The sequence below is a fragment of the Plectropomus leopardus genome, chromosome 24 (genome assembly GCF_026936395.1).
Source record: "Plectropomus leopardus strain MGB_pleo_1.0 chromosome 24, ASM2693639v1, whole genome shotgun sequence".
NCBI lineage: Eukaryota > Metazoa > Chordata > Actinopteri > Perciformes > Serranidae > Plectropomus > Plectropomus leopardus.
The window spans coordinates 1,001,985-1,577,063 of NC_142199.1; the positions used below are offsets into that span (position 1 = coordinate 1,001,985).

Below are 575,079 nucleotides of genomic sequence, written 5' to 3' on the forward strand. Positions count from 1 at the left end.
AAAAATGAAAAATAAATAAATATAGAATTGTTTAAATATATATATATATATATATATATATATATAAACTATAAAGTAATTGAATTAATTAGGTAAAATTAAGGCTTTTTTCTAAATAAATATTTTAGTAATTGCAAAATTTAAAGCAAAACAAAATTATGGTAAAAAAATACGAAATAAAAAAGAAAAAAGGAAAACACATGAATAAGGGACTGAGACAAAAAAGTTAAGTCTATTTAAAATTAATTAAATTATGAAATAATGAAAAAATATAAATATCTGGTTGCAGTAATGACGGTGAATGATACTGTAGCAGCAGCCGTACGTGACCGCAGAGCTGCCTGCTGCATATATACATTAATAATGGGACTGTGTGAGATGTGTGTGACCTACTTCTGCCGACACACAGAAACCTGACGGAGCACGCAACCTCATCATCTCTCTCTCTCACACACACACACACACACACACACACACACACACACACACACATATAGTCTATTTTATGACAAAAATGTAAAATAAACTTATAATAAAAATAGTGAAAATAAAATAAGATAGTAAATAGAATGCAATTAAATAAAGTAAAATTTTAAATTATATACAAAACATAAAATAAACATTTATTTTAAAATCAAAATTGTAGTAATAATAATATATTACAAAAAATAAGTAAATTATATACATTAAATAAAAGTATAATAATAAAAGAAAAAAATGAATTAAATAATTTTTTTTTTTAAAAATCTGACTCAAAAGTTTTTTTTGGGTTTTTTTTTTTTTACATTTGACCAGTTTCTGTAATGATCCATACTGGGAAAAATAAATAAATCAAACAGCTACTTATATTATAATAAAGCTAATGAATTATGTTCAGGTCGTTACTTGTCAGATTAAAAGTTAAATCTTCAGTGTCTCAGCGGTTAAATACTTCAGTAAAGTACCACAACTGTGTGAAAGTATTTTGTTTGTACTCTGAACATCAACAGCTCATCTTTCAGGATCACTCTGCGGCCACACACACAACCACCAACCCACACACACACACACACACACACACACACACACACACACACACACACACACACAAACACACAACCACCAACCCACACACACACACAGACAAACACACAACCACCAATCCACACACACACACACAGAAAATTCCCAGCATTCCTCTGGTTCCTGAGAGGACGCACAGCTCGCTGCTGCCGCCTGCTGCCGAGCGTTCAGCAGCACACGAACAAACACGCCGCTTCACAGGATGTGACACAACGCTCACACGCACATTTTTACACACATAAAATCACATAACATCTGCTGCGCTGCATCATTGTTTTCAATGTAAGGAAGCTTGTTTCCATGGTAACAACCATCACTTCCCTAAACCAAGGCTGACAGGAGACGAGAAAGAAGAAGTTTGACTCGCCCACATTAATGCGCCTGAATCGATTTCTCTGAAATAAAGTTCACGGTCAGACTGTGCTTGAAAATCTGCAAAAGCCTCTGAAACTTAAAGAAAAATATTATTTCAGCGTGTCAGTAAAGCTTAAATAATTCCCTGTTCTTTCACTTTAATTATGAAAAACAAGCATTTTTCATAAAAAATAAACATAAAATATGTAGGATAATTTAAAAAGTACATAAATTAAATGTTTAAAGTCTATTATAAATGACATAAAAACATAAAAATAAGTGTATTTAAAACATAAATAATACAACAAATTGAAAGACAATATCAAATTAAAAAAGATCAAAGTCTAATTAAATTTCAAAACTATAGTAAAAGTAAGTAATAAGTTTATTCAGTTTATAGTACAACTTCATCTTGTAATTTTATAAGAAAAAAATCGTAACATTCAAAATTTTAAAAAAAACTCAAACTGATAATTGACATTATTCAAATGAGAAAAAGTATATAATATATATAATATTCTTTGAATAAACATCTACAGCCATGAATTAAATTTACAGAAAAAGTATGTATATTTAAATGTAGTTGTAGGGCTAGAGATTTTTTTGTCTTTGTTATTAAATTTTTGCTACATTTTCAAGCTGCTTTAGGAAAGATAGGTTTTTTTTGTAAATTTCAGTTACTTTTCAGTGACTTTTAATAGTTGAGGCAGAGCACAAACACGCTTTTAATTCGATTAATCAACACCGCTTTCATGATCAAAAATCTGGACTGAAAACAACTAGAAAATACAGAAAAAACACCTACAGTAATTCACAAGTTTCCCCAAACTTTCTGTTTTTCTGCAGGATATTCAAGGAGTTCAATGACCTCGGGGGAGCTGCTGTTGTTTGTGTTTCCTGTGGCCTGCAGAGGGCGCCGCCGCTCACACAATGACTTTGCTGTGATTTAGTGGGTCAGATTTCTCTGCTGGTTAATTATTAAAAACCTCTGTGTGTGTGTGTGTGTGTGTGTGTGTGTGTGTGTGTGTGTGTGTGTCAAAAGAAAAAGGTCACAGGTTCAAAACCTGGATATCTGTCACTTCCTACATCTCCCAGAATGCCTCTCAACAACCCAAAGAAGACTGTTCTCTGGTGATGACATCATTCTGTAGGCCAAATCAGGTTATATTTCGATTCATGTGTTAAATCAGTAGATTTCCAAAGGGGGTTTTGAGCTGAAATTTGCAAATATTGAGAAAAAAAGTGCTGTTCAAGTGCAAACCTCACAATATTCACAGATTTTTATCACTTCCTACAACTCCCAGAATGCCTGTCAACAAACCATGGAGGAGTGTGTCCTAGAGACGACATCATTCTGTCGCCAAACCGGACGCTATACGTCTATCTTAAATTAGCAGATTTCCAAAGGGGATTTTGAATTGGATTTTGCATAAATTGAGAATAAAGATTTTGCTGCAGAGCAAAGCTCACAGTGTCTTCAGAGTTTGTCAAAAAAAGATAACATCAACAAACCAGTGCACTCATACGAACTGCTGAACCAAATTTTTAAGGTGGAAGTTTTCTTTAACACATCATCTGTCATTCAAAACAATAAACTGAGTGTTAAACATGAAGAACAGCTGTAGGAGGCAGGACGAGGCTTGTTTCTGCAGACTGAATCATATGTGACTGACCGAGGAGAGCAGGTATGAATATACAACACACACACGGGCACACACACACACACACACACACACACACACACACACACGGGCACACACGGGCGCGCACGCACACACACACACACACACACACACACACTCAGCATCCTCACAAATACTGATGCAGACACGCAGACACACAGAAAAATCCTCTGCTAAAAAAAGGTTTCAGTCTGATGATTGTTTGATTAGTTGACTGATTGATTAATTATTTGATTGATTAATTAGTTGTTGAAAAGCAGCATGTTGCAAGGTAAAGAGAAGGAAATACTTTTGCAAATTATGAATCATATCCTACAGGGCTGCAGCTGAACTACAACAGAAAAAAGCTGACATAATGTTAAAAAATAAAGGCCTAAAATTATCCAACTGAACTTTTGATTTACCAATAAACTCAGAATTTTATGACAAAAGTCACCAGAGAATAAAGTCATATTATGTAAATAAACTCATACATTTATGAGAAAAAAAACTGACATACTGCAAAACTGCAAAAAAGTTGTATCTTTACAAGAATAACCTCAAAAGTCATAATATTTTATGAATAAATTAATACATTTTCATGACTAAAAAAATCATAATATTACAAAGACTAACCCCAACTTAAGGAGAAAAAAATAAAATATAATTATTATGTGAATAAATTTGTAAATCTAAGAAAGAAAAAAAGGTTGTAGTGTAAAAACCAACTCAATTTTACAAGGAAAGTTAAAATGATGGAAATAAACAGGATTTATGTTTTTAAAAAGTGGAAATATACAGAAAACACGTGACTTTATGTGAATAAACTCATATATTTGAGAGATTAACAGAGTGAAGGATCAGACGGCAGAATAAAACCACCTTCGGAGGCAGAGCCATCACACACGATCGCAACTCTGAGCCGAGCCGTCGCTTCGCCAGCTCACCGATAAACGGAGACACTGCACCGACAACTGCACCGACAACTGCACCAATAACTGCACCGACAACTGCACCAACAACTGCACCGACAACTGCACCAATAACTGCACCAATAACTGCACCGACAACTGCACCAATAACTGCACCAATAACTGCACCAATAACTGCACCGACAACTGCACCAACAACTGCACCGACAACTGCACCAATAACTGCACCAATAACTGCACCGACAACTGCACCAATAACTGCACCAATAACTGCACCAATAACTGCACCGACAACTCCACCAATAACTGCACCGACAACTGCACCGACAACTGCACCGACAACTGCACCAATAACTGCACCAATAACTGCACCAATAACTGCACCGACAACTGCACCAATAACTGCACCGACAACTGCACCGACAACTGCACCAATAACTGCACCGACAACTGCACCGACAACTGCACCAATAACTGCACCGACAACTGCACCAATAACTGCACCAATAACTGCACCGACAACTGCACCAATAACTGCACCAATAACTGCACCGACAACTGCACCAATAACTGCACCGACAACTGCACCGACAACTGCACCAATAACTGCACCAATAACTGCACCGACAACTGCACCGACAACTGCACCAATAACTGCACCGACAACTGCACCGACAACTGCACCGACAACTGCACCAATAACCGCACCAATAACCGCACCGACAACTGCACCGACAACTGCACCGACAACTGCACCGACAACTGCACCAATAACTGCACCGACAACTGCACCGACAACTGCACCAATAACTGCACCAACAATTGCACCAACAACTGCACTGAGAAAAACAAAAGAGATAAAAAATAAAAGCTAAATGGGTGTAACGGTCGAGGACGTAAACATGAGAAAAGCTTGTTTTTACTTTTTTCGGAACAGTTTGTCCTCTTGTCACTAAATCTGTCCCGCTGGGAAACTGTCGGGTGATTTTTGTTCCAGCTCTGAATATTTTTTTCTGTTGTGCAATAAAAGACAGAAGAAGAAAGGGATGTTTCCTTCGCTGCTCAGCGTCCTTGAAATAGCTCGGCAGCGATGCAGAGAAGAATCGAGTCTCTGTTTTTTGGGCACTGATGTCATTGGCTGATGTCTGACAGGATCAAAGGTCACCAGAGTCCACAGACGAGGACAGAAACCGATGAATGTCTTCATAATAAATAAAAATGCTTTTATAGAAATAAGGACGTGCGGTTTGATTTTTAATGATATAATTTAATGATCTTGTCTGTTGTTGTACCAGAGCTAAATGAGGCTAATGCTATCGCTAACATAATGTTTACTGCTGCAGCTTTTATTGTGAAGGACTCACAGGAAATGATGTGTTTGTCACCATGGGTACATAACAATCGATTCAAAGACATGAATAAATATTCTCCTCTTTCTCTGCTTGTCTCATGTCTCCTCTTTTCTCTTCTCTCCTCTCCCCTTGTGGTTTCTCCTCCTCTCCTCCTCCCTCACTGTTGTCCTCCTCTCCTCCTCCCTCACTGTTGTCCTCCTCTCCTCCTCCCTCACTGTTGTCCTCCTCCTCTCCTCCTCAGTGACACTATGATGACTCACTCTGAGAGTATCACGTCAGTCTTTTATAGATTTCAGCAGAAACTGCGTCACAATAATTCCCTCCGAAGACAAAAACACTTTAACTTCATTTTATGACTTTATGACTTTTTTTATGACTAAAACATTTTCACTTCCTTTTTGTGTGAAACCCCAAATTCCCCCAGAAATTGAGGGAAAACAGAACCACTGGACCCATCAAACAGCAATTTTTGATCCCACAGCCATCAAAAAAATATTTTTAAAAAATTAAAAAGTTATAATGAAAATCTACTAAACATGCAGAGTATTAAAAATACTACATTTTTGTGTATGTGTTTTTTTAAAATCTAAAATCAAAGTCGCATTATGACAAAAACCTGGCATTTAAATGATTAAAGTTCTGAAAATTAATGAATATTTAATATTTAGGATTAGGACTGTTGGTAAAAAAGTTTTTTAAAAAACTGATAAAAGTAAAAAATCATTTTAATGTGTTATATCTTTTAAAGCTAGATTTTGAAAAGCAAATTTTGTGTGCAGAGCGTTTGAGTGTGTGTGATATTAAAGTGAGTTAAATAAGAGGGGAGGAAACGACTACATAAGCTTATCTTAACCTATATTTTTTTTTTTTTTTACAATATATTTTATTTTATTATATTATAATCCAATCAATTAATCTGAAGAATAAATATATTTTTATATTATATTTTATTACATGACATTATATTATATTTAAATGGATCAGTTCATCTGAAGATTATTTATTTTATATCATTTTATATTCATTTTATTATTTTTAATAATTATTAATAAATAATCGTTTATTTAATGATTTTGTTTATATCTAAATCAGACGGAGCTCTCTCTCTCTCTCTGTGTGTGTGTGTGTGTGTGTGTGTTGCTCTAAACAGCTTACAGTATTACCACAGTTTTTTGGTGCCAGGGGCCCGAACTGTCCGGCTGACAAAACGCGGGCCCTCAGGCTCAGCGCTCCTCTCCAACTACAGCTGAGGCAGATTAATAATCCCTTACTTAAAATGAAGAGATTTACGTGTCGGGCCGGCGGACACGCTGTCCCCGAGTGTGATACTGCGCTCGCCGTGCAGCTTTAAACCTAAACCTCACCGCCGTTATTCAGCACTGGCCTCAGAGGGACACGGAGCCAGCAGAGCAGCACAGAAAGTGAATTTACAGGGTGGACAGGCCACTCTGGACCCCATCTGTCCTCCACACAGAAAATCAATCCTCGTCAGAGTCTTGAGTCTTTGTTTTGGGTCACCATCTGTCAGCAGGAGCCCGTCCTCCTTTTGTTTTCTGTCTGAGTGACACGGAGCCGCCCGCTCTCCACATCTACACCCAAAAAATCCTCTCTGTTTGGTCTGACTTTGTGTGGGACCACAAGAACCACTGCAAGAACCACTGCGAGAACCACAACAAGAAGCACCGCGAGAACCACCACAAGAACCACTGCGAGAACCACAACAAGAACCACAACAAGAACCACCGCGAGAACCACAACAAGAACCACAACAAGAACCACTGCGAGAACCACCGCGAGAACCACCACAAGAACCACTGTGAGAACCACAACAAGAACCACTGCAAGAACCACTGCGAGAACCACAACAAGAACCACCGCGAGAACCACAACAAGAACCACAACAAGAACCACTGCGAGAACCACCACAAGAACCACTGCGAGAACCACCACAAGAACCACCGCGAGAACCACAACAAGAACCACTGCGAGAACCACCACAAGAACCACCGCGAGAACCACCACAAGAACCACCGCGAGAACCACAAGAACCACTGCGAGAACCACAACAAGAACCACCGCGAGAACCACCACAAGAACCACCGCGAGAACCACTGCGAGAACCACAACAAGAACCACCGCGAGAACCACCGCGAGAACCACAACAAGAACCACCGCGAGAACCACTGCGAGAACCACAACAAGAAACACTGCGAGAACCACAACGAGAACCACCGCGAGAACCAGCAGAATCCACGGATTCCTGTCCCTCTTATTTAACCCCCGGAGACCTGGACTGACATCAGAGGCCTTTGACTGACTTTGAAACCTGGACGCATTTTTGTGGTTTCTTTTATAAACATGGTGAAACACGAAATTATATTTATATGATTCTAAATATATACATATATATATATATATACTTGTTTTGATGCATATTTTTCAATCTAATTTCCTTGCATATTTTTGTCTTTTACTTTACTTTATTTTATTTTATTTTATTTGTTGGTGGTGGTGGGGTAATCAGGTAATTTTCATTGTCCTTCTGACTTATTTCTTGCTTAATTTTGGGCAGCACAGTGTTTCGAGGACCTCTGTGGGGGATCATCCTCTGGCTCTTTTTTGATGCAGTTTTATGCACTTTGACACCTTATGGATACTAAAAGTACCAAAAAAATTCACTTTATCTTGATGGAGAATTAGAAAACGGTTGGGGGGGCTCCAGGGGCCCTTGCAGGGGCCAGATTTGTGAGTCGAGTATCACCGTCTTAAATGAAACTACCTCTTTAACCTCCAGAAAAAGGAACGTTTTTTTCAGACTATAAATGGAGCGTGAAGGTCGGGTAAGTGGAGCCGTCCTCGTGCTCTTAACGCAGCCTGAACAGAGGCAGATTCAGTCGTCTTTACGTCTCTGATCAGGAAGCGGCGCGCTGGCTCGGTGTCGGTGTCTGTGCAGCTGTGGCGTCCAGCTGCAGCCGGGAAGCTCCAGACACTGACCCCGCCAAAACAATAGGGATCTGATGCAGGTATAAAAATAGGCCGTGGGCTCGCTGGCTTCCTGCCCGTGGCTCCGCACAATGCGCTCACATTTTGTGAGGGACGCCGAGACAAGACGAGTCTCATTACAGAGACGGTCTGAGCGCAGAGGACAATAAACGCAGAGCAGATCGTGTTACTGAGAGACATCACAGAGACTCAGAGGACAATTCCCCGAGGAGGTGATGTCACTTCCTGCTCCGTCCATCTCCTCTTCTAAAAGGGGTCATGAAAGCCCTGGAAAACTCATGGAATTTGCAAAAAGCCATTTCCAGGCCTGGAAAGGTTTTGGCAGTCTGTTTCCCAAACCTGTATGATAATATATGGTGAGGTCAAGGCTGCTGGAAATGAGAAAATCCATGTTGATTTCAGATTTTAGTTTGTGGCCGTGATAAATGACGTGATGAAGACAAAAAAAGCTCAAATGTTTTTTGTTTTAAAAATCGGTGTGATTTTTAAAGATTAAAAGAGTAGTCAAAATGTTTTTGAAATGCCAAAATATTTTCTTTAAAAACACCAAAAGCCAAAACAACCAACTTTTTTTTAAATTGCCAAAAGATTTACAAAACAAAACAAATATATGCTTTTTTATAAACCAAAATGCTGTCTTCAAAAATCGCTTAAAATATTTGTTAACAGCCAGTGTTTCATTCAAAAATCGCTGCATTTGACAAAAAGAAAAAAAACTTGACAAAATGTTCATTCAAAAACAACCAAAACCTTTCTTTTAAATTGCCCAAAGGCTTTCTCAACAAATCACCAAATCTTTTTAAGGAAAAAAAATGCCAAAGTGTTTCCTCAGATACCACCCAAAAACATTTTTTAAAGAAAACATTTCTTTAAAAATCAGCAGTAAAAAAAATCTGAAATCTATGAATAACTCATAAATAACAAACGGTCCCTAAGCTCTTTTTAAATATTCAGGTCAAATCCTGTTCTGAATTCATTATTTTTTAAATAATACATATTTAAAAAGCTATTCAATAGTGATGATAAAGAACTGATAGGGTGTTAATGGTCGTTTCAGGGAATGGTTGGTGTTTAAAATTTGCCTGGAAGCGTCCTGGAAAAGTCCTGTAAACACGCTGGTAGAAATGCGTCCGAACCGTCTCTGTGCTGGTCTGCGATGTCTCTGTGACGGTTTGAGATGTCTTATGCTGCGGGCGTCCTGCTTGTTTTTGCGAGGCGCGCAGCAGATGCTCGGGAGCCCCTCCAGGCCTCGCCTCGCTCACAGATTAATGATTTATCGCCTAATTAATTTGACTCCGCAAACCACCGGCGGTAGCCTCATTACACCACAACGCCTCCTCAAGACTGCAACATGTCGGCACAACGAGTCGCCGAGTGTTTTCACGAGTCTCAGCTCCGACATCAACATCTGTTGACCTCTGAGTCCTTCAGTGACACATGTAAACTCAGGAGCTGTGAAATAAAACAGCCGAGACTTTAAGATCCAACATGAGAGGCCGTTAGTTTTAAATCAGCTCACATTTTCCATTAACCCTTAGGAGCCTCTTTAATATTACACACACTTATCGCTCTGCACACAAACTGTGCTTTTCTAAATCAGGCAAAAAAAAAAAAATTATATATATACATTGATATGATTTTCTACTTTCAGTGAGTTTATTTTTTAACCAACATCAACATCATACATTTTAAATAATCATTAATTTTCAGAATTTTAACCGTTAAAATACCAGGTTTTTGTCATGATGCCACTATGATTTTCGGGTAAGGGGGTTTTAGGGTTAAAAAATAAATGATGTTGAGTCTCCTCCATGCTCAGTGTGTAAGTGTAGCTGCTGACAGTCTGGGATATGTCAGTGTGTGAGTGTAGCTGCTGACAGTCTGGGATCTGTCAGTGTGTGAGTGTAGCTGCTGACAGTCTGGGATATGTCAGTGTGTGAGTGTAGCTGCTGACAGTCTGGGATATGTCAGTGTGTGAGTGTAGCTGCTGACAGTCTGGGATATGTCAGTGTGTGAGTGTAGCTGCTGACAGTCTGGGATATGTCAGTGTGTGAGTGTAGCTGCTGACAGTCTGGGATATGTCAGTGATCAGCAGCTACACTGACTGTGACAGGTCACCTAGTGGAAATAGCATGTATTTCCTCCATATGCCAAATATGGTCAAAATGACCTCATCAGGTGGAAAATAGTCAAAATGACAAATTCAGAGTCAAAAGCCCAGAATGACACCCAGAAATAATACAAGTCCTGTTTTTCTGCTCTGATGGCTGTGGGATCAAAAATGTCAGTTTGAATGGGTTTCAATGGAGCATTTTTGGACCTGAACAGTCTGAATGTAACTATTTAGTTTCCACAGTGTATTTTAGACTTATTGTAGGAGCTGAGCTGCAAATTCACTGATTACACTCAGATACATTCAAATATGCAACATGCACGAACACAGACAAAATGATCAAAACATGAAGAATAAAAAGCACATAAAATGCAGCAAACAGTCCCTTTAAGGGTTAAAAGTTGCTCCTCTTCCTCCCTGCAGCGTCTTTCTCTCCGAGTCGCTCACTTTGATTTCTGCACAGTCACACAAAGAACTTCCTGTTTGTGCTCTGCAGGAAGCCACCAGCTCCGTCAGCTCCACACAGACGCTGCCGGCCGCCACGTTTCACCTTCAGCACTTTGACCGCTGCACCGGCTTTCATTTACACACCGTTAAAACACCGTTTACGCTCTGACCGTTAATCCGTCACAAAGCAAAAGCAGCCTCTCAGGCCTCAAACAAATCATTATTTTTACCACGAGAAAATAACAAATGCCAGTAATAAGTCCTCGGAGTCCAAAATGACGTCTTCACATGTCTTATGTTGGGCGACTAACTGTCCAAAACCCCAAAATATTCAATTTACGATGATTAAAAAAGAGAAAAGCATCAAGTATTCAGGTTCAAGAGGCTGGAATCATGCAGAGTTGGTGGTATTTGCTCTATAAATGCAGAAATGATCATTTTCATCTATAAAGTCGGCGAGTCATTTTTACATCGTAGTTTTTGGGGAACTGTGGCTCTTTTCTCGCCCCCAAACATGGGCATTTTTTTGTGAACTGTCTTTGTTTTTCCTTTGACCTACAAACATGGGTGTTTTTTAGGTACGTATTCGTATTTTTCCAGCAGCTTTTTAGTCCCCAAACACAGGTCTGTTTTAGGGGCCTCTCTGTTTTTCCTGAAACTTTCTCCAGAAGTGGGTGTTTCTTAGTGATCGGTTGTTTTTCCTTCAGATTTTCAGCCCCAAACACAGGTCTGTTTTAGGGGCCTGTCTGTTTTTCAGCAGCTTTTCAGCGTCAGCGTGAGTGTTTTTAGAGACAGGTACCGAGAAAAGCAGCAAATATTTATGTTTAAGAAGCTGGAGCGATGCAGAGAAATGTTGGAAATGTATTTTAAATGGGTTAAAGAATAATAGTAATTAAATCATGACACCCTTGAAATGTATTTTTTGGGGTTGTGTTGCTCTTTTTCCAGCAGCTTCAGCCCCTCAGTGTGGGTGTTTTTAAAGTCCTCGGTGGGCCAGTGCAGCAGTGACATCGGGCAGGTGGAGGTCTGAGCGGAGCAGCTTGACCTCAGCTGTCAGATCTGCTCCCCGTCAGGAGGAAACAAGGTCGCCCAGAAAACTGGACCGACAGGTAAAACCTCAGAGGAGGAGGCGTCACCTTTCTGTCAAATCAGCAGGAAAAAGCCACTGGGAAAACACCAGTGAGAGCCGGGAGAGGTTTCTGGATTTATTTGATTCTGCTGTGGTTTAAAATCGCACCGGTGCTCGGGTCCAGACTCTGGCTAAACGCTGGTCTTTTTGTTACGTAATGGACTCATTAGCAGCTAACTCCAATGAAGCACACTGACCCAAAACTCATATGAATTGTGGGAAATAATCAAAGCTATAAACTGGATTATTTACAAGGATACGTGTTCATATCATGAACACATTTTGATCGTAGAGTTCAATAAATCAGCAGCATGTACTTTGAAATAAAAGCTGATATGAGATTCTTTTGTTTTGTAGTTTGCCTATAAAAAAATTAAATCATTGCTCCGAACACACCAAATTTAGGGCCCCAAAATCCACATGAAAGACAGTGACAGATATCTACACAACACCCACATTTGGAGCACAAGAGCGCTCAAAACACAGTGACAGGTCACTAAAAAAAATCACGCTTGGAGCCTAAAAATCAGCTGGAAACACACTGACAGACTGCTACAAAACAACCAGCTTTGGAGCCTAGAAAGCCGTTCGAAACACAGTGATGGGTCGCTACATAACACACAAGATTGGTGCCTCAAAAACCCACTGGAGCAGACTGACTGGTCACTAAAAAAAACACCCAGCCGTGGAGCCTGAGAGCCGCGAGGAACACTCAGACAGGTAAGGACATAACCGCATTCAAAAAAGCGCTTTCAGTTTTGTTTGCCCGGCAGCCGTCTCTCCGTCTCAGGTGACAAACCGTCCACCGTCTCCTCCACCTCTCGATGAAATCAGCTCAGATACTGCGTCACTTTAGAAACCTGGACGTGATATGTATAAAACATGCAAATGCATATTTGTGGTTAACAGAAATGCAAAGATGCTCTTCGGGCGACTGGGCTGAGAGGAGCAGCGGGCTACAGAGGTCAGAGGTCATTTATCAGACTTCACACAGCTCCCCTCTCAGCGGTTCAGACTAAAAACTAAAATCTGAAGGGGAAGTGATTCAGGACACTTGTTCAATTCCACACATGCAAATCTGTGTTCAGAGACGTGTGTGGGTTTGCATCAAACTGTCAGAATCATCTACGTATCTTCAATAAGTGGACGCCGAATGACTCAACCGTGACTCACCGTCAACAAACCCGCGAGAGCAGGAAACGCTCGGAAAAAAAGAAGGGGTTTGACACCGAAACAGTGAGACGCGGCGGAGGACAGACTCCGACGGGATGAAGGGACGATGGAGAAAAGATACAGACGAGATGCAGCCAATCAGCACGGAGACGCCAAACCAAATTTAGCAGCAAAAGCCCGCAGCTCTGCATTATTCAGACACAATGACCCATTAAAAAGTGTTTGAGAGAAGCAGAGGAGCAGAGGAGAAGCAGCACAGTCTGACTGATGGATCATACTGATTATCACTGATATTTAGTTATTGACAGACGCTATGTGCAAGTGTATTTTGGATTAATTATTCTGTCAATAAAATGACAGAAACCAAGACGAGAAGATGGAGCCAGGGTGCAGCTTACAGTCAGGTAAAATTAAAAACATTAAATTTAAAAACCTTGTACCGAAGGAACAACTGTGCCAGCCTCAAACTCTGTATCTTCAGATTTAATTTCAGGGCTGCAATTAAAGTTAATAATACAGAAAAAAAGGATGAAATGTCTTGTTTTGTTCCAGCAACGGGACAAAATGTGGGTCATTTCACAATCACATCCCTCTTCACATACTGTAATTGGTGCTGTAATTAGGGGTGTTTTGTTTATTTCAAGTATTCAAAGATTAGGCTAAATTATAGGCTACATTTATTGTGCGTGGGTAATCCAAATCCATTAACCCTTTAGGGCCCGCTTTAATATCACATGCGCTTTTCAAAATCAAGCTTTAAAAAATATTATACATTAGTATGATTTTCTATTTTCATTAAGTTTATTTTTTTTATCCAACATCAGTCTTAATCATAAATATCAAATATTCATTATTTTTCTGAATTTTAAATGGCAGGTTTTTGTCATGATGCTACTATGTTTTTAGATAAAAAAAGAGAATTATTTTCACTATATTACAAGCAAAGTAGATGTTTTTGGATAATCACAGCCTGGGATATGTCAGTAGTTAGCAGCAACATTGATTTTTATATATCATTGTTTTTTGTGCAGTGCCGGATACTCACACTCGTACCACTCTGCACACAAAATGCACTTTTCAAAATCAGGCTTTCAAAAATATTAGACATTCATGTGATTTTCTACTTTCATTGAGTTAATTTTTTATCCAACAATAATCATAAATTTGAAAATATAAAGTCATAAATATCAAATATTCATTAATTTTCAGAATTTAAATTCTTTAAATGCCATTTTATGTTTTTCGAATGTATGCGTCGTAGAAACATGTTGTGGATTAAACTGAAGCTGCTCTGATTGAACAAAACAGACGGATTAAGAAACAAACGCGGCGTCTCAGCAGGACGTCTGAGAGGACAGATTAGACATCAGCTACCACCCGAAGATGTCAATCTGTCTGCGATCAACAACCAGCAGCAAATCTGCGACCTGTCCTCTGCCTCTGTCCTCTGTCCTCTGGTCCTAACTGAGACCTGCAGGCATTCGAAACAGCTTCAGCGTTCTGCAGAGACCGAAGCTGCAGCCGCTCTCTTCTGTCCACACACTGCAGCTAACTGTGTTTTCCAATAAATGCGGGTTTAGAAGGAATTTGAGACAAAAATACCTGCAGCTCTAAACTCATTTTCAGCCATGTGAGCCGTGGCGTCGCTGCTTGCTGACACGGCAATCAATGCTCAGTGTTTCTGTGTCTGTCACTGAAGGAAAGTCTGTCTGAGCGTCTTTAAAAAGCACCTCTGAACCTGGATTTAAGACACGGGCGGCCTTATTTATGAGCACTAAAATAACTGCTGTTTTAAATCAAACCATGAGCACGTTGGCATTATATCAATTATAAATACAGCTGCAATCAACAACATATATGTCCTCATCAGGGCTGCAACTAATCATTATTTCATTATTCTTTATTCTGCTGATTATTTTTTTTGTTAATCATGCTTTCTTAATAGCTTCAAAATGCTTGTTCTGAACAATCAGCAGTCCAAAGCCCCCAAATTATTGTCTTTATTCATTTTGCCACTTTATATTTTTTCAAGAAGAAATGGCGAAAATCAAATAATCTGTTTCGTATTATTGTAAACTGTATATTTTATATACATTATATCTGAAGATGTAAACTTGGAAAAAAGTTTCTTTTTTAGATATTAACAGGAAATAAATGATCATTACCGGCAGCCCGGAAATAATATTTATATCACTACAAAGAGGTATTTTGTGGGATAAATCCTGATGTTGACGTCTGTCCCTTACTATGAAGAAAGACAGCACACGTGTCCATGTGTCAGACTTGTATAAAAGCGGTCCTCGGACCCCGCGGCGGTCTCGAACTGTGGTTATGGGACTCAGAGTGCTGTTGACGGCGTTCAGCTCCATCGTGTGTCTGTTGCATCATCAGCTCGCCATCATTCATAAACACTCTGCTTCCTCCGTGACCCTCCAACACAAACAGAGAGCTTTACGGGCCGACGGAGGTCACAAACAGATAAGAAACATCGCCGCTGATGTGAAACGCCGCCGCATTCGAGTGCGCTCATGTGTTCAGGACCACTGATAACCACAATTCCCTAATGGGACCCTGGAGGCAGGCGGGAGGGGTCCCAGGTTTCACCGCTAAACGGGGGCGATGGAGTCAGCGAGGAGGCGCTCACAGGTGACCCGTCCTCAGCTGAGTCCACTTACAACCAGAGGAGAGACAAATTTAACCGTTTCACTGCCTGAAAAGTTATTTTTAGCATCTGTACATAGACTTCACTGTGTGGCCAAAAGTATGTGGACACTGCACATACTGTTCTTTAGGTCCCAGAGGTTCAATGTGAACCTTTACAAAGATCTAACACCCAAAAACATCACGAAACTAATGATGTAATACAAATAATAATACCCAAAAACGCAGTACATTTACCACAAATCTTACAGCAGTGTCCTACTACAAACGTAACACAGAATTTACTGCAAATGTCCACAAAATACAGCTATGCTATGTCCACAAAAGACAGCTGTACTATGTCCACAAAAGACAGCTGTACTATGTCCACAAAAGACAGCTATACTATGTCCAGAAAAGACATGCATCCATATATTTGCTGCTATGAGACACAGAGTATTTTGTATGATAACAGATAAAATAATTATCATCTCGACATGTTTATGAACTAATGAGTGAAAATGTTTGTGATCTTGTGATCTTGAAGGTTTGACTAAACTCAGACACGCTGAGCAGCTGGTTGTGGTGGTGTCTTTCAGTATTTATTGTGTATAAATACTGCTCTGACAGCAGCAGGAGGACAGTGACACACACTCACAACACTCATCACATCTCTGACATTTCTCCTGCATCAATAACCCCGCCCCCCCGCCGCTCGCCATCGCCGCCCCGCTTCCTCCTGCTCAGACCGATCGATGGGCTCGTCGTGCCGACCGCATCCTCCGGGTTTAATGAGCATCAGGACCCACTCGGGGGACACTCGTTATCTCGTTAATCTCATTCTGTGGACAAATGCAGCGCGTGCTCGAGGACGGACAGGATGTGCAGGACAAATGTGAACTCTGGCTCTCGAGCTTGTATTTGTTAAATTTGTGAAAATCAAATCGAGAGTTATGTTGAAGTTACAAATTTCAGCAACTGAAACAGGCCTCTAAAAATCCAAAAGCTGCTCTAATCTTAAGCAGAAATGCTGAAATGTGTGTGAGTCCATGAAATGAAGCTCCAGACACGATGAGGACTGAAACAAGAGGACATCACAGGAAGTAGAGACTGGCCTTAATATTTGTCACTGTGGTAAATCACCATCCTGATGAGACAGATTTGAGTCATTTATGGATCTGATTTATTCATTGTACACAGTGTCACAGCTGTGAGAGTCTTTTGGAAAATGACGCTTTCGGTTGGTGGTTTTGTTTTATAAATATTACAAATACTACAATACCCATGAGCCTCAGTGGCTGTAGCTATAAAGAAGCTCACCACAACTGATTAAAATGAGGATTATATCAGTGTGAAATGCCTAATCTTAATCTTCATCCTGTGACAGAATTTGGAGCTCTGTGACTGGATGTTTGTTCACTGAAAAGCACCCTGGGAGTTGTAGTCAAGTTACTTTTTCCACTTTTTACATTCACAGGCTTTTCTGAACACAGCTGCTCATCTTTTGTATTGATGATTTTAAACCTATTTTCTGTTTGTTTAATTTTGTGCACTCTGCAGACGGAGGGCGACCACAGGTCGTCCAGCACAGACAGCGTGAGGACAACAGAGTGTTTTCTCAACATTCAATACGTAAAAACGTTGTAGTAGAGGGCTTAAATTTAAGTATGAACCTGGGAATAAGCAGAACAAGGTCCCCTTTAACAGTGAGGACCGGCCGAAACGTGCAGACACCAAGGAAACAGATAATAAACACGATACGTCTGAGACAAGAATGGACTGTACAAGATTATATTATTTTCCTATTAAACTTTTCCAAAAAAGAGTCGCCCCTCATGTGTGACACCAGCAGTGAGTCGTCTGCAGGTCTCTGCAGGTCTCTGCAGGTCTCTGCCTGTAATCTGAATGTAACTGGGATCCATATAACCCACTGAAGGCAGATTAAAGGGAGCAGGAAAAGTTGCAGATAATCCCAGTTAACCTCATCTCACTGGATCAGCTGGTGAATGACACTGAGCGACCTCTGACCTCTGTGTGACCTGTGGATACAGCTCCATATGCTGCCACTGACCTCTGACCTACATCAAAGAGGACATGATTCACTACATACGAGGAGCAATACTCGCAAACTTAGTTATTTTAGTTTAGTTTTCAAGACCACCGAATATGTAGGATGAAAACTCTAAATAAATAAATAATAATATTAATATTAAAATAAATAACTATATACAGAAATAGGTTATGGAATAATAAAAATTGCTGGAAAATACTAAACAAATAAAGAAGGCTGAAATTAATGATTGAATAAAAAAATGAAAACATAAAATAAATAAATAAATGCTGAAATAAATAAATTAAATTAAATTAAAAAATTACAGGCAAAATGATTTTTTTAATGTTGAAAAAATACATAAATAAAATTTGAAATAATAAATAAATACAAAATTAAATAAATAAACGCTGAAATAAGTAAATGAATAAAATAATTTGAAATTAAATGAAATAAATACTTACACAAAGAAGTAAAATTTAAAAAATAATTAAAATTACTTTAAAAATATACAAATAAACAAAACAAATTTAAAATGCTGAAATTAATAAATAAATGATTATAAAAAATTTAAACATGCATACGTGGTCACAGCTACTGCATATTTACGCTTGTTTACTGTTCAGAGTCAGGAGTGAAGCCACTTTCTGAATGATGTCCTCTAAATCAGTATATAAATAACATTTTTGAATTGATCTGCCAGAAACACTCTGCCAGTCTCGGACACTCGTCTGCTGTGAATTTATAAGTGCAGCTGTTTGCCGCCAGAGTCTGAATCAGCAGCTGGCTGCTGGACAAACTGCTGAGTCATGATATCCATCTGACAGTGCAGATACTTCAGCGCGGGTTCAACAGCCACAGCTCCAAAAACCAAAAGACAGACTGACCAAACATCGGTTTTATGTGAACTTTCGTCTCATAAAGACATTCAGCTCCATTCAACACTCTGCAGATTCAACATGCAGTGGTGGACCGAGTACTCACATCCTTTACTTGAGCAAAAGTACTAATGTCACACTGTGAAAATACTCTGATACAAGTAAAAGTCCTGCACTGAAAACATTACTGAAGTAACAGTAAGTAAAATCAGTAATATATATTCTATAAGCAATGCTAGTTTAAGTACCAACTGCAGAAAAAGCTTCAAAAACAAACGAAATACGCCAAAATGTTAAGGTTGTGAGGAAAAACACACAAACACAAATTTAAAAAAAATAAAACACTAAAAAGCCAAAATTATGAGAAAAACATATTTAAAAAAACTTGAATTTTTAAAAAATAAAAACAGGAAAAAACACCCCCAAAAAACCCCAACACTCAACTAAAAAAATAGAAAAAAAATTCAATTATTTTTAAAAATGGAAAAAGAAACCACCTTCTATTTTTTATTTAAAATAATATATTATATATTACATATACAAAACCTCTAAATTATTTTAAAAAAGAGGAAATAACAACAACAAAAATAACAACAATTATCTGAAGAAAGCTCAAAATCATTAGAAAATCATTAGCTGACTGATTAATCAACTAACCGTTGCAGCTGTACTTGGGGTTTTTTTTAAGATTTTGGGGGGATTTTCCCCTTTTCTGACAGGAAGTGCGGGAGAGAGAGGGGCTGACACGCAGCAAAGGGCCACAGGCTGGAATCGAACCCGGGCCGCCGCCCCGCAGCTGTACTTGTTTAAACTGTTTCACAATTGAATTTATTACAAAACATCATATCTTATAAAATCTTGTCATGTTTTGATGCAAAAATCTTAATTTGTAAAGTATGTAAAGCTGTCAGATACGTGCAGAGAAATAAAAAGTACAATACTTCCTCTGAAATGTAGTGGAATAAAAGTACAGCGTGGCATGAAAAGAATAGACTCAAGTACCTCAGATTTGTACTTGAGTAAATGTACTTAGTGAAGTTCCAGCAGTGTGTGTGACTAAACGACATGTTTGCTCTTTCACACGGACTCAGATCAATTCAGCAGGACAGAGAGGCGCTGTGTGACGCTCGCTGCCTCCACTGAGCGCGCTCACTGTGCTGCGGCCTTCTGATGACTCATGCTTCACCTCATACATCAAGGCCCCATGAAAGAAAACAAAGGATGCTGGGTAAAGAAGTACACAGCCACTTTACAGCGAGCACATGATGTCAGTCCTGATGTGGTGCAGTCAGTGTGGGGGACGGGGGACGGAGGGGACAGGGGACGGGGGAGTACTTTATGGACAAAAGGTGCAGAGATCTCAGCATAATTTCTCAAGACAGAGTGGCGTGCTGGCAGCGCTGCAGCGGGCAGCGACCGCTGTTATGTAACGGCTAAAGCCCTGGTTTAAAAAGCATCCCTGCGACTTCTTATTACTGTTATTACTGCTATTAGCGAGCGTCAATGGGCCGTTACATAATGACGCTCCGTGACTCCAGCTGCCACAACAACAAGCCTCACAGCGCCGAGAGAAAGTGCTGCTGCAGTCAACAAACAAACACCTCTGATACCACACCGCCAACACGCAGGAGCCCAAACCCCTGCTGCAGGCCCGCATGCCGTCACTCAGCGCGCGCTGACGTCACCGTTCACACACAGTTCAACATGACATATAGAGACTTTTCCAGGACTTTAAAGACCTGGAAAAGTCTAAAATTAAAGACCGGACATTTATTTATGAGAGAGGAGGGGGGGTGCAGAAGTGGGCACTAAAGGGGGACTTATGCTATTGATTTGTCTTTTAGGAAGGGCCACACAACTTTAAATGGCTGTATTTACCTTATTGCCGCTTTGGGCATTTTTTTTTAACAAAAATAACCCCAACAAAACATTAGAAATTCTGATGGGGTTTTTTCCTTTACAATTGTTGGGCTTTTTTTCATCAAAATTTTTTTGGGCAGTTTTTTAAGAAAAAAACATGGCTTTTTTTTCTTTAAAATTATGGGCATTTTTTGGTTTTGTTTTTTTCTTTTAAAATGTTTGTTGATTTTTTTTTCTTTAAAATCTTTTTTGGCAAATCTTCCTAAAGATATGATTTTGGTGATTGTTTGCGGTTATTTCTAAAAAAAATAAATAAAATAAATAATGTTGGTGGGTTTTTTTAATTGTTTTTTTTTTTTATTTGGCCTTTTTTTTGCTAATGGCAATTTGTATTCTTTAAAATGTTGATTGTGATTTCTAAAAAAAAAAAATAAAAAAAATAAAAAGTATTTTTAGTTTTGCAACACTTTTCCAGGGGCCTAGAAACTCTTGTTTGCAAATTCCATGACTTTTCCAGGACATTTCTGACTGTGGGAACCCTGAAGAAAGTAAAAAATAACTGAGCTGATGAGGCCGCAGAGTGGCAGGTGACAAACATGTTCCTGACATGTAAAGCCTGACAGACTTCAGGGAGCTCAGCAGGATTTATGTCCTCTACAGGTGGTCCCGGCTGAACACGGCCCGTCCCAGCGTCTCGCTCCGTCTCCACGTCCTCTCTGAATGAGACGCTGCATCAGAGCCGGTTTGAAACACGAGAACGGGCATTATGTGGGTACGATCCCGACTAAATGAGAGAGGAGGCTCACAGAGGCCGGAGGAGGCTGAACAAACACACAGCAGTGAGGCTAAATGGGTCACATGGCGCGTTCACCGACTGCAGGACGGCAACACGAGACAAAAGCAGCTGGAGACAAAGACAGCAGCGAGGGAGAGACGTCGGTGTTTCTGGACAAACAGGCCGCAGAGATTAACAGCCATCCACCTGCTCTACTCTCATCTACTGTGATCTACTTTCTCCCACAGGCCACGACCTCCACAAAAAACTCCAAAATATTCATCCATCACACCCACTCATTCTTTAACCCTTCAGGGACTGTTCATAAATCAAAAAATAACTATCTAACTAGTATGTAGCATATTGAAAAAAATCTTTTTTGTGTGACATCATGACAAAACCCTGTCATTTAAAGGGTTAAAATTCTAAAAATTAATGAATATTTGATGTTTATGATTAGGACTGATGTTGGATTTTAAAAAAATAATTCAATGAAAGTAGAAAATAGTATTAATGTATCATTTTTTAAATGAGTGTGTGATATTAAATAGATAAAATGTTTGCTAAAAACACAAATATAAACTTTCACTGTGGCTTTTTTTTATGTCTTTTGAAGCTAAAAATTGGGAGAAATCTTGTAATGCCTGATATTTCTTATATTAGTTCAGAAAACAGACAAAGATCAGAGAGATAATTCAGCAGCATTAAAAAGGAAATTATCAAACAAAAGTCTGGATTTTTCTACAACAGCTTCCTGTTGACACAAACAGCCTCCGGTTGTTGTAGTTCCTGATGTGATTTCCTTCCCGCTCGTGGTAATTATCGTGTGTTATACGTGTTACGTGTGTGCAGCGCTGCGAGGTGAAAGCGTGTTTGTTCAAATCTGTGGATGGAGAAGTGTGTGATGTTCAGCAGAGAAGCTGGTTTCTGTTAATAACAGCTCCGAGGCCACCAGCACAAACTGGGTCAGTGTCACCTGGATGGCAGGACATCCATCCTCACACACACACACACACACACACACACACACACACACACACACACACACACACACACACACACACACACACGCCTCACATGTAAATGAGGCCCGCCGGAGAATCCAGCAGTAACTAGGCCGAGTCACCTGCTTCATACGAGTCAGAAACCATCCGATTGTTTCACACAGACCCAAAATATTTGTTCTTCCTTTCCCCGCTTCACCTTTTCTAACATTTTACAGTCAAGCTCCGCGTCCCACATGACGTGTCCAAGTAGTGTCAGAAATGTCCAAAATCAAACAATAATTCCTGTTTCTGCAATTAAGCACACTATACAAATATTTTTTAAGTCTTGAAAAAAAATTTTTTTACAAAACAAAACAAAATATATATACATTTTTGTTTTGAATAAATCACCAAAAATTGCAAAAAAAGAAAGAAAAAATAACACAATAAAACTGAAAATTTTCGAGTTTTCTTTGAAAAATGCAAAACAAATTTAAAGACGACACGCATGTTTTCTCTAAAAATCAAAATAAAAACAAAAATAAGCCATTTAAAGATGTACAGCCCTCCCTAAAGCCGAAATAAGACGTGATGAATGAAAGGAGAGACGGAGCGAAAATGAAGAAAATGAAGAAACGTACGTGATGAACAAATAAACAAAAACAACTAAAACACTGTCACACGTCGACGCATATTAAAGCTACATTACGTCCTCGTTATGTCACATTAATGTCATTTTATTTCCTAAACACAACACATTTCCAGGGGTTTTACAAAGCTTCCAATGATTTTTACTGGTTCCAGGACTATTCCAGGTTTCTCCATGACCGTGGGAACCCTGTTGAGAGGAATGGACGACTTCCTTACGTAACGACAACAGAAACAGGCAGAGGGGACGGTGGCGTCTCCAGCTGAGAGCTTGCGTAACATGACATGAATGTGAGCGACACGTCCAGATGTGCGCTGAGAGGCAGGATGACAGCAGCAACGTCGCCGCCGCTGCCGCTGCTGCTGCTGCTGCCGCTGCTGTTTTGGGTTATTTCCAGCCTGAGAGCAGGCGGAGTGAGTCACCGAGTGAATTCAGGGAAAATGGAAATGAGCAAAGCAGCAGCGAGTCAGCGCTCTGACTCTTTGTGCTGTGCAGCTCAGACAGCTGTGAACACACTCGCTGCTCTCGCCCTGACGTTTCATTTACATTTTGTGTCCAAATCCTCCAAAATAAAAACTGCAATACTTTTCCTTTTTCGAGACTCAAATCTTGACTGTACTGAGGATCTATTATTAGCTTGACATTTTGTGGGACATAAGGTCAAAAATCCTGTTAGAAAACGCACCAGTGCTGACCTTTAAAGGTGTGTTTTAAGCAGCAGTGGAACAAGTACTTAGATACTTCACTCAAGTTAAATTACTGTAAAAATACTCGTTTACAAGTCAGAGTCCTACATGTTACTGAGGTAACAGTAAGTGAGTAAAATCAGGTACCCAATCAAGTACCCAATGAAAAAAATCAATGTCAAAACCTTAAGATTATTATTAAAGACACATACAAAGACTCTAAATATTTTTAAATGAAAAATACCCCAATAAAAAAAATTATTTACAAAACACGGGAAAAAACTTAAATGACTTAAATGTTTTAAACAATTGGCTATTAATTTTCTGTCAATCAACTGATTGATTAATTAACTAAACAGTTTGATCATTTAATATATTACTAAACAGCATCTTTTATGAAGTCTTGTTATGTTTGGAATCAAAAATCACATTTTCTAAATCACCTAAAGCCTTCAGATAAATGTAGTGGTGTCAAAAGTACTATATTTTACTCTGAAATGTAGTGGGGTAAAAGTGTAAAGTGGAATCAGAGGAAAATAATCAAGTAAAGTATAAGTACCTCAACTTTGAACTTAAGTAGAGAACTTGGGTAAATGTGGTTTAAAGTCACATTTTTCTCTCCTTCTGGTCAAAATAAAAGCTGGCCGAACATCACAGGACTGACTGAACTGGTGTGTGTGTGTGTGTGTGTGTGTGTGTGTGTGTGTGTGTGTGTGTGTGTCTGTGTGTGTGTCTGTGTGTGTGTCTGTGTGTGTTTGTGTTTGTGTGTGTTAAGACAGCGCAGGAGAATGTGTACGACACACACAGATGTTCCTAAACACAGCAGAGCCCAGTTTGGCTCTGTAGAAAACACACTTTTCCAAACAGAGTCAGGTATGTGACAAACACGGGCTTCACAGGAGCTTTTCAACAGCTGTTCATCATCATCATCATCATCACCATCATCACCATCATCATCATCATCATCATCATCACCATCATCATCATAACCATCATCACCATCATCACCATCATCACCATCATCATCATCACCATCATCACCATCATCACCATCATCACCATAACCATCATCACCATCATCACCATCATCATAACCATCATCATCATCATAACCATCATCACCATCATCATCATCACCATCATCACCATCATCACCATCATCACCATCATCATCATCACCATCATCACCATAACCATCATCACCATCATCACCATCATCATAACCATCATCACCATCATCATCATAACCATCATCACCATCATCATCATCATCACCATCATCACCATCATCATCATCACCATCATCATCATAACCATCATCACCATCATCATAACCATCATCATCATAACCATCATCACCATCACCATCATAACCATCATCATCATCATCACCACCATCATCATCATCATCATCATCACCATCATCATAACAATCATCATCATCTTCACAGGAGAGGAGAGGAAAGAGAGGAGAACTCTTTCGCCAAACTCCAACTCTTACATAATCCAATAAAAAGTCTGGAGAAACTAACAACAAGCGAAAACAACAAGCAAAAACGAGCGAAAACAACAAGCGAAAATGAGCTCTTGGGGTCCTTTTACATTCACACTGTTTTTATCTGAGCAGATAAAAAACCAAAGCCATAAAAAAGCGTTCTCAGGATGATTTTCAGTGTGGTTTTTTTTTAGCTTTTTAGCCGTCAATCGTGGGTATTTTGTAGTGAGCCGTCAGTGTGTTTCCAACTGACTTTTGGGCTCCAAATTTAGATATTTTAGAGCAACCTTTCTGTGAATTTCAGGTTAAAATGTGGGAGTTTTGTAGCTACATGACGATGTTTTTCCAGCAGCTTTTAGGGCACCAAACATTGGTGTTCTGGAGAAAAGTGACAGATTTCATGGCTTCAAACGTGGGTTTCTTTAGCAACCCATCTATGTTTTTGTTTGCAGCATTTTAGACCCCAGATTTGGGTATTTTGGAGCAACTTGTCTGTAATGTTTTGGCAGATTTTAAGGCTTCAAATGTGGATGATTTGTAGCGACCTGTCAGTGTGTTTCTATCGGCTTTTTAGGCTCTGAGGAAGAGTTTTTTGTAGCAACATGTCTGTGATTTCCTCGCAGCTGCCTAGACTCCAAAAGTGGTTTGTTACTGATATATCACTCTTTTTAAACCAGATATTTTTAACAATAATTTGATATTTCCCTAACTATAACTTAGAGGTAGAACTAATTTCTTCAAATTCTCAGTTAATCCAATAAAAATGATAAAGACGCAAACATCAACAACAACAACAACAAGAACATATCAAATATTCGTGTGCACTACTCGAGGAGTCAAACCGACAGCCCTGGCAGTGTTAGTGCCTTGCTCTATCCAAAGAAAGAAATAACACAACAAAGTGGAAATAACGTTTGTGACGGTGATATGGTAGAAAATATGAAACCTTACACGGAAAACCTTTAAGGGCAAAACTGCCATCAGTGCTGAGGATATCAGCTAACAGACACCCGTTTTTCCCACCGGCACTGATCAATGAATCAATACTGAGAGGGACGTGCAGGCTCAAATTAAGCACATCTGTGTGAGGATTATTACTTTTAAGCTGCCAGAGAGGTTAATTAGTCTAAATCTCACAGTGCTATTAAGTGATGTAGTCCCAGTAAATGTAAAAATGTGAAAATACACCTGTGGGAAATCACTCCCAAAACACAGTTTCTGAAATCATCTGCAATAATAAATGCAAAAATCATGACAGAGAACTAAAGTTCAGCGCTGACGATGTGTAATACTGCTGCCATTCTCAAAAGCGACTCGCTCGCTTGTTTTGTTGCTGTTTTACTCAAGAAATCAAACCAACAATCTAAAACAAAATACCTCAAACAGCTTTTAGTTGTGTTTTTGTTGAGGTTATGAAAAAGGTTTCTGTTAGACAAAAGGCTGTTGTCGTGTTATTTTGATGCTTTAACATCACACACACACTCGAATCTCTGCACACAAAATGCGCTTTTCAAAGTCAGCTGCAAAATATTATGCATTCATATGATTTTCTACTTTCACCGAGTTTATTTTTTTAACCAACATTAGTCATAATAAAACAAACTATAGTAAAACATATATTAACATGCAAATGTACATTATTTGTTTTGCTGCTGACAGTCTGGGATATGTCAGTGATCAGCAGCTACATTGACTGTGACAGGTCACCTAGTGGAAATAGCATGTATTTCCTCCATATGCCAAATATGTGACATAATGACCTCATCAGGTGGAAAATAGTCAAAATGACAAATTCAGAGTCAAAAGCCCAGAATGACACCCAGAAATAATACAAGTCCTGTTTTTCTGCTCTGATAGCTGTGGGATCAAAAATGTCAGTTTGAATGGGTTTCAATGGAGCATTTTTTGACCTGAGGATCGTCTAACATGAAGTATGGCAGAGAAAAACTGCAGAGTGTGTGAGTCATCTACAGAAAAACACCTCAATATGTCAAAACCTGTGAACAATCGCAGTGTCATCGCTGATTTTAACTCACGGCTTCTTTGAAAAAAGCTGCTCATTGAGCTTCTGAAGGGCTTCCCCTTGATGTCATACTTTGTTAAAAGTGCAGATAATCATTTTTATCCCTGAAAACCAGCAGAAAAACAAAGCAACTGTTGCCTCCGGAGAAACCACAAACCCTCTCAAAGAATTTACCACATTTAGCTCAAAATTAACCCTTTTCAACCTGGAGGGACATCACTTTTCTTGTGCTGCAGACATTCAGACACCTTTCAAAGGTATTTTATTTAGGTATTTATAATAATAAATAATAGTATTTTATTATATTATATTTTTTAAGCACTTTTACAAACAATTTCCTTGTTTGTTTGTCTGTTTATTTTTCTAAAAAAAAAAATTATTTTCAGGGTTTTTTAAATCTACTTTTTACTAATACCTTGCCATTTTTTAGGGTCATTTGGGACACTTCACAATAAATGTTCCACAAATTTCAAGAAATTAGTAGATTAACAGAGTTATTTTCAAATAGATAGGTACAATATCTAGGAGATAAAGCTGTGATTTTAAGAGTCCTACCTTTTTTTTCATTTGGTATCATTTTTAGGCAACTTTTTCCAGGCAGTTTCCTTGTTTGTTTGTTTTCTCAACTTGATGTTAGATAGATTTGGTGAGGTGAGGACTATTGGATATTACAGCGATAAACTGCAGGATATACACTTATTTTAAAAATACATTTAATTTAATTTCCAGTTATGTTGTTGATATCACCCATGAAATGCGGGTGATTAAAAATAATAATAATAAAATAAAAATAAAAAACAATACTGGACCTGAACATGACCGCTCACTGTCTAAAATCCAAGCAAATCACAGTGTCACAACTGATTTAAACCCACAAATGCTTCAAAAAGGGAGAGTTTCTGCTTAACTTCACAAGTGCAAATAATCAATTTTAACCCTGAAACCAGCAGAAAATCAAAGCAACTGCAGCCACCAGAGAAACCACAAAACCTCACAGAGAATTTGCCACATTTAACAGACAACGTAGAGCTTTGCATTTGTGTGCATATGATGCATTTTAGACATGTTTCAGATATTTTTGACCATTTTTATCCAGCAGCTGTCCTACCTTCAATGGCGATGACATGCTCCCGGATCTGGTTCTGCAGCAGCGGCTCCTCCACCCGCTCCAGCAGTTCGTAGATGGAGTAGATGTTGGGGTGCACGGACTCAAATCTCTGGATCTCGGCTCGGATGGCGGCCGAGTTGGCCAGATGCTGCTGGTAGTTCATGGCGGCAGCACGGGGCACTCTTCGGCCGGTGGGACGGCGGTGTTTTCGGTGAAGATTGTCAGATATGAAGCGGTGACCTCCAGGAGAGCGGATCTCAGAGGCGTCTTAAATCATGCTTTCATATAATGGACCCTGGTGGGGTTAACGCAGCAGTTTCTCGGGGTTATAATTGAAGTAAATCACACTGTGGGTTTAGTTTTCGCCGCCAGACAAAGTCAGTTTATCCCCCTCTACATGCCTGGATGTGTTAAATAAGATTTAAATATTCCCAGCGGTTGTTTTTGGCAGAGGCGGCCAGGCTGCTGCTACTGCCCGGCGAAAGCAGCTGTTCCCCGGGGTGTCCCGCTTTCCAATTCCGGTGCGGTGACAAATGTGCGGCCGGCGGAGCAACTCTTCCCCATATCCTTAGAAACGGCGAGGAATTTAAAAAACAGTCGCTCCGGGTCGATAAAAAGCTCTTAGTGTCACTTCACTCACCGGACGAGGAGGCTAAAAAACGGCCTTGTTGCGAGGCGGCTAGGCTAGCCGGCTAAAGCTAACTAGCTTCCCAGCCGGAGCGAGGGGGAGACGAGGGAAAACTCGCCGCTTTCCAGGCGTCGAACTCGGCTTCACATACCGGCTGAGCGGTCTGTTATAGCTCCGGAGCGGCGGCAGCAGCCATTTTAAAACATTTAAAATAAAAGCGCAGTTTGACACCGAGGCAGCCTCATGAAGTGGACGCGTACTCGGGATGCCCGTTCCCGTCAGGTTCCCGTCCGTTGTTTTGTCTCCGGGTCCAGCTGCGCGAGGACACCCTCCTGATCGAAGCGCGTGGAAGTCCGGCGGAGCTCGCGCGCCTCCTCTTCTTCAAACTCGGGTTTCGTTAAACGACGCGTTAATCACAGGTAGGTCCCGCACGCGGCGCCCAAACACTCAGCCGATCCCCCTTCCCGTGATGTGAGGTCCATCCCGGGTACAGCCACAGGATCCCGGCCGGGGACGTCATTACCCGTCAAGGTACCCGGACCCGACGAGGCGGGTTCCGGGTAAGATTTTCAAAATAAAACCCACTGGCCTTAAATCCAGCAACGGCAAAGAAAAATATAAATGAAAACCACCAAAGAAGAAACGACCCAAACATTAGCAAAATAAAAAGAAGAAAAAAATACAATAACCTGACTTTTCCGAGTCCATTAGTTTAAATAAAAAGTTATTTTTAAATAAGAAAAAGAAAGCTGAACAACAAAAAAAAGAACATTGAAAAGGTGCTTAAAAAAGTGTAATTTCAAAACTGCCATTAAGATAATTATTATGTATAGTAATTTTCCCTATCTTTTTTTTTTTTAAAAAATTCAAAATCTCCTAATTTCTCTCAATATGTGGAACAAAAAAAGTACGAAAAACCTCTAAAAAGTATTAAAAAGAAAGAAAGAAAGAAAGAAAGAAAGAAAGAAAGAAAGAAAGAAAGAAAGAAAGAAAGAAAGGAAAACCGAACAAAAAATTGTTTGGAAAAAGTGCTTCAAAATTATAATCAAATGAAAAATTAAAAAATTGAATTACTGAATTAGAGATGAAATTTATTATCTGTCTGAGTCTGTTGGTTTTTTTTTAAAAAAAAAAAAAAAAAGAATGAAAGAGAAGAAAACAAGACCTGGAAAGGGTCCCTAAAATTGTAATAACAATTCCATAACATCATTTTTAAAAATTTAATTGTCATAAGTATAAAGTTTTTCCCTAGTAATTTTCCATAGCTTTTTTTATATATTTTTTTTTTCCAAATCTACTTATTTTCTTGCATTGTTTGCATTCTTAAATAAGTTGCATTTTGACAGTAATAAAGTATTTGTACACTGTGATACATTTACTTAAGTAACAGATCACTGTTGTCATTATCACCTTTTATACATAAAGCAAAGAGAAACTGAATCCAAACCTTAACTTTTTTAAGATATAGTGACATTATATAAATGTACATAGTAAATATTTTCCAGTCTAGTCTAGGAATGTGGTTGAAGCTCAGTGTTTGGACTTCAAATGCGGCATTATTGATGCTTTTATTTTGAATACCGAATCTCCCGTTTTCCGATCTTTCGCGAGCAAACCGTCGCGCGCTTGACGCAGCGGCGTTCACGAGGATCCTTATTGCGTGGATTGTGAGCAAAAAATGACTTCAGAAAAAAAACTCATTATGTGTCTGGGTTTTTTTTTAATTCACAATTTTGACGTTGATTTAGGGCGCCTTCAAAATAAAAGCATAAAGAGAAAACACCCAGTGCAGCATTAAATGTCAGTGTTTGTTATATTTACATAATTATATTGTCAAAATATGTGAAATAAATGATGAAAATCCTGGATGTGGCTGCTCAGCGTGCTGGTGTTTGTTGGTAGAGTCTCTGCGACAGCGGCCCTCTGTCTTATCTGGCGCTCTCATTGTGTCGAAGCTGGGATTTTCTCTCCATCCAGCAGTAAATAGTGCACAATGCCGCTCTTCTTCTTCCCACCACTTGTCGCCTTGATGCAGCACTCGTGTTCCCCCAACGTGAAGTGCGTCTCTGTGCCGTCATCCACGAACTCTCCCTGTGGACAGTCCACCACAAAAAAAGTCAAGCAATTAGAGAAAAGTTACAAGAAAAATACCTAAAAATGTATGTTTAAAAGAAGAAAATTTCAACAAACAAAAAAAGAAAGAAATGACCTCAAGACAGTGCTATATATATATATATATTCTGCAGCATAATTTTGAATAAATAATAAAGAGAATAATAAATATTCTTGTCTGGACATTCTCTACCCTAACTTTTTTGATGATATCTAAAAATCCCCCCAGCTAATTTTTCAGTTCATTTTTGTCTCCTTTTCTTTTTTTTCCCCCCAGTTTGATGTCAATGCAGGTGTTAAAAAGTTAGCTGAGTTCGTTACAAAACACCCATGTTTAGAGCCTAAAAAGCTGCTTTTTAAAACATGGACTGGTCACTACAAAACATACATGTTTTGAGCCTAAACAGACACTGGAAACAAACAACATGTTGCTACAAAACAGCAAAATTTGATGCTTAAAAGTTGATGGAAAAACACGGACAGGTCGCTACAAAACACCCACAATGGGAACTGAAAAAGCAGCTTGAAAAACAGTGACGGGCCGCTACAAAACATCCACCTCTAGAACCTTAAAAGACGATGGAAACACAGCGACACATCACTTTGACACACCTACAATTAAAGCCCCCAAAGTTGCTGGAAAAACATTCACAGGTCACTACAAAACTCCCATGTTTGGAACCTCAAAATACGCTGTAAAAACACTGGCAGATCACTACAAAAAAATCCATGTTTGGAGCTTAAAAAGCTGCTGGAAATACAATCACCAGTCGTTACAACACCCATGATGAAAGCTAATAAAAGCATCTGGAAAAACAGAGATGGGTTGCTACAAAACTCCCACATTTGGAGCCTGGTTGGTGGAAAATCAGACAGGTCGCTACAAAACACCAGCGATTGAAGCCTAAAAAGCTGCAGCACAAGCAAACTGCTGCAGACTTTTAATGAAGTTTATATTGATAGATAACATTTTCATTTATGTTTACAAAATTACTTTAATTATTTGGAGCTCAGAGTGTTTCTCACCATTGTGTCCATTTTCTGTCCGTTGCACCAAACGTCCATCGTGTCTTTTTCTGTTGGAAACAACAACAATAGTACATATACATATATATATCTGTGTGTGTGTGTGTGTGTGTGTGTGTATCTACATACTGTATATATATATAACATGGAGAGCAGGCATTAAACAAAAAAAAGACCAAAAAATAGGCAAGTATTGAAAAGTTAAAAGAGAATGATCCGAAATTACCCAAACAAACAAACAAACAAAAAAACAGTAAATTAAGCAAAAAAGGAAAAATGACCCAAAAAAGTACTAAAATAAAATCAAAAATAATATTTATAATATTAACTTCTAATTATACTAATCTTAAATATCTGTATTTTGGTATTTTTCCTTAGTTATTTGAATATTTTATAATGTTTCTCTCCTTTTAGTGAATTTTGAAGGTCATTTTCTTGTCACCTTCTACAATTTTTTTGCATCTGCGGGACATTTCACGCAAAGTTGCTCATTACCTTTTTTCAAATATTTTTGAAAGAAATCAAACAAATTTACTCCATGTTTTAGAGGTTTAAAATGTTTGGGAAAGGCACACGAAAACTGATGACAATCCAGGATTCAAAGGGTTAATGTTTATAATTAAACACATGCACTGACTTCTCTGTGTGTGTCTTATTGTGTCGTCCAATCAGGTCATCATGTTACCGTAAATACCTGCAGTGACCTCCACCTGAGCAGATTACCTCGCTGAAGTTACATCACACACACACACACACACACACACACACACACACACACACACACACACACACACACACACACACACACACACACACACACACACACACACACACACGCTCACACACTCACCCAGGACGACCCGGCAGTCCTCCCCGTCCACCTTGAGCAGCCAGGTTTTGGAGGTCTTGGCTCTGTTGTCGATGAACTTCTGCAGACTCTTGCCGTCGACCTCCAGCGAGTACTCGTAGGCGAAGCCGCTGACGGCCTCGATGGTGATGGTCGCTCTGGTGTTGGAGCTCCCCACCGTGAACGTTTCCTTCCCCACCAGCTTGAACAGCCAGTCCTTTCTGACGACTTCCTGTCGAGGAGACGCGCTTTAAACTCCCGCCGCCGCCGCACACTCATTCATTCACTCATTCAGACGGTTTTTATGGAAATAGATTTTCACATATCATCCGTGTGAAAAGATTTGTGCGTAAATGTGTAATCTGTAAATATGAAACAACTTCCACAAATCTGAACAAATATTTGTGAATTCACAAAAAATATTTATTTCCATCATTTCAGTGTATTTTCTTCCCAATAATTGTGTTTTTTTACTTAAAGGTCCCAAATTTAGCTCATTCTCAGGTTCAAACTGGTAACCCAGTTTTTACTAAAACATCTTCACATGCTGTAAATTTAATCATGAATCATAATTAAAGATATGAAGACAGAACCTTAAAGAACCTTAAAGACATGAAGACAGAACCTTAAAGAACCATAAAGACATGAAGACAGAACCTTAAAGAACCTTAAAGACATGAAGACAGAACCTTAAAGAACCTTAAAGACATGAAGACAGAACCTTAAAGAACCTTAAAGACATGAAGACAGAACCTTAAAGAACCATAAAGACATGAAGACAGAACCTTAAAGATATGAAGACAGAACCTTAAAGAACCTTAAAGATATGAAGACAGAACCCTAAAGAACTTTAAAGATATGAAGACAGAACCTTAAAGAACCTTAAAGACATGAAGACAGAACCTTAAAGAACCTTAAAGACATGAAGACAGAACCTTAAAGAACCATAAAGACATGAAGACAGAACCTTAAAGAACCTTAAAGACATGAAGACAGAACCTTAAAGAACCTTAAAGACATGAAGACAGAACCTTAAAGAACCATAAAGACATGAAGACAGAACCTTAAAGAACCTTAAAGACATGAAGACAGAACCTTAAAGATATGAAGACAGAACCTTAAAGAACCTTAAAGATATGAAGACAGAACCCTAAAGAACTTTAAAGATATGAAGACAGAACCTAAAGAACCTTAAAGATATGAAGACAGAACCTTAAAGAACCTTAAAGATATGAAGACAGAACCTTAAAGATATGAAGACAGAACCTTAAAGAACCTTAAAGATATGAAGACAGAACCTTAAAGATATGAAGACAGAACCTTAAAGATTTTAAGACAGAACCTTCATGATATAAGAGACAGAACCTTAAAGATATGAAGACAGAACCTTAAAGATATGAAGACAGAACCTTAAAGACAGGCAGAACCTGATAGACAAGCAGAACCCTAAAGATATGAAGACAGAACCTTAAAGATTTTAAGACAGAACCTTCATGATATAAGAGACAGAACCTTAAAGATATGAAGACAGAACCTTAAAGAACCTTAAAGATATGAAGACAGAACCTTAAAGATTTTAAGACAGAACCTTAAAGATTTTAAGACAGAACCTTCATGATATAAGAGACAGAACCTTAAAGATTTTAAGACAGAACCTTAAAGATTTTAAGACAGAACCTTCATGATATAAGAGACAGAACCTTAAAGATTTGAAAACAGAACCGTAATGAACCTTAAAGATATAAAGACAGAACCCTAAAGACAGGAAGAACCTATCAGACAGGTGTGTCTGTGTCTGTGTTGTTGGCTCTCAGCAGAACCTCGTTTGAAGGTGTTACAGCTGTAGACAGGAAGTGGCTCGGAGAACGTCTCACCTGTCCGTTGACATAGACGATGCGTTTCCCGGTGGTGGTTCCGTGAGCGAACTCGATCCTAAAGACGCCGTCGCTGAGCGCCACGTCCCACACCGCCACCAGATCTCCTCCCAGCATGTTCTCCTGCCGCCGACGGTCGCTCCTGCAGGAGAACCCGCAGAGGAACGCGTGGCGGTCTGCGGTGTCGGCTCAGCAGCAGGTGCATTACTGTAAGAGGATTAAGGAGCTGAGCTCATTCTACGCTGACACCCGGGATCACAGCTGAGGTTCCTCTGAGGCAGCAGAAAGAACCACAGAGACACGGAGACACGGGGACACGGAGACACGGAGACACAGGGACACAGGGACACAGGGACACAGGGACACAGGGACACGGAGACACAGGGACACAGGGACACAGGGACACGGAGACACAGGGACACGGAGACATGGAGACACAGGGACACGTCCTCCTGCTGCTGGAGGGTCTGCAGGTCCGCGTTCTGACCTCTGCAGGGACACCAGTAAGATCAGGGAGAAAATAAGCATTTCTCAGGTGTTTTTGGTTCTGTTGGCAGCTCTGGAACACTGATTTTAAAATTTGAGGTTAAACGGAGGAGAACCGTGACGTTTTCTTCACCCTGTTCTCTAAAGTTTGTCCTTTTCCCTGAACTCACTAAACTGTGACAGAGATTTTCACACAGAGACGACATCAAGAGAGAGAGACGGAAAGAAAAAAAGACAGAACCTTAAAGAACCAGAAAAAAAGGAAAGAAAGAAAAATGAATTAAAGAACCCAAAAGAATGAACTTTACAGAAGGATAAAATAAAAAAAGGAAACCATAAAGAAAGGACAAAATGGACAGAAAGAAAGAACATTAAGAACGAGAAAGAAACAGAAATTATAATACACAAATTCCCGGTCATCTTGATCAATCATCAATAATCGGTCTGATGATCGATGATGATAATTGTGGTTTCACCTTGAAGACGGTTTACAGCAGGAGTATTCAGCTGATTATTATTATTACTCATTCAACTTTCCAGCATTATATAAAAATGAAAAGCTCGGTCTTAAACAGACTTCAGGTAAATTGAAGCACATTGTGCTGATAATAGGCCAACCTCTCCTGACTGCAGGACTCTGACTTCAGCTTCTGTCAAACTTCTGTGCTGTTAATCATTTTACTCAGGAATTAAAAACGTCTGAGTCGGCCTACTTCTCCTATAGCTGCCGACAGCCTGCCGACATTCACAGTTAGAGAAAGGCTGAAAATAAGCTCATGTGCTTGTGGCCCCGGGCCCCCAAAACATTACATCTGCCCCTGGTGATAATCCGGGGACTGGAGCGGACTGAACAGGAGCAACGGAGAGAGAAAAAAGAACCTTAAAGAATTAAATAAAGTAAGAAAGAAATAAAGAACCTAAAGATTAGGAGTGCTGGATCTTCATCGAAACTGAAACTGAAACTGAAACTGAGTCACACTGAGCTGTTCCTTTAGATCAGTTCCTCCAGCAGGTGTCTCTCCTCTCCTGTACTGTTCTCCTGTTCCCTTCTCTCCTGTTCTCTTCTCTCCTGTTCCCTTCTCTCCTGTTCCCTTCTCTCCTGTTCCCTTCTCTCCTGGGTTGTCCGATGAGAAGCAGCTCTCCAGCTCACAGTCACACAAAGCTGCCATTGTTTGGGTGTTTCACATCAAAGCAGTGAAACCAGCAGCCTGCATGAGGAAGAAGAGGAGGAGGAGGAGGAGGATGAGGAGGAGGAGGAGGAGGATGAGGAGGAGGAGGAGGAGGATGAGGAGGAGGAGAGGAGGAGGATGAGGAGAGGATGAGGATGAGGAGAGGAGGAGGAGGAGGAGGAGGAGGAGGATGACGCTGATGTTACTTAAACGCAAAAAAAATCAATTTATTAAATTAATTATCTAATTAAATTGTTGTTTTCTGAAAACAACTTTTAATAAATGCAGTTTTTACGCAGATTAAAATTTCTGACTAAAAAAGGGAAAAAGTTTAGAGATTTAAAGACTTAAAATTTGGAAATAAAACAAAAAATAGTTTTGAAAAAATATTTCTTTAAATGTCATCCATTGCATCACAGGAGAAATCCACTTACTCCAAAAATCCTCCAAAAATCTGCTGACACAATAAAAGCTGATCTGTTAAATCAAACTTTCGGACTCAATTTAAGTCAAAAATCACATCGTGAAGATTTTCAAAGCTCATTTTAAAGTGTTTTTGAAGAATAAATCAGCACGTGAACTACAGGAAGCAGCAAACCAGCTGAAAACTACAAATGTTTTTCTTCTTCTGTACTTTTAATTGCAGTTTATGTGTTTGGTGTGTTTGATGAGTCTGGAGCGCCACCCAGTGGACAAACATGACATCACAACTCATTCACCTACTGTCTCATAACGCGGAGACACTTTACATTTAAAAAGACATCATTAAGACATTTGTCTGACTCTTCTGATTATTTTCAGCTTCATCTTCTTCATAAAAACATTTTATTTGATTTTATACTCATTCATTTCTAATAACCTGGAGACAATTTATATTCAAGGAGAAATTTAATAAAATTAAGATATTTATTTGACAACTATTGTAAGTTTACCTTCATAATAAAGTGAATATTTGCATATTTATAATAATTACATTCACCTTCCCAAACTGTTTATTCTGTCTTTTTTTATTCTATATCATAGATGACCCGTCAACAGGATTTATTTTCAATAAAAACTCTGCTTTGTCAGAATTTGTAAAATTAACATAAAAATATGCTTCTGATAGAATTTAATTTATACATATTTTTAATTCTACAGTTACTAATAAGAAGCTTAACAAAGCTCTGACTTTGTTTATTTTGTGTTATTATGTAAGATTTGTTTTAGTGTTCGGGTTTTTAAGTATTTTATTCGATTGATATTGTCATCTTTACTTTTTATTACAATTTATTAAATATTTAGATTTTACTTTTATGGCTGTATATTCATTAACATTTTATAATATTTTTTAATTCATTTTTTAAATCTTAAAAATGAGGGTGTTGAGGGTTTTTTGAAGATATGCTTTATTTTAAGATTATTTTGATTTTGTATTTTCTTTTTATTTACATGTAATTTGCTACAATTTTTAAGGAAAAATTGAATATTTTTCTGACAGAAAAAAAAGTTTGAACCCAAATAAAGATTCATTTTTGTGGAAAGAAATCTTTTTCTATAATCAGTTGGATTTATTAATGCTTGATATTTCAGCCTTAAACTGCCAGTTTTTTCTCATAAATTTAAGAGTTTAATCACAAAATAGTGCAATGTTTTTTTCTCTGTAAAAAGAGGAAAAAGTTCTTTTACAGCTTTAATTTAAAAGAAAAAGCTGTAAAATTTCAGCTTTTTCCTGTAAAATTACTTACATCTATTTTCATTACGTATTATGATTTTCTTTCTAAATATTTTTTTATTTTTGCACTGATCCTCCTTCATAATTATATGAAGATGAAAATATTCGGATGCATAAAACGTTTTTAGGAAAGAAACAGTCACGTGATGGTCAAGCCTCGGCGATCAATCTTCTCTTTTATTATCAAATATTTATGAGTTTGTCTTCAGCTCAACACAAACACGTCTCGGGTCAAAACCACGGACGTCATAAATACAAGAGATTCCCTTTTCTTTTTAAACTCGATTATAAATTATACATTTGCTCGGGGAGCGGAAGCTTTCGTAGAAATCGGAGTGCGTGGAAGTGTGAAACTTTCAGGAACGAGAGAAAAAAACGACTCGAAACGGAACGAATAAATTCAGAAAGGACGACTGGAGGACACTTTAAGGCACAACGTCTCCGGAGATCTGCGAATAAAGATTGTCGAGAAACATCCGCGACGACGCGCGAGAACAAAGGCAACGTGGTCAGTATGTGGCCAGAAGTATGCGGACACCCGGGGCGCCAGCCGAGTGGCAGACTGACGAAAAACTAAGAATGGCTGTTTTTTTCATCGACTCGTCACTGCGTTCCCAGCTGCGTTTTAGGCACAAACGTGGCTGCTTTTTAGTGACTTGCTGCTCTTTGTTTCTGCTGAGATAGTGTCACGAGTTTTAGGCATCAAAGATTTTTAGCAAAGAGATTTTAAGCAAAAACAAAAATCTTTTCCTACCATAAACACAAACTTAAAGACTCAAATTATTCACGACAAAATAATCAATCAGCGGTTTGCATAAACGTACAATTATTTTTAAAAAGGATTCATTTATCTTTCTTTTTTTAATTTGTTTTTGTTGATTTGGACCGTGTTGCGTGTGACACGGTGCGGGTCGGCTCTGTTCTGTTTCCATCAAGTTCTGACGGAGAAAATCGGTCTTTAGCTGCTGGACGCCTTTAAATGTTCCCTTTCCTCCGAAAAACGACACTACGAAAGAAAAAAAACGAGCTGAAATTAATTTCACAGAAAGAAATCACACGGCTTTTACTCGACAGAGTCCAAAAAGGCTGACGAACTGACAGGTTCTCAGGGTCATCTGCCGGTTCTCAGGGTCATCTGCCGGTTCTCAGGGTCATCTGCCGGTTCTCAGGGTCATCTGCCGGTTCTCAGGGTAACGTGACCTGTTTCTCGTCACGATCACCACGACTAAATTCACTAAAGTTTTGTGTGTCTGTCACTAAACTGGACGTTCTGGATCAGACTTCTGTGTTAAGTGTCCACATACTTTTGGCCGCTGGACTGCGCTGAACACAAAAAGGAAACAGAGGCGTGAAAGTGCCGACAGCTTTAAACACGAGCGAACGACGAACAACGAATAACAATAAACGAACAACGATAAACGAATAACGATAAACGAGCAACGATGAACGGAGGGTGGACTCCTCCGGAGAGACTGTGGAGCTTTGAAACTGAACCAGGAGCGTCTGAGCGGCGCTTCGTCCGCCTCTTTCAGTCCATCTGTTGTTTTTGGCACTTTGTCCCCTGAAGACACCCGTTAGAGGACGCAGCAGTGCTTCTTCTTCTTCTTTCCACTCGGCCCGTTTTTGTCTTTGCTCTCCGCCATCTTCTTCTTACGGACCTCCCGCATGAGGTCAAAGAACACCTGCAGGACAGAGGACGGCGGACATTAGAGAGGACAGAGGACGGCGGACATTAGAGAGGACAGAGGACGGCGGACATTAGAGAGGACAGAGGACATTCAAGAGGACGTTAGAGGACATGAAGGTGTCAGCAGTTAAACAGGAATCAAAAAGCTTCAAGATGAGACAAAATTCAGATCCTCACACGGACGCGTCTGTCAGGTTTTTTTTGCCGCTGTAATTTTGTTTACAAACATTTTTCTGCTTTTTTATAAAAAAATAAAAATATTATTATTGGCAGTTTTCTTTCTTTTTTTTAAAATCTGATTTGATCCGCTTTTTCTAAGTTCATATTTACTGCTGTTTTTATTCTTTTCACAGATTTCTTTGGCTTTTTAAAAAACTAATTATTGTTGTTTTTTATGACTATTTTTCATCTTTTAAAAAAAAAGGAAAAATACGGGCTATATTTTTGGATATCTTCCACCTTTTTTTTTAAAATGGATTTTCAAAAATAATGAAACAGTGTTGTCCATGTTGGCTGATTTATCTGAAGTGCTGAATCTGAAACTGAGCGATTCATTTTTAACGTTTTTAAAACAGGAGACACAAAAAAACGAAACACGGAGCAAATAAAAAGTCACTTTTTAGCCTCATTTCTGTCACTTTAGCCTCTTCTCTTTAAGGTCGTCGTTGTCGTTGTCGTTGTTTGTACCTTGTCGACGTTGGCTCTCGTCTTGGCCGAGGTCTCCACGTACTGCACCCCCCACTCGCCGGCCTTCGCCGTGGCCTCGTCAGCAGAGACCTGCCGCCGCTCCTCCAGGTCCGACTTGTTCCCGACCAGCAGCAGAGGGATGGCCTCCTCCTCCTTCACCCGCAGGATCTGCTCCCTGAAACACACACACGTCACACACTTCACACACCGTCACACACTTCACACACCGTCACACACTTCACACACCGTCACACACTTCACACACCGTCACACACTTCACACACCGTCACACACCACCGAATTCTAACCGGCTCATCGTTGTGTCAAAGTGGACGTTTGTGCTAAATCTGAAGGAATTCCCTCACAGCGGCGGCTCAGAGGCACGATAAAACCGAGACAGACCTGAACTCGGACGTGGCGGTGAAGGACTCGTGCTCGGTGATGGAGAACACCAACAGGAAGCCCTCTCCGCTGCGGAAGTAGTTGTCTCTGATGGCGGCGTAGTCCTCCTGCCCCGCCGTGTCCAGGATGTCGATCTGAACGTCCTCGCCGTCCAGCACCACCTTCTTCCTGTAGCTGTCGGCCTTGGTGGGCTCGTAGTCCTCCACGAACTGGGGAGCGGAGGATCAGAAATGTGACAGGAAGCAGAGGCAGCGAGGGATTATGGGCAACGTAGTGTCGGAGTCTCACCTCGTCGTACATGAACTGCAGCGTGAGCGCGGACTTCCCCACGCCGCCGCTGCCCACCATGATCACCTTATGGAGAGCCAGAGACGTCTGGTTCTTGTTCTTGCCGGAGGCCATGACTCCGGTCTGTCTCAGTCCAGCGTCTCACAGCTCCGTCCCAGTCCTGAGGGACAGCACAGACCGGCAGGGACCAGCATGGACCAGCAGAGACCAGCAGAGACCAGCAGGCACAGGATAAAAAACATACACAAACAGTGTAAATCAGCTGACGTGGATAAAAACCTGAAACTGATTCTTAAATTGGCTTAATGTACGTTTTCCATCAAACTTCATCTGAAACGTTTTTTTATTGAGGGAAAAAAACAAAAATACTTACCTGACTCTTAAAGCTCTGTAAAACAGGCCTGCAATGACAAAAAATATTTATAGATCACTGGTTACTTATAATAATAGTAGTAATAATAATAACAATAAAAATAATAACAACAATACATTTAAAAGTAATAGTAATAGTAATAATAATAATATTATGTAATGAAAATGGTTGGTATTCTAATCAAATAACTGACCACAGTGATGACCATCAGTCATGTTGTGGATGCAGGGCTTTGACTTGTAGTTTTTATGCTGTTTTTGGTGTTTTTCTGTCTCCCTGCAACGGCAGCGCAGGCTGCAGCTCTGTGATGTTGCTGTGAGCGTTGGTATAATGTTGCTGTAATGTTGGTGTGAGCGTTGCTGAAATGTTGCTGAGCGTTGGTATAATGTTGCTGTAATGTTGGTGTGAGCGTTGCTGTAATGTTGCTGTGAGCGTTGGTATAATGTTGCTGTAATGTTGGTGTGAGCGTTGCTGTAATGTTGCTGTAATGTTGGTGTGAGCGTTGCTGTAATGTTGCTGTAATGTTGGTGTGAGCGTTGCTGTAATGTTGCTGTAATGTTGCTGTGAGCGTTGCTGTAATGTTGCTGTGAGCGTTGCTGTAATGTTGCTGTAATGTTGCTGTGAGCGTTGCTGTAATGTTGCTGTAATGTTGGTGTGAGCGTTGGTATAATGTTGCTGTAATGTTGGTGTGAGCGTTGGTATAATGTTGCTGTAATGTTGGTGTGAGCGTTGCTGAAATGTTGCTGTGAGCGTTGGTATAATGTTGCTGTGAGGATGCAGAAATGTCGGTGAGGGCGTTGGGATGAAGGGCCCTGTGATAAAGAGCCTCTGTAAATAATCAGGTGGAAAAACACTCTTGTTATTGACCTTTACAGCTGCCTTCAATGCGGGCTGCTGCTGCAAGGACACCGACGGGAGGGCAACACGAGCACAAGACGTCACATTTTAACCGTCAGCTGATAGATAAAAAATTAAATTATTTAAAAAGTGAAAAATAAGTGTGTGTGTGCACTAAAAGAGGAACTATAGCAGCTTCCTCTGTGTAATAACCAGCTGACATCTGTTTCTACATTAAACAGACACTCTCGCAAATCCCGCCTCCTACCCGCTCTGATTGGCTACGGCTTCCCTACAGCGCTTCCTATTGGCTGCTCTCTCTGTCACTCACTGATAGCTAGCTACAGCTACAGATAACGCTTTCTCTCCTTTTTTAGGGCAAATTCGCGTCGAAAACGACTTTAAAACGTCGCGCGGAAAACGTAAAGGCAGCTAAAACAACCCGATAAGAGTCGCGTGACTCACCCGTTGACGTGTTTTTGCGTTGTTCGTGAAGAAATCCGCCATAAACCGACACACGCTCAACTTTTCACAAGTTGACCAGGAGACTCTCTGCCCCACCTCGACTTCACCCACAGATCGTGTATTCGCGAGGCGACGCGTCACTCCCGACCTCGAACATGAGACACAGACACAGTTCGCGTAGCCGTTAGCGAGGAGACGGGATTAGCTATCGCGTTAAATGTCGACAAAAATAACACGTACAAAAACTTCTAACATGACACGATTTGTGTTTACACGTACTTCAAATGTAGTAATATACCGTAAAATCGCGCTTTTTCACTACAGCTTGCGTACTTATGAACCGGGAAACAGACACCGAGTGATACCTCTTACTTTTTCCCTCTTCTCAGATAACATTAACAGGATGTGATGTCACGACATTCCTTGTATTCCTAAATATTTATTTATTTATGTCTTCTTTTTTAAACTATAAAAGCAAAATAAATAAAATAATACAAAGTAAAATAATATATGAACAATATAATAAAAACGAATAAAAAATAAAATGGAATAATAAAAATACTTAAAAGGTACTTCATTTTATGATTGCTTTTACAAAATTATTTTTGTTTTTATTACATGATGATATTTTTATTATATAATTATTCATAATAAATAAATAAATATATATATATATAAGATCATAATAATTTACTTAATTTTATTTACGACTGTAAAAAAAATATGTTTTTTCAGAAACACATAACAAAAAAATAAAGAAAAAAATCATATATAATGAATACTATCTATTATATAGAATAAAAAGATAACTTATTTTATATAGGAATTTTACAGAATCATTTTAATTTTTGGTTTTATTATATTTCATGTTTTCAAATTAGTCACCCACCTTTTGTTTTAGAAAAAATAAAATAGGAAATAATAGTTAAATAGAAAATACAATATGTGTACATGAAAAAAACAATCTAAAAATAAAATAAAATGTACCTTATTTAAAGAAGGGCTGTTACAAAATTATTTATTTATTTGTGTTTTTTGTATAAAATAAAAATAATATAAATATGATAATATAAAAATAAAAATAAATAAAAATAAATAAAATAAAATGCTAAAATTAAAAAAAAATACAAAAATGGTATGTTATTTCATTTTGGACTGTTACAAAATTCTATATATTTGTTTTGTTTTTATTATATCTTGTACTGTTAAATTCTGTACATATATCTATGAAATGTGCTTAAATGAAGTAAATATTTAGCAAAAAATAATCAATTAGAAAATCTACAATATTTTAATTTTGACCCTAGCTCAAATTTTAACGTTGTTCAACAAAATAGAGAATTACGTCTTCTGATTTAATAACCACTTTGTTTTTATATTCAGAAATAAATTACTCTTGATCCCAGTTTTCTAATTTTGTGTCTCCCACTGTCATATTTCGTGTATTTCATAAGATTTTCTAAACATCTTACAAAAACACCAAAAAAGGAGCTCAATCCTTCTTTGTGTGGAAATAATAATGAAATAATGTGACTTTTCCAGGTTTGAAATGTAGTTCAGTATTTGGAACAAAGATGGCGCTGTTTGATTACTTTGTCATTGCTGATCAAACAGACTGATCACCTTTAAGTGATGGAACCAAACTAAACCAGCATTTAACTTTCACTTTAAATCCCCTCTGAGTCCACTTTAACTTCATCACATATGTTTTGTTTTTGAAAACATATTCAGTAGTTTCGGAAATGTTCAGAGTTCTGCATGAATCACGGCAGAATAATCACACTGATTTCGGTAAAAACAGGGTCAAACGAGGGTTAAAAACAGACCTGACCTGTTTTCACACTCCGTGTTTTTGCCGTATGATAATCAGCAGCTGAGAGGTCAAAGGTCACCTCGGCTGGGCCTGTCTGGCTGCTGTTGTGACGAGCTGATTTGGTTTCACAGTTTTTACTAACAAATGTCGTTTGGGACGCACTCTTCAGTCGGAGCTGTTGCGGATCGTGCTGGATTTGACTGAAAGGCTCGGGTCCTGTCCGTGCGCGGACGTCTTTTTCAGGGTCATAAGGAGCAAATAAACTTCAGCTATGACGTTTGGTCGTTTCATCTACAAAACTTACTTTAGAGATTAACTGTTTCAAAGTATCCACACAATTTTGGCCACATTTCAACATGCAAATATCAGACTAAATTGAACTTTAACTGAACAGAACGTCACATGAGACACATGCGAGTGCAACGTTTAGCTGTCCACATACTTTTGGCCAAATTTACATTTCACAAATGTGTGTAATTTGGTTGTTTCATCACTTGAATCATCCAGATTTTACAAAAGTCCCTTTAAAAAAAATAACTGTTTTTGGACCTGTCCAAATAAATTTGAACTGAAGAAATTTCCACGTCATTAAATATCAAACACGCACAAAAACAAAACGTGTTTTATTCAATTTAAAATAAATAAATAAATAAATAAATAAATAAATAGGGCTTGAGGTGAAAAAAAAGAAAAGATAAATACATGAATAAATAAACTGTCATATTTGCAACTTCCTTTTGGTTTGAAGTAAGTGCAAAAAAAACCAAAAAAAATTACGTTAGCAACAATAAAATAAAATAAAATAAAACTCTGCAAACTATGAAAGGTGTTAAACAAACAAAAAAAAGCTGCAGACGTGTATTCCGTCTGTGGCGACAGCAGCTCTGCATCAGTCCGGTTTCTCGCGGCTCCTCCGGGACTCCTTCGGTGCTTCCTCCTCGGGAGGTGCGTTAACACCGCCCCTCTCCCGCCCCTCCGTGGCCCCGCCCCGCTGATCCGGACCCCTCTGTATAAAAACTTTTCGGTGTGTGGCGGCTCTGGAGTCTCAGACGCGCCAGGATGGAAACGCTCCTCGGTGCGCTCCCCGGCACACCTCCCTCTCCTCCCTCTCCTCCTCCTCCTCCTCGTGATTGCGCAGCGGCACTCCGGCAGCAGCGCAGCGGAGAATAAACCGACAACAAGTGGGGATATTTTCGTGTGTGTGATGGATTGAATTTAAAGATGGATTATGTGGAATATGTCAAACGGAGATCTGGGCTGATTCATGAAAGCAGGACGCGTTTTCTTCTGCTGCTGCTGATGCTGTTTTAATCTCCAAAAAAGAGTCAAAAAAACCCAAACAACAACAGGAGGACTCGCCTTCTCTCCTCTTCTTCTTCTTGCTTTTGTTTCTGACCAAAGAGCTCCAGATAACGATGTGAGAGGAGGGCTTCCTGCACGGTGGATGGAAACAAACTGAGCTGCAGCCGTTACGCATGGAGACAGCTCGGCACTGAGCTCCGCTGCTGCACGGTTCTTCCTAAAACTCCCCAAAAAGAGAGAAAAAAGTGATTCTTGTCCTCCTCAGACAGAAAATGAGTATCTGTCTCCTCCGACTGGCTCTCCTCGTGGCTTGCGTCCTCTCCATCCGCTGCACCGCCGCGCCCGGGACCGAGGCGGAGGCGCACACGGCGTCCCGGGATACCTGCGCGTCCTGCGGCGTGGCTCAGCCGGAGGACCCGGAGTCCGGCCGGCTGAACGTGGACTTCCTGGAGGCGGTCAAGAGGCACATCCTGAGCCGGCTGCAGATGCGGGAGAGGCCCAACATCACGCACCCGGTGTCCAAGGCGGCCATGGTGACGGCGCTGCGGAAGCTGCACGCCGGGAAGCTGCGCGAGGACGGGAGGGTGGAGATCCCGAACCTGGACGGACACCCGATGAGCAACGAGGTCCTGGAGGAGAGCTCCGAGATCATCAGCTTCGCAGAGAAAGGTGCGTGACGGCCTCAAAGTCAAGATTTACCCCCAAAAATCCACTCTGCCGACGGGAAACCGACACCTGATCACGATTTAAATTACAGTTTCCTTAAAACAGAATATAAAAAGGAAGCTCCCTCTGTGGAGGGTCACCTTATTTAAGGGGAAATACGTCTTTGAGTTTGTTTTTTTAATTGAAAAAGTTTACATTTTTGAAGATTTTTGCAGAAATTAAAGTTTTTCTGAAGACGAATGACACCTCTAACGATAAGCGTCCACCTGATATATTTTTTTTTATATTTTTCGCTAATTTTCTCAAAACAAGACAGAAGAGTGAGATCTTCCTGTGGAGGGTAAAAAAATCTTCTTTCTTGCAGAAATTTAAGTTTCTCTGAAGAGAAATGACATTTCCACCAGTTTTTCTAATTCCAGATGCAATTAAATTCAACATCTTTCGCTCATTTTCTCAAAACTAGCCATGGAAAGTAAGACCCCTCCCCCAAATTGTAGATTTTTGCATAAATTTAAGTTTTTCTGAGGAGAAATGACACTTATAGCGATAAACATTTTTACAAATTTTCTCAAAGTAAGATTTCCCATGGTAGAGTCAAAACAACAAAACATGATTTTTTGATATATTTGAAAATTCACATAGATTGAGTGACAAAAATCTGAAATTTCTAACTTGAAACTTGAGAAATTTGAAAAAAACTTGATATTGAAACTAGATTTTTGCTCAAATTTTAGATTTTCTGAAGAGGAGTGACAAAAATGAGACACTTGTAACATCAAACTTCCACATTATTTTTATTAAATTTAACTTTTTTTCCTCACAAATTTTCTTACAATAAACCACAAAAAGAAAAATCTGCCACTGCAGCTTCGACTAATTTCAGGAAAAATAAGAAACATTTTGATTTTTTTGAGAAATTGGAAAAATTTTGCGAAAGTTAAAGTTTTTCTGACAAAAATGTATCAACTCTACCATGAGACTTTGACTTAATATCAGTTACATTTCATAGTTTTCCACTACTTTTCTTCAAACCCCCCCCCCCCACCCCCCCCCCATGTAGGGGTAATTTTTCCTGCGAAATTTGAACATTATCACAGATTTTTGCACAAATTTAGGTTTCTCTGAGGGTCAAAAGTCTAAACATCTTAAATTTTTTTCACAGATTTTCTCAAAAGAAATCATGCAAACGTGACACCGCAGTGTCAACTCATTTCAGCAAAACTAGGATTTTTTAAAATTCTCATAGATTTCTGCCACTTTCTTTAAACAGAATATAAGGTGGTATTTGCAGAAGCATGTCTTTGCAGGGAGAGAAAAGTGGCCATCGTCTTGTGTGAAATGACGTTTTGAGCGATGAGAAAAGCAGCTGAGACTTAAATCTAACTGCAGGTTAGTGTCGGCGCGTCTTTACGACGCTCTGCAGGCTCATAAAAAGCAGCCGGACACTTGTTGGACTTGTGAAATCCAATCTGTGAAAAGATTTTTGATGCATGTAGCTGATGGATCAGGTGCTGCTCGGCTGTGTGAGTGTGAGTGTGTGTGTGTGTGTGTGTGTGTGTGTGTGTGTGTGTGTGTGTGTGTGTAAAGTGTGTCTTTATATATCGACTGAATGAGAAACAACCCAGAGACGCTCCTGATGCTCAACAGATGTTGATACAGGGGCCTGAAAACCCGCCAAAATAAAAGCAGGGACTGGGCGCGCGGCTGCTGTCGACGAGGTTTGGTGAAGATATCAATTCCCAAATCTCTATTAATACTTTTTAAGAAACTCTTTTCATGCTGACTGTAAAAAGCAACGCGGGTCTGTCATCGTGTGCTGGTTAGTCAGGCTCTAATGCGTCTGCTGGCCCCTGGAGTCGGGCAGACGCCCGCAGGAGCGGATTCAGTCCAGCTCATCACCTTGTTTGGTGTCGTCTGAAGCTGCTGATCGGGAGCTTTTCATTTCATTTACATCCGTCCACAGAGGAAGAAAGGCGTTATCGTCTAGAATGATCGAGCAGAGAAGCGCAGAGGTGAATGCAGTTTGGTGCACGGAGAGCTGAAGAGCTGTTTTTTGATTTTACAGCTGAAATCCTGCTGCCTTTGACGGATCCTCGGATGTTTCTGTTCAAAGCAAGTGGAAAAAAACATTAAAGGCTGTGATTCTGCATTTGTTAGCAAACTTAGGATTGGGTTTTTTAATCATTTGAAAACTTGGACAAACGTATCAGGAAATACATTAATAAAAGGAAATATAAATCAAAAGTAAAATGAAATATAAATAAATGAATAATAGACAGAATGAGGATATTATTCTGCAGAATGATCAAGCAAAAAAAAAACAAGAATTTTCAATGTGGTTTTGTGTACGCAGAGTTTAGAGAGCCCTTTTTTGTGATGACTTGGCTTTTGCAGCGTAGATTCTGCTGAATTTTGTGAGCCGGCTGCTCAGAGCGTCTAAGAAACATGAAATCGTTTTTGCAAACTTGAAAAGGAAAGATCATCATCTACAGCGATTAATCAAAGAATCGCAGGAATTTTGCAGAGAGCTGGAAGCTGGTTTCTTTTGCTATAATTTGGATTTTAAACCTGGATTTTGCTGCATTTCGTGAATCTGCTGATGCTGCTGTTACAGAGTTCGGAAGGACGGGAAATCTTGTGATTTTTCAGGTGTTAGCAAACGTGGAAAGAGGACGTTAACATCTAGAGTGACCGAGCAAAAAAACCTAAGAATTTTGAACGTAGTTTGGTTACGGAGACTTTAGAGAGGCGATTTTTTTCGCGATTATTTGGCTTTTTAAGCGTGGATTCAGCTGCATTATGTCAATCGGCTGCTCAGAGCGTCTGGAGAAACATTAAAGCTTGTGATTTTGAAAACTTTCTTTTGTCCTATAATTTTTACAAAATGACAGAAATCCAGGGGTCAGTCGCTGCAACTTCAGCAGGATTCTTGGATTTCGTGACATTTGCATGATTTTACGACGTTTTTATGATTCGAGACACTTCCTGGACTTTAGGACATTTGTAGGACTTCAGGATGTTTCTAGGATGTTAGGACATCGCTAGGATGTTAGGACATCTCTAGGACTTTAGCATATGTCTAGGATTGTAGGACATTTGTGGGATTTTAGAACATTTCTTAGACTTTATCAACAAAAATCTTTCAGACTTGAATGAGGACATTCCTAGGATTTTGGGATGTTTCTAAGATTTAAAGACTTTTCTAGGATTTTAAGAGGTTTCTAAGTATTAGGATTTTAGAACATTTCTGTGATTTTAGGACATCAGTGTCTCAGCTGTGTCCTCTGTCGGGGGTGTGGGGGATCCTCCTCTGGCTCTGTTTTGATGCTGTTTTATGTCTCTGACACTTTATGGAGACGAAAAGGACAAAAACTATTCACAGTGTCAATCACTTTATTTTTTGTGAATTATAAAATGTTTGGGGGGCCACCTGGCCCCCTGACGGGGCCATTAAAACTTGTGATTCTTATATTTGTTGTCAAACTTGGAAAGTTATTGATCAGAGAAGTGTCAGAGGTAGTTTGGTTTATCTGCAGCTGATAGTTTGAAGTTTCTTTTGATATATTTGAAGCTCGCGGCATTCAAGTGCTGCAGTGAAAGCTGGACGTGTGGGCGTCCTGGCGTCCTGGCGTCCTCCCCAGTGCTGTGCTCACTTTCCCAGAAGAGCACACACACAAACATAAACTCGTGCGGCTCTTTGCTCGGTGTCGGCGGAGGTTTCGCTCCCCGCTGAGAGCCTTTCAGTCCCACATGTTTGTCTCTCTGTGGTCTCCGTGTCGTGGACCTTCCACCTCGCCGCCGCGCCTGCCAGTTGGCCGCGTTACCGGCACTGAGCGGCTGTCAGCGGGGACGTGGCACGGCGACAAAGCTCCCAGGAACTATTTAACTCTGAAAGGAGCTGAAAATGATCAACGACGCCACCTGCTTCGCCCACGTGCGCGCGTCCGCTCCGAAGCAAAACATCTGCTTTGCACATCAACACGTCGCCGTGACCGCCAACGTGTGTCCATTCCGACATGTGTCCTTTGTGTCTCTGTCATGTCTTTATGGGAGTTTGGTGTCTGCGTTGGCGTATACATGCATCTGTGTGTGTGTGTGTGTGTGTGTGTGTGTGTGTGTGTGTGTGTGTGTGTGTGTGTGAGTGAATCAGTCCCCTCAGTATAAGGTCAGAGCTTTTGTGTCGGCCGTCGTGCAGCCTGAATGCAGATTGACGGGCTAAACCCTGCAGCCTGGCACCCCATTACAATTCACTCTGTGTGTGTGTGTGTGTGTGTGTGTGTGTGTGTCCACAGTGTTTGCTGGTTTGTTTGTTAGTTTAGTGCAAATCAACAGCTTGTTTTTGACGCATTTAGGTCCAAAATAATCTCATTAAAAGGTCAGTTTAGCAGCTTCTGGAGCTTTTTGAGCCAATTTTTAAACCAACTTTTCTTCTGTTTTAGGGCTTTAAATGTTAGTGAAGAAACTCACGTCCCCTCAGGTGGGATTTAGGCAGCCCTGCAGGTTTGGAAAGATAGTTTTTCATATAAAAAACATTACAACTTCTCAAAGAAAAAAAGTTGCCAAAAATTTTAAAGAAATTTTTTAAATCAAAAATATGTAAAGGAAAATTTCCTCTCTTAAAAAAATCACTAAATTTTTCAATGAAAAAACAAAAACAAAAAAACATTTTTAAAAATTCTGCAAACATCTTAAAGAAAAAAAGAAATGACCCAAATTTTAAAAAAAGGTATTTTTTTCCACTTCAAATATTTGGTAATTCATTTTTTCTTTTAAAATTTTTGGTAATTATTTTTTTCTTTTAAAATTTTTGGTAATTATTTTTTTTCTTTAAAATGTTTAGTGATATATATATTTAATTTTGTTATTCTCTTCAGCTTTTAAAGTGTTTGGTGATTTTCTTTGCCTTAAAACTTTACAGAGTTTTGGTTATTATTACTATTATTATTTTTATTATTATTTTCTTTACAAATCCTTGGTGATTTTTCTTTACATTTTTTCTTGTGATTGTTTTTTGGTTTAAAAGCCAGTGAAAGGTGTCTGAATACAACACAAGGAAACTGATGTTGATCCGGTTGTAAAAGAGTTAAATTTTGAAGTTGACTGAATTTGAGAAGAAAAGCTGAATCATTACAAATTTATCTCAACTTGTCCTCTCAAATTCAGTTTACTTAAGATTTGAAGGCAGCCCAGACACAAGCTTTTTTAAGTTAAAGCAAAGTGTTTTTTTACAGCGTAGGATGCAAACTCCTCAAAATCATTCGCCATTTTTGGAAGAGAAAGAGTTTGAAAAGCTTCACCTGAAATCACATTTTTAAGAAAGGGAAAAAAATGTCATTTTGTAAAAATCAATAAAAGCTTTAGAGGAAAAATAATCACCAAAAATGTTGAAAGAAAAACAATTCCCCCAATTTTTTAAAAAATCACCAAAAAAAAAAGGAAAAAAGGAAATAAGACAAAAATGTTAACAAGAAAAACAGACCAAAAAATGAAAGAAAAAATCACCAAAACTTTAATTTAAAAAAACAACCTAAAAGTGTTGAAAGTAAGAAAAAATGTATTATTTAAAAGAAAAAAAACTTCCATGTTTTCTTTAAATATCATCTGAACGCTGACCACATCATGCACGTGACTTTTGTGGCCCAAAAACAAGAAGTGAGTCAGCGTTTTTGCAGCCGCAGATTTCCAGAGAAGATTCGTGCCGAAAACGTGAAAATGTTCCTGCAGCACCACGTGAGAGCCGGAGCGTGACGCTGCTGTTGGTGTACGTGTAGCTTTGTTACAAAGTGGAGTTTGGGAAGTTTCCCGCTCTCTGCCGCAGCACGCTGCGCTTTATTTACCCGCCTGTTATTTCTCACTAAAACATTCGTCACCAGAAAGAAATCAAAACCTAAATATTTGCGAGGTGGAGCCGCTCAGAGCAGCTGCTGCTTTCTTTGATGCTCGGCTGATTTCAGATCAGTTCCAGCTTTGTTTTGATGCCTGGAAATGTCGTTTTGTCGTCCTCGACTCCTCCTCGCTCCGGCTCCGAGTTTATCTTTTCCTGGAGTTCATGTGAGGAGCCTCCTCATTACCATCTCAGACAAAGCAGCTGCTCGCCTGTGACAAATTCATCCCCCTCAGAGCGTCAATTAACCATCCTCCTCCACGGCGGCGGCGTACGAGGCCCAAATGTTTCAGAAATATCCCCAAATTTAAACATTTATATACAGTTTCAAACTGAAGACCAGGTCTGTTCTGTATTTATCAGAGGAGGGGGGGCTGTTCGTTTTCTGTCTCCCTGAGTGACTCACACATGAAGTGTTCATCCGAAACCTGAAAATCTCATGATTATTTCCCGAATTACAGTTTCTTACGTTAAATGGTGTAATTTTGGCAATTTTAAATGTGACGTTTCTAACAAAAAAAAAAAAATCACAAAAAACACACACAAAATGTTTAAAAACAATAGTCAAAATTGTTTGAAAATCACCCAAAATTTAAAAAGTAAAAAAAAAAAATCATCAATTTTTTAAAGGAAAAAAATACCAAAAATATTTCAAGAAAAGTCATTTATTTAAAACCAATCAAATTTAACAAGAAACAGAAAAAAAGGACCAAAAAAAGCCAAAAATGTTTGAAGAAAAAAAAGGATATCAAAATTGCTTTAAAAATTGACAAAATTTTAAAGAAAAGAAAAAAATCACCAAAAAACAAAACTTGCCTTCCAAACCTCCAGGTATATTTTCTTTAAAAATCAACAGTAAAATAATTTCAAGATGCAGCCATTTAAAGCTGGAAGGTCCTCCCTGAAGCCAAAATAAAAGTGCTTAAATAGTTATTTGACATGTCTCCTCCTTTTTAAAAACGCTCTGGATCTAATAATCTGTCCAAACTTAAACTTGACTAAATGTACTTAATTTCAATCCTCCACTTTAACAAAAATACTGACGTTTTCTTCAACTTTAATTCACAATTAACCTTTAAAAAAGAGACGTTTTTCAGGGTAAGTAGGGACGCAGAGTACAAACTGTATTTTTTGGGGCGCTCTGGCTGTTTATGTCCACAGTAAAGGGTCTTTGATGCGTGCGGTTTGGGCTTTTCGTGGCGTGATGGAGGACGTGCTGACGGAGCTGTGAAACCTGCACCTGCAGCTCAAACTTGACCTTTGTTTTCAGCTTGGAGGCACTTGACTTGTTGATTTTTGTCATGGCGCCCGGGTGCTCGCGGCGCTCTAATCTGCAGCCGTGTGTGATCTCACATCCCGAGCTGCTGAGTAATGACTCGGAGATTACCTCGTCCCGTGACGGATGAGGTAATGCGCGTGGGGGCTTCGCTTTGATGAGCGCATTTCTGTTTTGATGCAGTCGAGTCGTGAGAGCTTTACGGCGCCCGGCTGCTCGTTTCCAGGTTCTGTTTAGTTGCTGGACCTCGTGTCCTCTCAGCAGGGGCGGATCTAAACCTGAGGGGGCTCTGCAGAGGGGGTCCTCCTTTTTCATGATTAAGATAAGTTTTGATGCTTTTTTTTAGGCACCTCATTTACCCCGAAAACCCTTTTTTAAAACTTTAATTATGAATAGTGATGTTAAAAATATTAGAAGTTGTTAATAATTAGTGCTGAGTGGAGACAGAATATCTATAACTCAAATAATTCTCAAAGCACTGCGGAGGGAGTTATATTAGTTATATTGGCTCAAGAGAGGAGTTTACATCTTGAAATGGTTTTGTATTTATTTTAATCCTGATTTTTAAAGAAAACTTGTATGCATGTTGGCAATTTTTTCTTTGAACAGTTCAGATTTTTCTCTCAATTTCTGGTGATTAAAAAAACCCTATTTTTTCCCATTAAAATGTATTGCTGATTTTAAAAAAAACTGACAATGTTTTTTTATTGAGATTTTTTTAAACCCCCAAACCTGTGGGTCATTTAAAACAAAAATCACCAAAATTACACAATTCATCAAAGCCAGAAACTGTGAAAACAGAAATTATTATTAAATTATATATTATTATCATTTTCAAACCTCCAATGCTCCGAGTCACTCAATGAGGCTCAAGGAAGATATTTGTAGATTTAGGGAGGGTAAAAAAACCCAGCCACCCCTTTCTATAATAAGTAAAGAACAGTCCCTTCAGCCTTTTGTTACTTTTGATTAAATAAAAAAGTCGATTTCTGGGCTCCTGTCCGAGTTCAGGAGGTTCACACCTGATGAACGACTCTGAACTGCTTCACCTGACAGCTGTCCGTCGGCTCGAGTCGTCAAATCAAAAGCCGGAGTTCGCTGAGCGCTCGGTGAAAAAGTAAAACACAGCAGCCCGAGACGCCTCCGCCTCATCACCATCAATTACCCAGCAGCACTCTCTCAGGGTATTTACATGTCTCTGCTCCAGATCAAAACTTTATCCAGGGCTTAATGGGAGCACTGGCTCGCTCAGAGGCTCACCATCAAAGCTCCATAAATGAAGAGATGAACTGCAGAAACACTCGCAGCTCCTCACATCCAAACTCTTTCCAGCTCTCCTGCTTTCTTATGTTGTGGGAAAGTTGCAGGAGAATAATCTAATTCTAAATTCGGACTTTATAACCAGATGTTGAATGAATTTCACATTTTTAGGCTTCCGTGTCGGAGATACTCGTGTTATGTTTTCCATTAAAACATCCGTCTGATTCTCCTGAATGCAAACGTATTCAAAAACGCAGTGAGTGAATTCCTTTGAATTTGGCACACTGGGACTAAACGATCAAAGGTCAAGGTTACCTTAGCCTTGAATCTGTCGTATTCTCATGAACATGATATCTCTACATGGACCTCATGGGAATTTCCTCAACTTTGGCACAAAGGTCTACTTGGACTTAAGAATAAACTGATTAGAATCTGGGGGTCAAAGGTCAAGGTGCTGAGACCATGCGCCTGTGAACACAATATCTCAAAAGACATTAGATTCTGGATCTAAAAGGTCACTGTGACCTGGTTTGTCTCATTCTTGTCCCAAGAAGGCCATAAAAGAATCTCTTCAAATTTGGCACAAACGTCCACTTGGACTAAATTATAAACGCAGTAGATTTCTGTGGCCATAGGTCAGTGTCACATTTGCCTAGCATTTGTCTCATTATCCTGAACGTGATAAGAAAAAAAACACCCAAAGGGAATTTCCTCAAATTTGGCACAAACGTCAACTTGGACTCATCTATGAACTGATTAGCAGTTGATGGTCAAATTTCACTGTGACCTGGTCTGTCTTATCCTCATCAATGCCACATCTTAAAAATACCTTGAGGAAGGTCTGTCAACTATGGCACAAACATCCACTTGGACTCAAGGTTGATCTGTTTAGATTCTGGTGCTCAAAAGGCACTGTGATTTTGTGTCCGTCTGATTGAAGACAATATTTCAAGAATACAACGGGGGAAGTTCCTCAAATTTTGCACAAACATCCACTTGGACTCAACAATAAAGTGATGAAATTTTGGTGGTCAAAGGTCACAAAACATGTTTTTGGCCATAACTCAAGAATTCATACTCTAATTAGGACAGAACTTCACACAAATGTCTACTAGGATAAAATGACGAAGTGAAGAAATTTTATATCCAAAAGGTCAAAGGTCAACAGTGACATCATCATGTTCTCTGTCTGTCCACCTTCAAACTCAACCGGTTCACGGAGGCAGGCGACCATGTTGGTGATTCTGGTTGATTTTGGAGCGTTTGAATCCATCAGTTTGCTCCTCTTCCAAACTTTTTAATGGTTCCTCAAATAAAAACAGCCTCTGACCATTTGAGTCGGGCCGTTCGCAGCCTGTGAGAAGCAGCTCATGTCACGTAAATGATCTTTTTTTGCGTCTTCATTCTTCCAGTTTGTTACTGCCTCTGCCCCGCGCTGCAGCCGGCGCTGCGACGCGCTCTCAGGCCTCATTGTGAGGACAGTTAGGCTCCATAAGATCTCATTTTCAGGCAGCATTCAATGCAAAGCCTTTGAACCTTTGTGTGCCGCTCTCTTAAGCCCCCCTCCTCCTCCTCCTTCTCATATTTGGGCCAACTCAGAGGCCAAGTGGCGCTGCGCCCAACGCCTTCCTGTCACAGTCCGCAGGATCTGTGCTGCCACCCTGAACTGAGGGGAGACCGGGGCCTGTTGTCTCACTTTCAGCTGTTCCTAAGTTCACCCGATCGTCCTTAAAATGTCCCACATGACCAAGAGCTGGTACACCTTTATCTGTACGCTCCCAGTTGTTACAGATGTTCGGTTTTCAGTGGTTGTTTAGAGTCTTTCGAGTGTTATTTTGTCATTAATGAATCCCTCTCGTGTCTTTGTCCCTCAGACGACATGGTGACGTCCAAGTCCAGCCTGTTCTTCCTGATCTCCAGCGAGGGGAACCAGAACCTGTACGTGACGCAGGCCACCCTCTGGCTCTACTTCAAGGTGCAGCCGTCGCCTCTGGAGGTGCGTCCTCGGCGGAAGGTGACGGTGAAGGTGTACTACCAGGAGCCTGGCCTCAGCAGCAAGTGGAACCTGGTGGAGAAGCGCGTGGAGCTGAAGCGCAGCAGCTGGCACACCTTCGTGCTCACTGACGCCGTCCGGATGGTGTTTGAGAAGGGCGACCGGCGGCAGAACCTGGACGTGCGCTGCGAGGGTTGCGAGACGGAGGGCGTGGTGCCCGTGCTGCTCAACCACAATGACGAGTCCCACCGGCCCTTCCTGGTGGTGCAGGCGCGGCAGTCCGACAGCAAACACCGCATCAGGAAGAGGGGGCTGGAGTGCGACGGCAGCAGCAGCCTGTGCTGCCGCCAGCAGTTCTACATAGACTTCCGGCTCATCGGCTGGAACGACTGGATCATAGCGCCGTCGGGATACTTTGGGAACTACTGCGAGGGGAACTGCCCGGCCTACATGGCGGGCGTCCCCGGCTCTGCCTCGTCCTTCCACACGGCGGTGGTGAACCAGTACCGCATGAGGGGGATGAGCCCGGGCTCCATGAACTCCTGCTGCATCCCCACCAAGCTCAGCACCATGTCCATGCTCTACTTCGACGACGAGTACAACATCGTCAAACGGGACGTTCCCAACATGATCGTGGAGGAGTGCGGCTGCGCCTGATTGTTTAAGGTGGAACTCAAGAGTCAGGATACTACAACAAAAAAATGAATATAGAATATTTATGGACGATGAAAAAAAAAAAACATGCGCACACGAACTCATCCACACATATCGACACACTCTCATGTATGCCTGCACAAAACTTGTATATATATTTATGTTTGTTGATCTATATTCTCTGCTGGTGGACTCTTTCAGTCTCCTTCAAAAGGACGTGAGGAGGTCGCTTCCAAAATCTTTGGAAAACAGTCATCATTAAGTGTCTCTGGGATAGTAAAGATCTTGACGTGACTCATCTTTACAGCTCTGATACTCAACTTACAGCCCCTGACAGGGTGCCAGGGGCCCCCAACCCAGTTTTTAATTCCCAATTCAAGTAACGTGATTGACACTGTGATTGTTTTTATCCTTTTAGTATCCATAAGGTGTCAGAGTGCATAAAACAGCATCAAAATAGAGCTAGTTGATCAAAAGAAACACATAGCTAAGACACTAATGTCCCAAAACACTAGTAATTTCTTTAAAACCCTGAGACACCCTTAAATACCAGGAATGTCCTAAAATCCAAGAAAAGTCCCAAAACTCAAGAAATGTGCTTAAATCCTAGAAACATCCCAAAATCCTTAGAATGTCCTCGAACCCTCAGAATGTCCAACAATCTCAGAAATGTCCTGAAATTCTTGAAACTTCACAAATATCCCAAAGTCCTTGAAATATCCCAAAATCAAAAAAATGAGCCTAGATCCTACAAAAGTCCCCAAATCCTAGAAATTTCCTGAAATTCATGAAGCTTCCCCAAATCCTCAAAACATCCCTAAATTCTAGAAATGACCTAAGATCAAAAAAATGTCCTCAAATCCCAGAAACGTCCCAACATCCAAGAATCACCTGATTCAAGAATCAAGCATCATCCTAAAATCCTTAAACAATGTTTGGGGCCCCTGAGACTGGCCCCTGGCTTCCTGTTGTTTTTGGTTTGAGGTTGAGTATTTCTGCTGTAGAGAGCGGCATCATGCGATCATGTGACGGGCTGTTGGACTTTTGTTTGGCAGTTTTGGGGTTAAACTCTTCATGGTCTTGACCTCGAGCGTCTCTAGAGGAGCCTTAGAGGAGTCCCAGACCGGGTCGGGGGGATCCAGATCTGCCTCTTCAGAGAGCCGTGTGAGGGGACGAGCACTGAAAACGTTCACACGTCCATTAACGAGCAGCACTTCTGTCCAGCAGTCTCACGGCTCCACGTCTTTCATAAACTCTGCGGCTTCCACACGAGGACGCAGTCCACTCATGAACCGGGAAAAATTTATCTGGAGACTTTTCAGCGTGGTTTCCACTGACGCTGTCACCAAACCGTGAAATTATCCTCCAAGACTAAAAGACGCGTCAATGTGAGGTCTTCTCTCTCCGTTATCTTCACTGTGAGGAAAGCACTGCTGCATGTTTCCCAAAACCATCGTCCATCTGACCGATCCACAGACTGCAGATAAACATGGACGATACGTCCAAAATCAACCCAAAATATTCCACATACAGCCGCCAACATCGTGTGCTGGTGATGTTTCAGCATCTCGAGTTCCTGAACGACCAATTTTGAGCTTCGCCATTGATCACGAGCTCATCGATTGGCACACACAGCTGTCAATCATGACTCGAACCCTCTGAATCCTGGGCAAATTAATTACTATTATTATTATTATTATTATTATTATTATTATTATTAATTACTCTAATTAATATATATATAATTATGATTATTATTGGACACAACAAGGCTTTTGATATTTTCCCCTAGCTTTTTAATTAATTAATTATTTTTTTAACCATTCCCTCCATGTTTTCAAAGAAATTAAACCCATTTGCTCAGGTCTCGAAGATTTAAATGATTCCCCTCAAGCTCATTTTCAGATCACTTTGTCAACTTTAACTCATTTTTGTTCAAATGAGGAACAAAAAAAAGACAAAGTAAAAAAACAAAAAAGGAAATGACCCGAAAAAAACCCAAATGGCTTAAAATTCACAATAATTCTATAAAAAATATTCTAAATATATAATTATGAATAATTATAAATAGAAGTCTTACACTTAAAGACGCTTAAAAAATAAATAAATAAAAACTGACTAATTTCTTGCAAATTGTAGGACATTCCTTGCTTTCATTTCCGTTCTCATGTTTAAAAAAAAAAATCAAAATCAATCATCTTATTGGAAAATGAAAAATTCAAATAGCATCAGCATGATAAGAATGACATAAAATGACTGAAAGGATTTTTTAAAAAATACGGCTCATGTCCCATATGCTCGAATGGAGGGGGCGCTCTTTGATTTTGGCTTCACTTTCTGGGGAACTGTTTACTCTTTATCTACAGTCTGTGGGCCGCTCTCAGTGAATGAGAGAATATCGGAAATAACCTCACATTTATCCGTTTTTTGTCTGAAAAACGTCTGATTTGATTCCTTCCAGCTGATCCAATTGTTTTTAAAAAAAATCCCATTTTCAGTGAAAAGTTGCCATATTGCTCAGTTTGGTGGAGCTTCTTCTTCGCACTTCCCGACGCACACTTTGAAAGCACTTGCAGATTAAAAAATGCCTTTAACGAGCCCTACGTGGTGCTCTGCTGCCCACGGTCCTTCGGAAAAAAAAGAAATAAGTGCCGCATGAGCTATGCAATGTATAGTATTTACCCGAGAACCACACAAGCTGAACTTTAGCTCCTCTGACAAACTATCAGCAATACTTGAAATGTGAGAGTGGCGAGCAGCGGGCGGCTGCGGTCGAGAGGCGGGAGGATTAAAGTGAGTTTCTGGTCGGTGGAGTCGCAGACTGCAACGAAAAGACCCAAATCCACCTCAACATTTAAAAAAACTTTTAAAAACTGTTGACAATACCTCCAAAATCAAATTTATCTTACAGTTTTTGCCAAAAATATTCTGTTGTAAATGTAATTTGTGTTTAAATTATGTTTCTTCCAGTCCATGAAATGCTACTTTTGAGGTATGAAAAAATCCTCGTCTCTGTGGCATTATATTTCTCTGCGGACATTTCTGCTGTTGCATCAGTCTATAAACGTATATTTTTAGGAGTCAGGGTTGCAAAAAGATCACAACTGCTGCATAAAAAATAGATTTTCATGCATTTCAAACAAAGACGGCAGCTGGAATTTCACATTTCACACATTTCTCTGTCCATTTTAATGCATCAATGCATTATTACAAAGCAATGTCTCTCAACTCAGCAAATATGTTTTTAATCTCACTAAATTCTTTCAATATTCCAAAAATCTTTTTCTTAAATTTCACTGGATAATCGTTTGTCTTCAGGCCGAAAAACATCCAAGGAATAATCACAAATTGGTTGAACTGATGAAAACTTGTGTAAAATGTGTGGCAAGTGGGAGAAAGTTGACTGTTTTAGAAATTCACGAGCCAAAAAAAAAAAAGGTTGGGAACCATCGAAATAAGAAAATAAACCTGATACAGAAGTGTTTTTGTTGCTTTCAGCTGCCAGTTTTGTCTGGAATAGAGCGGCATGTGTTAAAAATCAAAAGCAAAAAACCTAATCCACAAAACAATGGTGGCACTGCAGTTCCTGCAAACGTCTTAGAAAAAACTCCTCTGTTTTTGTGACATTATCCAGGCAGGAAGCGTAGCTATGTTTCGGTGTGAAGCCACTTTTTTGTGGCACTATCAGGAGAGGAAATGCATCTATGCCTCTGTAAAAACGACCGCTTTCATGGCACAATCCTGGTTAAAAAAAAGAAGAAGCAATATCTCGGTAAAAAACAACTTTTTTGTGGCACTATTCTAACAAGAAAACGCAACATCTTGGTAAAAAAAACAAGCTTTTTTCTGGTGGCACTATCCTGAGAGGACCTGTCTCTGTAAAAAACAACTTTTAGTGGAAATATTCCAGCCAGAAATGCAACAACGTCTCTGTAAAAAGCGACCGTTTTAAAGTTGATATGATGCATGTAAACAAACACATGAAATGCATTTATTGTTTGCAGAAATGAAGAATGCCAACGTTTTTCTCTGAGCTGTAAAACCCTTTTTTTCACTGTGCAGAGGAGAAAATATTCACTGAATAACGCCACAAAAGAAGAGTTTTCCCTCCTCTCTGTGGTGATGAAGTGAAGCCTGTGAAGGATAAAAGGAGGCTAACTGGGGCTAACTTTGACCCAGATGTGTTGCGCGAACAGTGATTTTGGAGTCTAAATGAAAGCGTCCCAGTGGAGTTCCCAGTGGAGCTCCCAGTTCGGCACCGAAACACACTTTGAGACACACTTTCAGTCACTTTGACATCACTTTGATGTTTTCAGGTTAAACGTGTTATTTTGCTCTCATTCACAGGCGCCACCAGCAGCTACACGTTTTTAGAAATACCTGCTCATTACCTCCTCCTGCCCGACGCCCGACCCCCGACTGCGCCCGCCGCCGTAAGAATATTTGTGAGAATATTTGCACTGGGGAGCTGCGTGACAAGTCGTAAGAAAAATAAAAAATAAACAGAAACTGCCATTGACAAAAGTTATTTTTATAGAAGCAAAATCGAGCTCTGTTTAGATGTATTATACCGAATCATGGAACCAAAGAGGCCACGAGGTTTAGCTATTGAGCGATGGCGACGCCGTCACGTTTTTGTTGTTGTAAATGACTTTGTGAGCGTTAAAAGAGGCCTAAACACTGTATCAGGGTATAATATCAGTCCATAATCAGCTTAATCTCTTTTCTATTTTGTACCTAGACATGGAATATTTCATATTTTTTCATCAAATTACCTAAATATTCCTAGTTTTCTTCTTTTTCTTTTTGTTAGCTCTCGTTACAGAGTCATTTAGAGTGAAGGACACGGCATCTGATCCCTGTACAGTCGATGTAACATATGAATATGCTTTTGAAATATTTTGTTCTTTGTTATCGTTGAAAAATAAATTTCTTATTACCAGTCGTATGGATACGTTGTTGGGTTGTGACTTAAGGGGAGTTTTTGGGGCCAAAAACAAATAGTGGAAAACAACAATAAGCAAGGCAAAACTTAAAAAAAACACATTACGAATAAATGGTTAATTGGAAGTAAACTTTGGTTCATATAAGTTATTTTATTGCTAACAAATAGTAAATAATGCATTAGTAATGCCATAATCTACAATGTTTTAAGTAAACAGTTTTATTGTTACACACATATACAATTTTAATTATTTGTTTATAATGATCAAATTATTAGTAAATCTTCATTTGCAACTTTATGACAGTTATCCAAATAATGTTGTAATAATTTCCAATTAATAACCAAACCTTTAATAACCTATGGTAAATTGATAGATAATTAATTTTACTCTTGACGAACGATAATAAATGATGTATTAGTAATACCATGATAAATATTATTTCAACAGTTCATGATTATTTTTGTTAAAACTTCCATTAATAACCATTATCGATAAAACGTAAACTGATAGTTAAACTTTTAATACGAATTTTTTAACTGTTAAAAAATAATTGTTAATGATGTTTTAACAGTTTGTTATAATATTATAACATTATAATACTTTTTATACTATATTAAGTATTTGCTAACAATTACCAAATTATTGGTTAACCTTTAGTTTCAACTTAAAAATAGCCATCAGAATAAAATTCAAAATTTCTTAAAACTGGGAAACTGATAGTTGACTAAACTTGATTTTGGTAGTTTTTTGATCAAACTTTATAAAATTATTTATTGTAAAATATTAGTTGATCATGGTTTAACCAATGCAGCTATTTCTGCAGCATATTAGTCTCGTGATAGTTATTTTCTGTATGAGGTAGATAAAATTCAGCTCTGTAGAAACAAAAGTACGCCGTTGTGGCATCGTTGGACGTGATTCCTCCGTGTTGTTTTTCGGGGGGCTGGGAGGAGGAGCAGACCTCTCCACAGAGCTCTATATGTGCCCACTCAGGCACACAAAGGCTCTTAACAGGCCTAATTAAACCTCAGCAAATCTCAGCAGGACTTCGGGGTCAAGTGTTTGACCTCCGGGGTCACACCCTCCATGACTGAGAAGCGACCGGTGAAGCTTTACCAATTAGCATTTAAAGAAAGTCCCGACTGCGTGTCGATTTTGTTTTTGTCTGGTAAACATGTTCACGAATCAGAGCGCTGACATCCATCAGGTATGACTGCTCCTGGACTCTGGAGCTCATGTTAATGTCAGGAGAAGTCAAGTTAAGTTCTGTGAAACGATGAGAAAAGCAGTCGGCTTTTAATCTGACAGCTGATGAGTCCTGTCTGTCCGCTGACACTCAGGAACGAGGGACTTAAAAACCACTAAAAACTCAAAAAAGGACGGTAGAGAAAAGTGAAAGAATGAGGAAAAAGAGAAAGGCCGGTGATACTCCTGAGTCTTCATCTAGAGATTTCAGTTTCTGAGATATGGCGTCAAATAAAATGTTTTGGTTTTTTTTTTGCAGAACATTATGATGTCACGGGGAAGTTGACCTTTGACTTTTTGTACATAAAATGTCATCACTTCATCATTTTATCCTGTTAGACATTCGTTCAAAATTTCGTCATAATTACTTTATAGATTCTTGAGTTTTGGCCAAAAGCATGTTTAGTGAGGTCACAGTGACCTTTGACCAACAAAATCTAATCAGTTCATCCTTTAGTCCAGGAGGACGTTTGTGCCAAGTTGAGGAAATTCTCTCAAGGTGTCCTTTAGATATCTGTTTACGAGAATGAGACGCACAAATGACAGTGACCTTGACCTTTGGTCTATGACCACCAAAAATCTAATCAGTGCATCCTTGACTCAAAGTGACTCAGAGATTTTTTATAGGATGTATTTTTTCAGTATATATTAATTTCTTTATTTTATCGTTGTGAAATGACATTGCTCTTTTTTGGCACAATATTATAATCTGCAGTGAGTGTAGACTGTGTTTTGTCTTGTTTTTTTGAGTCTCACCACTGATCGTCTCTAAAGTATTGCTGTGATCTTGACTCATCCAGCTGTGGTGTTTTTTTGTAACAACATGTTTTAAAAATGCCTCTTCATAAAAACAAAAAAGCAGCCACAAAATCCAGCCATTGTTCAGCGTAAATCCAGCAGGTGAGGGCGGCGGGATGAGCGTGTTCTGTCCAAGCGTGCAGAGCGACCACGTTGAGATTTCGTCAACTATAGAGCGGGCTTTGTGGCGACGTCAGGTGACACACGAGAGCTGTTTTATCACGTTGTTCGGCATTAGCAGGTCCACCACAAAACACAGGAATGTTAATGAACGGGCCCCGGGGCCGAGCTGCGTGACACACACACTTACCTGCGGTGAACGCGCTGCCGTGGAGTTCGGCAGGCCAAAACAGTTACGTGTTTTGACAGCGTGGTGAGCCCTGACAGACACATGAATGTGTTTTTGGGCTGATTTATGGGGAATGAGGAGCAGATGTAATTTGTTTTTGACTGGGAGAGGTTATGAGTCATCAATCACACAGTATGTGACGGCGCACAGTACCCGTCACCCGGAGGGAAACTGCAGCTCCCGACTCTCCGCGCTGTCATTTCACAGCCTCAAATCACGCCTGATCGCATGCTATCTGCAGACAGATCGAAAATGAAAAAGAGTAGAAATAATTAGCATTCTTTACACTTGTATACATCAGATGAGCTGACAAGTTGGAACTTATTTCCTCAACAAAAATGCACTCTGATGAGACAAATATCACTTTAAGAATTCTAAAGAAAACAGAAAAAGTATTAATGTAAAAAAAGCAGCCTTAACTTTGCACCTGCAATCAGCAAAACATGCCTACATTTGTCACCACTTAAAAAGTAATGACTTACTATTATTATTTATTTACATTTCTCGCACAAGTTGAAAAGTGAACAAAAAGTGAATAAACAAACTAAACGTTATTCGGTTTTTGGTTTAAAGTTACGCCGTTTGCTTTGTAAAAAGTGAATCTATTGTTTCCAAAAAGTTATGTCTTTTGATCGTTTGGATACACAAAGATACGTTTTTGGATAAAAATGATGCCTTCGCTGTGCGTAAGGTTACATATTTTGGTTTAAACAAACTCATAAAGTTACATCCTTGATTTTTCAGTTTGCACAAAGTTAAGCGTTTTGGTTACACAGTCTACATCTTCAGTTTGAGCACATTCACATCTTTGGTTTGCACAAAGTCTTGTCTGCTTTGCATAAAGTTACCTTTCATGGTGTGTTTGTGCAAAGTTACGGATTGTGGTTGCACAACTTTATGCTCTTGGTTTGAACTAAATTACGGCTTCACTTTGCACAAAGTTATGTTTTGTGGTTTGCACAAATTTACATCTTTGGTATGCACAAAGTTACGTCTTCAGTTTGAGCAAAATAACGTCTCGGCTGTGCATTATGTTGCGTATTTTGGTATATACAAACTTGTGTTTTTGTTCACATGAAGCCCTTGCTTTTTGGCAAAGTTACATTTTTGGTTTGCACAAAGTTAAGCTTTTTATTTGCACATAGTTATGTCTTGTGTTTTGCACAAATCTACATCTGTGGTATGCACACAGTTATGCCCTTGTTTTGAACATAATTATGGTTTCAGTATGTACAAAATTATGCATCGTGGTTTGCACAAACATCTCTAGTGTGCACAAAGTCACATATTTTAGTTGAAACACACTTGTGCTTTTGTTTACCCAAAGTTATGCCCTTGGTTTTTTGCAAAATTACGTTTTGGTTGTGCAATTTACATCTCCAGTTTGCACACAGTCACATCTTAGGTTTGCACAAAGGTCATGCATTAAGTAACGGCTTCGGTTTGTGCAAAATTACGTCTTGTGGTTTCATTTTTGATGTGCACAAAGTTACACGTTTGGTTTGCACAGTTTCGTCTTCAGTTTGCACAAAGTTACACCTTTGGTGTCCATAAAGTAAAGTCTTTAAGCCTTGTGATTTACACAAAACCCAAGTTTGTTTTTGTGCAGATAGTTTGCACAGACTTTTAATGTGAAATTCAGTGACCTGGTGATTATCTAAGCTGTTTTTTAGGTCGGCAGAACAGTTTCAGGTGCCTCAGCATGTTGTGGAAAACCTCCGGCTGGGAAACACTGACGCAGCCACGTTACTGTCGGCTCAACATAGAATACTGGGAATATCGATGGGACTTTCCATCAGAGGATAATCAGGGGAAGGTCGATGCGCTCTCAGAGGAATCTGCGGAATTTCAAGGCCTCGCACAGGTAGATGATATCGAAAAGTCATTTTCATGTGTCGGAGTAGGATTCAAGATGTGTGGAGATTTCATTTCACAAACGCTGCGTGACCTTTTTCCGGAAACATTCCTCGAGGTTCAGCCTTCAGTTTTCTTTAAATTCACAGGTTTCCGTCCTCTAAAGGTGCCGTTAGTCCTTCAATTTGGGGCTTAAAGTCAGTTATTATCCCCCATGAGGCTCCATAACTCACACTAATTTCCCCTCAGGTGTTGAAAAATGTCCATGTTTTGGAGGAATCCAGCTCTGGTGTGCGGTTTCCAGGACAAAGTGTTTACATTCATAGTTACAGTAGCGGTTGGAGGAATGTGCCAAAGGGAAGCAGAGATAATGGAGATAACGCATCACGGTATGAAGCGTGAAACAGGGAGCGAGGGCGTGTTCAGCAGCGCGCAGGAACATGGGTGTGTTCCTGCAATCACACATCCTGGCAGCAGCAAATCCTTCTGACCTTTTCCTCGTGGATGTGATGCCTAATTATTTGGTGACACGTCAGTATTTATTGGATCTATTGACAGGGATTTTGACCTTTGACCTGAACTTCATCGTTTTGTTTTTTGGAGAGGTAAAAAGTTTGGATCCAGTTTTCACAACCTTGGGTTTGTTAGATTTGACTGTAGTTTTAGGATTTTTGTTTCTTCTGTCTTTTAGTCTAATAACATGTACGTTAACCCTTCGAAGTCATGATCGACATCACTTTTCTTGTTCTACATTCAGGCGCCTTTTACGTGTTTTTTAACCTTTGAACCCTTTGAAGCAAATTGTATTGAATTCTTTTCTTCTTCAAAAACATGGAAAAAAGGCACTGACCAACTGAGCAAGAAATGCCCCACAAAATACAAGAAATTAGTAGATTTTGAAAACAATTTTGAAAAAGAGAATTGTACTTCTAATTATCATCAATTATGTTACAGAATTATTTTCTTTTTTCTTTTTACTATTTACCTGTTGAAATGTCCCTCAAATTACAAGATATTAGTAGATTTTGAAAAATATATTTAAAAGGTTGGGAACATTTCCAGAGAATTTTATTTCAAATTATCAACGTTGTATATTTAAAATGATGTTACAGAATTATTATAATTTTTATGTTTTTTTTATTATCTCCTTGTTGGGTTTTTATTTAATTATTTATTTATAATTTTCCTGTCCTTGTCCTTGTTTTTTGCAAATTATAAGAAATTAGTAGTTTTTTAATATTATTTTAAAAATGGCTGGGAGGAATTTCATTTTCATTTCAAAAATTTTCATTCACTTGGACTCAAGCATGAAGTCAAGGTCACCGTTGCATTTATCTAACTGTTGTGAACACAATATCTTTTATCTAGAGGGCCTTTGGGGAGTTTCTTTTAATTTGGCACAAATGTCCACATGGAATTAACAATGAACTGGTTAGATTTGGGTGGTTTTAGGTCAAGGGCAAAACGACCTTGCATGTGTCTTATTCCTGAAACACACATAAATTCCTTGAGGGAATTTTATCAAATTTAGCACAAATGTCCACTTAGACACAACGACAAAATGGTTTGATATTGGTGGTCAAAAGTCAAAAGTCACAGTCACCGTGACCTTGTCTGTCTCATTCTTGTGCACATGATAACTTAAAAACACCATAAGGTTTTTGTTTGTTTTTTTTTTTAATTTGGCCCAAACGTTCACTTGGACTCAAGAATGAACTGATTAGAATTTTGTGCTAAAAGGTAAAAATCAATGTAACACTGCACTCTTTTTATTCTCATAAACACAATATTTTACAAACACACTGTGGAAACTTCAAATTTGGCGCAAACGTCCACTCGGACTCAATGATGAACAGATGGATTTTGTTGGTCAAAGGTCATTGTGCCCTTGCACCCACCTCATTCTTGTAAGCGTGATATCTCAAGAACACCTTTATGGACTTTTTTTTTTTTTTAAATTTGACCCAAACATCCACTGGGACTTGACTTTTAATTTGGCGGCTTAAAGTTCAAAGGTCAATGTCATTGTGAGCTCACAAAACAAGTTTGTTTGTTTTTGCCTTAACTTTTTTTGCCTTCAAGATTTAATCATGACACAAAGGAAAAAAAGAAGTGATGGCGTTTTATGGTGGCTCTAATCTGTAAACTGTGCTGATTTTAGAGCTCTTGTGTGTGAAGCGTCCATGTTTTCACTGACATGGGTGGAAACTGAAACTTAATAACAACATCACTGATTGCTCATGATGCTTTGTGATGATGTATCTCTTTTCTGTGGTGTTGCTAAATTTAGTATTTGTGATTTTTCCACTGCTGTTCGCCCGTAACGTCGGTGCATTTTTCACTACAACAGAAACATAAACACATCTGAGAGCCTTTTTTCAACATTTCAGACGAATGGAAAGTCTCTCCAACGAGGTCCTTCATGTGGACGAGGAGAAGAGGAGATGTCGGTCTGAGGGGCGTCGGCGCGGCGAGTTTATGGTGGAGAATGACTGGAATGTTCCACTGCACTTATCAAAATATGCGTGTTACATCTCCAGGTTTTCTGAGAGCCGAAGCATCAGCAGCCCGAAGCCTCGGCCGCAGCTTATCAGCCGTGGTTTCCTCGACACGCTGCAAAATTAAAGGGAGGGTTCGAGCTGACACGTTCAGCGGCTCACCTCAGATACCGGCCGGCCTCTCGAGGAATCACAACCGAATCCAAAAACACACGTTTAGAGCTTTTACAGAGTGACGTCCTGCAGCTTAAATTAACTCATCGCCACTCAGAATGATCAATTATCTGCGACCGAACCGTTTAGAGATGTTGAGCTTTAAAGTTTGCATTATAAATAAATGCAAACTCATGTTTTCTATAAAAACGCATATAACTTTAAAAATATACTTTAATAATTTTTTTATTTATGTGAGGGGTTATCGGGTCTTAAGTCATTTTTATTAATAATTAATTATTTTACAAATAGTTTTTTCTTATTTTTTTTTTTGAGGGGGGGTGCTTTTTAAAATTAAATTATTGGATTTTTTTTTTTTTTTTACATTTTTTTGCATTTGGTATTTATATTTGATAAAGTTAATCATAATTTTGACATTTCATAATTCTGATGAGGAATTACTTAAAGTAGATCTGATTTTCGACCTCATATCTCCAATATTTTTAATTATTCTGACTAAATTTATTGTACATTTTTAAAAACGTAAATCATATATTTTTAATTTTTTCACACATTTGACTGATTTCAAAATTCTGACTAAAAGAAATCAGAATTTTGATGGACTAGAACTGTCTCTTACCGTACGATTTGTATTTGCCATTTGTGTACTTGTTTTGGCAGAATTGAGCTTCCATACATATCACACTGTATTAAAACTGCAAAACTTTATTCATGCAGCACGTTTCAGTCTCAGGGAGCTTCAACATGCTTCACAGAGATGCAGATTTTTCGGCAAGTTTCATTCGTCCTTAAAAGGATTCAGGTGTTACTTCAGACCTCTAAAGTCGCCTGGCCTCCCTCCAGGAGCGGCGGCGGTGGCGGATCACAGCCCGGCTGCTGCTCTGTTGTTGTTGTTCAGACGCCTCCTGACTCACGCTTCAGGTATGCCTCCTCGCCCGCAGAGTCTCACCGTGTTTGGGCCGCTGCCGCTGCACCACTGCACCGCTGCACCGCTGCAAGCGTCTCGCCACCAAAACACTGTTAGACACTTGAGGGCGATCAGGGTGGAGGTGAGTCACAGTCTGAACATCTCTCCACATCTGAAAGAAGCCGCCGCCTCCGAATCAACAACAGCTCCGCCCTAATTAGTCAAGACGCCACGTGGAGCGCCGCACATCGACCCAAACAAACTGCTGACACCACTTAGCACCAACACGAGTCAGCAACTTTTTACCTTTTTAAGATCTTACCTGGAAAACCACCACAGATACGATGCATGAAGTTTGATTTTAACCCTTTAAAACCTCAGCAAATACATTGTTTTTTGGAACTTCTACTTCAAAATTTTTCAGTTAAGAAAAATGTAATATTTCAAATCAATTTTGAATTAATTTTAAAAATAGTAACTTTTTAAGGGGGTATTTTTAAAGGGTGGTATTAATACTTTTACTTAAAAAAAGGATCTGAATACTTTGTCCATCACCGTTAGACACCATGCAGACTGAGGGGCCACACGGGGCCCCAAACCAAACCTGTTGAAGTAAAAAGCGAGAGGACCACAGCTGATGGGGTCCTTTCAGGAATGCAAAGATGATGTAATTCACCTTGAACTCTCTGTGTTTTTGGGGAGCTAACGGGGGGGCGTGGCACATTGTGCTCCCTAAACGCTCCAGATGGTTGGTTTAAGCCGGAGCTGCTGCTGGATCACTGCGTCCAACTGACCCGCACGGTACGCCGCCGCGTCCTCCCGCCATGAATATTCATGAGCAGCAGCAGCAGCAGCAGCAGAAGAAGCCGGCGCGGCCTCATTAGAATATTCATACCGTCGAGGCTTCGTGAGAATGACGCGATGACTATTCATGAGAGCCTCTAATGGTCGGGGAAGGAGCCGTTTTGAGTGTCGCCCCCTCCGATGATCAGCACCTCCAATAATGAGCGCCTCATTCAGGAGCGTACAGTGAGCAGGCTGCCGTTTTTGAGGGCTGATTAGGCGCGGCGCTGATCCCCGTTTCTAGGTCAGGGAGAGGCATACCAAAAGCATTAGAGCATCGAGACTCGGCCCGCTGACCGCCGAGAAAACACACTTATTTAAGCGTGACCGCCACCTCCGACAAACCTGCACACAAACTCTCAGCTGACTGAAGAGATGCTTCTTTTTTTTCATTGTTGCGCCCGAGAAAAGTAGGACAGACAAGTTGCAAAAAGGCACAATGGGGGACAGTTTGCTTTTCTTGGTAACTCCCAATTAGGCATTGTTCTCACTCGAATGTTTCCTTTGAATAATTGACGGCGATTTACAGCAGAGGCACATCCATTATCTAAATCAGGCCACGTGTCTCTGCGGGCTCACAAAACTGTTATTTAAGAACTCCGCTTTCAGGCAGGCACCCTCAGTGCGCAGCTCGAACCGCGTGCCCTCCGCAGACATTTCCTCCTTCAGGGTTGGAAAAGTTGCGTCCGGACAGTTTTAGGAGGTTTCTAGGAGTTTAGGACATTTCTCAGATTTCTAGCATTTTAGGATGTTTTTAGGATTTTAGGATGGAGGACAATTTTGGGAATTTTAGAATTTTTTTTTTGATTTTTGGAAGTTTTTAGGATATTAGGACATTTCTTTGATGTTACAGTGTTTCTAGGATTTTACATCATTTACTCACATTTTACAACAGTTTCTCAGATTTTTGTAAATTTCTAGGATTTTGAGACATTTCTCCAATTTTTGGAGTTTTTAAGGATTTTAGCATATTTTTAGGATATTAGGACGTTTCTTGGATGTTGGGCAGTGAATCGAGAATACTCAGATTATTGATCAAAATGCTGCTGTCTCACGGCGGTGGTGGCTGCAGGTCCGACCGCTTAATGTCCATTAAAGCTGCAGACTTGAAAGCACAACAAAACAACAAAACAAAATAAAAATTGCGACCGTCGTCTCTTGGAGTTACCTGGTTAAAAGAAGGTGTAGGTCACCCAGCAGAGCCTTTTTGGCCTCTGCACTTCTTTAGGAGGTCTAGTTTGACACAGGCACCCTCAGTTTGCAGTTCGAACCGCGTCCCCTCGGCGGATATTTCCTCCTGCAGGACTGGGATGCTGTGTCCGGCAGGTTTGGTCTTGTCTCTGAATAAAGGGTTAAATCTTGGCTGATTTCCTTTTTTTCCCTTCCTGCGTGTCTCTAAGGGTGCTGGGTCCCTGCGCGGCGGCCAAGGCTCTCTGGGGTCCGCACTTGTGGGGCACATATATTCTCTCTCATTAGTTCTGCAGATTTGGGGCCCTCGGGGCTCTCCTGTGCACATGTGTTGGGAGTGTGGTTCCCACTGTGCTGCGCCGCTCTGATTGAGTCTCTGATTGCCTCGACGTTCGGGGGGCCGGGCTCTCGTGTCACGCCCGGCCTGATGAATTGGCGGTGCAGGAAGGGGAGGTGGGGGCCGACGCACACTGAGCTGTTGTTGAGGTCAGCGGCTCGCAGGACGGAGCGAGTCTGGCTCCAGCACCTGACAGTGAGGGCGACGGGATCCTGATCAGGGGTCGGACCGCAGATTTGTGGGCGCCGGGGTCGATAAAACACCTGGATTCATTAATAACCAGGTCCAATAAATCTCTTTAAATACCTCAGAGTGAACATCCAGGTGGTAATTTAACTAAAGAGCACAAAAAATGTAAATGTTTTTGATGTGACATTCTCGAATAAAAGATTTACAGCAAGAAAACTCAATTCACTTTGCCTGGGGGACACTTTTAGACATTTCTCAGATTTTAGGTCATTGTAGGACTTTAGGGCATTTTTAGGACTTTAAGAAGTTTCTAGGATTTTAGGACAAACGCTGCTGGAAATGCAGTGACGGGACGCTTTAAAACCGTCCGAAACCTGAAACAAAATATATCCTCTACATCACCACTGTCAGACTTTCACTTTTATTTCACGTAAAGCGTAAAGTAAAGTAAATCATTCATCAATCATCATTTGGTTTAGTGTGTTTTGGTCATTTCTAGGATTTTAGGACGTTTCTCAGATGTTTCTATGATTTTAGGACCTTTCAGGGTGTGAGTCGTCATGACTTGGTTCAGCATCTTTGTGTAATCTATTTTCGATGAATTACTAACGGGAGTAACTTCTGAGACGTCAGGTCAGACTGACTCCTGACCTGGACACCCGTCCTGTCCTCTGCACTGCAGGACGCCTGAGTTTGTGCACTTAAACGCTGAGCTGCAGAAGCGTGTGTTTTTCCGGGGACACTGAGGCAGAAGCAGGATCCCTGCAGGGACTCTAACGTCGGTGTAAACGCACTCAGTGACCCCAGATGTTGAACCCAGAGCACGGAGAGCTGAAGGTGAACTTTCCACCGTGTCAGACTGCAGCTCGCCGCCCGTCAGTCCTCCACGTCAACCTGAACTCGACTGTCTCCTGCACGCGCTCGGGTTCGTGCATTTTTAATCCTCAGTTTGCTGAAATAAACTCAATAACTCTGGAGGAGAGCCTCTGTTTGTTTTCCTGCAGCATGTTGAAGGCACCGGCTCACCTTCCTCACATCGCGGGTCAGCAGCTCGCCGCCCGCCGCGGCCTCCCAGCCGGCTAATCTCCCGGTATGAGTGACTTCATCAGTTAAGAAGGCGCTCGCCAAAAGATTGTACAACTCGTTTAATTAAGAGGCTTAGATGAGTTTGTGCAGGGGAACAAAACGCCATTATCGTCTTAGCGTGGATTTGGTGTTGAATTATTTTCCTTATAACCGCACACTCAGAAGATTATCCGCCGGCCTCGGAGCTGCCGACTGGAAGGACCACAGCTGAAAGATTTATGAGCGCTGTTGTTTTTCCAGGAATCACAGGAGTCCTGATGTTCAGAGCGCTGCTGGCTGCTCGCCTCGCGGACGCTAAAGTCAACAGCGTTCATATGTTAGAGTACTCTGATCATAAAACAATAGGCGTTAACAGGTGACTTCCTGTTCCGCAGGTACTGTAAATTTACTGTGATCCTGCTGATGCAGCAGCTCCGTGTGTTTGTTGGCCTGAGAGTCGGTCCAGGAGGAAAAAAATAGTCCATGACGAAAATCTATTCATATTTATTCGACTTCATTTTCAGCACTTTGTTGGATGTTATATTTTTCTTTCTTATTTTCAGGTAATTTTCCTGTAACTCAGTTTTTGCAAATTTTGGTGGCATTTCTTGTTATCTGTTGTTAACGTAAGATATATTTACACAGGCAGATGTTTCAAGTTGAGTCACTGAAAAAACGCCAAATGAAGGCATGAATGCCCCCCCCCCCCAAAAAAACAAACAAACATAAAAACATGGACATTTAGCAGCAAAAATCCCACTGGAAATGCAGAAATGACTACATACAAAAAGAAACACGTTTGGTGGCACAAACGTGGCACGGACTTGCTAAAGAAAACACACAGGTTTAGAGGCAAAAATGCAGCTGTAAATTCAGTGACAGCTCACTTAAAAAACAAAACAAAACCGCTCTGAAACACAGCGTCGGGTCACTGAGAACACCTGCGTTCGGTGGCGCAGTGGCTCATTAAAAAAGACCCATGGTTGGGACACAAAATCTGCTGTAAATACAGTGATGCCTTGAAAAAAATAAATTCACCCAGGTTTTGGGGCAAATATGTAGCTGGAAATGCAGCGAAAACTTGCTACGAACCAGCTATGTTTGGTGGCACAAACATGTAGTGAAGGGTCGCCCAACAAATCAACATTTAGGGTCACAAACAATGCTGTTAATGCAGTGATCACTTGTTGAAATACTAGCGTCTGCACAGATGAAGACGCAACAGCTTCCTGTCTTTACGATGAGCGCAATAAATTAGAGACACCAGTCTGTTTCACAGCTAAATATGCACCATGATGTGTGTTTGTGTGTGTTTGTCTTGCTCCCACACAGCAACAAAGCACAACAACGAGCGTCTCTCCGTCGATGTATTTGCATAACGAATCATCGCCAAAATCTCTGCGAGCCAACAGGCAGCCGACTCATTTAACCTCGCTTGTTTTGGGGCTGTTTCTGATCGCTGACGGACCTGGTAATAGCACGTGCTGACATGTATGGAAATAAAGAGAGCCACACACACATGCACACGCACACACACTCACGCATATATGCACACGCACACACACACATACATACGCACACACATATGCACACACACACACACACACACACACACACACACACACACACACACACACACACACACACACACACACACACACACACACACATCCTCCAGGAGAGATGGCAACGATTCAAGAAGGCAGCTATTAAGGGAGCTTACTGCTCTCTGTTCCAATTCACGGCTGCTCAATGAATGACATCACTCGCAGCTTGTGTTCATACAGATCTCATTGGAGGCAACTTGAACAAACATTGGCACGGATGATGCACACACACACGCACACACACACACGCACACGCACACACACACACGCACACACACACACGCACACACATGAAGCTGCAATCAGCAGATAATTTATGGTAATGCATGTTCGGGGTGTATATTTACTCTAAAGGCGGCCTGATAAGGATCATGTGGCGTGTTTCTGCCTTGTACAATTGGGAGATTTGTTGCGGGGCTCTGGGGCCCCCCGATGGCCCCCCGTGGGGCCTGAACACACTGAGGCAGTGTCTGGGCCCCGGGCTCCGTCCATCACTCGCAGGCCGTCCATCACGGCGTCCCCTGGGTGCAGGAGCGCCGGAGCGGGACAAGGAGGAGGATTCATTCCCAAACATGACTCAGCACATTTAGCGGCGTCTCGTCATCATCGCTGCAGCGAGTCTGAGCGTCGGGGGGGTGGGTGGGGGGGTGGGTGAGAACCGCAGACGTGGGAACTTCAGGGAACTCTGTTCTATTTAAATGATGATAACAAAAATAATGAGTTATCTCATCCAGGAAAGTTAAAACTCGTCAGTTAACGATCACGTATCTTTTGTTTTTCAGCGTTTTGGGAATTAACATGATTGCTCAAACAATCACGGACCCCCGGCTGTTTTTGTCGGCCGGATAGTGCCGTGAAAAAGACATTGTTGCTTTTCTTACCCAGGTAGTGCTACAAAACCTAGACGTCGCTGTTTCCTGTCGAGACAGTGACGTGAAAATCTTTTTCTTTCTTTTTTACTGAGACGTCACTGCGTTTACTGTTGGGATAGTGTCGCGGAAAATGCTTTTTCTTTCTTTTTTACTGAGACGTGGCTGCATTTCCTTGCAGGAAGGAGGCAAAAACTCTCTTTTTTTGTATTTAGCAGAACATCACTATGTTTTCTGTCGAGATAGTGCCGTGAAAACCTTTTTCATTTATTTATTTTATTCTCTTTTTTTAACACAGATTGCTAAGCTTCATATCAGGATAGTGCCATAAAAATGCTTTCAAAAGAAAAAAATTCTATTACATTTTTTTTGTTTTTTACTGAAACATTGCTGTGTTTTTTGCTGTGAAAGAATTTATTTATTTTACTGAGACACTGCTGCATTTCCTGCCAGGACAGTGCCACAAAACTGTTTTTCTGTTATTTTTCAGCTGTTTTATCAGAGACGTTGCCGTGTTTCCTGGTTTGCTGTCAGGGTAGCGCCACAGAATGATTTGTTTTTGTTTTTTTTGTTTTGGTTTATTTTTTCATACCGGGACACTGCTGCATTTACTGTCGGGACAGTGTGAGAAAAAACATTACTTTTTTTTTTCTTTCATACCGAAACATTGCTGCATTTACTGTCGGGATAGTGTGACAAAAAAATTGGTTCTTTTTTAAAATTATTTTTCTATTTTACTTTATCTATTTATTTATTTTACAGAGGCGCATCACTGCATTTCCTGTCAGAATAGTGCCACAAAAAATGTTTTAAAATTCAAATTTAAATTTTTTTTTTTTAACAAGACATCGCTGTATTCCCTGCCTCAAAGATCGTTTTTTTAAAAACTAAAACATGATCTTTTCCTGACCGCAACCAGGTGTTTTTTGTGCCTAACCACGCGTTAAACACGGCGCTGTCGAGACGTGAAGACATTGTACCGACCTCATGGCTCCATGTTTGCAGAAACGTTTCTCCTGCTGGTCGAGTTCTCGCAGGTCGGATCGTGTGACAGAAAACTAAAAAAACATTCAGATGTATCCCATCATGTGTGGCTCCATTTTCTTGTGATTTACAATTGTGTCCGTCCCGAAACCACTTACTGCCTCCGGCCGAACAAACAGACCGTAAATATGACAATGCAGTCATATTTATGGACTCCAGCCAATATTCGGCTCCATTTCGGCCTTTTTGATACTATATAAGGGAAACATCCTGCTGAGTAACGCGCAGTGGAAACACATGGAGCCACTCGGTACCAAAAGCTCTGAAGGTCATTTAAAGGTCACAGGATGATCTGCTCTGCAGTGGGAAAACAACTTCATGTCGCTGAGCTTTTTTCATTTTCTTTAATTTTCTTTGTTTTTGTTGAGAGTTATTTATCCGCAAAATGATGGAAGAAAATAATGTGGTCCAGCTCATCGCTCATCAGATATTAAAGGAACAATTCAGCCAAAAACAATGTAAAATGTCCACAGGCGGTCTGTAAAAAAATAAAATAAAATAAAATCATGTTGAATCTGGATCGACATCACTTGTCTTTGCTGCATTCAAACACCTTTCATAAACTGTCTGACACTTAAAGAACGGAGCAAATTGGTTTCATTTTAGAAAAAAACTTGCAAGAAAAACTTGCAAGAAAGCAAGAAATGTTCCACAAAGTGCCAGAAATATTCCCCTAAAAATTAGGTTTAAAAAAGAGGAGAGGATAATTTGAATTACTTTTATTATTATTATTTATCATTATTAATTATTATTTTACTTTAATTTTTTTCTGAAATATTGCTGCATTTGCTTTGGGGATAGTGTGACGAAAAAAACTTATTTTATTTTTATTAGGAGTGCCACAAAAAACAGCTGTTTTTTTTATTGAGACATCACTGTTTTTACTGCGTTTATGGTAATCGGAGAATCCAAAAAAAGCGAACATTTTTCATGAATTTCATGAAGCGAAACGTGTTTCGAAACTCTCACGGAGCTCGTGCAGTTTAATCCAGTTTCATGCATCCAGGCAGATGCTCAGTGCTTTACAAACACGTGACTTTTGCTAAAATGTTTTTTGGCTTTTCTGCCTGCGTATACTGGGCCGTGCATGAGGCTGGACTGATGTGTGTTTAATTTCAGGAATCAGCACCTTCCAAAGTTTATCATCATGATTGTTATATTCATGAAATCTGACCTCTGAGTGACTGTTACAGGCCGTCCGGCTCCGACTTTGTGTTTGACAGGATGTTAAATCTAATTTTAAAGAAGGCGAATGAAAATCAGAGTGAGAAAGCGGACCCTTTAGACATGTTTGTCTCTGATCAGAAGACAGAGCTGCACACGCAGCGTCCTCCATTGTCACAGCGGAGACACAAACACAGAGACCGAGACAGCAACACTGGGACGAGACGTCACTGTGAGGAATAAATCAGCGTCAGAGGCGACTCTCTGAGCCTCCCTGCTGCAGCAGCAGCCTCTAATCAGCCTGAGAGCGAGACACAAACCAGCTGCAGTGCTCGTTTCAAAGGACGCGCTCAGAGGAAACAGGTGAGACGCCTCTCTGCACGCTTTGATGAGGAGTGAACCAAAAAATACAAACGGCTTTTCTTCCTCCGTGTGACACGAAGGAGAGCAGCAGCCGCTCTGGGTCACATGTTCAGTGGTTGGGACCACCAGCGTCATGAGTCCTCGATGTCCCAAGGGACTGTTCTTGACTTATAATGGTAGGTGGCTGTTTGTTTGTTTTTTACCCTACCCAAAATATTGACAAATATTTTTTATGAGCCTCTCTGAGTGAATCAGACCGTTTGAAATTTAAAAATTCCAAAACACCAAAACTTTAAAAAAAAAAAAAGCAATCATGAAATAACTGAAAAGAAAAAAAATTAAATAAAAAAATATCACAAAAGAAAAACATTACATTTTTTTTTAAAGAAATCACCCAAAATGTTAAAGAAAAAAATCCAATTTTTTTTCAAATTGCCTAAAGGTTTTTTAAGAAAAAACAATTTCTTTGAATAATAAAAAATGTTTAAAGAAACATAAAAAAAATCACCAAATAGTAGGCACATTGTTTCCTTTAAAATATCACAAAAAAATCAGGCCCATGGGATTGGAAGGGATGTTTTCTTTAAAAAAACAGATGGATGCTAAAATACATACAAACCCATTTTAATTTGTATCCCCTCACCAAAGCAAAAATAAAAGAGTCCCTAGTGCTTAAAAAATGATTCGACATGCCTCCCCCTTTTTACACCAACCTCTCCCCTCTCATAAATAACGAACAGTCCCTAATAATGATAAAACGCCCTGCATCTAATAATCTGTCCATACTTTTAAACGTACAAAAATACAAACTATTTTTCTCACTCTCGTCCACAGATGTTTAATGATAGTTGTGAAGTATTCTGTTTCTTCTGAGCACGAATTACTATCAAACACTAACATTCTGAACATCACAATTTACCATTAAAGTTTAAAAAATAAATACTAATGGGATCCCTCCCGAAAGAGCGCCCTCAGGTCTTAGATACGGCCCTGGTTCGGAGGCTTCAGGAAGTTGTTCTCATATCTGGGAATAACTGGAACAAGATGTCCTCTGGGGTGATCGCCAGTAGAAAAAGGCGTTTTGGGGAGGAGGGGCGGGCGGCGAGGGCACGGAGGCGAGATTGAGTTGGAAAGGCGAGGGGGAGAATTGGGATGGCAGTGGGCCGGGTTCCGAATGCACACAGCGGAGGCCAAAGTTTAGAGGCGCTCTGTGCCGGGAATACCAAGCGGCTGGCTCCCCGCTCGCCGCACAATGGGCCGCTGGGCGTGCTACGGCAGCTTAATTCTCAAAGAGCGAGAGGCGAGCGCGGCCCGTCTCTTTCAGCGCCGAGCAACAGGCCCGAGCGGCATAAAGACACATTGTGAACGTGGCAGAAACTGAGCCGTCCGTGTTTTCACAGATCTGGAGTCGGCCGGAGGAGCCGCTTCTTTCCGAGCCTGGTTACAATTTACACAGAACCGAAGGAGGCTGGGAAATCATCACCAGCCATCAGCTCACTGCCGCCCAACACAAGTCGGGTCCTTCGGCGACCGCAGAGGCCGATTCTCTGCCCCGAACACGTCTGCGCTTCACAGAAAGTCATCCTGAAACACTTCGCTTGGAAACAGGCTCCTCAGCCACGAATGTTACTTTTGCACATTTCACACGTTTCACATCAAAGTGAGGACGCCTGCGAAGCTGCAGCCCACCGGTCAACAACAAACAACAAACAGCTGCTTTTCAGCGAGTCATAGCTGCATCTGCTGCTGCTTTTCAGGCCCCAAATATGGGTGTTTTACTGCAACTGTGTTGCTTTTTTTCCTGCAGAAATGGTGCAACGAAAAATGTTATTTTTACAGAGACAGCACTGAGTTTCCTGTTGAGACTGTGCCGTAAAAAAAACCCATAAATTTTATTTTACAGCATTTAATTGCTGCATTTCCAGCGGATTTTTAGGCCCAAAATGTGGGTGTTTTTTTTGTGAACGGTGGCTGTTTTTCCAGTGGCCATAGCACCACAAAGAGAGTTTTTTTACCAAGACGTCACTGCATGTCCCACCAAAATACTGCCGTGACAAAAGGTTGTGTTTGAACGAATCCTTTCGGGATTTCAAGGCCCAAAACATGTGGGCTTTTTCGGCGAGCAGTCACTGTTTTTCCAGCAGAGGAGATGCCATGAAATTTTTTTTGGCAGAGATTTTTTTTGGTTTTCTGCCAGTGTAGTGACACAAAAAAGCTGTTTCTCTTTTTTAATTAAGAAATCTCTGCGTTTCCTGCTAAAACAGTGCCATGAAAAACAGTTTTTAACGTGTTTTAGCAGTGTTTTAGGCCCAAAATTGTTCCTGTTGGTCACTTAATCATGATGTTTTTGAGGCATTGTGCAAAAAACTTTTTTTTTCTACGAACAGCAGTCTTGGTGTCTACAAATTAGGGGTTAAAAAAGGCTTGAAATGAAGTCTGATCTCTAAAGTTCAGAGTGAATTTGATCGCTTTGTTTCAGCTGCAGGACGTTCAGACATCCAAAGAAAATAAGTTTGGGGACAGAAAGGATCATGTGGAGATCTCCGCAGTGAGATGAAGCTGTCTGACCAGATGGATGTGAGAACGTTAAACATCCATTACCTGCCGCTGTGATCGTCCCGTCATTTACATCACACACAAACGTACCCAAAATATCTGCTCATTTTTCCAGTTTTAACTCGGAGAATCTCTATTCATCAAAAGTCTCCGAGCTGGAAATCAGACTGAAGAGGCCAAAAACCCTCAGAGTGATGAAAGGTTGGTCGAGGTCGATTTATCAGCTGTGTTAACGGAGGAAACTCATGTTAGAACAAGAACAATCTGTGCAGGAGAGAAGATTTGGGGACTTTTTTGGAATATGAGCTAAAACAAACACACAAACTGCAACAACCAACAAATCAAACTTCTGTGCACGATCTCATTGCCTTATGAGACAAAACTTTTGACACGTTTTCATCTCAACTCGCCACGTGTTTCAGATCTTTCAGTGGACACGTCTACGTGTTACGCTGTAGGTCTCCTTCTGTGTCTGCTGTTTACGCTCCAGGATGACGAAACTGTGATGTCAGCACAAGCACATGGCGGGAAGACGCTGTACATGGTTATGTTTAGGCAACAAAAGCACATGGCAACCAACGCCGGGACATCAACAAAAGCACATGGCAACCAACTCCAAAACGTCAACAAAAGCACATGGCAACCAACTCCAAAACGTCAACAAAACCACATGGCAACCAACTCCTTGACTTTTGGCATTATGTACTTCAGCCAAAAGCGCTGACAGAGCGTCGATATTTCATGAGTTCAAAATGAAAACGGACTGAATCAAAAAAACTACAAAAATGGTTTTGTTTTAAGAAAGGACAAATATCCTGTTAAATGTTCATGTTTTCTGGTTCCTTTTTGGATTAAATATTCAAATTGTTTCTATTGGCTGGCGGGGGCTGGCGGGGGCTGACCGGCACGAATGCACAACATGATTTTGATCACATATCACGGAATTTTAGAAAACATTTGTATACATGAAAACAGATTTATTTAAAGCTGAGACCTTAAACTTTAACCCCGGCCTCCCCTAATTCATCGGAGGTTTCCCAGGTTTCATCGCAAACGCCCCGCTGCTGTAAATCTCGCGCTCTGCTGATTATTTTTCCTCTGTTTGAGTTTCCCTCCTGAACAAACACGCCGCTCCCAGGCTGTGGCGTTTCTGCTCGGTGAGGCCTTCGCTTCCCGTCCGCCCTGACAGCGGCGGAGCTGGCGGCGGCTCGGCTCCACGTGTCCCATGATTAATCTGCCGGTCATTAGGCTCGGCGCAGCGCCGCTGAAACCCGACCCTTTTCACTGCTCACTTTTTCTTTTTTTTTTGTTTCTGGGCCCCGGCTCTGAATTAGCAGAGAGAATACATTAGCATACTAACGAGCCGCGGCGGGGCCCGGTGAGAGACGAGCCGCCAGCTTTTCTCAGGAAGTCAAGTCCACACACGACACACACCGCAGAAAACATGTCAGACCGACGGTTTACAGGCCACGAGTGGGAGTTTTCTTCAAGAAGTTGGGTTTTTGGGATCATTTTAGCAGTTTTTAGCTCATTTTTGATCATTGTGAGGAGTTAACCCTTTAAAACCTGCAGCAACATCACTTTTCCAGGATTCACAAGTGTTTAAAACTTGATTTCTTTCAAAAACATGGGAAAAAAGCAATGTGCAGCTTGTTACGAAATGTTCTGTAATTTGCAAGAAATTACTAGATTTAGAAAATTATTTTTTAAAAAGCTCGGAAAAAATCCCTGGGGGAAAGACTATATTCATTATAATCATAATAATAATCATACATATTTCAATTCTGTTGAAAACATATTTAAAGGTACTTTTCCTCAATTTTTCTTAAATCTATTTATTTAACAATTTTATTTTACATTTTTTAAGGTGATTCAAGTAATTTAACTTCTTGTTTTTTTTAAGGAATTTTCTTTAAATTATTTTTCTCAGTTGACTTTCTTTTATCAGGTGATTTTCTTGTTCTTTTTTAAAAATCAAATTTTTCCCCAAAAATAGCAAGAAATAAGTTAAAAAGCTCTTGTAAGTTTTTACTTATTTCTTGCTATTTTTTGGGTCATTTCCTTTTTCTGTTGCATGTTTTTTGAAAGACATCAGGCCAGTATGAAAGAGTTAAAGAAGTTGTGTTTGTGAGGAATAATTCTGAGTTTTTGAGCTCATTCTTGCTCACTGTCAGAAGTTAAAGGCGGTGTACGCTCTTCTGAATGATTTATTTTCACGTGAATCAAACATTTTCCAGCGTTTTATTGCTGTAAAGTCAAAGACGCCGGCGTACAGATACGAGTGTGAAATGTGTGAAAAGATGACAATCCGGAGCTGCTCTCAGGTCGGCCGTGAAGAAAAGTAAAGGACAACAATGCAAAATAAAAAAAGGATCCGTGATTTGTATGGCGCTGCCCGTGAAGCCGGGCGGGGGGGTTCATTAGCATAACAAGCGCAGCGCGACCAAAAGCCATTTTGCTCCCTTTGTTTCAGCTAAGCAGCTGTCATTTGCAGAACATTATGCATTTTGGATTCTTCTATGCTAATTTTTCGGGGGGACAATTTTTCCAACAATAAGTACTCGGGCATCGAACAGAAAGCCTTTCATGGCACGGACCCCGGGGTGCCTGCACCGTGCCAACTCAAACAATGGCTTATTGCTCTGAGCAAGCACATCGCAGCCTTCAATAAAGCATCCAGTTCCCAGCACACAGCGGCCCAAATCCCCCAAAACACCCTCACACACACGCACTCAACCCGGGCCCCGAGCCCCGGGCCCCCGGGCCCGTTAATCAAGATATTAATCAATATTGAGCAGGACGTGCATGTAAATCGAGCGTTTCATATCTGGACTCATCAGATTATATGTGGAGAGTTCAGTCTTCATCTGAGAGGCACCTGGCTGCAAGTACAGAGGTCTGCAAGAGCACGCGGGATAGACATCTGCGCAGACGCAGGCGCAGGCGCAGACGTGGCATCTGACAGGAAATCACACGTTCTACGCAGCGATGGTTGGTGTGGCGAGAATTTATTTTATTTTTAAGCGAAGAGAGTTTTTTTAAAATTTTCATTTAATCTCATTAAATTTTTAAGTGGAGAGTTTTAAAAAAAGTATCATTTTTTAATATTTTTTTTAAGTCAAGTCAATTTTATTTATAAAGCCCATTTATATATTTACTTTAAAAATCATTAAAAACATTTAAAGAAAAGAAAATAACCAAGATTTTAGGAGAAAAGAATTCCAGAAAATGTTTTTTTAAAAAAAATAAATCACCAATATTCAAAAAGAAAATGGAAAAATTCAAAAAGACAAAATTTGAAAGAATATTTTCCAAAAATTCTTAAAAACAAAATTACCAAAATGTTTTCTGTAAAATCCATAAAATGTTTAAAGAAAAAAGTGAAAAATAGTGAAATAAAACAAAGAAATTAAAAATAATAGTTTCTTTCTAAATTATCTTTGATTCATAAGATAATGTTTTACATGCATAAAATGTATATACGACCTTATTTCTGCTCATTTTACGTGTAAATGATCAACTTTTTCCTATTTTTTTGGGTCTTAAATATTTCTTTGAACCCCTCTAGGCTGCTGTCTCGCAGGTATCTTTTGTTTGGAAACCCTCGCAGGAAACTAAAACTCTGAAAGTCCGACAGCTAAATGAATAAACTGTCATATTTGTGAGGATTTGGACGAAACCTCCATCAGCACGTTTAAATCTCTAAACTCTGGTATTGATCTGGCAGAGACTCTGGGATGAGCTGAGTTTGGGGGGGTGATTGTGTGTGTGTGTGTGTGTGTGTGTGTGTGTGTGAGTGTGTGTGTGCGTGACAGTGTGGGGAGGTTCTGTTTGACTTCATTGTATTTCTTGAATTATAACAGTGTGTAGCCCGGGGCCACGGCTCTCCCTGAACGGGCAAAGTCAACTCAAATTGGGTTATCGGAGACCTCGGGCTGAGCAGCCGGGCCACCAGGAATCCAAAATAAAGCAGCGGCCCCTTCTCCCCCCAAAAATAGACCACCATCGGCAGCCAGAAACCAGGTTAACGCCAAGGAAAAAAAACTTCCCAAGGATTTTCAGTGAACTCGAATCCTCCGTGTGTCCTCCTGACCTCCAGGATCTGATCGGTCCGGCAGATTAAAGGGGGCGAGCTTCTTTTTTTTTAAAGAGGGCGGTTTAGAGGTCATCGCTTGACCCCTGAGGGCAAAATCAATGGCATTATCATGAGCGCGGACAACAAGATTACACTCAATCGGCCGAGATTTTAGAGGAGGTGAAAGTGCCCCGTGATGATTCGGCCTTTTTACTCCGTCACATCTCCAGCCGACACTCGGACAATAAAGTTGCCACTCGTCAATAGAAAAGTCAGAGTCGTGAGGCGATGACGCCTTAGGGAAGGTCAACGCACGATTGTTCCTCTGCACTCAAACACAGCAACTGCAAAACCCATTTTACAAAAAAAACTCATCTTTTTTGTTGCAATTTCCAGTTTTCCTCCTCTACATCTTACAGCAAAATGTTGCTTTTTTAAACACAAGATGAACTTAAATGTGACAAACTACAACCGAAAAACAAAAAAGACAACTGAAAAATTACAAACAACATCTGAGAGACTTCAACTGAAAAATGACAAACAACAGCTGGAAAATTAGAACTACTGAATGATTACAGACTGCTGAAAAACTAAAACTCAAAAAATTCAATTTTGACTGTAAAACTACAAAGTATGACTGAAAAAATACAAACAGCAACTAAAAAACTACAAACAATAATTGAGAAACTACAAACTACAACTGAAAAACTGTAAGTGACAACTTTTTAGCTATCACGTGAATGAGACAGATGTGATCACAGTGATCTTGACGTCTCTGAGTCCATGTGGACATTTGTGCCAAATTTAGAGAAATTCCCTCAAGGTGTTCGTGAGATATTGTGTTCATGAAAATGAGAGGGATGCAAGTTCACAGTGACCTTTGACCATCAAAATCTAATCAGGTCATCTGTGACTGAAATTAGACGTTCGTGCCAAATTTGAGAAAATTAATTCCAGGCATTCTTAAGATTTTGCGCCCATGAAAATGAGACAGATGTGATCACAGTGACCTTGACATTTGTCCTATGACCACCAAATCTAATGAGTCCAACACTGAGTCCAAGTAGACGTTTGTGCTAAATTTGAGGAAATTCCTTCAATGCATTTCTTTGAAATATCACAATCATGGGCACAAGACAAACGAGGTAACAGTTACCTTGACATTTCACCTTTGACCACCAAAATGTAATCTGGCCGTCAGGGACTCAAAGTGGATGTTCGTGTCAAATTTTAAGAAACTTTTGTAAGGCGGTCTTGAGAGTTTGCAGTAACAAGAATGAAACAGATTAATTCACATGTCCTTGACCAACAAAATCAAATTAGTTCATTGTTGAGACCAATTGGACGTTTGTGCCTAATTGTGTTCATGAGAAAGAGACAGACGGACTGATGGACAAACCCAAAACACAACGCACTTTCTTCTTGAAGGATTTTATGCATAAAAAACACCAGGTGGAAACTCATCTTTAAACACTTTTTCTACTAAATCTTTGCTGCCTAACTTTTTGCCATCAAGGAGTTAAAAAAAAACAGACCCCTGATCAGATAATTAACATTTAGAGAATATTAATCTCTAATAAAAAAAAAAAAATCTGCACAAGTCCTCGAAAAAAAAAAATACTGGTAAAACTTTTTGCCTGTTTTTAAAACACAGCGGTGGATGTGAATAACGCTCGCTGGCTGACGTGACGTGGATTCATTCACAGGATAATCAGGCATGACTCGTCCGTGCAGCATGGATCATATGACATGTTTGCATGTTTGGGAGTGGGGGAGGGGTGTGTGTGTGTGTGTGTGTGTGTGTGGGGGGGGTCGTCTTCACGTGAAACAGGGGCTTCTAAGCGCAGGCTTGTCCAAACATCTTGTCCAGCTCTATTCTGACAGCGGGATTAGAAGCACCTGCCACGGAGACAAAAGCCGGCCTCCAGCCACATGAATGAAGTGCCACTAACTACGAACCCCCCGCCCCCCTCGGCCCCGCTGATCCTCTGCAGCGAGGGCCCCGTCTGAGGGCCCGCGTCACCGGTCAATCCAAATGAAGGCTGGAGTCGGTCAGAAGGAGAGGTGGACTCAAGAGTTTGAGTTTAGAGGAAACGAGCAGCAGCAGAGAGGACGTTTGCAGGGCGAAAACCTCGAGCTGTAGCTCCAGTTTTTTAGGATTCCTGCTCTCAGATCAGTTGGAGAGGATTAGAAACAAATGGTCTCTAACAGTGAAAGATTAAAACACTGCATTTGCTGGCTAGTGCCATGTGAAGTGTTTCTTTCTCTTTTTCAAGACATCGTTGTTTTTCCTGTCAGGATAGTGCCACAAAAAGATTTTTTTTCAAAAAAGTAATCATTTAGTTTTTTTTATGAGAATTTTTTGCAGGTGATTTACCCTTTTTTATTTTCAACTTTTTAAAATTAAATTTCTTAATTTTTTTTCTTTTCTTGTATTTTTTTTAACAAATATTTTTCCTGTGATTTTTTTCTTGACCCTTTTTCTTATTTTATCTCATTTGAACTAACTATTGGGTAATTTTCTTGTCAGTTTTGCTTTTTTTTTAGGTAATTTTTCTTGTACTTTCTTTTTTTCATTTTTTGCCCAGCTAACTTTCTTGCACCTTGTTAAACAAATTATTCAGGTAATTTTCAGGTAATTTTCTCGTAATTTTAATTATTTATTAATTATTATTATTATTTTCATTATTATTTTCATTATTATTATTTTCATTATTATTTTCTTCTTGTCGTGTTTTTTACATAAATGAACCCGATATGCTCAGGACTAATAAATTCACAACTTTGGAGATACCAGTGTTTTCTTATGGTAAATGTAATATCTTCATCGACAAAGTAACAAACCATTAGCTAAATGTGAAGAAGTACAAAGAAAGTCTTTAACGTCCTCTAGCATTATATGGATTAATTCCAGCACATCTCACACAAACATGACAAAAATTGTCCATTTTATCACTCAGACCACAGATCTGCCTTCTGCCATGCAGAGCAGATTTAGTGCCGTGCCTCATGTTCGTGTGGCCTCAGTGAGCCACACAGCGGGCTGAGAAACAATTTGTCCAATAAAGGAGATTTTCATACATTATGGCAAAGATGCTGCGCGATCTCTGGGCGGAGGAGCCTCCTCTGAACACGGGTTTTTAGGATGGAGGGGGGTGTTGTTGTTGGTGGAGGGGGGAGGCGGGGGAAAGGAGGATTACTGGGGGGAGCTGTACGGGGTGACAGCGCCCTCAGGGATCTTTCTCCTTGGCGCAGCGTGGGGCTCGTCCCCCGCTCTGTCCGCTGATTAAGGCAGCGACCCGGAGGCCAGCGGAGCTCGCCACGGGCGCCGACCACATCAAGTCAATCTGCATCGGACTCTGAGGAGCAGGAAGGAGGCTTGACGGAGGCTGCAAAAACAGTGATAGCTCGCCAGAAAACGCCCAATTTTGGTTGAACAGTCCCGGCTGGAAATGCAGCTAAAGCTTGCTACAAAATGACCAGATTTGGGGTTATAATCTCCACTGGAAACACAGCTATGGCTCTTTAGAAAATGACTTGCTAAAAACAACTGCATTTAGTGGTGCAATTCCCACTGGAAATGCAGCAGTGGCTCTTTAGAAAATGGCCACTTTTGGTGGCACAACCTGCACTACAAATGCGGAAGTGGCTTGCTAGAAATACCTGGATCACGGCTGAAAAAGCAGTGATGGTTCATTAGAAAACTCTAACATTTGGTGGCACAATTGTCACCAGAAATTCAGTGTTGGCTCACTTAAGAAATGCCCTCTTTTAGTGGAATAATATAGCTAGAAACGCAACCAGGACTCGCTAGAAAACATTTGCTGTTGGTCGCACGACCCCTGCTGGAAATGCACGATCACTTGTTCGAAAATGTTCACTTCTCAATTGCACAATCCTCGCTCGAAACGCAGTAGGTTGTTGCCTTCACTGTGTTTTTAAAAGAAATCAGAAATATTTTCTTAGCTTTCAAAGGGTTAATTAATAATTGATTAATTAAACTAACGCTTTTTCCTCTTTCTTTGTCCCCAACACACCAGAATGGCGGGTTTAGAATAAAAAAACTGACCTGTGTCCACTGCTCTGTTTTCATGTTGTTGTCATGTTGTTTTTATAGTTTTTTTGTGTTTTGTCTCAGAATAAAAAAAGAAAAAAACAAAGAAATAAAAGGCGAGCAGATGAGACAGACCACTTGTCTAACGTGCCTTCATTGAAAGGTTCCTCAGAAGGTGTCGGTCTTGACGGACGCTGCGAGTCGTGCCAGGACTCGTAACTCGGTCCGGTCAGACAGCGTGAAGTCGTCCCTGTCGGAGGCAGAGGAAGGTCTCCCCTCGGTATCATCAGCTGTCAAACATGAGCGCTCCCCACCGTGATGGATCTGGAGCAGTCCCGGGCGGCACTCCCTCCTCCCCGTGTTTTCTGGTCCAGTTCCCATCTCTAAGCCCCGGGGTGTTGACAGCAGCATACATGATCATCGGGGCTCACATGCGTGCTCAGGGCCTCCAGATTCTCTCCGTTTAGAGGCAGAGCCGCTGTTTGGCGCTCAGGTGAGCATCCGTTAAAGGAGCGCTTACCGCAACCAAACAAGGAGCTCCTTTCATCCTGAGCACCGGGGCTGACGGGGTTAATCTCTATTGGAAAGGATCTGCTTCACCACTGATAGAAAACGGGACGTCAGATTCACACTTCACGCCCCACACGAGTTCATTTCTAAAATAACTAAACTGTTGGGATTTGAAGAGTCACGACTGTGTTTCAAGCAGATTTTCAGCCATGAAAAGTTTTTGTTTTTTTCACTATGAATGCTGCTGTTCATCGTGCCAATGGCACGAAAAGTGACACATGAAGTGGCATGTAAAGCAGCATATGAAGTGGCATGTAAAACTGTACATAAAGTGGCACGTGAAGTGGCACATTCGGTGGCCCATAAAGTGACGCATGAAGTGGCACATAAAGGGGCATGTAAACTGGCATATAAAGTGACACATAATGTGACACATGAAGTGGCACATAAAATGACATCCGAAGTGGCATATAGAGTGACAAATAAAGAGGCACATAAAGTAGTGCGTAAAGTGGCACGCAAAATGGCAGGTTAGGTGGCACATAAAGTGGCACATACACCAGCCCATAAAGTGACAAGTTGCAAGTTGCTTATCAAGTTTTAAAGGTTCAATAATTGAATTAAATATATGTGAAACAAGTTTGAAAGCAGCACAAGAAAACTCAAAGTTTCAAATGCTTCAATTTGGTTATTATAAAACTGTCATTCCAGCCAAAAAAACAAAACAAAAAAAAAACGGATAAACATTTGCCATTGTACATATACAGCAGAATATATATGACACAGTAAGGCAAAAACATTTTCCAGCCTTGAAACTGTGTGAGGTGAAAAAAAGAGGACAAAGGTTTTTAACATGAATTCCACTTATAAATGTTTAAAATCAGGACCTCAATAAAAAATAAATAAAGATACAAAATTAATATAATAATGAATATATGATAAAAATAAAATAAAAAAATAAAAAAGCACGGTTCAGAGCATCGTTGCGGTGCAGGAGCGTCCGCTGCTGGAGCAGAAAAACACCAGATAAAATCTTGGAGGATTATGTTTGGCTGCCCCCAAATTCGAGTTCAAGCTCGCCACGGTTCAGGGTGTCCGGTCTTTTAGAAAAGCTGCTTGTTTTTCGAGGTTTTCAGCTTATTTCAGGAATACTCAACATGCTTGGTTAGTTTAAGTGTCCTGACAGCAGAGCTCCACATCTGACGGTGCCCTCTGCCAGGCGTGTTTTCCCTCAGATATCATTAGACCGGTCTGAGCGCTGCTATGAAACGCGACTCTGCGTGACCAATGCTCTGTTGGGGTTATTTGCGGTGGTCTCGGTGCAAACGAGGCTCCTGGCGATCAGCGACGTTGCAGAGAAAACACAAGTTTGAAACGAAAGCCGTTCTCTAAACGAAACCTGGGCGGTGATGAAGTCAGATAGATAATCCTCGGCTTAACTCCTCGCAGTTTGGACACTCGAAGATTTCAGGTTCAGACCGGAGCCGGACGGCTTTCATTTCACCCACCTGCAGCCGTGACGGCCGATCCCACAATTCAACAGCTGCTTTACAGTTTAATCATAAATATGATCATTTCAGCGGGAAAAAAGAGCATGCCATTTGTGTAATCCCTTTTGACGTCAAAGCTGCAGCGTGAAGCACACCCTTTTTTTTTTTACTGTTAACTATGTCCTAAAAGCTTATTTTAACCCTTTAAAAGCTGATCAAATTGGCTTAATTTCTTTTAAAACATTGAGAGAAAGCAAGAAAGAAAGGACCCCAAAATTAGTGAGATAAATCAAAAGTTACTGAGAGACGCGTTAGACAACTGAGCAAAAAAAAATAAATAAATAAAGTAAAAAAACTAAAAAAAAAAACTAAGCAAACAAGTAAATGTCCTGAACAAAAGTGCTAAAGTACTACTACTAATAGTAATTTCACTTAAGTGTTTGTGCTAAATTTGAAGAATTCCCTCTCAGGTCTTCAGATGTCGCGAGTGAGAGTGAGACCAATGCAAGATCACCATGAACTTTGACCACCAAAATCATATGATCTTGAGATAATCCTTGAGTCTATTTAAACCTTTGTGCTAAATTAAAAAAGTTTTTTATTCAGGATATCACTTTCCGAAGATGCAAGGTCAACGTGACCTTCACCTTTGAACACTTTAATGTAACAAAATTGAATTAGTTAACTGTAAAGTTGGTGACAAATTTGAAGAAATACCCTCAAAGCCTTCTTGAGATATTGCATCCAAAGAATGAGGCAGATGCAAGGTCCCAGTGACCTTAACCTTTGACCTATGACCAACAAATTATAATAAGTTCACCCTTGACCGTTTGTGCCAAATTTGAAGAAATTCCCCACCTGCGTTCTTAAAATATCGCAATTATGTGAATGGCGAACGTCCATACGAACAACCCAAAAACGAATGAGGTTGGCAAATCCAACAAACACGATTATTCTTTGATGAGTTCTTAAAATTAAGTAGGAAAAAAAACTCTCAAATTAACCAAACTGTTGTTTTTGTTTTGTTTTTTTTACATTTTAGCACTTTTCTTTCAAATTTGGGAAAGTTTAAGACTTTAGTTCTGGGAGGGACCTTCATTTAGTTTTTCTCTCAGTGGCTTCTACTCTTTTTCCCCCAACAGGAAGTCATCCCACGTCTTGTAAAGTGGGCGTTTGTTTTGTTGTGCGATTGTGAGCGAAGAAACCAGAGGTCAGCCCTCCGCCGCACACGGAAACACCTCCTCCTCTGCGTGTTGTTTGTGTTGTTTGGTACTCACTGGTTTGACGGCTCGCTCTGTTGACGGACCGCGGTCGGCCGCTTGATGTGCTGCAGTGAGTTCGTCAGCGTGGAGAGTTTGAACTCGACGTACACGGCTGCAAACATGAAAGACAAATACCGAAGATTTAAGCCCAGTCTTACTGAAACATCATGGCACTTAAATTCAGAGAGAATGCAGAGCTGGAAATGTATACAAAATAATGAATTTTTCCGTCACTTCTCACATAGTAATTGTTTTTACATTTCTGACTTGCATTAATTGTTGCATTGAGGACAAAAAAGTCTTGCTAGAAACATTCTTTCATCACTGTTTTTCTGTCCTGCGTTACAACAATGGAAAGTATGTTGTTTCTGCAAAAAGAGATGGCAACTAGAAAAGCAAAAAACAAAAACAGCCACAAGTCCTCCAAAATGAATTCTTAATATTTTGCAGGATTTGGGCAAACAAACAACTTGGTTGAAGTTCAGGAAAGGTTATGATATGTGTTAAAAAATGTGCTTGGTTAAGGATTGTGGTTCGAGGTTTAGAGAAGATTAAAAGTGGTCAAAGTCATCACGAGTCAGTGAAGAAAAGAGGACAAAGATCATGATCTGACATCAGCTCATATTTAACCCTCAGCGCTTTAACATCACACACACTCACATCGCTCTGAGCAAAAACTGCACTTTCCAAAATCAAGCTATCAAAAATAATATACATGAATATGATTTTCTACTTTCAGCGAGTTTACATTTTTAACCAACATCAAACCTAATCAAAAATATCAAATAGTCATTACTTTTCATAATGTTAACCCTTTAATGCCAATTTACTACCTGCCAATAGTTTTTTGTGCTGCTGACAGTCTGGGATATGTCAGTGTGTGAGTGTAGCTGCTGACAGTCTGGGATATGTCAGTGTGTGAGTGTAGCTGCTGACAGTCTGGGATATGTCAGTGTGTGAGTGTAGCTGCTGACAGTCTGGGATATGTCAGTGATCAGCAGCTACATTGACTGTGACAGGTCACCTAGTAGAAATAGCATGTATTTCCTCCATATGCCAAATATGGTCAAAATGACCTCAACAGGCGGAAAATAGTCAAAATGACAAATTCAGAGTCAAAAGCCCAGAATGACACCCAGAAATAATACAAGTCCTGTTTTTCTGCTCTGATGGCTGTGGGATCAAAAATGTCAGTTTGAATGGGTTTCAATGGAGCATTTTTGGACCTGAACAGTCTGAATGTAACTATTTAGTTTCCACAGTGTATTTTAGACTTATTGTAGGAGCTGAGCTGCAAATTCACTGATTACACTCAAATACACAATCTGGACTACATTTAGGACACATGCATCAACACACACACAATTATCACAACAGGAAGGATGAAAAGCGTGTTAAAATGCAGCAACGGTCAAAAGGGTTAAATGTACAGTAAACTTACTTTATGTTTATTCTACTTTTTGAAACTTTCAGCTTCTTTCAACTTTTTTGCACCTTTTTAATTTTCCTCATTTCGCTGATGTCGTTTCGGCAGCAGAAGCGACTTTAAATTCCCAGATCGGAGCGTTTGGCGGCCGCGGTGGCGCTCTCAGCGTCCTGACAATAGATGCAGACTATGATTGATGATTACTGTATGTGCAGCAGAGCCATTCCCAAGCCCGATGTGCTGGGATTCATTTGGCCCATTGTCTGGAGCCGGAGCCGAGGCCTGTGAGAATGGGGACCTGATTAATAATGTTTGTGAGGGACGCTCTAAAGAGGGGCTGCTCAGGTCCCTTTGCATGCTTGGAGGGACATTTAACAGCTTGAATTATACATAAATTATGTACACCCACTGCCCCGAGCTTTGGTCCCCCTCACTCTCCCTGTAGACACAGAGTCTTTCAGCCGCGCTGTTTAGATCTGAGGAACACGTCAGAGTTTTAAACACGTGGCATACTGTCATTTTTTAAAATAATCTGCTGCAAACAAAAATATTTGTTCCCTCTGTACACTGACGCAGAAGGTTTTCATTCCTGCACCGATCCAAAGAAACTGTCCTCCCTAAAAGAACCCAGTCCGGTCTCCAGAAAAAAGCAGACCGAACCACATTTCACCAACCGCCACAGTTTTACCAGCTTTTTAGGCACCAAACATGGGTGTTTTGTCATAACTTGTTGCATTTTTCAGCTGCTTTTCTTAGGTACCAAACGTGCGTTTTGTAGCAACCCGCCAGTTTTCCCAGCAGGTTTTTAGACACCAATGAAAGTTTTTTGTAAAAACCTGTCAGTGTTTTTCCAGCAGCTTTTAAGGCACCTAATGTTGGTGTTTTGTTGTAACTTTTTGTGTTTTTCAGCTGGTTTTCAGGTATGAAATGTCGGTGTTTTCACAGTTTTTCCAGAGATTTTTTTAGGCTCCTGACCCGGATGATCTGTGGCGTCCCACTGCTGGCTTTTTTCAGTGTCCTTTTAGGCACCAAACAAAGGTGTGTTGTAGCGGCCTGCTGCCGTTTTTCCACAAGCTTTTATGGCACCAAGGAGGTGTTTTGATGTAACTTGTCACTTTTTCAGCTGCTTTTTAGGCACCAAACATGCGTTTTGTAGCAACCCACCAGTTTTTCCAGCAGGTTTTTAGACACCAATTGAATGTTTTTTGTAGCAACCCGTCACTGTTTTTCTAGCTGCCTTTTAGGCACCAAGCGAAGGTGTTTTGCACGAATGTCTCACATTGATGTTTTTCTTATGAAATTTGTGCCAACAGCACCAGATATTTTCAGACAAAACATGATCTTTGGTTTTTTATGCCAAAACATATCTAGACATTAACCAAGAGTTTTAGGACTGATGTTGGTTAAACAATTTAAAAAGTAAATAAATGAAAGTAGAAAATCATATGAATGTGTAATATTCTCTAAAGCTTGATTTTGAGAAGTGCATTTTGTCCCTTGTTCATTTCAGAGCTGACGTCCTCCACGCAGGCAGCAGTGGAGGACAGATTTAGACACATCCTCAGAGGTCAGTGGACAGGAGGGGGGACGGACGGGTGGAGCGACAGGTAACTCAGTCAAGCTGGTAATGAAATGAAGCTCGCCTCTGGGCTGGAGGGACGGAGAGCGCTGCCAACACGGTCAGCGGCCACCGCGCTCACTGGCCCTGACATCAGACGCTTTTCGGGACATGTTGGAGTCGACACGTCACCTGACCTCAAAACTTTGTCTTTAGTGAGTCCTCTATACTTTTCTGTTTTTACTTCTGTTCTTTAATCTGTCGTTTAGACCTCTTTATTCTTTTGACTATTTTTTATTTATCTGCAGTTTTTCTGTCTTTTGAATTTAACCTTTGGGATTTTATTTGAATCTTTATTCATTCATGCCATTTTACTCACTTACAAGAAAAATATCCTAAATATGGTTTGACTTGAGGACATTTGTCAAATTTTATGATATTTCCAGCATCTTAAGATGTTTTTCACAGTTTCTGGATATTTCTCAGACTAATAAACATTTCTAGATTTTTAGAAAATTTCTGTGATTTTCTAGGATTTAAGGACATTTCTACGACTTTAGGCTTTAGGACGTTTCTACAACTTTAGGACATTTCAAAGGTTTAACCCTTTGAAACCTAGATTGACATGACTTTATTTGTTGGTTAATTTCTTTGATTTCTTTGAGAAACATGGTGAAGAGGCAACTGTTGCCACTTGTCAAGAAATGTTTGGCAAATTTCAAGAAATTAGTAGATTTAGAAAATGACTTTTTTAAGGTAAAAATTCCTTGAGAAGTACATCTAAATTTATCCAAATGCTATATTTTTAAAGTATTTGTAGAGAATATCTATTTTTTTCTATTTTTGTTTTTTTTTTTTTTTACTTTTTCTTTTCCCTTTCTCTTTTTCTTTTTTTTCTTGGTGTTAATTTTCAGTTTTGTTTCGTTTTTTTTCTTGGTGTTAGTTTTCAGGTTTTTTTTTTTTTTAACTTTGTTTTGGTTTTTTTTTTAGACAACTTTCATGCTAATTTCGGGGTCATTTCTACTTGAGTTGCTTGTTGTCTTCTTCCCTTGAAGGAATCACTTTTCTTCAGTGCATTTCTTACAGTGGAGAACCCAGCGAGACAAACGTGGGCGATGTGGAGGTCGTCTCATGCTCCGTAAAGTCTGTTTTAGTGCGGCAGCCGTAACCTCACATGCTCCCGGATCTGCACCGAACGCCCTTTGATGCAAAGATTTTTTTTTGCTTGACACGACGGCACCTGGGAAAAACTTTAAAGACAGAGGGACGAGTCGCCGGAGTCTGTGCAGATCAAACTCGGGTATTATCTCGAGTCAGAATGTGGAGCGCTTTTACGCTTTTACCAGCGTGTTCTTCTTTTTCCTGTTGTTGTTGTTGAGAGTCGGCGATTATTGATGCGCAGGCTTTGAAATATCAAAGCGTTTGATCCAAAAATAAAGTGATGCCTCCGCGTCTTTTGTGCCGTCACTCATTAGGGACCGGGCGCTCAAAAGGCGGCTTTTGTGCGTGGAGTCGTTTTAAGTTTTGGCTTTACAATAGATCACCACGAGTGCAGCCAGATCGCAGGCTGAATGAAAGCAAATGCAAATTGCAGCATGTACATCTCGGGATGAAAGAGGAGCGTTTCTGAACTCGAATAACCCTCCTGCTTCTGCTCCGTCTTCCTCCCAAAGTTTGCAGCGGCGGCGGCGAGAGCTCGGCTTTGTGACAGGTGAAATATTTATCCAGGGAGAGACGGGGGGACGGAGTCAAAGGCGGCCCTATCTTGTTTGAGTCCCCGCCAAGACAAAAGCTATTGAAGCGCTGACAAGCTCGTGCATGGAAGGGCCCAGCATGGCTCGGAAAAGTGGTTGTAAGCGATTGAAAGTGAGACAAACGGGGAAGAAAAGAAGGGAGGATCTGCGGCGACTAAAGGCTATACGAGGCTGTAATCTGGGCTCTTTTTAAAAGCCATCTCTGCCCGTCAGGACGGCGGGGTTTCTCTCACGCCGAGTCGGAGACGGAGCCTTTCAGCCGCGCTCGACTTCTGCCACGGTGGCTGGCCCCAAATATCTGATAGCCTTTCTCCTTTTACACGCCGGCCTTTATCGGCGGCTGAATGGAGACGCGCCGACCTGACCCGACCCCGAGCCGCCGCCGCGCGTTCTTTACACGGCCGAGACCGAGTCAGCAAAACACTGACCTGAAATACTGAACGCCGATGACGGCTTGTGGACCCGTTTTATTGGACACATGTTGGAGTCGACGCGTCAGCTGACCTCGAAACTTTGTCTTTAAAAACTCCTCTAAAGTTGCTATTTTTCTTTTTTTAAAACTTTTGTAAACTCGTTCAAACCTCTTAATTTGTTTTTCTGTCTTTGTGATGCGTCAACACGAGGGACATTTCAAGCATTAAGGACATTTTATGACTTTAGGACATTTCTAGGACTGAAGAATATTTACAGGATTTAGGACATTTGCAGCTTTTTTCTAGGATTTTAGAACATTTCTAGTGTTCAGGACATTTTTATGACTTTAGGACATTTGGAACTTTTTTGGGGACTTCTCCAGGACTTCAGGACTTTTCCAGGACTTCAGGACTTCAGGACTTTTCCAGGACTTCAGGACTTTTGTAGCATTTAGGACATTTCGATGACTTTAGGACATTTTTTTTAACTTTAGGACACTTCAAGGATTCTAGGACGTTTCTATGATTTTAGGACATTTACAGGATTTTTAGGACATTTCTAAGACTTATGGACATTTCGAGACGACTACTTTTGATTTATTTTTTAGGTATAAATAATGTCTAAAGTCTAAATGTATTTTGCAGAAAAATAAGTCATTTCTTTTTTCCTTCTCCTGACTTAGATTTGTGTTTTTTGTCTCCACTGCTGTTAAACTGCTATTTTCTACATAAAGATGTAAAATTCTGGCTGGTTTTGTGTCTGTTTTGTGAGCGTATTTTCATTGAATTTCCTCTGTCTCTCTGCTCTGTGTGCACAGTGTTGCTTTAATTGCTGTAATTGGCCGCTTGTGATGTGTGCCGACTGCGTCGTCCTCCGCAGGTCGCTCTGGATCACCGAGTGAATCCGACACACGAGCTCGCACCTTTTTTTCCACCATCAGACCAGTTTATCTCCACTCCTGCAGATCACTTCAAGCCCTCCGACTCCACAAAGAACAATAAAACCCTTTGAGCTCCTCGTTAAACGCCGCCGGCCACCGACGCCGCGCCACTCAAGGTAGATGATTATCAGGTCACGTCGGTTTGACCTTGAATTAGCCTTGACGTTTACGCCCGACGGCTCCAGAGAGGTGAGCGGGTTCATTCAGATAACGTGAAACTGAGGAAACAACGCTGAGCACGATGAGATTCACTCAGCGAGGCCGCGGTGTGTGTGCAGTGAGAGCGGAGAGATTTAACATTTACATCTCTGTGTGATCGCTCTGAGGACGTCACGTTCCTCCAGTGTGTACGTTAAATCTGAAATATGACGCTGAGAAAAGGACAGAAAACATGATGATGTCCCTGTGACGCTGACAGTTTGGATATAAAATGTCATCACTTCATTTTATCCTGTTAGACCTGTGTGAAATTTGTCGTATTAATGTTTGATTTTATTTTGTAAAATAATTTATATTATATATATTTTATTATTTTATGAAAATGGATTTTATTTATTTTATTTTATTTTTAATTACATTTTTGAATTTTTGAGTTACGGCCAAAAACATGTTTAATGAGGTCACAGTGACCTTTGACCACCAAATTCTAATCATTTCATCATCGAGCTCAAGCAGGCATTTCTGCCTCAAGGCCTTCCTGAGATACTGCATTCACAAAAATAAATAGGATGCAAGGTGACAATGACCTAGACCTTTAATCACCAAAATCTATTCAGTTCAGTGTTGAGTCCTGGTGGACGTTTCTGCCAAAGTTGAAAAAAAAAAACAAACAAAAAAAACCTCAAGAATGTCCCAGACGAGTTCACAGTCACCTTGACCTTGACCTTTGACCACAAAAGTAGAATCAGTTCATCCTTGAGTCCAAGTGGAAGTCTGTGCCAAAATTGAAAAAAAAAAAATCCCTTAAAAAGTTCTTCAGACATCAAGTTTACAAGAATGAGAGGCAAAAGCATACTGTGAAATTGACATTTGGCCACCAAAATCTAATTAGCTTATTGTTGGGTCCAAGTGGATGTTTGCGCCAAATTTGAGGAAAAGAAAAAAAAACAACCTCAAGGTGTTTGTGAGATATCTCGTTCACACGAATGCGACAGACCAGTTCACAATGACCTTGACCTTTGACCACAAAAATACAACCAGTCCATTATTGAGTACAAGTGGACATTTGTGCCAAATTTGAAGATATTCCTTTAAATTTTTCTTCAGATATCACATTTACAAGAATAAGATGCACAAGCTTACCGTGACCTTGACATTTGGCCACCCAAATCTAATCAAGTGTATTGTTGAGCTGAGTTGGATGTTTATGCCAAATTTGAAAAAATATGCGACTGACGAAGTTAAAGTGACCTTGACCTTTGGCAACCAAATTGTAATCAGTTTTTAAAAATGAAAAAGGGGGAAAGAAGAAAGCAGAGATGTTGTTGTTTAAACTCTCCTCTTTGAGTTAATTACAATAGATGACTCAAAACCACAAAAATGTCAGAAACTGTCCCTTAGTTTCCAGAACATGAGAAGCTTTTATTTTGGCGGAGTATTTTGTCTGCAGGGACCAGAGGTGTCCTCACATCTGTCCTTCAGATAATGTCCCTGTATCTGTGCACCAGGCCTGCCGCTCGCCTGATTTCCCACACCACAAATGTTTTGACTCCCCGAAAGCTCAACAACAAGACCATTTCTCACAAACCGCCAAAAACACATCCCAAAACAAAAGAGCTGCTCCGGGACGCTCCGGGACGCTCCGAGACGCTTCGAGACACTCCGAGACGCTTCGAGAGGCTCCTCTGATGTCTCTGGTTAACCTTGGTGAGGTTTGAGGACAATCAGCGTTTCCCGTGAGAAGAAAACTCGATCCAGACACTTTTTTTAAAATCACATCCTTCCGTCTCTGCTCTCTCTCTTTCACTTCTCGGTCTTTCTTCTTTCCTTCTCTCCACCCGCGGCATCTTCTGTCCGTCCTCTTTTTCTTCTTGTCCTTCCTACCTGTCCTTCCTCCTTCTTTCTTTCCTTATTTTTTTTTTGAGACATTTTGGTGAAGATGATTATTTTATTTCTTGATTTTTTTTCCTGGAAATTATTTTGGCATTTTGTTTCTTTAAAACATTTTTGGCAATTTCTTTTTTAAAAAGTTTTTTTCTTTTTAGTATTTTGGTGATTTATAAAATTGTCAAATTTTTTTCTGATTTTTTTGCGCTTTAAAGAATGGCATTTTTCAAAATGTTTGTTTTCTTCTTTTTTATGGCTATCTTTTCTTCTTTAAAAATCTTTTTTTCCTTTAAACTTTTTTTTAAATTAAAATTTTTCTGGTTTTTATTTATTTGGTGATTATAAAATGTAGATTTTTTTCATAAACTTAAACTTTTTATTGATTTTTGTTTTTTTTTAAACTTTTAGTCGTTTTTTGGTAATTTAAGTAATCTTAAATCTTAATTTATTTCTTAAATTTGTTATTTGTAATTCTAACAATAAATAATTCAAATTAATAATTCATTAAAAAAATGGCCATTTTTTGCTTTTGTTTAAAGTCAGAAACTGTAAAAACAGAAATTATTGTTGGACTCTGGGTCCAACAATAATAAGGATAAGAAAACAAAAGCGACTCCTCTCATTTCAGAAGTAAAGAACAGTCCCTTAAGCCTCTCCTCATTTTATGGGAAAATAAATAAGTACATTTCAGCTCTAATGCCGTCTCTGATCAGATTTTAACCCCTGCTGCACATAAACCAGTGACTTATTTGGAGGATTTACAGCATTTCTACAATATTGCACACAGGTTAGCTCACGCAGCCGCTACAAAGAGCCGTGTTTGTGGGTGACGCCGCAGATCTGCGGTCAGCGTGTACACGTCAACTGAAGAGCAGATGTTGAGTGGCGTGTACGGAGCGAGTAATTTGTCGTGGTTTTTTATGAGAACACGCCGCAGCAGCGACACAAGTTCAAATGGATCCAGGGTGCAACGGTCTGTGCAGAGAACAACAAGCTCTCAAGTGTCCTGAAACCATAATGAAGCATCACATGGTGCTAAACGCCGGGCTTTAATGTGGGCAAACAAGACATGAAAGAGAGCCATAAAGACTCAATGAATAGATCATCTATCTCTCTTATGGGACGCCTGACAAACGAGGGCTTTACTGCACCCAAAACGCCCTCGCTTTTATCGGGTGTCATTGTCAGGCCGGCCTCACCTAATGACGGAGGTTTCTGCCCCGACATACGCCCGTTAGAGCCTCCTCTGTGGCGGCGCGGCCAGCAGAGGGTTAATCAGCCTAATTGGCAGAGACTGTGCTTTTCCCATGACCCCTCTCCACCCGTTATTAGCTGCATTGTTGTGGAAAGCTGAATTATCATATAGGCTGCACAAACATCACAATTAGCACAATTTGACCAAAATAAATGGCCCAGCGGGCGAGCCAACCCTCGGCTGAACTCTGACTCTGCTCTCAGAGACAAACACAAACACTGATCTGAGAGCAGCCGCAGGAAACACGAGGAGGAGGCTGCGAACTTTCACTCCAGCTTCACATCACTGTGGCTGCTTTACACTTTATCTGAAGAACGTGTGCTCAAGATGATGCTGTCCCATCAAAAACAAGGATTTCTGCCACCAAATCACCAGAGAAAATGTTGCCGTTACACTTTTCTGCAAACCACAGGCATGTTTCATTTGCATCATGCAGGAATTAAGTTAAAACTTTACATTTCTGCAACACTGTGATTAATGTGTGATTGTATTCAGGCACAAAAACCATTTGGCCAGAATAAGATCATGTTTTGGTTTAAAATGTCCCGTAAAGGTGGCACAAAAGCCACTTAAAACGCAGTGACGTCACTACAAAACATTTGAAGGCGTTAATGCAGCTAGAAACACAGCCAGTGGGCGCTAAAAGAAACTGTTATTGGTGGCACAAACATGAATCGTGCACACTGTGAGCTGATTTTTGTTACTAAACATGGGTGTTGCTGAATGTCCAGCTGGGCTTCTGCCACCAGCCTGGGTGTTTTTCGTGACCCATGACTGCATTTCCAGCAGTGTTTGTCCCACCCGGTGTGGATTTTTGAAGTGGCCCGTCAGTGTGTTTCTAACTGCTTCCAAACATGGGTGTTTTTTTAGCGACCTGTTCCTGCGTTGGAAATGCGATGAATAAAAAACGCCACAGAAAAAAGCTCATTCCAGTATGAAAGTGAATCTGAGGTTGGCTTTCATTTACAACGAATGTAACGTTTCTCACAAAACAACCGCAGTTTGTACGTAACATAGAACACCGTTCCTGCACGATATGCCTTCAAGATGCAGCATAGACTTTCTATAGTCGAAGAACAAATGCATCAGAAAGTCTCAAAGATTCAAACTAAACTAAATGTTTTCGGATAAACCTTTCCAAAGTCCGGAGATGTTGTAAATAAAACTACAATATTCTGCTTGAGAGTGTGCAGGATTTTTATGTTTTTCCACAGAAAAAAATCTGGCTGTAGCCAAAATTTTAGTGCTATGTAGCTGAAAATATCGTGCTGCCAGGACTGGTCCGCTGACCACCTGTCTGCGCAGGTTTTGCCAAACGCTGATCGGCGTTACGAGCGGACAGCGGCTGAGTTTTATTCCGTCTACCGTACGATAAAACTCCAGAGAGCTGAAATCATCCAAAACTGTGGGAGCGTCTGTCCAAAAAATGATTTACTGTCCAAGGAAAACATGACACGCAGAGCCAGACAGAGTCCAGTCCACAGAGACCTGCTCGGTCCAACTGTGCCCCCCCCCCCAGCTCCTCGGACCGAGCCGTCCTAACCACGGCAACTGGGAAGCATGCATAGCTAACGGCTGCGGGATTGTGTGCGGGCTTTTGTGCGTTCTGGACTTCTTTGGCATCGATCTATCCATTTGTCTTTCTGTTTTTTTGTTTTTTCTGTTTCGGCTGGACAAAGCTGACACGCATAATATGAAATGTATTCCCAGGCCGGGCCAGTTAAAATTCATTTTAAAGTGTTTACGCGGGCAAAACAAAAGGGCGGCGGTCACGGCTGTTATCTGCTGATTTATGGCGGCGGAGCTGGCAGCCATGCAGCGGGTCGGTTGGGGCGGAGGGGGTGGAGGAGATGCACTTAAAAATCACTTCTTTCACCGTTACTCCTTTGGCCCTCGCCGCCGGCACAAAAGGATGAAAAAGTCCTGGCAGCGAGCGCTCCTTTCACTCATCATTGTGTTCGCAAAATGAGCCAATTTCCATAAGCGATTGGGAGGACAATGTCTTAAACAGGCGTGCATGCAGAGTGACAATGACAGAAGACAAAAGACTGTCCAGGACTGTCTCGGTGTGGGCAGTCCCTCTGATACAGTACGCACGCTTCTCATCTCCAAAGCGGGCAGAAAAACTCAACATAACGCTCGCTGTAATGTCACAAAAACTGACTCGTAGTGCAAAACTACACGTCACACAGTTCAAGGTGACTGAAGTCAAAGGAGACGCCTGAAATATTAATGTGTTGACTGTAAGCAAAATACACTTTGGGCTTCTTTCTGTGACAGATTTGACTATTTCTGGTGTTCTTAACCAAGCAAAATTAATTTCTATAAACATGGGAAATTGTAATGAGCAACCTGACAAGAAATGGAAGAAAGAAGTGTATTTAAAAAAATATTTAAAAAATAAATAGAATTTTTAAAAAGTCGAGGAAAATGTTTTTCCTTTAGAATTATATTTCAATAATCCCCATAATCTATGTATAATGTAATAATCAGTGTATTCATTTTATGTGAAACACACTTTATTTAGAAAATTATTAAAAAAAAATAATTTTCTGTGACAGATTTAACTATTCCTGGTGTTCTTAACCAAGCAAATAAATTTAAAAAAACATGGGAAAATGTAAAACTTCACATGCTTTTTTCAGGTAAGTTTTGTTATACTTTCTGAAAAAGAAATTCTTATGTAATTTTCTTGTACTTTATTAATTTACTATTTATTTATTTACTTACTTAATTATTTTCTTCAGGCAATTTTCTTGCACTTTAAAAAAAAAATTTCTTGTACTCTTATAAAAATTATATTCCTCAGTTGATTTTCTTGTAACTTTTTACTTATTTCTTGCTCATTTCTGGGTCATTTCCTCCTGGTTCCTCATGATCGGACAGCAGCCATCACAGAGGTCACAGTGACTTCAACATAAATATTCGTAGATTTGGAGAAATTTTTGGAAAGAATAATGTCAAATTTCCCGGAAGGACGCCGTCTTACTAGTCGCTAAGTCTATTTTGATGTGCAGCGAAGCAGCGGCTGCAAACACGAGCGAGCCACAACACACGCCGACGCTTCCCAGACTCCTCACCGCCGCAGCCGCCACCGCCGCATCCACCTCAAGGCCGTGATGTCAGAGAGGAGGAGGCTATCTGAGGACACTAACGAGCTCCACTCCGCTCGTGCTTTGAGTCGACGACAATGAGGATCAACATGGGAACCAGAGCGGCATTCAGCGGATCCATGCAGGCTCCGCGCTCCCTCATGGCACATTCATGGGGCATTAATGCACACACACACACATGCACACCATACACTGTGGTGCCCCCTCCCTCTCTGGGGCATACAAAACACACACACACACACACACACACACACACACACACACACACACACACACACACAGAGAGGAGGGAGTAAGAGCTTTGAGGGGAGCGGAGGATGTCACCGACCCCCCGCTGTGCTTCACACTGCAATTCAGTGATGCTGCGAGATGGGACATCGCATGACTGGGAGCACAATAATGTGTGTGTGCATGCATGTATCTGTGTTAGAGTGTGTGTGTGTGTGTGTGTGTGTGTGTGTATGTGAGCTCTTTCTTTTAATGTACTCCTAAACACACACACACACACACACACACACACACACACACACACACACACACGTCATTGGAGTGGCACCCTGCTGCGTTCCTATCAGCGTCAGCAGTGAATCGGCGCGCTCAAGCAGCAGTAAAGCCCCCAAAATCTCACTCCACTGACCCTGTGCGGACAATAAACTGCATCTAATTACTGGCGCATGCACTCGCAGCACTCCCGGCGCGGCGCTCCCTGGCACTGGCCACGGATATTCACAAAAAGCAGAGGCCGAGCGCAGGCCAACTCCTCTTAGAGATATAACGTTTTTTGACAGCTTAAGCCTTTTCGGGTGATGTGCGGCACGCCGCACAAAAGGCCGCACGACTCGAGTAATTTCGGTCTGTGCGGACACGAGGCCAAGTGCAACATGTTGGAACGTCCTCGGCAGCCTTCAGGGACCGAGACTCGTCCCAGCTGGTCTGCTGCCACCACCTAAAGGACTATTCTGGGTTCAAGCAGCTCGGGTTTTTATCTTCGAAAGTTTAGCCTTTCAGTTATAATATCACAATTCAGGCTTGACAGTCTTATTTTGGAGCAAATCCATCTCAAAACCTGCAAACCATCAATATGTTTGGTTGTACATTAAACTGTCGCAGATAAGTTGAAACTTAAATTCTCAACAATGCTGTGGTGAAGGTGCACTTATATTTAGGCATAAAAAACACTGGTTACGGTTAAGAAAAGGTCTAGGCTTGGCTAAAATGCCCATTATTGATTGCACAAAAGTTGCTGGAAAGGTAGCAATGTTTCACCGGTTTAGTGCCACAAACATCAGCAAAAACGTCACACTGGGTCGCCAGAATCGCCAGTGTTTAATGACATAAGAGGTGCTGGAGAAGCAGAATTGTGCCATTTAAAACAGCCAGGTTCTTTGCCACAAACATTGATAAACATCGACAAACATTGTTTTTGCCAAAAACACCTGCGTTTGGTGAGTAAAGAGCCGCTGGAAAACAGTGATGTGTTGGTAAAAACACAGGCTCGTAGAAACTTCACATTTCACAAAGGGTGACCACGTTTGGAGGCTTAAAAGCTGCTGGAAAAGCAACAATGTTTTGGTAAAAAAGCCGTGACGTATCGATGAAAAACAAAGTTTCGATGTTCGGATTGCCACAAACATTGGCAGAAAATATTAAGTTTTATGACCACCTTACAACAAACAATCGAGATCGCAGGAGCCTCATTTCTTTCCACCAAATGCATAAATAAAAACATCCGAAGCGTTTCAGTGATGAAGACGTTCGTGCAGCATCAAAGTGCAGCGCACGTCTGTGTTTCTCAGGTTCTCACTCGGAAAAAACATGAATAACTTCTGCCTGACAGGAGCTCTTCAAAGCGTCAGAAAGCGTCTGCAGCAGCTCACGGTCGCACTCGCAGCTCCTTTATGCAGGAAGCGTTGGCGGGGACGGAGGGCCTCGCCGGCTGACAGCCAGCTTTTATTAATGACAGGTCCCCCAGCCCGCTGTGAATAGGTGGGCCGGACAGACAATGGCTGCGGCGGGGACGTTGGAGGCGCGGGCCCGGCGCGCTGACAGGTGCTGCAGAGAGTCGCTGCCTCGCTGCCCTCGCAGGTGTGCAGACTTCAGGGCTGACAGGACACCTGCGACGGCCGTCCCTTCACGCTCATGATTTCGCTGTATCGCTTTTCATACGCCGCCATGATAACAGATACAGACGGCGCTCGGCTGACAGCACCGCCACGCTCCACCTGTCCACCTCACAACACCAGAGTCAGCACCACAGTCCAGGATGAAGCCTGATATGTTCCCGCTTATTCCGACAGTATATTTCCCCGAAAGGACCCGACACACTGCTGCTCTTTAACACTATCAACTAACAGTGCTTCAAACTTAGTAAGTATTTCAGCAAAGAAGACGTACGTCCATCACATTCTTGCAAGTGTAAAATCACCAGAACAATTTGAGGGAGTTTCTTCAAATTTGACACAAACGTACACTTGGACCAAAAAGATGAATGGATTAGATGATGAAGGTCAAAGCCAAAAAGGTCAAGGTCACTTTCTCATTTTTGTGAACACAATATTGCAAGTATTCATTGAAGGAATTTCTTCAGCTTTGGCACAAACATCCACTTAGTGTTTTTGTGTCTTTTTATGGTAGTGATGTGTCTATTTGTAGTTTTGTTTTGTGTCCCTTTGTTGTCGTTTTCTGTGTCTTTGTTGTTTTTTGTCTATTTATGGTTGTTTTGTGTTACTCTGTGTTTGTTTTGTGACTTTTTAAGGTAATTTTGTGTCTCTTTGTGGTTGTTTTTTCTCTCTGTGGTTGTTTTAAGTGTCTTTGTGGTTGTTTTTTTCTCTCTGTGGTTGTTTTAAGTGTCTTTGTGGTTGTTTTTTTCTCTCTGTGGTTGTTTTAAGTGTCTTTGTGGTTGTTTTTTTCTCTCTGTGGTTATTTTGTTTTTCTATTTTTTTTGTCTATTTATGGTTGTTTTGTGTTTATTTATGGATGACTTGTGTATCTTTGTAGTTTTTTTTTCATTTTTTCGTACTTATTTTAAGTCTCTGCAGTTCTTTAATTTGAATGACATTTTACAGGTGAAGGCCCCTGACACTTTGGGCCCCTGGGCCTTTGCATGCTTTCTACATTTGCACCTGACAGTTCCTGGGTCCTGATGCCTGTGCGAGTTGCACTGTTAGATTGGGATAAATCACTTTAAATCTGAATATTTGTCATTTCTTGAACCCAGGAATGTTCCCTAGAAGAGGCGATTGTACAAAACACTAAAATGTGCTTTAAAATTGCACCGTTTTTTAAACGTGCAGATGTTTTATTGTGGACTGAAGCTCTATTTGGTGGCAAGTTTTTAGGGGAAACCCTGTAAAATGAGGTATCAGAAGCAGCGTGGCTGGCGTTCCTCGAACTGATAATGAAATAATTGGCTGTAAAACGTTGGGAGGGAGGGGGACGCAGGGGGGTCGGGGAGGTCTTATCGCTGCAGAGCTAACACCCGAGCACAATTAGTCTATTAAAGCAGCGATGAGGAGAAAATAATCATGTGCTTTTGTTTCGCTAAACCTTTTTAGTAAATATGTATGAAGTGACCTGGAAAAACGCACAATGGCAACTTTTGCCTCTTAAGTCGGCAGCAGGAACAATGCTGCTATTCAGGGACGGAGATGTCGTCATCGTGTTATTATCAACAACCTGCCTCATCACCGCTCATTAGGCACACACACACACAACACACACACGCACACACAACACAAACAACACACACAACACACGCCATTCACATGGTTCCCAGCAGCACGCAGACGCCACAGAGCTCACACTCAACCAGCACAGACTTTAAAAAACAAATCTTCAAATGTTTTCATCTGAATCACCGACATCAGCGAACCACAGGAGCGGATGTTTGCACGTTAATGAAGTGACTCAGTCTTTGTTGTGTCTTAATTTGGGCACTTTCATCAGCACACTTTCATTTTCAGCAGAGTCACACTGTCTGTAATCAAAAAACGCTGTTGTGCACTTACCGGAAATGATGGTTACAACATTCGACCGCTTCTTCTTTTTTTTTTTCAATTAGAGCTCTGTAGGGAAAAAAGAGAGCAAAAAGGTGTTGGTGAGTTTCATGTATTTATTCATTCATTTTGTGATTTTTAAAAACTTGTCGGCATCATTTTTTTTCCCTTTTTGGGAGACTTCATTTCTCTTTCATTTTTTGGTGATTTTTTCCCGAATTTTTGTTGTGATTTATAAAAAACTTTTGGCGTGTTTTTTTCTTTTAAATTTTTGATGATTTTTTTTCTTTAAAATCTTTTGGTGATTTTTTCCCTTTAAAATTGTTAGTGATTTAAAAAACATGAAGGTTTTGTGAAATTATTTTCTCCTTTTAGTGTCCGTAAGGTGCCAGAGTGCATCAAACAGCATCAAGACAGAGCCCCCACACCCCCGACAGAGGACAGCTGAGACACTAATGTCATTTTTTGTGTTTTATTGTTGTTTTCTGTCTCTTTTTGTCATTTTTTGTGTCTTTCTGTGGTTGTTTTTGTCTTTTTCTGGTTGTTTTTATGTCTTTTTGCCATTTTTGTGTTTTGTGGTTGTTTTGTGTCTTTTTGTGGTTGTTTTTGTGTCTTTTTTGTGATTTTTTGTGTTTTGTTGTTGTTTTGTGTCTTTTTTGTGATTTTTTGTGTTTTGTTGTTGTTCTGTGTCTTTTTGTGGTTGTTTTGTGTCTTTTTGTGGTTGTTTTGTGTGTTTCCAGGTAACTTTGTGTCTCTTTCATTAAATCTGATGTCATGTTGGAGCTTTAAATTGTTGCGTCAGTTTCCACTGAGGCAGTCGTGCAGTAAAGTGCTGCCAGAGGCCCATTAGCAGAGAGAATACAGGACATGAGCTTATGTTACAGAACAATGGAAACAAACAAACACGACACTGAGTTTGCGTGTTGGCCCGGGTGCACAAATGAATTGTGGGAAACTGGGCAGACAAAGTCAAATTCCAGCGAGCCGGGGAGTTTGAATTATCATAATTGGAGGCCACGGCGGTGGGTGGGTGGGTGGGAGAAAGTTTGGCAGCCGGTTCAAAATGTGATATTATGAAGCACAAACAATAGACGTATGATTATGCATGACCGTCCTCGCGGCCCGCTGACGAGCCAGGAGGACACCAGGAAGAGCCCGGATCTGGCATCGCTTTCCTCTTCTTTGTTGTCACTTTTCTTTTTGAAGGAACGAGGAGAGACAGACGGGTCTCCACTCCCCCTCTGTTTCCTAACGACGGAGCGCCTCTGCAACCGCGAAACCACCGCGTTTGATCCGGCCTCAAAGGTTACGGAGGAAATATCGGAGAGCGATTGCAAATTTGTCATCAGATTCTTTGTTGTCAGAGAGAAACCCCCAAAAATGTTTGGATCATCTGACTGTAATTATCATCTCTGCACAGCGGGGGCGTCTCTCGGATCTGAGGACGCTGGGGGATCCTCCTTCCTCTGGCATCTTATTTACCCCGAAAAACTTTATTTTCAACAATAACTCTGAATACTGATGTTAGAAATATCAGCCACGGTTAGTGTTTAGAGCTGAGTGAAGACAGAAAACTTCAACACCGCGATCATTAAACATGAACTGGCTACAGCTGAATTAAAGTGGTCTATTTGGCTTAGTGAGGGGCAAACAACTTTAAAAGCTTTCTATTTATTTTACTGCTGATTCTTAATGTTTTCTTAAAAAACATGTTTGTCTTTTACTTTTTTTTGTGATTTTTAGTATTTCTCATCTTTTTTCTTTATTTTATATGATCTGATATGATGAATTTTTGGCGATTTTAAAATATGATTGATAATAAATACCCCTGAAACATCCTTAGTGATTTTTGGGGTGGGCCGGTGGGGACCTTAAACAAAAACATAATCACATAAAACACTGGGTGCTGAAGCCTCGGACGCTCAGACCTAAAGACCACAAACTGTGACGGTCAGGAGCACACGACGGTGGGATGTGAGTGACCAAAACACATCTCCCACTCTGGTGTGTTTTTATTTTTTTTAGGGCAGGATCACACGAACACATGTTCAAGCTGGGAGGAAACCAGGGGATTTGAGGAACCATCTGTTAACCAAAGCCTTTGGGAAGCACACTAAGATGATCTGAGGATATTGTTCTCCCCAGGTGGGACTGGCAGGGGCTCTGCGGGCCCCTCGGCGTCCGTCCGAGCAGAAAAGGGAGGGAAACGGGGAGCTTAAGGAGCGCCGTAATCTCATTTTCATTCATAACGCTCGGGCATTTCAGGTTAGAGAAAAAAACAGCATCACATGTGTGGCGTCCAGAGCAGGTCAGAGGGTTTCGGCGCTTTGATATTAAGCACAATAAAAAGGATTATCGAAATGTTTAAGCACTGCACACGACCCACCGGGACATCGCTCACAGGTCAGCGGAGAGAAAAGAGGAGGAAGGAGGCAACGGCGCATAAAAAACATCCAGCGTCTTCATCAGCTGCAGGTCGGCCTCCCTGCAGCTTACAGCTAATGCTTTGCACAACGTCAAGGTGTGAGATCACGAAGTGAGAGCAGAGACTTTGGCCCACGGAGGAGATTTCCTCCCAGCTTAATGCTGTTTGTTTGCTCTGTTTACTACGGCGCTGAATTAGAGCCGCTGTAAAGTTAAAAAAAAAAAAAATCAGGGATGTGGATGGGAGTAATGATCCAAGAAAAACCGAGAACATCCCGGATTAAAGTGAGGATATAGAGACATAAACGTGCAACAAAATGTTGGAAAATTCATCTTTTAAGTACCAAATGTGGGTGTTTTGTAGCGACCTGTCACTGTACTATGACTTTAATTATTTATTTTAAGTATTTTAAGCGAACACATTATCTTTTTTTCTGATCAGAATTAAGTGGTTTTTGTGCCTAAACCTGAAAGGCCAGTTTCCAAAATATCTGCCACATAATGAAGTGCGATTTTTCTGAGTTTTTCTTCTCTTAAATTTGTGACTTTATAATCTTAAAGAGTATTTGAGTCTGACTCGTAAATTTGCGTTGTTTTTACTGTAAGTTCACCGGTTATGTCTCGGAGAATACCCGTTTTTGTTTCTTTTAAAGGTATGACTCCAATCTCGGAGATTCTCGGAGTTTGGACTGAGCCCCGGCAGATAAAGTGTCGGAGGGTCCAGTTCTCTACAGAGAGTCCGCTTCAGGCTCCTCGTAGATGCAATAACGTCCCCGGGAATAAAAGTCTGCAGGAAGTCCAGATATTTGGATTCAGCAGGCGACGACAGGGAGACTTTTCAGATCGGAGGACGTTTCTTAGATTAAATGACATTTCTAGGATTTTAGGATATTTTTAGGATTTTAGGACATCTCTACAATTTTACAACATCTCTCTGAAGCGTGATTCGGCCCTCGGGCCCTCAGCTGAATATGACTTGATTGGGAATCAAACCTGCGAGCTGCAGATTGGCGTCGGTGTGAACAGGGCGGCGCGCTGGTTAAAGACCTCCTCAACAGCAGCTTATGGATTAGTTAGAGTCTGCAATAATTACCACAACAAACAGCTCCTGTCAGCCTGCTCCTCCTCTGCTCCTCCTCGCCCGACTCCCCTAACCTGTAATTAAGAGTTTGCTCTGTTCCTACTCCTCTTCCTGCTCCTCCTCCTCTCTTTAAATCTCCTGAAACATTTGGACCAGCCCATCACTGTGACGGCTGTACACCTCCCTCAAACGGACTCCTCCGTTAACCACTCCTCCTCCTTTTCTTCATCAACCCCTCTCCTCCTTTTCTCTTTAAGTTTCTCCTAATCATATTCTTCAACCTTACTTCTCCTTTATTTAACACCTCCTCTCCTCCTTCTTTAACGGTTGTCCTCCTTCTTTTCATCTTATTCTTTAACTTTTCTCCTCTCCTTCTTTAACCTCTTTCCTGCTCCTTCTTCTTCAATGCATCTCCTCCTTATCCACATCTTTAACTTTTCTCCTCTCATTTTCTTCATCAGCCCTTCTCCTCCTCTTCTCTTTCTTCTTTAACTTTTCTCCTGCTCCTCTTAAACTTCTCTCCTCCTCCTCTCCTTCTTCTTTGACGTCGCTCCTCCTTCTCCTCATCGTCCCTTAACTTTTCTTCTGCTCCTCTTCTCCCTCTCCTTTAACATCTCTCCTCCTTCCCTTCATCTTTTTTAACTTTTCTCCTCCTCTCCTTCCTCTTTAACCCTTTTCCTGCTCCCCTTTAATTACTCTTTTCCTTCTCCTTCATAGAAGAAGGAGAAGAGGAGCAAATCTCTGCTTGTCTCCTTCATACTCACCCTCTCCTCCTTCTTTCCTCTCCTCCTCTCCTCATCTTAATTCACTTCCTGATTCTCCTCCACCTCATTGTATTTAACTCCTCACTCCCTCTTCTACCCTCAACCTCGTCCCTTCTCCATCCTCTTCCTCCTTCCTCCTCCTCCTCCCTTTTTAACCTCTCCTCTTGTCTCCTTCATACTCTCTCCTCCTTTAACCTTTCCTCCTCCTTATTTTAATTAACCCCTTCCTCCCTCCTTTTCTCCTTCAAACCTCTCCTCTCCATCCTCCTCCTCCTCCTCCTCCTCCTCCTCCTCCTCCTCCTCCCTGGGAGGTGATGGGTGGTTTAAGTCTCGGAGAGACAAATGTTGGCGGGGCGAACAGATTGTTGGATGCTTGTTGACCTGTCAAAGCGAGCAGAATTGTGGCGCAGGATTGAAAATCTAAATCTGCATTAGAGGCTTTTGTTGGGCCTGAGGCGACTCACTCTGCACGAAGGGGTCTTTATCACACACACACACACACACACACACACACACACACACACACACACACACACACAGGGAGCACTACACACCCTGCCTATGTTTAAAGCCGACACAAAGTCAATGCAATGTCAATGTCGGCGAGCAGCTCTTTATATAAGTTGTGTTTCAGACAGATTTACGCGCGGCTCATCTCAGTTCAGTTTGGAGCTGAATTCAGTTTTTTTGATTTAATAAAGTTAATATCGTACAGTTTGCAAGCAGTTAAGAGTGTTTCCAACTTATTTACAGTAAAGTTTTTCGCAGAAAAGTAAAATTTCAGGCATCAAATCTGAGTTGAGGACTTATCTGAAAAGTCGTGTTTGAAATTATGAGATAACTTAATTCTGACTTTAAGTTAAGAATTCATTCTTATCATCTAAAAATTTGGAATTTGTCCTCAAATTATGACCTTAATCTAAATTTTGCCTAAAAAATTGGATTTTGACCCCAAATTACACCTTCAATTTAAATTCTGACTAAAAATGTGAACTATGGACACTAATTCTTATTCTTATTATCATTATTATTAATAATTAGAAATTTTATGCTTTGAAACTAAAATTGGTTTCAGTCTATCACTTTTAATTTTATGATTTCAAACCAAAATTGTGATTGAAATCCCAAATTGAAAGAATAATCCATAATTTTGACTACAGTGTTACAGTTTGAACCCAAGATTGGGATTTTAAATCATGAACTGTCCATAAATCCAGAGTGTGAGTTAAATGCAGTTATTTAAACCCCAAATTGTGCAACTTCAACTTCAAAACACCAGTTCAACCCCACATAATGATGCCAATCTTACACTTTCAAACCAAACTTTACTATCTTAAATCCAAAATACAACTTTAAATGTGTGATCTGGTGCAAAAAATATGATTTTAAACAAAAACGATCTCTTAAAGCTTTTGATCTGAATCAATAATTCTGACTTTATTGCAAAACTATGACTTGAATGTTATGATTTATTTTATATAAGCCCAAAATTCTGAATGAAGTCCAAAATAATTCATAGAAATTCACATTTTTTTTAACCTGAAAATGTACTGAAAATTAACTGTAAAATTATGCCATATTATACTGACATTATAACTTTATTGATTTTACTTATACATATATATATATATATGTATATATATATATATATATATATATATATATATACATATATACATATATATACATATATATATATATATACTTTTGGCTTCGTCCCTAAAGCGTGACTTTAATCCAAAATTCCAACTTTAGTCTCTTTATTTGCACCATGATTTTGATATCTGAGATTAATCTTGGCACTCAAGTTTTTAATCTTCCTCTCGTGACTGAAACATTAAAGTGGATCATTTTAACCTCAGAAATGTGACTAATCACAGGCCTAAATAAATCCACGTGTGAGGGTCCTGCAGCAGAGGTACAGACGCTGCGCGTTAAATACAGACGGGGATTTAATCGTGTCTGCATGCATTGTTTGTTTGTTTGTTTGCTTGCGCCGGTTGTTGTCATATGTGAAAGCATAAGGGCGGCTGAATGCGGATAATCCTTCCTGCTGTTAATGCTCTGGCCCAGATTGCTGCACACTCCACCATCTCATAGATCAGATCAGTTTCCCAAACTCTGGCTCCAGACTCAAAACCGGGCTGATAAATCGTTTTGATGCATCGTGATGTAAAGTACAGGAAAAACTACAGGAAAAACTACAGGAAAAACTACAGGAAAAACTGCTGAACGTTTGAGTCTTTGCTAAACTGACTTTCTCACTAATGTAAGCTAACAGATGAGTATTATTAATAAAAGAAGGACAACGATCGATATTATTACCAATATTAAATAGTTATTCAAAATCAAATTTACTGCACTCAGAATACTTTATTATCACCAAATATATACACACTGCAAACCTTTACTAGATTTATTACTACCACAAAAACTACTTTTACTACTTGTAACACAAAAACTACTTTTACTAGCATTACTAACACTAAAACTACTTTTACCACTCATAACACTAAAACTACTTTTACTACTACCACTGCTACTGCGACAGATGCTGCTACTACTACTACTGCAACAACTACTACTACTTCTACTGCTTCTGCTATTACACAATATTACAAAGTACTTACTTCAACTTCTACCATCAAAACTATCACTTTTATCGCTACTACCACTACTACTATTAATACTGCTACTACGAGCACTTCTACTACTACCTAAAAACTACCATGACTGGTACTCTACCATTGTGCCCACTCTGATTTCTACTGCTGATACTAATGTGATTACTACATCCACAGTCCTTAATATAACTGCTACCACCATTACCACCATTAGTACTCCCACGACCTCTAATATGACTAATATTATACTGTTACTACCGCCACCGATACTACCATTGTGACAATTATTACTTCTACTAATAGTCTACCTCATTTTTTTACTCCTTGATACTCATAAACCCATCCTCATCCATCTTTTTGTGTATTTTTGTGACATTTTTAACAATAAAAAGAATGAACAGATACGCACATTGTAGTACTTTGTGAAAAGTACCCGACACTGTGTGTACTGGCCAACAGTACCATCAGGGGCGGGCCGGTGTTACCGCAGTCGTATGGCTGTGGGACACCACCCGGGGGATTAATTAAAGTGAGGCGGTCCCGCTGATCAAATCAGACGCTTCTTACCAGATTAATAGGCACAACATTAAGCCATTAAAATCTTATCACGCAGTAATCATCTATCGAGGAGTCTATCGAGGAATTCAGTCATCCATCAGGACCACATAAGTCCTGATTAGCATTAACGGCCCCCGCGTCCAGTCTGCCCCCACCAAACCCCATGGAGAAAACAATGAATTTAACTGACTTTACTGCTCATTTATATACGTATTTTGTATTCTGTTCATCAGGTTTGTCATTGTGATTAAAAATACTGCAGTATTTAACCCTGAGAGCCCGCTATGATATCACACACACTCGCATCGCTCTGCGCTTTTCAAAAATCAAGCTTTAAAAATATTATACGTTAAGATTATTTTCTACTTTCAAATATTCAATAATTTTGGCAGTAAAAAATGATAAATACTGGAACAAAAAATAAATAAATAGAAAATGAAAGAAAAAAGATTAAAAAAAATAAATAAAATGAATAGTAATATAAATTAAAAAATAAATAAAAAAAGAATCAATAAAATAAAAAAATGTAATAAAAAAAAAAGAGAGAATCTATATTTCTGCATTGTATGTAGACCTGAAGACTGGAGTCCCGTTCCACGTCACTGGTCACAGAGGGGCGGTGGAGGCGGTGGGCGGCTGCCAGAGCCACAAAACACACCTTCCAGTCACTTTTGTGTGATCCGAGATTACTTTCATAGTCGTGAAGAATGCACAAGGAAAATATCTCACTGTACATCTCTGCAGTTCCCTTCCGCTCTCCTCTTAACCTACAGTTCAACTGTGGCCGGCTTTGTCCCGTCTGAAAACCGACGTGAAACACAATTGAAAAGTTGGCAGCGGCGCGGCAGATACATAGTAACTCAATCTGGACTGGCTGCTTTAAACTCTATCTTAGGCAAGGTGGCTTTTGTAAACCGTCAGACAATGGCCCGCTCTGTTGAAGGCACAGAGGTTGATTTTCACCTTTTAAGTGAGGACACCAGATACCCGCCTTTTCACCGTGTTTAGTTTGAGGACAAACTTTCTTTCTCAAGGCCTTTTTGAACATGAGCGCAGGACGAAACACGACACAGGGTCAGCGGCCGCGCTCCAGTCATAGCTCCCAAAATATGTGAATTACTCAAGAATTTCTCAGGCAATATTCCCCTGTGTGTGTGTGTGTGTGTGTGTGTGTGTGTGTGTGTGTGTGTGTGTGTGTGGTTTTTCGAAAGCGGATTAGGACCTTGTGGATGTCAAAGCCTGTAATTTGATCAGTGTAAAAACATGCCGAGCTGTCCGCGAGACGGTTCAGATGTGGGTTCGGGATGCGACTCGTGTGACCGCGAGGCCACGGGATTAAAACGCCGCTTTAAACCACTCGGGCACTTCAAAAGTGTCTGTCTTGAATAATTTCAGCTTTTACTTGGTCTTGTTTCTGACTGTGTGCAGCTGTTTTCCCCGACGAAAAAAGGGAACCCTTAAATTTTGCCCCTTTGAGCTGAACAAGACCTCAAACCACAGGAAGATGTTGAACTTGTCACCAGAATTCAGCACAAATGTTTCACAGCTTTCTCATCGAGTCCCACATTAGTGAGCTTTCTTCAAAATTAAAAAACAACTACAATTATCACGCCAGTCAAGTTTCTCTTGAAAACATGGACGCATCACACACAGGCGTTTTTGAGATAACGTGTTCACGAAATTGCGACAGGCGGGGTCACAGTGACCTTTGACCACCAAATTCTAAAGAGGTTGTCTTGAGGCCGTGTGGGTGTTTTCGCCAAATTTTAGGGAATTTCCTCAAAACCCTCTTGAGATATTCATGAAATGAGATGAACACAGGATCACAAAATCCAAAATCCAATCTGTTCATCTTTGACTCAGATGGGATGTTTGTGCCAAATTTAAAGAAATTCCCATAAGGTATTCTTGAAATATTTCATTCGTGAGAATAAAATGGCCTTAAGGTCACAATGACCTTTGAGAATTTAATTTTCATCAGTTCATCCTTAAGTCCAAGTGGGCTTTTGTGCCAAATTTAAAGAGACATCCTCAATCTATTCATTCATGAGTCCAAGTGGACGTTTGTGCCAAATTTGAAAATATCCCTTCGAGGTATTCCTGAGATATCATGTTCACAATAATTGGACGGACAGACAGCATAAAAACTTTTGAAACACTATTTTAAGGTTTACAGTGGGACACTTTTAGCAGTGAGACCTCTGTGTCTCCTGCTCCGTCCTCTCCTGGGACTCCGACCAAAAAACATAAGTGATGAGACCATAAAAGTCAGGAGATTTCAGACTGCGGCGTCTTCAAAGACCTCCTTAACTTTTCATCAAGCCTTCCCTCTTTCTCTAAATCCTTTACAATAACACACACGGTGAACCGCACATCAGTCACTCGGGGGTTTTTCTCTACGACCGGAGACCACAGAGGAGCGCCGCGCCAAAGCAGCTTACCACAGAAGAAGAGCCGGATGTTTATTTTCACATCTCCGGCATCTGAGAGAGGCGGGCATCAAATGTTGAGCAGGTGGAGGAGGTGAGGGCGTACCTGGTGACCTCCGGAGCGGACCGTCAAAATGTGCCTCTGCAAAAAAGTCGAGACAAAAAAACCTTCGTTTAGACGTCAGCGGACACTTTGTCCGGACAGAGAGGACAGTTACCAACGACATCGATGTCTGGAGGAAACTTAATCAAGACTCTTCTGTCTCTAGGATTTTGGAAAATATCGAGATTTTTAGTACACTTCTCAGATTTTAGGACATTTCTAGGATTTCAGGACATTAAAAGAATTTTAGGACGTTTATAGAATTTTAGGATGTTTTTAGGGTTTTTGGACATTTCTAGAATTTATAATATTTAATATTTATACATTTTTAATGATTTTAGGAAATTTTTAGGATTTTTTGATACATTTCTAGGATTTTAGGACATTTCTTGGATTTCTTGGATCTAGAATTTTACGACACTAGAACATTATTAGGATTTTAGGACATTTTTTGGGTTTTAGGACGTTTCCCGGATTTTAAGACACTTCCAGGATTTTTGGAAATCTTTAGGGTTGAAGAACAATTTTGGGATTTTAGTACATTTTGAGGATTCCAGGACTTTTTAAGTATTTTAGGACATTTCTGTGGTTTTAGGATGATTCTAGGATTTCAGAATCTACAATTTTAGGACATCTCTAGGAATTTGGGGGTCTAGGATTTTAAGACGTTTCTCTGTTTTTAAGACATTCAAAAATCAAGAAGGCAAGAATAAATTTTTAAAATTCTAAACTTCAAGCCAACATGCCCTTAAAGAGCTCAAAAACAAACTGGTGAAAGACGAGCGCTCCAGAGCAGCCACTAAACAATACTGTGAGGACGAGACGCTGCAGGAGACACGATGAAGAGCGTTTCATAATTAAAATGCAGTGAATTGAGTGCGTGAATGTACGGCAGAAGCTCGTCTCGACTCTGCAGTGAACTCTCACGTCCCAAATCTCCCAGATGCCCCTGCTGCCTCGCAGGCTGCAGCAGCGCGGCCGGCTCGCTAAAAGCCCTTCATGAATAAAAGTGCCGTAAATGTCAGCGGAGAGTCAGCAGAGTGCAGAGAAACCAGGGCGCGACCCCGGCTGGCCTCCCCGTCCTGCGCCGCCACGAGATGTTCTGAGCTCTCCCACCTGCCACGGGAACAAAACATCAACCTGCGTTCGCACCCGGCTAACCGCCGCCGTGTCTGTCCTCCTCCCACGCCGTTTTAACGCAGCTCATCCTCTAATGCAGAGACGAGCGAGGCGCTGAGCTCATTACAGCGCTGGCTGTTTGCCACCCGGGGCAGACTGCAGGAGGTGATACCGCACACAGGATTCTGGGACTTAGGGACATTTCTAGGATTTTAGGGCGTTTTTAGGAATACAGGATATTTTTAGAGTTTTAAATACTCTCCAGGATTTTAGGACATTTGTAGGATTTTAGGACATTTTTAGGTTATCAGGACATTTCTAGGATTTTAGTATATTTCTGTGATTTTAGGACATCAGTGTCTCAGCTGTGTCCTCTGTCGGGGGTGTGGGGGATCCTCCTCTGGCTCTTTTTTTGATCAACAAGCTCTATGTTGATGCTGTTTTATGTCTCTGACACCTTATGGAGACTAAAAGGACAAAAACTATTCACAGAGTCAATCACTTTATTTTACCGTGAATTATAATGTTGGGGGCCCAGATCTGTGGTGCGGGCCCAGATCTGTGGTGCGGGCCCAGATCTGTGGTGCGGGCCCAGATCCGTGGTGCGGGCCCTCGGTTGGGGCCGACAGCACTGTTGCATGCAGAAGACGCTGCTGGCGCTCAGAGGGCCGCGGTGTCTGTGACAGGTTAGCGGGAGCAGCGCGGCGCTGATAATCAGCTTTATTCGTGCCACTAAAACCAATCTGTGGGGATCAGACGTGCCAGCTGTCTGCACTACAGGACGATTACTGTTTCATAACACAGAGCTCGGCGCCCGAGCTATGATGCGTCGCTGAGTCATTTCGGGGTCTCCGGTGCGGTGTTGTGACTTTTTTTGGTCGTTTTTGGGCGTTTCCAGGCTGCTGATGGAGACCGCAGGTGAGCGACAGTAAGGAGGCCTGTGTCGGAGCTGCTGCCTCCTCCGGCTCCTCCTGTAATCTGTTGGTGGATTAGACGATTCATTAGCTGATTAGCATAAATCGATTAACGGCGCCAATGAAAACAAAAGGGAGGTTTTCGGGGGAGGAAACTGAATGGAGAAAAAAACCCACAAACAACTTGTGCGCAGGTTTAACCTACATTCTGCTTCGTCAAGCTTCGGAGCAAAGGTGCTGAAAACACGCCGCCGCTCGCTCGACCTCTGAACCCGAACCGTGACTTCTGCCCGTTCACGCCGAGCGTCAGGCTGCTCTGAGTCCAACTGGTGCAACTAAACCGACGTGTTTCACTTCAATAAGAATATTATATTAATATATTAATATATATTAATATTAATATAATAGAATATTCTTTAAAAAATGTACGAAACCAGCAATGTTAAATAGATACTGACACCAACAGAACTCTTTACACCTGCGTTTAAGGGCCGTTCACTTCAGGAATTTAGGACATTTCCAGGACTTTAGGACTCTTTTAGGAATTTAGGACATATCTAGGAATTCGGCATGTTTGTACAGTTTTAGAACGTTTCTTGGATTTTTGGACTTTTCTAGGATCTGAGGACATTTTTAAGATTTGAGGACATATTTTGACCTTCAGAACATTTTCTAGGATTTAAGGACATTTCTAGGATTTAAGGACATTTCCAGGATTTTAGGACATTTCCAGGATTTTAGGACAGCGGTAGAGGTAAAAATAAGAAGCAGGATTGGGCCTAAGAAGATGAATGTGGGAGTGAATATCGTCCTCCATCACATCCCGGATGAAGAAAAGAGCGACAGCGAAGCCTGACAGACGCAGAATACGACTTTATTGCCCTGAAATATGAGACCCGCGTCCTAAAAGAGAGTAATTATGAAATAAACGCCTCCTCAAAGTGGAGCAGTCGCCGGTTGTTTGCAGCTGTTGCTACCGCGGCCTCCAAACGACGGGAAAACAGCCCAAATACCTCCGCCGCCTTTGAAGTCGCCCAAAGCCGCATGTTGTGTTCGTGTTCAGACACGGCCTCGTTCAACACGGCGGCGGCGAGCTGCACGCCAGCGACGTAAACACCCTCTCTGACGCTGCCTAATGACTCCCATGCAGAGCGGCGGCGGCGGCGAGGGGGGTTCAGGCAGAGTTCAGGCCACACGTCGACCACATGTTTGAGGCATCAAAACCATCATCAAACGTCCTCTGTGAGACGCTGCGGTGGTGAGACCACATGTGTCCTCGGACTGGATCCTGTCCGTGAAGACAAAATACAGCGAGACTGAACTCTGTCTCCCTTCCAACCCTCCTGTTCGGCTTCAGACTCAAAACCCCGAACAGGCAGACACACGCAGAACGTGGCAGACGTCACATTAGCTCAGGGTTTTATATCCAAACGCTTCAAACAGCTGTTAGAGCGCTTGAAACCCGGATCCCATCGGGATCTCTCAGGACCCGCACGAGTCCATAAAAACGACTCCTCGCTGCTCGACGGAACAGGAAACGTCTCAGCGTGACCTCGTGATATACGATTACAATTAAATCCAAGAATCAGTCAAACCGAAGCTAAATCACCACAAACATTATCATTTACTCTTTTTTTGTCCACAGTGGACGGACAGGACCCTCCGTGTTAATACGAACCAGACTGAGACTGCAGACAAGCACTTTTAGACGGACCAGAAAGAGTCCAAAAACAAAACACGCGACTAAAAGCGCACGTCAGAAATCACAGTAAAGGCCAGCTCATCAATCCATCGTTTTACGAACTCAGAGCTCCCTTCTCTGACCGTCTGAGCATCAATATTTCAGGGTTTTACACTGCAGGAGACGACGCGCCAGCAGCTATCAAATCAATATGATCACGGACACATCATGAGACGGCGGGCCCCTGGACCCTGGTGTAGGGGCCCCACCACGGGAGCAGCTCGCAGACTGTTCGATCGTGTTGCTGCGTGTTACTTTGCAGTTGTTTTGTGTCTCTTCACAGTAATTTTGTGCCAGTTTATTGTCATTTTGTGTCTCTTTGTGGTTGTTTTGTGTCTTGTAGTCATTTTGTGTGTCTTTGGAGTCATTTTTGTCACGTTGTTAGTTGTGTTGTCTCTCTTTGCAGTTGTTCACTTGTAGCTGTGGTGTCGTTTTTGTCACTTTGTGGTCATTTTGTTTGTCACCTTGTAGTTGTTTTCTATCTGTTTGGGGCAATTTTGTTTCTTTGTGAGTTTATTTTGTGTCTCTTGGTGGTTTGCTTGTACCTCTGCAATAATTTGTGTCTCTGAGGTTATTTTGTTTGATTTTTGTGAATTTTTTTTGGTTTTTTTCTGCTTCAGGTCAGTTTTTTTGGTAATTTGTGTCCTTTTTGGTTGTGGTTTGTGTTGGTCAGTTCGTGTTGATTCGAGTGGCATTTTGCAGTTGAGGGCCAGGGAGGCCCCTGACACTTTGGCCCCTGGCTCTGTAATCCATGCATGTTTATGATCAAAAGGAGAATTTCTTTTTTTTGGCTTTTATTGCCTTTAATCGACAGGACAGTGTGAGCGTGAAAGGGGGAGAGAGAGGGGGAGACATGCAGCAAAGGGCCGAGGTCGGATTCGAACCCGCAGTTCTTTCTTTCATATGTGAAATCTGCACAAAATAAGTGTCTGTGTGAGAGTTTCTGTTGGATCTAAAGTCATCATGAAATGTCTGAGAAAGTGAGAAAAAAGCCCAAAATCAAAGCTCCTCTAAGCTTCATCCAGCGCGCACTGAGAGAAGAAACACCCGAGTCCGAGGGTCCTTTTTTCCATCATTAAATTAAGATATAGACCTCATAATTCAGCATGATGAACTGCACATTTTTGGGATCTTGACTAAGCTTTTAAATCAAACGCAGAGTCTTTGATGAACTCACCAAATCGGACGTACGGTTGAAGCGTTCAGAGAAAAATGAACCATAAAAAAACGATTTAAAGACTCTGCCATAATTCAACCTGCTGAGGTGATCAGACTGTCACTCAGAGCTGAGATCAATTTCCTGCGAGCGAGGACCGCCGTGCCGCAGGACGCGGCGCTCAGGCGGGCTGACGGACCAGATCAAGGAGATCCAATTTGTCTGCAGCGCTGCGAGTGGAGCCCACAGCTGGACTCTGTTAGCGTCCGCGGTGGTTTCTGCAGGATCCTCCGCGCTCGCACCGACACCATCGACGGGTTTTAAAATGTGTCGTCTTCTCTTTTCTGCAGGGAAATCAGTGTGCTGCCCAATGTGCTAATCTAAACTTTTTTTGTGCAAATTAAAAATCTGTCTTTACAAATATACAAAAATCTTAACGGTTTTTAATCCAAATTTAAACTTTTTGTGTGTAAATTTAAACTTTTTCATCCAAATGTAAACTTTTTTATGCAAATTAAAACTTTTTTGTGCACATGCATATTTTGGGATTTTTTTGGTGCTTTTTTTGTGCAAATTTAAACTTATTGTTAAAATGTTTTGGCTCAAATTTACATTAAAAAAAAGAAACGTTTGCGCACAAATTTAAACTTTTGGTCTAAATGTGAACATTTTAACTCTTTTTGTTAAAATTAAAACATTTTTGTGCAAATTAAAACTTTTCTGTGCAAATTCTGTGCAAAACTTCTTGTGCACCATCTTTTAGTTAGAAAGTTAAATTTTTGTGTGCAAATTTAAACTTTTCTGTATTAATTTAAACTTTTTGTGCTCCATATTTTAGTACAAATTAATATTTTTGTGCAAATGTAATCATCCAGCAAAACTCAAAAGTTTAGACTCCTCACTGAGGCGGTTAAAAAAGAGAAGTCAGTCTTTTGATGACGTAATTTTATTGATGGAAACAATCCCGATTAGGTTTTTTGTTGTTGATTAAACTGGAAATTCACATCAAAGTTGTGCAACATTTCCGAAAGTGTGTCACTGATCCTGTCAGTCATCTGGACGCCTGAATAAACATCTGCAGCTCATCTGAGTTAAGGAGACGAGATGCAGGAGTGAGTTGCGACACGACTGTTTGAGATTGAGCAACACGGCTGATGACGCGACGCGTTTACCATCAGCGGAGCGTCTGAACACGCTCGGCCGTCACTTCACCGCAGTGACACATCGACGACACCTCGTTACGGGGAAACAAATCTCAGCCTGTTACTTCACTTATTAAAGTCTCGTACGATGACTCATGAAAACAAACGATGCTTGGAAAATCCTCGATGTGCTGCTTAAAAACACCACAATTTTGAAAAAATAACACTCACAGGTTTGGTGCCACAAACGTCGCAGCTTCAGCACAAGCTCTGATAAACGCCACAGTTCAGTGCTGCAAACACTGCTGGGAAACGCTGCCGTGTGCTGCTAAAAATACTCACTTTTGGTAATAAAAGATGAATGAATGAATCTTCAGTTCAAACATGTAAAAAACCCCAAACAAAGCAAACAACAAATAAAAGCAAAGAGCTTTAAGAGAAATGCAATGAAACACAAAACCTGTACGTCGTCTCCATAAACGATACTTAAATGCTACATTTCAAATTTAAAACTATAGCTTATTATTCTTTCTTAAATAAAAATTAAAACTAAAATAAATTTAAAGTACAGAAAAGTGCACATTTTTGCGTGAGCTGAACTTAACTAAAGTAATAAACATTTCTGCAGCGTTCGTCTCCCTGCGTTAGTTTGATCCACAGCGTCAGCGTTAGCGACAGGCTGCAGAACACCTGCGTGGTGTCGCTTCAAACGGTTACGTAGCTTCGTCGTATTGTTGCAAAGTTTTAACACTGACTCTCGAGGCTCACACACCACGTCACGACTATCGACTTTGTATATCCAAACGTCGGCTTTTAATGTTGTCGGCGCTGATTTGAACACACGGATAACTCGCACCGCTGTCGCCATTTTAATGTATAACAACAGACGTTTGGGGGTCGAGCGGGCGGAGCCTCTGAACGTCAATCACACTCCGGCGACTCTCACACTGCCCCCGTGGGAGCAGGGCGTCATTACAACGGAAATAATCGATTTCAGGATTTTATGAATCGATATTTAATGGGCAAAAAACATACTGCAATGCACTGATGAAGGGATCTTTTGACCCTGCACTCCTATTTCTAACGAACAGTGTTCATGATAATGTGCTAATTTCCCAATACGAATGGAAATACACAAACAAAATGTTAAAAAAAAACCTGTATGTGTCATCCAGGATAGCGGGTGAAATATAGGGTAACCGAATTTTATTATTTTTTAAATTTAGCTCATAAACTGCGTCACTTTAGAAATGTTGATATGACACGTAAGAGTTCGTGAATCCATTTCCTGCTCTGTGGATCTGTGGACTTTTGTTCAATTAAAGTTAAAAAAGTGTTATGAAGTATGACTGTGGCTCTGTGTGTTACTGACGTTCGTGTTTGTTCAGTTTATTGTGTGTGTGTGTGTGTGTGTGTGTGTGTGTGTGTGTGTGTGTCGTATATTCTGTATATATTAAAATAATAACATTTATTCATTACGGAAAGTTTTCACTGAAAAGACAATTTTCTTTTCTTCCTCCCTCCTCTTTCTCACCCTTCTCTCTAGTTTTCTCCTTTCTCCCTCCTCCTCCTCCTCCTCCTCCTCCTCCTCTCTGTACCAGATGGACACACAGTGCTCCTCCTCCTCCTCCTCCTCCTCCTCCTCCTCCTCCTCTCTATCTGCATTGTCTCAGTGGACTCTTTAGAGAGATAAGCCTCGCGGATTTCTACGCACGCCAACCTCGTGAACTTGACCTCTGGACAAATTCATCAAAGGAAAAGCCTGGCCGACCCCCCACAGCCCCTCCCACCTCCCCCAATCCCCGGCCTCCCCCCGCTTGTTTTGTTTTCCTTTTAATTACTTTGCTGATTATATCGCACTCACTTTACTGATCATTCATTGATTTTTGTTTTTAATAGTCAAGAGAAAGTTAAAAGTTTATTAAGGAACAACTAAAGCACATTAAAATGTTGGAAATGAATAAATAGAAGCTGCTTTGAGGGCACTAAACACAGGTGGTTGATTTCTTCTTTTGTGATTCATCACTGTTTTTCGAGCCGATTTTAAGGCACCTAATGTGGGTGTTTTTAGAGACCCAGGAGTGTTTTTCCAGCAGATTTTAGGCACCAAACAAGGGTGTTTTTTAGCGACTCCTTTTACAGCGGCTTTTTTGCACCAAATGGGTGAGGTTTAGGAAACTGTCACTGTTTTTCCAGCTGATTTTAGGTTTCAAACCTGTTTTTTTTTCTATGTTCTGTCACTGTTTTTGTCAACGTGTGTGTGTCTTTTTACGGACTCATTAGTCTGGGAGTTTTGAGGATACTGTTGCTGCTTTTCCAGCAGCTTTTTTGGCAACTAACCCTTTTTTTTTTTAGAGACAACTGTCTTTACAACTGTTTTATCCGATTCTGATGCTGTGACGGTCCAGGATTCAAGAAAGTGGATTTAATAAACAGATGAACGTCTGCAGCATCAGTTTTTAATTCAAGTTTTAACTCACTGTCTTGTGTAAAACTGTAAAAAGTGTTGTTTGTTTTACATTTCTTTTATCTGTTAAGTGAATGTCAGATATGCATTTGATTTGTTATTATGTCCTGTGGTTATTTTATTTTTATTTTATTTATTGTATTTGTTAGTGAATGTCAGATATGCATTTGTATTTATTATTATGTCCTGTTGTTGTTGTTTATCTTAATTTAATCCCTCTGTTATTGCTGTATTGAAGTTTTGTCAAACATTAATAAAAACTATTGGTCAAAAAAGAAAAGTGTTGTTTTTTCATAATGAACGTCTACCAGTGTCTTAATGAAGTCCTGCTCTGATTGTTATGACGCCGTGCTTATAATAAACCTTAGGAGGGCTTCAGGGCATCTTTTCAGGTGGAAAACTGAAAAAAACAGAAACAAAATAGAAACCTTATCTGTCTGGACGACGCGCTCTGTTTAACGCTGTATTTTAGAAACCGAGGTAATGTTCAAAAATAAACCGCAGAAGTTAAAAACAAAAGAAGAAAGTTTGTTGTCATCACAGGAAGTTTACAATATTACTTGAAGTCTAACGTTATGTCTTTAAAAAACAACAAACAACAAACAACAACATTATTTTTAACATTTTATGGTCTATTTTTCTGCTGATATCATTTATTTACCTTTTATCTATTATTAAGAGTATTTATTTGTTTATGCATGCAGTTATTTATTTCTTTATCTACTTATTTATGCATTTTAGTCTGTTTTATTGTTTTACTAGATGATGTATTGTTTTAATTTTTCTTTAATTATTATTATTATTATATTACTTTTATCCTTTCATCTACCTTTTATCTACTATTAGGGGTATTTTATTTATTTAGTGATTTATTTATGTATGTACTTCCTTATTATTAAAATCCTGTTTGCTTGTTTCTAGCGTTGTTTTTTTTTCCTGCCTCTGGTGTTTCTTCACTCATGGAAACGTTTCCTCGCTTCCAGGTTTTGATCAACACTCTTATTTTCCTGTGTGAACACTTTGTGTTGCATTTCTTCTCGTCTGAAAAGTGTTTTGCAGAAAAAGTCTGGCTGATTGACTGATCGATGCCTCTCATGACGAGGTGACATAACTCTCCGGGCTGCCACATCCTGACTGTAAACGCTGCGGCGCTGAGGTCCGTTCCCTGGAATCGTCCTCACAGCGTTAAGAGGAAGTGAGCTGAAAGTCCGGCGAGGAAAAAAAGGAAGGACAGAGGTTTTTATTCTGTCAGCAGCGACTCAGAAACACGTCTAAATGTCCAAACTGTGGACAGAACAGACACCTCCTGCTCTCGCCGTAATCCTCGCCGTCACATCTGTCTCGTGCCCTCGCCGCTCACGTCTCTGAAGCCCTGTCAGTGTTCGCGGTGATCCATGGGGTGCGTCCTGGTACAAGCCGGGCCTTCTCCAAACGGAGGCCCCGGCGTGCCGCTCGCGGTCCGGTTTTAGGAGGTGGCGGCTGACGGGCGGGAACAGGAGGAATGTCTGCTGCAGCTGCCCGCCACTCCAGAGGAGAGCGGGCGCTCTCGAGTCCGCCTCAGACCCCCGACACGACTCCAAGTCCTTCATTTAATCCCCCGCTCTCAGAGCAGACGCCCTTTGTCCCGAGCGTCCCCGGCCTCTCTCACCTGCAGAGGAGACTTGATGGAGAGGACGCCACGAGACGAGTGGACTCAAAATGAAGAAACGACCTTTCACCTCAACCTGAGAGTTCGCTGCTCAAGAAGAAACAGTTTTTCCTTTTTGTTTCCATAAACTGAAAGAATATTTCAACGTTTTTTGCAGGCACGAATAAAAACACGCATTCTTGTCCATACGCAGATTTGCATCTGCTTTCTTTATTCTGCAGAACTGGAAATGTAGGACAGATTCTGCTCAGGAGCATTTTTGGACACTTTTCACTCAACTTTACCACAAAAATGTCCTCATCAGGATCCAAAATCCAAAATCTTAGTTTATGCAACACATTTAAACAGTTTTTTGAAAGGAAGGAAGTCATTGTCTTGAATCCAGTGAAATGATGTGTGTTATTCTGAAGATTTCTGGATGTTTCACTGATTTTTTATTTTATTACAATGTTTCTAGGATTTTAAGACATTTCTAAGATTTTAGGATGGTTTTTGTATTGTAGGACATTTGTAAAATTTGAAGACATTTAAAGTATTTTAGAAAGTTTTTTGGCTTTTCGGATGTTTCTTGGACTTTAGGACATTTCTAGGATTTCAGGAGTTTTCCAAGATCTTAGGACGTTTGCATGATTGAGGACATCGAGAATTTTAAAGTTTAGAGAGTTTTAAAGATATTTCTTGGATTTAAGAACGTTTTAAGGATTTTAAAAGATCTGTAGGATATTAGGATATTTCTATGATTTTAAGACATTTGTAGGATTTTAGGACATTTGTAGGATATTAGGACGTTTCGATGATTTGAGGATGTTTCTATTTGTTTAGGACATTTCTATGATTTTAGGCCGTTTCTAAGATTTTCGGACCTTAGTGCCCTCCACTGGCTCTTTTTCCGCAGTAACCTGTGTTTTGGTGCAGTTTTGTGCTCTCCTGGTTTAAATCACAGGCCACAGATGATTAAACAGCAGATAAATGGGAGAAGTGAAACTGATGAAACGCGGTTTTTGTTGTGACTTCCAGGATTTTTCTCGGCCTCTGAAGCGACCACAGGACCCTCCAGCCACATTTGGGAAAACACGTTGCTCACTCATCATCATCGTCATCCTCGCAGCTGAAATCTGTCTGCAGGCTGACCTGGATTATTAACAGCAGCAGCTCAAAAAGCTCCCGGTCACGCTCCGCTCTGTTTACTCTGTTTACAACTTCCCCGGCCTCCAAATACTCCGCATTCCTGCGCGCTCGTGTCCTGATGTGAGGGGAGCCGAGTGCATCTGCATGTCTGCGCCACCTCATCACTTCTGCCGGGGCCCAAACACACGTTTCCCTTTTAGAGCCCGACATTTGTACGTTTAGCGTCAACATTTTGACAGGCGGCTCTGTGAATCTCTGCCAGCCCTCCCAGAGACGCGCCCGAGAGCCGACCGCCGCTCCACGGCGGGGAGGTCACGGAGGGTCGTGGGTAAAATAAGCACGGGGAGAGGGCTCCGTTTCCGAAAAAATGGTCATAAAGAGCAAATGAGAAGACGTAAAAAGCCCAGAGTAAACAGACGGACGTTAGAGGCAGATCGAGGTTCTTCTCGTGACGCCTCGACTTTAAAAAGACGTCACACTCTCTTATTTTCTCCTGTAAAAACCCTAAAACTTTAAACATTAGAATTAGATTTAAATGTACATTTAATCTTGAATATTACAGGCACACATACCGCTCTGCACACACAATTTTCAAAATCAAGCCTTAAAAATATGAGATTATTTTCTACTTTCAGGAGTTTTTTGAACCAAAATCTGTCTGAATCAAAAATATCAAATTTGTATTAATTATCACCTTTTAAATGTCAGTTTTTAGTCATGATGTCACTATGTTTTTAGATGAAAAAAACTACAAAAGTTAATTATGTACAAAATACTACATGCTAAGTAGATTAATATTATTTACTTTAATTTAAAAGAAGAATTTTAAAAACTTTTACAACATTTCCAGTATTTTAGGACGTCTGATTGTGGTCTGATTGCAGGACATTTCTAGGATGTGTGAGACATTTTTAGGATTTTAAAACATTTTTGGAATTTTGGAAGATAAATATTCTGTTAATAATAATCCTGTTTCTACGCCGATGCCATTTATCACCTGAAAATACGGAGAAGCTCAGAGCTTGAATAGAAAACGAGATGTCGTCGTTTAAGTTCAGACGCCGGTGGTCTTTCCTCCTCTAACAGGTGTCCTAAAAGTTCAGAGTGAAAGAGTTCATGAGGTCAGAGGTCACAGAAGAAGAAGAAGAAGTGATGGGAACTCTTTTCGGTTAAAACCATCCAATAAACCGAAGAAAAACACGTTTGTAACCACAGGAACCGTCACGTTAACCCTTCACGATGACTTCAGACGATAAAGTGTGGACACAGAGCGGTCACATGTCAGCGGCGTCCACCTTCACGTCTCAACAACCAAGTCCACGTCCAAGTCTGCAGCGGGGGAGGGGGGAGTAACCTGAGAGGGCTGACCCGGGCGGCGGGTCGTATCGGAGGGCCAGATCAGGCCGGATCAGAGGGGGGCGGGGTTATCGCCGCTGATCTCTGGACCTTTTCCAGCCGTCAGCGCCTCGCTCTGACCCCGCGACCTCGCCGCGGCCTCGCCACGGCTCCTCCTGCGCCGACGCTTTGTGTCTGAGTGTGTTTGCAGAGTGTGTGTGAGCGTCAGATAACAGCGCCCCAGGTGTGTGTGTGTGTGTGTGTGTGTGTGTGTGTGTGTGTGTGTGTGTTGGATAAGACCATCAAGGCTGCCTGTGTGTTTGTGTAGATGTGCGGTGATAGCAGTGTGTGTTTCTGTGTACACTTGTCCTCTGTGTGTGTGTGTGTGTGTGTGTGTGTGTGTGTGTGATACTGCATGCTGGAGTGACAGGGACACTCAAGATTTAAGGACATTTCTTAGATTTCGGCGAGGACCCCGCCTCTGTACACGGGGCACCCTCTCTGTCCTCTGAGCCCGTCTGTCGGGGGTGTGGGGGCTCTATTTTGACGTTTTTTGTGCAGTCTGGCAGCTTATGGACAGTAAAAGGACAAAAACACCCGCGACCCTGTCAGGGGCCAGACTGCTTTCAAACCTCCGTCCTCCCGACTCTCAGCATGGGAACGCCGTTTCTTTGGCTCTCGGCGTCTGGTGATAAACGTGCAGGTGTGCTGCAGCCCTGACGCTCAGACGCCACACGGGCTGATAGGACCCGTTGTTTCTGCAGTTCGAGGTTTTATTTACACTCGCAGGGTTTCATTCCCGCCGACAATCACAGCGAGCAGAGGTCTGCTGTTTGTCACACGGTCACGGCGCCCAAACTCTGACTGCCGCGGCTCAGACTACAGCAAAGGTTCACGCGCCCGCGGAGGCGGATCATTTTAAGCCTGTTTACGACCAACCGCTGTCAACAAGCAGCGCGCTGTTCAGCTCTCAAACCTAAAACAGACAAACTTGTCAGAGGTCAGAGGGGTAAAATGATCCGGTGATCTCCGAGACAACGGCTAAGATTACAGTGAATACGGAAAAATAAATATGATGGCGTGCAACATAAATGCTGCGGTCCTGCTGATTGTCTCACAGCGAAGCTTTGTTTTAGAAAACACAACCGAAGCAGAAAATTGTGACTTTGGTTCCCAGAAAAGTCACATTTTAGGATCTTAAAGCCTCTTTCCCGCTCAACAGAAAACACCCACTAACATCTGGACTCTTTTTTGAGAAAGAATACGACCAGCATTCACTCCCAGGACTAAAGTACGGTGGCTGACAGGGGCCAAACATGCTGCAACTTCCGAAAACACAAAGAGACCCAAAAAACATCATAAATGTGGGAACACATGGCGGCATTTAGAGAACACGCTGTAAATACCACAACACAACGGACCAAAATAACGCACCAAAAAAACCCATAAAAAGGCCATAAATACGGAAAAATAAGTCGCTCTGATTTCAGGATGACCTTTCGTGTCCCTCCAGCTGGAGATTTGGTCCTTTTGGTGTAAAATGATCACTTGTTTGAGTAAAACCACATTTTCATACGTATTAACTGAAGAAAACAGCGTTTGGATGAGGTTGTGATGATGTCATGTGTGCGTCGTGGCGTCCGCAGAGCGTTTGAGGTGTCGAGGCGACTCTTTGATGCTGCACCTTTCATATCGTATGTCACAGAGCTCAGTCTGAGCCGCCGCGCTGATAAGGTCAAACAGCAGCTTATCGCTCAGAAAAAACGCCCCGTGACCTTTAACACCCCGCGCACGCAGCCTCCAATCAGGAAGCTGCGTGTCCTCCCCTCTGCCTCCGGTTCGATGACGCGGCGGGGGCGGGCAGACGTCGATGACATGTCGGAGCAGCGTGTCGCAGACGCTCCGGAGCACCGGCTGTCATCGGGTGCATCTATCTGAGCGAGGGGACGAGAGCGCCGGCCGCCTGGCGCTCAGGTTCAAAGTGACCTCTTGTGATTGTGACTCATCGCGGCGGCGGCGTGGGAACAGAGGAGAGAGATGAGGGGAGAGGAAACACACACACACACACACACACACACACGCAGAGGAAACCTTCTGACCTTTTCCTACACACACACACACACACACACACACACACACACACACACACACACACAGAGACCCGCTCATTCAGAAACACCTCCACCTCAGTCACCGCGGCAGCAGCTCCGAGAGGCAAAAATTTCATCCCGAAATATAAACACACCGATAATTCGGCCACAACCATCCGCCCACTAAAAACCAAAAGAATTACGTTTGTACAAAAAAACCACAGAAAGCTTGCGAGCCCCCGGCCACGCTGACGACCACCGCTCATAACCAACGCACTACAAAACCAGCTGTTCATTATCGGACACGTTTGTGCCGCAGAGACAGGACTTCATCCGTTTGTTTGTTTGATTTTTTTTAGCTTTAACTTTTTTGTGTTTCTCGTTGAGTTTTTTACGTAATAACTTGGATATTTTTTTGGTGAATTTAAGTGAATTTTGAAATAGTTTTGTGTCCTTTTTGGTCATTTTGTGTTTGTTTGACTGATTTGTGTCTCCTTGAGATTATCTGAAGACTGTCTGGTGTCTTTTTTTGTCATTTTTTGTCTCTTTCAGGTCGATCTGTTTCTCTTTGCAGTTGTTTAGTTTCTCTTTTCAGTCATTTTGTCTCTTTTTGAGATTTTATATTTCTTCAGGGATCAAAAACTAAAATGACATCACGCTGTCAAAGCTGAGAAGCGTTAAAAAAGAGACGTCGTATTTGATGTTTTTGTCCGTCTATCTGTGGTCGTCTCCACTGAGTCCTCTCTGAAGACAGGAATGTGTTTCACCTTGATACTTATTACGGTCTCTTGGCGTCCTCATTTCCTCGCTCCCAGGTGGAGAGGAATTCCTGCCTTAAACTCACGCACATGTGCGGCCACAGACGCGGCCGTGCAGCGGCGCGATGCCTCGCCGCCGGCGCTGGCGGCCGCCCGAGCTCTGGGCTGCGGCGGGCTGTAATGAAAGTTGGGATGGATGTCAGAGGGGGTTCAGAGGAAATGCCTTGATCTGCGAGGCCTGCGCTGAATTACAGGCCGGCCTCGGACGCATCTGGAGCCGGAGACGGGCAAGTTTCCTCGGACGGAGGACGCAGACGTCCAGATGGACGGATGATGGCGACGGTCCTAACACAAACACGTGCGCTCCGCTTTATTGGACGACATTTTTCAGACGGAGATTCCTCTAACAGGCAGGAATGCAGAGGACGGAGACAGACGGCGAGCTGCTGACGGGACAGCTGCAGGGTCAAGTGTCTGTTTTGTGTCTCTACGCAGTCGATTTTTGTCTCTTTCAGGCCATTTTATGTCTTTTATGGGTTGTTTTGTGTCTCTTTGAGGGTTTTTTTGTTTTGTGTCTCTTTGTGGTCGTTTTGTGTCTTTATCAGTTTTTTTGTGTCTTTTTTGTTCATTTTGTCTGTTTGGAGTAATTTTTGTGGGGTTTTTTTGTCCTTTTTGCTTCTTCGGTGTCTTTTTTTCATCGTTTTGTGTCTTTTTTTCATTGTTTTGTGCCATAACATGGCCGTTTTGTGTCTCCCTGTTGTCATTTTCTTCGGTTGATTTGTGTTGTTTTGTGTCTCTTTGTAGTAATTTTTAATCTTTTATGGATTATTTTGCCTTTTTTAAGGTCCCTTTGTGCTTTTTTGTCGTCATTTTGTGTCTTTTTAAGGTTGTTTCGTGACTTTTTGTAATCATTTTGTCTTTTTTGTGTCAGAGGTCATTTTGTGTCTTTTTTGAGGTTCTTTTTCAGGTCGTTTTGTGTCTTTTTGAGGTCATTTTGTGTCTTTTTAAGGTCATTTTGTGTCTTTTTGAGGTCATGTTGTGTCTTTTCTGCCCCTTTTTGCTTTTTTTCATCTTTTCTGTTCGTTCGGTGTCTCTTCGCTGTTATTTTATCTAATTTTCGGTTGTTTTGTCACTCTTTTTTGACATTTTGTGTCTCCTTTATTGAATTTAGTGTCTGTTTGGGATCATTTTGAGTGTAAATTTCGGTGACATTTTGCAGATGACGGCCTCTTTACTGGGTGAATAAACAGGTGATGCAGGCAGCGATCTGTGTGTAGATAAAGCGTCTGATGATTCAGCAGAGAAACACTCTAAACGAGTTTCAGCTCTTTGAAAGTCTGCGGCATTTCATGAGAAATCAAGCGCTCTGCCTGTTTCCTCATTTCTTATTTCTATTTGTCATGAATCATGTGTAGCTGAGCAGAAGTCGAGCTGCTGTTTGGAGTCGATGCCGCAGACTGAAAATACTTGGAAAGCTCAGCTGGTCCGCTGCCAGTCCTTCCTAATTATTCCCATATTAATGTTCCTTATCTGAGCTGCAATAAATCTCTCCTGCACTCATCACATTTCTCTGCTTCCTGTTCAGGAGTCGTTTGTCATCTGCTGTCGGGGTGCTGCGACCTCTGACCTTCACAAGCTTCGCTACAAATCACTTCCAACCACGGCGATTTAAGAATTTAGGAAGTGGTTACAGTCTGTGTCACGTGATAAAACTGTCGAAGCCTCAGTGGCCAAAAACTCAAACTTTCAGTTTTTTTGTCTTCTCCTTTCTTTTACATTTTACTTTTCTTTACGTTTTTTGTTTTGTTCTCATTGTTAGGTGTGAGTTGATAAAAACTGCTTTTTTATTACCAAATATTTTGTATTTTTGCATGTATTTTTTATTCAATTATTAATTAAATGTTTGGGTTTACGTCTTAGGTGATAAAGTTTTTTATAAACAAAAATGTCATTATTATTTATTATAACTTTTTTTACATTTAAAATTTCACAAATTTTTTTCTATTTTTTCAAAAGTTTTTAATTGTTTTTATTAATATCTTTATTTTAACTGCTATTTTTAACATTCAAAAAAATTATTTACATTTTTTTCTTTATTCAATTTTGTTTTAGTTTTATTGTTATGTGCTTGGAGATACAAGTGTCAACAACTATCCACAATTTTTTTTTCAAAAGTTCTTTTTATTTTTTATTCTTAATTTATTTTAATTGTTCTTTGTTTTTTACATTTAAAAAAATATATATTTTTGTTCATTAAATTTTTGGTTTTGTTTTTATTGTTACGTGTGACAGTGTACGGAGCTCAGGGAGAACGGGGATGGTTTAGAGATGGCGAGAAAATGCTGAAAACTAATTTTCCCGTTCATATTTTCAGGTGTTTCTGTTTAACTGTCCAAACAGCAGAGTGATCCCTCGTTGACACACCTGCAGCGGATCATCCTCCCACTTTAATATGATTACACACACACACACACACACACACACACACACACACACACACACCTCTGCGTCTCACGTTCCTCCTCCACTCGCCCAACACAAAGACTGCAAATATCACTGATCTCACAGCGGCCAATCAGCTGCCAGCTCAACAAAAGACCCTGAAACACGGCTGGCCCTGGAGCAGCGCCACTCAGAGCGCTGCGGGCAGGTAACGGGCTCAGTGTACCACCTGAGGGTCTCTGACAGCAGCTGTCTGTCACCTGAGAGCGCCGTGACATCACCTGTGAGCGCAGTGACGTCACCTGTGATCGCTGTGATGTCACCAATGAACACGTGACGTCACCAATGAACACGTGACGTCACCAGTGAACACGTGACGTCACCTGTGATCGCTGTGACGTCACCTGTGAATGCCCGCTGTCAGACCGAAACACCTGAGGCTCCTCAACACCTCTACAGGTGAATTTAACGGAGTGAAGTGAATTTACGAGGATTTTCTAGAGCCAGACAGTAAAATAAAGTCTGCAAAACCCCAAAATATGTTCAATAACAAGTTTTATTGATTATGTTAAATATGCGCACATCAACTCATAACTTGTCTTTAGTCTTTTCTTAAGTAGGACCTTTATTTGTGGGGGCTGTTTTGTTGATTTCTTTTGGTCATTTTGTATCTTTTTGTGGTTATTTTGTGTCTTTTTTTGCCATTTTGTTTTTTTTTTAAGTACCAATGTGTTTGTTTGTTTTGGTCATTTTGTGTCTCTGAGGCGATTTTGTGTCTCCGTGGGGTTCATGTAGTCATTTTTGACATTTTATGTAATTTTTTTGTCTTTAAGGTCATTTTGTATCTCTTTGTTGTCATTTTGTGTCTTTTTTGTCACTTTGCGTTTATTAAAATCCTTTTGTGTCTTTTTGTTTTTGTTTGGGTTCGGGTTAGGTTTTTTGTGCTTTATGTATCATTTGTCTTTTTGGTTGTTTTGTATTTCTTTGTGGTCATTTGTTGTCTTTTTTTGCTTTTTTTGGAGCAGTTTTAATGTCTCTTGTGCGTAATATGTTTGATTTCTTTTGGTTTCGGATGTTGTGTCTTACCGTGTTTTTGAGCACACTGGTGTCTTAAATTGGGCCAAAAAAAGTGTTTTGATGCAGATTTTGATCCAGACGCATTTTGTAATTTTGTAAAGTGTATCGCTCCACAGCAGGTTTTAATTTTGTGCAATATGCAGAGTGACGGAGGATCCTCAACGCTCCTCTCAGGGCTAATTGTTAGCGATATGTCGCATTAATATTTAAACTTTTCCAAATTTTGACACGGCCTCATTAAGTATTCATCCGGCTGCTCTCGAGCAAAATGTGGGGCACCAAATGTAACTGTGCCGAGTTTAATAAGCCAGATAAAATATTAATTTAAGGCCACAAAAGAGACGTTAAGGCTTGTGAAGGTTTTGCTTTTTTCGCATTAACCCTGCGAAATGCAAGACATTAATAAAAGGTGAAAAAAGAAAGAGGGACAGAGGATTATCAGAACATTTTTATACAACTTTTTTTTTTAGAACATCTCAAATATTGTAGTTGTAATGACTGTAATTTTGTATTTAAAATTACCTTAAAAGATAATATATATTCATTATTATTACTGTTATTATTATACTTTTTTTCCAGGTCATTTTCTTATCTGTCGTTTTTCTAAAAAAATTTCTTTTAATTTTTTCCTTTATTATGGGTAATCTTAATTGTACTAACTTTTTAAAACATTTCTTAATAATTTTTGAAGAATTTCTTGTTCAGTTGCTTCTCGCCTTTTTCATGTTTTCAAATGAAATCAAGCTTGTTTGCTCAGGTTTCAAAGGGTTAATTACATATTTCTCCTCTTTTTTTTTGAGGTAAAAAGTAAGCATCTCCATCTCCGCCCGCCTCTGCATCTTCTCTCATTTCCTCATGTCTGTGTATCAGACTGACTGCTGCAGGCTCACAGGGATATTTCCTTACATCTGCCGACCTTTGACCTCTCTCCTATTAGTCGCCTGTAACGCTGCTCGTCCACGATGTTTGTTTGTGTTTCAGGTCGTTCTGGATTAAACTGTGAGCATGAAATTAAAAGATGATTTTGACCACTGGAAGCCAGAATTAAAGTTTCACCTGAACGTTTAATGAGCGCGTACACACACACACACACACACACACACACACACACACACACACATGCACACACACACACACACACACACACACACACACACACACACACACTCACACACACACACACACACACACACACACACACACACACACACACACACACACACACACACACACACACACACACACACACACACACACACACACACACACACACACACACACACACACACACGCACACACACACACACACACACACACACACACACACACACACACACACACGCACACACACACACACATGCACACACACACACACACACACACACACACGCACACACACACACGCACACACACACACACACACACACACACACACACACACACACACACACACACACACACACTCACACACACAGAGCGTGGTGCTCAGTGATGGATGAGGCAGACGGTCATGTGATACACTCCCCCGACATGAGACAGTGGCCCGAGGTGAAGGCCGCCACCTTCCCAACAACGTCAGGATCAGTTTTTACAAACCCTCATCACAACCTGATCCACTGAGGAGATGCTGATTCTAAAGAAAGAGTGACTGGATATTTAGTCGTACATTTGCTTCCATATTTGTTAAAAGCTCAACATGAGGTGAACACAAAAGTCAAAAACTTCCCTTCCCCAAACTTCTAGCAACTTTCCCAAAACCTAGAAATTTCCTAAAATGCTGAACTGTCCAGAAATCTTAGAAATGCCCCAAAATCCTAGAAATGTCATACAAACCTAGAAATGTCCTAAAATCCTAGAAATGCTCAAAAACCTAGAGATGTCCTAGGACATTTTAGTCCTTAAAATGTCCTAAAATCCCAGAAACGTCTTAAAATGCTAGAAATCCCCCCAAAACCTAGAGATGTCCTTCAATCCTAGAAATCTGGGAAATGCCCTCAAATAACTGAAACCTCAGAAAGTCCTAGAAACGCCCCAAACAGCCTACAAATGGTCTAAAATCCAGGACACATTTTGAAATCCGAGATCTCTTAAAATCCTAGAAATGTCCTAAAATCCAACAAATGACTTAAAATCCGAGGAACATCCCATAAACCTAGAACTGTGTATTTCCAGCGTGACGGTGCCATGTTGCATTTTAGGGAGACATCGCTGTGTTTCAAACTGAGATAGAGACACTAACAGCAGACTATTCTCTAAAGTGACAAGAAATTCAGTCATTTACTAAGTTCCATATGTTCTAAAATTCAAGATATTCAAAAAAGACCTTAGTTTCCATCTCACTGCCAACATCAGTCTCCAAAAACACATCAAAAACAGCTTTTTAGCACTAAAAATGGCTGCAAAAATGAGTTCAAACTGTGGATCAGAGCTCATCACAGCCGTCTTCGTGACACTGCAGTCATTTCTGAACACTTTCTCTTCAATAATCCCTAAAACTGATGTATTTTCTTTAAGCAACCTCAAGCAGATCATTTTTGTATTCTTCAGCGTGGGCCGTCAGAGACGATGCACTGGGAAAGTGTGGTCCCAGTATAAAGTGAAGGTAGGACTGTTTTCAGCCCACAGCTGCTTACTGACCTCTAGTGTCTGAACGCTGCTGATGGTCCAGCATGAGCTCATGTCTCTGTGAGTCAGTGATACTCAACTGACAGCCAGCGGGACGGATCTGACCCCTGACAGGGCCCCTGGTGGCCCCCAAACATTTTCTAATTCTCAATAATAACAAAGTGAATAGTTTTTGTCCTTTTAGTCTCCATAAGGTGTCAGAGTGAATAAAACAGCATCAAAATAGAGCTTTTTGATCAAAAAAGAGCCAGAGTTGGATCCCAAACACCCCCGACAGAGGACACAGCTGAGACACTGCTGTCCTAAAATCACAGAAATGGCCTAAATTCCTGGAAATGTCCTAAAATCCAAGAAATGGCCTCAAAAAATGAGAAACATCCCTAAATCCTAGAAATGTCCAAAAATCCTGAAAATGGCCCAAAATCTGAGATAAATTCCTATAAATGTAATAAAATTGTAGAAATGTCTTAAAATCTTATTAACATCTGAAAAGCCTAGATTGTCCTAAAATCCGAGAAACGTCCCAGAAACCTAGAAATGTCCTAAAAATCTAGAAACGTTCTAAAATCCTAAAAACATGTTTTGGGCAGCAGTGTCTGGCTGCTGGCCTCCTGTCATTTTTTCTAAGTTTGAAAATCAGGTTGAGTCTTTCTTTTCTTTTCTGGTGTAAGTCCATCGTCCGTCCTCTCCGCTGCAGACCGTCACGCTGAATTACTCGAGCCCGGCTTTGCAGCGTAACAAAAGCTTGGATCAACTCTAACTCGGCGTTCGACGGGAGCGGCTCTGAGGCGCAGAACATTGGAAACAGAAGAAGCAGCTGAGTGTGAGTTTGTTCAGGTGAAAATGTTCGATGGATTCGCAGCGGTTTGCTTTCTCTGCTCGCTGAATCCTTCAGGACAAATAATCCCGAGCGACCTGGTCCACATGGACTGAAATCAGCGAGCTGATGGCGTTCCCATGCCAAGGAAAAGAGATGCTCTGTATGTGGTTACACAAACATCGCTCTGATTACACCAATGAACTTTGTTTGTTGTCAGGAAAAATCTCCCAGACGCCAAAGAACACAAGCAGCTTCAGTGTCACTGAAACAAAAGCTTTTCTGATTAATAAACTGTTAATATCAGCAACATTTTATCATAAAACACAAGGTTTGGAAATCTGATTAATGACTGACACTGTGAATTGTTTTTGTGCTTTGAGTCTAAAATCAAACCAATTTGGTCAATGTCCTGAAGGTTTAAACACTTTTGAAATTCCTTTGAATGCAGCACAAAAACTGTGATGTCGATCCAAACAAACACTGTAAACGGTGGCTACGTAACATTTCACAAATAATTGTGACTCGCAAAACTGCAGAAATATAACATGTTTTTTTTGGGTGCAAATTCATGTAAAATGAGCGAAAATAAAAAAAGAAGAAATGACCTCATGCTGCAAATTTGGTAAAATGACCTCTTTTGCATCATATGGAGGAAAGTTTTTTAATGCTTGATGCTTTGCTGTCGATATTTTACATTGTACCGGGAGCATAAAACAAATTTGTGCCACAGAAAGGAGGAGGAGGGATGTCAGGCGCGGCCCAAACAGTCACCACTCCAAACCAGCAGCCTCTCCAGTGAGAACCAGTGAGATCCAGTGAGAACGAGGCGATGGGACTGGTCAGATGTGACGGGACCTCCGCGAGGGGACCCCACTCTGCACTTGACATTCATCTCCTCTCAGATCACTTGAGTGTGACTTTCCCGAGGCTTTGCCCAGCGTGGAGCCCGCCGGAGCCTCCGCGACGACGCTGACATGCATTGTTGGCGTGTCACCGGGTTTTGGAGAGGGCCACGTGCGTCCAGTCGGCTGAGACAAGTGTTCCCACACATGATGTCAGACATGAGAGCGGACGGTCTCCAGAGCAAAACACGGCTTCACGGGCACAAAGAGACTTATCAGCTCAGGGACGGCCGCTTTGCGCGCTTTTTGTGCGGAGAATGACGTCTTCGTGTTCTCCCAAAGCCGGCAGAAATTTACATTTTCAGCGCCCTGCGTGGCCCTCGTATGGAACAATCTGTGCAGGTTGAGTGCTCTGCAGTTCTGTCAAGGACACTTGAGCAACAAAAATGTTTGCGACTGAAGCTTCAGTGACCTCTGAATGCAGGATAATCTAAGGAAGCCGGCGGCCGCGCTGCCAAGAAGTTAGAAAGTGGATCATGAAGGAAATTGATTAAGAGTAAACGCAGTAAAATCAGAGATAAGGTTTACAAAAACTTCGTTATTGCACTCAGACTGGGCTCCCACACAGTTTCCTCTGCAACTTCTTCGAGGAAACTCGTATTTTTGTCCCTGAACGTTGTCGAATTATCTTGTTGTAACGAGTAAGTAAAAAGTTTACAAAAGCACGCACATCCAGACTATGAAGACCAGGTGCTGGACAAAAGCTCATGCAAGACACAAAAATCCTCCATGTTAAGCTTGCATGCTTCCATCTGCTGATGAAGACCATGTATATACATGAAAAAGCTCCAGGATGAGACAGTAAGTGGACCTTGAGTGGAGATTATTTTGTGTCCAAGGTCAAGAATAAACTTTCAAGCTCAACCTTTTAACAAGAAGTTCTAAAAATCCACAGAAAAATGGATAACTCTATAATTTACAGTTCAAGCCTGCCTAAACTATCTGCTGATGAAGACAATGCTGATACAGCCAAAAGCTCTGGAACAAACTAGGAAGTGGACTATAAGTGGAGATTGTTTTGTTTCCAAGGTCAAGAACAAACTTACAAGCTCAACTTTTGAGCTAATACAGACAAAAAGATCTAAGTCCTCTTGAAAATGGACAGCTCAAGACAATGGGGCAAACTTTGTCTGCTGATGAAGACCATGTAGATTCACTAAAAAGCTCCAGGATGAGCAAGAGGACTTTTATTCGAGATTTTATCGTTAAGGTCAAGAGTGAACTTTCAAGCTCAACTTTCAAACAAGAAATCGTAAAAGATCTCAGAAAAATCGAAAGCTTGAAGATCTACAGTTCAAGAAACACGGGCAAACTTCACCTGCTGATGAAAACCATGCGGATGGAGTAAAAAGTTCTGGAAGAAACAAGTAAGTGGTCTTTGAGTGGAGATTTCCAGCCTTGAGAGTGAGCTCTCAGGCTGCTGTTGGGATGCCATCGTCAACCTAAATGAAGGACGAGTGATAAACAGCTCGGACCTGCTGGGTGCGAATGAATCTGTGTCATCAGTTAGTCAGACAGCGAGACGGGCGGAGACGGGCGGGGACGGCAGGGGACTCTGTGTGGACCTCATTGTCCCTCCGCACTGAGGCTGATGGGTCCCTAAAAGACTGACAGATTTGTGTTGGCCTGCAGCCAGCAGACAAACACACACACATTTCCATCAGAGCGGCACTCGGCTCAGCATGGGAACTTTTCGGGGCTGCTGGTTGGGATGAATGGTCCACGGAGGCGGAGGGCAGATCGTCCCACTATTAGTGTCAAACACGGGGTTCAAAATGGTGTCCCCCGCCAGCTAATGGAGAAAGAAACGCCGCAATCATTTATTTTAATTGATAAAGAGTGAAGTCTTCTCTGCAGAAAAACACCCTCTTTACCCTCGCACCATGAAAAATGACACAAAGATGGTCACCAAATCAGGCAAAAGACTGAACAAACTGGAGATAAATTCAACTTTTCAGAGGAACTAATGAGGACAAACTTTACTTTGTGAAAGGTTCTGTCTCGTTTTATTTACATTTATGTCCTAAAACCAGAGACAGCGGCACAGAGACAAGTTAAATGATCTCTTTTTGTCCTTCAGAAGGTCTGAAGGTTTGTTTCTTGCTCTTTATACTATGTCGCCTCACATCCTCCTTTTATATTTTATCATATTTTCAATTAAATTAATTTAATTATTCATTGATTTATTAGTTACTGGCTCATAATAATGGGGGTTATATATGAATTCTGGTTCATTACTTTCATAGGTTTTAAGTAATAGTGTACGCCTGTAATGAGATTGCAAGAAAATTACCTGGAAAGAAAAACAAATAAAAGAAAAAGAAAAAAGAGTAAAAACATTAAACAAAAATTACCTGAAAAATAGTGATAAATAATTATAATATATAATGATAATGTATAAACATATTTACCCTTTTTTGATAATTTTCTAATCATCCTCCCCACTTTTTAAAAACTTATTTTCAGGTCATTTTATTTTACAAATTTCTTACAAGATGTGGGACATTTCTTGCTAAGTTGGTCATTGCCTTTTTCTCTTTTTTTTCTTTTTTTTAAGACATCAAACCAATTTGCTCAGGTTTCAAAGGGTTAAAAAAAAAAACTGTCATAATTTGGGAGAATTGTGCCCCCGGGAGGAAGGAGGAGGTCCAACAAGTTTGCGGCTGATGAAAGCAGGTACAATCAGACGCTCTTATCATTTATCTATTTAATTTTATTTTTCATTTTTTCTTTTTTTTTTTATCCCGTACAAGGGTTGCCTCCTTTACTAGCTCAGCTACCGAGCAACCCCATGAAATTTAATTTTAAATGCCATCAGGAGACCAATTACAAACCTCTGTGTGTTTTAAAAACATAAATTAAGACTCTGCTGTTGTCCGGAGCTGTAATATGTTTGGAAATGAACCTCATTATCTGGGCAAAATAAATGGCGTGTACCTGGAGGAAAGCTGTACCTGTGTGAGCGCTCTGATGTCTGATTCTGTCCACATGTGTCTCGGCTGCTCTCGTCTGCTTTAGTCTTCAGTGTCTCAGAAAACACATGTTGGACGACCCCTTGACCTTTAATATCCGCTGAGTTTATTTGGTGCGCCCCCCCTCCTCCCTCGCCTCCGATGCGTATTAAATCAGATATGCTGAATGGAGGGAGCGCGCCGCCCCCCTCGCCACCTCGTGCTTAACCCTCTGTGACCTCAGGTTTTCCTAAGTAAATGGATTTAGACCGCAGTCTCCGCTGTGTTTGCTATGACTGAGCGAGCAGCTCTATTGACCTTAATATGAGGGGTGCAGATTAATATGCAGCCCCCGACTCCGTGTTGTTCCACATGACGACATCGGTGTTAAAAGACACGCGTGAGAGGAGCAGATCGTGTTTTGATGCACAGTAACTGTTTCGGAAAAGCAGACGTTTTGGTTTGAACCGTGGCTTTTAATGGCACTGTAACCAGTGAAGTCGCTACAAAACACCCACGTTTGGTGCCTTAAAAGCTGCTGGAAACACAGCGATGAGACGTGAGAAAACATTTACATTTTGTCGTTCTAAATTTGCTGGAAAAACAGCCACAGGTCCCTAAAATCCACCCATTTGGTGGCTATAAAGTCAGTGGAAGCAAAGCGACCGGTTGCTGCAAAACAATCACTTTGGTGGCTAAAAAAGATGAAAACAAAGAAAGGATAACACAAAACAGCTCCGTTGACTGAATGACTAAAAAGCCGCTGAAAAATGAGTGACCAGTGGCTTCAAAACCTTCATGTTTGTTGTCTATAAAGGTGCTGGGAAGACAGTGATAGATTGCTACAAAAAAATCTACATTTGGTGACAAGGAAAGTTGCTGGAATATCAGCGACAAGTTGCTACAAAACACCCACATTTGGTGGCTAAAAATCCTCTAGAAAATCAGTCAAAGGTTGCTACAAAACATTCAGTTCGGTGGCTATAGAGCTGCTGGACAAACCTGAACAAGTCACTACAAAACACCCATGTTTAGAAACTCAAAAAGTTGCTGGATAAACATTGACAGGTTGCTACAAAACACTCACATTCAATGGCTATAAAGCTGCTGGAAATACTTGGACTGGAAGCTACAAATTACCCACATTTGGCCCAATGAGAAGCCAAATGAAAACAATGATGGACTAAAAATCTGCTAGAAAAACAGTGACAGGTTGCTACAAAACATCCAAATTTTGCTGCTATTAAGCAACAAAATCAAAGAGCAAGAAACAGCTGAAGTTGCCATTTTTGCTGCGATGTTCAACAACAACACAGACAGAAAATCCTGAGAGAACAGGAAGCACTGGACGTCATTTTTACACCAAGAACATCCAGCTGTAAGAGGAATTCTGGGAAATGTAGTAAACAACACTTTGTCACCATTAAGATCATAGACTGAAGATACATTTTAGTAAAATAAAATGTAATTGTTTCAGCTCCTTGCTCAGTGTTTAGTGTCAGCTGACGGACTTTATCTGCAGCAGCTCTGACGCACTTAAACATAAACCCCAGATGTCCCAGTTTGTCCCACACTGGGGACAGAAACCAGCACAGAGACGCCTCTCGAGCGGCTCTGTGGAAGTCATCAGTATCAGATGGCAAGATGGGGAAAAAGATTTCTCACGCAACAGTTTGAGCAGATATTTAATCTCATTGTTGCTTGAAGGTGAGATTATTTCCATATGGCAGCTGTACAGACGATACCATCATTTTTTAACAGTTATGATTTAACTTCCGTCTTTTATTTTCATTTCATTTCAGGCGTTTTACTGTCGTGCACTCGTGCCGGATGGACGCACTGATACCGTCTGTGGTCCGGCTGCAGATGGTCTTTGTGCTCTGACAGGAGTGTCAAATTATTTTATTGTTTCACTAAAGAGTCACAGGCCAATGCTTCAACATGAAACATTATTTTATGATTAATGTGTGACTGAGAAAGCCCAGTTTATGTTGATTTTTTTTAAAATAAATGCAGCTTTTTGTTTCTCTTTTTTACTTAAGTCAAATCCAGTCACTTGTATTTTTATAGCACATTTAAGCAGACTAGTTTGGATCTTTACGTGATTAAAAAGTAGACGGTGAATATGACTTCATGTAATAAAATAACAGCAAAAGGGTAAACAAATAATAACTTAAATAATTTAATTAAAATAGATATTTAAAAAATAATTTTTAATGAAATAAAAAAATACAAGCGAATTTTAAAGCTTGATCTACATTTTTAAGAGGCTCCTTTTTTTCTTTAAATAACTGAGATCTCTTGTTTTTTCAAGACTGGAAAATTGTCAGATGGGATTCTTGTTGCACGCCAGCAGGTGGCTCTACAATACCTTTTCTTCACCGCCTCTAAACTGCAGCACATACATGAATAAAATATTTCAATTATAAATAAATAAAATGAGCTCTATCTCGACATAAAATAGTCTGAAAGGGACCACACGTAAAAAAATTAGGTACTTGTACTGTACTGTACTTGGTTTTTTTTTTCCCTTGATACTTTTGCTGCACTGCATTTCAGAGGGAAATATTGTACTTTTTATTTTACTACATCTATCTGAAAGCTTTAGATACTTTACAAATTTAAACTATATTTATTCATTTATTTTTTAAATATATTAAACTACCCAACCGTTTATAATAGCACAGCTGAAACAATTAACAATTAATCAACTGGGCACCTGACAGATAGGTGCCCAGTTGATTGCCCCGTCTTGTACCAGCACATAACAGCTGATTGCATTGTGGAAACACTGGTCATGATATAGTTTGTTCACTAGGTGGCGCTGTTTCAACAATCACATATCAGAAACAGATTTCCCAACTTCTTCAAACTATTAACTGAAGGTATCCTGACCAAAAAAGTATGTGATTAAATGTAAAAGGTGTAAAATCAGACTGTTTTTAAAGTAAGTAAATAAATATAAATATAATTAAAGTATAAAATAAACATACCCGATACAGAAAAACGCCAACGGGGGGAAAGGTCATATAAAAAACAAAAAAACGAGAAAAACACCCCTAAAAAACTCAAATAAAGAATTAAAAATATAATAATGAAAAAAAAGATTAAACATTTTTATCAAATCAGTTGGCGATTAATTTTCTGTCAATCAGCTGATTAACTGATCAGCTATCAATCAAACATGTATACTTGTGATCAGAAGAGCTGCAGCACTCTGGCACTGCCAGCAGAGGTCAGTGTTTCATTTGACATAAACATCCACGCTGCAACACAACGTCACAAAAAAAAGGATTTTAACTGATTAATAAGGCTCAAACTACAGTTTATTACATTTGAATAAAGTGCAGCATTTAAAAGACAAACACCTCTAAAGGAAACATTCATGATATTCTGTTAAATCATTTTTATTTTGCTACAAAGAGAATTAAAAAGAGGATTAAATTGTTGTGCTTTATGGCACGCCTTCATCTGCTGCAGAAATCCTGTTAATTCCTAAAACATACACATTTGTTTATTTTTATTAAAATCTTATTGTACTTCAGTGTCCAGGTTTTTACAGAGTTTTTTAATATTTCTGCAGAAAATAATACGCTGCATCAAATTATCTTTACTATAAAACACCTCAAACTATCTGTTAATTAACGAGTTATTATTTGTCATTTGTTGATTGATAAAATGAATAATTTTATTAAAGAAATTCATTAAAGAAAAGATTATGTTCTGCGCTCCAAAATATAATTGGAAATAACTTGATTTTTAGAAATAAGGGGAACATAATGACAGAATATATACTGGATAAACTGTCAATGAATAATAATCAATATGTTTGATTTATTCAACCATTATTGATACAAAATGCTGCAATCTGAACATTTTCCAAAGACGCAAAATAGTATAAAATGTGACAAAATGCTAAAAACACCAAAGGCCTCAAACAAAACCTTAAACAAGAAATAATCCTGTCAATTATCAGAAGATAACAATAAGTATTTCTGATAATTGATCATTTATTTATCATGAGTGATGAAGTTTGATCTGTTTTGAGGCTAAATAGCTATATGACATTTTTGGTTATTTAAAAGATTTTTAGTCAATTCATTATATTTGATTATTGATTATTAGATGATAAGTGACTTAATAAGAAAGCTTGAAAAACTGTTGAAATTGTCGGCCATCCTGGACTCATCAGCGGTGATGAGGACAGCGGTTTGTGGGCTAGTCTGTCCGCTCTGTCCTCTCTGAGACCGGACAGAGAGGGAGGGAGGGAGGGAGGGGGAGGTGAGGGGGGAGTCAGAGAGAGAAGGGGGAGCGCCGCGGTGAAAAACGACCAAAAAAAGATACAAAATGAGCCCAAAGAGACACAAAACAGCTACAAAGACACAAAACAAACTAAAAAAAAAGACACACGCACGCACGCACGCACAAACACACACACACATACACACACATACACACACACTCAAAGAGACACAAAATGTCTAAAGAGACAAATTTATCTAAAGCAAAATAACCTAGATATAGATACCTAACAGAGATATAAAACGACTACAAAGAGACACAAAACAACGTCAAAGACACACAAAATGACTACAAGACATATACAGAAAAACAGCACGCGTACACACACACACACACACACACACACACACACACACACACACACACACACAAACTTCAATGAGAATCTTAAAACAACCTCAAAGACACAAATCGACAACAGAGACATTTGAAACTCGCACAAAATAACCTATAAGAGAATCATGAAATGAAGTCAAAGAGACAAAAAAACAACCACAAAAAGACACAAAATGACCAATGAGTGAAGACATTTCAGGTGTTTTTGAGGCTTTTTTTCAGTTTAAAGACACAAAAAGTTCAATATTTAAGATGATTTAGATTTTTTTTAAATCAATGAGCGGTGTTGATTTATGAATTACAGATAACAGACTGAATGACTGAATTATTGGACATCCTGAGTTCATCAGGTCTGAGGGAGCGGGGGAGAGAGGAGGAGGAGGAGGAGGAGGTGAGGGGGGAGTCAGAGGGAGAAGGAGGGAGGAAGTTGGGCTCAGAGGAGGAGGAGAGGGGGGAGGGCTCATCCCGGAGCTCTGCAGCATCCCGGAGTAAAAGTTGCTCCTCGTCATTGTGAAGTGTGCTCGGTGAGTGTGTGAGTGTGTGAGTGTGTGTGTGACCTCCGGCGGCTCCGCGATGCGCACACACTCGGAGGACTCAACTTTTTAATCCGTGCCGAGGCGCGCGCACTCAGACCCGGGACTCCCGACACATGCGCTCGCTCCGCGCCGTCCTGCAGATGTGGATTTCACTGTTTTTTGGGTTTTTTTGGGCAGTTTGGATTTGTGTGTGAGAGAGAAAAGTTTCAACAGAGAGGAGGAGAAGTGAGGAGGAGGAGGAGGAGGAGGAGGAGGAGAGGAGTCCGAGGAGGAGAGGCGCAGAGCGGACACTTTGGGTGAGTTTGAGTCGGTGTTTGGCCATGTGCTCTGTGAGCCGAGACTTTTACTGCCGATTAAAGCAACAATTAAACACTTATTTCTTTTTATTATTTTGCAGCTCTAATTCGAACTAATGCATGAAGAGATTTCTGTCACTTTCTAAAATTATTTCATATAATATTTCTGCAATTCATTGACTCAATATTCCCTTTATTATAACGGACTTTATTATGATTGTATCTAATAATGTGAAGATCAGAATAAATAAACAGCACATCTAAGAGGTTCCTTAAAGGCAGAGCAGCTTTTTTTGCACACACTCACTGATTTAAAGAGGGATTTTGGAGGTTTTCACACACACTCTGGAATTCCTGGAATTTGCAACCTGATATTTAAGATGCTCTCCAGTGAAGCCGCCTGCACAGGAGGGAGCCTCAAAGTTATCTGATGGTTCAGGACACTTTCTTTTCCTTTTCTGTGTGTATTTTTTTGACAGAGATTTACCTTCGTCTGGTAAATTAAGTTTTTGCAGCATTAAATAATTTATGTTTAACACTTGGAAAAAGGTTGAAAGTAGAGATTTAAATGTTTTTCTGCAGCATTTAAGTCAGATTTTTGTCTTTTTCTGGATACAGAAGCTTAATTATTGCGGCTGGAAATTTTTTTATTATCTTTGTAGCATTATTTGTTAAATTTTTCCCCTTTATAACGGTTAACACAGTGATTAAGTTGTTTTTCTGCAGCTTGTGAGTCAGATTTTTGTCTATTTTTCTGGATATGTAAGCTTAATTACTAAAGTAAATTATTATGAGTAGTATTATTATCATATTTTCAAAAGAGATTTAAATAACGCCTGGTAGTTGAAGTCTTAGTTGCATTAAATAGTTTATGTTTATGACATGAAAAAGGATTAAAGCATTAAAAATAGAGATGTAATTGTTTTTCTGTAGCTTTAAAGACGGATTTTTGTCTTTTCCTGAATACAGAAGCTTAGTTATTGCAGTACATATATATATATATATATATATATATATATATATATATATATATATATATTAAATAGATTTAAATGTATTCTTGTTGTTTAAGTCTTTGTAGCAGTAAAGAATTTATGTTTATCACATGAAAAAGGTTAAAATGTGAGATTTTTTTTAGCTTTATAGTCTGATTTTTTTCTCTATTTTTCTGGATATAAAAGCTTAATTATTGCAGCAGAATATTTTTAATAATCTTTGCAGCATTTAAAAAAAATAGTTTTATTGCCAATTAAGAAATGTATTTCTCTCTACTGCTTCAAAATCAGATATTTTTTCTGAATATAGAAGCCTGATTATTGCCGTAATATATATTTTTTAATCGTTTTATTTTTGAAGAATATTTAAATTTCATCTGGTAGTTTAAGTCTTTGTAGCATCAATAATTTTTGTTTATCACACCAATATGGTTAGATTTAGATTTCTTTTTCTACAGCTTCAAAGTCACATTTTTTGATTATTTTCCTGAACACAGAAGCTAAACTATCGCAGCAAAAATATATTCTTTTATATAATTAAACGAGACAAATGTCAGAGCAACAACACGTAAAAGCCTGCAGGCTGCGTCCCTTCGTCCCCTCGGAGTGGATTTTTTTAAGTCTGAATGGCCGGTTGCGTTCATTTGCATCAGAAAAAAACTTTTAGTGCATTTGCTATTGTGCAGGATGAAGAGCTCCAGCAGTCGGGGAGCGGGCGGAGGGGGGGACTGAAAAGATGAGAAGAAATAATGGGGCCCTTCACATTATTCAGGATGACATGGGGGGCTTCCCAAACCTGTGATGGGGATGTCACTTTCATCCTTCCCTCCCTCGCTGTCATTTTCACACATCTCCTCCCCCGCTCGCTCCTCGCTGCTGATTGCAGCCCCCGATTCTCCGGAAAAAATCTCAGTTTAATGACTGAAAAAAAGAGGAAAGAAAAGGAGCCCGGCACGCAGGGAAGTGAGTAAAACGCCCCGCTGTGACGACTCAAAAGTCTCTTATCCCACAAAACAACAAGTCCACACCAATTACGCCGCGTGGCCCCGGGGCAGCCGCTCCTTGTGGGTTTAGTGGAGAAAAGAAGCATCAGCGGCTTTACACAAGCAAATCCACTAAACCCACAGGGCAAAAAAAAGCTCCCGAGACTCTTCAAATTCAACACGGAAACCTCCGAAACCTGCTCTGTCTGCAGGTTTCAGACCAATCTGCAGATTCAAAATCCTGCTGCCAACATCCAACCACAAACTTTGCCATATCAAAATAGTGTAACGTACAAAATAAGACAGTAAATATCTATATTTAAGCTTAAAACAGCAGTTTTTCACTAAAAACTGACCAGAATTGTTCCTGATTCAACAGCTAATAGAATTTTTCACTTCTCACTTGAACAATACAGAATAAGTCAAATAACACCGAGAAAATATGCATATTTATGGAGCAGAAAACTGTTTGGGAGGGCATTTTTAACCCAAAAACTCATCAAAATTGTTCCTGATTAGTTCACCAACAACAGATGATCAGTCAACTTGTTGTTTTTAGTGATTCTGACAACTTTGTTCCAACTTTTACAGAAACAGATGCAAGAAAAAGGCAAATGAAAACAGAAATATTTATATTAAAGAAGATAAAAACAGTCAAAAGTTCAAATTTAGGAGTCGATTCTTCTGCAGATTCAAAATCCGGCTGCCAGCATCCAACCACAAACTTTTCCATATCAAAATAGTGTAACGTGCAAAATAAGACAAACAATCACAGTAAATATATAATATATATAAACTCAATAAAATTGTTCCTGATAAGTTTTTTCAACAACTGACGGATTAATCGACGAATGATTCCTGTGATATTGACAACTTTGCTCTCAGATGTTCCCACTCGTTTACAGAGTTTACAGAACAGAATGAGTCAAATAAACCACAAAACTCCTGATCGGTTTTCCAACAACTGATGAATTCATCCACGAATTCTTTCAGCAATACTGACAATTACTAGAATTTTATCATATTTCTCCAACTTTAGGACATTTGTAGGACTACAGGCCATTTCTAGGACTTCAGGACATTTTCAGGATTAAAGGACATCTTTAGGATTTTAGGACACCTCTCGTATTGTAGGATGCGTCTAGGATTTAAGGACGTTTCGTCCTTACTTTAATACATTTTTTGATTTAAACAGATTCTCAGATTGTAGGACGTTTCTAATATTTTAGGACATTACTAGGTTTTTCATACATTTCAAAGATTTTCGGACATTTCTAGGAATTTTGGACAATTCTTCAATGTAAGGACGTCGACAGGACATAAAGACATTTCTTGGATTTGAGGATGTCTCTAGGATTTTGGGACATTTCTTGGATTTTAGGACGTCTCTAGTGTTGTAGGTAATCTTTTGGATTTAAGGATGTTTCTTGTATTTTTGGACATGTCCTCTGCTGTGTTTTTGGGTCACAGAGGTTCTGGTTTCATGTTTAGGTGGTTAGGTGATTAGTTGTCCTGTCTGTCCTCTGATAATCGCAGCCGGGACACACGAGGACGTCTCGTATAGACGCAGTCGAGTCATTAATTCTTAAAATCTGCAAACATTTGCTCTGAAGCTCGGGTCAATTTTTTGTGGCAGATCCACCAACTTCCTCCGACAGCGATCAGGCAGCAGCGATCACACATGATGGAAACAGAGCAACACCACGGAAACACACACACACACACACACACACACACACACACACACCGAGAGACATCAGGAATCAAAGGTCCAGGGGCCGCTGGGGGCCACGCGGGGCCTCCTCTCATCGGAAACCAGCTTTGATGCATCTGTTAATTAACTCCTGAAGGGGCGGCGGGAACACCACGATCAGGCCTGACAGCCGCCGAGGCGAGCCGGGGACTGTGTGTGTGTGTGTGTGTGTGTGTGTGTGTGTGTGTGTGTGTGTGTGTGTGTGTGCGTGTGTGTGTGAATTTCAAGGGCGGATGTGAAGGAAGCCCCATGCTGCGAGGAGAGACGCCCGCCGTGGCGTTTTGACACGTGCAGAGAAGGAGTGATCTCAGAGCGCTGTCTGTGGAGGGACACTTGATGTCTCTCAGAGACACTCAGCCGCTCTGATCGGGGGCCACTTTGGTAAAATGACAGGAGGCCAGGGGCCAGGGACGCAGCGGCCCCATACATGTTTCTAGGATGTTGGGACGTTTGTTGGTTGTTGGACATATCTAGGATTTTAGGACATTTTGGGGGTTTTTTTGACTCTAGGATGTTCTTTGGATTTTAGGACGTTTCTTGGATTTTGGAACATTTCTTGGATTTTAGGAAGTTTGTTGGTTGTTAGGACATTTCAAGGATTTTAGGACATTTTCTATGATTTCAGGACATTTTGGGATTTCTGGACATTTATAGAATTTAAGAACACTTCTAGCATTTTAAGACATTTCTTGCAATTTAGGATGTTTCTTAGATCTTTGGACGATTGGACGTTTTGGACATAACTTGTATTTTAAGACATTTCTCAGATTTTAGATTTGTAGGATTTAAGGATGTTTCTAGATTTTTAGGACATTTCTGGGGATTTAGGATGAATCTTTTATTTTAGGACATTTGTCAGATTTTAGGACATTTGTCTGATTTTAGGACATCAGTGTCTCAGCTGTGTCCTCTGTCGGGGGTGTGGGGGATCCTCCTCTGGCTCTTTTTTTGATCAACAAGCTCTGTTTTGATGCTGTTTTATGTCTCTGACACCTGATGGAGACTAAAAGGACAAAAACTATTGACAGTGTCAATCACTTTATTTTTATTGTCAATCAGAAAATGTTTGGGGGCCACCAGGCATCCAATCAGGGGCCAGATTCGGCCTGCGGGCCGTAGGTTGAGTATCACTGACGCAGAGAAAACAAGCTCCACTGTCAGGACGTTTCATCGTTCTTTTGCTTCCCTAAAATAATTTCACATGTGGCGTCCCCCTGGGGCCATGTGGGACTCTTTAGCAATCAGTCCCCCCTCTGCTGCGTCTTTCCGTGAGCTCAATCAGACCTCGAGGTCGGGAGGAATCCGGCCCCCAGGAAGGGAGGGTGTACCCGTCATCCTGGGGGCCCCTGGAGGTCTGCGACATGCTGTTAGAGACGGGGCCCCGCAGGTTTTCCAGTGTGTCGGTGAATGTTAGCGGAGCTGCCGCTGTGTGACGGCTCAGAGCTCAAACATCCAGACTGAACCTCCGTCAGCTCAGGACCCGGCGGAGCGGCTTCAGTCCGGCTTCGGTCCGGCTCCCAAAATTTAACCAACGCACCAACGTCCAGCCAGTGGAATACAAAGGACAGCAGCAGGAGCGCAAAGGACAGGCTTTTAGGACGTCTCTAGGCTTTTAGGACGTCTCTAGGCTTTTAGGATGTCTCTAGGCTTTTAGGATGTCTCTAGGCTTTTAGGACGTCTTTAGGCTTTTAGGACGTCTTTAGGGTTTTCGTACGTTTCTCGCATGTTCGTGCATTTCTAGGATTATAGGATATTTCTAAGATGTCATGATGTTTGTTAGATTTTAGGAAATCTCTAGGATTTTAGGACATTTCTCGGTTTTTAGGACGTCTGTCAGACTTAAGGATGTTTCTCGGATTTTATGAGGGTTTTTGGTTTTTACGATGTTTCTAGGACTTAAGTATGTTTTCGGATTTTCAGACATTTGTTGGATTTTAGGAAATTTAGTGGTAACCTCTTCGCTTCAATTTTGTCGAAAAAAATCCAGAGATATTCTCTGAGAATTCAGTCGGAAAATTTTCTGAGATTGAAGTTGGAAATTTATAAGAAAGAACTCAAAACTTTAACAGAAAAAAAATCAAATCATATTGTTTCTTTTTGTATCGTATCAAAATGAATTGTATCATATGGTATCGTGTCGTGTCATATTGTGTAAAAACGTATCGTATCGTGTCGCATTGCATCGTGTTGTATCCTGCCTCCAGAAATATACATTCATAGTATCAGAAACATAAAGTTATATTTACATGATGTTATGTGAAAATAAACTTTGCACTGAAACACTTTACATTCAAAGTCATAAATCCAAAATGGATTTTATTCTGTGATTTTGTATCTATTTTCTGATTAAAAATGAGTTGAAAAATGATTTAGTTAAACGCTGCAATGGACACCTTCACCAGCTGTCCAATCACAGCGTAGAAGGGGCGGGGCCAATATCACAAAGGCCGTGTGAACACACACACACTCTCGCATCGTGTGTTTGACACTTTTGTGTTGAGTAAATTAGCTTTCAGAGGCCGCGGTAAAAACAACAAAAGGCAACCAAAGCAACTTAAATTGACCGTGTTCTTGTTGTGAGTGAGACAACTGTAGTTTGTTTTGTTAGTTTGTGGCTTTTCCACAAGTTTTACCGTCTCAGCTGTTGAATTTGAGGAATATTTTGGAAATCGACACGTCCGAGAAGCCTAATTTTGTTTTTGTTTATGAAACTTTTAGCGAACATTTGATAAAAGAAACACATTTTAAAGTTTTAATATCTGCATTACTGTTTCCTGCAGCGTGTAAACTGTTGACGGAGCGAGCGTCTCTGAATTTCTCAGGTGTGACAGATGTGACAGACAAAGAGTGAACTGTCTGTTGGTAAAAAGTTAAAAGTCAGACTCACTGTAGGCGTCGGTGAACAGGAAGTGAGCGGTCCAAACTGCGGCAGGAAAGCAGCGAGCGGCCGTGCTGCGGCGGGCACCATTTGGCCGAGGGGTCAGAGATCAAAGTGGCCGCTCAAACTCGGACGACTTCACGCCGTCACAGAGCTGCAGACACACAGATGGCAGGACACATGCAGCACGTTTTAGGCTTTTCACTGAAGAAAGAGGGCGTTTTAATTTTAATTTAATGTTTAATATATTGCTCAAGGAGGATGTGACGCTGCAAGAGTCAAACCTGCAACCTTAAACGTTGCACAGGGCTCCTCTGCCAACCTGCAGCCTTTTAAGGCCTTTTTAAGGTATTTTTGCAGGTCGACCTCAAAACTGCTCCTGAACGTCAGTACTTTGTTTATTCATGGTGAAGATCCACACTTTCTCCACAGATACCTTCTCAAATACTGACAGGTACCGTGCCAATTTACAAACACACAAACATGAATAAAGCCAGGAGAGGGATGTGATATTTAGAGGAAAAAAGTAAAAATCCCCAAGACTGAAGTGATACATTTACCAGAAAAAAATGGATATTCTCTGAGATTAAAACTATAAATTTCTGTGGAGAAAAAAGAAAACCTCACAAATGTACACAATTAAAATGGAAAATTTCTGAGAAAAAAACCTAAATATACTTTGAAATTCAAGCTGTAAATTTACAAGAAAATTGGATATTTGCTTACATTTCAAAAATAAAATAAAATAGTAAAATAAAATAAAATCCAAAATGAATGATGTGAATGACAATGAATGACAAAAAATGGATATTCTTTGAGATGGAAGTTAAAAGTTTATCCCTCAAAAAATCAGATATTCTCCAAAATTAAAATCCAAAAATTCTGACAAAAAAGTGGTTACTCTGGATGATAAAGTCAAAAATTTATTTTAAAAAACCTGGGCATTTTCTGAGATTAATACTGGAAAATTAAGAAAAGGATCTTCCAAATTTGTGAGAAAAAATAAAGATATTATTTGAGATTAAAACTGAAAATTTACAAAACAAATCTCCAGAAATTTACGTTAGAAATTTACCAGAAAAACTCACAAATTTACGAGATTTTTCTTTTTTGTTTGATGACAGGTTAAAATTTATAAGACAAAACTAACAAATTTCAAAGAAAAAAATGGTATATTTTCTGAGATGAAAATCTGAAATGTTTGAGGAAAACCCCCACAAATTTCAAAGAAAAAAATGAATTTTTTTGAGGTTAAATATGAAAATTTATGAGACGAAACTCACAAATTTAACAGAAAAAATGTTGATATTTTCTGAGATTAAAATCTGAAATGTTTGAGAAAAAAACACACTAATATATAAAATTTTAGGGGTAAATTTAGAGGAACAAATTTGGATATTCACATACAAACTTGTCGATCAGTCTCTCCGCTGTGTCCCTTTGTGAGCTTAAAATCAAATCAATAAATAAAATAAAATAAGTAAAATTAGGAGTGCAGAGGAGGCTTTTTGACAGCTGGCCTCGTGGAACGCTCCTGTTTTAAGTCGACACGTTTTGGCTCTCTCGGAGCAAAGAAGCACAAATGGGTATAAATTCAAATGTCACCGTTCACCTCTGTTTGCACGCCGGCTGCTCGCTCCATAAACAAGCCGCCTCCGCCCGGCGCTGGATTCTATTTAAGACTCGCCACCGACCTGGGCTGCTTTTACGGGACAGCTATTATTCAAAGGAGAATAGGTGCAGGGCCCGACCATAAATTCCAGCAAGTGGCCCTCGGAAAAAGGGGCGCGGCGCCGAGGAATTGACTGCGTGCTCTGTGATTTCACTCGACTGCGCGGTGACCTTTGAAGCCGACGCCGAGTCGTTTGTTTGGCTGACAGGAGCGGCTCTAATAATTCAGCGGGACGGCGGCTCCGGTGATACCCGGTGATGAGCCCCGCCGTACTCTCCTGTACGCCGCCCGAGGCATTTGTTTTCCTGACGCAGGGGATGCCCTCTTACTGCGACGCCGTTTGACTTCTGCGAGGAATTAATCTGCGTCACGAGTGTCACCAGTTACACTGTCGGAGGGGTTATTTTAGGATGACTCACCTCCATATTTCAGCTTCAAGTGCTGCTCCAACAGCCTCCCTGCAGCTCCTGCAGAGAAAACATGTTCAAATTCATTTAAAGCATAAATAAGATTTTATCATCACGTTAGTGCAGGTTAAACTGCAAAAAAATCTGAAATTTATGAGATAACATCGTATTAATACACTGTGGAAAATTGCTGCACTGTACGGCTTCATGCTTTTACATGATTTCTATCATTCGTACTGCATCACTTATCAGATTTTTGACCTTTTTCTTGCACTAACTTTGATATGACATATTCTGAATTTTGACCTTTTTCCATGTGCTTTTACATGAATTTGAACATTAATACGATATTATCTCAGAAATTTCAGATTTTAGTCCATAATGGACTAAAGTTAGTGCGATTAAACTGCAGAGTTTAGTTTTCTAGAGTTTTTTTTTTTTACTGAGTCTTGCACTACTTTAGTGACCAGTGCAAGTAAAACTCCAAAAATGTGATAAAAGATGCCGTATAACTGATCAAAATTATGGAAAGATTGTCATAATGAATCAGTGCAACTGCAAAAAAAAAAAAAAATTAATAATAAGAATAATTTTTTTAAAAAAAGGTCAAAATGTAAAATGGACGCTGTTTTATCATTACATTCGTGCAAATTAAAGTGTAAAAATATCACAAATCAGTGGGTGAAACTGAAAGACGTGTTGGTTTAAGAGAAGGCAAAGGATGAAGTGACAGAACAATCGATTTCAGCACAAAGACTTTGGAGAAAAGGTGACGGGGGAGGAGTTCCTCTGAAGTTTGTCCCTTAAATAACGTGACTGTAAAGATTTCTTTATTCTCAAATGAATCATTGTTTTCCTCTGAAAGGATCCTGCAGACAGCAGCAGGAGCTCACCGTTAATGACTCCTCTAACTGAGCTGTTGACTTGCTAACGCGGCTGTTACACACTTTTTCTCTGCCGCAGGTCCACCACTCTTATTTTGACATCATTTAGGAATATTTGAAGTAGCCTGTTAACCCTTTGATACCTGAGCGAACAGGTTTATTTTGTATCAATAACACGGGGAGAAGGCAACAAGCAACTTCACAACACATGGCCCAAAGTATAGCAAGAAATTAGTAAAAAAAAAAAAAAAAAAATTTAAAAAAGTTCCTGAAAATTACGGGAAAAAAGTAATTAAAATAAAATTTCAGACCATTTTCTTCTTCACCTTTTACTGATTTCTTCTTTTTTTAACGAGTTAGGTCATTCATTTGTTTTTGAAAGAATGTAAATTTGCTCAGGTTTTAAAGGGTTAATGCTAATGTGACTTACACTAATACTTAACTATCAAGTTGCCTGTTTATACACAAAATAAATTATTATAATAACATTGCACCTTATATCACATCTTATATATTCTCTAGTATATTATATTAATGTTATACTGTCTTACTACATTTGTATATTATATTTATACAAACCGAGCCAAAACTACACATATCGTCACATCAAGGAGGGAACTGGGTAAAAAAATTAATAAAATAAAATCATTATTATTATGTTCGATTCTGTCTCCCAGTTCTAGCATTAATAAAGTGCTTTTGCGGAGATTTAGAAATATCCAGATATACATCTTGCATCAAGATATAGCCTAAAAATATCACAATATAAAGTCTATATCGCCTAGCCCTACCCACAAACACATCAACTTTATTTTTGTTTTATATTGTTTGTTTTATTTTAATTGTTTTAAAATTTTAATTTTATATAATTTTTTATTTTACTTTTAATGTTATTGTATTTTTTTTAATTTATTTGTTAAATGTATTTATATATATTTTTTTAAAATCTATTTATTTGAGTATACGTTGAAAACTTGAAATTTCACTTAAGTGTGTGCGTTCCTCCTCCACCACTTAGGAGCAAGTAGGCTAATGTTTCTATACACAATAATCAGTTCAAAGTGGAAAATTAAACTCATATTTACCATCATCAGCCTTTGGAGGGGCAGCTTCTGTCTTCCTCCCGGACTGAGAAACTCAAGTAACAATCCTGAGGAGAGACAAAAAAACGTGATATAGATATGAAACTTATAATAGGAACATATTAATAAAGTAAATGTTCACATTGTAGAGTTAGAATCACCGAATGTTCCCATTGGGCGTAGCTTTCACTTTTCCCAGTTTGTTATTTACATTTCATTTGAGGACGATGTAAGGGCAAATATCAAAAATCAAACATACAGCTTTTGATATATTTTCCTTGTTTCATTGATAATAATTAGTCTTTCCTCTGTTATAAACATGTCTTGTCATTTTATTCAACAGTAGTATGAACGGTAAACATATTTTTGATTTTTTCTCTTTTGTTAGTCATTCAATTGTTATTTTTTTAAACAAAAAATAAAAGAGTGGCATCAAAGGACACATAATTGGACATGCAGCGATAAATAAAAAATAAAAAATAAAATACATATATTAATAAAAAACATTGTCAAAGTTTCTGCGGCCCCCACTTTGAAAAACAGTGATACAGATTACTTAGAAAGCATCTTCAAATGGATAAAACTCACTTAATAACTAGTAAAATTAAGACAAAATAAGTATAAAAACTAAAGGCACAGAATGCATTACATACCATAGACAATAAAATAAATCAAATAAAACCCACTGAAGTTAGTAATAAAAATAAGTTACTAATAAACACAAAGCCCACTGCACATAGCACAATAAAATACACCAACACACTTTAGTCATTCAGAGCTAAACATCTCAATTTCACAGCATTCGCAGCCTGACAGTTAGCTCAGCTAACATTTCAGAAAAAAGCGGTTGTCTAAATCACTCCCTTACTGATAAAAATATAAAACTTTACCCTAAAAACGGAGGAGACCATGTTTATTTCGGTAACATTGCTCAGGAAGACCAAGTTGACTTAAGCTTATATAGGCTGCTCCAGCTAAGCTAACGCGCTAACGTTAAATGTCGGAGATTAAACGCTGTGATGAGCTGCTGCTACCGTCACTTACGTTTTTACTGTCACATTTAACCGTCATTATCTGCTCCACCTACTGTTTTCTCCAAATAAATCAACTTCATTTTCCTTCAGAGACAAACGTTTTTTTTTTCGTTAAGAGTGCAAAGCTCCACAGCAACAGTGACGTCAGAGGGGCCCCTGAGGGGGGGCCCCGTCACTGAGGAAATGTTAGTGTGGTACCAGAGTACGGAGGACTGAAGATGACAAAATTAAAAAGAAATTTAAAAAAGTGTCAATAAAATGCCAGAAATGGCAGAAAATATTTACTTATTTTCAGATTAATTTCTTTTCATTTTATTCATCAATGTATTCATTTTTCAGTTTTATTGATTTATTTTCATATTTATTTATGTATTTACACTTTATTTAATTTCCATTTTACATATAATTTATTAATTTTTTTAAGTAATTATTTAATTATTTATTTATGTATTATTTTCCCCACTTGCCTCCCCCTCCGTTTATTTCAACACATTTTCTTGCCTTTTGCCTTTTACGCCTACATTTCCACCTCTTTAGGCAAATGTCTGTTTCACTTATTGGTTGATCCACATCAGATCATCAGATCAATACCAGAGGCTCAAAATTATCGTATTTTGAGAAGAACTATTGTACGCCAGTCACAATCACAAGAACGGAAAATTGTAATTTATAACTTAGTAAACAAGTATTTAAACGACTTTTTGACAAATCTACAAATCTACTCACTGCCTCAGAGAGGAGCCGTTTCTGCGTCTACACGGTTCAAAAGACTCAAAATGAAAAAAATAAAACAAAACCAAAGAAAACAATAAATCCGATAGGATGCTAGGATGCTTCTATGATTTCAGGATGTTTTTAGGATTTAGGGACATATCCAGGGTTTTAGGTTATTTCACGGATTAAGGACATTTCTAAAATTTCCGGACATTGCCAGGACTTTTTGGACATTTCATGGATTTTAAGATGTTTCTAGGATTTGAGGATATTTCTAGTATTTATGGATGTTTCCATGATTTTAGGAAATTTCACAGATTTTAGGACGTTTCTGGGACTTTAAGATGTTCCCAGGATTTCAGGACTTTTTGGGAATTTCAGGATATTTCTCGAAAACAGTTGACTTATAATTCAGCGGACAATAAATATTTTCTATATTTATGACTGCACCCCTCGTGCATTCATAATAACTGGATGTGATGTCTGAATCTCCATGGTAACGACTGAAGCGTCTCCACGCGTCTCCTGTCTCTGCACTCACACTTGCTGGTCTTTGCTCGATGAGATTATCTTTGAGCGCTGGTCAAACATGTCGCGGGCCTCTGTTTTCCGGTGAACCCCCCGGTGCTTCACAGCTCAGTCTGGGGGTCAGAGAGTGGGGGTTCAGGGGTTAAAGGGGACGGGGGAGGACTGTGCTCGCATGTCTTCAAAGTTTATTTGACTACTGACCTTTCTGCCAGAGCTATTCAGACGGGCTCTGCGGTGAGGACAGTTGGGACAATAAAACTTTATCTTCAAAGACTGTGAGAGGCTTCATTCAGGCTCCTTAATGTCACTTTAAAAGCAAACGTGTACTTTATTACTGCAGAGGACCAGCGGAGGCAAATCTGCTGTAACCGCTGGAGACCAGTTTGGCTCCAACGCCACAAATGTAGTCACATTTTTATTTTCTAATTTTCATTAAAAATAAAGTAATTCACACTGGACATTTCATAGATTTTAGGACATTTCACAGATTTTAGGACATTTAATGGATTTCAGGATGTTTCTCGGATTTTATGACACCGATTGGATTTTTGGGCATTTCAAGGATTTTTGGATGTTTGCTGATTTTAGGATATTTTTAGGCTCTTAGGACCTTTCTTGGATTTTAGGACATTCCTAGGATTGTTGGCTGTTTACAGGATTTTAGGCCATTTCTGGAAATTTCAGGACATTTCTAGGATCTGACGACGTTTCCAGGAGTCAAGGTTGCTTCTTGGATTTTAGGACATTTCTGTGATTTTTGGACATTTCGAGGATTTGATGATGTTTCCAGGATTTTAGGATGCTTCTAGGATTTGAGGAGGCTTCTAGGATTGTAGGACGTTTTGCAGATTTTAGGCTGTTTCTAGGACTTAAGACCATTTTTTTGTGATTTCAGGACATTTCTAGGATTTGATGATGTTTCAGGGAATTGGGGACACGTCTGGGATTTTAAGACATTTCTTGGATTCGGCATTGTGTTAATGCGCCAAACCACAAATCAAATTCCTCGTTTGTTCAAACCTACTTGGCAAAGTGAGAGTTTCGCTTTCTTCAGCTCTTTTGTTATTCATCTCACTCTGGACGAGCCTTTTTTTACGAACTCTCTAGAAGCAGGACCATCCAAGTGCTCCTGAGCGTCCTCATCTCGTCCTAAATTAACTCGTCCGAGTGCCCTCCACTCATGCTCCTTTTGTGTCTCTTTCTCTCTCAGAGTTTGTCGGCGATGGAGACTTCCACATCGAGGGCCTCCGAGAAAAAAGACAAAATGGACGGGAGCGGATTCTCCGAGCTCCAGAAGAAACCCTCAGAGACGAGAGGTAACACGTTTTTTTCTTTTTTTTGAGTGTCCGGCTGTCTGTCAGGCCTGCGCCGAGGTCTCAGCCGAGGGGCAAAGGGGAGCGAACACGAGCGATGAAATATACATTTCAAAGATAAAGTGGCGTCTTGGGAGCCGGCTCTGATAAGGTACAGCAGCAGTCAGAGGTGACTTACAGTAGACGTCTGATAGGAATCCTAAACAGATCTTGAAAGAGCATCGGTAATGTGGATCGCCGCCGTATCGGGGCCCGCGTGCAGCGGCGAGCAGTGTGGCACCGTTTGAGCCCATAAACACTGATGAATAGATAACACGACAGCAGCGGCGGGGGGGTCGGAGCAGGTGAGAACCCGTGTTTGTGTTGTTGAACTAAATGCAGAGTAGCAGCGCTCCTCTCCGGCGCCGGCACAAAGAGGGAGTACATGTTTTAAAGATGTCAGCCAGCGCGTGATGAAAGCTCGGCATAATGAGGCCGAAAGACCTTGTTCTTACCTCCAGAGTATAAAGGCAAAAAAAAAAAAAAAATGGCCGGGGCTGGTGGAGGCGAGGACGACACGCTGCCGCGGCGGCACGCGCTGACAGAGATGCAGAGTGACGGGCCGGCTTTGAAATGGAAATTAAACGCGTGATTTAGTGACATTATTACTCATTAATGAAGGACTTGGTGGCCTGCCATTATAAAGAAACACTCGTCAATTGATAAAGAAGGAACAGAGACGGAGCCCAAAAGTCGAAAATAACTAAAGAATCACTCTGTGATATGACAGCGAGGGTCGCCCATAATTTACGTCCAATATCATAAAGGAGTTAAGTTCATGTGGGACGAATCTGCAGCACAAACGCACAGTCATGTGTCCTAACCCTTTGAAACTTAACCAAACTGGCTTGATTCAATACAAAAATGGGAAAAAAGGCAATGAGTATCTTTAGAAATGGCCCAAAAAATAGCATGTCTGTAAAAAAAAATAAAAATAAATACAAGAAACAACTATTGTTACTACGAAATTACCCTAAATTAAGCAAAGAAAAAAAGAAAAGTAAGAAAATAACCTTAAAATAAGCAAAAACCCAGAAAAAAAGTTATGTAAATTAGATAAAAAAATTGTGAACTCATTTTCTGTGGCATTATTTTTAAATATATAATTAGAACTTGACATTTCCCTAGTTTTCTTTTTTTTAATTTTCCTCTTCTTTTTCTGCAGTACATTTCCTGCCAAGTTGCTCACTGTCTTTTACTCTTTTTTTCTATAGAAACCAATCAAATTTGGTTTATCGGTTTCAGTGCTTGTGAAAGGCATCTGAATGCAAGAAAGCTTATTCTCCTGGTATCAAAGGGTTAAGGAGAGATGTGGAGCAGTAACTTTTTATGCCCCCGCTCCGGTGATAGCTGTGGCCAGAAGCATTATGTTTTTGGGGGTTGTTCACAAGAACATCTCAAGGTAATATCTAAATTTTGCACAAACGTCCATTTGGACTCAACAATGGAGTTATTAGCTTTTTGTGGTCAATGGTCACTTTAACCCTATGTCTGTCTCACTTCATGAATGAGACATCTCAAGAAGACCTTGAGGGATTTTCTTTGCAAATTTGGCACAAATGTTCACTTGGCCGCGAGGACGAATTCATTTTGGTCATCAAAGGGCAAGGTAATGTGACTTTGCATCCTTGGCATTTTCTTTGATGTAATTATCTCATAAACACCTGGAGGACTTTCAGGGAGTTTCTTCAAGGTTGGCACAAACGTCCACTCAGCCACAAGAGTAAACCGAAAAGTCTGTTGCATTTTGTGAATGCAGTATCTGAAGAAGGTCTTAAGGGAATTTCATCAAATTAGGCAAAATGAGTCAAAGGTGAACTGATTAGAATTTGGTTACCATAGGTCAAAGGTTTGTCCCAATCTCATGAACATGGTATCTCAAAAATGCTTTGAAGGATTTTTGTTTTATTTGGCGCAAACATCCATTTCATGGATGAACTAATTAGATTTTTGGTGGTTATAAATCAAAGGTCATGGACACCATGATGTCATCACTCATTCTCATGAAAGTGACATCTAAAGAACACCTTCACGAAATTTGTTCAAATTAGGCACAAACATCCACATGGATAAAATATATTTTTAAAGCTTGATCTTGAAAAGCGCATTTTGTAAAAAAAGGGGCTCAAAACCACTTTTGAAGCTCAGTTTGGAGGTCAAGGTGACAGTGAAATCACCGGAAATGAAAACAATCCGTTGTTGCAGAGGAAAACTTTTGAGGAGCTCGAAAGAATAATAAAATAAAAAGTAAACATTTCAAAACAGTGTAAATAAATTCAATTAAGTAAAATAAGATAAGTTCAAAAATACATAAGTAAATGGATCATCATACTGACTTTTAATTTTTATTTTGTTATTCTTTTTGTTTATTTTTTCTTTCCGTTTCTTCCCATTAAGTCCTGTTACCTTTGACCTTTGACCATCACCGTTATACTGATGCTGAGGACGCGAATCACATGTTGCTATGTTTGTTTGTACATTTTGGAAATTTTCAATAAAAAAAAAAAAAAGAAAGAGCTTTTGAGGAAGTGGCAGCGTTTTTGGCAGCAGTATAAAGTGTGGTATTTTGGTGTACTAGTGTCCCGGCACACAGTAAAGAAGTTTGTGAGTAAAAAGTACTCAGAGCGTTGGTGAGTCGGGGGGCTGTTTTTCTCAGCGGCCTCTCGGGCAGAGCCTCGTTTAGACAGCACAGAGCCACCGCCGCCAATCCTGCTCCTCCTGCTCCCCTTCCTCCTCCTCCTTCTCCTGCTATTGCTCCTCCTCCTCCTCCTCCTCCTCCTTCTCCTGCTATTGCTCCTCCTCCTCCTCCTCCTCCTTCTCCTGCTATTGCTCCTCCTCCTCGGGAAGATTAGCGGTCGTCCTTCTGGAGGAGGTGGCTGCTCGGCCTCTTCGGGTAACATTTTTCTCTGCCAGTGGGCCTGACCCCCTGAGTGCTCTCCGTGCAGCTCCCAGCTCGCGGTGGGGGCCCCGCGCATCCCACGGCCATCAATTACTCACCGTCCGCCGGCCCGCAGATAAAGAAACCGTCCTTTTCACCAACACGCCTCTCTTAAAGCTCGATTTACACCAGCGTCTCTGGTGGACCTGCAGAGCCGCTTCCTCCGTCTGATCCCACCGTTTGTTTGAAACCAAAGCACCTGACGGACGAAAACATAACTCCACGTGTTCCCGTGTCAGCTTCAAATGTCTTGTTTTCTCTGACGATGGAAAAATATCAAATTCAATTTACAGCTCGTGACCCAGGCAGGAAACACAGCCTTTTTCTTTTCGTTCCCTTGACATTTTTCCCTGGCTTTTTTTTTTCCATACCTAGACATTTTTCTTTGATTTTCCATTTTTCCCTTGTAATTTTCCCTAGCTTTTCTGCTCCCTCGACATTTTTCAGGAGCTTTTTTTCCGCGAGCTTGGTCCTCTGCAGTAACAAGTAATTTTCCTTCTTTCCCTTCTTTTTTCAAGCTTTTTTGGTTATTTTTTTTCCCTAGATATTTTTCCCCCTTTGTTTTTTGTCTGTTTTTGTTTGTTTTCCGAGACTTTTTTCCCCTATATTTTTGGTTTTTCCTTAAATATTATTCCAAGTTTATTTGTTTCCTAGACATTTTTTTCCCCGTGACATTTTTCCTTAGCATTTTTTTTTCTTTAGACTTTTTCTAGGTTTTTTAGATTTTTTCCTCAACATTTTTGTTTTTCAAATTAATTTTTGGGTATTTTCTTGTCACCTTTACTAATTTCTTGCAGTTTTTGGGATACTGTTGGCCTTTTTTTCCCCCACCAATCTGTTCAAGTTTCAGAGGATCCAACAGCTTGTGAAAGGCGTCTAAACGCAGCTCAGGAAAACTGGGATCAATCAGGGTTTCAAGACCTGAATCTGTGACAATTTGTGGTTCACTGAAATGATGAAAATTGCTGCTGATTAAACATCTCGTGTAGTGTTTTCTTCCTCTCCTGTCCTGAGCGACACACTCCGCCCTGTGTCTGTTTAGCCTGTTTAGGTCCGCCCCCCCACCCACAGTGTCTCGGGGCGGCCCGGGAGGCGCAGAGTACTTAGGGGGCGTCCCCGCGGAGCCGCCAGACTCAGCAGAAAGAGCCGGGAGGCTTCAGGAGGGGACGGAGGGGGGAGTCGGGGGCCACATCAATCTCCCTCCCCGGTGACAAACTCACTCTCAGTAAGATGTATGTCAGGAGCCTCCAACGCCGCTTAATCAAATCATTAGCTGCGCCCGCTCGTTTCCTGTGGCCTAGTTTGGCGACACAGACGGAGCGCGGAGGAAACAAAGCTTCCTCGACCACGTTCACTAAAGAAATCTGCATCAGAGAAGAATTTAAAGGTCACATGTTTTCATAATTTTGTTTCTAAATTACGTCTGTGTCTGGATAAGAATAAACTTCATATTAATTTAAGAAAGTAATCTCACCACAAGCTTTATTTATAAAGCTGGTCTGGGGATTTTCATCCAACCCGACGAACAGAAGAATACTGCATTTTCTGCAAACCACTGATATGGTTATTTTGTAGGTTATTGTGTAGCACATATTTTTAGCTTTGCATTGCAACACTGCTGTGGTGACAACAGTGCACATCAGCAAACACATGGCAACCGACACTGGGACGTCAACAACAGAGCACAGCAACCAACGCCAGGACGTCAACAAAAGCACATGGCAACCAACACCAGGACGTCAACAAAGCACATGGCAACCAACGCCAGGACGTCAACAAAAACACATGGCAACCAACGCCAGGACGTCAACAAAAACACATGGCAACCAACACCAGGACGTCAACAAAAGCACATGGCAACCAACGCCAGGACGTCAACAAAAACACATGGCAACCAACGCCAGGACGTCAACAAAAACACATGGCAACCAACGCCAGGACGTCAACAAAAACACATGGCAACCAACGCCAGGACGTCAACAAAAACACATGGCAACCAACGCCAGGACGTCAACAAAAACACATGGCAACCAATGCCAGGACGTCAACAAAAACACATGGCAACCAACGCCAGGACGTCAACAAAAACACATGGCAACCAACGCCAGGACGTCAACAAAAACACATGGCAACCAACACCAGGACGTCAACAAAAACACATGGCAACCAACGCCAGGACGTCAACAAAAGCACATGGCAACCAACACCAGGACATCAACAAAAACACATGGCAACCAACGCCAGGACGTCAACAAAAGCACATGGCAACCAACGCCAGGACGTCAACAAAAACACATGGCAACCAACACCAGGACGTCAACAAAAACACATGGCAACCAACGCCAGGACGTCAACCAACGCCAGGACGTCAACCAACGCCAAGACGTCAACAAAAACACATGGCAACCAACGCCAGGACGTCAACAAAAGCACATGGCAACCAACGCCAGGACATCAACAAAAACACATGGCAACCAATACCAGGACGTCAACAAAAGCGTGGATTGTAAGGTGTAGAAAAAAACCTAACATTCAGAAGGGAAGCGAGCACTGACCTCCCGGGTGAAAAGTCCGAGTGTTTCCACGGACATGGAGGAGAAAGTCCTTAAAGCGCTCAAAGAAAAAAAAGGAAAAGGCAATGAGAATCTTGTTAGGAAATGTTCCAAAAACTGCAAGAAATTCATAGATTCAAAAGATTACTTTTTAAGAAAGGGAAAATATTTAGGAAATAAAGAAAAAAGGTGGGAAAAGTGTATTTGTAATTATCATGATTACATTATCTTTTTAAAAGTTATTCTAATTTTTAAGCACTTCTTCCAGGTCATTTTGTAAAAGAAATTTCAGATAACTTGTAAATCAAAATAAACTAATAAATCTGCCTTGTACTTTTGCTAATTTTTTGCAAATTCAGGGCTAATTTCTTCTTTTTTTAAATTTCAGATTTTCATTTTTTACATTAAAAAAATGTATTCATTTAATCAAAGAAACTATTTATTACTATTATTTATTTTATTTATTTAAATTTTTTATTACAATTACCAGATAACATACTTGCATTTTTTGGTAATTTCGTGCAATTTTGAGGGGTAGTTTCTTCTTTTGTACCTGTACCTATTTACCCTTTACTTTCTTGTGAAAGGCATCTGGAAGCGGCACAAAATAGAGAAATGTCGAGGTTTCAAAGGGTTAACTGTGATGTGTTTCTTGAAGTAAAAGGATTTTTTGAAAAGGCAATAAGTCTAAATTTGACGTTAAATGCGGCCTTAAAGAAAAGCCTTTTGGTGTGAATAAACAGGGAAATTCTCCATCACAGAGAGCCGCTTTAATTCTCACATTGGCACGTTCATCAATAACGGGCCGGCCGATTCTTTCTCGCCAATATTTCCCTCTCTAAATACTTTCACCGGTGAAATCATAAAGGTCCCCGCGATGGCGTAAATCAGCTCGGGCCGGTGCGAGCAGACAGATGCGCGCTGTCAGAGGAAATACAGGCGCTCGTTTGAATCTATTAACAGAGTCTCGAGCTCGGCCAAAGAGGGGAGGAGAGTCCAGGACTCTAAACCCTGGCAGCGAGTCCCCGAGTTGCCGTGCCAGAGCCTCATTTCCCAAAAACCACATTTCATGCAGGAGGACGGATGGTGAAGATGGGGCCGACGGGAGCACCTGGGTCCATCCTAATTGACTCGTCTGGGCGCGGCGGATCCTCTCTTTAAACAACTCGGGCTTCATTACATGCGCACCCCATTTCCATAGGCCTCTGGGAGCCCGCTCCCGTAAAACAAATGACCGCTCCGTGATAAATGGTTCTATTAGCAATCCAGATTGTTAAAGTGTGATATAACAGATCGGAGAGCGGCGCCGGGGCCCATTCATTTTCCCGCCTTCCTCCTTCACACACGCGCCGCTGTAAATAGCTTGTTTTTATGTGTAAATAACGTATTAAAACTCGGCATTAGCCGCGTCCTCTGATAGAGAGGAAATTGTTGTAAATAAATAACGCCGGACGGGAATATAAAACAGGGCAGGCTGTTTGGCGCCGCGCTCAGAGGTGGGCATGACTTAGGTGACAGGAATCCAACAGTAAACCATAAACGCCGCCACTGCCGGATATTCTCCCAGAGTTCAAGGTCTCATCTGCCTCCCTCTCATGCTGCATATTCACTTATCAGCAGCCGGCAACAGGAATAATAATGCATATTACGCCGATAAGTAATTGCTCTGTCGGGACGCGGTGGCAGACGCTCGTGGTTTTTAAAGCGCAGATATCTGATTGGTGGAGGCGGGGGCGGGCGTGTTGTTTATTTCAGATTAAAAGGCGGCGCTGATAGGGAGGAAGAGTTATGGAGGGACTTTTTATTTTAGGTGAGAGGAGATTAAAAAGTCAGCAGCTTATATTGAGAATGCGTAAATATACAAGAGGAGGTTTAGGGAGGGCCCAGGTCGTCTGAGCGGTCCTTTGCACTGCACTCGCATCAAATCTTAAACTTTTGGCGCGATTTTGGCTTTTTGTTCAAAAGACAACAGTGTTTTGGGGGACCGAGAACACAAACTTTTGAAACCGGGTTCCCGAGTGAATTTTTTTATGAAAACGCAACCCTTTCTTTCCCCGAGATATTTTTTTAAAAATTCATTTTAAAAATGAAAAAGTCTACCCTTTGCATTTTTTAAAAGAAAGTATCAAAAAAGAAGAAAAATAATAAATTACCCCCAAATCTGCAAAATTATAAGTTAGTATAAGTTCAGATCATTTTCAGGTCGTCTGAGGGCTCCGATACACAGCTTTTGCATTAATCGTTAAATTTGTGGTTTGGTCTCAGTTTTCCTTAGATGTTTTCCCTACTTTTTAAAAAATGAATTAAAAAAAGAAGACACAAAAAGAAAATCATCAGGAAATGACACATCTGGCTTCTATGACACGTGGGACCCAAACATCGGTCCTTTTGTGACGTGCTGGCCTTTATTGCCATGAACTTTTGTTGACGTCCTGGCGTTGGTCGCCATGTGGTTTTGTTGATGCGGCGTTGGTTGCCATGTGCGTTTGTTGATGTCCTGGTGTTGGTTGCTATGTGCTTTAGTTGCATCCTGGCGTTGGTTGCTATGTGTTTTTGATGACACTGTAGCGTTGTTTGCATCATCCCGGAGCGTCTGGAAACGCAGCAGAGAGCGTAATCGAAGGCACAGAAGTCCACTGCAAAGCGGCGACATGTGACGACTTTGAAAACACGTTATGCAGCCCGTTTCACTGCTGCGGTCTGCGGCTCTCTTTAACTCTGGACCAATTTCAGAAAATATTGGTCACTTAGACACAAAAAGACGGGAAACAGAGTCCAGGCTGGAAAACAGCCAAGTTCTCCTTGAAATGAGGTGAAGTTCTGGATGTGAGCTGCTTTGTGGTGCAGAAACTGGCCCTGCAGAGACTCTGGGACTGTCCTGATGATCCACAGGAGGAAAAAAAAGGAGCTCGCTCCGGCTTTGTTCAAATATTGAAGAAGAGCGTGTGAAGAAACACGCCAGCTCCACATGTAAAATCCGTCCTACATTGATATTCTCTTATCAACAATTAATGTTGGATTTCTTCATCGTGGCAGGCCACCAAGTTCTCCGTTAAAGAGCAGAAATGTCACTAAATCACCGGCTGGATTTCCATTTCAAAAGTGGCCCGTCAGTCTGCATCCGCGTCAGTCTCTGTACCGCCACTGACTCGTCCCCTTTATACTCTGGAGGTAAGAACAAGGTCTTTTAACCTCATTACAGCGAGCTTTCATCACACGCTCACTGACATCTTTAAAACACGCGTCCTCGCTGACTCTCATGTCGTCCTCACCTCCGCTCGCCGGGACGCTCGCCGTGAGAACACCTCGGCAGGTTGTTCACGTGCGTTAAATGTGGGTCAGTGCTTCCACACACTGATTTTTAACATTTTTTTTATGCTTTGGGGGAGATATTCATCAGAGATTTGTTGCTTCAGAGAGAAACTCGAGTACAAAACGCCTGAAACATCGAGTCAAATCCCTCCTCATTCTGCAGAGATTTTACTTTGTTTTTCACAAACGTGTGAGAGGAAAAGCTAAGCCTGATTTTTATCACAACTTGTTTTCATTTCTTTCTTCAACACATTATTTTACTTGTGCTGCAAGAAATGCGTTTTGATTTCTTTTGAGACACTGCAAATTGAAAAAAAAATTGTTGGCAAGAAAATAACCTGAAAATCAGCTGATGGGATTACTAAATATAAAAAAATAAATAAATAAATAAATTTAAAAAATTAAAAAGAAGGGAAAAAGTCCAGAAATTATATTTATAATTTTTATAATTATACCTTTAAAGTTATGTTGCAGAAAAAAATGTATTTATTTATTTATTTCTGATTTAATTTAGTTTTGTTTTAATGTATTTTATTGCTTATTTTTTGGTAATTTTCTCATTACTTTTTGCTGATTTCTTCCCTTAAAACCCTCTTAGGATATTGCATTAATGAGATTGATGCATATCAAATCATCATCATCACATTCGTGCCAAATTTGAGGAAATGTCCTCAAGACCTTCTTGAGATATTGTGTTTATATGAATGAGACAGATGAAACGATGTGAACTTGACCGTTGACCACCAAAATGTAATCAGTTCATTCGTGAATCCAAGTGGATGTTTGTGCCAAAATTTAGTAAACCTTCCTAAGGACTTCATGACATACAGTATTCGTAAGAATAAGATGAATGCAAGGTCACGGTGACCCTGACCTTTGACCAAACAAAATATAATCAGTTCATCATTAGGGCCCAGTGGACATTTGTGCCAAATTTGGGGAAATTCCCATCAAGGCTTTCTTAAGATTTTACGCTTACAAGAATGAGATGAACACAAGACCACAGTCACTTTTGACCACTAAAATGTTCAACCTTTAGTCCAGTGGACGTTTGTGCCAAATTTTGTGAAATTCCCTCAAGGCATTCTTAAGATATTACATTTAAGAGAATGAGATGGATGCAAGGTCAAAATGTTCTTGACCTTTGGGCTATAACAACAAACATGTAGCCAGTTCTTTGTTGAGTCCAAGTGGATGTTTGTGCTAAATTTGGTGAAATTTCCTGAAAGAGACAGACAACTTGCAAACATAATGATTCCAGTCTTGGTTATCGTCGTCACATAACAGTTTCAAAAGATGTACGAGGGAAACATTGATCAAGAGAGATCAAGAGAGAAAGGGGGCAAGGGGCCCCACAGGGACTGCTAATGCACAGGACCCAGGATCTGGTGCTACGGCCCTGCCAAGGCCCCCTCACTGGATCTGTGAAAAGTGAAAATTTCAGCTGTGTTTCTGCAGCATGTGGCCCCTCTGTACAGTTTCCAGTAATCACAGTGACGGCTGTTTCTACACGAGAACCCAGATGTGACTGTGCACACACACGAGCGCGCACACACACACACACACACACACACACACACACACACACACACACACACACACACACACTTTTCTGCGGCTCTTTGTAAACATTTAGCTTGATGACTTTCCAAGATGCCCTCGTCCCGTTTTATCTGCAGCTCCACTCGAGGAGAGACAGATTAGATGCACTAAGTGAACACAGAAACGTTTCTTTTTCTCATATTCGGTCTATTTATGGAGCAGCTGTAGATTACTGGATAAAAATAAATAAATAAATTTTAAAAAAACAACACTTTCTGGCCTCACTTGCCCCGGACTTGTTAGCTGTTTTCAGGCTGGAGTCATTAAGGAAACTCGTAAAAACACGACCCAGATATTCCACACAAACCGCAGCCAGCAGAGTAAAGATGGAGAAACACTCACATTGTACTGCGGAAATTTTGTCTCTTTTTAATCCAAATCACCTCAGATGTGCCGATTAAAACGTGCTGTTTTAGTCAGGGAGCTCAAATTCGAAGTAAAGCAGGTTCAATGTCTTTTCAAATTTATCTCTCCCACAAATAATCCTAAAGATGTTGTTTTTAATCACAGGGATCTAAAATGTTGTGCTAATTCATTTTTCTTGTGTTGCATTCAGATGCCTTTTACTTAAATTTAGAATACTGAAAAATTATAATGGATATAACTGATTTAGCACATTTTTAAGTACTTAAAGAGGCTTAAAAAATGGTTTTGATTTCTTTAAAAAGCACAAAAAAGAGCAACTTGGCAAGAACTGTCCCGCAATCTTAAAAAAATAAAAATAAAACAATTATTAAAATAAACTATAAATTGAAAGGTGACAAGGTAATGATCTGAATATTAGCTGCGATGGATTATTAAATTACAGTGTATTTCTTTTGAACACATGGGAAAAGACCAACTTGGCAAGATATGTACTAAAAATTGTTGTAAATGAATACTAATACTACTAATAATAATAACAATTTTAGTATTAAATAAATAAATAAATAAACAAATACATAAATAAAAGGTGACAAGACAATTAGCTGCAAGAGGATTATGAGGTGTTTTTTTTTAAAGTCCGGAGAGCTATGTTCATGATTCTTCTAAATATGTATTTAAAATAAATATGTAAAAAATTCATTTTTTTTCTACCACTTTATTAGGGTAATTTCCCCTTTTTAATTATTTTTTTTTCCTTTGTAAAAAATTATTTTCAGGTATTTTTTGTAACATTTATTAAGCACTTGCTAATTTATTTTAAGTAACTTCTTTTCTGTATTTTTGGGAAAAATAAAGCTGATTTCTTGGGGTTTAGAGGGTAAAAACACTGACGGCAGAATGATTATAAATGAGGGAATCAGAATCAGGATGAAGGGAGCTCTTCTCTGACACCTTCTGTGTTCAGTAAACATGGCGGATCTTTTCTGACACAGACTGGCGTTTCGGTTCTCGCTCTCTCCGCGTTTCGGTGAGCGCGGCGGGCCGACTGAAGCCGCCTCGGTGCTGAAATACGTGACGGCTGCAGACATCAGTCTCTCAGAGCCGTTAAAGGTTTGCAGGCAGCGATTCCAAAAACAACGGGCCGCATTCCTGCAGGTTTACGGCCGCTGGCGGGCAGCGAGTGGGCCGAAACCGCGGACGCATGTTTCACAGGATCAGGCCCCAAAAACTCCCCCAAAACTCCCCCAAAACTCCCCAAACACTCCCCCAAAACTCCCCAAACACTCCCCCACCTCTTCATTTTTCTATTTCCCTCCTCGGCTGCTCCACCAGACAGCAAATGATTCCCCCGGCCCCTCTGAGAGGTGGCCTCCGAGGTCTGGGGGTCTGAGGTCTATCTGGGCTCAGCAGCTCACTCACACACACACACACACACACACACACACACACACACACACACACACGCTTTATATTAACGTCTCTAAAGCGACGAACACAAGTCTTTTCATGGAGCGTCGCTGGTCTTCCAGCTGATTTCAGGTGATTTTCACCCCCATCAGTCACTGTTTTAGGACGTTTTTAGGATTTTAGGACGTTTTCAGAACTTCTAGGATGTTTCTGGGATTTAGAAAATTTCTAGGATTTAAAGACATTTCTGTGATTTTAGGACATCAGTGTCTCAGCTGTGTTAAGCTCTGAGCTCTGTTTTGATGCTGTTTTATGTCTCTGACACTTACGGAGACTAAAAGGACAAAAACAGACAATCACATTATTTTCACTACATATTTTATTTTGTTTGGGGGCCACCAGGGGCCCTGTCGGGGCCCATATTTAAACTTAACAAGTCTGTTTTTTGGCAAGCATGTTTTTTTTTATTTTAGGACGTGTCGCTGTTTTTCTCACTTTTTTGTGGCACGCACGTTGTTGTCTTTAAGCGACCCGTCACTGATTTTCCAGCTGATTTTTAGGCACAAACGTTTTTGTTTGTTACCAACTCGTCACTGTTTTGTTTTTCCAACGTTTTTTTAGTCACCAAACACAAACAACACCATTGGCCACCATTTTAGGACATTTCAGGACTGTAAGAAATTTTCTGTGATTTTTGGACATTTTAAGGGTTTTAGGATGCTTCACGGATTCTAAAAATTTTTTTTTATGATTTTAGGTCATTTCTGGGATTTTGGGATATTTCAAGGATTTTAGAAAATTTCCAGGATCTTAAAATCCAAGAAATGTCCTGAAGTGCTAGAAATCATTTTGGGACTTTAGGACATTTCTCAGATTTTAAGAAATTTCTAGGATTTAAGACATTTCCGTGATTTTAAGACTTTTCAAGGATTTTAAGACTTTTCAAGGATTTCAAGACATCTCCAGGATGGTGAGCTGCCACTTGTTATATCTGGACTTATTTTAAGCCAACAGCTCGTCGTGACTCCTCCTGAAACAGCATTTTGAGAAGAGAGGACCCGTCCTGATGAAGTCCGGGCAGATTACACTGTTTTGGGGTTTTAGCAGCTCGTTGTGGTTCTGACAGGACGCCGCCGTCTGCAGGCCCACCATGACTGTTACGACTCGGGGAGAGAGTCACTGCGGGACAGCGAAGTCTTCAGATTCAGGCGTGTCCTCCCTCCTCCCTCCGTCTCTCTGCCGGCTGATGGAAACCCCCCAACACAAACACCGAACCACAGAAAGTAAACCTCAGAGTTTCCTCGCAGCCGCTCGGGTCACGTTATGTCTGCCGGCGCTCCGCCTCGTGCTGCCATGGAAACATTAACGCCTCAAGTGTAACAGTGAGTCCAGACCGAGCGTAGAGAGACAACCGGCTTTAAATCTGAGGATGACGACGTTTAAGGAAACACGAAGGAGCCAAAGTCAACATCTAACTGTTGACTGCTGGACTATTTTAAGCTGCGGATGAATCCACATTCTGTGTTTGGGAGCCTTTTCACCCCATAAATAACGGTGTTTTTCAGGGACCCGCAGCAGCATTTCACCCCCAAATATTGGTGTTTTTGTTTAATGGTGTTTTTTTCAGTTGTAGTTTGATGTTTTTCAGATATTGTCTGTAGTTTTTCAGTTGTAGTTTGAAGTTTTTCAGATGTTGTCTATAGTTTTTCAGTTGTAGTTTGAAGTTTTCATAGATGTTGTCTGTAGTTTGAAGTTGGTAGTTTGTAATTTGTCAGCTGTCTATTTGAATTCTTCAGTAGTAGGTTAGTTGTAATTTTCAGTTATGAAATAAAATCACAGAAACGTCACGACGTTTGACGCGTCCAAATATTTGTCTTTTCTGTCCCTGTGGAAACGTTGGTGGACCAGTGAGCTCAGAGTCTTTAAATCTCTCGGTGCGACCAGGTGAGGTGAGCTCAGAGTCTTTAAATCTCTCGGTGCGACCAGGTGAGGTGAGCTCAGAGTCTTTAAATCTCTCGGTGCGACCAGGTGAGGTGAGCTCAGAGTCTTTAAATCTCTCGGTGCGACCAGGTGAGGTGAGCTCAGAGTCTTTAAATCTCTCGGTGCGACCAGGTGAGGTGAGCTCAGAGTCTTTAAATCTCTCGGTGCGACCAGGTGAGGTGAGCTCAGAGTCTTTAAATCTCTCGGTGCGACCAGGTGAGGTGAGCGGGGCCGGTGTAAGCGCTCGCTCTGAGCACGACACACAGCTGCAGCTCTTTCCTCCCTCAGTGGGAGGAGAAGAGGCGCACTAATTGCCTTGTAAGTATTGCAGAAAGCAGCTGGAGATTAGCAATAACAGCTAATTAGCGGCGCTGCGGTGGAAATCAAAGCTGGCACACGAGGATAAACACACAGTCCGCTGTTTGTCTGCACGTTATAAATCTTTATGAAGCGCCGGGGTGTCACGTCGCTGATTTTAAAAGAGAGAGAGGGCCGAGTGTTGTGTTTCAGACTTTCCCCCTTAACACCAAACCCACGTCTGCAGCGGCGGCGGCCCACAGCGGCTGTTAAAACACCGTCAATATGACCTGGCTCCGAGCTTAACGCGGCTCCGAGGAATATTTTCCCTCGTAAACACTCGGCTCTAAGTGGCTCCCATTAGCCGGCCTCGCGCCGCACGCTCACACCGACGCTCAGTCATTACAGCTCAATAAAAGAGCTCTGTGTCTGTGGAAGTCAGGGGGAATAACCCTTTAATGCAGTGTTTCACGTTTAATGTTTAATGTTTAATGTTTGAAACCAGATGCTTTTTAGCTTTAAAACATTGAGAAAATTGGTTTGATTTCTTTCAGAAACATGGGGAAAAATGCCCTACAAACTGAAATACATAAATTTAAAAAAAGTGAAATGACAAAAAAGCTAAAAAAAAGAGAGAGAGAGAGGGAGAATAATTGGGGAAAACATGAAAACTATGTTTTTAAGTATTATTATTATCTATTCTATTTTATTTTATCAATTTTTAGGCCATTAGGTCATTCCCTGAGTTTGTTAGTTTTGGGGTTTGTTTGTTTTTTGTTAACTTCTTTGGTTGTCTAATTTTAGGTAATTTTCTTGTAACTTTTACTAATTTCTTGCTGATTTGGGTAATTTTTTTATTTTTAATTTGTATTATTATTATATTATATTTAAGCACTTTTCAGATCAATTCCTGTTTTTGTTCTTTCCCTTTTTTTTTTGTTGCCAATATCAGGTAATTTTCTTGCAACTTTTACAAATTTCTTGGTCATTTTTGGGTCATTTTTTAAAGCTGCTTATTGCCTGCTCTCCACGTTGAGCCGATTTGCTCCGTTTCAAAAGGTTAGGGGGATTTAGAGAGAGAGGACGGTCCCGATGCTCGATTTATGAAACATAGCTTGGCTGTTTTATAGCGACAAATCAGCGCGTTGACAAGACTATTTAGGACTTTTTCTTTTCTCTCTTTTTCTTTTTTTTAAGCAGCGCATCACTGTTTTTAGCAGCAACACAAAGAACGACAAAAAGAGAAAATTACCGAAAGAAACTCATGATTGTCTCATTGTCTCATGATCCGTCCACGTCTCAGTGTAAATAAGTTTCGATGAAAAACCTTCCGTTTCCTGTGGAAACAGAAATGTATTTTACGACATTGTCACGTTTTCGTACAATGCACGTATTTTTTTGTGTTTAGGACCGAAACACGTTTATACGCCGACGGAGAATCCAGCCTCGAGGTTCCAAAGCAGCATCTGACCGGCCGAACGGCTTCATGGTATTTCAGTCTGATTTCGCTGCAGTGAGAAAAACTCAAGTTTGCAGCTCCTCGGCTGACAGTTCGAGGAGCGCGCAGAGAGCTAACGGACGGGGATCGATCCGTTTTCTCGAGTCACTCGGCGGCCGTTCAGACGACTCCATCAACAACAAGTTGACAGAACAGCAGAGAGCTTTTTGATTTTGGACCGCTCTCATTCAGAAATCAATCCGTTCCTCCTCCGCCTGCAGAGCGCCACAGAGCAGCAGGCGGCGGCGGGCTGCGGGATGATGCGTGTAAAGCGTCGGGGACGTGGGAGTAATGACACGTCTCTGACTGACGGGGGAACTCGATCACAGCTGACAGCCCGTCGGCGAAGCCTCGCGCCGCAACACGGCGGCGGAAACATGAGCCCGAGCGACCACGAGGGCCGACATGAACCCGCGGCAGGCGGCCTCGCCCCGCCCCCGCTCGCAGCAGGCCTCGCCGCTCTCAGACCGACTCTCGTTTCCTCATCAAGACCCCCCCTCCCCTCTCTGGTCCCTGAGCTTTGGGATCTGTGGCGGGACGGATGAGTGATGACGCATCAGAGCCATTCAGGGAACCAATCTTTTATGTTTTTGGCATTTTAATCAGATTATCCTGCGAGGGAACGCAGCAACTTCAGATTTCCTCCAACACATTTTAGTCGGAAATATTTACCTTTTAAAACCTTTACTGATTCAAATTTTACACTTTTATTTATTCCTCAAACATAAAGACCCTGAGAAAATTACTTTGATTTCTTTCAAAATATGCAGAAATAAAGGTTATGTGCATCTCGGTAATAAATGTTCCACAGATTGCAAGAAATCAGTAGATTTAAAAATAAAAAATAAAAACATAAAAAATATTTATGTTTATTGTGCATCATACTTCCCTAATTAAAAATATGTAATATACGTTTTATAATTTTTTCCTTTAAAAAAATCTATTTATAAAACTGCAAATTTTTGGGTCGATTTCTTGCTTAATTAAATACTTCACAAGTACTATGTAAAGGGAGTCTAAACACATAAATAAATATATAAATAAATATAAGTACACCTTTGAACACTGAGCGACTTGGGGATAAATGTCCTCCAAATTGCAAGAAATTTGTAGATTTAGAAAAATCCAGAAAAACTCTAATTTCATATTTAAAATTATATTACAAAAAATATGAAAAAGAATAAACACATGTATTTTGGGACTTTTAGCACCTTCATTTTCTTTTGTATTTTCTACTTGCTTTACTTTTTTTTATTTTCAGTAAACTTTCTTGCTAAATTGTTTCTTTCTTATTTTCTCGTCATCATTATAAACTGTTTTAATAAAGATGATAATTACATATTCTAATGATGTTACACAATTCTCAGAATTTTTTAGCACTTTATTTTCAGGTCAAATCCTTGTTTACTTTTTCTTAAATTTTTTTAAACTTTTATCTTTTTTGCTAATTTCTGTCATTCATTCATGAGTTGCTCGCTGGCTTCGTCCCATGCTTTTGAAGGAAGCGTATCAGCTCCATAATAAGGTACAAATACAGCATATCAGTGGTTCACGGAAAATCAAAAATAAAAACATTGTGGTGATCGGGTTGCTCCAGCTCACAGAAACATGACTCAGAAAAAAAAAAAAAAAAAAAACATAGTAAAATATTGATCTTGTTGAGATCTGTGAAGTAAAGATCTGATCCAGTTTTCAGATCCTCACAGATAAAAGGTCCATGTCTTCATCCTGGACGGTTTGACACAATAAAACCGAGTCAGTAAAGTTTTAGAGGACTGAAAGTTGATGCTGGCTGAAGATTAAAGGCTCACATGCTCCTTTCTTAGTCCCGACTTTAATTTGAAGCTTTGTTGCTGAGCAGGCTTCTTTATTACGGCCTGATGTGAAGCAGGCAGCAGAAATATCTAAAGTCGTCCTGAGTGGCGGACACGTTGTTCAGGAGCGGCGTTTCGGTGTAAATCCAGCTGAGCGAAGACAGCTGCTGCACCATGGAGGAGTTTACGAGGACAAAGTGCTTTTAACGACAGACGACCTCATGAAACGTTTGTTTGGGACAAATTTGAGCTTTTTCAGACTGTTTCTCTGCACACATTTGCATTTTTTTTTAAGGAAATCATTTTGCTCAGGATTTAAAGAGTTAATGACAGATCCGGCTTCTGAAACTGTTTTCTGATTTGCGTCCCCAAAAGTTACAGTTTGAACAAACGACCGACACTGATAGTCACGATATCTCTTTGGAGGCTACAACGTCTCAGAGAAACTCTACATTTCACAGATTTGTTGTGTGGAAAGCTGCGTTGCTGAAACGCTGTTTGCGTTGTGTTTTGTGAAATCTGATGCTTTGTTAAAGTTGTTGTGTTTTGACCTTCGGGCCATCGTGCTTTTCTTTCTCAAAATATAATTTTAGGGAGCTGGAGAGAGAATCTGAACGCATAACTGTACAAAAACAAATGAAAAACACGCAAAAAGGCGACATGATGGCGTCCCTCTTTCACGCCTAAAGAGGGAAAACATCTTAACTAAGGTGGTTTAAAGAGTGCGAGGATGTTTGCCTTCAATATGGCGAGTGATACACATCCTCCGCCTCCTCCTCCTCCTCCTCCTCCTCCTCCTCTTCCTCCTCTCGTCTCGAGGGGGCCACCTCTGACCTGCACCGTTCAGCGGCTGAATGGGGGCCTGCGAGGGCCACAAAGCCCGGCAAACAGCACGGTGTGTAATGATAAAGTGCCGAGCTGAAGCAGAGGAGGCCGCCGCGCACAATGAGAGAACCGTTAATCGCTGACTCGCTCTTCGTCTCGGCGAATCACAGAGAAACTTTTTACAAAATCAAACGAAAAATTGGCCGCCCTGGAAATGGAACAAAACATTAAACATGAAGCGTTTCGGCGCTGCATCATACTCAGCAAAAAAAACAAAAAAAAATCTGTGTCTGTGGAGCTTCATTACGGTGATTCATCTTTAAAGTCCCGTCTAATGAGTTTCAGTGACTCGTATTAAGAAAGAGTCGCTGTAAACGAGAGCATCTGCATATCTCTGACCTTGTTTCTGGCCTGGTTTGGTGCTTTCATTAACGCCTGAAAACGCCACCGAAGGCTGCAAGACGAAGCACGCGAGGACAACAATTAGTCTGAGAGCCGTTAGCTTCCTGACCAACCGGGCCCCCAAACGCACGCCATCGCCACGGCGACACCCGGCACCTCGCGCATTAAGAGTACATGGGATATTACGAAGTGATTTTCTGTTATTCAAACAGACAGAAATCAGTATTTATTTTCCTGGTTTTATGATTGCATTTTAAACTCTATTTATTCTATTTTTTTTATTCTATGTTATTTTTTAAATTTTTTTTTTTTTAAATTTGTTTACATGTTCAGAAGAAAGTAAAAAATACCAAATTCAATTACATACAGTAAAAGCCAGTAAGTTAATATAACTCAAAATAATTGTTATACAATCATAATATAATATTTTACATGACGAAAGCAGTATTTATTAAGCAGCTTTTACTCGTAATTTTTAAGTGGCACTAACTCAATATCGTAAGTCAAGATATTATTTTATATTAAACAGCTTTTTCTAGAACTTTTTACGTAACATTTTGTCACATAATTTTAAATATAATAATTCTGAATATAGTTTTCTGGATTTTTTTTCTTTTTTTGTGGTAATTTTCTAACAAACTTTTTTAAAAGTCCATTTGCAGACTGTCCTGCTCAAAAGAAATTCACAGCAACGGGAATACAGGGGGGAAAAAAAAGTTTAAAAAGTTTTAAAAAATACTAGAAAGTTACCTGAAAATTAGCAGAAAAACGCAAAATTAAAAAAAAAAATCAAAAAACAAAAATTACCTAAAAAGGAAAGTAAAAAAAAAAAAAAAGAGAGAGAGAAAGTTACCTGAAAATTTGACATTTTCCCCTTGCTTTAAAAAAAAAGTTTCTAATTCTACCAAATTCTTGCAAACTGAAGGGACATTTCTTGCTAAGTTGCTCTTTTCTCCATGTTTTGGCTGCGTAAAGCACAAGATCTAAAAACTGATGCTGCACGGAAACGTCACACCGTTCCTCTAAACACCACCGTGACCTTTGCCCTCAGACTCCTTTCTGCACACAAAACCCTCTTCACACACTTCAGCCTGAGCTCGACAATGCTGGGACTCCTCTCTGTGCAGGAGGAGCATGTGGGAGACGACTCGACAGAAAACAATAGCGGAAAGGAGACAAAGTGAAAGGGAGTTGACTTTATAATCCTGATTAGCTCTTTTCCCACCGCCGAGGGCCTTTTGTGACGAGCTGCAGGTCGCAGGGAAGCTACAAATTTGCAGGTTTTTCTGTTGCATTCAGTTTCTTTCTCATCACGAGATGAGGAGCAGGGCACGGTGACATGTTCGGCTCCTTCTCTCTGTGTTTGTGTGAGGGGGGAATTACACCGCAGAGCTGCCATCACTTTGAGCTGGAAATTACAAGACCCGGACTCTGATTTGTTTTGACATCCCTCGCCATCAGAATCTCTGCCCCCGGCGCGATGACACGTTGCAAAATCTCTCCCATAAACACGCCGCGCAGGAATTCATTTGAGTTTGGTTTACGAGGCCGGCTCGGCTTGTAATCGAGCGGAGGGAAGCAGAGCGTTTCGTAAACACAAAGGCCGACTGTAGGTGTGATTACAGCCTGGGAGACAGCAGCAGCAGCTCTGCTTCAGGTGGATCCGTCTGGACAAACGTCTCCGAAGAAACACGAGTAAATCTGTCTCATCTTAAATCTCAACAAAACTTAAAGAGTTCATGTTCCCAAACCACCTCCGTGCCCAGAGAAGGTGTGTTTACAGCAGCTTTTTAGGCTCCAAACATGGGTGTTTTGTCGCAATTTAAAGTAAAAACTTGAAGGTGAAAATGTGGGAATTTTATAGCATCCTGTCTGTGGTTTTCCATTGCATTTTTTGGCCTAAAACATGTTTGTTTAGTAGCAACCAGTCAGTGTGCTTCCATCAACTTTTTAGGCTCCTAATGTGGGCGTTTGGCGTGTTTCCATCAGATTTTAAGTCTCCAAATGTTGGTGTTTTGTCACTGTTTTGTAGCAGCCAGTCAGTGTTTTTCCTGCAGGTTTCTAGGCCTCAAATTTGGGTGTTTTATAGGAATCTAACGGTGTGTTTCCACTGGGTTGTTTTAGGCTCCATTCTCGGGTGCTTTGTAGCAACCTGTCAGTGTTTTCTTCGGCTTTTTAGATACAAAACATTGGTTTTAGTAGCCTGACAATATGTTTTTTTAATGGCTTTTTAGGCTCTAAATGTAGAAGTTTTGTAGCAACCTGCCAGCGTGCTTTTTAGTCACTGTTAATGAGTGTTTTTATCTGCTTAGGCACCAAAAGTGGGTGTTTTGTTTCAATCTGTCAGTGTTGTCATTGGCTTTTTAGGCTGCAAGCGTTGATGTTTAGTAGTGACCCATCAGTGTTAGTACCAAGAAAAGCAGGTATTTCAAGCCAAAAAATGATGTGATTTTTCTTCCTAAACTTAACCAACATTAACAACAACCTGTTGAAATGGAAAGTTCCAGCGTGTCTGCTAATTATAACATACAAATGTAACACATCAGAGGTTTGCAGAAACAAACGATGCAACGTCGGTCCACCCTTTCTATCCTCTGAGTATCAGTACAAAGTTTGTCCAAACACTGATATTCTGGAAATGCGTCAGTTTCTTAGCAAGACAATGAGGAGAAAGGCCCACAGACGTATTTTGAGACTAAGTTATGCAGTTATTTGTGAGGAATGTAGCTTTTTAGTTGGCTTATATTAACGACGAAATAGTTCTCTGATTTCCCACCTTTGAAACAAAGCGTTTTCAGTTTCCCTGATGCGCTCGCTCTCTGTGTGTCTGTTTGCAAACATTTCGGTGAGCTGAAGAGGTGCGAGCCGTCTGTGGAGGACTGAGGAAGTCAGGGGGGGCCTGCTCTCCATCACGCACAGCAGCCGAGTGTCAAACAAACACAGAAACAGTAAAATAAAGCCTGTTAGGACGGCGGAGCCGGGGGACGGCCGGGTCAAAAAATAGAGACAGTCCTGCTTCAGCAGATTGTGTCGGGCGTGCAGCGGAGCGTTTATCGACACGGGAGGCTGCCGGGTGCTGACGCGACAGCACGCGCCTCCGTCTATTTTTGTAGATCGAAGAGGAGGTCCGGGCCCCCTCGGTGAGGACCGGTGAGGTGGAAAAGACACCTGGGGACCAGGAGGATGAGGAGGTGCATCACTCAAAACAGTGACACTAACTTACAACCCACAGGCTGAATCTGGCCCCTGATAGGGCCCCTGGTGCCCCCCAAAAATTTAAATTCACATTAAAAATAAAGTGATTGACTCTGTGAATTGTTTTTGTCCTTTTAGTCTCCATAAGGTGTCAGAGACATAAAACAGCATCAACATAGAGCTTGTTGACCAAAAAAAGAGCCAGAGGACGATCTCCTACACCCCCGACAGAGGACACAGCTGAGACACTGATGTCCTCAAATCAGAGAAATGTCCTTTCATCCTAAAAATGTCCTAAAATCTGAGAAACATCCAAAAACCCAAGAAAAATCCCAGAGAAATCAAAAAATCTGAGAGACATGATCAAATCTGAGAAATGTCCTAAAACACTAGAAATGTCCTGAAATACAATAAACATCCTAAAATCTTCAAAAAGTCCTTAATTTCTAGAAATGCTGGAAAATCCAAGAAAAGTTCTCATATTCTCGAAATGTCCTAAGATCCTATAAATGTCCGAAAATCCTAGAAATGTCGTGAAATTCTACATGTCTTAAAATCTGATAGTTGTCCTACAATCAGAGTAGGGAACTTTAAATCCTAATAATGTCCTAAAATCCTATAAAAGTCCCAAAATCTTTGAAATGTCCTTGACTCATATCCAAAAATCCAAGAGACATCCTGAAATCCTAGAAATGTCCTAAAAATCAGAGAAAAGTCTTAAAATCTCATAACCGTCCTAAATTCTACAAAAGTCCTTAAATCTTAGAAATGTCCAAATATCCGAAAAATGTCCCAAAATCCTAGAAATGTCCTCATCTTCTAGAATTGTTTTTCAGTCGTAGAAATGTCCAAACATCCTACAAATGTACTAAAATCCTAGAAACGTTCTAAAATTTGAGGTACTGTACATCCTCAACTTTTATAAATGTCCTTAAGTCCTATAAAAGTCCCCAAATCCTAAAATCTGAGAAATGTCCTACCACACATAGAATGTCCTAAAATCCTATAAAAGTCCTTAAATCCCAGAAACATCCAAAAATCCTGAACATGTTGGGGGCTGCTGTGACTGGCCTCCTGTCAGGGTGTCAAAGTGTCCCCCAGCTGAAGCAGGTTTAGTGTCCCTGTCTGAAAAACGTCCCCCCCCCCGTGTTGGTCCAACATGCTTACCTGCAGACCTCATTAAGACACCGCCCTGTCCTCGCCCTCCTCTTCCTCATTTCGGAGAAGAACTAGGTCTCTGTTTAATTTACCGGCGGCCCTTTGGAGTAATCTCCCGCTCAGCTGCTGCCGCGGTTTCGGGGCCGAGGCGTAATCCCAGGCGCCCCCCTGGCGAGGGCGGCGGCGGGGTAATATGGATGTTAGCTGGGGAGCACGGTGACAGCCCCAGAAGCGACGATTTAATTCATTGTATTTTAATTATCGCTCTCCTCCAGCGGCTGCGGGCGCTCTCTGTGGCTCCTCTCGACAGCGGGCCTTTATCACGCCGCCGACCAACAAGATAATAAACTTTAGCTTTAAGGTAATTACTTAATCTGGACAAACCTGTGTGTTAAGCAGTGCTATTAAGCCGAGGGGTGATAAATCAGGCCAGCACTGGAGGTGGGTGATTACTCGACGCCGCAATCAGTCTTGGGACCCTCGCAGTCTTTTAAGTACCTAAATTGCACAAACAGCATGCTAACAACACGCGGCTCGTGGCACGGCGAGCAGAGGAGGCCCATCAGCGGCGCCACCTCGCCTCGCCGGCCTCGTTTTGTTAATGCCAGCCGCCGCCGCGCGCTCACCTTCAGCCCCGTGATGCATGGAGGTTATTAGCACGTGGCCTGAGCACAGCTGTCGGAGGCTGATAAGTGACTCTCCCTCGAGGTGGTTTGCCACAGGGGCCACCAGGGCCACCGGGGCCACGAGGGCCACAGGGGCCACCAGGGCCACCAGGGCCAAAGCCACATAGTGGTTTGGCCCAAACAGTAAGCAGGGTGACTAAAGCAGGTAAAAATACGTCCTGAACCCGTTTTTCTTCAGAGAGCACTCTGAAGTGGCATCAAAAAACTCTTAATCACAAAAAACACATGGCCAAAAGTATGTGGACACTGATGTTATTTGATATTAGACGACTAAAATATTCTGATTTGGCAGTTTAGGAAACATTCTGGACTAAAGGTGCTTGTTCCTGCATGATGGACTGAACGTCAGATATTTTTTATCAATTCAAGTCTCACCTGTTGATATCTTTGTTAATCAATTACAGTCTTACCTGATGACATATTTTAATTAAAGTCTAACCTGCTGAGGTCTTTGTTAATTGATTAATTAAGTCTCATCTGTTTACATCTGTTAGTTAATTTAAGTATAAACTTTAACGTCTTCGGAAATCAATTACAGTCTTACCTGATGACATCTTTTAATTAATTTAAGTATCACCTGTTATCACTCTGTTAATTGATTTGAGTCTCACCTGTCGACGTATTTCTTGAAGTCTCCCCTTTTGATATCTGTTAGTTGATTTAAGAATCACTATTTGATGTCTTTGTTACTTAATTTAAGTCTCATCTGTTGACGTCTTTGTTAAAGGATTAGGCAAATTTGGCACAAACGTCCACTTTGTCTAAACAATGAGTTCTCGTGAGAGTGTTATCTCAAGAACTCGTTGAGGGAATCTCCTAAAATCTGGCACAAACATCCACCTAATCTCAATGATGAGACGTAAGTGGTCAAAGGTCAGGGTCACTGTGACTTTACCTTCCTTATTCTTTTGAAAATGATATAATTTAAGAATGACTTGAGGGGATTTCTTCAAATTTGTCACAAACATCCACTTGGACTCAAGAGTAAAATTGATTAGATTTTAGTGGTCAAAGGTCACTGTGACCTGGCATCCATCTCATTCTTCTAGGATGTTAGATTTTCAGAAGGCCTTGAGAGAATTTTCACAAATTTGGCACAAATGTCCACTTGGACTGAATGAACTGAATAAATGAGCCAATTAGAAGTTGTCCTTGCATCTGTCTCATTCTCATGAAAGCAATATCTCAAGAAGACCTTGAAGGAATTTCTTCAAATTTGGCACAGACATCCACTTGGAATCAGTGATGAACTAATTAAAATCTGGTAGTCAAAGGTCATTTTATTCAATGCCATATCTCAAAACAGAAGGAGAGGCATTTGAACAGATACTGAATTGCTGAACTGTAACTGCATCTTTACTTCTTTGTGGGAGCGTGACACAATGAGGCATTAACAGTCTGCAATTTGGTTAAAGTATCCATTGCAATACAGTAAACATCGTTTATGGCTCAGCTTTGCACATTTGCTACGTATGGACATTTTTTTCAGACATTACTTGAAAAGTAGCAGGTCAAATGTTTTTAAGCATCACACTAATCTCCAACCTTCTCATGCAAGAGACACTAAGATACAAACAAGTTTGATAGTTGTGTTGATAATCTGTGTTTGTTTTCTACTCTCTGACTGAAGAAACGCGTGCCTCCAGTTTCATATTCTCTCCTCCTGCTGCTGTGATGTAATCCGCACTGACTCGTCACTATTTCCTGGGATAAGTCCACAGGAAGTGACGCATTTTTTTGCGTGTCTGGTTTGGTAAAAGAGACCAAGAAAAATTGTTATCATGTGGAGAAATCTGGATCAAACTGCTCGCAGCAGTTTGTGTATTTAGGACTTGAGCCAACTTTTTCTGCTGTCATTTCCTGCCAGGATCTTTAAACTCTATCCTCACAGAGTGAGTAAGACAGAAAAAAAGTGGCTTGAGTTTGGCTGTTAGAGTCGGTGTAAATCTGATGGGAACAGAGTGATGATTTGCTGCAGTTTCTCCAAGAGAGGAAGGACAGGCTGAGAACTCATGGACAAATGTGGAGTGTAGAAACAGTAAAAGTCATGAAAATGTCTGAACCTAGAAACTCAAAACATGTATACAAACACAAACTACAATTCTGCCTCATGATTTTACGCCTCCAAAACCAGTCAAGTTGCAGCTAAAGTTTACATCCATGTCTAATTAAGCTCATATGTAGCCACAACAGGTTACAATTCTTAAAATGTTGCCCCTCGTCAGTTCCTGAGATATGGTGTTGACATGCAGCAAAAGGCCACAGGCCAGACGTGAGCCCGGGCTGCTGCAGAAGCCTGAGGCATATGGGGCGCACGCTCTACCTGAGGTCGCCCCGAAACATTATGTTCTTAAGATACTGAGTTCACAACAGTAAGAGGGACGCACTGTCACGGTGACTTTTGACCACAAAAATTGAATCACGTCTCCTTTAGTTCAGGTAGACGTTTGTGCCAAATATGAAGAAATTGAGAATTGATCATTTGAGAAAATTACCTTAAGGCCTTCCTAAGATATTGTGTTCCCAAAAAAATGTGACAGACACAAGGTCACAGTGACCTTTGACCACCAAATTTAATCAGGTCTTGAACCAAAGTGGAAGTTAGTGCCAAATTTGAAGAAATTCTCTTAAAATATTGTGTTCTCAAGAATGGGATAAACATGACTTTTGACCCTTGAGCATCTAAACTGAATCCGTTTCTCTTGAGTCCAAGTACACATTTGTGCCAAAATTTAAGAAATTCCCCCAAGATGGTCTAGATATCCCGTACACAAGAATGGGATGGACTCAAGGTCACAGCTGCTATTGACTTTTAACCACAAAAATCTATTCAGCCCAAGAGTCCAAGTCTACATTTGTGCCAAATCTGAAAATATTGACTCAAGAGTTTCTTGACATTATGTATGCAAAAATGTGACCGATGCAAGGTTGAAGTGACCTTTGACCAGCAAATTCTACTCAGTTGATTGTTGTGTCCAAGTTTACGCTTGTGCCAAATTTTAAGAGATTTCCGTTATTGAGATGCAGCGTAGACAAGAACAGGACGGACATGAAGTCATAGTGACTTTTGACATATGAAAATATAATCAGTTCATCTTCTAGTCCAAGTCAGCGTTTGTGCCAAATTCGCTGGACAATCCCAATGAAGCATAAAAGGGTAGCTCACCCACTAACAGCCACCAAAGGGACCTTGAGGTGAGATTATTTTCTTGTCAGAAGCTTTGAATGAACTGAATTCATGCAGAACTTTTGAAGAAGAAGCTCGAGGTCGTTCACACGATCTTGTTAGATCACAAACTTTAAGACGATGCAGGAAAACAGTGTTTCTGCTGCGCGCAGAGGAGGAGGGGTGACTATGAGAAAGTGCAGCCGGCCCGCTGCAGACGCTAAAACAAATGTTATCAAGCAAAGACTAATAGATGGCTGGAGCCTAAGCGAGGGCACGGCGGCGCTGGCTGACGCTGCGTACGCCCAGGGGGGATCGGGGCCCCGTGAATCAGGTAAATGTGCCTCTTGAACTCTCCCGAGCGCTCGCCTTTTGTTCTTCCTGTGGCGGCAGAACAATGGAGCTGTCTCGGTGATGGAATAAGCCTGCCTGGTCAATCCCCCGGCCAGGACAGCGGGGCCGCAGAGGAGACTCGGAGGACCGGCTGGATGCCTGACAGGCCTCCTCCAGGTCCAACGTGTCCCAGCTGGAAGAGAAATCTGAGCTCTGAAAGCTCAAAACTCTCCTGTTGTTGTGAGGATTTTAAAAATCCGCAGCTCTGCTGTGAGTCAGCTTGTGACATCTGAAACTTCTGTGGCACATTTACCGAATCTGAGCCAAACTTTATTCGGACACAAACTAAACAAACTGAAAATTCTGCTAAAACAACAACATACTTAAATCAAAAACAAGTCATACAAGTCATTTCATTTCATGTACTTCGCTTCTATCACTCTGAGTTTTGTACTCTTCATTTCTTTCAATTTCACTGAAATCTTCTTATGAGTGTCATACAAACTACTGAATTTAATGCCATTTAATGCCTCAAATATCACCCAAACCTAACTTTTATTGTTTAAATGATTCTAGCACATAGACCGGCTTTGTTTTGACCCTTTGAAACCTGAATAAATCGGTTTGATTTCTCTCAAAAACATGGGAAGAGGGCAATGAGCATGAAAGAAGAAAAGTCACAAATTAGCAAGAAATTAATTATCTTTTTTTTTTTGCTTTTTTAAAAAATGCAAACAAGTTTAAAAAAAAACATCAACAAGAAAAGACATGGAAAAAATGCAAAAAAATAATATTTTTAAATGTGTAATAATGTGGCAATAAAGTTTTCTCTTGCTGTCTTATTAATTTCCAGACATTTTTCTCAAGTCGTTTATTTTGCCCTGGCTTTTTGAAAATAATCTTCTAAATCTATGAATTTCTTGCAATGTCTTAGCAAGTTTCATTGTTTTTATCCCCCATGTTTTTGAACGAAATCACACTGATGTGCTCAAGGTTCAAAGGTTTAAATAAAAGCAGTACAGGCAAAAGTGATTTCTCTCCAGATTTCAAAAATTTTAAGATAAAAATTTCTATTTCAAACAGGACAGAAATTCTCCGCACTGCTCAGGTAAAGTTAACTTCTAGATTACAGACAGAAATTACTTGTTGCACTTTGCGTAAATGGTGTACTTGTACTTTAGATATGTCAACTACCAACAGGGGACTATGACTGCACACCAACCAAACGGGGACCTCTGTTGCTGGTTATTTTATGACATCAAAAATGTAATAGAAAATGTACTCATGAGGTTGTTTCCCATAATATTACTGAAAATCACAACAAACAGGTTCCTGTATGTTGGAGTCGTGACTCGCTCATGTTCGGTGTTTGTGATGGAAAAGGCCTCGGGCTCGTGCGTTTAATTGATGTGAAACACTGTAATAAAGGCGCCACACCTGACACTGGAGAGTCAGACAGCAGCAGCAGGAACTGCAACACTGTTTATTTCTATTTTATCTCCGTCTAAATGTCAACTTTTATCTCTTCTTATGACTGTGTGCATCACCATCTCCTTCCTCCTCTGGACCAAACTGGCCGTCGTCTGTCACCCAGATATTCTGCAGTATAATTTGGGTCAGCCTGCTATAATAAGCCTCTGTCTGACTCCATACGCTGTGCAGGCTGAGTACACACAGTATAAATACGCATATATGTACTATACGTGTGAGTGTGAGAGCCCCATTCAAAGTTAAAACACCACCCAGAACAGTTGGGGGTGAAATTTCAGAGGGGATCGGGACAAAGAGCAGCGAGATCTGGGTCACCAGAACGTGACGAAGAGACGGAGATCTCTTTAAATCCTTGGCTTAATTACATCAGAATTTGGGATAGTCCTATTGCTATTAATATCTGGGTAAGATGAGTAGGGTTATTTATTTATTTATTTATGATTTCATATTTATTTTTATGAAATCATTCATCTTTTTTATGTAATCATCTTTTTGTTTTCTGCTGGGATATTGCCATGAAAAACTTTGTTTATTTTTTCTTCTTCTGTTTTTTTTAAACTGAGATTTTGCTGTGTTTTCAGTGGTGGTCGTGAAATGAAAAGTGTTTTTGGTTTTATTTTTTACATTTTTATCGTTATTTTTTTACAAAGACATCACTGTGTTTCCAACGGGGAAAGTTTCACTAAAAGTGTCTTTATTTTACTGAGACATCACTGTGCCAGAAAAAAAACTTTTGTTTTGTACAAATCTCACTGCATTTCCAACCAAGATAGTACCACAACATCTATGTGTTTCTAACGGGCAGCGTTTTCTTTTTTTTAAAAACCAAGATATCACTCACAATTTTAAACGGGGATATTTAAATGAAAAGCGGTTGTTTTTTTACAGAGACATCAGTGTGTTTCCAGCGGGATACAAACGTCACTGCATTTCCAACAGTGACAGTTTCACAAAAAGCTGCTGTGTTTTCTGAATAATCCAACTGAATAATCTGAATATTTCCAACGCGGATAGTTTAATGAAATGTTTGTGTTTTAGCAGAGACATCACTGTGTCTCTTGCTGGGATAGTGCCACAAAAAGGATTTGTTGTTGTTGTTTTTACCGTGACAGCTCTGTATTTCCAGCGGTGACCTTTCTCCCAAAACCAGCTACTTTAAGCCAAACCATTATCGTTCCTTAACCATAATAGAGCGGGTTTTTTTGTAATAGAGCGAGTCCTTTTCTTGTACTTTTTTATGGTACTTATTTTACTTTATTCTGTATCATTTTATTTTGCACGTTTGAAGTAAAGATCTAAGTAAAGTTCTCCCAGAATCCACATCAAGACATTTCTATGCTAAAGAAAAAAAAAATCAGTTAAAGGGTCACTGTAGGTTTTTGGTGACAAAAGTTTTCTATCAAATTAACGGCGGTTTGTGCGGAGACGACGCTGACGGAGTCCAGCCTCGTCCTGTCAGGCTCGATGGCACCGCGCGGACTGAAAATGAAGTAAAGAGGTCTATTTCTGCGGGCGTTCGGGGACGGGCCCGTCCGTCAGGCTGTCAGGGTGCAGAGTGAGAGGAATGGACCTGGAATGCTGACTCACTCAGGTCCCGGGCCCCCGGGAGCCCCGGGAGGCCCCGTTATCCCCTCCCAGCGCCGGGGCCGAGAGCAGATAATGATCCGTGGCCCCGACCCCTCCGCTCCCGAGTCCCAGGTCACCCGGCGAGATTCCCGCCGGAGTGTGTGTGCGAGTGTGTGTGTGACACGGGGAGAATGTTAATGCGATCCAGAGATCAGCCGGCTCACCTCTCGCTCCGCTCCGCGACTCGATGTCTCTCTGCGATCCGGCAGCTCGGAGACGAGACGCACCAGGTTGCAATTAACAGGATGTGAGACTGTACAGACATGACGAGAGAGAGAAAGAGAGAGAGTTTGGCCTCGTGGAGCTTTTCCAAAATAAAAAGCTTGAGAAAAATGTTAACAAGAAACACAACTCCATAAAGTCTGTTTAAGAGGCTTCGTTTATACGGCGGTAAAATAAAGACACGACATCTTCTGCGGCTTCGTGTTATCGCAGCAGCTAATTAGTTCTGATGTTTTGGGTAAACAAGGCTGTAATGAGAAATCAAAAGGGCCATTAAAAGAACGAAACACGCGGAGCTCGTAAAAACAGACGACTATTAAAAAACGTGAACGCAGGAAAATGCAGAAATGAAGCTTTACTGCAAAAAACTGCAGCTCATGTTTTTGCCCTCCAAAAATGATTTCATGCTGCGGCCAAATCAAACATCATGTCATTACGCTGATGGTTAAACGTGGGAGACACAAGATATGTTGGTGCAAAGTTTGCCGAAACGTCCAAAACTGGGTTTGATTTCCTTCAAAAACATGGAAAAAAGGGTAATAAGAAATGACCCAAAAATTAGCAAGAATTCACAAAAAATCAGCAAGAAACTGGTGATAAAAAACAATCAAATAAACAAAAAAAAACATGAGGGGGCAAAAAGGCGATGAGTAACTTGGCAGGTAATGTTCCAAAAATCTAAATGCTAATTATTTATTTTACTTTATTTATATTTTTATGTATTTTACATTCATTTTTAAGCAGGTTTTTATTTTTCATTTCATTGCATCGTTTTGTTTGTTTTTGTTTTGAATTTTATTTTATTTTAATTTTCTTTTCTTTTTCCTAATCTCTTGCAAGTTGTATTTAAGTTGTTCTTCAAGTTGTTTATTTGCTTCTTTGTGACCAAAAAGAAATTTTGTAAAAAACAAATGTGAAAAAAAGAGCAAGAAAATTACCTGAAAATCAGAAAAAGAGAAAAAGTAGAAAATTAACAAACAAACACGAGAATGGCCTGAGAAAAGGTGCTTATATAAAAAAATATATATATTCTATATATTTTAAAATATATAGAAATGATAATTGTTATTCAAATACTGTGCTACATGTAGCTACATGCTACCATCAGGGGAACACCGAATCTTTGTTGCTGTTGTTTTTGTTTTCCCTGATCTTGATTTATAATCATGCTGGAACATGTAAGATTGTGTTTAGAAACTTTTATTGTTGATTTTTCACTGTAGAAAGTGCAGCTATATGCAGTCCCCAGCTGCAGCAACAATGCTACATGTAGCAACATGCTAATGTCATGGAAAAATGTAATTTTAGTGGCCGATGTTGTCCGTTTCTCCTGATTTCAGATCATATTCCTGCTGGAACATGTCCAGTTGTGCTTAAAAGCTTTTATTTGTGATGTCTAACAACAGAAAGTGCCACTAAACACAATCACTCCTCAGTTGAGAGTACACTGCTACATGAAGCTACACGCTAACACCAGGAAACATGTAATCTTAGTTGCTTATGTGGTTTTGTGGATTTTGGTTCAGAATCAAATATTTGTGATTTTTCAGTGCAGAAAGTGCCGCTGTTCTCCATTAAAATAATCCCTCGACTGAAAATACATTGCTACATGTAGCTACATGCTAATATCAGGGAAACAGGTAATCTCAGTTGTCAATGCGGATCATTTCTCCCAGATTTCAGATAATATCACCATAGGAACATGTACAGTTGTGTTTATTGGTGATTTTTCACAAAGGAAGTGTCTCTATTCTCTGTGACAGACATTCCCCGTCTTCGAAAACAGTGCTACATGTAGCTACATGCTAACTTCAGGGAATCTTGGCTGCTGATGTTGTTAATTTGTCCTGACGCTTTTGGTTGTGTTTGAAAGCTTTAACTGATGAATTTGAACGAGGGGAAGTGCTTTTAAATCCATCACAGTTATTCCTCAGCTAGAGATGTCTTTTCTGGAAGTAGTACAGGCGTCTTTTTTGACGTCATAAAGATGTCTCTCTTGGACATCATAAAGATGTCACTTCTGGACCTTTGCAGGAAATTTTAGTATTAAGTTTGTCGTAGACAGCTGCTATTACGTTTGTGTAGTCGTTAACAAAAAGTTCTTTGTACTTTTTTTTTTTTATTCACCTGAAGGTCGCAGAAGGTCACGATGGCTGCGTCTGTCCTCGCCAACCCTGAAAACACAAAACAAAACCAGACGGTAACTTCAGGCAACAATTAAATCCTGAAAAACAGACACGAAATCAGATAGTTTCACATCGGCGTGATGTTTACAGTTGACCCGGAGTGTGTGTGCGTGTGTGTACTCAGTGAGTTTGGGGGTTTTAGCTTTGCCGTTTGGAGGCTCATGCTGTTTGTAAGGGCAGAGCGTGAGCAGAAGAAAGCTTTTCCCAGCGCTGTCAGTCCCGGTTTGAGTCGGGGCAGCAGCTTCCCTCCACACAGTCCATCATCCCGTCTAGTTCAAAGAGCCTCTAGCTGCAGGTCTTTGTCAAAAGCCCGGTTGGATATCTTTTATGTTCAAGATGTAGGATTTCTTAGGACGACTTTGATTATTTATTTATTCCACTTCTCTTGTGTGATAGTGCCAATATTTTACACGAAAGTGCTCAGCTTGCTCTGAAATTCATGTTGCTTTATTGTAGCCCTTTTGCCTTTGAATTTTTTTTTTTTTTGAAAGGCGAGCTCGTTTTTTTTTTTTTTTTTGAAGTCTCCTCTCCCTCCCTCATCTCTTCTTCTTTGCTTTTCTGTTCTTGCAGCTCCCCACCACATCTTCCCCACCTTCCACACGCCCATCCCCATTGACATGCGGCATCACGAGGGACGCTACCACTACGAGCCGCACGCGCTGCACGCCATGCACAGGTAAGTGGCCTTTTTTCCCTTCTGCGTAATTATTTCCTTCATCACGTGTCTAAAAATACAGGTTGAAGTGAAAGTCATCAGATCTTTTTGATGCAAAACTTCCTTTTCGGTTACCACTCTACAGCACAGAGCTTGTTTTGCCTTTTTTATTTTTTTTAACTCTGTGAGAACATGTTAGCAGGCGCTGATGAGAGCTGAGCGCTCGCCAAGTTCAATATCAAAAGCAGATGACAACATGCCGGCTTCCAAAGTGAATAATCAATGCCGGCTCTAAATTTCCCCTCTGCAGCCCTTGTTTCCGATACAGTTTGATTATGTGGGCGAGCTTTGCTGTTCTGGCTCCGACCGTCTGGGGATAAAAACACTCTGATGCTCTCAGAAGTCTGAAGTTTGGTTACTGGGATCCAAACTGGGAACGTCTCAGTGAGAAATGTGAAAATTCTCTTCACTGTATCTGAGAAAGGCTTTTTACAACCCAAAATACAGAGAAAAATGTTTGCACTGTACATTTCTGCAACCAAATGTTACATTTGTACATTATTATGGAGTGAATATTTTCAAACTTTACATTTGGACAAGCTGGCATTAACATGTGGTTACACTTAGGCACAAAAATCATGAATATACTACAAGGAAAAGATCATGATTTGGCTTAAAATACACAGTTTGATTGGACATAATCCATGCTGGAAATGCACCAATATCATAGTAATTAAAAAAATAAAGTTTTCAATGCCAGTTTCCAGGAAAAGAGTGGTGAGTTGCACCACTTTTTTACAACCATTTTTGATGCCTAAAATGCTGTTGCAAAAACCCAGGTCACTAAAAAAAATAAAAATATGTACGGTTGGTGCCTAAAATGCTGCTGAAAATAAAGTGATATGTGGCTACCAAACTCACAAGTTTGGTCTCTAATAGCCAATAGAGAATAAGTCACAAGTCGCTACTAAACAGCAACGTTTGGTGCCTAAAAAGTTCCTTGAAAAACAGTGATGGGTCACTACAAAAATCCCAGGATTGGAGCCTGAAAACTGCTGGATAAACACAGACATGTTGCTACAAAACAGGCAAATTTGGAGCCTAAAAAGCTGGAAGAACACAGTGACAGGCTGGTACAAAACACTGAAATTTGGCACCTAAAAGCTGTTGGAAAAACTAACATGTTGCTACAAAATACCTATGTTTCATGCTTAGGACGCTGCTGAAAAAACAGTGATGTTTGCTACAAACAATCACATTTGATGCCTAAAAGCTGCTGCAAAAACAAGGACAGGTCACTACACAACACCCACAAAACAGACACATCTCATGGCTTAAAAGCCAGGGAATCATAGCGATAAGTTGGTACAAAACACTATGTTTAGTGCTTAAGAAGCTGCTGGAAAAACAGTGACAGGTTGCTACAAAACAACCGACAAACAGACATTTTGCCCTAGCTTTTTAAAAATAATTTTCTAAATCTACTAATTTCTTGCAATTTCTTACAAAGTTGCTCACTGTGTGTGTTTTTGAATGATGTGGGGTTACGATCGATCATATTTTGCTTGTAAAATCTTACTCTGCAAAGAAGTTGTAGTTGTTTGAATAACTCCAGATGTCAAATAGCTGAAGCAAAGTAAAAAGGACGTTGTTTTCTCCTGTAAAATGTAAGTACTTGAGTAGCTGAAAAGTAAATGTACTAAAAAAGGTAAAAGGTAAAAAGAAGAAATAAATCTCTGTCGGCCGGCTCGTATCAATCTGCAGCTCGCTCCATTAGCGGCGATCGGCAGGGCCGGATCCATCACGGATGACATCACACGGCCAACCTGCATGCAGCACCTCTTTATATTCATTAATGGCTTGTTGTGGAGCTAATCTGTGTGGTGCAGGCCGTGTTGCCCCCGAGCCAGCGCCATAATTAAACTCCCAGAGTATAGAGGTCACAGCACGGGCTGCGTGTGCCGCCGCCGCAGCAGCAGCAGCAGCGCCGGCGGTGAGTCCGGCTGCAGTAAGAGACCCCATTTATTTTCCTGAGGGATGCTGAGGTTACACACAGCGCTGAGCCCCATTCAACTCTGATATTTGTGCCAAAAACGCATTCATGTGCTGAAGAATCACGTTTGCTTTTTGTTGTTTTTCTGCTGCAGCAGTGTGGGAGATTTTTGGTTTTATTTTTTTAATTCAGTTTAAGATGAAAGACAACAAAAATACAAAGACATTTCTTGTTTAAAAGTGTACCGGTGAGGTTCAAACTGGGCCAACAACACATGCAGAGACATTTTGTATATTTCTAGAATTTTAGATCATTTCTAGGATTTAAGGATGTTTCTTAGACTTTAGGACATTTCAAGGATTTTAAGGCATTTCTAGGATTGTAGGACGTTTTTAGCATTTAAGGATGTTTCTTAAGGTTTTTGCACATTTTAGGTTTTTAGGACATTTCAAGGATTTAGGACATTTATCGGATTTAAGGATGTTTCTCAGGTTGCAGTACATTTTACGGATTTTTGGACATTTCTAAGATTTTAGGATGTTTTTAGGTATAAGACATTTCTAGGATTTAAGAATTTTTTAAGGATTTTAGCTCGTTTCTTGGATTTTAGGACATTTCTAAGATTTTGGATTTTAGCACATTCAGGCGTTTAGCTGGATTTTAGGATGTTTCTCAGATTTTAGGACGTTGTTTTAATTTTTTGGTTATTTCTAGGATTTTAGGTTGGATTTTCGGATTCAAGACATTTTAGAGATTTTGGGATATTTTTAAGATTCTGGGATGTTTCTCAGATTGTAATACATTTCATGGATTTAGGCACTTAGCTGGACCTCTGTTGGGGCCGTGCATTGTTGAAGTTCATTTTTACTGCTGCGCTCATAAAATGAAACCATTATATCTGCAGAGAGACACTTTAATTTTGGTAGAAGTGGCCTTTTTTGTTGCCGTACGCAGCTCAAATGAAGACTCGTGTTGAGAGTGCAGTGCGATGCGTTCACGTGCCAAGAGGAAGCTTTGAAATCGGAGCTGTCAGCATGATTTAAAGAGATAATTGTTTGTTTTAATTGCTGATTACGGAGCAGTGATTTTACGAGCCGGAGCGCGGACGCCAAACAGAGCGCGTGGAGCCGTCGGCACACTTTGCAGCGAAGCGGCGAGCCTCCTGCCGCAGCTCAAAGTTACTTTATCACGGGAGAAAAACTGGCGCCGGGACAAAAAAAGTCAATAGAATTCTCCAAATAGTGCTCTTACATTTAGATGCACAGATTTGATGGTGATGCATACTTCGCGCCTGGCGGAAGCAGGGCTATTCATCACGCCGGCCGGGAGAGTGGAGGGCGGGGGAGGGGAGCGGGGGGGCTGTCCGCGGACTCGGCCACCTTGATTAATGTGATTTGATCTTGACAGTGGACCCCTAATTCATCAAGACCTTGATCTGGCTGTCGCTCCCCCCTGCCTGTGCCAAATTCACCTAATTACAGGAACATTGCGCAGCAAATTAAGTGCGGTGTCATTTGTCGCCTGGCGCGGCACTTTATTATCCGCCCGTGGCAGCGTGTCAGAGGTCCCCTCCTTGATTGTCTAACATGACATCTCCGCGCCGTCCCCTTTATCATTGTTTGCATATACCGTAATGAGAGGGCTGGTTATTTTGTCAAGCCTGTCATAAAAAGCTGCCTCTTTTTTTCCCTTCCTGCGGATACCGAGGAGGGTTTTCTCCTCGCCGCCGCAGATGACAGTGAGGAGAGGAAGTAGCAGGAGCACGGGGGGGAAGCACTTCCTCCTCTGTGACGGCGTCTCTGAGGACGGAGACATGTGAGACATCTGTGACAAACTTCAGCCTGCAGCTCCTACAGCTCAAAAGACGTCAGTTTAGCTCAGAAATCATCGTTAAGCTGACCTTCCCCGAGCGACGCCACGACACAACAGCTCCGCTTTAACCCTTTGAAACCTGGATCGACATCAGTTTCGTTCAGACGCCTTTCACAAGTTTTTTGACCCTTTAAAAACCAAAGAAAGATGGATCGCTTAATTTTTAAAAAACAAGAGGGGTAAAAAGGCTGAGAAAATTTACAAGTAATGTCAAAAAAGTTTCAAGAAATTAGCGGAAAGAAAACAACCTGAAATGTGTTGAGAAAGAGAGATTATGACAGTAATAATAATAATATTAATAATAGTAATAATATATAAGTGTCCAGAAAAACTATATTCACAGTTCTTATTACTATTATTATTATCAACAATTTTATCTATATATATATATACAATTTTATTAATATCATTAACATATTCAATACTAATTTTGTTTTTCTTTTTTTTATTGTCTTTTTTTGTTTAAGTTCTTGTAACGTTTTTCAGTACCTTTGTAAGAAATCCAGCCAATTTATTTATCATTTTTTATTGGTATAATTCTTTTATTCATTTTTTTCTTGTCTTGTCAGTTTTTCTTCTCTCTTGCTGACGTGTCTGTGCAGTATCACCAGCTCATTCTCATCCCAAATTCGCCAAATATCGGCACTTGGCCGGTGATTTTGGGGTCAGACAGTGATGCCAAAAGACACTTATGGCGCCTTTTCCAAAACAGGCCTGCTCTCATCCCGAACTCATAAAATAGCACGGTTTGTCAGCGACTGCAGGGCGTTTCTCAGATTTGGGGAGATTTTTTAGGATTTTAGGACATTTCTAAGGTTTTGGCACATTATAAGGATTTTATTTCATTTATTTTTATTTTATCTTTAAATTAGCAAAAAATAAATAAAAAGTCAAAACTACAAAATAAAGAAACCTAAGAAAAAAGTTTTAAAAAAGTTAAAAAAAAAAACAAAAAGGTTTCTAGTTTTTGGGAATTTTTTCCCTATCTTTTTGAAAAAGTAGTTTAAACAAATCATTCCAATTTGCAGTTACTTATCGCACCTTTTCCACATTTTTTAAAAGAAATCAAATATGAGTTTGAAGGTTTAAATATGTGAAAAAAAGTCTGAATGCAGCAAAAGAAAACTGCTGTCAATCCAGGTTTTAAAGAGTTTAAGAATCAGCTGATCGACATTAAACCTGGAGCTTTTGGGGCTCCTGAACTTCTTCTCTTGACTCTTGTGAAACTTTCTCGGCTCAGCAGAATTTATTTTCTCTTCAGCAGAGACACAATCGTTTGTTTCTCCTGCTGACATTTTGCGGCAAATTTAACAAGTTTGCAAAGTTTCTTTGCAAAGTTTTCCTTTTTTGTTGCAAAAACGCATTTGAAAAAAAGTAGAGTTGTTGGATGAAAAATGTGCGTCCGGCTCTGAGGACGAGATGATGGACTGACTTTTTAAGGAGGCCATGATTTGCAGCAGCGTGATCTGTTTGTTTGTTTGTATGTAGGTCATTTCTTCCTCTGCATGCGGAGGAAGGCGTTCGGGGGGTGGAGGGGGTGTTGCCTGTTAAGTTTGAGGCGTCCGCTCCACGCCGCCGCTGCAGCAGCAGACTCATAAACCTACAGTGGGAGTTTATTCAGCGGCACGCTGGACGGCGTGATTTATCTAAATCAGAGCGCTCCCTGAGCCCGACACCGGAGACGAGACTCACTGTCACACTGTAATTCATCTCAGGTGTCGCCCACAAAAACACACACACACACACACACACACACACACACACACACACACACACACACACACACACACACACACACACACACAACAGCAGGTACAAACAGAAAAAAAACACTTTAGGTGCATGCAGAAGAATTCATGCACACATCTCAGATTTTACTTTTACTCAGCGATTAATCATTTTCAACAATTTAGCATTTAAAATGCAAAATTTGGAAACTCCTTTAATGTGAGTCTTTGCTGTTTTTTGCTGCTTTAAAATATTAGAATATGTTTCACCTCTGTCTCCTCGGGGACTACCCATTTTTACAACGGCCACGTTAGTCCCAAAAAAATGGACCAAAAGCCAATTTGTCCAACAGCCTGTTATCCCAAAAACAAACCCCGCTGCTCCGAGGTCCCTCTTTTTCTCCAAAAATACACAACCTCCCTGCAGTTCAGTCACAAAAAAAATGCTCACGTTGTGTGTTCCTGTTAACCAAAGAGAAAAGAGAAAGAGCTAGGGAAAAGCATATATAATCATCATCATATATTTTTAAATTATGTAACATAAATAGTTTTAAATTATTTTTTCAAATCCTGTTTTCCTTAAAAACAACTTTTTTCCTGTTCTTCTTGTTTTGTTTTATTAATTTGCTAATTTTGGGGGGAAAAAAGATAAAGCTATGGGAAAGGGAAAATATCTTCGGAAAAAAATATTTTTTTAAACCTGTGACAATTTCTTGGGACAAAAGCTCAAGCGAAAATGTCTAGGGAAAAAACAAAAAGCTGGGAAAAATGGGAAAAAAGAAAAACTCATGGAAAAGGGAGAATGTTCGGAAAAATGTCTAAGGAAAAAGCTAGGGAAAAATTTTTAATTTTTGTATTTTTCCCTTTTATAACTTTGCTAATTTTGAGGGGAAATGGGGTAAAACTAGGACAACAATGCAAAAGAAATTGTCAAAGGGAAAAAAAAATATCTTTAAAAATCTGTGAAAATTTTGGGAAAAAGGAGAAAGCTAGGCAAAATGTCTAGGGAATAAAAATCAAAAAGCTAGGGGAAAAAACTATCCTTATATATTTAAAATTATGTCACAAATTATTCATTTTTAAGCACTTTTCAAAACTTGTCTGCTTTTTTACATTTTTTTTGTTTGTTTGTGTGTTTGAATGTTTTGCTGATTTGGACACTTTACTAATTTCTGCCTAATTTTGGAGTTATTTCTTCTTGCGTTGCTTGTTGCTTTTTCCCCACGGTTTGGATGGAAACCAGGCGTATTTGAGTGTCCTGGAGAAACAGAAATTAACCCCTGCCCGGGCCGCTCTCTGGTCTCGGCCTGCTGCCCGGCGCCGGACCACGCCACGCTCCAGAGGCCGGGCATTGTGTTGCGTTGAACGCTCCCCGCAGCCATACGCTCGATGAATATCTGAATATCAGATGCGTTAGTGAGCGCGGCTCAGAAGCGTGCCCTCTGCTTTACGGAGCGGCGAGCTCTTAAACAAAGCCGTTTTTAAGCTGTGAAGAGAGAAATATTTATGACTGATTGTTGGAGCGGCTTGTTATGGCGGTAAACAAAGCGTGTTGATTCGCAGTCAGACAGCTCACCTGCAGGCCGTTACACGATGAGAGCATCAATATTTCACACGCACACTGAGGGCCTGATTATGTTTTTGGTGGAAAATCAGCTCTTTATCTTCTGCAAGAAGAAAAACATGATGCAATCCAGCACTTTGGCTGCGAGGTGATGAGGCGTCTCTGGGACGCTGGATGATGGAGAGTGTGTGTTTGTAATGAAGCGGGCAGGTGAGAGACGCAGAGGACGCAAAGATCTGCAGGTTTATCAGCTCACACAGCAGCTGAATTCACTTTGATCGCCTCAACACGGAGAAAATACTCCGACCATTAAAAGATGAGGACTTCATATCACGTTTCATTGTTTTGATCACATGTTGGGAAGTTTTAGGACACCTTTACCCTTAATTTCTGTTGGTACTCTCATATTAAACTACCTGAGATTTCATGAAAAACAAAATCTTCAGAACTCTTAACAAAGTTTTTTTTACCATGTGACAGTAGTAATTATATACTTATGTATTTTACTTACTTATTTACCTACATACTTACTGACTTACATACTTACTATCTTATTAAACTATGTACTTACTTACATACATACATTATGTTACAAAAAAAGTCAGAATATTATGAGAATAATATAATATAATGAGAATAAAATAATTATATTTCAAGAAAAAGGTTGCAATATTACAAGAATAATGTTGGAAGTAAATGAGAAAAAATGTCATAATATTTCACGAAAAAGTTAAAATATTGCAAGAATAAAGTCGGAATTTAATGAGAATAAAGTTATAATATTTCACAAAAAAATTTAATATTACAAGGATTAAATTGTAAAAAGTCATAATATTATGAGAATAAAGTTGTAGTTCAATGAGAATAAAGTAGTATGTTTTCAAGGAAAGAGTCATAATATTACAATCTTTCCCTCTTTAGGTAATTTCTTTCTTATAAATGTCTTGCAATCATGGCATTTTTTTTTAAAGATACCACAGGTTTTAAAGGGTTAAACTCATCCAAAAAATGAGAAGTTTGAAAAAACTCATGAATCAAATTTTTTAAAAATCCCAAAGACAGACTAAAAGCGAGAGTCTTGCTGTCAGCTTTGCGCTCTTTAATCAGACTTCCAAAAATCCCACCCGTCCCTGAACCAGCCTGCAGATGAGCTCACAGGATAAACGACACCGACAGGCGCCCCGCGGGCACAAGCGTAACCCGGAGAGGTGTCTGCTCGCCGTACAACACGTGTGCTCGTCCCCCTGACCTCGCCCTCACCCCGTCCTCTGACTCACTCAGATCAAACGCTCAACAGACGTGATCTCACTCCCCACACCGAGGATCAGGTGTGCACTGAAGCAACAAACACGGACTGATCCGCCGCTGAAAGTAGTCTCCAACACATGCTCTGTTGAAACTTTATATCTGTTTTTTATGGGTTTTTCATGTTTTCTCTCCCGTCGTTCAGCCCTGCAGGTTTGGCCGGCAGCCCCGTCATCTCCGATATCTCCCTGATCCGCCTCTCGCCGGCCGCCGTGGCTACCGGCGACTCGCCCTTCAGCCCACCTCACCCATACGTCAACCCCCACATGGAGCACTACCTACGCTCCGTGCACAGCAGCCCGACCCTGTCCATGATCTCCGCGGCCAGAGGACTCAGCCCCGCCGACCGTGAGTTCAACTTTCATCGTTTTTATTTCTACAACAGTCAAAGAACGAGAGCCTGGACTCAGAAAACTGTGTCTGGGTGGGTGCAGCTGGGGGGATATTTCCAAATTTGGCACAAACGTTCACTTCAAGCCAACGACCAACCGATTCAATTTTGGTGGTGACAGGTTAAAGATCAAGGTCACTGTGACCTCATCTGTCTTGTTCTTGTGAACGGGATATCTTCAGGACACCTCAAAGGAATTGCTTTTGGCACAAACTTCCACTTGGACTCAACAGTGATCTGATTTTATTTTGGTGGTCGTGACCTTGCATCCATCGTATCCTCAAGAATTCCTTGAGGGAGTTTTTCCAAATTAAGCACATACATCCACTTTAACTCAATGGTAAACTGATCTGATTTTGGTGGTCAAAGGTTAAAGATCAAGGTCATTGTGACCTTTCCTCTTCCATTCATATGATACCTCAAGAATATCTTAAGTGAATTTCTTCAAATTTGGCAAAAACTTCCATGTTGACTTAACTAAGAACTGATTTGATTTTGTTGGCCAAAGGTCACTGTAACCTTGCATCCATCTTATAATCAAGAATACCTTGAAGGAGTTTCTTCAAATTTGGCACAAACATCCACAATTACTCAACCATGAACTGAGTACATTTTGGTGGTCATAGCTTAAAGGTCCAGGTCACTGTGACCTTGTCTGTCTTATTCTTGTGAAAGTGATATTTAAGAAAAATTTAGAGGGAATTTCCTCAAATTGGGAACAAACACCCCCTTTGACTTAATGATGAACATATTTGATCTTAGTGGCCGAAGGTTAAGGATCAAGGTCACTGTGACCTCATTTGTCCCATTCTCGTAATGCAATACTTAGTAATACTACTAAGAACATCTTGAGGTAATTTCTTCAAATTTGGCACAAACATCCACTTGGACTCAACAATGAACTGATTTTGTCTTGGTGGTTATGGGTCAAAGGTCAAGGTCACTGCAACCTTGTGAGTCTTGTTAACATGATATCTATGGAACAGTTTGAGGGAATTTCTTTAAATTTGGCACAAACATTCACTTGGACATAAAAGTAAAGATATTCGGTTTTGGTGGTCATAGGTCAAAAGTTAAGGTCACTGTGACCTCATCCGTCCTGTTCTCGTTAACAGTATATCTGAAGAACGAATTCTTTGGTTGATTTTGAAAACACAATTAAGCTGGAAAAATGTTTAATTCTCACATGAAGCGTTTAGTTAAACTGAAACAGGACCTCCTGTGTCTTCCAGCGCATGCATGAAAAAGTAAAAATATTAAATATTATATTATAAAATATATTTCCAATTACTGCATAGAATGTAGTTTTTTAGAATAAACCGAAAGCTGTGTGAATGCATTGTTGGAAAAGTTGCTTTTCTTCTCTAAATTTCTGGGAGAAAAAAAAAGACCTGAGCTTGAGTTTGACAGTCAGTTACTACAAACTCTTTTACAAACTATGTTTTTTAACCGGAGCCGAGGGGGAAACCTTGACCTGCTGCTGCTAGAGAGGGGATCCTTCAAAATAAAATCTGTGCAGCTCCATAAAAAGAGAAACACTCATCCAGCCCCTCCTCCGCCCAAATTCACCCGGACGCGATGACAACTCTTTCCTCAGCGCTGAATTACAATAACAGGTTGGAGCGCGGCGGCGGGACGGCGTATAAATCTCCTTTTACAGTCTGTCAGAGGTAATGTGCCGACGCTTTTAAACTTAAATAAGCGGCCGCGCCTGAAGCCGTGCGGCGGGGAGAAAGAGACTGTTCGCAGAGGAGGGAATGCAAATCGCTGAAAGACGAGGCGGAGGGTTTTTTTATGTTTTCCAGGTGACCTTTCTGGAAGTTTGGATAACATCCTGTCGTCACCCGGAGCTGTGGGTTTGGACTTAACATTAAACACTGGCTTAATTTTTAAAAAAGAAAAACATGATGAGAAGGCAATGAGCAACTTAACAAGACACAACCCAAAAATTAGCAAGAAATTAGTTATACAAAAAAAATAAATAAAAATCCAGAAATAGGCAAAAAAAATAGGTTAAAAAAAGTAAAAATAAATAAACAAATCAGTAAATAAATTACCTGAAAAAATGCTTATAATAAAAAATATCTATGTATAGTCTTTTTTTTTTTTAAATGAATACAATATTTTAATTATTAAAAATAAAGCTCTTATGAAAAATTATCTCCCTCTTTTTTTTCTGACCCCCCCTTTTTAAACTAATTATCTGGTCATTTTCTTGTCACCTTTGCCTAATTTCTAACAATTTATTGGACGCCCCCCCCCCCCAAAAGTCAAACTAATTTTCCAAAAATCTATATTTTTAAGTATACTTTTTTTTTTTAAGTTTTCAGCATATTTTCAGGTCTTTTATTTATGTATTTATTTATTTTAGCAACTTTCCTTTTTTGTGCCTGTTTTCAGGCACTTTTCCTGAAACTTTTTTTTAACTAATTTCCCACAAATTTTCGGCTCCTGTCTTGTGAGGTTGCTCATTGCTTTCTCCCCATGTTTTTGAAAGAAATCGAACCAAGTTGCTCAGATTTTAAAGGGTCACATAGTCTTTTTTCTACGTCTCTTCGACCTCGCTGCTCTTTCTGTTGTTTCGTTTGATGGAGAAAAACGCTCTGGAGTTTCTCTCCGTCTTTCCTCGGCATCCAGGAGTTGAAACGTGACCGTGTGAGAGCGGCCGAGGTCAGCGCCAGCTCCTCGTCTGCTCCGCTTTAGCTGCGGAGCCGTAATGGCGTCTGAAAGATCACTTAGAGGGAACGAGGGGGAGACGTTCGGTTCTCAGGCTGCAGAGGAACGCGGGAGAAATTCCCATCAAACTCTGATCGGCTCTGACGTTTTTAAAAGCGCTTTACTGGGTGCAGATGTTCACGCGCAGGAGAACACATGAGGAGAGTTACACGAAATTAAACAGTTTTAACCATTTGAAAACGAGGTCACTTTTCCTGTGTGGCGTTCAGAAGCTTTCACCAGTATTTAAACCTTTAAACATGAGAAAATGTGTTAACTTTAATTTGAAAACAAAAGAAGCAACGAGCAACTTGAGATGTTCTGCAAATTGTAAGAAATAAGTAGATTAAGAAAATAAAAATAAAAAATAAAAGAAATAAAAAACTAGAACAAAATGTCCATTCAAGTATTTTAGAATTATTGTATTTAAAATTATTTTACATTATTATGATTTCTTAAACACTTTTTTCTGGTCATCTCCTTTTTGTCTTAATTTTATTGATATTGATATTGATATTCTGAAAGGAAATTTAACCTTTCCCTCCCCAGCCCAGCTGGCTTACATTGACGTGTGATGTTAATAATTTTGAATATATTTTTTAATTAATTTAAGGTAAAAAAAATAACTTATCCAGATAATATTAATAAAAACAATAAATACTAATGTGATAGCTCTTTTGTTTTGTTTTTTCCAAAAAACATATTTTTAATTATCAAATTATCAGAATTGTTGAAAAATATTTAAAAGAATGATTACTGATAGTTTTTTTCACTTAAAAAAATATTATTTATTATTTTACTTTTTTTTTTAAATAAATGTTTGTTTGTTTGGGGTTTTTTTTTTACAAGGGATTTTCTTTTCTTTTTTTAACATGTTGACGCCCTGTGTTTATCTCACCTACTGCTGACATTCTTTTTCTCATTAATAATATTATTATTATTATTATTGTTTTCTTTCTTTTTTTGTTTTTCACCTGTTAACACCCTGTTTTTATCTCAGTTAGTAATAACATTATTATTATGTTGTTATTAATTTTATTTATCTGATTTAATCTTAACTCATTTCTTAAATTTTATCTTATATTATTTATTTTCTTTCTTTCTTTTTTTTTTTTTTACAAGGTATTCTCTCGAAAAATTTAGGAAGACTTTCTGATTCTGAGAAGCTGTAACTGCAAATCTTGTATTCAAATCTGTCATTTTACAATAACATTCATTCTCCAGTCTCTATTAAAATAAAGACAATAATAAATAATAAAAGTCAAGTCAATAAAGACAATAAAGATAAAAATAAAGACAGAAACTGATACCAGTTTTCCTCGTAAGTTTGAGAAAACACAGAGGCCTGGAGGTGGGGGAGGGGTGGGAGCACGTCCACGGGCCGCTGCACATCAGCGACCCCGCCCTGCTGGCCCCTCGGCCCGCCGGCCCATTCATGATCTCCTCAGCATGAGACGGGACAGAGCAGGAATTCACTCCTTCCTCCCTTCAGTCACCTCCTCCTCCTCCTCCTCCTCCTCCCTCTGACTCACTGACCTCCCCCCTCCTCCCCCCTCTGTCTCCTCCACAGTTGCTCACGAGCATTTAAAAGACCGCGGGCTGTTCGGGCTCCCTCCTCCTCCTCCGGGGGCCAGCCCGGCCGAGTATTACCACCTGATGGCCAGTCACCGGAGCCCGTACGGCGAGCTGCTCATGCAGGGGGCCGGGGCCACCGCGGGGGCCCACCTGTCAGACTACATCACCCCCATCGACGGTGAGTAAACCGAGAGAGTTACGAGACGAAAGTTCACAGCTGCTGGAGCCTTTTGGCCTCTCTGAGCTCTCAGTTATCTGTTTGCATTTTTCTTCAAAACACTGAAACCTTTTAAAAACATCATCTCACACTGCAACTAACAATAATTTTCATTATTTGCACTCGTTTAGCCCATAAAATATTCAATCAAACTATCTCCATCATGACAACCCAAATTACAATCTGACAAGTTGTAATGGTGTTTTCTCTCCAAAACAATATTCAGTTTTCTGTTGCAGAAACCAGAGAAAACTGCAGATTTGAAGCTAGAAGTAAAAGTTTGACATTTGACAATTAAAGTTGTTGCAGATTCATTTCTGACAATTGATTAATTTATGACTCAGCTCATTGTGACAGCTTTATATTGAATGCAAGCAAACTGTGCAGTGACGTAGAGAAAAAAACATTAAATTAACTGAAAGTGTGCATCAGCTTTGTTATTTATTTTTTAAATCCTAATTTGCTTTGCTGTCCTTTGGTGACACTTTGCAGGTGTTCCCGGCCAGAAAAAAAACTGCAAAGTTTGCTTTTTAACTACTATAATTTATCAAAAAGAGGATGTTTAAATTTTGTGTAAATCTTTGTGCCACAACCATGAACTCTTTTCTCAACACTACAGGAAACACTTTCTGCATGAGAGCTGGGATATTTTGATAACGGCACTGCAGAAATACATCAAAAAAACACAAAAAAGTAGAATTTACATGACATGCTCATTATATACAATTTTTGGGGAGCTGAGAGTTGAAGGAAAAGGATGGGGAATGTCAGGTCAAGTTTGTTATGTACATGCATCAATATGCACCAAAGGCGGTCTGTCTCACGCTCCAGAATGCAATATTTTCAGAAAGACTTGAGAGAAATTCCTCGAATTTGTCACAAACTTCCACTTTGACTCAAATATGAACTTATTCCATTTCGGCTGTCAAAGGTCACTGCAACTTTGCATCTGTCTCATTTTTGTGAAGGCAATATCTCAAGAACACCTTTAGGGAAATCCCTCAAATTTCGCAAAAACATCCAGTTGTAATCAATAGTTAACTGATATGTAGTTGGCTGTCAAAGGTCATTGTGACCTTGTGTCCGTCTAATTCTTGAGAGTGTGTTTTCTCAAGAACACCTTAAGGGTATTAAGGGAACCGATTTAAATTTGGTGGTCAAAGGTCACCGTAACTCCAATTTACTCATTCTTGTTAATGCTAGATCTCAAGAATGTATTGAAGGAATCTCTTTAAATTTGGCACAAACGTACACTTAAGAACTGATTAAACTTTGGTGGTAAAAGGTTACTGTGGCCTTGCATCCAAGTCATACTTCTTAACGTGCTACCTTAAGAACACCTTTTAGGGAATTTGTTTAAATTTGGCACAAACATCGACTTTGAAATGAATTGAATTTGTTGGCCAATGGTCACTGCGACTCAGTTTGCCTCATTCTCATGAACGCGATATCTCAAGAAACCCTTGAAGGAGTTTCCTCAAATTCGGCACGAACGTCCAGTTAGAAGGATGAACTGATCATAATTTGGTAGTCAAAGGTCACTGTGACAAAATTTTACACAAATGTCTAAAAGGATAAAATGATGACATTTTAAACCCAAAAGTTCAATTTCACTGTGACATCATAATGTTCTCCAAAAACCCTTTCTGTCCATTACTCAACGTATTATATCGTTAAGTCTAATTTTGAGACTAACATAGTTCGTCCTTAGGTCCTGCCGTCAGAGCAAAGCCCACCCTGCTCCGTCCAATGAGCTGCTTTGACACTGATTAAGCAGAATGAAATTCCTATCAGGCCGTCGAGTCCAGGTGGATGATGAAACAAAGATCACAGGAGAGGCGTATGAATAAAAAAAGGGCTTGTATACATTTTTCATGTCAAACAACTTCAAACGGCAGAGGCCTTCAGGTATCAGCTGCACAGCGCTCCGACACTGAGCCAGCACTTTTCCATAAACACAGAGGACTTATTGTGCCGCCGTGACATTTCCAGTGTTCGCCATCGCCGGGCACGTTGGATCGCAGCAGGTATATTTAATGTAATAAATGCCGGCTTTGATCCGGCGCTCCGCTCTGCACCTTAAAAGGGGAGCCGTGTCCGAGGGGGAACTCCTGATGATGAACACCAGAGAGCGTAACGTCATCTGTCTGAGCGATGCCAACTGCACTTCTAGTCTGCCGACGCTTCCTGTTCAGGGTTACTTCTGCCCATGAATCTGTGCCCTTTACTTTAAGATAAAAAACATGTCTGGACGAGGGAAAACTAGCAAAAATGCCCACTCTAAAAACAAGAAAGAAAGCAATACAATCGGGAAAACATTACGTAAAATTCTTTGAGGGAGTTTCCCCAAAATTGGCACAAACATCCACTTGGACTGAAGGATGAACTGATTGGATGTTGGTGGTCATAGGTCAAAGGTCAAGGTCACTGTGACCTTGCATCAGTCTCATTCCTCTGAATGTGATAGCTGAAGAAGGCTTTAAAGGAAGTTTCCTCAAATTTGGCACAGACGTCCACTTGGACTCAAAGATGAACTGATTAGATTTTGGAGGACGAAGGTCACTGTAACCACAAAACATTAAGAAAAACCTGACTGCTGCGCAGACAGTACTTCCGTTTGTTTAAAACACGACATCTGTATAACTGTGAAATCTGTCAGCGCCTTCAGAGAGGTAAAAAAAACAACTTTTAGGCAAAGAGCCAACCACTGGAGTCAGAGCAGAAGCAGCCGTCAGAGCAGAAGCAGCCGGCAGAGCTCAGCGGTTGAACAGGCGGTCAGCTCGGGTTAAACCCTTCCCCGCAGGTTCAGCAGACAGAGCGCGGGTTTGTGAATGAGCCCGCTGTGTTGTGGCGTCGGGGGCCAAACGTGTGCCGCAGGCAGCCAGCAGCGTGAAGCCGTCCAGCTCAGCGCTCACTAAAGCTGTCATAACTTCGTCTCCAGCCGTCCCGAACACTGTGCAGGCGCTCGGGCCAAAACAAACGGAAAGCACGCTCGCCTCGGCCTCGCCAGAGTGTCACTGTTAGGTTATTCACTTAAACTGTTGGATGTGGCTGAGAGAGGAAACATCACTTCATCTGCCAACAGCACGAACCGAGAACATTTTACACATCTACTGAGGAGGGAGCAAGGTTCTTGCATCTTTCAGTACAAACTAACGTCTTTAACATGCCTCACAAAGCTGCCAAAGAGTGTAAACTCTGACCTGAGCAAGTTTCATGCAAGGCAGGAAATTATGCAAAAATACCAAAATAACTATGCAACACTGCAAAAACACCATACCAAGTTATTTTGCCATAAATTTAAGACCTTAAATTTTCTTTTTTTCTGCACAGAGATGCACAAAAAAACACCTACCACTATTTCAAATTGTTAGGGGTTCAATCCAGTTTTGTACCAATTTATGATTATTTTCCCTCATAAAAGTTTTTGCAAATTCCTATGAGATGACACATCATGGAAATTAAATTTTCAAACAAATGCAACAAATATGACGCTAATCTAACAGATGTTGGCGCTGTAATTAAAGCCCAAAAAGTGCAACTCGACCCTAACATTATAAGTCCAATCAACTCATAATTGGACACACAAGTCCAGCTCAATGCGCGCTACAGAAAAGCTTTAGTCTACATTTTCCACCACTCCGATTTTTTTTTTTTCTAAACCGTGATCCTGGTTTCTACCGAAGTCTCTTTGGATCATTTGAACAAGCTCAGCAAAACTCAGCAAAAGTTGATATCTCACTGCATTATTAAAACACTGACCTTTGAACTTCAAGGGTTTGAACAATGCAATTGCCACTTTTCATTGCAATAAAATTTTTCATAATTTAATTTTTCTTTCAACTGTGTTAAAGTTGCGCTGTCGTTGAGTCGCCAGCTCAAAATAAGATGAACCTTTATCAATCCCCACTGGAGAAATTCAGTCGCCGCAGCAGCTTACAATGCAAGCAGTAAAAACACATTAAAGCATTTAAAATATCCATATATGCTAAAAACTATACAAAAAAAAGCACAGTAACAACAACAAGCACTGCAATCAATTAATAAATAGATAAATTAAGTCAAAGTCAAAGCTTTGCTGCATATTTGACATTTTTTCGTAAGTATAAAGTTTTGTAGTTCATCTCTGGATCTCTGGCTGTTTGTGTAGAGTTTAAGTGAGTGCGTGCAGCACACACACAAGCACATGCTCGGCCCTCTGAGTGGCCTCGCTCAAAAGCTCCTGGATGAACCGGGACAGAGCGTTTTTTCCCCCCAAATGTTCCCCAGCAGCTGTGGCATCGTTTGAACCTGCAACCTTCTGGCTTCAAACAGTTTGGTTACATACAGACCACAGTGGCACCGAGAGCCTCGGGGGCCGCGGCGCGCACACACTCATTCACTCTCCAAATCACTCCACACACACTCGCCCTCCCGGCGGCGGCCGCTGATATAAATCACTGTGGAGGACGGGGGAGGGGTGGCGAGCGAGTCGGGCCGGGCTTTTCCATTGGTCCATTTATCAGGGGAAGTGGCACATTAATAAACACATCTCCCCAGAGGTGAGAGGAAGTAACAGAGATGAATACGGCTGCTGGTCCTGAACGGCTTCATCTGAGCCGCCGCGATCACCGATAACGAAAAAAAACAAAAAAACACCTGATCCTGCACACCTGCCCCCCCCGCCCACCATCACCGTCAGCCGCAGCTCAACTTTAGCGCCTTAAGTGTCCAAATTAGCGTCCCACGACACCAGCCCCGCCAACGGTAATGTCTTTGGTAATAAACCTCCCGAGCTGAGACATCCCTCGAGGAAGCGGCGTTGATGTTTTTCTCCTCCGTGGATTCGTTTTATTATCATTCAGACCCCCCAAAGTCTCACAGCACCAATTTCTAAACAGATAACATATGTTGGAGATTTGTACTGGAGGATATACTTAGAAACAACCTTTTAGAGCCGTCATTAAGGACGGCAGCGAAAGCAAACATAGCAGAATTAATCGGTCGGGAAGATTAGACGCCGAGGAATAACCAGGCGGTTTTTCTGAGTCTGTGACAGGAAGTCAGAGGGTTTGATCCGCGCCAGATGTGGTTTGGCCCCCAAACTGTTTCTTTGCAAAATGACGTGGAGTAATTGTCATAATGTCGAGAGTGGCAGAAATTACAGACTGTATGGAAAGCATTTTTTTTCTTGTTTACTTTGACACAAGCAAATACGCTTGATTTCTTAAAAACACAAAACAAAACAAAAAAACACATCTGAGGGCCGAGAGCAACTTACAACAAAAAATTCGCCCAAAAAAAGCAAAAAAATAATAAGATGAGAGCACAAGCTGACATTCAAGCGTAGACACCGATGGAGGATGAGGGCGGAGCGGACATTCGGAAAAACCAACAGAGAATGAAAGCTGAGTGGAGATTCGGAGACATCGGCGGACACGCCAGCAGAGAATGAGAACGAATGGAAATTTGGAGACATCGGTGGAGAATGAGAGCGGAGCGACATGGCTGAAATGTGTTCTATCGACATTCTATCGACTACATCTCAAGCACTAAAAGAAAAACGTGGTCGCCACTAAAAGCCTTTGTTCAATGCCTAAAATATAGCTAGAAAAACAGTGAAAGGTTGCAACAAAACACCCATGTTTGGAGCCTAAAGTCCACTTTAAAAACAGTGACGGGTTGCTACAAAACATCCGCATTTGATGCCTATAATGCAGCTGGAAAACAGTGATGCATTGCTACAAAAAAAACATGTTTGGTGCCTTAAATCCACTTTAAAAACAGTGACAGGTTTCTAAAAATTACCCTTGTTTGGGGCCAACAAAGCCACTGTATAAACAGTGACTCATCACTACAAAACACCTACATTTGATGCCTAAAATGCAGCGAGAAAAACAGCAAAACATTGCTCCCAAAAACCCATGTTTGGTACATAAAAAATTCACTGAAGACAGTGACCAGTCACCACAAAATACTGACATTTCTTGCCTTAAAAGCTGCTGGAATCAGCGACTGATTTATTAAAAGAAAAACATGTTTGGTGCTCAGAAAGTTGCTGGAAAATCAGTGACAGGTTTTAAAAAACACGTTTAGATAATCAATTATTCACTTCATTACATTATTGAATAAAAATATCAAATTCAGCTTCACAAGTGTGATGGTTCTCTATATTATAATACTGATTATTAACTATCCGTTTTTGGACATTTTATAGACTTAATGATTAAAAACATCTGACACAACAACATAAACAAACAGGAAGTTGAGAGTCTTTAAACGGTTTTTGTTGTTTAGATTTCAGTTCCTCGTCTGAATTTACATTTCCGAGCAGAGATCGATCACATCGCTCTGCATACATTTCCTCCCAGTTGAGATCAATTCTCTGTAAATTGCCCTCATTTAACATCGTGAAGTACAAACCCAGACTGTGCGATGTTTGTCTCGAGTAATTACGGGGAATTATTGTACAGGAGATTGATTAGTTATGTCTGAATCTTAATGGGGTCGCCACATGTGGGCAGATGTCAGAGCTGCGCCGGCTTTCACGCAGACGAGTTTTGGAGATTAAAGTTACGACAAGGAGTGTTTTCATGAAGTGTGTTGCTCAACAGCACGTCAGCAGAGAGGATGCCCACTGGAGGACAGTTTTTAACGTGGAAGTCTTATTTTTCTGAATCTTTAAAGGTTTAATTTTCTTTAAAAAAGTGAAAGACACAAGTAAAAACTTACTGGAGCCTCCTCTATATGTATTAGCAAAATTTAAGAATATTTTCTGTCAAAAACATTGAAAAGGGCCATGAGAAACTTAAGAAGAAATAACGCAAAAATAGCACACAATTTGTAAAATTTAAAAAATTAGATAATTAAAATAAAACAAGGAAATCACCCAAAAAATGTCAATTGTCAATTGTCAAACAAAAAAAAGGCAAAGGAAATGACTGGGGCAAAAGTGCTTAAGAAATAATATTAATAATACTTCTGTAACAAACTTCTACTTCTGTAAATACAATAATTAGAAATATTGTTGCTTTAGTTTATGAAATGTGTTTTTTTATTTTTCTTAATATACTTTTTAAATTGCTGTGCTGCTCTTTGCCTTTTTATTTCATTTTATTTTTTTTTACTTCATTATATTGTTTTTGAAAGAAATCGAACCATATTGCTCATGGTTCGAAGATTTAGACATGTGAAACGCACCTGAACCCAGCACAAGAAAATTCCAATTAAGCCATATTAATCTATATTTTTGCATTAATTATTTTAGAGTTATCCAGCTTTTTTAAAAAAAAAAAAAAATCAAAAAATATTTTGTTATTGTTTCACTTTTTCTTGATTTAAAAAAGAATTTAAATTTAATTTTTTTAAGTTAGGTTTTTGGCCTCAAACAAAGACAGAAAATAAGTAATAAGATTTTTTTTTTCTGTTTCTGACGTTTTCCTTTTTGTGGATTTGCTTCAGCTGTTTGTGCCACATGGCGCCTCCCTGAGACTCGATAATGTCCTCTGCCAGCCTCAGTTTCCATCAGCGTGAACAAATTGTTGACTGTATTTAAAGTGAATCAGTCTCGAGCGCTTATTGACGGGGCCGCTCTGCGTCCGTGGGGTTTGAGTGTCGCGAGGAGGCTGCGGCGGCATCCATCACGCCCGTCAGCTCTCCGCCTCCTGAAATAACGCCCGCGAGTGACACGGGCCGATCCAGAGAGCGACTCTTTCGTTCAGACAGAGTATTTAGACTCTCAGCGGGGCGGGGGCTCACGATGGAGGATGTGCGGCATTTATCACCTCCGTCACATTAACTCCAAAAAATAACTGAAATAATGATGAATAAAGGAAATCAATAACTGGGTTTTAGTGGGGTGGCCTTTTTTTTTAAACACTGATCTATGCGTAGTTTCATGCAGGGCTGGAAAATACAGACAGTGTTTTTATTTTTCTTTGGCTTTCCCTTTCAGACACAATATATATTTTGATACTTCTGCTCTAAACTAGTGAAGACTATTAAATCCCAAAAATGTAAATAAAGCAATGTTAAAATAAAGTTGAACGGAGTCCCTTTATAATAAAGATCAATAAGGTACTATTGTAATAAAGCTTTAAAGTTCTATTATGACAGAGTAAAATAAAGTGCTGATGTAAAGATGAATAGTACAAAATTAGTACAAAATTAGTACAAAGATAACTAAAGTACTTCTATAATAAAGATAAAGAACTGCTATAATAAAGATAAATATAGTACTGTTAAAGTAAAGATAACTAAAGTACTGTTATAATAAAGATAACTAAAGTACTGTTATAATAAACATAACTAAAGTACTGTAATAATAAAGATAACTAAAGTACTGTAATAATAAAGATAACTAAAGTACTGTAATAATAAAGATAACTAAAGTACTGTTATAATAAAGATAACTAAAGTACTGTTATAATAAAGATAACTAAAGTACTGTAATAATAAAGATAACTAAAGTACTGTTTAAATAAAGATAACTAAAGTACTGTTATATAAAGATAACTAAAGTACTGTTATAATAAAGATAACTAAAGTACTGTAATAATAAAGATAACTAAAGTACTGTTTAAATAAAGATAACTAAAGTACTGTTATATAAAGATAACTAAAGTACTGTTATAATAAAGATAACTAAAGTACTGTTATAATAAAGATAACTAAAGTACTGTTATATAAAGATAAATAAAGTACTGTTATATAAAGATAACTAAAGTACTGTTTAAATAAAGATAACTAAAGTAGTGTTATAATAAAGATAACTAAAGTACTGTTATAATAAAGATAACTAAAGTACTGTTATATAAAGATAAATAAAGTACTGTTATAATAAAGATAACTAAAGTACTGTTATAATAAAGATAACTAAAGTACTGTTATAATAAAGATAACTAAAGTACTGTTTAAATAAAGATAACTAAAGTAGTGTTATATAAAGATAAATAAAGTACTGTTATATAAAGATAAATAAAGTACTGTTATAATAAAGATAACTAAAGTACTGTTTAAATAAAGATAACTAAAGTAGTGTTATATAAAGATAAATAAAGTACTGTTATATAAAGATAACTAAAGTACTGTTATAATAAACATAACTAAAGTACTGTTATAATAAAGATAACTAAAGTACTGTTATATAAAGATAAAGTAATGTAACTGGTATAAATAGTTAGTGGAAGATTAATCCACGGTTGATGCTGGAGTATTTTTGGCAGCAGGAGAAAACCATGTTGTCGACAAACAGTCTGTCAGTCCACAATGACTGTTGGACAGGTGATCTCTGGGTAATGAAGTTCTCAGTGAGCTCACATTTAAGCACCCGTCCACTCACCTGTGTGTCCGCAGTGTCCCGGTTCTCCAGTCCCAGACTGACGCCCAGGCTGAGCAGGAAGAGGGCTCTGTCCATCTCGCCGCTGTCGGACGCCAGCATCGACCTCCAGACGATGATCCGCACCTCGCCCAACTCGCTGGTCGCCTACATCAACAACTCACGGTCCAGCTCGGCCGCCAGCAGCTCGTACGGACACCTGTCTGTGGGAGGACTCAGGTAAGTCAGCTCGTAGCTCTTGCTTTGCTTCCTCAGTAGATCTAACACATGCAGGACGGAAGTGTATGTGATGGCGGCGTTTTCGCTCCCTGCAGTCCGTCCTTCCCCTTCCCTCACCCCATCAACCCCGTGGCGTACCAGCAGCTCCTCTCCCAGCAGCGGGGGCTCAGCGCCTTCGGACACACTCCGCCTCTCATCCAGCCGCCGCCCACCTTCTCCAGCCGCCAGCCGGGCCTCGGCCTCTCCTCGCTGCCCGCCTCCGCCCACAACAGCGACCTGCCGTCCAAGGTAAAAGACAAACATTTTGTTTTATTGCATTTATCGTATCATGTTTTTGTAGAGAAACAAACAAATTGTCTTTTATCATGTAGTGCAGCCGCCTGCTTTATTCTTTTCCATTTTAAGATATAGAAAATATATTTTAATGTTGTTTTTTTTAGAGACGTTTAAGTTAATGTCTTTTAGGAACAAGTTAAAAAATTGGAAGTTTTTTTATGCCTGTGTGAGAGACAATAGCCATGGCCAGAGGGATTATGCTTTCAGGTCTGTCTGTCCTTTCCATTCTTGTGAATCCAAGAACATCTTGAGGGAATGTCTTCAAATTTGGCACAAACGTCCACTTGGATTTAACAATGAACTGATAAGAAATTTACTTGTCAAAAGTCAAGGTCATTGGGATCTTGCATTCGTCCCATTCTCTTTAACGCAATATCTCAAGAACATCTTGAGGGAATGTCTTCAATTCTGGCACAAACGTTTGGTGGTCAAAGGTCACCTTGTGTCCATTTCATTCTCATGAACACGATATCTGAAGATGTCTTTGAGGGAGTCATCTCAAATTTGGCACCAATTCGTCTTAACAATGGACTGATTAGGATTACGTGGTTAAAGGTCAAAGGTCAGTTTGACGTCATAGTACTCTCACTGTCTTGAACACGATATCTTAAGAACACCTTCAGGGAAAATTTTCAAATTTGGCACAAACGTTCACTTGGACACAAGGATCGACTTATTAGATTTTAGTCATCAAAGGTCGAAGTCGATGTGACCTTGTATCTGTGGCATTCTCTTAAATGTGATGCTCTCAAAAACACCTGGCAGGGAATTTCCCTTAAGTTTGGCACAAACATCCACTTGGACTTAAGGATGAACTACATGATTAGAATTTGGTAGCAGAAGCTCACAAACGTGTTTTTGGCCATAACTTGTGAATTCATGGACTGATTGTGACTAAATTTCACACACGGCTTATAGGACAAAATGATGACATTCTGACATTTTATATCCAAAAAGTCAAATGTCATCACGTAAACTGTAACTGCAACAGGCAGAAATGTCTCTCTGAATTAAAGACATTTACATAGCTGGAAAATCATCCTCTGCTGGATTTTCTGGAGCATTTCCAGGTTTCTGTTCACAAGATTTAAAGTTTAAATAACTGAGGTTTTTGAGGATGAATGAGCGCTCCCACTGCAATTAACATTATTTCTCTGTGGAATTTGGCTAAAGGAAATTCCCGTTCTTTGCCCTGCAGATATTTCTCACTGGCAACAACCGTTAAGCCAAAGCTGGAGTTTAGCCACTCCAGTTTCCAACTGTTTGTTCTGCTGGTGGATTTTTTGTTTGTCGTCGTCCCCTCTGATGTCAGCGTTATCGTCACAGTGAACGGGTGTTTGGATTTGCGGTGTCAGCACACGTAATCAGTGTGCAGCGTCCCCTCGGAGGTAAACTCCAGGTGGGGGGGGGGGGGCGTTTAAGAAGGGGACCCATCATTTCCCTCCACCCGCACAGTCCAAACTCTCTCTCAAACAGTCAGCTCGAGCAGTAATCTGTGACTAAAAGTACAGATGTGTGTGAGAGGTCAACGAGTGCGTGGGAACACCGAGATCCGTTTCTACCAGCTGATCTTCATAAAACAATCAAATCAGTTAACCCTTTGAAAGCTCATAGCGCACACCAATTGGTGTGAGCTTTCAAAGGGTTCAAAAAAGGCAATGAGTAACTTTAGAAGAAATTACCCAAAAATTACAAGAAAATTACATATAAATTAGAAAAACTTTATTAAAAAAACAAACAAGTAAATGACTTTAAAAAGTGCTTTAAAAGAATCATTTATGAAAAAAATGTACTTTAATTTTAAATATATAATTATCATAATAATAAACATAGCTTTTTGGGCATTTTTTCCTAGCATTTTTAAAAATAAAGTTCCTAATCTGCCAATTTCTTGCAATTTCCGCAACATTTTTTTTCCTTTTATCCCATGTTTTCAAAAGAAATCGAGCCAATTTGCTTATTTTTCATAGGGTTTAGTACCAAAGTTGCTTAAATATGGGCATATCAGTGATTTTAATCTCATTCTTCCTCTCCTCAGAACCACAGTGGTGACTCGGCAGTCAGCAGCACGGTCGACCCCATGATCACCAAAAGGTCAAAGGTCAAGACTGAAGCAGAGGGACTGAGGCCGATGTCTCCCTGTTCACCGGTATGAAAAATTTACCTCACAGATTAAAATAAATCTGGTTCTAATTTAATTTCTTGAACAGTAGAAAGCAGTTTTCAGGATTAAAATGCCTTTTTATTTATAAGACGTCCTCACTGTCACATTATTATTACAAATATCCTTTTTTTAAACCTGCATCCTTCAAATTTGTCATAAAAACAAAAGCAACATCTACCTTTGGTAAATGGCCGATGATGGTGCAAAATCCGGTCACTTTGTCAAGGACATATTTTCTGTCACTTCAGATCCTTGTTAAGAATTTCTATAAAGTGAGGACATTTTTTTGAAAATGAGGAAAATTTTAAAAGACGGCACTGTTTTTGGAAAGTTGACACATTTTTGAGTGAAGACAGATTCGGGTAAATCAGGATGTTATTTGAAAAGAGGAAATTTTAGAGAGTGAGGACACTTTTTGGACATGTTTTCCTGGTCAGGGGGATTTGAGGACGGTTTACGGAAGTTGGAGCATTTTCAGAAAATAAGGGGTTGGGATATTGTTTGGAAACTGAAGACTTTTAGAAAGACAGAAAAATATTTAGAAAGTTGGGACAATTTTCAGAAAATGTGCACAATTCTTAAAAAATCAAGAAATTTTAGAAGATGAAGACAATTTTAGAAAGTCGGGGAATTTTTAGAACATAAAGACATTTTTGGAAAGTCAAAACATTTTTGGAAAGTTGGGGTTTTATTTGGAAAGAGAGGACTTTTAAGAATGTTAGTACACATTAAGAAAATTGGGACATTTTTTGTAAACTGGGGTCATTTCAGTTTTGGGCAATTGGGATATTATTTGTAACGAGATGACTTTTTGATATGGTCAAAAGATGTTTGGAAAATATAGATTTTTTTAATGGATTTTTCTTAACATTTTGGGAAGTCGGGACATTTGAAAGCAGTTGGAAAATTTTTATATTTTACTAATTCAAAACATTTTGTAAAGTCAGGACATTTTGGGATTGCGCTGACATCTCTCTTTGCCTTTTCCCCCCGCACCCTCCCCATGTCCTGATCCATGGCGTGACTCGTGGCCCCTGGGAGCCGCAGCCTCCCGTGACCCCCTTGTAAAGCGTGAAAAACTCCACATGATAAGAGCTTTGCATCCGCTCGTTTGGTGTTTTGTGCGCCCCTCTGCTCCGCCGCTCCCCGGCCGCTGTAAACTGTGCCACGGCACTTCATTTTCATGAAATATTGGCCGGGCTTTATTGTCATCTGAGGAGCCTTTTTCTCTTTCTTTTGACAAATTTGCGGCTCCTCTCCGATAGCGAGGCAGGTTTGGGCTTGATGCATGGGGACGGTGGTGCGCGCAGTCGTCTTGGGGCCACCAGAATTGATGAAGATAGCGTGCGTGGGGCAGAGACAAACATGCTGCAGTCAGCACGTTGCGTGTGTGTGTGTTTAGGGGTGTGTGCGTGTGTGTGTGTGTTTTAGTGTGTGTCGGTGTGTGTGTTGGTGGAGGTGCGCCGGAGGCCGGGTGAGACGAGCTGTGTGTCAGGTTCTGTCTTACACATGCACGCATGCTCTCATACAACTGTCTTTGCGAGGACAATTTGACTTTTTGACAATGATCGTGAGGACATTTTAAAAGCGAGGACATTTCTGTCTTAGAAAATGGACTCATTTGACACTGAAGACATTTTACCAAGTTTCACTTTTTGACATTAGTGGAAAAATTAGGGACATTTAAGTCGTGTTCGGGAAGCTCAAATGTCTTTGGAAACTCGGGAAAGTATTTGGAAAATATGGAAAATATGGAAAGTATGTGGACAGTTTTGGGAAGTTTGGAAACTAGAGGGATGTTAGATTTTTTTTTTCTTAAAAGGATATTTTTGGAAACTAAAGACTTTTTCAGAAAGTGAGGTCTTAGAAAGTTTAAACCTTTTTGGAAAAGCAAAGACATGGGACCATGGGGACAAAGTTAAGATAAAGTCAAGATAATACGACAGAATGTAGTCAACTTTTGCAAACTGACATTTTTCAAAATGAGCACAGCTTTTTTTCTTTTTTACATTTTTTTTAAAGAAAAATATTTTTTTCAGTTTTGGAAAGTTTTTTGTTTTGAAAGTGAGATATTTTTTCAGAGAGGACATTTAAGCAAAGTACGAAGAGTGTAGCGTGTTTTTTAAGAAAGTTTGGACTTTTTGAAAGTAAGAAAACATTTTGAAATATTTGACCTTTTCTGTCTTGAATTCGATTTAATGTTTGAATTCGGTTTAAGGTCCAGCACCAGGTTTGTGGACACTATGAGACATGTTTTATATATGTTGGTCTTGCAGAATAGCGGTGTTGAAAAAGTCTGCGGACCTTCAGCCTTTGAGTGTTTTCGTTTGTTGATCTTCACGCTGCCGGTAATGACAGAGGAGGCCGGAGCTGTAAACAGCGGTCACCTGTGAGTTTGTGATTCAGGTTGTCAAAACAAATCCGACTCCAGCCTCTTTAACTTGAGCGAATCCGTCTGTAATTTAGTGTCTCTGGTGTTCACATCAGGTAAAACATTTGAACAAACAGCTGGACGTGACTCCTAACAGCTGTAAACTCTTCCACATGTGCTCGCTGCAAACACACTCTGAAGAGGAACTCAGAGGAAAATGAGTGAGGAAAAAAATGATTTCAATCAGATTTAGAGATATTTAGATACGTGTTTTCCACAGAATCATCACGGCAGCTTGCTGGACCTGAAGGACGACGTGGACCGGGACGAGTGTAAGCAGGAGCCCGAGGCCGTTTACGAGACCAACTGTCACTGGGAGGGCTGCAGCAAAGAGTACGACACGCAAGACCAGCTGGTCCATGTAAGTGTGTGTTTATGAGTGAGAAAACACACACTCACACTTGATGGGTTCAAGTAATACTCTGGACACAACCTCTTAGAGAGTGTCTCTTCTCACCAAGACTCTCAAGACCAGAAATCAAGGCCTTGAAACTAATAAGAGTTACTTTGGATGACATTCAGTCACCCCTAAATACGATGTTACAATATTTTCATTTTTGCCATAACGAGCGTTAACGTTAACGAGCATACACCTATGAGTCTTCCAAAATCCGAGAGATGTCCTAAAATCATAGAAAAGTTCAAAAATCTTAGAAACATCCGAAAATGTGGGAAACATCCCAAAATTGTAGAAATGTCCTAAAATTCTAGAAATCACGTAGAATAATAGAAACGTCCTAAAATCATAGAAAAGTCTTAAAATCCATGAAACATCTTAAAATTATAAGTGTCAGTATATTCTATAGATGATCCTACAAATGTCCTAAAATCTGAAAAACGCCCTAAAATCCAAGAAACATCCTAAATTGCAGACATGTCCTGAAATGTCCTAAAACCGTAGAAACCTCCTAATATGTGACAAATGTCCTTAAAATCGTAGAAATGTGACAAAATAGACTTGATTTTTAGAAAATACTAAAGGCAATTTGAGACAGATTTTCTCTTGTTATGAGAAATAAAAAATCAAACTTTTACACCGTTGTGATAAATTTTCATCGTGGTGAAGCCTCGGCGCTCTCGGCGCTCTCGGCGTGACGTAAAGACTCTGAGCACTCCTAATTAGTGCGACTGCAAGTCTTGGTTCCTCCGCGCTGCAGCTTCCTCTGAGACTTACTCTGATAAGATGGATCTGTGCTCAAAGAACAACATGAGAGCCTCTTAGTGGACAACTCAATGCTCTGTGTGTGTGTGTGTGTGTGTGTGTGTGTGTGTGTGTGTGTGTGTGTGTCCCGCAGCACATCAATAACGACCACATCCACGGAGAGAAGAAGGAGTTTGTGTGCCGCTGGGACGAGTGTTCGCGGGAGCAGAAGCCCTTCAAAGCTCAGTACATGCTGGTGGTTCACATGCGCCGACACACAGGGGAGAAACCACACAAGTGCACGGTGGGTAACGGATGACCTCGCCGCCCCCGAGGGCCCCAAACTGGCCCCCACCGGCCCCCAGAGGGCAGCTCACACGCTCTAAACACTGTGCATGTTTCTGCACAAAAACCTAATTTATATATATATATATATATTATATATACTGTATATATGGGTTAAAAATACACACACACACACACACACACACACACACACACACACACACACACACACACACACACACACACACACACACACACACACACACACACACACACACACACACACACACACACATTCATTGGGGCAGCAGGATTGAAGACTTCTTTCTTCTTCTGCTCATCGCACATTAAATAAATACATTAATCTCACTGCTGCTGTTTCATCTGAGGCTTAATGAGCAACGTGGCAAGAAAAGTCCCAAAAAACCCCAAAACATGTTAACAGAAAATTAAAACGAAAATTACTTCAGGTGATCGATTTTTCTTTTCTTTTTTTTGCTCTTTGAGGTCATTTTCTTGCTGCTTCTTTGTTTTTGTTTTTTAAACTTTTTTAAGCTTATTTTGAAGTAATTTTCTTGTAACTTTTTACTATATTTTTGCTATTTTTTTTAGGCCATGTCTTGTTAAGTTGCTCATTGTCCTCACACGTTCTTATAATAAATCAAAGCCATTTGCTCTGTTATCAAAGGGTTACAAATACTTTTAAGATTACTGCTGCATGTTTTAACTGGACTCTTTCTGGCATTTTCAGTTTTCCTCCTAAATCACTCACATGTTCAGCATGTTTTTAAGTGTCACAATGCATAAATGAAACTAGAGGAAATGTTCCAATCAGAGAAATGATGTTAAATCTGTAATCTTAGACCAACGTGTCCCGTGTCCCTCTCTGTCCCTCTGCAGTTCGAGGGCTGCTCTAAGGCCTACTCCCGCCTTGAGAACCTGAAGACCCACCTGCGCTCGCATACTGGAGAGAAACCGTACGTCTGCGAGCACGAAGGATGCAACAAAGCCTTTTCCAACGCCTCGGACCGAGCCAAACACCAGAACCGCACGCACTCCAACGAGGTAAACAGCCGGCGCTCTGCAGCACCTCCTCAAACTCCACTCAGTCAGGCCTGAGGCCCAAACTGTCCACAGCAGATCTACATTTTGAAGCTGTAACGGCTCTTTTCAGCCAATAAACTACATTTTCTTTTTGTGCAAAACTTCAGAAAAATTAAATTAATCCTAAAAATAAATGATTTTTTTTTTCATCATATGATGTTTGCATTGTGTGTGGCAGTCCTCTGGACAAAACAACAGCTAAAATATATATATTTATGTGTGAATTAATCACATGAAGAAAAACAAAGTGTGCAAAGATCTTTAAAATGTCACAACTCTACACACCTTTTGGTCCCAGCAGCTAAAGTTTTTTCCACTAAGAGGCCTCGTATCCCCAAAAGCTTCAAATTCAACTTTGAATCAACAGTATTTAAGAAATGTAACTTCTCTACCACATTTCTGGGATTTGAGGACGTTTCTAGGATGTACCTAGGACTTTAGGACATTTCTGAGATTTTGGGACATTTGTGGAATTTTAGAACATTTGAAAGATTTTAGCATATTTCAAGGATTTAAGGATTTTTTTAGGATTTGGGGATATATTGTATATTTTTGGGGTATATTTAGGGTTTGACGTAATTTCTAGGATATAAAACATTTCAAGGATTCTAGGACATTTCTAGAACATTTCTAAGATTTTGGGACATTTCTAGGACTAAGACATTTCTAGGATTTTAAAGCATCTAAGATTTTCGGACAAAATATGGATTTCACAACATTTCTAGAATTGAGGACATTTCTAGGATTTTAGGACATTTCTAGGACAGCTTTAATCAGTGTTTTCGTATCCGTAGAAACCGTACGTCTGTAAGATCCCCGGGTGCACTAAGCGCTACACAGACCCCAGCTCGCTCAGGAAGCACGTGAAGACGGTCCACGGCCCCGAGGCCCACGTTACCAAGAAGCAGCGCAGCGACCTGCCGCCGAGGCCGCCGGCGCCCAGAGAGAACAGCGAGAACGAGGCGGCAAACAGAGACCGGATCCAGAGGGAGGACAAGATCTCAGACGGCGGCTCCCCCAGAGGCGTGGAGGACTACCTGCACGTCAAATCCATCAAGACGGAGAACTCTGTGGTAAGATCACTGTGAAAGTTATTCAATTAGTTTTCCGTACTAACGTAATCTGACAGTATCAAGTTTTGATAACCGCACGCCGCTTTAACCTCTCTCCTGCCTGCTGCTTTACTGTCTGCGTTTTCTCTCTTTTCTGACTTCCCTTGTGGACAGACTTTGCTCAGGTGAGCTCACCCACAGCTTTTTGTCTTTCACCATCATTTGCCATTTTACTCCATCGAAATTAACAGTTTATTCCAAAATTAGAAATGTATTTGGACATGGCAGATAATGGAGGGTTTTTAGTTGACTTTTGGGAGAACACAATTCCTTTCTTGGGTTCAATGTGAGAAAATGACCATCTGGCCAAAGCTCAGAGCAGAGATACTCAACCTGCACTGTTTGGGGGCCTTTTTTCAAAAATGGCAGGAGGCCAAGGGCCCATCCCAGGAGCCCCATACATGTTTACAGGATTTTAGGGCGTTTTTAAGATTTTAAGAACATTCTAAGATTTCAGAAAATGTCTCTGACTATAGGATGTTTGCAGGAGTTCAGGATGTTTCTATGATTTTAGGACATTTGTATGATTTGGGGAAATGTCTTTGATTTCAAGATGTTTCTTAAGATTTTAGGACATTTCTGGATTAAAAGATGTTTGGAAGATTAAAGGACACTTTTAGGATTTTTGGACATTCTAAGATTTTAAGACGTTTCAAGTATTTTAGGACATTTGCATGAATTTTCCAAGATTTTAAGACATGTGAAGGATTCAAGGTCATTTCTAGGATTTCAAGACTTTTCTCAATTTTAGGCTGTTCTCAGATTGTTTGATGTTTCTAGGATTTTATCACGTTTCTCGGATGTTATGATGTATCGAGGATCTCAGGGACTCAGGACTTGTCAGTCTAGTCTCATCCACTTTAGTTACAACATGCATGCAGTTTCTTTTGGGATTTTTGCCCAGTGATGCCAAAATAACACTGCCTACCCCGGCTCTAAGGCATAAATGGAGTGAACTCAAAATGCAGATAGTGTGCAACATTTTGGAATCAAACTGTTGTCATAAGTAATCACATTTCATCATCAGCTGAAGTACTTTTTTTTTTTTTTTAAATTTGATTGTTTCTTTAATAATTTCAACACATAAGAGCAATCTTTTCTAGAGTCAATCTCTACTCATGCTACACAAACTGGGGTTTATTTGTACATTTGTGCCACACGTTAATGTTAACCTATAATTCATTCTCACTGCATGCCATCAATGATACTGTGTGTGCACTTTTCCTTCACGCTGGCAGTTTAAACCTACAGTGGAGACCTATCAAACACCTGTCAGAGAGCCTGAGCGTGATAAAAGCAGCTCCACGATTAATATTCAGACTTTGGGAATTGGTTTTGGGCGCTGTGTGCAAACAGGGCCGACCATCACACTCTGATCGAGACGGCTTTTTAACAGCAAATTTATTCAAGTCCGAGAGGAAACTGATTCAGAGAGATGCACGTAAACTGTTGTTGTCCTAAAGACAAATATAAGAAAGGGTTAAACCTGCATCAGTTTTCTTTTGCTGCGTAAATTTTCTTATTGCAAGAAATTTTCCAAATATTTACCTTTCAAAAACAGGGGGGAATGATAAGAAAATTTCTAAGAAAAAAAACTTTCCTCAAGGCGTTCTTGTGATATCATGTTCATGAGAATGCATCAGACGAGGCCATGGTGACCTTGACTTTCACCTTTGGCCACTAAATTTGTATAAGTTCATTCTTGACCCAAAGTTCACGTTTGTGCCAAATTTGTTAAACTTTAGTTCAGATTTTGGCGATCACATCTCATCATAATTGACTTGCTGAAATACATGTAACTTTATTGTCAGCTGAGTGGTACTGTTTAGCTTTTTTTGTTTTTTCCGACTTGGTATAAAAAATTGATTAAAATCAAGACAGAAAATCAAAGTTTTGCCAGTGAAAGAGAGTCTGTAATAACTGAAAACAAATCCGTATGAAAGCTTCTCGCTCACCTAAATGCTCAGAAAGCCTCCACGGTTCAGTTTTTGGTGATCACATCTTGTCATGATTGGCCTGGCGCTCAGGCTCAGGCTGCAGCTGCCTTTCATCCTGCACATTTCTAATTCACAGACAGACTGAGACGGCCTGTAATCTGCGGTGCACCCCCACCTCTTCACCAATCCCCCCAAAAAACACTCATTATTTACAATTAAGCTGCGGGAGGATAAAAGATTCACTGATTCACTGTTCTTCATGCCATGTTAACCGCTGCTCCACTTCTCTTCTGTGTGGAAAAACTGTTTTTGGGGCAAACACTCTGCTCTTCTCACGCTCCTTTTCTGTCCCCCCTCCTTCAGATGTATCAGTCCAGCCCTGGCGGTCAGTCATCATGTAGCAGCGAACCATCACCACTTGGCAGCGCCACCAACAATGACAGTGGAGTAGAAATGGCGGCGCACAGCGGGGGGAGCCTGGGGGACCTCAGCGCCCTGGAGGACCTGCCCTTCGTGGAGTCCTCGGGCTGTGACAACTCCACCGGCGGGGTCGCGGCGGTCAGTCTCCACCTCCGAAAGCAGTTCGGCACCAGCCGGCGCCTGGAGCAACTGAAGAAGGAGAGGCTGAAGACAGTGAGGGACTCGTGCCGCTGGGCCGGCAACCCAACGCCCCCGGTCCTCGGCACCAAGCTCCCACCCATACCAGCAAGCGGTGAGCTGGAAAGAAGGACTTTAACAACAAGAAATCCTAATATTTACTCTCCTTTTAGCTCTGATTTGGTCTCCACCAACTCCGATGTTCCACTTTGCTCACCCACTTAGTTGCCAAATCTTCCTGTTGGCTGAAAAATATAGGTTTGTTTTAACTTGAACCCCATTTTCTCATGTTTTTGTCTCTCAGTGACTAATGGGAACAACATTTGTTAACTCCCGGGCCTGCTATAATGTCACACACAGTCCTACCATTCTGCGCACAAGGTTTTCTATTATTTTCTACTTCAAATATTTTGAAGTAAAGTTCTGAAAATTAAGAATTCTTGAAAGGGTGCCAAATTTGATGAAGTTTCCTCAAGGCATTTTTGAGAAATGGGGTTCAAAAGAATTGGATGGACATCACAAAAACAAAATGCCACCAGCCGCAGCTATCACCGGTGTTGAGGCAAACAAAGGTCTCTCTCTGTAGGGATCCTTTCCAAAATGTTTTCAGATACCTAGAATTACAATCTGAGTTTCAAGAATTTTAAGTGGACGCACAATGACAGTGTGAACATGCCAATTTTAAAATTTGTTGACATTTAAACAAAATATATGGAAAAAAATACATAAGTTAGGCTAAAAAAAACAAACAAATATTGAGTTGGTGTCTTCTTGCTTTTGTTTTCAGGGTCCCTCCTGGAGAGTCCAAGTCTGGGTGGTGGTCCGGTGTCCTTCCTTGGTTCCGGCTTTGGTGATCTGAGCTCTGGTAAAACAACTCTGCTGGAAAACCTCTCTGAACGTCGTGACAGCACCTCCAGCACCCTGAGCTCAGTTTACTCCCTCAGTCGCCGCTCCTCCGGCATCTCCCCTTGCTACTCCAGCCGGCGCTCCAGCCAGGCCTCGCAATTCGGTGCCAACCGCCCCTGCAACCTCAGCTCTGCCGACTCCTATGACCCCATCTCTGCTGACATGTCCCGGCGCTCCAGTCAGGCCAGCCAGTGTGGGGGAGGCAGCGGAGGAACAGGGGTGTGCGGAGGAGGGGGTTTACCAAGCCCTCTTAGCCTGACCCCGGCCCAGCATTACCGTCTCAAGGCCAAATACGCTGCTGCCACTGGAGGTGCACCGCCCACGCCTCTTCCATACATGGACCGAATGTGTCCAAAGACCCACACAGCTCTGTGCGGGCAGAAATCCTCCACCACCAACCAGACTTCCAGGCAGTACAGTAGTTATACCAATCGGACTTTGATGCCTCATGAGGTCCCATCAAACCTCCCCCGCAGAGCCAGTGACCCCGTGAGACGAGTGGCTGTAGATTATCCCAGCCAGACACCAATGCAGCGCTACAACAGCATGGGCACACTGCAACCCCGTCCGCCTCCTGCATCCCAGCAAGGCTGCCTGCGACCAAATGGAAGTCCCCAGCGCTACCCTTACAACCAGCGACCGCCCAGCATCTCCGAAAATGTCCCTATGAGGACGATAACGGGTGACATCTTTAAGGAAGACCTAATGCTGCCTGACCTTAGAGACACCATGTCCAAAAATCAACAGGATTTCAAAGGAAACCACAAACATCAGCAGCAGGCGTACTATCAGAGGGCTGTCCTGAACATGAACCGGCCCAATCAGGTTTTGCCAAACTCCAACATGAGTTCCGAGCAGCAACCAAGGGACAGTAACTCAATACTTCAGTGGAACAGAGTCTCTCAAGGACCCACGGATGCCAGCCAGCACTACTCCAACCCACATGTACGAGGGAACCTGGCCGTCCTCCAGCAAAACCAGAACTTTGAATCTTCTCAGAGCAATCTCAGCTCGAATCAGATGATTCAAAACCTCCTCAACTCAACTCAGCAGAAACCGGAATCAAACTGCTCAGAGAGATTCCAGCCAAATCTCAACAAAGCACTCGCATCTCAGTACCGATTCAACAGTCCTTACGATAAAAACGGTAACACCACTTATCCGCCAAGCCCCACATGCAAACAGGAACCAGTGGACATGGACGCCGTTGACGTGCACTTTGCTGATGCTGTATTTCAGCCCGTGCAAGTTAAAATTGAGTATGCATCAATCATGATTTCAGATCAGCACAACATGAATTCCTTGCAAACTGGAGTGCTGCTGCCAGAACCTCGAAACAGGCACCTTTCAGGGCCGAAGGGGGTGCACCAAACGAGGAATGCAAGTATCCTGGATTCCAGATTACCTGGCAGTGGAGTTTTAGGATTTCACTGCGGCAACAACTCCGATGACAACGCCTTGTATTACACAGGGCAGATTCAAGTCTTCGAGTCCAGTGGGAACTTAGATCATCCTGTGGTGTCCAACAGTTCTTGCAACAACCAGGCATCCAGGACGGACTGTGCCACAGCACTGGAGCAGGCGCAGATAGACTTTGACTGCATGCTGGACGATGAGGATCATTCCAGCCTTATGTCGGGGACCCTGAGTCCAGGTCTGCTGCAGAGCCTGTCCCAGAGCTCCTCTCGCCTCACGACGCCTAGGAACTCGGTGACATTGCCTTCGGTGCCGGCAGGGACAGGCAACATGGCCATCGGGGACATGAGCTCGTTGTTGACCACGCTGGCAGAAGAGAGCAAGTTCCTCAACTCGATGTCATAGCAAAACTGAATTTTTTTGAGCTCTGCACAACACCTCCTCCTACGACCCTGAGGACATTACATTTTGGGTTTCATGCACCTTATGCTTCATTGTGCTTTATTTAGACCTCTTGTCCTCATCTGTGGACATTTTTTTTGTCATCTAGTGGTAGTAGGGTTGCAGCCATGTACTGGTTTCAAGGTACAAAATGATATAAGGTCATCCAAAAATCCTCATCCCAAGTCGTCACATATCCCCGCTTTGTCAGTGGACTTTTTGTCTACATTACACTTTATGTATCATTCTGTGTCTGCTGTTGATGTTCCGGGATGCCGCTACTGGCACTGGCATGTAAACAAAAGCACATCCTGGTACGGATGAAAACATCACATTCAAATCATAGACTGTGTATACTAAAACAAAAGTCAGGGTGATGAGAGCTATATTCAGTTACAGAAACCATCTTTAGGAAAAATTTATAATCAGTATTTAACATCGTTACCAGCAGCGTTTCAGCCTGATGCCTTCCAGCAGCGTATCATGCAAACGCAAAAGGTGGCTTTTGGCATTGGGATGTCACACCAAGATCGCTGCAAACGCGACGATATTTGACGACTATGGCATGAGAACAGGCAGATATTGCATCCAATTTTGACCAATTTTGGAAAACGTAGCAAACTACGATGCTGTATATTGGGAAGTACTCATCTGAGGACATTGGGACTTCATTATTGTGTTATCTTAGCATTTTACACTGAGGGCAAAAAGGTAATTTCTAGCTTGAAGTATGGACTAGGGAAAATTCATGCAAAATTAACAAATCACAAGGCTTTTAGAATTGTTGCATCATTTCTGATTTTGTTTTGCACAATGATGGCTTTGAAATAAACAGTTTTTATGTTATTGCACATTTTTGACCATTTAAAATAAACCCAATGTCCCCATATGAGGACATCCTCTTTTCTAAAAAGCTACTTACTGTTTAAAGACAATGTTCACTTTCTCGTTCTTATTTTTACTAATCCTTAACAGCTGTCAGAAATTAAAATGCATACCAAATTGGGGTCACAGGAGGTTAAAACTGATTGTCTCATTATTTAAATGGCAGTTTTTTAAAAATCTTTTTTGAAAAGCCATATTTCTGATTTTTAGTCATAAATATGATGCAAACAACAGAATTCTTTCACTTGTTGTACAGGTGTGCAGTAAGATCGGTCAATGAAGTGCCTGGCTCAGCCACAACATATGCATCCTGTGCATACTGGTACATTTAAAATGTGCCGTCACCACATTTTACACTGTAAATGACTTGAACTTTGTTCCACATCAAGTTGCTCATTTCAGCTGGATGAGACTCGTCGCTGTCCGCAGTGAGCCGTTATCTGATTACCGCTGAGATTAACTGTGACATCTCGTCGTCGGGCGTCAGAGACTTGATTTGTGACTGAATAATGAGCCCCTGCATTAATCTGTCGAGCTCTCGCAGCGAGGATAAAGACTTTTTTCTTTTGTACATTGTTGAACCAGTTTGTCCTGCTGGTTGAATGTAAATATCATTTGTACATTTTTAAGAAATACAATATTGACCTTGATTTTTTTAAACAAATGCTGTTTGTGTTGTCCTTCATGCATATGTTTGAGGATCAAAATAACAAAATATGTTTCTGCATTTAAAAGACCAACAGTCTCCTGACCAACCAAAAACGGCAACAATATTGACCCACACGACTGATTTACCACCCTTCTGGTTAAAGTTTGGTTTGCTTTAGACGACTGTTGGCATTATCAAGAACTAAGGAACCCTCCAGGTGAAATTAAGCAGTAGTGACGGCTGGTGGGAAATGGAAAGCAAGCTACAGTCCTGTATCAACAAACCTAAAATTCGGAATACATCCAAAAAAATTCAAGAACGTAAATGTTTGAAATGTCTTAAAATTTTAGAAATTTCCTAAAATCCCAGAAATGTCCCAAAATCTTAGAAACAATAAAGTCTGAGAAATATCCTAAAATCCAAGAAACATCCTTAAAATACAAAGACAAAATACAAAATACAATGTACTTCAGCCCAAGAATATCTCAAAATTTTAGAAACAGCCTTTAAATCTTGGAAGCATCTCGAAACCTGAGAAACATCCTAAAACCCGAGAAACGTCCTAAAATCCTTAAATTGTCCTAAAATCCTATGATATGAGAAAAATCCATAAGAAAAAAAAAGAAGCTGAATTTGATTCCATATATTAGTACGTTTATGGAAAAAGTGATGCAGTGGAGGCGAGCGCTGCCTGAACATGAGCGGCGCTCTGTTTTCTGACACGCCACCGTCTCCAGCTTCGTGTTGTAACATAGTAAATATTATTATTCAGCAGTCCGTCCTCCGATTGCTTTCCGCAGCAGGACGAGTGTTGATCGATCAATAATTCAACAGCTAAACTTTCCTCTTTGTTCCTGCACCCTTTGCCGACAACGCACTTTCCTCAAACCTTTCTTGTCGAGGCGCCGCACATCCTAAAAGACGCCGCACGACCTCTTTGAAATAACTCCCCCTGACCTCGTCTTACCTCGCTGCCGAGAGCGGGCTTGACACAATGTAAACTTCACTCAGAGGCTGATGAAAAAGGACGCTAACAGGAGGGGAAAAGGCGAGACGCGTGCCGCTGCTGCAGCTCGCCCGTGTGTACTTGAATATTAGCCCTGACAGAGCGGCCCAGAGGACGCCGCCGCCGAAAGCACTTAAAACAAAGCAGTGGAGAGGAGCGGGAGGGTCCACGGACGCAGCGCTGAGAGGAACAAATGATTTTAGCCTGTCAGGGAATTCAGCCGAGGATACGTTTGATGTGGAGTTTGTGATTGCTTCTGCCGCTGGAGCTCCTCGTTCTCCCAGAGATGTGAAGTGAGGAGAGAAAATAGCCGCGGGCGTCAAATCCAACCAGGCCCCAAATAAGAGCCGCAGAAAAGACTCGCCAAGATCAGGCATCACCGGCAGAGCCTCGGCACTCTGCTCACGGATCTCACCCATCAGAAATGTAATCGCGCCAACATAAAAACACATTTCTATCGTCTCAATAAAGGTCCAGTGTCCAGTGATTCACACTGGGAATCATTTTTGTCCTTTTAGTCTCCATAAGGTGTCAGAGTGCATAAAACAGCATCAAAATATTGATCAAAAATGTCCTAAAACACTAAATATGTCCAAAAACCTGAGAAACTTCCTAAAATAATAGAAACGTGCTGAAGTCCGACAAATCCCCTAAAGTCTGAGAAACGTCTCAAAATCTTAGAAATGTCCTAAAATCCTGGAAATGTCCAAAAATACTAGCAATGTCCTAAAGTCATGTAAATTCCCTAAAGCCCAATGAATGTCCTAAAACCCCACATGCCCTAAAATATTAGAGATGTCCCCATTCCTAAAAAAGTTCTGATATTCTCGAAATGTCCTTAAACCCGAGAAATGTCTGAAATTCCTAGACATATCCTAATATTTCAGAAATATGCTCAAATGTTAGAAATGCCCTAAAGTCGTAGAGATTCCTAGAATCATCCTAATATTTCAGAAAAATCCAAAAATATTAGAAATTGTCCTCATATCCTAAAACATCCTAAATTCTTGCAAACATCCTAAAATAAAGCAGGTTTCTCTCAGTTTGCACACTTGGAAATGTTTGGGATGAAAGTACAAAACACAGCTAAAAATTTTTCACAACATTTTGTGGATTTGAGACATTGTTACATAGTAAAGTTACATTTTTTATAATTTTAAGCGGTGTGCATCTCAAATTCATCTTCCGTTTTGAAGTCAGTCCAGCTCAAATGCTCTGATTTTAGGTTGTTTCACATCACGAAACGAGACCTCAGACATCTGTTTGCCTGCTGACATAAAGTTCATTTATGACATTTATGAAAACATGCGTGTTACTGGAGGGAAATGTAATATTTCTTTAACATACCTCATCATGCAGAAGTCTGGGAGACCGTCTCCTGGTGAGCTGCGAGTAAACACAGAACAAGAGATCCTTTACAAATGACGGCACACAGCGAAAAGTGCCATCACAAAAAAGCATGACAGCTGTTTTTAAAAACTATTTACATAACTCAGTATCTCAAAAACATCGTCTGAGAATTTTATCAATTTGATGCACAAACGTCCACATGGACTCAACGATGAACTGTCAAAGGTCACTGTGAGCTTTTCTAAACACTTTATTTTTTAGAGATTTTAGAGAGATTTTTCAGTTTAGTTCAGTTCCCCGTTTTTCTGTAACATAAATATATATATATATATAATTACACACACGCACAAGCACACCTAAATAAAGTTACAGTCAGATTGAATCAGACGACTTGTTAAGATGGAATTTTTTTGTAGCTTTGGGCTGAAGAGGCTCTCCTCAAATATCTGAATCCACCTTAAGATGCCTGCAGCTGATTGGCCGAGCAGCAGGTGAAGCCATGAAAAACTAAAAGGTCCTCCACCAACACTGACCGTCACGACCTTTTAACCCTTTAAAGCCTGAGCATATTGTTGGTTTAAAAATGAGCAACATGGCAAGAAATTATTCAAAATAAGCAAGAGATTTGTAAAAAATAAAAAACAAATGAAAATAAAATAACATGAAAATGAGCAAAAAATCTTTTAAAAAACACAAGAATGAAGAGAATACAAACACGTGTACATATTTCTATGACATGATGTTGAACGTGTTTCCTGAAAACACTAATAATTTTATTTCTCCTTTTAAAAGCAAACAAACATTTTTGAGCCACATCTTGTTAAGCTGCTCGCTGCCTTTTCCCCATGTTTTTGAAAGAAAATCAAACCAATCTGCCCAGGTTTCAAACGGTTAAATCAATCAAAGAGTTAATTCATATATAAAAAAAATGATCAGCAATGAACTCGTCCTCTGTGGTTTGACCCCAGCCGCCCTCACAAGAGTCACCGCGGCGTTCTGTGCGGTCAGACGCCAAACTCCTGACACGATCACCGTGACGATATGAAAAGTGACGACTGGACCAAAACCGTCGGCTGAACTCCAGCTGTGGACGCGGCGTGACGTGAAGGAGACCGTCGGCTGTGACCTCCACCGCCCTCTGATGACACCACATCACATTAGCGGCGCTCTGCTCGCCGTGCGTTATGATCACGCAGCTCTGGGTGTCAGCGCAGATGATGGATAGCGCTCGGCAGTCATTGGTTTCTAATCTGCCCGTCCCCTCAGAGCGCCGCCGCCACCGCCTGGAGCCGCAGATTCATTTAGGAATCAATTTCAGAAGCTCGTGGTCCAACTGGCGGTTAGAGAGTCTGTCTGTCTCAGTTTGTGTCATCAGTCGGCCGCATGTACACACACACACACACACAGATACACACACACACACACAGATACACACACACACAGGCAACTAAACTTCTGCAGTCACAAACGTCTCATGGAGGCCGCGATATTCCAGATACAGTGCAATGTTTGTCCTGAAGGCGGCGCTACAGGAAGAACAAAATATCAACAAAAGTACATGGCAGCCACACGGAGACGTCAACAAAAACATAGGGCAATCAAAGTCGGGACGTCCGCAAAAGCACATGGCAACCAACGCTAAAACGTCAACTAAAGCACATGGCAACCAACGCTAAAACGTCAACTAAAGCACATGGCAACCAACGCTAAAACGTCAACTAAAGCACATGGCAACCAACGCTAAAACGTCAACTAAAGCACATGGCAACCAACGCTAATGATAAACATTTACATCACCTTTTTGCATTTTTTTGTAATACTTTTGAGGTTTTTTTTGGGGGGGGGGTCATTTTTTCTGGGTATATATTGGGTACTTTGGCAATTTCTGTTGTTTTATTTTTTAATAGTTTTGAGATTTTTCTGGTGTTTTTTTAAACATTTTTAATGAGTCAGATACTTTGAAACTGTCGATAAACGTGAAAGTTTACTTTTTAAAATAGTTTTTTAGACTTTTCTAAATTGGGAACTATGTTAACTTGAGTTAAGTTAACATAGTTGACACTTGAGTTTTTCTTTTTTTCTTATTGTCTTAGATTTGAGTTTTGGGGCACGCTTTCTTCTTTTTCTAGGATTTTTCTGAATTCTGTACTTTAATTCTCATACTTTAAGTATTTTCCTGGTTATACTTACTAACTTTTACAACAGTAACATTTTAAATGCAGGACTTTTACTGTAACAATGTATTTTCCCAGTGTGGTAATAGTACTCTTGCTCAAGTAAAGGATCTGAATATTCCTCCTGCCGTTAAGTGTTTTTCCACTTAAAAAGTCCTCAGATTGAGACCTGTCCTCTGTCCAAACTGTCCTTGAGCAGGACTGTGGACCTGCATCCGTCCAGGATGTGCATGTCACCGTCACCTCCGTGTGAGCGCCTCAGTGAGGAGACGCTCACACGGAGGTGACGGTCGCGGCGCTCACACGTAATGACCGGCACTTTGTTGTTTTTTTCCGTGATGAGCCGTTAATATCACAAAGTCCCTCAAACAGATGGCATGTTGTTGGAAAACAGATGTTATTTTGCATAGAAACACAGCATGAATATGCATGCTGTATTAGTTCATGACACTGAGGGCCGCCGCTCCTGATTGGCCGGCTCGCTCCTCCTCGCCAACGCTGAGCTGAAACTGTCCAACAACTGCCAGTTTGACATCTTTATTATATTTAAGGACTCTGAATATTTGGTTTGATTGCTAAACAAAGAAAGGACAGCAGAAGTAACAAAACGAGAGCAACTCAGCAGGATTCATCTTCTAAAACAGGGTCGTCCAAAAATAGATGAGCGATTTATCTGCAGACTTTGATCTGATTATTTTGACTATGAAATGTTAGAAACTAATGAGAAATGATGTTTTGTAGTTTCTCTGACACATGCAGATAATTCGACTGGAAGCCAAGTTATTCTTATTATTCTTATTCTATTCATATCAACACCTCAGTCGGACTTTAACTGGACTCGGCGTTCTGCAAGTGCTCCTAGTCGCTGCGCCGGACCCCCTCACTTTTAATACTTGTGAAAGGTGCCTGAAAGCAGCATAAAAGTGATGCTGATCCAGGTTTCAAAGGGTTAAATACTCTACAGGACGGTGCAGCAGACTATCAAACTAAAGTTTAGAGTTTGAATCAGGAGCGGAGGAGGAGGAGGAGGAGGAGGAAAAGCGAGGTGAAGAGGTGTGAGGGTCTCAGCTGAGGGAGGTCAGCGCCTCCACCTTGCTGGCTCCTCCAGGTCTCGGCTCTCCTGAGGTTTGAGGATGGAGGTCCTCATTAAAACGCTCCTCCTCACCGTGCCCTCTCCTCTTCCTCCTCCTCACCGTGCCCTCTCCTCTTCCTCCTCCTCACCGTGGCCTCTCCTCCTCCTCTCAGGACTCGCTCCACTAAACGTATGCCGGGACGCAGCAGGAGTCACGCCGCAGGTGTTCGTCGACGGCTGCCGGATTCTGATTAGACAGCGAAAAAGAAAATGTTGGAATTGTACAATTCTGCAAATTACAATTGCTCTGGAGTAAGTGTGCAACACCAGAAACATGCCATGTGCTTTTGTTGACGTCCTGGCGTTGGTTGCCATGTGCTTTTGTTGACGTCCTGGCGTTGGTTGCCATGTGCTTTTGTTGACGTCCTGGCGTTGGTTGCCATGTGCTTTTGTTGACGTCCTGGCGTTGGTTGCCATGTGCTTTTGTTGACGTCCTGGCGTTGGTTGCCATGTGCTTTTGTTGCTTAAATTTAACCCAGCCCGTTCTCATTCCAAACTGGTGAAACAGCGCGGCGCTGTCAGTGCTTGAGGCGTACGAGCGTGATGCCAAAAGCCATCTTCCGCGTGCACCTGAAAGACATCTATAGGCATCAGAGGAGAACGCGCTCGATGTTTTTACTGTACGCTGGCAGCAGCTGGACGGCACCTACTGCATCAACATGAAACGCACACATTTAAGTTTACTTATCCATGTTTTTGAATTGTTTTCTTTATTGGATCCCTTAGTAACAATGTTGATAAAAATTCACATTTTCTTTTTCTGAATTTTGTTTTTTTTTTTTAGATTTTTCTGGATTGGGTACTTTGGCAAATATGTTAAAAAATATTTAATTTTTTTCATAGTTTTTCATTTTGGGTTGTTTTTTGTCTGAATTGGCTACTCTGTCTAACAGAGTATGTTGACAACATTTAAGTTTTCCTTTTTAAATAGTTTTACATTTTTGAGGGTGTTGTTTTTGAGGGTGTTGTTTTTTTAGGATGTGTTGTCACAATGTTATCAAATGAATGCAGATTTTAGTTTTTTTTAATGCAAAGTAAAAACCTTCTGTTTTTAGTAGAGCTGCTCTCGTCTAAATTCGGCCTCAAAGTCATGATTTTATTCCAACTTTGTAAACTTGTCAACAGTGAAGTTGATTGATTTGTTATAAGTCTGACAGTAATCGAAGCTTTCAGAGAGAAAAACACCATCAGTTACAGATTTAAAAAACAGCTCTATAAAGAAAATTGTTGCTCCGGTTTGCTGCGGAGCACCTTGACTGGTCTGCAGCAGCCTGACATTAACATCCAGTCCGTCTTTAAGAATCACGTGATGAACGTCCGTCAGTGACATGTGAGGATTTATATGATCCACAGCAGCTCGCAGCTCCAGAGAAGCTGAGGTTTTTTTGCATGGGTGGCCCCTGAGGGACACATGTATTATTAACGCTCGGCTCCTCTCATTTCAATAGGGCCACCTCCCTGCCGAGAGCGAGCGCCGCGGCCCCCCGTGTCAGCGGCTGCTTAATATTAACCACGGCCCTCTGAATAATCTCCATCCTTAGAAACGGAGGTCAGCGCTGCAGCAGAGTGAGGAGGGACAAAAACAGTGAAATGGTCCTTTAACAAGACGCTCCGAGTCGTAAATGTTTCATAAAGAAAGAGAGAAACTCTGCAGCCCAGAGAGCTGATGGTCTCCGGCAGGTTTCTCTCCCCGAAGGACGCCTCCAAATAAACCAGCAACAAAAGCACGTGGTTACGTTTTTAAAAAGCACGTGATTAAGGCAACGTTAAGACGAAAACAACTCTACTAAAAATGGATAATGGCGCAGAACGGGCCGCATTTTCAAAAGATCACACTCTGGAATCTGGTTTAGGCGACAAAAGTTTGGGCGACAAAAGCACGTGATTAAGTTTTTTTAAAAGTACGTCAAAAGTTTTCAGGCTCCCGAAAAATGCCATTGTCATGTGAGCGAAAGAGCGAGCGAGTTTTGGCATCAAAGCACGTGGTTGAGTTTTGGCATCCGTGACAGCGTGTGTGTTTGTTGTTGTCTAAACATAACCACGTGCAGCGTCTTCCCACCAGTGTGTGCTTGTGTAGACATCACGGTCGCAGCCTCCGGAAACAGAGGGATACTAATATCATTTCTAATAAGTTTTTTTTTCATTTTTCAAGCAAAAATGGCAAAACAGTTGTTTCTAAAACTGTAAAGCAACTACAGAACCTGAATAAATGTACTTTCACTTGTCTGAAATATTTTGAACGTGCAGACTGAAACTTGAAGCTTTGATTGGAAATTTATTTTTCTGTTGGATGAGTTCAAACTGATATTAAATAATGTGAAGAAGACGTCAACTTGAGGTGCTGAGCACCTGAACCGAAGGAGCACCTGAACCGAAGAAGCACCTGAACCGAAGGAGCACCTGAACCAGAGAAACGAAGGAGCACCTGAACCGGAGAACTGAAGGAGCACCTGAACCAAGGGGGCACCTGAACCAAAGGACCATCTGAACCGAAGGAGCACCTGAACCAAAGGACCATCTGAACCGAAGGAGCACCTGAACCAGAGGAGCACCTGAACCAGAGGAGCACCTGAACCAGAGGAGCACCTGAACCAGAGGAGCATCTGAACCGGAGGAGCACCTGAACCGAAGGAGCACCTGAACCGAAGGAGCACCTGAACCGGAGAACCGACAGAGCCCCTGAACCAGAGGAGCACCTGAACCGAAGGAGCACCTGAACCCGAGGAGCACCTGAACCCGAGGAGCACCTGAACCCGAGGAGCACCTGAACCGAGGGACCATCTCAACCGGAGGAGCACCTGAACCAAAGGAGCACCTGAACTGAAGAAGCACCTGAACCGGAGAACCAAAGGAGACCCTGAACCGAAGAAACAGCCATCTTTGATCTGCCGCAAAAGGTCGACGGTGTAACGTTAGCATTTGTGTGTTTTGTCAAAGAAAAGAGAAAAAAGAAACTGACAAGAAAGGCGGCAGTGGTTTAGAGGAACCCCTTGTGGTCTGGCAGAGAAAACACGCTACTCCTGGAGGGGAGTTCATCTCTGCTCGTTGTTTCAAAGGCGAAAAGCAAAAAAAGCAGAGAACAAAGCGGCTCTGTGTGGACGAGCCGGCCGCTCGCTCTGTTTGTGTCTCAATTTTTAACTCTCCCCCTCCTCCTCCTCCTCCTCCTCCTCCTCCTCCTCCTCCTCCTCCTCCTGCATCACCGGTAGAGACGAGGCATTCGCTATTATTTCATAGCCTGTGAAAACAGAGATGTGAACATTTTAAGCACGGATCATAAATACCTGATTTTCTCCTCTCAGACTTGTCAGAGGAGCAATCAGAGAGAAGAAAGTTGACACACCTTCTTCAAACACGCTTTTCTCTTTGTGCCAGAGGCCTCCGAGCACGCCAGCACGGCACAGACGGCATGAAACATTCACGGCCTCCTGCAACAGCTTCCTGCCGGGATAGTGCCAAAAAACTGCTTGTTTTTTTACCGAGACAACATGTTATTCATGCTGACATAATGCCACAAAAATCAGATGTTTTCTACCGAGACAGCGCATGTTTCCTTCAGTCATAATGCCACAAAAAAATGCTGTTCTCCAGCAAGACTTTGAACTTTGTTTTGTGCCAACATCACGCCACAAAAGCGGTTGTTGTTTAACCAAGACTGTGTTTCCTGCCGGCATAGTGCCACAAAAAGTGGTTGTTTTTCTCCAAGATTTTGCTACATTTCCTGTCAGGATAGTGCCAAAAAAGCGCTGTATTTTACAGAGACATCAAGTATTTGGTGCATACACGGTGCCTTGTAGAGTGGTGGTTTTTACTGAGACACTGCGTGTTTCGTGCCAGCATAACACTACTTAAACTGGTTGTTTTTGACAGAAACATGGCGATGTTTCTTGTCAGCATGATGCCACAAAAAGTCGTCCTTTTTTACCAACACATATCTGTGTTTCCTGCCTGTAAACCGCCATGAAATGTGTTGTTTTACTGCAGTGCCGCTGTGTTTCCTGCCGGGATACGATCACAAAAAGCGTCTTTTTCTATCAGGGAAAACCGAGAGAACAAAGCAGCTGTTTTTGTGTGTGTGTGTGTGTGTGTGTGTGTGTGTGTGTGTGTGTGTGTGTGTGTGTGTGTGTGTGTGTGTGTGTGTGTGTGTCGTGAATTAAACATTCGCCTCCTGCACTGCTGATTTCAGTTTGTTCGTGTTTTGGGCCAAAAATCGTCTTCAACTTCATGAATCGACCTTTTCTCTGCAGGAGGGGCGGCTCCTCACGAGCAGCATCATTTTCCACCGCGGTGAGGCGGGAGGCCCTGACGCTGCGGCGGCGGCCGCTGCCAGCTCCGTGTAAGGCTCTGGCACCTTCCCGCCTTTTTTCTGGCCGGACTTAACAGGCGGCGGCTGCATGTCTTGGCTCCGAGTTTTGAGCTTGAGTCGGTCTCCCCTGACGTAATCCTCACAGAACATAGAGGGAGCCTCGCTGCGATTATCAGAGCGGGTTAATGACCCCGACGTGGAGCCAAAGTGTACAGAAAACACAGCCCCCGCTCTCCTCTCCAGCTCGCCACATTTATGCAGAGCGCCGCGCGGCCTGTCAGCGGCTAATCATCACAAGCATGATCGATGGTGTTTATTTTCTGATGATGGAACGCAACCCCCCGCCTGATGATAATTGTAATAAAAAGGACAGATCAAGCCGGCGCAGTTATTAAATTATCAGAGCATAATTTGCATTAATGCCCTGAGTTTGGGCTGCAGGGTGTCGGGGGGGCTTGACAGAGGCCCAGCGTCGGCTTGTTAGCGCCGCAGTCCACCTTGAAAAGCTCCCGACGCCCTTGGCCCCCCGCAGATCCTCCTGACGCCATCATGACATGATGACACGCGTCACATGACAGGAGCTCAGCAAAGAAAAGAAATAGATGCTTAAAAAAGATGACTTAAATTACTCTGAAAAATGGACCCTCTGATTTTTAGTTTTAGGTTTCAGTCGTTTAGTGTTTTCAAGGCTTGTTTATTTCCCCGTCTGGTTTTATCTGGGGGGGTTCTGGTGTTTTTAACTTGTTTTATTGTCCATGGTGTCCATGTCCATTCGCTGTTGTATTAATGTGCTGTATTTTATTAATTTTTTATATTTATAAAGACTCACCTGGGATTTGTTATTCCTCTGGATTCGGCCATAGCACAAATGTCCTGAAAATTATATTTATAATAACTTTATATTGATATATATATGAAAATACATAAAAATTCATTTTTTAAAAGGTGGAAGATTATTGAAAAAACATAAAACAAATCAGAAAAAAATATGTCCTAAAAGTTATATTCATAACAATTTTAAATTTGAAAATATAATTTTCTAAAAAGTGGAGGATAATAAGAAGCATAGAAAAATAGAGAAAAATGTCAGAAATTACATTTAGAAATAACATTACATTTAAAAATGCTAAAAGGGCTCAGCAGCTTTTAAGTGCAGCGCAGCAGAGGGAAACTCCCCGTTAACCCCGATTTACTGCAGACATCGTTTCTACGACAACTTTAAACCCGAAAATACACACCGACTGGTGACAGATCTCCTTTTTCCAAAAATGAATTCTAAAACAGGTGGAGGATTATTGGAAAAATATCTATTTTAATGACCAAAAAACCAGCAAGAAATAAGTAAAAAAGTACAAGAACATTATCTGAAAACTGATGGGATGAAAAATTTTTTAAAAAATCGAATTTTCTTTTGTACTGACGACTGCTGCGTCGCCTCGCGTCGCCTCGCGTCGCCGTATCTCAGGACGGAGAGACGAGTCTGACGACTTGGACACGACTTTAAATCCAGTTTTTACCGGCAAAGACTTTTTTTAACTGAAAAAACATCAAGCAAAACTACAGAATAACACATAGAAACGTTTATCTTTTATTTTTCCTCTGTAGTTGTTTTGTGTTTCTTTGAGATCATTTTGTGTCTCTTTTAATTGTATTTCTGTCTCTTAAATGTTATTTTGTCTTTTTGTGGTTGTTTTGTATCTTTTTAAGGTAATTTTGTGTCTCTGTGTGGGTTTTTCATGTCCCTCTGTAGACATTTAATGTCCCTCTGCAGTTGTTTTTGTCTCTTGAATGTTACTTTTTGTCTCACTGCAGTTTTAACTCACAGGTGGATTCTGGGAAGTGTAGTAACACCACTTAGACCAGTTGGACCACAATAACAGACCGGTGCCCGGCTGACAGACGACCTGTCCCTGCGGGACGCTCTACCTGCCGTCTGTGGTCCTCGTTAACTTCCTGTTTGAGCGAGGAAGAAGGCTGCAGCACGTCAGTGTGACGGTCAGCGGCTCTGAGGCTCAGCGGCTCCCTCCGCTGGCCCCGAGAGGAACGACTTCACAGGAAACACACAACGATACACACCAACACACACCTGCCGTCTCTTTTGACAACACATTCAGGTTTCTATGGAGCTCATTTCAAATATAATCTGGACATATTTTTTATTCATGTTTTTTTTAGATGTGACTGATATTTTGCTTGTTTTTCTTTTTCCTGACAGTATCTTTCATGAAATTATTTCCTTTATTGATATTTAATGTAAAATGTAAATATCCTGTGTGCCAGAAACGATGTGATTTGGAAAGTTGAAAGTAAAAACTAAAGGAGTGTTCTGTGATTTCAGCTGCGTGATTGCGGCCAAAATGATAATTATTTATTCACTGATTTTAGCGACAGGATTGTTTTTTAGTGCATTTAAATCAACAGAAAAGTGCTTTTACCTTCCTGCTGATGTGCAAACGTCTGCATCAGACTAAATAATATAAATTATAATAATAACGTTATTCTTTGTGGCTGATTTGTTGTCTCTGTAGTTGTGTTGTTTTTATTTGAGGTTGCTTATTTTTCCTTTTTGTCTCCTGGGACACATTTTCTGTCTCTTTAATTCATTTGTCTGTTTGTAGTTGTCTTGTTTTTATTTGTGGTTTATTTGTGTCTTTTTGAAGACATTTGTTGTTTTGTTTTTAGTCATTTTGTGTCTCTGTAGTTTTTTTTTGTTTGTTTATTTCATATTATTTTGAGTGTCTTTGTGGGTGTTTTGTGCATCTTTAAAGTCAGTTTGAGTGTCTTTGCTGTCATTTTATGTTGCTTTGTGTTTCCTCTAGTGTTTATTTGTAATTATTTTACGTTTCTTTGCAGTTGTTTTTGTCTCTTTGAGGTCTCTGACACTTTAACAACAGTGTCTCGTCCTAATTGACTTCCTGTGTGACGCTTATTCGTCCTCACATCAGATTCGGTGCCTCCCCTCCAACAACTCCAGACATTTTAAGACATTTTTTAATATTAATTACTAAATTTAAGACCAACGATCGTCATAGTAACTCCTCCTGATGTAGAGACTCGAGTCAGGTCTGAGAGGCTCCACGTTGCAGCGGTGGCGGCGGCGGCGGGCTGCAGTGCAGGTGAATCCTGCTCTGTTAAATAATCATGATGAATAATGAAGGTGTGAGCGCCCCCCCACCACCGCCTCCTCCTGGGCGGACGGTCGGTGTCAGCCTGACAGGTCTCGGCGCAGCGCGGGGACGGCGAGGGGATGAAGTCGTCTCCATATTAAGCAGGTGTTAAACGGAGGGCAGCGTGGCGAGGAGCAGCACGTGGACCTCCGGGGTCTGAATCTCATCAGGTGAGGATCTGGCCCGCCTCCACCGTGCCTCACGTCTTGCGCAAACTGGAAGTGACCCCGCGCTTCTGCCAGCCTCCGCCGCAGCTCAGCCCGGCCCTTCCCATCATGCACGGGGGCGGCAGCGAGCTCCCATGAGCCTCGGCTCACTCCCCGCCATCTGCCGTGATTTATAGAAAACGCCCGATGATTTATGGGCCAGTCATCTCACAATGAAGTTGTTCTCTTTCATTTGCGCGACCTCCCGACCTCGCCGCCACTCCCAGCCAGGTTGGGGAAACGCGCGCTAATCATACACTATGAGGGCCTTTAAACAGGAGGCGGCGCCGGCTGGAGGTGGTGGCAGCGGTGGAGCGAGGGGGGAGGGGGGGGTGTTAATGAAATTAATTTTCCACAGCGTGTGCATACTGATGACACAGGCGGGCCTCGGCACACACGCGCGGCCACCGCTGAGAGACGCTATCGGGGCTGTTTGAAAGGTGTGACGGCGACGTGCCCGTCCCCACGCCACGCTCTGATCCACGAATCAAACGCACCATTAGGAGCCAGTGATCCAGGGGACAGCTTAAACATTCATACGGAGCCACAGAGGAGCCTGTAAACCAGAGCCATGGGGCCCAGAGGAGCCTGGGGCCCAGAGGAGCCTGGGGCCCAGAGGAGCCTGGGGCCCAGAGGAGCCTGGGGCCCAGAGGAGCCTGGGGCCCAGAGGAGCCTGGGGCCCAGAGGAGCCTGGGGCCCAGAGGAGCCTGTAAACCAGAGCCATGGGGCCCAGAGGAGCCTGGGGCCCAGAGGAGCCTGGGGCCCAGAGGAGCCTGGGGCCCAGAGGAGCCTGTAAACCAGAGCCATGGGGCCCAGAGGAGCCTGGGGCCCAGAGGAGCCTGGGGCCCCCCAAATAATTTTGTACAATAAAACGAGACGTTTTAGTGACTTAAATGCAAGGCACATTCAGGAAATATTAATTAAAGTTACCAACCATTAAAAGATTTTTAATGCCACTTCAAATGGAAAAAAAAGAGAAAAATAATAAATCCTGTTTCTTTGTATTTTTTAAGACTTTTATCAGAAGGATTGAAGACGTGTTAATAGCAATTAAAGCCGTATTTTTCTTTGTTTGACAACAATTAGAAAACCTTATTTTTTTTCTTTAAAGCTCAAAATAAGCAAACAGAGAAACTGAGGTCAAAGTTCAGCTTTCTTATGAACCTGATTTTAGAAAGTGTTAACAAAATGCTTATTTTTATATTTCTGCGCACATTTTTAAATCATATTTTATTCATTTTCATACCAACTCCAAAGAGACTGAAAATGTGTTTTCATCCTTTTCATCTTATTTTATTATTTTATTTTTTCCCTCTGAAGTCATTAATAAGGGAGACGCTGATGTGACGTTCTGGTGAGATAAAGTTTGTGTGTGTCTGTACCTGCAGGCAGCTGATCCGTCACAGGTTCGATCCCCGCAGCAACAAAGTGTCATCCAACAGCTTTCAACAAAAAAACCCTGAAAAAAAAACAGATTCAGAAAATTAAACTGAAAGCCTTAAATAAGCTCCTCAACTGAACCGATCAGTATAATCAGTCATCAATAATTCTGTGCGGCAGCAAAGAAAGTCAACAGCACCATCTGCTGTTGATTTATGAGAATACAGTCAGAATATTTCAAGAAAAATATGTCGAGTTGTACTACAAAGGTGACTTGACTGGATCACCATGGTAACTGATGTGGTAAAATCACCATGGTAACTGATCTGGCTATCACTATAGATTTATAATCAGGATGATTTTAATTTCACATTAAATGCGATAAAATCCTTCAAATCACGCGGTACCATTACCACCACAGACACATAAATAACCAAGTAAACAAATAAGTAGGAATAAAAACTTTGCGCCTCCTGAATAAAAAGTGCTAAAATTTACATTCAACTGATTGATGAATCATTTTTATGTTCAAAGATTTGTATTGATTTAAGTGCTGATAATGACACTCATGACAAAAATAATTTAAACAAAGTCTGCGGTTCATAATAAGACTATAACTGGCAGCCAGTCTGCCTTCTTTACTTTGAGCAGAAGAAAAAAAGATAAAGTTTGAGGAGAAACACAAACACACAAACACACAAACACACATCGTGTTATGTCGCACCAGACTCCATGTTTAAGCGGTTTTGTTTTTTGGTGAAAATGGCGGGACTTTTTCGCCGGCCTGAACGCGGACTCTGATTGGTTAGAGTCCTCTGCTCAGTTCAGGATGTCAGAAACTCACCTGGATCACCTGTTGGATAAATGTCAAATAAAACCTGCCGGTAGATCGTATTAAAGCTTTGGTGAGCTCGCGGCTGTTGTTACGTCAGCCGCTAACGTTACGTCAGCGGCTAACGTTCGCTGATGTTAGCGGCTGTCATTACATTAGCGGCTAACGTTCGCTGATGTTAGCGGCTGTCATTACATTAGCGGCTAACGTTCGCTGATGTTAGCGGCTGTCATTACATTAGCGGCTAACGTTAGCTGATGTTAGCGGCTGTCATTACATTAGCGGCTAACGTTAGCTGATGTTAGCGGCTGTCATTACATTAGCGGCTAACGTTAGCTGATGTTAGCGGCTGTCATTACATTAGCGGCTAACGTTCGCTGATGTTAGCGGCTAACTACATTGGCGGCTAACGTTCAGTTAGCGGCTAACGTTAGCAGCTAAAGTTAGCCGCTGACGTTACGTTAGCAGCTAACGTTAGCGGCGGCTAAAGTTAGTTAGCGGCTAACGTTATGTTAGCAGCTGACGTTAGCTTATGTTAGCGGCTGCTAGCTGCCGGTACGCTGAAGACCAACTCACCGGTAAGAAGCTTCTCCCCGCGGGCTCCGGGGGTCCGCGGAGAGGAGCCGGTGGTCTGCTGCCGTTCTCTGTGGAGGGTTTTTCTTCTTCTCTGTTTACTTGAACTTCTGCCCAGTCACGTGATCACTTATCAGGTGCGCTGCTCCTTCTTCTTCTACGATCCAACAACCGCGCTCACTGCCGCCTCCTGGAGGCTGCACCTATAATTTTTATTTTTTATTTTTTTAATTGATAACGTTTAAAGTCTCTAAAGAATCATAAAGTAGGTAAATTCTAATCATTAATTTTATAATATTATTTTACTTAATTATCAATAAATTTAATTTAATTTACTTATTTTAATGTTTTACTTTAATTTTCTAATTAATTGACTGTTTAAGCTGCACTTGTATATTTTCTTATTTTTGGTTTGTGTGAAAACATCTTAATTTGTAATAGACTACTTCATACACTTACGTCTTATTTACAGTTTGAGTATTTTACTCGTTTCTTTTATTATGACTTATCATTTTATTTAATTGTTTATTTATTTATTTTCTTTCTATTCACAGATTTTATTCTGCCTCTGGTGTTTCCTCACTTATGGTAGCATTTCCTCAGTTTCTGGTATTAATGAGTACTTTTATTTATTAGCGCTTTATTTAATCATAAAGTCTTGTTTTTATTTATGTGTTTGTGTGCGTGTGTGTGTGTGTTTGAAAAGTGCGATACAAATGAAGTCTGATTGATTGACTGATTGATTGATAAATAAAGGGTTAAAGTACACAAGTATAAAAGTGTAACTGTGGTCAAAGATGGAGAACAGACAACATGAATAAAACGTGATCATAAAGAACGACGAAGTACAAGTCTGATAGTTTATTTCAAGTTCTGTAAAGTTCTATGACAGGTGAAAGAGAACCCAACATGTAAATATGTACACAGCCAGGAGAACATAAATACTGCAGAGCAGGAAGTAAAACTCATCAACTGAAAACAAACGGAGCCATGCACTGAGAGCTCGCTCACACCGCCGCCGCGTCCGAGACGTCAGCGGCGAGTCGCAGTGTTAGTACGGTTAGTGTCCTTCACCCAAAGGCACGCAAATCAAAAGACGCCTTCAAATGTGGTCAAATTAACGACGGATTCCCGGAGAGGCGCGCATGCAGACGCAGTTTGAAGTCGTAGTTTTAGATCACGCTGTACAGAGTGAAGGGAGGGGACGCGTCAGAGGACGACGGGTCAGAGGACGACGGGACAGAGGACGACGGGTCAGAGGACGAAGGGTCAAAGGACGACGGGACAGAGGACGACGGGACAGAGGACGACGGGTCAGAGGACGACGGGTCAGAGGACGACGGGACAGAGGACGACGGGTCAGAGGACGACGGGTCAGAGGACGACGGGTCAGAGGACGACGGGACAAAGGACGACGGGACAGAGGACGACGCGTCAGAGGACGACGGGTCAGAGGACGACGCGTCAGAGGACGATGCGTCAGAGGACGACGCGTCAGAGGACGACTTCAACATTCAGTCCAGAGGTCAAACTCGCCGCGTGGCCGACAGCGGGCCGCCGCGCAGAACGTCTAACAGTCTGAGTGTTTGAGGAGAGGAAATAAGGCCTGGAAATGTTCAGCGACAGCATCCGTCACTTTCCGGCGTCGGCACGAAGACACTTTTCATCTTTTTAAGAATCACTTTTCATACTGACGCTCAGATCGACGCCACTCGCATGTTTCAGCCCGCTCGCCACGAGAAAGTGTTTGTTTGTTTGTACGTTTCTGCAAAACACAGATGTGAGACGTTTTTGCCACGAAAAGTTTTCTAATCAAGATTTTGTGCATTAGTGCCAAAAAGTGGCTGTTTTTTTAGTGATAATTCACTGCGTTAGTGTCACAGAAAGTGGCTGTTTTTTACCTAAATTTTGCACATTGGTGCCACAAAAAGTGGTTGATTTTTACCAAGATTTTTCTACGTCAGTGCCACAAAAGATGTTGTTTGTTTTTTTATCCAAGATTTTGCAGCATTAGTGCCACTAAAAGTGGAGGTTTTAACCCAAACTTTGCACTTTAGTGCAATAAAAAGTGTTTGTTTTTTAGAGAGATTTCGCTGCATTAGTGTCAAAGAAAAAGGATGTTTTTTTAGTGAGATTTCTCTGCGTTAGTGCCACAAAATGTGTTTTTTTCTTAATCATGACCAAATGGTTTTTATGCTTAAACCTAACCACACTTTAACCTCAGCGTTATTTAAACGTAAAGTTTCATCAACATGCAAACCTAACGTATCTGCGGTTTGCAGAAACGTACGACGGCAACATTTCTCAGGCGATTTGGTTGCATGTCTGCACGATAAATACGGAGCTGCTCAGCATAAACAGCCAATAAAAAAAGCTATTTTTGAAAGGTAATAAATCAAAATATGTTGCAATATTAAATAAAATATTATACTGATGCACAGCGTCAAATATCAGTACTTTTATTATATGAATGGTTACGATTTCAAATAAAAGTTAAACCTTTGGTAGCCTGTTAAATGATAAAAAATTAAAATTAAATCAGTCCATTAGATACATTTTGGCGCAGCAGAATCGACTTAATTGAGTTGAACAAACCGAAAATGGTTTTTCTTTTGGGGGACATATTTTGATGTTGAAAAAAGGTGATAAATCACAAAAAATATTTCAATATGTTTAAAATCATAACAGCGTTTGTGATGATATTGCATCACAGGGCCTCTGCAGATACAGCAAACAAGAGAGTGGCATCAATATTTTTTTCAAAATTTTTCCCAAAAACTTCTTCTTTCAGTACGACTTAAACCTCCTCTGCAGCGTTTGTTTGAACTCGACCAGTCGGAGGAAATTTAAATATTTCAGTCAGTGAGTTTTGTTCAAACACACACACACACACACACACACACACACACACACACACACACACACACACACACACACACACACACACACACACACACAGGAGTGGTTAGGCGCGTTAGTTAGTGTTATAATAAGCAGCAGTAACATTTCGTTATAGGTGCACTTTTAAAAAAACGCGACACTTCTGTACATTGACCAGCGAGAGCGTCTCACAGGAGGAACACCATGGAAATTTTTACAGTGCTTCGACGTGAAAATCCACGCTGGATTTCTCAGAGTTTATTGCTAATGTCCGAAGATCAAACGCTCTCTTTCTTTCGTCGGCTTTTCCTTTTTTTTTTTGAAGTCACTCTGGCACTTTTACAATTCATCTGTTCGCTTTTAGGAGCATCAAATCATTCAGATTGTCAGTCTTTCTGTCTGATTTAGGTTTTACGGAGGACCAAGAATGACAGTAATATTATTAAATAAATAAATGTATAAATAAATTCATGATAAGAAGAAATAGTTAAAGAAATACCTAAATAAATGCATTAATACATTTAATTGTAGAAAAATAAGGAAATAAATAAAAGTTATTTATTTATGTCCTGTTTCATTTTTTTATTGATTAAATAATTAACTTATGCACTTAATTATTTCCATATTTATTTTAAAAAAAACATTTACTTGAAAATGTATTGTTTTTTATTTATTTATGCATTTATTTTGTATTTTTCTATTTATTTTTAAATTCATTATTTTGTATTTTTATATCTATGTATGCATTTATTTATTTAGTGTTTTTAAAAAGTTACTTATTCTTGTTATTTAATTTTTTCCAGATTTATTATTTGTTGTATTTTATTAAAATACATTCATTCATTGAGTAAATAAGTAAATGCAAAAAAAAGAAAAAAAAACCCAGAAATTAATAAAAATACTTAAATAAGTATGTAAGTAAATTAATAAATAAATGCATACATACATAACTGCAAGAAACAGAAATATATAAATAAATAAATGTAGTAGAAAAAAAATAATTTATTTATGTCCTGTTAAATAATAATAAATTAATTATCTTTTAGTTTTTCATTTATTTATGATTTTTTTGTCTTTTTGTTTTTATTAATTATACATTATTTATGTTTTTAATTTTTGTATAGTTATGCCTTATTTATTCTGTATTTTTGCATTGATTTACAAATTTGATTATTCTTTTATGGGTTTTATTTATCCCTGTATGTCTTTATTTATTTCCGTATTTATTCATTCCTTTTTCTTAATGCAGTTATGTATTTATGATACTTGTGTCATTCTTCGTCCTCCATACAAATCGCACATTTGCTAAAACATTTCACATTTTAAAGGTCGAAGTGATTTACATTCAATTTAGGAACAACAGAGGAGTTTCTTCCCGTCTCTTTAAAACAAGAACACATCGTCCACAGCGACACCGACACCATTTTTGAGACCTCGATTTTGACCGTTAGATGATTTTTCAAGCGTAATATGTAACATTTAGGATATATTACAGTATTTTGGAATGAAACTCGACAGATCACAGCAGTGTCGACTCGACAGCCTGTAAGACGTCCAAACCAATAAACTCCCAGTTTGAGCACGACCTCAGCTTCACGTCGCTCTGAGACGGCGGACAGGAACATCACGGCCGTCTCTCAGTGGTTTTATTTTCCTAAAAATCATTAATAAACAGATTTCTACGCTGGGCAACTAAAAATCCACTGCATGATTTTAAATATATAAAAATGAAGTCCATGTGACACTCATCAGTTGATTTTTTAAAATTTCAATCAATTTTAAATCAAATAAACATAAATTGAGGGTTTTTTTCTGCATTTACAAATATAACGCATTTTAAAACTACTTTTTTTCTTTTTCCAGTAAAATATTTTTATATTTTAATAATTTAACAGCTGTCTTTTAATCTCACATTTATATAGAGTTAGTGACTATATTTAGGATGATTTGATTAGATTTTAAATTACTTTTGGACTTTTACTTTCAACATCTACAAAAAATAATAAGAATTTAAAAAACGATAGTAAAAAGAAATAAAATGAAATGAAGTAAAACAAAAATCAAGTAAAAAGAAGACCACATTTTAAAATCTGATCATCCTGTATTCTTTTTTTTTAATTTATTTTAAATTATTAAATTTAAATTATTAATAATTGTTATTATTGTTTGTTAGCTGAGTTGTTTGTTTGTGTTGACTTTTGTTGTTAATATGTATCATTAACATTATATATCTTAAGGCGGATTATTAGATTTGTTAATGGAAATTCAACTGATGATTGTCACAGAAAAAATTCAGCTCTTATTACACGTGAAAAATGATTTGTTCTTCTTTAACCCTTCAAAAGCATTTCAACCCTTCAAATGTCAGCAAAGTTTTTTCTTTGATTTCTTTCAAAAACATGGGATAAAAAGTAAAATTACATTTGGAAAAAAAGTCCTGCGAATTGCAAGAAATAATAATAAAAATTGACAAGAAAATCGCATTTTAATGCCGATTAGAATTCAAATTCAGACCAATTTTACAATCACCAAAATGTAGGAGCTGGAAAAACAACAACATCAATAACTAAGACCTGAAATATTGATTTAAGACTTTTAATACGAACTAAGGCCTTATTTTTCGATTCATTATTTCAATGCATTTGAAGTTTTTTTCGTTGATTTGCAGGAACCCTGTTTTTGCTCAGTTTTTGCTCATTTTCTTGCAACTTTTCTGAATTTCTTGCTAATTTTTTGGGCCTTCGTCACGTGTTTTTGAAAGAAATCACAAACAGCCGAGACTTTCCGCTGCTGGCTGGGCCCAAAAATAAAACCACTGTAAAATCATTGGCCAGCCAAATGATTATTATAAAGTAACATTGATTGAATAATTTCTTTTTAAATCTTTTTTTAAAGCTAACATATTTTATATTAAAGTGATTTGTTCTTCAGTTGTAGTGAAATCTGAATAATGAAAGCTCGTTATTTTGGACATATTAATCTTCAGATGGACCCTTTTTAAAAACCAAAGTGCCGCCTTCTCTAACTGCTCCGTACGGCTCAAACTTGATCCCGACCTCCCTTCGGAGGGCTCCCCCCGGGGTCCCGGCGAGGCGGCAGCAGTTCAGGGAGGAGAAACGTCCGCTCGAAGCTCTTTACATTCAGAACACGATAAGGTTTGATGTGTCAAAGCAACAGAGACAGTCTGAAGACGAGGATTACTAAAAACTAATAAAAATACTGATGGTTTCCCGAAAAGACTCGCCTCCAGGTGTGAAACAACGTTCAGAAATATTTCGGGAGGAGGAGGAGGAGGAGGAGGAGGAGGAGGAGGAGGAGGAGGAGGAGGAGGAGGAGGAGGAGGTTTGTGCTCCGATGGAAGATTTTAAGGCTCATGACTCTACCTTTAGTGTGTGAGGAGGAAAAACTAGAAGACAAAATCCTCGGCAGCTGCAGGAATGAAGGAGGAGATTTTGGATGTGGAGAGTTTCGGCGCCTAAATGACCGCGGAGAGAGACGGCGGGCGGAGCGGAGCGGGGCGCCGTCAGTAGGAGGAGATGTCGGAGGAGCTGCTGCTGTTGCTGGTGGAGGTCTGCGCCCGCTTGATGTACAGGTTGAGCAGCTTCATCTGTCGGAGGGAAAACAGCACCAGTTTTCATCAGAGTCCATCCAAACCGCAATTTAGAGATCAGAGCATGACGGATTGGTTTTAATTTTGAGAAAAAAAATAACAAAAAAAAATCAAATAACGATATAAATATACATAAATAGACACAGAAATATTAAAAGAAATATGGGAATAAATACATAAATGAATAAGGCCCGCCCATCTGCAGACCGAAAACAGAACTGAACAGAAAAAAATAACAAAACAAGAATAAAGAAATAAAAAATAAAAGAATAAATAAATGCAGAAATAAATAAATAGGTGTCAGAATAAATGTGAATAAATCAATCAACAATAGGTGCACAAATAAATAAATAATAAAAATATAGAAATATAAAGAAATACATACAAATGTATATATAAAGATTGGACTTAATAAATAAATACAGGAATAAATAAATTAATGTATGAAACAAATACTGCAATAAATGTAAAAAAAAATAAAAAATAAATAAAATGGATAAATACCTTAAATTTATTTTTATGTTTTCCTACAACTGCATTTACATTTCTTTCTGTATTTATGTGTCTTGCAAAATTGAATGACTTCCTTTTTATAAACTGATTTATTAATTGATATGTGTGCCACTGTTTTTGTCCTCCACACTTACTTACACAGTTCAATTTTGCAGTTTCTCTATAAAAATCTCTAAAATCTGAAATAAACGTGCAGCTTGATGCTCTCTGAGCGCTGCGAGACAGGAAGTGAGCTCACCTTGCTGCCGGTCAGCTGAGCCAGGTACGGCTTGAGCTCCTCTCCGATGACGGCGTAGATGGCCACGAGGCAGAAGACGCTGGCCTTCCTCACGCTGCTCTCCGTGTTGTCGTAGCCCTGAAACAGCACAGCGAGTCAAACGCCGAGTCTGTGAGGAAAAGCCTGAGAAAGTGAGCGGCGAGCACGGCGGTCTGACCTGCAGGAGCCCGGGGATGATGTCAGACAGCAGCTGGTGCAGCGGCTCCTTGGCGATGCGCTCGATGGCCCTCGTCTGCATCTTGATGGCGGCCAGGTTGATGGGGTAGTCCGCCGTCTGCACGATGGGACAGAGGACCTTGATGCACTGCTCCGGGTGGATGGAGGCTGCCAGCGTGGACGCCGCCTCCTCCGCCGCACGCACCACCTGCAGCGACCACAGAGAGCGTCACGTTACACACTTCTCGTACGTATTAATCATCTACTTTTCCATGAAAAAAATTACAGTCTCTATAATAATAGTCTCTATTATGTATTCATTTATTTACTTTTGTATTGTTGTTCTTATTACTTTCTGGGATTTGAGGTGTGTGTGTGGGGGTGTTTGGATCAGGGGTGGTTTTTTGGGAGGGGGGTACTGGTTCCAAAAAGCAAAATAAACAAACAAAATGTATAATTGTATAAACGTTTCCTAAAAATATCACAAAAACTCATCTCTGATGTTGTATTGACAGGAAACAATCTGCTCAAAATTCGTCTAAATCATCATTTTACACAAAATTGGAGTTTTTGTGTTCACTATTCAGGGAATATAGGCGTCTTTTCTGGACGTCACATAGATGTCTTTTTTGGACATTTGCAAGAAATTTCGTGTTATGCTTGTGGGATTATTCCATTGCGAGCTGAAGATCTGTATTACCTTTGCAGGTCTTACAAAGTCCCTTTAGGAAAAGATTGAGTGCATCCATTGAACTCTAAATCCCAGCATTCCTGACAGACTCTGACTCCTTTAATGAGACTAAAAACGCTCGCGTGCTCCTCACCTCCTTGTGCGAGTCTTTGTGAGCCTCCAGCGTCTTCATGATCGTGAGCTCGGCGTAGTTCTTGAAGCGGGCCGGCTGGTTCCTCAGGATCTCCTTCAGGACTCGCAGGGCCAGCGCCCGGATCGTGTGCTGAGACAGAAGAGTCCGTTTTAAGTTTTCAGCGAGGCTGAAGCTACTTAAGTGTTTCACAGGGGTCAGAGGGGATTTCGGGGCCTTACGTCTTTGTCTCCGAGCGTCTCCAGCAGCAGCAGCAGCATGGTCTTGAAGTGCTCCTCCCACACCACCAGGCTGTCCTCCCGGGCCACTTTGAGCAGCTCCAGCAGGGTCCCCCGCCGCTCCTCGGGGCCCCGGTCCCCGGCCTGGCCCTGGGAGAGCTCCTTCAGCAGCTCCCCGACCAGCTGCAGCTGCTCGACGGGGCCCGCTGCAGGACAAACAGCAGATATCAAATAAAGCGTGTGTTGTTTGGGTTAAAATTGAACAAAAACAACATTTGTTAAGAGCTGCTGAGACTGTGGGAAAAATCTACAATTAAAAATATAACTCATGAGAATCAGATAGAAGCAAAGTCACCATCACCTTTGACTTGAGACCACCATATGAAAAATAGTTCAAGTGGACGTTTGTGCCAAAATCTGAAAACTTTCCTTCTAGCTGTTCTTGAGATATCTTTCACAAGGATAAGACAGATAAGGTCATAGTGAGCACGACCTTTGACCACCAAATCTAAATAGTTCTATCTTTGACGCTAAGTGGATGTTTGAGCCAAACTTGAAGAAATTACCGTAAGGTGTTTTAGATATATCGCGTTTATGATAAAATGAGACAAGCAGGGTCACAGTGACCTTTGACCACCAAAATTTAAGCTTATTGTTGAGTTCAAGTGGATGTTTGTGCTATGAATTTTGACGGATTGAGATACTGCATTCACCTTGACTTTTGACCACCAAAAACTAAACAGTTCAAGTCCAAGTGGATGTTTGTGCCAAATCTGACGAAATTCCCTCGAGGCCTTTTTGGGATCAAGTTCATGCGAATGAGCCTTCAATCAGCTGAGTGGACTTTTTGGTATTTTGTCTCCTGGAGAGAAGCTTCATAAATCTTTTGTTTGATGCAGCTCCTGCATATGTAATAGATTACTTTCTCTGCCTGTTGAAAGTTTCGTTTTTGTCTCTCAAGACGTTTTCTGACTGTTATCTGTTAGCGATTAGCTGAAGTTGCTGTAAATCAGACGTCGTGCTGTAGGAAAGGACTCGGTCTTTACCAGGGAAGCTTTTGGGGTTCATGATCTTGTTCTCGACACTTTCTTGTCTGCTGCCTGCAGAGAAAACGTTCAATTTTAAAGATGACAAACACCAACGTGAGAACGACCTCTGAGCTCAGGAGTGACCCGATGTCTCACCGTCTCGCAGCTGCTCCACGGCGTCCTCGTACAACGCCTCCTTCAGCGCGGCTTTGTCCAGCGTGCTGATGCTGTCCGTGTAGTTGTAGGGGTTGTAGTCTCTGAAACGCGGGCCGGCGAAGGAGCGCGGCGAAGGCGTGTTCAGCAGCGACGTCTTGTTGTCCAGGGCGGTGCGTCCTCCTCCCACCACGTCGCCGCCGGGCCGAGGGTCGGAGTCTGAGGACGCCCCGACTCCAGACTGGAAAAGACATCATAACACACGTGATAAGAGACAGGACAGTGACACATTAACTAATTAACTCTTTGATTAACCCTTTGAACCCTGGAGCGGCATCACTGTTCTTGTGCTGCTTTCAGACGCCTTTCACAAGAATTTAAACCTTTCAACGATTTCTTTTGAAAACATGAAGCACTTATCAACACAATAAGACATGTGACACGAATTGCAAGAAATTACTAGATTTAGAATTTTATTTTTTTAAGTTCATGGAAAAAAGAAAACGCTAGAAAAACAAAACTGTATTTAACATTGGCATATGTTAATTAAATAATATCAAATTATGTTACAAAATTTTCGAGCCCTTTTTCCAGGTTGTGTTTTCCTTGTTTGTGTGTATTTTACTTTCTTTTTCATTTCTTCTATTAATTAATAAGCTCAAACGTTATAGATTTTCATTAGAACCAGCTTTCCATCCCCATCCCGACAGGTCGGACAAAACAAAAAAACTTCTACTGAACAGGTAATTAATGAGTCAAACTGATCGTGAAAATAATCCCCGGTTGTCCTCACCATGGCGTCCCTCTTGCCGTCTCGCCTCAGCGGCTCCATCAGGTCCTCCTGGCTGCGGAAGCTGAAGTTCTGGATGGCCTCGGTGACGCCACGCAGAGAGCTGTAGATCTCCTCCGAGTTCAGGTTCTCGCTGTCGAACTCCAGCATGCTGAGACAGCGGGAACAAACTCATGAGGGTCGGATGGTCAGCGCACTTTTTGGTCTTTGAATTTTACTTTTACAAACGGAAATGAAAAAATAAATACGTCAATCAATAAATAGATAAACAGATAATTACAATAATTAATACATAAACAGATAAATGAATGAATAAATAAATTCAATAATTAATTAATTTTTGATTTTCATTTCAAAATCTAAAAATGAAAAACAAGCCATTTTTAGTTTTGGGGGTCAGAAATGGAATATACAGATAGATAGAGATAGAAATGCTATTTTTTTAAAATCCTTTTTCTCCTTTAAAAGGAGGAGTGCAAATTGTGTTTTTGTCTCATCCACAAAACAAAATTCAATTTTTGGCGCTGTCCTCTAACACACCTTGCAGAAAAACCTCGTACTCGACAGACACTCAGAGGTTTCTGTAGATGACCTGGTTTTTACATGATAGTGTTACTTCTAAACAACTATTTAAACCTTCACTCTTTGCCTCTCTTCCTACAATACTTGGATTTTTATTTTTTTTTTTTATCCAGGACAACTTGGTAGTTTCAGAAAATGAAAAAAACAAGTTAAAAATAAAAAGAAAAAAAATAATTAATTATTTTTTGTAAGGTGACATTTCATTTCTACTCTGTACAGCAGTATTCAATTTCTGACCCCACAACTTGCTTTTTTTTATTTTTGGATTTTTAAATGAAATTTAAAAAGATGATTTGATTTTTTCTTTCATTTCTGTTTCTGAAAGGAAAATTAAAAAGTACACCGAACCTCATTCATTATAAGAGACACACCAATGGAAACAGGATGTGATGATGTGGGACTTTAGTTTTTGCAAAAAACCCTGAAGACTCCAGATAAAACTTTGCACCCAGGTTGACTTTCTTAGACATTCACCAAAATGATATTTTGGAATTGTTTAATTTTCGTTTCAATTATTGGTCCCAAATGTTAAAAAAAAATAAATAAATTAAATAAATAAATAAAAACATTTTTTTGTTTAATTTCTTGGACCCACGTGTAAAAAAAAATAAATAAATAAATAAAATAAAATATAATTTTTTGCTTCATTTCTTGGTCCCAAATGTTCCAAAAAGGAAATAAAAAAATCAATAACTATGACGAGGCAGCAGTTAGAGTTTGAGCACTGAAGTCCTCTCTCTCTGTGCAGCACTGTGCACGTGCAAAGCCGTGCATGTGGACGAAAGTGGAGACAGACAGGCAAGTCGAGCACGGAGACGCCGATGACACATTTTCTCACCCGAGAGTGTTAAAAACTAAGCGAATGGATGGTGAGGTTTGAGCAGATGGAGGCACAAATTGCTGCAGCAGAGATCTCAGCAGATGTTGGTGAGTTTTAGAGGTTTCACAGCACGACAAACGTGTTTTGTGAGCTCACGTTGACCTTAGACCACTAAATTCCTGAGTCTGCGTGGACGTTTGTGCCATATTTGAGAAAACTCCCTCTAAGTCTTCTTGACATTTCATGTTCATGAGAATGAGACAGACTGGAAGTTACTGTGACCTTTGACCACCTGATTCTGATCAGTTCATAATAAAGGTGGGTGATATATCGAATATACTCCATGTATCGCAGCTTGTTCTGCATGTGGTATAATAAAGGATTTTATCACGAACGTTGAACATAAACTGTTACCTCGTTTTTGTAAGCCACAGGCGTTTGGTTCTCTCGCTCTCTCCTGCAGCTCTCCGCCTCGCACAGACACACACAGAGCTGAGCTTTTGCAGAGCCCCAGACTGTGACTATTTAGTCACATTTTGCGAATCAAAGTACTTTATTGAACTTCCTTATAACCGTATTGTATTATGGGATGTCATTATACCGGTTGTGTATTCAACTTCATTATATGAAAGTGGCTACTTTATTTAACTTTATGTATCTGCAGTTCTTTCAATATTCTTGTAGCTATATTTCTTGTTAACTTTAGTTTGAACTAAATTTAAAAACATCAGGATATATATTGTGTGACGTGATATAGCCTTAAAATATTGCGATATTATTGTAAAGCCATATCACCCAGCCCTAGATCACAAATGAGTCCAACTGGACGTTTGTGAAAAATTTTCAAAAATTACTTGGAGCTGTTCTTGAGATGTTATATTCAATAAATGATACAGATGAGGTCACAGTGGCTTTGACTTTAGACCACCAAAAATTCATCAGTTCGCTCGAGTCCAAGTTAACGTTTGTGCCAAATCTGAAGACAATCCCTCTAGATTTTCCTAAAATATCTTGTTCTGAAGAATTCATCAGGCAAAGAGATAGTGACCTTGAACTTCAACCACTAAAATCTAATCGATTCATCTTCATCTCAAAGTGGATGTTTGTGCCAAATTTTAAGAAATTCCCTCAAGACATACGGTTAAGAAAAAGGGACGGACGACGCGAAAACAAAATGACTCCGCCCATGGCTATCAACATTGCGGAGGCATGAAGACAGGGATAAACTGTGGCATTTAACTTTATTTTCAGGTCATATACTGCAGCTGTGCTGTGAATCCCCACAAGAGGGGGGAGGAGGAGGAGGAGGAGGAAGAGGAGGAAGAGGAGAAGAGGAGGAAGAGGAGAAGAGGGGTGGGGGTTACCTGGGTGAGTACGCTCGCCGCACTGCCTTGAAGGAGGAGTGGGCAGGGGGTGGAGGAAGAGGGGAGGGGAAGGGTGGAGGAGGGAGCTTGGGGAGGCCGTCTGCGCTCCAACTCCAAAGCCGACTGCAGGCAGCCGGGGAGGAAGAGGAGGAGACGGAGGGAGAGGAGTTGGAGGAGGAGGAGGAGGAGGAGGAGAGCAGCCCAGAGAGAAGATAAAAATGTGAGAAAATAAGTATCATGCTGGTAAACCTCTGATGTCGCTGTCAAATGTAAGTAGCAGAAAATAATTTAAGGTGTGAATCTGTGGAGGATGGAGGCTGCCAAAATCAAAAATAAATTACTTGGATTAAAAAAAAAAAAAAAATTGAATGCACCAAAAATTATATTGAAAATAAACATATGCATAAATTAACTGATGCATTTTTAAAATTAAATTTTCCCTACAATTAATGTTTTTAAATAAAATCTTTTATTTATTTATCTATTTTACTTCATGTTATTTTCACTGTATTTTGACATTTATTTATGACTTTTTAAATGTATTTATTTATTCATGATTTAATTTTCTAATGCATTTACCCTATTCATTTCTGGTATGAATAGTATTCATGACCAAATGTTTAATAAATAAATAAATATATTAATAAAGAAGACAATTAAAACAGAAATAAAGCTTTGAAAAGAAACAAAGTTTAGGGAAAGAAATAGGGAGAAAATGCAAAAGGGAAATAACATTATATATATATTTATATAGCTATAGCTATAAAGTTATATTTTATTTGTTCTTTACTTTGCGTCAGAAGTACTCCAATTGCAAGAACCAGAATTATTGATTAATTAATTATTAATTATTCATTAATTATTACAGATTGTTGAATGTATTAATAATTTATATTTAAATGTATATATTATTTTATTAAATAATTTTTTTTATTTATTTGTATTTTTTATTTGAATATATTTTTATCTATTTAAATGTATTTTTAAATGAATCCCATTTTTAATGCATTTATTAATTTAATTATTATTTGCATCAAATTTTAGGTTTAGTTATGTGTGCTTAAATTCATTTCTCAACTTTTAAAATGTATTACTTTAATTATTTATTACCATATTATTACATTACATTATTTTATCTTTGCATGTTCCCTCATTTTACTTTTAAAAAAATAATAAAGAATAAAAAACAAAGAGGTAGATGAGAGGTAATGATTCATGTTAATTCTTTGAATTAATCACTTGTAATTATATTTTTGGAACATGCAATGGCATATTAATAAATTTCTGTGTTTTTTCATTTTGGCTGCTTTGGCCCTTCACAGTTGTCACGGGAAAGATTTTTAGAGAACAGGCATAATCTCAGTTTCTGATGCAGAAGAAATGATTGTGATGGTGAGCACTTAGATAAATCTGGATGGGACTGTGGGTTTGAGGAGCTGCGTGGAGGGAGACTGTGGCGTACCTGGGAGAGAGCCCCCCATGGGAGCAGTTGGTGGGGGAGGTCAGCGGGCTGCTGCGGCTGCCGGGCTGCCGCGGAGGCGTCCGACCTGCTGAGTTACTGGGAGACGCCTGAAAACCGACAAAAAAACCCACAAAAATCTCCCCTCAAACATCTGGAGTTATATGAGTGGAATATATGTGTATGTGTGTGTGTGTGTGTGTGTGTATGTGTGTGTGTGTATATTACCATGCTGATGCCGCTGTTGGCGCTGGCGTTCCTCAGGTGGTTGTGCAGCAGCTTGGTGGTCCCATCCTGGAAGGTTTTGGGCAGAGCACCCAGCAGCATGGTGAACTCCGGTGTGTTCAGCTCAAACAGGGCGATGAGCACCACCTGGGCTGCCTGCACACACACACACACACACACACACACACACACACACACACACACACACAGAAAATAATAATTAACTTTATCTCCACCTGTGTCTTTGCTGTTTGAAGGGTCAGTTGAAAGTTTCTAATTAGTTTCCCATTTTGAACCCTGAAATAATGAATGCAATTTCTTTCAAAACATGGTAAAATATGAAAAGGAAAAAAGCAAGGGAAAATGAAAAGGAATAAAAAAGAAAGTCGCGAGGCAAAAATGTTGAGGACAACAAAAGCTAGGGAAAAATGTTTAGGAGAAAAAAGGAAAAAGCTGGAGAAAAATGTTTTTGAAAAATTATTAAAAAAAAAGAGGAAAAAAATATCTAAGAAAACATAAAAAAAAAAGCTAGAGATGATGTAAAAGGAAAATGAAAAAAAGCTAAGAGAAAATGTGTAGGGAAACTAGAGCTAGAGAAAGCTAGAGAAAGTGTATGGGGAACATAAAAAAAGCTCTGGAAATTTTCTAAGCCATAAAAGAAAAAAGCTAGGGAAAATGTGGATAAAAATATTATAAAAAAATGTCTATGGAAAGGGCAGAATCGATATTAAAAATGTAAAGGAAAAAATAGGTAAAAATGTTGAGGAAATAAGGAAAAAGGCAAGGGAAAAAAGTTTTAGGGAAAGAGAAAAAAGCCAGAGCAAAAAGGAAAAAAACTTGGGAAAAAGCCTCTGGAAATAGAAAAAAGCCAGGGTAAATGTATAAGGAGGAGAAAAAAGAGGTAGGCAATTTTTTTTTCAATTTAAATTTTTTTTTTTGGGGGGGGTGTTAAATGAAAAAAAAAGGCTTTCTTAATTTTAGGTGATTTTTTGGCAATTTTTAAAGAAAAGGCTGAGCATGAGCGGATCTATACGCAAAGCTCAGCTCCACAATAAAATGAGATTTTCTTCTTTTTTTAATAGTCAAATTTGCAGCTGTGATGATTGAATGAAATTTAAAGGTTATGCAGCACTTATAGGGATTGACTGAATTTGCAAATAACGGGGCTTAATTCTTAAATCACAGATTCTCTTTTGTAGAAAATGAATGAAACAAGAAAAAGAGAAAATTGAAAGTTAAGAACATGTTAAAAAGCATATTTGTTGCAGTGAACGTGCAGCGTGTCTTCAATGAAAAATTAAAGGTCAAACAAAAGCCTGACGGGCAGTTTCCCTCCGAGTCTTCTTCAAGATAACTGACATGTTTCGCAGTTTACGGCGAACACTCATGCAGAAGTTTCCGGAGGACAATGTTTGTTGTGTTTAGTTCAGCAGCTCATGCACAAACTGAGTCCACTCAAGCATCTGCCGTCCGTTCCCCAAAGTCTACTGGCTGTGTTTGTTACAAATACCAGATAGACCCCTGACATCAGTCTCAAAGCTTTATTTAAAGGGACAGGACAGATTTTTTTAAAGTGGGGTTGTATGAGGAACTTGTCCAGAGTCACTGTGTCACATACAGGACAACAGTGATACTCAACTTAAGGCCTGCGGGCCAAATCTGGCCCCTGAAGGATTCTGTTCTATGAAAATAGGGCCAGTGGTCCTAAAATCCAAAAAATGTCTTTCAATCCTAGAAACGTGTATGGGGCCGCTGTGACTGGCCCCTGGCCTCCTGTCATTTTTCAAAGTGGCCCCTGTCAGAGCAGGCTGAGTGTCCCCTCAGTGGACATCTGCTGTGTGACACACTGACTGTGTGTAAATACGTCATAAAACTCAACGTTAAAAAGTCCAAACTGTCCCTTTAAGGAGCAGTTAGTGTGGACAAGTGTCCTCTCAGTGACTGTCCCCCTGCTCAGGCTGTTCCTGGCTGTTAGCAGTCACTGACTGGCGGTCACTGACTGGCGGTCACTGACTGGCGGTTATTGATTGGCGGTCATTGATTGGCGGTTATTGACTGGCGGTTATTGACTGGCAGTTACTGACTGACGGTTATTGATTGGCGGTTACTGACTGGCGGTTATTGATTGGCGGTCATTGATTGGCGGTCATTGACTGGCGGTTATTGATTGGCGGTTACTGACTGGCGGTTATTGATTGGCGGTTACTGACTGGCGGTTATTGATTGGCGGTTACTGACTGGCGGTTATTGATTGGCGGTTATTGATTGGCGGTTATTGACGCTGCCCATGCTGTCGGGTGGAGTCTCTACCTGCTTGCACCTGTCCTCCAGGTTGCCCTCTCCGGGCAGAGAGGCCACGGTGGCGGCTCGGCCTGAGAAATCCTCCCCTGCCCAGTTATGAAGGGTCTGGGGGTGTGGTGGACCAGAAATGGCGATTGGAAAAAAAAATGAAATCAAAAAAATGAAACCAAATAATAAAGATAATAAATAATAATAACGATAATAAAGAAACAATAAAATCTAAAAGATAAAATAAAGCTGTGAGAGAAGGTGGAGGCGGAGATGCAGACTTGATGCCGCCCCGCTCTCGTACCTTGCGGACGTCGGAGCTCTTGGGCTCGGTGGTCCAGGTGATGATGCGTGAGACGGCGAGGCGCGTCTCGCTGGAGTTGACGAAGTCGGCCGGGTCCATCTGACGGGCGAGCGCCTCGATGTAGCGCAGGATGGCCACCTTCACCTTCAGGTTGGGCGTCTGCGTCTGATCCACGATGAAGCGCATCAGGATGTTGAACTGCTGCTCGTACGGGAACGACTCTCTGCAGAGAAACGGGAAAACAACCGCATGCAGAGCCGGTGAGGCAGGGAGCAATTTTGAAGAAAATTAAATATATTCTCTATTGAGGTTGATAGCTGCCGATATTGAAAAGTTAATACATGACTCAATAAATAAATTAATAATAAAAAATAATTGTACCAAAATAATATTTAAAAAATGTAGGCATTGATTATATGATAAAATATGTTTTATTTTGCTTTTTTAATTTTTTTTTGCAATATTTACCTTCAATTAATGCCACTTCTTGATTAGGTTTATAATTAATTTTCCATTTTATTTATTTGGTTATTGTTATTAATACTCAAATGTATTTATTTAATTTTAAGTGATTTATATAGATTTCAATACACTTATTTTTTAAATGTTTTTGTATTTTAAATATTGTTTTTAAGGTTTATTTAATAACAATAACAATAATGTATTATTATTATTATTTTTTTATTTTTTATTTTTTGTTTTTAAAAGATGCAAAGACTTAAGCCTGGCAGCCCACCTGGTGGCGCCCAGGGCCCTCTGGACTTTGGCCTGGACGGAGCCCAGCAGGTCAGCGCCCATCTTCTTCAGCAGCTGAGTGAGCAGCACAAAGAGCCAGTCCTGCAGGTCGCCCCTGTGCAGCGTGATGAAGTCCACCAGAGTCTCCAGGAACATGCTGAACACCTGAGGGATGAGGAGGAGGAGGAGGAGGAGGGGGGGGAGGAGGAGGAGGAGGAGGAGGAGGAGGAGGAGGAGGAGAGGTTTGTGTTCCAGAGTTTGCTTATCAGGAGTAAACACACAGGACAGCAGACTGAGCTGAGTCAGGTGAGTCAACACTTACTCTCTGGTGTTTGTTAGAGTCCACAGCAGCGAGGAGGAGGAGGAGGAGGAGGAGGAAGAGGAGGAGGCATGCAACAAAGAAACACTCTGTTAGTTTGTCCTGCAGTTAGTTCAGACACGTGAGCAGTGAGTATGACTCTGTTTAACGTCCCAGACTGGACGCTGCTGCAGCCTGTGTGTGTGTGTGTGTGTGTGTGTGTGTGTGTGTGTGTGTGTGTGTGTGTGTGTGTGTGTGTGTGTGTGTGTGTGTGTGTGTGTGTGTGTGTCTCACCTTGCTGTGAGGGTCTGCAAACATCCTGGTGAAGATCTCACACAGCCTCTTCAGCTCCACGCGACTGAAAGAAAACACACAGGACATTTTATTATTTCCTGTCGGTTTGGAGACAAACTGCAGATCAGCTACATTCAGTGGATTTTAGGACGTTTTCTATGATTTTAGGACATCAGGGTCTTAGCTCGAACGTCTGTCTGAGGTGTGGGGGATCCTTCACTGGCTCTGTTTTTGACAAACCAGCTCTATTCTGATGCCTTTTTATGCACTCTGACACCTTATGGAGACTAAAAACAATCAAAAACTATAAAAACAATTCCCGGCATCATCACTTTATTTTTAGTGGGAAATAGAAGACGGTATTTCTAGGCCGTAAATGTCCTCAAACCCGAAAAAAGATGCTGATTTAGCTTTGGATAAAAACATGAAACAATTACCCGCCAACATCTCTTACAGCGCGCCGTTCAAAGCAGGCTAGAACCGGTTCCCACCCACCTGAGCATCCTCTGGCTCTTGAGCAGGTTCTGGAGTCCCAGCAGCCCCTCCTTCCTCTCCGACCAGTTGGCGCTGGCGCAGTGGTTCAGCACCTCGGCCACGTCCTCCATCTGACGCAGGTAGTGCGGCGCCATGCCGCCGTTGCGTGAGCTGTATGAGCGCTCCGAGCAGGCGCTGGAGGCGTCGCTGTTGGCGTCGTCGTCAGAGTACATCCCCGGAGACTCGAAGCGCCGCCTCACCGGCCGCCGCTGAAAGGGAGAAGAATGACGGCGAGGTTGACAGACAGCACGCTCTCTGTTAACAGTCACGCCTTCACAAGTTAAATCTACCATGCAGCTACGGACGGAGCCATGCAGGTGTCTGAGGAGGACAGATGGACCAAGTTATTTCATGCCGTTTGTTTCTTCGCCTCACGGCGCAGACATGATGTGACGGGAACTTAGAGAGGAACTTTTCTGCTCGTTTTCATGCTTCAGTGTTCAGAAAGTAAACGTCAGAGTTTAATGTTGTGCATGCAGTGACAGGAAGCTTCAGCTCTGTGCAGGCGACGTGTCTGTACCTTACTCCTCGAGTCTCCTAACAGCTGAAATGATCAAAATCCAGGAGGAAAGAGGAGAGAGAAAATTACTGCGGGGTCATATCTGTATTCTGCAGTTTATTGTCGACAAATCTCAAGTTTAGAACCAAAACAACAACGCGTCGTCCGTCTCTTAAAACCGACCGACTTTGACATCATTTCCTCATTGAGTCCAAGTGGACGTTTGTGCCGAATTTGAAAAAAATCCCTTACGGCCTTCTTGAAACAACGCGTTCAAGAATAAGATAGACGCGAGGTCACAGTGACCTTTGACCACCAAAATCTAATCATTTCAACTTTAACTCGCAGTGGACATTTGTGCCAAAATTTGAAGAAACTCCATCAAGGTGCTCAACTTTTAGTAGGGGATTAATTCTCATTTGGGGCTCTACCGAGTGTTTTGTCAGTTGGACGCTGTACGAGGGATTAAATCTAAATAAATTACAGTGTGTGTTCACGGTGATAAAAGACTCGTGTGGCTCATCGTGTGATTTTAATGGAGCTTTTTACCACAAATGAAGAAGCTGTTGAACTGAATTGAAATAGTTTGAATTCATTAGCGCACAAGATGACAAAAACGGCAGATAAAAACAAACAGAGAGAAATGACTCTAAACCCGAAGGGCTTTTGAAAAAAAAACTCCCCTCAAGAATTCACAGTCTATTCAGATACTTAACATGACAATATAACAACCCACATTATTTAAAATAATCATAAACATCAGCAAAGCTAACACATGAACTACAGCACAGGCTGTAATACTCACTGCCGGTTTGAGTCTAAACATGAGATTTGCTGATCGGAAAAACACAATATCAACGCTCGTATGCTGTAACAACTTTAGGCCACTTTAAAGACCACTTTTACGCATTTTAAGTCCCTGGAGAGCTGTTTTATTTCATCCTTCTTTTTATCGAATACACGCTCTTCCACAGTGAAATGTTAGTATATAGCTTTATCACTTGTTCTCACCAGCGCGTCAGCGACGGCGGCCTCCACGTCGGTGCCCGTGTTGAGGATCCTCATGGCGTTGACGGAGGCCGAGATGCGAGCTTGATGGGACAGCCGGTCTGGAAGAGGAGACACGTCAGAGCGTGTTACCGCCATGAATATGAGATACAGTCGGTTTGGTGACTTAAGATGGAATTAAAAATAATAAATAAATAGAGACGACCACAACTGACTCCTCACGTTTGAACAGAAAATGTCAGATGAATGAAATAAAATCATACTGAGGAGTGTGTTGGTCCAGAACCAGTTTAACCATGTTAGATGGATTTTCTTCGTAGTTTAGGTTGAGTTTTCTATCACTGAGCTTTTACAGCATTATTCAGAAAATGCAGAAAATTATTTTGGGACAGTTTCTTGTGTTGTCAGTCACAGCTGAAATGCTGTATTAGTAAAAGATAAAACTACCTTAACATCTGACCCAACCCAAAGCAAATCCCAAAAAAAGCTGCAACAAATATTTTGGTAGAGCCGGCTGCACAATCATTACCAGAGATGCACCGACTGCACCGACCGGCTGGTCACTGTCAATAAAACCAAACCATCAAATTCAGCCAATTTCAGCCATGGCAGACCGATCGGTGCATCTCTTCTCTTTAACCGAGACAAAAAAAAAGAAAAAAAAAGAAAAGCAAAACATATCATGACAGTACAAGAGAGAGGTCTGCTTAATCAAAAAGCCCCCAATAACACAAATATATCACATTAAATAGAAATGATGATGAAGAAGCTGCAAAATAAAAGTTTTAAAGTCCTGCGTTATTTCTCCGCTCTAAGGCTTCGTCCATGCAGGGAGAGGCTTCACTCAGTCAGCCACATAACTGAGTTTGGACTTTTTCAAATGTTTTAAATATTTTATCTGGCTGACTGCGTCGAGCCGCTCCGCTGGTCACCTGAGTAGCACTCTGCAGAGGACAGGGCGCTGGTTGAACGGGAGTGACGTCGAGTCGCTGCGGGAGGACGTAAAGTTAGAGGAGACCAGGAGAGAGCACGACTACAGACACACACACCGACACACACCTGCTGTTAAATCTGCACACCGGTTTAAAATTATTTTCCACAGCAAAACAAATGCACATTAGAGCTGAACTTCATGTTTAATCTTAACTTGAAAATTTAGCTGCTACAATAAAAAATGACTCCACAAAAAATCAAATGTACACATGAATAAGTGTATTAATGCGTAAATAAATTGGTGAAAAGTGTGTATTAACAGTATTTACCTTTGTATTATTTCCTGTTATTCAACTTCCTTTATAAATTGATCTTTTTATGTATTTATACACCATTTCTAATGTTATGTATTTATTTTTCCACTTTATAGTGAAAAGTAATTAAATATATTTTTTAAATGTTTTTCTTTTGAAGAAAAATTAAAAACATTATGTCCATATGTATATGCCACAATTTAACCATTCATTTGTGCCTACATTTTATTTTTATAGTTTTTTTGGTACATTTAAAGGCATGTTATTTTATTTTCGCATCTTTGGTCTTCCATACTAAAGATATTTTTATGGCCTTAAATCCTAAAAAAAAAAAAAAACTTTATTAAGACTTTTTAGATATTTTTTTGCATTTAATGCTAAAAATCTAACTTTTAAAGACATTTTATGGTCCTTAATCATGGAAATCTAACTTTATCAAGACTTTGAGACAGTTTATGACCTTAAATCTTGAAACTCTAACTTAACTAAGACTTTTCAAGACATTTTATTTGCCTTTAATGCCGGACATCTAACTTAACTAACACTTGAGAGATTTCACGACCTTAAATCATGAAAATCTAACTATCAAGACTTTTCAAGACATTTAATGGCCTTAAATTCTGAAATCTAATTTAACTTAAACATTTTAAGACATTTTATGGCCTTAAATGTTGAAAATCTAACTTAACTGAGACCTTTTAAGACATTTTATGGCCTTAAATCTTGAATATCTAACTTAACTGAGACCTTTTAAGACATTTTATGGCCTTAAATCTTGAATATCTAACTTAACTGAGACCTTTTAAGACATTTTATGGCCTTAGATTCTGAACATCAATCTTTATTAAGGCTTTTTAAGAAATTTTATGACCATACATTTTGACAATCTAACTGAACTAAGACTTTTTAAGACGTTTTATGACCTTGAATCTTGAAAGTCTGACGTAACTAAAACTTTACAGGTCCACATGACCCCTGGAGAGGAGTAGTTGAGTAGAAGACAGAGGAAGCTGGATTTTTTATAACCGGATCATGCAAAGAACCAGGCGGACAGTGATGGAGGCAGACGGATGTGCAGAGTAAGAGGAGAGATTTCATGAAGCTGTCCGACACAAAGCTAACAGACTCTAAAGGAGCTCTTCCTGTGAGGCGTTTCCTGCTCTCCTGTCTGAGGTTTTTGCTGTGGAGGTTTTCGGGGGTTTCAGTACTCACCCAGGGGGGAGAAACCCCTGGCGGGGCTGGTGTCGCGGCTGCTCTCGCGACTGGTTTCGCGGCTGCAGCCCTGACTCATGCTGGGCCGAGGGATCCGGCTCCGGGCTGAAGGAGCGCGGCAGGGAGACAGAGCGACAGAGACGGAGAGACAGAGGGACAGACAGAGAGACAGACAGCAGCGCAGAGGGGAGAGTTTAGCTTGTAGCACATCCAGCCAGACAGAGACACACCTGAAGCTGTGCAGAGAGAGTTAGTCAGCAGGAGGGGAGAGTGACCTGAGGGAGGCGGCAGGTTCAGTTAGGATGAGGAGACGCGTCAGGAGTGTTGGTGTCTCGCGGGGCCAGACTGCAAAACAACCGACCTTTAAACTCACTTTTTAGGTGTTTGATCCAGAGATCTCTTTAACCTGCAACTCTCAGCTTTACAGGGTCCTTCAATGATGTTCAGCACTGTTTTAACCTTTTTTTCTTTTCGTTTTTTTCAGGAAAATGGAAATTTCAGACCTTTGGGATGGGTGATTTTCACAATAAAAGTTGTGTCGGGGGGTAACAGGTGGATCTCGATGGAAAACCTCAGAAATATAAATCAAGTTAAGATGCAGCAACACTTCGGTTAATACGTAATTTCTAATTGTGAAATCAGTTATTTTTAATGCATTTCATGACCTCTGCTCAGTTTTAAAAACAAAAAGGTAAAAAAAGAAAATAAATCAAGAAGGAATCTTCAAAAAAGAAGTTAACAAAAACAGGACATCAACAAAAAGAGGAAAAGAAAAGAACAAGAAGAAAATGTCAAAAAGATTAGGAAATAACCAAATAGAAAAATGGGGAAAAAACAAAAAGGTGCCCACAAAAAAGTTTACAAAAAGACAACAACAAAAAAGAGAAAAAAGAGGAGAAAACTAAAAAGAAAAACAACAAAAAAAGCAGAAAAAAAACAAAATTTCAAAAATAAACAACAAAAGAGAGAGAAACTTTAAGAAAGAAGGAAAATAACAAAAAATAACAAAAAAGAAAGAAAAAACTAAGTTAGAAAAAAGAAAGGACAAAAAAAAACAAAACAGAAGAAAATAACAAAAAAGAAGGAAAAAAAAGAAAAAGAGGAAAACAAGCCTGCAGCTGAAGATTATTCAGACGACTGATGGTTGCTCGATGGTCAATTTTAACAGACCGCACGGACCACCGAGCGCTGCAGAGTTATGATTTTATTACAAATATTTTTTCCGGCGCTGTGGCTGAGCTCCGTTCTTACCCGAGCCCGATCTGGTGGGGCTGGTCTCTCGGCTGCAGCCCTGGCTGCGATGACCTCGGGGTCGGCTTTTGTCGCTCAGGTTGGAGGAGGCGCTGTTGGCGGCGGCGGCGGCTGCGGCGGTGCCCATGGTCGGCCTCGGGATCCGGCCGTAGTTCGAGCTCAGCAGTCGGCCGGGGGAACCTGACCTGCTGCCGGCTGAAACGCAGACCGAAGTAACTTCATGATCATCCAGTCACAAACATCTCAGTTTTTACATCTTTTGTTTTTTTTGTTTTTTGAGATTTTTTATGCAGATCCCGTCACTTTAAAAAGATGTATGGAACACATTTACTTTAAAAAATAATAATTTATTGTATTTCTTATTTTTATATCAATGCTTCCTGCACAAAAAAACACACAAAGAAGAAAACAATAAGAAAGAGAAAAAACAACAAAAAAGAAAACAAAAACAGGCAAGAAAAAAACGAAAGGAAGGGTTAAAAAAAGAAGTTAACAAAACAGACAAAATAAAAAAGGAGACAAAAAGAAAAATGCAACAAAATAAGAAAATATCCAAAATAGAGCAACAAAAAAAGGAAATGAACAAGAAGAAAACAAAAAAGAGAGAAAAACCAAGAAGTAATTTAAGTGAAGATAAACCAAACGAAAAAGAAAAAAAGACAATAAGAAAACCACGAAGACAGAAGTTAACAAACAAGAAGACAATAAAAGAGATAAAAAAAAGAAGGAAAAAGAGGAGAAAACAAAAACAAAACAGAAAAATAAAAAAACAGGATGGAAACCACAAAGAAATAAGTAAGGAAACAAGAAGTCAAAAAGAAAAGTGGAAAAAAACGTAGAAAAAAGAGAACAAACAGAAAGAAAGAAAAACAAAACCAAAGAAAACAACAAAGGAGAAAAACAGCAAAAAAAAAAAAGTCAAAACATCAAAAAAGGAGAATAAAGAAGAAAAAGCTGCTCACGCTGAGACTGAGAGACGACTTTCCCTCGACTTCTCCCCCGGCTGTCCGTCACGGACGGAGCGTTTCCTGCGCTCGTCCTCCGGGTTCGGACTCGACCTAAAAGACGCAGAAAACAAACAGAAAACTTAAAAGTCTCATCGAAGCTGAAACACATTTTAAAGGTGACGACTGACGCTGGAGGTCGCAAACTTTCTGTCATGCAGAAACAGAGAGAATCGAAAACAGAGGGAAACGAGACTGCAGAGACAAACAGGTCAAAGAGACAGATGGAGGACACATTTAATATAAAAAACTCAGAAAAACTAAACTACAAAAAACTTTTTTTAACTCTTTGAAACCTGGATAAACATCACTTTTCTTGTGCTGCGTTTAGACACACTTTAGTTTTCAAACCTTTGAACCCTGAGCAAACAGTTTGATTTCTTTTGCACAAAAATGGAGAAAAAAGGCAAAAAATGTCCCACAAATTGCAAGATTCAGTAGATTTAATCAGATTAGATTAATTAGATTTTTATTTTTAAAAATGCTAGGAAAAAATGTCTAGAAAAAAAGAAAAATTCAGGGGAAATGGGGAAAAATGTCTTGACAGAACAAATGTTCGGAAAATAATGTGTCAGGAGAAAAAGAACAAAATTAAGAAAAAAATGTGTAGGGAAAAAAGAAAAATATTCGGAAAATGTCTTGGGAAAATTAAGAAAAAGTAAGTGAAAATGTCTACTGAGAAAAAAAGGAAAGGAAAAGCCGGGAAAATTGCCTCGGAAGAAAAAAAAAATCAAGAGAAAAAGGTATCAGAAAAGAAAATAAATAAATATTTTTTTCCATGTCAGTATTTTATTTTTTTTTTTACTTTTTTTTGTTCCTTTTTGTATTATTTCTTTTTTCCTTTATTTTAGGGTAATTTGTGTAATTTTTTAGTTTCTTGTTAAGTTTTGGGCTGTATTTTTCTTTTTAAGTTGTTTTTTGCCTATTCCCTTTGTTTTTTTCATTTATTTTCAAACCAATCCTATTTTCTTAAACGCAGAAGTGTGGACTAATTCTTTTCTTAATTTCTAAAGTTTTAACTCATAAAACTAGAAAGTCAATAAATGACACAAGAAATTTTGTGTTTCTATGCTGAGGAACGTTAAACCTGCAAACGTAATAAACTACAGACGTCATACAAATCTGCAGCTTTTAATGCAGTAACATGATAGCAGTCACCACCTGCAAATGTACAGAAAAGACATCTATGGACATCATTTAAATGTCTTTTGTGGACATCCTTTAGACGTCTTTTGTGGACATCCTTTAGACGTCTTTTGTGGACATCCTTTAGACGTCTTTTGTGCACATGTTTGTACTGGTGCCTGCTGTGATGTTTCTGGGAAATGTATGAAGTTTTTGGGATTATTACATTAAAAGCTGCCGGTGTGTGTTACACGTGTGCTTCGTTACGTTAGCGGGTGTTACAGGAACATCCTCTAAAGGCGGCTTTGAAACTTCCAGAAGAGAAAGATTGTTTGCAGCTGTAACTCGTTGATTTTGGATGAGACGGATATTGGCCTCCCCACACTCTCGTCTCTGTGTTTCAGCGATATTGTGACAGACTGATGGCAGTGTGGCGACACCGTGCAGTCCATGCAGCCACGGCTCAGCAGACGATTACAGGACTGATGGAGGTCAAACACACACAGGAGGAGAGGGGGAGCAGCGAGGAGGAGCAGCGAGGAGGAGCAGCGAGGAGGAGCGACGTCCTCCTGCCCAGCTTACCGTCTGCGCTAACAGACCACGAGCCGTCTGACGGGAGCAGCCCAGGAGAGACACAACAGGGGTCAAAGGTTAAGCTTTAGATGCGCTGGGATGCAGCAAACTACAGAATGAGAGCGTCGTCTGACTGGAAACAAAGATGTCATGAATTTTAAAGAACTTGCTTGTGAATTTCATGAGATCTGCAGGAATTCTTTCAGCTCGTCTCGAGCTTGTCTGAGTGTTTTTTTAACATGACTGAATTATGTCCGGAGAATTCTGCAGAGAAAACGGTGTGATTTTAACTCTGGGCAGATGTATGAACGAGTACAACAGCGTCGGGACTTTGTTTCTGTCCGTGTTTTTCTCATTTTAAGCCTCATTTTCCCGCATTTACTCTGCAAACGCCAGACGTCGATGTCTAAAATGCTCGCGGTCAGTCTTACCCAGTGAGGCGTAGGATCCAGGGGGGAGCGCCGACGCCGAGCTGAAGGGCGACGCCGTCGACATGGCAGAGGGCACGGCGGGCATCCTCGTGCGGGCGGTGGCAGTGGCGGCCGCGTTGACGTCCACGTCGCTGCGAGAGCGCTGCAGGGAGCCCGGAGAGGAGGCTGCAGAGGGCGTCCTGCTGTGGGCCGCTTTGGCTGCAGGAAGCCCAAATACGAGCCGGCGTTAGAGTCGGAGGTTTTAACGATGTGTTTAGATGTTGAGAATAAATTAAAGAACAAAGTGACTCACGTCTCGCTGACCCGCCTCCAAAAGTGTTTTTTACAGACAGCGGTCGACTGTGGACACAGAAAAAAACAGAAAAATACAAGTTCACTACATCTGTTTGAGAAACAGGGAGAAAAAACGAGGACAGATGAACTAAAAAAGATATGGGAGGCAGAATAAGAATAAAAAGCTTATTGCTCATCTTTGTCACTCGCAGAATAATCTGACAAAAACATCGAAGCAGCTCTCAGAGAATTAATGAACACAGAGTGAAAACTCCTGAAACATTATTTTACGATGACGTGTCGTGTGTGGAAAGTAACATAAGTACATTTACTTAAGTGCTCTGCTTAACTACAAATTTGCAGTACTTGTATTTAACTTGAGTATTACCATTTTATGTAACTTTATGCTTCATGCTCCAATATCTAAGAGGTAAATCTTGTACTTTTACTGCACTATATGTAATTGATAGTTACTTTTCATATTAAGGCTGCATAATAATTCAAGTTACTGGATTTTCATGAAATTTAAGACATAATCATCAAAATTAATTATCGTGACAATCAATTAATTACTTAATTCATTAATTAATATTTTGATTTACATGTAATGAAAATGTACCTTGTGTGAATTAAATTACAAAGAAGTTTTTTAAGAAGAAAATGTTTTCACAGTGTTCATTTTGTTTTTAGCTGCAACTGTATTAGCAAATGCATCTGAATGAAACTCCGCTCCGTTAATGATTAACTGGATGGATGAGAGAGGCAGTGGCGGCGGCGTCTCACTTGAGGCTCTCCTGGGAGGACGAGGAGGAGCGGTCGGAGGCCGGCAGCGACATCAGGCTGTCTCCGCTCCTCAGGTGAGCCTGCAGAGCTTTCTGATAGGACGACTCCAGGCCCTGGAACAGATGCTCCGCCTCCCGCCTGAAGTGACCGTGGAAGCTCCAGTAACACCTGCGACGGTGAGCCGGAGGGCCCGAAAAACAACCACATCTTAAATATCTGCTTCTCTTGTCCATAGTTTCCAGTCTTTCATGTTTCCTCCGGCTGCAGCAACTAAATAAACGTACAGTGACGGATTCGTCATTTCATCAGGAGTAAAAGAGCGTGACTCACTTTCTGGCCACAGAGCGAGCCTCGGCGTCCGCATCGTGGATCCCTTTCTTTATAGTCTCCGTTAAAACTGTCCCGTGTCTACGGAGGGAGACAAAAAGAAAAAAAGGAAGAAAACTCAGTTTACAACACCTGCAGAAAAATAAGCAACAAAAAATGTTCAGGAATAAAAAATAGGACATGACTTGAAAAAGTGCAAAATAAAAGAATAAATATAAATAAATAATGAATATATTTTACTGTAACCTAATATGAATTTCACCTATTAGTATTTATATTTACTTAGAGTTACATCTCTTTTTACATTAATACATCTTTGATTACTACTTTTATTATCTTAAAAAACCTTTACTTTTAAATTTGATTTTTATTATCACTATTACTAACCACCTCTTTATCTCTCTATATAAGGTATTTACCTTTGATTATTGTCTGGAAATTATTATTTCTATTAATTAAATGTATGTATTTATTTGAATGCATTTATGTCTGTAGTTATTTATTTATTTATTTATTATTTAATGATTTTTTTTAGCTTTTTTACTAATATTTCTATTTTTATTCCATTTTTAAATTATTCATTTATTTATTAAATGTATATCTCCATTAATAGAGATATTTACCTGTGTATATTTACTGAACTTGAAAGAAAAGAAAATGTATACATAAGTACTGTGACAGTAAAAATACTTTTTTCAGGACATTAATTTGACAAATTTATGCAATCAGCTGTAAACATACAAAAACAGACACACGCACGCACGCATGCACACACACACACACACACACGCACGCACGCACGCACGCACACACACACACACACACACACACACACACCCCGTCTCTCATTATTTCTTTGCAGTTTCTTTTTTTTAATATTTTTTTTTAAATAAAGGAGTCTGATTTGTATTTGGGCCAAAGTAACTGACACACACACACACACACACACACACACACACACACACACACAGAGTGACTGAGTGATCGATGAGCAGCAGAGAGCTCCCCTGGTTTTGGGGGAGGGTCAGCTCGGGTTTCTCCCGGGTGGCGGCGGCGGCAGGAAGCAGCCAGCCAGAAACACAATGAGGCTTTTGGAGGCAGACAGAGATCCCCCTGGCATCGCCATGGAAACCACCGAGACAGACCTCGACCTGACCAGTGTCACGTTTCCCGAAGAGACAAGAGCGTAGCGCTTTCACGAGTCAGTATTTCAAATCTTTAAATTACTGTTGAAAAACCTGCTCCCTCACAGCCGATAGAGATTTATTATTACAGACTGAGAATAAATCTTCATCTTCATCACCGTGACCGTTCGACACCGTGACCTTTGCTCACCTCTCCAGAGAGCTCGTCTGCCACTCCTGCAGCAGCAGGTCCAAGAACTCGAAGCAGCGCCTGAACACAAAGAAAAAAGCACAAAAAATTAAATAATAAAACATAATCATAATACATTTTATTTATAGAGCGTTTTTTCACAATACTCAAAAACGCTCAACAGAGACAAAACAAAGCTAATTTAAGTCAGTAAAACATATAAAATAATAATTTAAAATTATTATTGTTATTATTTTAAATAGATTAATTTTGGTGGGTCAAAAATATTAATACATAAATAAAATGCAAAAAATACTTCATTCAATTAAATAATGTAGTGTAAATTAAATGAAAGAAATTAAAACAGACAAATGAATAAACTAAAAATAAATAATACAATAAAAAGAACAAATAATAACATTGTTTTAAAACATTTATAAAATGTTTAAAAAACTAATTGAAAATGCAACAAACAAATACAAACACAGACACACATATAAAATAAAATAAAATAAAATAAAATAAAATAAAATAAAATAAAACAAAACAAAACAAACTATCTCTCACCTCCTGACAGCCACAGATTTGGAGGTACAGTTGCTGGTGATGATGGGGATGAGGCGCGGGTAGTGCGTGTGCTGCAAAACAAAAGACACAGCAGTGAATAAATCTTCCTCACAGCTCCGGCAGTATCCGACGCGGTCTCAGTTACGCTGCCACGTACTCTGAGGATGAGGCGGATGGCGGCCATGCCGGAGGTGGCCATGACTTTGGCACTGTTGGGGACCAGGTTGAGGAGGATCGGCATGATGGCCTCCGCGGCGTGGTCGAAGCGGCTGCCGAGCACCGACGACAGGTGGCTGGAGACAGCGGAGCAGACAGGTAAAAAAACAGTTTACGATGAAAGTGTTTTTATTTAAGGCGAGGGTCGCAGTCTCACCCCAGAGTGATGCAGGCCTCTCTCACCACCTGAGAGCGCAGGTCCTTCGCCGACAGCTTGAACGCCGCCTCCATGAGCCGCAGCTGCTGCGGAAAACCGTCGAACTCCGCGGCGCCGGCCAGCAGCAGCGAGCGCACCTTCTTCAGCTGCACGAGACGAGGAGAGGAAACAGATCAACGACAAGACGTTTTCACCTCACCGATGGTCAGAGTGAGACGACGGACAGAGACGCCTTACGGCCGCCACTCGCAGCTCCCAGTCCCGCTTATCGTCCGACAGCACGTCCCGGATCTTCGTCATGGCCTCCTCCACCTCCCTGTTGGAGTAGATCTGGTGGAGAGCGGGACAGACACGAGGACGGAGGACAGGAAGGCAAAATTCACACCAATGGCAAAAACACTATGAGCAGTACTTCAGACTCTTGAGGAGGACTTGAGGCGGTTTGTTTCTCCGTTTAAAGGGGAGGAAAACGACGACGGAGTTTGAGGGCCACATTAAGGAAAAAATAAAAACTGAAACTTTGAGTTTAAAGTCATAGTTTTACAAGAAAAAAGTCGTAATTTTACCAGAAAAAAGTCATAATTTTATGAGAATAAAGTCGTAATTTTACCTGAACATTACATTACGGAAATAAACATACTAACTACGAAATATGCAGTTTATTAATTTAGAAATAAGCAGACAATAAAAATCTGAATACAAAACAACTCATAATCTAATTCTCTTTGATGTGCTTAAAAATGGAAATGGGAAATTAAAATAGATATGGAAAGCTTGAATTTGATATTTATTTGTCTTTAAAACGGTTAAAGCAAAAACAAGTCTCCGTACCTGCACTGTGGGGACGTCCTCAAAGGCCTGGATGAAGTCCTCCTCGTCCACAGCTCCGGCACCAGAGCCGTCCCTCCCTGCAGACGGTGAATATTTATAAAATAAATACAAGTTCATTTGTAGACAAACTTAGTCTGGACTCTTTATTATTATTCCAGTCATACAAATATAACATTATACAAACATTTTTTAAAAAAAAATAAAGTGAAAAAAGACTGAAAAAATAAAATTAAAAAAATAAAAAATATGACAAGAAAAAAATGACAAGAAAATCTGGATAGAATATAACAAATTATAAAACAGTAAATACAAAAATTATTATTTTATACAAAAAAACATAAATAAAAGAAATTGATGAAAAAACAAATAAAATATAAATTATTTAAAAAACACAAAAATTATATTATACAATAAATACATAATGATTAAAAAAAATGAATCACTAATAAATTACTTTAAAATGATTTTGTACAAAGAAATAAATGAAGTAAAAAACAAAGAAAAAATGTGACAAATATATAATTAAATAAATAATAAATGCAAATATTATATAATGAAAAATAATAAATAAAAAATGGATAGAAAAAAGAAAAATAAATGCATTGGTTCATAAAAAAAATAAAGTGTTGTACAAAAAAATAGAGTTAGAAAAATGATACAAAAAAATGAATAATGAATAAAAAAAATAAAAATATTTTATAACAAAAAAAAGCTTTTAAAAAATGCCTTAATGTGCAGATTAGTTAGCGACACATCAGACAGCGTCGACTCTGACCTGCAGACTTGGAGCTGGAGGCGGAGGCGGAGGCGGGGCGTCGGAATGAACCCATGCTCACCGCCTTCTTTCCGGACAGCGAGGCTCCTTTGGACGAGGACGAGGAGCGGCCGCCGTCCCCTGAGTCATCATCCTCAAAGTTTTTGTCTGGAGGAGGAGGAAGAGCAGAGAGGAGAGAGACTTAACAACGAGACTCCAGTCAACGCCACCGCAGAGCATCTCAACCACGCCGAGCACGCAGGCGGACTCTGACATTTTTAACTCGTAGCCGACGTTCAGATGATGCAGAGGACATAACTGGCATTCCTGCATCAGCAACATAACGAGCTCACAATGGCGAGGAGGTCACAGACACAACGCCCCGACAACAACACAACAATGAGCCCGGTGTTCCCAGTGAGGAGCCCAGAGTCACCACAGGACAACAAAACCTGAGCTGTGACTCTGACCGTAGATTTTAGGGGTTTTTCTTGTAAAATCATTACTTTATTCTCATAAAATTACAACTATTTTTTTGGAAGAAAGTTCAGTGAAATTTGAATAACAAGTGAATAAATAAAAACAGCTTTCTGAGGTTCTACAAAATAAAAGTCCCCGTCATGCTGACACTTTCTTTGCACTTTTTAATTAATTTATTTTGTCGGTGATCATTAAAATAAAACACCGACACAGATGATGTACAAAATGCCAGATATGGACGTTATCTGCCAGGCCGATTATCTGTCGACCCGTCATATTCATATTATATTAAGAGTGTGAACATGTTTAATGTTGTTCTGTTGCTCTGTAAATAAAAACAACAACAACAACAACAACAGCAGCAAAGAGGAGCAGCGCTGTGGAAACGTCTCCTGTGGCAGACCATCGAGCGCCACATGAGCACGAGGCAGCAATCAATCCTCGTTCATTATTCAAAGTTTGCACACACACACACACACACACACACACACACACACACACACACACACACAGCACGGCTCTCAGCCAACACATCAGTCACGTGCCATCAGGTTGCAGTGTTTTTTACTCCTTGCAGGATCAAAGAACGGTGAAACACCTCTCAATACAAGGTGACTCTGTGTGTGTGTGTGTGTGTGTGTGTGAGAGAGAGAGAGAGAGAGAGAGACCCGAGGTTCAACACACTAACATCAACACAACACAACAGCAGGAAAAAAAACAGCACTTAAGCTCCAGAGGAAATCCCTTTTGAAGCTCCATGATGTGTATTTAACCCTTTGATTTCCGGGGCAACGTCACTTCTCTTGCGCTGCTTTTCAGACGCCTTTTACACCGCAAATGTTTTAAGAAAAATGTTTTAGTGTTTTACTGGAACACAAGATCGGGCCCCCCGTTGTGTCAGATGGATAATTTTGTGTTATATCACCCACAAATGTGCTAAATTCTCTGAATCTGGATGTCTTTGTGGGTCCGTGAACGCAGTGCAAACTCGTTTTAGGATATTTCAGGAGTTTGAGTTGTGAATGAGTGATCAGTTGATCCGTCCAAAGCTGATCAGATCAGATCGATGGACAGGGAGCTGTTTGTAAGTGAAAGCAAACTTTTAGACCCTGCAGAAGGGATGGTTAAGTTTCACCGTTCTGCTGCTCCGTTTGTGACAACAGTATGCTCTGCTGTGCGAATAACAGCACACTAAAAATATTTTAGTATTGCTAGAAAATCTAATTGTGACAGCAACCCTGCATTTATTAGGCAAAATACTCTATAAAAACTAAAGTATGTTTGTTGTTTTAAAATGTTTGTTTTGTTGAAGATGAAGTGTTAGAGCTGTTCTTTTTTGTGTGTGTTAACTGCGTGTCTACTGTTTTAATTTACTGTTTTAATTTCTTGCACTTTTTTTTAAGTCATTTCCTTTTTAAATTGTTATTTTTACTTTTCTTTTCTTTCTATTTTTCTTGCAACTTTTAAATCCTTTTTTGTGTGCATTTTTTAGGGTTATTTCTTGTTAATTTGCTAATTTCCTTCTTCCCTTGTGGAAACAAGCAAAACATACGAGACAATGTCTGTTTTTTGCGAAGCGCTGAGACAGAAGTAAACACAAATCAGCTGATTCAGAAAAGACCACAAAATCTAACGACTCGGTTGAACCTCCACAGCTCCGGTTTGCATACATTAATTTCTCATGTGTCTCCCGCAAACACATCTGTGCGCAAATCAGCACGTAAACAAGTCGACGGCACGACATCAAACTCTAACAGCAGTCTGACAGCGTGCTGCTCCTCCGGCGTCATGACCTTAACTCCGCTCACAGACACACAACATCCCCTCCTGCAACAAATCTCCCCGCTGTGTTTACATTCGAGACGCCGCATTCCTCCTGGATTTACAGCCATCGCCACACACCGGGCGTCCCCGTCCCCGTCCTCCTCCTCCTCCTCCTCCTCCTCCTCCTCCTCCTCCTGCATTCATCACTGTTTCTCTCTCTGTACCGACAACAGCAGCTTACAGGAGCAGATCCGCCTGCAGACCAGTTTCCTCAGCATGCCGGCACACAGACGGACGCACAGACGGATGGACAAATGGACAGTGGGGCGATCCTCTGTGCTCCTCACATCTCTGTCCTCACAGGGAGCAGAGGGGAGGAAGCTGGCCTCCTCCTCCTCTTCTGTCTGACAGCATGTGCTTCTCTTCCTCTGCGTCTCCGTCCTCTGTGTGAGGACCAGGATGGAGGAAGTGATGGAGGAGGGAGGGGTCGTTCAGGGGACGAACCCCGGCGCTCGCTCTGGAGGCAGAGCCAGGGGGAGGAGTCAGAGATGAGAGACAGCGGTGGTGTCATGATGACACAGGAGGGAGGGAGGAGGAGGCTGCTCCTCCGTCAGCCGGCGAGTTTTTATCACAGCAAGGTGACCAGGAAGGATTTTATCTGCACACGTTTGGTTTTATTTTGAAAGGGTTAAATGTGTTACAATAATTACAATAATTTCAGGTTGAATCATTTTAACCCTTTGGAACCTGGATTGACTTTGGTTTTCTTGTGCTGCTTTTAGATGCCTTTCACAAGCTTTTTCACCGTTTGAAGACTGAGAAAATTGCTGCGATTTCTTTCAAAAATAAAATAAAAATGGCAACTTGGCAAGGAATGTCCCACGCACTGCAAGAAATCAGTCAAAAGTCATTAAAAAAAAGGCCTGATTTTTAAATTTTTTTTAAGAACACAGAAATGGGAAAGTTGTACAGAAAACTATATTCATTATGATTTTACTTATATGTTTCAGAAAAAAAAAAATTTCATTTTTTTCTTTAACATATACAATTATAATAACTATGAATATCGTTTTATGTACTTTTTCTCATTTCTTATCTTACAAGAAAATTACTTAATAATAAGCACAAAAAAAGAGACTAAAACATAAACGAGTACAAAAAAAAGAAAATAAACCCGCAGCGACATCACTTTCTTGTGTTGCTTTCAGACGCATTTTACGAGTATTAAAGTCTTTGAACCCTGAGATAATTGGTTCAATTTCTTTCCAAAACATCGCTAAAAAGGCAATTAGCAATTTGGCAAGAAACATCCCAGAAACTGTAAGACATTAGTTAATGTAGTTTTTTTTTTAATTACAGAGAATGATATTTACATTCATTATTATTATATATTTAAAATTCTTCTTGTAGAATTATTATATTGCCTAAGCAATTGATGTAATTTCCCCCCTTTTAATTTTTTAACTTTCTTTGATTTTCTTTTTGCTTTGCTTTTTTTTCTTTAATTTTTTCTTGTACTTTTTGCTCCTGAATGTGGTGCATGAGTGAAAATCACCACCTGAGAGATTGTGTGGGAACTATGTGAGAAAGAGGATAATCTGAGCCCCTCCTCTGGACTCCAGGTCACCAGTTTTCCTCCTGGCAGCGCCTCAAAGTCTCAGCGAGCTCAGAGCCTGATGGAGTCCGACAGCTGATCTCCACGATGTAAATTCAGAAAATGATCGGGGGGGGGTGAGGCGGTCAGAGGAGCGATGTGAGGAGAGGAAGAGGCTCCGGAGCATGGGAGAGCAGCTCAGAGTCTCAGCAGGTAGAGACTTTAAATCTCCTTTGATTTCTCTTTGACTCTCATGCTACAGGTGGTTTTTCATCATTTTTTACAGTCTCACTGAATCCTGATGCAGCGGCGGCTCAAAGGTGAGCGTTCACCTGTGCACACGAGCCTTTTCACGGCTGAATGAACGAAGAGGGAAACACCCCGCACGTTTTGTCCCGATCATCACAGCCAGCAGAACAACAGAGCGAGCGACGTTCCCACAGAAGCAGCCGGCTCCATTCACAACTTTCCCACCACATTCAGACTCATCCAAACCCAGAACGAGTCTGCAGAGAGCGAGAGATCGTCGGTATACTCAGTGTACTGTCTTCAGACAGAAGTATAACTGCATCCAAATGAGTACTTTTATGAACAAACAATACGTTGATCTGTTGTTTTTCAGAGTCAAATTGGACATCAGAGTGTTTAGTGCTTTAAATCCAGAAAAATAGACTTGATTTCTTTCAAAAACATGAAAAGAAGGCAACTTAACAAGGAGCGACCCAAAAAGTAGTAAGAAATTAGTGAGAAGTTAGAAGAATATTACAATAATAATAAGCAAAAATGAAAAAAAAAGAAGAAAAAGACCCAGATAAGAAGTGCTAAAAAATAAAAAATAAATAATATTAATAATTTAAAAAGGTATTCTACTCTTTCTGTAACCTAAATATTAATAAAGCAAATATAATTATATAGTTTTGTGGATGTTTTCCCTTGTTTCCTGAGAATTTTCTAATAATTCAAAATGCAGTTCTAACAGAGATCTCCAAAAAAGTTGTTGACACTAAATCCCAGCATGCATTTCTCAGTGGGGGTTGTTACAGGTCTGTGTCTCAAATAAAACACCAAACGGGATCAACCTAAAAAATTGCTGCAACAACTTATGAGCAATAAATGATTGTAACTGCTATCTTTTAATCATAAAGGTGTGAGCCCTTAAACAGTCGAACTTTACAAGTTTTAATAGGTGTGAAATGGCTATTCAAAGTCCGTTCTTTAGCCATCTGAGGTCCGGTGAGGAGTGACCGACACACAGCTTTGTAAAGCACGCACGGAGACATCGGCTGCATTACCTCAGGCTGAATTCATCACCGAGCTCCGGTTGACATTTCCAGTGAAATAAAACGAATTCAAACATAACAATTAAACGGAGACCTATCAGCGCTTTCATGACCAGAGAAACCAGGTGAAGCGCACACGTCACACAGACATCAGGTTACTCAGGTAATTCAAGATTTAAAATGAAGGCATAAAAAATACACTTAATTAAGTGTCTGAAGTAACCAAGTTAGTGATGCTAAATAAAGTTATTCAACTCAAATATTCATTTCAACATTTACTTTTCTTAATTAAAAAGACTTTAAATCTGGCTCCAACAAAGTGACGGACCCAAACACGATGTTTACAGCAAGAAAAACGTAACGCAACTGGTGCTGTCAGCTGACACACCTCTGTCGACAGCTTTCCTGAGAATTTACTTTCTAAAATAGGGAATCTGTTCCAGTCGTGGTCAAATGCACACGTCACTTTTACTCTTTTTGTTTACTTGTTAGGTTTTTGGGGTCATTCGGGTCTCTGTTCCTGTTTGGAGTAAACCTCTTCCTGTTTGGTCTCCTGCAGTTTCAGTGAAGAGTTTTCCTGTCGGGATGTTTATCTGAGCGGAGCGGCAGCCGTAAACTCTTCCAGGAGGAACGTTTTTAAGCAAATGACGTCCAGCAGAGATACTCAACGTGCTGTGTTTGGGGTCACTGCTGTAAAATGACAGCACTGTAGGACATCTCTGGGATTTTAGGACATTTCATGGATTTCTGGACGCCTCTGGGAAGTTCGGTTAGTAAGATTTAAGTTTGCAGGACATTTCTAGGATTTTTGGAAATTTCTAGAATTTTATGACGTCTTCAGGATTTTAAGACCTTTCTAGGATTTTAGAACATTTCTACGATTTTAGAACGTTTGTAAGGTTTTAGCACGGTAGTACAATTGAAGGGCATTTCTTGCATTTTAAGACGTTTGTAAGATTTTAGGACGTTTCTAGGGTTTTAGGACTTTTTTAGGATTTTAGGACGTTGGGGTCTTAGCGAGGACCTCTGTTGGGGGTGTAGAGGATCCTCCACTGGCCCAGTTGTTGACGTGTTTTATGCACTCTGGCACCTTTTATATAATAAAGTACAGTGTGAATCACTTTATTTTATTGTGAATTAAAAACCGGTTGGGGGCCACCAGGGACCCTATCAGGGGCCAGATTTGGCCTGCGGGCCCTAAGTTGAGTATCACTGATATGCATCTTTAAAAAAAGGTCTATTAAACAGAAACACGATCTGAATAAATCATCAGAAACTGTTTAAGGTCTCCGTCTCCTTTGTGTCTGAGAGACTCGGTGCTGCATGCTGTCCTGTCTCTCTGTCTCTGTGTCTCGCTGTCCCCGCACTGTCTTCATTATTCAGGAGCTTTCCAACTGCGCAACCTAAGTCCTGCTGGCAGAGTGGACCTGTCCTCGTCTCTCAACGCCTCGCTGCAGGACCTCCTGAGGCTGCGTGACGCACACAGCCCGGTCCTGACCAATCACAACCCACAGAGCCGAGCTCAAAGACACCAATCAAACACAACATCAAAAGATGACGTTGTTTGGAGGTCAAAGTTCGTTCTTGAGCTTGTGAAGAACTCGGTGTCCACTAACTTGTATTTTAACCGTGTACGGGACCAGAAACTGTATTGTCACTGAAATTAATGCACAAATCATCAAGGGAAATACACAATTAGCAATTTCTGCACTAACGCACCAATTTATCAGTTACGCAGGCCGATATTCTTGTCGTTAGCTGTCTCCTATGAGAGAATAACGATGACTTTCACTGATGGCACTGATGATGGTGGCACCCTCCAGGTATTTTTGAGATATTGCATTCACAAGAATGACCTGTGACCACTAAATTCTGTTGAGTTAGTAGTTGAGTCCAAGTGGAGGTTTGTAAAAAATATTTTTTTAAAAGCTAGGGAAAGATGTCTAGGGAAAAACAAAAAAAAAGTTAGGTAAAATGTGTAAGGTAAAACAATAAAAATGACAGGGAAAAATGTCAAGGGAATTAAGAAACACAAAAAATTAGGGAAAATGTCTAGGGAAGAAAAGAAAAAATTAAAGAAAAAAATATCTAAGGAAAATCGTCATGAAAAATGTCTAGGAATAACAGATTTTTTTTTTTTAAAAATGTGAAAAATTAAAAATAGGGAAAATGTCTAGGTAAAAATAAAAAAGCCAGAGTAAAAAGTATAGTTAAGAAAATATTTTACATAAGTAGGGAACATGTCTGTGGGAAAAAATAAAAAGTTTGGGGAAATGTCTAGAGAAAAAAGACAAAAAGTTGAGGAAAAATCTATAAATTAAAGATAAAAAGCTACGAAAAAATGTCTAGAGAAAAGGAAAAAAAGCTAGTGAAATAATTATCAGAATTACATATTTAGAATTATGTTATACAATTATTGTATTTTTAAGCCCTTTTTTGGGTCATGTCCTTGTGTGTTTTTTCTAACTTTCTGTTATATATTTTTAAAACAAGTTTTCAGGTAATTTACTTTTCACTGATTTCTTGCAAATTTTTGAGTCATTTCAGTCAGGTGGAAATCGTGCTCGTGTTCTTCAAATAACAACAACTATGTAACGTCGACCAAAATAACCCGGATGTTCGTAATATCGGCGCTCGTTGGCGGAAGCGGCTGACGCGAGCGCAGCGACATTAAACGCATCACTGGGCTCCAGTCACTTGTGGCATTCACATCCCAATTATGATCCCAGTGCAGTTATCAGGAGCGCAGAGAGAGTCAGACAGCAGCCAGTTTCCACAGCAACAACAACAACAACAACAACAACAGCAGCAGCAGCAGCAACAACAACAACAACAACAACAACAACAACAACAGCAGCAGCAGCAGCAACAACAACAACAACAACAACAACAACAGCAGCAGCAACAACAACAACAACAACAGACAGACAGACTGCAGGCTGAATATCCTCGCTGATCTGTACATCACGTCTGTAACTCGCCACACGTCTCTAACGTCTAAATGTACCTGCAGGGACGCGGCCGGACTCTGAGAGACGACAGCTTCCCGCCGTGCAGCGACTGCAGCAGAAACCCCGACCCCGAGCCGAGGCTCCGCCGCCTCCCTCCCCTCCAAACTGGTCTTGTGACTGGAGGGACGACAGCTGACACCACTCCTACAAAATAAGAGCCCTGGGCTGCCAAAGTCCACAGTCTATTTCCTCAGTGTTTCCTCTGTCTCCATCCTCAAATTTCACTCTTCCCTCTGTCTGTCTGTCTCTCTAATGCTTGTTTTCCAGGTCAGTCTTGATGCTTTTCACTTGCCTGCTCAGGTATCTTTTAAAAAATAGATTCATATAGATTCATAATAATAAAATAAAAAATAAGGAATACAGGATTCAAATGAAATAAAATTAAGAAAAGGGTTCAGGATGATAATAAAAATGATGTTAAAGGACTAAGACTAATAAGAAATGAAAATAAATACAACCGAAATTTACATAGAAATGTTACTGGTGATGAGAAAATACTAATAATAATAATAATGTAAAAACAACTTAACTGGAAAAAAAGATTATATTATATATATAATATAAAGATGGTACTAGTAATGAGTAAAAACTGTAACAGACTTGAAAGTAGTACAAAAGATTTTTTAAAAAAAGGAATAAAAACAAATCAATAAAGATAAAAATTAAAATGAATATAGAGATAGCAATTGTCATAAAAAATCTACATAAAACCTCACAAACTTAAATAAAGCTCAAAATGCAAAGAAATTAGAAATGGTTAGTGGAATGGAAAGTAAAAATTACTAATTAAAAAATGCAATATACACTAATAAATTAAACTAAATATATTATAACATGAAATGAAAAAAGAAAATAAATAGAAATAAAAGTAAATTAATTCGTAAGGAAAAAAGAAAATTTAATAATAGAATATCTTTAAAAATAAAAGAAAAAATAAAACTGGTAGCAAAAAAAAAATCAATATTATAGGATAAGAGGGAAAATCTCTCTCCCCCAATTTTTCTTTTTTTTAACCCCGATTTAGATACACAATACCCAAACACGATAAACACACTGAGGAAAATGCAGTCGGCCTTCTTAAACAACACAGTTTTCCTCCCACAGAGGACAAATCCATTCAGTACACCGTAAAGATGTGAAATCAGCCCTTCAGACCTTTCTGTCCCACTTTTCCTGCAGGGAGGCGGCTGAAAGCTCCTCGCCTCCCGCAGCACAAAGAAACCGGCTCAGATTTCATTCTGACTGAAAGACGGCGAACACACCCCGCTGAGAGCGCACCACAACAGTACGGAAAAAAGAAAAAAGCGAAGGGGAAAACTGTATTCATCATTGTCATAACTACATATTCAGAATTTCTGTCTTCACCCACTTAAGAGAATATTTTATTTAGCGCTAAGAAAATTTTACCATTTTAAAGGAACAGTGTGTGAGATTTAGGGGAGATTAAGTGACGTCTAGCAGTAAGGATTACAGACGGCAAACTGCTGAAACTCAAAATCAGAAATTCAGATTCAAAAACTCAAATTTCAGATTAAAAAAAAAAAGATTTAAGTTGCTCGAAATCAAGCGGTTAAAATATCATTCAAAAATTCAAATTAGGATTTTTAAAAAAAAAAAAAAACATTGATTGGAGTTGCTCAGATTTGACTGGTGAAATTCAAAGGCAAAAACCTAAGTTTCAGGTTTAATAAATTAATTCAAATTGCTCAAACTGAATTGGGAAAATTGGCATTCAAAAATTTAAAAATTCTAATAAAAAGTAAACAAATAAATAATAATGATAATAAAGCTGCTCGAAATCCAGTGGTGAAATGGTGAAGTGTCAGATCTGAAAAAAATAACTCAAGTTGCTCAAGTTCAGGTGGAGAAATTCAGATTCAAAAAGTCAAATTTCAGATTTAAAAAAACCCAAAACGATTTGAGTTGCTTGAGTTTAATCGGCGAAATTCAGATTCCAAAGTTCAAGTTTAGGATTAAAAGGAAAAAGATCTGAGTTGCTCAAAATTGGACAGCGGCTCAAACAGGCTCACTGCACTTCTGATGGAAGATATTCTCCCACTCACATCCACATTCTCGACCTTTGACCTCCAAAATCTGCACGACAACCAGCTCCGTGACGGGCATCGAACACAGCCGAGCTCGCGATGCCGCGCGCCTGCGGGCAGCGCAGCAGACGGGATCTTACCTGACACAGGTGACAGGACCATGTTCCCCGACCGCTGCACTTCATCAAATTTACTGAAGATGACGTTGAGCCTGCGCAGAGGGAGGAGGCACACATCAGCAGAACATCAGCACACAAACCTGGCTCACTTCAGACCGCAGGCGGATGGTAAATGGGCCAAAGTTACAGCTCTGCAGCCAAAAATACACAGGAAGTGGCCGCGGCTGTGATGCGTGCGGGGTAATATTATTAGAACAAACACTGTAACGTCTGTGTGACAGCAGCCACGAGGGACTTCTGTTCTGTCTGTGAGCTTGTGACAAACAGTTTTTAATAATATTAATATTAATGTCATATGCTGCGTTTCAGCGCCACTGTAGATGCCATGTTCACCAGAAATTAATACATTTTTATTTATTTACTTGTTTATTTATGTTTATTGTGTTTCTGTGTCAGGAAATGTTCTAGTAAGCTGAAAATGGAAAGAAAAAAAAAAAGGAGGAGGAGAATAGGACAATCACAGATTTTACAGATTTTTTACAGTCAGCACATGAACGCACCGTGACTGAGGCAGGCCCTTCTTTCCCAGGTCCATTCTCACTCGCTCGCCGACGTGGCGGTAGATCTCTATGAGGCAGTTCATGGCTCCGTCACGCACCTACAGGTCAAAAACATTTTAAAAAATGACACATGAACACAAAATGTTTCAAATTTCTTTAATTTCCCTTAAACACTGCATTTTATTACGTGGTTTTCTTGCTTTACTGCTAAATAAATAAATGAGATCAGATTACTAAAAAGATTTAAGTTGCTCAAAATCAAGTGATGAAAAATTCAAGTTCAGAATTAAAGAAAAGAAAAATATTTGAGTTGCTGAAATTCGGCCGGTGGCGGACAGACAGACATGAAGGAAGACAGAAGGTGGTGGTCGTGATGAACAAATAAGCGAAAGTTTCTTTTCCAGGCCTGGAAAATTTAATTGTGAAATTCCATGACTTTTCCTGGGTATTTTTGTCTGGCTCCAATTTCCTTATTTCAGTTGTATTTATGTGCATTTTTTATATATTCATATTATATTTTTACTTTATTGCATGTATTTATATATTTTTTTTAAATCTATATTTTTTTATGTTTTTTTATGACCCTGCTTTTAGCTTCTCCTGTCACATTTTTACATGTTTGGTGCGGATTGTTAAAAATAAATCCAGCCTAAATCATATTCAAAGCCGAGTGCAGTAATTTAACGATAAACTGGAAACTGGCTGCAGGCTGCGAGGCTCGTCCGTCTCCAGCGACTTCCCTCGAACAAGCAAACAGGCGGATAAAGAATCAAAGTGCTTCCTGCTCTCGTTATTCAGGTTTTTAATGCGTGAGAAGACGAGTGCTTCACAGCGCGTTTGGCTTCAGGAAGGGAAGCTCACGGGCTCGGCTTCCTGTCCTCAACAGGAAGTTGTGATTCCGGCGATGACAGACGTCTGCAGCCGATCAGGAGACGTCAGACTCAGAGGCAGAGCGCGGCGCGGAGAGACGACGCCGCTGCAGAGGATTTTTACACCAGAATAAACAGTCAAACACACCAGAGAGGAAGATTTAAAAAAGCTGCTGTTTCTGAGCAGCAGGGGGCAGTCACACACACCGCCATCAACAACATCTCAAAACCTTTCCATGACTTTTCAAGGACCCAATTTCTGTTTTCTTTACCCACATGCCTTTTTCCAACAATACAAGATTATAACTTTGTTAAAAATAATTTCAGCATCTAACATGATGTGTTCAAGGACTGTTAAAAATCAATAATTTGTGTTTTTACAGTTTCTGGCTGTGATTAATGGTGTCATTTTTGGAGGTTTTTTTTAAAAACAAACATGCTTTTCAAGAAATTTAAGACAAAAAAGATAAAGATAAAGATAAAGATTAAGATAAATTTTTCTATAAATATCACCAAAAAACTTTAAAGAGAAAAAAGTTGTCAAAACTGTTTTTAAAAAAGAAGACAAAAAAGACATGACTTCCAAATATTTTTTCTTTACAAAATGAGAAAGAAAAAAACAACTGAAAAATCCCCAAATTTTAAGTTTTCTAAATGTATCTAAAAAAAAAAAGTCATCAACATTTTTCAGGTTTTCTATATAAATTGTCAAAAAAATAAAAGGGGAAAAACACCAATTTAAATAATAAATATGCCTAACAAACCTGTTTTCTACAAAAATTAAGAAAGTGAAAAAAAAACACATGAAAAGAATTTAAAATTTTCCAAAAAATTGAAAAATGCCCAAAAAGAAAATAAAAGAAAAAAAGAAAATAAACTATATACTACTTTTCTATAAAAGAAATTGTCAAAAATTTGAGAAGAAGACACGCCTTTCAAATGTGTGTGTCTGCAGGTAAAATAAAAACTAAATACAGCCGTTTAAAGTTGTATGCTCCTCTCAAACAACCAAACTAAAAAAGCTTTGGCCGTGCCTCCTGGGCAGACGTGAAGGAAGAGAAAAAAAACAAAACGCTGTCACACACTGAGGCATTACGGCTACACTACGTCCTCCGATACAGAAAATGATATGGCACATTCATGTCTTATATCATATACATTTCCATAATTTTTCCAAACTTTCAATGATTTTTACTGGTTCCATGGCTTTTCCAGGGCTGGAAAATGTGATTGTGACATTCCATGACTTTAACAGGTTTTCCATGAGCGTGGGAACCGCGTCACACTGAAAGACGGGAGGCGGCGGGTCGTACCTGACTCGTGGGGTCTCCGAGGAGGTTACAGATGTGAGGAACGATTTTACTGAGCGTCAGACTCTGAGATCCAAACCTGGAGCCAAAAACCACAACAACACAACACAACATAAGGCTTTCTGCCAACTATCACTGGAAAAAATCTCTTTCTTACACTTTAATGAGATAAAATTAATAACGCAGCTTAATAATGGCTAAGTCGATTTAGAAAATACTTTTACAAAATCTGGAGAGAAATGACCAGAAAATGTATTTTTTATATTATGTTAGAGAAGTAGTTTTACATTTTAAACACCTATTTATCCCTGTTTTTCCAGGTAATTTTTCTTTCTGATTCTTCTTTTTACTAATTTCTTGCAATTTCTTCAATATACATTAATACAAATAATAAGAACAAAAACAACGAAAGGATTAAAACCACAAATTAATATGAAATAAATATATATATATATATATATATATATAAAAGAATAGATAGCTTATTAAAAAAATATTTTACAATGGCTAAAGAGAATTGACCAGAAAATTATAAGTCTGAATGTTTTTACAGAATTAGTTTTACATTTTAAACACCCATTTATCCATTTTTTTGTTTTACTTTTTACTTTTCTTCCTTTTTTTAAAGCCAGAATTTCAGGTAATTTTTCTTTTTAATTCTTTAATTGTTCTTTTTCTTTAATTCTGAATTTAAAAAATGATTCATAAAAACCTAATTTCTCTACTGGTTACCGTTGAAATCGGCCGGCACGTTCGCTGTTGCACGTGTGGCTTGTTTGCTTTTGCTCATAATGTGAACTTTTCATGTAAATGACGTAATATTACATCAGTCAGGCGGGATTTCGGGACTCACACATTGAGTGTTGAGATGAGGCAGAGGCAGAGTCCCTCTCTGGTCCTGTTGTTTTTGTGTTTGAAGCCTCCCATCATTCGCTCCCACACGTACTGCAAACAAACAAACAGCTCCTAGATTTATATTTTTGTCTATTCGGGACATTTTAACTGATTTTTAACAGCTTTTTTAAAGAATGAAGGGTGTTCTGTTGCTGACCTGTGGGTTCGCGGCCTGGTCCATAATTTTGAGCAGCAGAGCTTGGTCCTGGTCCCGGACTTGGTCCTTGGCGTCTCCTAACCGATCGATGAGGCTCGGCAGAACTGAACCGACACAGAGAACAGAAACAAAAAGTTAGTGACGGACTGGAGACGTCCTCTGTGAGAAAGATTCATACTTTTCACATTTATAAAATCACAGAATATTGCTACATCAGCAGAATTGTTGACTTAAAGCTTGTTGGGTTATTACTTACATTTTATTATTATTTGGTTTTAATTTTTGTAACCAATAAGTAAATATTTATATTATTATATTCTATATTTATATTTAATTTCATAATTCTACTTTTATTTATTTCAGGACAAATTTATTTGCTAAATTCCGCACCTATTTTTTTTTTTTTTTTATCTAAGGGAACTTTTGTTTTATAAATTCCACATTTATTTATCCCATGTGTATTTATTTCAAGAAACCTTTATTTAATAATTCCACATTTATTTATTAATTTCAGGGGATTTTTATCTTCCAATTCCACATTTATTTATTTATTTATTTAATTCTTTAGTTAGTTATTTATGTGAACTTGTTTTCTTTCCCAGCTCTTATTTCCATTTCTTCTAATTTCATACCAAAGGAACAGCACCAGAACCAAAGTGAATCATTTTTTTTATTAATTTATTTTATTTTGACTCAAATGGCTTTCCATACATATAAACAGCTGGAGTCACTGCTCTCATTTTAAGTCCCTTTGTTGTATTTTTGCTTTCATTCAGACATAATTTGGAAATAATATGAAGCAGCTCACCTGTTCCCACCTGCGTCCTGAACTTCTCCTGCAGTCTGCTGACCAGAGCCGACAGGATGTCCATCCCCAGCAAAACCACCTGACACACACACACGCACACACACACACACACCCACACACACACACACACACACACACACACACACACACACACACACACACGCACACACACACAGACACACAAACACAACAACAACAACATCATCAAAAACAAAGAAAATGCACCTGAAGGCTCCAAAAATACAACAAAGAAAATACTCACAGAACGCTTTGCTTTATTAATAAATATATAAACCTGCCCCCAAAAATAACAAGAAATTAGTAATATATTATAACAAAATTACTGAAAAGTAAAAATGAAATAAATTAAAATAAATAAGAAAATAACCTCAAGAAAGTGCTTAAAAAATTATCTTTTTTTTCTTTTTCCCGTAACATAATTTTAAATATCTAATTTACTGTAATCAGAAATATAGTTTTCTGGACATTTTACCCTCATTTTGATCGATAATAGTATTTAATCAATAATAACTAATAACTGTTTTTGAAAGAAATCAAACCAGTTTTCTTAAGCTTCAGAGATTCAAATGCAAGTGAATGTCTGAAAGCAGCACGAGAAAAGCGATGTTGATCCAGATGCTAAAGGGTTAATATTTATTTTTATTTATTTATTTTTGTATTTGTGCTTTTATTTCTATTATGTATTCATTTTATTTGAAAACTGTCCTTTTTTCTTTTTAATTTGCTAATTTCTGACACTGTTACATTTTATATCTGAGTGTACATAAATATATATATATATTCTTTTATATAAATGTAGCACTGACACGACAGTGAACTGTATATATCATCCTCTTTGAGACAATAAAAATATGTGAAATCCCTAAAACTACACTAGATCAGCACAACAGCAATTGATTTGGATATGGGCTGCAAAGCATCATGGGTAATTTGACCAGACCAAGAGTTTTCATAAAAATGAACAGAAGATAATGTAAATAAATGCTTTTTGTGCAGTAAAACTGAAAAACAATACAGTAATCTTTGATTCTATGAAGTAAAACACAGCCCTCCGATACAACCGTGACTGAAGGCGGTGTCAGTAATTTACTCACACGGCTCTGCACATACATAAATACCCTTCCTTGTCTTGGGGTGGCTGAGAAACTCAATGAACGTGTAGTGAGAGTTTCTCTGCTGACACCATAGCAACACAAAAGCATCACCTGATATTTACTTTCAGGATCAGATGCAATTTTTGGAAACTCTCTCTGAAGAGAGAGCAGCAGTGTGCACACGGAAACAGCAGCCTGTTCAGGTCCCATCTGCTGGACACTGACTGTGATTACATCAGACCGTCTGCTGACTCCAGCTGCTCCATCATCATAACAATTAAACTACTGTATGATTTATTGTGTTTTTTTGGTTTTTAAACAGAGCCACGCTCATAATTTGGTTCTGCTCTGCATCTCTGATGTATTTGCTGAGTGACAATCAAAGTAATCTTGAATATTGACAAGTGTATAATATTTATCTCATATGAAAATCAGCAGTTGTAACTTTAAGCATGTTTCACTGGCAGTTAAAGCAGATCGAGAGGAGCTGTATTTATTTTCTATTATTTATTTATGTAGCTATTGAATATACTACACTATTTTTAATTACTTTTGTAGTTACTGAACTTGCATTTCCAAATTATAATTTTATTACAGTTTGATTATCATGATTTAATTATTATTATGATTATTAATTCATGTAGGTATGAAACATACTTATATATACTTATTTTCCTTATTAATGTTATTATTATTAATTATCACCACCACTTGTTTAGTTTTTTCTCTTTATTATTCATTTATGTGGTTATTGAACTTACTTATCAACATAATTATTTTATAACCATTTATTTCATATTTTTTCTTTCTTAATTTTCATGTAGGTGTTGAACATATATTACATTTATTACTGTTTATTTACATTTTTGTAACTGAGCCTTGTCAGTTTTCCTTTTTTTTTTTTTAAAAGAGCTCGGTTAGAAAATATGCTCATGCTTCACAAATTAGGGAAATTTAAAGATTAGTATTAAACTGCAAATAAAAGCAATTTCCTCAAACAAAACATTTTAGGACAGAAGCTGACAGGACGTTTTCAGACATGAATCAATAACGAACATAAATGATTGTTAGCTGCAGCTCTCCTCAGAGCGATGTGATGAACAGGAATGAACGTCGGCTCTAAGTCGTCCTAGATGTGAATAAAAACGCTTCAGACAGTTGAACAAACTGCCTGTCGTGTAAAAGCAGACTTTTACGATCGTCCTCGGCCATTAAACCGTCTGATTCATCAATAAGCAGCTCGTCTGCTCACTGATCGATTAGCAGGAGCCGTCAGACTGACGCCACATGAGGCTCCATCTTTCACCTGAAGGATTTTTTTACAGGCAGCGAGCTCAAACTGGGAGAAACTCGGTCACAGCGCCGAGGAAACTGGGCTAATGGTGCTGGGAAATTAAGCTCAGGGCCACCCCCGCCCAAAGGTCCGCCTGGGAGCCTCGTCCCCGTTACAGACCGCCACCAATCAACCGCACCAGAGCGGGCTGCGTTTCCAGGGCAATATGCCCGTAACACACTAACGTGATCTGCACGTATTGATCAGCAGTGAGAAAAGGATGCAGACGCTTTATTTAAGAAAAATACTAAAATCAACAAGTAAAAGTCTACTTAAAGTTTTAAAAGTGAAAGTATTTAACCTAGAAAAGGCTTTTTTTAAAAGAAGCAAAACCTTAAAATTATTTTTAAAATAGGAAAAAAATTACTCAAAAAACTCAAAAGAATTATCCAAAAAAGATTTTTAAAAAAATTACCACAAAAAATCCTCAAAATAATATTTTTAAAAAGACAAAAAAAGTAAAAACACCCTCAAAATTATTTCAAATGTAGAAAAAAAATACCAACAAAACTAAAAAGTATTTAAAAAAAAAAAAAATCATGAAAATAGATTTTTTTTAAAAACACACACACAACAGAAAACTCAAAAGTGTTTTAAAATGGAAACAAAATGTGTTTATCAAACCAGTTGGCAAGTAACTTTCTGTCAATAAACTGACTGAATAATCAACTCATTGTTGCAGCTGAATTTATAAAAAGAGTTTGGCAATTCAAGTTATTACAAAACATCATATTTTTAAAGTCTTATGTTTTGATGAAAAAATCTTAATTTTTAAGGTAACTAAAGGGCTCAGATTAATGTAGCGAAGTATAAAACAGAATAATTTACATAAACGTTAATGTACTTGGTTATTTTCCACCGTGGATGGTGCAGCACAGTAACAGGAGGAGAGACGGGATGCTGCAGCAGCTACGGGCCGATACAGGATCGTCTGTGAGCCTGCAGCCGGCAGGAAGGGTAAAAAAAAACGACCTCAGTGTCCCGGAGGACAGTTTGTCCCTGAAACCTGCACGAGTCCACTGGTTTAACACTTAATGCTCCTGCAGCGAGTGCTGTCATCCTGACAGGTGGCCTTCAGCACATGACGGGATGTACGGGAAGAGCATCTTAGTAACAGAATGGCCCACGGCTCTCAGTCAGAGTTAATTCATCTGTATTACTTTGACTTTTTCACAAAAAAACTTTTAAAAGGAGTAACTAGCCTTGGAAGATTTATATCATTTCATGCTAAATGCTTTCATGCAGACTCTGTCTTTTTTTCACACAATTCTAATCATTTTTATGAGGTTGTATCAGGTAAAAAATAGGAAAAAATGTCCTTCTCATTCCTCTAATATGCACATCTTTGAAATTGCATATGATTTTTTAATCTTTTTTTTTTGCTTATCATGCAGCCCTTTTGTTAAATGACGACATCTCATTAAAAGAACGAAATAATCAAGATAATTTTTCCCACATGAAAAGGGAAGCTTTTTTTTTTTTTAAATCAACTTATATTATTAAATCACCTTTATAATAAAAAAAAATCACCAACATTTTTTAAAGAAAATAATTCACCCAAAAGACTGAAAGAATTGCCTGCAGTGTCTGAAAATGGCCATTTTTTAAAAACAAATTCAAAATCACCAATACTTTGAAAAGAAAGAAGAAATTGCCTAAATATTTTTAAACATGCTTTCCAAAACAACAGGGCAGGTTTTCTTTAAAAATCACCAAAAACTTTAAAATAAATAAAGAAATCCTAAAAAAAATAAGTTAAATAATTAATTTCTTAATTTCACCTAAACATTTTAAAAGAATAAGAATAATTTTTAATTTTACCAAAAAGTAAAATAAAATAAATAAATTTAAAACATTTCTAAACATCACCAAAAATGTTCAAGTAAAAAAATAAATAAAATCGCCAATGATTTTAAAAGAAGCAAGAAATTGCAACATTCGTTACAGAAAAAAAAAAGATTTTTATAGAAAAAATATTCGCCAAAACGACAGACTGTTTTTCCAACTTTAGTCAATAAAGTTTTCTATTTCTACTACTTCATTTATGTTAAAAAACAACGTTTTTCGTTGTAAACACGGTGCGAGAGTGCACAGAAAGCAGATGTTTCCTCGAGTCTCTGAAGGAAGGAAACACGTTTGTGGCTCCTCTGATAAATACAGAACAGTCCCTAAATGAGTGGACTCACCTTGAAGTTGCTGGAGTTGACCCAGGAGCTGGCCACAGCGTCCACCATCCTGTCCAGCATGCCCTGGTCCTGCTCCAGGTCTGGACACTTGTCCTGGTCCAGGATGAGCTCCAGGACCTCCTGGCCCACCTGGAGCCTCCTCCCCAGGTCCTTGTGCATCACCTGCTCCAGCAGGTACTCCATGCTCACCTCCTCTTGCTGCTCCTCCATGACCCCAGCGCTCCTCCGGCCGGTCTGTGTCCCCTCGGTCAAGCCCGTACAGTCCCCCGGTGCTGCTGCAGGACTCCTGGCCCCGTTTAGACCCCGGTGATGGCCGTTAAGAGGCGGCTAACGGTGGAGAGAGAGCCGTAACGAGCACCGGAACATCCCGCGGCGGAGCGCTTCATTCTCCTGTAACGGAATTTAACAACCAATCAGGCCAAGTTTGCAAACTAAAACACTTAAATTAACATTTAACGAGTTTATTCCCGTTATATATTTGAGCTCGGAATGAAAAAACGGTACTTTATGTGCAGCTAACCGGGCCGTTAGGTCCTCCGGGCGACCGTTAGATGCCACAACAGTTTATTAGCCGTTAGCTTCTTGTTAGCACACCAGCTAACGAGCTTTTGACCCAAACACAGCCGAGCTAACGTTAAGCTAACGAGCTAGCTGAAGCTAACGGACACCGGGGGCTCCGTTACACCCACTCACCGGTGTCAAACGGGTTAAGTAATCGGTTATCGATCCGGAGAGCCGTTATGGATCCACTCACCGGATGGACCGAATCTGCAAAAAGTCCGACGCTGCCTCCGGCCACAAGCTGCCGTTACTTCACATCACAGCCCGGGGCTGTCTGTACGGCTCCGCTCCGCTCTGGACGGTCAATAACGTGTTTGAATCTGACCTTTAGGACATTTTAGAGCCCGAAAACCGTCATGTGTCTCCCCGCGGCTCATTCACCGTGATTAAAAATCATTATATGTCGGAGTTAATCACAGTGTGTCCCATGGCGGACACCGTAGCGCTGCAGTGAAAGAAGCGGCAGAACGGGGACACCTGCCGGCGGAGCGGAGACACTACAGTCCGCTGCTGCAGGAGACGGGGCCCAAATCTGGGGCCCAAATCTGGAGCCCCAACAGGGTCCCTGGTGCCCCTCCCCGACCCCCCCAAAAAATAAAATTTCTAATAGACAATAAAAATAAAGTGAATCGTTTTTGTACTTTTAGTCTCCATAAGGTGCCACAGTGCATAAAACAGCATCAACATAGAGCTTGTTGATCAAAACAGAGCCAGTGAAGGATCCCCCACACCCCCGACAGAGGACACAGCTGAGACACTGATGTCCTAAAATCACAGAAATTTCCTAAAATCCCAGAAAAGCACAAAATACGAGAAATGTCTTGAAATTCTAGAAACATCCTAAAATCCTAGAAATGTTTTAAAATCCTTGAAAAGGCTTAAAATCTAAGAAATGTCCGAAAATTCTTGAAATGTCCAAAATTCCAGAAAAGTCCTAAAATGCGAGAAACATCCTAAAATCTTAGAAATATCCCAAAATCCTGTTATGTCCTAACATGTGAAATGTCTTAAAATCCTACAAATGTCTTAATATCCTAGAAATCTCCTGAAATGCAAGAAATGTCTTAAAGTCCTAGAAATGTCCTAAAATCATAGAAACGCACAAAAATCCTATTAATGTCCCAAAATCCATAAACATCCTAAAATCACAGAAATGTCCTGAAGTCCTAGAAACTTTGTTAAATCCTAGAAATGTCTTCAAATCTTAGAAACATCTTGATATCCTTAAAAGGGGTTAACAATCCTAAAAATGTACTAAAATCCTAATTATTTCCTAAAATCTTGGAAATGTAAAAAAAAAATAAAAAATAAATAAATAAATATAAATAAAGCAATGTATAAGTTTAAATTAAGTAAGTACAAATATGTCAAAGAGTAAATGTACTTAATTACATTTCACCATCGAGAAGGAAATTGTAGGGAATAAGTGCAAAAATGAAGAACAGAAACAATTAAAAATATAAACAAGGAGCAAAAAAACATGCACAATGTTCAGTGTCATAAATCTAACCGGTTAACAGTAAGTGGCAATTTAAGACAAAACATGTCAAAAACAGAACAGAGTGATGGAAAAAATGACACCTCAGGACTAAGTGTCCCCTTGAGGACAAGTGGGCGGTCTCTCTGTCAGCTGCAGGTGGCCCCTCACGGGCTCAAGTTGTTCCTGTCACAGTCAAGAGGTCTCATTTTCCCGACTGGAGCAGGTTGCATCCCGCCTGGCGCTGGGATGACGACAAAAATCATCCATTTCATGGTGAACGGGAGGCTGGAGCAGGCCGAGTTTGGAGCCGACTGCTCCGCTGCAGACGTCAAAGGTAAGAAAAACACAGATTTTTATAGATTTTAGAATCGAAGGGAAAATGCAGCTCCAAATTTTATTTAGACATGCAATTTAAGGCAGGGAGCTGCCAAAAAAATATTTTAAAAAATTAAAATAAGATCAAATAAATGATAACATAAATAAATTAATCTAAAAAAACAGTTAATTAATATATTTAAAATAAAAATGAATACACACAAAAATGAACAAATAAATGATCAAAAAATTAATACATTTGAATAATTAAAAAAAAAATTAAATAAATAAATAAATAAATAAGTGAGTAAATAAATAAAACTCTGTGCGACAGATCTGTTTCGGGCGGCGGCAGAGGCGGGGCCTCATCACATCCTGAAGATGTACAACACAGACGGCAGTGTGGTGAACATCTCCCCCCAGCTGGAGGCCAACAGCAAGGACTCGTACTACCAACTGGAGGTGGTGGCATCAGATCTAAAGAGTAAGCCGACCTGTTAACTCTTATGATACACAATATATAATAAATGATACGCAATATATTATATACGATACACAAATAAGGATATATAATGTACGATATATGATATACGATACACCATAAAGTACATAGAATACATGATATACAGTTATATGATATACGATACACAATATATGATACACAATATTATATATGATATATGATACACGTATGATATACACTATACGATATATAATATACAATACACAATATGTTATACATTATATGATATATGATATACAATATATGATATATGATATACATTATATGATATATGATATACAATACACAATATGATATACAATACACAATATGATATACGATATACAATATATAATATACGGTATATGATATATGATATACGATATACAATATATGATATACAATTTCATGCATGCAACTTTTACCCTTGTACTTACCCTTGTTCTGCTGAAACACTTGAATTTCCCCTCCGGGGATCAATAAAGGATTATCTTATCTTGTCTTGTCTTGTCTTGTCTTGTCTTGTCTTGTCTTGTCTTGTCTTGTCTTGTCTTGTCTTATATACGATACATGATATACGATTGTTTTGTGGGTTATTTGTTTTCTTTTTTACCCTCCATGTGCAGGTCTGGCGATGCCCCAAGAGCTGGACACCATGGAGTGCAGGTGAGTGCATCTTGCACAGGTGATTTATTGAAGCGTGTGTGTGAGACGGACTCACTGCTGTCTCCCGTCTCCTGTCTCCATCCTCAGGCTGCGTCACCTGGAGAGCAGAGTGATCTCGGACGTGGGGAAGACTCCGGACATCATGTGTGAGCTGAAGAGTCAGGTGGAGTCGTTTCAGAGGAAGCTTGAGGTTCAGCTCTCAGTCTGCAGTCAGAGGATTCAATCACTCGTTTTTCTCACTGGTTATAAAATGTACTTCTCTGCTGCGTCTGTCAGAGCGTGGAGCACCTGAGCTGGATGGGTCTCTTTAAAGAGGACAGCGACCACAAGCTCTCCAAGTTGTCCCCGAAACCCAAAACTTCTCAGCTGGGCGTGCAGGAGGAACGCCAGCAAGTCCGCAAGAAGTTCCTTAACATGAGGTGACTCACCACTGTTTCTGCGATTTTAGAGAATATTTGATTAATTGATAAATTAATAAATTAAATAAATTGATATGCCATTTAGTAAATAAAATAGATAAAAAGTACATATTTAAACAAAAAGTGAATAAATGAACTAACTAAAAGAAACCCTAGAAATAAATAATTAAATAAAACTATGTAAATAAAAAAGACAGTTAAAATTAATGTAAGTACAAAAAAAACTTAAAAATGAAAGATTATAATAAATAAGAAATACATTGAGAAAATTATAATACATTAATGGTGAAACGTAAAAGCTGTCAATTAAGTATATCAAGTACATCAAATAATGTCCCATTTAATTAACACCTTTATTCATTTAATATAATTTTGACTTGATAAATAAACTAATTAGCCATTAAATAAACCAAAATAATGTTAAAAATAAATGTAGGCATTAATTAATTAATCAAATGTGACATTATTAAAGAGTGGAGCATGGGAGAGATTGTGTGAGGTTTTTTTGTCCCCTCTGTGTTGCCGTAGCTCGCTGCAGGTGACGGAAGAAGTGAGAGAGAATCTGAAAACTCCCATTTTTGACAACTGGTGAGTGCAAACACACCAAGTACACATTGTTTCATTTTAAGGGTCATTTTAAGGGGTTACAAATCAACTTTGCTTCATTTTAAGGGAGCACAAGTGGACTTTGCTTCATTTAAGGGGTCATTTTAAGGGGTTACAAGTCAGCTTTACTTCATTTTATAGAGACACACACACACACACACACACACACACACACACACACACACACACACACACACTCTCTCTCTCTCTCTCTCTCAGACCCTTACACCTGTGTGTGGTGTTTCCCATCAGGCAGTGGGAGGAGGCAGAGATGCTGGTGCTCCTCCAGGTGATGTTCACCGACCTGGACTTCCTGACGGTGTTCCACATCGAGCTGGAGGTCCTGCAGAACTTCCTGTTCCAGGTCTACTGCCACTACAACAACATCCCCTTCCACAACTTCAGACACTGCTTCTGCGTCACTCAGATGGTACGAACCTCAGCATCATCTGAAACACAAGACATTATGGTTCTTTTTCAGCTGGAGGACAGCGAGAGGCACAATAATGAGACAGAAATGTCCAAAATAAATGTTGTAAGAACCAAACAGCTGCTGAGGTCCGTCGTCACAACAAAAAGCATCATTAAAAAAATTATTCTTTATTATTTTTTTTGCTATTTGTCATTTTTCTCCCCAAGATGCCATTATGTCTTCCAAAAAAATATTAAAAATATTTCATCAAAATAAATACAAATAAATTACCAAATAAATTCGTTAGTATGCCACTAAATGTTCTAAAAATAATATTTGAAATAAATGTAGACATTAACTAGTTGATACAATTTGACATAAAATTGATATTTCTTTTTTAATTTGTTATTTTAGTTATTAACATTTGGTAATACATTCCAGAAAGAAAAAGGGGGAGAATTGCTTGGAGAAATTAATACATAAAGTAATAAGAAATAATGCTAGATAAATAAATGTAAAATTTTATTTTAAAAAAAAAGTTAATAAAATTGAAAGAATTAACAAAACTAAGCAGGAAAATTATTTAAATAAATACGAAAGAAATACAAAAATAAATTAATCAATCATTATTAATGTATTTATTTCTAATGTGTCTCGATTTTATAATATAAATATATACATTTCTGTATGTCTATTTGCTTTTCTCTGTCTTCTTTTAATGATTTCAATTTCCAGTGTTACTGTTATCAGATTTCTTAAAATGCAAAACAAAAGAAGAAAAAAAAGCACCTTTTATATAAAACTTGAGTTAGGTTTTTATTGCTGTCTTGTTGCACAGATGTACGGGCTGATCTGGCTGACTGACCTCAGGAGTAAAATCTCAAGAATCGACCTGCTGATCATGTTGACCTCGGCTCTGTGCCACGACCTCGACCATCCCGGCTACAACAACGTCTACCAGGTCGCCTCAGCTCCACTCCGTGTTTCACCCATCATCACAGTGTTTGTTTAAGAATAATCTATTTTTCTTTTTTAAAAAAATGTATTACACAGATCAATGCTCAGACCGACTTGGCTCTACGCTACAACGACATCTCACCCCTGGAAAACCACCACTGTGCTGTCGCCTTTGGCATCATGTCCAAGGTGTGAAAGACACAATGAGTGTCTCTCTGTCTGCAGCTAATCTGTCCAACTACTCAACCAATCAGTCGAATGTTTTGTCTGAAAATTTGTTTTGGGCAGTAACTTGCAGAACTAAATTTACTAATTTCTAAATAATATATTTTTTATTATTTGAAATATATGATTTATAGTTTATAAATTCTTTTTTGTGTCATTTATGTATTTTTATCTATTACTTCATATTTTTCCAAGTATGGAAAAAACATCAGCAAAACGTAAGAGAAACATAAATGAGAACCATTTACATAATCGGGGAACAGAAGGGGATCAAGAAGGGATCCCTGTGGGACACCACGAGTAACATCTAACAACTGTTTCCAATGAGTAACAGAATCTGAGATCAAATGTGACATCAACTGATATTCTTGTTTTGATTTACTTCTTTATTTATTGACTGTTGGTCATAAATAAGTTTGAGGAAATAAGTAGGGGAAAATTCTCGGGGAAAATATCATGTAAAATATAAAGATTTACTGACTTTTTGTCAGTAAATATAACAGAATTAAATTGATTAATTAACTATTAAATAATTAATTATTTAATTAAATTATTAATTATTTAATAATATATTTGATATAATATGTATGCTTCCTTTATTTTTTTAATTTATGTATTTTTGTATGTATTATTTCTGACTTCTTTTTTGGGGGGGTGATATTGATGGTAAAAAAAAAAAAAAAAAGATGTTATCACCAGCAAAAATGATTAGAAACACAAATAAGATCCATGAAGGTAAATGAGCAGCAAAGGGTAATCAAGAACGGATCCCAGTTTCTGATTAATAATATAACTAGAGGACAATAAGTCTATAAAGGTGATCAGCTATTGATTTTTGTTCTTTTGATGACATCCAAGTTGTTGTTTTTTAATCAAAAGTTATTTTAACTACTTTTTATCTGTAACAAAATATAAAATGGTCAACAAATATTTTTACCCTGCAAACATTTAAACAGTTTAATAAAAAATAAACCAAACACAAAGTAAACTTTCCTATTTGTTACTGTAGCTGTTTTAAAAATGATCAAATCTTGTAAAATTATTTTCTCTTTGCAGCCGGAGTGCAACATCTTAAGAAACCTGACGTGTGAGCAGTACAAGCACATCCGAGGAGGAATGATTAAGTAAGACGTCAGCCGGCTTCACCTCATCCACGCTGATGAATAACGGTCGCAACTTTAAAAAGACACGATTTTTTTCAGGTGCATTCTGGCCACCGACATGGGGAGACACAACGAAATCCTCAACAAGTTCAGAGCCATACAGCCGCAGTTCGACTTCAGCAACAAGGACCACAAGGAAGTGGTAAAAAAAGCAACACACACAATCTAAGATTTTAGGACATTTATAGGATTTCAGGACATTTATAGGATTTTATGACGAATCTAAGATTTTAAGACTTTTCTAAGATTTGAAGACACTTCTTGGATTTGAGGACATTTATAGGATTTTATGACGAATCTATGATTTTAGGGCATTTCTAGAATTTAGGACATTTCTTGAGGAAATTTCTTGGATTTTAGGATGTTTGTAGGATTTTAGGACAGGTCTCAGGTTTTAGGACATTTCTTGGATTTTTGGACATCACAGTCTTAGCTGGGACCTCACTAGGACACACTTTTTTGATCAACAAGCTATTTTGATGCTGTTTTATGCACTCTGGCACCTTATTGATACTAAAAGGACAAAACGATTCACAGAGTCAATCACTTTATTTTATTGTCAATTAGAAAATGTTTTGGGGGGCCACCAGGGACCCTATCAGGGGCCAGATTTGGCCCGCGGGCCATAAGTTGAATATCACTGCCGTAACCTCTTGTTAACTCTTTTCTTTAAATTTTAGTTCATCACGTTAAAATTGCGGGAAAAAACTATTTAAAGTCCCAAATGATGCAAATTAAAAATCACGACAATAAAAAAACTACGAGATTTTTAAAAGTAAAATTGACTCAGACAGAGAGAGAAATTCATCAACATAGCTACAACATAGATAAAACTGCCTTACCAGTTTTTTTTGTTTGTGTTTCCAGCTGATGAAGATCATGGTGAAGGTGAGCGACATCTCCAACGAGACGAGGCCGATGGCGGTGGCCGAGCCGTGGCTGGACTGTCTGCTGCAGGAGTTCTTTAACCAGGTTTTTACTCTCAGTTTCCTGATGAACGCACATGAAGTAACCGGAGAAGCTGCTGCCGTCGCTGCAGTCAGTGGCAGAGTGGCAGTCTGTGGAGGACAGAAGCTGCCAAAATGAAAAATAAAAAAATAATGATTTGATTTATTAATTAGTATGCTTTTAATGCAGATATTCAGAAATATTTAAGATAAATGTTGCCATTAATGGATAAAAAGGAACATAAATTGAAGTTTTCGTTTTAATTTATGTATTACCTTTGTCCATAAAGACGTTTGAGGATATAAACAGGAAGAAAAGCTCATGAAAATAACAGGAAAAAAAAACATGACAAACAAAGAAAAAGATGAATTTCTGGCAGCTCAAAATCTCAGAATAATTGAAGAAATTGTTGGTTGTAATGATTATAGGACTTGGTGAAATAAAAATAAAACATTTTGTTGTTGTTGCTGCTGTGCAGAGCGACACAGAGAAACTTAAAGGGCTCCCGGTGACTCCCTTCATGGACAGAGACAAAGTGTCCAAACCATCCTCTCAGACCAAGTTCATCCGGTTTGTCCTCCTGCCACTCTTCACTGAGCTCACCAAGCTGTTCCCCTGTCTGGAGGTAAAACATCTCCATCGATTGCTTTGGCACAAACATCCACTTTTAGGCTATGATGAACTGAGTAGAATTCGGTGATCATAGGTCAAAGGTCATGGTCACTGTGATCTCATCTGTATTTTTTGTATGATTGCAATGCCTCAAGAATGACTTGAGAGAACTTCAAATTTCGCACAAATGTTTACTTGGATTCAAGGATGGCCTGATTAGAAATTGGTGGTCATAGGTCAAAGGTCACTGTGGTCTTCTGTCTTTGTCATTCTTGTGATCGCAATATCTAAGTACACCTAAAAAAAAAATACTTCAAATTTGTCACAAAAATCCACTTAAACTCAAGAATTTGGTGGTCAGAGGTCAAAGGTCAAGGTCACCGTGACCTCGCCTCTGTCACACTGTTGTAAGTGCGATATCTCAAGAAAGCCTAGAGATGTTTTTTTCACTTTGAGTCAGTGATGAACTAATTAAATTTTTGGTGGTCATCGGTCACTCTCACCTTGCATCCGTCTCATTCTTGTGAACACGATATCTCAAGAACCCCTTGAGGAGGTATCCTCAAATTTAGCACAAATGTCCACTTGAACTCAAGAATTGACTGATTCGGACAGGAGACTGTTTTTTCAATCACACATGAAAAAACTGAATGTGATTTCAGCATTATTACTGGAATAATAATTTCTGCAGCGAAAATGTCTCATCGGAGGCTTACCTTTCTTATCGTCGTTTGTGCATCGTGTTGTTGTACAGAAACATATTGTGGAGCCGGTGCAAAGGGCCCTGGAGTATTACTCGGACCTGGAGAGAGCCAGCAAGGAGGAGGAGGGGACGGCCAAGGCATGAGGAGGAAGAGGAGGAGGAGGAGGAGGAGGAGGAGGAGGAGGGAGCGGAGGTGTGATAGTCCAAATGTTTTCAGTCCGATTCACGCGTTAGCCGACACAACATTACATTCACCAGCAGTGTGCTAGAACAAGTTATTGCATCTGAAAAACTAACATTTCAAATGCCGTAAAGACTTTCACATTTAGTCCTGAATATTTTCTGAACCTGATTTTTGGTTGTGGATGGGATTTGCGACAGTGATATGTTGGCGCATTTTAACAGGAGACGTAATTACACACTTACTTATATTATTACTTGTCTTGTGATGCTTTCAGATGCTCTCAATAAGTATTTTGACCTTTGAGCAAATTCATGTGATTTCTTTGAAAATAACAGGAAAAATGCAGTGTTCCATACATTGCAAGAAATAAGTCGTTTTAGAAAATTATTTCTAAAAAACTTAGGGAAAAAAACCTAAGGGAAAAAAGAAGTATTAATTTATAATACATACATACACAATATATAATAATAATTCTAATAATTACACAATTTTAAAGTGTTAGAAACTGATTTTGAGTTTTGTTTTTGTTCTTTTCTTTTAAAGTAATTTTTTAACCTTTTTTTTCTTTGTGCTAATCTCTAAGCATTTTCCCCAAGTCTTGTTTGCCTTTTTGAACTTTTTATTATTTATATCTTGTACTTGTAACAGATTTTCTGACTAATTTTGGGGTAATTTTTTCTTTAGTCAATTTCAAAGTTTATTTATTTATATAAACCAGTTAAAAATCAGTGTTTCTCCAATGCTGTCTGGTACAAAAGAGGCTGTTAGCTCAGCTCCTACTGATGTGTGCTCACCTTTTGTCCCTGACAAGTTAAGATCCAGACGCTCTGGAGGTTTTTACCAGGAGCCGAATTATCCGCAGAGATCACTTCCTCCAAAACAAACAGATCCGGTGGTTTAAACCTGTAAAAGCGCTGAATAAAGCAGTTTCATGTTAAAAATCAGTGTTTCTCTAATGCTGTTTGGCGCGGCAGGGCCTGGAGCCGCGCTGCCACTAACATTTGCTCACCTTTTTTTTTTTTTTTTTTCAAATAACTTCACATCCAGACGTCCAAAGACTAAAATCCATCTGTTTAAAAGATAGATCCAAAAGGTCAGCAGTTAAAATCTTTTTTTAAAACATTGTTGGAAACATTTGTGATAATGGAAAAACACAACTTAACAACATAAAGAACACAGATGTGGTTGTTTTTAGACATTTCAGTGCAGAAAGGCTCCATATTACATCTTAAACTCTGCTTGGTATTAACTCACCTGGATTGACATCACTTTTCTGGTGCTGCGTTCAGGTGCCTTTTTAAAGTTTTAAAATCCTCAAAATCAGAGCAAATTGGTGTGACTTCAGTTGAAAACATGGGGAAAAGGCAACGAGCAACTTCGCAAGAACAGTTCTGATAATTGCAAGAAATTAGTAGATTTGAAAAATTATGAAAAAACATTTTCAAAAAGCTAGATTAAAATGTTATTTCTAAACACTTTTAAAGTAATTTCCTCATTTTTGTTCCACTTTTAAGCTAATTTTTGTGTACTACTTACCTTTTTTTGCAATTTTTGGGGTTATTTCTTTTGAAGTTGCTTATTGCCATTCCCGTTTTTGAAAGAATGAACGCCAAGGGTTAAATTACAGTATGTTTGAGATGATGTAAGAGTGAAAAATGTCACATTGCATAAAAAAATAAAGAAACCAAACCGTGTTTATTTAGCATCTGAAGTTTTATTTTTCCCCCAATCACTTCATTTACAAATTCAAGAAACAAACAAAAAGAAAGTGCAAATATGTCTTTTCTGTACGAGTAATGCTTCTGATAAATAGAGTTCAAAATAAAAACGTTAGTGTGTTTCGGACAAAATTAAATTAAAAAAAATATCACAATAAATCAAAATATATACACAACAGTTATCTTTTCAATACATTCTCTTGGCATTTAAAAACAAAATCATTTGCTTCGACAACATGGAAAATATCCCCTCAGAGTTTCCAGTTTCCAGAGTTTCCAGTTTTTAACAGAGTAAGCAGCTTATTTTACAACAAATATCACGACACAGGAAATGACGAGGGGATAAAAACACTGACGTCGAGCAGCAGGACGCAACAAAACCTTTTTTTGTCCCAGAATTTTTTTTGAAATGCGTTGAAATATTAGCAACATTTACGACACTTTTTTATTTCTCCATCATTTTGGATTCTTCTGCAGCCGCCTGCCTCACCATCTCCTTAACCCTTTCAAACCTGGAGCAGCATCACTTTTCTTGTGCTGCTTTCAGACGCCTTTCACAAATACTTAAAACCTCGAAACCCGAAATGCAAAGAGGCAACGAGAAATGTGGCAAGACATGCCCTGAAAACTGCAAGAAAATAGTGCTTTTAGATTTTTTTTAAAACTAGGGGAAATGGCAGGGAGTTAAATAAAAGAATACTTGTAATCATAATAATTATATTTTCAAAATTATGTTGCAGAAAAAAATCCGTCAAAAATATATTTCGCAGTTTTTCAGGTCATGTCCTTGTTTTTTTTCTTTTTGTTACAATTTTAAAGAATATTTTCTGTAACTTTAACTAATTTCTTGCACGTTTTGGGGTCACTTCTTGTAAAGTTGACCATTGCCTTTTTCTAGTGTTGTTGAAATCAGGCCAATCTACTCAGGTTTTAAAGGGTTAATGACGGAGTGTCACCAGCAGCAGAGGTACAGTGTCATTTCTGTCAGTTCATGTCATGAGAGCTTATAGTTTTTAGCTAAAAAATAACGGTAACAGATATGTGTTGAAACGTGTTCTCGACTTGTTTGCTCAAACCTCTTAGTGTGATTTCGTGCTGCCTCATGAGAAACGTGGTGAAAAAAGTGACCGTGAGAAATGTCCACCGACAATTTTTATCTGTGAAAAAAGCTAAACTGACAAACTCAGGACTAAATTTAAACTTTTTTCCCCCAGAAATGATGTGAGTAAAACAAGGAGACACTTTGATTAAAAGAAAACGAACCATTTATGGACAAGAGAAACCAAACTTTTTCTCTTTCCATTTTCAAATCTCAGTTTAGGATAACTGCCAACACAGAGTACTGATCTTTTTCAAACATTTAACATTTTTAAACCTTCATTTGCTGCGTTTGCAGACACTAAATATTCCTGGTTTTGCCCTTTTTCTGAAAATGACAATACTGAGCTCTTTAAATGACCTGTTTAAAGTCTACGGAGGACAGAAGCTGCCAATATCAAATAAATGAATAAATGACTAGATAAATAAATTAATATTTCACTAAGTGTGCCAAAAATGCTATTAAAAATAAATGACATTATTTAATTGTAACATAACAAAAAGTGATGATTACTTTTTTAAAATTAATTTACATTTTGTCAGAAATAAGTTAAATAGTGGGAAAATAATGAATATTACTAATTCAAAATTTAAAAAAGAATTAGAATCTTATATTAAAAATGTGATTTGTTTCTTGTATGTACCTTTGTATTGACCCCCCTTCTCATTTATTTTATTATTCAGTTTTTCCTTTTCTTTTTAATTTAATTTTTTATTCATTTATTTAAAAAATATTTTTTTAAATGTAGTTTTTGCTTATTTTTTAATGTATCTTTTTATTTCCTCCAAACGTGTTAATGATCAAAAGTAAATAAATAAAAAAGCAATTATTTTTATAATTTTTTTAAATGTATATATTTTTTTCCCAAACTTATTTATGATTAACAGAATATACATTACAGCAGAACGTTTTGTTGCTAAATTAATGCCCTCATTTATTTTCAATTTTATTTTGGTTATGAAGTCATTTATTATGACTGCTTCTGTCCTTCATAAAATTTGGAATATTATCATATTCGGAATAATAGTGGTGTAACCGTACTCATGTAAAAATGCAACAAACTATTTACGGAGGACCGGTCACGTGGTGGTACCGCCTGATGCAGCCTGTAGTGGCAGCGTTAATGATTTTAAATAACAGACTGATGTGTTAATAGATTAAATAGATGAACCTCGTACAGTTTGATGTGCAATAAATCGAAAGTTTAGCTGTTTTCAACTTTTTGACACATTAAATTAACATAAATGACAGTTTGAAACTGCTACAGTTAAAGAGTCAGTTTGTACCTTTGGGTTAAAGTAACAGAGAGTTTTATGGTGCCAAAAAAACAAAACAAATATGATTATAAATATGGCAACAAAACAATTCAAATCACTGCTAGAGTTTCATTTCCGGGTTCAGTCAGGATGAACTTTGTGGTCCCGTTTTTTCTTCTTTTTTTTTAAGTGACATTTTATCACAAAAAGAAAAACAAAAAACACAGAGTTGAAGATTCCTTCAACATTCATCACTTTTCACAGAATTTCAGCTTCAGGGCAGAATTTAACCCTCTGACGCCTGGATGGTTCTTGTGCTGCATTCAGACGCCGATAACAGCATTTAAGACCTTCGACCTTTGACACCGGAGCAAACTGGTTTGATTTCGTTTGAAAATGTGGAGAAAAGCCAATGAGCAACTCGGCAAGATAAGCACTGCAAATTACCCAAAAAAAGTAAAAGGTGACAAGAAAAATAACCATAACAAGAAGAGAAAGAGTAAATTAACTAAACTCATTAATTGTTTTTATTTCTATTTTATTTATTTTATTTTATTTTTTACTTTTTTATGTGCTAATTTTTAGGAAATTTTCTTGCAAATTTTACTAATGTCATGCGATTTTTTGGGTCATTTCTTGTAAAGCTGCTCAGTGACTTTTTCTGATGTTTTTGAAAGAAATCAGGCCAATTTGCTGAGGTTTCAAAGGGTTAATAAGCCGAGGCTGAGCTCAGTGTCGGTCATCTTCCAGTGTTTGTTAAACTGTTACAGGATCATTCAGAAAAGGTGTGCTTGAAACAGAGTTTTGCTTTTTAGTCGTAGTTTTGATGCCAGCGTTGCCAAAAGCTGAAGCTAATAAATTAATGTCTTCATTTATTCTAATAATAATTTGGTGCACTTGATGGCTTATTAATTAATTCATCAAGTCATTTTTTAATTTTGACAGCTTCATAAAATTTTAAAAGCTGGTGAGTACATTATGAATCAAAAATATTGTCAATAAAAAAATATTAATGAAGGCAGACATTATACAAACGGTTAAGACGACAGTTTTCCAAGAAATCACTCAGAATGCAACTGACTATATTAAAAATTAAAGAAATTATTAATTCATTAATTGGTTGATTGAAAGAAAATTAATTAGCATACATTTTAATAATCTTCTGAAACGTTAGGTTTTGTAAGTTGAACACTATTTTCAAACACACCTTTTTGTTGAGGAGATGATGGTTTTTCAGACTTTATGTGATGAGAGATGATCAGTTTCAGATTCATTTTCAGACTTTTCAGGTCTGTGCAGAAATCAGTGACACACCACCTCGACTTCATCTTCAGGCTGCAAATCCTGCGTTGAGTCTTTCGGAGTGTTTTAATGAAACTCGTGGCACCAAACGAGTTTAAACTGAGGAGCCAGAGTTTGGCACTCTGAACATTAAACTCTCAGCGTTGTTGTGGAGGACAAAAAGTATCAGTAAATAAATAAATACAGAAATGAATAAATATAAAAAAATAACGAATGAAAAATACAAAATTAAATAATCAAACACAGATATCTGAATTAATAAATGATTAAATAAATACTTAATTTAATAAATGCATAATTAAATAAAAAGCGGAAATACAGCAATTAATGTAACCACCAGAATTTTTTTTTAAACTTTTATATATTTATGTATTTGTCCTTGTTTTCATATGTTTTAGCATTTGTTTATTCATGCCTCTATATTATCTCTTCTATGTAATTTTTTCTGTATTTTTTATCTTAAATTTAATTATTTCTGTATTTATTTAAAAATAAACACAAAAATCACTAAATAAAAGAATTAATAAATGACTAAATAAATCCAGCAATAAATAGATACATGCACAAATAAATGCAAGACAAACAAATACATAAATAAATAAATGTATTTGTAAAAAAGTGTATCAATAAATTCACTAGGTTTATTTATCTTTGCTAAATGATCAACTTTTGTGTATTTATGCATTTATCAATTGACTTCAACATTTATTTATGAATTTATACATTTCAGTAATTATTTCAGCAACTTCCTATTCTTTAAATGTTTTTCTCATGTATTTAGTTATTTCTGTCTTAATTTATATATTTATTTATTTATTGATACTCAAGTCATTTTTCGTCCTCCAAGAAGAAAGTGAAGTATTAATCACGAGTCTTTTCAGATAATGATAGTAAATATGGAGGACAAAAAGCATCAATAAATAAAATAAATACAGAAATACATGAATTAATATGGAAATTTATAAATAAAAGATTAAACACTGAAATAAATACATAAACAAAAAATGAAACAGAAATATCTAAATAAAAGACTGAATAAAATTGCAAAAATGAAATTAATGCATAAATAAATAAAAGACAAAAAGTGTCCTTTTAATTGTACCGTCAAATCACCAGCTTTTATTTATTTATGCATTCATCTATTTATTTCAACATTTATATATCTAACTATGCATTTATAAACATCTGTAATTAATTCAGCATGTATTTATTCCTTAATGTATTTATTTTTGTTTTTATTTAATTTTTGCTGTCTTCATTTATAAATATATTTGTTTATTGATGCTCAAATCATTTCCCTTTCTTCATAAAGAAAAAGCAGAAATAATTATCCCAGCTCGCCACAAAATCAAAATATTAATAACTATATAATTGAATATGGATATTAATAAGTAAAATAATACATGCTGAAATAAATTAAAATAAATATCGATACAAAAGAATAAAAACAGCATAAAATAAACAAATGCATAAATAAACACACAAAATAAATACACAAAAAAGTATTTATGTAATTTTAAATGTCCTGTTTCATTCATTTATGCATTTATCTATTTATTTCAACATCTATTTATTCATTAATTTATATATTTCTAGAATTATCTTTTCTTCGTTTATTTCTTTCTGTATTTAAACATTTCTGTCGTTATTTATAAATGTATTCATTGATGCTTTTTTGTCCTCCATAAAGCGTTTATCGCTTCAACAGCTCTCCACTTTTTTCTTTTTTCTCCCTTCAGCCTGCATTGGATTTTTTCAGTGTTTGACGTGTGAAAGCGACGACTTAAGCTGAAATCTAAAGTTTTCTGCCTCTGGTTACATTTTCTCTGCGTTGGGTTGGGACTTGCCTGTCAGGAGGAGGGAGGGACTTCACGTCACAGGTTGCAGTACAGTAGTGTTGCACCGGTTTCACATATTTACAGCGCCGCCGGGGTCAAGCTGGTCCCTCTAATTGAACATGATGGACTCTGGATCCTGGTTCATCATCTGGGCCATGTGCCGCAGGACGTCCTTCTTGGTGATGATGCCCAGCAGACGCCTGAACAGAAGTTTAAAAAAAAAAAATCACTTTGTAAACATGCATGACTAAACTACAAAATTTAGCCTTAGTCTTAAATAGGTTTGAGGAAATAAAAAGAGAAAACACAAATGGAAAATAATAAATTCAAATATATCAGGAAATTTTAAAAAACAAACACAAAAATAAAGAAACTTAAAAATAATTTAAAAATAAATCATTAAACCGTATTGAATGTATTAAATTGATAATCAAGTAATTTGATAAATAAAATTGAAAGAATTAATAAAAAAAAAGGTTAAATGAATGAAATAATTAAGAATAATGAAGAAACAATAATTCAGAAGAAACAAATGCATATATATTTCCATCATTGACTCTACAAATGTATACTTTAGAAATTTGACATCTAAATTTCACAGACAAATTATGTATGCGGCCCACAGCTACAGTTTAGGATTTTTCTTTTTGCAGTTTGGTGAGTCTTTGTTTTTTATATTTTCTCAACTTCTGCTCACTAAAATGTTATTTATTATGAGATTATTGGAAATTCAGTGATAAATAGGCCGAAACACAAGAGTATTTGACGCCAGCTTTTGACGCGCACCATCGGAGTCCTGCTCTTACCCGCTCCTGGTGACGAGACACTGGCGGAGGCCCAGCTTGCGGAAGATGTCCACCACCGTCTCCATGGGCGTGTGGTCGGTGACAGTGAAGGGGCTGAGGTTCAGGATGCGGCGCAGCTTCAGCGGCTGCGGGTTGCTGGCCGGCAGCTGCGGCGCATCCTCGGTAAAGTAGACCACCGAGCTGCTCACCACGCCATCCTGCTTCTGGCGGGCGTTTTCTGTGGACAGAAAGGGAGGGGACACGTTTGTTACAAAAAAATAAAATCAAGAGAATCCAGGTCCTGTTTCCTGATGACGGTCAATCTTCGCTGTTACAGACGGTGTTCTTGTGATGTTGAATTCATTAAAATGAGAAATACAAGGTCACCTGAACCTTTGACCCCCAAATTCTAATCAGTTCTTTACTGAGTCCAAGTGGACGTTTGTGCCAAATTTGACGAAATCCCCTCAAGTCCTCCTTAAGATGTCACCTTAATGAGAATGACGTAGAAAGAAAGTGAACGTTTATGCCAAATTCAATAGAATTCTCTCAAAGGCCTTCTCGACATATCATGTTCATAAGAATGAGACAGACGTAAGGTCACAGTGACCTTGACCTTTGACCACCCAATTCTAATCAGTTCATTTTTGAGTTGAAGTGAACATTCGTGCCAAATTTGAAACAATTCAAACAAGATGTTGGTGGTGTTTTGAGATATTGTGTTTACAAGAATGAGACTGATGCAAGATCACAGCGACGTCGATCTTTGACCCCAAAAATTTAACCACTTTATCACTGAGTCCAAGTGGATGTTTGTGCCAAATTTGAGGAAAGTCCATCGAGGCCATCTTGTGATCGTCCACAGAGATCGCCATCGGGAGTCATTTAAACGAAGTGAAGTGGTTGAAGAACTCACTGATGGCGAGGGTGAGATCTCGCCGCTGAACGAAGCCGATGAGCCTCTCCGACTCTCTGGACACGACCACCGGGAAGCCGTTATAGTCGGTGTCTTTGATCAGCGTCTCCACGTCCTCCACCGTGGTGGTGTCCTGGGTGAGGACGGCCAGAGGCGGGTCGTTCCTGCGGGGCCGCATCACGTCCGTAGCCAGTGTGCGGTGGGTGAACTCGTCCCGGACGTCCAGGTAGGGGTAGCCGTTGAGATGGATGTGCGACTCGTAGATGCCCTCCTTCCCGAAGGCGTCCGCCACCCACTTGCTGGTGACGGCGGCGGCCATCAGGGGGACGATGTACTCCAACCCGCCAGTGAGCTCGAACATGATGACCACCAGGGAGACGGTCATCCTGGTCACGCCGCCTGCAGGGACGGTTTGGTCAGAGATAAAACCACCAGTCCATCAGCTGTTCGCTAATTAACAACTTTTTAAAAACTCACTGAGAACTCAGAAACACTCGCTGATAAAATGTGTTTTTCTCTGTTTTAAACACCTGAGAACAGAAATCTGGACTCTAGTGTCAGTGAATTATTATTATTATTATTATATTTATTTTTTTATTTTGCTTTTTCAATTTTATTTTACTATTACATAATATTTTAAAGAACTAACAATAAATTGATGAATGTGAAAAAATGATTTTCAGCATAAAAAATCTTTTTTTATTTTGTTATTATTATTATTAATAAATACTTTATTTACACGTTTATTTGTTACAAGTGTATTTGTTGTTTTTCCTTTTCATAATTATTTTTACAAATATAATTCATTAAATCATAAGTATAATTGTCACATTTTTTCTATTTTATTTATTTATTTTCTCTATTACTTCATCATGTATCTAGTACTTAGTTATTGTAAGAATAATTAGTGTTTTCTTCCTTGTTTATTTATGCCGTTATTAATATTATTTTAGAAGAAAAAGAAGGTTTTCGATTTGTTTTCTTTTTTCTATGTGCACTAACTCTGTGTTTGCCCTGCTGACCTGCTGTCAGCATCATCACAAACTCTCAGACTCAGATTCACCGATCAGAGCTGTGTCAACTCACCCAGACAGGCGGCGGCGCCCACCATGGCGTACAGTCCCGGTGTGACGCAGTCTGCGCCGGGCCGGCACCAGTTCTTGAAGATGATCCAGTCGTGGTGATGGTACGCCATCTGCTCCACGGCGATCCCGACGATGCGCCCGGCGATGGCTCCGACCGCCATGCTGGGGATGAAGAGACCTGACGGGATCTGGAGAGGAAACAGTCGTCCAGAGGGCGTCGCATTTCAAGCACAGGTTTCGAAAACCTTTTTATTTGTTTATTTCATCCTATCTCCCAACCCCGACGTGTTACATCATTACCATGTTGACGCAGTGACATTGTGATGTCACAGTGAGCTTTGACCTTTTGGATATAAAACGTCATCATTTTTTCCTCTTAGACATTTGTGTGAATGTTGTTATAATTAGTGAATACATTTTTGAGTTATGGCCAAAAACACGTTTTCTTTGAGCGCCAAAATCTTTAGTTTTGTTCAAGTGGACGTTTGTGCCAAATTTAAGGAAATTACCTTCAGGCCTTCTGGAGATACTGCGTTCAAGAGAATGGGACTGATGAACGGTCACAGTGACCTTTGACCACCAATATCAAATTCATTCCAATGGACGTTTGTGCCGAACTTTTGGCAACCTTCTCAACGGCTTTTTTGAGATATAAAATGAGAATAAGATGGACAAAAGGTCACAGTGACCTTGACCTTTGACCACCAAAATGCAAGGGTTGGGGTTAGGGTTAGGGTTAGGGTTGGGGCTCATCCCTGCACTCACCTTCATGCCGAAGGTGAAGATGGTGATGACGATCTTGAAGATGAGCGCGAGGGCGAGCTGCCACAGGGCGTTGTAGACCCCGGGCCCCGCCGGGCGGTCAGGGATGTCGTCCACGGGCCGACTCATGTTGGGGTTATTGATGTAATCGCAGAGCTGCGACGACTCCAGCGCGCCGCAGTCGTTGAAGAGCTCTGAGATGAGCTCGCTGGTGCTGCGGCGGGTGTACGGGTTGGGAAACGCCAGCACGGCAGTGATACCCGTCACGGCGATGACCTCCAGGACAGGGTACTTGCCCAGCTGGGTGGTCTTCCTCCGCCGGCACCAGGCGATGTTGGCCCGGATGAAGAGGGTCCCCCAGAGGCCGCCGAACACGCCCAGGAGGATGAACGGCACCAGCTCGGCCATGTACCACGGCGTGTGATACTCCACATAGAACAGCACCAGGCGGCTGTTGCCAAACGGGTTGATGGAGCGCAGCGTGAAGGCGGCGACCAGGGCGGCGAAAAACGAACGCCACAGAGTCTTCAGGGGGAAATAGTAACTGACCTGCAGGAGAGACCAAGAACGGATGTGTTGTAAGAATCGTTCTTCCAGTTTACCTCCAAACATGGGAAATCCTGGATAATAATAGTAACAGGGCTCATACACATTTTTACCAATACATTTCCAGGATTTTTCCAGGATTTTTCCAGGACTTTCTGGCAAATTTTCAAGGCCACAGACTCCCTGAAACGAACTGAATATTTGAATATAACTTAGGGGACTGTCCTTAATTTATGAGAGGGGAGGGGGTGGTGCAAAAAGAGGGAGGCATGTCAAATCATTTTTGAAGCTGACGAGGGACTTTCATTTGGGCTTTTGGGGATTTCTCTGTATTTCTGTGATCGCAGGTCAGCAGGTTTGGTGTGAACACACATAAATGCAGCAGGTGAACCGCTGATTTTTAACGCACCTCCTCCAGGCTGAACAGAACTCCTCCGATGGGCGCTCCGAAGGCCACCGACACTCCAGCTGCTGCCGCAGCCGATAACACCTGAAGGTCAGAGGTCGGTGTCAGAAAATACAGAAACTCTAAATCTCACAGGCATTTTCTAAACTAAAGCTTGTGAAACCAATCAACAAGGATCTCAGGATATTTAACATTTTATTATTGTAATAGTAAAAGAAGAGCGGCACAAAACCACTCTGAGATTTAAATCACAAAACTAAAAAAAACCCAGCATAACTAAAAGAGATGAATGCATGTAAAATTAAAATAGATTATTAAACTAAAAAGAAAATATTTAACTAGAATAGAAAATGTAAATACATAAATGAAAAAAAACTGTACAAATTATAAATACATACATTTGATTAAAAAAAAAAAGAATTATTAATAATACAATAAAACATTCAATAATACTGTAAAATATTTTAAAAATAAATAATAATAAATAAATACTGAAATAATAATATAAATAATACTGAAAAACACATAAATAAAAACATTTGATAAAAAACTGAAATATAAATAAATCTTCCTGGCCTTGTTGCTTTTCTGAAAAGCACTTTTTAACGGTGCTGAAAACAGTGTTACATAAATAAACAACAATAACAATCATAATAATTATTATCATTATTAAAAAAGAGAAAATTAACAAGTTCATACAATTAAATAAAACATGATTAAATTAAACTAATTTAAAGAAATGAATCAAATGCAAAATAAAACCCCTCAATAAGATAAAATAGTAACGAAATAAGTCGGTGAATAAGTGAGTGAAGGAGACGGTTTTAGCAGCCTACCTCTCGGCGCTTGCCCTCGTTCTTGCTGTATTTGGAGAAGAGGCTGCAGAAGAGGTTTCCGCAGCAGCACGCCACGTGGACCAGAGGGCCCTCCTTCCCCAAGCTGAGACCCGACGACACCGCCAGAACCAGCGTGACCGTCTTGATGAGCAGCGTCCATTTCCCCAGGTAGCCGCGGATGATGAAGCCACTCAGGATCGTCTTGATCTGAGACAGTGAAACGTGTGTGAGGGACGCTGATTTTACTCAGATTTGTTTTTATTACCCGTGGCGGTGTCGTCCGCCGTCTCACCTCCGGGATTCCTGAGCCGCAGGCGTACGGAGCGAACACTCGCACCAGCGACACCGCCAGGAAGGAGAACAGCAGAGCCCACAGGATGTACAGGAAGTAGTTCAGCACGTACGCTCCGGCGCCCTGAGAGGAGACAGACAGCCGTCACAGAAACATGAGGGAGGGACACGGGAGGGACGCGGGTGGGACGGACGAATTTTGGGGAGAGCGGGGTCTGACCTCGGCGTGACCCGTCATCAGCTCCGCCCACTTCTGCCACTGGGGACACTTGTCTCGGTCGTCGAAGGTCGTCTCGTTGGACGTCCAGCAGCACTGCTCGTGGCTGTACCAGAACGCCGACAGACACACGCCTTCCTTCAGGTCCGTCATCCAGTCCACCGCCAGGTCGATCACACCCGCCAGCGTACCTGCAAAAAAAAAAAGTCATAACTCTGAGGAAAGAGTCAAAAGTAAAATAAAATTTGAAAATGAAGAGATTAAAAGTGTAAATTGAGAGGAAACGTGTAAATTTGATGAGAAAAGGTCAAGAAGCTGACTCAGCGTTGGATGAACTGAGAAGAAAAAAGTGGAAATTAAAAAACAAAAGTGACTCCCAGGTGACGTTCTGACAGAGTCGTGATGTTTGGATATTTGGTGTTAAGACGTGATCTGCCGGCCGACCTGAGAGGAGTCCGATGAGCAGCATCACCACCCACCCCGACCAGGCGTCCAGCAGGCTCTTGATCAGCTCCCAGATGGACTCTTTGCTCTTGCTGGTGATCTGGACCAGGTACAAGAAAACAGCCGCTGCTGAATGAATATCATAAATCCTAATAACTGGATACACGCTGAGCATAAACGTGAGGGGAAACGCCGGTCACACCTTGCGGTGGCGGTCCGTGTCTCTGGATTTCTCCCTCAGCCAGTCGATGGTGTGGAAGTCTTCATACGTGCCCACGTCGGGAAAAGGCTCATCCAGGAAATCCATCAGGTTTCCGGCTCCGTTCATCTCCTCCGTGGGCGTGGCACTGCTGACGCCTGGCAGCGGGAAGCAGACTTCCAACATAAATACAACACTTTGTACGAAACTTTTACAAATATCTGAAACTGGTTTGTTTTATCTGTGCGCAGCCTCTCTGGGATAATCTCGTCCAGGTTTCACTCATCTGAGTATCACACTTTTTGCATTTTCCCAAATACAATAACGATTTCTCAAATCTGAATCAGCATTTTTACCAAACTTTAGCCCAGTGATACTAGATTTACAGTCCGCAGGCCAAATCTGGCCCCCGACAGGCTCCCTGGTGGCCCCCCAACCGTTTTCCTATTCTCAATAAAAATGAAGTGATTGACTCTGTGAATAGTTTTGTCCTTTTAGTCTCCATAAGGCGTCAGAGACATAAAACAGCATCAACATAGAGCTTGTTGATCAAAAAAACAGCCAGTGGAGGATCCCCCACACCCCCGACAGAGGTCCTACCGACATCGCTAATGTCCTGAAATCCTTTTGACACCTCAAATATTAAAATTGTTTTAAAATCTGGAAATTTTCCTAAAATATAAAAAATGTCCTAAAATACTAGAAATGTCCTAAAATTCAAGAAATGTCATAAAATCCTAGAAACACCCAAAAAAAACTAAAATTGTCTTAAAATCTGAAAATGTTGCAGAAATATTTTTTTAAAAAATCCTAAAATCCTTAAAATGTCTCAAAGTTCAATAATATTCCTAAAAATAAAAAAGTCCTAAAATACTAGAAATGTCCTAAAATTTTAGAAATTATGTAAAATCCGAGAAACTACGTACAATCTTAGAAACCTGAGTGGTGATGATGCAGGTTCCTCACGCACACCTGTCAGGTGGATGATGCCGGTTCATCACGCACACCTGTCAGGTGGATGATGCCGGTTCATCACGCACACCTGTCAGGTGGATGATGCCGGTTCATCACGCACACCTGTCAGGTGGATGATGCCGGTTCCTCGCGCACACCTGTCAGGTGGATGATGCCGGTTCCTCACGCACACCTGTCAGGTGGATGATGCCGGTTCATCACGCACACCTGTCAGGTGCTTGCTGACACGGATTTAAACACCTTCACGAACCAAATTTGAGACAAATACATGAAGTGCAGAAACGTGTCTAACTTTAATGTGTGAGAATAAAGAGTTAAATTGAAGTGTTTTGTTTGTGTTGTGTGTAAATTAACGGTCACATTAAACATCACAGATACACGCTCACGTCCGTTAGCAGCAGCTAAAGCTAAAGCTAACTGTAGCTCCGTTAGCTGGATACAGTGGTCTTTTTACCTTCACCGGCCTCCATGCTGAAGTCCGTCCTGACGACCGCGGACGGAAAATGTTTCTGTTGAATTATTTACTTATTTATTGTTTTGCATTTTAGTGTTTTTATCCGGAGGAATGAGTCGTTTTATGTCGACAGATAAACAGCAGCCAGCGTCACACAGTGCGTCCCACAATGCACCTGTTCACGCTGACGTCGTTGTGTTGCGTCGCAAAGATCGTCTATTGTAAACAGAGTTGAGTCAAAGATCGTTTATTACAAGAACGAAGATCACATGAAGTTTAAATAAAACGCTGTATAGATACTGATTTAAAAAACTGTTACAATTAGCGTTACATAAAAAACTGTAATAATAAAGTTACATAAAGTACTGTTAAAATAAGGTTAAATAAATTACTGTTATAATAAAGTTATATAAAAACTGTTATAGCTGTGTTATATAAAATACTATTAAAATGAAGTTAAATAAAAACCTGTTATAATAGAGTTATATAAAGTACTGTTATAATAAAGTTAAATAAATTACTGTTATAATAAAGTTATATAAAAACTTATAGCTGTGTTATATAAAATACTATTATATATATATATATACTATACTGAAATTAATTAATTAATTAATTTTTTTCATGTCACAGTAAATTGACTTTGTTTCTAAGGGGGGCCTCTTCCCCTGTTTTGCCCTACATGCGGTGATGATTTCTGGGTAATATGGATGGTGATGTTTAATGAAAAGTCTCTATTCGATTGCATGACAAGACAATAAGATTACATGGTATCCAGTTTAGGGGCATAATTAGTAACATGCACTGGGGCCTGTTATGACTTTATACCAAAAAAGCTTTAAAAAGCAGAGCAAACTGGTTTCGATTCAAGGCTGAGGTTCAAGAAAAGATGAATGACTTAAAACAGACAAAGAAATGAATGACTGAGACTTGGGGTTTTTTTTCCCCTCTCCTTTTATTGTGTTTTTTTTATGTCTTTGTTTTCCAAATATTTTTTTGGTCTTTGTTTTGCTGATAGTAAAGATAACATCAAAAATGGTATAACAGCATGTCTCAGTGTAATGTAACTGACAATCTTCATTTTGTAGTTCCTAAACCATTTCAACCTTCACATTCACATCAGGATTTTCCTTCCATTAGATCTTTAAACCTTCTTGCTGCAAAGCTTCTTTTTCCTTCATGTCACTGAAGCAGAAATTCTGTTTCTGCTTTTCAGCTGTGTACATTTAAAGTATGCGGGTAAAATTCAAGAAGAAATTAAAAAATAAAGCTGCTGAAGTTTGTAATCTGCTGCCACAGAAGCTCGTCTGACTCCAGTCAGACGTCTGACAGGACAACTCGATGTGTTTTAGTGCTCTTTGATGCTTTTCGCTGTTTCATATGTCAATAATACATTTAGTGTCTGAATGAAACTGTTTTTATCTGTGTTCAAACAGAAAAAACATCAATAAAACAGCTGATTCCAAACTTTTCAGCAAAAGTGCATGTTTGAAAAGAACCTGCAGTACCAGGAAATCCTGCAAAGAATAAATCAAACCCTCTAAACCCTTCACTGATTATTTTTGTTCTTCATTATTTCACCACAGATTATATATGAATCTGCGGGTTGAATCACCAGCCCACAGATTCTGCAGAGATAAGAAACGCCGTCTCAGGAGGATCACATGAAGATTATCTCCCGCCGTCGTTTCACAGCAGCTTCAAACTCTGAGATTTCAGGTGTCCTATTGGACAAAGCTTCAGTCGGGAATCACCTGAGAAGACAAACCTGTGGTGAGACACCATTATATTCAAATATAAAATCCCAGAAACATCCTAAAATCCTGGAACTGTTCTCAAATCCTAGAAATGTCCTAAAATCCTAGAAATGTCCAAAATTCTAGAAATGTCCTAAAGTTCAAGAAATATCCTGAAATCCTAGAAATGTCTTAAAATTCTAGAAAACGTACATCTTTAGCTTCAAGAAAAGCCAAATCACCATCTTACACCACAAATTCATACATTAAAAACAAATTCCTACATTAAAAACTAATTACTACATTAAAAACAAATTCCTACATAAAAAAATCAGCATTAAAAACAAATTCATATATTAAAAACAAATTCCTACATTAAAAACTAATTGCTACATTAAAAAACCAATTCCTACATTAAAAAATAATTCATACATTAAAAACAAATTCATGCATTAAAAGCAAAGTCATACATTAAAAACTAATTCCTACATTTAAAAAAATCAGCATTAAACACAAATTCATACATTAAACACAAATTCATACATTAAAAACAAATTCATACATTAAAAACAAATTCACGCATTAAAAACAAATTCACGCATTAAAAACAAATTCATACATTAAAAACTAATTGCTACATTAAAAACAAATTCCTGCATAAAAAAATCAGCATTAAAAACAAATTCATGCATTAAAAACAAATTCATACATTAAAAACTAATTCATAGATTAAAAACTAATTCCTACATTAAAAACAAATTCCTGCATTAAAAAGTAATTCATACATACCGTGTAATCCATCAGAAAGGGGGCGGTCTTTAGCGGTTCCAGGCCATAGTGATGACAGCTGGGTTTCGATCATATTTAGACCTGGAAGATCTTCGCCTGCGCCTCTTTTTGGACGAGCTTCCACAGCTCTGTAAGACAGAGGGGACGGTCAGTCGTGTTGGCATCACCAAGTTCAACATTTGTTACACTATTATTTCTGAATCATATTCTTGAGCATTTAAATTGAAAGTTTATGAAAATATATTTTTTGGCACTGTACATTTCTACACGCTATAATGTAGCGCTTTATAATGTAAAGCTTTGAGATTTTTTAAATTTTTAGTTTTAATGCACAGTTATAACGTGTGGTCTGGTATTGGCACAAAAGTGTCTCAAATCTGCTCAGGAACCCATAGTACCATCTGAAGCACTCTGACAACATGTCCACATGGACCTGCAGAAACACCTCTAAAATCTACTTGAGGTGGTTTTGAATCTGCCCCAGGATGTCTCAAACTTGCTCAAGGACCCATGGTACTATCTCAAGCACCCAAAAACACCCTGGACCCCTTAGCCCCCTAAAATGTCCACAAGGACCCACAGAAGGACCTCTAAAATCTACTTAAGGGGCCCACCTGCTCAAGGACCCATAGTAAAGTACTCTTATTACACCCTGGACCCCTTATGCCCCTAAAATATCCACAATGACCAGCCGAAGGACCTGCAACATCTGCTCAAGGACTTCTCAAACCTGTTTAGGATGATCTAAAACTTGCTCAAGGACCTATAATACCATCTAGCCCCTAAAATGTCAACAAGGAACTGTAGAAGGACCTCTAAAATCTACTTAAGGCCGTCTCGAACTTGCTCAAGGACCTTCAGTACTATCTTACTCAATCCTGTAATGTTGTAGAATCCCAAAGCCCCTAAAATTTCCACAAGGACCTGCCAAAAGACCTTTAACAAATACTCAAGGAGCTCTCAAACTTGCTTAAGAACTCTGAGTACTATCTCTTATAACATCCTAAAACTCTAAAGCCCCTAAAATGTCCACAAAACCTGGCAAAAAGACCTCTAAATTCTTATAAAGGACGTCTCAAACGTGCTTAAGGACCTGTAGCACTGTCACAAGCACTCCTATAACCTGCTAAACTCCCTAGCATTTGTCCTCAAGGGCCTCTTAAACCTGCTCCAGGATGTTTAAAACCTGCTAAAAATAGGGTTACTACTTCTTCTGAGGTACAGGGGTACGTTATTTCCTCCGCCCGTCTGACCTTAGCGCAGGGTGTGTCTCCGCCTATGAGGCACAGCTCCAGCTCACAGTGCAGGTAGATTTGGCCACTTCCACTGGTGAACTGGAACATGCTGAAAGAGAAGGAGTTGGACGTTCCCACTCCATTTCCCTCCACCTGCACCGTCGAGTCGCCGTCATCAGGACATCTGCTCGAAAACATCAAAGCACACATGATGACGTCACCAGCAGCTGATCTTTACAGCTGCAGACAGTCTCCGAGTTCGTTTCTCACCCGTTAGAAATGAGGACGTGTTTCAAGAGGGCTTGATTGTTGTCCTCGCTGGTCGCCCAGCAGCTCTGGGTCACCACGGTGACCATGGTGTCGTCCAGCCCGCTCGTCATCAGCTTCACCCACACCCTCTGGTTCAGCTGGATCTCTGTGTCGTCGGTGATAAGTTGCTTGAAGTCGGGGTCGATGTAGGCGCTCATCGTTAGAGTGTAACTCCAATCTTGAGATTCAACTGTCCTCGTCACAGAGCTGGAGTGCACACACACACACGCACACGCACACACACACGCACACACACACACACACACACACACACACACACACACACACACACACACACACACACACACACACACACACACACACACACACCAGTCATGTAAAACTTAAACAACTCCTAAGGCACACTAGTATCATCCTAGACCCATAAAGTCCCTAAAATGTCCACAAGGACCTGCAGAAGGATTTCTAAAATCTCTTAAGGATGTCTTTAATATGCTCAAGGAGGTTTAAAACCTTTTCAATGACCCATACTACAATCTAGAGCACTCTAATGACACCCTGGAGCCCTAAATCCCCTACAATGTCCACAAGGACCTGTGGAGGGACCTCTAAAATCTACTTAAGGATGCCTTGATTCTGCTCAAGGACGCCAAAAACCAACTCAAGGACCCATAGTACTGTCTGAAGTACTCTTATTGCACCCCAGACCCCTAAAGTCCCTAAAGTGTCCTCAAGGACCTGCACAGGAAAAAAGGTGACACTCCACACACCCGCTTGCGATCCTGAAGGGAAAACTCTGGATCTCGGGCTTTCTGTACGTGCAGGAGAAGTCGATCCTCACTTGGTCGTGGCGGATGATGATGGCATCGTCGTCGGGGTCCTGATCCATGACGGCGTTCGAGTAGGTGATGATGTCGTCCACTTTCTGTATCGTGATACAAACACAGACGTTTTTTCAGATGAAGAAAATCTGATCAGTTCGTTTGACCACCATTGATTGATGTTTATATTAACCCATGTTTTGGTTAAAAGTATGCTCAAGGCTTAAAAGGGGCAGAAAATTTCCAGAAAATTTCTTTTTTTTTTTTCTTTTTTTTTTTTGCTTGTTTTTTTCAAGGGAAGTTAATGTCAGGAATTTTGTGAAAAATATGAAAATTCTGAATTTCAGCATCAAGATTGTACCTTTTAATAATGAACTTATTTGGGACAAAAATACAGATCAAAATACACAATCTTATGACATATTCTAATGAAAGTATGCTCATGGTTGAAAAGGGTCAGACAATTTCCAGTAAATTTCTTGAATTTTTTAAAGGGGAGGGTTGGAAAGGATCAGAAAAAACGAACGCTTAACTACCCTTGACATTTTTAAGGGTAGTTAATTGCAATAATTTTGTAGATTTTATGGGTTTTTTTCTCCACAATTTCAATACAGGAATTGTACCTTGCAAGAAATAAACGTTATTGGGGGCAAAATCACACATAAAAATACCTGCCAAGGGTCGAAAGGTTTTCTGGAAATTTTTCATCAGCAGTTATTTAAATTTTATGCACAATATTCCCCAGAAAGTTTCCTCTTTGATGATTCCAGAAGGACAGTGCCCACCTCAACGTCCGTTCCACACTGTTTGCTTCCGTCATCGAAGCTGAAGGTCACCAGGTGGGTCTTTGGGTCCAGGACACCTTTGCAGTTCGGGTCCTTGAGGTGTAAGTTGTTGTAGTCGACATTGACGTCCTCCAGCAGACATTTGGCCAGCGTCAGAGTAGCAGAGTTTGCCGTGCAGGTCGTCGAGTCGCCTGAAAACCCCAACAGGACAAAAAGTCAAAATGTCACCACTTTGGTATGAATCCACTGGAACCATTTGATAAGTAGCAGCTGGTTGGTGCTGATGTGGGGAAAAGCCAATGCACAACTTAAGAAGAAATGACCTCTAAATTTGCAAAAAGTTAGTAAAGAAATTACAAGAAAATTACCTGAAAATTTAAAAATAATGGGGAAGAGTGAAAGCAAAACAAACAAAAAAGTGCCTAAAAATAACAATAAATCTAAAACATATTTTAAATATGTAATCATGAAAATTATAGATATAGTTTTCTGCCCATTTTTCCCTAGATTAAAAAAAATCTAAATCTCCTAGTAATTTCTTGCCATGGGCAGAATGATCTTGACGCCACAGTTGTTGCACTTTACCTAAAGCCTTGGTGGGTTCGTATTTGGCGCTAAACAGGGCGCGACAGAAGCAGCGGGTTCCCCCGGGTATCTCGCCGCAGAACTCGTCCTCGCTGCAGTACTGGTCCCAGCAGGGCAGAGGGTCGGCGGCTGCAGACAGACACACAGACGGACGACTTTGAAAGTAAGGATAAACCAACAAAACATATTTTTAAAAGCAGATCCAGTTTGTTTATTGTTCCTGTTTTCGCTGCTCGATGCTCGACTTTTCCCACTTTTATTATCACATCTGGTCTTAAAAAATGTGACGCATCCAAACGGATTTGTTAAAAAAGGCATGTCAAACAACGGCAGTCAAAATATTACTTGTTAAGAAAACATTAAAGAATTGTATAAAAATTATTATTATTATTATATATATATATATATATATATATATATATATATATAAAACAAAATAATAAAATATTCATTCAACACAACATGAACAAGAATTAAATTCAAACTTCAAGTGAAATGATAAAGTGGAATGCAAATCTGCCTGTTTTATAGTTTGCTGGCAGTATGTTTATTTCTGTAATATATTATCACCTTGCTCGTAAAAATATAACTGTTCTCATAAAATAACTTTTTCATAAAATTCTGATTTTTTTCATAATATTATTTATTCTTTATTCTTGAACTTACACTTTATTCTCATAAAATAACTAATTTTTTTTGTAAAAATCCAACTTTGCTCTGATAATATTATGACTTTATTCTTAAAATAACAGCTTTATTCTCAAAATAGATAGATAGGTACTTTATTGATCCCGAGGGAAATTTAAATGTAAATATTATAACTCTATTCTTTATTCTTTAAATCAATCAATGTGATCTCGTCTCATCGTGTCAAACACATGAAGTCAAAGTGAATGGTGATCTTACAGCAGCCGTCCACTAAAGCCCAGTCCACTGTGATGTCTTTTTTCAGCTTGCAGGCGCCGGCGTACGCCACAAAAAACTGGCATTTGAGGCCGTCCACCTGCGGGTATTGGCACAAAACGTTTTTGCAGGCGTCGATGTAGGGCTGCGCTTCGATGTGGCTGTTGCAAGAATCGAAGGGAGCCTGTTTCAAGAGTTCACAGCTGCTCCCGCCGCACAGAGAGAAACAAAAGAGACAATCAGCAACACAAAGATTCATCCAGAACTGATGCAAAGTAACCCTTTGAAAACTACACAAATTACACAACACTACACAAAGGAAAAAAAAGCATCTTATCAAGAGAGAGAAAAATTTGCAAAAAATTAATAAAAAGTTACGTGAACATTATCTGAAAATAAGCCAAAAAACATCTGCAATTAAAAGTTATAAGAAAACTTTGTATAAAAGCAAATTGCTGGGCATTTTTCCCATTTTTGGATAGTATCAAACAATCGCTCTCTTCAGTCTTTGTTTTTTTGGTCGCCTTTATACCAACTTCTTTACACCAATTTCTTGCCATGTTTTTTTTTTTCATGTTGTCAAAAGAAATCCAATCAATTTTCAATCAAAGTTTTAACGACATCAGTAAACTAAGTTCGCTCTGCTAGAAATTTTAATTCTGCTGGTTGCAGACGAGTGTCGCAGATCTCTGAACTTCATCATCAGCAAACACTTCAAAAGAACAAGATCATTCTGTTTAAAACTCATCCGTTTAAGATGCAACACCTTCACAAAATTAAGTAAAAGCAGCTAAACTTAATATTTAGATATAAAGCAATCACACATTTTCATACTTTTGTATTCAAGGCTTTCCCTTTCTCAGACTATTTTAGGTAAGATCAGCGTTTAAGATCAAACAGATTTTAGCAGAATAACATTAAAAGTATTTCACTGTTTGTAGAATTAGATTCCAGTTTGTCTCAGCCGTTAAAAATATTTTCGCTGTGGTGTAAAAAAAGGTGAGAGCGATCCAGCAGCAGTCTAACAGCACCGTAAATCACATTTAATCATGACATTTGCTCAAGATAAACTCATTTAACCCTTTGAAACTCGAGCAAATCGGCTTGATTTCTCAATAGACATTTTCCCTGTTGTTTTTGTTTTGTTTTGATTTTTTTTTCTAAATTCAGTAACCTTGCTATTACTGAATCTTGCTATTTGTGGAACATTTTTTTCCCGTGTTTTTGCTCAGGGTTCAAAGGGTTAAAAGGTGCTTGGAAGCAGCGCAAGAGAAGTGATGTTACTCCAGGTTTCAAAGTGTTAACAAATCACCGTATTTAATTATTTGTTTTTAGGATTTTTTAAAATGTATTTATTTTGGTACGACGACAGACACTGAAGGATTGAAAAAGGATTCACATCTCTGATGGGTCGGTTCTTACTGAGTCGTGATGGTGCTGCAGATTGGATCCTCACTGTCGTCGCTGTGTGGAATGTCACAGCTAGAGGGAGACAAAGGGCACGTTAAACTGGACACCTGAACAACATTAACCCTTTAATGTCACACGTACACTCTCAGCGCTCTGCACAAAACTATGCTTTTCCAAATCAAGCTTAAAAAAATACTATACCTTAATATGATTTTCTACTTTCATTGAGGGCATTTTTTTAACCAGCATCAGTCCTAATCATAAAAATCAAATGTTCATTTATTTTCAGAATTTTAACCCTTTGTTTTTGTCATTATGCCACTATGTTTTGTATGTATTTTCATTAAACTATTGATTTTTATAGATTAATGTTATTATTTTTCGTGCAGTGTCAAATACTCACAGTCATAACGCCCTACATACAAAATGTTTTTTTAAATCAAGCTATAAAAAAATTATACATTTATAATATTTTGCGGGAAAAAAATTTATAAATATATTTCATACTAGGTAGATTTTTTATTTTTATTTATTTGTCATTTCAATTTGTGCCTTTTTTTGAATGTTTCTCTTTAAGGTAAATTTGAGTCGTTTTTATCATTTTTTTGTGTCCTTAAGGTAAATTTATGTTTTTTTAATTTGGTCATATTCTGTCTCTTTAAGTATATCTGTGTCCTTTATGGGTCGTTTTGTGTCTCTTTAAGGTAAATTTGTGTCCTTTTTGGGTCGTTTTGTGTCTCTTTAAGGTAAATTTGTGTCTTTTTGTCTTTTTTTGTCTCTTTAAGGTAAATTTGTGTCTCTTTAAGGTAAATTTGTGTCTTTTTGTCGTTTTGTGTCTCTTTAAGGTAAATTTGTGTCCTTTTTGGGTCGTTTTGTGTCTCTTTAAGGTAAATTTGTGTCCTTTTTGGGTCGTTTTTTGTCTCTTTAAGGTAAATTTGTGTCCTTTTTGGGTCGTTTTGTGTCTTTAAGGTAAATTTGTGTCCTTTTTGGGTCGTTTTTTGTCTCTTTAAGGTAAATTTGTGTCCTTTTTGGGTCGTTTTGTGTCTTTAAGGTAAATTTGTGTCCTTTTTGGGTCGTTTTTTGTCTCTTTAAGGTAAATTTGTGTCCTTTTTGGGTCATTTTTTGTCTCTTTAAGGTAAATTTGTGTCCTTTTTGGGTCGTTCTGTGTCTCTTTAAGGTAAATTAATGTTTTTTTATTTGGTCATAGTCTGCCTCTTTAACATATATCTGAATCTTGATGTCATTCTGTGTTTCTTCATGTCAGTCAGCGTGTCGAGTGAAGAAGTACCCGGTCTCGCTGTCAGAGGATTTCTCATTGCTCGGGCTGGTCGTCGCAGATGGCAGAGTGGGGTTGCCACACAAGCCCTGAACGGCCTCATTATCGAGTCCTGGTCGAAGTTAGGGGACAAATCAATAAAGTTTGAACACACCAATCAACGCTGTCAACACCAGCTTTACTCGAAATACACACACAGACGTGTAGTTTGGAGAGTTTTCTGTACCTGACAGGTGCGCTGTGTTGCCATCAAAGACCACTTTCATGCCGGTGGACGGGATCTTGGCGGTGACTCCACTGCTGTCCTTGCGGAGCTCCACATTATGATGCGTCTCAAACTGATCGCTGAGCTGGAGATCTGTGTCATCGACCTTGAAAACAGAAGGACACGCCGGATATGTCTCAGATATATCGTGCATGTGTCGCGCTGTTTTTGTGTATCTTTAAGGTACATATGTGTCTTTCATTCGCAGCTTTGTGTCTCTTAAAAGGTAAATATGTGTCTTTTATTTCACGGTTTTGTGTCTCCTTAAGATAGGACACAGCAGCTCAAACACACTGTCATGTTTTTTGACAAATATATGATTATTTATATTTCATATTATCTCTCCATGTGAATTGTAATCAAACTGAAATATGACAAATTTTAAAGAAAGATTCCAGATATAAAGTGGGATCTAATAAAATCGATGATGTATTATATCACCCTTTTGACAGATATATCTGTCAAAAGGGAATATTTATTTATGAAATTAGTAGTTTAAGGGAAAAAAAGCAAGGGAAAAGGGGTAGGGAAAAATGTATTGAGGAAAAATAACAGAAGCAAGGGGAATTTTCTCATAATTTCATATGTATAGTAAAATTGTGTTGCATAATTTCATAATATTTCTTTTTTAAAATTTAGGTAATTTTCTTGTACTTTTGGATTCATTTCGTCTTAAATTGCTCATGAATATGCACATCCCTAATTGGTTAAACAAAGAGGATCTACGGTGGATTTTTTTGAAACAACGCCACAAACACACGATGCTCTGCTGTCAGATGGATTTTTGCAGCTTACCTGAGCTCTTACACCTTGTCCCAAATATATTTTTTTGCCACTGTAGCTTATTATCAAGTGGTCCAAAAGTGTCACGTCTTTGCGGCGGCGCTCCTTGAAAACGGCCACCAACTCAAAATCGGAGCCACTCAGAGGCTTCAGCAGCGTGTACGCACAGCGGTCCGGGATATCCTGTTTGGTGTTGAAGAAATTGATGACGCTGGAGCCAGTCACTGTGCACACCACGGTGTTTGCAATATCATCAGCGTCTCCTCCTCCAGGTGCAGCGAATCCAGGATTTTCAGGTACACAGCTGATGGAGATGGAAACAGACAGATATTTGGTAACTTTTTATTCCTGAAAGTAAAATCAATAGACGCAAACACAGCGAGATGTTTTCTCTTATAAAAGACGGTATTTTCAGATCTTTCAGATTTGCGTAACATGAACCTGTACTTGAAACTTAAAGGGACATTCCACCAATTCTATTCATAAATATTGAGACTTGTGATGGGAGTAGTAGTCATAATGGTAGTATTAGCAGTAGTAGTATTAGTAGTAGTAGTAGTAGTAGTAGAAGCAGGAGGAGTAGTTGTAGGAGTCATAGTAGTAGTAGTAGTAGTAGTAGTAGCAGAAGTAGTAAAAGTAAAAGTAGTAGTTCTAGTAGTAATAATAATAATATCAGATGTTTTCAGTCCTCCACGTTTCGCCTTCAGTCCGACCTTTATTCAAACTCTACTCCTAATATAAAGCAAACACACTTACGTGCCGAGCATACATATCATGCCGCTGTCACATCCTGTTTCTGCGGCGACTAGATGCTCACTGCAGGATATTGTGGTGCAGGTTGATGAAACCTTTTTTTCAGAACCAGCTGCGACAGTGTAACCTGGGAAGTGATCAGAGGTTCATGAAATTAGTTTAACCTCAAACTCCAGCAACTAGAAACTGTAACAGAAGGAAATGTAAGGGGGTCTGACGGTCAGGTGTACATACCACTGCTTCTGCATCCACTTATATCCAAGTAGTGCTCTTTCCCATCAAGGTCCCCCTGAGACAGGGCTATGGATTTTCCATTTATTGTTTTTACATAAAGCTACAAAAAGATGAGACAAAAAAATCCAGGTTAATGCTGTAATACACATATTGTTTTTCCATAAAACTACTAAAGGTTAGACAAAAAAAACTGGTTAATGCTGTAACGCTTATATTGCATTGACATAAAACTATGGAAAGATGTTAATGCTGTAATACTGAGTGAACAGTCGTAGCAGTAAGTCTTGCTTGAAGTGGTACATCTCAAATGGTTACTCCTAATTTTTTTTTTTTTTTTTCGAGTTAACTTCTGGCTGAAATCTGGAGCCTCAGATCACGTTCGCTCGCCATAAAGCATATTGGTTTGAGGTCTTACGCATACTCACAGATGGAGGAGCCCCTTCATGGTCTGCATCACTGTTGTATGAGATTGACAATGCTGCTTTGGACTCCGCACGGTAGAGTTTCACCCAAGCCTGAAAGGATAAACAGACAAAAGACGGAACAAAAGTTTCCTTTTCAACATGAGGAATGTGAAATGTTCTTTTTTACTTCTTTTTTTCACAAAAGGCCAGTCAATCAATAGGTTTGATAACATGAAGCTGATGGTGACTCACGATCGAGGTTGGCCCGTCCTTAAATGCGATGGTAACGCTGCAAGTTGATGTGTCTGTGATGGATGCCAGATGGGGCGTAAGATCTTTGTGACCTTGGTTTAAAGTCACCGAATAATCGTCGACATTGGACACGTAGCCCACATCAATGCAGTCATGTGTGGCAGCCTGGTTTTCTCGAAAGCAAATGGAACCTGATTCGACCGTTAAAATCACCTGCAGAAACACAGAGACCATCGGTGAAGTCAGATGAAGCCTTTTTGCATCATTTCATCTCATAAAATGTTTACATTCATTGCACCGTGTGTAACTTCATGACTCAGAAATACACATAAATGCACATTTTTTCCTCATTTTCATTCAACAATATTGAGCAGTTTTGCGTGAGAGTGTGAACTGAGGGGACATCTGAAAAAAATCGAAAAGGTCGGGAGATGACGATGAGCATAAGATTCAATCAAAAGCAAAAACACAAAATTGTCTTTTAATTTTTTTATAGCTGTTATAATACACCTACAGTACTTCTAGTACTATTAGTGCAACTCCCTCTAGTTCTGCTACTCCTGCTTCTGCTACAATTACTACTCCATATAATAATACAAGTGCTGCTACCTCTTCTACTTCCACGACTGGAACTACTACTACTACTACTACTACTACTACTACTACTACTACTACTACTACTACTATTGCTACGAATGACTATGACTAGTACTACTTGTCCTGTACGTTTTTTGATTGTATGCATACTCTCAGCTACAGAAACCATTCAAATGTGAACATGTTCTGCTCTTCAAGGACATTTATGCCTCTCAAGTATTTTTCTACATTTTACGCCTCAAAGTTAACATTTCTTTTTTAACCTTGTTCAGTTAACAGCAGCTTTCTCCTTTAACGCTCTTCCAGTCCAACTCTTCAGCAGCCAGACCGCGTCTGTTACAGTCACAGCGGAGGGAGAGTTTCTCACTCATGCTTTAACTTTACTCACCTCCAGTGACGTGTACTCTTTTCCATAATAGCTGATGGGACAGTCTGTGAAGTCTGAGGCAGCTGCAGACATCTGAAGGTTGGCAGCAGCTGCGGCGTGAATATACCACGAAGAAACATCATCCACCAATCACCACTTATATTACACCTCTGACTTAAAAGGACATTCATCACCAAAATAAATTCTGGGTGTAACAGATTAAATACTCATCAAAATAAGCATCGTCCCTCGGTGTGAATTACTCCAGAAAGTGGCTTCAGTCTAACGGTATTATTTTATTCACAAACCCTTTGAAACCGGGAAAACTGGCTCGTTTTTTTTTTTCAAAGACATTAGCAAAAAAGGACATGAGCAAGTTTTGAAGAAAATTAGCAAGAATTTAGTAAAAAGTACATGTAGATTAGCTGAAAATGACCCCCCACCCCCCGAACAGAAAAGTAAAAAAAGGAAAGAAAAAGAAAAACACACACATGGAAATGACCTCAAAAACGGTTTAAAAATTACAATAACTGAAAAAAAATTATTAAAAAAATATAATGAGAATTTGTCTCTCTGGACATTTTTACTAGCTTTAAAAAATTGCAATATCTGGGACATTTCTTGGGAAATTTCTGAAAGAAATCAAACTAATTTGCTCAGGGTTAAAGGTATTAAAGTGGCATCCAGATGAAGCACAAGAAAAGTGATGTCGATCCAGGTTTCAAAGGGTTAATGTGAGAGTGGAAATAACTGCCCCAACTGCACTTACGTTAATAATGCACCTTTAACATCTGCTTTGAAAATATAAAATGTTAAATAAAAACTGACACTTTAATAAATGCATGAAGGATTTTACTTTTTAATAGATTTTTGTTAGAAAAACATCGCATTGAAAAAATATATAGGCTCATAATCAAATGTTTTTAATGTTAAATGTTTTAAATTCTGAAGCACCGAAAACTTTTCACTGGCTGCTTACCTGCCAGCAGGAGGAGCAAAGCAGCGGTCCTCACCATGATGGAGCCCGGCAGCAAACTGTCGGAGAGCTGCGAGGGATACAGTTCACATAGTAAGCAGCAAAACACGGCATTTCTGAGAACACAGTATAAAAGTATAAAAACACAGTACTCACGATTTGATTCATATGTGTTTGAATGCCTTTTGTTTCATGGTGCTCAGACTTTTTATATAGTTACTTATTTTATCTGACATGAATGTAACTAACCCCGAATGATTACCTTAACTTGCTCAAAATGAGAAAAAATGAGATGAAATGTAGGACGAGTCAGTCTAATTCTCAATTTTCTCATCCAGTGAACCCATCTTGCGTGCTCTGTCTTTTAACTGTCTTTTACGATTCTGCAGTCAAGCGTCGTCTCTGTGGAGCCGTGTGGAGAGAAGAGGTGTGTGCAGCTCGTCTTACCGTCTGGAGGTTGGGCGGAGCAGCGTGGAGATGAAGCTCTGCAGGTGGAGGCTGATAATGAAGTGATGTCTGAGGTTTCAACTCTGAGGCTGATGTGCCTGCGAAGTGTCTCTCTGCCTCTTTTTAATGCAGCTTTCTCGTCCGTCCCGCCCCCAAAAGACTGATGCAAATTTGAGATTCGTGGAAAACTTTGACTCGCCAAACTGGCTTTCTGCGACATTTTACAGTGACGATAGATGTTTCATGGTTTCATAATTCCACAAAAAACAAACACGCACGAATATCCTAAATTCAGCAAAGATGTAAATGCCGAGAGTAAGCTGCAGCAAAAGTTTTATCGGAAACAAAAGTCTCCCTGTTATTTGATATGTGTTTCTGCTCCTTTGAGATCATAATGACTTATTTAATTATGAATTATAATATAAAATAATAAAAAATTAAAATGAATTGTGACAACACCCACAAAGAGGTGTAAAAATGTGTATTATATCATGGTGATAATTTTAAAGGAAAATTCTGACCTACCTTATTAGTTTAATATAAATTTAAAATTATCGACTAATAATTTATATGTTTTAGTCTGTTTTACAGGTTTGCTATATTATTATAATATTGTTTTTAACCTTTTTATCTTTTATTTTATATGTTACTCTTTAATCTTTATTTATTTATTAATTTCACTTATAATTAATATTATATTTATTCATTTTTATCTTTTATATATTGCTTTTATTGTGACTCTGGTGTTTCTCCACTTTTTCCCAATTGTAATGTGCACTCTTATTTTAGCTCTTTAATTAATGACAAAGTCCTGCTTATTACTCGTGTGTGTGTGTGTGTGTGTGTGTGTGTGTGTGTGTGTGTGTGTGTGGAGGTTGAAACATACATTCATTTCGTTAAACCTGCAGCTACAGGTGGAAAACATAAGAGCGTAATCAGATGTTACTGGATGAGTTTAAAGAAATGAAGCACATAGTTTCAAAGTCCTGAGTTCAGCAGGTTCACCTGTCACCTGTCGCCCCCCGACCTGTCTGTTTCTCCCTCGTCTTGTTTCCCACATTCACACCTGTCACAGACCTTCAAAAGATAAAAGAAATTAAAATTATTTTTAACTTTCATTGTGTGGTTGTCATTTTTTAACCCGAGGGTTTAAGGTGCCTCACCAGCCTGTACAATCATCGTTCCAGGACTGTCTCCCTCACACGCAAAGGTCATAGCATACACACACACACACACACACACACACACACACATCTGCTCTTCAGCGGAAATACTATCACTGCACATTTTGCACTTTTCTATCTGCAAGAATGTATTTATATTTTTCTCAGCTCCTGGTTCTGTTAAAGGCTCTGTATGTTACTTTATATTTGTATTTATCTTTTCTATTACCAACTGGGTGAACACTAAATGCCATTGCATTTGCAGAACCCCCCAAACACACACACACACACACAGACGCACGCACGCACGCACGCACGCACGCACGCACGCACGCACGCACGCACGCACGCACACACACACACACACACACACACACACACACACACACACACACACACACACCGAGAGCCTTGCGGAGCAGCATCCATGTCTTCTGACTGCCAGCCAGGTAAAAATAGCGTTAAATACATTTTAAAAAGTTGTGTATCTGTAGATGATTATAACAGGTGTGGTCTGTTTGTTTGTCTGTTTGTTTGTCTGTTTGTTTGTTTGTTTGTCTGTTTGTTTGTTTGTTTGTTTGTTTGTTTGTTTGTCTGTTTGTTTGTTTGTCTGTTTGTTTGTCTGTTTGTTTGTCTGTTTGTTTGTTTGTTTGTTTGTCTGTTTGTTTGTCTATTTGTTTGTTTGTCTGTTTGTTTGTTTGTTTGTTTTGCTCGTACTTTAGCACCCACCTCTAAGAAGGTCTGGGGGACTGCTGAGGGAAGTCCGGACAGGTGAGCAGGCGGCTGCAGAGGGACCAGTGGCTGCAGGACTGACCTGGGGACAGGTGAGCAGGTCAGTCAGCCTGGTGATGGAGGAAGGAGGGAACTCTGGCGCCATCTGGTGGAGGGACGAAGAACTGCAAAGGTTTGGTTTGGGGCTGAAAGGATTTTAGGGGGCATACTCATGAAAACTTTAAATAATTACCTTCAGTCTGAAAGTACACTATGTCTATTATGTGGCACAGCTCATTGTTTTGCACCAAAACAGTTTTTTTAAACTTTTTTTTTAATTGAAAACAAAAAAAAAGTATATTAATTATGATATTATTGATTATTTAATTGAAAATGTGTTGCAAGGATGAATTTATTTTCTGACAAAACTTTCTAAAAATGTCTGAAAATATCACTTAAGTTTTGCACAAATCTGTAACGGAAACCCGCCTCGTGACAACATTACCACAAAATAAGAGCGCAGTCCCTCATTCTGCATCAAAATGTTGCCTCAACATGAAGCCAGAGTGATTTAGGTGAGCATGAACCGGCCTCCATCTGAGCTCTCCCTAACATTTTCTATTATTACACGATTTAATTAGCTAATGATTCCTTACAGAGTTCTGTCTGTCACTTTTTAAAGGTATATTCATGAACGAAAACGCCTCATCAAGGTCACCTACAGCTCATACGTCTTCATACAAAATCAGCCGGGCCTTTTTTTTTTTTTACATCTGCTTTAAAGACACACGTTTTTAAATCTCTAAAAGCCCAAGTCACTGTAGATTCTTTTATTATCACTTTTTCCTAAAAGCATATCAATGCATCATTTGGCCTCCCATTTATGGAGAACAAAAAATGACATAAGTATAAATAAATAAATAAATACACGAATAAATAATAATAATAATAATGTGCAAATAAATAAATAAATAAATGTAGAAATAAAAGAATAAATAAATATATTTATAAATAAATAAATGTAAAAATACAAAAATAGCCTTTTTTATTACCAAAATGCCCTTGGTTTTTCATTTATTCGTGTATTTAATTATTTATTTAATTATTTATTTATACTTATGTCATTTTTTGTTCTCCATACCCATTACGCTCATGACGCCAAACCTGCAGCTACAGGTGACAAAAACAAGGGAGTAAAGAATCAGACGTTTCTGGACGAATCTGCAGAAATGCATCTCGTGTGTCAAAGTCTGGAGTTCAGCAGGTGCGGCAGGTGTACCACGCGTTCGCACGAATGTCACAGAACATAATTAAAAATCCTCCAAAGCAACATTATCTTAATGTGCACCTGTCTTCTTTGACAAAGAGGACTTTGTGTTACTTGATTATGTCTGCAATTATCATTCCAAAAATATCTTCCTCACAAGCAAAGTATGCGGCATGTATGACTGTACATACTGTACCTACCACTGTACCTACATGTGTCTGTCACTGTCCCCGAGCGTCTCATCACACCGTCACACAGACGCCAAGACAGCTACGTCCAGAAAAGACATCAGTACGACTGAACCTCATTTAAATGTCTCTTCTGGATGTCCTGTAAGTGTCTTTTCTGGACTTCATGGAGATGTCTTTTCTGGACATAGTATAGATGTCTTTTTTGGACGTAGTATAGATGTCTTTTTTGGACATAGTACTGATGTCTTTTCTGGACGTCATATCATCAAGAAACTTTTCGTGTGATCAGAAATGTTTCTTGTCATAACAAAAAACATTTTCATATTATTACACGATGTTTTCATGTTTCCATGTAACATGACAGAAAACGTGTTCTTATGTATATAAAAAACTTGATATATATTTCCAAGAAAGTAGTAAAATAAATCATGCATGTATATTAATACTACTTCCACTACTACTACTCATACTAATAATGGTGGTATTTTATTATTATTGTTGTTGTTGTCGTTGCTGTTTCTGTTTTTCAGCAGTTTTTGAGTGCTTTAATATTTCATAATGGTAAAATAATAATAATTATGTAATATAATATAATATAATACTAATATCCTACTACTACTACTACTTCTACTGCTACTGCTACTACTACTAATAGTTACAGTATTAAATTATAATATATCATAATCTGACGCTTCAGTCTCAGAAAAACAGGCATCATGTTCAGAAAGTGTGTCTTTACGCCCTCTGGCGGCCGCAGTTAGAAACTACAACTAACATCAATGTCAAGTTACAGGAAATACAGACAGGTAAGACTTCCTGTTACATCCTACAAAATAAAATGCTCGTAAAAGACGGGAGTTTAATTAAATGTATTTAAATGTTTTACTGACAGTATTAATTTAGCGTGTTGCCTAACTTTATGGTGGTGGTGTCAAAGTTTGACAAAAGCCAACTTACCTCCACAGAGGACGTTTTGTTCTCCCAGTTTCCCTCATCAGAAGAAGGTTTAACTTCGGCTAATGTTTTAAGCTAATCAGGAGACTCGAGGGACATGAGCGCCGAGTTTAGCCGGCAGACTTTAAAGTCAGCTCTGATCCGTTTCTTTCGTTAATTTTAATAATATTTAAGTGAAATCAGTCGGTAATCTAGCACGTTGCAGCCTCAGCAAAGTTGTACTTTATCAACATGATGCAGCAGCTTCCGGTTGATTAAAGCGTGTTTCCGCCCTCAGAAACTACAACCAGCATGAACGTCAGCACTTCCGGTTTCATCCTTCACATTATTTCTGCTTTAGTTTTTTGTTTGTTTGTCTTTCTCTCTCTTTCTCTCTCCTTTTTCCTTTTTTTCTTTCCTCAAATTAATTGTATTACAAGCCGGTCAACATTTGTAACTTGATATGTTCCTGTGCATTGTTTCATTTTGAAAACCAAATAAAAATTAAAGTGATAAAGTGAAAAAAAAAACATGGGGAGAAAAAAATGAGCAAATTTATAAGAAATGCTCCACAAAAATCCACAATTTTTTAATTTATTTATTTTTTTAAAAAAATGTTCACTAATGTCTTGCAAAGTTTTGGGTAATTTCTTCTTTTGGTGCTAATTGCCTTCCTCCCATGTTTTTGAAATAAGGCGTTAATGTCTCCTTGAGACATGTCATTCATGAAGTGTGACCTTGATCTTTGACCCCCAAAATGTGATCAGTTCAAGTGGATGTTTTGCCAAATTTGAAGAAATTCCCAAAAGGAGTTCTTGAGATATCTCATTAATAAAAATGAGACAACCAAAAAACATAAAAACTAGAGATTTTTGCTCAGTTTTATCCTTTTATTGCTCTGAAAGTTGGTGAAAGAGTGCACTGCATTGGTGTAGTGTGTGTGGGCCGTACACAGCGCCCAGGGGCACGCCCTCGTCAGTCCATGAAGCTCACAGTGGCGGGAGGCGGCAGGAGGCACGTCTTCAAATAAATATAAATATATATGTAGAGAGTAAAGTGCTGACTTTTAGATTAACCTCCACAGAGCTGTGCCTCGGTCCGTTCACTCAGAGGAAAGTAGAAAAGATGCAGTGTGTCAGGAGTCCGCAGATATGAGACCGTTTCAGCTAAAAGCACCGAGTGTGATGAAAACCTGCGACGTTACAGGTAACGAATCATCCAGAGAATATCAGCAGTGTATAGAAAAAAAGCAGGAGCATCGTCGTCTGGATGAGAATAATGTCCAGCTCTTAATCTCGCATAAATTTAAGAGTTTCACTCCAAAATGAAGTATGTAAAAGCGACCCCTTATAGAAGAATCAACCATACAAAGAGGGATATAGAAAGCTAACTTCATATCATGGCTGACAAAAAGAAAACAGCATTTTGGAATCAAACTCTTCATTTCATTTCATTATAAAACAAAAGTGTAAAATAAATTACTGGGAAAACATTCTCCTTTCAAAAAGGCTACAATAAATTACTAGAAAATAACTCTATAATAAAACACACCTGAAGGTAGATAATCACAAATCCAGCCACATGCAGCTCGCCATGCTTCTCAAAAATAACACAAAAAATAAAAGGGAGACTGAAAACACTGGAAGATGAAAAAAATTAGATACTGAGCAAAAATTTAAGCCCGGCACTTTTGTTTTTGCTGGCACAGTTAACCCTCTGAAACCTGGAGCGACATCTCTTTCCTTGTGCTGCATTCAGACGCCTTTCACAAATATTCTAATCTTTGCAAATTGGTGCAATTTCTTCCAAAAACATGGACAAAAAAGGCCGAGAGCAACTCTGTTAGAAATGTTCTACAAATTGCAAGAAATGAGTAGATTTAGAAAATTATTTTTAAAATGCTGGGGAGAATCATATGGGAAAAAAAGAGAAAAACTCGCTATAATTTTCAGCATTTTTTCCAGGTAACAGGAATATAATAATACAATTCTGAGCAAAGGCGATGTAGACAGATTTTAACCTGAAATATTTTGATATAAAGATTAATTGTGATAAAAGCAATCTAGACATAATAAAAAGGGGTACAAAAAATCCAGAGAATATTTCGAATTATGTTACAGAAAACGTGAGTATATATGTATATTAAATATTGAAGTCATTGTTTTTGTTTTTTGTACTTTCTGTTTTTTTACATTTTGCTTATTTTCAGATGTTTTCATGGCTCTCTTCCCATGTTTTTGAGCCAGTTTGCTCAGGTTTCAAAGGGTTAACTCAATCTTACGAAAAACGGAGCGTCGAAGCAAAAGTGGGAAATATCGACTTTTGCTCAGGATATTTATGCGAGTGAATTTTCCATCGGCAGCACTTTTTTTCCCGTTGTCGTCTCTCAGGATCAGTTGATGTGCAATTTAAAAAAAATAAGATTAAAATTGAATTCCATCTAAAATCAGCGACTACATTTACATGCACACCAATATTCTCGTATTATTCCGACTTTGACAGTATTTTGAATTTGATCCGGCTCTATTAAACAGCTTATTATGTTTGGATTTTTCTGAATTAGGCTTTCAAACAGTTTTTTTAACTTTTATTTTCATGTGACAAACGCCATTAGGGCTAAAAAGAGTATGCACGGCTGCATGTAATCGGGAATATCAGTAGAATATTAATTTTTTCTTTTAGCCACGCAAACAGCAGAGTAGGAATATTGTCTTTTCACAATAAGGGCAAAAATAGGAATATTTTGTGCATGTAAACGTACTCAATGTTTACGTCTACAAGTTTGATTTGATGTGATAAAAACACCTCCAATAGCGACCGTTTTTTTTTTACAAAAATTATATACTTATATACAATAATTATATATATTCCTGACAGTTTCTTGTATTTTATTCTCCATATTTGGATGAACGTTATGTGTTAAACACCTGTAACTCAGGAACTTTACCTGGAGCTTCACGCTTGTTAAAGCAGAAGAATAAATCCGAAACAGCAGAGACGCGTCTTCTGGCTCTTTCAGTCTCCCTTTCGCTCTGAATCGTCTGCACAAATCCATCTAAACGTCACAGACATGAATGAGAAATGACAGCACGACGTCTCCGTGTTCTTGTCTCGTCATTGTGCAAAAATTGGGCTCAAAGCAGCCGGCATTTTTGAATCGATTATTGATCTAACTGACCAAATTTAGCTTTGATGCTGCCTTCATGTACTCCTCAGAAATATCACATTTACAAGTTATGAGCACATGAATAACCCTCTTAATTCATAATTATGAGTGGGAAATTGGGAAATTTTGATGGTAATCAAGTTGACAAATTGTGACGCTTGCGTGACATATTCAGGGCAGCAGAAGGGGCGGTGTTAACAACTGACAGTAAAAAATGATAGATTTTGTTATTTTGATCCTGGTAGCTATCGTTTATTTTTAGGTTTTGCACATTTTAGGATTTATAAGCTGCACTGAACTATAAAGCTGCCAGGCAAGTATACTAAAGCGGACAAAATAGAAAATAACTTGGACATACCTGTTACGCCATGCAAAAGCATTTTAAAAAGCAGCAAATTTTTGTTGTGTTGACCTCTGAAACACTTTAAGCCCTTATTTACTCAGAAAACAGGAACATAAAGTCAGCTAGCTAAGCATGTATTTACTAGTTATAATGTTATTTAAGGTTAGAAACTAATTAAAACGTCAACAACATTCGTGATTCACATTTTATGTTCTTTGTTCTGCAGCTGAAGAACCGAAGCAGCTCAGTGCTGTTTGGTTTTGGTGAAATATAAAAAACCTCTTTACTTCTAGCGTCCGTGTTTGTTAAACACATAAATGCGCGTGGTGGAATTAACAACTGGCAAGTACGATGTTTCCGAGGAGCGCTCGAAGGCAGCGTGAGGGATGGGAAATGTCGTTTTAATTTTGAGAAAGACGGCTTAAACCTTCTCAACCACGAACTCAGACACGATTCAACGATAATATCAAAATGCTACGTGCGGCACCCTCAAATGCAGAAACTGTCCTCGACCTGCTGCCTCGGTCTCGATGCGGTTTTCTCCCGAAACACCGGGTGTGTTCTCGGCGTCAGAGCAGCGGCCTCTGCTCCAGCGGCAGACTGTCCACCAGGCACTTGAGCTGCTCCTCGCCCAGCTTGATCTTGTCCTCCAGTTTGCGCTGCTCGATGATGAGGGCCGACTTCATCTTCACAAAGTGGCGGTAGTCGTCCAGGCTCTCTGCGTCCAGGTGGGCCTCCATGATGCTGGAAACCAGCCGCTCCCGTCGGTCCAGGTTCTCCTTCAGCTCCTTGGCGTCCTCGTGCTGCTGCATCAGGAGCTTACGCTTCTCCGTCAGAGTCCGCTGAAGGAGGATGGATATTAGGAATTAACCCTTAGCTTTAATGTTACACACACTTATATCGCTCTGCACACAAAATGACACTTTTTTTAAACAACATCAGTCTTATTCATGAATATTAAATATTTATTAATTTTCAGAATTTTAACAATTTAAATATCAGGTTTTTGCCAATATGTTTTTGATGACACACACACACAAATAAAAAAATATTTTCAAAAAACTACATCGTAAGCATATTTGTTAATGATTACAGCCTGGGATATGTCAATGATTGCAGCAACATTGAGTTTTATACACTATTATTTTTTTGTCAGATACTCACACTCCTGCACACGAAATGCCCTTTTCAAAATCATGGTATAAAAAATACTATATGTTAACATTATTTTTACTTTTGTTAAGATTATTTTTTTAACAAACAGCAGTCCTTATCATAACATAAAATATTCATTAACGTTGAGAATTTCAACCTTTGAAATGTTTTTGTCATGATGCCACTATGTTTTTAGATTAAAAAACAAACAAACAAACACAAAAAATAAATTATTTTCAATATACAACATGCAAAATAGACTTTTTTGGATTCTCACAGTCTGGGATCTGTCAGTGTGTGAGTGTAGCTGCTGACAGTCTGGGATCTGTCAGTGTGTGAGTGTAGCTGCTGACAGTCTGGGATATGTCAGTGTGTGAGTGTAGCTGCTGACAGTCTGGGATATGTCAGTGTGTGAGTGTAGCTGCTGACAGTCTGGGATATGTCAGTGATCAGCAGCTACATTGACTGTGACAGGTCACCTAGTGGAAATAGCATGTATTTCCTCCATATGCCAAATATGGTCAAAATGACCTCATCAGGTGGAAAATAGTCAAAATGACAAATTCAGAGTCAAAAGCCCAGAATGACACCCAGAAATAATACAAGTCCTGTTTTTCTGCTCTGATGGCTGTGGGATCAAAAATGTCAGTTTGAATGGGTTTCAATGGAGCATTTTTGGACCTGAACAGTCTGAATGTAACTATTTAGTTTCCACAGTGTATTTTAGACTTATTGTAGGAGCTGAGCTGCAAATTCACTGATTACACTCAAATACACAATCTGGACTACATTTATCAGAAAATGAAGAACGAAAGGTGCATAAAGTGTCCCACACAGTCCCTAAGGGTTAAATCAGGTGACAGTATGCCGGCGTTTGATTATCTGAGCACATTTAGGCTGTTACCTTCTCCTCTGGCGGGGCTTCGTCCTCCAGACTGTTGAGAGCGTTCTCCACGCGGGCGAGCCGCCCCGACAGCGACAGCAGCAGGCTCACCACCTTGTCCAGGTCGCCCACGAACATGCAGAACTTGTCGAGCTGGTTGGCCTGACAGAGCCGCTGCACGGTGGCCTCCACCTCTCGGCCCAGAGCCTCGTTGTCCTCCACGTCCTCCTGCAGGCTCTGCCGCGCCTCCCGCAGCACCTCCAGCTTCCTCGCCAGGCTGGAGATAAGCTCTTGCTGGAGAGCATAAAAAAAACCCAAAACAACCCCATACAGAGCATTAAAGCGACCCAGCTGGCACCGGCTGCAATATGACGTCAGAAATATGTTTGCTCTTCCATGGTTAGAGTTTAATATATTTTACGTGTAACCACATTTGAATTTCATGCTGTGTGGAGGTTAACATCATGACTCTTTTCAGATGTTGGGTTTTGTTCTTCACACCATACGACGAAACATCGTTATTCTACGTCAAGATTACGTTTGCAGCAGACGTTTCATTCTTGACTCAAAAGAGATGTTTGTGCCAAAGTTGAAGAATGTCCTCGAAGGTGTTTCGAGATTTCAAAGAATGAGACAGATGAGGTCACACTGACCTTTGACCTCCAAAATCGAATCAGTTCATTGTTGAATCCAAGTGGACATTGATGCAGTTTGAAGAAATTCCTTCAAGGCGTGCTTAAGATATCGCGTTTCTTAGCATGAGATGGATGCAAGATCACCTTGACCTTAACCTCTGACCATTAAAATCAGTTTAATCAGTTCATCCTTAAGTCCAAGTGAACGTTTGTGCCAAATCTGGAAAGAACTCCTTCAAAATGTTATTGACATATCACGTTCACAAGAGTGAAACAGAAAATCACAGTGACTGACCACCACATTTTAATCACTTTATCATCGTGTCTTTGTGGATCTTCGTGCCACACTCTTGAAATATTACGTTCTTTAAACCAATAAAATATGTTTCAATTTGTACAATTTGAAGGTGAATGGAAACCCTAATTCTAATGACCGGAGGTCTAAATTTGAACAAATATCAACATCTAACGATGTCTGTGGTCAGCTGGGAAGACGGGAGAATTTTTTATGCTCCACCTCAAAGAAAATTCAAAGTTTCCAATTAAAGGCGATTAAAAATCATTTCCACTTTTTGAAAAACTGGCTCTTTGAGGCTGCTGAGTTTGTTGTCTGTTTCACCTTTTTACTGGCGAGGTCGACGTCCAGCTCGTCCTCAGAGTCCTGCTCGTCCAGCTGCTCCTGCATGTCCTTCATCTTGATGAGGAGCTCGGCTTTGGGGGCCGACGTGTTGTAGTAGGAGGAGCTGGGGACCAGAGAGGCTGCAGCCGACACGGACGAGTCCTCCTCCTCCCTCCTGACACCGAAACACAAACGTGTTATTTTTTTTAATCAATCTGCAACCAGCAGTTTAACCCATTGAAACCTGGACTGACATCGTTTTTCTCGTGCTGCGTTCAGATGCAGAAAATAGTAGCTTTCCAAAAACTGCAGATACTTCTAATTGTCATAGTTATAAGTTTAAAATTATTTTTACAGAATTGTTGTTTTTAAGCACTTTTCAGGTAATGTCTTTTTTTTAAAAAAAAACTTTTTTGTTCAGGTCTGTTCCTCTCATTGTTAGTTTTTTTTCCCAATTGCCAATTTTTTTTTCTCACTGTCCTTTTCTCGTGATTTTGAAAGAAATAGAGGCATTAGCTCAGGTTTCATAGAGTTAAAACAAAGTAAATAAATTATTGTATAAATAAATTGTGCTGTGTTTAGGTGACTTTCACAAGTATTAAAACCTTTGAAACTTGAACAATTGATGCTATTTTATCAAGTACATGAGAAAATGGCAATCAGCGACTTGGCATCAAAACATCCTGCAAACTGCAGAAAAATTAGTAAAAGGTGACAAAAAAGACCCAAAAATAGCTTAAAAAAGAGACAAAATGAACAGAAAATCACTAACTAATTCAGGAAAAATATTTTTAAAATCTAGATTTATGTTTAAAATTATGCTGCAGAAATGAACAAATTTCAGGGATTTTTTAAAAAATGATTATTTGTGTAGTTATTTTGCTATTTTTGGGTACTTTCTTGTTATAATGCCCATTGTCTTTTTAAAATGTCCCACCTGTCCATGCTCCTCGGGGATGAGGTGGGCAGTCTGGAGCCAGAGGAGGCCCTCCTGCGCTGGTGGGCCCCCTCCAGGATCTGCTCCTCCGTGGGGAAGAGTCCCTCCATCAGGTCCATGGTGGTCATCCTGCCGCTCTGGTCCAAGATGTCCACCAGCGACTTGTCTTTCCCCATGATGTCCCGAGCCAGCTCTTCTCTCTTGGCGTCCTCCTCGAAGCGCTGAGCCCCGGCCGACTCCGTTGTCGACTCCTGCTGATCCTGAGCGGTTTGGCGGGTGTAGGCGCTGAACAGGGAGGAGGCCGGGCGCTCCGTGGTGCTCAGCGAGGGGACGCTGGCCGGCGGCCCGAGGACGCTGCTGCTCTGAGGCAGGTAGGCCCTGCCCTCTCGCTCCGAGCTGATGTCAGCGTGGACGATCCTCACGGGGACTTTCCTCACCAGACTGTTGACATCCATCTCAGCGGGGAGCTTCACATCATGTTCAGACCTGCACAGGAAGCAGGTTTCATAATTCAAGACTCAGATTATGTTATATCTATCACTGATAATTAAGGGACAATTTTTCACATCAGAATTTCACAGTTCACAATTTTTCCTTTCTAAAAACAGTAGCATCATGACAAAACCTGACATTTAAAGGGTTACAATTCTGAAAATTAAGAAATATTTGAGATTTGTGATTAGGGCTGAAAAGAATAACCCAGTGAAAGCAGAAAATTATATTTATGTATAATATCTTTTTACAGCTACAGATTTTAAAAAGGGCATTTTGCACGCAGAGCGACACGACTGAGTGAAATATTACTGCGGAGCACCGAGGGTTAAAATAATTTTGTTGTATTTAACAGGATTATGGAAAGACACTTGTAATATACATCAGAGCTACAGTTTTGTAATGAAAGGACGGCTCGTGCAGGAGAACTGCGATGGAAAACAAAGGTCACAGCAGCTGTGTGGCTTCAGCAAAATTACAGCCTGCAGTCCGATTTGCTTCAGGCCGCAGAGCAAATCCACGACAAGCACAATCAAACTGAGATCCTCCTCCCCAAATTTGACTTTTCAGAGCTGACAGAAGACAGAACTCTCACAGCTTCTCTTTTGGTTCATTTCTGCCTTTTTTGTGCTTTTTTTAGGTTAATTTAACCAAAAATTCCTCTCTTTTTTTGTTATCTCTGCCTGAAATTCCAGAAGATGTAAAACAACTTTACAGAACAAAAAATATATTAAACTGTTGTAATTCAACTGCAAAACTGCTGTAATCACAACATTTTTAAATTGTAAAATTTACTTTATCCATCTGAAAGACAAAAATAAAATGTCTACACTTCCATCACCTTCTGCGTAAAAACACATTAAATTAAAATTATTAAACTCATAATTGAAAATCTACACATTAGAAAATCATGATTATTTTAATTTCTAGTAGCTGTTATTGGTGGGTAAAAAAACTTTTTTTGTCAATTGACACAAAAACAACGTTTTTAATTAATTTTTTTAGAGTGAATATCAATAGGAACGTTCAAGTTTGAAAGTTTTTGTAAAATCCATTCTCAGGCTACACATTCATATTCATCCGAAAATCATATTCATTTTTAATTGTTTCTTTTCTGTAAAAACCTCACTAAAAACTTTATTTTTCTATTTCTATTCCCCTTATTTTAACAGTGTCGTACTATTTTTTTGGACTACAGTTTTCTTGTGTTTAAACTACATTTATCAAGTTTTCTTTATGGAAATGTCATTATTTCAACATATTCTAAATTTAAAATGATTATTTTTCGGTTCAGTGCTTTACAAAATATTACAGTAAGTTAAACACTGTTTCACTGTTTTCTGATATACGTGTTTTTGTTTTACAGTGTAGCACAAGAGGATTAATGTACCGAGGGACAATGAGAGGACTAAGCTGCTTACCTGAGCGACGAGTCGTCCTGCACGATCACCACCGGCGGTTTGTCAGTCAGTCTCTGTGGTGCAAACTGCGGCGAGGGCGACCGCGCTCGATCTATCGTGGGGAGGCAGGAGGAGAGCAGGGATGACGAGGGAGGCTGCTGCTCCTTCTCCACCTCGCTCTCTGCTCTGGACGTCCCGCCGAGGTGAGGGGAGGCGGCGGGGGCGGGGTTCTGGGTGTCAGAGCTGGACAGAGGCTGCAGCGCTGCCTGGGCGCCAGCGAGGAATTCCTGGGAGGAGGATGTGGTTTCTGGGCCTAAATGGGGCCAGGGCGGCGGCAGGAGGCCCTTGGTTTGTGGAGGCTGGGAGCCCGGGTTGGGGCTGAGGCTGCAAGGGCCGGAGGAGCGTGTGGTGTAGGCGGGGTTGGCAGCGTCTGGTCTGGGCCTGTGGTCAGCGAGGCCTGGGACCGGGCCCTCGTTCCTGGGGACCGACGGGGCCGGCTGTGGGCTGCGGTCGGGCTGGTATCGCAGCCTGCTCTCTGTTTTCGCTCTAAAGGTCAAAGAAAAGACAAAGTGCATCAGCACCTGTGAGGGAAAACAGGATTTTTTTACCGAGAGGCTTTCCTGTAATCTCTCTATTTTCCTGCTGGACTTTACTCCTGAAATGAAATGTCTTTCACTGCTGTGGTTTGATTTTAAATTCAGTCATTGTTTTTAAATGTTTCTTCTGTGTTGTATTTTTCACTTTTTCATTTATTTTTTTTTAATGTTTTTTTCTGATTTTAAGTGTAAAGCAATTTGTAATGCTGGTTTTAATAAGTACTATATAAATAAACTAAATAATGTACCTACTTTGCAAAGAAGGTTCTAACAACTATATTTCTGTTTAGAAAATATTCCTGTTGCATGTGTTGCTGCAGAAACTCTGTACTTTTTCCTTTTTCTGGATATGTATACTTTTCTTAAATGAATATATATGATTAGCATTTTAAGAGTCATTACTAGTAATTCCAACAACGAACCCACACCATCCCACCCCTCTCATCCGAGGTTAAAGAATGAAAAATAAATATAACAACCACATAACAGCATATTTATGTAAATAATCAGAATAATGACTGAAGTAAGTTTAAGAAAAAAAGGGGGATAAAAAACATTTTAAATTGAATAATAATAAAAAAATTTTAAAAAATGAATAAATACATAAATAAATGAATAAATAAATTTAAAAATGAGACAGAAAGTCCTTATATATGGGTCGCTGCAGTGTATAGTAAGCTGATTTTCAAAGCTCTACCAGCTCCAGACCTTTTAAAGATTTTTGGTGAAGTGACATCTCTAAAAAATATCTCCACAGGTTCCAAAGAGGACGGCTGAGAACACACATGGATACGTTCCATGTGCGCTCTGTGTTTTTGGGAAAAAAGTCAGGCATCAACTCAAACTCCATCGAGACAGCATGAGTCAGAACCACAGCTCTGTGCGGAAAAACAAGTGTGTGGTTTCAGCGAATCTAAAAAAAATCATTCTGCAATTCTGTGACATGTTTTTGATAGAAGCTTACTAAAATGAAGTTCACACTTTAAAACCTGGAGGGTTTTTTTTTGGTGCACTGAGATGCCTTTCACTAGCATTTATACCTCTGAAAATGGAGACAATTGCTTTGATTTTCTTAGAAACATGGGTAAAAATGCAACGAGCAATTTGGCAAAAAATGTCCTGCAAACTGCAAAAAAATGGAAGGAAATTACCCCAACATTGGCTGGGAGAAATGTGCAAAAAATAAAAAATTAAATTAAATATATGAAAAAATGTTTGCCTTTTTTTAAGGACATTTTTATGTTTGTTTTTAAATTTTAGTTTTTTCTTATTTTCAGGTATTACAAATTTCTTATTATGTTTTTATAAAATAAGTAATAAAAAAGTAATAAAAAGTAATATAAGTAAAAATGCATTTACATTGCATTGCCTCTGCAAGAAGGGTTTCTATTGAAGGCATGTTAGTATGGATGGAGATTAGTGAGTGAGGTGTTTTTAAAAGAAAACATCAGTGTGGACGTAGCCTTAAAGGATTTATAGGTGTGTTGTGCTTTTAGTGTGAAAACCAAACACAGAGATTAAATTACAGCTGAGCAGAGACAAAGAGAGAGGGGACAGGTCTGACCTAAAGAAACATTTCATATACGTTATTATTATTATTTTTTTAAACACAAACATTTACCTTTCGATAAAAAGGCTTTCTGTAACTATAATGCATCAGTGTTTCAGGGATCAAATTCTCTACCATACATGAGAGGATACAATAACACAACGGCCATTTGTTCACAGAAAACGAGGACAAGCCGGACTTTTAAAGCAACACACCCACTAAAAAGATGCATAAAGTAAAACGAGACAGAAGGAATTTGAGCATCCATTCAGCTGAGATATTTTACGATTTGCTGACACTTGTGGTTGACCATTGCATTTCCTGAAAGGTATTAATGTGACACAAAGAAACACGTCAACAAAAAGAGGAAATGTGGATTAATTTCAGCGTTGAGCTGAGAACAGATAAGTGATACACTCTCCACCCGCCGTAAATCTCCTGTACCTGCACACACACTTTTGTAAATCTGGGTGTAGTTTACTTCAGAGTCTCCTCAACATGAGCTCCAAAGACTGGAGATAAGGTTGGGAAGAGAACTACTGTGACAGAAAATGATATTTTCCTTTCAGCTCAGGAAACAGGAGAAACAGAGACGCGTTTTCTGTTTGAGTGGTGTGAAGAAATCTCACCACTCAAATACTAAAAAATTGCAATTTTAAAGACAAAAGCCTGGAATAACACCCAGACATAATACAATGCATGTTTGCATGGGTTTCAATAGCGCATTGTTTGCACTTGAATGTAAAAACTTTTTTTAAAGTGTATGTTAGACAAAAATGGTGCATTCTGGTAGATGAAGGTTTTCTAACTCTTGAGCAAAAACCATTTTTTCTGGTCATGGAGCACCAATTTAAAATGTATTAAAATGTCTTTTTACTGCATAGTCTAATTTTATGAAAGGAACATATTTCCTAATTTGTTTATTCCCTTGTCCATTTGACCTGTTTTTGATTTTTATTTTTTTTTAACAGTCCAGATTTCATTATTTTTAATCTCTGTTGTCTTCTGTATTTTCTTAACTGCATAATCTTTTATATGTGCAAAGAAACTAAATCTCACCTGTAGGCGTTCTGCTGGCTGTGAGAGTCTCTCCATGGTGAAGGAATATTCTGCAAAAAAAAGTAAAAGGCTTTTTCACTTAATTCTGTAAATTCATTTATGAGCTCTTGGCTTAACCCTTTGGCACCTGAAGCAACATCAGTTTTCTCATGCTGCTTTAAGTCTTGGGAAAATTGGTGCAATTTCTTTCAAAAACATGGGGAAAAAGGCCATGGGCAACTTGATCATAAATGTTTCAAAAACTGCAAGGAATTAGTAGATTTATAAAGTTATTTAGAATTCATTTTATCATATTAATAATTTTAAAAGCAAGAATAAAGAAAAAGCTAGGGAAAAACAATTTCAATTTTATTATTATTCTATTACATATTTTTTTCTTTTTCTCTCTCTTTTTTTTGAACTAATTTCCAGGTCATTTTTATGTACTTTTTACTAATTTCTTGCTAATTTGGGGGTAATTTCTTCTTTCATTTCATGTTAGAAGAACAGACTCATGATCCGCCACTATGGCTCACCTGTGTGTAGAAGTCTGCAGAGGGAGACGATCGGGATCTCTCGTGGACGCACACCGCCTTCTCCTCTGCATCTGCGTCCAGGATGTTCTCCGCTGAGTGGTACCTCCCTTGCGTCTTGGCCTCGGATGACTTCTTCTGCTTGTTCCACGTGGCCTGGTACTCAGCGAAGGTCCCGAGCCTCTGCTGCTCCAGTAAGTCCTGCTTACGTCCTGGGCTAAGGTGTCTGGGGTCTGTGGATGGGCGAGCCTCCTCTGGCTCTCCAGAGGGTGTTCTTTCTTTCCCACCAAGGTCTGCGTTTAAGTTTGAACCCTGACTGGATTTTGGCACAGGCCTGGAAAAAGCTGGTTTGGCCTCAAAGAACCTCCTCCGTTCTCCAAAAGACCCCGTTTGAGGTTCTCCCTCGACTCCGACTTTGTCCATCTTGTCCGGCTCTGAGAAGGAGTGCATCCTCTTGGCTAAGGGGAAGCGCTTACGTCCTCTGACACGTCCGTTAGAGGTTTTAACAACCGGTACCTCTGGTCCAAGAGGCTCCAGGTCCCGTCTTTGGAAGGAGGTGGCCTGGAGGACCCTGGCCTGCGCCTCCTTCAGGTGATCCTTGTAGGTGTTGGAGAAGGAGACACCAGAAGAAGTCTTTGTGGATCTCCACTCCTCTGCCTCCTCATCCTCGGCTTCACATGTCAAGGTCGCGGCGCTGCGGCTCTTTTGCAGCTGGGCTCGCTTCTGCTGGATCTCATTGCGGAGCGTGGTCGCGTAGCGGTCGCTGCGGCGGTTAGATTTCGCACCACTGGCCGCCATGGCATCACCGGCATCCTGGGTAGCTGCCGGCTGCCTCATTGCCAGACTTTGACTCTCCTGGGCGAGGGAGTGCAGGAGCGGGGTTATCAGACGGGAAATTCGTTGATCCTCTTGGGGCACCCATGGATCTTGATGCCTGGAAAGACCGACCTTATGATCAGTAGTCTGATGTGTTGGGAAGTGGCTTTTTATGTCATTAGCATTCCCTTCACCTCTCTTTGCAGCATCTTCTGGGCTGCGGCTTCGAGCAGAGAGTTCAGATGTTTGGTGGTCATAATGTAGACCATTCCCTAGATGGGATTGCCCACTGTGTTCCTTATTTTCACTGTAAGGCAGCTGGGACTGAGGTAGAGAGTATTTTGTCTTTATGTTAGTCTTAAGGGAACTTGGGAAGCCTGGTTCATTGCTGTTTGCCCAGTGGGGTTTCTCCGTCTCCTCCCTCCGACCCTCCACTCTGCCCTTTCTGCCCTGGTGTTCGGCAGGCTGAAGCGAATGCTGGCCTGCCGGGCCATAGTACCTGCTGTGACCCCCATTCTCCAGATTTGCAGAGATGGATGCTGTGGAGTGTCGGACCTGTTTGCGGCTGAAGGCATTTGTGGGCAGATCCTGGAGGCTGCGGTAGTAGCTTCCTACGCTCTGGATCTTGGTGGGAGGAGCTGTCCTGGTCTGCAGGTAGAAGGTGCTTTCATCACTATACTGCCGCTGGTGGGCGGGGAGTTTGGTGTACTGAGATTGTCGGACGTCGTTGCTGGACAGGGAGAAGAGTTTGTTGGGGTGCAGCTGGTTGTGATTGTAGTCAGCGGCCATGTTGGGGTGGAGGAAGTCTTTGGTGGGCAGGGGGTTGAAGCTACGTCTGGCCTCTGGGGTTTTCTCCTGAAGAGATCTGAGGCCGTTCTGGTTGTTGCCTTGGCTTTTTGCCGGCCCTTCAGAGTAAGGGAACACCTTTGTGGCGGCAAAGCTGTCGCTGCGCAGGGGTGGAGGTGGCGGAGGAGGAGACTGGGACTTCTTCTTCTCTGGTACCTGCCACACTGGGCCGATGCTGGGTCTCCCTGCGATGGAAACCCGAGATGCAGGATGCTCTTCCCAGCTTCCGTTCCCCACCTGCAGGTACCTGTGCCGCTCCGCCTGCTGAGGCCCTTCACTCTGAGGGCCCTTGAAGAAAATATTTTCGGTGCTGGTGCCCTTCTTATCAGGTGTGCCGGCATCGTGAACGGGAGGGCTGGTGCTCGAAAAACAGCTGAACCCAGAGTCTCTTTTGCCTCCTGGTCCGCTGAGCGACTCGGCGCTGCTGATGTATTTATTCGGGGAAAGACGACCTGGAGGGAATGGATGAGAGGGACGCTCCAGTCTCTCCATGTTGCTCACTGAGCTGAACTGGCTGGTTATCTGACGCTGGGCGCTGTGGTCCGCTTGATTGGACGACTCTTTGGGCCTGAGGATATATAATAAGAATATCCTTCAAACACTACCATCAGATGAGAAAAAAACTGCAGTATCATCAGAGAATTTCACCAGGAAGCGACCCTCTTTAGAAGTCCTTCAGATGTCAGTGTAAATTTCAGCCCTGAAAGAAGCAAAAAGAGAACGCACCTCGCTTCATGTTTTGGCTGCCAGACTGGTGCTGGGGCGACCTCGCGCCCGGCCGGCTCGGACTCCTCTTCCGTCAGCTTGGAGGAGTGCCAGGAATGAGGCCGCGAGCCCGGATCATTCTTCCTGCACGGCAGAGAGGCAACACTTTACACAAGGGAGCACGAGGCATTTCAGCTGCAGAGTGCAATGACTGAACTTTTTTTAAAATGTTTTTTGGCAGGGTGAGGTGTTAATTTAAATCACAGACTGTATACAAAAATAGAAAACATGTGCCGCGAGAGGAAAAAATCAGAATTGGGTCAATTGAACCATGTAGCATAAATCCAGCCAAAGTCCATGTACAAATATCGATGTAGCCCCTATAGGCTGGGCAGGTGGGGTGTTGGACTGGACAAACAAATGCAGGACTTTCACTCAGGAGACTGGTATTCGTGTCCTGAAGTCAAAATTTAAATATTTAATGCCAAACCATGATGTTTTATCTTCTACCAGATCATTTTGTAGCGGAAATGTGACCATGTCACATATATATGTGTGTGTGTGTGTGTGTGTGTGTGTGTGTGTGTGTGTGTGTGTGTGTAATATCATCCATACTTTGGTAGGAACCCAAGAAATCACTGTACTTTCCACTTTGCTTACACTAAATCTGCACGTACCCTTTGAAGCGGTTTTTCCTGGAGAGCATGTTGAAAAAAGAAAATAATCATTAAACATCCTGATTCAACACAACATGTTGAACCACAGGAAAAATATTTTCATGACACCTAAACATGAAAACTAAAAACTCATGCGGTAAACGTCAATGAGCTCAACTTCAGGACACAAAGAACAGCTACAGGATGTTTGGTTTGGAGAAGTAGCACCACAAGGACAAAAAATAAAACGAAATACAGAGGAAGGAAGGAACTCATCACATTGTACAAACACGATGACCAGACGCGATCACTACCATCGAACACAACCGGCACGTGGCCGGCTGACGGTACCTCATAGAACTCCGCAAAATCTTAGTGAGGAAGCTCCTCGCCACATGAACCTCGGTTTCTGACGGCATTGTGCGCGGTGATACAACATCGACCATTTCAGCTTTGATAGGCAGCCAGAAAAGGAAGGAGGGAAATGAAAAAAGGGAGGACGACACGCCAGAATCGAATGTTAACAAAAGAGAAGACGTCACATACAACCTTCTTTTTGAGGCAGAAACAGGAAACCAGAGAGAGTGAAGACATCGGTTTCAGTCCAACACTGGAGGAGGGGGTACATATGAAATTTGTAACACTCACAGACGTAAGAAACCATAAACACAAATCTTCAGCTTTTCAAGTAATAATCCCCAAAACGTGATCAATTTCCCACAAACAAAATAGCAGCTGCCTACTGCAAACATAATACGAGATTTCCTGCAAATGTCCCGAAAAAACATCTGTCTTACAGAAAAGACATCTATACTACATCCAGAAAGACATCTGTATAACGTCCAGAAAAGACATCTGTATAACGTCCAGAAAAGACATCTGTATGACGTCCAGAAAAGACATCTGTATGACGTCCAGAAAAGACATCTATGCTACGTCCTGAAAAGACATCTATGCGATGTACGTCATATAGATGTAATGATATCTCAAATATGTGCAGGAAATTTCGTATTATGTTTGTAGTCGGCAACTGTTATTACGTTTTTGGGGTTTTTACATAAAAAGCTGCAGATTTTTACTACGTTTGTGCTTTATTAGGTTTGGGGGTGTTACAGACCTCTACCAGAAAAATGTCAACGTTAAAGGAAAAGTACACCCAAACAGTTACCAGGATTCAAACCTAAAATAAAAAAATCACATAGTGTAATAAAATTTCTTCATATTGTTCGTCCAAAGTAATCCAAGTGTCCTGAAGCCCCAACATGCAAAGTTGTTTTAAAAAATTGTCACTAACGCCACGTTTTTAGTCATATTTTGCACTGTAGCTTGTAGCTCCTCATGTGGGACTCTTTGTGCATCATCCATAAAATCTGTTTTTGTGTCACTAAACAAAAATGTGCGCAGCCTCACAAATAAAGGGCATTAGAAAAGAGAAATGAAACTCATTTCATATGTCAGCGAAACGAAAGACCCATCAAATCTGCATTTACTATTCTACATTTATATTCTAGCAAGTTTTAACCATCAATACCAGATCAGCTTAGCACACAGGGATCTTTGCTTTTTTGTTAATTTATATAAAACATAATATATATAAACCATTTTATAACTGATGACCCTCAATGTTTGCAGTTTATATAAAAGCGACTGGCTGTTGGATGCAGCCTGTGAGCCGTCTCTTATTGTGAAGGGCTGTCACAACAGGAGAGGGGGACAGATCTGTCACAGCCATATGGCCCGGGCAGAGCTTAGCTGCTTAGCTTTGAGAAAAATTAGACGGACGAGAGTCGGATCCACAGGTTGTCCCCCCAGTTTCCAAAGGTGCAAAATAAAAAATAAAAGCTCTGAGGAGGACAAACTATGTTGCAATAATTCGAATTCCCAAATTCAGATGTCAGAGCGCCGTGAAATATCTCATCCAGAAGAGACTTCAGAGGCGTGGATTGAAAATTTAACCCCGGCAGGTCAAGATGGAGACGCCGCATTCTTTCAGCGCAGGAATGCAGGGAGGGATATCTTCGCCTCAACTGGGGCATCTCTGCTCGCCATCTCCCAGGAGTCTGAGAGCCGCCTGCAGCGCAATAAAAACCGCGTGGCCCCGTCTCTCTAACAACACTTCATCTCTGATTTCTTTACTGACGCTAGTTTGTCGCAAATAATCCCTTAAGGGACAGAAATACATTTGGTGCTAATCCTGTAGAGGTGTTGTGGTTTGATGATTTAAAAAAAGTGAAGGTGTATAAAATTAGGGAAATAAAGAAAGAAACCAAAAGTAAAAGTAAAACTAAAAAGATCAGTGGCTGCAGATAAAATGTATCTGTATATCTCCATAATCTCCATATATGTTTCGCTACTTACTCCACATTATTTACTTATTATTCTGTTTAAAATGAACATCCAGTACCACTTTGTACCAGTATTATTCTGGGACATGCATTCAAAATATCTGGAAATTTATATATATATATATATATATATATATATATATATATATATATTTTTTTTTTTTTTTCTTTTCCTCGTACTTTTTTTTTTACAAATTATTTTCTAATTTTTCAGCTATGTCTCATCAAATGACTTGTTGTTTTGAAAGAAAGCAAACCAATTTGCACATTTTCAAAGGCTTAAAAAAGGAAAAAGACCAAAGTGTGATTGAAGGGCAAAAAAATACTGCAAAATAAAATAAAATAGTTAGGAGTAATTCTCTCTGATAAAAAAACAAACCAAAGTATCTACAAAAGCTCTTCTTCGTTTATTCCGAACAAATGAAAACTGTAAAAATGTGGGAAAAGCCTTGTGAGGGAACTGTGATGTACATCGTTGTTAAAATGCAAACCTCTGCTCAGAGTCGCCTCAGAGCGAACTCCTGCACAAAGGAAATGCAAATGTCACTGTTTCTAAAGCGCTGAGGGTCTATTGTCAGGGGATACAGCTGCTCTGACACAGATACTCCACCGGGGAGGAGACGCCGCCGCTCACTCCCGGGACATACGAGCCGCACCGAGGTCACTCAAGAAAAGAGCTGACGTGAAACTAAAACACAGCTGACCCACTTGGCTGCAAATACATCTGCCATCGAGAGGAAAGACATGATGAAGAAATAGATTTTCTAACTTAAAAGCTCAAGAAAATGTGATTTATATTAATCAGGATCCTTCATCAAAAATACTGAAGACTCATGAAGAAAACTCTTCTTATTGAGCATTGTTCAAATAGTGATCCATGGTTGTTTATCTAGCAGCTATTCAGGCCCCAAACAAGATTATTTTTTAGCAATTTGTCTTTTTTTCAGTCGATTTGCAAACCCTGCATTTAGGTTTTTTAAGGACTTGTGGCTGTTTTTCCAGCAACTTTTTAAACTCCAAACGAGGGTGTTTTTTTAGCAATTTATGGCTGTTTTTTCAGCGGAGTTGTAGGCCCAAATCATGCAACACCAACATCTTCAGCAACCTGTGGCAACATTTCCAGCATCTTTTCAGGCCTCAAATGCAGGTGTTTTTTAGCAAACTGTGGCTGTTTTTTTCTGCAGCTTTTTTTAGCACCAAACATGGGTGATGTTTTATCAGTTCATGGCTGTTTGTCAAGAAGCTTTTAGGCCCAAAACGTGGGTGTTTTTTAGCGACTCTTGGCTATTTACAATGGCTTTATAGATACCAAATATGGTTGTTTTTTTAACGACTCATGGCTCTTCTTCCAGCGGCTTTTGAGACCCCAAAATTGGGCCTTTTCTTTTGCAAACTGTTACTTTTGCCAGAAGATTACTAGGCACCAAACATGGTTTCATGTCTTCGTACCCCATGGCTTTAAAGCAGCTTTTTAGACACGTGTTTACTTTAGAAATCTATGGCTCCATATCAAGCGGCTTTTCAGGCCCCAAACATGGGTGTTTTTTTTAGCAAACTATGCCTAATTTTTTAGCAACTCTTTGAGCCCCAAAATGAGGGAAATTTTTAGTGCTCATGGCTTTTTAGGCTTCAAATGTGGGTTTTTCTTTGGGACCTGTCACTGCTTTTCCAGCAGGAATAAAGCAACATTTTTACAGAGGCATCACTGTTTTTCCAGCAGGGATTCTTAGCCTGAAAACTGCGTAATTCAAGTCAAAACATGATCTTTTGTGAGCCCAAAATGTGTGTTTTGCATCCAAACATAACCGCATGTTACCACAATGCTGCTAAAACTGAAAGTCTCACGTACATGAATGGTTTGAATAAACATGAACTATGTTTGTGCCTCGTGGGTGGCTGATCGACAGAAAATTATTTGACAAAAACTCGGATTAAAATATGATTGATTAAGTGATTTAGAGAGCAAAAATGTACAATTTCTGGTTCTGGTTTCTAAACGTGAGTATTTTCATTGTTGTATTTTGTTGTAAAATGAATATCTGTGAGTTTTGGACGGTTTGTTAAACAAAGCAAGACATTCAAAGTCATCAGTTTGGGTTTTGGAAACTTGTTATGGGCCTAAATGATATATCGTTAAATCAAATGAAATATTAATAGAAGATCTGACAGTTAAAACAGGAGGTGGCTCAGAAAAACACAACTAAAAAGTCAGATTATGAGCACATTTCTGCCAAAACCTCAATGGTATTCAGTGATTTCTCACTATGATTGAGAATTTAAAACGTATTTTATAAGAAACTGCCAGCCTGTGAGCACAAATACCTAAAACAAGCAGATTTTTATTATCAACAACAGGCTGACAAAAACAACCCTACACAGAGACTCTAGCTCACTTGTGCTTCTCTTAATGAAATGAAACGGAGCAACAACGTGACAAGAAAACTCGGTAACTCACCAGCTAGCTTGAATAGTTCTGACTCGTGTTTGAGTTCATGAGGAAACTTCGGCCTCACTGCTTCACAGCCGGCTCCGTCACAAACACAGAAAAAACAGACGCGCTCTGACACGACAACTCCCACCGGTCTGACAGAGAGGAGCGCTCTGAGGAATCTGGGAACTCCAGGTCCTCCTCCTCCTCCTCCTCCTCCTCCTCCTCCTCCTCCTCCTCCTCCTCCCAGTATGGACACAAACACACTCCACCTTGTGCTGCAGAGGAGATTTCCTCAGGGATTATAAAGGGGGATTTGAGGCGAGGGGGGGGAGGAGTTATTGTCCTGCACGGCGTCCTTGCTGTAATCTAGTGTTTGGGCTGCAGGTTGTCGGCCTGCAGAGCCGCCGGGGCTGATGGGAAAGTAAAATCAACTGGACGTGAACGCCACAACAGCAGAAAGTTTGTCACAAAGCAGAGAGATCAACGATTCAGATCTAAATTTCAACACTGTCCCCAGATACCAACTGTCCATGAGCCTAAAATGAGGCAGATACAGAAATAATAACTTTGTGCTGCAGAAATATCTGATGCAAATTTTACATAGTGCCCAAAAGTGATATTACATCGTCCGGGTCAGCGTTTCGACCTGACGTCGTCCAGCAGCGTATCATGCAAATGCAATATTGCATACCGTCCAGCCTTCTGGCCGTCCGCCGTCGTAAAATAACACTGAACGTTTCTGCATTCTTAGCCGACACCGTCAGGCGGAGTATCATGTGGATGCGAAGTGGCTTTTGGCGTCGGGATCATACACCGAACGCACTGTAAAAAAACCCCAAAAACCTTTGACAACTTTGGAATGAGAGCGGGCTGAATTATAAGGCACCAAAGGTTTGCAGACGCGGATACTGAAGACAAGTTTCTCATTGTTTTCTTTTTTTGTTTTTGGCGAGGGACTGTATCCAGACTCACTGGCAGGAGTCGACGGATTATCGGCCTGGCTGATTATCGGCCCATATTTGGCATTTTGCCGATGATCTGTATCAGTGTTTTATTTTAATGATCACCACTAAAATTAATTAATAAAAAAGTGTGCGTATTACACTCAACCAACACGAGCGGCAGTTTACAATACATGCAGAGAAAGTGTCAGCAACGGCATTTAAACAACGTTTTGTGTTGGAGTTTGTTTCTAAATAGTTTCATTTTTACTGTAAATGCATATCGGTTCCAAATAGTGATTATTGGTCTCGTTAAGTACTAATAATTGGATTAAGCCCTGAAAAAACAATATTGGTGGACTACTACTTATTGGCAAACATCTTCATTTCTGTCTCAGAGATCTATTATCTCTGCAGTGGCCCCGACGTTACATTTTTGACATTTTAAACTTGGCTCTGACTCTCAGATTTTGATAGTGGAGCACCTCTGAGACTGTTTTTGCCCCGTTATCGGGCTGGCATCTGATACCTGCGTTCGCCACACATTTTATCACGACTCGACATTTCACAACGCTGTTTTTCTGCTGAAGATCTGCCTCAGTGTCCTTGTCAGGAAACACATTGCAGACAGGAATGTTTGGCCCGAGTCCACGTCTGTTTTGAGAGATACCAGCCAACGTGAGGCCGAAGGGGAGGCAAACGCCGAGAGACGACTGAAAAACTCCTCCGCTGAAGAGGAGATGCTGCAAACTCTCAACACACAAATCATGCGTGTTTGAAGGGGAGTCAGCGCTCAGATCCTCCTCTGAGTCAGCTGACATACAATCACCCAAAATTTTAGTTAGTAGGACAAAGGTGACGTTTGTAATTAACTGACGTGCAGCGAGATATTTAGTCCAAACAGCAGCAGCAGCCCGTGGGGGCCGATCTGACCCCGCTGAGCTCTAAACACGAGCACACAATAGAAAGTGCCGGCGTCATCACAGCTGGGCTTATCGATGTGTCACCGCCTGCACCGACCACAAAAAACAAAACACAAAGAGACGCAGAATAAAATGTACCGGAGGGGAGCTTTAACACTACGCAAACCTGAAGATGAGCTGCAACATCTGGATCTGTTCTCACCACATCTGCACTGATGGCAAGAAAGTAACGGGCTTTTTAAAATATAAGCCTCACCACAACTGGCTGCATAAACTGAGGCTAAACTGAGGTGTGTATATATATATATATATATATATATATATATATATATATGAATTGATATCAAGACAACAATGGTATGCAAAAAAAGAATGTTAAATATATAATCTTAAATGATGGAGAAAAAAAATAGATAAAAAATATATATATAGAGCGAAGAATTTTCTTAAGAAAATAATGGTCTTTTTAAAAAAGATATTATCCGAACTATTAAAGAAAATAATGGTCTTTAAAAGAATATGAACTGATATAAAGTATGGAATAAAAAAACATCCAAATGATAAAATAAAAAAATATTTCAGCAGGGTATTTTTTCTAAATTCAGTTTACTAACAAATTTTTTTAGGTATTTCTTTGTCACCTTTTCCTGATTTGTTGTTGGTATTTGCCTTTCTTCCACATGATTTTCAAAGAAATTAAATGACTTCACTTCAAAGTGTCCGAATGCTTGTGAAAGTCATCTGAACGCAGCACGAGAAAACAAAAGTCTATCCCGGTTTTGAAGTGTGGAAAGAGTTCATAAATGGCACTTGTTGCACATGAACAAATGTCTAATGTCTGTGTGTGTATGAGAGGGACGACAGGGTTAAACAGATATTCTGCCTTTTAAATTCACACTGAGCATCTGCAGGTGGACACAGAGATTTACTGGCAGCATCAGTGTACCTGCACTAACATCTGTCCATTTCCAACCTTCAGGGAAATCTTGAGCACGTTAAAAACATTTTTCTTTGTAAACTTACAGCTGATATTAAAGTCTGCCCTGCCGTTATCTCAAACTCAGTCCCCGCTTCAAGGAAATCAAATGATTGAATCAGAAAAAGAGAAACACAGGTGGAGGGAAAGAGGAAGTACCTGAGAGCGAAAATCTTCTATCTTCTAAAACATGTCCAGAGAAGAGGGGACGACCAGCGGACAGGAGCGTCCACTCCAAAGCCCCTGAAAACAATGAGCTCTGCTGATATGGCCTATCCCACTAAGCAACTCACCTAGGCAACACGGGCCGTACCACTCCTCCTGCACACAGGGGAGGACGGCGGGACAAAAGCAGCTCTGAGGGCGACTCGGCGACCTCTCAGAGTGAGTTTTTTGCTCTCCCCTCTCAGCACGAGCGCGGCGTTTGCTCTGCAAAGACGCTCAGAAGAGGAGCTCCTTCAGCAGAAGCAGGTTTGTAAAAACGCTCAGAGGGTCCACCTTTTCCCCGCCGATGACTCGGCCCACTCTGCAAAGCCGAGCCCACGCCTGTGGCTTTGCAACGAGTAATTGGATTCAGGCTTTAAGACTCTGTTGCCATTTGCCAGAGAGCATATAATTCTGACAGGACGGGGCATCAGTCACACATGCAGCAAAAAGGCTTTGGGTTATTCTGGTAGAGAGGCCCGAAATAAATTAATTATACACTTTTTTTTCAGTGTTCAGGTGCAGTTTTTTGTCTGACTCCTCAGTTTACATGCACAGTTTAGTTGAGCTATGGTTATAGCTCGATGAGGACATTTAACTCTCCTTAACCCAGTATAAAAACATATATATATATTATATTTTTTCTTCAACAAAATTTTAAATATAAAATTATTCAACTAGAAATACAATTCTCTCGACATTCTCCCCTAATTTTCTGAATCATTTTCCGTATCATCATCTCCTCTTTTCTACATCTAATTTTTACACATATCCATGTCACCTTTTACTAACTTGTTGAAATTTGTGGGACGTTTCTTGCCACTTGTCAGTTTACATGCACAGTTTAGAAGAGCAACAATTATAGCTGAATTAGGACATTTAACTGTCCTTGGCCTCCTTTCAGCTAAATGCAAAAATATATATATTTTATTCATACTTAAAATATGTTACAAAAAACAGAATCAAATATATAAAAGGATTTAAAAAATATTTTCTGAACTTTTAAAGGTAATTTTTGGTTAGTTTTGTTATTTGTTTTTTACTTTTTTTATTTTCAGGTAATTTGCTTGTAATGTTTTTGCTAATTTTTGGGCCATGTCTTGTTAAGTTGCTCATTGGCTTCTTCCCATGTTTTTAAAAGAAATTCAATAATTTTACTCAGGTTTCAATTCATTTTTCTTGCTGCATTCAGATGCCTCTCAAAAGCTATTTGACTCTAAGAAACCTGAACAAATTGGTTTCTTTTTTTCTTTTTTTTAAGTTGGGGAAAAAGGCAAAAAATTAGACAAGATAAAATATTTATTATTAAATATCTGCTAATTTAACAGTAGTAGAAAAGAAATGGATTTTGTTCTGAAAGTAGATATTTTTTATTTTACACAAATTCAGGATAAATATGTAGCTGAAAAAATCTTATAAAATACAGAAAAAATAATATTATTTTCTTGTAGCTTTTTAAAAATGTATCACTATCTTTTGAGCCATGTCATATCTTGTCCCTTGTTGCCTTCTCCCAATTTTTAAAAAAAAAAAATTAAATACTTTTTCTCATATTTCAAAGAGTTAAGCCACCTGAAAAAAATCAGTAACAGTTTAAGAAAGGCCTATGCTATATTTAGAATATTTTCACTGAATACTTTATCACTAAACCTCAGAAGCATGGAAATAATTCAGAATTAAGTTGCTTGAATGGAGTCACTATATATATGGAGATGATGTATCCTTCCAAAAAATCTTCTTCTTTTTTTTAACATTTGGTTATTATAACTGACTGTATTTGGTCCCACAAAAAACCCACATTGGACTCAAACCTCCACAAGGTGGAGCTGAATCCTTCACAGGATCTTTGTCTGGAGACTGAGAACTGACACACTGCTGCAAAATGTTTCAGTCTGAAACTGTCAAACACTGACACACTGCTGCAAAATGTTTCAGTCTGAAACTGTCAAACACTGACACACTGCTGCAAAATGTTTCAGTCTGAAACTGTGAAACACTGACGCACTGCTGCAAAATGTTTCAGTCTGAAACTGTCAAACACTGACGCACTGCTGCAAAATGTTTCAGTCTGAAACTGTCAAACACTGACGCACTGCTGCAAAACTTCTAAAAAGGTCTCAAAATTGTGTGGCTTTTTCCATGGTGACCACAAACCAACTTTTAATGGAAACTGAAAAATTAACCCTTCGAAAACAGAGAAAATTGGCTTAAATGCTTTCAAAAACATGAAAAACAAGCAATGAGCAACGTAAAAAAAGACCTTAAAATTAGCAGGAAATTGGCAAAAATACCTGAAATAAGTCCCCCAAAAATAAATACATAGAAAAAATATATAAACCAGGAAATTACCTCAAAAAAGTGAAAGTATAAAAATAATATGAATAATAATAATATTCATTTCTGGTTAATATAATAATTATAAATATAGTTGTCTTGAGTTTTCCCGTTAGCTTTTACATAATTTTATAATGACTCTCTCTTTTTTAAAAAGTTAATTTTTAGGTTATTTTCTTCTCACTTTTCACTTATGTTTTAGCAGTTTATTGAACATTTCATGCCAATTTGGAAAATGGGAAACAGTGAAGAATGACACCCATAAATAACACAGTGCATGTGTTCATGCTTTGATGGCTGCTGCTTTTGCTTTTTTTTGCACTTAACAGTCTGAATGTAACAATTCAGTTTCCACAGTGCATTTTAAATTTAATGTAGGAGCTGAGCTTGAAAAAGACAAAAATACACAATCTGGCCAAAAATGTAAGCCACATGCATGAACACAGCCAAAATTACTAAAAAAAAATGCAAAATGCTGCCACAGACGCATTAAAAATATCCCACCTAAGCCTCCCACTCTTCTGTTAAATAAAAAAGTCTTTATGACTGATGTATCAAAAGCAACCACTAAAACTGTAGAAAAATATACTGCACGGCCTGCAGGTTAAACTGGGCTGAAGGTCGGCCCCTCCTGCCGCCCAGTGCCACCACAGTCAGTGTTGCTGGTCTGAGTCTGCTGAGGTTTGGTGGGTCAGCAGCTGACGGAGGAGACTCCTCTGTGTCTCATGTCAGAGTCATTATCTGCTCTCTGAAATAACAGTGCTGGCTGCAGCTCCACTGCCTCCACAATAAAAGCTTTTGTTTCAGCCTTTAGAGGCAAACAAGCAGCGAGGGGCCGCGGCCCCCCGAAATCTCAGCCCGAGTCTGCGTCCGCTGACCCCTTCAGAAGAGACACTGGGCCTCAATTAAGAAACCATAAACACGTTCTCTTATTATTATTATTATAAAAACTTGCTCTTATTTTGTCATAACCCATTTATTTTTTAGATTAACCGATGTTTGATTATTTTGGATTTTGTCTCAGGTCAAAGAAAATTTCAGGTCACCGAGAACACGCTGACCAAGATAAGATAAAAACATCTCACGCAATCTTTTGCCCAGTACAAGGAAAAATAAGTCTAATATCTGAGGAAACTTTTTTTAAAAAATACCGTTTTTTAAAATAATCATAAAAATAAAATGTAATCAAATTTATATCATGTTTTGGAGTAATTATAAAGACTGGATTATTAAATTTCAGGGCTAGAGAGATACCAGTATACCTGGTACACTGACCCCAAAATACTGCAGTTTTTGGGTATTTCTAGGATTTTAGCACATTTCTAGGTTTTTCTTTCTATATTTCCTTTCCAGCTTTTGTGTCTGCTGATCGTCTGTCAGAGCACCGAAATGCGTTGTCATCTTTTGTTGGGGCTTCGACCTCTGACCTCCTAATGATTGTTAATCCAAAACTTTTACTAAATCAAAGCCAGGACCTGGTGTCAAAAAAGAAAACGCCCAAAAAACGTGAGAGCATAACAACGAAGCTCAGATTTCGTGCTCGTACCTTCGGACCACCAGGGTCAGGGTCTTATGAGAGCTCTTCACCAGACAGATGGCCTCCTGACGGGAGCCGCTGAGGCGAACGGCGTTCACGCTCACCATTTCATCACCGGCCTGGAGACAGACGGCGGCCGCCACGCTGCCCTCCTCCACCTGAACACACACAGACATCACAAATCACACACACCGTCAAAGGCCACTGAGGCTGATCTAAAGGTTCGTTTTTTCCTCGTAGTTTATTGGCCTTAATCTAAGAATTTACATTTTATTTCTAAAAAATGCATGACGTTAACCTCAGTAATTCTATAGACTATACAAGATGTTTTTAACTTCTTTGATCTCTGAAATTTTGGGCTATTTTTCTTGAAAATGTATGATTTTAAACCAAGAAATTCCAAGTTTTTTTCTGGTAAATTAATGACTTTAATTTCAGGATTTTCCTTTTTTTTCTCAAAAATGTATGACTTTGACCTCAGAAATTCTCGAGTATATTTAAGATGTTTTTAACCACTTTTTTCCTCTGATATTCCAGAGTTTTTTTTTCTTGAAAATTTCTGATTTTAACCCAAGAAAGTTTTTTTTCTCATAAATGAACAACTTTAATTAAAATAATTTTCTTATTTTCCCCCCGCAAAATTTATGACTTCAACCTCAGAAATTCCAATTTTTTATTTACTTATTTTTTTAATATAATTTCCCCTCTCTGGCTCAGTATTATTATTTTATTATTATTATTATTATTTTTCCTACAATCACTTTTAATACTCCATAGTATTAAAGACACTTGAAGTACTGACATTACATGAAGTTTGAAATTTGTTCATTTCTCTGTCCGTCAAACCAGCAGATATTTTAATAACTCATTTGGAATTAATAAATCAAATCACATATGATTTAACAGGTGTCAAAAATGACTCAAAGATGTGCAATTAAACCATTAAAACTTGGCAATAAATCAAGTAAACAAACAAAATGTGATAAAATGTGTCCAGAAACTGTTTCTATCAGTCACGTTTTAAGGTGGATGTTTCCCTCAGGATGCTATTTCATCCTCAGGTGTTGGCCGGCAACCTGAGCGCTCCGATTAAAAATGAAAGCGCCTGTAACCCGAGGTCGCTGGCGACGCAGCGCTCCGTGTAAACTATAATTCACACGAACAGCAGCAGGATAAGGCTGCTGTATGACGCATTACAGACTGAATTTTTATTATTTTTATTTATGACATTTATAATAATAATTTATTGATTGAAAACATGTTTTTTTCTTTTTTCCCCCCAAGACCATAAACATACAAACCAACAAAAGAATAGTGCACAAAAAAAGTCTCCATTATTCATAAACTAATAAATCTACATATGCCTCCTCACTCAAAAACATAACTCGTGAATACAAAACAATATATATGTGTATATATATAAACAAACAAATATACAGTATGTCATTGTAACAAAAGTCAAAATAGAATTTAATTTATACAAAATATACACTATAACATAATTATTCATTTGTGTTCTATAAATAAAATAATAATAATAATAAAAATTAAAAATTAAGTTTTTAAAAGTGTCATTATTATTGTTATTATTATGTTTTTATTGTGTTTTAATTATTTGAATGAATGTAAGCCTATCTATCTATCTATCTATCTATCTATCTGCCTATCTATCTATCTGTCTATCTGTCTAATCTCTGTAGGTAGATAAAAACGTTAACAAAAAAGGGATTTTGGGTCACATTTACGAAGATAAACTGCATTTTGATCAGGTTTTATCTTCCATACATTTACATATATTTGCACCATTAAATGAATAGGTTTTTAAAATTTGGACTCCTGAGCTTTCACCCTGCTTCTCCACATGACTGACGAAACTGCGCTGCTGTTATAAGAGTTCAAATTTTTACTCTGAGGTGTAAAATCTTACACGTCCGTGGCGTTCAGTTTAACCCTTCAGAACCTGTATCTACGTCTGTTTTGTTGTGCCGACGCCTTTCGTAAGCATTTAAACTTCTGGAGATGAAATTAGTCTATTTTTGGGGGATTTTTCACGAGGAAAATGAAATGAGCAACTTGGCAAGAGAGTCTGAAAAAATAGAAGAGTTTTTTTACTGTCAATGTAATGATTGCATGCAATCACGGTACACATGCAGGGCGGAGTATTGTTGGAAATAAAACCATTTCTTACCTTCGTGATGACCAGAGGCTCTCGGTGCTCGCTGCCCCCCCTCAGGGTGAAGCCCCAGGGTGCTTTGCCTCGGAGCAGCACCTCCACCAGCTCCTCCTCCTCCGACTTCCTCTGCTGCTCGGAGCCTCTTCTCATGTCCGCCTCCCTCCGCCACCCCATCCTCCCTGCTGAGACTCTCAGGTCGTGTCTGCAGTCCACGGCGTCCATGACTCCTCCGGATCAGTGGGCTCCATCAACATCAGCTCGCCCTGAAAGATTCAGCTATTATGTGACACCAAAAATTATGATTCAGTTTATTTTGAACGGCTCTTTTACTAATTAATGAGTCGACATAGAAGGTTTAAAAATATCCTGTTAAGCTGCACATTGACAAATTATTACTTAAAAAAACATACTTCAGCTTCTTTAATATAAATATTCTCTTCTTTGCGTTGTTTACTATGATATTAAACTTTATATTTTTAGGTTTTGGACTGCTGGCTGAAAAAAAAATTGAAAAAATTAAATGTATTATTTTCTAACTTCTTATTAACTAAATTGTTAATAATAAATAACAAAAATTCCCAAAAATAATGTTAAAGAGCAAAAAAAAAGCGTGAAAAAGCACTGAAATGTAGTGTTAAAATGTACAGAATTGAATGTAAAAAAGCACAGAAAACTAATGTGAAATGGTAAGAATATGTCAATTTAATGTAAAACAGAAACATAGAAATTAATGTGGAAAAATATTATGGCGAAAAAAATTACAAAATGCACTGAATGTACTGTGAAGAAGCACAGAAAGTTCATGTAAAAATAAAAAAGCAAGAAATGTAGTGTAAAAAAATCACAAGAATGTATGTGATAACAGTACAGCATTGTATTGGAAAAAGCACAAAAATTAATATGGAAAAGCACAAGAGGTTAATCTGGAAAAATCACCAAAAATAAGGTGGAAACAGCACAGAATTTAATTTGAAAAAATTTAACGTGATACATATTTTTAAATATATTTTTGATGATTTATTTCATATCTATGGATTCATATGTTCTAATATTTTTTATAAAACTTGTTTTTGCATCCTAGCTGAAAAAACAACAACAAATATTTGAATAAACCTGTAATATTACTCAATTAATCGCTTAAATTACATTTCATGACAAAACGTCAAAAACGTCACGTAGCTACGAAATATTACACAATATATTACTTTAGATAACGTTAATCATGATGACTTAAACGTGTTTTTATTTTTTCAGACCTTGAGGTAACTTACTTGAAAATGTTGCTCTCAGAGGAAAAAACTACAAAACTACAAAAACAAACGGCGGCGTTTCCCGCTGTGAAGCTCCGGGGGGCACGCGCGCTGCCTGAACTGGCGGTTTAATTTTGATAAGTTGACTTGAACCGTTTCTTCCAGGATATTTTCGCCCTCCTCAGCCTGGACTGAGCACTTTTTCACCGTCCCAACTCCGCAGCTCCTCTGTGACATCCCGACACCTCCACCTGCTCCTCCTGCTCCTCCCCCACCTCCCCTCAGCGTCTGCGGTGGATGATGTCATCGCGCCCCCTAGCGGCGACGTGCAACGTCATCGGGCTGTGTGGTGCCTTCAGGTGCGCCAGGTAGGTTTTCTGTCTTTCTTTCTTTCTTTCTTTCTTTCTTTCTTTCTTTTCAGCAATATATTTTTCTTTTAAATGTTTGGATTATTTAAAAGTAATGTATTTTCGTAATCTTTTGTCTTTTTTCTTACTTTTTTTCCTTTTAAATGTTGGGTGATTTTTGAAGAAAACACTCTTTCCAAACACTGACTGCCGCCAAAATTGCAATATTTCTGTCTGTCTTTCTTTGTCTCTTTAAACATGGTAGGCTGCTTTCTTTATGTCTGTCTTTAGTTTTTGAATTATTTCTTTTTCTGTCTTTCATGTAGGCAATTTTAAACTTTTTGTTTCCCTCCATCTTGCCTGTATTTTTTCCACGTCTATTCTGATTTAGATAGATAGATAATTTAATAATAGTTTCGAGGATTTTAGGACATTTTTAGGATTTTATGACTTTTCCATTTTCGGACATTTCCAGAATTTTAGGACATTTCCGGCAGTCTCAGACAGGAGTGTCTCAGTAGTAGTGATGTCTCAGGAGTGTCTCAGGAGTGTCTCAGGAGTGTCTCAGTAGTAGTGATGTCTCAGGAGTGTCTCAGGAGTGTCTCAGTAGTAGTAATGTCTCAGGAGTGTCTCAGTAGTAGTGATGTCTCAGGAGTGTCTCAGGAGTGTCTCAGGAGTGTCTCAGTAGTAGTGATGTCTCAGGAGTGTCTCAGGAGTGTCTCAGTAGTAGTGATGTCTCAGGAGTGTCTCAGTAGTAGTGATGTCTCAGGAGTGTCTCAGGAGTGTCTCAGTAGTAGTGATGTCTCAGGAGTGTCTCAGTAGTAGTGATGTCTCAGGAGTGTCTCAGTAGTAGTGATGTCTCAGGAGTGTCTCAGGAGTGTCTCAGGAGTGTCTCAGTAGTAGTGATGTCTCAGGAGTGTCTCAGGAGTGTCTCAGGAGTGTCTCAGTAGTAGTGATGTCTCAGGAGTGTCTCAGGAGTGTCTCAGTAGTAGTGATGTCTCAGGAGTGTCTCAGGAGTGTCTCAGTAGTAGTGATGTCTCAGGAGTGTCTCAGGAGTGTCTCAGTAGTAGTAATGTCTCAGGAGTGTCTCAGGAGTGTCTCAGGAGTGTCTCAGTAGTAGTGATGTCTCAGGAGTGTCTCAGGAGTGTCTCAGTAGTAGTAATGTCTCAGGAGTGTCTCAGGAGTGTCTCAGTAGTAGTGATGTCTCAGGAGTGAAAAGTTTCACGTTATAACGCGATAACTGATACTGTATATCAGCAGGAAAAGACAGCTAAAAGCGATATTTTGATGATTATATTGACTTTATACCACGTTTTTCTCCGGTTTAAACCTGGCAGTTTAGCGGGCACCCTGCCTGTCACGTGACTGTGACAGCCTTAAGTTTCTGTTCTGCAGAACAGGAAGTGAAGCGGCGCCCCGTCATGTGAGTCACCTACAGTATGACTCTGCAGTTCACCTGGTGCTTTGATCCTCGCTAACTTGGATCGGTCTTCCAAAAAACTTGAAAGAGATAATGGAGCCGGTCGGGTCTGCGGAGGAGCCAGCGGAAACACAGAGCACCAGCCCCGCAGCCCAGATACAGGAAGGTGAGACAGGTGCTCCGGAGGCCAGGTAACTCTGTCTGCAGCTGCCTGCATGCAGTGCGACACACGGAGGCAGCTGCTTTCTTACTTACCGGCAATGTTTAACAGACTGCAGAATATGCTCACGAAATGCATCAAATTATAAGAAAATGTTCTTTTCCCAGTATGATGTATTGTAAAACGTGCAAAGTCAGTGTAATAAATAGTGTTCTAAAAAAAGTAACTTCATACAAAAAAGATATAAAGATAAATAGATAGAAATAGAAATGAATCTGGAAAAAAAATGTACTAAATATATGGTTAAACTTTTTTCCAATGTTATAAGATAAAAATCTGAAAATAAAGTAAATTCATAATATAAACAAATAAATATAAAAAAAAATAATAAATACAAATAATAATGACTCAAGTGGTAGAGAAAAACAAATAATGAATTTAATTCAATTAAAATAGAAGAGTGTAGTAGAAATATTAAAATGCATAGTTCAAAAACATCTGTATAAAATGAACTTGGGTTTTTGGAAAAGCAAATAGATCGAAAAAAAAAAAGTCAACCATGTAGTTACGATGTCTGTTAAAGGGTTCAGAGCAGTAAGGAGGCCGAGGTCGGTCCTGCTGTCTGCAGCCATGACACCGAAAATCAACCGGAGGAAGAAAACAGCCACGAACTGTCGCTGATCTCCTGGAATGTGGATGGACTCGACCCGGAGGATCAGCCGGAGAGAGCCAGAGGCCTCCTGTCTTACTTAACCTCGTAAGACTGTGTTTATACCATTTTACAGGTGTGTTTTTAAGGGTCAGTTCACACCAGGGGACTCAGCCCGGACCCCTGCCGTGGGGGGAGGGCTCCTCTGTTTTGTAGAACAAGCTCTATTTTGATGCTTTAAATATATATATATATATATATATATATATATATATATATATGTGTGTGTACTGTTTATATGTACTCCAGCACCTTATTTACACTGCAAATGTTGTGTTTTTAACTTTAATTATGAATAGTGAGAGCTGCTTTTCCTTAAAAAATGTTTTGTTTTTTTTTAATACACTTTTTCTTATTTTTATTTTAAACAAATATTTTTTTAAAAAAAAGTGATTTCTTTCCTTTCAGACTTTTTGGATGATTTTAGTAAGTGGTCCTGTCTCTTTATCTCTTTATCCTGTCTCAGGCACTCTCCTGACGTGGTGCTTCTCCAGGAGCTCATCCAGCCGTACATCCGCTTCATGAAGAAACGTCTGGAGGCCGACTACACGTTCATTGACGGTGCGTGTGACAAAGTCACGTATTGACGTGAAGTTTGCCCCAGCACGTTCTCATACCGAGTCGTCACATACTGCCGCTTTGCCGGGGACTTTGGCGTCTACATGTTACGCTCTGCTGTTGACGTTCTGGGATGCCGCTACCGTTACGTCAACAAATACACGTGGTGGGATGACGCTGCACGTGGTTATGTTTAGGTAACAAAAGCACACGACAACCAACGCCGGGACGTGAATAAATGCATTCTGCCACGGATAGCTGGGAACAGACAAAAGGTCACATGATAAAGTAGAAAAAAAACATGACCTCATCCATCCACCGCTTCTCCCGCCGACCACAGAAGAGCCCTCCTGCTCCTTACGTTAGTCGTTACCAGCAGCGTCTCAAAGTGACGCTGTCAAGCTGCAGATCGTGGCCGGTTCCAGCTGTGACCCGACGCCGCCTGTCTGTGTATGATATCGCCTGATTGGTTCTGTCCAGACGCGTTCTCAGCTGAGAACGTCAGGCCGCGCGTCATGCGGACGGGAAAAAAGGCTTTTGGCATGGGGATGTTACGCTGAAAGCACTGGGAAAGTGGTGGTATTTGAAGACTTTGGTACGAGAGCCGGCTGAGTTTGCATGTCCCAGCTAACGTCATCATGAGCAGCTCGTACTCCTGATACTGGTACTTTACTCCTGATACTGGTACTTTACTCCTGATACTGGCACTTTACTCCTGATACTGGTACTTTACTCCTGATACTGGTACTTTACTCCTGATACTGGTACTTTACTCCTGATACTGGTACTTTACTCCTGATACTGGTACTTTACTCCTGATACTGGTACTTTACTCCTGATACTGGTACTTTACTCCTGATACTGGTACTTTACTCCTGATACTGGTACTTTACTCCTGATACTGGTACTTTACTCCTGATTCGAACTTTTATTACCAAGTTCAGAGACTAATGAGACGTGAGCACCTTTCTTCCATTTTATGAATGACTCAACGGTGTGAGACGGCTTTAAACTCGTAGTGCAGCTAGATTACACAGTTAATAGGAAGAGAAAATAAAAGGATGGCTGTTTTGTACACTCTTGAATTTTATTTAATTATTTAATTTATTTATTAAGTCAACAAATTGTTTTTATTTGATTTTTTGTTTAAATTTACTAAAGTATCTAAACAAACATTATTTAAGTAGATTTGTTTTTTTATGTATTTTTAATATTGTTATTGATATAATAATAATAATTATTGTGATTATATTGTTATTGATCTAGTAGCAGTTATTATCTAATATTTATTATTATTTACTATGATCTATCATGTATTATTTTCGTTATTTATTTGTTATTTACCTTGAACACGTTTGTCTGGGTTTTGCTGTGATCGGCTGTGAGGGGTGGGAGAGATGGGTTTGCAGTGTTGATCTGTTCACTTCAAATGATTAAAAAAACAAACATAATTTAAAAATAAATAAATAAAAGACTAATAATCAATCCTTGTGCTCCACTCAGACTGTAATTTGCAGTACGATTTGATCCCTGGTCAGGTGGTAAGGAGAAATACTTCATCGCGATGATGCTGAAGAAGTCGAGAATGACAGTGCTGAGGAGAGAGATCGTCGCCTATCCAGCTTCTCGCCAGATGAGGAACCTGCTTGTCGCTCAGGTCGGTGCTCAGTCTGAAGCAGTTCATTTCATCCCTGTAAAAACAACATACGATGAAGGCTCCTTCAAATCCAGGTGCTGTTCAGAGGCCAGAAGCTTTGTCTGATGACGTCCCACTTCGAGAGCACCAGGGCCTGTTCGGAGGAGAGGATGAGACAGCTGCAAATAGTGATGAAGATCATGACACAGGCGCCTGATGATTTCACCGTCCTGTTTGGAGGAGACACCAACCTGAGGGATTCTGAGGTTTGACGCTTGTAATTTTGGCATTTTTTAAAAAAAAATTCTCTTTTGGTGGGTTTGGAAGGTGTGTTTTCTTTAAATATCATACAATACAAAAAAAAAATAAAAATCATCAAACATTCAGAGGAAAAAAATCTACTTTTTATGACCACAAACATATTAAAAGAACAAAAAGCATCAAAATGCTTTAAAGTAAAAATAACATCAACATTTTTATTATTGCAAAAACTTAAAAGAAATTAAAAACCATCAAAATGTTTAAAGAAAAAAAATCACCAAAAAGTTTCATGATTTTTATTTTTTAGTTTTTAATGAAAAATCAAAAATTGTAAAAGAAAAAAAATGACCAAAATGTTTAAAGAAAAAATATTGCCAAAAGGTTTTAATGAAAAATAAATCACTATTTTCTTTTTAATTACCAAAAAAATTTAAAGATGTCAAAATAAGACTTAGTATTTCAAAATAGCGACTTAGTTACTCAAAATAATTACTTTTTTATCTTTAAAAAAATGACTTTGTGTCTCAAGAAATTGGCTTAGATTAGCAAAATATTGACCTAATAGTATCTAAAGATAATGACTTAGTGTTGAAAAATAATGACTTATCTTCCTCATAATAAGAAGTTGGTATTTACGGGTGATAACGGGTCATTTTCTGAAAGTAATGACTTATTATCCTTTCTCATTATTTTATGATATTACTTGAGAAAGTGTGTAATTATATTGTCTTTCAGGATCTTTTAAAAAATTATTTTTAAATTAGATTTGTGGAAATGAGCTTTCACAGAGTCGTGTGTAAAACCAAGCAGGACTCCTCAATTCATATTTAAAAACATTATTCAGTGTAATTTTTTGGTTTAATTTATTTTTGCTTGTTTTTTAAATTTACTTGTGTATTTCTTATGTTATTATTATTATTATCATCATCATTATTGTTCTCATTATTATTATTATTATAATATTTTGTGATTTATTATTTTATATGTATGTGTATGAGTTAAGTGATTCAATGACCGTAGATGACTGTTGAGTTGAAAAAAATATTAGTTAAAAAATAAATAAATAAATTTGTTCATTCAGTAACCAAAGCTCACCTGTCCGTCCCAGGTGGCCGAGGTCGGTCTCCCCGACTGCATCTGTGACGTGTGGGAGAAGCTGGGAGAGCCAGAGGACTGCCGCTACACGTGGGACACCTACGTCAACGCCAACCTGGGCCACAGCCACAAGAGCCGCTTCCGCTTCGACCGGCTCTACCTGCGCCGGGCAGCCCAGGACCGGGTCCCACAGCTGGAGCCCCACAGCATGTCCTTGATTGGACTGGAGAAGCTGGAGTGTGGCCGCTACACCAGCGATCACTGGGGGATCCGCTGCACCTTCTCTGCTCAGCAGTAGTGTGGCAAACCCACTTTGTGTTTTGTGCTTGCTGTTTCTCGTTTTGTCCACCAGAGGTCAGCTGGCACTGTTTATAAATATGTTCATTTGGGAGAAACAAATAGTATTTTGACATGATTCCTTTATAAATATATTTCATGATTAGACTTTTGCTAAAAAAATTATTTTATGCTAGCTTGTCGCTCATGTGTTTAGCGATCTCACGATATATTGCTGCGTATTCAGATAGGCTTGCACTGTGAGTGTTTACCACTTATTATATACGGAAATGGTAACAGAGATGTGATTTGTTATTTTCTTTGTTTTTCTTACAAGTTCTCACGTTGGTTTGTTGTGGAGCTAAAACCATCAGCCGAGTCTCTTACATCTTTGGAGGGCATGCTACACGTAGTAATGCCACATTTATGTATATATGATATATTCTTTTCATTTTCAGGTACATGCTTTAATATTTGAGATGTTTCTTAAATCAGAGATGAGTTTTCAGCTGCATTAATAGCTTCCTGCACAGAAAAGAGGTCAAATTTTCCAATATTTCACAAAAATAAATATAAATAAATCAATCAAATCCTGGATAAAATCGATACATATGTGTGCATCAGATCTTTGTTTCCTCCTCTTTTGTCCCGGTAATCACCATCGGACCCTTAACTGCGATCATTTGAAGGGGCCTGACCCCTAGGTTGGGAACCACTGGACTAAACTGGCGGCATCGACAGTGACTGGCTCCGCCTCCAGCTGCAAAGACAGGGACACTCAACTTACTTCTCTCAGGGGCCAAAACTGTAAAACAACAGGGGGCCAGGGGCCAGTCACAGCAGCTCCAAACATGTTTCCTCACATTTAACGCTGAGTTCAATGTGTCTCTTTCAGGAATGTTTGTCTTTTTTTGTGAATCTTTGTAGTCAGTCTGTGTCTCTTAGTAGTTCCTTTGCATCCATTTTTTGGTTGTTTTGTTAACTTGCAGCGCTTTTTGTCTTTTTGTGGCCGTTTTTTGACTCTTTGTAGTTTTGTGTGTTTGAAGTAATTTTTTTTCTGTCTCTTTTTAGGTCCTCAGCATCGCTTTGTAATTAAAAAGCAGGTGCGCGGTGCCGCGTGCGCGTCAGCGTGTGTGTGCAGCTGATGAATGCGCGCCTCCGGGGGGATCAGGACCGATTTAGCCCTCACATCTGACTCTGTGTGCATAAATAAGGCGGTGTGTAAAGAAAGCAACACACCAGTTGCATGTATGCAACAGATGTCGGCTAATAATAACAACCTGCTGCGCCTTTAAGAGGATGACCGCGAAGGAAACTTAATATTGCTCCAAATCGAGATCAGTTCTCCATCAATTTACAGTGAGAGCCGAGAACGGGACGATATCTGAATCTGTCCCTCTGCTCTGCCTGCAGACTTCACCTGCTTTTTGTTGTTTTTTCGGTTTTGACGCACACGAGCCGGATTAAATTACGCATTGCGCCTTTAAGAAGCTGTCACCGGGATTAGAGTTACAGGCAGCGAGCCGAGCCGCCGTCCGGAGGACTTTAACCCACCAGAGTCGGGTCTCCGTCCACGACGTCTCTCCCTCTTGTCTGTCCTCTTCTTCTTCGCTGGTCCTGATACAGCCGGGGAGCCCTCCACGCCGCGCGACATGGCCGAGATCGGGAAAGGGGTCACCGCCGGGAAACTGGCCATCAACGTCCAGAAGAGACTCACCAGAGCGCAGGAGAAGGTAAACTTTCCACTCGGGACACCGTGTCCCACTGTCCCCGCGTGAAACCCAATCCTCCGCTTTAATGCTCCTCTTTCACGCGCCAACAATGACGCCATCATCTTTAATATCTGTGTTTTCATCAGTTTAAGGGGTTTTTAAGGTGAACTTTTACCTGAATTGTGGGGTCAGCCCTGTGACATTTAGCAGGAGCACCAATGAATCTGCAACTTTTGTAATAATATTGTAACACTGTGAGGCACTTTTTGGGGTTCTGGATAATATAGCATGTAAATGAATATTCTTCAAAGTTTAAGAGGTAAAAATAGCCTTAAAATCTGAATTAACCTCAACCTGAAAACTGGGGTCAAACCTGTAACATTGAACAGGAAACAAAAGTCACTTCGATGATTCAAGGGTGTTTGAAAAAAAAAAACTTCAAATTGTGCAGAAAAGAAAGAAATCGAGAATCTTCGAAAGAAGAACATTTCCCGTTAATGCTCAGCCATTCATTCAGCCAGACAATGCTGCAGGGGCCACTTCTGTACAATGACAGGGGCCAGTGGCAGCAGCCCCATACATGTTTAAAGATTTTAGGACATTTCTGTGATTTTAGGACATTTCTGTAACTTTAGGACATTTCTAGTATTGTGGGACATTTGTCCGATTTTTGTACATTTCTATGATTTTGGGGCATTTTGAGGATTTTAGGACATTTGTATGATTTTAAGACATTAGGGTCCTTGCTCGGCTCTCTGTCCGCAGGTGTGCGGGATCCTCCGCTGGCACTTTCTTCGATCAGAAAGCTCTACTTTGATGCTCTCTGGTCCCTTATGTACACAAAAACTACAAACACAAATCCCACTTTGAATCAGTTTGGGTTAGGGTTAGGGTTAGGGTTAGGGTTAGTTAGGGTTAGGATTTGTTATTAAATAGTTGGGGGGCCACCTGGCACTCTAGCGGGGACCAGATTTGGCCTGTGGGCCGTAAGTTTAGTATCACAACTTCAAAAGAAAACAAACAAAAAAAAAATAGAAAAAAATAAAAGACAACAACTTTATAATATAAAAAAATGTTTTTTTTAAATTACCAAAAGTGTCAAAAGAGAAATAACTGCTACTTTATTTAAGAGAAGAAAATTCACCCAAAATTTTAAAAATAAAACATTTTTAATAAAACATTTTGCAGAAATATATGACCAAAAAAATCTCAAATTTTTAAAAGTTAAGAAAAGAAATATAGACAAAAAAAATCCAGATTTTAAAGAAATTACTCAACACTAATTACTAACAACCACAAATATTTTTAACATCACAATTTAGGTTTAAAGTTATAAAAAAAAGTTTTTTTTAAGTACATAAGGTGCCAGAGTGCAAATAAAAAGCTTAAAAATAGAGCTTGTGCATTTAAAAGAAAGATGCTCCCACAAGATCAGAGAAGGAAACTGTGGATCTGAACTTCAGGAGGTTTTTTAAAAATGTGCAGCTGCCACGAGGAATGAGACCCATCAGAGGAGCGTTGAGGAAGGAGGGGTTAGAGTTACAAGTGTCCACCATGAGTCTTTTTTGGGGTGGGGGGGTGGGGGGGGCAGCAGAAAGAGTCCTGAAGACAAATCGAGTGACAACAATAAGGTGTGTAAGTGTGTGTGTGAATGAGTGACGGCGCTCGCGGTGCAGCAGCGAGGTGATTAGAGGTAAAACCTCAGCAGGCTTAAGCAACAAGAGTGATTAGGACAGACAATAATAACTCGGAGACACAGAGCTGGACTGTTGATCAGGTTTCTGCCTGTCCTTTAGGCCACGATTCAGTTTTTACTTCAACAGTGTGAATGAACAGTGACCACTGATGAAAATTTCAATTTTTCAATTTTCTGGGGGTGTTTGTAGGATTTAAGGACATATCTAGGATTTTAATTTCCATTTAATTAAAAATTAAAACTAAAACAAGGCAAACAACTACGGATTTTCAGGATATTATTCGGACTTTAGGACATTTCTAAGAATTCATTTTTTTCCTGGGATTTAAGGATGTTTCTGTAATTTTAGGAAATTTCTCAGATTTTGAGATGTTGATTGGATTTTCGGATGCCTCTAGGATTTCAAGACATTTTCTTGGATTTTAGGGCGTTTCTAGGATTCTGGGGCACTTACAGAATTTCAGAATATTTCTCAGGTTTCAGGACATTTCAAGGATTTTAGGGCATTTCTTGTATTGTAGGACATTTATAGAATTTCAGGACATTTGTTGGATTTTAAGGATGTTTGTCGGATGTGCTCTTCACACACTGAAAGGATTTTTGGTGTGTTTGGTGATGGTGTTTTGCAGGTAGAGCAGCGCCTCTCGTGTGTTGAGCTGAGCGAGTCGCTCTCCGCAGGGCCGTGCGGTGCCGCTCATTGCTGTGTCGGTATATCAGGCAGTGATGTTACCGTCAGGACGCTCTCCACGGCGCAGGAGTAGAAACTCCTCATTGTCAGTCAGTGTGCAGCGTCCAGGTCAGGTCCTCTTTTCAATGTTAGCTTAAGGCTCATGGACCAAATGTTGACCTCTGAGTGTGCAGGTGGCCCCTCGATCATTTTTTAATTCACCATAAAAACAAAGTAATTCACACTGTGAATAGTTTTTGCACTTTTAGTATACAGAAGGTGTCAGAGTGCAGAAAACAGCATCAAAATAGAGCTCATTTATTTAAAAAGTGCCAGTAAAGCATCCCCCACAGCCGCCAACAGAGCTGCGAACAAGGCTTGTAATGTCCTAAAAATGTCCAAAATTCCTAGAAATGTCCTGAAATCCTAAAACATCATAAAATCTGAGAAATGTCCTAAAATCCCAAAAATGTTCTAAAATCTTAACAATGTCCTAAATTCCTAAAAACGTACAAAAATCCGAGAAACGTCCTAAAATCAGAGAAACTTCTTAAATCCTAGAAATGTCATTAAATTCAAGAAACACCCAAAAATGAAGTCTTAATAACAGAGAATCTTAAAGTACATGGACAGATTTGTTAGCTCTTTCTGCCAAATGCTGCAAAGATAAAGTACTAAAAATGCATAAATGATCCACAGCATAGTGGCCACCTTTTTGTAAATGTAAATAAATGCTCATTTAGACACTTTAAATGATATTACCATGATCAGACGGTCTGTGGTACCTTTATATGTTTCGAGGCCAAAAACATCTCTTTTAATTGTAAAGTGATTTATCGTGACTGTACCACTAAGAGTATTTTTTATCACTCTGAATATTATAAGTAGTATTGCCGATGGATGCTCAAACATTTCTTTGGTTCTGCTGCAGGAATTTGATTCATGACGTTAATGTTTCCAAAATCTCGGCTCTGGCCCGCGCTAAAAAAGCATCTCAAAACCTTGAAATCCAGGAATCCTAAAGGGAGAATTCAAGGTTCCTCTCCTCTCGTGGATATTTATCTCGAGGAACTCCACCTGCGGAGTGTAGAAAAGTACAAATTTAACTCTCGGCCTGTAAATCAAACACAAAAGAGCCGTTGTGACGGCCGTCGAGGCGATACTGAGCCGCCGAGTTGGAGAGCTGCAGGAGAGGAAGGTCAGAGGATCATCTTCCCCGTGAAGGCCGGCTGAGGTGGAGGAGGGGAGCGGCGGCTTCAGCTGTCTGTCTGCTGGCACGCCGCCCGCCACCCGCCGCCCGCCACCTCATCCAACGCTACACCCGCTGACTTCATGTCTGTACTCTGCAGCATTTAAGTTAAAAATGATATATAGGCAGGGCAGCTTTATTTGTACAGCACATTTTCATACAACAGGGCAATTCAAAGTGCTTTACAGAGCAATAAAATACAAAAACATTTACGATAAAAGAGTGAAGAGATAAGATATAAAAGGTAAAATCTTTCACTAAATGATTAAAAAATAATTATTTCAAATAAAATCACCATTTATAAAAATAGCAAAAGTGCAGACAAGAGGTGAAAATATAAAACAATTACTTAAAATTATATAAAACCAGTTTTAGAAAAAGAATGTATATAAAAATGAAAAATAAAAATTTTGGAATTAAAATACTTTGTTTAGAAAGTAGGATATGTTTTAAAGTTTTAGGGCAAAGTTTGTAAAATGACATTTTTATTTCCAAAATATTTTTTTTTTTTTACATTTTTCTGTGTTTTTTGCAGTCATACATATAGTTGTGTCGTAATACAGAACATGGGAAAAATACATAAAATAAAAACAAAAATGCTCCTCATATGTTCAAAATTTTAATCTGCACAAAACGGAGTAAAATAATTACAGTAGATGCTGAATATGAGATGCATTCAAAAGACAATGAAAGGTGAATCATCTAAGCACTGTCCACAAACATTAGACATTCAATTGATGTAAAATTAAAATATTATTCTTGTGATTTTTTGTCATTAATATATATATATATATATATATATATAGCCTATATATATAATAATATATATAGGCTATATATAATATAGCTTGTTGTCTAAAAATCTCTTGTTTTTCTGCATTAATAGATTATTATTTAACAGTTATGAGAAAAGTATCTAAAAAAACATAAAAAACATTACTCTTGGTCTTGATAATAATTGATAAATTCTTTTTTTTTCTCCTGAGTTTAGATTATCTCATAGTTCTAAAAAAAAAAAAAAACTAGCTTTTGTGTTTCCAAATCAGCGAGTCAGCAATATCATGAATTCTTCTTCTGCTGAATTAACAATATTATTATTGTTATTATTATTAGCGAGAGATTTGCCGACCGTCACGTTTGAAGGTCGCTCCACATTGCGAGAAAAGCCGCCGTCACGGGGAGGTGATAAAGATTTGATTCAGACCAGCTGACATCGTGGTTGTCATGGTGACGTAATGTCACACACTCATGAACCAGTCTGTGGTATCGTGGGGCATGCTGGGAAAAGTCCCCTCCGTGGAATCCGGATGAGTGCGGAGACGGGGGAGACGGGGGAGACGGGAGGGAGGCGGCGCCCTTTAGGGAGCAGCCGGAGACCCGGTGAGGCGCTGGGAGTCAAAGAGGCTCGACCCCACGACACTAACCCGAGGGTGTCACCCCCCTCGACCCCCCAAAAAGACCCTTAACTCGCCTCCTTAAGCTGCTTTTCTTTCTCAGATCCGATCTGGCTCCACACACTTTAATAAGAGATCATTTATTTAGCTTAAAAAGTGAGTTTCTGCGCCGCCTTAAAAAATTTTTGACTGAATCTGAAAAACAATTTGAGTTAATTTTAAAATTATTTAATTTGTTTTCTCAAATTCATTCAACTTAAACTCTGAGGTTGACGTGACACCAACAGTTAACTGCTTATTTAGTGGTTCATAAAAAAATTAAACGTCAGCTCATTGAAAATGCTCGTACAGCATGATGCTCAATTTATTTTACTTTGACTTTTACTTTGGACTTTTCCAGGATTTTAGGACATATGTTATATTTTACGACATTGTAGGATTTCAAGACATTTCTTGGATTTTAATTATTTTCCTGATTTTAGGATGTTTACAAAATTTTAGGACGTTTTGGGGGACACTTTTAGGACTTTAAGACATTTCTAGGATGCTGGACATTTTTCCAGGTTTTTGACTTTTCTAGGATTTTAGGACTTTAGGGTCTTAGTGGGGGTGTGGGGGATCCTCCACTGGCACTTTTTTATTTTAATAGAAAAGCTCCATTTTGATGCTGCTTGATGCACTCTGACACCGTATTTATACGAAAAGTACAAAAACAATTCACAGTGAGACTCACTTTATATTTGTTGACTTTAAAAATGTCTGTTCTAATAATTGCATGAATATAACATGAGACGTCCAGTGAGGAGTGTGTGTCCTTACATCACTGCTGTCCTCTGTGTCTACGTCCTCTATTGAGTTTTCAGGAAACATTAAAACATATAACAGCACAGGGAGCAATAAAACAGAAAGGTAAAATGTATACATATTTTTTGAAGTCAGCATTGTTTTTATTTTGCCCAGTAAAAAAAATAAATGGATAAATAAAGGCAAAATATGTCGACCAAAAAATGCAAAATGAAATTAAGAAAATTGCACCAAAATGAAATAAATACAGTAGATTTTTTCCCCAAATTTTTATTATTTATTTAATATTCTTAAAATCCTGAGATAATCTTGCTAATTGAGAAAAAATAAAAATAAATGATGAGATTATTATCACATAAATTCTAAAAAACAAAACCTTTTTTTTTCATGAAAACTTTTCTTATAATTTTGACTTAATAATCTTGTTATTTCAGAAAAATGAGAATGAATGAGGTGATTTTTTTTCTGCAAAGTCAATAGCCTGTTCATTGTTGTTAATGGCACTAAAGTTAAAAAAAATAAATGAATAAACTAAATTAATACCTCGTTAATTCAGGAAAATTTAAATTCTTATTATTTTTTATATAATTCTGAGAATATGATTAATTCTGAAAAACTATTAATTTGGGAAAACAAGAGCAGATAGTTTTTCATAAAAACGTATCTTGGATTTGATGAGAGATTGGCGGAGGCATGTTAATCACTGCTATCCATTGAACTGCAGGCCTATATTTGGACGACACAGCTGGTGTATCCTTTACAGGCCTCAGTGTTTCGGCTCATTGTGTCACTCAAACGCTTCACGGTGCGTTCAGGTGATTCTTATACAGTCTGGAAATTCAATGCTGCGATCACTGTGTATCCATGTGTCACTTATACTGTAAACTCAGGAGTAATGGGACGTACTGGAGTTTACCACTGAAATCTGTGTGTGTGTGTGTGTGTGTGTGTGTGTGTGTGTGTGTGCGCGCGCGCGCCTTCTGTCGGTGTTCAATTTCAGCCCCCAAAAATACCCGCGGCGCTCACACACAGGCAGTTTGTGGGGTATTAAGAGTGACGAGGAGGAGAAGCAGGAGGGCTATACATAGATACACCTCCCCACACACACACACACACACACACACACACACTGAGCTCCACCCACAACTGGGAGGCATGCTGGGAGTCCTGGGAGGAGGGAGGAGGGGGGGACAGGTGTGCAGGCCAAGCAGGGCAACAATGAGGTTTGATGACTTAAGATTCAATATAGCCCGAGTGATCGTACAAAGTCAGAAAAGTCAGATATTTTTTGTGTTTGATTAATTTTAATGGTTTCACTTTCCACATAAAGCTGTCTCTATGGAGAATTTATATCTTATAGGAAAAATATTTCTTTAAAAACCCCACGTAATGTTGCATTAATTGGACTAAAAGAAAATAAAACATTCACAGATCAAAAGTTTTTTTTAAATAATCAAACATTTTAAAGAAAAAAAAGCAAAATGTTTAAAAGAAAACACAAAAACACCCCCAAGAACTGAGAGAATATAAATTGCCAAGAATTTTTAACAATCAAAAGATTTTTATAAAGGGAAAAAAAATCAAGTTTTTATGAGAATGAAGTTTTTTTAAAAAAGGGGGATAAATAGTCGCCAAAAAAATGTTAGAAATCTCCTAAAATTTTAATGGTAAAAAAAAATCAAAGAATTTTGAAGAAAAAAAATCACCAGGAGAAATCTTTTTTTGGGGAAAAAAAAATCATTAAATTATAAAGGAAAAAAAATGTCGCCAAAAGTTTATAAAGATCGGCAAACGTTTTACAAAGGTCGCAGCTTTATCCTAAAATCTTAGAAATGCAACATTAATACTGAACTATGTAACAATGACACTCAGTCAGATATCAGCAGATACTTCACTGCTGACACCTGAAGTACATGTACAAGACTTAGAGCTGTGTGGAGGCTGGGTTTGATATAAAGTGTGTGTGTATGTGTGTGTGCGTGTGCGTGTGCGTGTGGGGACGCTCGGCCAGCAGGTGTGTGTGCTGCAGCAGAGGGGAAGTCCCCGTCGCCGTGTTGATCGTGGTTTGTGTATCCGTCACAGGATTAGGGCGGCAGGTGGTGCTGATGGCGGCGGCGGCGGCGAAGGCTCAGATTAGCCGGTGACCTTGTCCAACAAACACCAAGAAAACAAACATATTGATTTCTTGTCTTTCTCTAATCCGTCCTTCACCTCTGACAACATTAATGGAGGAACAGAGACGCAGACGCAGCTGATACAGATGTATTATTCTAATTATCAGCAAGGCTGATATACTGATAATAATAATACTGATAACTGATACTGATCATAATTAGACTGATTTCAATAAACACACCACACAGCTACGACAAACGATTTAACTTAACTTTTGTTAAGGTCATTTTACACTGAGGCTTTGACCTTTGACCTCCACGTGCTGCCTGCCAGTTCTTACAGACAAAACAGTTTAAGGTAGAAGTTTAAGTTTGTGGTGACTGAAGCTTCAACTTATATCAGTGTTTCTCCAGCCTGAATTCTCACACACACACACACACACACACACACACACACACACACACACACACACACACACACACATACTCACACACACACACACACACACAGCTGGTAGACGCAGCGGAGACACATGTCTTTGACAGGCGGCCTGAAAATAGCCTGATACATGCTCCCAGCTCTCGATCTGAATGAATGAATGAAAGGAGGCGCAGGCAGATCAATAGACTGATGGATTAATATATCGATGGATTAATGTTATCGATCGTACGTCGTCTCCTCCGCAGGTCTTGCAGAAGCTCGGGAAAGCAGACGAGACCCGAGATGCCGCCTTTGAGGAGATGGTGGCCAACTTCAACAAGCAGATGGTGAGTTTTTGATTTTGTCACTGTAATATCTGGAAATACTTTAAAGAAATATGTTACTATGTTTGGGGTACTTTATTGACCAGTAGAGTACTGAGAGGTCCAAAAGAAGTGATATTTTGCTCCTGTTTTTTTGAGATGTTTAAAGGAACAGTGCGTAAGATTTAGGGGGGTGTGGTGGCGTCCAGTGGACTGCAGACTGCATCCAGCTGAAACGTCTCCTGGTTTAAATTCCTTCAGTTTTCATTGTTCAGGAGGATTTTTACTGGGAGACCTCTGAATTATCCACAGAGGTCTCTGCCTCTCCAGAACAAGCAGCTGATTAACCCTTTCTAATCTGAGAAAATTGGCGTTTTTCCTTTAAAAAACATGACAAGAAGGTGGCAAGCAACTAAAAAAAAAAATGCCCCAAAAATGAGTAAGAAATAAGAAAGAAATTAAAAGAAAATTACCTGACAAAAGTAAAAAAAAAAATAAATAAAAAAAAAAAAAACCTTAAGAAAGTCCTAAAAATATATCTAAAATCTAATATATATATAAAAAATATAAACATATCCGGACATTTTCTCTAGTTTTGGTCACCTGTTACTGATTTTTAGCATTTTGCGGGACATTTTTTTGCCAAGTTGCTCATAATTTTTTTCCCGCCATGTTTAAAAAAAAAAAAATTCCCACATTTTAGAGGTTTAAATGTTCATAAAAGGTGTCTGAATGCAGCACAGGAAAACTGATCCAGGTTAGTCCAGGTGTTAAAGGGTTAAAACCAGTTAAATTGCTGAATAAAGCCAAATCAGTGTTTTTGTGAGGCCTGTAGTTGCAGAGTTTCTGCTGACTGGTGGCTTGAAATGTGTTTCATTGATTGATTGATTTCCAAAATATCACTGAGGTTTTTGTGCAAACCTGAAATGGAAACCCGCCTTAAAAGACAAAATTTATTTGCAATAAAGGGGAGTTTTTTTTTTTTTTTAAAAATTAACATGCTTTCATTATGCATATTTAATTCACAATTTTAATTTGTGCAGTTTGAGGGTTAACAGAAACCCACTTACTAAAGTCGTCATTTTGGACCTTTGAGGCTCGATTCGGCTCAGATAACCTTTGAGTTTTTCTCCTCCGGGATGTTTTCTGACCGGCTGTGTTTGACTCTTCAGACAGAAGGCACCAAACTGCAGAAAGACCTGAAAGCCTACCTGGCAGCGGTGAAAAGTGAGTGCGTTCGGAGCGTTTTGCGCACGTTAAACTTTAATATGGCAGCTGGGTTGTAGATTCAGCTTGAATTATGAATTGTTTAATGAGTGTTTGTGTGTGTGCAGATGCATGCACGTATGTATGTATGCGTGCATAATATGTTTAAACTGTATGTGCAGTGTGTGTGTATGTGTGTAGGTTCACAGTGATATATGTGTGTGTAAGTGTTATTATGTCAGTGTGTATACAGCTCATGAATTATTCAGGAGAAACTAAAAAGTACTAAGTTTACACTCCCTCCTGCTGCTTTTGTGAATATGTGAGATCAAATGTGATTTTTTTCACTGATTTTGTGTATAGATTTTTTTCCATGTCAACTATTGTCACTGTGTGTGTGTGTGTGTGTGTGTGTGTGTGTGTGTTTCAGCGATGCACGATGCGTCTCGGCGGCTTCAGGACTGTCTGGCTGACATGTACGAACCTGAGTGGTTTGGCAAAGAGGAGATGGACTCGCTGACAGAGGTGAGACCTGCAAACACTTTTTACAATGAAACAATAAGTGAGCATTTTCTTTTTCTCTTTTTTTCTTTTCACCACGGCTTTCTCTGCTTTTAATAACGAACACTCTGAAACCTGAACCAGTTGGCTTGATTTTTTTTTTTAACAGTTACCCAAAGAGCAACTTAATAAGAAACATGCATTTATAATTATAGCAATTAGAGTTAGTTATTTAATTTCGGGACATATTTCCCATTCAAATAATTTAAAAATTCTCTCTTTTTTTCGTAATTTTATTTATTTTTTGCCAATTTTCAGATCATTTTCTTGTCACCTTTTCCTGATGGGCTAATTAGTCAGATAAAATCAAATCATTGAAGTCTGTAACTGACCTCACAGAGACTCACTGTTGCCGTGTGATTTCCCTCCTTCTCTGCCTGCTGACACTCTTTCTTTTTCCTAACTGCATGCGTCTCTCCTTCCCCCTGAAGGAGATGATAGAGAAGGAGATGGACAATAACTTGGAGGTAAAAGGCAGATCAGTGTTTCCCACAGCGGCTCTAATTCTGCTTTCCAGTCTGCCTTTTTTTTTTTGCAATCATATCTGTATTATTTTCAATATTAATGTCAGAACAAGTCTACCTGAGCAGGTGGTGATCAGAAGTCCAGAAAAGGTTCCCGTGTTTTGTTTTTTTTAAGCAAATCTAGCTTATTTTTTAGGATATAAGAATGCTGTTCAAGACGTTAACTTTCATGATGTCTTTACAGTTTTTGTGGGAAACACTGCTTCTGCTCGTCGGTAGAGGAAGTAGCGTCTGGTTTTAGATTAGACGAGTCCTTCTGAATGCAGTATTTTTAATTGTAGTCGAGTATTTTTACACTGTAGCCGAATATGAAAAACTCTGAATTCAGTCAGACTCTTGAGTCGCTGCGACAGAAGAAAGCTGCGATTTATGTGTTTAATAAAAGAGACAATAAAGGAAATCGTGTAGGTGAAGTCAAACACTTTTTCTTTTAAAACTCATAAAACTGAGGAAAACGTGTTTTTTTTATGTATTTTATTGTGATGTAAATGTGTGTGTTTCAGGACACAGACACTGTGTGGTTAGACTACCACCAGAACATCACAGACAAATCCCTGACCACTCTGGACTCGTACCTGGCCCAGTTTCCTGATATCAAGGTGCGCGTGAATTTTTTATTTTCTTTCGTATTTCATTGAAACAATACAAAATAGTTTCTATTTCTGTTGCTCTCTTTCAAAATAAAGCCTAAAAGATTTCTTGATTACATATAAATATCAGCACTAATCTCTCCTGCAGGCTCGTATAGCGAAGCGCGACAGGAAGATGGTGGACTTCGACAGCGCCCGACATCACTTCAGCTCCTTACAGAAAGGAAAGAAGAAGGACGAGGCCAAGATCGCCAAGGTAGACACGAGTGCGCGCGTGTGTGTGTGTGTGTGTGTGTGTGTGTGTGTGTGTGTGCAGATGAGTTATGGTGTCTGTTGGCAGTTTGTGTGTGTTTTAGCTTGTTTTGCTGCGTATGTTTAGAACAGTGATACTCAACTTATGGCCCGCGGCTAAAATCTGGCCCCTCAAACATTTTCTAATTCACATTTACTTTTAGTAAACACAAGGTTTCTGAGAGCATAAAACAGCATCAAAATATCAAAATAGAGCTTGTGGATTAAAAAAGTGCCAGTGGAGGATCCCCTGGACCCCCCGACAGAAGTCCTAGCTAAGTTCCTAATGTCCTAAACTCCTAAAATTCTCGAAACAGACTAAAATCACAGAAATGTCACGAAATCCTTGAAACATCACAAGATCAGAGAAACATCCGAAAATATGAAAAATGTCCTAAAATCCTAGAAACGTCCTAAAAGCATAGAAAAGTCCAATAATCCTTGAGAATTTTCTAATTTTAAAAACATCCTAAAATCTTAGAAATGTCCATAAATCCTAGAAATGTCCTTGAATTTTAAAGATGGCGTAAAATCCCAGAAAGGTCCTTCAGTCATGGAATATCCTAAAATCCAACAAAGGTCCAAAAATAAGAAAAACGTCTTAGATCTTGAAAAATATCCTAAAATCCGAGAAACATAAGAAAACGCAGTGTAAAAGGGTTGAGTATCCCTGCTTTCTTTGAATGTTTTTAGTCTTAAGGTGGTATGAGTTTGTCCTTTTATGGATGATTTGTTCCACCTGACGTCCTCTAAATCACATACATTTGTGAGCTAATTTGTTGTATTCGTTAACTGACTCTTCATTACTGGATGCTGATTAACATGTTTGCGTTTGTCTTGAATTGTTTGCTTTTCTTCTTTCTCTCTCTCTCTGTCTTTTTTCTCCTCCTCCTCCTCCTCCTCCTCCTCCTGCTCCTCCTGCATGGTGTGTGTTGGTTAGCCAGCAGCCCTGTTGGAGATGGCGGCTCCCAGCTGGGCTCAGGGTTTGATATCAGCCCACCAGGTGGCTCAGACTAACCTCTCCTACAACCAGGTGAAACTCTGGTTCATCACTGACTCTCCTCCCCTCACCCCAAATCTGTGAGCTCGGTCCTCCGCAGGCTCTCTGCACATCATCAGTCGGCTCGCCGTCTCCGGAAAGACACCGACAACGAGCTTTCCGGTCACCTCACAGTTAGTGAAGGACGCTTTTTTATGCCTCTACGCTGGCAAGAAACGTGGCCGGCGGTGTCGTGTTTTCAGGTTGTCCGTCCGTCCGTCCGTCCGCCTCGTTCTTGTGGGCACGACATCTCAAAAACGCTGAAACACCTGCAAACATAATGAACCACAAACGTGATTCAAATCTGCAGCTTTTAATGTAAAAATCCCCAAAACGTAAACATAGTCGTAACGTCTACTAAAACACAAGACGAATTTTCCTGCAAATGTCCAGAAAAGACGCCTATACTACGCCAAGAAAAGACACCTATACTATGTCCAGGAAAGACATCGATATGAAGTACGTAGTGTTGATGTCTTTTCTGGACATTCGCAGAAAATTGCTTTTACATTTGTGGGAAATTTACTCTGTTTTTGGGATTATTACATTAAAAGCTGCAGATTTGTGGGCTGCTGTTACGTTTTCGGGTGTTACAAACGCTTTAAGGGAATATCTTTAAATTTGGCACCAATGTCCACCAAGACTTCCAAATAAACTGATTTGACTTTGGTGGTCGAAGGTCACTGAACATGTTTTTGGCCATAATTTAAAAACTTTATACACTAAATACCACCAAGTTTTAAACAAATGTCGAATTAGATAAAATAAAGTAAACGACATTTTATATCTCAAAGGTCGACTTCACTGCAAATGCAACTCAAAGAGGCATCAAACCCGGAGGCAGCAGTTCGTAATTTGGGGCACTTTTATGTAACATTTCCTCTGAAATGTGAAAAGCTAAATTCTCTCTGACACGTAAAGTAATGTGCGAATGGATTCGGTCGGTGTGTCTTGTGACGACTGATAAACCCAAATGTCATTTAAATTAATCACATCAAGGCTGAAATATTCTTTTTTGAGTTATTTGGTAATAAAATTAACTACGCCGGAGAAAGAAAATCTCAAAAACCAAAACGTTACTTTGATGATGATGATGATGATGATGATGATGATGATGTGAAGAGAGCCTCATTATAAATTTGATCCCAGATCCGAACTGTGTTTGTTTTTGTGTCACGGAAACGCCCTTTAATCCATTTTCCATCATTATTCAGACGCGTGCGTAGTTATGAAACCCTGTATGTGTTGTATGTGCATGTACGAGCGCTCACAAAAACCGTCTTTCTGAACCAGTTTGTGTGACGCGCACACACAGAGCTCATACCTGCTGTTATCGCGTGTGTGTGTGTGTGTGTGTGTGTGTGTGTGTGTGTAGGCGGAGGAGGATCTGGGCCGAGCTCAGAAGATCTTTGAGGAGCTGAACGTGGAGTTACAAGACGAGCTTCCAGCACTGTGGGACAAGTGAGACTGTTTTTGTAGATATATTATTCTACAAAATGTAAAAAGTTGGCTCGATCCCAATGTCTAAAAACGTGTGTGTGTGTGTGCGTGTGTGTGTGTGTGTGTGCGTGTGTGCGTGCGTGCGTGCGTGCGCGCGTGTGTGTGTGTGCAGTCGTGTTGGCGTCTATGTTAACACATTCCAGGGCATGGCAAATCATCAGGAGAAGTTCCACAGGGAAATGGGCAAGGTCAGTCAATCTGTTCAGACTGAGACTGATGAAACTCGAGATCAGCTCAGGGGCGTTTCTACGATTTGAGGACATTGGGGGATCTTTGTAGAAGAAAAAAATGGCCAAAATTCCTTGCATATGGATTTGGAGGGCATGTTTTTCTTAAAAATAATTGGCAATTTATTTTAAAATTTTGGGTATTTTTTTGTTTTTTTTTCCCTTTCAAAATGTTTTGTTATAAAAAAAAGGTGATTTCTTTCTTGATTTTTGGTTGATTTGATTGTAATTTTATTTTTCTTAAATATTTTTTTGGAGTTTTTAAAAACTTTTGGATTTTTTTTTCTTGAAATTATTTATTATTATTTATTGATTTAAAAAAGGAAAGGTGGTGATGTCTTTCTTTCTTGATTTTTGGTTTATTTGATTTGATTTTTTTGGGGGGGGGGTTGAAAAACTTTAGCCTGTTTTTTCTTTCTTTCTTTTTTTTTTTTTTTAATTTTTAGATTTATTTTTCCTTTCTATTTTTTTTAAAAAGTTGGTAATTTTATTTTCTTTAAAACTTTTTTTGCAAAACTTCATCAGTACATTTTTTAAATTTTTTTAAAATTTTTTTGCCATTAGTTTTAAAGAATCTTCGGGCAAATGTTTTGTCAGTTTTTTTCCTCTAAAAAATGTTCATCCTTTTTTTCCTTTTAAAATTTTTGGTGGTTTTTAAAGAAAATATGCTTTTCAAACACCGTCAAAATAAATCATTTTTCAGATTTCTTACAGTCCTTTACAGAGGGTAAAGAAAACAGAAATCCCCCTCCTCTGACAAATACAGAACAGTCCCTTAGGTCTCCACTTACTTTTGAAACTCTGTATATTCAGATGCAGTATTATTTATAAAACATTCGGGGCTGAGGCCGCGGATCAGCTGATGTATTGATGGTCTTTGTCTGCTGCGTGTCTCCTCAGCTCAGCCAAAACCTGAACGACATCATGACCAAACTGGAAGAGCAGCGAGAGCTCAAGTAAGTGACGTTTTTCTGTCAAACGCTTTAGAGTCAAAAAGACTGAACATACTGAGAGTAATGTCCCTCACGCCTCAACTGCAGAAAAGGCGGCACTGCAGCAGCAAAGACAGGAGACGGTGCCAAGAGGTAAAAACTGCGGCACACGAGCCGAGCATGCAACGCTTTGCTTCGTTTTAATCCATCGATTAACTGTTTGTTTTTGGCTACAAAGCAATATAACCCCTAACTCTTTAAACTGCAGGCCGCTGCAAGAGATATAAAACGCAGAGTACGTTTTTACAACCTGGGATTTCTGTGCGTTTCAGGGCCAAAGTTTTAATACTTCTGGTGAAAAAGTTACACGAAGACAGCTGTAATTGCAGGAGAAAGATTAAAGTGATGTTGTTTTGACAATAATTTCATACTTTAATTGTAAAAGCGATTTTTTTATGTGTTTTGCTGTTGTCATGTGTCCACGGCGGCAATGACCTGGCCGGAGACGTTACTTTTTCAAGTCGTCCAACTGTCCGTCCCATTCTCAGAAATCCTTATTAAACCTTGAGGGAATTTCCTCAGATTTGGCACAAACGTCCACTTAGAGTCAAGAATGACCTGATTAGAATTTGGTGGTCAAAGGTCAGAGTCGGGAAGGATGGGCCGAGTCTGTCTCTTTGTGGCTGCGTTGGCGTCAGGGAGGGTGAGCAATACAAAAAAATTCAGCCTGTGGTTCAATAAACCGCCTGTGAGCCAGCAAAACTCTGCAGGATGATTTTGCATCATCCTGCAGAGTTTTGTCTGAAAGGGGAGTGAAGAAATCGAGTGACGGTCGCCGCAGTTAATTAACAGAATCTACCCTCACTGTTATAATAATTGTAGTAAACTTCACAGAGCACATTTCAAACAAGGGATGCAGCTCCAAGTGCACAAAAAATGCAACACAAAAAGAAAAAGACAACAAGATTAGACAATCAGGATACAAAAACCCTTTGATTTGATTCCACCTAATTATCAGAAAACAAAATCAGAAATTTGCCTCTCGGCCCAGGGTGCAAATACAACAAAACCATCATCTGCAAATGCTCCAGATCCCTTCAGAAAAAGATGCAGCCAATGAATCAATGTATTTGATGTTCTGCTGTCACAGTCAGTGTTGGACTGAGGTTACTGAGGAGTTGGGCTGGGCGATATGGAAAAAAGTGGACATGACGGAAATTTTACGACATCTCTAGGGGCCAGATTTGGCCGTAAGTCGAGTATCGCTGCTGTAGATGGTTTTATGAAGCTTTTGTCGCCCTCGTGTGGACGGAGCAGAGAACTGCATGTGTGATGAGTTTGAGTCAATAAATCTTTTTTGTGCTTTTTCTTCTCATTATTATCTGTTTAACTTTTTTTTCTCTTCTTTGTCCCTGTTTTCAACCTCACATCCACCTTTTTCCTCTCTGCCACCTCTTGTCTTCTTTTCTCTCAGTGAGGAAGCCAACCACAGCGAATCAGCCAGCTCACCACCAAAGGTAAAACGAACACCAAACAACACACTTACTGCCAGGAAAGCAACTCCTGAAACATAACACAGAAAAAAAAGCAACCGCTTCATTGCACAAAGCAGCAAAATACAGAAACAAAAAGGGAGAAGCACAAAATCAAAGGAAGGCAAGAAGAAAAGCCTTAAAGGAACTCCTCGTCTGATTGTTTAACAGCGTCTGTTTCCTGCACCAAACAATAAAAACATGTATTTTGTGTGTACTAATTTGTCTCCGTCTCTCTGGCCGCTCTTGCATGCTGCATGTTGTGTGGTTTCGATTGAACCCTCCTGGTGGTGCAGAGGCCCGGTCCTCCTCCCAGCCGGCCTCCGCCCCGCCTCACGCCGTCTCCGGACCAGAGACAGCAGCAGGTCAGCCCCGTGGAGGACGAGACCCCGGTGCCTGACGCTAACACAGACTCCACAACCACACAGCAGGTCAGACTAATTATTCCACCTTCATGTGCTGCTTAAAGATGCTGCAGAGGAACAATAATACAACAAGATGGAGCAACAGAATAAAGTTACAGAACCATAAATGAAATCAGAGGAAACTTTGATGCATGCAAGCATTCATTTCTACGCTGCAAAAATGATTAGCTGTTTAATCTTTTTCCATAATCTGAGCTATGAGGAGGTTGTACATCCTAAACAGAAGAGGCCTGAGGACAGAGCCTGGAGGAACTCAAATCCTCAAATCACTTTTATCTATACTATCATCTGTGATAACAAAGTTCATCCATAAAAACTAAAAATAAAAAAACAGCAGCCGATATCTAATTAAATGTTGACACGGTACGTTTCTGCAAACCATGGATACGTTACATTTCGTTTCACTGAGACTCACTTCATTTAAATTTATGTTCCCACAATGCTGTGGTTAATGTGCGGTTTGTTTTAGGCACAAAAAAAAGGTTATGGTTTTGAAAAGATCATGATATGGATGAAAATATGAAGTTTTTGGGGCACAGTCCCTGCTGGAAAAGCACTGATGCCTCCGTAAAATAACACAAACAGCTTTTCTGCATCTCTCTTTGTGAGATAAACAGTGATGGGTCCCCAAAAAACACCCACGTTTGGGGAACTAAAACGTCACAGGGAAAAGAGAAACAAGAGAAACAGCGATGGGTCCATAAGGAACACCCATTTTGGGGTGAATCGTTTGGTGAAAACTGAGGCACGAGTCTCTAAAAAACACCCACATTTGGGGATCAGTCAAGTGCCTAAAAACACACATTTGGGGGCTGAAGAAGTTGCTTTAAAAACAATCACGGATCTTTGAAAAGCACCCTCGTTTGGGGCCAAAAAAACAAGTGGGATCCCTAAACAGACACGTTTTGTGCCTTAAAAAGCTGCAGGGAAAACAGTAACAGGTGCATTAAAAACACACATTTGGGGACTAAAAAGCTGCAAAAAAACCCAACATTGGGCCCCTAAAAACAGCCGTTTGGGTGCATGAAAGCTGCTGGATATGATACGTCTGAAAGGTGCAAATGTAACGAATTTGTGATTTGCAGAAACGTAAAATGCAAATATCTAAAACTGATGTAAAAACTGTTAAACGTGACATCGACGGTGTTTCCTCAGACAGTGACCCCTCCTCACCTGACTGGATGTATGTGTGTGTATGTGTGTGTGGAGCAGTGTGAGCCCTGGTCTGGGGTGAACCTGCTGGACTGGGATGTAGAGGTCTTACAGCCCGTCACATTTCCGGCTCCCGAGGTGGGTGAGCTTCGTAAAGGTCAAAGGTCGGCGGAGCTGAAGGGTTAAAGACTGTGTTTACATGCAGTTTATGAAATCTGTTAATTTTACTTTAATTTCATGAAGCCGAACAACCCATTAATCCAGAGATATTAAACCGGCTTTGTTAGGGGCCACTTTTGCAAAATGACATGTTTCTCAGATTTTAGGACATTTCTCAGATTTTAGGACATTTCTCAGATTTTAGGACATTGCGGTCTTAGCAAAGATCCTCCACCGCCACTTTTTTTGATAAACGTATTTTGATGCTGTTTTATGCACTCTGACAGCTTATGTATCCTAAAAGTACAAAGACAATTCTCAGTGTGAATCACTTTCATTTGTTTGTGAATTAGAAAACAGTTTGGGGGCCCCAGAAAAGACAGGGCCGTGGCTCCCACAGAAGATACCATGCTGCGACTGCATGTAAACACAGCTCTGTCGTTTGGTTTCTGAAGAAATATTTTACCGTGTGTGTGTGTGTGCGTGCGTGTGCGTGTGTGTGTGTGTGTGTGTGCGTGTGTGTGTGTGTGTGTGATGTCAGTTTGTGATCCACTGCATGACTTTGCACGTGCATGCCCAGTCAGCCTGACTTTGCATGCAGAAGTTTGTCGTGCGCGATGCTTTTTGCTCTTCAGAAGAGCAGACAGTGTGCAGCCTTTAAATGCACGTGATGCATGCAGCCGGTTCTCTTTGTGGCGTTTTGGTTTTTATGCCTCCTCACTGATGATAGTCGAGGCCAGAGACGTCGTGTTGTCCATCTGTCTGACCCGTTCTCAAGAACGCCTTGGGAGAATTTCTTTAACTTTGGCACAAACGTCCACTTTCAGTCTCGAATGAGCTGGTTAGATTTGAAAACTGTCTGAGCTTGGATGATGCACGTGTGCTACATTAGAGTGCTGCAAAGGCTTCTTGCACACTTTGACCTCACTGGTTGTTTTGTCTCTTTCTGCCACACGGAAGGCGCCATCACGGGACTCGCGGGTAAGCGTGGGCTCCTGAGGTCTTCACGGGGAAACATGCTTTTTTATTCTCTTAGATCTTCTTCTATGATCATGTCAAGCAACAGCCGATACAAATGTTTACATCGTACATTCCTGCAACCCACAACTACGTTACATTGACATGTTTCATAGCTGTCTGCTTTCAATCCACCAAACATGATTCGTTTGGTTTATTTTTCAGCGACTCGTTGCAGTTTTTCCGCTGCCAACTGTGGCACGAAATGCAGCTGTCTACTATGATATTGCTGCTTTTCCAGCTGGGATTTTGTCCCCAAATGCTGTCATGTGTCCTAATATAACCAGCTGTTTTTAGTGCTCAAACCTAACAGTGTGTTAACCACAGTGTGTTGAAATGTAAAGTGCAAATGTAACATATCGGAGGTTTGCAGCAATGTTCAGCATTTATCTCAACATTGGATTTAACACAAAATACCAGAAAAACAAAAGATCAGCATCGGGAAGTATTATAAAAAGCTTCATGTTAGAACAAGTTAATGTGTCATGTTTTAGTGAGATATTTCCGTGTCTTAACAAGAAACTTCTCATGTATTGAGACATTTTTCACATTTTTACAAAATATTTTCATGTTACAACAAACTTTTATTTAAAAAAAAACTTCCACTATTGAAAATGTAATGTAGTCTTGTCATAATATTTTTTATATTGTAACAGCAAAAAATCCTTGTTAAAAAAAAAACTTGTCATAACAACGTTGTTATCTCTATGTTGAAAATGTTTCATGTTATAACACAAAACGTCATGTTTTAAGATATTTTTCACATTTTTACACGATAAAGAACGTTTCTGTAAAACTTTTTTATTTAATTTTTTGATTTTCTTGTTAAAACCTTGTAAAGACATTTCTTGGATTTTAGGACGTTTGTAGGATTTTAAGACGTTTTTAGGATTTTAGGAACTTTCCAGAATTTTAGGATATTTTGAGAATTTTGTGATGTGTCTCAGATTTTAGGACATTTCTAGGATTTCAAGAAACTTTTCTTGCAAAACTGTTTTTGATTTTGCAAAAGTTTCTTGTTAAAACATCGAAACATTTAGTAAAATCTTTCATCTTATCTCCTGATGCTGATCTTTCTGTTTTTCTGGGCCGGCAGTTTTACAGAGGAAACAGAGGAATACTGACTTTAGATGAAGAAATAAACTCAAACTGAATCTTTCTCCATCCAAACCTCCCTCCTCTCCTTCGTGATACCCCGCACCGCCCCGGGTCGTGACCTTTATTACACTCTTTCAACCCATCGCTCCTCCGGCGTCCACTTTCTACCACACGCCCTCCTTCCACTCCTCCTCCTCTACTTCTATTCGCTTCCAAACCTCGCCACAACGCCCCACACCCTGACCCTCTGTAGCGAGAACAGACCGCCGCACAGCCGGAGCCTCAACTCGATGACGACCGGTACCCAGAGGAGGCCCAGGGCGGCTGGGATTACAACCAAAGCGGCGCGCAGAGCTACGCCCAGCCCGGCTGGGACGATGCTCCGGAGAGCTGGAGCGGCGACAGAGGCTACGCCGCTCAGTCGTACACGGAGCCCAGCTGGGACGACGACGACGCCCAAGGGGGACAGGGCGGCTGGGGCGGTGATGGAGAGGCCCAGGTAGGGTCAGGTGGATAGGGAGGCAGCCGCACCCTCAGCCGGGTCTTGAAAGGATCACAGGTTAAAGCCTGGAATTCAAGGATGCCTCAAACTCTAGCGGAAGTCAGCGACTCGCTTCTTCTGTCGTTCTTTTTTCTCCTCTTTTGTAGCGTATGAAGATAGATTTGTGTTGGTATCTTTTGTGTAAATTTGTTATCGTTTCTGCTTTTTTTTTTCTCTGCAGAGTGCGGTGACCAATGGCTCGGACGGCGAACTGCCTCCAGGATTCCTCTACAAGGTTGATTATATTCCTTTAACTTTTGATTAAACTGCACCGGTTTTTAATAAGGGACTGTACTTAATTTATCAGGGGGCGGCTTTTTTGTGATTTGATATGACACGTACATCATATAGATGTCTTTTCTGTAAATTTGCAGGAAATTTTGTATTATATTTGTAGTAGGCCACTGCTATTATGTTTTTGGGATTTTTTCACTAAAAGCTGCAGATTTGTATTATGTTTGTGGTTTATTACGTTTGTGGTTTATTACGTTTGCGATATCACAGGACTCAGCAATGAACCGATAAGGATTTTGGTTGTCAAATGTAACTGTGACACAAAACCAGGTTTTTCTTAATACTTAAGACTTTTGAAATGTTTTCAAGCTAAATTAAAGTCTCAACTCACAGGAATGAGTGTAAAATAAGTATAGACATTTAAAGTTAAATGTCCCTTTTTTATACAGATGACATATAAAGAAACTTTATTGAGGTTGATTGTTCCTCCAGGTAAAAGCGATACATGATTACGCTGCCACCGACGGCGATGAGCTGGAACTGAAGACCGGAGACTCTGTGCTGGTTTTGGCCTTCGACAACCCCGATGAACAGGTCACTGACACGCCGTCAGCCACTGACTGTGAAATATATCAGTTTAAAATGAATTTAAAACACTGAAACCTGTGTTTTGTCTCTCTGCAGGATGACGGCTGGCTCGTGGGTGTGCTGGAGTCTCACTGGGTGCAGAACAAAAATGTTTCGGCCAAAGGCGTTTTCCCTGAGAACTTTACCCAGAAGGTTTGAGCTTCATGCCACAGAAAGATTGTGCTCCCTTTTGTGCCCCAAACTCCTCAATATCGATATAACAGTTAAAGACATGTCACAACATGTCTTTTTACACACCAACGTGTATCGGTACGTGATTAAAAATGTACACTGAAATACATCTCAGTGGCTTTGACACCAAATGATTTGCTTATGCCGGTTATTAAAACTCTTCAGTGATCTCATGAACACATCTGCAAGAATCAAATTCAACTTTACGGTTAAAATATTTAAAAAAGTACCCGGACAGATTAATTGTGATAAATGATGCACAGTTGTCTAAACATGTTTTAGTCAAACTGTACATTTAAAAATGACTCATTTTTATTCAGACTGTTCTCATGCACTGTTCGTATGTATACCGACGAAAAGTAATGCACCAGATATTATTTATAATCCACGTAAACGGGAAAGCTGCGATCACGTGATCAATGCAGTAAATGGACTACAGAAGGATCAAATGTACTTGTACCTTACCTAAGTAACTTTATATTAAATACATAGTGTGACCACCAACCATGACCGTTTTCCTAAACCTAACATACATAACTTTACTTTCCTAAACCTAAACTACAGAACTTTAACGATGTAACACGATAACTCCCAACCATGATTATTTTCCTAACCCTAACCTACGTATGTAACCTTACATCATCATCATTCGGTATATTACGTGATGAGGATGTTTCTTTTCCAAAACTTAACACCCACTTTCCTAAAATTGAAGTACGTTACTTTATTTTCCTAAACCTAAGCGATGTTACTTTACTCTCTTAAACTTCAACTACTCAATTTTATGTCCAATACTCAACATGAAGACTCCTAACGTTGATTCTTTTTCCAAAATATAATCTAATTACCTTTACTTTCCCAAATCTAAGCTACATAACTTTACGTCAAGTCCGTAATTTTACGTTAAGTATGAAACTTGACGATGCCTAGCCATGTTTCTTTTCCAAAACCTAACCTATGTAGCTTTACTTTTACTACACCGAAACTATGAAACTTCACTTAAAGTACACAGCCTGACAGCACCATCAACCACCAACAGCAGACACCGAAGAGGCCGAATGTAGATGTGGAAGTCCACTGCAGAGCGGCAACATGTGGCGATTTTACCTCCCTAAACCTGACCTATGTAACTTTACATCAAGTACGCAACATGATGACACTTAACCACAAATCTTTTATTTTACCTAACTGGTAGCGGTGCAAATTTGTAGGGCACTTATTTATAAGGTACCATTCGAACTGTAGTATGTGCATTTTCATAAGATATCATACGAAACCGTTGTATGAGGACACTTTGATGAATTTTGTTTTGATTTTCTATTTCTGAATCATTGATTTGCTAAACTCAATCACAAAACAATGTGTTGGTGAGATTCAAAAAGAAGAAATAAACCATGGGCGCATTGTTCGAATGTCAGACTGTTTTATGTTGTGTATTGTCAACAGTTTTTAAGAACTTTTCACAGTTCCTTGCATGAAGATTGTACTTTGTAACACAACAAATACTGTTACACGAGGTGGTATCGCTCCATGAAATGTGGCTGTGATTGAAAAGTGCAGTTGTCCTAGAATAGAGCCCTGGAGAACACCACCCATACAAACAGGCTTTGCCTCGATTTATCGAAATCTGTTACAGTTTCTTGGACTTGTAGGATTATCAAAGGGAACAGTAGTTTTTCATTTACTTTACTGGACATTTTGAGGACATGACTTGATGTGTGGCTTACGTTTTCTAATGAACATACTCTTTTATTTTGACTTTTGATTCATCTTTTCGTTGATGGATGAAATGCAAAACTTTATCAAACTCGCTGCTGATTTTTTTCTCTCGTCGTCCATAGTTACCACTATTTATGACTATTTATCACTAGTTTAGATGTTGTTCTTTAACCCTTTGAAACGCGGAGCGACATCACTTTGCTTCTTTCAAATGCCTTTCACAAGTATTTAAGCCTTTGAAGTCTGAGCAAAATTGTGCGATTGCTTAAAAAACGTGGAGAAAAAAAGGCAACAAGCAACTTGGTAAGAAATGTTCCACAAATTGCAAGACATTAGTAGATTAAGAAAAATAAAATGTTTTTAAGCTGGGGGAAAAAATCTTGGGGAAAAAGAATAAAAAGCTTGGGAAAATGTATCAATAATTATCATAATTACATATTTAAAATGACATTACAGAATTACTATAATTTTTAATTTTCTGACTCTTCTTTGCCATTTAAAGTGTTAACTGCCTTCCTCCCATATTTTTAAAGGGAATCAAGCCAATTTTCTCAGGTTTAAAAGGATTAAGAAGAGGATGTATGCTATTTAACTCTTTTTAAACATTTTCATTTTAATTTTACTCTGGATTTCTGTGCTCTCTTGGACTCTCACTGCTGTGCAGACACATTTTCTTTTGTGTTTTAGAAATTTAGAAATCAGGTTCAGACTGGTGTGATGCAAGCAGCTAAATGAGACTGAGGCTAAAACATTGAAACCTTTCTAACCAAATATCCTGCAGAAACCAAAGTTAAACCCATGCAAAGTGGTTTTTTTTTATCGTGTGGAATTAATGAATAACGAGTCAGTCCAAGTGGTAACTAACACACCATCTGTTGGATCAAGTCAGTGTCATTAAAAATGAATGAAATGTGTACCCTGTGTGTGTGTGTAGCCTTTTTACTGTACCCTGAATCTGCAGAGTAAAAAAAATCTTAAGATAGATTTATCTTTTTCAAATCCAGTTATTCAGTTCACATTTTCTTGTACAGACGAGGCTGTCCTAATATTGTCAAACCCTGCTGTTGTTCTTCTTTTTTATGACACCAGGAGGCGTTGTGGATGCAGTTTCTCAGTCCTGCATGTCTGCTTTATCTCCATTTACATTTTTTTTCCAGTTTCAGACCATTCAACAAATGCAGCCACATAACATTTCTTATAAATACAACAAACTTTTACAACCTGCTTTTGAAAAAAAAGTACTGTGTTTAATGTAACCACATTTTAACAGCTCTCATAATATAAAAGTTCATTAATGTATTGATTATGAAATCAAGCTGACGAAGTGCATATCGGGCCATTGTTGTTCTGTTAATCTGCACTACTGCTGACATTTTCAACTTCAAACCAGCAACAGCGGCATGACCTTCGATGTTTCTATAACAACAGGACACCCAGTCATGTGGAAAACACAACAGAGCAGCCCGGCCGGGCCTCACTGAGGGGGGAGGCAGGGCGGAGGCAGGGCGGAGGCAGGGGGAGGCAGGGGGTGGCAGGGGGAAGCAGGGGAGGCAGGGGAGGAAGGGGAGGCAGGGGGGTGGCAGGGGGAGGCTTCCTGTACTCCAACAATAGATCAAACAGCAGTCAGGGAGCCGGCCCACACAAACAATCTGAGATTGTATATTTCTGTCAGTGGTGTTGAATTTACAGAGGGATAAACAGATGTTAGCCGCTAATATTTAGGACTAACATTTGGTCCTAGCCCATTACTGCAAATCATAGAGTTTACATACAAGCAGGCTGCAGTGACTTAAAAATGTCAGTGCTTTTCTGTCTTCCTTTCAGTTTTGTACTTTATGAAAATCACACAGCAGAGAAACAATAAAATGATTATAAAATTATAATGTGCAAAACAAAAAAATCATTTGTACAGTAAGTAGCAAATTATGAAATAATTGTAGTGGAGTAAAAAGTGCAATATTTGCCTCTGAAGTGCGATTGAGCAAAGGTGGGAGGTGGCATGATATTAAAATACTTAAGTGACATAAAAGTTCCTCAAATTTATCTTTAAATACAGTACTTGAGTAAATGTATTCAGTTACATTTCAGCACTGGTCAGCAGAGGTACGCAGCTGAAACTGCAGTAATTGTATTCAGTGGAGCAGGTATAGTTGTATGTCTTTAGCCCTGGAATGTAATAATCCAGTCTTTTTAATTACTCTAAAACAGTGATACTCAACTTGTGGACTGCAGGACAAATCTGGTCCCCGAGAGGGAGCCAGGTGGCCCCCCAACCATTTTCTAATTTACAATAAAAAAATAAAGTGATTCACACTGGGAATTGTTTTTGTACTTTAAGTATATATATAAGGTGCCAGAGTGCAAAAAACAGCATCAAATGGAGCCCTCCTCACCCCCGACAGAGGTCCTAGCAAAGACTAGGACTAATGTCCTAAAATCCTAGAAATGTCCTGAAGAGCTTGAAACATCATATAGTTGTAGTAACATGTATGGGGCTACTGCGATTGGCCCCTGGCCTCCTGCAAAAGTGGCCCCCAAGCAAAGCAAGCTGAGTCTCCCTGTTCTAGTTTGTCCCACCAGTTTTACTTTCTTTCCTGTTAAGATCAGCCGTCCTCCAAGATCAAACGAAACCTGAGAAAAGAGTAACCAGGGAAACTAAGAGGGGGCGCGTTCTGGCAAACCTTACTTGGCAGCTGCACGCGGTTTGTTGTCATGTCTCTGGGGTTACCCTCAGACGCAGGAGTTAAATAACAACCATCTCAACTCAAGCAACTGATATAATGAATAGTTTGTCTCTAAGCAGGATTTCCGAAGTTTTTCTCTCGTTGAAAAGGCAACAGCATCATTTGATTCCAACTGTTTAAAAAAATGCTCATGTAGTTTGTTTAATACACATTTAATAGTAGGGAGAGGTCAGAGAGAAAAATACACACACACAAAGAAGAGAGAGGTCGATCTCAGATGTCCCCTGCCTCTGAGTGAAGTGTGCTCTGATGCTCTCTCCAGGCACTTTGCCGCCTCTGCATTGCAAATGAATCTGGACCTGAGTGGCGATGTAACGCTGATCCGTAACACAAACCTCTTCAGGTCACTCTGGGGAGGTTTTAGTTTTCGTCCCGCTGCAAGATAAGAAAACCGAGGCTTGGAATGAGCCATGTTAACAGCAGTTTTAATCAAACTTCCTTTTTAATGTGCACAAACGATGCTTGAGTTACTTTATAGATTCAGATATTTGCATACAAATACAAGTACAGCTGCAACGAATACTTGATTAATCAGTCAATAGACAGATAATTAATTGCCAACTATTTTGATAAAGTTTTTTTTTTTAATTATTTGGACATTTTAGGATGTGTGTTTTTCTTTTTGTTTTAATTTTAAGTTTTTCTTTTCCTCCTTCCTATTTTTTCATAACTGGGATGATTTTCTTTCATTTTTAAAATAATTCTGAGTTTTTTTAAAGTGCTGTTTTAGTAATCACAAGGTTTTAAGTGTCTTGTTTTTCAATTTTCAAAATTGTGAGGTTTTTGTGGGTTTTGTTTTTCAGTTTACTTTATAATTTTGAGTTTTCAGGTGTTTTTCTTTTGTTCTTTAAATAATTTTGAGTTTTTTGGGGGCATTTTAAAAGAGTTTTTCCAGGGTGTTTTTTTTCTTCTCCTATTTTTCACATATAATTTTGAAATTTTTTTTGGGGTGTTTTTTTTTTATAAATGTAATTTATTTAATGTTTGTTTATTTTAAAGATTTTTCTGCATTGGGTACTTTTAATACTTTATGTATATTTTCCTGATATTAATTACTCTTCTTTAGTAAAATTGTCAGTGCAGTACTTTGACTTGTTACAGAGTATTTTCACAGTGTTGGAATAGTACTTTTATTTAACTACAGGATACTTTTTCCACCCGCTGGCAACAACTAACAAGTCTCAAATCTAAAATGTGAAACGTGAGAAAAGGGCGGACAGTTCGGGGTCATATTTCAGCATCACTCTGGTCTTTGTTGGAGGTTACTCGTCTGTGTAACAATAGCCATTGTTTCTCTTAGCAGGTGAGCTCAGTTGTTTTTGTGTTTTTGTGCTTCCTCCTCATCTTTCATCGGAGGAGATGGTGTTTGCTTCCCCAGCTCCTCCAGTTACCACAACATGCCGAGCCGTTGCTTGGTGATGCTGTGCTTATATAAAGCGGCTTCGCTGCACTTGAAACTGACACAACATCCCCAGCCACTCATCTCAGGTGAACGAGGGACTCCTGCAAGCAAAGCAAACATGGTGAGGACCTCTTTATTTTGGACTTTACAAGAGCGGTGCGGAAAACCCCTTTTGCCAATATGCTATGTTTCACAGAAGTGTGTGACAGAAAATAAAACTCATGACAGCTCTACTCTTTCTGTTTGCTGTAAAAACATAAGAGAGGTGTCTGATCTTTAATCTGCAAAGTGATTGTTTTGTACAATTGGATCCGTCTCTTGGTTTCGGGGGATTTTTGACTGAACTGAGACTCACTTTCACCAACATACAACTGGCTTCGTTATGCTTCCTGCACCTCATTTAAAAAAAAATGTTCAGACAAAAATAAATTATTTCAGAGCCTAAAAAAGTTGGTTTTCATCTGTAACCAAAAACCAGCAGGTTTTCCTTAACCTGCTGTGCCATCGGTGTCGACTCTAGTTTGGTCACAAAGGGTCAATGTGATCACACGATCACTCCTCTCTTAGGAAAATCACCTCAGCATTGAGTTTAAAACATGAGCTTGATTAGTTTGCTTCGTTGAAAATAATTTTTCCAAATAGCAATACCTTTTTCTCAGACTTAAAATGCGTTAACTATCCTATAGACCAGCGTTTCCCAACCCTCTTTTTGCGTACCACTTGTCCTGCATGTTTAGGATTTCTCCCGGCCGCGACACAGCTGAATTTAACGATCAGCCCTTTTATCAAGCAGCTTCAGGAGTTCATAAAGAGTCGATTATTTTAATCAGCTGGGAGAGATCGGAAACATGAGAGACAAGTGGAACCAAAGGAGAGGTTTGGGAAATGTTGCTACATACTGAAAATGTTTGTTCATAGTAGTTTTAGTTAGTTTAATTTTGTTTATCCCTATTTAGACAACTAAAAAAAGCCCACTTATATTTTCACCTCTTCACCGCGCAGTCAGACAGCCCTTTCCTACGAGGCACTGAAGCTATTATCTCAAAGCCACCAGGCTCCGTGACAAACAAATGTAATTTTACTTCACAGAACACAGGAGTTACTGGTCTACTGCTGCCTCCATCGGTTAGTGTGTAGGCAGAGAAAATATTTCAAATATCACGTACACTTTAACTGATATTGATTGTTTTTAGTTAGATAAACTATATTTTCCTGTCGCGCATTACTGTTTAACTTCCATGCTGGTAGATTTGGTTCATGAAAAAGGTAAATCAACCAAGTACATAAGATAATAAATAAATAAAATAAGATCAGGGATGAAGTAATCATTTTTAACAGGACATCAAGGTGATTTAGTGTACGGCTCATCATTGGTTGCTTTAATTTTAGGGTTGCTATGTAATTTTATTCTCAAAAATAAATGTTTGCAAGAAGTTCTTGACGTCTGGACTACTTGCTCCTGCAGCGTGAATGTATCTCCGTCCATGTTGGCCAAGCTGGAGCTCAGATAGGCAATGCATGCTGGGAGCTCTACTGCCTGGAGCACGGCATCCAGCCGGACGGTCAGATGCCCAGCGACAAGACCATTGGAGGAGGAGACGACTCTTTCAACACCTTCTTCAGTGAGACTGGAGCCGGTAAACATGTCCCCAGAGCCGTCTTTGTGGACCTGGAGCCAACAGTCATAGGTGAGGTCACTGTTTGCTGATGCAAACTTACACAAGAGGTCGAATTTGATTTGCAAACTTCTGGTCACTTCCTCACTGTTTTGTGATTTCAGATGAGGTCCGTACAGGAACCTACCGCCAGCTCTTCCATCCTGAGCAGCTGATCACCGGAAAAGAAGATGCAGCCAACAATTACGCCCGCGGTCACTACACCATCGGCAAGGAGATCATCGACCTGGTTCTCGACAGGATCCGTAAACTGGTGCGTTTAACTGTAATTACTTCATATTCAGTGGTGGAATGTAACTAAGTACAAATTTCAGGAATTTATACTTGAGTACTTTCTTTTCACGCCGCTTTATGCTTATGTTCCACAACACTTCAGAGGGAAATATTGTACCTTTTACTTAGCTATATTTATCTGAATGCTTCAGTTACTTTACAAATTAAGGTTTTTTCCATAAAAACACAAGGAGTTTATAAATATGATGTTTTGTAATAACAAACAGTTTACAAAAGCACAGCTGCAACACTTAGTTGATTAATCAATCACTCTATTGATGGACTATTAGAATGTGCCAACCCTCGTGTTTGATTGGTTCCTCCTCGGAAGATGTAGCAGGCTGTATTCTCTTATAGGTCTGTCTTTATGCTGATCAGAATATGCCATTGTCACTGTGCATTTTTGGAGGTTGCAACATGCCCAAAAACTGATGAAACTTGGTGCGCACGCCTGGTGTAGGGTGGCATAAATACTTTTATTCTGGTAAAAGGATCTGCATACTTTCACCACCGTTCATCTTTAAGTTCATGCATCATCAGTTGCCGAGTAAAGATGGCTTGTTTTCCTGCAGGCGGACCAGTGCACGGGGCTCCAGGGTTTCCTCATCTTCCATTCCTTTGGAGGAGGAACCGGCTCCGGCTTCACCTCTCTGCTGATGGAGCGTCTCTCTGTCGACTACGGCAAGAAGTCTAAACTGGAGTTTGCGATCTATCCAGCCCCTCAGGTGTCCACGGCTGTGGTGGAGCCCTACAACTCCATCCTGACCACCCACACCACCCTGGAGCACTCGGACTGCGCCTTCATGGTGGACAACGAGGCCATCTACGACATCTGCCGCAGGAACCTGGACATCGAACGCCCCACCTACACCAACCTCAACAGGCTGATCGGACAGATCGTCTCCTCCATCACCGCTTCCTTGCGCTTCGACGGCGCCTTGAACGTGGACCTGACGGAGTTCCAGACCAACCTGGTGCCCTACCCTCGCATCCACTTCCCTCTGGCCACCTACGCCCCGGTTATCTCCGCAGAGAAGGCCTATCACGAGCAGCTGTCAGTCGCTGAGATCACCAACGCCTGCTTTGAACCGGCCAATCAAATGGTGAAATGTGACCCTCGCCACGGCAAATACATGGCCTGCTGTCTGCTATTCCGTGGCGACGTGGTGCCCAAAGACGTTAACTCGGCCATCGCCACCATCAAAACCAAGCGCACCATCCAGTTTGTGGACTGGTGTCCCACCGGCTTCAAGGTGGGCATCAACTACCAGCCGCCCACCGTGGTTCCTGGAGGAGACCTGGCCAAGGTGCAGAGGGCCGTCTGCATGCTGAGCAACACCACCGCCATCGCCGAGGCCTGGGCTCGACTCGACCACAAGTTCGACCTGATGTACGCCAAGAGGGCCTTCGTCCACTGGTACGTGGGAGAGGGGATGGAGGAGGGCGAGTTCTCCGAGGCCAGAGAGGACATGGCTGCCCTGGAGAAGGATTATGAAGAGGTGGGCACCGACAGCATCGGGGACGAAGGAGAGGAAGAAGGGGAGGAGTACTAAGTTTGAACAAAATCAACTATTATTGGGTTCTTTTTAGGTGTCAGGATGTGAGTGGAATCCAGTTAGTGAAAAAGCACATCTAAACTTTTACAGGTTCTGTTGACAAATCTCATGAGGTTATTTAACGTGAAAATCAACTGATCTGGTTGGCAGTAACCAACCCAATTGGCAGAAAAAAATGTTGAATTGAACATTTCTACAGAACACAGATATAATACATTTGTACGGCATTATTTGTTGGATATGTTTAGAGTTTACATCTAATGTAATACAAATGTAACATATTCAGGGATTGCAGAAACATACAATGCTGACATCGTCTTCCTGCAACTGGTCTACAGTAGGGTTGCAACGGTATGAGATTTTCATGGTACGATAACCACGAAATTAATAATAATTTCAGAATTTATCCCAGATTTTTTTTATAAATGAAACTAAATTGAAAGTATGTGTGAATAAGGAGATGTAAACAGTATGTTAATTGTTTAAGTTCATACCAAGGCATAGCTTTAAACCAGTCTGCAGCAATAGTGACGGTTGGCCACAAATTCACGCCTATAGGTGCAAGAATTCCTTCTTATCTGCTTCCTTTCAATGCAATTCTGCAGAACAACAGAGCTCTGATTTACAAAGTATGGCCACTGCATAACAAAAGAAGTGCCTAATCAACAGAGTGGAAAATCCTGCTGTTTACAAATCGTTTGCCTTTAGGGCAAGGAATAAGAGCAAGTGAGCTTTGTTGCAAAATTTCATAAAATGATTAAGACATTTACTCTACGTTCAACAAACAGGTTATCAAATGTAACAATATTCTATATTCATTTATCGAGTCCATGTCATGATTTGCAAAATTAATGTGATTAAGAGGAATTCAGTGTCAAGATATCATCTTTCCTTTGTGTCTCTTCTTGAAATAATAAACTGCAACATGTTTCCACTGGTGCACGTTGTTGTCAGTGTCAAACACAACACAGCCTCGGATCACACGCTGCATTAAGTCCCTTTACCGCCTCGATAAGCGCTGAGCATTTAAGCCTAAATCCTCCACACAGCACGTGCATTGCCTTACATAACACAAATACCTCAGGTTTTAAACAGGACGTGCTCAGAATAGGTTTCAGAGTTCATATTCTGTTTTATCCTTTAACTTTTTAATTATTTCAATGGTTCAACTTTTCATCAGAGGGATGATTTGGCATTTGAATTTAAATTGCTCTCAAACAAATAACATCTCAACAATATCACCTTTGACTTTATTTTCACACATTACTCCTCTGTTGCCAATCTGCCCAAAATTGAATAGTATGTTAGCAATTATAAAATAAATTTGTCAGTGTTTCAGGTTCAGTTTTGCAAAGTGTACATGTTTCATGGTTTCATGGTTCATGGTTTCTGGTATAAATTTTCATCCATAAATCCAAATGTAGGAAAATAAAACCCTGCTTCTCTACTTGATTATTACTGATGTCTTATTTTATTTTATCATTTAACTGTTTTTTTAATGTTATATTATTTATGCTATGCTATGATATGCTATGTTATTATTATTTATTTTATTATTTTATACAATGTAAGTTATCATGGATGTGTCCTGTATGGCGAGACGTGTTTTTTTGGTAAAAGATTCTCTAAATAGATAATATATTTATATATCTTATAAATAATAATAATAATAATAATAATAATAATAATAATAATAATAATAAAAGGATGTTTTCCAGGTGCATTTGTGAAAACACGTTTTTTTCAATCACCTGGGACAAACCTGTAGAAATGGCCTCAACGACAGATCTAAAGGACAACTTTCGCTTTAAAAAAGGTTTTATGGTTTGATAAATGACCACTATTATCAAATACAGCAATAACATTGATATTTTTACACATAAACTATTCATATTTTCTCGAGATGACGCAGCTGAACTGTATGAAACAGAATATTTCGAGTTAACCTGAACGCAGCGGCGCCCAACGTTCGCTCGCGCCAAGAACAAATTCAAACCGCCGCTTTGGCCCCGCCTCCGGAGAAACGTATAAATACCACCGGCTCCACTTCCGCCCCTCAGTTCTGCCTTCAGCAACCGATTCTTCACCGTCGGCGAGAAGGAGCAAAAACAGCCAGAAAAATGGTGAGTATTTGCACGAAATACATAAATATATAAATATTACTATTTTAAAGTATTATTTAAAGGCATATTGTTGCTTTTTTGAAGGAAGTCGCAGTTTGTTTGGATTTTTTAAAACTAACTTATAAGATATTATTTACCGGCGATACATGGCTAAAAATGATTTTGAAAAATAAATTTAAAAAAAGACCTTGTATTTACACTAAATCAATCGGTTTTCGGTTATCATCTCGCGTGTGCGTAACGGCGAAGAAATGTGACGTGTATCGAGGCCAAACTTCACTGTCGCAGTTTCATCTGAAACCTGTGAGGATGTAACGGTGAAATGTCGTAGTTTTAATGAATAAAATGTCGAAGTAGATGGTAAAAACCCGGGTGGCCATGTGACAGACTGTCGTGTAACTTTTGAGTGCGCAGGCTGATTCGGAAACGCCATTTTTTTTAAGCCTGCGAGCTAAAAGGCGCCATCGATAACGCCCTGTCCGTGAACGCAACACAAAGGTGCAGCGGCGCGGGCGCGGGTGCGGGAGCAGGGAGCAGGGAGCAGGCCTCCTGCTAACGTGGGCTTCATTTCACTCCCCTCCCTGTTTGGTGGCGATTTTCTCTTTTGCAGTGATCTCCGGCTCAGTTTGGGAGGGGCAGGAGAGCGGAATTAACCCGCCACAGGTCTGCAGTCACCATGTGACTCAGCAGACATGATTCATCAGGTCTGCAGAAAGTTAGCACCTGAGGCCTGGATTTAAAGATAATGAGGGCCCTGCCCAGACCTCTGTGTGATAAATAAAATTTGCGTGTTTTTAAAGACACGTTTTCTTACAAAAACAACAACAACAATAATAACAATAATAATAATAACAATAATAATAATAATAATAATAATAATAATAATAATAATAATAATAGAAGAATGAAAATAGTTTTTTTTTTTCGTTTAAAAAAAGTCAATTAAAATGAAAGGCATCTTTATTATTATTTTTATTATCATTTTTTTTGTACATTTAGAAAAAACTTGGCAACTTGTTTTTGTGTTTTTGTGGGTAGAAAATTGGTAATTTTTTATTTATTTGGTGATATCTTTTTTAACTTAAAATCTAAAAAAAAAAAAACCCTAAAACTTGGCAAAAAAATATCTCCTGATATTAATATTTTGCAATTTTGTCTTTTGTATTTTTCCTTTGTTTTAGCCCCCCCCCCCCCGTCAGACTAGCAGCCTGTCAAAATAAATTTTGGAATTTCTAGAACCTAGAAACTTGTCATCATTGTTGGATTTTGAAATGTTTGATGGTCGTTACTATGTCACTAAAGGAGGCTTAAGGAAAAATATTTGTAGCTTCGGGTGGATCAGAAAAGTTTAATCTTGAAGAACTATAACTTCCTTTTTAAGAAATTAATAATTGACCTTTGTGTCTTTTCTCTGCAGCGTGAGTGTATTTCTATGCATGTCGGCCAGGCCGGAGCCCAGATGGGCAATGCATGCTGGGAGCTCTACTGCCTGGAGCACGGCATCCAGCCGGACGGTCAGATGCCCAGCGACAAGACCATTGGAGGAGGAGACGACTCCTTCAACACGTTCTTCAGTGAGACTGGAGCCGGTAAACATGTCCCCAGAGCCGTCTTTGTGGACCTGGAGCCAACAGTCATAGGTGAGAAGCGGTTTTACATTACTGAATTTCATTATTTTGATTTCAAACGTGAAGCTTTAGCTGGTGTACATAAGCAATGCGTGCATATTAGACAATGTGTCTATGATATATATATATATTTATATATATATATATATATATATATATATATGTATATGTGTGGTGTATGTATTGTAAGTCACTGAAATCTATTTCAAAGAGCTGAAACAAAAGTCAGGAATTGAAAATCCAACAATAATTTCTTTTTAAAGTTTTGTCGGCTGAGGTAAATGGTGTCATTTTTGATGATTTTATTTGAAATTTCCTGCAAAATCTAGCATTTTTAGGCTACAACAATCACAAAAACAGCCCACAGAATCCCGTCTTAACGTGGATCGGACAAAAAACTCCCAAACTGTTCCGCTTGTAAATTATTGGAGTTCAGACTGACACGGAGCGTCGCTGTAAGCCAGTTTTCTCGTTGCTCCTCAGATGAAGTCCGTACAGGAACCTACCGCCAGCTGTTTCACCCCGAGCAGCTCATCACCGGCAAAGAGGACGCCGCCAACAACTACGCCCGCGGTCACTACACAGTCGGAAAGGAGATCATTGACCTGGTTCTTGACAGGACGCGCAAACTGGTGAGGACAAATTCCCATTTTTCTCAACATGCACGCATGTTTTCCACAATTTTTTTTCTTCAAAAATATTTGATTTTTGAAGACAAATTGTGGAAAAAGCCCAAAAATTGACAATAAACCTTACTCCAAAAAACGTAGACCCTCTGCAGTGTTTAGCAGTTCTTCAGTTATGTTTAAGTTTTCATTTCTAATGTTCTGAATCCATTGTTTTTATTAAAATATATTTAAAAGCTTTTATAGTAACGACAAAAACCTGCTGAGTATTGATGGCTGGTTTTCAGAGAACGTATGGTCCTGAAAATTAGTCTTGAGTTATGAAAAAGTCTCATTTCTCGTTAAAAATGGCGTGAACTCTAAACGTGTTTTCCTGCAGGCGGACCAGTGCACGGGGCTCCAGGGTTTCCTCATCTTCCATTCCTTTGGAGGAGGAACCGGCTCCGGCTTCACCTCTCTGCTGATGGAGCGTCTCTCTGTCGACTACGGCAAGAAGTCTAAACTGGAGTTTGCGGTGTACCCGGCCCCCCAGGTGTCCACGGCTGTGGTGGAGCCCTACAACTCCATCCTGACCACCCACACCACCCTGGAGCACTCGGACTGCGCCTTCATGGTGGACAACGAGGCCATCTACGACATCTGCCGCAGGAACCTGGACATCGAACGCCCCAGCTACACCAACCTCAACAGGCTGATCGGACAGATCGTCTCCTCCATCACCGCCTCCCTGCGCTTCGATGGCGCCCTGAACGTGGACCTGACGGAGTTCCAGACCAACCTGGTGCCCTACCCTCGCATCCACTTCCCTCTGGCCACCTACGCCCCGGTTATCTCCGCAGAGAAGGCCTATCACGAGCAGCTGTCAGTCGCCGACATCACCAACGCCTGCTTTGAACCGGCCAATCAGATGGTGAAATGTGACCCTCGCCACGGCAAATACATGGCCTGCTGCCTCCTGTACCGTGGCGACGTGGTGCCCAAAGACGTCAACTCGGCCATCGCCACCATAAAAACCAAGCGCACCATCCAGTTTGTGGACTGGTGTCCCACCGGCTTCAAGGTGGGCATCAACTACCAGCCGCCCACCGTGGTTCCTGGAGGAGACCTGGCCAAGGTGCAGAGGGCCGTCTGCATGCTGAGCAACACCACCGCCATCGCCGAGGCCTGGGCTCGACTCGACCACAAGTTCGACCTGATGTACGCCAAGAGGGCCTTCGTCCACTGGTACGTGGGAGAGGGGATGGAGGAGGGCGAGTTCTCCGAGGCCAGAGAGGACATGGCTGCCCTGGAGAAGGATTATGAAGAGGTGGGCACCGACAGCATCGGGGAGGACGACGAAGGCGAGGAGTATTAGGTGACCCGTCGCTCGCTGTGGCTCCGTCAGAGAAATGCAAACGCAATCCTGGACTCATTCCCAAAATTCTGCACATTCCAGTGAGCTGCGAGAGTCCCGCCTCATTTTAAACCATGCAACAAATAAACGAAAATAAACTCAGCATTTTGTCCGGTGTTTACTTCAGAGCGCGGCACATTTTCATTTTACAGGGTTTCCGTGGTAACTGGTTAAATTACATTAAAACTTACATTAAAAAAAGTGGCTGTATTATTTAAAGACATAACTGCAATCTTTTATGAAAACGTAAAACCTTTGTCTTTTTGGCAATTTTGTTAAAACTGAACTTTATGAAGATTTAAAAAAACCAGTTGGAGGCATCGTTTACTTCAGATTTATTTATTTATTTATTTATTTAAACTATTTTTTGAAAAGCAACTTTTTTTTTTTTTTTTTTTAATATTAAAGGTATGTGGTTTTATTGTTTTATTTCTCTGGAAATCCCTAAAATGACACCAGTTATCACAGCCAGAAACTCAACTGGATTTGGAAATTTCCAGCAGTCATTGAACATGTGGGTTTATGAAATTTTGTGTCAAGAGTTTGAATTTGTGTTTTCCTTCACGTGCAGTCACGTATATTTTATGAAATTTTGTCCATTAGAATTTGCAGTAATCCTGCTGAAAATGTAAAAATATAAAAGTCAAACTGCATAAATATGGCTATAAAATAAACTAATTTTAAAAGGCCATAAATATAAATACATTTAAAATAAAATGAGTCGCACACATTAATTTAATATAGACTTAAAATAGTATTTCTTATTTCACTTGACTTTACTTATTTCAGTGGCAGGTTACGATATTTGTCATTTTCTTGTGACATTTTTAAAACTCGTGTGTGAAGTTGGGCAAAATAAAAGTCAAACTCAGGACGTTAACGGTCCCAAAGTCACAGAAGTCTCGAACGATTTTCGCACTTCAACACGGAAAGATTTATTTTAGGTCTCACAGATATAAAATAGCTTTTCTTGGCATCAGAGAATAATTTCTTGGCTGTTTTTTAAATATCTTTCTGTGACTGTGAGGTATAAAACAACATGTCCAGTGACTGGAAATGACCCGAATAGCTCAGAGAGGACGTGTGTGTTTGGTCTTTCTGCAGGTGTTCGTGGTGTGAGGAGAGCAGGTGAAGCCACGGGAGGGTAAGTCAGCTTTTTCTTACCCAGGGATCTTTAGATCCGGTTCAGTCAGCCTTTGGATGCCTTAAAATCCATTTTTTAAAAAATTCACTTTGCTTCCTTGTAAATTTCAACAAACTGACCACACATACACAGAAAAATGAAGTTTTTCCTTCAATCTGGTTTAAAATTAATTTTCAGGCTGGAAAAATCTGATGTTAAATAGTCTGCGGCTCATTAAGGTGCACTCAGATGGGTCAGAAAAAGCATTCAGGGGGTGAATTTTACTTTTTAAGTTTTAAAAACCCCTTGCAATCTCTATTCATCGAGAAATAAAATGAGCGTATGTTATTTGTAGTTTAAACTATTTAATTGTCATGTGGAGAGTTAAAAGTGCAAAAACAGGTTGGAATAAGTGTAAATAAACTGCATTCTGGTTTTATTTCTTGCACATTTGCTGAATTTGTGCATATAACTAAGTAAATTATAATTTTTATAACTTTGAATTGTCCTGTGTGTAGACGGTATTTTTTGTTCGTGTTTAATATGTAATCTGTAAATATAAAACACCTACAAATACAAAAAAATCACAAAAACATTTTGCAAATATTGCAGATCTGCAAATATGTTTAAAAGTTCCTCAAAAAATGTCATTGATTTGTGATTTTTTTGTGAGGAATTTGCCCCGCAATTCGGAAAAACAAAACAAAATGTGGCTTTCAACCCCACGCGAAGGTTTTCGGGTCTGGAGTTATTTAGACTTAATACAAAATACAACCATTTAACCCTTTGTAATTTGCCTTTTCCCAAAGTTTAGGAAAGAAACCATGCCAAATTGCTCAGGTTTCAAAGGGTTAAAGTTGAATGTCCGTCCCGAGCCCCCCAAAAAACAACTTTTTTGAAGTGCCTCCTCTGTTGAGGACCACCCCCTTCCCTCCCGTAAATAATCAACAGTCCCTTACGAGAAATACTAGGACAAGAATACAAGTACTCGCATAGTATTTTCTTAAATATTTTATTCAAAAAAAGAAAAAAAGAAGCTCATCTCCAGATTTTCAAACCATCTGTATCAACGTTCCTCTGATAATGAACAGTCCCTTCACCTCAGGCTCGTTCGCCTGAGCTGACGCAGCAAGGCGAGACGGCCGGCCGGGTTCCGAAAATCCGAAAACATCCAGTCGAGGAAACGCTTTACTTTTTCGGACACCTCTGGGAAACGAGCAGACGGCCTGAGTCCCACATTTACCTCCTTTTGAAGCGGTTTGCAGATGCTGAAAAGCAGAATTTCTGGCAGTAAACATGCTTCTGGATTTTTGTCATGTGTACTGACGTTAAAGTGTCCCAGAGGTGCAGCTTTAATTGGGCGTTTTGAATGTTTGTGACGAGTGTAATAACCTTTTTTTTGGTTTGTTGGTTATTTCCTCACGCTAATTCCAAAGACGACAGTTTGGGGCTGCTCATGATTCCAGTCTTCTCGAGGAACTTCATACTAGGGGTCGACAGATTATGGGCCGATTATCGGGCCAATATTTGGGCATTTTGCCGATTATCTATATTGGTGTTTTATTTTAATTAGCACCGATAAAATTAATAAATGAAAAAGAGTGTGTTACACTCAGCTGACGGCCTGGAAGGAAGTCTGCAGCATGCAAGGAACTTTTACTTCTTTTTTTAATATTTAATTTTCCACTTGACTTGATGAAACATTTCCTAAAAGCTTTTAAACCAAGTTTTGTGTTGGGGTTTGTTATATTCCAAATTCTTAATTTTTACTGTAAATGCATATCGGTTCCAAATATCTGTTACCAGTCTCATTAAGTACTACTGATCGGTATCAGCCCTAAAAAACCAATATCGGTCGACCCCTACTTCATACAGTACACAGATTGAGAGTTTCATTCCAAAAACAACAAAAAAGCTTAAAAAACAAGCGCTGACACCACAGTAAAACATGTCACTGTTTGTCGATGACTATTCTGTTTCCTTGAACAAACTGCAGGAGAGAATCATCTGCCAGCCAGTAAATCCATAATATTCAGATACAGAACGAATCCCTCAGATATAAATAAAAGACGACACTGGAGATACATGTGGCATATCATTCAAACACACTCTAATACTGAATACAACATATACAAGTTAAAGCACAATTATTATTTAAAAATGTGATTAAGATCTCCAACATTACTGCAAATTATCATCTGAATTTTACAGTTTCAGTTCTTCTGAAATGGCACACAGAGGCTGGAAATACAAATTCATTAAATCAGAGACAAATGTTGAGGAACTGCTGCGTATGAGCCTCTCTGAACTTTAAACTGAAGACGTGTGGACTGAACCGCCTCGTGTGTGAACAAATCTGAACTCTGCTTTTAATCACTGCTCGTCAAACACAGATTTTAAGGAATAGTTCACCCAAATTTAAAGTATTTCACTGATATAAAGAGGTTCCTCCCGTAAAACTGGCCTGTCTCTGCAGTCCAAAGAGGCAAAAATATGCTTGAAATTGGTGCAACATCACTAAAGAAAATGGCGAAAAAGGGCATTTTTGTTCAAGAGGTTGAACCCCCCCCCCCAAAAAACTACAACTACCAGAATGCACTGTGGTCTTTACAATGTTGATCTGTCGTATTCTGTTTTTATTAAAAAGATGATTTTTTTTCAGTGTTTTTCCCTATTTTGTAGCTATTTGAATGTTTTTTTTTAAAGATTTTTCTGCATTGGGTAATTTCACTTTAATAGTTTTAATACATTTTCCTGATTATGCATACTTTCATTTTCTTAAAACATTTTCAATGCAGGACTTTTACTGGTATTATCAGTACTTTTACTCAACTGAAGGATCTGCATACTCCTTCCACCTAGTGTGCATAAGATAGATACGAAAAGTGCAAGCTTATTTCCAAATAAGTTCTTGCAGATGCATGAAAGTTGCACCAAAGAATGCAGATCACCACGAGCAGCAAAACAATCAAACTGATCAAGAGGCGACACTTTGAGTTTTGCATCTCATGAAAACTCGACTTTGAGGCGCCACATGCGCTCAGGACAGCTTGTTAGCTGAAATACGTTAGTGTCCACTATTACGCTAAATGAATACATTAAGTCTTACAAATGCTGGTTGATATTTTTCTTCTCTGATTTTCGCCGCTATCATGCACCCTTTCCACGCTGTCAAACATGTTTGGGAGTTGTGCGCACTGCTATTTTCTTCTTCGTGAGTTTCCTCAGCAGCAGTTTGGTAAGTTTGAGTAGTGGGGTAAATAACTGATCCATTCAGAGCTGATCACATCTGATCAATGGATGGGAGGAGCAGCTGCTGCAGAGAGGCAGAGTGAAAGACCCAGCACAGCACACAGCATATATATATATCTATATTTATATAGATATATATATATATATATATCTCCAACAATAATAATAATAATAATAAACCGTCCAGTTCCAAAAACAGAAAATCAACATGTGGCGGCAGATGTTTTCATCGTGGCGGGCTGCATGTGAGTGGGAAACCCTGCAGCTACACAAGTATGATGACATGACCACGTTTTCAGTTTTGGGTGAACTATTCCTTTAATGGTGATTGTTCCTTGATGACATGATTTGCTTCTGCTAAAACCCCAAAAAGACAGGACAAAAAAACAAACACAGAAAAGTAAGTTTGTCTTGGTAGATCTGGGTGTAACACTCACGTTGAATGCTATTGCTCGGGTCAACGACATAATCGTCCCTGCACTTCAGAGAACCAGAAACCCGCTGTCCTCTTTCCTCGTCCTCACCTCCGTCTGCTCACCTGTCTGCCCTCACACATGGAAGCCCTGATAAGAGTCGCTTTTGATCCAGATGGTTTGAAACTGAACAAAAATACGAATATACATACAAAATAAAATACAAAAAAAAGGAAAGGAAAAAAAAAGATTTAAAAATGCAGAAACGTTTAATCATTCCAAAGTCCGCCAGTCTGTTCTTGATAAACCTCGATGACGTCCTCGTCCTCCATCCCCAGCTGACAGGAAAAAAAGAGCAGAGACACATTTTAGTCATGAAAACAAGGATTTGTTATTACTATACCCTTGTTTGATTCATATATTCTTCTATGTTTATTTCCCAAACTATAAAATGTTTTTCCCCCAAAAACTGTTTTTACTTGCATCAAATTTAACATGTATGATCACGAACTGCATTTTTTATCAGTGTATAGGTTTGTTTTGATTTTAGAGCTGTAACGTGAAAATTGTTGTAAAAAGCAAACTAAGGTGTAAAAGTCACCAAGCTTTTGCAAAGTGTCTTAGCTTTGAAAACTAAAACAGCTTTCATCTACAGCTCCTTTACACTGCTTGCTAAAGGCTCGAATTTCTTCTTATATATCATGAAAAAAATAAATATATATTTTCATAATTCTAATTATTTATTTAAGTTATGTTTCAGATTTTTAATTAAAAAAAATAAAGTGAGCCAATTTGATCAGATTTCAAAGGGTTAAGACTCCACTACAGAGGGATGAACCAGTCAGGAGAGATCATTTTTACCTCTTTCGGAGTTTGGTTGTCTGCGATTCTCTGTCCTTCAAACAGAAACCTTAGCGTGCTTGCTGGAACTCCCTGTAAGAAAAAAAAAGGCAATTTTAAATTCCAGCCTCTGGTGGTGTTGGAGCCGATCTGATGTCTGATGATTAAAGGTAGCCTGGAAATCCTCGGACTCGGTCGTAGTTTGAAGTCGTCTAAAATGTGATGCATTTCTCTTTGTTTATAGCCGGGAATCAAACTGATGTGACTTAGTAACAGGCAGTGTCTGAGGGTCATTTCTGCTCTTTCCTCATACCTGTCGCTGGCTGTAAGACTCCTTCAGCTTCTTCAGATGTGTCGTCATTTTGACCTTAAAGTGGATTTCGCTGCTGTCCTGTAGACACAAGGAGACAATGATGATGAGAAGCGGTGAAAACGCTGCCATGGTTCAGCAAACTTTTTTACTGATTACAACATATCATAATTACTGTAGAGTTAAAAGAAATCAACAATAAGCAAGAAGTATGTGATTTAAACCAAAACACTATCCGGCAGTTACACAATTTAAAAAGTACAGCTTTAGATATAGTCTACATCTTTCTGTCCACCTGTTAAATCTTCTCCAGAGTAAAATGTTGCAAATTAACTCCTTAACATCATGTATGTTGTTTCTACAAGTTTTGACATAATCATTGAGTGCATGGTCAAACACATGTGGTATTGTAGGCAAGGCTGGACGGTGCCACTGGCCTACCAATTTATGTCAACTGAGAAAATCCCAAATTAGTGGCGGTTCGGGAAAAATTAATACAGAACAGTTTCGCATTATTTTTGTGTGGCACCAAGTATTTATTTTTTACATTAAAAAAAATTAAAATTACAAATGAATCTTTTGGTAGCCACTAGAATAATAAAAATCAGTTGCTTTTTCGGTCCATTAGATACAAATTTGCTGCAATAAAAATGACTTAAGTGAGATGAACTGAAAACTTTATCTTATTCGGTAAAACAGATGCTGACAGAAGACATAAGAAATCACAATGTTAGTTTTCATAATTATTTGATGTTGATGTTTTAATGTTTTGCACATTTTAAAATACACAACATAACCATACTAATAAGAAGAAAATTACGACCAAATTCTCATAATACTATAAATGTATTCTATTAAAATTACGATTTTTTCTTCTCCTAAAACTATGACTTCATTATTGTAATACGAGTTTTTTTTCCTCATAATATTACGACTTTATTATCAAATATTACATTTCATTCTCATAATTTTACATTTTGTCAAAGTCTCAAAAAATATAAAAATTCCTAATTGTGGCCCTAAATCTTCATTGTAATATTGTAATAACGACATTGTCGCGCTAAATACTGTATCGAGTACAATACAGACAGTCTGTATATTGTATAACCTCAGCTGTACCATTATAACTCAGTAATCACAGCCTACACGTGACGTTATTACACAGGTACTCATATTTATCGGGCTGTGCCAACGAAAATCTTGATAAACACGTAACTGGACACATTTAAGTAACAACAACTAATGTTCAGAGGCTCATGGAGCCCCATCCATCACCCCTGTTTTCATACACACCTGACCGATCACTTTTAACTTGATGTACTCTCCGTCCTTCTTGTCCCCTCCGTCTCCGCTGGACGGTTTTGTCTCCTAAAACCACAACAACATATAAACAATCACAAAACCTTCCAGCGCCACAGACACCACAGGACAGGCCCGACGGCTCAGCAACGCGGATACCACGCCGGCGCTCACAACGGTAACGTTTCGATTCCAAAATGTTGGTTTCACTTGTTGTTTTACGGGGAAATTTTGAATTATGAGCTAAATCCGAAACTAGCTGCAAAGCTAAACTGCTACATAAGCACTGAGCTCTGGGCCTGAGGCTCCGTGAGCTAACTGTTAGCATGTTAAATAACCAGATGCGAGGGAGCAGCCGCAAAACACCGATTTGTCTCTTTTTCAATTTCGTGCCGACTGTAAACACTAAAGACTCTTTAGGGTTTCTATCTTACCGTATCCGACATGTTTTGCTGTGTTTATGTGGTTAAAATATCCTGACAATAGATCCAGCTAGCGTTAGCTTCCAGTCGCAGCTGCAGCTAGCGCTTGATGTTGTGAGAACGCTACAGTAACGGGAAGTGACGTAGGGAATCGTTTCTTTCAAAATAAGAATTTTTCCAAAAGTCTAATTGCTTAGCTTTTGGAAGATTTATGGCCAGAAGTATGTGTCACTAAAAATTAATCTTTAATTAAAAAACAATAATAGTTTGAATTTCATATTTTAAAACTGAATTGGGAAAAAAGAATTTGAATCACATAATTTGAAACGCATAATTTGAAATTTATTTTTTTTTAAATTTTTGCAGAAATAAATAAATAAGTAAATAAATAAATCTGACACTATTATTTATTTACTCAAAAAATAATTAATATATTAATAATAATAAATATAATAAAAATACTCATATATTTTAATTATTTACTAATCATCATATTTTATATATGTATATTTTATGTAATTTTTAAAAATATGCAGACAGTAATTTTAAACGGTTTAAAGGTTTAAAAAATGATGTCATGATGTGATTTGGACATAAAGGCCAGTTTAAGTTTAAATCAATTGTAAATGCTGTTACCATATTAAAATGATAAATAATTATTCACAAATTATTAACAACTACCTAATTAACATTTAAAGTAATTAGGGTTTAATTTTGGAACCTATACACTGCCATCTGTTGTAAAAAGGCTGCTACTAAGCTTTTAAAGTCAAGCATTAATGTTTTTTTGAAAGATTTCATTATGTTTTTTTAATTGTGATTATTTGGCTAGCTCAGATTTTGCTGTTCTGCATGTATACCTATTTTTATGTTGATATTTTCATTTTATGATATGCTGATATTGACCCATTTTTTTATAATTATAATTATTCTAATTATAATAATTACAATAATAATCAACAAAGATTTTTTATTATCCCTTTTGCTATTGTATTTGTATTTGACAAGAAATGGTCTATGATAACTTTTGATGGTCATAAAAATATCTTGTAAAAATGTGAAAAAATCTTGTTATAACAATGTTACACTGATACACTTGTCATAACAATAAAAATGTGTCTCTTGTTATGAACTGAAAATATCTTGTGAAAACGTGAAAAACATCTTGTCAAAACATTTTTTTTCAAAAATAATTGATTGATACTGTGATTTCAGAACTGTCCAAAATCTTTTGTATATGTTATTTATCTATTTATTTGTTTATTTATTTTATTTAAACAAGAGCAGGAAGTGACAGTGTCCAGAATTAATTAATGATTTAATTAATTAATGCTATAGACCAAATTCTATGGCAAATTATTATTAATCTGCAGGATAAATTTCTGTAAAACTGAGAGATGTAGGCTTCAATCGTGATCCAGGAAACCAATACACGTCTCTGACATCACAGGTTGTGTTTTTGTTGGATTCTTCCAACGAGGTTGGGGGGTTAAGATCGGTCAAGTACACCAAAATCAAAAATAGTGTTTCCGGTTAGTAACTGTCAATATAAAACATGTTGCTATGGTTTTTCCCAGCACGAGACTTTTGTGCTTTTATTTTGTCACCAAATGTGCCCACTTCCGACAGCCATATACCAATAAACCGTTAGCTTAACGCAACCACAACAGCGAGCGGAGCTACCGTCAACCGGACTGTAAAGTGCAACAAAATGATAGCTGTCGGTTAACGTTGCCTTTTAATCACCGCACGGACACGGAGACACTTTATCGGATAATCCGTTATCTTGTCATTTTTCTGCCTGGAAGGACCCAGCGGGCTGAACCGCCGACCGTCGGGCCTCGTCGTCGTGGCCCAGCAGGACTCGAGTGAAGTTGGGAGCGGACTGCCAAACTTCTGCTTCCTCCAGCGGCTCTCCGCGGGGCCCGGGGCTCCTGTCACCGGCCCTGTGGATGAGGAAGTGAACACAAATCTAACCGACCACCAGGTAGCATGATAACGACTAAACCGTTTTGTTCATCGGTCCGTTGAATGATTGCTTTTGACGGTTCGGGAGAGCCTTAAACAGCGATGCGGCTAGTTAGCATTAGCTTAGCTTGTCAACTTCCCTGGCCTGACAGCTAGCTGTAACGTTACAGGGCTAGCGTTAGCCACCTAGCTCCACTTAAACGCTACAAATGTGTAAATAATTGCGTGTTTTGATCATATTTGAACATGCCAAATCATTCATTGACCACATTTTGGCGTAGCTCGCGAGGGTAAACGAGCTAGCAACAGTTGTTTCAATTTAGCATGCGGGGCTAATCAGCTAACGTTAGCAAGTTGATTTAAATTAAAATCCACATATTTTATTACATTTTATACGTTATTGTCGTATGGGGTCACTGGTCCCGGTATTGTCATATGTAAGTCACGAGTAGCGATTTTAAACGTTTGTACACTTGTGTGATTTTTAATACAGCAAAATATATCCTATAGACTGTAAAACTATTTATCACATTATTATAATTTGCCTTAAAAACACTTGATTTGGTAATATTGATGAATTATATGATAAAATAATCGATACTCGATATGTACAGCAATACTATGCTGTTTTCTTATTTTCTACCTCTCCTAATCAATACCTTTCACTTTTTACCATAAATCACACCACATTGGCATCACAATTTATTATATTAAACTACATGATAATATTAGGGTAATAGATTTATGTCAATAATATTAATGTTAGGACAATCCAAGTGTGATTGTGTCATCTGTAAATATGAAACAACTGCCACTAATCAGAAAAAGATTTGCAAACTCTCAAAAATATTTTGAAAATAAAAATAGAAAAAACAGAGATGCACGTTAATATCAGCACATCATCAGCATCGACCGATACTGGCTTTAAAATTAACTATCGAAATCGTCCAAATTGCATTTTTTTTTTCCCCACAATGAATGAACATTATATACGCTGCAAACAAATCTATTTTATGACTCCATTTGCTGATGGGACTGCAGGACAAGAGTGTACATAATATGATAATTCCAGCCCAGAAGAGACTTGATGATCACTAAAATTAGGTGGGGAAAAAATGGATCAATATCAGTATCCAAATAAGCTGCTAAATATTGAAATTTAAATATGAAACATATTTGCAAAAACACTCACAAACTCCGTGCTTGCATAAAAGACAGTGCAGTTTCACATTTGTGGAAGGTGCTTGATATTAACAGAATTGACATTACACACAAGTTGTCGACTGTTTAAAAAAAATGGAGACAAATCTGTCTCCTAAAATATGTTATGATATGTGATTTTGCATCATCTTCTATCTTATATTTGTAGACAAACACTAACTGCCATTATTGTATTAATCATATCATCAGTCTGGTGTACCCTGTTAACATAGATTTGCTGCTTTTAATCACTAATATGTCACCCTACCCCCCATTTTTTGTCTCCATATGGTTTTTAATAGTTTTCCTATTCTTAGTTTATTTCTATGCTTATTTTAATTTTAAGTACCGCCTACAGATTGTTCTCCAATTATCAGAGGAGGGGGTGGCTGGGGTGTGATTTCCATATTGATTTACTTACTTACCCTTCCTGAAGCTAAAAATATTTTTCCTTCGTCCTCCCTGAGTGATTCGGAGCAAACGCATGAGACAAAGAATAGATAGATTTAGATGAAATGGCACTTTCTTTTAAGCTTGGGATTGTGGACATTGGAAAACTCAACAATAATTTCCATTTTTACAGTTTCTGGCTCTGATTAATGATGTAATTTTGGAAATTTGTAAAGAAAACACACATGCAACATTTGGTATAAAATAAACACAAAATACTTCCATTTAAATTTCTATGCCCCTCCCTTCACGCAAAATAAAAACGTGTCCCTCCCCAGTCCTCAAATTTTCTTTTGACATGCCTCCCCCTTTTTGCGCCACCTCCTCCCCTCTAATAAATAACTAACTCACCCGTATTATTCATTGTTTTACTCTCTCTATTTATCTGTACTATTGCTGTCTTTCTGTTGTAACAGCTGGATTTTCCCTCTGGGGATCAATAAAGGCTTATCTTATCTTAAAGCTAATTATCTACCGCAGGAGGCCATAATAATGGCAGTGTTGTTGGTATCAACTTCTCTGGGACCGGCGACATCAGCTCACATGCTCGCCACAGTGGCTCGCAAAGGACGTTATTTGTTAGAAAAACGTTCAGCAGATGTTAAAGTCACAGCCCACTCTCGTCAGCGTGATGGATTGTGTCAGATTTTACTTGCAGACATTGATCAATCAGTGACGATCAGAGATTCTAATCAGCAGAGGTCGTGTCAATTTCCAGACTTGCTGCGCTCAGCCTCTTCAGACTGACGCACAGCTTCTGTTTGTAGAGTTACATGGTAACATCACGACTTCACACTAACAACACTTAAAAATATTATGACAGCGAGTGAGCAGACGAAATGCCGGGGAATTTATGAGTTGATAACCTGGCAGGGATAGCTGCAGCGAATGGTTACTGATAATATCAATTATTGCTTTTGTTTATCAATGTTTATGCTTCTCTATACCTGTGTTATTCCCCTCAGAGGGAACGATTGTACTTTTTACCCAATTTACACATTCATCTGACAGCCATAGATACTTTGCAGATTCAAATTTTCTATGGTTTATATTTGCTCCAGCATGACCCCCTCAAATAGTAGAGTGTAATACTCTTAATGGGGCAATTCTGCATAAGTACTTTTGATAACACTTTTCAGATAATACTTTTCAGGGCTGCACAGTATGCAACAAAGATCATATTGTAATTACTTTGATAGATGTTGCGTTATGAGTCACGATTTTGGTGGGAAGGTTATTTTCTTCTCAGATTATCGCTGGGGTCTGTACTAAACAAACATGTTGCCTTACATCACTGTGGAATATAATTTGTAGGCCGGACGTCGCTGTAGCACCACAGCTCTGCATTTATAACGGCACCTGTGAAATGTTTTACCTTTACCAAGAAACTGCAGCTCCAGTGATTTGGATATTGCGCTTTGCAATTTTGCAATTTCAGTAATATTTTAATAAATTGTGCAGCCTCAAAAATTTTGTCCTGTTTAAAGCAGGGCTTTTATTTTTAAAGTAACGAGAAAAAAAAGGTTGTACTTTGTTGTCTTACTACTTTTGTACAGTACAAAAGTAGTACAACTACAGTATAATAGGAAAATAAGCTTCTTCCACTGCTAATAAAATTGTCCATCACTGGAAATGTTATTTTTTGGCCGGAGTATGTTAGGTACACTCAGCCAAGACATATACATATACACATACACATACACATATACATAATAATGTAACCTGATTTATGGTAGTGGGTTGGAAATAAATAATAATAATAATAATAATAATAATAATAATAATAATAAAAAGAAAACTTGAAAGAAACTTCATCAGTGTAGCTCAATATATTTCGTTCAGACTGAACCATGAACTTCAGCCTCCAGAGCGACTGTAAATTTGAATCAGCACCTCTCCAAAAACTTCACATTGTAAAATCATTTATTGCAGTTTTGTTTTTTGTACTTATTAATTTACAACAACAATTTTTCCATAATCCTCAGCCCGATGTAGCAGAGAGCCCCAGATCTGCTGATCCATCAGCAGCTTCAGGCTGTAACTTGTGTCCCGATCAGCTGCCGTCAGGATTTATGTCGTCTTTTTGCTGTTGCAGGAGAAAGGAATCCCTTTGATGGGAGAATCCTCTTTCCTGGCCTCCTGGGTCAATCGCCGTGCCACGATGATGGGTATGTGTAAGATACTGTTACTGTTTGGCCATCGGCCAAATTCTTCTTTTGTCAAACCTACAACTCTAAGGAACGTTTGTTTCTCAGCAAATATTTCTCTGCCACACAGTTTACCCTCGTGTTATGCACTGAGCATAAGTGCCATATACGTGTCACGACCGCGGGATTGAAACGATATTAAAAGTAATTTTTAAACATTTTCTAGGTCTTGAAATGTGAAAAATTCTCAGTGCTGCAGAAATGATGTGCAGTGTTACTAAGGTGAAGGCTGTTGTGCAGAATAATTTTGCTTATAGGTTACATCAAATCACAAACCATATTTATTGAGAAATAAGGAGTTTAAAATAGTTCTGTTAACTGAGCCGTAATTGTCATTCTGTTTTTATGTGTTTGGCCGTTTAAGGTGGAAGTTTGTGTTTTTGTGAATTCACAGTAATGGTGGTCCAGTTTTAGTGAAATAATTTTCCTTCTTCAGCCTCAGTTTTATTAACTTTAATCAATACAATTTGTTAAATAATTTGAAACCTCGTCGTCCCTCAGATGAGCAGGAGGCGCTGAACTCGATCATGCAGGACTTGGCCGAACTGCACCGCTCCAGCCGTCCTGCCATGTTCCTGTCGGACCTGGGCAAATCCAAAGCCTCCTCGCCCAAAAACCAGGTAACCAGAAAGAAACACTGTGCTCTGTGAGAGTCTGTGAGTCAAAGAACAGGAAGCGCCAGTGAAGGTAAAAATTCAGAGACAAAACAGAACGGAACAGAACGGCGAGGCGACGTAACGGCGAGTTATATTTTTTGAACAGGCTGTGTAAAAAGGGCTTTACAGAGGAGAGAGCAAGCGAGAGGAGGCGCGGTCAAAGGGGGACAGCAGCAGTGCATCATCAGTTTACTGTTGGTGTGAAGTGAGACAAAGAAAGTGGTATTAATAGTACCGGTACTGTGGAAAATCAGTATTAAAATGGTTCCAGATATTCAGAATGTGTATCGATAAATCAATATTTTTGACAACACTACTTCCATGGAAGAGGAGGCTTTTGATGTGAATCTGGCAAAATGTTGCAACTGTAAGTAAATTCAGAAAAAAAGGACCAGTTTGGAGAACAGGGACGCTTCTTAGGAAAATATGAGACGCTAAAATGAGCTCATTCTTTCTTTTGTTCATGGCCACTATTTTGTAGTTTGCTTCTTTTTCTAATTTAATGTATTATGGTTTAGGTTTTTTTTTTAAAGCGTGAACAAATCTTAATGCAATTTCTCCCAAATTAGATTTTAAATCATATCAGAGGGATAAACACAGAGCTCATTTCTCACCGTGATTGCTGCAAAATCTCTTTTTTGTCTTTAGAAATGTCTGTATTCTCACGTTAGTGTTAATCTTTTTGATCTGACTGTAACGTGACTTTCTTTCCAACAGAACGATGTCAGAGTGAAGTTCGAGTTCAAAGGGGAGAAGAGGTGAGGCTTCCACGGGGTTCAATTTTTAACGAGCTTCGTTTCCACCGAGCTGTCTGCTTCAGTTCACTTCAGTTTGTTACACATTAGGACGGTCATTTTTGTGTTTCTGTTGTCAGAAGTTGTCTTCATACTGTCCTGTTTTTTGTGTCTGTTGAGGCACCTAGCACACTGATCCATTACTGAAAGTTTGAGCTATGAACACTTCACTCTGTCGATTGATCCAAAGAATCGTCACGAACACAAACCACAAATTCGCTATTTTTAAATGTATAAATATTCCATCATTCGTAACAGAGACCCTCAACATTTCATCCAGTTCTTTTCTCTGGAATTATCTGCACGCAAACCCCGTTCTGTGGACAGTTTGCAAGACGCAGAAGCTTAGAGGAGGAAATCCAGCGACTCTGGATGAAGTAGTGATGCGGTTTTGTCTGTTTGTGTAAACGAAGAACAGATCCAGTGTTTCGATAGATTTCTGTACAGGCGATAAACAGGCTACTATACTAGAAGCGTTTGGTGGAAACGCGACTCTGTTGTCAGTGCAGACGTGTATTCGTGCCCTCCTGACCTCTCTTCTTCTTCTTCTCTGCAGGATCCTGCAGTTCCCTCGACCCGTCAAGCTGGACGACCTGAAGGCGAAAGCTAAAGTGGCTTTCGGTCAGACGATGGACCTTCACTACACCAACAATGAGGTAGAAAGCCTCCGCAGGTCTGCACACTTTTGATTTTAAAAAATTAACCCGAACGCTGAAGTTGTTTTTCCGTCTCGCAGTTGGTGATTCCTCTGACCACTCAGGACGACCTGGACAAGGCCGTGGAGCTGCTGGATCGCAGCGTTCACATGAAGAGCCTGAAGATCCTCCTGGTGCTCCAGATCTCCTCTCAGGTGACCAGCTCAGTCAGAAACCAGAGGAAAACACCAAGTGAACGACTTTAGCTTGACTCAGTTTACAGATATAAAGAAATTCTGATCAAAGATCCAATTTTTAATTCTTCTATTACGACCAGACAGAATGTCCGAAGAGTGTTTTTGACTCTATTTCTCCTGACAGTCGCCGAACTGTTTACATGGACATTCAATAATATGATCGATGAGATGTGTGTTTACAAACCTTGAAGCATTTAGTCTCGTTGTAACATTTTTGAAATGTGAAAGTGGCTCCGCCAGCTATGAAGAACCTTATCTGCTAGAAATGTAACGGGAGGAGGTTTCTTTTCCAACTTCATGGAGAAAATATATATATATATTTTCAACACTACCCTTGCAGTGTAGTGTAGCTACAAATTATCAGTAGATGCCACAATTTCCCAAAGTTCGCTAAAGGACTCTGTTACTGGCAGTGATAGATGATTGTTTCATCCAACAGCTCCACAATGCAGCCTGTTCAAACAATGTCACACAAGGCCATTGTTAAAAATCCAAGAATAAATGTATTGATCAGAGCACTCACAAAATAACGGAGCACGAGCAGAACACTAAATAATATAAATTTATTAAAAATTTTATAGTCGAAATCAGCACAGGGAGGCGCGTCGAAACGGATCAATGACCTAATGTTAGGTTTACACCACTATCAACCCAGTGTGGCCGGATCAGGCCATCGATTTAAACGGAGGAGTTTTTGTTTTGATTATTAGTGGAGTCCACTTTACTTTCTGTCTTGTGAGGATTTTAAACAGCCTGTTCTCTCTCCGTTTCTCCAGAACTCCTCTTCCAATATGGACCTCTTGCCGTCCCACGAGGACCTGGACAACACGGGATTCAGGGTTGCTGATAAGAAGAGTATGCTGACTTTGATAGGTGAGCGATGTCTCATGGTTGTTGTTTAAAATAGAGATGCACAGACATGAAGAATTAGTGAAATCAAATTCAAAATTTAGGTTGGTATGTAGAACACAAAGCTCTGACGTCCTGCCGATATTCTTCTGTAATCAGGCTCCCATTCGACGGACCGCAGCTCCCCTCCTCCAGGATACATTCCCGACGCGCTCCAGCAGGTGGCGAGGAACGGCTCCTTCACCAGCATCAACAGCGAGGGAGAGTTCATCCCTGAGAGCATGGACCAGGTAACACCTGTGCATACACATTTTACATCATGCAGATATTAAAATTAACTTTTGAGCGTTTAGTCCAACACCAGAGATTATGTAATCTTTTATAACGTGTTCTTTTTTTTCTGTTTTTTCTTCAGATGCTGGACCCGCTGTCCATGAGCAGTCCAGAAAACTCTGCGTCTGGAAGCTGTCCCTCTTTAGACAGCCCACTGGACAGGTCAGGACATCCTCGTTTATTAACGATAGTTGTCACTAATGAAGATAAGAGGCGTGCGTGTCTGCAGATCACATTTTTTCTGTTTTTCTACATAAAGATCCCTATAATGCACATCAAGTCTAAAGTAAACTGTACTAATGTACTTTGCAGCGACTATCCGAAATCCAGGATGCCCCGAGCACAGAGCTACCCCGACAACCACCAGGACTTTCCAGGTAAATGTTTGTTCTTTGAAAGATCAAGACATATTTTAAAAGCTGATAAAAAAGAAAGATTTTTTCTTTTTATTTGTGACTTCTAAAACCACAGCTTCAAAAATACAGAATTTTTCCAATATTTATTATCATAATGCCTGTGTAATGCAAATATAGTACAATCTACGGGATAATTGCATTTCTTTTCTCTTCTTGACTTTCGTTTATTTTTTCCCTGTTGTTTTTTATCTTAATTGCTTAATCATTAAGATTAACGATCTATTAATTGATTAAACGTTGCTTTTTTTAAATAATACCAAAGCTCACAGCAACATATTGCATATATTTTAACAGCATTTCATAGCTTATCGATTATTCGACTAAATTTTACATGTTTGATTAAATTTTCTAAATTAGAATTATTTTTTTTTTGGCTCCTAAAATTTGTTCCAACATCCATAAAAACCAGGCCCAGAAAAAGTTCGGTTTCCCACAAACATTAAAGAAAATCTCCCACGTAGAGAAGAGCGAAAATCCAAAGTCACAACACTTGAACGTCATCAGGCAGCTTCTGGTCGTCATTTCCCTTTTCTGCTTCTCATTAGAAATGTTATCGCTCTGTGTTCTTCATCCTCCTTTTTCTCTCTAGAGTACGACATCCCCGTGTTCGAGAAGTCGGGTAAAGGTGGAACGTACCCTCGACGATACGGCATTCCCTTCGGCCTTCAGGACTACAGCGATGGTTTGTCATTTTTCTTAATAAACCCAACATGCCTCTGAAAGTGAGAAATCATTTTTGTGTATTTGTGCGATAGCTGCATGAGTCAAACTGTTTGTTTGAATATTTTTCACGTCTTTCCTCTGCCCAACAGGGAGGAAGACCTTCCCGCGGGCTCGGCGAACGCAGGTTCACGGCTTCCGCTCGCCGGTTAGCTTCAGCCCGACCGAGCAGTCGCCCAGCACCAGCAGCGGCAGCAGCGTCTTCACTCCTGACATTGAGGAGGCCCCGGGGCCCGCCAGGAGGCCGCGGCGGGGCAGTGACATCGAACCCAACCCCAACCCAACGGCCGCTCCGACCCTGTCTGTGATGGACATCAGCCCGCCGAGCCGCTGTGAGCTGCAGCTTTTATCATCAGTGCAACCGCTGTTTTCTTTTTCTTTTCTGCAGCAGTTTGATTAAATCTGTTTTCGTGGTTTGTCCAGCTCCACGCGCCCCGACAAACTGGCGGCTGGGAAAGCTCCTGGGTCAGGGCGCCTTTGGGCGAGTTTTTCTCTGTTATGACGCTGATACTGGACGGGAACTTGCCGTGAAACAGGTCCAGTTTGACCCGGAGAGTCCGGAAACCAGCAAGGTGAGGAGAGTGATATGTACAGGGGTCATTCGGTCATGAAAAACCTGGAAAAGTCATGGAATTTGCAAATAGCCATTTTCAGTCATGGAAATCTGTTTGACAAACCTGTATAATTACACATGATCTGTCAGAGGAAGTTCAGAAATTTGAAAATCCAACCATGATGCCTGTTTTAGAACGCATGCAGGCCTATTTGTTTAGAAATATGTTTTCTTCAAAATCATCCAAAGATTTTAAGGATTTTTTTTTTTTTGCCAAAATGTTTTTCTTCAAGATTGGCCAAACTTAAAAAGAAAAAAAAAGATGTTTTTGTCAACATTGGCAACAAAAATCAACAAAAATTCTAAAGGAAAAAAATGGTCAGTTTTCTGCAAAAATTGCCAAAAATATTAAAAGAAAAAAAAATTGACTTTTTCTTTTCTAAAATGACCAAGGAAAACGAAATCACCATTTTTATAAAAATCATTAAAAAATCGCCTTTGTTTTTTCTTGTCGAAGATGAAGATTTTTTTTCAAAAAGTCTAATTAAAAAGGTTGCCTACTTTTTTTTAAATAAACAAAATGGCCAAAAGAGCATGCATGTATTATAAGTTTAAAAAAAAAAGCAACGGTAGAGCAGGAAAAGATGAAAGTTTGTGATGTTTTTTGTCCATTTAGGAGGTGAGTGCGTTAGAGTGTGAAATCCAGCTGCTGAAGAATTTGTGCCATGAGCGGATCGTCCAGTACTACGGCTGTCTGCGAGACACGATGGAGCGGACGCTCTCCATCTTCATGGAGTACATGCCCGGCGTGAGTGCTCGCTTACTTTTCACTGTGAAGAGGAATTGGGATTTAAAGCTGGGGAAGGCAGAAATCTGGAAAAATGTCATCTCATTTCAGTGTAGCGCTCTCTTTGTGTTTGAGACCCCAAAAGGTTTTTCAAAAAGAGGAGAGGATTATTAGAAATTAATCCAAACTGGGTGAAATTTCAAGAAAACTATTCTATAGTAATATAATTTTTATATTTAAAATTGTGTTCTATAAACATCATTTTTTGTCTTTTTAAACGTTTTTTTCATAGTTATTTTAAGGTATTTTTCTTGTAACATTTTTTTATACATTTTTTTTTTTACTAATTTTTGAAAGATACCAAACCAATTTGCTTCGAAGAGTTAAAGAAGCAATAAATCATTAAAAGAATTTGCATTCATCAACTGTTTTGTCCCAGAAATGTAGAAAATATGGTTTTGTGCAGCTCAGTTGGTCACAGTTCAGCACTGATTTTAGTGCATGTGTCAAAGCCAAAGATGAACTCTTTAAATTATTTTAATATTTTAGAGCATAAAATACATGAACCAGATGAAGATACACAATATTTCTTTTTTTTACAAATGTATAAAAATACATAAATATTTGACATACATGTTCAGGGATCGATAAAGGACCAGCTGAAGTCGTACGGTGCGCTCACGGAAAACGTGACGCGCCGCTACACCCGGCAGATCCTGGAGGGAGTTTCTTATCTACACAGCAACATGATCGTCCACAGAGACATCAAAGGTGAGGAGGAATATTCATTTACTGATTTATTTACCCGCGCCTGGGTTTTGATGTACTTTAGGATCATATTTAATGCAATATGGTGTCTGACTTTCATTCAGAAAATAAGTATTTGTCAGTGAAACGCGTCGTTCAGTGTTAAAGGTGGAGATGTGCGTATTCAGGACGCCGCAGCTGTGTGACTCTTTCTCGTCTCCGTTCAGGGGCCAACATCCTGCGTGACTCGGTGGGTAACGTGAAGCTCGGAGACTTCGGGGCGAGCCGGCGGCTGCAGACCATCTGTCTGTCGGGAACGGGCATCATGTCTGTGACCGGCACGCCGTACTGGATGAGCCCAGAGGTGATCAGTGGAGAGGGCTACGGCAGGAGGGCAGACATCTGGTGAGTCCTAAAATATTTCACCTCACCAGTTTCTCCAGAACTGCTCCGATCAAGTGATCAGGTTACTAACTTCGCCTGATGGCCTTTTGGGAAATGGTTTCTACGCTTCTTTTTTTTAAGTTAATAAGGGTTTTTATGTGTTACCACATTAGAAGATTGAAAAAACGTGTTTAGAAACAAGGTGTTTCAGTTTCGGTTTCCCCCAATATGGATTTGATTTGTGTCTGTCCGCCCTCAGGAGCGTCGGCTGCACCGTGGTGGAGATGCTGACACAGCGACCCCCGTGGGCAGAGTTTGAGGCCATGGCAGCCATCTTTAAGATCGCCACCCAGCCCACCAACCCCGTGCTGCCCGCCCACGTGTCGGACCACTGCCGCGAGTTCCTCAAACGGATCTTTGTAGAGACTAAGCAGCGGCCGTCTGCCGACGAGCTACTGAGGCACATCTTTGTACATTAACCCCCCCGCCGCCTGCCTGCCTGCCGAACTGCCAGACACGGCCTTACCTGACCGGGCGTCCCTGCCTCTGACCCCGCCCCCTCCACGCTGAATATTGGACCAGGAGGAACAGGCTGGAAGAAGCTGGGGGTGTCTCTGTTTGTATGAGACTGCCATAGAGGACATTTTAATGTTATTTTTCTCCGCAAGTTGCACCTTAATTTCTGAAACATGGAGGCGTGGAGCACTTCCTCCTGAAGCGATGAACTCTTTTTTTTTCCATGTTTGTACGGTTTCTCTCTTCAAACGTTTTGGAGCGGGATAAGCGTCGTCGGTGTTGTGGACCTACAGGAAGTGACGCCTGACTCTCGAGTGGCCCCCCCCTCCTCCCCTCATCCCGCTGACCCGACCCCAGAATGTAGTCTCCTGCCAAAACCCAGAGCGACGGTGACGGCGATGACCTGGGCCCGCTGCTAAAGACGAAACCAGAGAACACTCCCCCCTGAAAACAGTTTCCACTCACCTCCCTCCATCCCTCGTCCTCGTCTCTCTGCTTCACCTTCATCCTCGCCGTGTGCCTTTTCTGTTTCTGGATGATCTCCGTCGTTCTTAACGGTTTCTCCGTGTTCTTTTGCCTCCCGGATTAACTGCCTTCGCACCGCTAGCTCGGCTGATCTCACTTCAGCCGTAATTCTGCCTTTTTTCGGTAAGTGGTGTCGATCGGGGAGCGTCCTGATCCCGCCTGCTCCGCCTGCCTGCTCTGGCCGGTAACCAAATATCCTTCAGACCCTGAAAAACTGCTGGTTTAGTAAGGAAGCTGGTGAATTCTGGGACGAACCGGCTAACTGGGATTGGTCCTCCTGCTTCAGCCTTGAGAGATTTTCTCTTCAAATGCGCCTCTCTCTCTGCTTCTCGAAGTATTCACTCGTCAGATTGGTCGAGCTGTTGTCATGGCAGATCAGAGGCGGATTAACTGTGAGGAAGGTCAGGCTAAAGCCGATAAATGCAGGTACGAATCTTGTACAAACGAGCGTCCGACTGGCGAGCCAAATATTTCATTTTAATCACTGGATGTAAACTAGGGTTGCAAACTGTAAGCACTTTCCTTAAATGGTAAAATTAATGATCGTAAATTGTTATTTGAAAAAATGCTTTGGCAGCTGTCGGAATATGTTAAAAAAGAAACATATCTGCGTCGCAGAAACATGCAAGAACAAAGAAAAAAACGTTCAGTACCATTACTCTGGAAGTGAAATGTACTAATTCCTGAAACAGTTCTGATGTTAGAAAAACTGTTTTCTGGGCCTAAATGGTTCGTTTCAAAGTTTCAAATAAGCGTAGTTCTGGCTCCTGTATTTTACATTTAGAAAAATCCTCAAAAAAGTTGCACAGAATTTGTTCCTCAGTATTTAAAATTTAAAATCTAGTGCTGCGTCACAACCTTAATTTGTTAAGGTTTCAAATACATTTCAAGTTCAAGTATAAAACACTTTTTACACATTTCTATAAAACATTTATTTAACAAGAACACAGTGCATCCAAACTTGTCAAAATTATAATCCAAACACGCAAAATTACATCAATATGATGTTTTGTTTCCTATTTCCCGAACGCGTCGATCTGGTCTGTCGGTATATGCAGCTGGTTTTTGACAAATAAATCTTAATGAGCCAGTAAAGTTGGTAAGCGTGAGCAGTTTGTGTTTCCACAGAAAGCTCTGAAAGTGTGTGTGAAAAAATGAAAAGCTGTGTGAGGGATGGAGATCCAAACCCAGCTTCTGCTTTTTTAAAAACACGAAAATCGATAATGTTTGAGTTTATCGATAGTGCTGTTGAGTCCCGTCGGTCCTGTAACTGTTTAAGAAGGTGAAAAAAGTGAGAATATTTGTCGTTTATTTTCGTCATCTGTGAAGGTAGATTAAGATCTTTAGATTTTGGATGATTGGTGAAGAAAAACGTCAAATTTAATTATGTAAAGTGCTTTTTTTCACTGTTTTCTGACCGATTTATTCACCAGTGAGTCTGGAAAATAAGCGAAGTGACAGCGTGTTGCAGCCCAGATATCAGTGAAAAGATGCAAATCAGGAATATCTTCTGAAAAGAAAGACAGTGGAAATGCAGTGCGTCGGCTGCAGCTGGGTTTGGTGACTGCCATGACACTCTCGGTGGGTTGAAGCGGGAGAGCGGCGGCTTTGAGGCGCTGCGAGGCGAGAAGCTCACAGCTGATTGGCCGGGAGCTCTGGCTGCATGACGCTGTCGTCACTTTTATTTCAAACGAAAGGTTTGAGCGATCGGCCTCAACATTTCTCTCTGGCCGTCATTTCAACAGCTGCGTTTACAGCTGGCTTCATTTCCTCTGCTGCAGGCGCTGCCCGCGTGCTTCCGCAGCCGTCACCGTGCCATATCAGAGCACTCTTCAGTTTTCTTTCTTTTTTTATTTTTCGGCTTCATGCACTCCCACGGATTAGACTCACACTTGAGGACGTTTACGGTACCTCGCCGCTTTCTTCCTTTAATCTGAGGTTAACTCGTCACTTTAGCCACAAACACTCCGCTCAGCACGCGCGTCTGCTGACCCGCCGTTCACGGCGCCGGCTCCATAACTATGCACCAGTCAGACGTCAAGTCAGTTTCCACAACCACAGACTCCTCGGCTGATCTTTAGAGCAGCAGCTTGTCCCCAAAACTGAACACGAATGACCGTTTAACCTTCAGCAGCACCTAAATCTTTGCTGCTAAACGCCTTTGATATTTGTCAGGCTGCAGAAACCCAAATAATTCAACCACTGGAATTTACCGAAAAGCAATGCCGGTGAAAACAAATATCGAAACCATTTAGACGTCATCGTTTCCATCATCGAGTGATCGTATGCAGGTAATCAAAGGAATAACAGGGTAAGTAAACTGGGTAAAATATGACAAAAGGCTGGGTGTGTTTGTGGCTTTTAAAAGGTGCAGTTAGTAATGTTTTACCGGCAAAAATGAACTGTAATATGTCAGCTGTCGAGATTATTTGTGTGAGGAAATAAATATAAAAATATACAAATATAAAACACTTTCCACAATTAAAATAAAAAGATCTGTGAACTCACAAAAATATTATTTTAAAATTTAAACGAATCTGCAAAAAGTTAAGAATTCACAAATGAAACCTGGATTTCCAAATTCTGAACATTTAAAATGTTAGGAAGATATTTACAAATGGTTTTATTATTTTTTTTTTATTTGTCAGTTAATTCGGCGTATTTACAGATTATTTTGGGGGGAATTTGTGGTTTTGCAGATCTGTTTCATATTTGTAAAATAGTTTTGTGAGTTTACAAATCTCTTTTTTCTGTATTTGTGGAATGTGTTTGGTGTTTGCAGATCACACATTAACAAACGGCTTGTGATCTGCTCGTATAAAAATGTTGAGGGTAGGGCCGGCCGATATGTCGAAAATCAGATATCACAATATTTTCTATATCGATGTTGTGATGATAAATTTACCTCCACGCCGGCTGCTTCTGCAGCGTTTTCTGATTTCTTTGGTTTACAGTGCAGTCAGTAATATTTTTCCGTTAAATTAATGGTATTATGTCAGCACAGAAAAAACTCAAAGATAGCATTAATCAAAAGCAATATTTCCTGAGGAATCTTTAGGAAACGTGTTTGAGTATAACAGTGTTTTTGTTGGGTTAGTGCAGTTAAATATCTAAAATCATTTTCTCATTCTTTTTTGCACATGTATAGAAAAGACATGAAAACAAAATGAAAAGTTTTGTTTCGTTATTTAACCGACTCGTAAGTTTAATCAGCTCGTCGACTAAGATATCAGGTGTTTAACGGTACGTAAAAATGTACGGTACGACACATAATGCAGCTTTGGGGGGCCATGTTTTGGCATGATTTCGGTACTTTGTAAAATTGCATTTGTATTATAATATCGTGAACATTTATAGCCGGTTTACGAAAAGGACGACGTAGATTGATGTAATTATCGGGGAAAGAGTTCTCAGTTCATGCAGTTATTGAATTCCTGAGCTCGGCTGAATGTGAGAATCAGTCCTTCTTCATGTGAATAACACACTTTGATCAAAACACGGGACTTTTTTCAAGGAAATCTCAGTTCTTCTCAAAACCAGAACCAAATTAAATAGTAATTCCAGGAAACTTTCCAGGAAATAGTTTAATAGTAGTTTTAATAGTTAATGTGGAATAAGTGTTTGTTGTTGTAGTTTCCTGAAGCGGTCACTAGATGTGAGTAAAGAGCGACAGGTGACTGATGGCGCCTTTTTAAAAAACAGGAGTGGAGATTTTATTTGTTATCTGCGTGAGGAGATCAAAGGATATAAAACAACATTTAAAACAGATTTGCAAATATACAAAATAAAACAAATGTAAATCTGTAAGCAGAGAAGCAGGATTCATGAATAAAATCTGGATTTAAAAATATTATAAATATAATATTTACTTTTTATGACTTAAAAATTATTATACAAAACCTGTTCAAATATGGTTAAAGTTAGGAAGATATGCACAAATGCTGTTCATTTATTTTTGAATTGATTTAATGTATTCAAAGATATTTTTCTCATTTGTGGAATCATTTTCGTACGTGCAGATCTGTTTTAAGTTTGCAAGATATTTTTGTGAGTTTACGATTTTTTTTACATCGGTGGAAAAGTTTTTATTTAACATGCACGCTGCTGATTTCTTAACACAGATAATCTATCGAAAAAAAATCACACTTTCTCGCCAAGCTGTTACAGAGAAGTGAAGTTTTCGTTTATCATGGTTGAATTATTTTGTTATAAAGGCACTGGTAAACTCTGCGGTGAGCGTTGCGGCTGTGCGATCAGCCGCTGGATCCTCGCAGGTTGTGGAAACTGGAAAAAAAACCCAACTCCTCCTTCACTCGATTTATGCATTTTCAAAACGGTACAGAAAGACAAACTCTTCATTCTTTTGCAAACATTAGTGGTTGAATTGAATCGGAGGCGGCTCGCAGTAAATGGCTGGAAACGCAGCCAGCACTGTTAAACGTCGACACGCACTCCCATGATGCACTATCTCTGATCCACTGATGCTTTCTCACGACTCCTCGCCGGCTGCCGCTCCAGCAGCTCCGCTCAGCAACCTTTTCTTTGCACATTTAAAGACTATTTTTTATTTTTACACAAGTGTGATTGTAAGCGTGTGTGTGCGTGCCTGCGTGCGTGCGTGCGTGCGTGCGTGTGTGTGCGTGCGTGTGGAGACGCAGAACATGAATGTAAAGTGTCATTTTTTTAACCGTCAGATGGCCTCGTTCACCGCCGTGGATGAACTCCTTGGTACCAGTATTTGTCACCTGCAAACGCCACGATACACCTGTAGTTCTCTTTAGTGTGTAAAGCCACTGCTGCCACTCCTCTGTGTGTGTGTGTGTGTGTGTGTGTGTGTGTGTGTGTGTGTGTGTGTGTGTTTGAGAGAGAGCGAGTTTGTAAACGTGCATTTACTGCAATTTGTGCTCTTTGGACACTGCGCCCAAAATACCTTGAGCATTCTGACTGTACAAGGAGAGAACATAAAAAAATAATTACAAATAAAAAATGTACAAATGTAAAAAAACAACAAAAAAAGTCAAATGTACCCTTTTTTAAAAAAAGAAAAGTCCACTTATATCCCACCTGTTTGGTCTCTGTGTGTATTGTAAGAGAAGCCATGTTTATAATTCTAATTGGTTTGTGACCAATACGCCTGTTTATATCAGATCTGTATATCAGTGGTACGCATAATTTTTTAATATATATTTTTTATTTTACTTTTTTTTAAATGGGAGATTTTATGCATGGTTGGGTCCTGAGAGACGCAGCGGTGCCGTCGAATGGTTGCTGTTTTTTGGCAAAATTTCTGGACTATTGCGACAGCTGTGTTCATAATTACGACAATTATGACGATGAAAAACAATAAAAGATATTTATTTCACTTTTTTGTCACTGTGTTTTTGTTTCATGCAAAGATTTCATTCATTTAAAATTTAATTTAAATTTTGTGTGACATAAAAATTATAATTTTAGAGCTTATTTTGTCCCTAGAAAACTCACTGCAGTTCTCATGTTTGAAGCTGAACCTCGAAACCTGAGCAACATCAGAAAAAATGACCCAAAAATAATCATGAAATTTGTGGAAAAAAACCAAGAAAATTACTTTTAATAAAAGAAAAAGAGCAATTAAAAAACGAACAAAACAAAATCAAGCAAATGACTTAGAAAAAAAAAGATTTAACAATTATAAAACTGTTCTGTAACATAATTTCAAATATTTAATTATAATAGTTCCCCTAGATTCTGAAAAGATATGGTATGGTAGAGCATGATCATATAACAAACAATATAATTTAAAGTGACTAATATATAACTACTACTATAACTACTATTACTAATACTAATAGTAACAGTAGTAGTAGTCTCATATATAATATAATATAATATCATTTTAATGAAATGAAATTTTAATTAATCATTTCATTAATTTTAATGAAATTTGAATAGTTGTCAGGTAAGTTTCAAAACCAGTTACTTTAAAAATGTAAATGGAGGGTAGTGTCTGAAGCCAAAAACTTGTATGGATAAAATATTATTATTTTTAAAATAACAATCAAGCTAATTTTATACTTTTCGTTAAATGAGAAATTAATATTTTTAATGAGTAATATATCAATTCTTATCAGTATGACACCTTTTACAAGTACTTTTGCAAACTAGAGTACAATTTTAAACAAAAAGTCATTGATTTTATTTGGAATCAAATACTTAATAGATAGCAGACAGTGTTCCGTTATTAACGGTCCATGCTTATATCTGGCAGAAATAACAACAATAATAAATCATGTGAAGGATCAAACCGGAAGTGCTGACATTCATGCTGGTTGTAGTTTCTGACTGCGGCCGCCAGAGGGCGGAAACACGCTTTAATCAACCGGAAGCTGCTGCATCATGTTGATAAAGTACAACTGCTGAGGCTGCAGAGGCCGCAAAAACACATTTTCTGAACATGATGCCTGTTTAGAGGCTGCAGCCTCAGATTATATTATATTACATCGTGTATATGATGAGCTTTCTGAGGCTGCAGCGAGCTGGTTTATTTCTGCCAAACTACTTTGCATTAAAATGTTTATTGTATTTTTGTTGTTTTGTGTCTCTTTGAGGTCATTTGTGCTTAATGATACATACACACAGTTGTGTGTGTGTGTGTGTGTTTATTATAGTTGTTAAGCTCTGTGTCTTCTTTGGTTGTTTTATATCTTTGAGGTAATTTTGTGCTTTTTTTAGAGTATTTGGTGTGCGTGTAGATGTTAGGTGTCTCTTTGAGGTAAACTGTTGTCATTTTGTGTCTCTGAAATGATTTTTAAACTTTTTGTTGTTTGTTTTATTGATACGTTTGTGTCTTTGTAGATGTTATGTGTCTAATCTGTTTTTTTATAATATTGTATCTTAGACTTAGACTTAGACTTAGACGACTTTATTGATCCCCGGAGGGAAATTTAGTTGTCACAGCAGCTTGGCACGTAAGACATACAGAGACATACACAGAAAAATAAGAAGAATAATAGAAGATAGAAATAAACATAAATATATAAAAATAGAATAAATAGAATGTTGAGGTAGTGCAAAAGAGTACTGAGTGGTCATTTTAATAATAATAGGTAATAATGTGGTTTTGCAGGTCATACTGTGTCTATGTGCAGTCATTGTTAGAGTTTTTGGGATCATTTTTTGTCTTTGGAATAATATTGAGTGGGTTATTTTGTATTTTTGAGTCTCTTTTAAATAATTTTGTGTCTGTCTTGCTCATTTTGTGTCTCTTAAAAATACTGGATCGTCTATTTCGGTCGTTTTGTGTTTCTTTGTACTCATTTTCTGTCTTTGTAATAGTTCTCTCTTATTGGTTGTTCTGTGTCTCTTTGTAATAATTTGTGTGTTTTTAATTTTTTTTTTTTTTTAATTTTAGACAATATTGTAAGGTCTTTTTGGGTCATTTTGTGTCTCTCTTTGTTTGTTTTGTGTTTTTAGGTAATTTTGTAGTTTTTTAAACTTGGAAGACATTTTGGCAGTCATTTTGTGCATTATTATTATTATTATTATTATTATTATGTAGCCCAATATTATTAAAAATAATGAGTAAATGACAGAAAAGCCCCCTGTCAGCTGAGCTTTTTGCGTGTTGCATGCAGTGCTAATGCTTTGGTTTATTGTTAATACAGCCCCAGACACGTTTCATGGAGTTCCTTGGATTTGAGGACATTTCAAGGATTTGGGGATTTTTGTGCTGGTTTTATGTTTTTCATACATCATTGTTATGAGATTTTATATCTGAAAATTTAGCATCGTGTTAGATTTTTGTTTCAGAGACACTGTGGGAACATTGATGGATAATAAAAGCGTGTCTGCAGGAAGGTTAACATTTTCTTTAGGCCATAAATCCACATAATACATGACAATGACTGCTCCATTGACCTCAGAGTACCGAAAACGTCCTGCAGGAGGGTGTACAGCCACATTTTTGCAGTTAGAGTCACACACAACGCTGCAAACAAGTTTCGACACAACTTCCACCATGATCACCTCGGCGGCTGCAGCCCGGGCTCTGCGGCTCTCTGCGCTCTGCGCCCGGACACTGCCGGCCGCTCGGGCCGGTCCGGAGCTCCAACACTCGGCCTCTGCAGCCAGGAGACACCTGAACCTCCAGTCGACGTCCACCGAGGCGGGGAAGCTGAAGAGCATCGATGACCTCCCCGGACCCAGTTTATCCACCACTCTGTACTGGTTATTTATCAAAGGATATGCAGACAGGAGCCACTTACTGCAGGTACAGAGATTTCTAGCTGCTGACAGCAGTCTCACACCTACTTCATCAAACAGGAAAAACACGCAAAGCTTTGAATCTCAGCAGCTTGTTTTGTTGGAAGTTTTAGAGAAAATGCGTGTCGTCTAAAACAGCCTCTGTAAATTTGGAGTTTGTTGTGTTTCTTATAGAGATTAGAGAGCTAGATTTGAGTTTTTACTGCACAATTGTACTCTTAATTCAATGATTTAGGCTCTTTTCTCTCTGTGTAGTAGTAGCAGCAGCTCAGTACAGGGCCGTAATCACATCTTGATCATGGGCAATGGGCACATATCCGCAAAAGGCCCCACCACCTCTCACCTCCACACCTTTTTTTTTGGTGTATTTTGGTGTCTTTTTGGTCAGTTTGTTTCTCTTACTTGACTCTCTTTGTGGCCATTTTATTGTTGTTTTTATTGTTTGTTTTCAAAAATTTTGAGTCTTTTTCATCATTTTTTGTTTCATTGAGATATTCTTTACTTAGTTTTGTGTCTTTGTAGTTATGAGTTTGTTGTCTTTTTTTCTTTGATGATGTGTCTTTGTAGTCATTTTATGGCTCTTTGAGATCTTTTTTTGGTTGTGTTTAAATACATTTATGTTTGTGTCTCTCTTTTCATGTGTCTTTGTAGTCATTTTGTGTTGTTTTTTCTGAGATTATTTGTGTCTTTGCAGTTTTTCTGTCTCTTTGAGATCTCTTGTAGTAAGCTTTATGTCTGTTTGGCCTTTTTGTGTTGCTTTTTAGTCACTTTGTGTCTCATTGTAGTTGTTTTGTGTCTCTGTTGTCATTTGGGTTGTTTTTTTCTTACATTATTTTGTATCTCTGTAGCGACTTTGTAAGATTTCTGTATGCTTTTGTTAGTCATTGACTGTGTCTAATCATTTTTGTATTTTTTAAATTGTTTTATGTCTTTTAAGTTATTTTGTGTTGAATTTTTTAAGTTATATTTTTGTGTCATTTTTCCTCATTTGATGACTCTCTGAAATCATTTTGTGTCTTTCAGAGTAATTTCTTTGTAATTTAACACACCTGCATTATTTTCCAGGATGTACAGAAGAAACTTTACGGGCCCCTCTGGCGCTCCAGGTTTGGCCCGTATGATATTGTCAATGTGGCGACTCCGGAGCTCATAGCCCAGGTGATCCGACAAGAGGGGCGTTACCCGTACCGAGCTGAGCTGCCTCACTGGAAGGAGTACAGGGACCTGAGAGGACACGCCTACGGTCTGCATGTGGAGTGAGTCAAGACAAAAAAAACTATGAATCTTACTTCAGTCTGAAAGAAAAAATGTCACTAATCACGACCAAAAACAACAGCTAGTATAGTCAATAGTCATGAGTAGAACTTTTTACACAGAGGATTGGGTTAAATCCCCTGTAACAAACGTCTTGAAATCCTATAAACAGCCAAAAGTCAAAGATTTTTCTGAAAAACATTTAAAATCCCAGAAATGTCCTAAAATTCTAGATATATCCGAAAGTCATAGAAATGTATCAAATTCTGCAAACATCCTAAAATCCTAGAAACGTCCTTAAGTCTTTAAATCATCTTAAAATCCCGTAAACATCCAGAAAATCCTGTAAACATCCTAGAATCCTAGAAACGTCCTAAAATGTGAGAAATGTCCCAAAATCCTAGAAAAGTCCCGACATCCTAGAGACGTGTATGGGGCTGCGTGCCTTAAAGAATGTGTTTAAAGTTTGGCTTCACTGTGAAGGAGCTCCTCAGGGCTCCATCATGGTCCCCTTGAGTTTGTATTATGAGAAAGCTTTTTCACACGACAGCACGGGACCAGAGTGGTACCGAATCCGCAGTGCCCTGAACCCCAAGATGCTGAAGCTGCGGGAGGTGTCGGCCTACGCCCCCATTATCCACCAAGTGGTTGGAGATCTGCTGCAACGCATCGAGCTCCTCCGAAGTCGCAGCCAGGATAAGGCCACTGTTTCAGATATTGCCTCTGAGCTCTATAAGTTCGGCTTTGAAGGTGGGAATTGCTTCAGAAGTACCAGAGGTCGAGGTCTGGGGCACGCTGATTGATTCTTCTTACCTCCTGCAGGTATCTCCTCCATCTTATTTGAGACCCGGTTGGGCTGTCTGCAGGAGGAGATTCCCCATGAAACTCTGCGTTTCATCAAGGCGGTCAATGACATGCTGACGCTGTCCGAGACTGTGGTCCTCTTCCCCCGCTGGAGCCGCAGCATCGTCCCCTTCTGGAAACGCTTCGTCCAGGCCTGGGACGACCTTTATGACGTAGGTATGCATAAAAAGAAACAACAAAAAGGAAAAAAAATGTGCAATTTTGGTTCCAGTGTTGGATTCATTGAACTGTTTGGTTTTTGTGTTTTTCGTACGGCAGCTCAGACCCTCATCAACAGGAGGGTTGCTGAAATTGAAGCACAGATGTCCAGAGGCGAGCTGGCAGAGGGCATGTACCTGACCTACCTGCTGTCCTCTGACAAGCTGAGCAGAGCCGAGGTCTACATCAGCATCACTGAGCTGCTGCTGGGAGGGGTCGACACGGTGAGAAGAGGGCTGGTGGGACCAGTTCATACAGGTTTCTTCTTTCTGGTTTCTGTGCAGACTGTTGCAGCTGTCAGGGAAATCAGTATGTTAAAGTATGCACTTTGTTTTCAGGTCCGTTCGTAATTCCATCCCATTCTCATGATCCCTTTATCTTAAGACCACCTTGAGGGAATTTCATCAAATTTGGCACTAATGTCCACTTAGCCTTAACGATAAAATTATGAGAATTTGGTGGTTATAGGTCAAGGTCACTGTGATCTTCTGTCCATCTTATTCTCATGAACATATCTCACCTTAAGGGATTTTTTTTAATTTGGCACAAACGAAGGTCAAAGGTTACACACAATTCAGATGCTGAATTGGTGACGCTAATCTTACAATTGTACTGATTACATTGATCTTCTATGCTAAATTTAAATTTAGACAACTAGAACTAGTACCCAGGTTCACTGTAAACTCTGACTTGTTGATCTTACTGTTAAAAGGTAGAAAAGTAACTTTTTTCAGCTTTAGTTCTTTTTAAATCTGCAACGTGTCCGTCAGGAATTTAAAACTCATGTTTTCTCACAGAGTCAGTGATTAAAACTGGACTTTAATCTCTTTTACAGAAAAATCTGGTGAGTTGAGGCTGTTTAAATATAGTACACATGGTGTTTACATAAAGGCTGTGGTTCGGGGGGTAAAACAGGTCGTCCACAAGTTAGGTCATTGAGACATTTTTATCAAGAAACCACCTAAAACTACCTTCAGTGTTACTTTTATAACTTGTTGTTCTCTGCTGTGATTCTCTCAAGAAAATATGTCGCCAAGTAAAATAATTTAGACACTTTGCACATTTAAACACACCAGGAGCCCCTACCTCAGTCCAGTGACAGCCGCGTTTGGTTAAATCCGTTAATCGGTTCAGTCATTATTTCACTGAATCATAACTGTAGATTGTAAATTGCAGTCGTCTGGCTGCAGACAGGCTGCTGGTCCACTGCTAAAGGGAAAGAAATCTGTCACATGTTTTTAGCGAGTTTTCCACTGTCTAAAAAGTCTAAAACGTTTTGGTGAATTAGAGGTATGCAGACATAATTTCGGTGCTGTTAATGCCTCCGATGCTGGCTTAAAGGCGAGCCAATTCTGGATCCTTCCCACTATTATTACATTATATCTTTTATACAGAACAGTACGACAGAATAACGGTGTGAAATTTCAGTCCAGAAGAGGCAGTGTAAAAGATGATGGCTAATTCTGGACCATTGTGGCACATTCAATATTTATAAGTGACAAAAATATTTATAATATCTGTAATATTACAGGGTGGCACACAACAGCGTATCTCATGATTTATGGCACCTGGTAGCCTAAAAACATGCTCAGATAAATTTCTCCATTTTAGCTTTTAAAATTTGTTGTCTCATTTTATTTTAATGCATTAAGCACTCACTCAAAAGTCTCTTCCAGAAAAATTAATGTCCCCTAAATTGCAAGAAATTTGTAAAATGTGATAAGAAAATTACCTACAATACAATAATTATATTATTTTAGATTTATGTTACAGAAAAATCTAAGTATATAGATTAAATACATATAACATATATACATATATATTTTTAAATGTCAGCCGTTTTTGGTCATTTGCTAGTGTGTTTGTTTTTCCCTCAATCTATTGAATATTTCCTTTCCTTTCTTTCTTTTTCTTCTTGCCCCCTCCCTGTGTTTTTGAAAGAAATCAAACCAATTTTCTCAGGTTTCAAAGGGTTAAAGTACTCATTATTGAGAAAGGCCCGTCTGCCAATTAATCTGCATAGTTGTCAGACAAATGTAGCGCAGTGGCAAGTGCAGTATTTCTCCTTCCACCACTTAACCCAGTTAACCAGTTGTTGCAGCTTTTGTTTCACGTACCTGTTGGAGGAAAGGCTTGGCTGAGGCGGACCAGAAAGAGTGCCAAATCTGTGACTCGGCTGTGTGTTACTTCACTTTATCACTTTATCTACACTTTCATTACGCATTTGCAACTGATTTGTTCTTTTCATGTGCTCATAAAAAAATGTTTCCTTACAGCAGCTGCGTGAATTGACTGCTGAGAGATTAAGAAACGATTAGAATATTTCTTTGTCCGCGAACAGTTGATTTATTCTGTGATTTAACTCCCCGGAGCTACGTGCTGCCGCTCACAGTCAGATCAGTTCACTTCCCCTGGAAGGAAGTAAAACTTGCACAACAGACTCACATATTTGTTTTGCTGTTTCAAGCAGGGGCACAGCTCGTCAGGCTGCATTCTCAGGATATGTTGTGGCGTGCTGCCGTCAGATCAGCTGAGAGCTGTAGGTCACATCTGAAGATCTGGAGATGTGACGGTGACAGTGTCGACCTGGCTTTGATTAGAAACCAAATACTGTGCCAGCAACATGGATATCTCTCGAACGCCTTGAGGCAATTTCTTCGAATTTGGCACAAGCGTCTACTTGGACTCAGTGATAAAGTGATTCGAGTTTGATGGTCAGAAGTTAAGGCCATAGTGACCTTCATCTTGACCGTTGCATTTTCGACATGCTGCCCATCCAAGTTTTAAACTGCTGAAACTAAAATAACCTGTTTTTGTGAATGATGACTTTTGCACTAGAAAGTCCAGACTTGAACATTTCTGTAAAGTCATTTTATTAGCTTTTTACCTACTTACTTCATTACTGACCTCTCTGTTAATAAATACACATTTTTTGGATCATTAAACATTTCTGGGTAGGTACATCTCTGTACCTACTTTTCCTAACCCCTTCCACCAAATGCTCTCTGACTGTGACAAATGTATTAATTCCTATGCCATTAAAATAAAAAACAAGCAGTAAAGGACTTATTAAAAACAAAAACTGTGCAGGAAGAGGAAGGAAGAAGAAGAGATCTGTGCAGATAAGTCAGCTCCTGAACGGTGTTTCATTTTTTTCGAGTCTCCTGGCAGCAGAAGATTACACATTGTTGAAATATCTCAACAAATTTTCTCATGACATGTTGTTCATACCTTCATACCTTCACGATCTCTCTTTGTTCCTCCTGCCTGATCTCAGACCTCCAACACCTTGTCGTGGGCGCTGTACCACTTGGCGAGGGACAGCGGGGCTCAGGATGGACTGTACAGAGAGGTGAGCTCTGTGTGTCCTGACAGACGGGAGCCGACCACAGAGGACCTGAACAGAATGCCCTACCTGAAGGCCGTCATCAAGGAGACGTTACGGTGAGCTGACGGCTGCTACGTTCACATTCACAAAATTACAAAATCTACAGGCAGCGAGACCTACGCGTGTTCAGTCAGTGTCAAAGTGACGCTGGATCAAAAGCTCTCTCAATGTCACATGATGCAAGAGTACAAATCCATTTTTTTAAACTTTATTTAACCAGAAAAACTTCTTTAGATCTTTTTTTTTCTAAAGAGAGTCCCAGAACAAATCAATATCCACATCGTCCAAATTAGTTTATACATTGCCAAAAGTATGTTGACACCGGAGGCTTTTCCCAGAGATTTCCTGTCATTGGAACTGCAGCCCAAAGTTAAAAATAACCCTCCATTTAGGACAGCTATCAAGTGTCCGTACACGTTTGACCACACAGCAGGGGCGTTTTTAGGATTTGAGGACATGGGGGCTTCGCCTGGACCCCTGTAGGGAAAAAAAATCACCAACAAAAACATGTCTTCTAAACCCCAAACTTACCGACCCGCAGGTCCGGGGGGCATGTTTTACTCTGCTATTTATTGTCATTTAAAATATATAATACATACACACACACACACACACACATATATATATATATATATGTTTAAAAAATGTGGAAATTCTTTTATATTTTAAGATTACACATAAACACTCTGACTGTCGATTTGTTGATCAGTAATAATGAGACAAATCTATCTCCACAGTTTTGTTTACTTACATTTATTATCTGTCATCTGTAAAACCTGCGCGATGGAAAGATTAAATAAAAAGAAAAAAAAACAACACACACTCCAGGTCATGTTTTTCTCTGATTGTCGTCTGTGTCTCTCCCCTTCAGCCTTTATCCTGTGGTTCCTGGAAACGGACGCTTTATTTCGGAAAATGAGGTGGTTGTGGGGAACTACTGGTTTCCAAAGAGGGTAGGAAAGCAGAACCTGAGGCAACACGTAACTTCAGTTACTCCTTTAAAGAGTAACTTTGGCATTTTTCAGCCTGGACCCTATTTCTGCATGTGTATGTGTCTAAGAGACTGACGTCAACAACAATTTTATGCCTCTGGCGATGGCCGAAGCTCGTTTGTACGTCCCATTCTTCTGAACGAGATATCGCAGGAACACCTTGAGGGAAATCCTTAAACTTTGGCACAAATGTGGCAAAAATTTGGAATAGGGTCCAGGTTTAAAAATGCCAGAGTTACCCTTTAAAGATAGCGTGTTGTTTCACTTTGGTCAAATTGAACCTTCTTTTCTTTTCAGACTCAGTTCCACCTGTGCCATTATTCAGCCAGTCACGATGAATCAGAGTTTGTCGACGCAGAGCACTTCATCCCGGAGCGATGGCTCCGTGACAACTCGCCCGGCAGCACCAAAGGCAAGGCTGCGTCCCGCTCCTACCAGCATCACCCGTACAGCTACATCCCCTTCGGTGTCGGGGTGCGAGCCTGTGTGGGGAAGAGGGTGGCGGAGATGGAGATGCACTTTGCTCTGTCCAGGGTGAGTGAGGCACAACAGTGTCGTTGTCATGGACAGAGAGGAAGACTGTTTTCCTTTGCTTTTTTTACCGGCATTATGTCTTTGGGTTGTCCGTTCACTCCTGTCTTGTAAATGCAAAAACACCATGAGGGTATTTCTGATTTGATTTTGGTGGTCAAAGATCACTGTGATTTTACTGGTCTAATTTTTGTGAACATATTATCTAAAAATCACATTAAGGGATTTTTTATTCAAGTTTGGCACAAACGTCCACTTGGATTCAACAATTTACTGATTAGATTTTAGTAGTTAAAAGTAAAGTTAACTGCGACCTTGTCCGTCTCATTCTTGTAATGCGATACCTCAAGAAGGCCTCGAAGAAATTTCCTCAACTTTGGCACAAACACCATCTCTAAATCAACAATGAACTGGTTGAAATTTAGTGGTCCAGAGTCAAAGGTCAAGGCCACTGCTACCTTGTTCATGTGATTTTGTGAATGGGATTTCTGAAGAATACATCGAGGGAAATTCTTCAAGTTTGGCACAATGTCACCATGGCCTCAAAAAACCCGCTGTGGCCATAACCTCACAAATCAAAAACAATTGATTAGTTCAATTGAATTTTATTGAAGTTTTTGAGACATTTCGCTAAAACCTACTAACAACAAGCCAGGGTTAGAAATTAGCACCAGCAACCAGCCAAATGCTCATAACATATGCAAGAGGCTGCTAGATTTGGTTTCCTTACCAGCCAAAAAAGCCAATGATAATCTTTTGAGTGGCTGATTTTGGAATCCACGGGCCACAGTGGCAGGTGGGCTAAAAAGTTAATTTCCACCGCTGAAACAACCTCATTGAAGGATGTAATAAACCAAATATTTTTGATTTGGAACAAGAACATGAACATTCATCAAGTATCTCAATGAATAATGTTTCTTTCTTTAACAATTGAAATGCTGATATTGACTCCGTTGTTGTTTGAGCAGCATATTTATTAGTTCCTGTGATCTTGCAGCTCGTGCAGCACTTTGAGATCAAGCCTGAACACGGCGCACCAGCGGTGGAGCCGAAAACTCGAACCCTGCTCATACCTGCAAAGGCCATCAACCTGCGCTTCCTGCCGAGAGCCTGACGAGCGTCAGCAGCACAGGTGTTTATTACAAAAACGCCTCAAACAAATTATTTTGCACAATGCAGGTCCAACTCTTGGCCCTTTGAATACAGCGTAGTGCACAGTATTTGTGACATATTTAACTAGAGCTGCAAATGTGTGCACAAACTTTTACAGCAGAAATTTGATGCGAATCCTATGATGCCTGATTTCTTTCAAAAACATAGGAATAAGGCAATGAAAGAAGAAATTACCCCCAAATTAGCAGTAATTAAAAGAAAATTACCTGAAATTTGTTAAAAAAAACAAAACAAAAAAACAATAATTAAAAAGGGAAAAAAGACATGAAGAAATAGCTTAAATCTAGCAGTAATTTTGTAACAAAATTTTAAAAAATTGCTAATTCCTTAAAAATTTCGAAACATTTATAACAGAAGAGCTGGACGACTTTTTCCCATGTTTTTGAAAGAAATCACACCAATTTGCTCTTGTTTCAAAGGTTTACATTGTGAAGCTATTCTTCATTATTTGATGACTGAGTTCCTTTTTTTTAACGTAGACACAGGCTGTTGTGACGTAAGGGAATGAAGAAAAATAGAACTGAGGGAGGGAAAACAGATGGTGGGGAAGTAATGGAGGTTTTTGGGTTAAACTTGTTTCATTTTATATATAAAACAGCGCTTTAACAGCTTATCTTTGCACAATCTTTTACAAGAAACAGTAATGTAACGAGGACCTATGAGACTCTCCATGCAGCAGGGCGATTAGTGGTAACTAAAACACAAGAGGAGATGAATGGAGAGAACTGCACCTGCAGTAAAACGTGCTCTGTTTGGCCAGACTGTCTGCAACGGTAAAATAATATTTAGGGCCCGAGCACCGAACGCTGCGAGAACCCTCTTGGTATGCAAGGAATTATTATTATTTTTCTCTCCAATGAATCGCATTTTTGGAGGTCTAAACATGTTCAAAAACTCATGAATTCTGGTATGTTTGTCCGGCTTGGCGGAAAAGTTCTTATTGTGGTGGTTTCGGAAACAGGCGTAGCAAAATGGCTCCACAGCGCCCTCTAACGTGTAGCCCCTGTAACTGGTTTCATCTACAATTACGTAATTTGCCACGTTTGTATCATGCCCAGATGCACAAAAAAGCCTGTTGGACCCACCCCCCCAAACCCAACAGGAAGTTGGCCATTTTGGATTTTGTGCTGATTTTTGGTGATTTCGGGCCTCGTACTTTTGCCATCTTGCCCTACAGGATTAATCTGATCGACTTCAGGATTGGTGTGTCCATTCTCAACCTCTTGGTGATGAAAAGTTATCACAGGCCCGTGCAAAACTTATACGCTTTCCCTGTTTTGTGGCGTACAATTTTGATGCCTTATCATAAAACAGGAAATAGTTGTAACTTTGGTGCACATTGTCCGATCTGCCTGAAACTTCATAGATTTGATGAGAGTCCTGCCCTGAACACATCTGTATGACGATATTCACTAGTCATGATAGCACCACCTACTGGCAACAGGAAGTAAGCCTTGAGGGACTGTTATCGTTGGATTTACGTGATATTTACTTGGTTTGTACAACAAATGATGTACACAAAGATGACGTGGAATTTGTGTCTCCTCTGCTGCCACCTAGTGGCCACTGGAAGTACTGCACCATGTGAAATAGCTCACTCCAGGGTCCACACTCTGTGGGTATATCATCCGACTTTCATAGAAATAAACAACCTCGTTAGCTGGAGTCCCACCAGTACCCGGACATACGTGGGGGTGCGAGGGCCCGTTCATCGCTGCTTGCAGCTATAATACCATATTGATGTTTTCTCTGATACTCTGCTTGAGATGCTTTTGCACAAATAAAAATGTATATTTTTAGTGTATTTTTGCCTCATCTGTCTCTGGTTACATGCTTCAGTTATGTAAAATTAAATCATCAGCATTTTCAGTGATGCAAAGTTTTAATATGGGATTAAAATATTATTTTAAGGGTGTATTTATGATAAATCAACCATGAAGGGAAATGCAGATAGTTTTTAAAAATTATTGTTTTTCTGGCCTGAATTACTTTTATTTATTGCATCTTTATGCCATGTCTCGATGTCCAGTGAGCATTTATACAAAACTATTGCCGGAAATTTCTTTTTTTATATAGCTAAAATGTTAAATCCACATCAGTTTCATTGCGCCGCGTTCACACACCTTTCACATGTTCAGTTGTTTGAACCTTTGAACCCTAAGCAAATTGGTTTCTTTTGAAGACATGGTGAAAAAAGGCAAAAAGCAACATGAAAAAAAAATTCACAAAAAGTTGTCACGTTTTCCTCCTACGCACCTGTTTACAAGTTTTTTTTTTGAAGATGTGCATGAGCCACTGTATTGAAGTTTTTGTACTTTTTATTTGCCTAATTTTGTGCTATTTTGGGGTAATTTTGATTTTTTAAAAAAAGAAATCGAGCACATTTACTTAACTTTAAAAAGGGTTAAAAATGTAAAATTGTCATTTCTACATCTTTTAATCATAAATATAATTTTCATTATTTTAACAGAATTTTTCCCTTCGCACACACACACACACACACACGCAAATATATTTAATTTGAGCGGTGCCTAATGTTATATTATGGCCTTAAGTCTGGTATTCCTATATCACTAAAGGAGCGTGCTTGAGTTTTCTGATGCAGTCCCCTCTGGTCTTGTATTTCGTCTGAAACACTCAGAAGCACCTGAACGGGAGGTACTACCTGTGGATCCTGTTGTTACTGCTGCTGGTCTGATCTTTATCTCCTCTGAAAAAAAAAAATCAATAATAACTGTGCTGCTAGCTGCTTTAACCTATTTAAAAAAGAAACAGTTTCTGTTCCACATTTTGTCTCTCACTGGAGTAACCTTGCGTCAGAGCTGGACTGGTGCCTACCATCAAAATATCTTATTAAAAATAACGCAGGAGAAGTGATCTCTGGTTCTGCAAAAATATAATAAGGACATTATTGCGGAAGGTTTATTTTTTCAACTCATTACAGAATATTTTTGCAGTTTTTTTTATAGTTATGTAGGCTATATTTGGGCAAGATGCCTGTTCTTTTTTCGCCCAGTATGAAAAAGTGAAAATGTTCGATTAGGTTTTTAAAAAAACAAAAAACAAAAATCTTTCTCTTCCTCCAAAGCACATCAATAATATACCATCAATTTCTCATTACTCATAATTTTTTTTTCAATCATAAAAATTATTTTTTTAATATTTGAAAATTAACTTAATACATCAATATTCTAAAAACAGGAGGCTACTAAAAAAGTGAATATGTATCCAAGATTTCAATAGTATGATTTCTGTTAGTGCTCATATCCTCTGGCATCATCTGTTTGTGTTGAGTTTATGCATTTTATTAATAAAATGTTTAAAAAGGACGTCGTGCGGTTGCTTACAAGTTCAGATTACAAGTTCAGGTTTTATTTGCACATTTACAGGGTAAAAATCAGTTCATTCAAGTTCCTCTCAGTCATTTAAGGATGAAAACAAAAACTGGAAGACGGATCATAGGGTGAGAAATAATAAAGAACTTTAAATCCACTCCTGCATACATGCAAAATGGGCTATAATATATGTGAAAATATATCGTGTTTTTTTAAATTAAATAAAAATGGTAAAGTATTAGTGTGTTTTTGTAGGTATTTTGTTGTGCATTTTAAAATCCCAGCCTCTAGGAGCCGCTGCTGAATTTCCTGACTTTTATTTTCCAGCTGCAGCTCTTCAACAAGTCGGGACTCGTCATTTTTTGCAGCGGACGGAGGAGGCCACCTTCTTCACCCGACGCACCGTGAGAGGCTCCATATCCTCCATCCATCCGTCCACACCGGAGCCTGCATGCTCCGACACTTTATCTCTAATCTGCACGCACAGTTCTGCTTTTCATCCGGCATGTAACCCGGGTTTTTGCTCTTTTCCAGCCCGGTGTATGTGCGGGTTTTCCCCCCATGGAGGAGCAGTGAGGTCGGTGATCCACCGCCCTGCAAGCTGCCGGGGAGAAACGGACCTCCACACCGACTGGAATACACCCAAGTCGGGGAAGAACACGTCAAAAATGGTCGGTGTTTGGGGCTCGGGAGGCTGCTTTTGCCGTGATGTGAGCGCGGACGAGGCGCGTCAGGCTGCCGGGGATGATGGTGAGTGTATGATTAACGTGCACGGTGCGTTTCTTTTGTCTCTTTCTCACACACACACACACGCACAAACACACACACACACACACGCACACACCTGCTGTCAGACACCGTGGAGGTTCATGTGCATACAGCAGCAGGGGGGCTCCTGAAGGCAGCAGCGGTGTGCTGGATGAATTGAGGTCAGCCGGCTCCGTGTGATGGATGCTGAGGGCGGTGATGTCTGACCCGGATGGCCGCATCGGGGTCGATCATCCTGTCAGACTGAATCGCTGCTCATTAGAGCAGATCTGTGGATGGACGGATGAATTAATGATGTGTTTACCAGAGAGTGTTTATTCGTGCTTGTGTGTGTGTGTGTGTGTGTGTGTGTGTGGTTTCAGTTCTCCCAGATGTCCCTGAAGTGGTCTCAAACAAACCAGTAAACAGTGTGTAGGAATTTGTGGATCATACTGGCATAAATGATACATAATACAGTTTCTTTAGTGTGAAATCACCTGAAAATAAGTATGATGTTTTTGTTACAAGCGGTGTATGTATGTGTTTTACCGATTTATCCAGTTTTATACCAGTTTAAATCAATATCAAGTTAGTGGCAGCTCAGCTCCAGTTCCTGTTGTGCCAAACAGCATTGAGGAAACACAGATTTTTAACATGAAACTGCGTTATTCAGTGTTTTTACTGGTTTTAGTCACCTGGTCCGTGTGTTTTGGAGAAAAAGACACCTTCACAGATAATTCGGCTTCTGCTAAAAACTTCCCGAGCAATGAACACTGAAGGAATTCTGAATAAAGCAGTTTCACATTGTGTTTCTCCAGTGCTGTTTGGCATGTTGCAGACAAGCCACTAGCGCAGCGACATTATATTCTGTTCCATCATTCTGTTATTTCTGACTTCATATCCCTCCTAAATCCTACACAGTGGACCTTTAAACCTACTGTAATCTGGTATTAGGGCTGTGGTAGCCTGATTTATCGATAAGACTGACGAGAAGTGTTGAATATTCATGTGAAGTTTTTCCTCTTTCCTCTGTTTTATTGTAAGTCGATTATCTTAGATAGTTGGAAGAGGCCCTGGATGAACTTGGAGTAATGTGTTTCTGTTTTTGCTTCTGGGCGAGTGGAGGTTGGAGACACCCTCCGTCACATGATAACTTTGAATTCAGCTTTTTTAAATTGGAAGTGAAGATGTTTCTCAGGTTTTCAGGTTGCTCACGTAATCTAACTGCATCTGTGTGTGTGCGTCATGAATGTCGTGATGCGTGCTGCATCTCTGGGGTCATTTTGTTTACTTTTGGATTTAGTTGAATTACGTGGTTAAGTGTTGATGATGTCCACATTTTCAGTGTGGTATTCACAGCTTTATAGATTGTAATTTTCCTGAAAGCTCACGAGTTTGGGAGCTGATGGCAGTTTCTCAAACTTGTCCCGAGTAAATGGGGCTTACAGACGTTGAAAAAATAATAATAAATAGCAATATATCACCAAAACGTAATACTCAGCATAACTCAAAACATTTAAAATACTAAGTATTGTGATAATATCATATTGGGGAACTTCTGGTCTTTCCCACCCGTACTTTAATTTGCTGAATACAAGAGGTGCTGATCTGCTGCTGCTTGGATCAGTTAGTTAGTTTGTATCGATGTATCGATATTGTATCGACAGAGGCAGCAGTAGACTGGCAGCTTTCGTGTTCAGCGCGGTAAAATGCCTGTTTTTCTCAATGGAGTCTGGCTTTGAGGAGAGCAGAGAAAAGTATCGATTTCAGTTCAGTTCTCTGCCGGAAACTGCCTTGTTTGATGGCAAGGTAAAGTGGTGATAATATTCAAAGTACACTGGCTCCTACATTTCCCATAATGCAGTCGAGTTTTTCTTCTCTTCATTTGGACCCTTAGTGCATTTCAAGTACGTCTGTCTCTCAAAAATCTTTCGCTTTGTGATGCTGCGATTTGACACATCGTTCAGGGACAGATCAATCAGACAAGAAGACCCATGGGGGGCAGGAGACAGACCACGATGAATTTTAAAACTCTTTCTGTCTATAACCCAAGTTCACTGGATTCCTGCTCTCTGTAGGTCATTTAAATGCATTCTGGGAAATGTAGGAGCAGACGGCATCTCAAACAGAACTCCTGACGTGTGTTAGTTTGAAGTGACAGAACAGTGAGAGTGTGTTCAGACACTCGGAGCTGCTGCCTGATACAAACCCTGCAGACCTTCAGCCGGCTCTTTGTGTATTCACTGAGCGTCAGGCCGTCGTCTTATCAGTGCAGTCAGGCGGCGCGGCTCGAGCTCCGCAGCCTGCCAGGGGAATGAAAATGCCACAACACGTCGCTTTGGATCCGCCACTGGGTCAACATCTCCGGCGTGGTGCTGCTCGCTTCCTCCCTCACCCCCGTCTCCCCTCCTCGTCCTCGTCTTCCCCTCCTGTCTGTCTGGTGAAGGAAGGAAGAATTTATTCTCCGGCTGCTGCAGCTTCACTGTGATCTCATAACCATCCAGGCTGCAGGTCCAGCTTCACTTTGTGCATCTTATTGAATCATCACTTTTACACTTGAGACTCTTGGTTGAGTTCAAATCAGGACATAACCTCAAATCTCTGTCAAGATTTACCCTTTACGACAACAATAATATAAACACCATTACAGTTTATTACAGCTGGCTCTGTTAAAAGGAGAGAGATCAGATTTAGTGAATATTTGCATCGTCTTTGATTGCATTTCTGTGCAGCAGCCGGCGGAGATATTCTCATGCTGTCCAGTCGCCAGAAAAAATGTTGGCATTGTATTTTTCTGCAAACCACGGATATGTTACATTTGCACATTTTTATGTAGTGAAAACCTTGAAACTTTACTTTTAACCACAGTGTGGCAGGAAATGCCTGAATGTCTTCCTAAAAATCAGCTGCTTTATATTCAAATCTTTTGGCAGGAAACACAGCAATGTCTCTTTTAACGAAAACAACTGCTTTTTGTGCCATTTTCCAGCAGGAAACGCAGCGATGTCTTGATGAGAAACAACCACTTTCTGTGGCACTATCCTGGCAGTAAATGGAGCAATGTCTCCACTACTGTCAACCACTTTTCATGGGATTGTCAAAAAAGGAAATACAGCGATGAGTCGCCACAAAGCGCCAATGCTTAGTGCCTTAAAAAACGGCTGAAACGCAGCACTGACTCGTGTAATTACAGCCAGTTTTATTGTTAGTTGGTGTCTGGAAAAGTGGTCTGCAGCTTGGCAGGCGTGGCATCTGCCACCCCCCCACCTCCTGATGACAAAGTCGGCTCACTTCAGAAACATTCGGCTGATCTTTATGAAACATGCAAAATATTCGTGGTTTGCAGAAACATATAATGCCAACATTTTCTTCTAGCGACTGAGCTGTCCGACGTCCCTCCACGTCCACATGGACGGAGCAGACAGGATGAAGTTTGGCGTTGATAGAGAGCAACATCTGTTGATGAAAACACACACAGGTTGTCTTCTCACTCTGTGTTTTTTTGCCGGTCCTGAGAATCTGTGGGAAGCATGTCAGAGTTTCCCACGAGGCGTTCAGGGCCCAGCAGTGATGATATGAGCGCCGGCGCAGGCTAATTAGTGTCCAGTCTGAGGCAGCGAGTGGAGAGCTGCAGGCGGCTGACGGCCAGATGTTCGCTGTGTTCCTGCTTGTTGTGGGAGCCGACAGGTGCAGAGAGGCCGAGCAAGGAGAGTGAAATGAAAGCTGCTGATTTTACTGAGAGAAATCAGTCAGAATTTTAGGGAAAACTCCATTAATCTGGTCTTTGCTGCATTTCCAGCACCTTCACATCAAGCTCTCGCTGCTGGAGAGGGTGACCGTTTTGCTTTTTAGCTGCAGGAACAAACAAAAGCACCAGCTGAGCTAAAATAATAAAAGTGGCTTCACCTCCACGACCTTCGCCAGCACAGAGGTCAAACCAGATTATTGGAAATGCAAAAATGAAAGTGCTCAAACTTCTGCTGCCGCTGTGCACTTCATTATTCTCTGAAGCATTGAAGCTAGAAATAATTGGTTCGACCCCCCGCTGTGTGATCACACGGGCCGCGCTGTTATTGGAGGTGGCATTTGAGGGCGAGCAGAGAGCATCATGGGTTATTCCTGCACGTGTTGCAGCAGACTTTGATCTGATGAGCTATAAATCAGGAAAACATGTTTGACTTTGACACATAATGTGAAGAAAACAAAAAATTCTGGTGATATTTGATAGTTTTGAGTTGGTTGTTGGCGGTCGCCTGTGTTCACTGTGTCGGCGGGATTACAGACACTTCTTGCTGGTTTTGTTTTCCTCTTGGCAGGATATGACTTTGAGTTTATCTCAAGGATTGTGAGGATGTTTTGGTCGTGTTTTAGCTTGCACGATGGGGCGAGACACCTCCGTCCAACATACTTTCTGTTTATTTACTTGATGGGAAATTTTATGTGGAAATCACCAACCAGACAATCATGAGGAGAAATTAAAATCTTTGAAAGGACTCTTAACTTTCCTTTAAAGGAGTCTCTTTTACTTTTCACTCTTTTGATTTTGACCCCTCAATCTTTTATTTTGGACCAATCATTTGTTAGCGCAGAGTAGGAAGGCTGCAGATTTGTAGCATTAGAATTAGGGCTGCAGTCCACTTTTTTATTTTGGATTAATGTGGTAACTGTTTTCACCAACAATAGTTTGGTTTACTAATCATTCGAGAACAGGAAGAAACCGCCTGTTTCATACACTTGTTGCAGTGTGTCCATCGGCGTTGGTGCACATAAATACAGTGACTTTGTGTTTGGAACACGAGCTGTTTGTTCACCTAAATCACATAATGAGGATGTGACAGATGGACAGGCAGAAATGTGTCCCATCCTCCAACCATCTGAGGCTTTAAATTGGCCAAAATTAATCTGTGAGGTCACGGGAAGGGAAGAATCAGAAGTTAAATACCCATTTGAAAACAGTTCAGGCCTGGAAAGTCTTTTAAAAATAAACCGCAGTCACATTCAGGAGCACACATCCTCTCTCGAACCTTTGGTGTAAAACCTCACAGATTTCCCGACATCACACCTCAAATATAGAAATGCTGATGTGATTTTTACATTTTTCAGCAGTTGTTTCCTCCTGTGAATCTCTAACTGAGCGTTTCGTCTCTCCTCCGTGGGAACAAACATCATTGATATTCCTGAGCGGCTCCCTCAGGGCGCCGGCGGACGGGAAAAACAGAGAGCTGGTTGGGGGGTGCTCAGTCATACAGAGCAGCAGGATTAAGACATAGAGCAGCCTTTATTGTCCGAGGGTGGCGGTTATGCACGAATCAAACGTGCTGCTGCAGGTCCGGTGACACCTGACAGGAACCTGTGTGTGAAAAATGATGATGTTAGTGACGATAGTGTGTGTTTGCAAAAGGCTGCTGCTAATCCCGACCTGGACTCCAGCCGCACAACGGTCGGTCGAATCTCATTATGTTTATGTCTGCGGCGAGCAGACCACACAGATACAAACAGGGATTATCGATGGGAGCTGAGACTGATGACAAGCGATCAGCGCGAAGACGATTAAACTGCTTTTTATCCCTGAGCCTGATGAAGTCAGACTGCTTGGCAAAGATCAAATATAAAGATATTCAAATATATTAATAACTACATAAATAAATGAATAAATATACAGTGCAGTAAATTGGTAGATTAAGAAAAACGTTTTTTTTAAAAGCTTGGAAAAATGTCTAGTGTCTAAGTGTCTTTTGTTTTTTCTTAAGCTAATTTTTTAGGTACTTTTCTCATAATTTCTTTTACTAATTTCTTGCTAATTTTTGGAAAGTAATGAAGCTTATGTTCTCAGTATTTAAATGGTTAATGCATTACGTGGTATTGCGCATTTTAGTGATCCGAACACAGGCGGACAGCCAAGACACATCGCCGTTCACTCTGTCCATCACGCACCTCCAGCTGACCTCTTGTGTTCAGATTGCGTCACTGCCTACCTAACTGGTGCTATAAGGTCAAAGGGCACTCCAAAAATAGGAAGTCTAATTTTGGCAGCAGACGTTTTAATCATGGATGTGTGGAATACCCTGCTGATGCTTGACTTTTGTAAATTTGGAAGTAGGATGCATGAGGTTCAGCTTAAGTAACACATCCATAAATTCACAGATTTATCAGATGCCGAAACGCTGTGGAGTAGTTTAAAATACGATGAGACAGATTTAAAACCGGGACTTTGCGTTTGGAAATAGTGTTTGGTTGATTTCTAGTCCGATTAAAGAGTTTATACGGTTTTAGTAAGTATTAGTATTAAGTATTGCGTATTGATAGTTGCATTGCTGGATAATGTTGCATTGTTTGCGGGAAAAGTTGCTCCTAGTTCACCTTTTGTACGCAGCCTTTTTTGCAGTGTTGTCGTAAACCGAACGTCTTTAAATTTTGGTGTGTTGGTCACACGCTGATCTGTGGGATCTTGTGATTATTTTCCGACCTTTTTCTAGACTGAAATAGTTTGTCTGGAGGCACGGGTTTGCCACTGCCCTCTCAGCTGTCTGTTGAGGTGAAAACAGAGTCTAACAAGGACAAAGACCTCAGTGTCCTCCTCCTCCTCCTCCTCCTCCTCTCCTCCTCCTCTCCTCCTCCTCTCCTCCGCTCCTCGCTGCTTCCCCATCAGCAGATTCTCCACATTCTGTCCAATCAGAGGAAATGACAGCCAGCAGCCACACGTGGTTCTCCTAACTGGAGCAGCAGATTCCCTCTCAGCCTTATGTAACCTGCTCGCTGAGTGTCTGAGGAGGTGTGAGAACGCCTCGGCCTCTTGGCGGTCGCCCGTCGTGCCTGATCTCTCGAAGCGGTGAGGGTGTTTGTGGGTGAGAGCCGTCAGCTGCTGCGCTAATAATCATGTCACGTAATGTTGTTCTTGTTCTGTGAAAAAGTCATGTGAGTCATCTGTGACTCACCTGCTTCCCGTAAAGTTTTACTTTTTTCTTGAGAAATAATTATTTCTGCTTTTAAGATGGTTTCGGTTTGTTTTTTGCATTTTGACAGTTGAGCTTTTGTTCAGTGCTTGTTGCTGAAATCTGTCCTGAGCAGATGTCGTCACCTGTTGCACAACATCAGACTCCCACATACTGTAGTAGCTGCCGCACTTTCAAAGCTCGATATCAGTGAACAAACTGCAGCCCACGGGCCAAATCCGGCCCCTGAGAGGCTGCAGGATGGCCTCTCAACCATTTTCCAATTTACAAAAAACACCCCAAGTGATTCACACTGGGAACTGTTTTTGTAATTTTAGTATTCATAAGGTGCCAGAGTGCATAAAACAGCATCAAAAAGAGCTTGTTTATCAAAAAGTGCCAGTGGAGGATCCCCCACACCCCTCGACAAAGGTTTCAGCAAAGACCCTGATGTCCTAAAATCCTCAAAACATCGTAAAATCCTAGAAACATCGTATTATTCAAGATACGTCCTAAAATCAGAGAAACGTCCTAAACTCTGGGAAATGTCCTAATATCTCACATTAAACAGAAAACCAAAAACTGGGTTACATTTGGGAACTTCCATCATTCCCTGGAAAGCAGAATTCCTCCATCTTGTCTTCAGCATTGTCCGGTCCTGTCCTCACCGGTCTGACCTGCGTCCTGTCCATGTCCTCTTGTCTGACTGAGACACGTGATGACACACATACATACATGCAACGATCCTGCCACAAACGACCAGATGCTCCCCTGCACACGGTCACGTTTCCCCCTCATCCCCGGCCACTATTGATTGACATGTGCAGAGGGACCGCCGCTTGGCGTGCCAGGTTATCGGCAGGACGATTGACGACAACAACCTCTCTCTTCCCGGAAGCCGACATGTAAACCGGTGACACACACGAGCGGCGGGACGCTGGCAGCTCGCTCTGATCTCGTCATGAGCGGGCCTGTTTTTGGCAGCTCACCCACCAGCCTGTTACCTTGGATGGCTCGTGAACAACACTGAGAGACAGAGTGAGGTCCGTCTGCATCATCCGGCTGCTTTTCTCATCAAAGTGCCGGCGCTCAGACGGTTCAGACACAAAGCAGAGCAGAGGTGGAGGGGTGGTTGGACGAGGACACGATGCAGCCTCGGCTGAACCGGCAGATTTCTCAGGTCAGTGACGGAGAGAGGAGCAGACTTAATTCTCCAGATCAGAGCGGTGATGTAAACCTGATGTAGGGCTGAGCAGTGATTCATCATCATTTTACAAAAATCAGTTCTTCATATGAAGGATTTTAGGAAGTGTTTCTTTGTTTTAAGCTTGCAACATGCCATTTTCTGCCGCCAGGGTTTTCTCACTCAAAACAATGACAGAAGACGGAGCTTTTCTTTCGTTTCTCCTGGTTAGAATTCCTACAGTGTCAGGAGGTTTTTACCGGGAGCCGAATCATCCGCAGAGGTCTCTTCCTCTCCAAAACAAAAGGACCAGGTGATTAAAATCTGTAAAAGCGCTGAATAAAGCAGTCTCAGGTAAAAAAAAACAGTGATTGTCCCATGCTGTTTGGCGCAGCAGTGGCTGGAGCTGAGCTGCTGCTAACATGTGCTCATCTTTTTCCTCTAATACCTTAAGATACAGATTTTTCGGAGTTTTTTACTGTGATCTGAATTGTCCGCAGAGGTCTCTTCCTCTCCAAAACAAACAGATTTCATCATTTAAAGCAGTTTTATGTCAGAAATCAGTTTTTCGCTCGTGCAGATTGGCTTAGCACGAGCTGCAGCCGAGCTTCCGCTAACATTTGCACAGTTTGTTTCTTTGATTACGAAAGATTCAGACATCGTATGACTAAAATTAAGTTAAAAAAGTTGAAATCTACAAAGTGTATTGTAAGAATATGACTTAAAACTAGATAAACAGTCAGTTTATGCTCAAAGGGAATCTGACGTGACCTTCAGGCGACAGCGAGCAAACGACAGACTGGCAGCATTTGGGATAATGTAAGTACATAACGCAACAAAATATATAACACAGGTTTAGTCGTTTTTAGTCATTTTACTCAGGAAAATTTACATATTTTATCTTAAAAGCATCATTTCTGGCTTTCAGCACAGTTTGGACTCACCTTATTTTGCATCAAGACATCCAAACTTTGTCTGTGCGCTTAAAGTTTACTAAAACGAGCTGCTCAGCCTTGTGAATTTAGTTATATATATTCTCAAAAGAGGCACAACTTGATTTGTCGTTCAGAATTTAAGGTTGCAACTTGAAATTTCTACCAATAAATGCCCGTCACAATGTCCAAAAGTCAAAGTGTGGCATCGTCAAACATCCAGAATCCTAAAATATTACATTTATCATCACTCAAGCTGAAGAAAAGAAGCAAAACGACACAGTTAAGAAGCTCGAACTCCACAATATTTCCTTTTTTTCAAATAATAATCAACAAAATCAGTTACTTCCTTGTTTTCTGTAAATCAGCTTATTGATTAGTCAGCTGATTATTTTGGCACCAGTGATGATATTAGCAGTCAGATGGATTTTTGTCTGGTCTAAATAAGAACAGTCGTTAATAAATGTTAATTTTACCTGTTAGTGCTCCTTCATTTGACTCACGGTGAGATCAGTAACCAAAATAAAACCGACTGAGAAAAAAACTGCGGTATGAGTCACTGATGAAAGATTTGTTATTTGCAGCCATCAAAAAAACATAAAAATCTGTTAATTTTGCAGCCTTGTAAGAAGAAAGAAACTCTAAAGGAACAGTTTGTATGTTTTTATGAGCAGTTTTTTCCCGCCTGCACAGAAATATTTCGAACACGGGGATGTTTGTGTTTGTCCTTGTTTTGAATCATGGGAATGGTTGCCAATGCAAAGAGGCTGAAGCGCAGTGAGTAATGCATTATGAGGCTGTTGCGTAACACGACATGGTGGGAAGGCCACTGGCGGTTTTTCTTTCCTCTCCTTTCTCTCTCTCCTCTCTTTCACTTCACCTCCCCCTTTCTCTTTTTGCTCATGCTCATAGTTTAAAAAATCTCCATCACTTATATGCAGCCTCATTATTATATCGCTAAAATGAAAGTTTCTAAACTCAAAATATTTTTGAATTAAATTTAAGGGACTGCTCTTTATTTATTTATTGTGGGTGACTTGGGGAAAATTTCTGACCAACCATCCACCACAAATGAGTTGTTAGATTTTTTTTTTAAACTGACCCTTTAATGTTTTAAAGTGAAACATTGAAGACAAAATCCTGGAGTTGAAAGAAGTCATTTCCACTCACTTTCATTCTGTAAATGGTTTTGACCACAATTTAAATTTGATGTTGAATAAAGTGATTTTGAAGAAATATCAGCAATTTAAGCTCAGATTTGGTTACGTGTTTTTTCCTGACAGAAGCTTTTGTCCCACATATTGTTTTTTACGACCATTGGAAATATGAAAGTCCAATGATAAATTCTGTTTTTGCAAGTTCTTGCTGTGAAAAAATTGTGTAATTCTGTCTTTTTTAGACAAGAAACATCACTAACTTTTTCAGGCGTTTCTACGTTGTTTTCCCACTGTGGGAGAATTTCTGCTTTTCTTCACTAAATTTCTTTTTGTGTTTCCATTTTTGAAGTTTTCCTTGTTTTTTTACTTTCCTACTTTCCTCCTTCCATCTTTGCTTCCTTCTTTCTTTATTCCAATCCTGCTTTAGCTGACGGGAAAGTTGGAAAATTAGAAAAACTCTTCCTCTTTGTCCCTTTCTATGATCTCAAGATTTGAACTGTCTGCACATAATCAAACGTGCACGTTCAGAGACATTCACGTGGAGTTTTCTGAACTATTTGTCCTGCTTTGAGGAACAACGTGTTCAGAATCTGCTGCTCTGTCTCAAAGTTATTCTTGGCCCGCGTGGATCCTGTCCCAGCGGCAGGTCCGGGAACAGTCATGCTGGTTAGTTGTGTCATATCGCTCCCGTCCCGCTGTTACTCACCGTAACCAAGGCGTGACACACATGCAGTCACGTTGTTGTCGTTTTCATGTCGGAGAAATCTGTTGCGTGACGCATCAACAGTTGAGCCACTTGTAGAGTTATGCAGATGGTTTTTTGATAACTCGTGTAACACCATCCTCCGTGTTCAGAGCTGAAAGAGATTTTTATGGTCATTTTGCAGTTTTGCTTCGTCAGAGCTCTTAAATGTCAAACCCTACTGCACAAAAAGTTCCCAGCTTTTCCAAAACACTCAAGGATGGTCAGTTGATGTGCAAGAAAAGACGGAAGCAAAGATGGTAAAAGAGTCAAATGTTGAGTCTATATGTGCAGATATTAGATGAATGAATCCTGAGAGGATTAACAGAGCTGGGTGTCACACACACACACACACACACACACTCACACACACACTGCTGAAATATGCATCTTAATAAGCTGTGTTGTCATAAAATCAAATTTGTAATGTGGATAAAGTTGTTGATAATTCAAAGCCTAAAGAGTGTCTCTCGTCAGATGTTTTTCCACGTGAGCGCAGCAGAAAGGACAGCTTTGTGAGCTTGTTTGAATGAATGAAACCAAAGCTGAACTAATGGAAAGAGTGCAGCATGAAAGCATGAATGTTGTCTTACTGGTGAATATGTTTTCTCTGCTGCTTCTCTGGAGAGAAGCCTTTATCACCAAACAGAAGAGAAGAGGAGAATTTGGAACAAAAGAGTTTTTTAAACGAATGCATCATGAACAGATTTCGTGAATCACAGGGTTATGAAACCTACACAGCCGTCTGCGCTCTGAACACAAACTGAAATTAGCACATTTGAAAGAGAAAAAACGCTTATTCACAAAGGACGGATCACGGCCGCGCAGTGAACGCTGCATCTATAGTAGGAGCTTTCTGCAGAAGAGTTTTCTTTAACGGTATTACAGCGCAAACATGGGGAGACCATGGGGCGGCGGGGCTCCGGGCACAGACGTGCACAAGGTTTTACGCCTCTCTTTGTTGTTCTTTTGTCTCTTGTGGTCTTCTTGTGTCTCTTTGAGGTACTTTTTTTGTCTCTTTGTGGTCTTCTTGTGTCTCTTTGAGGTACTTTTGTGTCTCTTTGTGGTCATTTTTATCTCTTTGAGGTACTTTTTTGTCTCTTTGTAGTCATTTTTGTGTCTATTTGAGGTACTTTTATGTCTCTTCATGGTCTTCTTGTGTCTCTTTGAGGTACTTTTGTGTCTTTTTGTCTCTTTGAGGTACTTTTTGTGTCTTTGTAGTCATTTTTGTCTCTTTGAGGTACTTTTTTGTGTCTTTGTAGTCATTTTGTGTTTCTTTGAGGTACTTTTATGTCTCTTCGTGGTCTTCTGTCTCTTTGAGGTATGTTTGTTTGTCTCTGTAGCAATTTTGTGTCTCTTTGAGGTATTTTTGTGTCTCTTTGTAGTTGTTTTCTGTGTCTTTGAGGTCATTCTATGACTGTTTTGATCATTTTGTATCTTTCAGGTCATTTCATGTCTTTCTTTTTTTTGGTCGGATTGTGTTTGTGGTAGTTTTGTCTTATTTGGTTGTTTTGTGTCGCTGAGGTAATTTTGTGTCTTTTTCTTGTCATATTGTGTTTCTTTAAAGTAATTTCTAGTTTTTTGACCACTTTGTGTCTTGGCTGTTGTGTCTTTTAGTAGTTGTGTATTTTTGAAGTAAATTTGTATCTTTTTGGTCATTTTGTAACTCTTTTGGGTAATTCCTCGTATTTTCTAGGCCATTTATCTTTCTTTTAGGTCTTTTTTGGTTGTTTTGTATCTCTTCGAGGTAATTTTGTGAGCTTTTTGGTCACTTTGTGTGTATTTGAGGTAGTTTTCTCTTTTTTGGCCATTTGGGTCTCTTTGAGGTAATATTTTTGGGCCATTTTCTGTCTCTTTTAGGTCATTTTGTGTCTCTGTTTGTTGGACAGTGTAGTTAGGGGCGCGTTTCAACCTTTGCAGGAGGTTTTAGAATTTCATGGTTTCTTTTTGTCTTATTTGATTTTAAGTTTAGCGATCCTTTTATGAATTTTCCCCTGAGTCTTAATGATCAGTAGACTTGTGAATGTGCCACAGAAAATGACATCAAAAACACAGACAGTGAATTTATCTTTGATTCTTCTAACAGGGTCACACTCAACAAAGAGTAAAGTCAAATGAGGTAGTGATAGTGCTCACAGTTTACATCTGCAGACATCTCCCCGTCTGGGACGGAGCTCATTACGATGCATGAATGCAAAATGAATCATGTCTCCCTCCTCTGCCTGTGTTATTTAGTGGAAACAAAATTCTTTTTATATCTTGTAAAACACGATCACAGGAGCAGAAAGTACATTTAAGTGCAGCTGAAAAGATCAGTCAGTTAATTAATATTCAGCCCAGTTGCCAGAAATGATTCTGAAAACCATGAATTTGTGACATTTTTATGTTTTTACACATAATCACCTTTTGTAAAGTGACGCTGTGCATGAGCTGACCTTGTCATCTGGAGGTGGAGGGGGTTGTGTTACCAAAACTGGGTATTTTAAGCCAAAACATGATCTTTTCTGAACCATGACCAAGTGGTTTTTGTGCCGAGATTAACCAAGTCAACTGTGGTGTTATTGAAAGTTTCAATGTATCTGTTACATAATGATATAAAAATGTAACTTATCTGTGGTTTGCAGAGATTTTATAATTCTAACATTTTTTATTGGCTATTTGGTTGAACTATTCATTAGACAGAAACGTAACCAGCAACTATTTCAGTAATTAATTTATCATTTTTCATGCAAAAATGTGGTATATCCAGGTTCTTAAATGTAAAGATTTGCTGCTTTCATTGCTCTAGCATTACAGCGAATTTAATAATTTTGAGTTAATGAATTCACTTTAGGCTTTTAACAGGCTTTCCTCTCTGTTCTTTTTTGAGGTAGTAAAAAAATATATATACTGTACCTCGAATGGCAATTTTATGGCATTTTTTAACTTTTTTTATGGCCTTTTATTTTTTATATTTTTGAGCCAGTTGTGCTTTTGCATCTTGTCAGCAGTTATGTAAAGTAATGCACCGTTAAAATTAAAAGGACTAGTGGATGGTGTTAAAAGGAGCTGAGCCGTTGTGGTCAGACGTGATGCAGCACGTCAAACGTGATGCAGCGGTGGTTCTCAGCCAGCGTGCGTTCTCTGAGTATTCATAGACATCCTTTTCTTTATTCATGGAAAGACTTTGTCTCTCTTTCCAGCCGCCGCTGTCGAGTTAAATCTGATGATGTCAGCGCTGAAGTTGGCTGAGCTTCTGTGTCAGTGTGTCTGGGTCTTACTGAATGATCCTCAAACCAGGTTAAACTGCATTTTCTGTCATGTGTTTTGGGAGATTTTTTTGTCAATATTTAGACAATGAGAGAAAAGACATTTTAGTTGTCTTTTAACACAGAGGACTGATCTGCTCACTGTCCAACGAAACCGTTATAAAAAACGTTTATTGCATAGAGACGAGGAGATTCTTTACTCTGAATTCAGATCACCAGCCCCATACAGAGTAAATTTGGACGACAGAGAGACGCTGTCGAGGAGAGTTCAATATATATTTTGAATTCTGTCTCTGAAATCAGACTGAATTTTATTTTGCTTGAAAATTCAGTCTAACATTGGACGTAAATTTTCGTCGTGCGGTGGGTTTTTCAGAGGTGATGGCTGATTTTCTGATTGATTATCTGAGCTGATTTCGTCCTTTGCTCACAAGACGTGCGGCTGCTGGACGTCATTGTTTTCCCATATTTGTGGACATTTTCAGCTGCTGTTCTTCTTTGCTGCCAACTGCAACAAAAAATACCAAAAATGTCAAAATGTCTACTCGTCCGGTCCTGCCGGCTGTCCTTTTACACAGATATCAATTCAGCATTGTTACTATCACTATCAACTTAAAGTCCCGCTGTTCTGTCATTGTACCTTTTATAGAGAACGGTGAAGCGGCATAATGACGTGACATTATGACATGAGCTTTTTATTATTTTGGGGGGCATTTTATGCTTTTATTGGAGAGCTCACAGGAAAACAATGATGGAACAACATGCAGCAAACACTTAAACTGGGGAAGTTTTCTTTTTACATGCAGTCTTGCTTTCTAAAAATTCATTTTGTCCATTGTCTAGAACGCATTTCCTCCCTCGTAGAACATAAGCAATGCCTGTTGTTCTTAAAAACATAAACCCACATTGTTTTCACCCATTATCATTCACTACCAGTCCTGCTTTTCCTCACCATTGTTGGCACGTTGCTGCATATCTGGGTCACTTTGCTTTATTTCACAAATTAAATTCTTGATTTTGTAAGGATCGAAAAAGCAATTTTAAGACATCGTTCTGGTAACTTATCGGCATTTGTCAGACATGTTTACATCTTGTAGGGTAAATAGACAAACATTTCATATTGTTATTAAAATTAATTATTAATATTTCATTTATGATTGAAAGGGGAGTTTCTATAGGAGCAGAATTGGCTTTTATAATACACACACACACACACACACACACACACACACACTGATGTATATGAGCACACTCAGAGGGAACAGTCGGGGCCACTGATTGGCTCTCCTGCTGTTGCTATGGGAGTTTAAGCTGCGCTTCCATTGGTCAGGCTTTGGACCAGGGCCGACTGCCGGCTGGGTTGTCAGCATCTCTTGGTTGTCGTGGCAACAGACAGGAAGCAGGGCGAGAGGAGGAGGAGAACTGTTTGTGTTGTTGTTGTTTTTGTTGTTGCTGATTGGGACAGCAGAAGAAGAAACTCCTCTGCCGTTTGCTTTTTTTTTTCTCTTTTTTTGCAGAGGATGATCCGTCTGCAAACATAAAAACTGCACGTTTTTGATCTGCAGTACAAAACGGCTTAATGCTTACACACACACACACACACACACACACACACACACACACGGGTCACTTGGCAGCGACCTGCTAATCCTCCACCAAAAGATGATTATTAATATGACATGTCTGGATGAAAATGTACAAAAAGTGAGTGTAAGTGTGTGTGTGTGTGTGTGTGTGTGTGTGTGTGTGTCTCTGAGTTTGTTCTACAGACATTTTTTTGGTCTTTGTAGCACAACTCATCAGCCTCTTCTAGCCTTCCTATTATGACTGTTCTGATGCAAATGCACATTCACACTGAAACAATAGTTGATGTACACTTTTTTTTCTGCATTTAGTCTTTTTGCTGCACGAATCAAGTGAGGCTGCTCACAAATGCCATCAGTTTGCCTTTGAGTGGTACTGTAGTACAGTTTTTATGAAAATATTTTCACATTTTTACAACACGCCACAATTATCTGTCTCTATAAACGGACTGAAGAGAGTGTCAGTGTGTCAGGGATGCAAGAAATCTGTTGATGGGGAAGAAATGTGCTGTTTATCCATCGGCTCAGTGCTTCTGACTGCAGTGCGGGGTGTCATGAGGACGACGCTCTTTATAACTACGCTTTGGCTTTTGTTTACCAAGAAACAGTTAGACCATGTGACTCACCCCGAAGCCACAAGTTATGCTTTTTACATTTATGTTTGTGCTTTGATGGTATTTTATATTTCTTACTGACATACCTTCCTGAAGTTTCGGTACATGATGTATAAGGTGTAAGGTGTGTGGCACCAAGTGTCCGGTTTCCTGATAACTTTGGTTGTAATTAGTTATTTGATATTATAAAAAGGACGTTGGTTGACATGATTGACAGCTGTGTGTGCCCATCTGTGTGCTCGTGTTTCATCCACCCCTTCATGACCCTCTGAGAGGTCATGAACCAGAGACCGAGGTAGGAAAGGGAGCGAAGAAAGCCATGAGTAAAGAGAGGGACAAAGGGAGGATGACAAGTAGTTGCATCTGACTCAGCAGATGATTGAGAGGAGGAAAAAGTACTGAAGGAAGGATGTGAGGGAGAAGGAAAGAAAAGAGGAGAGAGGGCTGGGGGAGCTCATGAATATCAGAGCAAAGTTCCCCAGACAGGAGTTGCATAAGCACCTCTGACCCAGAAACCCTCCACAGTCGGACTCAACTCACCCCGAGATGGAGGGAACAAACACGGCCAGAGGGGGAGGAGGGAGGACGGAAGAGGCGTGGGAAGGAAGTAAAAGAGGAAAGGATGGAGAGACAAAGACAGCATTTTTTATTTAACCTTATATGCACTTTTTTTAATGTAACAGTGGTGCATAAAACATGATCTATTTGTCCCTTTAGCTTCGTGTCTTTCAGTGTCTCAGTATTTTCCTAAGAGAGTGATACTCAACTGACGGCCCACGGGCCAAATCTGGCCCCTGATAGGTTGCCGGGTTGCCCCAAACAGTTTTTAATTTACAATAAAAAAATAAAGTGATCCACTTCGGGAAATGTTTTTGTACTTTTAGTATCCATAACACGCCAGAGTGCATAAAACAGGATCAAAATTGAGCTTGTTGATAAAGAAAAGTGCCAGTGGAGGATCCAACACACCCCGACAGAGGTCCTAGATAAGACCCTAATGTCCAAAATCCTAAAAATGTCCAAAAATCTGAGAAATGTCCTGAAATCCTACAAAATGTTGTAAAATCCTAGAAACATCTGCAGATCTGAAAAACATCCCAAGATCCAAGAAATTCCCTAAAATCCTAGAAATTTACTAAATTTATAGAAATATCCAAATCTTAGACAAGTCCTAAAATCCTTGAAACATCCTCAAATCCAAGAAATTTCATGTATCATAGAAATTTACTAAAATCGTAGCAACACCCTAAATCATAGAAACATTCGAAAATCCTTGAAATGTCCTTAAATTATAAAAATTTCCTAAAACACTTAAAAGTCCTAAAATCATAGAAATGTCTTAAAATCCAAGATATGCCCTAAAATCCAAAAAAAACGTCCTAAAATCCTTGAAACATGTATGGAGCTGCTGCTAAAGGCCCCTGGCCTCCTGTGTTTTTGCAAAAGTGGCCTCTAAGCAAAGCAAGTTAAGTGTCCCTGCCCAAAGGTCTTGCAAAAGTTGTTGCTATGTGGACATTTACAGATTAGGAGTAGACCTACAGTGTCATTTATAAAAGTGTACGTTTAAGTTCGGCATGAAGCTCTTGCTTCTTCGTATGCAGGGTAAAACTTGAGTGATGAACGGTTTGGACAGATGTGAAGGAAAAGCAGCAGGAAACGAGTTGAAGGACGAGGTGAGATGTAGCAGGTCCCTGACAGCCGTACACGGCCAGACGTTAGCACGACAAACAAGGCTGGGTGCAAACAAGGATAAAGTCGAGGCAAATTTATTTACCAAGTGCTGTTGACAAAGAACATCACTGGAATACAGACGAGTTTGTGGGGAAGGAAACAAAAGGAAAGGAAGGGCTCGTGTGTGAGAGCTGAGGGAGAAGACAAACAAAGAGTATGAGGACACTTAAGGTAGCTGAACAATGGATGAATAATCACAGCACGTCATTAATGCTCCCCTCTTATTCTGAATGACAGTATTCTGAATTTGATGCAGGTCAGAGGATGCACAGCTGCACGCAAACAGGAATTTTAGTGTAATGTTATTTTTCATTAGCTGCGTGAAAAGCCTTTTTTACAATAACAGCAAAAACTGAAATATCTGGTGCATGTCGACATAATATGGAGATACTGGCTGCAGGGGACGCATTAAAATGGAGAGATGGATACATATTTAATGTGGCTAGAAACTACAGAAAGGTAACTTCAGATAGAGTACTTTATCAATAGGAAATTGACCCAAAAATAATAGGAGAAATAGACTGCAGGGCAGGACACAAAACAAAAAGATGTGACTCATGCAGTTAGAGCAGAGGTGGTTTCAAAACCAACCCAATTACCAGAAAAAATGTTGGTATTGTACGTTTCTGCAGACCACGTTACATTTGCACATCACTGTGTAACTGCTGAATCTTTACATTTCAGTGTGCTTAACATGTTTAGGTTTAGGTAAAAAACATTGGTTTATGGTTAAGAAATGATCATTTTAGTTTAAAATACAGAGTTTCAGGGGCACAATCCCTGCTGGAAAAGCTTCAAGGTCTCAGTGAAAAATAACTCATTTCTTGACATCTTGGTTAAAAAATGACTGCATTTGTGGCACTATTCTGGCAGGAAACACAGTTATGTATCTGTAAGATAGAACCCATTTTTGCTGATCTATCCTGGATGGAAAAGCAGCGACGTCTTTTGTCTAAGTAAAAAAACAAACACTTTTTGTGGCAGTATTTCGGCAGGGAAAGCAGTGATGTGTTGGTGAAAAAACAACTGCTTTTTGTAGCACTTTGTCTGCAGGAAAGGCAGCAATGTCATGGTTGAAAAACAACAGATTTTTTGGCACTATTGTAGCAGGAAACGCAGCTAAATTTTGGTACAGAAACAGATAATGTCAGCATTTTTCTCTGGTGACTCGGCTGCAAAAACCCAAAACAAAATAAGTAAATTAAAGGTCCAATTTAAAGAAACAATGACAGAAACCAAAGTTTTTTGTCTGGGAGGAAGCACTAGGACCATAAGAACCCTAATCTATGAGATTATTTATTTTATATATGAGAACAGTCAGACATCAGACACCATGTGACAGAATGATTGATGAAAGCCTGAACTGCTGAGAAAAGAGCCGTGAGAGAAAAGTGTTTGCTTTATGCTCGAGTGGCCTGAAGGACGCCGCTTCTTGTTCCCCTTAAATGCCTCCTGATCAAACGCGGAGAGAGCGAGAGGCTTTGATTGCCCTCGTGCGCCCAGCTCCATCACCCGCTGTTATCTGAGCTATTATTATCCACCGTTTCCGCCATCGGGAGGATGCCAGACTGTGTGTAAATGTGTGTGTGTGTGTGTGTGTGTGTGTGTGTGTGGGCGCGGAGTCTGTTTTACACTGCTGCAGATTTGAAAGCCACTTTATTAACAGAGTACAGCGGTTTTGTGCGCTGGCATTGCTGTTGATCCTTTGGATCATGCTGGTGTTTTTTTTATGGTTTAGCCTGTTAGATTTAAATCACATGGAGCTGATAAAGAAAATAAAAATGAACAATTTTATGATCGTCCAGGCAACCTCTGGTCTCAGTGATCAATGTGCAGACAGTTCGAAATAGGGTTTTAGATAGATGATTGGATATTTAATGAGCTGAATTTATTGTCAAACTTCAGTTATTGTCATCTAATGAAACAGGTGCAAGCACTAAATACTATGAAAACTTTTCGGAGCGGTTCATTCAAGGACTCTCCATCGCCGGGATTAGAAAGGGAACCTCGATGAAGTCCTGACGGCTCATTTAAAGGCACAGTTTCTGGATACAGACTGCGTGTATTCTTCCTAAGATTTGCTGTTTTGATACTTTCACAGTTATACGGAGCACCTTTCCTTGCTTTACAAGACAACATGAAGTTTAAATTTGTTTAAAAACAACATGGAAATTTGATTTTCACAATATGTACCTAAAAGTACAGTGGAAAAAGCAATTGTTGGTGTTGTAGTCTGCAGAAAGTGTTTTGATTTAAGGTGATTTAAAGGTTTTGATCTCTTAATAAAAACTGTCCTCATATAGTTTTTTCTGTTCATAAATCAGCATATGAATATGTTAAACTTGTCACTCGTCCTGATCTCTGATTTGCGTTTTCTAACCCTCTTTCCCTCTCTCTTCTCTCTCGTTCCCGCCTTCCACAGGTGAAACCGTGCGGCTGTCTGGTGCTCCCTAGCCTCCCCTGTCCCTCGCCTCCCACCTGATCTCCTCCTCCGCCTCCTCTCTCCTCCCCTCTGTCTCCTCCTGTTCACCATGACGACCCCGCTGGAGATGCTGCTGGAGCAGCCCGAGCAGGAGCTGAGCCCCGAGCGCCTGGACGGCTGCGAGGACATCGGCGGCCGCTACAAGGTGGTGCCCTCTGTCGTCTGCTCCATGTGCTGTCTCTTCGGCATCATCTACTGCTTCTTTGGTGAGTCCCGGTTCCTTCGGATTCATTTCTGATTCATATGCCGAATTCTGTGGAATACTGTTACCATTGAAGATGTACTTGGTAAGGCAAAAGTATGATAAGTGTGTAAGCTTACTGTCAGCATCTCCTCTGTGCTGTGTGCTTTATGTTTTTATATTAAATAAATAAGAAGTAAAAACAAAAAAAAAATGTTTTCATGCATCTGTGCCGATGAAAGCTGCAGTGGCCAGAGGCATTATGTTTTCGGGTTGTTCGTCCGTTCATACGCACTGACATGGGTCCATCCGTCCCGTTCTCTTGAACGTGATATTTTACAAACGCATTGAGGGAATTTCTTAAATTTTGGATTAAAAGTTCACTCAGACTGAACATTTTGGCAATGAGGGGGGGACCTCTAGCTAACCCAGGTACCTGCATGCCCCCCCATCCCCCCAATCTCATCTTTCCTGTATCTCTTCAGCTGTCCTATGAATAAAGGGAAAATGCCCCTAAAAAAATTATCTTAAATTTTGGTAGTGATAGGTCAGAGATCAAGGTCATTGTGACTTCATCTGTCTCATTCTTATGTGATATATCAAGAATGCATGAAGGATTTTTTCCCAAAAAATCACCAAATATTTAAAAGGAAAAAAAAAAAAGGGCAATTATTTTTTCTTCAGAGGTCCGGGCTAAGTCCCGAATGTCCTCAGATCCTACAAAAGCCCCTGATAGATCATCTGTGATGCCCGGAGGACGATTTGCACAGACGTGGACGTAAAACTCAAAATGCAACTTCAGAGATTTGCGGAGGCAAACAACTGCAAGATGGTAATTCCAGTTTCTTCTTCTTTCAGGCTATCGCTGCTTCAAGGCGGTGATGTTCCTGACGGGCCTGATGTTCGGCTCTGTCGTCATCTTTATGCTCTGCTACAAGGAGCGCGTTCTGGACACCCAGCTGAGCGTGGAGGCCTCGGTTGGCATCGGCCTCGGCATCGGCACGCTCTGCGGCCTGGTCACCATGCTGGTTCGCAGCGTGGGCCTCTTCATGGTGGGCCTGCTGCTGGGCCTGCTGGTGGCCGTGGCCACCCTGGTGGGCATGGAGGAGCTTTCCGACAGCCCGCCACGCTCCGTCTGGGTGCCCCTGGGCGTGCTGCTTGGCCTGGGCATGCTATTTGCCGTGCTCACCCTGCAGTGGCAGCGCCTTTTTACCACGCTGTCCACGGCGGTGTTTGGAGCGGCGGTCATCACTGTGGCGTTGGACTACTTCGTAGAGCTCTTCGCGCTCGTGCTGTACATGTACGAGCGGATGAAAGCGGCGCCTGGAAAGCCCGTGTGCTGGCTGACATGGGTGGTGCTCGGGGTGTGGCCTGCCCTCACCCTGCTGGGTGTCATGGTGCAGTGGAAGGTGACCGCTGAGGGATACTCCCATACCAAGGGTGAGGATTTTTTTGTGCAACAAGTCTCTTAAACTATAAACTGTCTGATTTGCCTCAACTTCCTGTTTTAAAAGTACAGAGCTTTGTGCGCACGTCATGGTGGAGAGGAGGCATCATTAGGCCTGAGCGTCTGACGCCTCAGCCGGGATTGTTTTATAGATAAAGCCTTCGTCCTTGAGCCTCCCGAAGGGATTTGGGAAAAATGCATGAAGTGTTTGTCCCACATGATATATTTAAGGACTGTTGGAAATTTGAAAATATCATTTTGATACGTTAACAATTTTATTTTGGTGGGCCTGCAGGTTTGGTAGGCATATTTTCTTTAAAAAAAATCACCAAAAATTTAAAAGAAAAAAAAAATCTAAAAAAAAATTAATTAATTTAAAATAGAAAAAGAAATGTTTTTTTTTTAAAAAATTACCAGAAATATTTAAAAATAATAAATAAATAAAAAAAATATTTCAAGAAAGAATATTGCCAGAATTCTTAAATATCTCCAAAAATATTAAATTATTATAAATATTCCGCATCTCCTCCTCTGTCCATGTCCTCCTCAGTGATCATCAGCCGGCAGCAGAGGAGGATGCAGGTGATGCGGATTCGTCAGCGGGACGATCGCTTTCGCAACAAGAAGAAGAAGAAGCAGCAGCACGGCTCCTCCTCCCACCATCATCACCAGGCCAAGCAGCTTCACCCTGAGCCCGCCTACCGCCGCAAACCCAACCCTATCCGCCGCTACGACACAGACGTCCTCTCGCCGGTGAGGAACTCATTTTTTCATCATCCGCTGTTTTACTTTTTTCTGTTTTGTTAAACTTTAGGCTTCCTGCAGTGTGTGTGGTCAATTATTTTGTGTTTTTTGTGGTGTTTAAAAACGCTGTGTTTTTTTGGCATATATTTTGGTGACAATCATCCGTGTGACAATTGACTTTCTTGCTGTAACATTTGTGCAGTGAGATCAAGTTCCTGTCTGATATCTCAGCTTTTGCACACTTTGCCGTTAAAACTCTTTCAACAAAGAAACAAAGAAAAAAGAAAGAAAAATGAACATATACTGTTACAGTCTTAAATAATCGTCCTTCGGTTGTGTGTTTGATCCATAAAGGCAGCAACGTCTTTTAGCAAATCTTGATGGAAAAAATGGCAGATTGCCCTTTTCCCTCTTCTTTTGCTGTTGTGCTGGTGATAGCTGAGGCTGGAGGCATAACGATTTCAGGTTGTCCATCCGTACATCCCATTCTTGTAAATGTGATGTAACTCAAAAATGCCTCGAGGACATTTCTTCTTCGTCCTCTTGGACTCAACAATGATCTGGTTAGAATTTGTCTTATTCTTTCAAATCTGATATCTCGAGCACTTTTAAGGAAAATCAACTTTGACACAAATTTCCATTTAAGACTCGATAAACTGATTCGATTTTTGTGGAAGGATGTCAGCACTCAGTGACTTTGTGTCCGTCTCGTTCTCTTGAGCGTGATATCTAAAGACGATCTAGAGGTATTTTCCTCAGATTTGGCCACACACTACACTACACTTGCAAGGCGGTAATTCTAGTTCTTTTCATGCGTTTCGTTCATCTTTAAATCAAACTCTATCTCTGCTCCATCCAGAGCTACATTCAGAGTTTCCGAGACCGACAGGTGCAGGCGCAGCCCATCCCGAGCCGGCTGGTCGGCGGACCCCACACGGTGGTGGATGTAGGCTATGACTGCGGCTCCACAGCGCCGCTCACCGGAGCTGCAGGACCTTCACTACGTGTCTGACCAATCCTCCACCTCCCGGAGGCCTGAGCACGCCACTCTGCCAGGGAGGTCCATGACTCTGCCGTCACTACGCCACCTAGGTGTCATCACAAACCACCACTGGGTTCAGAAGGGTTTAAACATCATCTGGGTTCAGCCACACCCCCGAGAGGATGAAAATATATTTAGGGCTGGATTTACCCAAAATGCAAAACATGTTTAACTCTTTTACTAATTAAATTTTGGATTATCAAGCTCGGCTTTCCTTGCGGCCACCTGCTGGAGCCCTCAGTGTGGTGCAGAGGCCATGTTGACCTCTTTTCACAGTCATTCAAATGCACAAATGCATGCATGCACTTACACAAACACACACCGCAGCTACAATCTAAAGGGTCCTGGAAAACCTGAAGCATCCCGCTGTACCTGGCCCCGGCCTGTTTGTCACCGTCTCAAGTCAAACCAGATCAGGGATCTCAGTTTCCGTGCTAACCCGCCTCAGGTTCAAAGTGAAAAATCAAAATACAACTTCGCCCTCATTCAGCGTGCTGTTTTACCGCTGCCGCCGTTTTCAACTGATGGTGCCGAAGCAACTTGTTCCTCAGCCTGTAGGCGTCCAACAAAGATCATCTCTAAAGGGAAGTAAGGGCCCTCAAATGCAAACCGGGATCTTTTATTTGATCTCTGTGCCATCCAGACCACACAAATCCTTGAAACAGGAAGAGACGTCTTTAATATTTAAAGGGGGTAACCCTTTGTCACCCTTGGTGCTGGACGATACACTTCTTCAAGCGTCAAACTGCTCTCCGATGGCCGGGGAATCTGTTTAAACGGGTGCCTTGCCCCTCTGTGGACTGTACCACTCAGCAACAGGAGGGGGGTTACTGGCAGATCTCCCATCGATGGCTTGTCTTTGCATTAAATGTGATCACAGAAGGATTTTTGAGCCATGGAGCTACAACAAGCAGGGTAAAAACATGTTGTTGGAGTCGAGTTGGCTTGTTGTCTCAACAGATGCCTGGATATACGAGCAGGTTTTGCTTCAAGCCGACAGCAAGGAAGCCACATGTACACTGGCATCTCATCTGAGATTTAACACATTAAAAAAGAAACAACAATCCCCGATAATTTTACAACCTGATTTTCATCCCTGCTGTGCAAACTGTCTGTCCTCAAAGAGATTATTTACGCGGCTGAGTAGAGAAGTGATATTTAAGATATCTGTCACTTGTTCAATCTATCGTTGTGTAAAACTTGCACTTTCGTCAGGTTTTCTTCTTGTGCTGCAATGCAATCCAAATCTGAGCACTTTAAAAACGTGCAGAAGAAACCGATGAGAGTTAGAAATCTTCTCTGGGACGATCACATTTGTACGGAGCCCGTACCCTCCTAAAGTTAATGATCTTATTTTCACAAGATAAAAGTCTCTATGTTGTGTGCACAAGGTCATTTTACTGTCTTGTGGGAACAAGTTATTATTATGTGTGCACTTGATGACTTGTTGTTATCTTGTACGCACATGATAACTTTACTATCTTTAGGGAACAAGTTATTATCTTGATACACAAGTACATACCAGATACCTTTGTCTTGTGGGAACACGTTTTTACCCTGTGAGCCATGATGACTTGTTCCCACAAAATAACCTTTTCCCACAAAACGATAACTTATATAAGTTGTTATCTTGTATGCACATGATACTTTTACTGTCTTATGGTCACACAATTACTTGTTCCCAATAGATAATAACTTGCTCCTACAAGTAACTTTTATCTAACGAGATGATTTTTATCTTGTGGTAATAGATTATTGTCTTGCACATTCTTGTGCTAACAAGATATTGTCTCTCAGAAACAAGTCTTCAGAACAAGTTATTATCTTGTGCTGACAAGATTAATTTCTCCCTCAAAATAACTTTTATACCATAAGATAACGTTTATCTTGTGGGAACGAGTTATTATCTTGCCCGCACAAGATGACTTGTTCCCAAAAAATAACAACTTATCCCCAAGAGGTGATAACTTGCACCCACAGGATAATTTTACTTGTTCGCACAAGACAATAACTTCTAAAAGTTATTAACTTGTACATGGAACATAACTGTATTGCCCTATGGGAACAGGAGGACTCTTTTCCCACTTTTCCCCAAAAAATAGATAACGTCTTCACACGAAATAATATCCTGTTTGCGCAAGATATCTTTTCTCTCACAAGATAAAATATATCTTAAGAGATTATAGTTATTACCTTGTGCACACAAGATGACAAGATGATGACACAAGATAAACAAATCTGACCTTTGAGGACGTCGGGGTCCATAGATTTGTGTAAACTAAAAGGATAATTAATCATTGACATTAAAAATGTGTGTCCAGGCGGAGATGCCAGTGTAATTAAAGTTTAGAGAGCTGGAATGAAAGGCGTGGACTAGTGGCCATACCAACTTGTACTTAGAACCAACAACTCGTTCCATCATGTGCATTGATTTTCTTTATTCGGGACGACATAACATTTCTGTCACCAGTGAAAATGTGAATACTTTGTAATCGTCTTTACCTTTTTTTTAAAGGAACAACAAGCAAATATGGGGGGAAGGGGGGTGAATGTATGTTTTTATTCATCCGTGGGAAACAGAAATGCATGATCTCACCCCTCCGTCCCGTCCCCGACCCGCCCTGCGAGGCTTCGTTTTGGCTCCCACCGAACACCCTCCACCCCCTCCATGTGCATCGATGTGAAATTTGTACATAAAACACGGCACTTACTAACTTTTTGGGGGGTTATTTTGACTATTTTATCATTTCATTTAAACTGTTTATTTCTTAGGAGTCTAATTTAATTGTTCTTTTCCAGTGGGATATATTTATTTGCTGATTTATTTATTTCTCGAGCTGTTCTGTAAAGGAGAGTGCAATGTCATCACTGTAGGCCAGTAACTCCATGCTTTCAAAAAAACAACAAAACATGAATTATGGTTATGATTATTAAAGCATGTGTTCCTATGGGCCTGTATGCGATCAAGTGTTTGAGTCGTCTTTTAGCTCAAGGACACGCAGAAATCAATCGGCTGAAACATGAAATCCACTTTACTTTTATTAGCAAATAATATTTGAAAGTCACACGGGATTATCTCTCGTGACAGCAGCCCCCTCCTGTCTCTGTCTCCTTTATTTTCTACCTCGCACAACCTCGTCCCTCTTATCTCTCGCTTCATCTCCAGACACCTTTTAATCTCCCGCTCCATCCTCTTCTTTTTATCTGTCCTCTCTGCGTCCCTTTATTGATAAGCACACGCACATACAGTTCATCCTCCATAACGCTCCTGATTGGGCAAAAAAGTAACTTTGACCTTGAGGAAGAAACCAGAAGAAGAATCATAATGCAAGAAAAAAAGTAAGCATTCTCTATGTAGGTTTGGATCCATTTGCACACTTTTTGTGGTAAAAAAATGAGATGCAAAAGCAGAGGATTGTCTGTGACATTTAACATTGCAGAGCAGGAAGTGTATGCAGCACCTGAATATTTTACTTAGTGGGCCGTCTGAAAGGCCCTTTTGCTAAAAAGGCTCTTTTCAGTGTTGTCATTTTAATAATTTGCCTTTACATTGCAAAAAACTCCCTCTTTCATCTTTTATCCAGACCTTTTCTTGGTTCTTCTGATACCGACCCTCCAGAAAATTCTTCAAAACAAATAAAGTGCTTAGGTCTCAGTTAAACATAGAAATGACTATCAGATGGAGTTTTTTTTTTTTGCAGGGTAGATTTTGCACGCAAAGTAAGCCTTACCCAGTCGCCAGGAAAAATGTTGGCATTGTACGTTTCTGTAAACCACGAACATGTTACATTTGCACATTACTATGCAGCGGATACGTTGAAACTTCAGGCTTCAACAACGCTGCGGTTAATGTGGTTACACTTAGGCAGAAAAAAAAGATCATGTTTTGGTTTAAAATAACCAGTCTTGGGGGCTCAAATCCCAGTGGAAATGCAACAACGTCACAGTGAAGAACAGCTTTTTTTAAAAGCACAAGCCTGGCAGAAGATTAAGCAATGTTTTAGTAAAAAAAATGCTTCTTGTGGCACAATCTCTGCTGGAAACGCGGTGATATCTTGGTAAAATTCAACTGCTGTCTGTGGCACTAACCCTGCCGAAATGTATCAATGTCTGATTAAAAACTCTTGGTGACACTATCCTGGCAGGAAATGCAGCGATGTTAGTGTGTAAAAGAAAGCCACTTTTTATGGCACTATCGACTTTAGAAATGCAGCCATGTCTTGGTAAAATACAAATGCTTTTCATGGCAATATCCCAGCTGGAAATGCAGCAATGTGTCAGTAAAAACAACAACTTTTTGTGACACTATCTCTGCTAGAAATGCAGCAGTTTCTCTGTAAAAGACTACTGCATTTCAGGCCACAATCCACGCTGGAAATGTAGCGATATCTCAGTCAAAAACCATTCCTTTTTATGGCACTATCCATGCTGAACATGCAGCAATATCTCTGTAAAAAAAAAAAAAAAAGCTCATAGAAAAAGAAAACATTGATAATACATGTGCGCAATGTGCACATGTAACATGTTTGTGGTTTGCAGAAATGAACTATGCCAACATGTTCCTCTGGCTGAATCAGCTACTCATGTATGTTGTATCCAGCGGAAAGCGGCGATAAATAAACGCAGGTAATGTTAATGAGAACACCACCCTCCTTTAAATTCACATATTGCAGTAAACTTTAAAACCAGAACAGCACAGGCCGTAATCAAAAGTCTGTGAAGTCTTTTTTAATTTTAGTTTTATTTGCGCGTCTTTTCTTGTTTTCTTCATCCGTCCGACTCAGAGAAGTACAGATGTGTTGCTGTTTTTTTGTTTCTTCTTCTCTTCTGCAGGTGGTTACATGATGTCTTTCTGGTGCTGCGTCGACTCGCTGACGACCTGGAGGGCAAAAACACAAACAAAGATGTAAAAGCACACTCAAAGAGAGATAAAGACACAGTGTGAGGGTCAGGACACGTGTTCTCGCTCTCAATAAATGCCTCTTTTCTCTAAAGATAAAGGAGCCTTGTGCTGTGCTTGATTTTCTTAGGAGATGCTCACAGCTGAAGGAAATGAAATGTGGGTGGCGGCAAAACGGCTCCAGGAACACGTCAGAACACCTGTGCGTCAGGTGCAGTTAGCAGGAGCATTTCAAAGTTGTAGTTTGACTTTCCTTGTCATTTCCTGTAAGTATAAATACATTTTTGGACACTAACATGGTCTTGTTCTGTCACAAAATAGTCCTAGCCATTCTTGAATTTATCCATTTCATCAGTCACTTTAAAAATCTTTATATCAAGTCCTTTTTGTCCTTAATTTAGGAGGAATTTAGGTGGAGGACAGGCTAGTAAAATATCATTTTAAACAAAACAATATAACATTAAAAACTAATCTAGACATTAATATATTGATTTAATATGACATAATGATATTTATGTTTTAATTACTTAATTATTTTGTTTTAATTCCCTTATTTACTAAACTAGCTGTTTAATTTTCCCATTTATTTATTTATTTATTTGTATCTTTTTTGTTTATTTAATCTTTAATTTATTTCTTGTTTGTTAAAAAAATCATTTAATATTTTTTAGTTTATTCATTAAGACACTAATTTCATATTATTTACATATCTCATATGACAAACTCCAAATATTAATATATTACCCAACACTTATTATTCATACTTTTTTTTTATTTTGGCAGCTTTTGTCCTTTGGAGATACCTCCTTTTTTTTTTACTTTTTAAAAAGGGTAGGAAAAAATCAGCAGCACGCCGTCAGTCAAGCACATGAAGATGCAGATATGAGACCAATTTTTTAAACAGAAAAAGAGCAACCATGACTTGTCTTAACATGTTTTACGATGTATGTTTTTGTTTTCTCAGGAGGCTGCGGGTGCAGCGTGTTTCCACTCGGGTGGGACAGGATGTTCGATGGCAGTCTGCGGCTGAACATGTTGCTACGTGTGTGTGTGTGTGTGTGTGTGTGTGTGTGTGTGTGTGTGTGTGTGTGTGTGTGTGTGTGTGTGTGTGTGTGTGTGTGTGTGTGTGTGTGTGTGTGTGTGTGCCTGGAAGCACCACGAGTGAGAGTCTGTCTGCATGAAGTTGTGACATTTTTTGACGTCATTCAGGAAGCACATTTCTGTTATTCACTTTCACTGGTAAAGAGCTGTTTGCTTTGTTCTCAGTGTCAGTGCAAAGAATTGACTATTTTCACTATTTAGAGCAGAATTAACTAAAAGTGAGCAGTGACCCGGTCTAACTATTGATCAGTATAAATTGAGACCCATTAGTTTAGACGAGAGGGAGATTAACCTGATCAATGTGGGAAAAATCAAGAGGTTAAAATGTCTCGCTCTAACCCACACTGAATACTAAATCCTTCTTATTTTTTGCTCTTGATTTTTGTTCTTACACATTTTTCTTCATAAGGTTATTTTGTGGGATTTTTTACCTCCATTTATTTGTCCATACTAGAATGGAAAAGAAAATACTCTGAATTAATCAAGATATTTATTTATATTTAAAGTATTTATTTTATGTACTTGTTTGTTTGATATTTATTTTAAAATGTTTTATTGTTTTATTTTTAATTTTGTTTGTAAATTTATTTTAAAAATGCATTTATTATTTATTCATTATGAAATTTTATAATATAATAATTTTTTTTATCTTAAAATGTTTTACTTTTTTCAAATTTATTTATTTTTTAATTTACTTTGTGTTTATTTTAGTTTATATTAAAATTAATTGTTTTCTGTTTTTTCAGTGTTCGTGCAAAGACTTGACTAGAATGAGCTAAAAGGGAACAGTAACCCAGTTCAAATACCATTGCATTTTGTTCTTTTTTACATTTTACACAGCATCCCATTTTTTGGGGGATTTTGATTTGACATTTTTGTGACAAAAGAAAAGAGTCTTTGTCCTGTCTTGTGCAGTATTCACTGTTTTACCTCTCCATCACGGGTTTCGATGGTTTTGATGAGGACAGTTTTCTTTGAATGCAGCTCAGAGGAGCGCTGCTGGTGTTCAGGGCTGGTCTCTGTTTAAACACAGCAAGACAATGTTATTAGCAATAAGACCAATCATGTTACAGTGCAAAAACACACATGCAAACATACACATTTTAGACTTAAAATTTGTAAATCTCCCTAAAATATAAGTGTGTAGTGAAGGATCCAAAATATTTGAAAACATTAAACTTATTTTGATGTATTAGAAGCAGAAAATTCAAGCATGTGTACAAAAATCTATTCTTTTCAGTGTTATTTTTGCTTTATTATATTATGTAGTTGGTATTTAAACTCTCATCTGCAGGTGAAGTGCATTGTGGGTCAGTACAGAGCCCTGCTGGTTACAGAGAGGCGTGCCCTCTGGTGGTGTGTTCAGGTAACAGCAGGTGTGTTCGTACCTCTGAAGCTCAGGGTGGAGTAGCTCTGCACAGGTAAGGCAATCCTGCAAACACAGATATTTGTTTTTATATTATCAGCATTGTTTTATGTGATGTGTTGTAACTCATAATTCTGCGATTAATATAATGTAATTTGGATGAAATATTGTTGCTAGTTTCTTTGAATTTTGACAAAAATAGGACCTTTTTTCTATCAACAAAAGGTGTTGTTGGGCCTGGGCGTCCGAGGCTTCCAGCCCTGAGTGTGTATGTTTAAAAATGAGAATACACTTAAGGGACTGCTCTGTATTTATCAGAGGAGGGGGGCTGGCTGTTTTTACCTTCTCCAAAGCTACAGGCAATTTTCTTTGAGCCTGTCTGAGTGACAACATGATGTGTTCATGGACTGCCGGAAATTTAATAAATCCTGTAATAATTTCTGTTTTTACAATTTCTGGCTATAATAAATGGTGTAAACTGTTTTTTATTTTTGGCAGGCCTGCGGCTTTGGAGGGTATATTTTCATTTCACAAGACAAAATAAATTGTACTGAAAAGAAAACGCGCCAAAAGGCACAAAAAAGAAAAAGGGAAAATCAAATTGCCAAAAAGTTTTAAAGAATTTTTTTTTTTTTAATTTGGCAAGAAAAAAGGCTGTTTTTTTAATTTCCCCAAAAATATTAAAAGTAATGACATTGCCAAAATTTTAAGAGGAAAAAAAGTCATTAAAAAATGTTAAAGAAAAAAAACACCAAAAAATTTAAAGGGAAAAAATTGCCCAAAGTTTTTTTTTTAATTTTCCTTAATAAAACAGGAAATAAAGGCAACATTTTGCAAGAAATAAAAATTGGCAATTTGGTAAAAAAAATCACAAAAAAAAAGTAAAGAAAAAAAAGCCAAAAAAGTTTTGAAGAAAAAATAAAGCCAAACATTTTAAAGTAAAAAACAGTGTCAAATTTCCTAGAAACACCCCTGGTACTGCGGGAACTGAGCATGAAAGCTATTTTTACAGAAAACAGAAACACAATAAGTCTTGACATCCTGTAGTTTCATAATTTTATCTCTCCAGCGTCACCTGCTCTCCTCTCCTTCCAGCAGTTTCCTGTAGGTGGCGATCTCCACGTCCAGCGCCATCTTGACGTTGAGCAGATCCTGGTACTCGCGGAGGTGGCGCGCCATCTCGTCCTTCAAGTTGGCGATCTCTGCCTCCAGCCGGGCGATGGTGTCCTGGAAGTTGCCGGTGTCACGTCCGTGGCGGTCCTCCATGTCCCTCATCTGCCTCATCAGGGACTCATTCTGGACTCGTCAGAGAGACAAATCTGAAGTGAGACAGAGCTGTGTGTGTGTGTGTGTGTGTGTGTGTGTGTGTGTGTGTGTGTGTGTGTGTGTGTGTGTGTGTGTGTGTGTGTGAGAGACGTACGGTGCCTTTGAGCGAGTCGATTTCGCAGGTGTAAGACTGGATCTGGTGTCTGAACTCCATGGTCTCCTGCCGGGCCTGCTTCAGCGCCTCGTTGTTTTTACTCACCGCCTGGTTCAGGTCGGACACCTGCAGAGACAAAGGTCAAAGGTCACACCGATGCTATTTGTGCTACCAAAACAGCCCCGTCACCAGAATAAAATTCCGGCATTGCACGTTTCTGCCCACCACAAATGTGTTAGATTTGTATGTTTCTCGTGACCTGCGGCTGTTTTTGTGGTGGATTTTTGGCCCTCAGTCATTGGTGTTTTTAAAGGCACACTGCTGTTTTTCAGCCTCCAAATATGTGTGATTTTTTTGGGACCCATGACTGTTTTTAAAATGCTTTAAGCCCTCAAATGTGTGTGTTTTTGAGGGAGCCGTCATGTTTAGTTCGACCTCTTACTCGCCAAATGTGGATGTTTTTTAGTGACATCACAGAATTTCCTCCTGCTTTTAACCCCCGAAACATGGGTGTTTTTTAGTGACCCTGGGATGTTTTTCCGGTGGCATTTTAGCCCAGAATTATGAATGTTTTTTAGGGGCCCATCACTGTATTTCCTGTGTCCCTTTAGCCCCAAAATGTGGGTGTTTGTAGTGAACCCGTCACTGTTTTTCAAACAGTGATTGTGCCTCCGGGACATTGTGTTTTAAGCAAAAACTGAATAGTTTCACAATCATAGCCAAGTGTTTTTTGTTCCTAAACCTAATCGCAAACACTTGTTCCACCGTCTGCCATTTCCACTACTGAGGAGAAATAACGTACCCTGGCACTCTTTGGAAACTGGGGATCACCATAGCTACAGAGGAAAACAAAAGCAATATCCTCTTCCTGTTTTGAGCCTTAATTTTTCCAGGAGATGGTACACACTGACATACAGAAGTGAAAGTGAGGCTTATAGGGAACCAGTCTAAACTGAGATAGTGTTATTATTCTGTAGTCAATCAACATTAAATCCTTATGATCAGTTAAAGCGAAAACCGTTTTCCCACTTTAAATCCCACCATGTTGTGCTGATATCCGTCTCCGTCTCTCTCACCTTTGACTTGTACCAGTCCTCGGCCTCTGCTATGTTCTTGGCAGCGATGCCCTCATACTGGGCTCTGATGTCTCGCAGGGCTGCCGTCAGGTCCGGCTTGGACATGTCCATCTGGATCTGCACCTGAGACTCCTGCATCTGCATCTGCAGCTCGCGGATCTCCTGCAGGAGGAGGAGGAGGAGGAGGAGGAGGAGGAGGAGGAGGAGGAGGTGGAGGAGAGGGATGTCAGGTCACAGAGCGGTGAGTTTTGCTATCTACTCTAAAGTTATGACAAGTTTGGTTTTTTCTTAAAGCCAAAAATTGTTTGCACAGTTTTGCTCCCTGATTTTAATTCAGGCTGACTTGTCACTTCAGACTGAAATGCAGTCGATGTATTCTTGGACCCAGCAGCCAGCAGCCATACGCATAGATAGATTACTGAATGAGTCTACAGGGTGCAGGCACCGGGGGCCCAAAGGGTCAGGGCCCCTGCTCTTCACTGTGAAGTGTCACACAAATACTGATCAACAAGTACTGATCAAAAGAGACTCAAAATGACCACAAAGAGATGCAAAGGAACTGCAAAGAGACCACAAAAATGAACAAAAAAAGATATGCCTTTAAGTAACACCCCCCAAAAACCCGACATAATTACTTCAAAGACACAGAATGAAATATGAAAGTCACATGTCCAAAAAAGACACAAAATAATCTAAGAGACTCAAAACAACCCCAGAGAGACACAAATTGACCAAACGGATGTAGAATTACTACAAAAAAGAAACGCACACAAAATGACTACTAACCAACAAAAAACTAACCAACCAAAAAGATGCAAAATCACCCAAAATACACAAAATTACCTCAAAAGGACACATAATTACCAAAAAACCTCAAAGAAACACAAAATAAATATTAAAAGTCACAAACTGACCAAAAAAGAGGCACAAAAACAACTACAAAGAGAGGTAAAATGATTTAGAGGGACACAGAATTTCCTCAAAGAAACACAGAATGACTACAGAGACACAAATTGACCAAAAAGATGCAAAATTACCTAAAAAACCCACAAAATGATCCCAGATACACAAAAACAACTACAAAGAGCCACAGACTTAATTAAAAAAAACGCCTTGCACTCAAATTGGCTACAAAGAGAAATGAACAACCGACCAAAAACAAAACGATCTCAGAGAGACATAAAACAACAAAAACGAAGAAGCATAATCACCACAAAGTCTGTTTTTCTAGTTACTATCTAGGAGAGGTGGGGGGGGGCTTTTGCATGTCTCTGCCCAGGAACACTTTGTCTGAATACCCGCCCATGACCAGCAGTGGTGGTTTCTGCTCTGTCATCATCCTCCGTCACCTGAAACCAATCCTGAAAAACACCAATAATCACACCGCTAAGCAACCACTTTGCTTTGGCATTATTTAGCAAGTCGTCAAGCACACACACACACACACACACACACACACACACACACACACACACACAGCGCTAAGCCTACAGAGACGTGGACGTCCACTGCTGCTACACAGAGTAATTTTAGTCGTACATCTGCTGTGGGAGATTTCAGTGCTTTGCTGCAGCGACGCTCAGGCCTGCTGCCAACATACAAGCTTTGTGTGTGAAACTGTATACTTCTACACAAACACACACACACACACACACACACACACACACACACGAACAAACAGACAGATTCAGCACAGTCATGAAAACTGTGATTTTTCATAATTTGTGGCACTTTTCCTTTAAATGTCCCACAACTTTGCAATTTTTACCCATAAATTTCTGAACAAATTGCCCCAAAAATGACTAAATAAACCCTAATATTTGCTGTTATTGCTCTCAAAAAGTAAAGACGGAAACAGAAGGAGGAGGGAGAAAGAACCTCTTCATGGATCTTCTTGAGGAAAGCGATCTCCTCCTGCAGCGTCTCGATGCGTCTCTCCAGGTCCAGGCGAGCCAGAGTGGCAGCGTCCACGTCCTGCGACAGTTCGGTAAGTCAGTTACGATTTTAAAAATTATTAAAAGTAAGTAGAGCCACTTACTGGTATTCAAGTTCAGCACTTTGAGTTTACTCAACAACTCTGAGGTCAAATAACTGACCTCATGTCAACTTTTTCTCTGAAGTTTGACATGTATAAAACAGAAAAACTACCATTTTCCTCCTGTGAATTATTACACAGTTCACACACAGTGACGCCTGAGGGACTCACCGCCCTGAAAGCAGCCAGGTTGTTTTCAGCTTCCTCTTTTTGGAGAATCTCCTCCTGGAGTCTGGAAGAGGTGATGAGAGACAAGATGGCAGCTGCTTAAATATATCTATATTCAGAAAAATTCCCTCACAGCATTCTTGGTTTTCCCTCCAGTTGCTACCATTTTTTCCCCTGAAAAAAAAAAGTTTGGAATTTTTTTACATCTGGTGTCCTGAAGTTGGTCAAAACTAAATAAAGTGAGTCTAAATAAAACTGGATATCCTAAAAAAATCCAAACAAACAAACAAACAAAAAAAAAAACCCACCCAAAACAGTGGCATTGCCCAATCTTGCTAAAGCACCCAAATTCACAGAAGAAATAAAAACTATTTGTAGGGCTTTTATTAACTCTGTCCTTGACAGGCCTCAACTATTACCGCCTTTTTAATATTTGTTTAAAAAATTGTCATTTTAAGGGGCTTTCATTGCCTTATCATAGACAGACACTTATTACTTATTTTATTAATAAAAATCTTTATTTGTAATGATCATTTTTGGTGTGCTTTTATTGCCTTTATTATAGACAGCCCCTAATTACTTAAAATAAAAATAAAAATAAAAATAAAAAACATACAAAAATATTTTTATGTATTCTTAAAGATAATTTGGAGGAGTTTTATTGCCTCTATTAAAGACAAGTCCCAGTTATCTAATATATATATATATACATATATATATATATATATGTATATATATATCTGTGTGTGTGTGTGTGTGTGTGTATAGACTGTTTTTGGGGGCTTCTTTGCCTTTATAATAACTCTAAACATGATTTTGGGGGCTTTTTTTGTTTTTTATTAAGGCCGGGTCCTAATTACCGTTTTAAAGAATGTCCAAAGATTATTTTATGTATTTTGAAAGTTTTGGAAAGAACATTTTGGGAAATTGTATAGCATCTCTCATAAACATGTCCTAAATACCATTTTAAGTTGATTTTAAATCTTTTAAAATAAATGTATGTCAAAAAAAAGATTCTGCTGGTCGAAAAACTGGCCTGAAATGTGAACGACAAAAGCCGAAAACAACTATTGTATGCTATTGCTGTAAGATCTATTGCTGTAAGAAGCTCTATAAGAAGCTCTTGAGCAATAACGGATGATATTGTCATCTTCTGAACAGATGCTGGTTGTATTTATCGAGACAGGAAATTCACAGTCTGTTGATGTTACACAACCTTTGGACAAAATCTGCAACATCAGCAAAAAAAACCAGATAAAATTATCGTTTTATTCTCGGTGAAAACTTTTTAAATCCCTTTCAAGGACCTTTAGTGGATATTTATTATTTAACACGGACTGCAGTAGCTCTTTATGAAACTGGCAGTTAAAATGTAAACCAGAGAGAGAGGAAGAGAAAGGGCAGATCATCAGAGGTCCGCAGATATGTGGGAGCTCTTTCCTCTCCTTTTATAGAAGACCACAGTGTAAACATGGTGTGTGTGAGAGAGTGTGTGTGTGTGATGAGCTCTAACTTTGGTCAGGCTTGGGCAGTAACACACACACACACACACACACACACGGTCATTCATCATTTTTATGGTGAAGCATCCCAGAGATTATTGCAGATTAGAAACAGACTCGGCAGCAGACGACTGTTTGGCTTTCGCTCGTCAACAGTTTGCGTTGTTTTCTGCGTGCCACATTTCTGTTTTTGGAGCTGGGCAGATTTTGGGGATTCATGGTCTTGCTCATAGGCAATTCAGCAAGACTGGCTAAAGGTCCAGTGTTTAAGATTTTGGGAGATATATTTGCAGAAGTGGAATATAATATAAGAATGCTTTATTTAATATAAAATAAAGTAAAGTAAGTGATGATTTTTACGTTATCTTAAAATAAGCTGTTTTCATCTACAGTATATAAGGAGCGGGTCTTCATCTACGGACATCGCCATGTTGCACCACCATGTTTCTATGGTAACCCAGAACAGATAAACTAAACACACATCAGCCCCCTTCACAGCTAGCAGGGAACGTTCCCACAACATTGGCTAATGTTGCAATAATGTTTTGAAGAAAACATTTTAATCTAATGTTCAAAAAACGTGTTAAGGATATTTATTACTTGAAATACTGACGAAGATGTGACATTTGATCTGCAACATTGTGAGGATGTTTTGGTGACGGTGAGAGGTGACAGATCATAAAATGCTCTTTTTTTATAAAACGTTCCCACAACGTTACATGAAAACAAAGGAAGAACGTTTTCAAAAATGGAGTAAAGGGGAATTACTTAAATTTAAAGGTATACAATAACAAGTTAAAGTCCTGCATCCAGTATTGTTGTCATCATGAGGTACTTAAATATCAAAAAGTACCCATTCTGCTGAACTCGGGATAATCGGTACTTTTTTGATGACATTAAATAATTCGAACTGTGTTTTTCTCCCGTCCTGATCTTATTTGTTCCAACTAAATCTGGACTCCCAGAGAAACTATTTTTAATGTTGATAATAGTGACCGTAGGTGTCTCCTCCATCGTTATGCAACAGTCCGACACCTCCGTGCTTCTGCTGTCATGGACTAAAAAGGGTTACTGTAATGTCAGATTCAATTTTTCTTTTCTCAGACTGACTCTTAGTGCTGAAATTTACATGTCAAGTCATTGTAATGATCCCTGATCCCTCTCAAACAGGCGTCCTAAAATACACTCGGCATGTCGTTCACTCTCTGAGTCAGCGAGTTCAACCTTTTGTTTTTGTCTCACCGCATCAACGATGAGTCATCCTCAATCTTCTGTCTATGATGGGGAAATTATTTTTATTTCTTTTTTCACAATGAACAGCAGCTTCATGACAACTGGATTCAAACTCAGTTTGATACAAAAAAAAACTTCTGAGATATTGTCTAAAGAACAGTTCAAAACTTTGACTTATAAGTCAAAAAAAAAAAAAAAAAATCACAAAAAGCAGAATTTCTAGAAACATTATTCTTCCGAAACATGGATGAATTACTGAACAGGCTTACTGGGCACCAGGGGCCCAAAGTGTCATCCCCACAAAACTACAAAGAGACACCAAACAACCAAAAAAGACACCTCAGAGACACATGACTACTTTAAAGACAAACAAAAACAACCAAAAAAAACGACACTCACCCCCTAACAACACAAAATGATGCCAAAAACACACAAAACGACCTTAAGAGACACAAAATGACCAAAAAATAACATTTTTGCATCTCTTTGTGGTCTTTTAATGTCTGTTTTTTTTTTCTTGAGGTGATTTTTGTCTGTTTTTGGTTCTTTTCAGTCTCATAGTGGTATTTTTGTGTGTGTGTTTTTGGGGTAATTTTGTGTCTTTGTGATGTCATCGTGTGCCTTTATTTTAGTTGTGTCTCTTTGCAGTCTTTTTGTGTCTCCTTCTGGTTGGTGTGTATTAATTTTTTTTTTTTTTAGCTTTTAGGTACTATTGTGTCTTTTTTTAGTGATATTGTATCTTTTTGTAGTAATTTTGTGGCTCTTTTAGGTCGTTTTGCACTTTTTTTGGTAATTTTGTGTGTCTTTATGGTTCTGTGTGTTTTTATTTTTATTTTTTATGTAATTTGTGTCTTTTTTGGTTATTTTGTGTCTTTTTGCAGTTCCATTTAATCTTTTTGTAATCATTTTGACGCTCTTTCTGAAAAGTAAGTGTTATATTGAGTGACATTTTGCAGGTGAAGGCCAGGGGGGCCCTGACACTTTTGGCCCCTGGGCCCCCTGGGCCCCCCTCGTCTGTTCATCCACCCCTTCATTCACCTTCAGGTGGTTCCTGTAAATCAGCAGATATTTCTTGCTTTGCTTGACTTATTCTTACCTTGTTTAGTGAACGTTCAATGTCAAACTGCCTCTTAAAGTCGACGTTTTGATTTTTTTATATTATCAGCATTTTTATTATTTTTTTCTCCGTCTGAGTTGCTGCAAAATCTTTTTTTCCACCTTTCTGTCATATTTGCACACACAGATTTTTCCTCTCTCTCCACACACACACACATACACACACACACACAAACACACACACACACCTTTGTTACCAGCTGACATTTGCATACACACTTAAAAAACTAAACACACACACACACACACACACACCTGTTCTTAAAGAGACACACACACGTCGTGTTGCCCCTCCCACCTGAGTTTGAGCTTGTCCAGGTCGTCAGCCAGGTTGTCCCTCTCCACTTCTATGCGTGACCTCTGATTGGTCAGGATCTCCACCTGCCTCCTCAGCTCGCTCATCTCCTCCTCGTACAGGTCGGCGATGCGCGTCGGCTCACGCCCTCGCAGCCGCTCCACCTCCACCGTCAGCGCCTGGTTCTGCTGCTCCAGGAAGCGCACCTTCTCGATGTAGCTGGCAAAGCGGTCGTTCAGGTGCTGCAGCTCAGCCTTCTCGTTGGTCCGCGTGGTCAGGAACTCCTGGTTCAGGGCGTCGGCCAGGCTGAAGTCCAGCGTCTCGCCCATCCCAGCGTAGGAGCGCCCGACAGAGGCGCGGGAGGTCATTAGGGGCTTCCCATAGTAGCTGGAGGAGACCCGGTATGCTGGTGTGGAGCTGGTCCGGGTCACCTCATAGACCCTGGAGGAGACGTGGCCCCCGCCGCCGGCGCTGTGGCCCAGCAGGGAGCGGTTGAGGGAAGGCGAGGCGTAGCCGCTGTGGCCGAAATGGCGGCGGTAGGAGGAGGCGGTTTGGGCGGAGGAGCTGTAGGAGGCCATGTTGGACGACACAGAGAGCCTGGTGAGGGCTGCAGCAGAGGGGAGCACTGAAGAAGAACGAACTGCCCCCGGCTATTTGTAGTTACCCCCTCCTCCCTGTGAACTGCCCTCCCCGATTCTCTCTCTTTCTGTCACCTTCCTTTCATTCCTTTCTACCATCTCCTCTTCATCTACTCTGTTATTTATCCTCTCTCCTCTTCCACGTATCCCTCTCAACAACCTCAAAGAGACACGAAACAAACTCATGGAGACAAAAAAATGACAACAAAGAGACAAAGAAGGACCAAAAAAGACACAAAATTGCCTAAAGAAACCAAACCCACAATGACCCCAAAGAGACACAAAATAACCTCACATAGACACAAAACAACCACATGGAGATAAAAAATGACAACAAAGAGACAAAAAGGGACCGAAAAAGACACAAAATGATCTAAAAAACCCCGTAATAACCCCAAAGAGACACTAAACAGCCTCAAAGAGACACAAAATAACCTCAAAGAGACACAAAATAACCCCAAAGAGACACGAAACAACCTCAAGGAGACAAAAGATGACAACAAAGAGACAAAAAAGGACCAAAAAGTCTCAAAATTACCTATTACCTTTTGTACTGTTCACTTCTACATTTACTTCTGTATTTATCGCAGCATGTATTTATTCTTCTATCTATTTATATTTTTATTTATTTAGTTAATTAAACATTTAATACTTTCTGTATTTATCCATTTTTTTGATAGAAAAACCGCAAAATGAAAAGGTTTACTTGAATGATAACATTATTGCTAATATTATTTTAAAATTTAATTGATTATTTTAATGAATAAATTATGATTAATTATAATTTTGAGATTATGATTTCTTTGAGCCATGAATTTAAAATCTAAAATTTTGCCAGCCTTATCCCTGTATGTGTTAATACATTTATTTATTTGTTGTTGCTTATGTCATTTTTTTAAATCCTTCTTAATGTGGCCCCTTGCTTGCATTGCATCGCAGCAGAAATGAAGCCAGGTTTGACTTTTTTGTAATGATAATCAGGATGGTTTTGGAAAGTGATGACAAGCAAACTATTTAGTCATGTAGTTTTGGGACTTGTTGAATCATGCGCCTGAGAAATCTTCTCCTGCCTCTGTGATCTCACGACATAACGATGTGAGGATGTGAGGACGGATGGTGACTTTGAGACATCGTCCTCACATGGCGAGACAGTGCAAGTTGTTAATGACGGTGCCTGTTGGGTGGAGGAGCTCTGACTAACCTGCCTTAAAAAGGAAAACTATCCCGTCCTGGGAGACGCACACAGTGTCCCTGCAGGCGTTCCCAGAGCCGGAGAAAGCCCACATACCCAAACAATCTGTGCCATTAATGATGAGATCATTAGAGGTGTGTGTGACAGTGAGGTGGATTTAAAGGGAGGCGTCCCTCCGCCAGCTCACCCAAATGTGCTCTAAGTCACATCGGGTTGAGAATGTGTGTTAGAGGCAAAAACATTTTAACAACTGAATTGCATTTTCAGGAATCACTTGAAAACACATTTTATTTATTAACAACAGGAGAAAGAGGACACCCACACTCCAGTCAGTGCAGTATTCATCTGCTGGATATTTACTCAGATATGTAACAGTGTGCACATTGAATTTCAGCTGCAGCACCTCCAACAACTCTTTATTCGCATGAGCAGATTATGGAACAATAGACTCTGGGAACAGACATGAGATTGTTGTATTTTTATGTTTCTTTTTGTCATTTTGTGTCCTTTTTGTAGTTGCTTTGTGTCTTTTGAAGTCATTTTGTGCCTTTTTTTGGGTCATTTTGGGTCATTTTGGGTCTCTGTGCAGTCGTCTTGTGTCTCTTTGAGGTCTTTTGGGGGGGTATTATGTCTTTTTGAGATAATTCTGTGTTTTTTTATATTGTTTTCTGTCTCTTGGCAGTCATTTTGTGTCTCTTCGTGGTCTTTTAGTGCCTCTTTGCAGTTATTTTGTGTTTCTTTGAGGGAAGTTTGTGTCTCTTTTAGTTGTTTTATATTTATTTGTAGTCGATTTGGGTGTCTCTGTAGTTGTCCAATGTCTCTCAGAGGTGGTTTGGGGTTTTTTCTTTGCAATTGTGTGCCATTGTTTTTGTTCTGTGTCTTTGTGAAGTAATTTTGTGTCTTTTTGTTGGTGTTGTGGTTTTCGTAGTCACTTGGTTCCTCTTTGTGGTAATTTTGTGGTTCTCTGATGTCATTTTGATCCCGTTTTTTTATCTTTGTATTTATTTCATTTTATATGCTCTTGAACGTGAGAGCGATGATCCCCTTAAATTAGATCAACGTCAGAGGAACTTTAACCCAACTCTGACGTGCGTTTTGGAGCTCCGTGTAGCCCAATCACTGCAGAACTTTGCAGCTTTCACCAGCTCTGATGTGTGTGCACATTTTTATGACATTTCAAACACCGTCAAACCCCTGTGATGACGGAGCAGTACTGGTGTATTCAGACAGACTCCCATGTAGTAAGATCCCAGTATGTTCACCATTCTCTACTGCAGACTGTTGTTCTCACATCTATTAATAGAGGCTGAATGCTTGTGTGTGTGTGTGTGTGTGTGTGTGTGTGTGTGTGTGTGTGTGTGTGTGTGTGTGTGTGTGTTTTCATCCCTCTGGGCTTCCTCAGGAGCAGAAGAGACACTGTGAGCTGACAGCTGATATAAACAGATCTTTATCGTTTTCAGACTCTCCTCCTCTTCCTCCTCCCCTGTCGTTCAGCTCAATATAAGGTCAGTTCCTGTGGTGAGACATTACATCAACATTTACATTTATATTAGCATTATACTCTCAAGCTATGATATTTTTATGTACTTAACTTAAGCTAAATAGAGTTCTAATTTGTTTCTTTAACTTTTTTTTTTAACTCGCACTTAAGGTACTTAGCATACTTATTTGCCTTATCCTGTTTATTAAAAAAAATGAGAGAAAAAAAAAGCCAAAACATTTTAAAGAAAATGAAAATTGCAATTTAAAAAAAATCACCAAAAATTCCTAAAGAAAAAAAAATGCCAAAAGTTCTAAAGAGCAAAAAATGCCAAAAGTATTAAAAATCACCCAGAATTTTAAAGGAAAAAAAATGCCAAAAGTTTTTAAGGAAAAAGAAAAAAAAAGGAAATTCAAAGAAAACAGATCACCTTTAAAAAAACATTTAAAGTAATAAATCAGCCAGAAAAACAAAAAGAAAACTCAACTCAAAAGCATGCCTTGCAACCCCAAAAAAAGCCTTTTTCTCCTGCAGAGCTCCAGACTAAGCCCTTAATGTCTCCAAATCCTGAAAACGCCCCTGGTACTTTTACCTGTATATAATCATCAATCAGCAATCATCGTCAAGAATTGAATTTACAGTGAATTTACTTTTTCATATTGTGCACAAAGTGAATCGTTTTGCGCCTTATCATCATGTTTGTGTTGGAAAGTTTATAAAAAGTGAGAGGAAGCAGAGGGGAATCAGGACAGCACAGGAAATGTGAAGGAAAGCTGTTTAAAGAGGAACTGTGCTATACAGGAAAGATGGGACGGTTTTGCAACATTTCTGCTAGAATCTATTTTTTTCACCAAGTAGAAATGAAAGCACACACTCATCAAACGGTCCCGTCACAGAGCGTTTAAAAGGCCGCACAGACTCGGAGCTCAGCTTTGTTCTTCATCCTGGTAGCCACCCACCAGGTTGTTCTTTTTTTTGGCTGTGCAAACCTTTTAAATTTTTTACCAACTTTTAAAACCTGTTAAAAAAGAAGATTAATTTTGGCTCATTTTCCAATTTCTTTTTCTTAAAAAAAATTAAGGTTTGGAAAGGATATTTTTAATATTTTTTTTTTTTGCAATTCTTAAAAAAAAAATTGGCAGTTTTCTTCTTTAAAAGATTTTAGTTTGAAAGGCATGTTTTCTTTAAAATTACAGTATTTTTTCCTTTAAAAAATGTGTTGATGTTTTAAAAAAGGGCGTTTTTTTCTTTGACTCTATAACGACTTTTTTTTGTGTTTGTTTATCATTATATACAGTCTGTGGGTTAGCCAAGTACTGATGCATCTTTTATCAGACAGACTTTAGCTTTTGCACTATAATATCAATGTAATTATAAAGTTAAGGAGCTAACTGTGTGCTGTTTTACTACACTGATATTAATCGTCATTGTCTTGTTGTATAGATGTCACTAAATATCGAAAAGCAAAGAAAGACAGGCTGAAATCTCGATGCCTGATGTTGGAGCTAGCAGTCAGTAGCTTCTAGCTTTGTTGTCTCATTTTTTGTCAATTTGTGCACTTTTTTCTTCAGTCTTGGATCATGACGAGCTCCAAAGAGGCCGTGCAGTCAGCAGCCAAAGAGTTTCTGCAGTTTATGGACAAAGGAGTGTCTCCATATCACGGTAAAGTCAAAAAAAAAAAAAAAGAAAAAAAAAAGGGAATTATCCTTTAATATTCCAGATTTTATTACATTAATATTTGATGTCATTTTAGTTGATTTTTAAAGAAACCATATCTTCCAAACAATGGGACAGTTTTGGAAGGCATGTTCTATTTAAAATCACCATATTTTGAAAAAAAAAAATAAACAAACAGTCCCTAAGTTATATTTAAGATATTTAGTTGTTATTATGTTCTGAATTCATAACTTAAAATAATATTAAATGCCATTATATAATAGAGAATATGAAGCAATAAGGGATATTGATGGTCATTTCAGAGAATGTATAGTCTTCATAAATTTGCCTCAAAGTCATGGAAAAGTCCTGGAAATTTATAAGTAAAAATGTGAATAAATCCTGATAAGTTTGAAAAGGACCCTAAGTCCCTCGGCCTCTGCTGAAAAGAAGAAAGTCATGATAAATGGTTACAAGATTAAATTAACCTTATTGTTATATACCCAGCCTTAATGTCAGAGAAGCGTTGGTCAAAAACATTGTTTCTTCTTCTTTAAATCCCTGCAGTGATTGAAGAATGTAAGCAGCGTCTGCTGCAGGCCGGCTTCATCGAGCTGAAGGAGACGGAGCAGTGGGACATCAAGCCGTCCAACAAGGTCGGTCGGGGTTAATGGTCTTCTGTGTCACTTGATTTTTTGAGTCATTTTGAATATTTTTTCTCTTTCCAGCTGCCAGTGTAATCATTGTAAGCAGTTTTAGGTGTTTACGGGAATATTTGCACATAGTTTGTTGAATAATTGGTGATTTTTAACTCTCATCCTCGGCTCTCTTCAGTACTTTGTGACCAGGAACTTCTCCAGCCTCATCGCCTTCGCTGTGGGCGGACTCTACCTGCCAGGAAACGGCTTCTCCATGATCGGCGCCCACACAGACAACCCCTGCCTCCGGGTGAGAGCCCGCCCACTCCCACCTGTCAATCACAGTCTTTACCTCTTTCAGAGAGCAGTCAGAAAAATTTACTACCGGTTTGTAAAATCTCTTTTGCAGCCAAAGCTCAACAGACATGAAAGAGAGGAGTTTTCAGAGAGAGAGTTTTTATTGTTGATGTTTCAGTTGTGTTTGGCCTCCTGTCACAGCACATAGTGTCCTGTTTTTGACCTGACATGCTGAAGACCGGTATGACATAACTGCATTGGCGGAGGAAGTATGCGCATCCTTTACTTAAGTAAAAGTACTAATACCAGTCTGTGAAAATACTCTGTTACAAGTAAACGTCCTGCACAAAAAGGTTACTTAAGTGAAAGTAAGCAAGTATAATCATGAAAATATACTTTAAGTATTAAAAGTAGACGTACCCAATGCAGAAAAAAACTTGAAAAACAAACAAAACATGCCACCAACTTAAAATTTTACAGAGAAAAAAAGAAAGAAAAAAGACATTCAAACCCTCAGAGTTATATTAACAAAAATCAAAATCATTGAAAAACATAGACAGAAATACTTAATCTCAAATAATTAAAAAATATAGAAAAAGAAACCCCAAAAAACACACAACAGAAATTTTAAAATAATTAGATAGAAAATACGAGGAAAGACACCCAAAAAACTGAAAGTAACTCTCTAAATTATTTTTAAAAAGTTAAAAGAAAAAAAAAACTCTTATATACCTAAAAATTATTTTTAAAAGTTGAATTTTTAAGAAATATTCATCAAAACCGTTGGCTAATAATTTGCTGTCTATCACCTTCTTTTTAATCAAATAGTTGTTATAGCTGCTAATCTAATTTATTACACAACATCATATTTTATAAACGTTTGTTCTGTTTTTATTCAAAAAGTGTATTTGTAAAGTGTTCAGACAAATGTAGTGAATTAAAAGTACAGTATCGCTCTCTGAAATCTAGTGGGGCAAAAGTTTAAAGTGGCATGTGTAGAAAATATTCAAGGAAAGTACCTCAAATTGGAACTAACATGCTGTACTTGAGTAAATGTACTTAGTTACATTCCTCCACTGGATTATTGTGCTTTGATACGACAAAGCAAAATTAAAAGTTGTCCTGAAATTCAACCTGAAACACGACCTTCACTGAATGTTTGATATTAATTTACCTGCACTCAGGAGCTCCGTTTAGGATTGGAGGCCTTCAGTGAATCAGCTGTGATTTTATTAGATTATCAGATGAGATTATCTGTTTGTTTCTTTGTTTGTTTGTGTGTTCGTGTTTCAGGTGAAGACGAGGTCCAAGAGGACGAAGCAGGGCTGTCTGCAGGTCGGGGTGGAGTGCTACGGCGGTGGCATCTGGAACACCTGGTTCGACCGTGACCTGACCCTCGCTGGCCGCGTCATGGTCAAGGTACCTGGATGATTTTTATTCGAATAATTACAGTCAGGACTGATTCTGTAGTTTTACTACAATTAAACCGCTCTCACTTGAGGCGTGGCGGGGGAATATTTGATCATTAGATGCAGTGGTGCGGGCGATTCGGCATCGATTCACAAAGTAATCGATTATCCAGAACAAAAGGGGCGGGACTCAATCACAAGAGCAGTGAAGCACCTGGAAGGTTTTCAGCGCCAACATGCTGGAGTTAACTCTTGATTCAACTGCAAGCATTTTTATTTTAATGTCCAAAGCCAGTCATTGAATTTAGGAGAGAAGTTACTGCTGACAGTTTGAAAGCTCCTTTACTGTAAAATCTTTATTTCAAGTTTTTTGTGACAGTTTTAGTTTTCTCTTGAGTAGAAACCCAGGTAAAAATGAGATTAAAATATTATGTAGACATACCTCTTTCAGTTTAAACATCTTGTGGTTTTACCGGTTGTTTCTTTCTTCTCTGGCAGCATGAAATTATTTTTTGTAAAACTTGTCCATCTTGTGTTGCAGAGTGACGGCCGGCTGGTTCACCGGCTGTTTCACATGTCCAGGCCTCTGCTCAGGATCCCTAACCTGGCCATCCACCTGCAGAGCAACACTGACAGCTTGGGCCCCAACAAGGAGAACCACCTGTAAGTATCAAAACACAGCAGTTAACCCACAGAAGATTACACACAGGGTCCATACAATCATGAAAAACCTGTAAAAGTCATGGAATTTGCAAACAGCAATTTCCAGGCCTAGAAAAGTTTTGGAAAACTAAATATACCCTGAAAGTTTAGAAAAAGTCATAGAATTTTGTTTCACAAACCTGTGTAACAGCGAATGATGTCTTCAAGGACTTTTGTAAATATCAAATTCCAACGATAATGTCTGTTTTTACAGTTTCGACAGTTTCACAGTCGAAAGTATCAACTGTGAAATAAATACAAAATACAGCCATTTAAAGTAGTATGCCATTCCCCAAAAGCCCCCCAGAGTGCTTAAAAAAATATTTGACATGTCTCCCCCTTTTTACACTACCCTCTCCCCTCATAAATAGTGAACAGTCCCCAAGTTATATTTAAATATTTAGTTTAAAATGTGTATGAACTCTGTATACATGAGGAGTGCACATACATGCACAGGGATGAAAAGAATGAAAACGTTCAAAATCATTAAAACATTTGGCTACTTTTTTCCAGATATAAACTGAATAAAAAGTGTGGAAACAAACAGGAAAAACAACAGGAAAACATCACAGAATTGGACCATTTTGTTATCTGATTGATAGTGGAAGTGTAATGGAAATTAAGACACAACATGTGTTTATGTTACACACTTTGATTATAGTGTATTTCTCAACGTGTATGTGTGTGTGTGTGTGTGTGTGTGTGTGTGTGTGTGTGTGTGTGTGTGTGTGTGTGTTAGTGTGCCCATCATTGCCACTGCTGTCCAGGAGGAGCTGGAGACGGGCAGCACATCCAGCGGAGATGCTGCTGATGCTGCCAACATGGTAAAACACAGCGTTACCTCAGGGTACAAATTAAACGAGTATACCTTTATCTATAGAAAAAAAACACGTGGCATTATTAATTTTTTGCAGTAAATTATATTTTTATTTTGTTGTTTCTTTATTTACTTTAAATGAATGTTTACATGCATTATACTGTTTCATTGGCACGGCTTCCTCTTTTATTTTTATCTTTTTTTCTTTATTATGCATGTAGTTGCAAGACCAAAGTTGCACCAAAAAGTGTTTGTAACTTCAAAGCTGTGTTTGTAAAAGCAAAAAAAAGTTTTTGGAACATGCACAAATGATCAAATAACCAAATGCATGAAAAAGCTGACTAGTTTTCTCAGACGATAAAACTGGGAGGAAAACAAAGTGCTTGATTTCTGAATGAAGGATGAAGTGTTGTGTGTTCCCTCCTCAGGCGGAGAAGCACCACCCGGCGCTGGTGAAGGTGCTGTGTTCAGAGCTGGGCGTCGAGCCTGAAGCCCTGCTGGACTTTGACCTCTGTCTGGCCGACACTCAGCCTGCGGTGAGTCCGCAAGTCAACCGTTGACTTCCTGTGGCCTGTAATAACCAGATAACCCCCCCCGGGGCAGCAGTGATCTCAGACACCCAGCAGAGCGTCAGATATTTATGATTAAAGCAACAAGGCTGATTTTTTAATCTTTTATTGAATGGATGATTGTGGAGGACAAATGAACGTGATCATATTCCAAATGTGAAGTTTAGGAGGATGTGAATTTGAAAATGTGAATTTTAAGGAGCATTATTAACATCTAAAATGTGACATTTTAAGGCAAAATATTTCCTCTAACATTTAAAGTTAAAAGCATGTGTCCCTCTAAATGTGACATTTTGAGGAACATCTTCCTCTAAATTTTGAATTTTTAAACAAAACAATTTCCCTCCGAAATATAAAGATGGAATTTAGAGCACATTATTTCCCCTCAAGCCTAAAATTCAAAGCACAATGTTTTCCTCTAAAATGTGAAATTTAAAGCACACTATTTTGCTCATATCTCTTCTCTCTGCAGGCGCTGGGAGGCGTGTACGAGGAGTTCATTTACTCTCCTCGTCTGGACAACCTCCACAGCAGCTACTGCGCCCTGCAGGTCAGACCCCAAATGCTGCATGCTGCTTTACTTTTAGGTTCTCTGGATCGACACCTGCTAAAGTGCTGAAAGTAAAAATATTTGGCAGATAGCTGAAAGTATTCTCAGTGTCATTGCTCAAACACAAAAGTACTAAAAAAGTCTGTTAGATGATCTCAGCAGACGTTTTTGTAGCTTTTAGGAGCTCTTGTTGACCAAATCTTTGTTGTCTCTCAGGGGCTGATGGAGTCCTGCTCTGGAGACTCTCTGGCCACAGATCCCAACATCCGCATGATCACCCTGTACGACAACGAAGAGGTGAGTGTGACGGAAAGTGAACCTGTTTGGGAAATCTCCTCAGGCTGATTGTAAACTGGATATCTTTTAGGTTTTGGACTCTTTGAAGAAACAAAAAACAAGACATTTAATAATGTTGCCTTTTGTTCTGAGAAATGATGATCATTTTCCAACATTTTAGGACTTAATCTCAATAAAAACTTTTTTTTTTTTTGAGTTTCAATGACAGCGTGTTGTTTCTCCTGCAGGTGGGATCACAGAGCGCTCAGGGTGCTAAGTCCAACCTGACGGAGCTCATCCTCAGCCGCCTCTCCGCCTCCGCCTCCAACCTCACCGCCTTCCAGCAGGCTGTGCCGCTCTCCTTCATGATCAGCGCCGACATGGCGCACGCCGTGCACCCCAACTACCCGTCAGTGTCACACACAATTTCTGCTATTAACACACAGAAGATGCTCGGTTATTTTAGCATTAAGTGTAGAAAGATTGCATTTAATTTTAGTTTTACTGGACATGAATGTAGTTTTACTGCTGAATCGTTTCAGTCAAAATCCAGTCAAATGAAAGTTTGGAATGTGCATTAAAATAAAAATAAATTAGAGAAAAAGATCAGCCAACTAAAATCATGACAAATTAGGAATGAGAAGTTACATTTAATCATTGTATCCGATATAAGGAGGGTGCAGCCACTCTCACTTTATCTCAGACTGTAAAAGCTGACTTTTAATTTTTTTTATCAAACCTTTTGTTTTTATTCTCAGGGAGAAGCATGAGGAGAACCATCGTCCTACTTTCCACAAGGTGAAGACACCTGCTCATTTATTTATGTAAAAAAAAAGACAATATATATATATATTTTTTAATATATTTTATTTTTTATTTTTTGTAATTTATATTTAGGGCCGTAACTTTAAAGACATTTATTAGACTGAACTCTGCCAAATGCTTTCACTTTGCAGTTTTACGACTTCTCATTTTATATATTAAGTAAAAGTACACAATGCAAAGCAAGAAGACGCACTAATCAGTATTTTTCGACTGTTTTGTAAACAAAGAGCCAAAATCAATGCATGAAAAAATCTGTTGCAGTCATACTGTATTTTTTGTTTACCTCATTTTCTAATTAATGATAATGCTAATCATACTACTACTGCTACAAATAGTAATAAAACATGTTATTCTACGCCATTTTTATTGTTATTGCATCACTATTTTTGTGACTAAGTTATCACCAATAACAATAATAATAATCATAGTAATAATAATAATAACAACTAACATTAATATATGAATTTGTGTGATTTGTCTTTTAGGGCCCAGTGATCAAGATCAACAATAACCAGCGTTATGCCACGACAGCCGTCACTGTCTCTGTGGTCAGAGAGATCGCCAGCCGGGTCGGCGTGCCTCTGCAGGTGCTCTGTGTGTGTGTGTGTGTGTGTGTGTGTGTGTGTGTGTGTGTGTGTGTGTGTGTGTGTGTGTGAGAGAGATTATAAGTTAATTGTTTGCAGACAGAGGCTCAGCAGTGCTTCATTTCTTTTCTTGTGTGTCTTGAGTCACTCGGCAGCAAACTCAGATCTCCTAGCAACACGGCCGGCTGCTCCAGGACGACACAGAGAGGATTGTCTTAAGGACTTTTTGCTTTTGTTTTTTTGCTTTTTTTTCAGGACCTGATGCTGTTTTTCCAGCAGTTGACAAGGCACCAAATATTTTCACTGTGTTTTTTTGTGGCCTCAAACCTGTTGTTTTATTATTTTAGGGACTTTTTTGTGTTTTTCTGATTTCTTTTTTGGAAGGATAAGTTGATTTTTTTTTTTGCTGTTTTCCTGAGATTTCTTTTGGCACCAAACCTTTGAGTTTTTTAGAACCTGTCAGTTTTTCCAGCACCTTACCAAACATGGGTAGATAGCCCCTTTTTCCTCGCGACTGACCTGTGATCTCCTGCAGGACGTGATGGTCCGTAACGACAGCCCCTGTGGAACCACCATCGGACCCATCCTGGCCTCCCGCCTCGGCATCCCTGTGTTGGACATCGGAGGGCCGACGCTCTCCATGCACTCCATCAGAGAGATGTGCTGCACCTCCAGCGTCCTGCAGAGCATCACCCTCTTTAAGGTATCAAACATGTCATCATAAAGCTGTTGTTTGAGACCACAGATTTTTTGTTATAACTCCATAAAATGACCAGAGTTAAATCAACAACTCTGACATAAACACCATAAAGTTAAGATTTACTGCAGAACTGTTGGAGCACAAATGATTGGTCAATAATTGACACAGTAACGTTTTTGACTGAAAAAAAATTCTGGTACCAGCTTTTTAAATGTGAATTTTTTCTCTTTGTGACATGGTAAACTGAACATTTTTGGTTTTTTGTTGTTGTCTGCACAAAACAAGACGTAAAACTTCAACTGTTGGTGCTTCTGATGGCTGTCTTTTTTCGTTTTTAATTTGTTGATATTTTAAAAGTCTTCAGGTACACTATTGTGTTATATTTTACAGAGTCATCATGACTGTTTTTCCTGCTGCTCTTAAGGCACCAAATGTGGGTGTTTTTAGGGACCTGCTGCCAGTTTTTCTTTTGCTTTTTAGGAACAAACATATTTTAAGGATCTGTGGCTCTTTGTTCAGTGACTTATTTAGACACCGAACATGTTTTTTTTTTTTTTTTTTTAATGGACATGTTGCTGTTTTCTCTGCAGCTATTTTTGTCATTTAAGTGGGGTTTTTTAGTTATTTTTTTTAGCTATTTTCCAGTAGCTTTTCAGCATCCAGTGTGGGTGTTTTTAAGGGACCTGTCACTTTTTCTTTCATGGCTTGTTATCTCTACAATGTGGGTGTTTTCAGGGACCCTTTGCTGTTTTTCCAGTAGATTTTAGGCTTTTCAGGTTTGCAGAAATAAACAATGCCAACATTTTTTTGGCAGTTGGGTCGCTGACCAACGGCAGAGTAGACTCCGAGCAAGTAAATAGACGTAAATAATGAATTATTTTTTTCCGGTTCTGCTTTAGGAAATATTTAGTGAATTAGAAAGTTATTTGTTTTCATGCTTTGATTTTATATTTGTGTTTTTTTCAGTTTCTGCTGATATTTTCCATTTCCTTTTTATTTGACTGTAGTGTTTTTAAGCTGGGCTCCCTCTTCCTGTCTGCTTGCTTCTGCAGGGTTTCTTCGAGTTGTTCCCCGCAGTGAGGAGCACGCTGGCTGTCGACTAGAGCCGACGAGACCGTAACTGGTGGTGACAGAGGATGTCAGCTTCAACACATGATAATCTCATTTTTGCAAACACTTGTTCTTCTTGAAAATCACAAATCCTTTCTTGAAAAATGATTTCTCAGCTGCAGACAATGTTTCATTGATCATCCATTGGATGCTGTTATTAACTTCCAATTAAAAAAAGAAATCACACATACACATCGCCGTACACAAGCGCTTCTTGATCTTTCTTATGAAATTGTTTGAAAAAAAATAAAACATTGAAAGCTTATCCTAAATATGTGTTCACTCCTGTTTCTTCACTGTGTGACGGAGAATATTGAAACTTTTATCCTGCAGGAGAAGCAGCTGTAATTTGGGCTCCTAAATTTTTTTGCTGACTTTGTTTTCCTAAAAAAGATTAAAAATAAAATAAAGTGAGAAGATTTGTTTTTCTTTTGACAATTGACACTCCTTATTGGCTGTTTTTCTAAATTTCTGGCCATTTCTTTTTTCTCTTCCTGTTTTTGTTGATTTTCAGAGAAAAACATTTGGTTTTGCTTTAAGAGTTTAATTTTTTTAAAAGGCATGATTAAAAAAATCAAGGTGACTCCTTCCTCACCTGCAGACCCACCAAAAAAAAAAGCTAGAAAAAAAAACCTAATGGATTTTACAAAGTCACTCAGGGAGGCTTGAGGAAAAATATTTGTGGCTTGTAGTCAAAAAAAAAGGCCACCCCCTCCTCTAATAGATAAAGAACAAGCTTTTGGGCCCTTCTGCCCCCTGAGTTTTGTTTTGCTATACATAAAAATATAGCAAATAAAGTTCAGAAATAATAAAGACATAAATACACATAATCTAGACACCAATCAAGACAAAATAATTATGTAAAATTAATAATTTTCCGTAAAATGTGGAAAAGCATAAATGTTGTAGTTATGCCGCCTGGCCGCTGGGTGTCACTGTGGCGCTGTGTGGAAAAAAAACACCGGCTGCTTCTTCCTCAGCCTTCCTGTTGTTAGTGAGCCGGAGCTCCGGAGATCAGAGTCTCAAAGTGCAATTAATGCAGGTAAGAGCCATAAAAATGCTTATTGTGGCCGCGGTATGTGGAGGTGCTGCTCCCTCACCGAGAGCTGCTTTGACTTTGGCCCGCAGAGGAAGAGGAGCGAGGAAGAAGAGGCAGAGAGCTCGAGCTGTCCCGTGCAGGTTAGCTAGCAAAGGTTAGCTAAGTAAGTGTTGGTGCTTCCGTTATCGGACAGGCAGTTTTGCGCTGTAATAAATATTTATTCATAAAATTAGGGCGCTAAATGCTTGTTGTTTTACTAACTTGATATAATTTCTGTGTTATTGTTGTCAAGATGTCGTTAAATATCTAACAGCAGAGAAATACAGGGTGAAATCTCGAGATTAGTGTCCGATGTTGGAACTAACTTGGCGCTTTGCTGTCTCATTCCTGGTCATTTTTTGCACTTTCTCTCCATTTTTGCTCTTTTTTTGTGCTCTTTTTCAGTCTTTCATCATGAAGAGCTCCAAAGAGGCCGTGCAGTCAGCAGCCAAAGAGTTTCTGCAGTTTGTCAACAAAGGAGCGTCTCCATATCACGGTGAAGTCCGAGAAAAGCTGCGGAATTATCCTTTTACCGTCGAGCTTTTCATACAAAGCTAAAGTCTCCCATTTAGTATGAAGCTGACACTGTTGGAAAAAGTCTTCAGATCCTTTACTTCAGTTAAAGTGCTAATACTACACTTTGAAAATATTGCAATACCACCGAAAGTGCTTCATTCAAAACTTTAATGAAGTAAAAGTATGTACAATACAGTAAAATTGTGCTTTTCAGTGTTTTACTATAATATGTAATGTTATTTTTAGATTAATAATACTGCTGCATTAACCTCTTAAACTCTGCTCGACGGTTCACCGGCCTGTGTTTCAGCTGTACATTGATCAAATCCATAGAAATAGGTCTTGGTGATAAAATGATAACGATATCAATCGCGATATAACTTTTCCTCGATTGAAATAAGAGATAGAATGACGATAGTATGCATTCAAGCCATGTTTTGACAACACGAACAGCCAATGATCATAAGAACAGAGCTGCAGAGAACCAAACGCAGTGACCGAGGAGCTTTTCATTTTTGGGCAATGCTGGAAAGTTTAATAGATAATAAGAAATCATATTTTTATTACACTCCAGTGCGCCATTTTCACATGAAACTGTGTCAGTGAACTTGTAACATTTCACCAACATTTGGGTGGACATTCCCAATTTTCCAGTTTTGGAAAGTTTGGGATATCTAATAAAATTTAAAATGAGGTCAAATGGATTCGAGCAACCTATGGCTGAAATACAGGGACCAGTGACTGTCCAGCCGAGTTTCAGGGGTTATTGTTGACTTGAGTCACATCACTGTGCATTTGTTGTTTAACTTGCTGGTTGTGTCATCATTTGTTTTTCCAAAAAACCCTTTGACAAAATCCCATTGCAATATTTTTCTTTATAATTTGAGGTTTCTGCTGACATAATTACATACTTTAGTTATCATCATTTGAGATCAATAGTTCAGACAAGGTAACAAGGTCGTGTTTGATAAGAGTCTGATGTTTGGAGCCTGGTACGAAGTTCATCATGAAGTCCTCCAGTGTGAGAACAAAGAGATTTGCATGTGTCAGCGTTAAAAAGGTGCCAAGTCGAGACGCATTCGTATTCAGGTTAACTTTTGAGCTCCAGATAAGATTAAGTGTCTGCAGATGAAACTTATGTTTCATAATGTCTCCAACCTTTGAACTATGAGCTCTGGGGTCCCACAAAGTGCACGTGAAATGAGCAGGAAAGCAATGAAATGCAAACTTTGTCAATGTTAAAGTGCTGAATGTATTCTCGGTGTGCAGAATCATCTGTTCAGTGATGGAAGAAAAACCCTGATATGTTATTTTAGTTTTAATTTGATTTGTTGTTCCTTGTTTTTTTTGGGGTTTTTTTATAAATCAAGAAATGGTTCCTTGAATTTAGTGAAGTTCAGAGGGCTTTACAGTGTTTGTCCAGTCATGGATAACCAGAAAAAGTCATAGAATATGCAAATAGCTTTTTTTCAGGCCTGGAAACTTTTGGAAAAATAATTATACTTAGAATTTTGTTTCACAAACCTGTATAATAACACATGATGTGTTCAAGAACTGTCGTGATTTAAACATCCAATGATGATATGTTTTTACAGTTTCTGGCTGTGATAAATTGTGTCATTTTAAGTGATTTTTAAAGAAACTATTTCCTCCAAACTTTGGTTTTGGAAGGCATGTTTTATTTAAAAATCACCAAAAGTAAAAAAAAAAAAAATTACCAAAAATATTCAAAAAAAGATACTTTAAAGATACAATCTTTAAAGAAAAAAACAAATTCTTAAAAAAGAAATTCATGAAAAATTAGGATTTTTTTTTTTTTTTGTAAAAATTGCCAAAACTTTTTAAAGAAAAAACAGCCCAGGTTTTTTAGAAAAAGAATACATTGCTTCAAAGGCACATTCTAAGTCCTTCAGTGTCAAAGTCATGATAAATGGTAACAAGATTACATTCATTTAATAGCCATTTACCCAGCCTTAAAGCGTTGGTCAAAAACATTGTTTCTTCTTCTTTAAATCCCTGCAGTGATTGAAGAATGTAAGCAGCGTCTGCTGCAGGCCGGCTTCATCGAGCTGAAGGAGACGGAGCAGTGGGACATCAAGCCGTCCAGCAAGGTCGGTCGGGGTTAATGGTCTTCTGTCTGAGTTCAGGGGAGCAAAGTGTCACTTGATTTTTTGAGTCATTTTGAATGTTTTTTCTCTTTCCAGCTGCCAGTGTAATCATTGTAAGCAGTTTTAGGTGTTTACGGGAATATTTGCACATAGTTTGTTGAATAATTGGTGATTTTTAACTCTCATCCTCGGCTCTCTTCAGTACTTTGTGACCAGGAACTTCTCCAGCCTCATCGCCTTCGCTGTGGGCGGACTCTACCTGCCAGGAAACGGCTTCTCCATGATCGGCGCCCACACAGACAGCCCCTGCCTCCGGGTGAGAGCCCGCCCACTCCCACCTGTCAATCACAGTCAGAAAACTCCTCTACCAGTTTGTAAAATCCTCTTGGCTGAAGCTCAACAGGCATGAGGGAGAAAACAGTTTGTACTGTTGGTGTTTGAGCTTGTGTTTAGCCTCCTGTTTGCTACATTAGATCAGTGATACTCAACATCCAGCATGAGGGCCAAATCTGGCCCCTGATAGGCTGCCAGGTGGCCCAAAGACCGACTTTAATTTACAATAAAAATAAAGTGATTCACACTGGAAATTGGTTTTGTACATAAGGTGCCAGAGTGAATGAAACAGCATCAAAATCGAGCTAGTTGATCAAAAAAGTGCCAGTGGAGGATCCCCCTCACCCCCCAAACAGAGGTCCTAGCTAAGACACTAATGTCCTAATATCCAAGAAACATCGTAAATCCAAGAAATGTTCGAACATCCGAGAAACATCCGAAAATCAGTGAAATGTCCTAAATTCCCGGAAACGTGGGGCTGCTGTGATTGGCCCCCTGGCCTCCTGTTATTTTTAAAAAGTCGCCCCAAATAAAAGCAAGTTGTGTCTCTGGTTTAGATGTGGAAAAACGGTATAGAATAAAAGGTAATGTCCTCAGATCTGAAAAATGAGAATTTACCTGCACTCAGGAGCTCCGTTTAGGGTTTGAAGCCTTCAGTGAATCAGCTGTGATGTTTATTTAATTATAGGTTGAGATTATCTGTTCGTGTTTCAGGTGAAGACGAGGTCCAAGAGGACGAAGCAGGGCTGTCTGCAGGTCGGGGTGGAGTGCTACGGCGGTGGCATCTGGAACACCTGGTTCGACCGTGACCTGACCCTCGCTGGCCGCGTCATGGTCAAGGTACCTGGATGATTTTTATTAGAATAATTACGGTCAGGACTGATTCTGTAGTTTTACTACAATTAAACTGCTTTTTCTCAGGGGGTGGGGGAAAATGATCGATTATTAGATGCAGTGAGATGCGGGTGATTCTGCTTCGGTTCACAAATGTCCATAATCGATTATCCAAATGTTCAAAAACAACTCCAAAACTCAATCACAAGAGCAGTGAAGCACCTGGAAGGTTTTCAGCGCCGACATGCTGGAGTTAACTCTTGATTCAACTGCAAGCATTTTTATTTTAATGTCCAAAGCCAGTCACTGAATTTAGGAGAGAAGTTACTGCTGACAGTTTGAAAGCTCCTTTACGGTTAGTTTCTTTCTTCTCTGGCAGCAGGAAATGCTCCAGCTGTTTTGACTCGTTGACTCATTTTTTTGGTGAAGTGTGTCTGTGAGAATTTGTGTGTGTGTGTTGTCCTCTTGCAGAGTGACGGCCGGCTGGTTCACCGGCTGTTTCACATGTCCAGGCCTCTGCTCAGGATCCCTCACCTGGCCATCCACCTGCAGAGGGACATCAACGACAGCTTCGGCCCCAACAAGGAGAACCACCTGTAAGTATCAAAACACAGCAGTTTATTTAAAGAGGATTATTCACAGGGTTCATACGGCCACGAAAAACCTGGAGAAGACATGGAATTTGCAATTTCCAGGCCTAGGAAAGTTTTGGAAACCTAAATGTGCAATGAAAGTTTTGGAAAAGTCATGGAATTTAGTTTCACAAACCTGTATAATAAAATAAAGCCAAACATGTTGAAATTATTAGTTTTTAAAAAAAGATTAGCAGTGGAGTAAAATAAAAAAAATAAATAAAAAATACAGCCCTGTGTGCGTGCGTGCGTGCGTGTGTGTGTGCGTGTGTGTGTGTGTGTGTGTGTGTGTGTGTGTGTGTGTGTGTGCGTGCGTGCGTGCGTGCGTGCGTGCGTGCTTGTGTGTGTGTGTGTGTGTGTGTGTTAGTGTGCCCATCATTGCCACTGCTGTCCAGGAGGAGCTGGAGACGGGCAGTACATCCAGCGGAGAAGCTGCTGCTGCTGCAAACACGGTAAAACCCAGCGTTACCTCAGGGTACACGTTCAGCACCTGCACCTGTCTTTTCAGTAACCGACAACAATCATCATGTCATTGTTGTCGTCATGGCATCTCGTCTCTGTTGGCTTTACTCTCTTGTCTTATTTGTTATGTTTGCCATGGCAGTGATTGTTTGGAAGGAGCAAACACCAACTTTTTTTTTTTTTTTTTGCCAAATTTTCTAAAAAGTGCTTGTCACTTTAAAGTTGTGTTTTATAAAAGAGCATTTTTGGAACATGCACAAATGATCAAATAAGTATGAAAAAGCTGACTAGTTTTCTCAGACGATAAAACTGGGAGGAAAACAAAGTGCTTGATTTCTGAATGAAGGATGAAGTGTTGTGTGTTCCCTCCTCAGGCGGAGAAGCACCACCCGGCGCTGGTGAAGGTGCTGTGTTCAGAGCTGGGCGTCGAGCCTGAAGCCCTGCTGGACTTTGACCTCTGTCTGGCCGACACTCAGCCTGCGGTGAGTCCGCAAGTCAACCGTTGACTTCCTGTGGCCTGTAATAACCAGATAACCCCCCCCGGGGCAGCAGTGATCTCAGACACCCAGCAGAGCGTCAGATATTTATGATTAAAGCAACAAGGCTGATTTTTTAATCTTTTATTTAATGGATGATTGTGGAGGACAAATGAACGTGATCATATTCCAAATGTGAAGTTTAGGAGGATTTGAATTTGAAAATGTGAATTTTAAGGAGCATTATTAACATCTAAAATGTGACATTTTAAGGCAAAATATTTCCTCTAACATTTAAAGTTAAAAGCATGTGTCCCTCTAAATGTGACATTTTGAGGAACATCTTCCTCTAAATTTTGAATTTTTAAAGAAAACAATTTCCCTCCGAAATACAAAGATGGAATTTAGAGCACATTATTTCCCCCTCAAACCTAAAATTCAAAGCACAACGTTTTCCTCTAAAATGTGAAATTTAAAGCACGAATCCCTTGGAAATGTAAAGTTTATAGCACATTACTTCCTTTAAAAGACCTAAAATTTGATTTATAGAATTCCTGTCAAAACAGTGAGTATGAATTTTAAGGAATGTTATTACCATCTAAAACATGAAGCTTAAAGCACAGTATTTCCCTCTAAAGGATAAAATGTAAAGCACATTATTTCCTTACAAACTGTGAAATTTCAAAACGCTACTTCCCTCTACAAAATGAAATTAAAGCATATTATTTTCTTTCAAAATGTTTAGTTCAAAGCATATTTAAAGTTAAAGATTACTTGCTTAAAAATGTGGAGTTTAAAGCACACTGTTTTACTTTAAAATGTGAAATTTAAAGCACAGAATTGACTTTAAAATGTACCATATTAAAGCACAATATTTCCTTCTAAAATTTTGTATTTAAGGCACAATTTAAAGCTCGCTCATATCCTTCTTCTCTTCTCTCTGCAGGCGCTGGGAGGCGTGTACGAGGAGTTCATTTACTCTCCTCGTCTGGACAACCTCCACAGCTGCTACTGCGCCCTGCAGGTCAGACTTTACATCGCTTTCTTTGTTTTATTGGATCTTTATGCTGTTTTCTTGTTTGGACCGTCACTCTGTCTTTGTTAAAAAATAAGGTCCTCTGTGGTGCAGAAAAGGAGACTCTCTGCTGTTTTACATTTTGTTAAAGTCCTGAAAACAAAAATCTGATTGAGTTGAGAGTATTTTTGTCTTTTTTAAAGACAAAAGAACAAAAACCTAAGTCTGATCTCAGCAGACGTTTTTGTAGCTTTTAGGAGCTCTTGTTGACCAAATCTTTGTTGTCTCTCAGGGGCTGATGGAGTCCTGCTCTGGAGACTCTCTGGCCACAGATCCCAACATCCGCATGATCACCCTGTACGACAACGAAGAGGTGAGTGTGACGGAAAGTGAACCCGTTTGGGAGATCTCCGTATGTACCATATGTCACACAGATTTGATGCTAAATTTAATTTTTTTGACCCCTCGAGAATTGATAAAAATGGTCAAAATCCCTTCAAAATACCACGAGGAACCTTTGAGGAACAGCAGAGAAAAAAATTTGTTGTCAAACTTTTTGGAGATTTCCGTAAGATTTTTTTGACCACTGACTGACGAGCACTTCTGTGAGGTCTCTAGTTAATTCACACGAGGCTGTGATTATCCCAGAGGTCACTACAGGTCATTTTATACAGTGAGTTTAAAAAAATGGTCTCACTACGGTGCTGAACTGGATATCTTCTGGGTTTTGGAATCTTTGAGAAACAAAAAAATAAGACATTTTAAAATGTTGCCACCATTTTCTGACCTAAGAAAATAAAAATAAACCTATTTTTTTCCGAGTTTCAATGACAGCGTGTTGTTTCTCCTGCAGGTGGGATCAGAGAGCGCTCAGGGTGCTCAGTCCAACCTGACGGAGCTCATCCTCAGCCGCCTCTCCGCCTCCGCCTCCAGCCTCACCGCCTTCCAGCAGGCTGTGCCGCTCTCCTTCATGATCAGCGCCGACATGGCGCACGCCGTGCACCCCAACTACTCGTCAGTGTCACACACAATTTCTGCTATTAACACACAGAAGATGCTCGGTTATTTTAGCATTAAGTGTAGAAAGATTGCATTTAATTTTAGTTTTATTGGACATGAATGTAGTTTTACTGCTGAATCGTTTCAGTCAAAATCCAGTCAAATGAAAGTTTGGAATGTGCATTAAAATAAAAATAAATTAGAGAAAAAGATCAGCCAACTAAAATCATGACAAATTAGGAATGAGAAGTTACATTTAATCATTGTATCCGATATAAGGAGGGTGCAGCCATTCTCACTTTATCTCAGACTGTAAAAGCTGACTTTTAATTTTTTTTATCAAACCTTTTGTTTTTATTCTCAGGGAGAAGCATGAGGAGAACCATCGTCCTACTTTCCACAAGGTGAAGACACCTGCTTGTTCATTCATTTAAAACAATGAAAAAGTACGAAGACACAAATGTATTTTTTAATTGTTTTTTTACAGTTTACATTTAAGGACGTAACTGTAAAGACATTTATTAGACTGAACTTTGCCACATGCTTTCACTTTGCAGTTTTACTTGTCAATTGCTGCCTGCGGTTTAAGACTCCTCATTTTTCTATATTATTTAAGTAAAAATAGAAAATAATATTTGGCTTTAACTTCACAAATACAAAGCCAGAGGAGGCATTAAACAGTATTTTCAATTATTTCATAAACATAGAGCCAAAATCAATACAGGAAAAAAAATTGGTTGCAGTTATACTGTATTTTTTCTTTACAACAACAATAATAATACATTATTATTATTACATTATTTATTATTATTATTATTTAAATAATAATAATAATAATAATAATAATAATTTGTAATAATTTAATTGTTAATGTCATTATAGTATTAAAATAATCTTAATATAATTATACATTAATAATTTTATTATAACATAATAATAATAATAATAATAATAATAATAATAATAATAATAATCAAGAATGATAATAAAATGTAGCTAACATTAACATTAACATTTACATTTGTGTGATTTGTCTTTTAGGGCCCAGTGATTAAGTTTAACAATAACCAGCGTTATGCCACGACAGCCGTCACTGCCTCTGTGGTCAGAGAGATCGCCAGCCGGGTCGCCGTGCCTCTGCAGGTACTGTGTGTGTGTGTGTGTGTGTGTGTGTGTGTGTGTGTGTGTGTGTGTGTGTGTGTGTGTGTGTGTGTGTGTGTGTGTGTGATTATAAGTTAATTGTTTGCAGACAGAGGCTCAGCAGTGCTTCAGTTCTTTTCTTGTGTGTCTTGAGTCACTCGGCAGCAAACTCAGATCTCCTAGCAACACGGCCGGCCGCTCCAGGACGACACAGAGAGGAAAAGGAAAGAATTCACATGTGAAATAAATAAAGACTCAAGAACAGAAACAAGAGCGCTTCATTAAGAGTAATTATAAAACAGACTGGGAAAGACCGGAAATATGTTTCCATTCCCAGGTCTGCAGAAATGTCATGAAACAAAGATCGTGTGCATCACTGCGAGTGATGAGCTTCAATAGTTGAGGAGCTTCAGCAGCAGTTCAGAAAGTTGATTTTTGTAGAAAATGTGTCTTTAATGTAGCATTCTGAATCCTGCAGATATCTGAAGTCATTCGGCAATAGCATCATTTGACTTGTTTTTCCAACAGTTTTTAGCACCAAATGTGAGTAAGTTTTAGGGACTTTCTACCGTTTTTCTGGGATTTTTTTAGGCCCCAAACCTTATTTTTTCAGGATATTGTGCTGTTTCCTGGGATTTCTTTAGGGACTTTATGCTTTTTTTCATCATTTTTTTTCACTGTGGGTGTTTTTTAAGACATTTTACTGTTTTCTATGTTTTTGGTTTTTTTTTTTAGTTTTCGTTGACTTTCCAGCAGCTGTTTAGGCACTTAAGTGGGTAATTTTTAGGGACTTGTTGCTGTTTTTCCAGCAGGTTATTAGTCTCAAATTGTGAATGCTTTGTAGGGACCTTTTGGCTTTTTTTCTGCAGGTTTTTCAGCAGGACCCTTCACTGTTTTTCTGTGAGTTTTTTTGGCACCAAACCTTTGTGGTTTTTTTAGAGACCTGTCACTGGTTTTCAAGCAGCTTTTTAGGAATCAAACATCGGTAGATGGACCCTTTATCCTTGTGACTGACCTGTGATGCTCCCTCCTGCAGGACGTGATGGTCCGTAACGACAGCCCCTGTGGAACCACCATCGGACCCATCCTGGCCTCCCGCCTCGGCATCCCTGTGATGGACATCGGAGGGCCGATGCTCTCCATGCACTCCATCAGAGAGATGTGCTGCACCTCCAGCGTCCTGCAGAGCATCACCCTCTTTAAGGTAACTCCCTCCTGAGAAACAAACATATTGTCTTTGTTCAGTGAACCAGGAACTAAAGCTGATTTATAAAGCTGTCGTTTGGCTGTTATGCTACACACCAACACAGGCCCACTGATTTTTAAAAAAATGGAATAATAATTTTATAAAAGAGTTGAATCATCACCTCTGACAGAGCTTCATCGAGTTAAGATTTACTGCAGAACTGTTGGGAAGAGTGAACCAAAATAGTAAATTATCAAAACAGCAACATTTTTTACCTAAAAGTCTCTGGTTCCAGCTTGTCCAGTGTGAGGACTGGATTGAGGCAGGATCTAATGTTTTCCCTCTCTGCTTTATGCAAAATTGTTAAGGCCTTGGTTGAAATGCTCTGTGGAAACTGTGTTCACACTAACGAGAAAAAAACAGAATATGTTTGTTTTGAACAGCAGCAACATTCCTCTCTTCTTCCCGGCCGGTGTTTACTCGCACTTGTGCATCACACATGTTTTCTACAGATGGAGATTTTTGTCACGTCTCTTGTCAGGTCTCTCTGAGTGATTCAGGCATTAGATATTCAGCGAGAGTTTCTCCTGAGGAGTCACGAGTTCTTTGTTTTCATTTAAGATGATATTTTTTTGTTTTCTGATGATATTTTCCATATCCTTTTGATTTTGACTTCTGTTTTTTTTTTTTTAAAACTACACTCCCTTTTCCCGTCTGCTTCCTCCTGCAGGGTTTCTTCGAGTTCTTCCCCGCAGTGAAGAGAGCGCTGGTTGTCGACTAGAGCCGACGAGAACTGCAATTGGTGGTGAAAGAGGATGTCATTTTCAACATGTGATAACCTCAAAACATGAAAAAAAAAACAGAAAATGTGTCAATCTAAACACACGTTCATGCTGAAAATGACAAATCTTTTCTTAAAAACCTGTCAGTTGCAGACCATGTTTCACTGATAATCCCTAGGATGCTGTTATCAACTCCCAATTTTAAAAAATCACAAATACACACGACAGTACACAAGCAATCTTTCTTATGAAATTATTTAGAAAATAATAAAACACTGAAAGCTTTTTTCCAATTTTGTGTTCTCTCCTGTTCCTCGTCTGTGTTTGGTTACTTACAACAGAGAATACTGAAGCTTTCGTCTTGCAGGAGAAGCAGATATAATTTAATTTCACCTCCTCAGTCTTAATGAAACACAGTGAGTAGCCAGATGTGCCACTGTGCCAAGTGTCTGGACGGTTATTTGGCAGAAAGAGACTGACTTCTGATCCATGTCATGATGCAGCGAGTGAGGAGGCAGGAGATGGGAACTCCTCCACACTGCAAGAAATGCTTGTTTTCAGTCATGTGGACTTAACTTTGTGTTTGGTCACTTTATCTGAGAAAGTAGTGGATGATTTGAGCATAAAATAAAGCTCAACTGCACAATTAGAGAAAAATAAGTGAATTCACTCCAGTAATCCTGCAGTAAACACAGGTTCGGTTGAAGCCAAAAATATTGAGGCTGTCAGAAGTGTAGATATAACTCTTTAACTCTTGCACAATTCAGTAAAAATATATATTTTTTAAAATATATGACAAAACAGCCGTAGTCATGGAGTGCCTTGATATTTAAAGACCTACTTCAGCTGTAAGTGAGGTTTCCTGCAGAAAACAAGCCTTTTTGTCCCAAAATGCTGTAAAAGTTATATCTTGTATCTTAAATCTTTCCATCCCCCCTATGTTTGATTCAGTTGTATTGATCTATTAACCCTTTGAAACATGAGCATTTTGGTTTGACACAGGGAGAAGGCAATGAGCATCTTAACAAGACATGATTTAAAAACTGGCAAGAAATTAAAGTTACTTGAAAATTACCTGAAAAAAAGGGAAAAAAGAAAGTAAAGCAAAAATAAACAAGTATTGACCCCAAAAAAAGTGCTGAAATTGATGGATGGACATTTTCAAAGGGGTCCCCTGACCTCTCATGTTGAGGCTTGTTCCAGGTAAATATTTAATTCCTTACTGTCAATGTGCTCCCTAAAAATAAAAGTTAAAAATTAACTTAAATAAACAAAGTTTAGCAGTATGCCTACCTACAACACTATGACAAAAGCACACAAAATGACCACCAAGAGACACAAAACGACTACAGAAACACAAAATGACTTTGAAGAGAAGAATGTAAAAAAAAACACCAAAATGACGAAGAAAGAGATACAAAGTAACTACAAACAGGCACAAAATACTAAAAAGACACACAAAATACCTCTAAGAGTTACAAAACGACAAAACAAGACAAACTAAATAGAGACACATGACGACCACAAAGACACAAAATACCTCTGAGACACAAAAAGACGAACAAACTAAATAGAGACACAAAATGACCACCAAGACACAGAGAATGACTTCAAAGATACACAAGAAGCCACCCCAAGTTTTTCAGAGGCCCCATCCGGCCCCTTCTATGAAAAATTTCTGGGGGCGCCCCTGGTGAGCAGTTTTTTTATTTGCTGAGCTCTATAGTCTGTAAATATTTCTTGCAGTGTGGGGCCTTCTGTGGACCAACCCTCTCTCTCTCTCTCTTTCTCACACACACACACGCACACGCACACGCTCACGCTCACACACTTCCTCTCTCCCTCAGCCCTGTGCAGCAGCAGCAGCAGAAGCAGCAGCAGCCTCTCGCCAGAGATGGAGAGCTGGTAGAAGCGCAGCAGCAGCGGCCGCTCTCCCCTTGTCGCTCCGGTGGATGTTGGATGTACCATGGGGTCTCCGCGGCTCTGGGCAGCTCTGTGCCTCCTCCTCACCGCCTCCTGCCGGCTCTACGCGGCCACCCGACACGGTAAGGACGCTTCAGATGGAGACTGATGCACTTCCCTTTTAATGAACTGGCTGCTCCAGGTGGCAGGGCGGCGCGTAAATCACGACTTCCCCGATGAGTCGCTGTTGCAGTGTTCCTATAGAAACTGTTTTACTTAGCAGCGAGTTTGGAGTGACACCATAGCACTTTATGTCCCTTCTTTATAACATTTTCTTAGATATTCAAAAAACTACATTTTTTTCCTGTGAGATTTTGTCCGTATTTATCTAAAATTACTGGAAAATTAAGTTGCTCGATCTCACCGTATTTTCTGCGCTAAACTTAAGTGTTGCTCTTAAATATCACAACCCTTTTATTAGTTTTAATTTTGCGTAACATCTCAATAAAATGCACGATGAATTTCCCCTTTTGTGCAGCAAGTGTAGAAAATTAAGAGCGATCCAAGCTTCATCTTATATTGGTTGCATTTCCAGCTCTGCTCGACTCATCTGTTTACATTGGTGCTAAATTGCGTCACTGACACAAATGCTCTGACCGTGGGTCAGCTCGGATGTGTCTGGCTTCCCGAATGATTCATTTTGTTGTTCTGTCTGTAACAACGACAGCAAACAAACAAGCAAACAGCAGGAAGGAGAGGGAGAGACCCTGCTGAGACATGCGGCCACAGAGAGATGGTTTGGTTTGTTTTGATCATAAAATAAAAAGTCAGCTAAAAGCTGCAGCAGTGATGAAATATAACCAACAAAAAAGCCATGCAGTGTTTACCCCCCCCCCCACACACACACACGAAGTTACCTGAACCAAAATTACTTAATAAGACACCTCAAAGAGTTTAAGATTGTAATATGACTAAAGAAGGCATTTTGAGGGAGGATTTTGAACCTACGGCCACTCTGGCAAGGACACAGCCTTCATATATGGGCCGCCTGCTTTATCCACTGAGCCACCCGACACTACAAGAAGGCACAAAATCAACCAAGAGAGACACAAAACATCCAAAAAGACACACAAAACCCACATAAACAGACAAAATTATCTCACAAAAGAAAGACATGAAATGAACCCAAAGAGACACAATCAAGCAAAATCGACAAACAAAATTAATGAAAAGAGACACAAACAGCAGTTATTTTATTTTAAAGGAGGGAAGATATAGTCCTTATATAGGTAGTGGGGATCCCACAGGTTTATTGTGTGTCATAAAGTGATAAAAGCATGTTTGTACCAATAAAATGCAGAGGAGGTATAAAGTGGGTTTGCAGTAGGCTTTAAAATAAGGGTTGCCATGACTGAAAACAAAATGCACAATTTCCTGCAGCTAATAAAATGATACAAGATGAAGGCAACAGCACATAACAAAACTAAAGACTATTGATAATGACATTTCACTGTTGGACATAATCATTAGGAGGGGTTGATGTTTGCCAAACAGATAGATTCAAAGAAAAAAAAAACAATGCAGACAATACATTTTTGTTTTCAAATTTTAAAAGAAAATATTATAAAACTATAAATGCCTGCAGAAATATTCTAGCAACATAACAGGACATTACAGGTATGACTCATAGCTGCCTCCTCAGCTCTGCTGCTCACACTTACAACAATGGCTTCCTGTCGCCATGAGGCTCTAAACAAGCTACAGTGTTGCAGCACCACGGAGAGCGACTAGTCTGAGTGTTTCAGCACCACGGAGAGCAACTAACTCAAGTGTTTCAGTACCAGTACCAGCTACAAGACTGAGTGTTTCAGTACCACGGACAGCGACCAGACAACCTGAGTGTTTCAGCACCACGGACAGTGGTTTACCCAAATCCCCTCTGTGCCGGAGTGTGTGAGCATCATTAACAGTGAGCAGCCTGAGTGTTTCAGCACCACGAGCAGTGACCAGCATAAGAGCTTCAGCACCTGTGACAGCAAACAAGTTGAGCATTTTAGCACCATGGAAAGCAAACGACCAGAGCATTTTAACATCATCAGTCAAAGTGTTTCAGCACTAGAACAGAGAACAGCTTAAGTGTTTCAACAAAATTGACAGAGAATGGCCCGAGTGTTTCAGCACCATGGACAGAGAACAGCTTGAGTGCTTCAGGACCAGGGACAGCGACCAATAGAGAAGAGACTGTAGAGGCTCAATGAGATTTTTTTTTTTTTGCAGTAAAGTTAATTTAATTTAAAGTAAACAAAGTGAAAAGTGTTTTTATCCAGTGAGTGATGGAGACTGACTCAACAATCAGCTCTCTGGTCTGATTTAATTTTACCAGAAAAAACAAAAATAAACTGAAAATGACTCAACTCAGAGTCAGTGGTTTGTGGTTCTAGCCAGTAGCAGGTTTTCTCAAGGGGAAACCCCTCCAGATTTTCTCTTTCTGATTCACTCACAAACTTCCCTCTCCAGAACTAACGACCGAGAGAGAGAGAGTTTCGGGGGTTACCACAGCAGCAGCTCCATTTTGTTTTCTGGGAAGGTGTGGCTCTGTCTGAGCAGGACCATAGCCAAGAAGATTAAAGCTGAAGGATGTTTCCTTATGTCATTATTTAAAGGAGACGTTAGGGAATATTTTGAAGGTAATTCATTCCTTCATCACGTCATGTTTGGACTTCTCAAGGTTTCAACTCAAACAAAAGAGCAAAACATTAATTCATAAAAGAGGAGGATTAAAAATCTAAAGTTCATAATCTAAACAAAATCAACATATTTGCTGTTGTAAGTGAGACGCCTGCCAAGCTGCAGACCAACGCACCAGAAAACCAGACGTGATTCAGGGAGTCATTGCTATGTTTCCAGCAGCTTTTTTTAAGAGTTTGTTTTTACTGAGACATCGCTGCATTTTCTGCCAGGATAGCACCACTAAAGACTTTTTTTTCCTTTTTTGTTTACTGAGACATTACCATTTTTGTCCTGAAATTGTACCCCCAAATTGGGTATTTTTTAAAAAATTGTTTTAGATACTTGACTTGCTTTTCTTTGGGGCTATTGTCAGCTATTAAAGATAAATCCTTTAAAGGATCGACTTCAGTTTTCTTGTGCTGCATTCAGAAGCCTTTCAGAAGCTATGTTACCCTGCCAGTCACAGCAGTGCCATACATTTTTTAGCATTTAAAACGTTTCTCTGATTTTAGTACATTTTCAAGATTTTAGGATGTAACAAGGATCTTAGGACATTTCTTGAATATTAGAAATGTTTCTGCAATATTAGGGCATTTTCTTTTATTTGTGGTTTGCAGAAGCATACAATGTCAACCCTTTTTTTCTGCAGATTGGATGAAGTGCTTTTAGTTGTCTAACCTATAATCAAATCTTAAGTGGCCGATCAGAAAATCTCAAACTGGTCATTTTGGAGTTTCAGACCCGAGATCTAGTTGTGATCAACACATAAACAGAACCGGAAACTGTATCTTTAATGTTAGCAGGATGAGTCACACTGGTATTCAGTAGCAGATGAAACGGGGGAACAGATTTGGCTTTAAGCACAAATCTGAACAAACTAAGAACAACTAAGCAAAGAACATCACTTTGGTTTGCAGTTTTTCTTTCGCTGTTTGTGTCTGCAGATATCCGGCATTTAAAAAATATGTGTTTTATGTGGAAAAGGTTATATTAAGAAAATCAGGCTGACTCATCATCACCTCCAAAACTGAACTCGAGCCTCCCATCATCGTCATCATCAGTGTCTCTGTGCTTTTATTGTCCATTAACCGCCTGCCAGATTGGATCCAGTGTCATTTCCATAATGGTGCTGCTGGCATTTGTGGCTGCTGCTGTGTGAGTGTGAGCTCGCCCTCTGGTCTGCAGGCTGACAGACGTTTTTTAAGGTGGAATGAGTCAGCCAGATGAAACCTGTGCTCTGTGCTGCTGACTGGCAGCAAAGGCAACAGGGTCCTTACCCTCCTCTGCTCAGGTAACCTTTAAACTTCATTAAGACTCACACTGATCAGTCTGGAGCTGAAGTTTAACCCTGTGAAACCTGAATAAACTGTCTTGATGTCTTTCAAAAACATGGGAAGAAGGCAATGGGCAAGACATGTTTCACAAATTGCAAGAAATTAGTAAAAGGTGACAAAAAATGAACTGAAAATTGGTATACTGTTTTTTACTTCTTTTGCTTATTTTCAGGTTAATTTCTTGTACCTTTAAATTAAGCTCTGGCTATTTTTTGTGTCATAACTTGTAAAGTTAAGCTCATCCCTTCTCTCCACATTTTTCAAAAGTAATTAAACCACTTTGCTCAGGTTTCAAAGTGTTAACAATGTATTAAATGCCATGCACACAAATGTTAACTCCAGTTAAAAAGTAACAGAAGGCATTTGAAGACAAGAAATTTAATGAAGCATTTCACTGCTGGAGAGATTGTCTTTTTATAAAATTAGGTCGTCTTTGAAGTAGGAAGATACAAATACTTTTGAAATATATGCTACATGACCAGAAAAAAACAGAAAAAAAGATGAAATTAGAAATTACAAGAAGATTAAGATTAAATAACCAAACAAACTAACAAACAAAAAATGAAAAGGAAAAGAAAGGAAAACAAGCAGACAAACAAGAAAAACAAGTAGAACTGTCTGATAAGTTCAGAAAAGTACATCACTTAACTGTAGTGCAACCTTTAAAACCAGGAAAAATAGAGATAAAATTAAGGTATAATAATATCCAGTATCTAAGGTGCTATATAGTCTCATATCTCCATACGATATAATATCTTTCTATTGACCAGCTCTACAGCCCTGCTTTTAGGTAAGGATCTGAATTCTGGCTAAAACTAACTGATCAGGATTAACATATTTTCAGTGCATCCATCAGTCTGCTCATTAGATTCTCAATTACACGAAAACTTCTTGTAATTAGTTGATAATGTGAATTAAAGAGGTGAGTGGCAGTGATGGACAGACTGCAGGACGAGTGGAACATGATGATTATCTCCTGGAGACGCACAGTCCAACAGAGAAGAGGAGGAGGAGCGACAGAGAAATGAGAAGGGAGGGATGTGTGGGCGGCGGAGGAGAGAGGATGGAGCAGAGATTAGTCATCATGTGGAGTTTGGACGGAGGCGGCGATGGATGGATGGATGAATGAACGGATGGATGGATGGGTGGAAATTTTTCTTGTGCTGCTTTCAGACGCCTTTCAAAAGTATAAAACCTTTGAATCTTGATTGAATTGATGAGATTTCTTTCAAAAACATGGAAAAAAGGGAATAAGCAACTGCTGAGAAGAATTAACTATGCATAATACAGTATAATTATTAGAGTTACATATTTAAAATTGTATATAAAACTTTAACAATTTTTAGCCACAAAAAATTGCCAAAAATTTAAAAGAAAAAAATTACCAAAATAATTGAAAGGGTAAAATATAAAGCATTTCTAAGAAAAACAACCCTTGTGAAAAAGTGTTAAAGACAAAAAAAGTAACATTTTTAAAATCATCAAATAAATTTAAAAGAAAAAGAAGAAATAATTGCCAAAAATCTTTAAAGAAAAACTTTTTTTTGGGTGAAATTAAGCTTCAAAACTCACTCACAGACAAAACCTGCTGCACCCTTTGTACCAATAATTAAAAATGGGAATGAAAGTGTGTTCACACAGCTGAGATGACGGCGTGTACAGCAGGACGACGTGTACTCTGTGAGAATAAAACGTGTTACATAAAACATTTAATGGAAACACAACGCAAACAGGCGAGAATAAACAGAGCGGAGCTTCACATCTGCTGCTGTTTACGGCCTTGCAACAGATTAGGAGCCGGAAAAGGTCAACTGTAAGATACACGTATCGTCCTGTCACTTAGAAACACAAGACAACACGACATCCTGTGTAGCTGCTGGATATGATTTGGGGTTTCCCCAAGTAATTTCTGTCTTTTTTGTGTGTCCTGTAATGAATTTTTTATGACTAATGTTACAGTATTTTACAGAATAAAAGGTTACATTTATTCCTAATGTCTCTTTCTGCTTGTAATTTGACAAAGAGGTGTTTAAATCAGTCAAATAAGTTTGACGTTAAAATAGATGATCTGAACACACGTCTAAGAACACTGGTTGTTTTTGGGGTTTTCACAGCTTCTTTTTAATTTCTTGTTTTTGTGTCTGCAGGTTGTTTGTTTGAAAAGAAGCTCTGTCTGAGGGATCAGCTGTGCACCGATGGTGAGTTTTCCTGTTTTACTTTTCCTTCACAAACTGGCTTTATCAAGATTTTTGTGCCAACATGTGAGAAAGTGACACCTGCTATGTAAAAAAAAAGGACATGGCTGAAGGAAGGAGACTGCATTTAGAGCAGGAAACAGAGAACAGACTTTTGGTGTGGCATCTGTAAAAATCTAACACTAATTTCAATATGTTACGTGTTTATCTGCCTGAGATAAATAGTGTAATTTTGGTAATTTTTATTTTAGCACGCGCCCAAATGTGGAAGCCATGTTTTCTTTAAAAATCAGTTTTGAAAAAATAAAAAATGAAAAATGTGAAAATGTTTTTTTTTCCCCAAAAGGGTCTTTTAAAAAAATCAACAAAAGTTAAAAACTAAAAATTGCCAAAATATTTTGAAGAAAAGAAATATGCCAATTTTTTTTTTTCAAAAATAACCCCAAAGTTTGAGACAAAAAACAATTATTTATTTTATTTAAAGAAAAAAAAAATGAACAAAGTATCCTTAAGCCAAAATTAAAACAAAGAAAACTAAACTTGACTGCGTCGCCAGTGCTTAATGAATTATTTGACATGCCTCCCCCTTTTTGCACCACCCCCTCTCCTCCAATGAATAACGCACAGTCCCTCACAAGGTTTTTTGTGGACTTTTTGCGATTTGGGTAAAATAATCCGTGCACTTCTCTCTTTTCACACATTAATGAAGCCAAATTAAAACTTCTCACATGTCCTCCTCTGGGAGGCTGACGACACTTTCTTACCCAGTGGAAAGCTCGTATTCACGGTACCCTGAACGCAGCGTGACCAGAATAGTAAATCAGCCAATAGTGAGCGATCCCAGCAGGCTCCAGCAGACATGCTTCAGGAAGCTGTGACGTGTCCTCTGTCCATCACACAGTCAGGAGCGACGGCTCAGCCTGCCGTGAACAGGGTCGTCTATGATCCCTCAGTGGGTTCCCTGCTTCCTTCCTGCCTCTTCAAACGTGGTTAGGATGTTGTTGGAGAGCGTGCACGTGCGTGAGCGTGTACCTGTGTGTCTCGTCCCTCAGAGACAGCTGAACTATTGATGGTTTCTGTGTCTGTCTCGAGGATGTTTTGTTCAAGAGATGAGAACATTTAGGGAACACGAGAGTCGTGACACGAGTGTTTGATGACGCTCACAGGAAGTGCATGTGCTGAAATGCAAGAATGAGAGTGCGTTGCAGAGAAAGTAGCAGGTCGGATTTCAGACTGCATGCAATCACATTTTACATTACATTACTATACATTTTATAGGTGGAAACATCTGTAATCTGTGTAAAAGTGATTGAATAATTTTGTAACATAAATAAAATTCCAGACTGCATTTAAAAAACAGCCTTTTTTTTATCCTTACATGTCTCTAATTTTGAATGTTTTTGCAAAATTTATTTAATTCCAGACTGAATTCAAAGAACCGCCTTTGTCATCAACATCTCTAATCCTAAATATTTCAGCAAAATAAATTTGAGTCCAGACTTTATTTAAAAAATAATACTTCTCATTTTGTAAGCTCAAACATCTGTAATCTTGGATATTTTAGTAAACTATGTCTTATTCCAGGCTGCATTGAAAAAAAACAGCCCATTTTGTCTTGAAACATCTGTAATGTTTAATATGATAGTATTTATTCTAGATTGCATTTGGAAAAAAAAGCTAATTTATTGTTTTATGTTATGTCTATTGTTTGTGTCTTTAAAATAAGTTAATTGTTGAGTCCAAATGGACAATTGCACCAAATATGAAGAAATTCCCGTTCCCAAACTCCTTTGAAAAAGAATGGATGACGGATGAACATAGGGATGAACAGATAGACAAATAGCCTGAAAAAAAGCTTCTGGCAATGGTTATTTCTTATAGGATTACTAATTGCAAAAAAAAAGAAGCTCTTGCAATACATTGATTGGTAGCCCCTATATCATGTTTCATATCCTTTTTCCAAATTCTTGGCAGCATAAACCCCAGATACTGCCTGTTCGGGGCCAAACACAAGGATTGATAATAAATACAATATTTTTTCTGTAAACATCACCTTTTTAATATTAAATAGTTGATCATTTTACCTCCTCAGGCTCCATAGCTTCAATTTATAAGGTCAGAAAATCAGTAAGAAAATCATTGTGAAGCCCTGCGGTGAAACTGGTGCCTGAATATGACGCAAATAAACATTTATATACCTACCGTAAAAAACAGACACATATCCAGCTATAATCTGAATAATATTTTAAGATTCTTTTTTTTTCACCAAAATGAAGCTGGATTATTTTAGCTGACATTCACTGAAGAAACAAGCAGGAAAAACACACAATTTAAACATGAATATGGACACAATGTACAAAAATGCAAGAGGACACACATGTACACAACACACACACACACAGGAGAGCACACACACACACACACACACGCACACACACAAAGGCATACATCAACACTTTATATTTTAACAAATGTGCAACACATTTATGCACGTGCACACAAACATACACAAATAAGTACTTGCCTGCAAATACACACTCAACTACACACACTCACACACACACATATAGTGAAGCACATTATGTGTGTGTGTGTGTGTGTGTGTGTGTGTGAACGTGGGCTGTGGTGAGTCATCACCTCTGCCTCCCTCCATCTCTCATCAAACAAACACACACACACACACACACGAGGGAGACACACCGTCATCAGGCAAGTGATGTCACTGTTGTCATAGAGACGGCCGGGAGGAGCAGCGATTGGCAGAGAGCGGCTGACGGAGGGGGACCTTGTTTACGTTGCACTCTGGCTCGTCTCTCCATCTTTTGTCTCTTTCACCCCGTATCTGTCTCTCTTTGTGTCCTTCTGTCCACCTTTTCACCGCTGTGATGAACTTCATCAAGAAACTCATCATTTTTTACACACACACACACACACACACACACACACACACACACACACACACACACACACACACACATTCAAACATTCAGATGATGACTCAGACTCAGCACAGACTGAAATGGAGATGCTACGTCTGCTGGGTTTAAATTTCATCACTCAAACATTCCAGATTAAACACAGACTGAAAATGTTTTAGTGCACAAACTAAAAATCGACTTGAACCAAATATAATCAGCCGTTTAAAGCTGTGAAACGTTGGTTTAAGGACACAAAATCGGTTCTTTCATTAGTGTCGTTTTGAATGTATTTCTTTTGCTCATTATCAGCGTTTCACACAGATTACAGATGTTTTAGAAACTGAAACTTTTTCGGTCCATTTTTTAAAGCAGTCTGGAATTAAATTTATTTTACTAAAATATTTGAGATTGCAGATGTTTCCTGTTTTTTTTTTTTCAAATGTAGTAGGCAATTGAATTTATTTTACGAAAATATTCAGGATTACAGATGTTTGAGGATACAAAATTGCTCGTTCTTTTTATATGCAGTCTAAAATTACATGTATTTCACTAAATTATTCAAGATTAAAGATATCTAAGGACATAAACATTTGCTGTTTCTTTAATGTAGTCTGGAATTCAGTTTATTTTACAAAATTAATCACGATTACACGATTGTGGTTAGAATTTTAAAAAATTTACTAAATTATTCAAGATTATAGATGTTAAATAACACAACATTAGCTGTTTTTCTAATGCAGTGAATTGAATTTATTTTACCAAATTATTCAAGGTTACAGGTGTTTGAGGACACGCAATTGGCTTTTTTTCAAATGCAGTCTATGAAGACTTTACAAAATGATTTAAAATTACACATTTAAGGACAAAATTGGCTATTCTTGTTAAATGCCGTCCAAAATTAAATTTGTTTGACTAAGATATTCAAGAGTACAGATGTCTAAGGACACACAGTTTGCTTTTTTCTAATCCAAGTCTGGAATTAAATTTATTTGAACAAAAATATTCAAGATTACAGATGTGAGTACAGATGAGGACAGATTTTATTAAAATATTAATGATTACAGAGTATCAAGGACACAGAATGGGCAGTTTTTCAATTGCAGTCTGGAATTAAATGTTTTCTACTAGAATATTCAGAATTAAAGATGTTTTTTTAATGCAGTCTGGTTTTAAATAAACATATTTTTTTGCCAAAAGGTCAACTTCACTGTGACATCGTAATGTTCTGAAAAATCACTTTTCTGGCCCGTAGCCCAGAAACAGAAGGGGAGGCGTTTGAAACATGTCAAACTGTGCTAATTGTGTAGATCAGGCATGTCAAACTGGTCCACAGGGGGGCCGGTGTGGCTGCAGGTTTTGTTTCCAACCAAGTAGCAGCACACCAGACTTGACTCATTTAATCAACTGATCTCCGTCTTCAGACAGTTGATTGGTCAAACTGTGTGCTCTTGGTTGGTTGGCACAAAAACCTGCAGCCACACCGGCCCCCCTGTGGACCAGTTTGACATGCCTGGTGTAGATCTTCTCTTTTTCTTATTTTCTTTTTTGGTCATGTGGCACCAATTTCAAAAGTATTGTGTCTTTCTTCTGCAGAGACGTCCTAGTTTATGAAAAGACCAGCAGTGAAAAACTTCTTTGAGGAAGAAGATTTTTTTTAATGTTTGGTTTACATCTACGCCTGCTCGATAAAGTCACTGACTTGTTGAAGAAACTAACTTGTTGCTGTCCTCCCGTGCAGACGGTTTGTTCGGACAGTGCCGGGCTCCTCACCAGGAGCCCGTCCAGTACCAGGTGTCTGTCCCTGTCTTGCACAAGCTGCAGGAAGTCCTCAAAGATCTGATGGTGCAAGGTGAGTCTCTTCCACACTGATAAAAAAGTCAGACAAAAGAGGCTGCGTAACATTGGAGTATTCTCTTGGCTGCGCAGGTCTGACCTGGAAGGACGACGTCACCCAGGCGATCATCAGCCGCGAGCTGAGTCACGTTCCCACGGTCGGCTCGTCCTCCAAACTTCACGAGAAGACGCCAAAACAGTAAGAAGACAAACAGCAAAACCAGCACAAAGGGAAATAAAAAAGAAAAATCTGAATAAAATGTTTTATTTCTAGGTTATCCGGACTGTCGGGCCCCAGTCAACGGAGGGTTCAGGGGCCCGAGGAGCTAGCTGACCCTGACATGATGCAGCAGTACATGGACTACATGATCCTGGACCCCTCCCGATCCTCCGTCCACATGCAGACGCCCCTGTTGGACCCGTATACCTACCATCAGGTGGGGAAAGACACATAGCACAGAGAGACTCAACCTGCTTTGCTTGAGGGCCACTTTTGCAAAATGCCAGGGGCCAGTTGCAGCTCCATACATGTTCCTGCAATTCTAGGACATTTCTAGGATTTAGGACATTTTTTTAGATTTTAGCACATTTCTTGGATTTTAGGACATTTCTCAAATTTTAGGACAGTTCTAGGAGTTTAGGTCATTTCAAGGATTTTGGGATGTTTCCCAGATTTTAGGATGTCTCTCTGATTTTAGGAAGTTTCTAGGATTCTAGGACTTTACTCAGATTTTAGGACATTTTTCAGATTTCAGGACACAAGGGGCGTAGCTAGGATCCTCCACTGGCAATTTTTTTTGGACGAACAACAATTTTATTGTGAATTAAAATATGGTTGGGGGCCACTCAGTACCCTCCTGGGGCCCAAATTTGGCTTGTGGGTTGGAAGTTAAGTGTCACTTAAATAATATGGCAGAGGTGTTTCTCAGCCTGTTGTGGAGTTACTCTGTCTCTTATGGGCCAAAAAAACAAACGTTGTGTTGTGTTTGTGTCGTTGCAGCAGCAGTATGGCTACCAGGAGGAAGAGGAGCGCTCCCTCAACTCTCTGGACGATAACACCGCCTTCCCGCTCCTCACCTCCCCCTCTCGCTCCAGATCTCGGGGAAACACTCTGGACAGAGACCGGCAGCTTTTACAGGACCTGGTGTCCCTCTACCTCACCTCCCCTTCTTCATCCTCTTCATCCTCTTCCTCCCCTGTGCAGTCTCTCCCAGGACACAGAGGGGCGGTAGCAGCAGGGTTTCCCTCCTCCTCATCCTCCTCCTCGTCCTCCTCCTTCTTTCCGGAGCTGGACTATGATGAGGACTACATTTCCCAGGTGGCTCAGCTCAGCAAGCAGCAGCAGGAGCAGGCGGAGAAGAAGGCGCAGGAGGAGTACGACGCCCTGTCAGGACTGGATGGTGAGAGAAGACCGGACATAAATGAAATGAAAAAAGTTCCTTTTCAAACATGCGGTGTTGGAAAATTACATAAATTTTAATAATAATGATTTTGAGGTACTTCAGTGTTCCCATTTGCTGTAACTTTATACTTCTACTTTTCCACAATTCACAGGAAAATATTGCACTTTTGACTTTATTTGATGACTTAAAGGTCCAGCATGTCAGATGTGGTGGCGTCTCTAAAATCTCAAAAACAAACGGCCGTTGCTTCGAGGTTCTGTCCCTGAAAGCACACACTTCCTGCAGTCAGACAACCCAACGCTTCAGCAGATGTTTGCATTGTACATTCCTGTAAACCAGGGATACTTTTTTCAGCAATTTTTCAGCATTGCTGTGGTGAAGGTTTGTTTAGGATTAGGCACAAAAACCACTTGGTTATTGTTAGGAAGAGATCAGGTTTTGGCTTAAAATACCCATGTTTGGCGGCATAAAAGCGAAGTGGTTGGTTGGTGAGAAATACCCAGGACACTGCTGGGAAACACTACTGGGAGAGGCAACAAAGGGTTGGTTAAAACATTCAGGATCGGTGCCTTAAATGGCACTGGGAAACGCCACAAATGGTCACTTGAAAAACCCAAGATCAGTGGATCACATGCCGCTGAAAAACGCTACAAAGAGTTGCTGAAAACCTCCTGGAACGCTGGCTCAAACACCGCAGGAAAATGCCACCAGTTGATAGTTATAACGCCCTGAATCTGTGGCACAAACACTGCTGAGAACCTCTGAAAAGGGTTTGTAGAAACACCCCAGATTTGTGGCTCAAATGTCGCTGGGATATGCTGCGAAGAGTCACTAAAAACACCCTTAATCGTAGGCTCAGATGCTGCTTGGAAATCCCGCAAATGATCAGTAAAAAACTCCTGGGATCGGTCACTCAAACGCCAGTAGGAAATGCCGCCAGTTGTTGGTAAAACACCCAGAATCTGTGGCTTAAATTACTCGGGGAAATGTCACGAAGGGTCAGTAAAAACTCCCAGGAGCGTTAGTTAGAGCATCGCTGGGTAACGCCACAAAGGGTCGTAAAAGCATTAGGGATCTGTGGCTCAAATGCTGCTGGGAAACGCCGCCAGGAGAAGTTTCAGCTGGTTGCAATCTGAAGTCCTCACCACTAGATGCCCTAAATCCTGCTCAATTTTTTACACTGGACCTTCAAGTTCCAGTATCAAGTACAATCTGTTTTTTTAGGTCTACCGTGTGTTTGTGTGTGTGTGTGTGTGTGTGTGTGTGTGTGTGTGTGTGATGTGTTTTTCAGAGCGCTCTCTGCAGAGGCTGGCTCTGCTGCTCGACCACTACGGCCTCGACATGAAGGATTTGTCCCCCGAGCAGAGAGACAACCTGCCAGCCGCTCTGAAGCAGCTGCAGCTGGAGAGCTCTTACGCTCACAAACAAACCAAAGGTCGGTCCGATCTGAGTACTCTGCGTACAGCAGACACGCGTCATCAGTCGCTCTTTACTGCTGCTGCACGAGCGGCGTGCACAGTTCATAAAAACAAGAGGACTGATGCGAATCAGGAGCTTTAAATCAGCTGTTGTTTCTGTCTGATGCTTATGAAAATTGGACAAAGATATTATACCACCAATAAGACACTGGTTGTCATGGTTACCAGACAGTTTGAGCATCAAACACTTCATTTGCTGCCTTATGGTAAACGTTCATGCATCAGTTTGTGGTGTGATACTGAACCAGGTCCACAGAGACACAGACACAGTAAAATGTAAGCGTTTTTTTAGTTTTAACTTTTGTTTTCTTATGCAACAGTTATCGCTGTTTTGATATTTGGATCCTAAATGGATTTATGCAAATAGTAAATAACCAGAATGTGGATTAAAGACTGTGTCCAAATACATATAAATATAGTTTGTCTTGCAATATTAGTGATTATTTTGTTTTTGTTTCCTAATCAGATAAATATGGGAATGACGCTGCTGCGGGAAAGAAGGTAAGCATTGCTCTTAGTTGTTGTTTTTTATCTTATAAATAATTATATATATAAAATATATATAATATATATAAATAATTAATAATGTAAAGAGAACTACATGTATGTTTATTATAACTACATATTTAAAATTATGTTACAGAAATATATTTTTAAATTATTTGCTGCATTTTTTTCAGGCCATTTCCTTTTTTGTTTTGCCTTTTTTCTTTTAGTTATTTTTTGTGTCATTTCTTGTGAAGTTGCTCGAATGTTCTTGCAAGAAATCATACAAATTTGCTCAAGTTTGGAGTGGTTAATTGCATGTCTTTATTTCTCTTTCTCTGTCAGGTCTCAGAGGGTTCGATGGCCTATAAGGTGGCCACAGCCGAGGCTCCGCCCTCCACCAACAAGCCACCAAAACCAGAAAAAGCTCAGCAAGAGTCGACTCCCGCTGCGGCAGCCAAAGATGACGCAGCGGCCAACGCAGAGGAGTACGGCTACATCGTCACCAATCAGAGGTACGACATGCTCACCTGCGCCGCCCGTCAGGAGATGATGTCATCTGTGAGTGTGAGTGAGTGTGGTGTCTGGTCGTTTTTCTATGTTTTTCTGTTGTCTTCATGTCTTTGAGTTTGTTTGTTTGTTTGTTGTTGGAGAAGACAGGAAGCAGAAAAAAACCCTACAGTGAAAGTCTCTGAAGTTACAGAAGTAAAAGTACTTGTGGAAAGATGTTTGTACTTTCAGATGAAATGAAAGAGGAAAAGAAACAAATCAGAGAGGAACGTAAAGAAAAAATGACAGCAAAAAAAATGAAAGCAGGGCGTAAGACAAGACAGAAATGGAAGGAAAGGAGGAAGCAAAGGATGACAGAAAGTGAGGGAAGGAAAGATAAATCAAAGAAACTTATTGTTGAAAGAAGGACATACATTTAAAGGAAGGAAGGAGGAGAAAGGAAAGGATGAACATGTTAAAGGGGGAGATTTTTTTTTTAAAAAAAGAAAACTGACATTATTTTTAAGTCACCAAAAAGTTTAAAAGAAAAAAATATTGCCAAAGTTTTTGAAGAAAGATTTTTTTTTGTTTTTTACAGAAAAGGTACTGAAAAAAAATTAAAGAAAAAAAATTGCCAGAAGTTTTTTAAAAACCAAAATGTTTAAAAAAAAATCCAAACATTTTGAAGGTATAAAATTGCCAAACAGGAAGGCAAAAGTGATGTAAAGAGGGGAGGACAGGAAGGAATGAAAGAAAGCGGGACAGCAGGAAGGAGGGACAGATATCAGATGTCAGTGATGGTGGAGATCAGTCTGTGTATAAATGTGTGTGTTCGTGTGTGTGTGTGTGTATGAATGTGTGCGTTTTGTCGCCGCAGCCCCCTCAGTCTGAACGACGGGGTGCGTCTGCTGGAGCTGCTGTCAGAGAGGATCGGCCTCTCCACCGGCTCCGTCATCAGCATCAGGTAGGACCCGAGGGGCAGCGTCAGGCGCTCATAAAAAATAATAATAAAATCTAAAAATTAAAATAAAATCCCCTCCCTGCTGCCTGATGCCTCTGGATCCTCCGTATGTGAACTCGTGTGCTGGCTTTGATTTCCTGGATTACCCTTAAATCTGTTCCTGGAAGCTGAAATTACAGCCTGACGGAGCTGAGCTGCGTGCTGTGTTGATGTTCTGCATGTGGAAATGATTCACTGCTTTTATTCTGCTCATCCTTTTTCCTGCCTGCTCTAATCTTTCCCCCGACACCGACCCCTGACCTCTGACCCTAAAGTGGAAACTTAATTGCAAGGGTTTTTTGTGTTTGTTTTGCTTTTTTTTATTTCTGTTATGTTTGTAATTTTTAAGTCAAGAGTTTGTTAGTATTCTAGAATCCACATAAAATAGTAAAAGATAAATACATTTAAAAAATAGTTAGAAATAAAAAAAAAATTAATAATAGTCTATAGTACATCCAGAAAAGACACCTATACCACATCCAGAAAAATCTGTGTGACGTCCAGTTCACTTCATTCATGTTTTATGGAGCTGGTCAGAAAACTTAAAAGGACACATATTATTCATTCTTCATCCTCAAAAACACAAGAAAATTTTGAAAATAAAGTACTCGAGCAAATTACAATTGCAGCACATTTGTCATTGAGTAAATGTCTTAAATTTCTGTGTCTTGTGTTTTGTTGTTGTGCAGCGTTGTCGGCCCTTCGATCACCTTCAGGATCAGACCGAACTCCAAGAACCTGACGGCCGGAGAGGTGGCGGAGAAAGCCGGTGTGTCACACTTCTGAAAAATAAAAAAATACATTTTATTTTTAGAGCACATTTCACAATACTCAAAGATGTTTAACAGAGACGAAACAAAGTCAGTTGAAGAAGTCTTGTTATTGTCACTATTGTGTTTTTAAATACTTTCTCGTCGTTGTTTCAATGTTTGTTTCGTGCAGTTGCAGAGAAGAACTTCCTGGAGTCTGAGACAGGCCTGAAGGTGCTGCAGAGCGGCGTCGGAGAGGTGGGTGAAACCTGACAAACTGTCAGAGAAGAAGAAAGGCTGCAGAGGGTTTTCATGTGCAGGCTGGAGGAGCAGAGGGATGACATTAGATCCAGTTTTGATGAGGATGATCGGAGGATTATAGAGCCGATAGAGGAGGAAATGAGAGGAAGACTCAGATCTTTCAAGTAAAATTACTAATACCACAGAGTAAAAATACTCCCAAGTCCTGCATTCAAAATTGGTCAGTGAACTTAAAAAAACTTAAAATTCATCCCCAAACTAATCTTTTCTCAAATAGTATTATTTTCAGTGCAGTACTTGTAAAAGAGTGGTACTTTTACTTAAATGAAGGATCCAAATATTTCTTCGAACTCTGTAGCATGAGTACATTTACTTTTCAATCTAAAAAATCTAAAATCTAAATCTAAAGTCCCCTGAATTGTACTTAAGTGCAGTACTTGGTAATTTTACAACAATGTTACGTTTAAATGCAATAAAATGAAATAAAACAATTAAAAAGGAAGTGAAATATAATAAATTATATACAATAAAATAAAAAGGTTTTATACACTTTTATTTTGAAAGTGAGTCCGGGAAGTAAAGTTTGCGTTAGTTCACAGGAGCTTGACGCTCTTCGTAATCCGGCTCGGGTCCATGTGAGTGCAGCAGGACGTCAAGAAAGCTGCTCTGCATCTTGCGTTTGGTGAGTGAAAATATAAAAATCTCTTAATTAACACTTAAATATTATTATGATCACAGAGTTTATTAAGAGAGCAGTTAATCCTGAAGATAATAATGTACCTTTATGACACGATGCTTATTGATGACTTTACCCCGCGAAAAAACGTCTAATATTCTGAAAAAGAGGAATAAATAATCAGTTTACAGTGACATTTTTGGAATGAAATTTCTTATATAAACCTAAAAATGTCCCTTCACCATCAGAATGTAGTGTCAGTTAGTCATTTATGGTGCTTTTTATTATTTGTGCTGTTTGAATAATATTCCTAAGATTTCCCTAAAAATATGAGAGCCGTATATTTGTACTCAATAACTAGTTTATGTGATATTTTGTCACTTTATTTCCTCAATAAAACAATCCTATAATATTCATAAGGATGTCTGTACACTAAATAATACGTTTATAGCAACAGTTTTGTACTTAACATTCTTAATATAACTTAAGGGCCTAAAACATGATATATATATATATTTTTTTTTGACTGCAAAGTTTTTTTAATGGAAATATTTTTATTATATCCTTCAATAATATATCACAGGTTATTTACAGCTCTTGTCTGTTATTGTGACGTTTGCAGATGTTTTTAAGTCAAGTTTTATCTTTTTTATGGATTTATTTCTTAAATGAATTTATTTGTAGCTCCATAAATTAAAGGTAAGAGAGGAAAACTTGACTTGTGATGATTAAATGTTGTTTTCAGTTCCTCTAAAAAGCAGTGAACCACCTTGAACCACATGCAGCCTGGTGATCCATTTTCCTTTTCACCTCTGTTTCGCTCACACTGAACCCCACTGGGGCCCCTTTATAATAGCAGGTGAAGTAGCCTTTCTACCCCCCCAGCTTCGACTTTAATGTCTTTCAGATACCACACACACACACACACACACACACACACACACACACACACACACACACACACACACACAGCGCCTCACATTCCTGAGGCCCACAGAGAGGAAGGAGGAGGTCCGAAAGGTCAACAGAGACAATTCATCCGAGGAGGGGAGGGAGGAGGGAGGAGGATGAAAAGGAGGGGGGATGAAGTTAGGAACAAAGAAGAAGAAACGATGAGAGAAGAGGGCAGAAAGAGAGGAGCGAGGGAGCAAAGTAGTTTTTGTCCCAGGTTCCTGCTGAGATGGACGGGAAGAAATAAATGAAAACCACCTCCTCTGCCTCATTGGTTAATGTTTGATACTTCCGTCCCATTCTTGTGAACTCAGTATCTCGAGGGAATTTCCTCAAATTTGGCACAAACGTCCCTGTCAGTCTCAATTTTGTGAGCACAATATTTCAAAAACTCTTTGAGGGATTTTTTTGTGTGTTTTTTTTTCAGATGTGGCACAAACGTCCACTTGGACTCTTTAGCGTATTAATTCTTGAGTTATAGCAAATCACTTATTTTATGACGTCACAGTGATTTTGACCACCAAATTCTTATTAGTTCATTTATGATTTAAGTGGACATTAGTGCCACGTTTGAGGAAACTCCTCCACGGCCTTCTTCAGAAATTGCGTTTATGAAAATAAGATGGACTCATAGGAGGTAACAGGTAAAAGATCACAGTGAGCTGACTTCCATGGCATGCTGGTGAACACCATATTATTTTGGTGAAATTTCTTCAAATTTGTCACAAACATTCAGTTGGACTCAACAATGAACAATTAGTTACTCGGCGTCATAACTGAGGAACAGACAGGGACACAGATACTGAATTGGTGAAACTAATCCGTAAACTGTGCTGATTGTAGAAATCTGTGTGACGCATTTTTGTTTTCACAGACATTGATGCGAACTGTAAAAGAAACATGTCTGATTCTCAGAGGCATACAACAGCAAGGCAGTAATTACAGTAACTGTCTTTCCTGTTCTCCTGCTGCAGAGGAATGATGGGAAGGCGTTGCCCCTGGCGACCCGAGTCCAGCCCAGTGGCTCCCGCTGGGTGTTTGCCACGCTGGTGGCCATGGCCTGCATCGGCAGCATCCTGGTGGCGACCATGACCATCGCCTGCTTACGTCACCACGCCCACCGGCTGGCAGCGAAGAAACTGGGTCTGGGACCAGAGGGGGGCAGTTTCACTCACCAGGAGTACCAGGTGGGAGAGAAAAACTACAAATATGTCCTCTGAACAAAGGAGTCAGAATCACCAGCAAAGACAAAATTTAAAGACTTGTAGTGTACATTTGGATATAGATTTGTGTCAGCATTATTTGTGTACAAATCAAAATTCATGTTTAAATTTGCAATCTGTAAATTCAAAACAACTTCCAAAAATACAAAAAATTTGTAAACTCACAAAACTTTTATATAAGACAAATCTGCAAACACACGAATTCTAAAAATCGGGAAAAAAATAGTACTGAGAATAGTTTTCATTTAAAAGTGATAAAGCAGTGATGCATAACTGGCTCATCAGGACCTGTGTCGCCAGCACATGGCCTCCAAAGGCGCCTTCGGACGCCTGGAAGCAGCTGCCCTCGGCGCAGTGGGAGGAGCGAGCGGAGGAGGAGGTGCAGGAGGAGGAGGAGGTGGAGCTGGTGTTGGTAGTGGAGGAGCAGGAGCAGCAGGGGGAGGAGGCGCCGACTCGAGGGTGAGCAGCGTGTCGTCCCAGTTCAGCGACGGAGCCCAACCCAGTCCGAGCTCGCACAGCAGCACGCCGTCATGGTGCGAGGAGCCAGCCCAGGCCAACATGGACATCTCCACCGGTCACATGATACTGGTCAGTTACCCCCCAACCCTTTTCTAATGCACAATCAAAGTAATGTGATTTACACTGGAAATAGGTTTGGTACTTTTAGTAGAGTGCATAAAAGAGCATCATCATAGAGCATAGACCCCCCCCCCCCAAACACACACACACACACACACACACACACACACACACACACACACACACACACCCCAAAGAGGTCCTAGCTAGGCTCCTAATGTCCCAAAATCCTAGAAATGCACAACCTTAAAATCCAAGAAACGTGATAAAATCCTAGAAACAATTTCATATCTCAAAAATGTCCTAAAATCCTAGAAATGCCCTAAAATCCTAGAAACATTTTAAAATCTTAGAAATGTCCTAGAAACATTTTAAAATCTTAGAAATGTCCTAAAATCTGAGGAATGTCCTGAAATCCTTGAAATGTGCTAAAAACTTTAGAAACATTTTAAAATCCTAGAAATGTCCTAAAATCCTAGAAATGTCCTAAAATCCAAGAAATGTCCTAAAATCTTGAAAACATGCATGGGGCTGCTGCGACTGGCCCCTGTCTTTTTGCAAAAGTGGCCCCAAGCAAAGGAAGTTAAGTATCTCTGCTCTACAAACTTTCAAATGAATCAACAAATTTGAACCATTTGTTGACACAAATTTGGTTTTCACAGAATTATTTTTTCTGCAGTATTTGAGTCACTGTGTATTGAGCGAATAATCTATCATCCCTCAGGCCTACATGGAGGACCACCTGAGGAACAAGGACCGTCTGATGAAGGAGTGGGAGGCTCTGTGTTCCTACCAGGCCGAGCCCAGCGCCGTCTCTGTGGCTCAGAGCGATGCCAATGCCAAGAAAAACCGCTGCCCCGACTCTGTGCCCTGTGAGTCTAAAGATGCCAAATATGTCGGGCTGAATTTTGGGGCAAATGTCTCTGCAATGATGCACAAGACTTTAAAATATAAATATTACTAAATTAAAATAAAGTGGATGTCTGAGGGGTTAAAAGTCACTGCTGTCCATCAGATGACCACTCCAGGGTGAAGCTGAAAGCAGAGATTAACCCTTCTCGCTCTGACTACATCAACGCCAGCACCATAGTAAGTATGCCACTCGCCAACAGATGACGCATGAAAACGTCATACTACTAAAAATGCCATAGTATCGTATGTCAGAACGATGTTAAAAAAGTTGTATTATGATATGTCAAAAAATATATTAAAAAACATATATATTAAAAATTCAAAAGTCAAATGAAATTTCACAAAAGTCATAGTGTCGCATGTCGTAAAAATTATAATAAAAAGTCATAGCATGGTACGTGAAAATTATAATTTTTTTAAATCAGAAAAAGGTCATAGTAATGTTTGCCATAAATGAGAAATAGTCAGAGTGTGAAAAAAGTCTTTTTATACTGTGTTGTAAATTCTCAAAAAAAAGTCATAGTATAATATGTTGAAAAGGGTTATAGTATGTTGAAAGAACTGTAAAAATGTCATATTGTGGAATATCAAAAAACTGGAAGAAAAAAATCATAGTATCATATTTCCAAAAAAAGTCATTGTTTAGTTTGTCGAAAAAATTGAAAAAGTTCTAGTAGAATTTGTGGAAAACGTCATAATAGTATTGAATACTATTTCAAGTCATACTGTAGTGTGTCGGAAAAAAAGTCATAGTATGGTGTGTCGATAAATAAACTGAAAAAAAGTCATAGTTTATTACAAGAAAGCCAAGGTATACTATACTATGGCGAACAAATCATCTGTGCAGTCCCGTGAAGCCCAACGGTTTAGTATGTGGGAAAATGTCAAATTTTGACATGTGGAAATAATGGCCAAAAACACCTTACTTTAGCATGTCAAAAAAATGACCAAAAAATGCCACAGTAAGGTTTGTCGAAAAATGTCAAATCTTGACTTGTTAAAAAAATGGATGAAAACGATATATTATCGCTTTTCAAAAATACTGAACAAAAGTCAGAGTATAGTTTGTCAGAAAAAAAGGCATATCTCAGTACGTCAGGGAAAAAGTGGAAAAACAGTGTCGTATGCCATTAAACAAAAAAACATCATAGTATAGTATTTCAAAATATTTCTTAAAGTCAGTACCGTTTGCCATAAAAAATCATAAAAAGTCATCATTTACTCTGCTGTAAAATTCATCATACAAAAGTAACGGTATTGTAAAGTATGTAATAAAAAAAAATAAAATCATCAATAATGTTATTTAGGGATATGTATGTTCCAAAAAAGGTTTTCCAGGAAGAATGCAGTCGATCCAGTGGAGCTGGCACCGTCACAGCTGGTTTCTATGGTAACTGAGACTTTGTGTTCATGTCTGAAGTGGTCTTTGCCTGTTTTTAACCTCTCACCTTCTCCTCCCTTCAGATTGAGCACGACCCCCGGATGCCGGCCTACATCGCCACACAAGGCCCTCTGTCGCACACCATCTCTGATTTTTGGCAGGTCAGTGACACTTAAAATAAAAACTCCACTTACATGTCATGTTAATTTTATGTATGTTTCTGTATGTTGCACTATTGCTACTGTATGCTGTGGAGTTCTGCTATTTGAACTGTTTTTAGTTGAATACTTGATGATTGTTGGTCATTACAGTATTCTGTGGTCTGTTATTTCCCACTAGCAGACTGCTGCTATAAATTACAGACTGTTGCTACTGACACAACTCTGATGCATGGTGAAAGCAATAAAATCATCTTTTAATTAGTAATTTGATCTGATCGTGGTTTTCTATTCCATCAGTCCTTGCTTTAATCTTAACTTTAGGCACTGGAAGTCAAAAAACGACGTAGTACAGTATAGTATGTCAAAAACATCTGGAAGTCAACAGGCATGGGCTCTCCAAAGAAAATCATATACAATCATAAACGTTCTCAGAAGGTTAAAGATTGAGCTCTGACAACATTTAAAGTGAACAGTCAAAGACTCGAAGGTGCCGTGGGTGAGTGTCTCAGGATGAATAGTGCAGGGGTTTAGGAAACTGAAATTTGGATGTTGCAGGCTCAATACTTATGAGATACACATATAAAAATCTTTTCTGCCTCTGGTCCAGTGGCTCAGTGTTAAGAGAATTGCTCTTTATGCCTGTGGGATTGCAGCGTGGTAAGGTTAGTTCTCAGTACTGAAGACACCAGTGATGCCGTTTGAATCCCAGCAGTTGCCGATTACGAGAGGCCTCCACCGCGTAGGGTGGACAGAGAGATTTGTGTAATTTATAATTTGAGCCATGCAGTGTAAAAGACATTTTTTGCTTTTTTAGTTTCCACTCATATTTGGTTCAGCACCTGCTCCAAGTAAATATGCAAAAGCGGTATTATCCTATTAAATACTCACCTTTTGCATACATTTCCAGAACAAATAAATCTAAACATTGGGAAAGCTCAGTTTGAAAAAAAATCAGAAATTCTTGTTTTATTTTGTTGTCATATTGGAGTCAAATTTTGTTACGTTTTGTACGTCTCAGTTTTTTAATCCGATATACTGTCACATGTCACTGTCACATATTTTTTAACATGTTTTTAGGAACAAAGTGTCCTATAAATGAGACTATAAATGACAGATTAATTAAGCCCTCAGTTAAAACCTTCAGAAAACAGACAGGAATAAAACTGGATAGTTTAGTGCAAATGCTGCATTATAGAATTAAACATTTTAAGCACTTTTTACATACATTTCCAGAACAGAAATCTGAGCTAAAGTAAACTTAAATGCTAAGAGTTGGCAGGTTGCATGATTTATGACCTGTTGTTGTTGTTGTTGTTGTCAGATGGTGTGGGAGAACGGCTGCACTGTGATTGTGATGATGACCGCTCTGGTGGAGGACGGAGAGAAACAGTGTGACCGCTACTGGCCTGACGAGGGCTCGTCCCTCTACCACATCTACGAGGTGAGGACGGTGTGTGAGAGACAGAGGGAGGACACGTCTGATCCTATTTATTTATTTGTTTATTTTGTCCAGGTGAACTTGGTGTCGGAGCACATCTGGTGTAACGACTTCCTGGTGCGAAGCTTCTACCTGAAGAACGTGCAGACGCAGGAGACCAGGACGCTCACTCAGTTTCACTTCCTCAGCTGGCCGGCTCAGGGCATCCCCACCTCCACGCGCCCGCTGCTCGACTTCCGCAGGTACCACTGCTTTACCTGCATGACCACAAGTGCAAAACAAAAATTAAAATAGGGAAAGTGAATAAACACTGAGAGAGAGGTACTTTACTTTTATTTTAATTTTTCTAATCCTTAAAACTTGAGCTAATTGGTTTGATTTCTTTTGAAAACATGCAGAAAAGGCAACAAGCAACTTGGCAAGAAATCCCCCCACAAATTGCAAGAAATTAGTAAAAGGTGAAAATGCCCTGAAAATGTGTTATTTAATGAGAAAATGATCAAAACAAAAGGAGAAAGTGCCTGAAAAACAATATTTATAATTAGGTTGATATATATTTAAGAATTGTTTTATAATTACAGGATTTTTTTGGGGTAATTCTCTTGTTTGTTTTTATTTTTTACTTTTCTTCTTTTGCTTATTTTCTTGCACCTTTTATTTAATTACTGACCAGTTTTTCTGCCATGTCTTGTAAAGTTGCTCATCGCCTTCTGTCTGCGTTTTTGACAAAATCAAACCACTTTGCTCAGGTTTAAAAGTATAACAACAAAGTATAAAACATGCATACAATGTATAAAATGTTGTCATGCATGTAAATGTAAATAAAAGCAGCCGCAGACTTTAAAAAACGAACGTTTAAAACATTTGAGAACTCTGAAAAGTTTTTTTAATAATATATTTTTTTGAGATGTAAAGAGAAGAGATCATATTGTAATCATGACTGAGACTGAAACGTGTCTTTTTAAACAATGCAGAGCTCTCGTAACATGATGAAGAAACATCACTGTAACCCCCCATCCTCCTCCTCCTCCTCCTCCTCCTCCTCCTCCTCCCCGTGTCCCCCCTCTCCTCCTCTCCTCCCTCCCCCCTGTGCGATGGAGGTCAGCGGGGCCCTTGGTTTAATTTTCAACATATCTGTCTGTGTCATTCTTGTGGTTTGCAGCTAGTAGTCTGGGTCCAGTTGCATAGTCACAAAAATGATCATGGACTGATGTGGCTGCAGCAGGAGGTCCATCGCCGAACCCTTCCCCCCCTTTTTCCCCTCTTTATCTATCAATCAATCAGTTAATCTATCTATCAATCAGTCAATCTATCCATCAATCAATCAATCGATCGATCTCTCTTACATGCATTTGTCTGGTTGACACAAAAATGTCCATCTAGCTTTTATTTAGCTTTTTTATTTTCCGAAAATGTGAAAAAAAAAGTTTCTGATACAAAAGCTTTTTTTAAAATGAGCTTTTCTCTGAGTTTTTTCTGTTTTCTTAAAAAAAAAACCCACACACACTTTGACATTTTTAAGATTTATCTAAAGACAGAAAATACATGTTTGCAGTAGCCGAACACAGTGGCTGCAAAAGTCCCAATATTTATTTTGTTCTGTTTTTATACAGACAGGTTTGTGCGTTACTGTGAGGAAGTTCCACATGTGAATGTGTGATCTGTAAATATAAAAAAAACATTTGCAAATACAAAAAAAAGACTTGTAAACTCCTAAAATATTTTACAAATATAAAACATATCTGCAAATACACAAATTTCCCAAATAAAAAATGTCTGTGAATATGTTTAATTAATTTACAAACAAATGAAAAACATTTGTGAATATATCTTCCTAAAATTTACAACTTTCAAACAAGTATTTGTGAATCCAATTTTTATTTTTTGTGAGTTTCAATTCCACGCTTTTTCTTTTTTCTTTTTGAATTTTTTGCATATTTGCAGATCTGTTATATTTGCAAAATATTTTTTGTGAGTTTACAAATCTTTTTTGTATTCATGTAAGCTGTTTTATATTTACAGACCACACATTTACATACAGATTATTGATCAAATCACAGGAATAATATAAACATAAATCTCTCTCCATATGTATCTCTTTTTATGAAAAAATATGCAAATTATCTTTCTTTAAAGTAGGTTTTCTGAGGGTTTTTTCTGTTTTCTTTAATACAGAAAGAAACTTTTGTGGTACGTTTGGAGCCAAACAGCTGCACAGTGGCTGCAAAAGTCCCTTAATTTTTCTTCCTTCTTCATATTAGTTCCAGCCATATGGAGATACATTTCTTCCATTATTTTTGTTAGTGTGTGAGGAGATCGAGAATCCGTGTGTAAATGTGTGATCTGAAAATATAAATCAACCTCCATAAATTAAAAAAAAGTAAACTCACAAAAAAATGCAAATATAAAGCACATCTGCAAATACACAAAAACCCCTCAAATTAATAAAAAAAAAATACCGGAATGCATTAAATTAATTTAAAAATACATAAAAAGCATTTGTGAATATCTTTATAACACTTACAACTTTATAATAAATATTTGTGAATCTCAATTCAACACTTGCATTTTGATTTTAATTTGATGTTCTTGTATTTGTTGAAAATGTTTGATATTTACAGATTACACATTTACACATCTCCTCACACAAAGTAATATTGAAACAAATTCATCTGCAGAAAAAAATATTTAAAAAGTTCAATATATTAACCAAGATACTGACTTATATCATACATAAATTGATTTTATAATTTTTTTAAATTCCGTGACTATTGTTAAGTTATTTTATGGACAGAAAATTAATAATGTTCATGTTTTGTTTCTTGGATTTGGAGAGATTTTATGTGGCTCTTTTTATGCATGTTTAAATTATTAATTCTGCCATATTTTGTTAATTAAATGATTATATCGGATACATTTTTAAGTAAAGATTCATTAAAGTTTTGTGAGTCATTTACTCTGCATCTATGTATGAAAATGTGATAGTTAGCAAACAAAGTAAAGGCTGTGTGAACACAAATAAGCAACTAAATGTGTGTTGTTGTTTTTTTAAACGTATCATTTTTTGCTTGTTTGTTTTCTCTTCAGGAAGGTGAATAAGTGCTACAGAGGACGGTCCTGCCCCATCATCGTGCACTGCAGGTGAACCTTCATCTCTCAACATACAATACAATAATAACAGCTAACCAACGAAGCTTCATTTAGACTAAAAATGAAGTTTTGCACACTTTAAACACATTGTAGTACCACATTCATCCACTTGGTGTCAGTAAAATTCAACATTACGGCTGCACAGAAACAAACACACCGTCAACATGATGGAGCTCCTGATTCACTTCATTCATTAAACTTTGCTCTGTTTCCATAGTGACGGGACTGGCCGGACTGGGACTTACATCCTCATTGACATGGTTCTCAACCGGATGGCAAAAGGTGAGGCTCATCTATGTGTGAATCTTTCAAAGAACTGAGTTTAAATGCAACTCATTTTCTGCTTCCTTTTATTGACAAAACGTGAATCATCAGTGAAGGATGAAACTCCCTCAGTGCTCTGTTTAATACTCAAATATTGGATTATTTGTTGGCAAAAATGGGGATATATTTTCTAAGTATTGTGAGGGACCGTTTTTCTATTTTGATTTCAGGAGAGGGCCATACAACTTTAAGTGGCTTTTTAAATGTATTTATTTTACCACTTGCTTTTAAAGAAAACACGAGTTTTTCTTTTAAAAATATTGGGCATTTATTTCTTTAAAAAAAGAAGAAGAATTGGCAATTTTGCAAGAAAGCAAGTAAACATTTTGGCTTCTTTTTCCTTTTCTTTAAGAATTTTTGAGAAAACATTTTTTAATTCTTGGCAATATTTAAGGAAAACAATTTGGCTTTTTTTTCTTTCTTTTTTTTAAATGTGTTGATTTTTTTAAGAAAACATTTTGCACTTTTTCTTGAAAAAGTTATTTCTGTAGAAACACGCCTTCCAAACCTGCCGGTGGATTACATTTCTGCACACTGTGGATATGTTACATTTGTGTGTTTTATGTAGCAAAGCTCAGGCACAAAACCACTTGGTTATGGTTAAGAACAGATCATAATTTGGATAAAAATACCTGATTTTGTTGGCACTATTCTGGTAGGAAATTCGGCAATGTGACGTAAAAATGAATAGATATAAAATGCACAAATACTCATGGTTTGCAGAAATGTACAATGTGTGTGGTGTGTGTGTTACTGGTGCAGTGACTGTGTGTATCACCCGTCCTCCTGCAGGTGTGAAAGAGATCGACATCGCTGCGACGCTGGAGCACGTCCGAGACCAGAGGCCTGGGATGGTCCGCACCAAGGTCTGTCTGAAACCTCCCTGAGGAAATAAAAATAATTATACTGATAATAATAATTCTTTGCTTTGGCTGAGGAGCTTTTTAAGGACCGAACCAAAACAAAAACTGTGTTTTTGTCTCCAGGACCAGTTTGAGTTCGCCCTGACCGCCGTCGCCGAGGAGGTCAACGCCATCCTCAAAGCTCTGCCCCAGTGAAACCAGTACGACCCGGACCAGCCTCCTGTCTGTCTGACCCCCTCCTGTCTTACCTCTCGCCTTTTCTCTCTCTGATGACGATGATGATGATGATGATGATGAATGGCGCTGTGCTTCTCTCTCTGCCCGCAGGGCGACTCCTTGAAACATAAAAGTGATAGTCAAACTTAAATTAATCTCTTTAAATACAAATGGCCTAAACAATCCCATAAACAGAAAGCGAGTACTTCAAAAACTTAAGGCAGAAGAAGGAGAGATCATTTTTCTTCAGGAAACACATTTGAAAAAGTAGAACATGCTAAATCGGGTAAACCGGCTTCAGCCCAAGTGTTTTCTTCCTCCTATACTTCAGCTAGAAGAGGAGTGGCAGTTTTTATTAAACATAGTTTTGTTTTTAGTAAAGAAAAATGCATCAGAGATAAGGAAGGAAGGTCTGTGTTTGTCACTGGGGAAACAGAACAACATTGCGTAACTCTTATTAATGTATATAATCCAGCGGGGAAAGACAAAAAAAAATACTCTCACTGATAATGACGGAGGCAAAAGGGAAGAGTAATTATAGTGATGAATCTGAAAGTGGATACTTGGAGTATTGGGAAGCATAACTCACAACAGGCAGCAGGGTTACTGAGGAAAGCTGAAACAGAACTAGGATTAATTCGATTTCTGGCGTAACTTGCACCCCCAAGAAAAGACCTTCACTATTTACTCTGAGGCACATAAGGTCTTTTCGAGACTAGATTATTTCTTTATGTTTAAAAATGAAATTTCAATGGTCAAAAAATGTGAAAGTCTGCCCATTACTGTAGCAGAGCATTTCAGAGGAGAAACTTTATGGAGATGAAACAATGCCCTACGAGGCGACCAGTATTTTAAAGAGAAAATTAAAAGTGATATAAAAAATTATTTTGAGATGTTACGGGCACTGGCGTCGTCTTTGGTTGTTATGTATATGAGGCTTGTGGCAGTCTTAGATTATTTCGGCAGTGTGACTGGTGATGGTGACATCCTCGGAGCTTCGCCACGTCATCGGGGATTCCTTTCTCTCGTATTCTGGGGTGTCCCTCTGCCTGCAGCTCGTTTCTCCCCCTCCTGTTGCACGGTTTCCTGCCGTCCATTTGGGTTCTGCCACTTGTCCCTCCGTCCTTTCGATGAGTGCTTGCTCCAAACGTGTGTTTTCCTGGTGACTATTTAAGTCCGCCGTAACTTTGCCAGTGGCGGCTATGATTTCATGTGAGCAGTCCGCCTCTGTGCTGTGTGCTCTGTGTAACTGTTGTTTGCTGTGGGTTGTGTTGGTCAGCTGGATTGTTGTACATGTTGACTGATGGGAAGCAGTCGAGGTGTAAAGGAGCTGGGCTATAGAGTAGTTTTTGTGTTTTCTTTTGTTAATAGTAGCCTACATACTCTGCTGTTGCACCACACCGTAGAAAAACTGTATAGCACACTAGGTGTTATGGGTGGCTGCATCTCTGTGTTTTGTGACATAGTAAAAGAACAGAGTAGACAGGTAAGCTTTTTCCGTATTAGTTTAGACTGTGGGTTGGATCGGGTAGATACAGTTTTCTTTTGTTTGTTTTATTGTTTGCTGTCACCCTTTGCCCTCTCCTGGTGTTCACGTGTTGCTTGCCACTACTGTTTCGCAAAACATCTAAACAATAAACGGCTTTCCAGCCTGTTTACCACCACATTGTTACCTCCTTTGTCCCTAGACATAACATCTGTGGGTCGTAACGTGAGATAAATGATAGTGGAGGAGTGGCACTAGTAATACTTTGGGAAGCTACGAAGACAGCAATAAGAGGTGAAATAAAGGCACAGAGAAAGGGAAAAGATAGCACTGGAAAACAAAATACAAATATTGCAAGAAGTTGAACAATAGTCCAAAAGCACTTAAGAAATAAGCGATTAAATTCAGGAAACTGAGAGAAAAAGCCACAATCGTTGAAAATTAGAGCCTTGAGCTGAATGCATTAGGAGGAATGGGAGAATAAAATGATTTTCAATAAAGCTCTGTATGCAGATGATATCATAGTGTACCTTGCACATATATATAATCCACTACCTGTACTATTAGATGTAATTTCAAATTGTTGAGCTCTGTCTGGCTATAAGTTATGGAAGTTGGGATCCTTTTGACGGACGATTTTAAAAAACAATATGACTTTAAATGGAGCAGAAACACAGTGAGGTACCTGGGTGTTAGCATGCCTAATAATTTGAATAGCTTATATCAGTGCAATTATGGAAATCTGGAATGGTTGGTAAGACAAGCTCTAAACAGGTGGAAAATTATACCACATACCCTATTAGAGAAAATTAATGTCATTAAAATGAATATTTTGCAATGATTTCTCTTTCTATTTCAGAACCTGCCACTTTATATAGCACCTGTATGTTTGAAGGTATGGGAGGGGTTATTGAGGAAATTCATATGGGACGAAAAAATCCAAGAGTAAAACTCAAAATCCTGCAACGAAAGACAGTAGGTGGGTGATTTGCATTACCTAACTTAGTTTATTATTATTATGCAGCACAAATAAAAACAATTTTTACTTGAATGAGCAAAGATGTGCTCCCTAAATGGAAACTTGTACAGTCTAATTTGGTAAGACCTATCAGCACATTGGTATTCTCAAATAATAAGAAAGTACAGCTTAAACAATAAAATGACTCCATAAGAGACGCATTTAAAATATTGATAAGTAAGCAAGATTAAAGACCAACACATTATATGTTTAAGAGAAGTAGCAAGCGACCTGGACTTTACTCCCAACACTTATGATGACGTTTTCAAAACATGAAGGAGTAAAGGACTCACAAGATTTCACCAGATCTGTAATGAAGAAGGAATTGACTCCTTTGAAATTATTGCCAGACAATACGGACGGAGTAATCACTTCTATTGATATTTGCAAGTGAGGAATTACATAAAAGAAAAAGTTCAAATGAGAACTTTAGATGATCTCCATCCCCTTCTGAGATACATGAAGACAAACCAAAGTCACAAGCTTAGAAATGTTGTAGGACAAGCCTACTAAATATTTTATAACGTCTCCAACACAAAAGTCCAACGTCTTTCTGGAGTCTTTTGACATATTTTGAATTTGTCTTTCGGGTTGGTTTCCTCTGAGAGTCCAAACAGATGGATCACAAGTGTCCGTGAGACTCAAACGCGGGGTTATCTTTCCCCTGGGCCGCCCCGCTGTCTAATCGTGCAGGTAACGACCCAACCACGGGCTGTGACCTCACCGGTAACCTGTACGTACAGAAAACAATCCCAGAGACGACCATGAGGACCGCCCCCACCATGCCGACCCCGATGCCGCACCCCACGTGTTGAGAGTCCGGCGCCGGGGGCATTTTAAACTCAGCGGGGAACTTTATGGTCTGATTGGTCACCACCGCGCTCAGGTTCCACAGGAGTGGGATGAGTGACATCACGGCGGCCATGATGCACAGAGCGCCAGTGGTGAGGAATGCTGAGCGGATTGGGGATTCCTTCATCCCGAAGTAGACGTTCCTCAAGGCATAAACTCCGCCGGCGTTCCCGCAGAGCCCCACGAGCAGAGACAGGAACATGAGCACCTGACCTGCCGCAATCTCCGGCGGCGTGAACGCCTCTGTCAGGCTAATGTACCTGCAGTGCATGACCCTGAAGCCAGGGGTCACAAGGGTGTGGCTGTTGAAGCAGGTCCGCCACACGCCCACCCAGGCCACCCCGGAGCTGATGACGTCCCTGTCGGACACCAGCCAAACCCTCCATTGGATTAGTCCAAGAGCGGTGGCAGTGAGCGTCCAGCCAACACAGCCCAGCCAGAGGGCGCCGAGCTGGGCGTGGGCGGTGTGAGCCAGGTAGGGCATGGCGATGGAGCTATGATGCAGCGTCAGGTGACCAAGGAAGTCCCACGCAGCATCTTCAGGAGGAAGAATCACTCTCCATATCCACAAAGATGTTTCTCTGTGGCTGCAACTTCTCTCTCCTCCTCGCAGGTCTTTTTTTTCCTGATGCTTCTTTGTCACCTGGTTACCTGGCGGGAAAACAACACCTGCAGCTCCTCCTGAGAGGACAGACACGCACACGCAGGTGTTCATCAATCAGTAGCAGCAAAACATGCAGACATTCAAGACTTCTGTTGACTTATGTTCCTCATTCTGTCATCTTATTTTTTTTATTTCATCTTCTTTTTATTTGCATCCTCACTAAGAAAAAGCTATGCATTTAAAAATAATAATAATAATAATAATAATGTTTATGCTTACAGCTATAATTATACAATTGAGTAATAATTATTCATAATTACTATTATTTATTATTATTAATTAAAAATATTTTTAACATACCCCACAATCTTTTAATATAGGTCTCCACCAAACTGTTATATAATGCCTGTAATATGTTCGTATACCAACATATATCAGTTTCTGATCATGGAATTAGTAGTATTACCAGTACTATTATTATTTCCACGTATTGATTCTAGATATTTACCATCAAACAGGCCTATAATGTATTTCAAGTCCATTATAAAGTTGGGGAAAGAAATTATTAGTTTTTTTTTGTTTTTTGTTTTTACCATTTCAGAGACTTTTTCAGTGTATTGTAGTCTTGTTTGCAGAATATATATATTTGGAGTTTGGGTTGTAAATTCTGTGCTGTTAGTTAAATCTGAAATTCAAATTTCCTCTGTTGAAATTTCACACGACCCTCACAAAAACTGAAAAAACTAAAAATAAATAAACCTATTTTTTTCTTTTATTAGACATTTGGACCAAATGAGACTCACTATCGTGACTCAGATTTATTATGTCTGGTTTGCTTGTTACACTACAGAATGTCTCGTATTTGTTTATCACCTTTTGTTGCATGAACTGATGAATTTCCAAATAAAACACCATGATCCATCCATTTTTATTTTACACTCTTATCGTATGATGCACATATTTCTACTTCCATTTCTTACAAAACATATCTCTATAATTTTATATGTTTATATTGTGTCATATATTGTAGCATAATTCAGTTTTTTTCCTCCTGCATACTTATTATTCCATTTTCCTGCGATTTATTATAGGTATCAGTTAAGTATTCTGAATCTGAATGAGCAGATGTTTAACTAAAATCCAAAAATATGGACCAAAGATTAAGAAAAGAAAAGGAAATTATACTGATAAATATTGTTATCCAACAATCTGCAATGACATATGTAGCAGGTTAAAAACATGTAAAGATACAGCATCTTTCTAAAATAAACAGATAATTAATCTTATTTCTTAAAAAAAAAAAGATAAAACTGACACTGTGTTTATTATCGATCACTTAAGATTAGAGCAGGTTATTTTAACCTTTTACAAGCTGCAGATTTTGAGCCGATCACGTACCTGAGTGCTGATCTGTTGAGCTGCCTCCAAACTCAAAAACAGACTGAAACCTTCAACAGGAAGGTTGCTTTTTCAGTCAGACTCCGCACAATACTTCCTCATCTTGCCACCAATAACCTAGATACGGTTTCCCGTCATGTAGGGAATCTGTCAATGATTGACAGATTATCGGCTGTGATGGAGAGGCAGGCCGCTGCTGTTACTGTAATATAGTAATATAGCTTGAGCGTGACCTTAATTGCAGCTCAATTTACTTTCTGTTTATTGCAGTTATTACACTTCCGTGGAGCTGCTCTTGTTTTTGTTCTTCTGGTCGCAGAAACATTTGCTGGCATAAATTATACGATGTACAATATTTCAGAGACGTACTAATGTTTTTTTGTTGTGTGAGTGCAAAAACAATAACAAAAACAGGATATTGATAGGCAACACATACATGGGGATAGATGGAGATGGAAATTTAGATAAGACTAGAAAAGACAGGACAAACAAACAAAAAACAAAGAAATGTAACGTGTTTAATTTAACTCGTTAAATTAGATTTAATGTCTTCGTCCATTGTTCGCAACTGCTTGACCTGTTGAGGGTCGCAGGGGGTCTGGAGCCTATCACACACACAAGAGACTCCTTGAGACTTCCTTTGAAATTGTTAAAAATCCTGACATATATGTCTAAAATAAGAAATTGAAGTTTGCATTTGTGCTCTTGAGTGACTGCTTGTGAAGACTTGTGTGTTGTTTTGTCAGGAAATGAAGGCTGTTCTGGTATCAGACTGATTCTCCCTCCACTCCCACGCTGCCCAACCAAAGCAAACAGACACCACTTCTTACTGTTTCAAAGGTCGCAGCGAGGTCAGTCTGACACTTAGACCTGATTGACAGTTTTTGTTCTTCAAATCTGACCATTTTCATGTCCATAATTCATTAGAGTCAGGGTAGAAAAGCCAACCTTAGGAGATGTGTTCACTCTGTAATGCCTATAAACCTAACATCACATCTTAATAAAAGTTAATATAACTTGATCATCCCAAACGTCCCAAAAATTCAGTGACGAATTCCAATGAATTTAACTGAACCGCCAGAAAAAAAAACACATTTTCTGAACATGATGCCTGTTTTTCTGTCGCTGAATCCTCTGATTATATTATATTATATTATATTATATTATATTATATTATATTATATTATATTATATTATATTATATTATATTATATTATATTATATTATATTATATTATATTATATTATATTATATTATATTATATTATATTATATTATATTATATTATATTATATTTATTAAATTTAACGCGTTAAACTGAACACAAATTAACCACGAAAAGTCAGTGTCGTAAATGTAAGCGGAACCTTTAAAGTACGGCGTTGTTTGACATCGGCGCAGGATTCCTGAACTATCAACAGGAAGCGGCGGAGGAGCTGCAGCTCGTAAACGTAAGTAGTAGTTTTAAAGTATTAATTTTCTTTTATTCGTGTGTTAACGTGTTTCCATGTGTGTTAAAGCTGCTGTGGTAGAACAATGACTGAGCTGCCTTTAATTAAGTTCAACAAAAGGCAGAAAAACGAAGTTAGTTTGCTGAACTCGCTTGTCAGCTCGCTCGCAAAACTGCGTATGTTAAAGAGAAAATGGGCATTTCTGCACATTTTGTGCTTATTGCGTTTTTGAGATGGTCGCCGAATTGAAGAATAGCTCCAACAAATGCAGAAAAAGTTTAAAATTACAAGCTATATCATATCTGTGTTTGCGCACAGGCGACGAATCTGTAAAGTTCAGGTGTTTGTATATTGGGTTTGGTGCGATTTTTGTCAGCGTCTTTCTCATTGAATTCGCTCGTAAAACTGGCTATGTTCAACAGAAAGAGGACATTTTTAATACATTTGGATGATTGTGTTCTTGAGATTGGTGCCGAATTGAAGAATAGCTCATATGAATGCTTCCACAGTTCAAATCCTTCGCTGTAACGTATCTATGTTTCCTTAAAAACGAGGGATCTTAAAATTCAGATCTCTGTTAAGTAAGTTTGGTGTGATTTGCCGAGAGTGGGCGTTTTTGCCATTAATTCCTCACAGTGTCGTTGGGATGGTCGCCTAATTAAAGAGTAGCTCCTACAAATGCAGTCAAAGTTAAAAATTGAAATTATAAAATCTAATTTTGCTGATAACCATGGACTATTTTAAAATTCAGAAGTTTGTATATTGGGTTTGGTGTGACTTGCCTGTTTCATTTGTCTTAAATTCACAATTAAAATTGTATTCTACAAAAAGTGGGAATTTTTGCAATAAATTCTGCTTGTTGTGTTATTGAAATGGTAGCAGAATTGAAGACTAGCTTCTTTTGATGCTTTAGTTGTCAATGTTTAAAATCAGAAGCGATAATATATCTATATTTGCTCATAAGCAGTGGTGGAATATATTCACTCAAGTTCTGTACTTGAGTACAAATTGGAAGTACTTGCAGTTACTTGAGTATTTTCTTTTCAAGAAAAGTTTAGATAAAGGAATTTAAATTACATATTTTGAAATTGAAATAGAAAAAAATTAATATGAATTACATAATTTGAAACTGAATTTTAATCAAATTAATTTGAATCACATTATTTGAAATTAAATTGAGAAGATTAATAACTTTTAACTTGAATAACTCAGTTGAAAATTGGAATCTGGATGGCGTAATTTGATATTTAATTCAGATCTCAGGATTCAAAATCTCTTATTGAGTATATCTACATTTCAAGGGGAAATACTTGTACTTTTACTTTGCTACATTTATCTGAATGCTTTTTTTGGGGGGGGGTCTTTAATAAATCTGAATTAATTGGGTGTTTGTTTTTGACAGCTTTTCTCCATTGATACTGTTACTTTTAATACTTTCTTTATCATCCCTGGTTACTTTTACTTGACTTTAATTTTCATAGGATGTTATTAATATTTCATTTATGTAAAAGATCTGAATACCATCACCTGTGCTTGAGTGAGTTCTGTGTCTATTTTTTGTGTTGTTTCCAATGTTTGCTTCTGCCTGCCACATTTGAAAAGTAGGTATTTTTACATTATTTATCTCTTTTTGTGCTGTTGCTAAATTAAACAGTAGCTGCCAACAATGTAGACAATGTTAAAAAAAAAACCCCAGTATGTGTAAAAACATGTGCTGGAGAGCAAGGGGACTTTCAGATTTCAGAGATTTGTGACGGGTGAGTGTCAGGACGCCGTCCTCCTCTGAGACTCCTGATAACCCTCTAACCACAGGCATGCGTGTCCAGCTTTGTATGGCTGTATATTGTTGTCATAAAGTTACTGATTTGGTATTTTTGTGATTTCCTAATTGGCATGAGTCAACCTCTGAAACGTGCACTGTGTTTCAAATGGCTGCTGACGAGAAATACCTCGTTTTATTCCCCGAAAACAGTCCCATTACAGGTCAGAGGAGAGGAGCCGGTGACCCGCAGGAGCTGCCTCCGTGGTCTCCCTCCTGCAAGGTGGTGATTATGTGGCTGGGACGGCGTCTGTAACCGGCTTTCACAGATCTCAGGCCAGGCTTTGGGGGCGCATTCCTCGGAGGTGAGTGATTCAGAAAGCAGGTTTAATGAAGACGGTAATTACACTGTGTTTTTGTAGATGTGGGTCAGGGCCGTCTCTAGGATTTGAGGACACAGGGGACTCAGCCCGGATGAACAAGCTCTGTTTTGGTGGGTTTTTTTTATGCACTCTGACACCTTATTTACCCTGAAAACCCCATTTTTTAAAACTCTAACTATGAATA

At 39.7% G+C, this 575,079-nt stretch overlaps 24 protein-coding genes, 3 long non-coding RNA genes and 1 other non-coding gene across 79 annotated transcripts in view; 16 read left to right on the forward strand and 12 right to left on the reverse strand.

The window, feature by feature from the left end:
- agap1 (ArfGAP with GTPase domain, ankyrin repeat and PH domain 1) overlaps positions 1–29,544 on the reverse strand; it is a 158,502-nt gene extending 128,958 nt beyond the window's left edge. For both annotated transcript variants that reach the window (XM_088074725.1, XM_088074724.1), the window contains exon 1: positions 28,377–29,544. In XM_088074725.1, the coding sequence (XP_087930851.1) occupies positions 28,377–28,539 (163 nt within the window). In that variant the 5' untranslated portion in view covers positions 28,540–29,544. The remainder of the gene's footprint in view (positions 1–28,376) is intronic.
- A 1,160-nt stretch (positions 29,545–30,704) lies between these two features.
- Positions 30,705–35,027, reverse strand: LOC148185451 (fas apoptotic inhibitory molecule 1-like). The gene is made up of 4 exons (XM_088074668.1): positions 34,864–35,027; positions 32,993–33,221; positions 32,143–32,192; positions 30,705–31,095 (listed from the first exon to the last, which is right to left on the reverse strand). Exons 1-4 carry the CDS (start codon positions 34,978–34,980, stop codon positions 30,946–30,948), a joined length of 546 nt encoding a protein of 181 aa, XP_087930794.1. The 5' UTR covers positions 34,981–35,027; the 3' UTR covers positions 30,705–30,945.
- A 3,364-nt stretch (positions 35,028–38,391) lies between these two features.
- On the reverse strand, positions 38,392–43,101 carry LOC121963772 (ras-related protein ralB-B-like). 2 transcript variants are annotated; one of them, XR_015775869.1, is made up of 7 exons: positions 42,972–43,101; positions 41,670–41,697; positions 41,297–41,456; positions 41,009–41,217; positions 40,607–40,781; positions 39,428–39,914; positions 38,392–39,387 (listed from the first exon to the last, which is right to left on the reverse strand). XR_015775869.1 is itself a non-coding variant. In XM_088074462.1 (6 exons), the coding sequence occupies exons 3-6, from the start codon at positions 41,408–41,410 to the stop codon at positions 39,807–39,809; spliced, it is 606 nt and encodes a 201-aa protein (XP_087930588.1). In that variant the 5' UTR covers positions 41,411–41,456; positions 41,670–41,697; positions 42,972–43,101; the 3' UTR covers positions 38,392–39,806. The 2 variants fall into 2 exon arrangements, 1 of the variants encoding a protein (XP_087930588.1); XM_088074462.1 differs by having other exon boundaries at positions 38,392–39,914.
- A 2,735-nt stretch (positions 43,102–45,836) lies between these two features.
- On the forward strand, positions 45,837–62,767 carry LOC121962813 (inhibin beta B chain). Its single transcript, XM_042513119.2, has 2 exons — positions 45,837–46,755; positions 57,047–62,767. The coding sequence occupies exons 1-2, from the start codon at positions 46,359–46,361 to the stop codon at positions 57,820–57,822; spliced, it is 1,173 nt and encodes a 390-aa protein (XP_042369053.1). The 5' UTR covers positions 45,837–46,358; the 3' UTR covers positions 57,823–62,767.
- A 710-nt stretch (positions 62,768–63,477) lies between these two features.
- Positions 63,478–222,404, reverse strand: LOC148185452 (uncharacterized). The gene is made up of 10 exons (XR_015775915.1): positions 222,147–222,404; positions 198,755–198,801; positions 196,570–196,658; positions 162,133–162,197; positions 160,176–160,223; positions 158,094–158,238; positions 119,600–119,729; positions 109,720–109,776; positions 93,222–93,318; positions 63,478–65,392 (listed from the first exon to the last, which is right to left on the reverse strand). It is a non-coding gene; the product is annotated as an uncharacterized LOC148185452 (long non-coding RNA).
- Positions 151,086–237,767, forward strand: LOC121963053 (transcription activator GLI2-like). Its single transcript, XM_088074694.1, has 14 exons — positions 151,086–151,475; positions 165,616–165,721; positions 199,384–199,489; positions 208,075–208,277; positions 212,606–212,788; positions 222,161–222,362; positions 222,458–222,650; positions 224,737–224,847; positions 227,514–227,654; positions 228,589–228,738; positions 229,620–229,784; positions 230,618–230,896; positions 233,236–233,584; positions 234,257–237,767. Exons 2-14 carry the CDS (start codon positions 165,628–165,630, stop codon positions 236,194–236,196), a joined length of 4,116 nt encoding a protein of 1,371 aa, XP_087930820.1. The 5' UTR covers positions 151,086–151,475; positions 165,616–165,627; the 3' UTR covers positions 236,197–237,767.
- A 19,026-nt stretch (positions 237,768–256,793) lies between these two features.
- LOC121964510 (CLIP-associating protein 1-A-like) lies at positions 256,794–307,353 on the reverse strand. 19 transcript variants are annotated; one of them, XM_088074690.1, is made up of 42 exons: positions 307,091–307,353; positions 306,337–306,726; positions 301,703–301,781; positions 300,895–300,998; positions 300,697–300,788; positions 299,847–299,922; positions 297,665–297,762; positions 297,126–297,196; positions 286,833–286,979; positions 286,058–286,134; positions 285,464–285,556; positions 285,227–285,372; positions 285,011–285,146; positions 284,854–284,924; positions 284,308–284,367; positions 282,976–283,053; positions 282,646–282,813; positions 281,882–281,928; positions 281,590–281,787; positions 281,168–281,194; positions 279,419–279,514; positions 278,457–278,651; positions 277,206–277,310; positions 275,679–275,735; positions 274,750–274,847; positions 273,760–273,783; positions 273,201–273,448; positions 272,706–272,769; positions 272,115–272,278; positions 271,379–271,601; positions 271,096–271,191; positions 268,789–268,941; positions 268,564–268,670; positions 267,102–267,224; positions 264,339–264,486; positions 263,549–263,786; positions 263,411–263,464; positions 262,368–262,570; positions 262,150–262,278; positions 261,327–261,533; positions 261,131–261,247; positions 256,794–260,376 (listed from the first exon to the last, which is right to left on the reverse strand). In XM_088074690.1, the coding sequence occupies exons 2-42, from the start codon at positions 306,544–306,546 to the stop codon at positions 260,293–260,295; spliced, it is 4,911 nt and encodes a 1,636-aa protein (XP_087930816.1). In that variant the 5' UTR covers positions 306,547–306,726; positions 307,091–307,353; the 3' UTR covers positions 256,794–260,292. The 19 variants fall into 19 exon arrangements, with proteins under 19 accessions (XP_087930816.1, XP_087930802.1, XP_087930799.1 ...); XM_088074676.1 differs by lacking the exon at positions 267,102–267,224 and having other exon boundaries at positions 281,897–281,928; XM_088074673.1 differs by lacking the exon at positions 267,102–267,224 and having other exon boundaries at positions 307,091–307,352.
- LOC121937841 (U4atac minor spliceosomal RNA) lies at positions 302,841–302,968 on the forward strand. Its single transcript, XR_006105210.2, has one exon. It is a non-coding gene; the product is annotated as a U4atac minor spliceosomal RNA (small nuclear RNA).
- A 1,019-nt stretch (positions 307,354–308,372) lies between the features above and the next one.
- Positions 308,373–317,116, forward strand: LOC121939009 (high affinity cGMP-specific 3',5'-cyclic phosphodiesterase 9A-like). The gene is made up of 14 exons (XM_088074413.1): positions 308,373–308,711; positions 309,027–309,176; positions 309,821–309,860; positions 309,948–310,050; positions 310,137–310,279; positions 310,808–310,867; positions 311,138–311,315; positions 312,136–312,258; positions 312,351–312,443; positions 313,536–313,603; positions 313,682–313,784; positions 314,510–314,614; positions 315,069–315,215; positions 315,957–317,116. The coding sequence occupies exons 1-14, from the start codon at positions 308,378–308,380 to the stop codon at positions 316,047–316,049; spliced, it is 1,740 nt and encodes a 579-aa protein (XP_087930539.1). The 5' UTR covers positions 308,373–308,377; the 3' UTR covers positions 316,050–317,116.
- Positions 317,117–317,783: 667 nt separating this feature from the next.
- LOC121964678 (H(+)/Cl(-) exchange transporter 4) lies at positions 317,784–331,401 on the reverse strand. 4 transcript variants are annotated; one of them, XM_088074412.1, is made up of 13 exons: positions 331,219–331,401; positions 330,728–331,004; positions 329,793–329,947; positions 329,591–329,690; positions 329,150–329,337; positions 328,931–329,053; positions 328,639–328,845; positions 327,806–327,886; positions 326,854–327,399; positions 326,090–326,276; positions 325,004–325,402; positions 324,109–324,325; positions 317,784–323,502 (listed from the first exon to the last, which is right to left on the reverse strand). In XM_088074412.1, the coding sequence occupies exons 3-13, from the start codon at positions 329,916–329,918 to the stop codon at positions 323,412–323,414; spliced, it is 2,265 nt and encodes a 754-aa protein (XP_087930538.1). In that variant the 5' UTR covers positions 329,919–329,947; positions 330,728–331,004; positions 331,219–331,401; the 3' UTR covers positions 317,784–323,411. The 4 variants fall into 4 exon arrangements, with proteins under 4 accessions (XP_087930538.1, XP_087930537.1, XP_087930536.1 ...); XM_088074411.1 differs by having other exon boundaries at positions 330,716–331,004; XM_088074410.1 differs by lacking the exon at positions 330,728–331,004.
- Positions 331,402–332,167: 766 nt separating this feature from the next.
- Positions 332,168–350,674, reverse strand: LOC121965910 (uncharacterized). Of its 2 annotated transcripts, XM_088074701.1 has the most exons (21): positions 350,396–350,674; positions 347,999–348,146; positions 346,107–347,183; positions 345,663–345,729; positions 344,705–344,793; positions 343,720–343,932; positions 343,489–343,578; positions 343,064–343,163; positions 342,833–342,956; positions 342,089–342,380; positions 341,255–341,399; positions 341,041–341,140; positions 339,765–339,824; positions 338,346–338,545; positions 337,440–337,568; positions 336,855–337,045; positions 336,019–336,173; positions 335,249–335,494; positions 334,997–335,162; positions 333,744–333,871; positions 332,168–332,972 (listed from the first exon to the last, which is right to left on the reverse strand). In XM_088074701.1, the coding sequence occupies exons 4-20, from the start codon at positions 345,697–345,699 to the stop codon at positions 333,773–333,775; spliced, it is 2,436 nt and encodes an 811-aa protein (XP_087930827.1). In that variant the 5' UTR covers positions 345,700–345,729; positions 346,107–347,183; positions 347,999–348,146; positions 350,396–350,674; the 3' UTR covers positions 332,168–332,972; positions 333,744–333,772. The 2 variants fall into 2 exon arrangements, with proteins under 2 accessions (XP_087930827.1, XP_087930826.1); XM_088074700.1 differs by having other exon boundaries at positions 345,663–347,183.
- Positions 350,675–351,240: 566 nt separating this feature from the next.
- On the reverse strand, positions 351,241–382,168 carry shroom2b (shroom family member 2b). Of its 5 annotated transcripts, XM_088074695.1 has the most exons (11): positions 381,876–382,168; positions 380,620–380,867; positions 378,441–378,589; positions 366,106–366,228; positions 363,721–365,947; positions 363,206–363,255; positions 360,023–360,547; positions 358,110–358,595; positions 357,173–357,347; positions 355,940–356,212; positions 351,241–354,722 (listed from the first exon to the last, which is right to left on the reverse strand). In XM_088074695.1, exons 2-11 carry the CDS (start codon positions 380,824–380,826, stop codon positions 354,450–354,452), a joined length of 4,488 nt encoding a protein of 1,495 aa, XP_087930821.1. In that variant the 5' UTR covers positions 380,827–380,867; positions 381,876–382,168; the 3' UTR covers positions 351,241–354,449. The 5 variants fall into 5 exon arrangements, with proteins under 5 accessions (XP_087930821.1, XP_087930822.1, XP_087930823.1 ...); XM_088074696.1 differs by lacking the exons at positions 378,441–378,589; positions 380,620–380,867; positions 381,876–382,168 and adding exons at positions 366,762–366,779; positions 374,516–374,625; XM_088074697.1 differs by lacking the exons at positions 378,441–378,589; positions 380,620–380,867; positions 381,876–382,168 and adding exons at positions 366,762–366,779; positions 371,541–371,674.
- Positions 382,169–383,587: 1,419 nt separating this feature from the next.
- LOC121965248 (tyrosyl-DNA phosphodiesterase 2-like) lies at positions 383,588–388,922 on the forward strand. The gene is made up of 6 exons (XM_088074714.1): positions 383,588–383,812; positions 384,365–384,538; positions 384,957–385,051; positions 386,587–386,705; positions 386,780–386,950; positions 388,054–388,922. Exons 1-6 carry the CDS (start codon positions 383,715–383,717, stop codon positions 388,336–388,338), a joined length of 942 nt encoding a protein of 313 aa, XP_087930840.1. The 5' UTR covers positions 383,588–383,714; the 3' UTR covers positions 388,339–388,922.
- A 525-nt stretch (positions 388,923–389,447) lies between these two features.
- On the forward strand, positions 389,448–415,176 carry bin1b (bridging integrator 1b). 11 transcript variants are annotated; one of them, XM_088074713.1, is made up of 20 exons: positions 389,448–390,049; positions 398,640–398,720; positions 399,869–399,923; positions 400,333–400,427; positions 400,895–400,930; positions 401,491–401,586; positions 401,726–401,833; positions 402,809–402,901; positions 404,283–404,368; positions 404,520–404,595; positions 405,535–405,590; positions 405,675–405,719; positions 407,041–407,082; positions 407,385–407,529; positions 408,733–408,813; positions 409,795–409,815; positions 411,203–411,448; positions 411,672–411,725; positions 412,217–412,318; positions 412,409–415,176. In XM_088074713.1, the coding sequence occupies exons 1-20, from the start codon at positions 389,969–389,971 to the stop codon at positions 412,508–412,510; spliced, it is 1,701 nt and encodes a 566-aa protein (XP_087930839.1). In that variant the 5' UTR covers positions 389,448–389,968; the 3' UTR covers positions 412,511–415,176. The 11 variants fall into 11 exon arrangements, with proteins under 11 accessions (XP_087930839.1, XP_087930830.1, XP_087930833.1 ...); XM_088074703.1 differs by lacking the exon at positions 408,733–408,813 and having other exon boundaries at positions 389,452–390,049; positions 407,041–407,083; positions 407,395–407,529; XM_088074702.1 differs by lacking the exon at positions 408,733–408,813 and having other exon boundaries at positions 389,452–390,049.
- Positions 415,177–418,398: 3,222 nt separating this feature from the next.
- LOC121962996 (tubulin alpha-1A chain-like) lies at positions 418,399–423,360 on the forward strand. Its single transcript, XM_088074452.1, has 4 exons — positions 418,399–418,529; positions 419,874–420,096; positions 420,189–420,337; positions 420,930–423,360. The coding sequence occupies exons 1-4, from the start codon at positions 418,404–418,406 to the stop codon at positions 421,908–421,910; spliced, it is 1,479 nt and encodes a 492-aa protein (XP_087930578.1). The 5' UTR covers positions 418,399–418,403; the 3' UTR covers positions 421,911–423,360.
- Positions 423,361–423,937: 577 nt separating this feature from the next.
- LOC121962993 (tubulin alpha chain-like) lies at positions 423,938–427,786 on the forward strand. Its single transcript, XM_088074132.1, has 4 exons — positions 423,938–424,036; positions 425,454–425,676; positions 426,148–426,296; positions 426,670–427,786. The coding sequence occupies exons 1-4, from the start codon at positions 424,034–424,036 to the stop codon at positions 427,642–427,644; spliced, it is 1,350 nt and encodes a 449-aa protein (XP_087930258.1). The 5' UTR covers positions 423,938–424,033; the 3' UTR covers positions 427,645–427,786.
- Positions 427,787–429,802: 2,016 nt separating this feature from the next.
- Positions 429,803–435,491, reverse strand: sumo1 (small ubiquitin like modifier 1). Its single transcript, XM_088074133.1, has 5 exons — positions 435,355–435,491; positions 434,915–434,989; positions 433,625–433,702; positions 433,333–433,404; positions 429,803–432,809 (listed from the first exon to the last, which is right to left on the reverse strand). The coding sequence occupies exons 1-5, from the start codon at positions 435,364–435,366 to the stop codon at positions 432,741–432,743; spliced, it is 306 nt and encodes a 101-aa protein (XP_087930259.1). The 5' UTR covers positions 435,367–435,491; the 3' UTR covers positions 429,803–432,740.
- A 1,481-nt stretch (positions 435,492–436,972) lies between these two features.
- Positions 436,973–454,701, forward strand: map3k2 (mitogen-activated protein kinase kinase kinase 2). The gene is made up of 17 exons (XM_042512947.2): positions 436,973–437,329; positions 441,056–441,128; positions 441,669–441,787; positions 442,541–442,581; positions 443,174–443,273; positions 443,354–443,467; positions 444,286–444,382; positions 444,518–444,648; positions 444,774–444,853; positions 445,004–445,068; positions 445,697–445,789; positions 445,920–446,159; positions 446,251–446,399; positions 447,057–447,188; positions 447,809–447,938; positions 448,142–448,319; positions 448,558–454,701. Exons 2-17 carry the CDS (start codon positions 441,074–441,076, stop codon positions 448,775–448,777), a joined length of 1,944 nt encoding a protein of 647 aa, XP_042368881.1. The 5' UTR covers positions 436,973–437,329; positions 441,056–441,073; the 3' UTR covers positions 448,778–454,701.
- Positions 454,702–457,295: 2,594 nt separating this feature from the next.
- Positions 457,296–467,781, forward strand: cyp27a2 (cytochrome P450 family 27 subfamily A member 2). Of its 2 annotated transcripts, none has more exons than XM_088074325.1 (9): positions 457,296–457,584; positions 458,643–458,833; positions 459,382–459,581; positions 459,654–459,851; positions 459,954–460,117; positions 463,171–463,337; positions 464,153–464,234; positions 464,571–464,807; positions 465,802–467,781. In XM_088074325.1, the coding sequence occupies exons 1-9, from the start codon at positions 457,333–457,335 to the stop codon at positions 465,916–465,918; spliced, it is 1,608 nt and encodes a 535-aa protein (XP_087930451.1). In that variant the 5' UTR covers positions 457,296–457,332; the 3' UTR covers positions 465,919–467,781. The 2 variants fall into 2 exon arrangements, with proteins under 2 accessions (XP_087930451.1, XP_087930452.1); XM_088074326.1 differs by having other exon boundaries at positions 457,357–457,572; positions 458,633–458,833.
- Positions 459,712–463,260, reverse strand: LOC148185453 (uncharacterized). Its single transcript, XR_015775849.1, has 3 exons — positions 463,125–463,260; positions 460,040–460,187; positions 459,712–459,838 (listed from the first exon to the last, which is right to left on the reverse strand). It is a non-coding gene; the product is annotated as an uncharacterized LOC148185453 (long non-coding RNA).
- A 1,760-nt stretch (positions 467,782–469,541) lies between the features above and the next one.
- Positions 469,542–497,035, forward strand: LOC121962950 (transmembrane protein 198-like). Of its 3 annotated transcripts, none has more exons than XM_042513290.2 (5): positions 469,542–470,062; positions 490,604–490,869; positions 491,703–492,284; positions 492,842–493,044; positions 493,895–497,035. In XM_042513290.2, the coding sequence occupies exons 2-5, from the start codon at positions 490,713–490,715 to the stop codon at positions 494,045–494,047; spliced, it is 1,095 nt and encodes a 364-aa protein (XP_042369224.1). In that variant the 5' UTR covers positions 469,542–470,062; positions 490,604–490,712; the 3' UTR covers positions 494,048–497,035. The 3 variants fall into 3 exon arrangements, with proteins under 3 accessions (XP_042369224.1, XP_042369227.1, XP_042369226.1); XM_042513293.2 differs by lacking the exon at positions 469,542–470,062 and adding an exon at positions 477,912–478,171; XM_042513292.2 differs by lacking the exon at positions 469,542–470,062 and adding an exon at positions 481,821–481,948.
- A 63-nt stretch (positions 497,036–497,098) lies between these two features.
- On the reverse strand, positions 497,099–510,926 carry desmb (desmin b). The gene is made up of 9 exons (XM_088074327.1): positions 510,293–510,926; positions 506,147–506,207; positions 505,819–505,914; positions 503,941–504,102; positions 502,865–502,990; positions 502,520–502,740; positions 501,467–501,510; positions 501,009–501,097; positions 497,099–498,956 (listed from the first exon to the last, which is right to left on the reverse strand). Exons 1-9 carry the CDS (start codon positions 510,865–510,867, stop codon positions 498,915–498,917), a joined length of 1,416 nt encoding a protein of 471 aa, XP_087930453.1. The 5' UTR covers positions 510,868–510,926; the 3' UTR covers positions 497,099–498,914.
- On the forward strand, positions 498,911–500,236 carry LOC148185454 (uncharacterized). The gene is made up of 3 exons (XR_015775851.1): positions 498,911–498,983; positions 499,108–499,243; positions 499,942–500,236. It is a non-coding gene; the product is annotated as an uncharacterized LOC148185454 (long non-coding RNA).
- Positions 510,927–513,486: 2,560 nt separating the features above from the next.
- dnpep (aspartyl aminopeptidase) lies at positions 513,487–524,004 on the forward strand. Of its 3 annotated transcripts, none has more exons than XM_088074330.1 (15): positions 513,487–513,624; positions 515,171–515,261; positions 515,823–515,911; positions 516,090–516,203; positions 517,484–517,609; positions 518,141–518,262; positions 519,041–519,125; positions 519,547–519,654; positions 520,160–520,237; positions 520,454–520,534; positions 520,762–520,922; positions 521,272–521,311; positions 521,824–521,925; positions 522,458–522,625; positions 523,675–524,004. In XM_088074330.1, exons 2-15 carry the CDS (start codon positions 515,180–515,182, stop codon positions 523,723–523,725), a joined length of 1,407 nt encoding a protein of 468 aa, XP_087930456.1. In that variant the 5' UTR covers positions 513,487–513,624; positions 515,171–515,179; the 3' UTR covers positions 523,726–524,004. The 3 variants fall into 3 exon arrangements, with proteins under 3 accessions (XP_087930456.1, XP_087930455.1, XP_087930454.1); XM_088074329.1 differs by lacking the exon at positions 513,487–513,624 and adding an exon at positions 514,439–514,561; XM_088074328.1 differs by lacking the exon at positions 513,487–513,624 and adding an exon at positions 514,525–514,680.
- A 656-nt stretch (positions 524,005–524,660) lies between these two features.
- On the forward strand, positions 524,661–535,586 carry LOC121966676 (aspartyl aminopeptidase-like). 5 transcript variants are annotated; one of them, XM_088074243.1, is made up of 16 exons: positions 524,703–524,774; positions 524,861–524,911; positions 525,216–525,306; positions 527,349–527,437; positions 527,637–527,750; positions 528,482–528,607; positions 529,073–529,197; positions 529,601–529,685; positions 530,070–530,177; positions 531,118–531,195; positions 531,479–531,559; positions 532,040–532,200; positions 532,550–532,589; positions 533,227–533,328; positions 534,362–534,529; positions 535,242–535,586. In XM_088074243.1, exons 1-16 carry the CDS (start codon positions 524,769–524,771, stop codon positions 535,290–535,292), a joined length of 1,476 nt encoding a protein of 491 aa, XP_087930369.1. In that variant the 5' UTR covers positions 524,703–524,768; the 3' UTR covers positions 535,293–535,586. The 5 variants fall into 5 exon arrangements, with proteins under 5 accessions (XP_087930370.1, XP_087930369.1, XP_087930372.1 ...); XM_088074246.1 differs by having other exon boundaries at positions 524,730–524,774; positions 524,861–524,925; XM_088074244.1 differs by lacking the exon at positions 524,861–524,911 and having other exon boundaries at positions 524,661–524,774.
- A 1,504-nt stretch (positions 535,587–537,090) lies between these two features.
- Positions 537,091–567,609, forward strand: ptprnb (protein tyrosine phosphatase receptor type Nb). Of its 3 annotated transcripts, none has more exons than XM_088074240.1 (23): positions 537,091–537,338; positions 543,407–543,457; positions 548,111–548,221; positions 548,299–548,404; positions 548,480–548,642; positions 549,209–549,605; positions 550,900–551,043; positions 551,553–551,587; positions 551,918–552,087; positions 552,939–553,025; positions 553,751–553,830; positions 554,004–554,068; positions 556,673–556,885; positions 557,207–557,509; positions 558,225–558,372; positions 558,516–558,589; positions 559,877–559,954; positions 561,276–561,395; positions 561,468–561,634; positions 564,480–564,533; positions 564,760–564,824; positions 565,659–565,732; positions 565,853–567,609. In XM_088074240.1, the coding sequence occupies exons 1-23, from the start codon at positions 537,260–537,262 to the stop codon at positions 565,922–565,924; spliced, it is 2,856 nt and encodes a 951-aa protein (XP_087930366.1). In that variant the 5' UTR covers positions 537,091–537,259; the 3' UTR covers positions 565,925–567,609. The 3 variants fall into 3 exon arrangements, with proteins under 3 accessions (XP_087930366.1, XP_087930365.1, XP_087930367.1); XM_088074239.1 differs by having other exon boundaries at positions 537,092–537,338; positions 549,206–549,605; XM_088074241.1 differs by lacking the exon at positions 552,939–553,025 and having other exon boundaries at positions 537,092–537,338; positions 549,206–549,605.
- An 806-nt stretch (positions 567,610–568,415) lies between these two features.
- On the reverse strand, positions 568,416–571,421 carry LOC121962681 (claudin-34-like). 2 transcript variants are annotated; one of them, XM_088074248.1, is made up of 2 exons: positions 571,304–571,421; positions 568,416–569,982 (listed from the first exon to the last, which is right to left on the reverse strand). In XM_088074248.1, exon 2 carries the CDS (start codon positions 569,783–569,785, stop codon positions 569,072–569,074), a length of 714 nt encoding a protein of 237 aa, XP_087930374.1. In that variant the 5' UTR covers positions 569,786–569,982; positions 571,304–571,421; the 3' UTR covers positions 568,416–569,071. The 2 variants fall into 2 exon arrangements, with proteins under 2 accessions (XP_087930374.1, XP_087930373.1); XM_088074247.1 differs by lacking the exon at positions 571,304–571,421 and having other exon boundaries at positions 568,416–570,800.
- A 1,230-nt stretch (positions 571,422–572,651) lies between these two features.
- nhej1 (nonhomologous end-joining factor 1) overlaps positions 572,652–575,079 on the forward strand; it is a 21,894-nt gene continuing 19,466 nt past the window's right edge. Inside the window, exons 1-2 of one of the 2 annotated variants that reach the window (XM_088074203.1) lie at positions 572,652–572,753; positions 574,726–574,877. The gene's annotated coding sequence lies outside the window, so the exon portion shown is untranslated. The other variant, XM_088074204.1, reaches the window with a different exon arrangement.

Excerpts from the sequence above, each read along its gene's own strand:
- LOC121962950 (XM_042513290.2), top strand. The coding sequence starts at position 490,713 with ATGACGACCCCGCTGGAGATGCTGCTGGAGCAGCCCGAGCAGGAGCTG. Across the intron at positions 490,870-491,702 it reads CATCATCTACTGCTTCTTTG|GCTATCGCTGCTTCAAGGCG; the intron begins GTGAGTCCCGGT and ends TTCTTCTTTCAG. Across the intron at positions 493,045-493,894 it reads ACACAGACGTCCTCTCGCCG|AGCTACATTCAGAGTTTCCG; the intron begins GTGAGGAACTCA and ends TGCTCCATCCAG.
- LOC121939009 (XM_088074413.1), top strand. The coding sequence starts at position 308,378 with ATGCACAATGTTCAGTGTCATAAATCTAACCGGTTAACAGTAAGTGGC. Across the intron at positions 309,861-309,947 it reads CTGGACACCATGGAGTGCAG|GCTGCGTCACCTGGAGAGCA; the intron begins GTGAGTGCATCT and ends CTCCATCCTCAG. Across the intron at positions 315,216-315,956 it reads AGCTGTTCCCCTGTCTGGAG|AAACATATTGTGGAGCCGGT; the intron begins GTAAAACATCTC and ends GTTGTTGTACAG.
- LOC148185451 (XM_088074668.1), bottom strand. The coding sequence starts at position 34,980 with ATGCTGGGAGGAGATCTGGTGGCGGTGTGGGACGTGGCGCTCAGCGAC. Across the intron at positions 33,222-34,863 it reads TCGTCTATGTCAACGGACAG|GAAGTCGTCAGAAAGGACTG; the intron begins GTGAGACGTTCT and ends TCTCCTCGACAG. Across the intron at positions 32,193-32,992 it reads GGACTGCCGGGTCGTCCTGG|AAAAAGACACGATGGACGTT; the intron begins GTGAGTGTGTGA and ends TGTTTCCAACAG.
- cyp27a2 (XM_088074325.1), top strand. The coding sequence starts at position 457,333 with ATGATCACCTCGGCGGCTGCAGCCCGGGCTCTGCGGCTCTCTGCGCTC. Across the intron at positions 460,118-463,170 it reads TGCTGGGAGGGGTCGACACG|ACCTCCAACACCTTGTCGTG; the intron begins GTGAGAAGAGGG and ends GCCTGATCTCAG. Across the intron at positions 463,338-464,152 it reads GTCATCAAGGAGACGTTACG|CCTTTATCCTGTGGTTCCTG; the intron begins GTGAGCTGACGG and ends TCTCCCCTTCAG.
- LOC121963053 (XM_088074694.1), top strand. The coding sequence starts at position 165,628 with ATGGAGACTTCCACATCGAGGGCCTCCGAGAAAAAAGACAAAATGGAC. Across the intron at positions 222,363-222,457 it reads CTGTCTGTGGGAGGACTCAG|TCCGTCCTTCCCCTTCCCTC; the intron begins GTAAGTCAGCTC and ends CGCTCCCTGCAG. Across the intron at positions 224,848-227,513 it reads CGATGTCTCCCTGTTCACCG|AATCATCACGGCAGCTTGCT; the intron begins GTATGAAAAATT and ends TGTTTTCCACAG.
- LOC121962993 (XM_088074132.1), top strand. Across the intron at positions 425,677-426,147 it reads CCTGGAGCCAACAGTCATAG|ATGAAGTCCGTACAGGAACC; the intron begins GTGAGAAGCGGT and ends GTTGCTCCTCAG. Across the intron at positions 426,297-426,669 it reads TTGACAGGACGCGCAAACTG|GCGGACCAGTGCACGGGGCT; the intron begins GTGAGGACAAAT and ends GTTTTCCTGCAG.
- desmb (XM_088074327.1), bottom strand. The coding sequence starts at position 510,867 with ATGGCCTCCTACAGCTCCTCCGCCCAAACCGCCTCCTCCTACCGCCGC. Across the intron at positions 505,915-506,146 it reads ACCTGGCTGCTTTCAGGGCG|GACGTGGACGCTGCCACTCT; the intron begins GTGAGTCCCTCA and ends GAACTGTCGCAG. Across the intron at positions 502,741-502,864 it reads TCGACTCGCTCAAAGGCACC|AATGAGTCCCTGATGAGGCA; the intron begins GTACGTCTCTCA and ends TGACGAGTCCAG.
- LOC121965248 (XM_088074714.1), top strand. The coding sequence starts at position 383,715 with ATGGAGCCGGTCGGGTCTGCGGAGGAGCCAGCGGAAACACAGAGCACC. Across the intron at positions 385,052-386,586 it reads CGACTACACGTTCATTGACG|GTGGTAAGGAGAAATACTTC; the intron begins GTGCGTGTGACA and ends ATCCCTGGTCAG. Across the intron at positions 386,951-388,053 it reads CCAACCTGAGGGATTCTGAG|GTGGCCGAGGTCGGTCTCCC; the intron begins GTTTGACGCTTG and ends TGTCCGTCCCAG.
- LOC121963772 (XM_088074462.1), bottom strand. The coding sequence starts at position 41,410 with ATGGCCTCCGGCAAGAACAAGAACCAGACGTCTCTGGCTCTCCATAAG. Across the intron at positions 41,218-41,296 it reads TGCAGTTCATGTACGACGAG|TTCGTGGAGGACTACGAGCC; the intron begins GTGAGACTCCGA and ends TCCGCTCCCCAG. Across the intron at positions 39,915-40,606 it reads CGAGAGCCAACGTCGACAAG|GTGTTCTTTGACCTCATGCG; the intron begins GTACAAACAACG and ends TCTGTCCTGCAG.
- LOC121962813 (XM_042513119.2), top strand. The coding sequence starts at position 46,359 with ATGAGTATCTGTCTCCTCCGACTGGCTCTCCTCGTGGCTTGCGTCCTC. Across the intron at positions 46,756-57,046 it reads CATCAGCTTCGCAGAGAAAG|ACGACATGGTGACGTCCAAG; the intron begins GTGCGTGACGGC and ends TTTGTCCCTCAG.
- LOC121962681 (XM_088074247.1), bottom strand. The coding sequence starts at position 570,016 with ATGAACACCTGCGTGTGCGTGTCTGTCCTCTCAGGAGGAGCTGCAGGT.
- map3k2 (XM_042512947.2), top strand. The coding sequence starts at position 441,074 with ATGGGAGAATCCTCTTTCCTGGCCTCCTGGGTCAATCGCCGTGCCACG. Across the intron at positions 441,788-442,540 it reads CCTCCTCGCCCAAAAACCAG|AACGATGTCAGAGTGAAGTT; the intron begins GTAACCAGAAAG and ends TCTTTCCAACAG. Across the intron at positions 444,649-444,773 it reads TCCCTGAGAGCATGGACCAG|ATGCTGGACCCGCTGTCCAT; the intron begins GTAACACCTGTG and ends TTTTTTCTTCAG.
- ptprnb (XM_088074239.1), top strand. The coding sequence starts at position 537,260 with ATGGGGTCTCCGCGGCTCTGGGCAGCTCTGTGCCTCCTCCTCACCGCC. Across the intron at positions 561,635-564,479 it reads CCGCTGCTCGACTTCCGCAG|GAAGGTGAATAAGTGCTACA; the intron begins GTACCACTGCTT and ends TTTTCTCTTCAG. Across the intron at positions 564,534-564,759 it reads CCCATCATCGTGCACTGCAG|TGACGGGACTGGCCGGACTG; the intron begins GTGAACCTTCAT and ends CTGTTTCCATAG.
- LOC121964678 (XM_088074409.1), bottom strand. The coding sequence starts at position 329,975 with ATGTTGGAAGTCTGCTTCCCGCTGCCAGGCGTCAGCAGTGCCACGCCC. Across the intron at positions 329,691-329,792 it reads ACACGGACCGCCACCGCAAG|ATCACCAGCAAGAGCAAAGA; the intron begins GTGTGACCGGCG and ends TACCTGGTCCAG. Across the intron at positions 327,887-328,638 it reads ACGAGGGCAAGCGCCGAGAG|GTGTTATCGGCTGCGGCAGC; the intron begins GTAGGCTGCTAA and ends TCTGACCTTCAG.
- bin1b (XM_088074713.1), top strand. The coding sequence starts at position 389,969 with ATGGCCGAGATCGGGAAAGGGGTCACCGCCGGGAAACTGGCCATCAAC. Across the intron at positions 399,924-400,332 it reads CTACCTGGCAGCGGTGAAAA|CGATGCACGATGCGTCTCGG; the intron begins GTGAGTGCGTTC and ends TGTGTGTTTCAG. Across the intron at positions 400,931-401,490 it reads AGATGGACAATAACTTGGAG|GACACAGACACTGTGTGGTT; the intron begins GTAAAAGGCAGA and ends TGTGTGTTTCAG.
- shroom2b (XM_088074695.1), bottom strand. The coding sequence starts at position 380,826 with ATGGACGCCGTGGACTGCAGACACGACCTGAGAGTCTCAGCAGGGAGG. Across the intron at positions 360,548-363,205 it reads AGCCAGCAGAACGCCTACAG|AGCGAAAACAGAGAGCAGGC; the intron begins GTGAGATTTAGT and ends TTTGACCTTTAG. Across the intron at positions 357,348-358,109 it reads TCCCCGAGGAGCATGGACAG|GAGGGAGGAGGAGGACTCGT; the intron begins GTGGGACATTTT and ends TTTCGGTGTCAG.
- LOC121964510 (XM_088074690.1), bottom strand. The coding sequence starts at position 306,546 with ATGGAGGAGCAGCAAGAGGAGGTGAGCATGGAGTACCTGCTGGAGCAG. Across the intron at positions 285,373-285,463 it reads GGGAGCTGCGAGTGGCGGCC|CTGAAGAAGGTGCGCTCGCT; the intron begins GTAAGGCGTCTC and ends CGTCTCGTGCAG. Across the intron at positions 273,449-273,759 it reads TAGGAGACTCGAGGAGTAAG|CGGCGGCCGGTGAGGCGGCG; the intron begins GTACAGACACGT and ends TCTCCCTTTCAG.
- LOC121962996 (XM_088074452.1), top strand. The coding sequence starts at position 418,404 with ATGCCGAGCCGTTGCTTGGTGATGCTGTGCTTATATAAAGCGGCTTCG. Across the intron at positions 420,097-420,188 it reads CCTGGAGCCAACAGTCATAG|ATGAGGTCCGTACAGGAACC; the intron begins GTGAGGTCACTG and ends TTGTGATTTCAG. Across the intron at positions 420,338-420,929 it reads TCGACAGGATCCGTAAACTG|GCGGACCAGTGCACGGGGCT; the intron begins GTGCGTTTAACT and ends GTTTTCCTGCAG.
- LOC121965910 (XM_088074701.1), bottom strand. The coding sequence starts at position 345,699 with ATGGTGAGGACCGCTGCTTTGCTCCTCCTGCTGGCAG. Across the intron at positions 337,046-337,439 it reads CGAACCCACCAAGGCTTTAG|GCGACTCGACGACCTGCACG; the intron begins GTAAAGTGCAAC and ends TGGGGTTTTCAG. Across the intron at positions 335,163-335,248 it reads CACGTCCTCATTTCTAACGG|ATGTCCTGATGACGGCGACT; the intron begins GTGAGAAACGAA and ends GTTTTCGAGCAG.
- dnpep (XM_088074330.1), top strand. The coding sequence starts at position 515,180 with ATGACGAGCTCCAAAGAGGCCGTGCAGTCAGCAGCCAAAGAGTTTCTG. Across the intron at positions 519,655-520,159 it reads TGGCCGACACTCAGCCTGCG|GCGCTGGGAGGCGTGTACGA; the intron begins GTGAGTCCGCAA and ends TTCTCTCTGCAG. Across the intron at positions 521,312-521,823 it reads ATCGTCCTACTTTCCACAAG|GGCCCAGTGATCAAGATCAA; the intron begins GTGAAGACACCT and ends TTTGTCTTTTAG.
- sumo1 (XM_088074133.1), bottom strand. Across the intron at positions 433,405-433,624 it reads AGTCTTACAGCCAGCGACAG|GGAGTTCCAGCAAGCACGCT; the intron begins GTATGAGGAAAG and ends TTTTTCTTACAG. Across the intron at positions 432,810-433,332 it reads ACAACCAAACTCCGAAAGAG|CTGGGGATGGAGGACGAGGA; the intron begins GTAAAAATGATC and ends TTTTCCTGTCAG.
- LOC121966676 (XM_088074242.1), top strand. The coding sequence starts at position 524,810 with ATGTGGAGGTGCTGCTCCCTCACCGAGAGCTGCTTTGACTTTGGCCCG. Across the intron at positions 527,438-527,636 it reads ACATCAAGCCGTCCAGCAAG|TACTTTGTGACCAGGAACTT; the intron begins GTCGGTCGGGGT and ends GGCTCTCTTCAG. Across the intron at positions 531,560-532,039 it reads CCCTGTACGACAACGAAGAG|GTGGGATCAGAGAGCGCTCA; the intron begins GTGAGTGTGACG and ends TTTCTCCTGCAG.